This window comes from Cetorhinus maximus, chromosome 1 (assembly GCF_964194155.1).
Source record: "Cetorhinus maximus chromosome 1, sCetMax3.hap1.1, whole genome shotgun sequence".
Classification (NCBI taxonomy): Eukaryota; Metazoa; Chordata; class Chondrichthyes; order Lamniformes; family Cetorhinidae; genus Cetorhinus; species Cetorhinus maximus.
Window position 1 is genome coordinate 180,775,718 of NC_135879.1, and position 576,716 is coordinate 181,352,433.

Genomic DNA, 576,716 nt, shown 5'->3' on the forward strand with positions numbered 1-576,716 from the left:
TCTATTTGACAATTGCAAGGCCTGAGGCTCCTCCACTTCTACCCTCTGGATCCCCATACAGGCCTCACTCACAGTCACACCCTCTTGTCCCTGACCACTGATCAAATCAGGAGACCCTAACGTAAAGGATGTGACTGCCTCCTGGAATAAAATGTCCAAATAATTTTCCTCCTCCTTGATGCATTCCAGTGTCTGCAGCTCTGCCTCCAGCTTGATGAATCTGAGCTGAAGCTCCTCAAGCCACAGACACTTACTGTAGATGGTTTTGCCCTGGTCATACTGGAGTCCAGGAATCCCCATATTTTGCAGTTATAACACATCACCTACCCTGCCTTGTTCATGTCTGTTTTTAAAGTCACAGCACTCAAAAAGGGATAAAAAAAATCTCTCTCAAAAATACATCCTTAGAGGTGAGAAAAGGGGCAAATTATCCTACACCCTGTCCATAACAATATATTCAACAATGGAGCACCCACAACCTTCTGGTGTAGAGAATTCCAATAAATCAGGTTCCTCTATTTTATTATATTAAAGGCACTATATAATTTAAAGTTGTGTTGTTGATCAATTTAATAAAATCACACTTTATTCTTTGAGATGTTGGTGTTCCAATTATGGCTAAGTATAATGCCCTGACTGTCCATGTGATGACAATTCTCATTTATTTATTTTAAATCTTGCTTTAACTGCTTGAAAGGCAAATTGCAAAGCTATTTGTGAGACATTTTTTTGAAAGGGTTATTGCCTCAGGCTTACCCCAATTGATCTCCAGAACAATTAGATAATATGTCTACAAGATGAGCAACAATCAATAGAGAAGTACAGACTTTATTGAGACAGAATTAGTTCTAGCCAGCTGACATCGATCAAATGTGATAATTAAATATGATCTCCAGTTTCATCTGAGCTTGACCTCAGAAGAATCCCAATCAATCTCACAGGTAGTATCATTCACATTCCAAGTATATATTAACTGCACTGCTCACAGGTGACAGGTAACTTAACCTCATGAATTCTAATTGCTGCTTTTATAGATTTAATTTGAATCTCTTATGGGTGAATTACAGAAATACCCAGGATAAGGTTTTATAACAGGCTTCTGCTGGAGTTACTTTAATGTTAATACTCTTCTAATTTAAATTTGATTCTAAAATAAATATTTTAAACTTTCCATATCTTTTTAATGAGAGTGTGGTGCTGATCCTCTATTCCAGGTAAGTTGCAATGCATTACTTGAATATTTCTATACCCAAATTAACGTTCACTGTACACTGCAGATCTTTGCCAATCATATTTATATTGCACCCGGTTTAAAACCCAAGAGGTGAGAGATGACCAAGTGGTCTCATCCTCTTGTCTTCAGTGCAGTCAGCAGCTAAATACCGGTTGGATTCCCAAGTTATTGTGTCGCTTTTCATTGATGTGCAACCAAAACCACTTACATTGACACAAATGGTAGGAAAACAAATGATGGGCCTATTGGAATCGTTCCCTTGTATCATTCTCTTCACCATTTTCTGAAGCCTATCCATTTTATAGGATATGTAAAAGTGTACAGAATATTCTCAATAATACAAATTACAAATCATCTGTCTAGGGTAAGAATTGTTCATTTTGACATATGAGGATAAATTAAGCAATCTTGCAATTCTAATGGGAAGTTGTGTTAAAAGAGTATATAATCTAAAAGTTAGCATTGGAGTAATCCTCGTTATTGTTGCTTACAACTCCCTCCTGTGAGTACAAGATCATTGAATTTATCATAAAATTAAATAAGAGATGCATCCATTTTGATAAGTGCACAATGGCTGAATAATTTCAGTGAAGAATCAATAATCATACTAAATCTTTATCCTTTTTTATTGGCATTAATAGACATTACTTCAATATAAACCCTTTTCATGCTATCCCTTCCATTTTGCATTAACTTACATCTGTGCACTTTAAAATCCACCTATTATTCCTTTGCCCACCTACATGATTGATTTAAAACCTTTAAATGCTACCATGCAGCCACTATAGTGTAGCTCAATGTCATCAGGAAATGTTCAAGAAATACCCACCTGGATAGCATTTATGAATAGCACCAAGCACAGGAACTAGAGCAGATCCTGACAGATCTCCATTACTATTGCCCTACAGCCAAGGGTTTTCTCCATTTATCATTACCTTCTGCATTCTTTTCTAAACTGGCTTTCTACCTAGTTAGCTAATTTACCATTAAATACAAATGAGCCTTAATTTTATAAGCCTTAAACATGAAACTTCATCACATTTTTTCTTTAAATTATATTTATTGGATTTCCCTTGTTTGCCCATTTAGTTAATTTTTCAAAGAACTCCAGCAGATTTGTGAAGCACAACTAATTCCTTTTCAATTGATGTCCAAAATTCATTAAGGCCACTGCATTATTTAGAAGGGAATTGATCATCTCTGATAAAAATGTCTACAGCATTTACCTTACAACAAATGCTGGATTAACTTGCATAGGATTATAGAATGGTTGCAGCACAGAAGGACACCATTTGACCCATAGTGCCCATATTGGCTCTCCGCAAGAGCCAATCAGCTAGTCACATCCCTTTCAAATAGTGGATGTTGCCCTACATTTATTTTCTCTTCAGGTGCTCATCCAATTCTCTTTTTAAAGCCATGATTGAATCTGCCTCCACCACACTCTGAAGGAATGGATCCTTCTGCTCGCTCTGTAAAATTGTTTCTCCTCTTGTTGACTTTGTTCTTTTGTCAATCACTTCAAATCACTGTCCTTCCTTGCTTTGTACTCTTATGGCCAGAATTTTTAGGATGACGGGCAATACATCCCCGCTAACTCAAAGAGCCCTGCTGCCATTTTACTCTCTATCGAGTGTTGATTGGCAGTAGGCTGGACTTCCACCCATCACTCAGGAGGATATCCCACCTTGGTGAGCTGCCAGTCCCTCCAGGAACAGTGCTGCAGTGGCCAGAAGAGGCACTGCAAGAAACTTCCTAAGCCTAAGTCCAGGGAACTGGAGAGAATGGTGTCAGGGAAGGGTGAGGAGGGTAGGGAAGGTCTGGGGGATTGTGAGGGGGGAGATCGAGGTCTCAGGGGATAGGCCGGGGAGAGAGGGTGGTCCGCAGGTCACCAGGACTTAAGGGGAGGACGCCGCACAGTCAGAAGTGGGCTTCAGGTGGAGGCACCCCTCCCTTCCTGCCTGAAATCTCCAGCCTTCCCCTCAGCTGTCATCTGCCTGCCAGCCTAAAAATTGAGGCTAGGTGGGAAATGGCCCTTAAGTGGCCATTAAGTGACCATTTAAGGGTCTTAACAAGGGCAGGCTTCCTGTCCTGGATTATCATTTCTAAAAACTTTCCCACCACTGAGGTTGAACTGACTGGTGTGCAGTTGCTGGGCTTTTCCTTACATCTTTTATTGAACAAGAATGCAACATTTGCAATTGTCCAGATCTCTGGCACCACCCCAACTCTAAGGAACATTGGAAGATTATGGCATTTGCTTCTGCAATTTCCACTTTTACTTCCATCAGTATCCTCTGATGCATCCAATCCAGTCAAACGAACATATGAAATAGGAGCAGAAATAGGCCCTAGAGCCTGCTTCACCATTCAATAAGATCATGGCTGATCTGTTTTTGTTTCAAATTCAACATTCCCATCTTCCCCCGATACCTTTGATACCCTTGCCTAACAAGAATCTGTCTACCTCCGCCTTAAAAATATTCAATAACCCCACCTCCACCCCCTTCTGAAGCAGAGAGTTCCAAAATCGCACAACACTCTGAGAGAAAAAAAATTCTCCTCATCGCTGTCCTATAAGGGCAACCCCTAGTTTTAATACATTTCCCCCTAGTTCTGGACTCACCCACAAGAGGAAACATCCTTCCACATCCACCTTGTCAAGACCATTCAGGATCTTATATACTTCAGTCAAATCACCTCTCACTCTTCTAATCTCTAGTGGAAATAAGCCCAGTCTGTCCAGCCTTTCCACATAAGACAACCTGGTCGTTTTAAGTATCGATCTAGTAAACCTCCTCTGAATCACCTCCAACGCATTTACATCCTTCCTTAAATAAGGAGACCAAAACTACACACGGTATTCGAGATGTGGTCTCACCAATGCCCTGTATAACTGAAGCATATTGAACCTTATTTTTATGACGGATTTTTAATCAGTGAGGAAATCAAGGATTATGGGGGAAAAGGAAGGAAAGTGGAGTTGAGGATTATCAGATCAGCCATGATCTCATTGAATGGTGGAGCAGACTCAATGGACCAAATGGCCTACTTCCGCTCCTATGTCTTATGTTCTTATGGTCTTATGGGTAGCATTCCATTCTTAATTACTTGCTGTACCTGCATACTAACTTTTTGTGACTCTTGCACTAGAACACCTAGATCCCTCTGCATCTCAGAATTCTGCAGTAGTTATTGGTTTAAGTTATACCCTACATTTTTATTCTTCCCGAACAATTTCACATTTCCCCAAATGGTATTCCATCTACTAGATTTTTGCCCAATCACTCAACCCATCTATATCTGTCTGAAACCTCCATATGTCCTCTTCACAACATATTTTCCTACCTATCTTTGTGCCATCTGCAAATTTAGCACAATGCTTTCACTCCCCTCATCTAAGTCATTGATTTAAATTGCAAAAAGTTGAGGCCCCAGCACAGACCCCTGCAGGACTCCACTTGTCACATCCTGCCATTTATGCATTTAAAAAAAAATTCATTCATGGAATGTAGGCTTTGCTGGATGGCCCAGCATTTATTGCCCATCCCTAATTGCCCTTGAGAAGGTGGTAGTGAGCTGCCTTCTTGAACCGCTGCAGGCCGTGTGGTGTAGGTACACCCACAGTGCTGTTAGGAAGGGAGTTCCAGGATTTTGACCTCGCGACAGGGAAGGAATGGTGATATATTTCCAAGTCAAGATGGGGAGTGACTTGTAGGGGAACTTCCAAGTGGTGGTATTCCCATCTATCTGCTGCCCTTGTCCTTCTAGGTGGTAGTGGTCGTGGGTTTGGAAGGTGCTGTCTAAGGAGTCTTGGTGAATTTCTCTATTTTCTGTCAGCCAGCCAATCATCTATCCGTGCTAATGTGTTAGCCCCTGCACCATGAGCTTTTATTTTCTACAATACCTTTGATGTGGTACCTTAACAAATCCCTTCTGGAAATCCAAATATAGCATGTCTACAGGCTCCCTTTTATCCACAGTGCATGTTACTTCTTCAAAGAACACCAATAAATTGGTTAAACATGATTTCCCTTTCACAAAACCATGTTGACTCTTCCGAATCACCTTGAGTTTTCTAAGTGCCCAGCTATAACATCTTTAATGATTGATTCTAACACCTTCCCCATGACAGACTTCAAGCTAACTGGCCTATAGTTTCCTGTTTTCTGTCTCCCTCCCTTGTTGAATAGAGGGGTTATATTTGCTACTGTCTAATCTGATATAACCTTTCCAGAACCTAGCGAATTTTGGAAAATTAACACCAACGCATCTACTACCTCATTAGCCACCTCTTCTAGGATGAAGTCCATCGGGACCCAAAGACTTGTCAGCCCACAGCTCTATCAGTTTGTTCAGTACCCTTACCCTAATGATTGTAATTTCACCACGTTCCCCTCTCCCTTCCACCTCCTGATTTACAGCTATTACTGGGATGTTTTTTGTATCCTCTATAGTGAAGACAGATGTAAAATATTTGTTCATTTCATTCGCCATTTCCATATTATCTTCTATTAACTCCCCATTCTCATTCTCTAGAGGACCAACACTTTACTTACTCTTTTCCCTTTTAAATTCCTGTAGAAACTCTTGCTATCCATTTTACATTTCTAGCTAGCTTCCCCTCATACTCTAATTTCTTTCTCCTGATTAACCTTTTAGTCATTCTCTGCCATTTTTTATATTCTGACCAATCATCTGACCTGCCATGTATCTTTGTGCAGTTATATGCTTTTTCCTTAAGTTTGATGCTTTCCTTAACTTCTTCAGTTAACCACGGATGTTGGATCCTCCCCTTGGAACTTTTCTTTACAGCAGGCATATACTTCTGTGTATTCTGAAATATCCCCCTTAAGTATCTGCCACTGCTTCTCTATTGATCTATCCTCTAGCCTAGTAATCCAGTTCACTTTAGCTAGCTCAGCATTCATGCCCACATAGTTGCCTTTATTTAAGTTTTAAACACCAGTCTTAGACCCGCTCTTCTCCCTTTCAAACTGGATGTAAAATTCATTCATATCGTGGTCATTGCTACCTAGGGGTGCCTTTACTCTGAGGTCATTAATTAATCCTGTCACATTACACAATACCAAGTCTAATATAACCTACTCTCTGGTTGGTCACAGAACGGCCCTAAGAAACTAAGTAGAAAACATTCTATGAACTCTTCATCCAGCCTACTATTGCCAATCTGATTTTTCTAGTTTATATGTAGATTAAAATCACCTATGATTATCCGTGATTATTGCCGTTCCTTTATAACAAGCACCCAATCTTTCTTCTTGTATGCTTAGTCCTACATTGTCGTTATTGTTAGGGGGCTTGTAGACCACTCCCACTATTGACTTCTTTCCTCTACTACACCTCATCTCCATCCAAACCGATTCCACATCCTGATCTACTGAACCAAGGTCATCTCTAACTATTGCACCGATGCCTGGTGATTTATCAGCTTTAAGTATGCCCAGCTTTTCTAATACCTTTTCTTTATTCATTTTTAATCCACCCAGTGTCTCAACTATCTCCTCTTTCATTATGACTTCAGCAGCATCTTCTTCCTTGGTAAAAACAGATACTGAGTGCTGATTTAGTATGTCAGCCATGCCCTCTGCCTCTATGAGTAAATCTCCTTTTTGGTCCGAAATCAACCCTGCTCACCCCCCTCTTACTGCCTTTTTAATTTCTATATGCCTAAAGAACACTTCTGGATTGTAGAAGGCCAAATTACTTCCTGTTTGCCTAGGGCCCCAGCCTCACCAATGGCAAGTCTGCCCGCCCTTCCCCATGCCCTCTGTATCACCCCTCCCCAAACACAGTCACATGTTAGATCTTAGTTTGCACAATTCTCAAAGGCATATTTAATGGACGCAACTTCTAACTAGTAACTTCAGAACTCCTAATCTGGGACACCTTAACACGTATGGGATAAGGGAATGGTAACATAGTTATTATATTGCTGGAGGCCTGGGTTAATACCCCAGAGCCATGAGTTCAAATCCTAGTGGAGCATTTAGGGGATTTTAAATTCAATTAATTAAATAAATCCTGAATTACAAAGCTGGCCTCAGTAATGGGGCCCGATAATTACCAGCTTTTCATAAAAATACCCATCTGGTTCACTAATGTCCTTTAAGGAAGGAATTCTGCTGCCTTAACTTGGCCTGGCCTCTATGTGGCTCACAGCAATGTGGTTGACTCTCAACTGCCCTCTGAAGTGACTGAGCAAGCCACTCAGCTAATCAAACCATTACGGAAAAGTCAATTAAGAATAAAACAGGATAGATCACTCGGCATAGATCTAGGCATCAGACACAATAAAGAACCAACTCAGTCCACCTTGCAAAATGTCCTCTTTTCTAACATTTGGGAACTAGTGCCAAATTTGGGACAGCAGTTTCACAGACTAGTCAAGCAACAGCCTGACATAGTCATACTTACAGCATCATGTCTTACAGTCAATGTCCCAGGCACCACCATCACCATCTCTGGGTATGTTCTGTCCCACCACAGGTGGCAGCACAGTGGTCAGGAGGGAGTTGCCCTGGGAGTCCTAAACATTGCCCGGCCCAGTTGGCGACGGGCGTCATGGTGGCCGGAGGGGAGGTGATGCGGGTGAGAGGCTGAATATCGGTTTGTGATCGTCCACACCACATTACCTGCCGCCCCACATTGGGAACCTAATTTCAATCCTTTAGCACCTCATCATAATCCGTGCTCGCCAGAGTCATCCCCGACACTGGATCATCCGGGCATATCGGCATGGTTGCATGCCGATGTGTTTCACAACTACATAAACGACGCGCAGCTGGCAAATTGCACTTCACTCGGGACTTTGAGGCTTGTTTGCCTACATCGCTTCGGGCAGCACTTCCACTCATCAGCACCAGGCTTCACAGGCAGCACCACATCACTTTTTGGGAGGCTCACAGGAAGATGTCTACCTGCCAGACCAACTGTAAGGCAAGGGGTGTGGCTTTTCAATGGCTGTAGGGCTAGGGAAGGGGAAGGGGGTGAAGTAGCCTCAGGCAAGGGAAGGGGCTGCAGGGCGAGGGCTGTATTGGGGAAAGGAAGTATCCCAGGGTGTGTGCGGTGGCACAAGTTGATCACTTCATTAGGTAAAGTGAATAAATGCCATTAATATTGCCACAGGAAGTCCAATTACCATTCAGAAAGCTTCCTGCACCCCAGTGGCTTCTGTTAACTGTTGTTCTTTCTCTTGTACTGCTACCAAGTTATTTCCGTTATGCAATAAAAGCAGTGAAAAGAGATACTAACCATTTAACTTCTCAGTCTCGATGCTGAATGAAAGATCCAAGTTAGAACCAGTTATTGAGATCCCAAAGGGCTACAACTTCAATAACTCAGTTGAACAACAGCAGGACCTCTTTTCCTATGTGTCTATGGGTCATTTCCTGCGATTTGTAAAAAGATTATGAATTTCTCTTTTAGAACAGCTGGTCTCTTTCTCACTTATCATTGCATCACATAACTTTAAGTGACTTTTCATAAAGTTTGCACCGCTCTGTACCCTGTCGCTACTCTTTAAACCTTTGCACTGTATGTTGTACATCTTCTCCACACATTTATATACTGATTTTCATGTCAATTTAGTAGATTAATAAAGAGAATAATTCAATTACGTTATTGATAGTGTATTGTCATTGTATTACAATCTGGGGAAGAGGGGTGGGCGGTGCAATGGCATAGTGGTATTGTTGCTAGATTAATAATCCAGAGACCCAGGGTAATGCTATGGGGACCCAGGTTCAAATCCCACCTCAGCAGATGGTGGAATTTGAATTCAATAAAAATCTGGAAATAAAAAGTCTAATGATAACCATGAAACAATTGTTTTAAAAATCCATCTAGTTCACTAATGTCCTTTAAAGAGGGAAATCTGCCATCCTTACCTGGTCTGGCCTACATGTGACTGCAGGCCCACAGCAATGTGGTTGACTCTTAACTGCCCTCTGAACAAGGGGAATTAGGGATGGGTAATAAATGCCTAGCCAGCGGTGCCCACATCCCATGAATTAATTTTTAAGAAGCTTACGTGTGGAAATTTTGAATTTTCTAAACTTAAGCTTAAAAAAAGTTACAGTGTGGAAATCAGGAATTTGGTCTGAGTTGCCTGCTTCCCCAGAAGCTGCGATCTCCCAGTATTTCACCAAGAGACTCATAATGAAACACAACAACAACAAAGTGCATGTAAAGCATCCACAGGCACTTTACAGGAGAATTTTTTAAAAACAAAATTTAACACTGTGCCTCGTAAGGAGATAGTACTATCTCTTTGCCAAAGAGGTAAGATTTATGGAGAATCTTAAAGGAGAAAAGAAGAAAAGTGGAGAGATAAAGGGACGGAATTCCAGAGCATCGTGCCTCCAATGGTGGAGCAATTAAAATTGGGATGTTCAAAAGTCCAGAATTGGTGGAACACCAAGGTCTAGGAAGATTGTAGAGCTGAAAACAATTAGAGATAGCTACGGGCAAGGCCATGGAATGATTTAGGAGCAAGGGCTGGGATTTGACCCATCACGGGCGGGAAGGAAAATTTGGCGACCCAGAAAAATGCCCATTGACTTTCAGCAGCCAAGGATGAGAATTTTAAAATCTTGATAAATGTTGCATGGTCAGGAGCCAATGTAAATTAGTGAGTATAGGGAGATGAGTGAGAAGGTCTTGGTTCGAGTCAGGACATTGGCAGCAGAATTTTAAATAACCTTAAGTTTGTGGAAGATAGAATGTGGGAGAACAGCTATTAGTGCATTGGAATAATCAAGCCTAAAGGTAACAAAGGCACGGATGAAGTTTCAGCAGAGGATATGATGAGGCAAGGGTGAAGTTGGGCAGAGTTCTGGATGTGGAAATAGGCTGTCTTAATGATGGTGTGGATGTGTAATAGAAACCTCATGTAGGGATCAAATGTGACACCAAGATTCCAAACAACATGTCTAGTTCAACCTCAGACAGTTACCAGGGAGACAGATAGAGTCAGCGGAAGGGTTGTGCAGTTGTGGTAATTAGGTGATAGATACTCAATAAACATGCTAAAAGAAAAATAGGAATCGATTGTTCTAATGTATGCAACTTATAACAGTGTATTAAGTCTTAATTAGTTCCAAACAACACTTTTGGCGCTGCAAATCAACTTTTACAAGTTCAGAATCTCATTCCTTTAGATTTTAATTGTTGCTGAGTTTTGAAAAAATAAAAATATTTAAATATTTTTGTTTCTTTTCTTTCTGTCCCTTTTGTCTCTCTCTTAATCTAAATCCCAAGTTTCTTTCCTTCTCTTTACTTTGCATTCTCTAATTGATTTGACATTGAATTAACTATTCTAACACTTACTGTTTCAAATGCTGGGACCTAGAAGTTTGATAGCTCCAACTTTTGGTTGCAGGGACCATGATTTGTGACCTGTCCGCACTGTTTCTGAACAAGTTCAGCAAAATGAAAAATTGGTACATCCACAGCATTTCCATGATTGTGGTGTGACCGTGACTGGATCCATTGTTGTTCCGCTCTCTGTAATGTTGCCAGCAGCCTCTGTGCATTGTAGATGGCTGTCTATCATTGTGAGGAAACCACGTGCTCCAGGTAGCCTACTTTTTTTAAAGGTGTAGTCCATATAAAATGGAAGCTGCACTGATGGAGTGAAGGCTGCTGGATAATCACTTTGGAAGACTCAGTCAAGGGAGATGTTACAAAACGCCAGGGAATGGGCTCCCTATTATCCATCAACTGGCTCCACTACAACAGGTTAACTGGTCAATCTTCTTAGGGTTGTCTGTAAGACTCTGTTGTCTGCTAACTGACTACTACTCTTGCCAACAAACAACAGGAACTATGATGAAGAATGCTCTTGTTGCATAGCACGTTGTATTGTACTGAGGATATACAAATTCTTTGTTTCAGAAACATGTATAGTTGCCTCTTGAACTCATTTCAGTTGGACGTTGCTAAAACCTTACTTCCCTCCTTATTACAGATTTCTGAATTTTTATCTTGTAATCTGCTAATTTTGATGAACACTTTTTAATGTGTTGTGGTGATATTGGATTTGACTACTGATTATAGGGGGAGCAGTTGGCTTCGAAGGCTTGTGCGTGATTCAGATTAACACCAACTGCGCAGGTTTAATAGCACTCTCTTGTGGCCATTTGTGTATTTATGTATATAAACTAAACCGGATTAAAATATCACAATCACAGAACTGTTACAGCACAGAAGGAGGCCATTCAGCCCATTGTGTCTGAAATGGCTCTCCAACTGATCATTATGACTTTGTGCCATTCTCCTGCCTTTTCCTCGTACCATTGCATGTTGTTTCTTATCAAATAATCATCCAATGCCCTCTTGAATGCCTCAATTGAACCTGCCTCCACCACACTTCCAGATAGTGTATCCAGACTCGAACCACTCGCTCTGTGAAAAAGTTTTCTCTCACATCACATTTGTTTCTTTTGCAATCACTTTCAATCTGTGCCCTCTCGTTCTCAATTCTTTTTTGAGTGGGAACAGTTTCTCCCTGTCTACTCTATCCAACCCCCTCAGCATTTTTGACACCTCTATCAAATCTACTCTTAGCCTTCTCCTCTCCAAGGAGAACCATCTCATCTTCTCCAATCAATCTTCATAACTCAAGTTTCTCATCTATGGAACCATTCTTGTAAACCTCTTCTGTGCTCTCCCCAATGCGTTCACATCCATCCTATAGTATGGCACCCAGAACTGTACACTATGCTCTAGCTGAGGTCTAATTAGTGTCTTATATAAGCTCAGCATAACCTCCTTGCTCTTGTGCTCCATGCCCCTATTAATAAAGCCCAGGGTACTGTATGCTTTATTAACTGCTCTCTCCATCTGTCCTGCCACTTTCAATGATCCATGCACATATACATCCAGGTCCCTCGGTTCCTGCACCCCCTTAAGAATTATACTCCTTATTTTATATTGTCTCTCCATGTTCTTCCTACCAAAATGAATCACCTAACACCTCTCCATATTGAACTTCATCTCCCACATATCTGTCCACTTCACCAACTTGTCTAGGTGTCCTTTTGGAGGTCTATTCTGTCCTCCTCACGGTGTATAATGCTTCCAGGTTTTGTATCATCCGCAAACTTTGAAATTGTCCCCTGCACACCAAAATCTAGATCATTAACATTCATCAGGAAAAGCAAGGGTCCCAATACTGACCACTGGGGAATTCCACTACAAACCTTCCTCCAGCCTGACCATTACCCTCTGTTTCCTATTACTCAGCCAATTTTGTATCCACGTTGCTACTGACCCTTTTATTCCATGAGCTATAACTTTTCTCAAGTCTGTCGTGTGACACTGCATCAAATGCCTTTTGAAAGTCCGTGTACACCACATCAATGGCATTACCCTCATCAACCCTCTCAGTTACCTCTTCAAAAAACTCCAGTAAGTCAGTTAAACATGATTTTCCCTTTAGAAATCCATGCTGGCTCTTCCTAATCAACCCACATGTTTTCCATGTGACTACTAGTTCAATCTCAAATAATTGTTTTGAATAATAGTTCACTTTCCTATCAGTCCTCCATGCTGTACACATTAATGATTTTGTCTACAAAGACATTACAGTGCGGTGATGAGGGTGGGAATGTGGATCCCCTAGATGAGAAAAATTTGGGTTGGAGAAACTGCCAGCTAACCAACTGAGGAACAGTGAGTGCTCTTTGTGTAAAATAAAAGGCTCAAAAATCCAACCTAAAGAAGTGTGTTGCACACATGGTGGGCTGACCTTCAAGCTGGCTGCGTCAATGGGGACTTTCTGGTGACTGTGGGGGAGTGCAGGGTACTGCTATTATCATAAGTCTTTTAGTGCATATGTCAAGAGTATAGAGATGGGGCGGAATCATTCCAGATTTGCACCAAGTGTAGTAGCCGGTAGGTAAAATGGCATTTTACCTATTGGCTGCGATGATGTGTTTTCACGCCATATAATGATCAGATCATTTTGCGTTGTATGTCACACAAACTCGAGTGCGCCTAAGGCCATAACTTTCAGCCCTGAAAGTGCCCATTCTACCTCAGATTACCCTGGTAAGTCAAGGGATCTCCAAAATTTGAGCAACAGGTGAAATTAGCTGTTTCACACTGCTACTATGCAGCAGCAACATGAGTGGTATTCAGCACTAACAGGATGCTGCTGTCAAACCAAAAAGATGTTCTACCTATCACCCAATGAGTAATATGGTATATGAATTGCAATGCCAGTGTGATGCTAGGTATGTAGGCTGTAGGTCCCAAAGACTGGCGGATCATATCAGACAGTGTCGCAGCCGCTGTTCATAATGGGCAAGGTGCAGACCATACCCAACCAGCCCGTGCTTGCAAAACTCAAAATACAGTGCCAACATTAGATGTAATTCTGCAATTGGACAATATTTGCTAAATGTCCTTTAGGGAAAGAAATCTGTCGTCCTTACCTGATCTGGCCTACATGTGACTCCAAGCCCACAGCAATGTAGTTGACTCTTGAATGCCCTCTGAAATGGCCTAGCAAGCCACTCAGTCATATCAAATCACTACAAAGTCTCAAAAAAGGAGCTACACCAGAGGGACTGCAGCAGTTCAAGAAGGCAGCTCACCACCACCTTTTCAAGGGCAACTAGGGATGGGCAATAAATGCTGACCCAGCCAGCGAAGCCCACATCCTGGAAATGAATGAATTAAAAAAGAAAAAAAACCCTCAATGTGCTAAGAATTGCGCTGACAACCAATTTAAAATTGTCAGTGGCACCTGCAATGTGGTGTGTTTGCATGTTCTGGAAGCTATATATATTAATACACAGGGCCCTGTTCTTTGCAGACAGAAAGAACCTGTGCACACATTGTGCCTGTTTCAGCTAAACAAAATAAGTGACAGCCATTTGCTGACTCATTCTTCAGGGCAAGGCGTTGACCAATCAGGGTCAAGCTGCCTGGTTTAAATTTCAAACAATGCTTGGCAGTTAACTGTCAGTCACCTTCAGTGGTGCATTCTCCATGGCAATGCCACTTGCTAACCAATCAGCACTCTCTTCACATACAATATAAATTGTTGTTTACCCCCTTATATTGATATTCTTGCTAGTGTCCTGATGAGTGCAAGAAGAAAAGGTTAGACATGTCTCTTTTTTTCAGCAATACTCAAGTTCTGTACTACCAAACAACTAAGAGAAAATGCTGGCAGGTAGAATTATCAGTTGCTGCATACAGTTGTCAAACAGCAACAGGTTGTTGAGGGATTGGTTGGGATCCATTTGTTCAGAAGCTCAAGAATGTCCAGTGGAAATTTGCATACATTGTAGTCCAATTACCGTTGGATGGAGCTCCGTAGACATGGAAGTGAACATGGGTGCATCATTTTGCATGATTTCTGAGTTGCTGTATCATGAAAAGTTGAGTCAACATCAGCTGGAAAAATCAAAAATAGACTTACATAGCTATGGAGGAGAGAAAATTCCCAAAATTGGAGTGTGTCAGTTCCAGTCACATACAATGATCAAAGTGCACAATTGCCCATCATTGTAGGGAAGGGTGGGAAAGCAGCCTTGTTAGGAAGGTTAACAGCCCTTAAGTTAAATTGGAATAAGCTTTCTCATCACAAAGTGAAATTAACATTGCAAGATGACGTAGTCGACAAGTACCCTTAGGTGTTCAGTGAAACCGACAAACTGAATCAAGCATGCGAGGCTAACATATATGCTCAGAGGAATGCAAGGTCCATTGCAGGCTACATCCAATTCCCTACATTCTAAGAGAGAAGATAGAGCAAGAACTGAAAAGACTAAAGTCTGAGAACATTCTCTGAGGTGGTGCAAAGTAACTGGGCTACTCCCGTAGTGGTATTGCCAAAATCAGATGGTAGAGTAGGAATATGTGGTGATTATAAAGTAACTGTCATGATCAGGTGAAAAGTGATAGAATGGTTCCCCTCTTTTTCCACTCCTGGGTTGACCACACCAAGTGTTTTATAATGAATTTGCTAACCAATATAATTTCAGTGCTATGACTGTAAAAGGCACACGCAGACAGGTTTCCTTTTGGAAAAGTAAAGGAAGTAGGATTTATTGTGCTCAATACTTGATGTAAATAAAAATAATAAAAGCACTCTGACTCTCATTCACACAAGTTCAAGAGTTCACACACACACAAATGAGTTAAAACATGGGGATAGGCTGAATTGTTTAAGAGTCCAAAAAAGTCAATTGTACATGGATCTCATAGATTGATGACTTAGATGGTTTCAGACAGGGCTCGATAATCTTTCTGAATTCTGTGCTGAGATGATTTAAAGATGTTGACAGATGACTCCTGCCTTTTCTTCTGGAGTCAGCAGCTGCTGGGTTGATTTTTAAGAAGCTGCCTGCAGCTGTCAAATAACAGGCAGGGCAGAAGCTTACTGGGCGTCATGAGAGAGCAAGAGTGTCCACTCAGTGCTCCCTGGTCTCACATCGGCCTGGAGAAAAGCAATCACCTAAAATATGAAGAGTGTCTGAAATAAAAACAGGAAATGCTGGAAAAACTCAGCAGGCCTGACAGCATCTGTGGAGAGAAAGACAGAGTTAACATTTTGAATCTGTATGGCTCTTCTTCAGAGCTAAAGAGAAGTAGAAATGTGATGAAATTTATACTGTTTAAGAGGGGGTGGGGCAGGTGAAGCTGGGTAGAAGGTCAGTGATAGATGGAGGCTAAGGAGAGATTGACAAAGATGTCATGGACACAATACAAAGGGCGTGTTAATGGTAGTGGTAAGGGCTAAAGAAGGTGCTGATAGTGGCATAAAGATAAGAAAGTAGAATGTGTGAACAGCAGAACAAGGGTCAGCACTTTGTGAAAGAACAACATGGAACAAGTAACAGATGACCCTTTTAGGAGTGGGGTGGGGAGAGGGGGCAGTGGTTTGGGGAAAAGAATAGAAAAGGGGGGGGCAAAAAAGGGATAAAACAATGAATAAAAAATAAAAATAGATTTTAAAAAAGGGGTAAGGATGGAGGAGGGAGTTCATGGTCTGAAGTTGTTGAACTCAATGTTAAGTCCGGAAAGTTGTAAAGTGCCTAGTTGGAAGATGAGGTGCTGTTCCTCCAGTTTGCGTTGAGCTTCACGGGAACATTGCAGCAGGTCAAGGACGGACATGTGGGCATGAGAGCATGATGGTGTATTGAAATGGCAAGCGACAGGAAGGTCTGGGTCATGCAAAGCGGTCACCCAGTGTGCGTTTGGTCTCCTCAATGTAGAGGAGACCACATTGGGAAGCAGAAAATGCTGGAAAAACTCAGCAGGTCTGGCAGCACCTGTGGAGTGAGAAATAGAGTTAATGTTTCAAGTCTGCATGACTTCTTCAGAAGAGTTTTTCCAGCATGTTCTGCTTTTATATTGAAGGAACCCAAGTCAAAGGCTATAGAACATTATCGCAAATGGGTGGCCAACACAGATACTGGATTTAGAAATTAAACCATTTTTTATGTGTACGAATGAGTTGTCAGTTGACAAGGGTTGTGTCATGTGGGGAGCCAGAGTTGTAATTCCTGAAAATTACAGATCACAGTTGCTATATTTAATCTTCATGACCAGCACTTAGGGATGGGTTGACAAAGAGTCTAGTGAGAAGCCATCTTTGGTGGCCAGGGTTAGATAAGGACATACAAAACACAGTGAAACAGTGTAGAGTTTGTAAAGCTGTAGAAAATAAGCCACCATCAGTACCTTTGCAACCATGGAGATGACCAGCTAGAGTGTGACAGAGGGTGCAGTTAGATTTAACTGAATTTCAAGGGCAACAGTTATTCATTGTGACAGATAGTCATTTGAGGTGGGTTGAGAGGTTTCTGATAAATTGAACAGCATCTAGCAAAATTTGAGATATTTTGCATAATTTTTTTGCTGCTTGTGGGTTCCCAGAGGAAATTGTGTCCAGTAACAGACATCCGTTTTGTTTAGAAGAATTTGCACAATTCATGAGAATGAATAAGATAAAGCACACTAGAGTTCCACTGTAACATCCTGCTTCCAACAGAGCAGCAGAGCATGCTGTAGAAATTGGCAAGCATGCTCCTGTTAAGAAAATGCTAGATACAAATCCAAAGAAACAGCAGTTATTATTGGATGACAGGCTTCTGAACTTTCTATTTACCTATTGTAACACACCTCATACCACTTCCAGCAGAAAACCAGCTGAATTATTTATTAGAAGACAGTCCAGAATGAGGTCTTCATTACTGAAGCCACATTTAACAGTCAGTTGAAGAAAAACAATCAAGGCAGAAAGAGGAACATGATAGGTGTAGATTAAGGGAAAGAAATCTGAAGTTGTACCAAAATGTTGGAGTGAAGAATCATGATCACAAGTGGCTGAGGGATCTATCAGGAAGATATGTGGTCCTCACATATATTTGATCATGACGTTTGATAGCGGAAAGGTTAAGTTTGTACATATAGATCATGTTTTACCTTCAGAGCTTCATGATAAAGAAGGAAATTGGGCTGAATCAAATGAGTGATGAACCAGATAATTGGGATTTAAGTAGAGTACTCCAGCACAAGTCATGAACCAGTTCAGATCCAAGTCAGAGTTAGACAGGCATGTCTGATGAAATGGAAAATTCAAGTATAGGTCAAGGTCAAAATTAGTCTTTGTTGGAGAAAACTTCTGCTCAGGCTTGGTCCAAGATGGGTTAATGTCCTTCCACAAGTTCTGAAAGTTTTGGTCAGGAAAGGAGATATTTTCTTAGGAATAGGAAACCAGTGGTTATGTTTGATTTGTGAATAAAGGAAAACAAAGAACTGCATGAAGATTGTGTGGAACTTGAACATATTGTAACATTATCATTATTGACAGAGGAAATGTGATAGTACTTTCTTGTGGCTGTTTGTGTCTTTATGTATATAGGCTAAACCAGATTAAACTAGATCAGTTTTCTACCAGACCTATGTGCTATAGACACAACTGATTTTGCCTGAGAAGATATTACAGTGGGTTGGATTCCCATTCTGGCTGAGGTAGATTTGGAACATGCCTCCTTGCCTGCCCTAAGAGTGAATGGCAATGGTAAACCACCACTGATAAATAAAAAGCCAAGAAAATGGCTCAGGATGTTGCATCAACCGACAATGAGCGGAGGACCTGCCTCAAGGCAGAGGACACATGAATGAATGAACTGATGATAGACTACATTCATTTAATGTATTGTATTGAAATTAAACATTTCAGTTTTCAGTGCACTGTTGTTTTAGAGCAATCATTGGCACATAAAATTCTCACCAGAGAATAATTCTTCACAGAGTACCCTGGCGGCAACTTTCTCTTTGGGAAATCATACGTGTTCTGTAAAAGGGAATTAATGTCTATAAAATAATTTAGAAATGTAATTGCAAGTAATGAATTCATGCTGGAATGTTCATTCTTTTTGGAAAGATGACAGATAAAGACGCAGAAGAACCATTGTTCAACACCAAGTATCAGCATATTACTTATTGTTTTTTTGAGAAATCAGCTTGACAGCAAAGAAATGGGGTGGGTAAAAGCAGCAATGTCTACAGGGACTTATTGTAATACACTCAAAATGGCTGCAAATTGTGTTAATAAAAAAAAGTCCAGAAGGTAATTTAGAAAATGCTTATTTCATTTCAAAAAATAGAGCTTAATTACTCAATACTGTGTGGCTAGCACAGAAAATATAATTACCTTGGGGGTTTCAGGAATGAAATTTTTATGATATGTATTAAGTTACAATTTGGACATTGTATATAGCTTTCACTTGATGTGCATTCAATAGTTGTGGGTAATTTGCATTTCATTTGCTGATTTTCAGTAGGCACAATACAATCCGCCTTTTAGTGTAAATCAGGGAAGCTATCAAAAAATGTAATGGCACTGTTAATGGTATTTTCTCTTTAGCTCGATTTAAGGTCTTACTCCTATGTCATTGAATTGAAATCTGAATTGTGCAGAGACTATTACAACAATTAGGGATTAATATGCTTTATGGGACTGTGTAGTATAGATTTGAAATTTAAAAATTTTGGAACCCAGTTTTTAAACCCTCAGCCTGATGAAAAGGATGTCAGTACATGCAGTTAGATTTATTGTTTATAAAATAGTCTCCTTATTGTGAGAATATTAGATTTTTTATGTTCTCATTTCCAAAATGTGACTGTGAATGTAGGAATGTTTAAATCTCACATGTGATCCATCTACCAAGATGATTGCCTTTTATCTCTAAAATATTGTCCATTGATGTCCCAACTTCACCCTTATTTCTATACAATGCTCATCTGCTCACCCTCACTCTCAATCTCCGGACTCAACCTTTACAATGCTCTCATTGTTGACTGTCTGAACTACATCCATCACAACTCTTTCAGAAGTCAAGTGTCTACATTATATCCACTCTCAATACACAATTAACTTAATAAACATGTTAAAGTATTACTGAAAAAAAGAGACATGTCTAAGCTTTTCGTCTTGCACTCACCAGCACAACTTGCAAGAATACCTATATAAGGACAAAACAACAATTTATACTGTATGTGAAGAGAGTGCTGGATGGTTGACAGGTGGCATTGCCATGGAGAATGCACCACTGATGGTGAGTGACAGTTAACTGCCAAGCATTGTTTGAAATTTAAACCAGGCCGCTTGCCCCTGATTGGTCAAGGCATTGCTCTAAAGAATGAGTCAGCAAATGGCTGTCACTTATTCTGTTTAGCTGAAACAGGTGCAATGTATGTACATGTTCTTTTGTCTGCAAAGAACAGGGCCCTGTGTATTAATATATGTAACTACCAGTACATGCATATGTGCCACATTGCAAGCCTGACTGACAATCTTGAATTGGTGGTCAGAGTAATTCCTAGCACACTGAGGATTATTTAGCAAATGTTGTCAAATCACAGATTCACATCTATTTTTTTCAGCAATACTCAGAGAACATTGTTGATCTTGTCGAAAATGACTTTATGATCGCTGGTTAAGTTTTAAAATAACAGCTTCAAAGAGGGTTGAACATTTGTGTAACTGTACAAATTCCAAACACATTAAAATGGAGTTAGGCTATCTAGAAGTACCCTTAAAAGACAATCACCTTAGAGGAACGTGAATGACCCCATCTCCTGACCCATGCACAAAACATCTAGAACCATAGAACCATAGAAAAGGTACAGCACAGAAGGAGGCCATTTGACCCATCTTTCCATGCCAGCCCGAGGACACCCAGGTGCTCTTTCTAATCCCACCTTCCTGCACCCGGCCCATAACCCTGCAGTTTACAGCACTTAAGGTGCAGATCCAGGTACTTTTAAAAAGAGTTTAGAGTTCCTGCCTCTACCACCAACTTGGGCAGCGAATTCTAGATACCCATTACCCTCTGAGTAAAAAAGTTCTTCCTCATATCCCCCCTACACCTTCTGCCACTTATCTTGAATCTATGTCCCCTGGTTCTAGAATTCTCCACCAAGGGAAACAATTTTATCCTGTCCACTCTATCTATTCCCCTCATAATTTTGTACACCTAAATCAAGTCACCTCTCTGCCTTCTTTGTTCTAAGGAAAATAACCCCAACCTATCCAATCTCTTCTTGTAGCTACAGTTTTCTAACCCTGGCAATATTCTTGTAAACCTCCTCTGCACTCTCTCCAGAGCTATTACATCCTTCCTGTAATGTGGTGACGAGAATTGCACACAATACTCAAGTTGTGGCCTCACCAGTGTTTTATACAATTCCAACATTATATCCTTACTTTTATAATCTATACCTCTGCCAATGAAGGAGAGCATTCCATATGCCTTCTTTAAAACCTTGTCTACTTGAACTGCTGCCTTCATGGACCTGTGTACTTGTACGCCAAGATCTCTCACTTCATCTACCCCTCTAGTCAGAACCTATGTATTCAATGGGGTGGAAACAAGCCAGTAGATGTAATCAGCAGGTCTGGCAGCATCTGCGGAGAAGAACACAGTTAATGTTTCGAGTCCGTATGACTCTTCAACAGGACTAAGTAAACTTAGTTCTGTTGAAGAGTCATACGGACTCAAAACGTTAACTGTGTTCCTCTCTGCAGATGCTGCCAGACCTGCTGAGTTTTTCCAGGTATGTTTATTTTTATTCTTGTTTTTGGATTTCCAGCATCTGCAGTTTTTTGCTTTTATCTAAGTAGATGTAATAATTTTGGACAATGGACACTAGCTGAGAAAGGAACTTGTCCAGCCATAATCTAATCATGTCTCAACTGTGGACCTGGAATCAACTTGCGATTACCATGCTTGGGTAACTGGTCTGTTGACCTGAAGGGATCATGTGATGAGCCACCTCACCCTCTTTGTTGTCTAAGAAACTATTTTTCTCAAGGCCAAAGAACAGAAGAAGAAGAGTAGCTGAAGAAGAAGATCCACGAGTGGATACTCACGCTCCCTTCATCCATCCTGCAAGCACAAGCCCTGTCTGTTGTCTGACCAGCTATATGCCCTGGACAACATCTAAAAATGAGCCCAGCAGCTGCTGACTCCAGGGGATGAATTAGAAAGTGTCCATCAACACCTTTAAATCATCCCCTCACAGAATTTGGAAAGGCCACTGGGTCCAGTCTAAAACCATTCAAGACATCAATCTACTAAATCCGTAGAGAACTGACTTTTTTTGAATTTCTTAAAACTGCCCAATCTCTCCTCCTCCTATTTTGTAACTGTGCGTGTGAACTTTTGAATCCATATTTGTGTAAGAGTTGGAGCTTTCTTTAATCATTTTTATTTGGATTGGGTGCTAAGCTCAAAAACTTGTATTTTGTATTCTATTTTCTATTAAAAAAACTTGCAAGGAAACCTGCCTGTGTGTGTATTTTACAGCCACAGTACTGAAACAGTTAAACATTAACTGAATTGGCAAGTATACACATTAATGAATGAAACTTGTTGTCAAACGAAGAATGGGAAAGAAAGGAGCTATTCTACCCCTTCTCACCTGATCATAACAATCTCTTCACCATGCTAGTTGTTGATGCTACCAGAAGGGCTCTGCCCTGATTTTATCCCATGGATTATTTTACTTCCAAGACTCTGCTTTGCTATTGGGTTACCTGTAGTTCCTTGCCTGCCACTGAAAGTTAATGCTTGTTTATCTGAAATAATTTCCTGTGTAGAAGTCACTGCTTCACCAGGTTACTGGGATGAGCTTCACTGCCCTGATGTTCTCTTGGATTGAGCTTCACCCGTTTGCTAGCACCTGGACTGGACCTTCATCTTGATTTCCAGGAACTCACTCTGTTCCTGCCCTGATTTTCTGGACTATGATCCTCGCTTTCTGAAGGTAGTCCATGTATTTAATGGCCTTCCTCGCTATCCAATCATACTTTCTCCTCCTCTTTGTACTCTTTTTCACCTCCCCATTCTGCAGCACCGTTTCTCCCTTATCCTTCCCCTTGTTTTACTTTTGCTCCTTCAACTATTTTAGTTTTGAGTCCTTCCTTGAATGATCCCGCAGCCTCCCTCTGCAGCTCCTTCAATGTTTCCTTACATGTCCATTGTGGAATCCTCACTCACTGTTCTATAGCAGCAATGCTAACCTTCTCATCCTGAATTCCCTGTCTAATTCTTGGGAACTAACTTCTCTAACAACCTCCCTGTCTGTCTTCCTTAGTTCTACTTTCACTGTCCCTGCTGGAATATCAGCAGTCATCTTGTTTTGTCATTCAGAATATTTGACTTGTTGTTAATAAGGCCTAGTGAATGCAGGTTCCAGCTGAAATAGCAACCACAGCAAAATTATTGCACAATAGTATGATTTTGCAACTTCTGCCCTCAGGAATTAGAACCATGAAAGATCTGTTTTCCTCTCTATAACTCAGAGGTGCCACGGTCAATTGTAGTGCTTTATACTTTTAGGCATTCAGTAAGATGCCATATAAAAGGTTGATATGCAAGATAAGGACTTATGGAGTTGGGGGTAATATATTAGCATGGATGGGGTTTGGTTAATACAGATGAAACAGAGAGTAGGTATAAACAGGGCATTTCCAAGTTGGCAGACTGCAAGTAGTGGAGTGTTGAAGAGAGTAATGTATCTAAGTTTGCTGATGATACAAAGCTAAGTGGGAATGTAAGCTGTGAGGAGGTCTCAAAGAGGCTGCAAAAAGATATAGACAGGTTAGGCGAGCAGGCAATAAGGTGGCAGATGTGGGGAAGTGTGAGGTTATTCACTTTGGTAGTAAAGATAAAAAAGCAGAATATGTTTTAAAAATTGTGAAATTCTAAATGTTGCTGTTCAGAGGGACTTGGGTGTACTCATACAAGGAACATAGCAAGTTAGCATGCAGGTACAGCAAGTAATTAGGAAGGTAAATGGAATGTTTGCCTTTAGTGCAAAGAGATTGGAGTTTAAGAACAAGGAAGTCTGTTATGATCCCAGCTGAAGTTACCCCTGGACAAGCCTGATCCCAGATTGGAACCCAGCTTGATAGATCCTAACTTTGATTTGTTTGTTTAGATATGTGGAGAGAGCCGGCTGAACAGAGTCACTGGAGTCAGCTAATGAACTTTTTTTAAAAAAGCATAAACCATTTACTAAACAAGAAATGATGAACTATATTACTATAGTTCTTCACCCACAACTATACCTTTACAGATATACAGATTTGTAAGGATAACACAAGTTACAAAAGCTACCTTATACTTTACTATTCAGTAAATACACAGTCCATTGTAAACCTATAGCACCCTTCCTCAGACACACCACACTCTGAAACCAAATGGCAGACGCCACCTCAACTAGTTGCTATGGATCTCTCCTCAACTCCCCCCATACGCTTGTCACACCGTGAGCCAACCAGTCTCGCTCAACTCCGTCTTTCACACGATGGTTTCCAATCTCCACTCTCCAAGAAATCACTTTGGGAACTTCTCCCAAACTAATACTTTCTCTCAGATGCCTTTCACAAGGGTTCACCTCCAGAGTCCAACTCTCCTTCAGATGTTCCTCTTCCCTGGGTCACCACATGTATTCTAGCTGACTTCCATGCACTCCCTCTCTCTCACCAACTAAGCCATCAGCAGTACCACTGTTTTATATGTCCATGGCAAAGAGTTAGAGACCTTCAGTTGTATATTTGGACCTTCTTGCTTCTTGCAAGCTGTTCTCTTTATATCTGTTTTCTGCAGCTTTTGACCATTTCTCTCTGCCCCTCACTCTTAACTTCACTTAACAGGACTTTTTTCCAGGTTCCTGTCCTTCCTTTGACTAGAAGGTCTTCTTTGGGCTTTCCCCTCTTCCACTCAGTTGGATTTTGAGATTTTTCTTTAGCTTGGGACTGGCTATCGGTCCCCTTTGCTCCAGTCTCTCCTGGCAGCAACTTCAAAACCAGCTGAACTCCAACAGCTTCCAAAACAAACTGCTGTTTTTCTTCTGTGTTTGTCTGTGGTGGGGGGACCCTCTGGCCCCCTGTTGCAATGCAACAGTCCAATTCTTCTACCCTTGTTTTTTAACCTTTTCTTTAGGAGTCGTAAAACTCATTAGAAATGTAGGCATCTTTTTAAAGTGAATCTAAAATTCCATTTGACTTTTCTTAACACAATTCAAATCAAACTTAAACTTTAAGCTAAAACTCATTCCTAACACCTACAAAAAATACAAATATAACTTTTTTTTAATTAATTCATGGGATGTGGACATCACTGGTTGGGCCAGTATTTATTGCCCATCCCTCGTTGTCCTTGAGAAGGTGCTGGTGAGCTGCCTTCTTGAACCATTGCAGGCCATGTGGTGTAGCTACACCCACAGTGCTGTTAGGAGGGGAGTTGATTTTGACCCAGTGACAGTGAAGGGATGGCGATATATTTCCAAGTCAGGATGGTGAGTGCCTTGGAACGGAACTTGTAATGGTGTTCCCATGTGTCTGCTGCTCTTGTCCTTCTAGATGGTAGTGGTCATGGAAGGTGCTGTTTAAGGAGCCTTGGTGAATTCCTGCACTGCATCTTGTAGATGGTACATACTGCTACTGCGTGTCAGTGGTGGAGGGATTGAATGTTTGTGGATGTGGTGCCAATCAAGCGGGCTGCTTTGTCCTGGAAGGTGTCAAGCTTCTTGAGTGTTGTGGGAGCTGCACTCATCCAGGCAAGTGGGGAGTATTCCATCACACTCCTGACTTGTGCTTTGTAGATGGTGGACAGGCTTTGGGACATCAGGAGGCAAGTTACCCATCTCACAATTCCTAGCCTTGGACCTGCTCTTCTAACCATAGTATTTATATGGCTAGTCCAGTTCAGTTTTTGGTCAAGGGTAACTCCCAGGATGTTGATAGTGGGGGATTCAGTGATGGTAATGCCATTGAACGTCAAGGGGTGATAGTGAGATTCCCTCTTGTTGGAGATGGTCATTGCCTGGCACTTGTGTGGTGTGAATGTTACTTGCCACTTGTCAGCCCAAGCCTGGATATTGTCCAGGTCTTGCTGCATTGGGACATGGACTGCTTCAGTATCTGAGAAGTCACGAATTGTGCTGAACACTGTGCAATCATCACTTCTGACCTTATGATGGAAGGAAGGTCATTGATGAAGCAGGTGAAGATGATTGACCGAGGACACTACCCTGAGGAACTCCTGCAGTGATGTCCTGGAGCTGAGATGATTGACCTCCAACAACGACCACCACCTTTCTTTGTGCTAGGTATGACTCCAACCAGTGACGCCAACTTATTTAAACTATCTCTATTTCCTAACAAATTATTACAATTGTATAGGGCTGTAGATCTGGAGTACTCTGTGCCGTTTTGGTCTCCATATCTAAGAAAGGATATACTTGCCTTGGAGGTGGTATAGTCAAGGTTCACTAGATTGGTCCCCGGAATCAGAGGGTTGCCCTGTGATGAGAGGCTGAGTAAACTGGACCTATACTCACTGAAGTTCAGAAGAGTGAGACATCATTGAAACATGTAGGATTGAGGGGATGCACGCAGTAAACACTGAGAGGCAGGCGGGTATCTTGTGGATAAAATTTAATGCAGAGATAAGTTAAGTGATTCCTTTTGGTAGGAAGAATGAGGGGAGGCAATATAAAATAAAAGTGAATGGTGAGCAGGAGCATGAGGAGCTGTGGGTTTTTGTTCACAAATTGCTGAAGGTGACAGGGAAAGTTGAGAAAGCAGTAGATAAAGCATTCTGGATCCTGGGCTTTATAAATAGAGACATAGTGTACAAAAACGCAGAGGTTCTGGTAAACATTTATAAAACACTGGTTTGATCTCAACTGAAGTATTGTGTCCAATTCTGGGCATCACATTTAGGATACATTAGAGAGGGTACAGAAAAGATTTACAAATATGGTTCCAGAGATGAGGGTATGTGGCTGGAGTTCTTCTCCTTAGAGAAGAGAAGACTAAGAGGAGATTTAATAGCAGTATTCAAAATCACAAGGTTAGATAGGGGAGAAACTGCTCCTGTGGTGGAAAGATCAAGAACCAGACGGCAGATCTAAGGTGTTGACAAAAGAAACAACACCGACATGAGGAAAAATCTTTTTACTCAGTGAATGGTTAGGATCTGGGATGCACTGCCTGAATGTTTGGTGGAGGCACATTCTATTGAGGTTTTCAAAAGGAATTGGACAAATGTCTGATAGTAAAAGATTTGCAGGAAAAAGGCAGGGGAGTGGGACTAATTGACTTACTCTAATAAAGAGTCAGTACAGACATGATGGGCTGAATGGCCACCTTCTGTGATGTCACTATTCTACGATTCTATGAGAGGTTGTTTCCCCTGCCTGGGAACCTAGAACAAGGGGGAAAAGGATGAAAAACCTCAGGGCAAGGGGTTAATCATTTAGGACTGAGATGAGGAGAAATTGCTTCACTCAGAGGGTTGTGAATCGTTGGAATTGTCTACCCCAGAGGGCTGTGGATGTTCCATTGTTGAGTATAATCAAGGCTGCGATGGATAGATTTTTTTTATCACTCAGGAATCAAGGGGTACGGAGAGAGGGCAGGAAAGTGGACTTGAGGCAGAAGATCAGCCATGATTGTATCAAGGGCCAAATGATCTACTCCTGCTCCTATTTCTTATGTTCTCATATTATGTTCTTGTGTTCACCTCTGCACCAGCTCAGATCAACTAACTGCCTTCATCAATTTGTAGATGGTATATGATCACCAAATTAGAATTATGCATATTAATACTTGCTTCTTCAGGAGTATCCATGATTTACATTATCTGTGGCAACCAACATTACTGAAACTATCCAAGATGAGAAGGAAGGTTATGGTTAGTTCTTTGGAGAAATCAGTTATATTTTGCAACCTTATCATATGATATGCTGTATAATCTACACATCAGAGCCCACGCCCAAGCTAGGATGCTGATCAAACAGGATTTTGACACACCGTGCTTCAGGTTACTGAACTGTTCAATTGACTAAACCTTGAAAGAAATGTGATGTTGCATGCAGTGCACCAATGATTAGCAGCTACTCATGCTAGATGAGGAAAAGGAGGAGCAACACTGAAAAAATGAGCATTTCAGGTACCATGAGAAGAAAGAAGTTGGCTTTCTTTCCTATTTGTGGACACAAGCTCCAGCCGAGAGGCGCTTTTGTATATGGGGTGCCTCAGACTCATTTCAGGTCAGGTGGTATATGTTCAATGAACTCAGCCTGACCTGTACCCAAAAGAGAGGGAAAGAAAAAATAACCCCATATCAGCAGACCGGAATTTTGTTAAAATGTCTGCAATGATGCATTTACAGTGGGATTGATTTATGGAAATGAATTGAAGGGGTGTGCACATTACACTCTTGTGGTACCTGTGCTTCTTCTCATATCTGTGTATCTTACTCTAAGGTCAGGATTTTACTTCTGGCAGGCAGGCAGGCTGAGTGGGAGCAGGCGAGGGCGGGCACAGAGCCAATCGCCGCCTGCGATTGGCTGCGTGCCGCCATTTTACGTGGGATGGCCAATTAAGGCCCGCCCAGCATAATACGCAGCCAGGAGCGCTCAGCACTACCTGTGTGGGCAGGGGGAGGAGGGAGAGTCGGGGCCAGCGCTCTTTTGCGCATGTGTATGAAAAAGTGCAGCAATCTCCCTGAGGCACGGAGCTGCCTCAGGGAGATTGAATGGGATATTAAAAGGATTGAATAAATGATTTAAAAATTTATTTCAACATGTCCCCTCATGTCACTGTGTCACATGAGTTGGGACATGTGTTTAAATTTATGAAAATGTATTTATTTAATAAAAACGTTCAGGAAATCTCATCCCGCCAATTGATGAGGTTTCCTGAAAAACACGAAGGCCACTTGGGCTTTTCGCCTGCCCACTAACCTTAAGTTTGGACAAGCAGTGTTTCTTAATGGTCTTAATAGGCCACTGATGTTTCAGCAGGCGCACAGCTGACTAAGCCGTGCGCCCGCCGAATGAAATATCACGATGGCGTGCAATGATGTCAGGGCGCATACCTGACATTATCACGCATCATTTTACACATCAGCATGTCGGGCCCACCTCCGCACGCCGACCGGAAAATTCTACCCTAAGTGTTGTGGACCCTGGGCATTTTGCAGATGGTTAATGGCTGTGAAATGCTTCACTCTACACCTGGGAAAGAAGCTACCTCTGACCAGGAGCACCAACATCAGCCTCAGAAGCTATCTGAAATATTGTTAATCGATCATTTGTCGAAAGGGTCAGAAGTGCATTCCACTAGGCTGGGCTGGGTGTTTCCACATGCTGGCAACATAGCATCTTATGCATCCTGTCTTGTCTTACACCTGCCTTGAGCTGCTGCAGTCTCATTCCTAATGAATTGTTACCCAAGGTTCCCATATTGTGTGGGAGACGCACACTGGGGGAAACTTTGGCCCAGGGCAAGCATGTAAAATGGATGATATTGATTCAGCCACCTGACTTCAATGGAATTGACTCGTAGGAGGGACTGACACAATTGAAAGGGTATCTATAGGAGCCTCAAATGGTAACCGGTAGTGAAAACCTTTCACCTGTTTCATAGACAGCAATGCTTTCAGTGGAGTAGAGCTTGAATTTGAAAGAACCCGAGATTAAGTTTAAAAAAAGATCTATTTTATTGATGTGATCTGTGACTTTTCTTGTACAATAAATTGTTTTTCTTTGTTAGCCCTAATTGTACATCTGGTTCCTTTTGCATATTCAAAGGGAGTTTCAGTATTTTAATTGGCTCATAGTCTGACAATCAGGCACAGTCTAATTGCATTTTCAACATTTATTACTGAGAACGAGGGGTTTGCCAATAGTGAAAAGTCGGAAAATCTTGAGTGTCAAAAACAGTGAGCAGGGTCATAGAAAAATATACAAATTGTAATCTCCTGTCTGATATTACATAAATCAGATTACAACTTCCTGTTAATTTCAAGAAATGGCAAGAAAGACTTACATTGATATAATCATCATTCATGCACACATGACGCCTGAAGCACTTTTCAGCCAATGAAGTACTTTTGAAGTGTACTCACTGTCATAATGTAGAGAACATGGCAGTCAATGCGCGCACAGCAAGGTCACACAAACAGCAGTGTGATAATGACCAGATAAAATGTTGTGATGTGGATAGAGGGATAAATATTGACCAGGACACTGGGGTTAATTTCCCTGTTATTTTACAAAATAGGGATCATTTACATCCACCTGAGAGGGCAGGCAGGGCCTCAATTTAACATCTCATCTGAAAGGCAGCACCTCCAAATATGCAGTACTCCCTCAGCACTGCACTGGAGTGGCAGTCTAGATTTCTGTCCTCAAATCCTGGAGTGGGACTTGAACCCTCAACCTTCTGATAAGAGAGCTACCCAACTGAGCTAACACTTGATTTAGGCAAAATTTTCAAACATCCTTAAAGAGTATTTATAATAGGTTTGAATAGTCAGTATTACATTCAATACAGTTTAATTGTTACCACCAAGTTCATTTGTGCTTTCCACTGATTCATCACTTAACAATCTCAATGTCAATGTCATTTTGCTTTCAGAAACACAATAAAAACTGGATCTTTGCCAGTTTATATTAAGGCCTAATGGTTTAGCTGCTAAGTCAAAGGCAGTAAGAGCTGCGGCAAGAAAATCAATTTTCTCTGTGTAGCCCATTTCTGTAAATCTATAAATGTCTGGTCCAAAGTCAGTGAAGATGGGTAAACAAACTAAAGTTGGGTGGCTTGGTTCAATCTGAAATAATTCAACCTAGACTCAGTGTACCTTTTATAAGAATCACTCATAAAGAGAGCCACTCTGCAGCCCTTTTTTACAGCAGCAAATATGAAAATCCTCGTGATAGCCTAAAAGGAATATATTCCATTTGCATTGTAGGGCATCTTACTAACTATACCTTCCTAAATTTAAACAGGGATGGGAGCAATATAGAAACCAAGGGGCAATTTTAACCTGACTTACCCAGCAGATCAAATCATCGCCCAATCTGCATCCTTCCCAATTCGGCATTCCACTGAGATGAATGCTAAGTAAAATTAGGCAGGGTTTCTAACTGGCCAGTTTAGATCAACTCCGAGATTTCCTTATTAACAATGCTACTCCTGATCTTCAACCCTGATCAATTTTCTCACACTAAGTTCCTCTAAAATACACTGCTTGTTTCAGCTAAACAAAATGAGTGACAGCCATTCTCTGACTCATTCCTCAGGGCAATGCCTTGACCAATCAGGGTCTAGCTGCCTGGTTTAAATTTTAAACAATGCTTGGCAGTTAACTTTCAGTCACCGTCAGTGGTGCATTCTCCATGGCAACTCCACTTGCCAACCAATTTTCACTCTCATCACATACAGTATAAATAAGTGCACATTTCCTATCTAAACAAAAGCTTAGGGAAGAATCATTTCCTGGTGCATTCCCCAGGGAAATGCCTTGACCAATCAGAGTCAATATACCCAATTTGAATTTGAACAAAGCTGGGCAGCCAACTGCTCCATGCTGCATTCTCCATGGCAATGCCTGCATCAATCAGCATCCATTTGCCAACCAAACAGCACTCTCTTCTCATGCAATATAAATTGTTGTTGACCCGTTACAGTTTGGTAATTTCTTGCAAGCTATCCTGATGAGTGTAAGATGAAAAGCTTTGATAGCATGCCTCTTTACTCAGCAATAAAATAAACAGTTTTCAAGTGGGTATAGCAGCAGAGGAACCCAAAGATATACGTGCACAAATCATTGATGGTGGCCGTGCTAGTTGAGAAAGCAGTAATAATGCATACCGGATCCTGGGCTTTATATATAGGGGTGTAGAGCCTGAAAGCAAGGAGTTTATGGTAAACTTTTACAAAAGACAGGTTCAGCCTCAGTTGGAGTACTGTGTACAATTCTAGTATAACACGTTAGAAAGGATATCAAGGAAGATGCAAGAAAGATTTACGAGAATAGTTCCAGGGATTAGGGGCTTCAGTTACATGGATAGATTGGAAAAGCTGAGGCTGTTCTCCATGGAGAAGAAGAGGCTAAGAGAAGATTGATAGAGTCGTTTGAAATCTTGAGGGACCAGGACAGAGTAAATAGAGAAACTGTTCCCATTGGCAGAAAAATTGAGAACCAGAGGAAACTGATTTAAAGTGTTTGATAAAAGAAGCAATGGTAAAAATAGAGCAAGCTTTTACACAGGAAGTGGTTAGGATCTGGAATGTACAGCCTGGGAGTTTGGTGGAGGCAAGGGGGGTGGTAGCATAGTGGTATTGTCACTGGACACTGCGATCCAGAGACCCAGGGTAATGCTCTGGGGACCCAGCAGATGGTGGAATTTGAATCCAATAAAATTCTGGAATTAAAAGTCTAAAGGTGACCATTAAGACCATAAGACGAAGGAGCAGAAGTAGGCAATTCGGCCCATCGAATCTGCTCCGCCAGTCAGTGAGATCATGGCTGATCTGATAATCCTCAACTCTACTTTCCTACCTTGTCCCCATAACCCTTGATTCTCTTACTGATTAAAAATCTGTCTTTCTCAGCCTTGAATATATTTAACAACCCAGCCTCTACAGCCCTCTACGGTAAAGAATTCCAAGGGATTCAATTCCTCCTAATCTCTGTTTTAAATGGGTGCCCCCTTACTCTGAGATTATGCCCTCTGGTCCTAGACGCTCTCACTATGGAAAATAACCTCTCAGCATCTACCCTGTCAAGCCCCCTAAGAATCTTATATGTTTCAATAAGGTCACCTCTCATTCTTCTAAACTCCAATGAATACAGGCTCAACCTACTCAACCTCTCCTCATAAGGAAATCCCTCCATTCCCGGGATCAACATAGCGAACCTTCTCTGGACTGCCTCCAATGTCAGTATATCTAAACCATTGTGGATTGTCGTAAAAACCCATCTGGTTCACTAGTGTGCCTTAAGGGAGGGAATCTGCTGTCCTTACCTGGCCTAGCCTACATGTGACTCCAGACCCACAGCAATGTGACTGACCCTTAAAAATGCCCCCTGAAATTACCTTTTCAAGGGCAATTAGGGATAGGCAATAAATGCCTACATCCCATGAATGAACAAAAAAATAAATTCAATCATGGCTTTTAAAAGGCAATTGGATAATATCTGAAGACAGAAAACATTCAGGGCTATGGGATAAAGGTAGGGGAGTGGGAATGGATGAGTTGGTCTTGCTGAGAGCTGGAGGAACATCTATCGCATGCTGGATAGATTCCGATGAACACGGCTTCACCACGAAGCAGCTCATGGAAGGTTGAAAGTCACCGTTGAGGATCTGCTCAGTGTCTTGGCCATGGTCTGCAATGGATGCTCATCGAGGGGGTGGAGAGGAAGGTCCAGCTGTTTGTGGAGGTCAAAGATGTACCAAGAGGTGGGAGAGGAAGATCTAGGTTTGAGTGGGGGAAGAAGGCGTGTCGGTGGGGAGGTGTGAGATTGGGAGGGGGGAAATGAAGATGGTAGGGGGGTTGAGGTTGGAGAGGGAATGAAGGTGTCGGGGGGGTGAGGTCAGGAGGGGGGGAACAAAAGTGTCGGAGGGTGAATTTGTGGGAGGGAGTATGGGGAGGAGGGGGTAACGAGGAGAATACGGCAACAGGGGAGGTAGGTGTAAGGGGGAGGAATGTGTAAGGGAAGGGGTTTGGAGGGGGGAAGGAGTAAGGCTGGAGGAAGAAGTAAGGCTAGAGGAAGAAATAAGGGTGGAGGAAGGAGCCAGGAAGAGGGAATGACTAAGGGGGGAAGGAGTCCAGAGTGGAAGAAGTCCGGGCGTGGGAGGAGCCTGGGGGGAAGGAGTCCAGAGGGCAAGATATCCAGGTGAATATTCAAGAGAGGGCTCTGTTGAGTCAATGACTGCCTCCTGGGGCGGGGGTGGGGTGGGGGGGGCCACTGAGGGTGGATGTGATAGGAGGGAATGGTTAGAATGACCGAGGCCAGAGTGAGGAGGTAGGGTGGGAGGATGAGGGAGCTGCAGGGTGGGAAGGAGGAGGCCGGGGAGGTTAATGTAGATGGGAGTGGGATTTTTGGGAAGGAAGAGAACGTGCATGTTCACCTGGACATTCGTGAAAGAAAAGGGTTGTGGCTGGTAGGTCACAAAGGGGAGGTGGAAGGTGATGACAGTGATGGGGTAAAGGAAATGGTTGACTAGTGGAAGGGAAAGGATGGGGGACTTCAAGATAAACTGTATCACTACCATGCTTGTTAAATTGAAAGTGAAACAAGAATTGTTATGGGTGAGATCAGGTGCTGCATGGGAGTGTGATCAATGGGTGGGCGGAGATCCAGGTCAGCTCAGATGGACAACTGAAAGCGAACCCCAGCAGGCAGCATTGAAAATGCTCAGGATAGTGAGATAAGTTTGATGGGGGAAGGATGTTTGTGCATGGCTTGCACGAGGCTCCAAAAGGCCTTATCACACACAACTTCCCCCTTCAGAATCGCGCATGGACTGCTCTGTGCAGCTGAACTGCTAGTCGTGGGGGCAGCGTGGGAGGTATGCAGACAGCTGACTCGCAAAGCCTGTAAATGAAGCTGAAACATACCATTACACATTATTCAGTGAGTGTGAATGCATTTTCAGATTGTAAAATGACAAAATATGTTCACCCGTGCAACCAACTGTGATCAGAATTTCTTAACTTTTCTATGCCTTAGACTTCTCGGTGCTGCCCTGACATCCGCAGAAGGGGTGGAGACAGCCTATGCAATGGTTGGCCCTGTTGCCTCTGATGGCTTCGGCGTGAGTCCTCTGGAGAGCCAAGGCCTTGGGGACCATGGCTTGCTTTGGCTGTCCTCTTGCGGGCCAGCTGTTCCCTCTGCAGTGACAAAGGATGCAGTCAAGGGGGTCACAGGCAAAGGCAACTCAGATGGAGAGGACAGCCTCTAGGATTCCTGAGCGAATGACCCAAGGGGTTCCAGCTGTCACTCCTCCTCCCTTCGGATGCCAAAAGGGCCTGACTCTTTGAGAGCAAGGAGCACCTGTAGGGGTGCCCCATTTCCTTCACGTGTTGCTGCGACAGGAACTCAACAATGGCTACCATGATGGAGTGCAGGTCTGCATGCATTCTGCATTCTGCTGGACCTGGGCGCATCTTGTTCTGCTTGACCAGGGTCTCCACGGTGCCTGCCAACCTTCCAATGGAAACCTCCATAACCGCATATGTGGGTACTACTTCACCAGAGAGCAGGCGGACGCACTCCTCCGACTCACATGCCGCACTATTGAAGGCTTCCAACAGCTCTGCATGGTGTTTCCCTGCCTTCTGCTGACTCTCCACAATGAGTTGGAAGGCCAAATCCAGAGGCTTGTCATATGACTCGGACCTCACAGGTACCTCTTCCCCAGTAGTGGCAGAGTGGTTTTGTCACTGACTAGTATGCCAGAGACCCAGGGTAATGCCCTGGGGACCTGGGTTCAAATCCCATCAAAGCAGGTGGTGAAATTTGAATTAGAAAAGAATCTGGAATTAAAAAGTCTAATGATAACCACGAAAGCTATAAAAACCCATCTGGTCCACTAATGTCCTTTAGGGAAGGAAATCTGACATCCTTACCTGGTCTGGCCTACATGTGACTCCAGACCCACAGCAATGTGGTTGACTCTTAAATGCCCTCTGAACAAGGGCAATTAGGGATGGATGGGCAATAAATGCTGGCCTAGTCAGCGACCCCCACATCCCAGGAACAAATATTTTTAAAAAAACAGTCTTCCGAGTTCTGGGGGGGCTGAACCTGCACCCTCGTACTGCAGACATGTATCCATGCGATGACCACTAGATTGTGAACCGAGCCTGTTCTGGATCCCACCAAGGTGTGTGTCTCTGCGCTGGTGGTGGGGGGTGATGGGTAAGCCTGTGACGGGTCTTCCAGACTGCTTATTTCCAGCTCTTCAATGGAAGAGGAGTCCACTTGGCTGGAGGACCTGGATGGGAATGAGGGACTGGCTAGCTGAAGGCGTGAGTTGCTTGGTTGAGTTCCCTGTCATGAATATTAATGTCTATAATGTTATTGGAAATTATTGTTAAATTGAAATTGTAGCCAGGTGTGTGTTTGTTTGAGGTTTAATTGGATTAAAGACAGTTAATCTGGTTGCTTTGATGTATTGTAGTTTGAGATGTTAATTGGGTAAAAAGTAAGTAAGGAAAGAAGGTAAAGAGTACATTTTCATTTGTTGAATAAACCATTCAAAAGAACCGATAAAATCTTTCACCTAGCTGGGAGGCACCAAGCAATGTATTTATATTACTAATAAAATTGGTGGAATGAAAGGATTATTGTTCGGAGTGGTAAAATTAAAAAACCTAGTAATACAATGGAAAATTTACATTCAAAGGGGAAGCTAGGTATAAACTGAAAGGAGTTTGCATGTGTGAGTCAGAGGCATTTAAGATCCAACTAGCCTGTAAGCCTACAACTGTGTCTGCAAAGGAACCAACTTGCACGGGACCTCATTTTGAATTTGTAAGGTCAAATGTGCTTTGTCAGGTGTCTGTTTAAAATCTATGGGTTATTGTTGCCTTGGTGAAGATTTACCTGGGGGTGATTAATTTGGGGATTTATTTAAAAGTTATTATGGTAGTAAATTGTAGACATGTGTATGTGTTTAATTTGTTGTTAAATTAATAAATGTTTAATTTAGTTTTATATAAAAACCTCTTGAGGCTTTGTGGTTTTATTCCTGAATTCAGAGTTGCATCCCAAACATACCAATTGAAAATATAGGTTATGACAGTTGTTCAAGTTTCCCTCTGGGATTTAAACAACACAGCCTTTACCAACTGTATATCGTAACAGTCCCTGTGAACCAAAGTAGCGATACATACAAACATACGAATTAGGAGCAGGAATAGGCCATTTGGCCTCTCGAGCCTGCTCCGCCATTTAATAAGATCATGGCTGATCTGATTGTAACCTCAACCCCACATTCCAGCCTATCCCTGATGACCTTTCACCCCCTTGTTAATGAAGAATATAACTAGCAGTGCCGTAAAAATATTTAGGCACTGCTCCCACTGCCTTTTGAGGAAGAGAGTCCCAAAGACTCACTACCCTCTGAGAGAAAAAAAAATTCTCCTCATCTCTGTCTTATATGAGTGACTCCTTATTTTTAAACAGTGGCAGCTAGTTCTAGATTAGCCCTCAAGAGGAAACATCCTCCCCAAATCCACCCTATCAAGACCCCTCAGGATTATAAAGGTTTCAATCAAGTCACCTCTTACTCCTCTAAATTCCAGTGGATACAAACCTGACCTGTCCAAACATTCCTCATAAGACAATCTGCCCATTCCTGGTATTAGTCTAGTAAATCTTCTCAGAACTGCTTCTAATGCAATTACATCTTCCTTAAATGAGGAGGCCAATACTGTACCCAACACTCTAGATTTAGTCTCACCAGGACCCTGCACAACTGAAGCATAACCTCCCCACTTTTGTAATCAATTCCCCTCACAATAAATGATAACATTCTATTAGCATTCCTAATTACTTGCTTTACCTGCATACTAGCCTTTTGTGATTCATGCACTAGGACACCCAGATCCCTCTGAATCTCAGAGCTCTGCAATCACTCGCCATTTAGATAATGAGCTTCTGTTTTATTCCTCCTGCCAAAATGAATAATTTCACATTTGCTCACATTATATTCAATTTTCCAGATCTTTGCCCACTCACTTAACCTATCTATGTCACTTTGTAGCCTCCTTATATCTTCTTCACAATTTACTTTCTGACCTATTTTTGTGTCATCACCAAACTTGGCAACCATTCCTGTGGTTCCTTCATCCAAGTCACTTGGAAAATTAAAACCAGTGCATCAACTATCTCACTAGCCACTTCTTTCAAGACCTTGGGGTGAAGTTCACCTGGACCTGGGGAGTTGTCAGCCCTGCAGCCTCAACAATTTGCTCAATGCCACTTCCCTGATAATTATAATTTTCCCGAGTTCTTTCGTCCCGTCCATTTCATGATTTAGAGCTATTTCCGGATGTTACTTGTGTCTTCTATGGTGAAGACCGAAGCAAAATACCTGTTTAATTCATCCACCATCAACCTACTTTCCATTATCAATTCCCCAGACATACTTTCTATAGGACCAACGCTCACTTTGTTAAAAGCAAAATACTGCGGATTCTGGAAATCTGAAATAAAAAACAAAGAATGCTGGAAAAACTCAACAGGTCTGACAGCATCTGTGGAGAGAGAAACAGAGTTAATGTTTTGAGTCCATATGACTATTCTTCAGGCGTAAAGAGAAGTAGAAATGTGATGAAATTTATACTGTCTAAGGGGGTGGAGCAGGTGAAGCAGGAAGATGGTCAGCAATAGGTGGGGGCTAAGGAGAGGTTGACAAAGATGTCATGGACAAAAAGACAAAAGGAGTTTTAATGGTAGTGGTAAGGGCTAAAGATGGTGCCGATAGCAGCATAAAGGTAAGAAAGCAGAATGTGATAATAGCAGAACAAGGGACAGCACTCAGTGAAAGAACAACATGGAACAAGTAACAGATGGCCCTTTTTGGAGGTGGGGTGGGGGAAGGGGGTGGTGGTTGGGGAAAAAGTATAGAAAAAGGGATGAAAAAAGGGGATAAAAAGGGGATAAAACAATGAATAATGAATAAAAATGAAAATAAGTGGATAAGCAATAAAAAAAATAAAAATGAATTTTTAAAAAGGGATTAAAAAAGGGGCGGAGATAGAGGGGAGAGTTCATGGTCTGAAGTTGTTGAACTCACTGTTAAGTCCGGAAAGCTGTAAATTGTCTAATTGGAAGATGAGGTGCTGTTCCTCCAATTTGTGTTGAGCTTCACTGGAACATTGCAGCAGGCCAAGAATGGACATGTGGACATGAGAGCAGGATGGGGTGTTGAAATGGCAAGCGACAGGAAGATCTGGGTCATGCTTGCGGACAGACTGAAGGTGTTTCGCAAAGTGGTCACCCAGTATGCGTTTGGTCTCCCCAATGTAGAGGAGACTGCATTGGGAGAGGAGAATGCAGTAAACCAAATTGAAGGAGGTGGAAGTGAAGCGCTGCTTCACCTGAAAGGAATGTTTGGGACCTAGGACGGTGAGGAGGTAGGAGGTAAAGGAGCAGGTGTTGCATCTTCTACGGTCGCATGGGAAGGTGCTGTTGGAAGGGGATGAGGTATTGGGGGTGATGGAGGAGTAGGCCAGGGTGTCCCGGAGGGAACGTTCCCTATGGAATGTTGACACTTTGTTACCTCTTTTCTTATTTAAATATCTATAGGAACTCTTACTATCCATATTTATATTACTGGCTAGCTTTTTCTCGTACTCTAATCTTTCCCTCCTTATTAATCTTTTTGTCATTCTTTGCTGTTCTTTATATTATTTCCAATCTTCTAACTTGCCATCCGTCTGTGCATAGTTATATGCTTTTTCTTAAAGTTTGATACTGTCTTTAGCTTTTTTAGTTAACCACGGATGGTGGGCCCTCTCCTTGGAATTTTTCTTTCTCATTGGAATGTATCTATTCTGTGTATTCTGAATGATCCCTTTAAATGTCTGCCACTGAACTTCTATTGACCTATCCCATAACCTCATTTGCCAGTTCACTTTAGCTACCTCTGCTTTCATGCCCTCATAATTACCCTTATTTAAGTTTAAAATACTAGCCTTGGGTGCACTCATTTCTCCCTCAAAATGAATGGAAAATTCAATCATATTATGATCGCTGCTACCTAGGAGTGACTTCTCTCGGAGGTTATGAATGAATACTATTTTGTTGCTCAGTACCAGGTCTAGTATAGCCAGCTCTCATGTTGGTTCCAGAATGTGCTGTTCTAAGGAACTATCTTGAAAACATTCTATGAACTCTTCATCTACGCTACCTTTGCCCATTGATTTTTCCAGTCCATATGTAGATTAAAATGCTCCATGATTATTGCTGTACCTTTCTAACAAACTTCCATTGTGTCTTCCTTTATACTCTGTCCTGCCATGCAGTTACAATTAGGGGGCCTGTACACCACTCCCACAAGTGACTTCTTGCCTTAATCATTTCTCATCTCAACTCAAACTGCTTCTACATCCTGGTTTCCTGAACTTAGGTCACCCTCTCTAATGTGCTAATACCATCATTAATTAACAGAGCCACCCCTCCACCATTTCCTAACATCCTGTCCTTCCTAAATGTCACATATCCTTCAATATTCAGGTCCCAATCTATATCATCCTGTGGCCATGTCTCTGTAATGGCTATCAGGCTGTACTTATTTATTTCTACTTACACTATCAGTTCATCTGTTTTGTTTTGAGTCAAAAGCAGGCCAGAGAGCACTCACATTGGTGTTGAGAGAGGGATGAAGTGGCACAGGATGCTCAGGTGGGTGTTCGCCGCTGACCTCACTGTCACCGTAGGCATGGTCTACATCCTCACTAGTCAATGTGATGGCACGCTCCTCAACTTGAGTGAGGGGCCTAATGTGGGCCACTCCACCCCTGGTCTGGGATCTCTCCTTGCTGCTCTGAGCCAGCTTTTCCTGCATGAAAACCGATTGCGAGAGTATGAGCAGGACAGATGGCACTGTGTGGAATGTTTGTGAGTTGAGCAGAGGCATGGGCAGGATGAGGATGTGAGCTCCAGAGGATATGAGCCTGATGGAGATGTGAGGGTGTGTGTGAGAGTTAGTGATGTTGTCCCTTGAGGTGTGACATCCCCGTGGATGTGTGATGGGTTTGTGAGTGAGTGAGTTGAGAGTGATGGAAAGAGTGGCTTACCCTGGTGGAACAGATGAGACCATTCATCCCCTTTCGGCACTGGGTGGCTGTTCTCTTTTACAGGGCATTGGCACTGACCACCACTGCGCCGCCTCCCATGCTGGATTGGTGACCATGCTTGCTGGTTTTCGCTCAGAGTGGGGGTAGAGGACATCATGGCGGGCCTCCACTACATTCAAAAGGTGCTTAAGGGATGCGCCATTAAACATAAGGACTGGAGTCTTCTTGCCTTTCAGGGCCATGTCTTCTTTGCAGCAGTCATGGGCTGGAAGCACTGAGAGGTGTGCGTGTGGCTGGACTTTAAATATGGCGCCAGTTGTGAGGTAGCAGCGATGTGACGGCATTGAAAAGGTGTGTTTTCCTGGAATGCATGATTAATGAGGCAGAATTGCGATGAAACAGCGTGAAAAGCCACCATTGAGGCCAGCGGGAAAAACGTTCATTTTCCCGCCTGCTACTGCACTTAGTGCAAATTAGTGGGACGATTCCGCCCTATGCTTTCCTTTGTAACACCAAGGGCAGGATTTTCGGGTCATTGGGTGGGTGCAACGGGCGGGCCCGGGGGTGGCTGGGAAACAGTCCACTGCCCACAATCAGCTCCCGTCTGCGATTTCACGGGACATCCATGGGAAGACGCCGGGACGCCCGTCCGACGTCAGCGTGTGCTATTTTATGCCTGATCTGGTCGGGCACACGCTCGCCCACGGAACATAAAATCCTGCCCTAAAGCTTACAGCTTGCTTTCTTGCTCTCTGTCTTATGCTCTTCACTCAACTCACGCACTTCTCCCTGCCTCTTTCAGTGGTGCAATCATCAGAAAATGATGATTTAGTAATTCAGCCACTTCCCTGTGCGAGGCACCACCTCACTACTGCCATTGGGAAACAGGCCAATGTTTCTTTGTCCCTTTTTTCTTGCTCTCATATACTTAAGACCTTTTTAATATTGCCCTTTACATTTTTCAATACATTACACGTGTTCCTTTTTGCATCTTTTACCAGTTACTTGGCATTGTTATGTTTGAATTTGTAGTTGTACTTATTGGCCTGTCTCTGCACATTTCAGAACATTTTTTCCCTCATGTATTCAAAAGCCAGTTTTCATCCACATGGATTTTATGCTTCTGCATTCCCCATTCTCTTAAATATCCTGCTGTTTAAATGAAAAAAGAAAGGGCTGGCAATACTCAGCTGGTCTGGCAGCATCTGTGCAGAGAGAAACAGTCAGCCTTTTGAGTTGAATATGGTTTCTCTTCAGAAGAATTCTGAAGGATTCTGAAGAAAAATCATATTCGACTCTAAACATTAACTCCATTTCTCACTCCACAGATGCTGCCCGACTTGCTAAGCATTGCCAGCCTTTTTCTGTTTTTATTTCAGATTTCCAGCATCTGCAGCATTTTGCTTTTATTTTATTACTTTTTTAAATAGTTATTTTCATTTTATCATTTTGTGCAGTATTTCACCCTCTCAAGGTCTGATCTGAAATCTAGTTGCTTAACAGTTTTTACTATCTGTTCTTCCCCATTCCCACTTTAAATTTTAATAACTTTATGATCAGTAGACAAAAAATGTTCTCTCCTCAGAAGTTAGAAGCAAATCTGCTTGGCGCTTGTGGCTTTCCTAGCCAACTATTTCTTGAACTACTTCAATAAAACAGGCAAATATTGAATAGCCCAAGTCTATATCAGGAAGATTAAAATTCACCTCTATTTTATTCTGTGGTGGAATATAACATATCCCTGCCAGCAACTATTTTTCCTTGCCACTCTCCTTCCCAGATTAAGCCAAAAAGATCTCAGGTATAATTTTTCATCTTTACTGTTTGGCTATGAAGAGCAGGGCAGAGTAACATCAAAGAGGTAGCACCACACATCTGCAGCCCAGCCAATTCTCTTTCTATGGGCAGAATTTTTAGCTCGTTGGGCGGGTGCACGCCTGTCCTGAATGAACATAAAGTAAAACACACGATGATGCTGGGCGAGCGTCCCGAAGTCATGGTGCACTCACGTGATATTTTGCCGTCGACGGGTGCATGCAGGAATCATCAGCATGCCTGCCGACAATTAAAAGGCCTATTAAGGCCCTTAACAACCTAATTAATTAAAATTTTTTGCTGCCCGTTCAACCTTACGGTTGGCGGGCAGGCGAAAAGGCCAAGTGGCCTTTGAATTTTTTGTGAAACCTCATCCATGGGCAGGATGAGGTTTCAATTGTCATTAATGAAAAAATAAAAAATTTTCATACTAATTTCTAACATGTCTCTGCTAATGTGATAGTCACATGAGGGGACAGGTTTTGTGACATCTTAAAAGTGCTTTATTTTTAAATTTTCAAAATCTTCATCACCCTAAGGGAGCTTTTCCTGAGCACACTTGTGCACTCGGCCTCTTCCAATCCCCAAACCCACCCCCCAACATAGGCGGCACTGAGCACTACAGCACGTGTTTCACGCTGGGCGGGTCTTAATTGGCCCACCAGCGTGAAATCGCGGTCTGGCCCTTACCACGGGTGGCAGTCAACTTCCCGATTGCTCCTGCCCACCCCCACCGAGGGCAAAATTCTGCCTTCTGAGCTTGAATTGAAGTAAGATCAGCAAGATTTTAATACATACGTGTGATTCTCTCTGCCCAATTCTTTTCCCTGAGCTCTCCCTAAGGAATGCTTTATGCTCAGAAAGTAAAGATGCTAATTGACCCCTCTCCGCCAGTTGCTATTTCCTTCCTTTCAGCAGCACTGAAACTTTTCACCATAAACAGTGCACTCTGTTTCTTTTCTGAAGAACACATGGAGCAGAATTTTATGACCTCATCGCAGTGGGGGTGGGACCGTAAAATGCGGCGAGCCATTCAAAAGTCCATTGACTTCGGCGGGACCATAAAATCCCGCCGGCATAAAATTACGCCCAGTATGTGCACAGCCGCCATTTTACAATTGTTTCAGACCACAAACCATTGCTAGGATTGTTTAGTGAGGACAAGGCTCTACCACTCATAGCCTCACGAGCGGGATGAAGTTTCCTAAAGCTTCTATGGATTAAATAAAAAGTTTTTCTGAAAAATAAAAACATGTCCCATCTCATGAGACACAGTCACATGAGGGGAAATGTTTCATTAAATTTTTATTGGTTTTATTTATTGTTTTCAAAAGCGCTTCAATCTCCCTGAGGCAGCTCCGTGCCTCAGGGAGATTGAAGCGCTCTTTCGCGCGCATGCGCGGAAGAGCACTGGCCCCGACTCTCCCTCCTCCCCCTGCCCGCACAGGTAGTGCTGAGCGCTACCGCTTGTGTATTACACTGGGTGGGCCTCAATTAGCCCACCTGCGTAAAATGGCGGTGCGGAGCCGATCGCAGGTGACGGTCGGCTCCAAGACCATCGCAGCTTCACAACTTCAGATTCTTTGTCAGGAGCCTCCTTTTTCAGAGTTGCCTGAAGATCAGGTGCTTCGGTGGGCATTTGTAGTTCTGTATCCTCAACTCTTACAGGAACATCAGACATGTCAGTCCTGGGTTGGGTATCCTCAACAGGAAACACATGGTCATAATCACTGGTGGAAGTAAATCTTGGTGATTTGTCTCTCTCTTGATTAAATGGTCCGCATGTTTTCAGATGATCCGGCCTTCCACCTCCATGTGGTAAGATAGAGGCCCAGTCACTGCACTTATTTCACCCGGTAACCACTTTCTTCTCCGAAGTTCTTCACGTATACCGGCTTTCCCACAGTAAATTTCCTCTCGCAACTATGACAGTCATGTCTAGTTTTCTGGCTTCCTTGACTCCTTTCCACCTTCCCCTTTAAATTCAGCATTATTAAGCTCTGTCTTGTCCTGAGACAGCATTTTGACAATAACTCCGCAGATATGAAACCTGTTGTTGTATGAGGGGTAGTCTTGTAATGAAAAAGGAAGCATACTAGCTTGGCTGCCAGTTAGCCAGTTAGCTTTTTCATGCCTGCCTTGAACATTTGAACCGCTTTTCAGCCAGTCCATTTGAGGAAGGGTGGTACGGTGCAGTTTCCACATGAGTGATACTGTCGAGGCTCATAAACCATTGAAACTCAGCACCTGTAAATGCCGTGCCGTTATTGGAAATGACTACTTTTGGTGGTCCGTGAATGGCAAAACTCTGACGTAGTTTCTCAATTGTAGCGGCCGACATTGGCTAATTCACATCATATACATCCAACCATTTTGAACGGGCATCAAAAATAAGCAGGAACATTGTTCCCAGGAAAGGTCTAATGTAGTCAATGTGTAACTGCGTCCAGGGTCTACCCAGCTACTCCCATGGGTGTAACGGAGTTGTCACTGGCAACGATTGCAGTTGCCGACATTGTACACAGTGCTTTACTAAACTCTCTATTTCACCATCTATCCCAGGCCACCATAGAAAGCTGTGTGCTATGGTTTTCATTCAGGGAATTCTGGGATGGGCACTGTGTAGTTCAATTAAAAGTGGCTCCCTTCCCTTTGGAGGAACTATCACCATGGAAGTGGACACAGGAGTTTCCACTACAGTAATTAGGGAAAATCCAGGGCCTGCAGGCCCAGATTCACGTGGATCCAGAAGCAACCCCTTGCTTCATGAAGGCGATGACCATCCTGGCTGGTTATTTAATGTCTTCTGCTGAAGTACGGTTTTATTTCATCAGATACAGGCTCCTGTGACCAACCATGTAGCCCTATTCTCGTACTTGGGATAGGACTGGGTCCTGATTTGTCCAGTTTCTGATCTGTCAAGCACATACGGTGAGGAATCTAAGAAACTTAACAGTAAAACAAGTTCCTGTGGAACTGGGACGTGCTCATCATTTTCTTGTAAAGGCAAATGACTATGAGGCATCAACATTTGTGATTTGATTGCCAGGCCTATGTACGAAAGTGTATTAGTATGCAGCCAGAATTAAAGCCCATCATGTATTCTTGCTGAGGCTATGGGTGGTAGAGCCTTTCCTCACTAAACAATCCTAGCAATGGTTTGTGGTCTGAAATGATTGTAAAATGGCGGCTGTGTAGGTACTGGTGAAATTTCTTGACACCAGAGATGATGGACAGGCCTTCTTTTTCTATCTGCGAGTATCCCTTTTCCACTGTATGCAACCTATTGGCTGTTCCATGCCGTTGCCTATCCAATGAGAGAGCACTGTTCCCACTCCCTGGGGAGCTGCATCACAAGTCAGCACCAATTCTTTCATCTGGTCATAATGCACTAATAGATTTGACGAGTGCAGCCTTGTTTCAACTTTATAAAAGCTTCTTTCTGGGGCGCCTCCCAAGACCAATGTTGGTTCTTTTTGAGTAGAGAATGCAGGGAGTCCAGCACTGTAGATAAATTGGGTTAGAACAGTCCATAATAAATGTTCATTCCTAGGAATGATTTGAACTCTGAGGCGTTCTTTGGCGCAGGTGCCTCTCTTATGGCTCTCACTTTCTCCTCAACCGGGTGGAGGCCCTGTGAATCTACCCAGTGACCCAAATAGATTACCTCCCTCACTTGTAATGTGCACTTTTCTTTTTTTGAACGCATTGCAGCTTGCAAGAAACATTTTAAGACTTCTTCTAAGTTTTCCAAATGCTCTTTTTCAGTGATTCCTGTCACCTTAAATAGACTACAACCTGGGGCAGTCCCTGCAGTAAGTTTTCCATTGTTCTCTGAAAGATGGCGCAAACTGAGGAGGCACACAATTGTGTATATTGGTACAACCCTTTGTGGATATTAAATGTGACAAATTCCCGGGAGGCATTATCCAATTCTACTTGTTGGTAAGCATGACTCATGTCAAGCTTTGTGTACATTGTCCCTCCTGCCAACCTGGCATAGAAATCTTTGATTTTTGGAATGGGGTGCTTGTCTCGCTTAGCCACTCCAGTTTGCAGTGTCCACAAATTCAGACGCTTTGGTTGGGTTTAAGGATGGTTTATGGGTGCTGCCCATTCTGAGATCTGAACAGGCTGAATAACGTTCAGTTTCCCTAGTCTGTTCAGTTCAGTGTCGAGTTTTTCTTGCAGTTCATATGGCACCAGTCTCAATTTCATGAAGCAAGGGATTGTTTCTGGATCCACATGAATCTGGGCCTGCGGGCCCTGGATTTTCCCCAATTACTGTAGTGGAAGCTCCCGTGTCCACTTCCATTCCAACAGGTTTGCCAGTTAGGAATACAACTATTGTTTGTAAGTTAAGTTTAGGGTAAAAACTCCAGTGCCTCAACTGGTTTTGGAAGAATTTGCTGTATTCCTTGATTATAAGTTTAGGAAGAATAGAATTTAAAGAGTTTTATGATTTTGTTCTACTGCCTAAGATGAATAGGCTCTTTTAAGAAATTCAATAGAGGTAGGTATTGTAGGTGCTATATATTTGATTTGTTTTGTACTGTTTTCATTTTTAATCAATTGGAAAATGATGGGATGGAAATTAATTTTGGCCATTTTTGGGAGGGCACGCCAAAAGCTGAAGACCTGAGGCTGACCCTAAATTGGTCATGGGGCTGCATCAACATTTGCATGAGTTGGTCCAGTTCCTTCACCAGCAACAACCCTCAGGTAGATCCTGGAGATGATGACATGGGGGTTGGAGGAAGCAAGCAGGAAAGGTTGAGTGAGGGACGGGGCCAGGTCTGCTAAGAAGCCAGGATCAGCACTTCACTTTCAAGTAGGCATTTATTAAAAATGCACCTTTTGGGGGTAGTTTGCATTGGCTCTGTTCAGGGCAGCCCAATTTTGGAAAGATGTGACATGCACTTATTGTATATGTCAATTGCTCACTAATAAGCTGCTTCAGGTGCAGGCCCATGTCTAACTCAGAATCTGTGCGCACATATCGCTCGCCATTTCATAGCTGTAAAATAAGGATAGTGGACTGAATTTTCTTTGCTGAGGTGGATAGCTCGAGTCGGGAAATCCCTGACTCAGCAGATCCACCTCAATTTAAAGGGCCCTGAATCATGTAAATTTCACTCCAGGGAGGTGGATGCAGGTTGGAGTCAGGCCCACTAACCCTGGAAGCAGTTCCTAGGCAGCTATGGGGTGGGTGAGTGCCAGGGTGGACTGATTGGAAGGCCCAAATCGGTTCTCTGGAACTTTATCCCAGTTGTAATAAAAGCAGTTAGGCCCTTCTAGCCCTCACCCCTCACACCCTCCTCCCCTCAATGCCTTATCCCCATTACCCCCCCACCTATGGCCCTACATACCCTCTATGCTGACTCAATGCCAACACATACCCCCCAATACTCTCAATGACCCCTCCAATTCTCCATGCCAACTCAATGCCAGCTCATTCCTCCTCCATGCCCATTAATATGCACTATGTACACAACCAATGGGCCATGGGGACTAGCTGGGAAACCTGGATGGCCCTGTCCTCATTATGTATGCTTGGCTGAGAGCTCAGACCAATAAAAGCATGAGCTCAGCAGGGATTCTGTTTTGACAGTGAAGTGAATTGTTGATTTTTCTTGATTGACATCTTTAAGTGGTTTTAATAAATTGTTATTTTTGTGATCTAATTTGTCAAAGTCTCAATGTTTATTAGGACAAGAATAAGAAATGTGAAATGTTTTAAGCCTCTGTTATTGATACTTTAACGGTCTGACTGATTGACACTTTTAGGGGATTGTAGGAACAGGAGTTTTTCTTTCAAGAAAATTTCTGAACGGGTGTTTTTTTCTCAGCAGTTCCGCACTTGCCATTGTTATATGGCTCATTGCTTATGTACATAGTGCATGCTGGGTGAATGGGCATGGAAGGGGTATGAGTTGGCATTGAGCTGGCATGGAGAATATGAGGAGCCATGGGGAGTGGCTGGGGGGCAGGGGTAAAACCTTTTGAACTTACCTTTTACAACATTCTCAAATTCAGACTAAGGCCTGGATTTTTTGGATGGCAGGGTCTCACTTCCCACCATCCGAAGAGTCTGAGCGCCTTGCGTGCTCAAATGAGCATTAAGTGTCTGCTGGTGGGACTTCCGCCCCCTCACGCGGGAGGAAGCCCCGCTTTAAAGAGTTGCCAGCCAATCTGACTGGCGGGCAGCTCTATAGTCTCTGCGTCAACAGCGCTGCAGTGGACCAAAGGAGAGTTGCATGAAGACGCCTGAGACTAAGCCCGGTCACTGGAGGCCCAGGTAAGTTCAAGGGGTCCCAGAACAGAGAGGATAGGGAAGGCCTGGGGGACGTGAAGAAGGGCAATTGGGGTCTCGGGGGAGAGGCCGCAGGGGGGGATAGGGAGGTCTGAAGACCACCAGACCTTAAGGGTGGGTGGACACATCCAGTCAGAAGGAGGTTTCTGATGAAGGCACCCTCCCACCCCTTCCTGCCTGGCATCTAACTCTGTTCTATTTTGTGCTTCACCCATAGAAGTTCAATCCTCCCACCAGCCTAAAAATTGAGGCTGGGCAGGGAATAATTGGGCACTTAAAGGCCTCAATTCGGTGAAGGGTGGGCTTCTCGTCCAAGGCCTTGCCCGCCCCAGCATAAAATCGCTGTTTGGTTGGGGTGGGCAGAAACCCTGAGGGAATCCCATCCCTTCAATTTCACCTGCTGACAAAGGAACGTAAAATTCTGGCCTATGGTTCACAACTCCCCTGAGGGGTCGGGAACCATGAGCCACAGAGAAGCTGGCCCGACTGCATGAAAATTGCAGGATGCTCGGGCATGACTACCCCTACCATGGAGGTGGCCAGGTCGGGGGCACTGGGTGCAGGCTCGTTGCCCCAGCCTTATCTCCCATTAGTGAAAATTGCCTACAGCAGGAATGGGGCAGAATTCCCCAAATCAGGTCCTGTCTGTCATTTTTAAATGGTTCTGGAGTTATCTCAACTTTCAAACATCCAACCCAGTGTCAACAAGCTGCTTGGCTGATGTTTGTTTTGAGCCTCATAGCATTTTGAGTTTGTGTTTTTCAGTTATACAATAGCATTGGGTTTTGAGATTTGCTGCATTCTGCATTACTCCATTCTACAATTAAGTACTATTGATGCAGTAAAAAGATATTTATACAAAGTGAAATGTACACTGCTTTCTATTTTAGAGAAAAATGTTCCATCTCAGCAGAGCAGAAAAATACATGAGGTGAGCTGATAACATCTCAACCCAATTGTTGGAAGCAAGTTAAAAGAATATATCCTGGGGCTCGTAACCCATAACACTGATTGGAATCTACCACTCTCACGAGGAGCTTGCTGCTTTCAAAGCCATGTCAGCATATTTTGACTTAGACAGCGTAGAATCCTATCAACTCGAGAGCACATTAAATTAAGAGGATGGTGCAGTGGGTCAAATCCAGCCAGGCTGATGAAATATAAATATTTTCCACCTGATGATTACATCAGTACTATGTAAAATAAGGTTGGGCGATTGCAAACCAGTTCCCGGTGGGCATAGGCCTACATGTGAAACCAGCATCAATTGTCAAAGTAGTGCAATGATCTCTTTTTGGGCTTCTTCTTCCTCTTAGGCAGTCCATTGGGACCGAGGGTGACTTTCTTCCACTATGGGGTTGTGGATCCTGAGATGACTAAAAAGTGCAACGCTGGATCGCACACTCTGTCACAAGTGGGGCAGATAGTGTTCGATGAGGCAGTCTAAGCATCTTTTTGGACACTATACTGATAGAACGAATAGAATTATAGAATGATGTTGTTGGTGCAACACAGAAAGAGACCATTTGGTCCATTGGGCTAGTATGAGTTCTTCGAAAGAGCCATCCAATTCACTCCCACAGCCCTGCGCCTTCGCAGCCAATCTGCAAATATTTCCTTTTCAACTATTTATCCAAAATCCTTTTGAAAATTATTATTGAATGTGCTTCTATCACCCTTTCAAGCATAACATTTGAGATCATGACAACTCACTGGGCTGGATTTTTGTGGAGTTGGAAAGCCTCTGTGGATCATTAAAAATGACAGCTGGGACCCAGAGATGCGCAAATTTCAAGCATTTAATGCCTATTCCTAAAATGAAATGATCTGAAGTTTTTAAAATTGCCTGACCTTTAGAAATGAAAATATAGGCTGAAGTTGTCAGTGAGAGTTAAAATAAACCTGTGCCAGGCTACATGACAGGTCATCTATCTGGTGTAGGTTATAATAAAAAGTTACCATCTGGTCATGCCTTTTCAAAAGAGGTCTTTGCTGACATTTCCGAGGTGCTATTATTATGCCCTTTTGAATGCTTGTCTGAGTTTCAAAAGCTACATTTATTTCAGGAGAAGGTTCTGAGTCCTGAGTTTGATTGACAGCTTAGAGAGGCTATTAACAGATTAGCTGTGTTATAGACCCAGAGTCCTCAAACATTCCTCATATGTTAAGCCTTTTATTCCTGGGATTGTCCTCGTGAACCTCCTCTGGACCCTCTCCAGGGCCAGGACATCCTCCCTGAGATATGGGGCCCAAAATTGCTCACAATATTCTAAATGTGGTCTGACCAGAGCCTTATAAAGCCTCAGCAGCACATCTCTGCTTTTATATACTAGTCCTCTCGAAATAAATGCCAACATTGCATTTGCCTTCCTAACTACTGACTCAACCTGCAAGTTAACCTCAAGAGAACCCTGGACTAGGACTCCCAAATCCCTTTGCACTCCAGATTTCTGAATTCTCTCCCCATTTAGAAAATAGTCTATACCTTTATTCTTCCTACGAAAGTACATGACCTCACACTTCCCCACGTTGTATTCCATCTGCCACTTCTTTGCCCATTCTCCTAACCAGTCCAAATCCTTCTGCAGCCTCCCCGCCTCCTCAATACTACCTGTCTCTCCACCTATCTTTGTATCATCTGCAAACTTAGCCAGGATGCCCTCAGTTTCTTCATCTAGATCATTAATGTATAAAGTGAAAAGTTGTGGTCCCAACACTGACCCCTGCAGAACTCCACTAGTCACCGGCTGCCACCCTGAGAAGGACCCCCTTATCCCCACTCTCTGCCTCCTGCCAGACAGCCAATCTTCTATCCATGCTAGTACCTTGTCTCTAGCACAATGGGCTCTTATCTTACTGAGCAGCCTCCTGTGCAGCACCTTGTCAAAGGCCTTCTGGAAGTCCAAGTGGATAACACCCATTGGCTCTCCTTTGTCTAACATACTCGTTACCTCCTCAAAGAATTCTAACAGATTTGTCAGGCATGACCTCCCCTTGATGAAACCATGCTGACTTTGCCCTATTTTACCATGCACTTCCACGTATTCTGAAACCTCATCCTTAATAATGGACTCTAAAATCTTACCAACGACCCAGGTCAGGCTAATCGGCCTGTAATTTCCCGTCTTTTGCCTCATTCCCTTCTTAAACAGGGGGTTACATTAGTGATTTTCCAGTCCTCTGGGCCCCTCCCTGACTCAAGTGATTCTTGAAAGATCACCACTAACGCCTCCGCTATCTCTTCAGCTATCTCCTTCAGAACTCTGGGATGTAATCCATCTGGTCCAGGTGATTTATCCACCTTCAGACCTTTCAGTTTTCCTAGCACCTTCTCCTTGGTAGTGGCCACCATACTCACCTCTGCCCCCCGACTCTCTTGAACTTTGGGGATGTTACTCGTGTCTTCCACCGTGAAGACTGACACAAAGTACCTATTCAGTTCATCCGCCATTTCTTTGTTCCCCACTACTACTTCTCCAGCGTCATTTTCCAGCCGCCCAATGTCCACTTTTGTCTCTCTCTTACCCTTTATATATCTAAAAAAACTCTTGAAATCTTCTTTTATATTACTGGCTAGTTTACCCTCATATTTAATCTTCTCCCTCCTTATTTCTTTTTTAGTTGTCCTCTGTTGGTCTTTGTAGGCTTCTCAATCCATTGGTTTCCCACTGCCCTTCACCACATTGTATGCTTTCTCTTTAGCTTTTATGCTGTCCCTGACTTCCCTTGTCAGCCATGGTTGCCTCGTCCTCCCTTTAGTATGCTTCTTCTTCCTAGAGATTAATTTTTGCTGTGTCTCCCAGAAACTCCTGCCATTGCTGTTCCACTGTCTTTCCTGCTAGGCTCACCTCCCAGTCAATTCTGGCCAGCTCCTCCCACATGCCTCTGTAGTTGCCTTTATTCAACTGTAATACCATTACATCTGATTCCAGCTTTTTCCTCTCAAATTGCAGTGTAAATTCTATCATATTATGGTGACTTCCTCCTAAGGGTTCCTTCACCTTAAGCTTCCTTATCAAACCGGCCTCATTACACATCACTAAATCCAGAATTGCCTGTTCCCTAGTGGGCTCCACCACAAGCTGCTGCAAAAAGCCATCTCGTAGACATTCCACAAATTCCTTTTCTTGGGATCCACTACCAACCTGATTTTCCCAGTCTACCTGAATATTGAAATCCCCCATGATCACTGTAAACTTGCCTTTCTTACACGCCTTTTCTATCTCCTGGTGTATCTTGTGCCCCACATCCTGACTACCGTTCGGAGGCCTGTACATAACTCCCATTATGGTTGTTTTACCTTTGCGGTTCCTCAACTCTACCCACACAGATTCTACATCATCTGACCCTACGTCATTTCTTGCTATCGATTTAATTTAATTTCTTACTAACAAAGAAACACCACCCCCTCTGCCAACCTGCCTATCTTTTCGATAGGATGTATATCCTTAGATATTTAGCTCCCAGTCCTGATCCCCTTGCAGCCATGTCTCTGTGATGCCCACCATATTACACCTGCCAATTTCAATCTGCGCCACAAGCTCATTTACCTTATTTCGTATACTGCGTGCATTCAGATACAACACCTTCAGTCCTGTATTTCCCGTCCCCTTTCTCATTGTCGTCCCTTTATCTGATGAGCTTGAAGTTAGATTCCTAGACCTTTCCAAACACTCTGTCCTATTTTGTGTTCTGGAGACTTTAGTCGCTTCTCCTGGGCTTTCCTTTCTTTTCAGTTTTTTCATAATTTTCCATGAAGTTGAATCCACCCCCCCGACACGCTAACCTGCTGCTTTGTTTCCCATTAGTCATAATTTCTTTCAACAAATCCATGTTGGCTCTCATTTATTAATTCAGATTTTTCCAACTGCCAACTAATTTTGTCCCAGATTAATATCTCTAAAAGATTCGCCACCACCTTTTCAGCTGACTGGCCTTTAGCTATTGGGTTTATCCCTCTCCCCATTTTGAGTAGGGACGTAACATTTGCAAGCCTCCAGTGTCTGGTGCCACTCTGACAGCACTCCCATATCAAAGAGGATTGAAAGATTATGGCCAGCCAGGGCCTCTGGAGTTTCCACTTTTCTTCCCTCAGCAATATAGGGCGGATTGCATTTGGACCAGGTGACTTTTTTATGTGGAATACTTTTCATTAGTGAAGAAATATACAAAGTACTCATTTAGTAATGAAGCCATGTCCTTTGATTGCACAAGAACATCTCATTTTATGGTCCCTTGTCAGCCTTTGACTCTTCCTTCGACTGCCCTTTTAGGGTCCATGTAGTGCCATGCAGTATCGGAGCTAGTGGCAGCAAGTGTCAGGTCAAGTGAAGTGGCCTCATCATCAGTACTCTGCTGTTGGTCTCTCTATTCCTCCTTGGACTACTTCGACTGGGCAGGTGACAATTTTTGGGGCGCTGAAAGCAGGAAATCAGAAAGGAGAAAACTGGGATGAGGGAGTGGGAGCGGGTGTGGTGTGGTGAGTAAAGAAGGAAATCAGAAAGGGGTAGGCTGGGATGAGGGAGTGGGGGCGGGTGTGGTGTGGTGAGTAAAGCAGGAAATTAGAAAGGGGTAGGCTGGGATGAGGGAGTGGGGAGGAGAGTGATGAGTAAAGCAAAAGGTCCATGGTCTCACCGACAGCAGCTTGCTCCTCATGGCAGAAAGCAGAATGAGGGTGAGTTGAGAACGGGCATAAGGGAGTAACACATCATTGGATTCAATGTTCTTGGTGATGCTGGATGTCAGGGGCCCCGCCCTCCTCCTGCCCACCTCCACCACTATGTCTCAAGTGCTGCATCTATCACTCTGGAACCTTCTCTCTTCCCTGATGTTCAATTTTCTGATCTTTAAAATCAATTTTCTTCAGTGCAGCTTCCCCTTAAGGGGTACAGCCTGCCTTTAAGAAGGAAAGACTGGCTGCACCACATGGATTCCAAGCAATGCTGCCTGGTCCCTCTGCTGGGAGCAGAGGCTGCAGGCCATGTTCAGGAGAGATGAACAGCTTGTGAACTATTCAGGATAGCAGCTCCCATCATTCAGTTGAGGTGGGTACACCAAATTCACATGCTGCCTACCTCAATCTGAATGGGCATGGATAGGCCATGGATCACATCCCCTGTGCCCAAGAAACAGGGCTATCCAATTCATAGCCAGGAATCTTTAGTCACCCCAGGAGTGATAGCTTTGCATGCCCATCCTTCCCAACTCATGACAATGGGTTTAGTCTGACCAAAAATCTCCTCTTTGAATACTTTCCATTCTTCATTTATTATTTTCCCTGCCAAATTTTGATTCTAACGAAACTCACTGAAGCCCTCCTTCAGTTGAATATTTTCACATATAATATTTCCTTGTCTTTTCCCATAACTACCACAAAGGTTATGAAATTAGCTATTAAACTAGGTGTGTATTGTGGCACACATTCCTAATGTTATAACCTAACAGCTACCCGAGGGGGCAGATGGGAATGTGCAGTTGAGGTTACAATTAGGTCAGCCATGATCTTATTGAATAGCCGAGCAGGCTTGAGGGGCTGAGTGGCCTACTCCTGCTCAGAGTTTGTTTGTTTGCATGTTAAGGAAACCTGGGAAGTGCTTAGATCTCACCATTCCCAATAACAATACGGGGGCAAAATAGTCATTCCAGTTCCAAGCATTGCTTGTAGGAAGGACGAGAAGGATGAAAAAAGCCACATTTTGATGACATGGGAGTCAAACATCATCAGAGGAAACTCCTAGCCTCAACAACATTAAATACATTGGTGCAACAGGCCTTCATACAGTAACAACATGCAATACAGCCTACCAAAAAACTGAGCAAGTGCTGTATTTCCTGCACTAAAATAATGTATTCAACAAAAAATAAAAGTGCCCTAAGGCAAATATCACGGTGCCTCCCTTTCTTATTAGTGGCTGTATGTTTTGCACCATTATCTAACTTGATGCTTCTTCTAAATTCACTTTCCTTTATGGGAGCCGAAAGCTGGTTGGCTGAACGGTTCCAGGGACTAAGGTAGCTCTGGAACTGGTGATGAGTTTGTACAAAGCCATTGATTTTCTACTGCAGTGACTTATGGAATTTGGTGGTTTGTCTGCTATGGATGGATGCGCCTCATCCTCCGGTCAAGAGCTTCTTGTTCTTCCTCAGCCATCTCCACCTGCTCTGCTCACTTATGCTTGGTTAATCGCTTGGTACAATGCCTTCAAACTGATTATCTAAATGCCCTGAGATGGGTACTTCAGTGGTGGGGCTTACTGAAGTGAAGCGACTTCGTATCTGGTGAGGTGTTAGGTGAGTTTTGTTGAGAGGCCCCTTCTGACCTCTTCTGCCATGCCTACAAACATATTAGGAGAAATATTAGAACATCTTCAGAACAGGAATGGGACAGTGGTCATTACCACACATCTGAGTCAGGACTTTAAAGAATGTGGACTGTGAAGGAAGAATCATTGTACAGAGCCGTCAATTTTCTGCTTCCTCCTCCTTCACTATAGAGTCATAGATGTCTACAGCACAGAAAAAGGCCCTTCGGCCCATCGAGTCTGCGCCGGTCAAACAAGTACCGAACTATTCTAATCCCATTTTCCAGCACAAGCCCATAGCCTAGTATGCCATGGCATCGCAAGTGCACATTCAAATACTTCTTAAATGTTATGAGGGTTTCTGCCTCTACCAGTCTTTCAGGCAGTGAGGTCCAGATTCCCACCACCCTCTGGGTGAAAAAATTCTTCCTCACATCCCCACTAAACATCCTTCCCCTTACCTTAAATCTATGTCCCCTGGTTATTGATCCCTCCACCAAAGGGAAAAGTCCCTTCCTGTCTACCCTATCTATGCCCCTCATAATTTTATACACCTCAATCATGCCCCCCCTCAATCTCCTCTGCTTCAAGGAAAATAACCCCAGTCTATCCAATCTCTCCTCATAACTAAAACTCTCCAGCCCAGGCAACATCCTGGTAAATCTCCTCTGCACTCTCTCTAGTGCAATCACATCCTTCCTATAATGCCAATTCCAGAACTGCACACAATACTCTAGTTGTGGCCTAACCAGTGTTTTATACAGTTCCAGCATAACCTCCCTGCTCTTATATTCTATGCCTCGGCTAATAAAGGCAAGTGTCCCATATGCCTTCTTAATCACCATATCTACCTGTCCCGCTACCTTAAGGGACCGGTGGACATGCACACCAAGGTCCCTTTGATCCTCGGTACTTCCCAGGGTCCTACCTTTCATTGTGTATTCCCATGCCTTGTTTGTCCTGCTCCAGTGCCTCACGCTTATCGGGATTAAATTCCATTTGCCACTGGTCAGCCCAACCGACCAGCCCATCTATATCCTCCTGTAGTCTAAGGCTATCCTCAATATTTACCACACCACCAATTTTCATGTCATCCATGAACTTACTGATCAGCCATCCTACATTCAAGTCTAAATCATTTATGTATACCACAAAAAGCAAGGGACCCAACACCGAGCCCTGTGGAACCCCACTGGACACAGGCATCCAGTCACAAAAACACCCCTTGACCATCACCCTTTGCTTCCTGCCACTCAGCCAATTCTGGATCCAATTTTCCAAATTACCTTGGATCCCATGGGCTCTTACTTTTGTTATCAGTCTCCCATGCGGGAGCTCATCAAAAGCCTTGCTGAAGTCCAAGTAGACGACATCAAATGCATTGCCCTCATCTACACACCTGGTCACCTTTCAAAAAATTCAATCAAATTGGTCAGACATGACCCTTAACAAAACCATGCTGACTGTCCTTGATTAATCCCTGCCTCTCCAAGTGTTGATTAATTCTGTCCCTCAGAATTGCTTCCAATAGTTTCCCCACCACTGAGGTTAGACTGACTGGCCTGTAGTTCCCTGGTTTATCCCTTCCTCCATTCTTGAATAACGGTACCACATTGGCTGTCCTCCAGTCCTCTGGCACCTCCCCTGTAGCCAGAGGGGTATTGAAAATTATTGCCAGCACCCCTGCTATCTCCTCCCTTGCCTCAATCAACAGCCTGGGATATATTTCATCTGGGCCTGGAGATTTATCTACTTTTAAGCCTGCCAGACCACTAAGAACCTCTTCCATTTCTATGCTAATTTCTTTAATTATATCACAGTCCTTCTGCCTGATTTCCACACCCACATTGTCCTTCTCACTTGTGAACACCAACACAAAATATTTATTTAGAACCCTACTTACGTCTTCCGGCTCCACACACAAATTACCACTATGGTCCTTAATGGGCCCTACTCTTTCCCTAGTTATCCTCTTACTCTTAATGTACTTGTGAAATAACTTAGGATTTTCCTTTATTTTACCTACCAATGTTTTTTCATGCCCCCTTTTTGCTCTCCTAATTTCCTTTTTAAGTTCCCCACTACACATTCTATACTCCTCTGGGGCTTCTGCTGTTTTGAGCACTTGGTATCTGCCATAAGCCTCCCTTTTTCTCTTTATCCTGGCCCTGAATTTGCTGAGCCAAATCTTCAGGTGGAGTCACATTGAGCATTATAGCCAATTCCCATCAGCTGTGGACCAATTTCTTCCATTGCATGCTACTTTCTCATTCAAAAGGAATGGCATATATAAAATTAAGATGACAATATGTGTTACGTAATCTGCTTACCCCATGCATGATGATGCATTCTGTAAGGATTGTGAAGATAGACATATGCAGCCCTCAGGGTTTGGTGATGAAACGGTTGGCAGAGGATAATCTTGGGCACTCCTATGTTAGACATAATGGTCCCATGGCACTATTTTGAACAAAAACAGGGAAGTTAATCACCAGTGTGCTGGACAATATTTACATTTCAACCACCATCACTGAAACAGGTTATCTGACCATTATCACATAGTTGCTTTTGGGACTTGTGTGTAGTTTAGCTGCCATGCATCCTACAACAGTAAATACACTTCAGAAATCATCCCAGATTTGTACAAGGTGCGGTAGCGGGTGCGAAAAATGTTGTTTTACCTGCCGGCCACAATGACGGATTTTCGCGGCATATCGTCACATTCCCGGTGCATCCTGCCTCGTTAATAATGCAGTCACCGGAAACACTCCGGATCGCTGGTGGGCAGGCTCGGATTTGCTTGCCATTCATCTTAGCGCCATATTTAAAGTGCACCAGAGTGCAACCTGTTTCATGTCTTCAGACCAGGGCTGCTCCAGACTGCAGATGGCCCTGAAAACAAAGAAGATGGCAGCCCTCAAATTTAGCGGCACCTGTCTGGGGCACCTGATGGGCGCAGTGGAAGGCCACCGCATTGTCCTCTATCCCTGCTCTGGCTGCAGGAGGTCCACCAGAGTCACCAATCTGGCCTGGGAGGTGGTGGGAGCAGCGGTCAGCGCCACCAGAGCACAGAGGAGGTCAGCCATCCAGTGCAGGAAGGGGATGAATGCTCTATCCGTTCTGCTAGCTAAGTCAACCACCTCATCTCAACTCACATAAACACAAACCCATTACACATCCACAGGGATCTCACACCTCAAGAGACAACACCACTAACTCTCACACACACCCTCACATCTCCATCAGGCTCATATCCTCTCAAGCTCGCGACCTCATCCTGTCCATGTCTCCACTCACCACACAAACATTCCACGCAGTGCCATGTGTCCTGCTCACACTCTCCCCATCTGTTTTCATGCAGGAGAAGCCTGCTCACATCAACAGGGAGAGGTCCCAGACTCGTGTGGTTGTGGTGTGGCCCACATTAAGCCCCTCACTTACTTTAAGGACCGTGCAATTGCGCTGACTGATGAGGACATGGACCGTGCCTGTAGCGACGGTGAGGTCATTGGTGAACACCCTCGTGAAGATCCTGCACCACAAAATCCCTCCCCCAGCACAACTGTGAGTGCTCCCTCTCCTAATTTTGACTCTACTTCCATGCACTAATTATTTCTACTTTAGTTCACAGGGAGCTCTGCCAAGTGACCGACACCCTCAGCCAGCCAATCCCTCAGCTCCATGCACGTCCTCACCTCCAACCAAGAGCACACCTCCTCCATTGAAAAGCTGGAAATAAGCAGCCTGGAAGACCTATCACAGAGCTTACCCACACCCTGCACCAGCACAAAGACACACACCTCAATGGGACCTAGATCTAGAGCAGGCTCGGGTTCACAATCTGGTGGTAACCGCACAGACACGTGTCTGCAGCAGGAAGAGATAGGTTCATATGAGCTTCCCAGCACTTGGAGGACTGTTGGGGAAGAGGCATCTGTGAAGACCAAGTCAGATGATGAGCCTCTGGATTCAGCCTTCCAACTTATCGTGAAGAGTCAGCAGAGGGTGTGGGAACATCACGCAGAGCTGTTGCAAGCCCTCAACCTCTGATGAAGTGGCGCCCATATGTGCATGTATGGAGGTCTCCATGGGGAGGATGGTAGACACCATGGAGACCCTGGTCAAGCAGAATGCAGAGATGTACACAGACCTGCACTCCATCGCGATAGCCATGGGTGATTTCCTGTAGTGGGAATGCAAGAGGGAAACGATGCACCTTGACATCCCCCCAGATGCTCCTTCCCTTCAAGGAGTCAGGTTGGGGCACCTGCAGGAAGGAGAAGTGGCAGCTGAACGTCCCTGAGGCACCCAATCAGGAATCTCAGTGGCTGTCCTCTCCCTCCAAGTCTTCTTTACCTGTGACCACTTCAACCTCATCCTCTGTCACTGCAGAGGGAGCAGCTGGCTCACAGGAGGACAACCAAAGCAAGCTGGGGCCCCCCCAAGGCCTTGGCCCTCCAGAGGACGCGCGCCAAAGTCATCAGGGGCAGCAGAGGCAACCATTGCAAAGGCTGTCTCCACCCCTGCTGCAGATGTCAGGGCAGCACCTAGAAGAAGTGGTAGGCCTAGAAAAGTTAAGAAATTCTGATCACAAGTGGTTGCACAGGTGAACACATTTTGTCACTTTATAATCTGAAAATATATTCACTTTCACTGAATATTGTGTAATGTTGTCTTTCAGCTATGTTGACAGGTTTGCGAGTCCTCTCTGCACTAACAGTTCAGCTGCATGCAGCTGTACCACGAGTGATTCTGGAGAGAGAAGTGTGTGTGGCAGGGCCTTTTGGAGACTTGTGCAAGCACTCTCCCACGCACATTGAGCCTTCATACATCACACTCATCTCGCTGTCCTGAGCATTTTCAATGCTGCCTGCTGGGGCTCTCTTTCAGTTGTCCATCTGAGCTGACCTGAATCTCCGCCCATACACTGATCACATTCCCATGCAGCACCTGTGCCCATCCAACACGAGGCTCCGCTCACTTTTGATTTCTGCGGAATGTAGTTGTCAAGTTTATTGTTAGCCCTCCCGTCTTTTCCACTCCCCAGTCACCCATGTCATTTTCTCTATCACCGTTGACCCCCTGACATCTTCCACCTTCCCCGTCATCTACCAACCAGAACTCTTGTCTTTCCAGGATGAGGTGAATGTGCATGTTTCCTACCTTCCTGAGAATCCCACCCTTATCCACATTGACCTACTCGACCTCCTCATTCCCATCCGCAGGGTCCATGTCTGTCTCCAAGCCCCCACCAACCACTCTCGCTGTCCCTGCTACCACTACTGATGCACCCTCACCCTCCCACCCTTCTGGCTCTCTCTGCCCCCTTTCATGCTCACCATTTCCTGCTACCGCACCCACCCTCGGTTTGCTCCCCAGAAGGCAGTCATTGACTCCACAGACCCCTCCCTTGCACGTTCACCTGGACATCCACCCCCAACTTACTCCTTCCTCCACCCTTACTCCCTCCTCCACCCGGACACCATCCCCCCTCCAAACTCCCTCCTCCCCCCGGACACCTTCCTTCCCCCGCGGTCATCTTCCCATCTCCGATCTTCCTCCTCCCCTGGACACCTTCCTCCTCCCGGACACCTTCCCCCCTCCGAACTACTTCCTCACTCTGAACTCCCTCCCTTACACCTTTCACCCCCCTCACACCTGCCTCCCTAATTGCTGAATTCTCCCCTATTGTCCCATCCTCCCATACTCTGTTCCCCCCCCAACCTCTCCCCCCCGACACCTTCATACCCCCTCTCAACTTCACCACCGCCCGCGCCCTTCAGTACACCTTGCTCTCCCAGTCACACCTAGACCATCATCTCCCACCACCCCTCCTTCCCCCATCCCACAACCTGGTATACCTTCCTTTTTCCTCACTCACCGATCATCCGTAACAGCCCAGGGCCAAGACAGTGATGTTCTGAAGCAGACCCGAGACATCAACGGGCACCTCCCACCTTCTGTGAGCTGCTTTGAGGCAGAGCCATATCTATGAGAATCTACCCAGCATGCAATGCACGTGTTCCTCCAGGGTCCAGTACCTGTCAAGGTCCAGCATCTTCTGCTCTTCGGATGCCCGGGATGTGACCAAGGCCCTTTCGGTAAGTCTTGACTTCTGCACGTCACATTTGCCCGTGTGTGTTCTTGGTTGGCATGTCTTCCCATTAGCGTACCAGTAAATCTGGCGTGGGGGCGGGGACGATTCTGGGCGGGCTTTACTTTGCATCACATTAGCAGATGCAAAGTGGGTTCAAGCCAGCTTCTAGCATAATTTGCATTCTGCCATGGCCAACACCATCAGATGATCCCGCTGTGCTTTCACGCTGGTGTGAAACCAATTTCTCCCCCCATGCCAAATTGTCCCCTCCCCTGCCCACCATGATGCCCGACACCAGCGGGACCGGACGATTCTGCCCATTGTATGTGGACGCAAGTTTTTGTTTTTTCTTTTTATTTCTACATCATTGCAGCATGTGGGTTTTGTTCCTGGCCTCAGTTCTTCTAAACATAATAGGTTTCTTCCATGTGGAATCAATATGTAGCAAATACAGGCAGCCACAAAATATTTTCAAAATTTGCTGTGATGCTCATAGAGCCACTGTGCCTTTAAAATGATGCCAACCTTCAGCACAACACCTTCTTATCAAATAATGGGAGTGTTTCACAATCACAGGGCACTATATTCAACTAGTGCATGCCCACATTAGGCAGAAGACAATAACATGGGGGTGCCCATGCCTGTTCCAGTCGAATGTACTCCCTGTGCTTTCCACATCAACTGCTCTTGGAGCACAGACCTGGAGGACAATCGGCCGACTGTATCGCTCATTGCTGGCCTACTATCAGGATAACTTAAGGATTACTCCAGAAAAGGAAATCTATAATTGAAATCCAAATGTTTCATAAATGGACAGATAGCACACAAATTTCTCTGCATGAATCATACAGTAAAATGAGAAACAGGTTTTACTTAAAAAAGAAAATCATGTTTCAACAAGATAGCCCATCATGAAAAACTATTATATGTGGGGGTTCCCTTTGTCTGTGTTACTCATGTTTTCATTTTTGACTTCCTTATTCTTTTATCTGACAGATTTTCTGTTCGTTTGAGTAATATCATGCTATATATGTAATATAGCCAGTTCAACAAAGTAAAAGGTCTCTGTTTTCCATTAAACATTTTCATGCCTCAAAGAATGACAGAGTAAATGTCAGAAATGCCCCAAAATAACAAGCACCCCAGGGTAAAGATAATGGGTGGTAATTAATGGACGGGATGGGCGCTTTGGAGAGCTAGAAAAAGCCCCACATCACCTCTATTAGGGAAGGCCCCATGCCTCAAGTGCAACTCAACCCCAGGGTTGGAAGGAAAGTCCAAGAGAGGGGGCACACAAGGTACAAAACACCAGGGCCCGTGCCCTCAGGGGGTTTCTGCTGGGTTTCTTGCTGAAGGGGAATGAAAGGCTCACATGAAGTCTGATTTTGGAGGGCTGGCATAAGGGATTATTTTTGCTACAACAGGAAGTGTTGGATTCGTCTGGCGGCATCTGTACAGTGAGAAACAGGGGTCAGTAACCTTTGTATGAACTAGTGAAAATCATGGGCTGGAATTTTACAGCCCCATTGTGGTGGGAACAGGGCCGGAAAATGCCTTTCTAAACTCCATTGACTTTGGTGGGAATGTAGAATCCCACTGCCGTAAAATTCCACCCCATGGAACTGAAGCATCTCTCTTCACAGTTACTGCCTGGCCTGCTGAGTGTTTCCAGCATTTTCTGCTCATATTTCAGGTTTCCAGCATCTGCAATGCTTTGCTCTCCTATTATATTTTCCACACTGGGCTTTGGTAAGTGTGGTTATTTTCAATTTAAAACGAGAAAATATTTATCACTCAACACAAAGTCTATTTTTTCCTCTAAAAAAGCCCACTTGTGTAGGTAGAAATAGTACATTATTGCAGGTGAATTTGTTCGTGCTAATTAATTGGTAGTTTTTACCATTTTTAAACTTGCAAGTGAAACCAGGGCAGGATTTTAGCCCTGCCCACCGCCGGGATCGTCTGGTCCCGCCAAAATTCAATGGACTTTTGGCTGGGCCGCCAAATCTCTTGCGGTGGGTCCCACCATGATGGGGCTGGAAAATAGTGGCCCAGGAGTCTTGCGCGAATAGAATATGTCACTGTTAGTTCAAGATATTCTCAATTGTACATGGAATTGTTGTTTGCGGTGCTTGTGAGGTTTAAGGTTTTTTGGATGTTACTGTCCAGATATTGCATTGGGTCAGGTTGAAAGGAATGGAGTTGGTTGCATAATATGAATGATCAAGTTGTGTGTAATTGACAAAGCCATGGTTGTAAAGTACATCATACTGAAACCTGATCTTCCAATGGGCTTTATAAATAGAGGCATAGAGTGCAGAAGCTAAAAAAGGTTTTGCTAAGTCTATATGAAACAGCTCTACCCCACTGTGACTATAGTTCCCCATTCTGGGTGCCTAAAGGATGTGGAGACATTTTAGAGGGTTCAGAAGGGATATACTAGGATGGCTCCAGGGATGAGGGTTTACAGAGAAGCTGGGGTTGTTCTCCTTAGAGCCAAGAAGCCTGAGGGGATTTGATGGAGGTGTTTTAAATTATGAAGGGTTAGACAGATTAATTAGAAACAGTTTCTAACGGCTGAAGGATCGATAATCAGATGACCCAGGTTTAAGTTGATTCGCAAAAGGACCAGAGACACACAGGGAAAAGCTTTTACACGAAGAGTGGTCAGGATTTGGAAAGCACACCCTGATATTATGATGGATATTGATTCAAGTTCAAAAGGAAATTGGATAAATACTTGGAGAAAAAATTAGGGAAAGAGCAGGTGGGGTGCGGGATATAGTGGGAGTGACTGGGTTGCTTTTTGAAAGAACTGGTGCAGACTTGATGGGCTGAAAGGCCTCCTTCTGTGCTGTACCATTCTAATCTATAGGACCCTAAGCGCATTGCGAAGGTGCTCAACAAATGCTGCAAAAAGGAAACTTGGAAGTTATTCACTTTAGCAGCACCACTCTATAAACAGAAAGATGGAGCATTGAAAATTAGCCTACTGTATGCAGTACTTATTCTGGGAGAATTCATTCTAAACAAGGACAAATGTGTTCATGGGAAAAGGAATAGAAATTAAACACTAGAATGAAGTGAGGATAAGATGTGAATGGTGTAAGAAACTATGGGTGAAATTTTCTGTGCCCGCCAGCGTCCGACATGTTCAGTGGCGTGAGCGGACAATATGGCGCGATTGGTTCCACGCCGATGTGAAACCAGTTTACGATCATCCGCTCTCCCCGCCCACGGCGGGCCACGTCTCCCGCCATCAGATGATGGGAACCTGATTGTAATACATGAGCATATCATTATTAGGCCTGGCTGCTGGATCATCTGACCACATCGGCAGGAAACGGCATGCACTTGGCAGCCTGCGCTTTGAGGGGAACCCATATGTGAGTACACAGTAACATTGTGCAGCGCTCGCCAGGGTTGCTTGTTGGACTTCAGCTTGAGGGATGCTGGGGGGTTGTGGTTAAGGGAAGCCCTGCCGTTGAGGCGACTTGTGGGGGGGAGGGCAAATGGAAGCCCAGCCGTTGAATACATCGCACAAGCAAGTCTGCTGCCCTTGTCCTTCTAGGTGTTAGAGGTCACCAGTTTGGAAGGTGCTGCTGAGGAGCCTTGGTGAGTTACTAGCTTTCTTATTTCATTGTACATTTATAAATTTAATTCCACTGCACTTTATTTCTTAACGGTGCCACTTTCACTTTGTTACTTACATTATTGACTATTTCTTTACCCACACCCACCTCCCCACCACACTGGGAAAACGTCCCTTGACTCCCCAAAGCCTGTCCACCATCTACAAGGCACTTGCTTGGATGAGTGCAGCTCCAACAACACTCAAGAAGCTCAACACCATCCAGGACAAAGTAGCCGCTAGATTGACATCCCGTCCACCACCTTAAACATTCATACTCTCCACCATTGATACACGGTGGCAGAAGTGTGTACCATTTACAAGTTGCACTGGAGTAACTCACTAAGTCTCTCCAGTACGGCACCTTCCAAATTCACGACCTCTGCCACCTCAAAGGACAAGGGCAGCAGTCACATGGGACCACCACCACCTGGAAGTTCCCCTCCAAGTCACTCACTATCCTGACTTGGAAATTTATCGCCGTTCCTTCACTGTCACTGGGTCAAAATCCTGGAACTCCCTTCCTAACAGCACTGTGGGTGTACCTACACCACATGGACTGAGGCGGTTCAAGAAGGCAGCTCACCACCAGCTTCGCAAGGGCAATTAGGAATGGGCAACAAATGCTAGCCCAGCCAGCGATGTCCACACCCCATGAAAGAATTTTTTTTTAATTGGCAGCTGTGCATACAGCTGCCTTGGCTTCAAGCTCTGGAATTCATTTATTATACCTGTCTGTCCTTCCACCTCTCTCGCTCTCCTCCTTTAAGATTCTTCTTGAAAACTAACTCATAGAACCATAGGATCATGGAATAGTACAGTGCAGGAAGAGTTCATTTGACCTGTCAATCTGTACTAGTTCTTATGAAGAGCATCCAGTTAATCTCACTCCCCACTCTTTCTCCATATCCTTGGATTTTTTTTCTCATTCCCTTTTGAAGGCTACTATTTAATCTGTATGCACCAACCTATCAGGCAGTGCATTCTAGATCTTAACCACTCATTGAGTAAAAAAATATTTATTCGTGTCGTCTCAGGTTCTTTTGCCAATCACCTTAAACCTGTGCCCTCTGGTTAACAATCCTTCAACAATTGAAAACAGTTTCTGTTTATCTACACTATCTAAACCCTTCATGTTTTAAAAAACTCTATCAAATCTCCTCTTAGCCTTTCCCTGCTTTAAGGAGAATGACCTCAGCTTCTCCAGTTTATTCACATCATTGTAATCCCTCATTAATGATACCATTCTAGAAAATTTCTTCCGTACACCCTCCAAAGCCTTCACATCTTAGTAAAAAGGGTTGCAGAAATGGACACAGTACTGCAGCTGGGTCCAGACTAGAGGTTTATATATGTTTCGCATTGGCCTATGTACTCTTTGGGTTGGATTAAATCACCGGACCCTTCAGGAGTAGGGGTAGGTGGAGCAGCACAGGGAACCTGGAATTCAGAATTCACCCACACGCTCTGGAGTTTTAACTTCACAGCATACACAATTTGAAAGTGTTTTGCAAAAGAAGCAAATGTGAGGTGAGAAAAAACTTTTTCACACAGCGAGTAGTTAGGGTTTGGAATGCACTGCCTGGAAGTGTGGTGGAAGCAGGCTCAGTTGAGGCATTCAAGAGGGCATTGGATGATTATTTAAATAGAAGCAACGTGCAGGGTTACGGGGAAAAGGCAGGAGATTGGCACTAAGTTAAAATGCTCAGAGAGCCGGTGCAGACATGATGGGCCGAAAGGCCTCCTTCAACACCGTACCAATTCTGTGATTCTGATACGCATAACATCACTGACAGGTTCCCCACCTGGAAGCAAGTAAGAGTGACAGGGTTGACTTTCAGTCAACTGGGAAACAGTCCAAAGGAAGCTACAGGACAAGGTAGGTTCATATCCTGGGCTGTGGGGGACTGCAGTTGTGGGTCAATCCCAGGGGACCAGTCTGAGGAGATTGGGTCTGTCTGGGGTGGGGAGGTAGGACTGTCAATCCAGGGGAGGGACTTGATCACAGCGGATATGGGGGTTTCAATCTTGGAGACAGGTTTTAGGTCTTGTAGAGGAGGCTGGAGGCCTGTGTGAGGAGTGTGGAATCATGACCATGGTCAGGGATCGATCAACTGGCAGCACAGATTGGAGGCATTTTGGAGAGGTTGGAGTTCTTGCAGGGAAGTTAGGGGGGAAATGGGAACATTGGAGGTCTGATTGAAGGGGGTCACCTATGAAGCTACATTGGGCGATAATTAATGCAGGCAACAGGAGTCTCAACTGGAGAGCTGACAAGAGCCTTGCATCACTTCATCTGGGGAAGGCCCACTGGTATTAAGTACCTCTCAAGCATTTGATTGGCCAGTGTCAGGTCTTCCCCGGGATCAAGGATCCTGGTGGTGGAAATCCTGCACTTGGAGAGCTGCAGGCCAACCAGAGATTGGTAGCCATCCATTGCAGGCAACGCCAGTGGGAGTGATGGCTTGCATCCAGCAAGAGGCCCAGTATCACCAAGGGACTTAGGCCACAGTTGAGCGAGGGCAGGTTGGATGTCACGAGGTGGGGGTCATGGGAAAGGGTGGAGGGAGGGGGTTGTCAGCAAGGATAGGAGTGTGGCTCTCAGTGATGCCCCCTTCCCATTGTCGGGTCCCTTGATCAGGCATTAAGTGCCTTTGAACGAGGGATCCCCTCCATCCTCAGGGAGCCCACAGGAATTCCAGTGTCAGTGGGATGAGGCTCTTAAGTGAGTATTAATTGTAAAGGGTCCGCAACTCATAAGGGGCTCAATTGGCAGTGGGGCAGCATAGCCGTCCGCAAGCCTTTCCACCACAGACTCAGTCAGGACAGAGGCGGGAAGAAGGTGGGGTCACCTGCCAAACTCCCATCTGATTAAGTACCTCTGTCTCCAAACTTTTCTTGGGTGAGGCATTAAATTCCACCTAATGGACCCAGTAGGTAGGCGGAAAGGTATTTCCACCTTAGATCCAACAATCTTTGCTTGAATGTGACTTTGGGGGTTCCCAGATAAAGCTCAACTCCTGATTTAAAACTGCTTCTAGGGGGAATTTTACATACTATATGACATACTGCCAGATGCATTGCAGCAACTCACCAAGGCACCAAAGGGAGGTGGTGACAAAGTGGCATTGTCACTGGGCTGGGAATCCAGAGCCCCTGGGGACCTGGATTCGAAACCCACCATGACAGATCTGGAATTAAAAGTTTATTGATGATACCATTGCCAGAAAAACCCACTTGCCTGCCGCAAATGCATCTGTCCATGACAGGATTGATAGGATTGAGAACCCCACAGTCCAGACAAAGTCCATCGTGTTGTGTGACACCACTACCATGCTAATTGGGATAGATTTTGAACAGATCTAGCAACTCAAGACTGGGCATCCTTGAGGCACCCTGGGCCATCAGCAGCAGCAGAATTGTATTCAACCACAATCTGTAACCTCATGGCCCAGCATATTTCCAACTCTACCATTACCACCAAGCCAGGGGGTCAACCCTGCTTCAATGAAGGTTGCAGGAGGGCATGCCAGGAGAAGCACCAGGCATACCTAAAAATGAGCTGTTTACCTGGTGAAGCTATAACACAGGGCTACTTGTGTGCCAAGCATCATAAGCAACAAACGATAGACAGAGCTATCAATCCAATGGATCAGATCTAAGCTCTGAAGTCCTGCCACATCCAGTCGTAAATGGTGGTGGACAATTAAACAGCACACTGGAGGAGGGGGCTCCACAAATACCCCCATCCTCAATGATGGGGGAGTCAGTGCAAAAGATAAGGCTGAAGCAGTTGCTACAATCTTCAGCCAGATGTGCCATGTGGATGATCCACCTCGGCTTCCTCCGGAGATTCCCAGCATCACAGATGCCAGTCTTCAACAAATTCAATTCACTCCACGTGATATCACGAAATGGCTGAAAGCATTGGATACTGCAAAGGCGATGGGTCCTGACAATATTCTGGTAATAGGACTGAAGACGTGTGCTCCAGAACATGTCGCGCCCCTAGCCAAGCTATTCCAGTACAGCTACAACACTGGCATCTACCTAGCTATGTGGAAAAGTGCCCAGGTATGTCCTGTACACAAAAATCAGGACAAATTTAATCTGGCCATTAGTCACCCCATCAGTCTATTCTCGAACATCAGTAAAGTAATGGAAGGGGCATCAACAGTGCTATGAAGTGGCACTTGCTTAGCAATAATCTGCTCACTGATGCTCAGTTTGGGTTCTGCCAAGGCCACTCAGCTCCTGGCCTCATCACAGCCTTGGTTCAAACATGGACAAAAGAGCCGAACTCCCGAGTTGAGTTCAGAGTTACTGCCTTTGACATCAAGAAAGTATTTGACGAGTGTGGCATCAAGGAGCCCTAGCAAAACTGGGGTCAATGGGAATCGGGGGGAAAACTCTCCGCTGGTTGGAGTCACACCTAGCACAAAGGAAGATGGTTCTGGTTGTTGGAGGTCAATCATCTCAGCTCCAGGACATCACTGCAGGAGTTCCTCAGGGTAGTGTCCTCAGCCAAACCATCTTCAGCTGCTTCATCAATGACCTTCCTTCCATCATAAGGTCAGAAGTGGGGATGTTCACTGATGATTGCACAATGTTCAGCACCATTCGCGACTCCTCAGATACTGAAGCAGTCCATGTCCAAATGCAGCAAGACCTGGACATCCAGGCTTGGGTTCACAAGTGGCAAGTAAGATTCGCACCACACAAGTCCCTGCAGTTATACAATGCAAGAACTCACCAAGCCTCCTTGGACAGCACCTTCCAAACCCACGCCCACTACCATCTGGAAGGAAAGGGCAGCAGATGGATAGGAACGCCACCATCTGGAAGTTCCCCTCCAAGTCACTCACCATCCTGACTTGGAAATATATCGCCGTTCCTTCATTGTCGCTGGGTTAAAACTCTGGAACTCCCGAACAGTATTGTGGGTGTACCTACACCACATGGACTGCAGCGGTTCAAGAAGGCAGCTCACCACCACCTTCTCAAGGGCAATAAAAATGCTGGTCTAGCCAGCAATGCCCACATCCCGTGAAAGAATAAAAACAATCATTACAAACATGGTTGTCCCACAGGGTTCCCAGCACACTGCAAACCACGTACAAGTTAAAGGCAAAAGTTGTCCAGTTGTTGCTGACTTCCCGATGCCATGGCACTGAACACTTTGAGACTCTCGCCCACTGGCAAACCTGTTCATTTTTTTGCAGTTAATATTCCATCCCATCAACCCCCCTCCCCACTCCCCATGCCTCTGTTTGTAAAGATCCCATATACTTTATTAACTGCTTTGTTAATCTGACCTTCCACCTTCAAATTTTGTGCATAAACAGCCCCAAGGTTCTTTTAATAATTTTTTAACAAAATGTATCACTTCCCAGTTCTCTGCATCTAATAAAATCACAGAACCACGGAATTGTTATGGCGCAGAAGGAGGCTATTTGGCCCATCGTGTCTGCATCAGCTCTCCGAATGAGCAACTCGCCTAGTTCCATTCCCCCGCATTCTCCCCTTTGCAGCTAACAGTCTAACTCCCTTTTGAAAAGGTGCCACCTAAAATGTTACTACACAAGACAAGAGCATATGGTGTTGGGTGTAATATATTAGCATGGATAGAAGATTGGCTAATGAACAGGAAACAGAAAGTTGGGATAAATGGGCCATTTTCAGCTTGGCAAATTGTAACTCGAGGGATGCCACAGGAATGAATGCAGGGTCCTCAACTATTTACAATCTATATTAATGACTCGAATGAGGGAGGCTTGACATGGTAGATGCTGAGATGTGGGGAGACTAGAACAAGAGGGGACAATTTCAGAATCATTTAAGATGGAGTTGAGAGGGAATTTCTTCTCTCAGAGGGTCCTGAGTCTTTGGCATTCTCTACCCCAGAAAGCAGTGGAGGCTGGGTCATTGAACTTATTCAAGTCTGAGTTAAACACATTTTTGATCTACAAAGGAGTCAAAGGTTATGTGGGGCAGGCAGGAAAGTAGAGTTGAAGCCCTGATCAGATCAGCCAATCCCTTATTGAATGGCACTGCAGGCACGAAGGAGTGGATGGCCTACTCCTGCTCTGATTTCTAGGCCAGAATTTTGACGTCGGCGTGTGGGGGTGGGCCCCACACGCCGACGAGTAAAATGATGCGTGGTGACGTTGGGCATGCGTCCCGATGCCACTGCGTGCCATCGCGATATTTTGTTGGGCGGGTGCGCTATGAGCTCCGATGCGCGCCTGCCATTAATTAACGGGCCACTTAAGGCCTTTGAGGCATGAACAGACTGAGATTGTTCAGAGCCCGAGCGAGCTTCAGAGCGTCACAAGGGCACAACGGGCAGGCGGGTAGGCCACATTTTTAATAACCTCATCCACAGGTGGGATAAGAAGGATGAGTGGGCTCACGAGTGCTATTTGTTAGTCAATTACTTTTTAAACTTACTGCTACTTACTTGTGTGAACAGCAGAACTTCAAATCTTTTCAGAGCTGCTTGTACAGGAATAACAGACGTCTGGTAAGGATTCTGAAGTAAGCATCATTCTTGGGGCCTTGCTGGTTTCAGGCAGCCTTCCCTTACCCTGGGAATGGGGGTTGTGCTCTCCACCGGAGGCACCTCATCTGAGGAGGAAGAGAGGGCCAGAAGGGGGAGGAGGCCAGGAGTCCATATTCAGCCTCCAGGTGAGCCACCTTTCGGAGGACAGGCGCAGGGACAAGGGGCGCAGGGCCAACAGGAAGTCCAAGGCAGAAGGGGCCACAGAAGACACCTCTATCCTGCTTCCAGGGTTTACAGGCGGCGAAGCAGCTACCTCAGTATGCCTGAGGTGCAATGCCGAAGGAGGCTCTGTCTCTCAAGGGAGACGGTGACCTCCATTTGTCAGATGATAGGTCCTGAGATCAGCTCTGACTATGTGGGTGGGCACTCTATGCCAGTGGCGTTGAACATCACGGCTGCCCTCAACTTCTATGCCTCTGGCTTTTTCCAAGGGTCGGTGGGTGATCTTTGCGGAGTTTCCCAGTCAGCTGTCCACAGTCATGTCAAGCTGGTGACAGACGTCCTGTTCAGGTGTGCATTGACTTTCATTCACTACCGCTGGGACAAGGCCAGCCAGGCACAGTGAGCCAGAGGCTTTGCAGCAATTGCTGGGTTTCCCTGCATCCAGGGTGTAATCGACTGCACACATGTGGTCATCAAGGCGCCAGTGGGTGAGCCCGGTGCCTTCGTCAACAGGAAGGGCTTCCACTCCATGAACGTGCAGATAGTGTGTGGCCACAGGATGCAGATTTTACAAGTCTGTGCAAGCTACACAGCAGTTCCCAAGAAGCCTACATACTCAGACACTCCCAGGTGCTGAGGCTCTTCAGTGCTCTAGCCCGGCTGGATGGATGGCTGCTGGGTGACAAGGGCTATCCCCTCAGAAGGTAGCTCAAGACGCCTCTCTGCCATCCCAGAACAGAGGTTGAGCAGCGGTATAATAGGAGCCACGCCTCCACAAGGGCTGTGGTGGAGAGAACCATCGGTCTTTTCAAGATGCGCTTCCGATGCCTGGACCATTCAGGGGGTGCACTACAGTACCTCCCAGATCATGTGTTGCTGATAGCGGTTGCATGCTGTGCTCTCCACAATCTGGTGCTGGAAAGGGGCGACGCAGTGGAGGAAGAAGATGTAGACACAGACGTTCTGGCTGCAGACGATGAGTCCAGCAGTGAGTCCGAGGATGACCATGCACAGGAGAACGCTGAGGGGGTAGACGCTGACCCAGGCAACCTCCAGGGAGGCAGGGACACCCGGGAGGCTTTGGTCCAACGCTCCTTCAGCTCGCGCACCACAAATGGATCTCCAACACATGCCAGGGCTGCAGGGTCCACACTCAATACCTGAGAGTAACATCTGCCTGGTTAGGAACAGTAACTATGTCCCTTGTCAATACAGCTTAATGACAAACAAGCCATTTATAACATCATGGGTTCCCGTACATGACGTGCCCTGAGCCTTGTTCAGAACTAAAGCACTTAATGTTTTCCTAAAACAAAACAGAAATTCAAAGGTGTTGAGCTGCACGCCGACTAATAATCAACTAATACCGGGGCAACAGAAAACCACCAATGAGAAGCCCATGGTGTGCCGAAGGTGCCTTATGCTTACGTTTTCAGGTACTACGTCTGGATGCTGACCCCTCACTGGCACCGGCATTGGAGACAGTCTGCTCACGCTGCTGTCCTGTTGACCTTGATGACCTTGGCAGGCACCCTCTGGCCCGTGGAGCCTGTAATAGCCCTGCCTGGGAGAGAGCAGCCAGTGGCACGGCTGGCATCTCCCAGTCGCTGCAGCCTCATCGGATCCCATGGTCACTGGCAGAGGAGCGGAGGAGCTGCTTCCCTCATCCAAAGCCCACTGAGAGGAGCCCGCAGAGACAACAGGCAGTGCGCGCGCCAAGTGACGTCACTTTGGACCTCCCTGCTCACTGTGGATGGATGGGCACCGAACTGGGATACTGGGTGCCCAATCCATCTCCCACACTGACACTGAGGTCAATGCCGTTGTGAGGGCTTGCAGGTCCGAGCGCATCCCCAGGAAGCCCTGATTGTTCTCCTGGAGGAGCCTCTCCCCGGAGGGATGCATTGCGCTCGGCCATGAGGGTCAATGCATTGCTGATGCTCCGCATGGACTCCTCCATCACGGAGACCATGGCACGCTTTCCCTCATGCATCTCCGCCAGATCCTCCCGCAGACCTTGCTGGACTTCCAGCATCTGCTGCCTCAGGGACGACTCCAGAGGCTGATCATCAGCCACCGACTGAGCATGTTGCTGGTCCCCAGCAGTCCTCCGACTGCCGGCACCATGGGCGCTCTCTGCCTCCGCCTGCACCTCAAGCGAGTGTGAAGTGCCCTCACCACTAGCCGACGATCTTATCCCCACCGAGGTGCTGGTATCTGTGCTGGTGCCTGCCCGGCTGAGATGGTGTGACGCTGGTGCGTGTATCTCTTCAGGGCTGTCAAGTGTCAGTGGCTGGCCCTCTGCCTCCTGAGTCCGGGCGTGCTCCAGTGAGGTTGAAAGGAAAGATAAGGACATTTGATTAGTTGAAGTTGTGATGCTGTTAATGTGCATGCCTGGCTCCTGGATCAGGATGCGCTCCTCCTTCCATAATCAATGGGAAACCCATGTTGGAGGCTGAATTCAATAAACAGTCAACAGTGGAATGGTTGCAATGACAGACATTGTGACCTCAGTGCACGGCTCTCTTACCTCCCACTGGCACCCCAACCTCACCGCTGCCAGTAGACTTGGTTGCATGGCGCCTCTCCAGCTCGAGAGCCTCCTGCTCGTATCTGGTGAGAATCAGCAACTGTGCCTGCCCTCTGCCAGTCCGCAGCCTCTTTGAGTTATTGTGTGCGAGGAGAGAGGAGCATTGATTAGTCCACCTTTCCCTGCATTGCCATTGCAGCCCTGCCACCCCCACCTGAGTGAAACATTGCAGGGCCCATGTGACCCTAGAGCCACCATACATTCACGCCAAGCAACCAGGGCTGACCCCCCCTTGCCCAGATGCTGCCACCATCACATTTGCCAGCCACACTGTATCACCTTCCAAACCAAGGCGCACTACCACCTAGAAGGCCAAGGACAGCAGATGGATGGCTGCCCCGCCACCTGGAAATTCCCTTCCCAGTCAGTCAGCTTCCTGACTTTGAAATGTTTCAGCTTTCCAGCACTGGGCCTAGGTACAGATCCTTGAGGTCGCCCCCAAAACACTGTGGATGTAAGTGCACCACATGCAGCGGATACAGAAGCCAGCTCAGTACCACCCTCTCAGGGTCAACTAGGCATGGGCAATAAATGCTGGCCCACCCAGCGAAGGCCACATGCTGTGAATGATTCAATGCAGTAACTACATTCAGATTTGGGGGGAGTGCCAGGGGAGCCAACCTAACTGCTGTGCTAAGTGACCCATGCCTACGCGGTACTCACCCTTCCCGATCGCAAGAGGCTGTTGAACCACTTGTGGCACTGAACCCAGGTGCATCGCACCATATCATGTGCTCTGACCCTTTCTGCCACTTCCTCCCAGGCACGTTTCGTCATGTGGGTGGGCCTCCTCCTCCCGTCTCTTGGCACGATGATCCGGCGCCATGCTGCCACCTCCTTGAGGAGGGCAGCGAGGCACTCATCTGAGAATCGAGGGGCACAGTGCCCCGCCAACCTGCCCTCCTGCCTGGCCTGCCCTCTGAGAGCGCTCTCGGGAACCCTTCTGTGCGCCACCGTTGCCAGCCTTTGGAAAGCTGCCTGCGCCGTTTTTAAACAGGCGCTGGGTCGCCATTGGACCCGGTGCTCATTGGAGTCCCGCTGCTGCTCGCCCCTTCTCACTGTTCTTGGGAACCGCGATTCACGGTGAGCTGCAATTGGCTGCGCACCCGCCCGTGCCCTCTCCTACACAGCACGCCCAACATGCTGAAAATTCTCTCCCTAATGTTCTTATTGAATGTCATTTACCATATGTTCTCCCATTCCACTAGACAGTCCACCTTGTCCATGCCCCCTCTAAGTTCATTGCTATCTTCAATAATTGCAAATTTTGTATCATTTGCAAAATTCAAAATTGTGCTTGTATCCCCAAGTCTGAACCTTAGGGATAAAAGCAAAATACTGCAGATGTTGGAAATCTGAAATAAGAAACTCAGCAGGTCTGGCAGCATCTGTGGAGAGAGAGACAGAGTTCATGTTTCGAGTCCATGTGACTCTCCTTCAGACCTAAACCTTGGGGAATTCTATTGTGTACCTCCCTCTAGTCAACCATTCATCACAACTCTCTGTTTTCTATCTTTTAGCCAATTTTCTCTCAATGCTGTTACTGCCCCTTCAATTACTGCCTCAGTTTTGTTAACAAGCCCAACATGTGGTACTTTTGTAATCACCTTTTGAAAGTCCATATACACAACATCAACTGTACTGCCCTTATCCACTCTTTCTGTTATCTTATCAAAAACCTATTTGACTCAGCTTTTAGTCACCTCTCTGAACGTCTCCTTTGGTTTAGTTTCAATTTTTGTCTGATTACACTCTTTTGAAGAGCTTTGAGACATTTCCCTATGTTAAAGTGTTATATAAATGCAAATTGTTGTTATTGACTGGAACACTTTAATGGAAAACAAGACACACTCCGGCAAGGTTGTGGCTGCAAGGATTCAACTTATAGACAACAACAATTCATGCAATATAAAAATGTTGGTATAAATAGAGCAATAAGTAACTGGAAAATATAAGAACCTAAAGGTTTCCTGAAATACAGCAACAGAGAAACTGCCGCTAACAATGAAAGAAAAAGAGATGGCTGATTCGGGGTGACTTAACATGAGCAAAGCTAAATCATTTTTGGGGGAACTGCCACAATAAAGCCTTTAAATTGACAATGATCCAATGGCTTGCCTCCAACTGCCTCCCAAAACTTGAAGATTTCATTAGTGTGACTCCTGCCTCTTTTCTGTTTTTAGTCATGATATCTTAACCTCTGCTAATGTGACTTTTTACATAGCTACATTCATTGGGTACCACGTATCTGCATAAATTCTCTATCTACCCTGAAACTTTACAAACTGTGCATTACTTCTAGTACAGTATCACATTACATTCCTGTGCAGGCTACCCATATCTCTAGCAGAACTAAAGAGCTATTCTCAAGAGCAGTAAGATCAAGTGCTATCTTCTACTTCACTGCATTGAGCTGGAGCTGTCATGTTAAAATTCCATAGAGTATTTAATAGTCAATTGGGTCTGATTTCATATCAATCATTTTATGAATGTTCTCTTATGTAGATCTCAATGGAATGAGCACTCACACAGCACATGAATAGTTGCTGTTCTGTCATCCTTACATTGCCAATAACATGCCTTTGATATAATTCCTGCCACTCATAACCTTTTATCTGTCATCTTTATCATTTGCTATCACTGTCAACTAGGTAACCTGTAGCTTTGAACTCATACCTGCTTCCTCATACCCCTTTCACTAAGTCCACACCAATCTATACTTTTTACAGTTATCTCCCCAGAATCATTGTAATTCAAACATGAAATAATCCAGATGTTAACGGTGAAATTAACAAGAAAAACATTCCATATTTCATCACAAATATAGAATTCATATCTGCATTTAATAAGCTTCCTAATATGCTTTCAAACTCCTTTTGGTCTCACAAAAATCATTAAAAAATGTTTATCTCTTTGGCGCTGCCTTCAGTGGCCCCTTTAATGACTGCTAGTTGGGCTGCTCTATGCACAGTTCCACTGAGTAGGGGTGGTGCCATGTTATGATGGTTCAATGGAAGACCAAAATTGCAATAGGGTGCTGTGTATGTAGGGCCCCACGTTGCATGACATCATGAGGTGCCCATGTATTATCAGTGGATGCCTAGGCCACCCACATGAATGACCCCACAAAAACAACTATGACCTGGACATTGGTGGAAATGGGACAGTTGGTGCTTGACTGCAATTTTAAGTACATTATCACCCTGCCCCCACCCAAAAAGAGGGACATAAATTCTGGGGCCCCCATTATTTCTTTGCTTAATTCCCTCAGGATGTATCCTATCAGGTCTCAAGACTTTGCTGTCCTTTAAATTAATGAACACTGCCAAATCTTTCCTTATATTTATTATAACATTTCCCATTTTGATTTGAACCAATTGAGGATTTACGTCCTTCCTAATATTCTTCCCCTTTGTGACATTAAGAACAGGAATTTCAGCCTCCGAATGGCAACCTTCAAATGTATTTAACAGAATGCTTCAGGATAAATGTCTGTTATAGTGTTATATTGCTGTGGATCTCTGGAAGAGGCCGAGATGGATCAGCCACTTAGCACTTCTGGCTGAAGATTGTAGCAAATGCTTCAGCTTTATATTTTGCACTGATGTGCTGGGCACCTCCAGCATTGAGGATGGGGATATTTGTGGAACCTCCTCCTCCAGTGAGTTGTTAAATTGTCCACCACAATTCACATCTGGATGTGGCAGGACTGCAGAGTTTAGATCTGATCCATTGGTTGTGGGATCGCTTAGCTCTGTCTATCACTTGCTGCTCATGCTGTTTGGCACGCAAGTAGTCTTGTGTTATAGCTTCACCAGTTTGACACCTCATTTTTAGATATGCCTGGTGCTGCTCCTGGCATGCCCTCCTGCACTCTTCATTGAACCAGGGTTGATCCCCTGGCTTGATGGTAATGGTAGAGTGGGAGATATGCTGGGCCATGAGGTTACAGATTGTGTTCAAGTACAACTCTGCTGCTGCTGATTGACCAGGGTGCCTCATGGATGCCCAGTCTCAAGTTGCTAGATCTGTTTAAAATATATCCCATTTAGCATGGTGGTAGTGCTACACAACATGATGGAGGGTACCTTCAATGTGAAGCTGGGACTTCATCTCCACAATGACTGTGCGATGGTCACTCCTACTGATGCTGTCATAGACAGATGCATCTGCAGCAGGCCGGTTGGTGAGGATGAGGTCAAGTGTGTTTTTAAAAGCAAAATACTGCGGATGCTGGAAATCTGAAACAAAAGTAAAAATAGCTGGAAAAACTCAGCAGGTCTGACAGCATCTGCGGAGAGGAATACAGTTAACGTTTCAAGTCCTGGCTCGTCAAAAGGAGGAGCACCTCCCTCAAGATGAAGGGGCGGCAGGGCCTGCTGCGTACGCAGCTGAAAGACCACAGACAGCCGTTGCTCATAGACACCTCGTGAGACTCAGGGTCTATAGGCAGAACCTGTCATTCCTACAGGCGACCGAGAACCAGTGTCACTGAAGACTGCGCATGCCTAGGGAACTGGTCAATCACATATGCCACCTGCTGCAGGATTTGGTGCCAAGGGTACATGGAGGGCATCCACTGCCAGTGGCTATGAAAGTGACCGTGGCACTCAATGTTTATGCCAGTGGCTCCTTCCAGGGCTCCACAGGTGACCTGTGAGGATCTTGCAAGCCTCCACACACAAGTGTACCCAGGAGGTCACAGACGCCATCTTCACGAAGGCACAGAACTTTGCAAATTTCATCTGGGATCAGGAAAGCCAGGAAGCAAGAGCGCTGGGATTTGTGCAGATCTCTGGTTTTCCAAAGGCATAGGGTACCATCGACTCATGTGGTGCTTAGGTCTCCATAGCAACAAGCAGCCAACTATGTCAACTGCAAGTGCTTCCACTTGCTGAATGTTCAGCTGGTGTGCAACCACTACAAACACATCCTACAGGTCTGTGTATGATTCCCAGGGAGCTCCACGACTACTACATCTTTAGCTGGTGTCAGGTTCCTGACATCTTCCAGGGTCCACAGAAGCTGCAGGGATGTCTCCTCGGGGACAAGGGCAATCCACAAAGGACGTGGCTGATGGTGTCTGTGCGGCGGCCTCAGGCTGCAGCAGAGTGACGGTATAACGTTACTCATGCCACAATCAGGCCTTTGGAAGAGCAAACGATAGGCATTTTGAAAATGAGGTTCCGGTGCCTCAAGAGCAATGCAATACAGCCCACCGAGGGTGTTGTGGATCACCATCGCTTTCTGTGCGCTCCACAACCTGATGCTGCAAAGCGGGGAGGACCTGGTGAGGAGGAAACTGAGGAGCTGCATGTATCCTTCGATGAGGAGGAAGTTGAAGGTGATGATGATGAGGCCCTCGAGGGCAAGATTGATGGAGACAAGGCCATTACACTGGCCAGATGAGGCAGGTGCGCTTGGGAGGCCTTCATAGCCGCAAGATTCATGGAGGAAGATGATGAGACGCAGTGAGGACAGTCCTGACATTTGGCTCCTGTGTGGCTTATGAGCAGCTCTCATGTGCTCTGTGATCAGGGTCATATCATGGAATCGCAGCCGTGAAATTTTAAATGCACCTGGTCCTTTGTCAGCCTTCAGCACCTGAGCCCTTCAGGAGCACAGCATCACCGGATACAGATGCTGATGAGATGGGGGCCAGCCTCACCTCAAAGGTGCTGAGAGCTCACAGAGAGAATGATGGAACTCTGTGATGCCTGCCCATGACATTCTGGCAGCAATAACAAGCACCATCGAGGTGCAGGCATCAGTAATGTGTACATTGAGCGTGAAGCCGGACCATCACTTTGCTCTGAAGGTTGCACACCGAACAGGGAAGAGGCCCTGGACTGAGACACCTGCCTTTATCTTGTGCAGAAACCAAAGTTTCACATTTGAGTGACATGAGCACTGCTCATCATAACAAGGAGCCATAGGCAGGGAGACTTTCTTGTGAGTTTATTTACAATAGTGAACATGATGTACAACTACACCTTCTTAACCTTCCTAACATTGTGGCTACATCTTGGTGCTCTCCCGACACCACAGCGGTTGTGGAGGCAGCTTTCTGAATGCTCTGCCCTGTCTATGAGGTCGTGACGGGTGTCCTCTGGAAGCTTCCAGTGTCCTGATGTGTGGCAGTCGCACCCTTCTCAGCCTGTAAAAGTGGAGCTATTGGGCTCACAGGAAGAGGGGATTCGGATGGGCTGGCACTCCCAAGTCACCTGGGTTGATGGCCCCGGCGTGTGCACCTGGTCGCCTTCTGAGTGACTGAGGGCCCACCGGCTGACTCCTTGAGGAGAAGGGGAAGCTGGGGTGAGATCGAGTGTTGACACTGTTCAAGGCCAACTATGGCATCAGTGATGGAGTTCAGCCCGCACAGCAGTGTAGGACTGATGTCCTAGATCAAGGTCTCCATGGTGGCCACCATCCTATCAGTGTTGCCCTCGGTGTGTTGGCATGCCTGCATGATCACCTCAGACTGAAGGTGGACAGACTCCTCCATTGTGCCTTGCAATCTGAGGAGTGCAGCGGACATCCCCTCCGGATGCCCCTGCAGCTCCAGCAACTGTGACATGACTGAGTCCAGAGGCTCATCATCTGACTAGGACTCATTCTGGTCTCCAGCAATCCGCAGAGTGCCAGAAACCTGGGAAGCCCCTGCTGCCACCTGCTATTGATCAGACAGTGTGATGTGCTCATCAGATTGTGGCCCTGAGGCTGCTCTAGAACTAGGTCCCACTGAGGTGTATGTCACTGCGGGCATGGGTGAGCACTGTGGCAGGTCTTCAATTAGGGTGTCATTAGATTTTTCTTTTGAGGTATCTTCGGGGCTTAAGTCAAGGCCCTAGCTCATGGACCCACTTGGCTGCTCTCAGATGTGCCTGCAAAAACAAGGAGAGATAGTTAGTGCATGGCAGGGGACTGTGGAATAGGGGAACTGACTCACAGCATGGTTGTCTGATGGATCCTCACTTGGTAGAGCACCGCCGACCTCACCACCAGCACAGAAATGGTCTAGATCCTCACTGGCCAGCTGGATGACTCTATTTTCAAAGTCTGTGAGGATCTTGATTTCAGGCATTCCTCCACCGGTCTGCACCCTCTCCCTCTTGTTGTGTGCCAGCTTGCCCTGCATGAATAGAGATGGAGAGAGTGTAAGCAGGATGCCTGCCAGGCCAGATGAGAAGGATGCCTGGCATGTGTGGGTGGTGAGTGGACGGGGTGAGGACACGATCTGCAGAGCAGATGAAGGTGTGTGTGAGAGAGTGAATGGTGATGTCGCTTGAACTGGCAGTGAGTGAGGTCCTTGTGAATGTGTGATGGGTTTGTGAGTGTGTGAGTTGAGGGTGATGAGAAGAGTGACTTACCCTGGCGGAACGGAAGAGATTATTCATCCTCTTTCAGCACTGGGTGGCTGTCCTCTTTTGCAGGGCATTGGCGCTGACCACCACTGCCACCACCTCCCATGCTGGATTGGTGACCTTGCTCACTGGTCTTCTCCCAGAGCAAGGGTAGAGGACTTCACAGCGGGCCTCCACAGTGTCCAGTAGGCACCCAAGGGAGGTGTCACTATTTTTGGGGCAGCATATTTCCTTCCTTCGGCAGCCATGACTTTGCAGCAGCTTCCGATTCCTTAGAGAGTGCCTTCTCTGTGCAGGGGCGACCTTTAAATATGGCGCCTGGATTACTGAAGGCCTGATGTGATGGCGGGGTCTGGCGATTCAAAGGCTGCCTTACCAGCAATCTGCAGGGTGTTCCAGGAATGCATTATTAATGAGGTGGGGCATGCCGGGTATGTGCTGATGCGGTGCCAAAACCCAGCATTGTGGCCAACGGGTAAAACGTCCTTTTTCCTGTCTGCTACTGCACTTTGTGCAAATCTAGGATGATTTCACCCTAAGATTGGATCGCATGACTTCCCTTCCCTTCTAATGATGTCATGCTGCTACCCCTTAAAAGCATATTACAACAACTAGAACATTCAATAAAAAATGAACAAAAAAAATCACAACATTGTTTCTTCCACAATATAGGAAATGTCACCAATTCTTCCGCAACCATGAAGCATGCAGTACATTTAGCTCTGACTAAGCTAGTATCAACAAATCATGATGATGCACAGATGAATAAGGTAAAACCAATTTAATATAAAATATTATCTATTGAAATTTCATTTTGAGAAACACCTGTGCCACCTCTGTGCAATCTTATGTCAATGTCAATGGAGTTGGGCAGGAAGATTTTAGCCTCACTGTTTGACCAGAAAGCTCTTTTATTGCCTATCCATGCCTGTTGCATTGTCATCTGATGTCAGGTTTCACCAACAAAAAGCATCCCCCGCCGCTGTATCGCACATGTTTTCCATTCATGCACCGGAACTTAGAATGTTAATTGTAATTGTGTGGGAAATGGGGAAAAAGAGAGATGACGTACAGTTCCGGTTGCGACTTCAGGAATGACATGCAGTTGACAAAGTCCTGGCCCAAAATTGTGATTATTTCGAACTTCTGGGATCAAGAAAACATAAGTGTCTTAGTAATCCTTATAAATATGATTAAAAATAATAATGATTCCCTTAAATGCCCTTTGCAATGCCTGGCTACCTCTATGTCAATTAAATTGCATCTTTCAGAAGAAGAGAATCTTTTGAGGTCTATTTTCAAAGTTTTGCATTCTCTCTGTATGAAGAGCTTGAGTTTTGTAGATACTCATGCAAAACACAGACACCCATTTTCAGCAATTTTGCCCACACTTTGGAATCACAATTTTTTGCCTGCCCAGTCAAGGACAGCACATAATTGACATTATACTGACACATTTTAATGCAAGCAAAGCCAAATGCACAATTTATACTCCAGAATCATTTGTCAAAGGGAAAATGGAACAACTTAATCCTTGTGGACCTAGATATATTGTGGAAAAAGTAATCGAATAAAACTGTCAGTCTGGTACAGGAGGTCTTAAAACATTTCCTAATGCAATGCAAGCTTAAAATGTTGAAATCTTAATAACATACAGAACGTATATATCACATGAGTCACCATACATGTACCCTAAACTGAAACCCACTGTATTATATAAACTGACATTTGTCATCTTTGCATCACAATATCAGAAGTGAGGAAACTTAAAATAATAGTGAAGAATGATCTGAGAAGGCTATTCCATTTTATTATAGGTGCTTAATCCAAAAAATCTGTGCAATTTATGAGGGTAGATACCCTTATCACAGCCAATAAACCACCTAATTTTGTGCAGTACAGTGGAGGAAAATCCAGCCCCAACTATAGATGTGCAAAGCACAGCATTTTGCACCAACAGCAATTTACATAAATTTATATTCAAATCAGGCTTTAATGAGGCTCTTGTGCACCTTGTGCAAGAGCACCTATTTATTTCTGCCACTTGAAAATTGTACACCATATAAATCGGGTTGAAAGCCGGCCTGTGGGCCCCACCTCATTTGTGAATTGGTTGCAAGTAGTTCAGGGAAGGTTTACTAAACTAATACCTGGAATGGGCAGGTTGTCTTATGAGGAAAGGTTGGACAGGCTGGGCTTGTATCCGCTGGAGTTGAGAAGAAAAATTAAGAAATAATTGTAGGGGACACATTTTATCAACATCTACTAACAGATATATTAAAAGCCTAAAAGTACCACCGCACCTGTCTAAGAACAGTAAAAGGGACTGCTTAGAGGCAACTAGATTGAAACAAATAAGATCCTGAGGGGTAAAAACAAAAAGCTAAAAGCTACTGCGGATGCTGGAAATCCAAAACAAAATAAAAACAGAATTACCTGGAAAAACTCAGCAAGTCTGGCAGCATCGGCGGAGAAGAAATCAGTCAACGTTTCGAGCCCTCATGGCCCTTCAGCAGAAGGGCCATGAGGGCTCGAAACGTTGACTGATTTCTTCTCCGCCGATGCTGCCAGACTTGCTGAGTTTTTCCAGGTAATTCTGTTTTTATTAAGATCCTGAGGGGTCTTGACAAGGTGGATGTGGAGAGAATGGTTCCTCTTGTGGGAGAATCTAGCATTAGGGCTCACTCTTAAAAAATAAGGTGCCATCCATTTAAGACAGAGATGAGGAGAATTTTTTTCTCTCAGAGGGTTTGAGTCTTTAGAACTCTCTTCCTCAAAAGGCGGTGGAAGCAGAGTCTTTGAATATTTTTAAGGCAGAAGTAGATAAATTCTTGTTAAGCAAGGGGTGGGGTGGGGGTGGGGGGGGGGGGGGAGGCGAAAGGTTATTGGGGATAGGTGAGATTAACTTCAGATCAGCCGTGATCTTATTGAATGGTGGGGCAGGTACAAAGGGCCAAGTGGCCTACACCTGTTCCTAATTCGAATGTTTGTATTTGATCGACTTTTATTTTATGAGCACACCCAATTAGAATATGACCTAAACCTAAAACATTGGCACTAGGCTTGGGAAGGATGAACATCAATGGGATGAATAATCTTTTCTCACCCTTGAACATGCTTTATCTTTATTGCCCAGCCTGGTATCTAGACAGAAAGGCCACAGGTGTTCCAGGCTCCAATTCAGTAGTCAGCTACTTTGTATCAGATAGTACAGTACATGATCTGAGAAGGGTATGGGTACAAACTTTAGGGACCAGCCAACCAAAAGGTAGGTTTCTCTTTTTCAAAAGGCCAGTGGGACACACATAGGAGGTGGAGGCCATGAGTTTGCGGCCTCCTGACACCAGCTAGAAGGCCATGAAGCCTGCGTCTATTCCCACTGCAGCAGGTCTCTCAGGAATGTAGCAGCAGTGTGCTTCCCTCCTCACATTTCTAGACATGAGTCCCAGCCAGAGAACAGCCCTCTCTGTGGAGTATGATGAGCCTGTGCTAAAGACCTGAACCCAAAAATACAGGGGGCCTCAGATCAAGCCAGGCAAATGTACTTCATCCTACTTGTGCCCAGGCAAATAAGGAGGAGGGAGGGCGGGGAAGGAGGAATTACTGAACAGCTGCTGTTACCTATGGTGTCACATTCCAACATAAGGCACCATATTGAAAAAGGAGGGATAAGTTGGGGGAAAAAAGAAAAAGAAATCTCTATTCTTCAAAATGGTGGGGATAGCACTGAGTTAAATAAATATTAATTTTCACGTCTTTGGAGTTCCATGATGCTTTGTGGGCACAGAAAAAAAACATAGACATTACCTTATAATATGAACCTTTAGCGGAATCATGAAAAGATGTGAAAACCTGCACTTCTCACTGTACAACCTTCAACAACAAAGTATATACACTTGACCTCTGAGCTTCAATGATTGTGGACATTGATAGTCCTGATGCATACACAGACCTTGGCACAAAGCAGTGCACACCATTTGACTGTTTATTATGTCCTTCCTAGTGTGCCGGGGGCAGAGAGAACTGCACAGATAAGGTGAACTTATTTACCAGTTGTCTAGCTGAAGCAGCAATGCAGTTTGTCAAAACAAAAGTCACCCATTTAAGATCATATCTGCTCATAAACAGCATTGTATTTTTCACCCTGTGATTGTGACAACCCTGGTATAAAGTCCGCTATATGAGTTTGCTGTCAAATTTGACCAAGAATAATTATTCTGATTTTTTTCAAAAATGTTTTTGTTATTTGTGCAGTTGAAATAAATTTGAAAAAAAATAACACAGTGATGTTTTTAATATGTAATATGTATGTAATATAATATGTTTTAATGTATAATTATTGATTAAAATAATAAAATTAGCCAACAAAAATAATTTATTGTTGTGCCTAATGATCCAGGCAAAGCCTATTTTCTGCATGGAGTATTAATGCAGATATTTACTTATGGAGCTTACTTGTGTGTAAAAATGATGGCAATTATTGGTTTTTGAACAGTGTTTTGTGGAGGATTTCACTCTGATTCCTGGCAAACATTCCCCCCGCCCCCCCACCACCTCTTAATGTCCCTGTGAAGGAGTTTTAATAGCCAGGGTCAACTTATTTAAGAAAAATTGAGTTTCAGAGTTCTTGCCCATCATTCCTGTTGCTAATAATTATGTTGAGGCTGGCAGTATGCCCAGAATCCTACATTTACTCTAACCTGCTGATCAGTACCCACACTGCAAAGTCAGAGGCCTGAGAATATCTGTTGGTACCATGCCCGGTAAATGACACACAGAAAGGTCAAAACATTACAGAAAAATTGATTTACTTTGCAACTTTAACTGACAATGTGCAAGCTCTAAAATGTACTATGGAGCTCAGTGCAAGTCGTATTTCATTTAGCTTGTTGCTTGATTGGCATTCAGCAAGGAAGCTGAAAGCAGCCCATTCACTCAACAAAGGAAACTTCAAGTCAAGACGTCCCCTCAGGGACATGTTAAATTTATAGATAAATAAAAAAGCAGGGATCAAATGAGGCAACATCAGCAGTTCTGCCACTCTAGTATGGACAGAGACCATCCTGTCTGCACGAACTTGGCGAGCGTTCCAGCAGAACGGTTCACAGCTGTGGTGCAGGGCTCCAATAACACCATTTGTTTTCCACAGAAAAATAAATGGATTATAGAAGAAGGGGCCATTAGCAGACATTTAGTCTGGGCTTGAAGCACAGATGGTTTGGAAAAACGAGCCAACTTCATCTCAAGCCTATCTATATCAACTCTTTGTTCTGGCAAAAACTTGATTAAGAGGTCAAGTAAAGGCTGTTGTAACATTGCACATGAATTATGGCAAATCTACTCTGTATAAAGTAAGTCTGTCCACACAGTGTAAATAAAAAACAAGTTATAAACAGTCTTTTTGGAATGTCCACAATCTAGCCTAAAAGCTTTACTATCTGTTTCAGTACCACATTTGTGACAGATATTTATACAGAAAACTGAGTGAAGGAAAACAGACCCTTACTAGTACAAAGGATAAGCAGGTGAAAATTTAAGTTTGAAAAATAAAGGATAACAATCAGTTCAGCACTGACACTGTTATCCAGCATCCCCCTGGACAGTCTGACGGATGTGTGTGGCCAGCGAGAGGCAGTGTGGAAGTGAAAAGCAAAGGAGAACAAGCGAAAGCATAATCTCTGAACTCCAATTTCCTGTGGAATAGATCATGGAAACTAATTAATTTTAAGCTTTGCTATATATAATTCTTTTAACATTTCTGAAATAGCAGTAACATCATAGTACGTTTGTAGGAGACTATACAAAAACATTCTTTGTCTAACTGACATGATACTAATACAATTGCTGTTAAATTCATTAGTAATCCTATGCTTAATAAGATAAATAAATCACTGTAAAAATACTTCGTTGTGTAGGCTTAATTTTATAGCATTCGCTTTTCTGTCTTTGCATCACCATCATTAAATACACAGCCATTGTCTATTATCATCATTTCCTAAGTGTGCCTTTGCTAACAGGGCTGTGTCAAGTGCAATCCATTCATTTTGGCCTATTGCCAACACTCTTAGCCTGTAACTCCTCTAGTGTCATGTTGAAGCTCTTAGGTTGCTATTTCATATCATTTTTCTCTAACCAATCAGTTTCTCCCACATCACACAGCAGAGGTAAAAAAACGAGAATTGAAGAGAGTAATTTTTCAAATATGCATCAAAAATGGGGAAACCATACACTGCTAGTGCATTAGGACTGAGTTGCATAGAAATTTCTTCACCGAAATGATGGTGAATTTTGCAATTCTCTACACCAGAGGGCTGTGGATGCTCCATCATTGAATGCACTTAAGACTGAGATAGACAGATTTTTGGTCTGTCAGGAAACAAGAAAGACGGGGAGCAGGTGGTAAAGTGGAGTTGAAGCCATGGGATTGTATTGAATGGTGGAGCAGGTTCAATGGGCTATATGGTTTACTTTTGCTTCACCTTCTTATGACTGCACAAGAGGCTAGAAATTGAGTGCCTATATCTCAGAAGATTGTGGGACTGGAGGAGATTACAGAGATAGGGAGGGGCAAGAATATGGAGGACTTTGAAAACAAGGATGAGGATTTTAAAATCAGGACGTTGCTTGACCAAGAGCCTATGTAATTCAGCAAACACAAGGGTGATAGAGGAATGGGACTTGGCGATAGTTAAGATACGGGCAGCAGTATTTTGGATAACCTCAAGTTTACGGAAGGCAGAATGTGGGAGACCAGCCAGATGTTTATTAGAATAGTTGAGTCTTGAGGCAACAAATGGATGAGGGCTTCAGCAGCAGATAAGCTGAGAGAGGGGCAAAGTCGAGTGATGTTACAGAAGTAGAAATAGGAGGTCTTAGAGATGGTACTAAAGGTGATTATCTCCTGAAGAAGCAGTATATCTCAAGTCCAAAAAGCAACAAATTTCTTGAGTGTATTCAGGGCAGATTTTTTTAGAACAATATGGTCTTGAAGCAAAAAGAGAACAGGACATCTTAGGTTTAGTAATGACTAATAAACCTGAATTAGTAAATAATCTAATGGTAAGCGAACACTTACCTAACAGTGACCATAATATGATGTAATTCAATACTAGGTTTTAGAAGGAGAAGGATGAGTCCTGAACCATGGTTATAAATTAAGGTCAGTCTGGCTTTGCAAGTATAAGGCAGGAATTGACTATAATAGGTTGGGCAGTCAATGGACAAAACAATGAACGAACAGTGGGAGATGTTCAAAAAAGTATTTGGCAGAATACAAGACCTGTACATACCACTAAATAATAAGACCTCCTCTTGTATAATTATACAAGCTTAATCAGCAAAGAAAGTGGGAGATAATTTATAACTATTGAAAGGGTTTCTACAAAGGCAAAAGACATGGGTGAGAATTTTACGGGCGGTGGGGGGTGTGTATTGTTCACTGCCCTTTAAAAAAGTCGTTTGTGAACCGTCGGACTTTAAGATAGGCTGCCCCGCAACAATGGTATGGTGTAGGCACCCTTAACAAGCTCAGCGTGGGATTTAGTTTCGTTATAACTGTCTCTATTTTGAGCCTATTTTAGGGTTAAATTGTAGAGTTTTGGTTAAGGTGAATTGGGGGCTGTTTATGTTTGCTTTGGTTTTGTACGCCCGTGTGTGTTTAAAAACCAAGTTTGAATTTTTGACCTAGCCCAGAGGCTTTTAGAGGCATGAAAGCCCTAAGTTTAAAACAAAATACTGCGGATGCTAGAAATCTGAAACAAAAACAGAAAACATGGATAAACTCAGCAGGTCTAAAAGCATTTATGGAGAAAAAAAACAAAGTTAACGTTTCAAGTCTCTGAAGGAGAGTCAAACGGACTCGAAACGTTAACTCTTTTTTTTCTACACAGATGCTGTTAGACCTGCTGAGTTTTTCCAGCAGTTTCTGTTTTTGTTTTAAAGCCCTAAGGTTGCTATAGAGAAAATTGCTGAGGTTGGAGCTAGGCTCTAAAAGAAAAACTGGTGGGTTTTGGTTTATTTAGGAAAAAGTAAGCGTAACAGAAGGTGACCATGCAGTCTGTTATGTTTAACCAGAGAACTCAGTTCTGTATGTTCAGAGAGGAACAGAGAGGGGAGAATTTTCTCCCCATCGGGGGACTGAGTGGGAGCGGGCACTGGCAGGCGCGCAGTCCATCGCCGCCCACGATCAGCTGCACGCCGCCATTTTACGTGGGCGGGCCAATTAAGGCCCGCCCAGCATGACACGCACCCGGAAGCGCTGAGTGCTCCCCTTGCGGGCGGGGGCAGGAGGGAGAGTCAGGACCTGCGCTGTTCCGCGCATGCGTGCAAAATTGTGCAGAAATCTCCCTGAGGCATGGAGCTGCCTCAGGGAGATTATTTTCTTTATCAAAACTTCAGAAAAAAAATAGATAAAACTATTCAGACATGTCCCCTCATGAGCTGGGACATGTCAAAGAATTTTAATTAAAAAATTTATTTGATTTATAAAGCTGTCATGAAACCTTATCCCACCTGTGGATGAGGTTCCATGAAAAATGCAAAGGCCGCCTGGGCTCTTTGCCTGCCCACCAACCTTAAGGTTGGACGGGCAGCCCTGTTAATTGTTTCAATTACTTTTTAAATGGCCTTAATAGGCCTTTGACAGTTTGGCGGGCTTGCAGCCGACTCCGGTGCGCACTTGCCTAACTGAAGATCGGAATGACACACAGTGAGGTCAGGACGCATGCCTGATGTCACCACGCGTCATTTTGCACACTGGCGAGCAGGGCCTGCCCCGCACGCCGACCAGAAGATTCAGGCCAGGGAGCTCTAGGCAATTGGGTAGGACAAAGTAGCCCTGAATAGAGAGAAGTCCAGCTATGGAGTAGATGTCAAGGGAGTGCCTACTGTTTGTCTGATGGTTTGTGGCATGTGACGCCCATAATTGGACCAGGAGGTCCTATTGGTAGGAATATACCATAGATCTGAGCTGCAACCTGCATAGCCAGACCCAGAGAAAAAGGAACTGCCTCTCAAATTATGAGCATGTTTAGAAGCCTATCAAAGCGAAAGCCACTGTACAAAGATTAAGCTGGGCTAAGCTTGTTGAATAGAGTTTAAGGTGGAAACTTAGAATCATTATCTAATTTGCTCAGTGTATCTATTTAGTCATTACTTCTTGTGTTTGTTTTGTTCAAGCTTGTATAGTAAAGATTCTTTTGGTGTTTCAATTTAATCTTGGAGCCCTGCCACTTATTTCCTTCCCCTTGGTTCTTCCACGCATTATATTCTTTAAATGATTATGTTCTATCAAGCCAGACCCTAACAAATATCAGGCTGGTCCAGTAATCTCATAACTGGGATCATAACAATCTTTACTTATTCTTTCATGGGTTGTGGGCATCGCTGGCTAGGCCAGCAGTTATTGCCCATTGCTAATTTTACCCTTGAGAAGGTGGTGGTGAGGCGCCACCTTGAACCACTGCAGTCCATGTGGTATAAGTATACCCAAAATGCTGTTAGGAAGAGAATTCCAGGATTTTGACCCAGTAACAGTGAAGGAACAGTGATATCGTTCCAAGTCAGGATGACATATGGCTTGGAGGGAAACTTGCAGGTGTTGGTGTTCCCATACGTCTGCTGCCCTTGATGTTACAGATGGTAGATGTCATGGGTTTTGAAGATACTATCAAAAAGTCTTGGTGAGTGCCTTATGGATGGTACTGTGCATTGGTAGTGCAGGGAGTGAATGAGGTGCCAAACAAGCAGGTCGCTTTGTCCCAAATGGTGTCCAGCTTCTTGAGCATTCTTAGAGTTGTATTCATCCAGGCAAGTGGAGGTTATTCCATCACACTCCTTACCTGTTGTCATGCCTCACTGGGGATAGTGTGTCATAATATCAAGCCCCAATGTTCCCCGAGCAGTGACAAACGTGAAAAGTTTGACCAAACCACCAGATTGCCCCAACTCTACCTAACAGTTTAATTTAGGTTAACGAAATACAAGCACCAGGCTTGTAAACTTAATGGGCTGAATTTTTCCATTGGCGAGAAGGGGAGAACACCCGACGTCATCCCGCTCCATTTAAATCTTCAGGAAGACGGGGGCACAGCGTAATCAGCTGTCTGCCCACCAACCTGTCAATGGCCAGTTGAGGCCATTGACAGGATAATTAAAACAATTAAAGGACCTGCCCATCCAACCTTAAGGCTGGTGGGCAGGCCAGGACCCCCGGCGGGAAGTAGAAAAAACACGAAATCTCATCCAGCAGTGGGATGAGGTTTCATGTCAGTTTTTAAAAAGGTTAATAAAGTTTTTGCGCACTTTATTAACATGTCCCATCTCATATGACATTGTCACATGAGGGGGGCATGTCAATGATATTTTTATTTTTCTATTTTTAAACTTTGAAAACCTTTCAGCGATCTCTTTGAGGCACCATTTAGCCTCAGGGAGATGTATGCTCTTTCATGTGCATGTGCAAAAGAGCACACTCTCGCATTTGGGGAATCCCCCCCCAACCCACACAGGAAGCACATAGCGCTTCCCATCGGGCGTCACGCTGGGCGGGCCTTAATTGGCCCGCCCACTTAAAATGGCGGCAGGTCCCGTTTTGGCGGCGGCGATTGGCTGCCCGCCTGCCAATGAGTCGGTCGGGCCTACCCACCTGTCAAGGGCAAAATTCAGCCCAATAAGTAAATAAATGTTTATTGAACAAACTGTTGTTAACCAGTGGCAAAAGAAATAAATATGAACTGCTAGTTTCTAACTCTATAACCTAAACTTTACCCCTTCTTAAATCCCTATACACACGCATACAAGGCACATAAGGCACACAAACGTGGATTTTAAGGGTGGGATGAAACTTTTCAATAGCACTAATTCCAGAGTATAGAATTCGATGGGTTTATTTTGATCGATGTTTTCTAAATTCCTTTCAGTTCTTGTTGATGACACGTAGTGGTCTTCCAGCACTTTCAGTGTTTAGTTCACTGGTTGAGCACTTGCCTTTCAATGTCTCTAACAGTGATTTTCCCTTTTGCCTCTTGACCAGGGTTTTTAGAAAAAGCAGGTTATAGGAATATGAGAAGAAAAAGCCAGTTAGCATATTGTGGAAGTACTGGAATCTTCCACACATAGGAGAAAGAGATTTTAGGCCTTGTTCCTTTCAAGCAGGATCTATTCAGCTGCACTGATTTTCACACAAAACCTGGTCACCTGGTCAGGAGCCAATTAAATCATTGCTGCCAGGCAGCTCCCTTGGTCCAGGACTCCATTCTGGCACCATGCTGTTTTTCATGGCACACTCTGTTCCAAGACTGCAACATTGTATATATCTCTCATCCTCTTCCAGTGGACATATCTTTCAAACTGCAGCCATTGTAATTTTAACCCACAATCCAACAGAAAATAAAAAGATATGTTCTTTACGCTGTGCCTTGTGGATGGTGGACAGGTTCTGGGGTTTAAGAAGGTGAGTTACTTGCCACAGAATTTCTAGCCTCTGACCTGCTCTTGTACTCACAGTGTTTATATAGCTGGCCCAGTTCAGTTTCTGATCAATGGTAACCCCCAGGATGTTGATGGTGGAGGATTCAGTGATTGTTATGCCATTGAATACCAAAGGGAGATGTTTAGGTTGGAGATGGCCATTGCCTGGCACTTGCATAGTGTGAAGGTTACTTGCCAGTTATCAGCCTAAACATGAATGTTATCCGGGTCTTGCTGCATATGGACATGGACTGCTTCAGGATCTGAGGAGTCACGAATGGTGCTGAACATTGTGCAATTATCAGCAAACATCCCTACTTCGGACCTTATGATGGAGGGGAGGTCATTGATGAAGCAGCTGAAGATGGTTGGGCCTAAGACACAACCTTGAGGAACTCCTGCAGCGATATCCTAGGACTGAGATAACTGGCCTCCAGCAACCACAACCATCTTCCTTTGTGCTAGGTATGACTCCAACCAGTGGAGAGTTTTCCCCCTGATTCCCATTGACTCCAGTTTTGCTAGGGCTCCTTGCTGCCACATCGGTCAAATGCTGCCTCGATGTCAAGGGCAGTCACCCTCACCTCACCTCTTGCATTCAATTCTTTTGTCCATGTTTGGAGCAAGGCTGCAATGAAGTCAGGGGCTGAGTGGCTCTGATGGAACCCAAACTGATGTCAGTGAGCAAGTTATTGCTGGGTAAGTGCTGCTTAATGTAGAGGATGGGGATATTTGTGGAGCCTCTTCTTCCATTTAATTGATTAATTGTCCACCACCATTCAGGACTGGCTGTGGCAGGACTGCAGAGCTTAGATCTGATCCTTTGGTTGTGGGATTGTTTAGCTCTGTCTGTCGTATGCTGCCTACGCTGTTTCACATGCAAGTAGTCTTGTGTTGTAGCTTCACCAGGTTGACAGTTCATTATTAGGTATGCCTGATGCTGCTTCTGACATGCCTTCCTGCACTCTTCACCCTTTATTCCTCCCCTCAGTGGAAGGAAGTTCCACTTTTGCAAGCAGTCCCACATCGAAGAGGACATGGATTTGGGGCTCAGGTAAGTCTGGGATTTTCGGGCGGGGAGGGGTCAGGCGGCCCAGGGAGGGATGGGAGGGGTATGCAGTGTTGGATTTTGGAGGCCGGGGGAAAGCACAATGGGGGAGCACCGTCTTGTGGAGGGTGCCCCCGATGCTCACACAGCACTCCCCAAAGGAGGTACCCCTCTTACTTCCCGCTTTTTCACCAGATTTGCTGGAAAAGCAGCCTGTCCCCTCTCATCCGCCTTATGCCACCAACCGAATGATAGTTTTGGAGGTGGAAAAAGGCCTTTACTTGCTTCTTAGTCGTGCAGTTATGGACCTCAAACCACGTAAGGGTGGATGGACTAGCGGGCACTCACCCACTCACCTTATTATGGGGAACACGTTGGGGATGGGCGGGAAGGCGATGGGCTAGCCCATTGTCATATTTTACAGGCCCCCACAAGCCCCTTCAAAAACATGCCTGATAGAGGGGCTGTAAGATTCACCCCACGGAACCATACATTAACAGAATGCTATGGCAGAGGAGACCATTTGACTCATAGGGCCCATCAGCTCTTTGATAGAGCCATCCACTTAGTCCCACTGCCCTGCTCTTTCCCCTGAGCTCTGCATATTATTCCACTTCAAATATCTACCCAATTCATTTTTGAATGTTATTATTGAATCTGCTTGTACCATTCCTTCAGGCAGTTCATTCCAGATCGTAATAACTCACTGTGTGAATTTATTTTCCCTCATGTCACCTCTAGCTATTTTGTCAGTTACCTTAATCTGTGTGCTCGGGTTACTAATCTTTTTGCCACTGGAAATAATTTCTCCTTAGGTACTCTATGAAAAACCATCATGAATGTGGACATCTCTATCAAATTTCTCATTAACCTTCAGTGTTCTAAGGAGAACAAGCTCAGTTTCTCTCATCTCTCCATGTAATTGAAGCCTTTCATTACTGGTACTTTTCTAACAAATCTTTTCTGCATCATCTCTAAAGCCTTGACAACCTTCCTAAAATAAGGGCTCAAGAATTGGACACAATGGGCTGGATGTTGTGCAGGTGGTAGAAGTCCCACCATCAGAGCTGAAAGTGGGAGGTGACTATGCTTCAGCTGGCATTGGGACCCAAGAAGGCATATTCTTGACGGTGGCCAATTAAGTGGGCGCTGCTGGGGCCACTGTCCCAATTAAGTACCTCAGCCCATTCCCAAAAGCTGCTAACCCAATCAGAGAGCTGGAAACTCAGGGCCCTTAGCACTGTCACCACCAGTGGCAGTCATTGCTGAGGTTACTGTAGCATGGAGAAGTCGCCACAATGCCTGCGCCGCTTGAAGAGGAGTAGGTGGGATTGGGGAACATCAGGGCGAGACGCGCAGGCCTCGGCAACCAGGGGCAGGGATCATTAATTTCCAGCAGCAGCGTTGCTACGGGAGTGCCCGAAAAGGAGTCCGCTGGAAGGCTGCTAGATTTCATCCAATTATCTCCCCAAGCGGCTGTGTGTACCACCACTACTGGAAAAATGCCTATGGAGGCAGGAAATGGCCCTTAATTGACCGCTTCAGTGGCCCAAGTGGACTCTCAGTGGGTGACCAATCTGCCACCTTTTCCGCTGCTGGCAAAGTGGCATGGTGATGGGACAACATCAGGCATCTCCCCCGATACTGTCCCACAGCCTTTTGCAAGCCTTAACGCCTTCCCAGCCCATACTCAAAGGGCTGGCAAAATTCCAGCTGGTGTTCCAGCAGTATTTTATGAAGGCTTAGCATAACTTCCTTGTTTTTGTACTTTATGCCTCTATTTATAAAGCCAAGGATCAAATAATCCTTTTCACAGTTTTCACAACCTGTCCAGCCACCTTCATAGACACACACCCCCACTATAAGTGTACCATCTAGTTTATATGGCTTTTCTTCATTCTTCCTACAAAAATGAATCATTTCACACTTCCGTGTGTTAAATTTGATCTGCCATGAGTTCACCTACTTTAGAAGTCTGTCAATGTCTTCCTGAATTCTGTTATTATTCTCTTCACTAGTTACTACATTTCAGAGTTTCGTATGATTTGCAAATCATTAAATGATGGCCTTCTCATCCAATTCCAGGTCATTAATATACATCAAACAGAGATGTGGTACCAAAACGTTTGACGGACACCACTGCACACTTCCTTCCACACTAAAAAACTTTCATTCACCACTAATCTCTGCTTTTAGTCCCTCAGCTAATTTTGTATACATGCAGCCTCTACCATTTTGGTGCCATGGGCCTGAATTTTCAGGTCGGCGGGTGGGCGTGATCAGCGGGCCCAGGATCGGCCTGGAAACGGGCTGCCTCCCGCAATCGGCCCACAACCTCAATTTCACACTGACTGGCCAATTAAGGCCCGCCCAGCATGAAACGCAGCTTCCCAATGGTCAGGAAGGGCCGGACGCGGGCAAGGGACCTGTCGTGTGCCAGGTCTAATGGCGACCTGGCAGGCAGTTTAAAAACGGCGCTGGCAGTCTCTTGAAGGCTGCCGGTGAAGCTCAGGTGGTCTGTGCCAGTGTGGGATATGGATGTGGCACCCAGTATCTCAGCTAGGTGCCCATTCATCAACGGCGAGCGGAGAGGTCCAGAACTACCTCATGTTGGCACACGACCTGCTTGTCGTTGCTGCGGGTTCCTCTCACGGTGCTCCAGATGATGGCAGCAGCTCCTCCACCCGCCCGCCAGTGACCGTGGCGTCTGCTGATGACTGGTAAGATGCCAGCCGTAGCACTGGCCACTCCCTCCCCGGCGGGGCCAGCACAGGCTCCACTGGTCAGAGGACCGCCAAGTTCATCAAGGTCAACAAGGCAGCAGAGTCAGCAAGCTGTCTCCAATGCTGCTGCCAGAGGGTGGGGGGGTACCACGACACAGCACTTGCCAATGTCAGTTTAAGGCACAAGTTATGTTTGGTTTATACGTCCACTGGTGTGGATATCAATACTAGTAATGGCCAGACAATATGATTTCAATGTGACAATAACATTAAATTTGCTTTTGTTGTGATGGCCTGAGTATGCTTCACCTTTTATTTTTGGTGCAGGGTGTGCCAGTATGTATTACTGGACGTCAGTGGCTCTAAACCTTATTGCACAGGCACAGAGTGGACTTTGGGCTCCCAAGACAGGGGCTTTTTGGACATCCTGGATGGAGGCAGCAGAGGTTCTTTGGCAGCCTAATTGAAGGAACAATGGATCAAGGTGTCCCTGGCTTCCTTGCATCCCCGGAGGTCACCGAGGTCTGCCTCCACGCCCTCAGCATTCTCCTCAGTGTGCTCCTCTTCTGAATCATCATCTGTAGCCTGTGGAACTGCATCAAGACCCTCTTCCTCCAGTGGGTCCCCCCTTGCCAGTGCCAGATTGTGGAGAGCGCAGCATGCAACCACAATCAGTGACACCCACTCTGGGGATTGTAGTGCACCGCCTGAATGGTCCAGGCATCGGAAGCACATCTTCAGAAGACCTATGGTCCTCTCTATCACCACCCTTGTGGAGGTATGACTCCTATTATAACATTGCACTGCCTCTTTGGTGGCAGAGAGGTGTCATAAGCCGCCTTTCAACAGATAGCCCTTGTCACCCAGCAGCCATCCATCCAGTCGAGCTGGAGCACTGAATAGCCTTGGCACCTGGGAGTGTCTCAAGATATAAGTGTCATGGGAGCTGCCTGGGTACCTTGCACACACTTGCAGAATCTGCATCCTGTGGTCACACACTATCTGCACGTTCATGGAGTGGAAGCCCTTCCTGTTGACGAAGGCACCGGGCTCACCTGCTGGCGCCTTGATGGCCACATGTGTGCAGTCTATAGCACCCTGGACACGGGGGAAGCCAGCAATCGCTGGAAAGCCTCTGGCTCGCTCAGCCTGGCTGGTCTCATCCATACGGAAATTAATAAATGTCAGTACCTGCCTGAACAGAGCTTCTGTCAACAGCTTGATGCAACTGTGGACAGCTGTTTGGGACACTCCACACAGATCCCCCATTGCCCATTGACCCCTGGATATAGCCAGATGCATAGAAGTTGAGGGCCACCTTCAGAGCCACTGGCATGGGGTGTCCGCCCACACAGTCGGAGCTGATCTCAGGCCCGATCATCTGGAAAATGGAGGTCACTGTCTCTCTGGAGAGGTGGAGCCTCCTTCGGCATTGCACCTCAGACATATTGAGATAGTTGCATCGCTGCCTGTAAACCTTGGCAGCAGGATAGTGGCATCTTCTGTGGCCCCTTCAGCCTTGGACTGCCTGGCCCAGCGCCCCTTGTGCCTGCGCCTCTCCTCCCACAGGTCCCTCCCTTGGAAACTGCACATGGACACCTGGTCTCCCTTTTGCCCCTCCCGTCCTCCTCAGAGGATGTGCCTCCAGCGGAGACCACAATCCCCATTACCAGGATAACAGAAGACTAACAATGATGCTCTGAACAGAGATGAAGCTGCAAACTATCTCCAAAACTCCTCGCTACTCACATTGGCAATGCTACTGACCTTTTTTATCCCACCCATGAATGAGGATTTGTCAAATGTCGGCTGCCCATCTGCCCGTATTGTCCATGCGGTGAGCTGGAAATCACACAGGCAAGGTGAAATCTTGGTCAATTGCCTTTTTAATTGCCTTAACTGGCCTCTTAATTGATGGTGGGCACGGCTCCAACACCCATGCACGCCCGCCGACTGAAATATCGCGCGAGTGTGAGGTGACATTGGGGCCCTCATCCAACGTCATCTTGCGTGATTTCGCGTCCAATTGGGTTGGGCACACGCCCGCCTGATCAGTGTAAAATTCTGCCCATGGACTGCAATTTTGCTAATGAGTCCATTATGTGTACTTTGTCAAATCCTTTGGAATTTTTATACACGCAGCATCAAGTGTATTATGCTCATCAATCTCCTCCATTTCTTCATCAAAGAACAATCAAGTTAGTGAAAGTTAGTGAAGCATGATTTACCTTTAAAACCCTAATAATTTTCCAGGTTGATCCCTCCTTCCTTTTTTGAACAGGGTGCAACATTTACAATTCTCCAACCCTCTGGCACCATCCTATATCTAAGGAAGATTGGAAGATTATGGCCATATCTTCTGCAATTTCCACCTTTACTCCCTTAGCAGCCTCAGATACATCCCATATGGATTTTTCTATTTTGAGTGCTGTCAAGCTTCGTTGTATTGCCTCTTTCCAATTTCTCCACTATCACCTTTTCTACTCTGACATTGGCAGAATATAATCCTTTTTGGATGCCCTATTGGCTACAGAGGTCATTTTTATTTGGTGTAAGTAAGACTTAATACATTACAATACTTTAGCAGCAGTTTACAAGGTAGAGTTGAGAATTATATTACCCTGATGTCCCTTGGGTAGAAGCTGTGATGTCTGTTCCACATTTCTTTTATGCTTTGTGTTTGTTTACCCTTCAGGTGCTTGCTGTTGAATCTTCTACACTGAGAGTGGTTTCAGGCTCCCAGTTATACCCTAAATCAGGAACTTGCAGCAGAATTTGTCCAGTCATGTTTTCTCCCATGTGCCTCCCCCAGCCTACCCAATCATATTGGTACTATTTACAAGTACACTTAGTACTCAGGCTCCCTTATTTCTTTCTCAATTCTCATCCCAAGCTTTTGTTGTCTTTGGGTTATTGGCCCATCCTGCAGACCTTGACACTAATGGCCTTATTGACTGCAATCAAGTCTCAAAACGTTTTACTCTCTTAAAATCAGAGGATTCCATGTAACTGTGGCCTTTGAAAGCTAAGAAATAAATTGTAGTCTACTGAGGCCCAAACTAATCAAACTGGTTGTAGATTCATCAGGGAAATAAACTGCATACTTGTTAAGACTGCAAAGCCTAATATCTGCTATAGCCGGTTAAGGTATCCACTATCTCAAGCAAGGCTGGAATTTTTAATTCGTCTGGTCTGGGGTTCCCCCAAATGCCTTCTAAACCCATATTTCCTCTTCTTTAGTGAAGACAGATGCATGTAGTACTTCAGCCATGCTCTCTGCCTCCAGGAGAAGGTCCCTTTTGGTCCCTAATTAGTTTTAACCTTCCTTTGATAACCTTTTTATTGTTTATGTTTATATAATAATTCCCTTTTATGTTCTAACAATGTTCTCATACACTCACTTTGCCACTCGTATTTCCTTTGTCTGTTCTCCCCAGCACTTTTTGTATTAGTGTGACTCTCTTCTGAATTATGAATCTAACACTTATCACAAATTTCCTTTTTCTGTTCAATTTTTATCTCTCTTTCTTTAGTCAGGGAACTTTAGCTTTGAGTAAAGGTTTGGAGCAAAAAAGTCCTATGATGCACATTTCAGGAAGTCCTCTCCTCTGCTTTTATGCTTTATTAGAATAATAAATCTCCCATTATCACTACTCTAAAGTTCAAGCGTCTTTCTGAAATTTGCCTGCAAATTTGCTCCTCTACCTTCTTCCCACTATTTGGTGGCCGATAACATAGACCCAGAATTGTCAAAGCTCCTCTATTGTTCTTTAATTCTAACCAAATAGATTTTGTATTTGAAACCGCAAGCATTTAGCAACCCTTCAGTCCTGCAACAGTGTCTTTGATCAATACTGCCACTCCCCCTATTTTTTGCTTCTCTATCTTTCCTAAATACATTGTATCCAGGAGTTTCAAGTGCTCATTTCTCCCCTTATTGGAGACACATCTCCATTATTGCCACTATATCATAATTCCAAGAGGCTACTTGTGCCTGAAGTTCACCAACATTATCAGTCTGCATCACATTTCTCCATCTTCTCCTATTTCTGAGACATGGGCTGTATTCTAATGCTGTCTGTCTCTCATAGTCCTCTGTGCAGCTGGTTTCCTCTATGCTTCATCCTGGGGTTTTCCTCTTACCGAATTTGTTTAAACCCTTCCTCACAGCACTAGTTAACCTTTCCATCAGGACATTGGTCCTGGCCCTGTTGGGGTGCAACCTCCATCTTGTACAGGTCCTGCATGCCCAGAGCTGGTCCCAATGCCCCAGGAATCTGAAGCCCTCCCTCATATGCCATTTCTCCAGCCAGGAGCTAACTTGCCTTATCTTACTGCTTCTGTCTTCATTATCGTGTGGCACTGGAAGGATTACTACCTTTTGATGTCCTGTTCTTTAACCTCCTCACTCCTGAAACTGTCAGTAGGACTTCAAATATTTTCCTACCTATGTCATTGGTTACAGTATGGGCCACAATCTGTAGCTGTTTCCGTTTCCCCTGTAAAATATTCTGCACCCTTTCAGTGGGATCAAGGAATCAGCACATCATGTGAGTCTCATTTAGTGGTTTCAGAAATGCCTGCCTAACCTCATGACAATTGAACTTCCTAAGGCCACTGCATTTCTACACTAACTGTGCAGCCCTGTGCTCATTTGTCCCAGGGGGCTGCGGATGTGCTCTGGACTTTATTCCCTCATGGTGGGCTGAGTAATACGCTCCCAAAACTGGAGCAAGTTTCGCATTGGTAGATATATTATCTGGCATTTCTGACATCATCATGCCGGTTTTGAATAATACAGGCGGGCTTAAAAGTCGGATCCCCGCTCGCACTATGGTAATCTCAATTAAAGATGTAATTAAGGTTGCTAATAACCCAACTGATGGCCAATAGTATGCTCTGATGGCAATAATACACCGTCAGAGTCAGAATCATGCCGTATGGGGAATCCACTGTTTCATGAGTAAGCTTGTTAGGGTGGGTTTAAAAGCTGCAGCTGAGCATAGAGTCTTAGCTTCGCAGTTAGTACTTCAGTGATTGCAGGGAATGTTCATTTGAATGAGCAGACTAAGCATTCTGAATTCGTTTGAATTAGAGGCCTTTTCTTGATGGCAGAGTGCCCTGCTGAGTGCTAGGTTTTGTTCCTGCCCATCTGCCAGGGCTATAAAGTATCTGTGACAGATGGGCATTGTGTTCTTGGTGGGAGACACAACCTCTAATGAGGAGGAAGGGAGGATGAGGAGGAGTAGGAGGAGGAGGAGAGTGAGTGGAAGAAGGACAGAGCGGAGATCCAGGAGGCACTGGAAATGCATGAAGTGGACATAGCAGCACCAGAGCCTGAGGGCCAGGAGCCACTCAGGGACCCTCAGCAGAGGCACAGAAGGTCTTATCCAGCCTCTAGAGTCTACAAGCAGAGATGAAGCTATCTGCAATTGTCAGAGGCTCAATGCAGTTGAAAACTCAGGCTATCAAGAGCCACGGTCACGTTACTCTGTGACATACTGTCAGGGGAGATCTCCTCCAACTGTGTAGGGGGGTACCCAATGCCTGTGAATTTGAAGGTTACGGTCACACTCAACATCTTCACAATAGGCTCCTTTCAGGCAGCCTGTGGAGACCTGAGTGGCATCACACAACCTCCTGCACACCACTGCATCAAGGTCTTCACTGATACAATGTTCTGAAAGGCAGGGAATTACATTTCCTTCACACAGGATATCCAGAGTCAACTAGATTGAGCACATGGATTTGTGGCAATTACAGAGCTCCCCAGGGTGCAGGGAGCCATAAAATGTACACATGTTGCCATAAAGGCCCCTGCTGGACAGCCCTGCACCTTTATCAACAGGGAGGGCTTCCACTCGCTAAATGTCCAGCTGGTCTGTGCTCATCATTAGCAGATCATGCAGTTATGAGCCAGGTATCCGGGCAGCAGCTACAACTTCCTCATCTTTCACAACTCACAGGTGCCAGGTGTGTTCAGCGGCCCTGATTTCCTGGATGAATGGCTCATAGGTGAAAAGGGGTATCCACTGAAGAGGTGGCTAAAGACGTCTGTGCAGGTGCCCAGAGCTGAGGTTGGAAGGAGGTACAATGAGAGTCATGGAAGCACCAGGGTCATAGTGAAGCAGACCATCAGTCTCCTAAGGATGAGATTCAGATCAATGCACAAATCCGAAGGGTTAATGCAGTACTCCCCTTCGCATATGTCCCTGATGGTCGTGGTGTGCTGCGCCCTCCATAACCTCGTTATCCAAAGAGGGGATGCTCTGGAGGGTGAAGGCACAGCAGATGGAGGCCAATCCTCAGAGGATGAGGGCAAGGATGAGGTGAGGGTACATGGCAGTGTTCAGGTTGAAGGCCCTGGCTGAGATCGCATGGATGGCCATGACACCAGGGTTCAGCTCAAAAACAGTGAGAGAGGTCTGAGAGTTCAAAAACAGCACAAGGAGAGAGGTCTGAGAGAGCTTCAAAACAGCACGAGGCGGGATAGGTCCCAGAGTTCAAAAGCAGTGACATCACAGGAGTCCTGTAAGCTGATTTGCTGGTAAGTATAAGCCTTTCCGGACTGGGCATAGGGGAGACTATTGGAGAGTGACGGGTGAGTTATTATAATATACCATACTGTAGTAAACACTTTATATAAAGTTTAAGGAATGTCAGTGCAGCTCGGCCACGTGGCATGTGCACCCTGTGGAATGTGGGAAGTTATGCAGGCACAAAGGGCCCTTGATGACTACATCTGCAGGAATTGTCACCAGCTGCAGAAACTTGACTTCCAGGTCGTGGAACTCAAGTGGTGCCTGGAATCACTGTGGTGCATCTGCAAGGGGTGTGGGACTAGGTAGAATGCTCTTTCAGAGAACCAGTGCAAATTCAATGGGCCAAATGGCCTCCTTCTGCATTGTAAAGATTCTGTGACTCTGTGATGCTGTGGATGCCTTAATACACCAGAGGTTTCAATAGTCTGTAATGCCGCTGCATCAGACATGCTTGGGGGCCATCTGGACGATCCTTTGCCCACGTGTCACCAGCGAGTCCTATTACCAACATATCCACACATTATCCATTTCCCTGCAGGAACGCATGATTCCTCCTGTCCTGCATCAAAATTATCAAGTCTCCTCAACCTCTAGATCCAAGTGCCATAGCCACAGCACATAATTAGAACATCAGTGTGAAGGATATAAGATGAATGTTTATTTGCAAACGTGAAAGGATTATTAACAGCAAACAATAAGCAAGTCACCCATGAGTCCCTCTTTGTGGCTAATGTGGATCTATTCTAAAGCATTAACAGTTGCTGTGGCGCAGTGCTCCCCCCTCACTTGCAACTGGAGTGGAGAGAGGTGGTTGATCTGCCACCTCTCATGCCCTGGGCATCCTTTGTGTGGCTACAGCTTTGAACCACTTTATAAGACTCATGCTGAGAGGCAGGAGGATCTTCAGTTGCTGCTGCACATCACGAGGGCTGTGTCAATGGCGAGTGGACAGAGAAGATGCAGCCCCCATCAGAAGAGCTGTGAGAGGTGCTTCCAGGTGGCAGCAGCTGCTCTCTCATCCTCCACCATTAGAACCATTTGGTCCTCCGTGCCAACCAGTGAGGTCCCAGGAGTTGGGTCTGTGCCCATGCTTCCAGTCCCCCTGTCACCCTGGCTCTGGGCCCCTGAGTCAGGGCCAGGGCAATGGTATGCAAGCAGGAGCGCATACCAAAAATAGCACCTGCAATGCGCTCAGTTTGCCCATCCAGGACAGTCGCCAGTCTGACCATGGAGAAGTTTGGTGCTTCAAAGTGTGGGTTATCGCAGTGCACATGGCCTGGATTGACATCTCCACACTTTGGGCATTGCATGCAATCCCTCTGGTGTACCCGTCAAATTTTTATGAACCTCGCGCTGGATATCCAGCATCTGCCACTTACGGGCAACTCCAGAGGATCATCATCCGACTGGGAATCAGTCCCTGGATCACCCTGGCACTCCTCTGACTGCCTAAGGCCTGGTCCGCCACACTCTCCAGCAGCTGCATGTGTGAATATGAAGTGCCCTCAACAGGCTGTACATGACCCCTGTCCGGGTCCCTGATGAGGTACCAGTATCTGTGATGTTGCTTGGTGCAGTGACAGGATGTAACGTGATATCTCCCAAGGGTTCTTCCTCCTCTTCATGGAGAATGGTGGCACACTTTCTGGCAGAGTCTGAGAGGAAAAGGCTTCTCCTGTGACAAACAGACATAAGTAAGGGGGTAAATAGGCATCAAATCAGCGCTATTACAAGATGCTCATCAAACGTTCTATTGTCCAACATGAGTGATGAGACTCTGCGGACACTATGTTCTCTTGAACCATTAACCATTGAACAATGCCTACCTTCCATTAATTTTCCACCAGCCCTCTCCGCTTCTCTAGCTGATTGAGCCTTTTGCCATCTCACCAGACCCTGGCCTCCCTTTAGCCTTGCCTCTGCCTGTACTCCTGGAGGACTCTGTGTCTGTGAGCGTCAGCACTTCCTCTAAAGTACTGGATGTGACCTTGTTCGGGGTCATGGCCTATGACCTCAGAGCCCAGGCATCCCGCCCTACAGCACTCATTGGATGAGATGAAGGCCTCAAACCTGCCATTCAGTCTAATTAGACCTAATCAATGGATTGTTGGGCGCACTCCGAAGGCGGGCCTGGGATTCCAAAGTCTGCCAACTTCCAGATGTGAAACCCATCCTTGGCGCCGCAGTATATTATTCAGCCTGGTGTTGTTACATATTTGAGAGTGCCACATTTTCAGTGGATTCCTGCCTTGCCTGCCTCTGTTCACCTGCCAGATGGTCACCCTGTTATTATGCTCTTAAACGTTCTATAGCTGTGCAGTGTCTTCCTGGAACGTGTGCTCAAGGGAATTCTCAGCCTCCCATATGCTCTGCAGTGACTCCAATGACTCTCAAGCTCAAAAACCCTAAGCTTGAGTTCAAGCAACTGGAGGCACTTCCTCCATATATGGGCTTGGTTTTAATATGGGTGATGGGTGTCTCGTCCACCAATTGGAGAACTGGTGGAAACCCCGTGTCGCTTCTGTGGGGGTGACCCAACCAAATTAAGTGCCTATCAGGCACCTAACTGTCAAGTGTTGGGCCTTCCCCAGGATTTAGAATCTGTGCGAGGGTAGGGGGGATATTACACCCTTGAGAGGTGCTGGTCAGTCAGAGGCTGCCAGTTCTACATTGCCAGGGGTACCATGGGGGCAGGAGGGGGCAGGGTGGTGGGGGGGCATTGGGGGGGTGGGTGGCTGCTGCTGGTAATACCCCTAACACTTCACCAGGGATCATTGCTGGATCCCTAGACACAGGTGAATGGGGCAGGATGGGGGCTGTGGGAATGGTGGTGGAGGGGGCGGCACTTGAGGCCAGGGCAGGGGATTGGTTTTCACTGCCCACCCCTTCCTGATGCTGGGTCTGTCGATCGGGCACTGAGTGCCTGACAAAGAGGGACCCTCCACTGAGGCAGCCGGCAGGAGCCACAAGAGAGCCGCGCATCTCCCATTAAATCCCTGATCCACCACTAATTTCCAATGGGCTCAGGGATAATTGATGTCAATTGGATCATTGATGAGTCAAATTGACATCCCGCTGTCAGTGGGCAAGTTGCTTGCATCGGCTGCTTCCCCCTTCAACTTAATCATGGCAGATTTTCCTGCCACTGGCAGACTCACACATGCCCTCTTGCATCAGTTAGTGAGCCTGGCTGCCATGTTTTCCACCACGACGGGCGGGGTTAAATTCAGTCCACGGTTATCCAGGGCAGATGACACGTCTTGGAGTTCTCACAGGAAACAGGATTTGCAAGCAGCAGGTCTCAGCCGTCCCATCATTTTGTTTAAAAGTGTTTCTACTTAAAGTTTATCTATACATGTCTGTTTTTACCTTCGGATCTCACCCGCCTATTTATTAATGTATACCAGCTTATTATTATTTCATGCAATTTGGTTCCTTTTAAAGTTGGTATCTTTTACAAAGTTCATTTTAATTTTTTCTCCTTCGATCTAATTAATTATGCAAAATAATCATTTATTTGCTTGTTTACTATTACCCCCTAATCTAAATTACTTCACATCTCCTTCTCCCTCTGCACCAAATTTCCACTCACCAAATTTCCATGGTCACGCTGTTTAGCAAGCTTCCTCCTTTCCAGTGCTTTCCATTATTTGGCCTCCCTTTCTCTTGCAATCCATTCCTCCTCTCCCATCCCACTGCCAGCCATTTCCCCTGGCCACTGACTTAGGACAATGCTGACAGATAAGTTTTTTGAATCTGCATCTGAAGTGCTGTAACCTGCAAGGCTATGGACCAGGTTCTGGAAGGTGGGATTGAAATGAGTGGCTAGTTTATTTTTTCTCTTTTTCGCTGGTGCAGACACGATGGGCTGAATGGTCTCTTTCTGCACCGTAACTTTTCTATGGTTCTATATTCATTCAGGTTATATCTGTGTCGCTGGCTAGGTCAGCATTTGTTGCCCATCCCGAATTGCCCATGTGAAGGTGTTGTTGAGCCACCTTCTTGAACTGCTGGTGTAGGTACACCCACAGTGCTGTTGAGACGGGAGTTCCAGATTTTTGACCCAACACCAGTTGAAGGAGCAGCGATATAGTTCTGTTGTGGGGAATTTTCAGTCAGGGAACATGGTTCCTTGGCTGTGCGGTGGTTCCCCCCGACATTAGCTAGACAAAAAGGTATGTAGGGACAACTTCTTGGTGCTGGTGCTCGGACCCCTGCTGCTTGTAAGCCAACCTGGGTCAGTTGAGAACAAAGGTAATAGGTTGAGCTAGTTAACAATATAAATCTGTGTAAGATAGGGACAGGCGTTGACGTGGGTTGTATGTATATTTTGTGTGTTTAAAATAATTGGAATTGTCTGGGCATTGTGAACACCCATAACCTTGTTACGGGAGGGCAGTTAATGAGAGATGGATTTCTGTAAGTAGACAATAGTAGACTATCAATATTCATCGGAGTTCACCTCCGATCATTAACAAGCTATCAATACTTATCAGAGTTTACCTCTGGCTGCATTGTAACATGTACTTGACTGTGTACAATCGTTAACATGAAATGGGAAGCAATCTCTGCGCATTGTTTACTATCTCTGCTGTATTGTTAGCCATAGCAATGAATGAAACTGTCTTACTATAAAAACTGGATACATGCTTGCATTTGTTAGACGTGACTCTGGTGTAGTCCGCATCTCTCGTTGCAATGATAATAAAATCAACTGTGTCTCCACCTCCAGCTGGGGTCTCATGGCTTTCTCTTGTTTTCTCTAGGCCACACTTATTCGTCAGGAAGCCCTCAGAAATTAATAGACCCCAAGAAGTGTCATTGAGAAATCCCCCAACAGTTCTATTTCAGGATGGTGTGTGGTTCAGAGAAAAATTTGCAGGTGGTGGTGTTCTCATGTATCTGTCCTTATAGGTGGTAGAAGTCATGTCTTTGGAAGATGCTGTCGGAGGATCCTTGGTGAGTTGCTGCAGTGTATCTTGTACATGGTTCACACTGCTGTTACTGTGTGCCAGTGATAGGGGGAGTGAATGTTTAAGGTGGTGAAAATTGGATAATGGTTGAGTGGGCTGTTTTGCTCTGGATGGTGTTGAGTTTCTTGAGTGTTGGATTCACAGTCATCCAGACAAATCAACAGTATTCCATATCATCCTCTGACTTGTGCCTTGTAGCTGGTGAACAGGCTTTGGGGAGTCAGGAGGCAAGTTCTTCTCTGTTGAATTCCCAGCATCTGACCAGCTCTTGTAGCCACAGTATTTATATGACTGATCCATTAGCTTTCTGATCAATCATAATCCCAGGATGGTGAGGGATTTAGTAATGGTAATGCCACTGAATGTCAAGAGCAGATAGTTAAATTCTCTCTTGTTGGAGATGGTCATAACCTAGCACTAGTGTGACGCAAATGTTACTTGCCACCTAACAGCTCATCAGGTCTTGTTGATGGCTTCAATATCTGAGGAGTCGCAAGTGGTATTAACACTGTGCAATCATCGGCAAGCATCCCCAGCTATGATAACCTTATGAATCAGGGAAGGTCATTGATGAAGCAGCTGAAGATACATTTCAATCAACGGACAAGCAAAGAACGGCTTCTGATGAAGAGTCATACGAACTCAAAACGTTAACTGTCTTCCTCTCCGCAGATGCTGTCAGACCTGCTGAGTTTTTCCAGCTACTTTTGCTTTTGTTTCAATTATACCAATATGCATGAGATTCATGATATACAGTAAAGGCATTCATTTCAATACAAATGCCTAGAATCCAACACGGGATTCCTTCATTCAGCTGTCTTTGTCTACAGTATTTAAATGTAATGGCAGTCTAGCTGTTAGGGGATTTCAACCAAGGCTGTAAACTGTGGCTTACGACCTCCTCACTGGCGAGAGGCACAGCCAGGTGGTTCATCAAGCAAATAATTGGGCAGTTGAAGCTGAGGTTTCCATTATCTTGTTGGCTTATATGGTGGCTCTACAATATGAGCTAAGTAAATGAGCAAAATGATTCTAGTCTGCTACATATTATATCTCTGATCCAATAACACATACTTTCTGTGTGCTTTTCATTTTTATTTTGCAGTTTTACCATTGGCAAATCGGGAGTATTGGGGTGTCTTAAAGAGTTCAGGGGACTTGATTCTTGCTCATTAATGTGCTAAACTGTAATTCTCACGGTTCAACTGATGGTGTGGCTTAATGTCCCACTATCTGGAATTCACTCCACTGCTTATGGAAAGGTGGCTAATTCCTTTATGTGTGGTTGTTGATTGGACTGTATGAAAAATTATTGTGCAGACGGTCTGAGTGCTTGACATCAGGGTGCCAGGCTCTAAGTCACTTGTGTAGAGTAGATTTGCAACATTAAAAGATGTTGTGAGAAATTGAAATGGTATTAAAGATAAAATGTAATATTGGAAAATGTTATGTAGAACATTGATTTTTTTTTTTGTAAAAATATACTTTATTCATAAAATATCTTCAATCACATTCCAAACCATTTCAAACACAACATTACAAGGGTATAATCCAGGTTAAACTTTTACAAAATATATCACCAGGTGCATCAGTACAAACAGTATTACAATCATTTACAGCCTTTCATTTTGATGCAGGAGCTATCAGTCTATATACAGTAGATAGATGGTGGCGGAGTGTTACAGTTCGCAGAAAGTTGTGTGGCAACATACACTTTTACATATATGTTGTGGTCTGGAGCTATGGATAGGGATGGTAGGGGCTCCAACTTTCTTTCCATCACATGGCTGACCATGCAGGAATCTTGCCATCTGCTGGAAGGATTTCCAGGTTGATACTCAACTTATTTGGCTGCATTATGAATGCACCTTCCTTGGTGATCAAGTCATGGACTGGGACTCAAACTCAAAGCTTCTAGTTCAGAGACAGGAGCAGTACCTGCTGCACCACAAGACTTCAGTAGATAAGTACCTGCTGACAAAGGTTGAGGCTGAAAAAGAAGTGGATATAACTGACAATTCCTTACAAATATTTAAACAGTGAAATTGTGTATTCAAACAGAAAAGTCAGGTCTGGGTGCAGTTCAAGGGCATGTGAAGGCAAAGCGTGATAGTTTATTGCTTTACAAGGTTGATTCTTTGGGCAGAGAAGCTAGTTATTACTGACACAGATCAATTGAGCAGAGATTGGATAACCCAGCCTTGATTCTCATCCGAAGTATGGGGATCAGCAGGGATGATTGATCAAGGGCTCTCAATGAAATATAGAGGTCACAGGGTGATTGTGAGAAAAATTTGAACATGCAATATATTACCTGGTTTTTATTCCATTTATTTAAATGCTAAGAAAATTGAATGCCTGACCAGTGTTGTTATGGGAATTATTATACATTTATATATAGCCTCATGAAACCATCAACATTTTTGCAAATACATACCTGCTGCTATTATTTCCCTGACCATCCCGAGGAATGAAATGAAATCATTTCTTGCCATTTAAAACAGGCATTGTACTGAAGACTTTTTAAACTATTTTTGGAAATGGTATTCTTAAAGTTAATAGCTACACAAGTTTATTTTGCTGCAGGGCTGATTTTTTAATCAGTTATTTTTTAAATAACTGCTGTTGCATTTGGTGCTGGTTTTATTTTTGGCCTCATTTTTTGAAAAAACTATTTGTAGCTCAATATATTACATCTCTGACTTGCAAGTCATTGCAATTTGGGTTGTTGCAGTCACAATTCGAACAATTGGCATTCCACCCATTAGAACTTCTTTTCTCTTTGTTCTAGAGGAAGATGTGGAGTATCTGAGGAAAGAGGTTTAATTACACCAGTGACTGTTCTGACCAGTTCTGATGAAGGAACATTGACCTGAAATTTTAATCTTGTTTCTCCCTCCACAGATGTTGCCAGACCTGCTGAGTATTCCCAGCATTTTCTGTTTTTATTGCAGTTGTACCTGAAGTAAGCTCCCTCAATTATACGTGCAAACCAAGGGACAGCATGTCTGACAACATTTTCCTTCACCACATAAATTTCACTAGGGAAATTGTCAATGAATTGAGCTATCTCCTTGAGCCAGATTCCATGGCAGGGTAATTCCTCTATCAAAGTCTAGTATTCATGCTACTAGGTCCTTTCAAGCAACATTCACGGATTTTTGTCAAATTTCATAATCAGCAGCTTATCAATATACAATGCAGATGTCAGATGGCTTGTTGGGCATGGAAAATTCCTTCTTCATTTTTCTTATGGAAAGAAATCTATAGCACAAGAGAGTGCTGAACTTTTTTTTTGTGCAGCACGTTTCCCTTGAAGGTACATATGGCAGCCTAACAAAATCCCATAACCTTCCTGTCCAGAAAAGGGTTTAATTTCATCAGTGCACAGTTGGTCTGTGACCATATACACAACATTTTTCATTTAATTTTTAATTTATTCTTTCATGGGATGTGGGCTGCTGGCAAGGTAGTCCTTGAACTGAATGGCTTGCTAGGACATTTCAGAGGGCATTTAGGAGTCAACCACATTTCTGTGGGTCTGGAATCACAAGTAGGCCACACCAGGTAAGAATGGCAGATTTCCTTCTTTAATAGGCATTGGTGAACCAGGTGGGTTTTAAGAGTCCATTACCATGGTTTTCATTTTACACCTACTTCGTATGTCATTGTTATTTGAAGGGGCTGGAAATTTATAAAGATTGCTGCTGGATGACTACAAATACCTTCAGCTCCACCTGTTGACCCCTTGAGATAGCCATGAACAACAGTATGTTTAGGCTACCAAAATCCTGATGGAACATCCCATTGTCATATTGAAACAAAGGTTGAGGTGCTTGGACAAATTAGGGGAGAAAATGTTGCTTCTACCCCAGCATGTGGAGGTGGTGGCATAGTGAACCCATGCCCCCAGGCTAATGCTCTGGAGACATAGGTTCAAATCCCACCTTAGCAGGTGGTGAAATTTAAATTTAGGTAATAAACACTGGAATAATAAGCCAGTCTCAGTAATAGTGACCATAAAACTATCACTGGCTGCTGTAAAAACACATCTGGTCTCTTCAGGGAAGGAAATCTGCTATCCTTACCTGGTCTGGCTAACATGTGACTTTCCAGATCCACAGCAATGCGGTTGACTCTGAAATGGCTGCGTAAGCCACTCAGTTCATGGGCAATTAGGGATGGGCAACAAATGCTGGCTTTGACAGCAATGCCCACATCCCATGAAAATAATGAATAAAAAAAATGGCCTAAGTGACGTGACCAGGAGTTATACTTCTCTCAGTACAGCTCTCTTGGGTGATTGGAGGATGTCTGTCTTCCCACCAAGAAAAGGTGCAAATCCCTAAGAAAGTTTCAGTAAGGATGGATGCAGACCTCCTCTGGAGGTCCCCAGCACCACAGATGCCAGTATTCAACCAATTCGATTCACTCATATGTTTATCAAGAATCAGCTGAAGCCAGTGGATACTGCAAAGACTATGGGCCCTGACAACATCTCGGCAGTAGCACCTAAGACCTGTGCTTCAGAAATAGCCATGGCCCGACTCAAGCTGTTCCAGTACAGCTACAACTCTGACATCTAATCTGCATTGTGGCAAATTGCCCAGCTATGTCCTGTCTAGAAAAAGCAGGACAAATCTAATCTGGCCAATTATCTTCCCAACAGTCTACTCTCGATTATCAGCAAAGTAATGGAAGGTGTCATTGACAGTACCATCAAGTGGCACTTGTACAACAACGTCCTTATGAACAGTTTGAGTTCCACCAGGGCCACTCAGCTTCTGACCTCATTACAGCCTCGGTCCAAACATGGACGAGGGCTGTGCTCAAGAGATGAGGTGAGAGTGAAACCTTTGACATCAAGGCAGCGTTTGACTGAATGTGGTACAAGGAACCTTAGCAAAATTAAAGTCAGTATGCATCAGGGGGAATATTCTCCACTGGTTTGAGTCCTACCTAGCACAAAGGAAGATGGTTGTGTTGTTGGAGGCCAATTATCTTAGTCCCAGGACATCGCTGCAGGAGTTCCTCAGAGCAGTGTCCTAGGTCCAACCATCTTCAGCTGCTTCATCAGTTACCTTCCCACCATCATAAGATTAGAAATGAGATGTTAACTGATGATTGCACAATGTTCATTACCATTCACAACTCCTCAGATACTGAAGCAATCTGTGTACATATACAGCAAGACCAGGCCAACATTCAGGTTTGGGCTGAGAAGCAGTAAGTAACATTCGCGCCATACAGGTATCAGGCAATGACCATTTCCAACAAGAAAGAATCTAACCATTTCCCCTTGACATTCAATTGCATTACCATCGCTGAATCCTCCACGATCAACATCCGGGGGGTTACCGTTGACCAGAAATTGAACTGGACCAGCCAAATAAATATTGCAGCTGCAAGAGCAGATCAGAAGCTGGGAATTATGTAATGAGTAACTCACTTCCTGTCTCGTCAAAGTCTGTCCACGATCTAAATAGCACAAGTCAGGAGTGTGATCGAATACACTCTAAATGTCTGGATGAGTGCAGCTCCAACAACACACAAGAAGTATTGATTGGCATCCCATCCACTGCCTTAAGCATTCAATCCCTCCACCACCAATGCACAGTGACAGCAGCATGCACCATATACATGATGCACTGCAGCAGCTCCTTTGCCAGCACCTTCCAAACCTCTAGGTTATGACCTCTACCAACTAGACAGGCAAGGACAGCAGATAGATGGGAATACCACCATCTGCAAGTTCCTCTCCAAGTCACACACCATCCTGATTTGGAACTATATCACTGTTCCTTTACTGTTGCTGGGTCAAAATCATGGAATTCACTCCCTAACAGCACTGTGGGTGTACCTACACCACATGGACTGCAGCGGTTCAACGAAAGCAATTGACCACCGCCTTGTCAAGGGCAATTAGGGATGGACATTAATTGCTGGCCCAGCCAGCACAAGCACATACCACGAAAGAATAAATAAAATGTCTGCCTCTGGACTGAAAGGTCACAGTTCCTATCCCTTCTCAGATCTTCATGTTCCTGCTCCAAAACAATTCAAAATAACAAATTTATGAATTTAGTAACAGCAATTCATATGACAGCTTTTGGCAATCCCAAAAAAAAGTCAGGTTTTTTTTTATCTTGGGTTGTGAGCATTTCAGGCAATTTATTCATCATCCCTAAATGTTCCTGGGAAGGTGGTGTAGAGCTGGCTCCTTGAACCACTGGAGTGCATCTGGTGTTGGTACACCCTCAGCCTTTTACTGTGGTAATTTAATACAACTGAGGACCTACTATGTCATTTCAGAGTGTATTTAATATTCAACCATATTGCTGTGGACCTGGAATCCCAGATCGGCTATTCTGCCCTTAAAGAACATTAGTGAACCAAATGGATTTTTAGGACAATTTGTAATTTCATGATCACTATTAATGACTCTAGCTTTTTATTCTTGAATTATTAATTCATTGAATTTAAATTCCCCCTATGGTTGGATTGGAATGCATGTCACTGGAGCATTAAACCTGGGCCCCTGGATTACTAGTCCAGTAACATTACCACGATATTACAATCCCCACAGATGCACCAAAAAGATGGAGCAAGCACAAATCCAAGAAGTAATTACTTCAAGCAAGAAAAACTTCAAAAACCTTTAACATGTCAACTATTCAAGGACCTCTCAGTATCTTCCATCTGGTACCTGCTGGCGCGGCACTTAGAAAATTCCCAGCGAGAAACTTGAGATTCTCTCCTTCAGATAATTTGAATACATTTCAATAAATTTCAACCCTTAAGTCATTAACTGCTAAGAAATTTCTATGCGGCAGCAGATATGTGGAACAAACTCCCACTAAAAATAATGTGTCAATTAACTTTGAAAAGAGGATGGATAACTGCTCATTAAAGTAATTTAAAGCTACAGAATTAAGAATAAGAAAGAATAATAATATTTCACAGGCCACTGCTTTTCGAATCCTAACCGTTTCCAGGAATGTCATATACAAGGAATGTCACTGGCCCAGCTTCAACAATGTATTTTGAAGTGTTAGATTCATATCACATATTGGCCCATGGGTGCCAGAGTGGTGCTTCAGTGATTTCACTTTGAGGTTAACCTGTAAAAGGTCATTTGCCTCCGTCGAGTGCACCTCAAGGATTCCTTGCAGAAAAGCTCATTTCTGTATGCTCTGTCAGAGGGAGTATTTGATTGGCTCAATGGCCTTCAGTTATGGGATCAGATTTTTCCTATTGGTAGACATCGGGAGCGGAGTCGCCAGGCCTGCTGGCGTCGGGTATGTTTGGCGGCGTGAGCGGACAGTACGGCAAGAAGGCCAAAAATCAGTTTCACGATGTCATGAAACCAGTTTGTGATCATCCGCTTAATGGCGAGCCATGTTTCCTGCCATTAGACGTCGAGAATCTCATTGTAATACATCTGCACATCATCATTATAAGGCCAGCCCACTGGACTCACCTCCCCACTGGATCATCCACCCACGTTGTTGTGATTGCACACCGGTGCAGAACACATCATGACAAGTGTGATGTGAAAAAGTCAGGAATTACTGCCGGGTCTTTGCTCACATCGTGGACCTCCAAGGAGCAGAAGATGCTGGAACCCGATAGCAATGGCACACTGGACATCCATAGCAAGCTGGGCGGATTCTCCTGGACATGGATCTGCTGTGAAACAGCTCATGGAAGTTGGAAAGTCACCATTGAGGGTCTGCTCACAACGGAAGATGTATCGAGGGTGTGGGGTGGTGGGGGGACAGGTGGAGAGGGAGGTCTAGGATTGAAAGGGAGAGGAAGAGGTGTCAGGATGGGATGAGGTTGGGAGGGGGAAATGAAGGTGTCCGGGAGGGGGAGGTTGGAAGGGGGGAGGGAGAACGGATTGAGGAGGGGGTAACAGGAGAAGATGGCAGGTGTAAGGTGTAAGGGAAGGAATTTAGAGGGGGGAGTGGAGTGCAGAGAGGATAGGGAGTCCAGGGGGAGCAAGGAGTACGGAGATGGGTGGGGGTAAGGCTGGAGGAAGAAGTAAGGCTGGAGGAAAGAGTCGGGAGGAGGGAAGGACTAAGGGTGACAGAAGAAGTAAGGATGTTGGAAGGAGTCAAGAAGGGGGAAAGACTAAATGGGCGTGGAGTCGATGGGGAGGGAGGATAAAGTTGAGGGGGGCCGAGTCCGAGAGGGGTGTGGTGTGGGAAGTGTTTGTAAGGGGTTCCAAGGGGATGGGAGGGGGTGATGTCCAAGTGAGCCTGCAAGGGAGGGCTCTGATGAGTCCATAACTGCCTCCTGGGAGCAAACTGAGGGTGGGTGTGGTATGAGGGAATGGTGAGAATGACCGAGGGCAGAGTGAGGTGGTAGGGTGGGAGGGTGAGGGTTCGATTATAGTTGTGGAAGGGACAGTGACAGGGCTGGTTGGGATTCGTAGGCAGACACAGACCCTGGGGGTGGGAAGGAGGAGGTCGGGGAGGTGATTGAAGATGGGGTGGGATTTTCGGGAGGAAGGGAACGTGCACATTCATCTGGACATCCCTGAAGGAAAAGGGTTGTGGCTGGTAGGTCACAGAGAGGAAGTGGAAGGTGACGTCAGTGGGGTCAACTGCAATGAGTGAAAAGGTATGGGTGACTGGGGGAGGGAAAAGGTAGGGGAGCGCACAAAAAAACCAAACCTAGGCTATGCTGTCCAAACGGAAAGTGAAATGACAGTCCTGGTGGGTTATATCAGGTGCTGCATGGGAGTTTGATCATTGGGTGGTCAGAGATGCTCAGATGGACAACTGAAAGCGAACCCCAGCAGGCAGCATTCAAAATGCTCAGAACATTGAGGTGAGTGTGATACATGAACAATCAGTGTGCGTGGGAGAGTGCTTGCACTAGGCTTCGAAGGCCCAGCCACACGCACACTTCTCCCTCCAGATTCACTCATTGGCCAGCTGCTCCCTCTGTAGTGACAGAGGATGAGGTTGAGGGGGTCACAGGCAAAGGGGACTCAGAGGGAAAGGACAGCCTCTGGACCCAGGGGTGTCCAGCTGCCGCTCCTCTTCCCTTCAGCTGCCCAGGGGCCACAGCCTGACTCCTTGAGGGGAAAGAGCACCTGGAGGGACAATGAGGTGCCCTGTTTCCCTCTCACATTGCCACTGGAGAAACTCACCCATGGCTCCCATGATGGAGTGCAGGTCTACAGACATCTCTGTGTTATGCTGGACCAGGATCTCCATGGCGTCCACCATCCTCCCCATGGAGACCTCCATATGAGCGCATCACTTCATCAAAGAGCAGGCAGACGCACGCCTCTGACTCGCATGCCACTCTGTTGAGGGCTTCCAGCAGCCCTGTGTGATATTTCCATGCCTTCTGCTAGTCTCCAGGATGAGTTGGAAGGCCAAATCCAGAGGCTCGTCATCTGACTCGGACCTCACAAATGCCTCTTCCCCAGCAGTCCCCCGAGTGTTGAGGAGCTTGGCCGAACTTGCCTCCTCCTTCTGTGAACGTGTGCCCATGCGGTGACCACCAGATTGTGAACCCGAGCCTGTTCTAGATCTAGGTCCCACCGAGGTGTGTGTCTCTGCGCTGGTGCAGGGTGTGGGTAAGCACTTGTGATAGGTCTTCCAGACTGCTTATTTCCAGCATTTCAATGGAGGAGGGGTCCTCTTGGCTGGAGGTGAGGACCTGGATGGAGCTGAGGGAATGGAGGGCGTCAGTTGCTTGGCAGAGCTCCCTGTGAACCAAAGTAGAGATAACTAGTGCATGGCAGCACGGTCAAAAAGCAGGAGAGAGAGAGCATTCACAGTTACGTTGAGAGAGGGATGATGTGGTGCAGGATCCTCACGAGGGTGTTCACCGCCGACCTCACCATCACTGCAGGCACCATCCATATCCTCACCAGTCAGCATGATGGCACACTCCTCAAAGTGAGTGAGGGGCCTAATGTGGGCCACTCCACCGCCGGTCTTGGATCTCTCCCTGCTGATATGAGCCAGCTTCTCATGTATGAAAACAGAGGGACTGTGAGCAGGACACATGACACTGCATGGAATGTTTGTGTGGGGAGTGGAGCCATGGACAGGAAGACGTGAGCTCCAGAGGATATGAGCCTGATAGAAATGTGAGGGTGTGTGTGAGAGTTAGTGGTGTTATCCCTTGAGGTGTGAAATCCCTGTGGATGTGTGATGGGTTTGTGGTTGTGTGAGTTGAGAGTGATGAGAAGAGTGGCAGAACGGAAGAGCCAATTCATCCTGTGATGGCACTGGGTAGCTGTCCTCTTTTGCAGTGCATTGGCACTAACTACGCCTGCCACTGCCTCCCATGCTGGATTGGGGATACATCTTCCCATCCTATGGCCAGAGTGGGTGTAGAAGATATCACGGCAGGGCCTCCATGGTGTTGAAAAGGTGCTCAAGGGATGCTTCACTGAAGAGGGGAGCTGCAGCCTTTTTGCCTTTCAGGGCCATCCTGTCTTCCATGTAGCAGCCCTGGGATAGAAGCACAGAGATGTGCACACAGGACTGCACTTTAAATGTGACGCCCAGCGTGATGAAGCAGTGAAGCGATGGTGGGAGGGTGAATGAGAGCCCGCCCGCCATGGAAATGGTGTGTTTCCCGGGAATGTATAATTCATGTGGCGGGTTGGGACGCTACGGCGTGAGAACTATTGCACAATGTCGTTTTACCCGCCCACTACCGCACAGTGCAAGTCTGGGACGATTGTGCCCCAAATGGGCATTGGGTCAAGTGATCTGGTTCCCCACCTGGTGAGGAGCCTCATTAGGACTCACTTACATTCTATCATCGCACTGCTTGTGATGTCCTACACTAATGGGTAGCTCGCCATTTGGGAGGGTCGGGTATCCGGGAGGCCAGACATACATTTAGGGTGGAAACTTCCTGTTCCCACAGGGGTGAGATTGATGTTGGGATGGGGAGGAAACTTGTCATGGGTCTGCAGTCCAAATTGTTCCTCCAGGAGATTTTCTCAAAGGGAGGTCAGCACTGGCAGAGGCTAACACCCCAGGCAGTCGTGGGTAGACCATTTGAATAATTAATGCTTTGTGGGTTTACTGGGGATGCCACAAGGATCTTCCTAGTAGTGGATGGGTCCCCACTGAGGGCCAAACTCAGCAAGTGCCTGGAGGCACCCACTCCATTCACCCCTCACCCAACTCCCCTGATACCCTATCAGCTATCGGTGGGCTACAGCTACGGGTGCAGGCCATTCTGTGGAGTGGCCTGACAGTTGTGGGATCCATTTATCTTATTGAAGTGAAAAGCTCTTCAGAGAGGGCCTGAAGACGGAGGTGACATCGAGGTCCTCATCCTACAGCGGCAGTGCCTACCTCGGCTAGTGCAGCTGGCATCCTTCCAAGGCTGCGGGCCTCCTGATTGGGCCTGCTGCCTCAGGAACCCACCCACATCCTTAATTGCATACTGGACTCAGAGTGGGCCTTTTAATTGGCTGCCTCCAGGAAGATTTCCCCGGTGGGTGCTCTGGTAGCCAATCCGGGGTCATGAGCATGAAATGATCCCAACTCATGCTCATATTCTAAGACCATAAGTTTCAACCCTTAAAGCAGGTTTGTCTTTCTAAAGGGGAGGTGCTTTCCAGTGGTGGTTTGCATGAGGTGTGATTTATACACACTTGCTGTTTTTCTGATGATGTAAGTGCTACTGGAGCAATTGAAGGCCAGTAAGATGGTTCTCCTTCCATCTGATGCCAGACAGGTGCACAGTCAATGGCATAGAGAGAGGGTGGAGAGCCTGCCAATGCCTATAACATTATACTAATGGCCTCTCTGTTTCTCTGCATTATGCCTTGCATCACTGTACTTTCCTCCTAATCCTCCCCCTTTGTACATGCTTCCGTAATTCCTGAAAGGCTCCTTAGACTTACAATCACATGCTTAGCAACGCCACTTCTCCCAGAATTGGTGCAATAGTTAGCTCTCATGATGCTGTGCGGTGCACCGGAACGCAGTGCCACAAGCGCTTCAATGATTTGTTGCGCTCTGGAAGGGTGAGTACCATGTCAACCTTGGCCATTTTACCCAGCAGGTAGCCTTAGCCTTTGTGCCCCCGTCCCCCACCCCCTCACATCTTACTGTTGTTACTTCATTGGGCATTTGGCGCTCGCTGGGTGGGCAAACAGATAGTGACCATGCTTACATCAGCCTTAGTGGTTGAGGAGAAGATGGGTTCTCCCTGCAACATATGTTGGTGTTTGTCACATTTGAGTAGTCTGGGGGAAACCTGCAGGGGAGGCAGCTAGACACATACTCAGAACTCCAACACATGTCTTATTGACGGTGATAAGATGGTGAAGGGGAGCCTCAAGGTGTGTTGGCCAAGAGGCTTCTGCTGGCCTTGGCGCCGCACCTAGTTGTACCTCCTTGCCATGGGCGCTAAGACCCGTGAGTTATTCAAAGTGATGAACGCCGAATGTGTCCAAGGTGTCCGTTGGGGGAGGGGGTTGGAAGCAGCCGTACTATTTTCCGGGGGCTGATCACCAGTAGTGTGGACAGGAGCTGCTGGAGGCCTCAGGTGGGCCACTGTGGTTGGGGTGCAGTGTGGCATTGCACAGTTCATGAGCGATCAGCCCCAATAAATGCTCTTCTCTATTCTGCAGGCAAAAACTGAGAGCAATATGCGGGAGCACCAGCGGACTGGTGGTGGGCACGCCATGCTACAGCACCACATCACCTATCAGGAGCAGGCCATGGAGCTGGGGAGAAGTCAGGCGGCCAGGTCGGCAGGTGTCGGCGAGGCTGGGGTGCAGCGGCCAGGTATTTGAGGGCCACAGTCCCATCCAATCTGTCTCCCCACCATCCAAAGCACTGATGGTTGCTGCAATCGTTAATGCTGCAACACTGCTCATTCACAGACCGATACAGTCAGGCGTGTGGGCCATACACAAAGGTCCTTCGGCCCCTTGTTGATGCGCGTCTCTAGCACCTTCCAAAGTCGCCTTATCCCATTTGTGACCACTATCCCCATGGCCTAACATGCCATGGCATCACTGCTGCACAGCTAAAGACTTCTTGCATCTTAGGGTTTGTACCTCCACCACTCTTTCAGCCAATGCGTCCCACATTACTCTGTCCAAAAGGTCCTCAGCACCTCACCTGTCAACCTCATGGCACTCAAGTTAAATAAATGCCATGACCGTGCCAAGGTGAAATGTTGCCTTCTGTCCACCCGTTCTATGCCCCTCATAACGTATGAAGGTCAATAATATGACCTGTCAATCTCCTGTGCCCCATGGCAAATGTCGCAAGTATTTGCAATGTTTCTTCATCACTCCAACTCTCCAGGCCAGCATGCAGCCAGTTCAGGTACCTCTGCACACTCCCCACTCCAATGCCATCCTTCCCATGAAGCACAGGTCACAACTGAACGCAGAAGTGTAGATGTGGCCTCGACAGCGTTTTCTGCACTTGCAACATGACCTCCCTTTTCCTACATTCTGTTCCTCAGCTAATAAAGGGAAGTCTGGCTTTGACCTTGTTAAACGCCTTATGTTCCTGTTCTGCTACCTTAACTGGTCTGCCCAGCAAGGTCCCTGTAATCGTCGTGACTTCCCACGGTCCTACCATTACTCATGTATTCCCGTACCTTGCTTGTCTTGCCCAAGTGCTTAACCGAACGCTTATCCACATAACACTCCATGTGGCATTCCTTAGGCCATCTGACCAGCCTGTCTGTATGCGCGTGTAAGTTTGGGCCTCCTCTTGACTATTTACCACTCCACCAATGTTCATCTCCTTAGGTTCTTGAAGGGTGAGCGACTTATGAGGCTGGGGGGGAAAGGGATGAAAGGTGTTACTGACTGAACGCCAACTGATGCACTGTCCTTGTTGTTAATTTCAGCATCACCACCACATGGCCACCACCAACACGTCCAGAGCCCCCCCTCCACACCTGAGGGCCAACACTTGCAACTTGCGTCACATCCTTTCAGCGGGCCAGGCACCAGCACAGCGACAAACACTTCGGTGGGGATTATGACATCAGCTAGTGTCATGGGGCACAGTGGAGAGGGCACTTCACAATCGCTGGAGGAGATGGCATGGACAGAGAGTGCCGATGGCGCCAGCAGCCGGAGGACTGCAGGAGACCAGGCACATGCTGAGTCCGACAGTGATGATGTGCCTCTGGAGATGTCAGCCATGCAGCAGCTGCAGGACAAGCGGCAGGATGCACGGGAGCATCTGGCAGGGCTGCATGAGGGTGTGCTTCACTTGGTCTCTGTGGTGGAGGAGTCCACGCAGAGTGTCAGTGATGGCATGAACCTCAGGACAGAGCTTCAGGCTTCCTCCATTGAGAGATTGGCAACTCTCATGGAGAGGGGCTTCGATTTGATTGAGAATCTTCTGATTGGGTTACACTCTGACCTGCAAGCCCTCACCGCGGTAATGACCACAGGTGATCATTCGCAATGTGGGAGATGTTCTGGGCACTAAGTGTCGCCGCTTGGTGCCCATCCATCTGCGGTGAGCAGGGAATTCCAATGTGACCTCACGTCGTGCAGCAGCTGCCTGTCGTCGCTGCGAGCTCCTCTTAGGGCGCTCTGGATGAGGGCAGCAGCTCCTCCGCCCCTCTGCCAGTAACCGTTGCATCCATTGAGCTGCGACAACTGGGAGGTACCAGTTCTGGAACTGGCCACTCCCTCCCAGGCGGGGCCATCACAGGCTCCACGGGCCAGAGGACGCCCGCCAAGGTCATCGAGGCCAACAGGACAGCAGAGTCAGCAGGCTGTCTCACAAGCCACTCTGAGCGATGGGGCGGTACCTAGACGTAGCACCCTCAAACGTAAGCATAAGGCAGGTTAGGCACTCCGCGGGTTTGTCACTGGTGATTTTGTGTTGGCCCTAGATTAGGGAATATATCATTATGTACGTCTGAGTGACGTTTGGGGTTTATTTTGGTGGGAATTAAGTCCACTTTTCTGACCATGGCTGAGGGTGTTTCCTTTGTGCTACATTTGTATGTTTCACAGACATCTCATGAATGTTTGAGTGAACATTGATGTTTCTGTACTAAGCCCTTAGTTGCAGTTGATGAGGTGGAAGATGTAGCACCTAAGTGCCACGTGTAGAAGCGCCAGGCATTGCTGGTCCTGCTGATCCATGTTTGTGGAGCTCACTGAAGGTTCATTGGATTAAAGTGTCCCGGTTGTCCCTGCCTCCTTGGTGTAGTAGTGGGTCGGCGTGCTGCCTCTCATCATTGTCCTGTGCTTCCTCATCCTCTGAGCCACTGCTGGATTCATCATGTGCAGCCTCATCCACTGCATCAAGGTCTTTATCGTCAACTGTATCCCCCCTTTCCAGCGCAAGATTGTGCAGAGCGCAGCATGCTACCACTATCACAGAGATGTGATCTGGGGGTACTGGAGTGTGCCCTCTGAGCGGTCCAGGCAACGGAAGCACAACTTGAGAAGACCGATGGCTCTCTCCACCACAGCCTTTGTGGAGGAATTATACCGCTGCTCAGCTTCTGTTCTTGGATGGTGGAGAGGCGTCATGAGCCATCTTCGCAGGGGTTAGCCCTCATCACCCACCAGCCATCCATCCAGCTGGGCTGGAGCACTGAAGGGCGCTGGCACCTGCAAGTGTCTCAGGATGTAGGAGGCGTGGGAGCTGCCTGGGTACCTTGCACAGACTCGCAGAATCAGCATCCTGTGATCACACACTATCTGCATGTTCATGGAGTGGAAGCCCTTCCTGTTGACAAAGGCACCAGGCTCACCTGGCGCCTTGATAGCCACATGTGTGCAGTCGATTGCACCCTGGATGCGGGGGAAGCCAGCAATGGCCGCGAAGCCTCTGGCTTGCTGTGTCTGGCTTGCCTGGTTGCAGCGGAAGTGGATGAAGGTTAATACCCATCTGAACAGAGCGTCTGTAACCTGCTTGACACAAGTGTGGACAGCTGATTGGGAGACACCGCAAAGATCACCCACCGAGCTCTGGAAGGAGCCAGATGCATAGAAGTGGAGCGCAACTGTGAGCTTTAGAACTATTGGCATGGGGTGTCCACCCACACAGTTAGGAGAGATCTCAGGGCCAATCATCTGACAGATATAGCTGACTGTCTCCCTTGAGAGATGGAGCCTCCTTCGGCACTGCACCTCAGTCATATTGAGGTAGCTGCTTTGCCGCCTTTATACCCTGACAGCAGGATAGTGGTATCTTCTGCGGCCCCTTCCGCTTTGGACAACCTCTTGGCCCAGCGCCCCTTGTGCCTGTGCCTGGCCTCCCAAAGGTGGCTCCCCTGGATGCTGATTGTCCAGTCCTGGCCTCCTCCTTATTCTATCCCTCCCTTCCTCCTCAGAGGAGTTGCCTCCAGTGGAGATGTCAGAACCCATACACAGGCTAAATGGAGGCCTCCGGAAAGCTGCAGGCCCGATAAAGATTACGGTCTGCAGACTGGTGAGCTGAAGCTTCAAAGTACAGAGAAAGCTGTTGGAAATCGACCTGAACTGCTGACAATCACACAGGCAAGTTTAAAACACTTTCTGCATTAAATACTATATGAAAAACATGAACAACCCCTCTGAGCCCACATATCCCACCCGTGGATGAGGTTTGTTAAAAAATCAGTTACCCGCCTGCCCGTTGGGCCCATGCGCCGAGGCGAAAATCACACGGGCTCCTCAAAATCGGCATCAATTGCCGAGTTAAAGGCCTAAACAAGGCCTTTACTTAATGGCGTCGTGCTTCATAACGCACCCGCCCACCTAAATATCGTGATGTTGCGCGATGTCAGCGCGCAACATTTTAAGCGCTGACGTGTGGGCTCCGCCACCCGCATGTCAGCCATAAAATTCTGCCCTTTAAGTTTGATACTAACTTTAACCTTTCTAGTTATCCACAGATGGTATATCCCTCCCTTGGACTTTTTATTACTCATTGGAATGTATCTATTCTGTGTATTCTGAAATAGCCCCTTAAATGTTTGCCACGACATCTCAATTGATTGATCCCTTAACCTAATTTTCCAATTCACTTTAGCCAGCTCTGCTTTCATGTCTTCATAACTTCCCTTATTTAAGTTAAAAAAACATGGTCTCAGACCCACTCTTTTCTCCCTCAAACTGAATGCAAAATTCAATCATATTATGGTCTCTGCTACCTAGGGGCACTTCACTATGAGATCATTGATTTATTCCATCGCATTGCACAATAACAGGCCTAGTATAGCCTGCCCTTTGGTGTGGCTCCAGAACATGCCGCTCTAAGAAGCTATCCTGGAAACATTCTATGAACTCTTCATCTAGGCTACCTTTGCCAATCTGACTTTTCCAGTCTATATGTAGATTAAAGTCTCCCATGATTATCACCGTCCCTTTCTGACAAGGTCCTATTATCTCTTCCTTTATGCTGCACCCCACCATGTGGTTACTATTAGGGGGTCTGTAAATGACTTCCACAAGTGACTTCTTGGCTTTACCATTTCTCATCTCTGCCCAAACCGTTTCTACATCCTGGTTTCCTGCACTTAGGTCATCCATTTCTATTGTGCTAACACCATCATTAATTAACAGAGCCACCCCTCCACCTTTTCCTAGCTTCCTGTCCTTCCTAAATGTCCTGTACCCTTCAATATTCAGGTCCCAGTCCATGTCCTTCTGCAGCCATGTCTCTGTAATGGCTGTCAAATTAAACTTATTTATTTCAAGTGCACTCTCAGTTTGTACATTCAGATACAGAGCCTTTAGTTTTATCCTTTTATTCTTTTTATAACCTCTAGTCTCATCTGTTGATTTACTGTTAGATTTGTACTCTTTGTCCCTTCCTGTTATAGTCTGTTTTTCATTTCCCATATTAATACCTTTCTCTTTTGCCTTGTCTCTATTCTTTGATTTGCCACATTTTCCCAAATTTGATCCCTTGCTCCCACTTCTTAGTTTAAAACTGTCTCTACTTCCCAAGCTATGCAGCTCATAAGAACACCCGTCCCAACATGGTTCAGGTATAGACCATCCCAACTGTACAGTACTGGTCCAGTGCCCCACAAAGCAGAATCCACTTCTCCCACATCAGTCCTTGAACCATGCACTTATCTCCACAATCTTATTTTCCCTATGCTAATTTGCATGTGGCTCAGGTAATAATCCAGAGATTATTACCTTTGCGGTTCTGCTTCTTAATTTGGTGCCAAGCTCCTCATATTGATGATACAGAAACTCCTTCTTTTACCTGCCTATGTCGTTGGTACCTACATGGGCCACGACATCTTGGTTCTCCCCCTCCCACTACAAGTTCCTCTCTAGCCCCGAGCAGGTGTCCCGAACCCAGGCACTGGGCAGTCAGCATGGCCTTCTGGACTCATGCTCTTTGCTGCAGAGAACAGTGTCAATCCCCTTGACTATACTGTCCCCTACTAACCCTACATTCCTTGTTATTTCCCTTGCTTGAATGGCTTCCTGCATCAAGGTGCCGTTGCCAGTTAGCTCATCGACCCTGCAGTCCCCACTCTCATCCAAACAAGCTGAAGAAACCTCAAACCTGCTGGACAATTGCAAATGCTGAGGGTCCTGCACTCCTGCCCTCTGGATCCCCTTACTTGCCTCATTTGCAGTCACACCCTCCTATTCCTGACCACTGACCAAATCAGAAGAACCTATCCTAAGGATAGATATCCTAAAGAAACCTAACCTTCCTCTTGGAATAAAGTGACCATGTAACTTTCTACGCCCTGATATGCTGCTGTGCCTGCAGTTTGGCCTCCAGCTCAATAACTCAGAGCCGAAGTTCCTACAGCCACAAACACTTACTGCATATGTGTTTGCCCTGGATCACACCAGTATCCAGAAGCTCCCACATCCTGCAATTGCAGCACATCACCTGTGCTGCCATATCCAATAAGTATTCATTAATTAATAATTGCTAATTAACTTATAATTAATAAGCCTACACCTCCCAATAGATTTTGGCACTGCCAGTAAATTTAACAATACAGATAAAACAATACCGTACTTAGAATAAGGATAAAACTTACAGTTTCTAATAATACCAGTTACTGGTTTACCTGCTCCTTCTGCTGCACCAAAGTGGAAATCAAATACTGGAGGCTGAAAAAGAGTAGAAGAAAAAAGCAACCCCTCTCCATCCTTCATCGGACTCTCCACTCAACACACTTTACTTCTTCAGTAAACCTTACCTAAAGAACCTCTTTCCCTTCTATGTACCAAATTCCCACTTTGAACTAAATTCCCAATTGTACTCACTCGGTCTCTGCTCTCTCAGGGGAAACCTCCCTCACTGACCCACCCAAGCCCTCACTCCATTGGGGAGCACTGCCTTGGACGTTTCTGACTTCAGAATTCAGAGTCACGTGCAGCAATGCGTTGGTCTATTTTCATTACTTTTTTCTTTCCTCAATCACACATAGAGACAATGTGGCAACCTGTTGCTGCATTAACCTCACCTGCTACTGTTGACCCATGTCCCTCTCCCCTTTTTCTAGGTCTACCTGAAGACTTGGACCCTGCAGCCACACACATGGAGGCAGCCAACCCCAATGAAAATCTGCTGGTACTCAATCTTATCTAACCATGCACCACCTCAGGTGAGATGGATAGTGAGTGAAAGCGATCTGCAAAGGGTGATTTAAAGCACAAGTGAGCAAGTGGGAAAACCCCAGAAGATGGCTCACCAGTTGACAAATTCAGGTCCTACTGCTGCTGAAGAGGAGAGAAATGCAGCTTTCAAATGTGCAGCCTTAAAAGATACTTTCATGGTCTTCAGCAATTATTTGAGGCATTGCACTTTCTGCCTAAGAGTTGTCGCTCAATGCTTATGATGAAGGAGGGCTCTGCTTCCAGCTCATGTGGTATTCTAACATAAGGTATTAACATGCTACAGTCTACCATGGGTCATAAGGTCATCACTACGCTGCAGCTGGGCCCTCTTTCCAGGAGTCCCTGGTATTGGGAGGAGCATCTTTCAGGGACCCTCATATTGAGCACCATGTGGACCATCTTTGGACAGGCTAGGAGATTCCACAGATAGAAATTTCACCCACATCAAAAATCTCCTGCAGACTGTTCTCCTGCAGATCAGTCAGGTTGATAAAGCACAGCTCCAAACCAGAGGCAGTGTGCAATGGGCGAGCACAGGATCCCCACTCTCAGGTTGACAGCATGTGCACTCCCTCACCAATCTCCTAATCAATGTTCATGCTGATGCCAGAAAGCCAGCCGGGCTGCCCCCGTATCAGCTGAGGTGCTACAGTCTATGGCCATGCCCTCACAGGTTCGAATATTCAAAGGTCACTGGCTACAAATGTCTAAAAGGTTCTGGCAGCAATGAGGGCAATTTTCCATCAGCTTTGCTGAAACCACTGGGGACGTGTTCCATTGAAATAAGAAAGGTACTGTGGGTTGACACTTGAGTGAGAAATTATTCAATGCAATTATTGTGCTTGGCATTAAATCAATCACCTTTATTACATTTAACACTTTGGTCTGCAGTTTCTTTTCATAGCAGCCTACATTGTCAGTATGCCATAGATGTGGATGTTTGTCTAAATAGTTTGTGTTTTTTAATGGAGGATTAAGTAGGTACTAAAGAAGATAACAAGGACTGTTAATGCAGAGGGACTTGGTGTAATTTTCCACGGGAGGGAAATGAATAGGCCTCGCAAAGTAATCCCTGATATTTCTGGTGACAAAGTGTTCTGTTGTCTTTCCTTTGTCTGCTTCTTCTTCACCTTCAGGCAAGTCTTCCTCGTCAGATGTATGCTGCTGCTGCTCTGTCTCCTCCAAATGCAATAATCTGGATTGCCATGTTACCCAACATGCAGTACTCCTCAATGATGCAAGAGATTTTCACTAGGTGTACCATAGGGAGCCACAGACCCACCCAGACACTTGAACATTACACTATCACAGAATCACAGAATCACACAGTGCAGAAGAGGCCCTTTGGCTCATCGAGTCTGCACTGACACATGAGAAACACCTGACCTACCTACCTAATCCCATTTACCAGCACTTGGCCCATAGCCTTGAATGTTATGACGTGCCAAGTGCTCATCCAGGTACTTTTTAAAGGATGTGAGGCAACCTGCCTCCACCACCCTCCCAGACTATCACCACCCTCTGGGTAAAAAAGTTTTTCCTCACATCCCCCCTAAACCTCCTGCCCCTCACCTTGAATTTATGTCACTTCGTGACTGACCCTTCAATTAAGGGGAACAGCTGCTCCCGTTCCAGTCTGTCCATTCCCCTCATAATCTTGTACACCTCAATCAGGTCACCCCTCAGCCTTCTCTGCTCCAACGAAAACAACCCAAGTCTATCCAACCTCTCTTCATAACTTAAATGTTTCATCCCAGGTAACATCCTGGTGAATCTTCTCTGCACACCCTCCAGTGCAATCACATCCTTCCTATAATGTAGCGACCAGAACTACACACTGTACTCCAGTTGTGGCCTCACCAAGGTTTTATACAACTCCAACATGATCTCCCTTTTGTAATCTATGCCTTGATTGATAAAGGCAAGTGTCCCATGTGCCTTTTTCACCACTGCAATAACATGCCCCTCCACTTTCAGAAATCTATGGACACACACGCCAAGGTCCCTTTGTTCCTCAGAACTTCCTAGTGTCATGCCGTTCACTGAATACTTCCTTGTCAAATTACTCCTTCCAAAGTGTATCACCTCACACTTTTCAGGATTAAATTCTATCTGCCACTTATCTGCCCATTTAACCATCCCGTCTATATCTTCCTGTAGCCCAAGACACTCAACCTCACTGTTAACCATCCGGCCAATCTTTGGGTCATCTGCAAACTCACTAATCCTACGCCCCACATAGTCATCTATGTCGCTTATATAAATGCCAAATAACAGGGGACGCAGCACAGATCCCTGTGGTACGCCACTGGACACTGGCTTCCAGTCACTAAAGCATCCTTCTGTCATCACCCTCTGTCTCCTGCAACTAAGCCAATTTTGAATCCACCTGATCAAATTACCCTGTATCCCATGTGCATTTTCCTTCTTTGTAAGTCTCCCATGTGGGACCTTGTCAAAAGCTTTGCTGAAACCCATATAAACTACATCAACTGCCCTACCCTCATCTACACACCTGGTCACCTCCTCAAAATATTCAATCAAATTTGTTAGGCATGACCTCCCTCTGACAAAGCCACGCTGACTATCCCTGATCAAACTTTGCCTCTCCAAGTGGAGATAGATTTTCTCCTTCAGAATTTTCTCTACTGATGTCCTCTGGCTCCACCCATAGCTTGCCCCCTTGGTCCCTAATGGGCCCTACTCTTTCCCTGGTTATCCTCTTCCCATTGATATACTTATAGAATATCTTGGGATTTTTCCTACTTTTACCAGCCAGAGCTTTCTCATTTCCCCTCTTTGCTCTCCTAATTGCTTTCTTAAGCTCCACCCTGCACTTTCTGTACTCCACTAACGCCTCCGCTGATTTGCTTCTCTTGTACCTGCTAAAAGCCTTTCTTTTCTTTCTCATCATATCCTGAACATCTCTGGTCATCCATGGTTCTCTGGGCTTGTTACTTTTTCCTATCACCCTAGAGGGAACATGTTGAGCCTGTACCCTCCCCATTTCCTTTTTGAATGCTCCCCACTGCTCCTTTGTAGATTTCCCCACAAGTAGCTGTTCCCTGTCTATCTTGGCCAGATCCTGCCTTATTTTACTAAAATCCGCTCTCCTCCAATCCAAAACATTTTTTTGCAACTTATCTATTTCTTTGTCCTAGAGGCCTATATTCTGTGCAATGTTGTTTCTGGTCATCCGTGAGAGCTGTTGTCAGCCATATGTGGGCGATGTTGGGGTATGGTAGCTCTTATCCTCAAGCAGTCATCCTCTGAAGTTCCTGGAAGGGTGTAATAAGGATTGATTGGCGCAGGATAAAGCCTCATGGCAGCTGCCAGCAAGACTGGCACAAACTTGCATTCTTTTTGTCATAATCACAGACCAGTTGCATGGGCATTTGGAGACAACAGCACTGGACCTGGTTGTGATGCTCTTCCACCCTCCACCTTTAATAGATTGTTCAAGCATGAAGAATGGGCACTTGGGTAATGTGCCAACAGGACTCACTGCTCTTAGGAGTAAGTAGCTTATAAAAACTTAAAACAATTGGTCATATTAGGTATGAAAATAGAAATATACCTCGTAAACCTGTAGCATGTTTCAAAGCAATTCATTGACTGTCGACATTGTCTAACATCCTGGAATATTTCAATTTAATTTTTCATGCAATTTTACTTTCAAATTTATTTAGTAATAAAAAACATGGCTTTCTTTAAAGTTCAATTCTGCTTATAGTCCTGTAAGCTCTCATAATAATGATTCTTTTGTAAAAATATCAGATATCTGCAGCATAGTTAGTTACTACAGATTACTCATGGGAAAGGACACACGATTTTGACAGTGAAAGAAACCAGCTGTTGGAAAAACCTTGGTTTCATACCACAGATAAAAGGACCAACTCAAGGTTCAATTTGTATTAAACGTCCTGTTTTGTCGCAAACTGGGGGAGGGGTTTTGTGAATAGCCAAGTGACATGGCACTAAGTGAATGTATTTATTTATACAGCTTCCATGATATTATGTGACTTATGTTAAAAACTTTGTAAAGGCTAAATGCTCCCACATGTTGCAACAAATCCTGAACACGTATAACTTTACACACTCAATGTCCTACATGAAGTGAAGCAGGGGCGAGTGGGGCATTGCAAAGGGAGGCCATAAGAGAAAAAAATCCCTTCTTGAAGTTCATTCCCTGGATTTGTTTGTTCAATTCATATTAAGTAACATTAATGCAAATGATTAACCTATCTTTTCCTTTCAGTTGCTTACTGATCAACCCTGCATTTCCAGCTTCTTCTGCGCTCCATTTCAAACTTCTCAAATCCTTCTTCTTTTTCATGCTGTAACCTTTTGATAAAGCGACAAATCCTTCAGGATTGAATCAGTATTAAAAAAACTGACAGCATCTGCAGGGTTCTTTTGTATGACTCCCAGATACAGTTTAGTAATGAAAGATTAATATTAACATTCTGTTGGATAATCAGCTGTTGTATTGGCTATTTCTGTGGGAAAATACAGAAAAGTGGGCAATAATAATCAAGAAAGTAAACCTTCTTAGCAACTGTTTTATTCATAAATTGAGAAGATTTAACTTGATCAATAATAAGGCCTGACAAGACTCAGTATTGCCGAAACATTGAATCTCAGTATCTCAATAAGTTTGTATTGAGGAACAAACAAATCCTTTAACAATCTTGTTTTATTCTTTATGAAGAAATTGGCTGGGGTTTTACCACCCACTTTAGGTCCAAGATTAAAAGACGCCTGAGTCAGTTTGCTGAACTGCCTTATATTAACCAGTTCAAATCAAACTTAAGGTTTCTTCCCAACCCTTGATTAGGTTACCCGCAACTACTCTGAATTAAATTGGTGCTTCTTGCCAAACCACTAAAGAAGCTAGAAAATGACTCATTAAACTGAGAACTTTTCATTTCCAAAATCACAACCTAATGCAAACATCGAGGGTACAAGCAATTAACAGACATGAGGTATTCAGGTTCTTCTATTAGTTTGAATAATAATAATCCATATAGAGTAAGAGTTACTTAACAAAATAAGTAGAAGTTACACTGGCACTTTAGTATGTCACTTTAAAACAACATTAATGGAAAATGAAGGTCAATTATAGCATTAATCAGAGCCTGAGTTTATTACAATTAGTGTGGTCATCTTAGATTTATATCTTTGATAAATTAAAACCATTAGATTAGACAGTTTATTTCTCAAAGTATATGTGTATGATTAGTAAAGTTCCAGAGCTTCTTTAAACTTATCCTTATGAATGGTGCACCTAAGTCAATTGCCTTCCTTTCTTGAAACACAGCTTCTGTTGAATGTGTTGAGTCAATGAGTTTCACCCCAGTGACACCTTCCCATGCAACTGCAGAGGGTGCAACACCTGCCCTTTTACTTTCCCCCTCCTCACCGTCCAAGGGCCCAAACACTCCTTTCAAGTGAAGCAGCATTTCACTTGCACTTCCCTCAATCTGCTGCATTCACTGCTCCCAATGCGGTCTCCTCTACATTGGAGAGATCAAATGCAGATTGGGTGACCGCTTTGCGGAACACCTTCGATCTGTCCGCAAGCATGACCCAGACCTCCCTGTCGCTTGCTATTTCAACATACCACCCTGCTCTCATGCCCACATGTCCATCCTTGGCCTGCTGCAATGTTCCAGCGAAGCTCAATGCAAACTGGAGGAACAGCACCTCATCTTCCGATTAGGCACTTTACAGCCTTCCAGACTTAACACTGAGTTCAACAACTTCAGATCATGAACTCTCTCCTCCACCTTACCCCCTTTTTTCTAATAATTATTATCTATATTTGTTTATTTTTGTATATATACTTATCTTATCCCACCTATTTCTATTATTATTTTTACAATTTATTTCCATATTGTTTTATCTCCACCTTTTAGCCTATTTCGATCCCTTCCCCCCACCCCCACCCCACCCCACCCCACCCCACCCCACCCCCACCCCCACCCCCACCCCACCCCCACCCCCACCCCACCCCCACCCCACCCCCACCCCCACCCCACCCCCACCCCACCCCACCCCCACCCCACCCCCACCCCACCCCCACCCCACCCCCACCCCACCCCACCCCCACCCCACCCCCACCCCACCCCACCCCCACCCCACCCCCACCCCACCCCCACCCCCACCCCACCCCCACCCCCACCCCACCCCCACCCCCACCCCACCCCCACCCCCACCCCACCCCACCCCCACCCCACCCCACCCCCACCCCACCCCACCAGGGCCATCTGTCACTTGCTCACCCTGCTTTCTACCCTTAATGTCAGTGTTAGCACATCCTTTAGCTAATATCACTACCGTCAACACCCCTTTGACCCTTTGTGTATGACATCTTTGGCAATTTCTCCTTTGTCTCCTCCTATCATTGGCCTTCTATCCAGCTTCACCTGTCCAAGCCCCCTTAAACAGCTTATATTTCACCACATTTCTATTTCTCTTTAGCTCTGAAGAAGAGTCATGCGGACTCAAAATGTTTACTCGTCTTCCTCACCACAGATGCTGTCAGAACTGCTGAGTTTTTCCAGCTTTTTTTGTTTTTGTTTCAGATTTCCAGCATCCGCAGTACTTTGCTTTTATTTCACCCCAGTGAGGTTGCCTACTCCATCTTGGACCTTTGGTTTCCAAGTGTGATCATTTTATGCATGAGCAACCCATAACTTGGCTTTTCTCTCATTCTTTTCAATCTCAGATTACATACAATTCAACTTCACGCTGTTTGTAACTGGCTAGGAAGTGGTGTCCATTCTTGAACTTATCTCTGTCCTTAACACATTGTAACTAAAACGATGCAATGGTACTGGTTTTTTCCATCTCCCAGGTAAAAGTGCTTACAGAAGAAGAAATAACCAATAAGTGTTTTTCTGATTAACAAAGAGTAACTAGAAAATCTAACAAAGAAAAAGTGAGACTCTGATTCTGTTACTACTAATTTTAACTACCTCAATAGACTGCTATCACTAACAGAGACAAAGAAAGATTAACTAATCTGAATGATGACATTTGTATGGGAAATACTGATCCCTTTTCAAACATCTCCAACAGTCAGTAAGTGTCTTCAAGAGCTCTGAAGCATGGATTTCTAAAAAAAAACAGCTGCACCTCACAACCCCACCCCCAACCTTTACCTCCTGGTCTCATCTTTAACAAAGAGTCCCAATTAAGCATGAGAGGACGTGACATGTTTATGATTCACTAAGTGTTTCTTCATTAAACCTGAACCATTCTTAACAGCTTTATGACTCAAACAAGCTATGCATTATGTTTACATGCACCTTCATGGTGCAATTAACTAAGAAACTTTACAGCTTAATTGCTTAAGAGCCTCTGTTTCAATGAAGCCTATGTTGACTAGCCACCTCCTAGCTTATCATTTCGACAGCTGAACTCTATATTGAGTGGGCAGCTTTCGAGTTAACAGCTCCATTATAAGCACATGTCAGGCAGTTTACTGGTAATTACCCCAAAGAATCTTGAAGACACCCTTCATTCAGACAATTTACAGGACACTGTTCCTGCAATTGAAAAGTATCACTAGCAATCTCCTTACTATTTCACATATCTTTCATTTTAAGCAAGCAAGCTTACCTCATGTACTGAATGTAAAATAAAATATAATGCTATTAATTTTAGCCATTGAAAGTAATATCTATCATGTTAAAATTTTATTGTGGTGAACTGCACTGTAATATTGGTTAATATACAACCACATTAAAGTCATTGTGTTAACACCTTTTTAGAAGCACCATTAGTGAAACTTAATTGTGAAATGACAGCTTAGAGCTTGAAATGACACAAGATAGTCAGTTGGAACAAATTGAGACAGAGGGATCAATCTGAAATTAAGCCCCAGAGTTCCGAAAATGGGGCAAACCTAGAAAAGGAAATGTTGATGGAGGGGTCACAAACATATATGTCAGAGTAAATTTAATGATTTAGTCGCAAGTTGAATAATTTTTGCACATTTGCTATGTCATAAATCGAAGATTAATGACATGTTTTCCTTTCTTGTAGTTTGTCTTCATGGGCTATCTGTTCCATTTCAGCTGTAAACTGCCATTTTATGATATACCATGTAGAGTAATAGCTTAATGGTTATGTTAATATAGGAGGATGTGTATATAATAATAATGGAGATAAAGACTTAGGGGGAAATGTAGAGCAAAGGATTAAAACCCAACAATAACAGATGGGGGCAGCAGAGTGGAAATTGCAAGAATTTCTAGGGCAGAATTTTTCACTCGTCAGGCAGGTGTGTGCCCAACCTGAACGAGCTTAAAATGGCGTGCGATGACGTTGGGCGAGCGTCCCGACATCATCGCGCAGTCATGCAATATTTCAGTCGGCGGGCGCGAGCGGGACTCAGAGCCACGCCCGCCATTAATTAAGAGGCCAGTTAGGGCCCTTGACAAACCAATTGATGGCAATTTAACATTGCCTGGGTGATTTTTCGCTCGTCGCATGGGCAAAGTGGGCCAGCAGACAACCCACAATTTGCAAAACCTCAACCACGGGTGGGATAAAAAGTGAGGAGCTTTGGAAATAGCCTGCTGCTGGTTGCTTATTGGTACTTGTCAGCTTAATCTCTGATCGGGTCTTCATTCTTAGCATTTCCGCACATCATTTCAGGGTTTATTGGTGTCTTCAGGGCCCCTTGAGGATTCGGACTGTGTGGACCCTTCCAGATATCAGACAGCATTCCTTTACCCTGGTAATGGGGATTATTGTCTCTTCTGGAGGCATCTCCTTTGAGGAGGAAGAGAGGGGCAGAAGGGAGAGGAGGCCAGGTGTCCCAATGCAGCTTCTAGGGGAAGGGCCTGTGGGAGGAGAGGCACAGGCACAAGGGGCGCAGGGCCAGCAGGTAGTCAAGGCGGAAGGGACCGCAGAAGATGCCACTATCCTGCTGCCAGGATTTACAGGCAGCGATGCAGCTACCTCAATATGTCTGAGGTGCAGTGCCGAAGGAGGCTCCACCTCTCAAGGGAGACCGTCGCCTCCATTTGCCAGATGATTGGCCCTGAGATCAGCTCTGACTGTGTGGGTGGGCACCGCATGCCAGTGGCTCTGAAGGTAACAGTGGCCCTCAACTTCTATGCCTCTGGCTCTTTCCAGGGGTCAGTGGGGGATCTGTGTGGAGTGTCCCAAACAGCTGTCCACAGCTGTGTCAAGCTGGTGACAGAAGCTCTGTTCAGGTGGTACTGACTTTCTTTCATTTCCATATGGACAAGGCCAGCCAGGCTGAGTGAACCAGACTTTGCAGCGATTGCTGGGATCCCCCGCGTCCAGAGTGCAATCGACTACACACATGTGGCCATCAAGGTGCCAGGGGGTCAGCCGGGTGCCTTCGTCAACAAGAAGGGATTCTTCTCCATGAATGTGCAGATAACGTGTGACCACAGGATGCAAATTCTGCAAGTATGTGCAAGGTACCCAGGCAGCTCCCATGATACATTCATCTTGAGACACTCCCAGCTGCCAAGGCTCTTCAGTGCTCCAGCCTGAATGGATGGATGGCTGCTGGGTGACAAGGGCTACCCCTTGAAAAGATAGCTCATGATGACTCGCCGCCTCCTAAGAACAGAGGAGGAGCAGCAGTACAATAGGAGTCATGCCTCCACAGGGCGGTGGTAGGGAGAACCATAGGTCTTCTCAAAATGTGCTTCCGATGCCTGGACTTTTCAGAAGGCGGACTGCAATACCCCACAGAGCGAGTGTCATTGATCATGGTTGCATGCTGCGCTGTCCACAATCTGGCACTGGCAAGGGGGTCCCATTGGAGGAAGAGGATGTTGACGCAGCTCCACAGGCCACAGAGGATGAATCCAGTAGTGAGTCAGAAGGGAAGCATGGTGAGGGGAATCCTGAGGGTGTGGAGCCAGACCTCAGTAACCTCCAGGGAGGCAGGGACACCAGGGATGCCTGGATCCAATGCTCCTTCAGCTTGGCTGCCAAATAAGAGCTACCACCTCACGCCAGAGCTGCCACCTCCATCCTGGATCACAGAAATGATCCTTTCTTTTGCCTCCAAGATACACTCAGTGCCTGTGCAATAAAGGTTCAAGCCACCCACGTCCAGCATTACATACTGGCCTACCCTGCACCTACAAAATAAATGAGGCATACTCAGGCCAATAACACAAAAGCAAATGTAATGTAATATTTGAACTCACATATTATTGAACAGAGCAATATCTGATATTGTTGGTCACACCATTAAAAAAAGTAGAACAAAATGGGGGAACAAAAGATCACACGTGACCAGTCCCTCTTGTGCTTAAGGTGATTTAAGATTACGTTTACGGGTGCCACGTCTAGGTGCTCCCCACTTGCTGGCACGAGCATTGGAGGCAGCCTGATGACTCTGCTGTCTTGTTGGCCTTGATGACCTTGGTGGTCGGCCTTTGACCAGTGGAGCCTGTGCTGGCCCTGCCTGGGAGGGAGCAGCCAGTGCCATGGCTGGCATCTCCCTAGTTGCCGCAGCCTCATCAGATGCCATGGTCACTGGCAGAGGGGCGGAGGAGCTGCTTCCATCACCCAGAGCACCCTGAGAGGAGCCCACAGAGACAACAAGCAACCCATGTGCCAACATGGGCTGTGGACCTCCCCTGCCCGCCATTGATGGATGTGCACCTAGTTGGGATACTGGGTGCTCCATCCATCTCACACACTGGCACTGACCAGCTGAGGTCAGTGCCTGTGTGAGAGTTTGCAGGTCCGAGTGCAACGCCAGGAAGCCCTGATTGATCTCCTGGAGGAGCCTCTCCATAAGAGTCACCACTCTCTCCACAGAGGAGGCAGTGCGCTCGACCATGAGGGTCATTGCATTTCTCATGCTCTGCATGGACTCCCCCATCACAGAGACCATGGCACGCAGACCCTCATGTATCTCCGCCAGATCCTCCCGCACACCCTGCTGAACCTCCAGCATCTGCTGCCTCATTGACTCCAGAGGCCCATTATCAGCCTTGGACTGAATGCCGCCCTGGTCTCCAGCAGTCCTCCGACTGCCAGTGCCCTGGGCACTCTCTGCCTCTGCCCGCACATCAAGGGAGTGTGAAGTCCCCTCACCAATGTGCTCCAAGATACTAGCTGCCAAACTAATGCCCACCGAGGTGCTGGCATCTGCGCTGGCGCCTGGTTCAGAGAGTGGGTGTGCTGCAGGTGCTTCTGGAGCATGGTGGTCCTCCAGGGTCAGGGGTAGCTCCTGGAGGTCCTGTAGTTGGCTGCTTGGTGGCAGATCTAAGGGAGAAGAAGGACATGTCACTATTTTAAGTCATGGCACTGTCACTGTGCATGCCAGGCACCCTGGTGAGACAATGGAGATCTGCATCATGGTGCCATCGACTTTCAATAATCAACGAGGGACCCAGTCTGGAAGCTCCCATCAATGATGAAACTGTACAAGGTTGTTTGCAGCATCCGAAATTTTCACCTCAGTGCACTGCACTCTTATCTTCGCCTGACACCCCAGCCTCTCTGCGGCTGGTTGACCGAGGTGCATGGTGCCTCTCGAGCTCCAAGGCCTCCTGCTCGTACCGGGAGAGGATGAGGAGATGTGGGTGTCCTCCACCAGTCCGCAACCTCTCAATGTTGTTATGGGATGTCTTCTCCTGAAAGGACAGAGGAGCATCGATTAGACCACACTCTACCTGCAGCACCATTGCAACCTGGCCAACCCCAGCTGAGGAGCACCTGGCAGGGCAGTCCCAAGTCATGGCCCTCGAGGTGCAAGGCACTCAGTTCAAGCAGCCAGGGCTCAGCCCGTTGGCCAGCCCCGGCGTGATTGACAGTTGGCACTTAGACTCTAACCCTGATCCCCACGGGGGGATGGCCAGCCCAAAACAATTCGACATACTTACCCATGCCAACATGGTAGTCACCCTTCCTGAGCGCAGCAGGTCATTGAAGAACTTCCGGCACTGTGCCCAGGTGCACCGCAGCACGTCGTGGCTGCTCACTTGGGCTGCCACCTCATCCCATGCCCTCTTTGTGAGGTGCAGTGGCCTCCTCCCATCTCTGGGGACAAGGGTGTCCTTTCTGGCAGCCACTGCTTCAGAAGGGCGGCGAGGCTTTCATTGGAAAAATGGGGGGGGCGGTGCCGAGCATCACCTCCCTCCTGATCTCTCTATCTTCATTAGCAGCCATGTTGCTGATGCAACTCCAATGCGGACAGCCTCCCTGGGGCTGCCTGCACCGTTTTGGAACCGGCCGCTTTTGATCCGGGGGCCAGCAGGTCCCCTCCCCCGCCCACCCCGTCTCGGATGTTCGGCAGTCGGCGTTCACGTTGGGTGGGCCTTAATTGGCCCGCCAGCGTGAAGTCGCGGTTGGGCCCCGATCACGAGCGGCGCTCAGCTTCCCAACCGCCCCTGCTTGCCCCCGCCGAGCCCGCCCAACGAAGGCAAAATTCTGCTCCAAGAGGGTCAAAGGCGACATGAAGATGCACGCAGATTCGCACATGCTGCCTTAATGGATGGCAACAGTACATTCCTAGTAACCCTGCCCTGCAGCAGTGCTTTGAACAACGTCACCACATTAGCACCATAGACTTCTTGGCCTACGATGAGTGATTGGTCATACCATGAGCTCTCTGCCTGGAAGTCCTCCAGGAGATTCACCAAGGACATCTTGGCATTACCAAGTGTCGGGCCAGGGGACAACAGTCCGTATGGTGGCCAGGTATCTCACGCTCTATCAAAGACATGGTCTCCAACTGCGTCACCTGCACCATTCACAGACAGAAGCAGAGAGAGCCACTCCTGCCATCCTCTTTCCCATCCAGGCCTTGGTAAGGATCTATCTGAATTTAAATGGAATGTATTTCTCACGGTAGGAGACTATTAATCCCACTGGATAAAGGTACAAAAGCTACATGGCCTCACCTCTGAAGCCACCATAACCTCTCTGAAGAGGATGTTTTCCTCACACGGCATTCCGGACATTGTCCTCTCTGACAATGAGCCACAATTCGCCGAATGTTCCTGATCCTTTGCAGCAGCACGCGGATTTGTCCACATCACAAATTTGCCAAAATTCTCTCAGTTCAGTGGAAAGGCTGAGAGAGGAGTGTGTACTATGAAAGATTAGCTATGAAAAAAAAAATGAAGATTTTAAGTTAGCCCTGCTCAATTATCACTCTGCGCTGTTGCAAAACAGTTTCGCCCAATGCAAGCTTTTGATGGGCAGCAGGCTAAGAACCCAACTTATTTTGTTCCTCACATGTTGATACCAAAATTCATGGTACAAGACCATGGTCGTTCCTGACAAAGGGAAGAAAGTACAGAGCAAGCCAGGTCCGTACTTTCAACCAACGACCTAGGGCTCATGACCTACGCACTCTCGAAAGGGGAGAGACAGTGTGGATCAGAGACCAGCAGCAAGGAGGTATGGTAATTAAGGAGTTACAACAACCAAGGTCATATCTGGTCCAGATACAAACAGGCATCATCTGAAGGAACAGAAATGACTTGGTTTCAATGGACGGGAAACCATTAGCAGGATGGGCTGCATACCCTGATCCTTGGGAGAACATCACATCTACAGAACCACAAATGGGAGAAACAAGGAGTCACAGCTCTCAGGGAATGAGTTTGGAGTGAACAGATCCTCAACAACCTCAAAATGAACTCTACACATGTTCAGGGAGATTGGTGAAACCACCAAGGAGACTATCCCTTCAAAAGCAGAGACTTTAGAGGGAGGTGTAGGAGGAGGATATGTGTATAATAATAATGGGGATAAAGACTTGGGGGGATGTAGAGTAAAGGGATAACTCTAATAATAGCTATTGAGCATGTGCTCAAGGAGCTACGTCATAGTGATGTCACTGTCAGAAAGAGATGAGTGAGAAGCACCTAAGAGAGGAGTTGTGACCATGTCCTGATGCTCTGTAACCTTCTATATGCTTAGTTATATAAATAAAAGAGTTTTGAAAGTAAGACCATTGCCTCCAGCAAGATCTCTTCTAGAATAAGGAAATCAATATCTCCCGAGATAGCCTAACAATAACAGATTATATTAATTACCATTTACCTGCAGCAGTAAACATTCCCATCTACCAGGGTCACCAACAAAACTTCTGACCAATAGTTCAACAGCGTTGTCCATGAAACATATGTTTTCTGCCAAATGCAAATGCACTTTTTGTTAAATTTTATGAGCTAATATTGTGCCAGTGGCTTGCACGATACATTCACTCCTTGTGAAATACAGGATCTTCCTCTACATTATTTCATTCAGTCTCTCAGTTTTTATACAGGTTGGCTGAATCTCAAAAAAAAGTTACCAGACCAAATTTTCTGAATTGCCATATTTCAAATATTTCCTACAGTTTTAAACTGTCAAGGTAGAAATAGATTTGATGATATTATGCTTAAATCTATCTAATTGAAAACCTTGTATTTACATATTCATTGTGGAAGATATAGCAAAGAAATTGCATAGATGTAGAAAAAGAAGATTTGGAGAGATCGAGCAAAGTACTTCTGTCTAAGTTTTGTAATATATCTGTGGTATTATAAATAAGTGTGACATTAAAAAGTTGTGTGACATGTATACTTCATGTCAACACATTGCTTCACTAAACTCACTACAATATAATGACAAAGTTGTTGGCCGTGAAATTGTCCTTTGTAGTTTTGGCACTATGGGTGCAATTTTGGCACCAAAATGATTTCCACATTGTACACGTATTCTGCCGTTGTGGCCCTTGCTGAACACATCTTGGAGAGGGTGTTAGTGCGGGTGTTAGTAGTGTGTGCAAGAAATATGTTGAATAGGTATATTGTGGTGTCAATCAGTATGAATCACTCAGGGCTGCCATTTTCAACTTTGCCATTCCAGCTAATGCCCTTTCTTAAACATGCATGCTGGGGAAGAGGCATCCGTGAAGTCCGAGTCAGATGACGAGCCTCTGGATTCAGCCTTCCAACTCATCGTGGAGAGCCAGCAGAAGGCGGGGAAACATCACGCAGAGCCGTTGGAAGCCCTCAACAGAGTGGCACACGAGTCGGAGGAATGACTCGCCTGCTCTCTGATAAAGTGGTGCCCACATGTGTGCATATGGAGGTATCCATGGGAAAGATGGCGGATGCCATGGGGACCCTGGTCCAGCAGAATTCGAAGATACGCGCAGACGTGCACTCCATCACGGTAGCCATGGGTGAGTTTCTGCAATGGCAACGCAAGAGGGAAACGGCGTAATGGTGTCTTTCAGCTTCATTTACAGGCTTCGTGAGTGTTCTCCCTGCATCCCCGCTCACTAGCAGTTCAGCTGATTCTGGAGGGAAAAGTGTGAGTGTGGCAGGGCCTTTCAGGGCCTCGTGCATGCATTCTCCCACACACATAGAGCCTTCCCTCATCACACTCATCTCATGCTGCCTGCTCTCTTTCAGTTGACCATCTGAGCTGACCTGCATCTCCACCCACCCACTGGTCACACTCCCATGCAGAACCTGTGCCACCCAACACGAGGCTCCGCTCACTTTTAGTTTCATAAGCACGGTGGTTGTAAAGTATGTTGTCAGCTCTCTCGTCGCTTCCCCTCCCCCAATCACCCATGTCCTTTCCCCCATCACTGTTGACCTCCCAGCATCACCTTCCACCTCCCCACCATCACCTATCAACCAGAACTTTTTTCTTTCCAGGATGTCCAGGTGAATGTCCACATTCCCTACCTTCCTGGGAACCCCACAACATTGACCTCCCCGACCTCCTCCTTCCCACCCCCAAGGGTCCATGTTTGCCTGCGATCCCCCACCAACCACCCTTGCTGTCCCTTCTACCGCTACCAACACACCCTCACCCTCCCACCCTTCTGGCTCCCACTGTCCTCTCTCACACTCACCATTCCCTCCTACCACACCCACCCTCAACCCATTCTCCAGGAGACAGTCATTGACTGCACAGATCCCTCCTTTGCACGTTCGCCTGGCCATCACCCCTCCTTACTCCCTTCTACACCCTTACACCCTCCTCCCCTGGACTCCTTCCTCCCCTGGTCTCCTCCCCCACTTCCTGACACTTTCCTCCCCTTGAAGTCCTGCCCCTATCTGGACATTTTTCCCCTTTGAACTCCTTCCCTCCTCCGAACTCCTGCCCTTACACCGTCCTCCACTGTTGCCGCATTCTCCCCATTACAGCCGCCTCCCCCCATACTCCCTCCCCCAGCAACTTCACCTCCCCGATACCTTCATTCCCTATCCAAACCTCACCCCACCCGACACCTTTGTTCACCCCTCCCAACCTCACCACCCCCCAGTACACATTCCTCTCCCACTCACAGCTGGATCTTCCTCCCTCCCGCCTCAGCGATCATCCATAGAACACATGGCCAGGACCCTGACATCCCAAAGCAGACCCCAGACATCAATGGAGGCCTGCCACCTTCTGTGAGCTGCTTCATGGAGGAGCCATGCCCATGAGAATCCACCCAGCATGTGATGAATGTGTTTCTCCAGGGTTCAGTAGCTGTCGGGCTCCAGCATCTTCTACTCCTTGGATGCCCGCTATGTGAGCAAGGCCCTGGTGGTAAATCCCAACTTCATCACACTTGTCAAGATGTGTTCTGCACCGACGTGCTTTCCCACTGATGTGAGTGGTAAATTTGACTTGGGGGAAATGATTCCAACAGGCAGGACTTATAATTATATGCAGATGTATTAAAATGACGTTCCCAATATGTGGTGGCGGGAAATGCAACCCGCCATTGACAGGTGGAGTAGACGATTGCAAACTGGTGTCGCGATGGTGTGAAACCGATTTTTGGCCTTCTCGCCATATTGTCTGTTGAAGCCTGCCATGAAGCCCAACACCAACAGGGATGGAAAATTCCAACCATAGTTTCATGTTGTTGTTGAAAGTAGGATAGTATACTTGGGGGGTGGTGTAGCATGAAGGGATAATGGATGGGATATTCTAATGTATGATGTCGATGATGAAGGACCATTGATATCAATCAGTCATGTGTTAGAAACAAAAACAGAAAATGCTGGGAAAACTCAGCAGGTCTGACAGCATCTGTGGAGAGAGAAACAGAGTTAATATTTTGAGTCCGTATGACTCTTCTTCAGAGCTAAAGGGAAGTAAAAATGTGATGAAATTTATACTGTTTAAGCAGGATGGAGCAGGTGAAGATGGATAGAAGGCCAGCGATAGATGGGGGCAAAGGAGAGATTGACAAAGATGCCACGAACAAAAGGACAAAGGGGTTGTTAATGGTAGTGGTAAGGGCTAAAGGAGGTGCTGATAGTGGCATTAAGGTAGGAAGGAAATAATGTTATGTGTCATGTGTTAGACTTGAAAGAGAGAGAGATTGGAATCATGTTTAGGAGCAAGGTGTCTACTCTGTAACCTATTTAGATGTAGTACTGATAAACAAATGTTAAGCAGAAACCAGAGCATACCTGCAGTCTGTCTGCTAACCAAATCTCATGCCTAGAGTGCAAGTTGGAAGGACCCATCTCCGAACAGCCTTATCCACCTTTTCCCCATTGAGTTTAAGCTGCAACATGAGTGCAGTAAACAACAGAAACGGCACTCAAGATGTCAGGGTACAACATTTGAGATCGACGAGAATGTATTAAAGTAGAATAATAAATGTGGAAGCAGTGATTATTTAAAGTGCCAGCAAGGCCTGAAGAATATGAAGGTGGTGTCAACAGTTTAACAGAGCCACGAGGCTGTAGAGATGAAACTGAACACAGTTTGGAGATGCTCAGGGCAGAATATCACAAGGGTCAGAGACAAATGGGAAAAAGATCAAGATAGTAGAAGGAGGAAAACACACCAGGCAGTGAAAACATAGATTTAAAAATAGAATGAATAGTTATGAACAAAGTGGAAAAGTGAAGCACAATTAGTAAAGAATCAAATAAAGAATGGGACAAAACGTGATGAAAAGAATTAAAGCAGAAACAAAAGGCGGAATTTTATGCCGGTGGGATTTTATGGTCCCGCCAAAGTCAATGAGCTTTTGAATGGCTCTCCACAATTTACAGCCCCGCCCCCACCACAACGGGGCCGTAAAATTCCACCCAGAGAACGGAGGGCCATTTGTCTGCAGGGAAAATCAAAAGCAGAGGGAGTAAAAGAGAAAGCCAAAGAAGCAAAGCCAGGCGGAAGTAGGATTAAAGGCCTTGCTACATAAAAGAAGGTAGAATTTGCCTGGAGGTGTTCCTAATGATGCAGTGTGACTTCAGCAGAGACCCTGTTTTTGCTTTTACTTGGGAGATCCCTCAGATTTTCTGCCAAAGCTAAAAGCAGGCGGCAGGCAATCATGAGAAACCTTTTTTCATCGTAGGGAGCAAGAGACCTGCAGACACATACCTCCAAATGGAAATATTTATAACTTCAAATTAAAATTGAAGTTCTGTACAAACTGAACTGTTGGTATGATTTTTTTTGAGTAATAAGTGGTCGGTGAAAACATGTATGGGTAAAACTAGCTGTTTGCACCTTCTTTATCTTTGGAGGAAAATCTGAGGACAGTCCTGCAGTCATAAGACGATTACATTTTCACTTTCAGATGGCAGTGTTATTTTGCACCACAAGACTGTAACAGTTGTCATGGCAACCAGATCATAAACTTCATAAGCCTTATGTCTAGTCAGACTTTCTGTAAATGCAAAAGGCAGCAGAATACTGGAGAGGACAATCACAAACTGGTTTCACGACAGCGTGAAACCGATTTTTGTCCTTCTTGCTGTATTGTCCGCTCACGCCCGCCATGATGCCAATGGGAGTGGAAAGTTCTGGCCATAGTTTCATGTTGTCGTTGAAAGTAGGATAGTATCCTTGCAGGGGGCGGGGTGGGGGGGGGATGGTAGTACAAAGGGATAACAGATGGGAAATGCTAATGTATGACACAGATGATGATGTACCATTGATATCAGCCAGTCATGTGTTGGACTCGAGAAAGTGAGGTTGGGATCATGCTTCAGAACAACGTGAATACCCTGTAACCCATTTGGATGTAGTCCTAATAAACAAGTGTTGAGCAGCAGAATGCGGCCCTGGATTTAGAGTAGTTGAAATATATTTGTTTATCTGTGTATTTGAACTGCTGACTAAAATAACAAACTCAGTCAGGAAATAAATCAGTGTGTTCTTGTATTGTGAAATGTGAACCTGTAAACTTATGCATGCAATGATTAAATTTGAAAATCGTGAGCAAAAAAAGATAAGTGCATATAATTCTATCACACAATTACATTTTCAAATCATCTGTACTCAAATGAATCAAAGTTTACTTCATGGTCAAAAATTACAGCTTTGGAATGAATTATTATTTTAACTTGTATATATATTTACTGCCATGATTGTATTTATTGCTGTCATTAAAATGAATAATGGAATTGCAGTGGATCATTTTCTCACAACAGGGCCAGAACTTTTTATGGAGGTGGCGGCCCCTCCAATTGGCTTAAAAGTTGGGGGTCTAGCCCGTCTCCTCCAGCCCAGGCATGACCGGATTTTACAGCCATCAGGATTATAATTGCCTGAGGCCATGGCTTCCACCCTCCTCAATCAGAGGCCAGCACTCTCCATTCCCAGGAAGGGTGGCCACTGCATTCAGTCCCCGACGAGGAACTGCAATAGAGGCCGGATAGCCAAGTAAGTGGGGTAGGCTCACTGGGACAGTCAGGCAGCTCCCAGTGAGGGTGGGGGGCAGGACGGGATGGCGGCAATGATCAGGAGGCCTGGGCAGGGACAAGCCCCCTCTTGGGGGGCTTCTGTTGGGCACAGGGTGCCTGAACAGGAGGGCCCCATCAAGCCTGCAGTCAGGCCGCCAGGGCTTAACTCACAGCTTCACCAAATGGCGTGCTCACCTCTGCCACTATTAAAATGCCAGTCACCATGGGAAGGGGCCTTTAAGGACCTCAGTTAGCCCAAGTGTAGGCTGGCAGCCCAACACCTATCCAGCCACTGGTAAAATCCCAGCGGAGGTGGGTAGACGATGGGTTCTACCAACCATTCCTCTGATTTTAAGCCCCTCCCCACAAGCCTACCAGCCCGCCCCCAGTGGGGGTATAATTTCAGTTTAGTCTTCCAATAATAGGGTTCCAAATTGCACCCCCGCATCCTCACCATAGAACCTAGGCAATGAGTAAGAAAGGGTCGATCGAAGCAGGGTGAAGTACAGTGGGACAACTTATGTCCCGGGCCACTTCAGTTACTGTGAAGGCCTGCTTAGGAACCCTAGAAATACTCACGGGGCTCTGGCAAACAAGTCCTCAACAGCAGAACAGGCTGAGGAAGTTCCGCCATCTGGAATATCTCAACGGCTGTTCTGGTGGACAAAGGCGATAGCAGAATGAAACCTTCAATCACCTTGATTCCCTTACCATTGGTTCAAGGTTTCATTCTGTCAACACATGTGTGGAAGATGCTGTGTAACAGTTTCTCCATGCTAAAAGATGTTACACACAGGCACCTTTCTTTCCAGGCACATCTCCCAAGCCATTTTCCGGCTAGCAAATGGTGACAGGAGAAGGATTGTGTTGTCTGGAAGTTTCTAGCCTCGATCTGGCATGGAGGCAGCAGGTGCAAGATGGTCATCAGGTACTCAGAGTAGGCAGGGGTGTCTTTCAGCAGCTGTAACTCCGACTGAGCAGCCCACTTTAGGATCCACTCTGCTCATCCCTTATTGCAGAGAGGGCTAGAAATAATGCCTTAAACATAGTCTGCCTTACCTCTACCGACTGGATAGCCATGTCCAGAGGGGTCACCTTCTGCAGTAGAAACACATAAACGACACAAGTAGTAAAGTTCGGGACCTGGAACATCAGGACGTTCGCGGACACACCGCGAGTGAATACCCAGAGCATCGCACTGCGTTTGTCACCCGAGAACTTCGGCAATATGACATCGACATTGCCGCTCTGAGTGAGACCCGACCAACTGAAAAGGAGCATCTCAAGGAACTTTGAGGTGGCTGTACTTTCTACTGGAAAGGGAAATCAGAAGAAGAACGCAAAGTTCGCGGAGTTGATTTTGCCATCAAGAATGAACTTGTGAACCAGCTTCATGAGTTCCCCCTTGGAAGAAATGGCCACCTCATTGCTCTTCCCTATATACTTTGCATTGTGTTTGCATCTTAGATTCAGGGGGGAAAATCCATCCATGTGGCGCCCCTTTAATTCTCTGCAGGCTTACTTTGATTCCCCAGGTTCAGACAACACTGTGGGTCACTATTACATGACCTACTGTTCCTTAATACAATCATTGAAGAAAGCCACCTGGGCTGTGCATGTAGCAGTCCATGCTGCAGTTGGCGCCCAGGGAATTAACATCGTCCGTATGGGATCATTTGAAGTGGAACCACACTACACAAACTAATTTTTCCCCCCTCAGTGTTTTATTAATGTGTTAGAAAGCCTTGCCATGACCTCTATACATTTGTAGACTCCAGAAGTGTGACAGAGTCGCAGCTGATGCACTCTGTGCCTGAGCCTGCCGAAGAAACTGGCGTCAAGAAGATGATTCTTAAGCCATGATGGGCACCGATGCTGCTGTGGACTTGGCGATGTTATATGGGAAAAGAAATATTGGCCAACCACTCTTTTGGCTGTCAACATGATCAGTCATTTGACTGCTTCAATGAGCTCTCTTTAAAACAGAGCTTAATAGCATAACATAGCCAGAATTTCTAGAGGGGAGCCCAGGCTTAAACCCCGAGTAAGGGTGGGTCCCACTTCAGCCAATGAAACAACCTGATCACCTCTTTGATCATTGGCTTTTGTTTAAAAGCAATGGGTCGATTTTAAAATTCTATCTTTGCTTTCAAAAATCCCTCAATGGCTTCACCCCTCCTATCTCTGTAACGTCCTCTAGCCCCTTAACCCTCCAAGATACCTGTGCTTCTCTAATTCTGGCATCTTGAGAATTCTCAATCTTAATCGCTCCACCATTTGTGGCCGTGCCTTCAGCTGCCAAGACTGTAAACTTTGGAATTCCCTCCCTAAAACACTCAGCCTCTCTACCTCTCTTAAGATGTTCCGGAAAACCCAACTCTTTGACTAAACCTTTGAACATCTGTCCTAATATCATCTTATATGGCTGGGTATCAAATGTTGCTAATTACATTCCTATGGAGCACCTTGAGATGTTTCACCATGTTAAAAGTGCTATATAAATGCAGTTTGTGTTATTGATTTCCTGATTGATCCTATTGATTTATCCCAAGTTGCTCAGCATTTGAAGAGCAGGGACAAAGAAAATTCATGAGAATTTCCTCATTTCAACATAGGACCATGGAAAATAGGGACAGAAGCTGGCCTTCCAGCCCCTTCCAGCATCATTCAGGTATTCCGTAGCTGATCAATATCAATTACCTTATTGAAGATAGACAGCCAATAAACCTGGAGCGGACAACCACTAAATTCAAGACATACTCTGGAGAATCTGTTCAGGTAAAGGGCATCGCCACAGTAGCAGTGTCTTACAGGCAACAGACAGCCCAGCCGCCAGTGATAATAGTGAAAGGAGAAGGACGCAGTATTTTAGGCTGAAGATCAAGCTTGTCTGGTCTGAGATATTTCACCTGAAAACAGGAGTTCCTGAACTGCTAAGGAAATGTGACAGGGTATTTCAGGATGAATTTAGGAAGTTAAAAGGCGTGCAGGCCAAGGTATATGTGGATTCTCAGGTGACAACGCATTTCTTTAAGGCCAGACCTGTGCCTTATGCGTTGAAGGAGAACGTGGATGCAGAACTGTGCAGGTTAGAAAAGCTGGGCATCATCCAACCTGCCCAATTCTCGGAATGGGCAGTACTCATAGTTCCAGTGGTTAAGCCTGAACAAACCATGCGCATTTGTGGGAACTATAAATTGACCGTAAACAAGGCAGCAAAACTAGACAAGTGCCCTATTCCAAGGATAGACAACTTATATGCAAAGCCTATTGGATGCAAGTCCTATGCAAAATTGGATATGAGCCATGCCTACCAACAATTAGAACTGGATAGCACGTCGAGAGAATACGTGACTATTAACACACACAAGGGTCTTTATCAGTATACTCGCCTACCATTTGGACTATCATCTGCATGCACTATCTTCCAGAGAACAATGAAGAGTCTTTTGCAAGGATTTCCCCGAGTGGTTGTATATCCAGATGCTGTTCTGATCACAGGGACAACTGAGACCGAACACTTGGCCAACCTGGAGGAGGTGCCAAGAGGTTCATGGAAGCTGGCGTACGGTTAAAGAGGGAAAAATGCACGTTTCAAACACCAGAAGTTACTTACCTGGGTCACAGGGTGGATGCCATGAGTTTGCATCCGGTAGCAGAAAAAGCTCAGGCAATAAAAATGCAGAGAGAAACTAAAACTCTGCAAGACTAAGGAAAAATTCGAAGAAGCATTCTGACCTGAAGAAAAGCTCGAGAAGCAGCAGTGCAGAGGAAAATTGCCAGGGAAAAGCTCCAAAGAGAGGCCTGGAAGCTGAAGGCTGAAATTTAAAATTCCTCACTTCAGCAGAAGACTCCATAAGATCTCTTGGAAGTCCAGCTTCAATTCCCAGAGTGCAGAGTCAGCTAACCTAGCAGGAGTGAGTTAAAACTTTTAAATTCCAGGATAAACCACTCCCTGAGAAACTCTTAAATAGTTCAGTAGTCAGAAATTGCCATTTAGAACTCAGTCGTAAAACCATGTTCCCGAGTTGATGCCTGAACACGTGGCTCAGGGCTCGCTCTGAGAAGAAAAGTGAATTAATTTGGAAGAATCTTGACTAAAGAATCAGCTTTAAAGACCAGCAAAGGCCAGGATTCGACACGTTCGCGACCCTAAAGCATAGCACTGAAACAGAGAAGTCTGCAGCTAGTCGATCCGAGCAGCCATTGTTTAAATTTTTTTCCAGGCTAAGTGCAAACACCATTGCAGAAGGAGCCTGCCAAAACCAGCAAGCATGGGAAAACCTCTGTCTTCAAATGAACAGCAGAACCATTTTGAACTTCAGCAAGTTCTTAAAGCTGAACATATGCTTTAAAAATTTTTAACCATGGATCAGAAATCCACTCTTCCAGATCAATTTGGACTTATCCAAGGCCCAGATCAATCACATAATTGGGGACTTTGGAGAAAAAGATTCCTTAGATACATGATTGCTTCAGGCCTGGGTAAAATGACAGAAGCTAAACAAATTAACACATTGCTTTATTCAGTATCCCCGCTAGCCAATGACATTATTGCTAGGCATGGAATCAACAAATCATCTGCTAAACTTGAAGAAGTACTAAATCGTTTCATGTTTATTTTAACTTAAGAAGAAACAAAATCTTCAAAAGGGCTAAATTTAATAAGGGTGTCCAGCAGCCAGGAGCACGTGTCAACTCATTCGTCAATGATCTGTGCAGGATGGCTGAAGGCCGGGAATATGGAGACCTAAAATCTGAATTCATCAGGGATAGAATAGCTGTAGGAGTAGCGGATGGTGCACTCTCAGACATGCTGCAAGTGAAAGGAAGATCTAACCTTTGAGAAAGCTATCCAGATTGTTTGGCAGTCTGAACCCCGTGTGCAGGTCCATTTTAAGAGGAGAAAGTAAATCACGGTACAAAGGAAACACCACAAACCAGTTAGCTAAACAGCACAGAAACAGGGACACTCCAGGCCGAGGGAAGCAATACCCTAACTGACCAGTAGAGTGACCATGCCAGCACTGTGGAGCAAAGTGCCCTCACAGGCAAGATCAATGACCTGCAATTTCAGCCCAATGCTTCCAATGCAACAGAATTGGACACTTCGGCAAACCATGCGAGGCCAAAACATTTAAATGCACTGAAGACCCAAAGATGATTCATGAGGTTGAGACTGCACACCAAGACGGCACACAGCCATGCTTCTTGGCTGAAGCCAAAGATCCAGGATTTTCATATTGGAAGTGGACATTTCTGTTAATGTCTACCTCACAAACTTTGCATTGGACATGGGAGCCAGTGTTACAGTTCTATAGGACAAAGAATCATGGTAGATGAACCTCTGGCTTAGAACAGCAGACACACAACACTATGGGCCTGGAAGAATCTGACTTCCGGTCATAGGCATGATTCTGCAACCACTAAGGTATCGCAGTAAAGTAATATTCGAGCTGATATATGTCATCCATAACCAGTCTTCTTCTCTCTTGCCTGTGTAGCCCTGAATTTCCTCAAAACAGCAGAAGATGTCAAGACAACCGCTGTCATAACATTATGGAAGTTCCTGAGAGCTCAAAAAAGAAAGAGTATCCTGACTGGGACTTCAGCTCTGACCTGTCTTCTCACTTTGCAGAACAGGTTTGTCCATTTTTGTTACAGGTGCCAGAAAGCCCTCACTGGCCAAACCAGCCAACCACTCAGATGGTTACTATGTTGCCTCCAGTGGAGGACAGACAAGAGAGCAGCCAGCAATCAAAAGAGCCTCAACCTTCGGCTCCAACAGCTTTTGATGAGGTCAACACTGTGACCACAGAGCAAACGTGCAACTTCCAGCCAGCATGAGAGTGCCACAGGCGGTGCTGGAAGCAAGTAGCAGCTGTCCATTGAAGACAGCACACCACACAGCCAAGCGCAAAGGTGAGCTTACCAAAAGAACTGCATCCTCATATCAGGAATGGCCATTTCCATCACAGAGGACGTCATGATGACCCACACGATAAAGGAAGTAGTGGAAAAAACAACATGGAGATGAGCACAACATTTGTCCATCTGGCAAGAAACGAGATGGAATAACAATCATCTATCACCACAACTGCTGAGTTGACAAAGAGCGGTTCAATACCAAGGGATGGAACAAAGAGGATAAAAAGATACCCAGATGCCAGAACAACCTCAAAAATAACAGATTTTCCTGCAATGTGAAAGCCTGCCACTCCTCTAATAGTGGAATGAACAAGATATGGAAGGACTATAAATTCTCCAGACTATCTGAACCTGTGACCTCAGATACTTGAAGTGAGGAGATGGGGTAGTAATAACGATGTAAATATATGGGATAAACTAGAATAACTTGAAATATATTGTATAAAAAACTTGGGGGGAGATGTAGTATAAGGGTCTGACACATATAGGGTTAACGTGGGACTAAGTACAGTACCGTCCATACAATGATATAAGAGAACACATGACCTGCCCCTAGGGGTCAGCCTAGTGTTGGACAGAGCTGTGTGCACAAGGAAGCATGGAGACAGCTCCTATCTTGAACCTTTACTGTATGTATGTACATAGCTTTTATAGTCCATAAAAACATACAGTTAGTCTACTTAAGACTGTGAAGACTTCATTAAGACCTGCTGAATGGTTTCCAGCACCCTACAACAGTAATTTTTGATGTGGCACCTTGTCAAATTCCTTCTTGAAATCTAAGTACAACACATCCATAGGTTCCCCATTATCCATGTTGCTTGATACTTCCTCAAAAAACTCCACTAAATTAGTCAAACATGATTCCCCTTTCACAAATCCATGTTGACTCTGCCTGATTGCATTGAGGTTACCTAAGTGCCTTGCTATAACCTCCTTAACAATGGATCCCAGCATTTTTCCCTATGACAGATGTTAAGCTAACTGGCCTGTAGTTTCTTGCCCTCCTTTCTTGAATAGAGGAGTTGCATTTGCTATTTTCCAATCTGATGGAACCTTTCCAGAATCTAGGGAATTTTGAAAAATTAAAACTAATGCATCTACTATCCCAGCAGCCATTCCTTTAAAATCCTAGGATGAAGTCCATACGGACCTGGGGACGTGTCAGCCTTTAGTTCCAATATTTTTTCAGCACCCTTTCCCTGGTGATTATAATTGTTTTTAGTTCCTCTCTCCCTTTCACCTCCTGATTCGCAATTATTTCTGGGATGTTACTTCCATTCTCTACGGTGAAGACAGGTACAAAATATCTGTTCAATTCATCTTCCATTTCCTTATTTCCCATTATTAATGCCCCAGATTCACTCTCTAGGGGTCCAACGTTCAGTTTGCTTACTGTTCCTTTTCAAATACCTGGAGAAACTCTTAGGCTGGGATTTTCTGGATTCCTCCTGAAAATCAATGGATTTTTGGCTGCATCTCCAAATTTCCCATTCTGCCCGTGACATTTCCCACCACTGGCAGAAACGGAAAACCCGGCCTTAGTATCTGTTTTTATATTTCTAGCTAGCTTTCTCTCATAATCTAATTTCTCCCTCCTTATTAACCTTTTAGTCATTCCTTGCTGTTCTTTATATCCTGTGCAATGTTCGGACCTGCCACTCATCTTTGTGGAATTATACACTTTTTTTTTTCAACTTGATACTATCTTTAACTTCCTTACTTAGCCATGGATGATGCATCCTTCCTTTAGAGTCTTTCTTTCTCACTGGAATGTATCTATTCTGAATATTCTGAAATATCTCCTTAAATGTCTGCCACTGCATGTCTACTGACTTATTCCTTCACCGAATTTCCCAGTTCACTTTAGCCAGCTCTGCCTTCATGCCCTCTTAATTGCCCTTCTTTAAATTTAAAACACTACTCTTAGATCCACTCTCCTGTCCCTCAAACTGATTATGAAATTCAAATATATTATGATCAATGCTACCTAGGGGTGCCTTCACTATGAGATCATTAATTTAAGTGTCTCATTGCACATTATACATTGCACATTTTGAAATCATTGATCATGAAACATTTAAGATTCTTAGGGAGCTTGACAGGGTAGATGATGAGAGGTTGTTTCCCTGTGTGGGAGAGTCTAGGACCAGAGGGCATAATCTCAGAGTAAGGGGGCACCCATTTAAAACAGAGATGAGGAGGAATTTCTTCTCTCAGAGAGTAGTCAATCTGTGGAATTCTTTACCACAGAGGGCTGTAGAGGCTGGTTAAGTATATTTGAGGCTGAAATAGACAGATTTTTAATCAGTAAGGGTCTCAAGGGTTATGGGGAAAAGGCAGGAATATGGAACTGAGGATTATCAGATCAACCATGATCTCTTTGAATGGCGGAGCAGAATCAATGGGCCGAATGGCCTACTTCTGCTCCTACATTTCATGGTCTTATGGTCTATCATCTCTGCTTTCACCACTCTTGCAAGCAGCAAATTCCAGGTCATTACCACTCACTGCGTAAAAAGTTCTTCCTCACGTTCCCTTTGCATCTCTTGCCAAAAACCTTAAATCTGTGTCTCCCATTCCTTGTGCCATCAACTAATGGGAACAGCTTTTCTTTCTCTACCTTATCGAAATCTGTCTTAATATTATACACCTCTATCAAATCTACCTTCAATCTCCTTTGCTATAGGAAAACAACTCTGGCTTCTCCAAACTAACCTTGTACTTAAATTCTTTCATCCCTGAAACCAGGTAAATTTCCCCTGCACCTTCTCAAGGACCCTCACATTATTCCTAAAGTGTGGTGACCAGAACTGGACTCAATGCTTTAGTTGTGGCCTAACCAGAGCTTTATACAGGTTCAGCATAACTTCCCTTCTTTTGTACTCAATGCTTCTACTTTTGAAGCCCAAGATTCCATATGCTTTGCTTATACCTGTCTCAAAATACCACAGGGAGCATTGTAACATTGCTCCCCTTCGAAGTTAAATCAGTATCATATTCATAAATATTGTTCCCATAAGTTCTGAGTTGCACTCACACTGTTAACCCTTGAATTGCTGCTTCTGAAATATTGCTTCTTCTGTTGTAGCTGTTCCCTTAGCTCAGTGTCCTGTTATAGTTCATTCAATTCACTTAAAAAACTTATTTTCTGGGAGCTCTATACTGTGCCGTGCTGTCATTGCTGTCTGCTGCTGCTTTTACTGTTATCTGCTACCTGCTGCTACCACTCTCCTTATTGCTAAACACATGTTTCTTAAAACTACCAAAAAAATCACACCCATGACAAAGATCGTCACGACCCCTCCCCAAAACTGTGTCTTCTTAAATATCGTAACAATCTCATATCCTGGTTCATGAATAATCCATTAACATATAACAGAGGTTTCAATGGGGAAGATCCTGGTTATCATATCAGATGGGTTTAGCTCTAATCAAAAATTTCTCTGGGATTAACATTTCCAAGGAACATGAGGGCACATTGACTCTGAATCTGTAGGTATTATTTATAGTTCCACAATTTGTAGACATATACCCATTGTGTGGTCTAATGGCTTCGTTAGCTGCCTCTTGACTAATATAATGCAATAGGTCACCCATTGTGTCTGTGTAAGGTTTTTAAGGTCTGGTGGAATGCTGGGGACAGAGTTTGGCCAATTTCTTTAAATTCTCCATTACAAATGGCATTGTTTTGCAGTATCTTCTTTTGGGATTTTAAATATCATATTTTTTTTAAGCTGAATGCGTTCTTGCTGAAGGACTGGCTACAGGGACCCAACCCGTAATTGACTGATGCCTGACTCCTCAGATGATCTGTCACTTTTAAACCACTTCTCCTTTTTCTTGCTGAGCCAAGGGCCTGATCTATTAACTTTCATGTCACCTTTTAAAGTTGAAATATTTCTTACTAAAGGACCAGCTACAGGGTCACCACTGCCCCCCACCTCCCCCCGCCACCCCCCCCCCCCGCCACTGGCGACCATTGGCAGGGCCGCCATGGCATACATACCCACTGTAAGGCCCCACAGTGATGGGCTGTTCTCTTAAGTGACCCTTCATTTTGCTTTTGTTTTGATTATTTTCTGTACCTTTCCATGATATTTTAATGACCCTTGATAATGATATTTGGGACACTAAGACACTTGGACCTCCATTGCTTTTAAAGTCTCACCATTTATAAAGTGCTCTGTTCTATCTTTTTAAACTCCAAAGTGGATGACCTGACATTTGCCTACATCAAAATCGACTTGTCACAGTTTTGCCCTATGCACTTAAAATGTCAATATCTTTTTATAATTTTATTCTTCCATCTACACTGCTTACAATGCCACCAATCTTTATGTTATTGACAAGTTTAGATATGAGGATTTCTATCCTATCATCTAAGTTGTTAATAAATACTGTAAATAATTGAAGTCTCAATGCAAATTCTTGCCCTACATCACTGGTCACATTCCTCCAATTAGAGTACCTGCTTATTATCCCTACTCTTTGCCTCTTGTCACTCAGCCAATTTTCGAACCAGGTCAATGATTTGCTCTTAATTTCATGAGCTCCAGCATGAGCTGACCGTCTCTTTTGAAGGACTTTATCAAGTGTCTTCTGGAAGTCCATATAAATAAGATCCACAGACATTCCCCTGTCTGCTACATAAGTCAACTCTTCAAAAAATTCAATCAGGTTTGTCATACATGACCTATCCTTTCCTAGCTCTCTCTAATCAGCCAAAAATGTTCAAGGTGTTCAGTTACCCTTTATTTAATTGTTGACTCCAGTCATTTCTCCGTTCCAGATGGAAGGCTAACTGGCCTATAATTCCATGATTTCCTCTGTTGCCCTTTTTAAGTAACAGAGTGATATGTGCAATGTTCCGATCTAAAGGAACTGTTCCTGAATTGAGAGAATTTTAGAAAATTATAATTAGGGCATCGACAGCGTTCTCACCTACTTCCTTTAAAATCCTGAGCTGAAAACCATCTGATCCTGCAGATTTGTCACTTTTTAGTACCATTATGTTTTCTCCTTACTGTTATTTTTCTTGCTTTAATTTTGGTAAGTCCCTGTCGTTGATCCAATATCTGATTCCCTGGAATGTTCGACTGTTGTAGGGTTTATCTTCAGGCAACTTTTCTTAGTGGAAGCATTTAACTTTATTTACAAGATAGCAGCAGCAACTACATGTGTGCATCTAACTCCATAACTTAAAAAAAGAGCTCTCTTGTAGAGGTTCCCCATGCTGTTAACACATTGTTTACACAGGTCATGTGATCTTACAGCACAGGATTATTCTTAAAGCTACAGTCCTACATTTCTCAGAACTATAATTACTACACTGACATTCTTACATCTTCTTCAACTGTGAATACTGTTGCAAGGTATTTTTTTTAACATGTCTGTGATGTTCTTATTCTCAATGATATTATCACCATTATCACAAGGGGCCCACATGGCTCCTGGTCACCCTTGTTTTCCTAATGTCATTGTAAAAATTTCTGTGTTGAGTTTGATCTTCCTTGCAAGTTTCTTTTCATACTTCCTTTTATTTTAGCTCTTACTATCCGTTCCATAATCCCTTGCTCTTCATTGTATCTTTCCCATTTGACAGGGTCTGTGCTTTTTTTTTGTATTTTTCTTTTAGTCATATGTTGTCTCTCACCTTTCTAGTCATCCATGACTGCCTTTTATAGCAATTAGAGCTCTTGCTTCTTAAGGGTATAAACTGGTTCTGTATAGCATTAAGTTATTTCTGGAACACCTGATATTGATCTTCTGTCCTTTTATCCATTAACAGATTTACCCAGTTTGCTGCGGCAGCTTCTCTCTTTTCCCATCGAAGTCGACCTTCCTTATGTTTGTCTAATCTCAGCATTGATAAAATCTACCACTTCACAGCAGCCACCAGGTAACCTATACATAACTCCCACCACAGCCTTAAATCCTTTCTTTTTGTTAATTCTACCCATAAAACCTTCACTGCCTTCTTACCTCCCATCACATTCTTCCTTATCATTGAAGTGATTTCATATTTAATCGTTAAGGTTACTTCTCATGCCTACCACTTTACCTAGCGTTCCTGTGAACCTTATAACCTGGGCCTGAATTTTGCCCTCGTCAGGGGCGCACACACGATCAGTGGGCCCAGAAGCAGATGGGGAATGGTACCCTGACTGCGATCGGCCCCCGACCACCATTTCACACTGACTGGCCAATTAACGGCCAGCTAGCATGAAATGCGCCCTGAGAGAGGCTCAGCACTGCCAGTGGGGGCGGGAAGAGGGCAGGCACCAACATCACCGCGGGTGTGGGTGGGCGCTTCCACTGAGCCCCCTGACGGCAGACAGCTGCCTCAGGGGGCTGCAGTCCTCCAAATAATAAAGGAAAGCCCAACAATACTGCATGAAATGCCCATGCAGCACAATCAGGCACCTGAAAACATACCTCTTAAAAATGCTGCCCCCAGAGATTTATTTTTATCTTATATCCTAACAGAGATTTCATCCTGCCTTGGGTGGGGTTTCATCAAAAATGCAAAGGTCGCCTGACCGATTGGCCTGTCCACCAAAAGTAAGATTGGGTGGGCCATGAAAAAATCACTTACAATTGCGCCATTAATGAGCTTAATTGCCTGTTTAATTTTCACCAGGTGCTCTTCTGACTGCCGCACATGCCCGCTAAGCGAACAATCGCGCAATGATGTTGGGACGCTCACCCAACGTCATTGCGCATGATTTTACACCTGTTCGGTTCAGGCATACGCCCACCTGCGAAATGTAAAATTCTGCCCCTGGTATATTAGGCTTCTCCATCAGAGTGAGGGCTTGCTTGGAAGCTGGCCCTCACCCCATTCTGATCCTCTCACATATGTTGGAAGCCACCTTCTACAGGAAAAAGACTTGGAGTGAGTTATTGTGCCTGTGTGTGTTTTTTTAAATGGTTGTGCAGATGTTTGCTGCACACAGAGGGAAAAGCAGCAAGTTGTGAGTAGGATGGAGAAGTGATTGTGCGCAATAAGTTGGCTGATGGCAAAATGTGAAAGCAGTTAGCAGAGGGGCAAAGGTTGCAGCAGCAGATGAGTGTGTGATTAGAATGTGCAGTGCCTTGTGATCTGAGGACAAGTATGCAGAGCAGTGCTTGGTCCTTTGTGAGAGAGGAAGTGTTGTGACATGGTCTAATGCAGGGATCCAGCAGTCTGCGTCAGTTTGTTTAAGAGCCTATGGCACTGAACTCATGTCCTAATGGTGATGATCCAGGTGTCATTTTCAGCCACCTTCCCCCAGATTTGCTGCAGAATCTGTGTCGCCGCCTTCCTGCCATTTGGGTTACTGAGGACCTACCTGTATTCCGCACCTGCTCAACAAGGATCTCCACCATGGAGTCATGGAGCCCAGGTTCTCTTGTCTGAGGTACATTGCAGCCAAAGATTCCCAAAAGAAGCATACATTTCCAGAGAGTAAAGGGTCACCTCTTTTTAAAAGGTGTATTCACTCTTTCAATTGATGCTGGACCCACTGGAAATCCTGTTCTTTAATTAGGCAGGCTGTCTGTCACACTGGAAACACATGAGCAGTCCATCCAGGAAATTTAAATGAGACGTGACCACCAAAATAGTTTGGGCCTCTCCGTGAGGATTGGGTGCCCAGATCTGCCTACCTGAAAACCAACCAAAGTGAATGCCTACTCAGCCAATCTCTAGAATTCTAATGACGTTGGGAGAGTGGTCACAAAATATTTTGTCTTCTGACAGTCTGACTTTCAATACACTGTTTAGAATAACTCTTTAATGGATTGTGCCAAAAGCTTCAAATAATTTTGCCACTGTAGTTTGTTTCCAAATAGTTCCCTTTAAAGTTGAATAGGATGTAGAATTCATGTGAAACACCAGATTGTTAATGATAGGAATGCACATTATTGGGTTGGAATCTTGGCTTCACAAATGCTCACACTCTCGCAGGTCTGAAGTCAAATCCAAAGCCAAAACCTGAAAATCAAATAAATGTTCATCCCGAGTTTCTCATTATAACAGCAGTAATGAAAATGGTGATTTGTTACTATCTCTAATTATAGTTTTTTTTAATGAATTTCCAAAAATTCTGTGTCAGATCCCGTAGGCTAACCAAAGTTGACAGAATGCCAATCTATTCATCCTCTTATAAGGGAATATGCAGTCAACCAACACCTCAGAGAGGATGCAAGCTGGTTTGTGTTTAGATGCTGAAAGTGACCTTGTCCTCAACACATTTTCACTATTGTGTTCCACATATAAATAGGTGGAGTGATGCATCCCGAGAATTAATAAAACCACACTAAAATACTACTGGTTCTCATGTCTATTTAGGAAACACTACCAGTAACACTGCAAATAATACCAGATTTGTGGCTTTGGAGTGGGTTGAGCACTGTAATGCGTGTGTGCATGAAAGCAATTCTGTGCATTTTTGTTATTAGCTGAGAATAAAGGCAGCTTTCATTTCAAGGAAACCTGAGAACTCCAGTGGGAGTCCTTTCCAGTACAAAACCCTGGGGCCTACCATTAACGTAAACCATCAATTATCAACAGGTCTCTATAGGCATGGAATGATAAAAAAAACAGATGTTTTTTGAGACAGGAACATCACATGATGTTCACACCTAACTTGTGTTTTTGAGCGACAATTTTACCTGTCAAATACTTAGCTTACCTTAGCTTAACCTTTTATCTCACAAGCTGTCCTGTATGCCAGCTGAAAGAAGTAATATGATGCAAAAGTATTTTACTCCTCTCATGGTTCCAGCTTTTTCTTTTATTAATAAGTTTGGTAGATATCCTTGTTTATAGGGCTGATGTAAGGAGTCCTCTAAGCATTTGCTTTGGGAGAGCAAAGAAACTGTGGTGATGTGAGATAAGAGAATCTCTTTACACCATGCCCGCTCCACAGAATGGGAGTTAGTGGTAGTGCTGTGTTCCAGCCCCTTCTCAGACTGACATAGCCTTCTGTTCTAATTTTTGTTAATCTCGGTGAGTATTTGTTAAATTAATGAATACTAGGCAGAGATTTCAACAAAATAGGCACTCCTGCCACTTACTAATGTTGCAAAGCAGATGAAATTTAAAGAGATTGCTTTACTTTATTACATAGCACGCTCTTAAAGTGAATCACAAGACCACTGGTGAAGAGGGTCAGTTGGCCTATCTTAGTTTAGCCACCGAGAAAGATCCTCCGATTTCAGCACTTCACCACCACTTCTCTTCATGGAAGCCTGTTTCAGAAGTTGATCACTCTCTGTAAAAGATTAAAGGATCCATGGAATTCCCTTGAAAATGGGGACATCTAGCAAAGTAATCAATTATTAGAGAGAATAACTAGGGCCACTTCTCAGGACAAATATATATATGTTACCTTCAGATATCCTTATTCTTTCTCACTCGTTAGGAATGTCATGAGAATGCAGTAGTAATGATCCAAGACCAATTCATAGGGCAGAATTTTCCCCTTGTCAAGGGGGACGTTCAGGAGCGGGCGCATGCAGGCGCACCTCTGATCGGCGCACCCGATTGGGGGCGTGCCGCCATTTTACGTGGGCAGGCCAATTAAGGCCCGCCCAGCGTGACATCCGCCAGGAAGCGCTATGCGCTCCCTTTGCGGGGAGGGGGAATCCCTAAGCCGAGAGTGTGCTCTTTCGCACATGGGCGTGAAAGAGCGCGCTCATCTCCCTGAGGCTAAGTGCTGCCTCAGGGAGATCGGCGCCAAATTCAAAAATGTTAAAAATAGAAAAATAAATTTCCCCTGACATGTCCCCTCATGTGACACTGTCACATGAATTGGGACATGTCCATCACTTTTAATTTAACTTTTATTAAATTTTTAAAAATCTACATGAAACCTCATCCTACCCATGGCGGGATTTCCTTATAATGATATGCAGATTTATTACAATGAGATTCCTGATGTCTGATGGTGGGAAACTCAGCCCACCATTGATGGGCTGAGCGGACGATCACAAACTGGTTTCACGATGTTGTTAACCAATTTTTGGCCTTCTTGTCATATTGTCCATTCACGCCGGCAAGCACGCCTGACGCCAGTGGTCATGGACGATTCCGCCCACTGCATGGCATCCATTTATTTTTAGAGGAGAATGACATTATGCAAAGGAACTAACTAAACCTTATTTAATGTATTGAAACAATGTAATGGCATATATTGTGTCAAAATAGATCTTTGAAGCACTGGGAGTAACATCATTAGTGTTGCATGACACTCTGGCAATTCTTTCCTCCTGAGCAAGAAAAGCGTTCATAGAGGAAATTTTGGACAGCACTGGGCTGCCAACAACAACTGACCACATGGAACAGTCCCTGTGCTGGAAAAGGTGTGCCCAAGGCACACTCAATATTCGGCTTCGGGCCTCATTTAATTTAAACCAGTGAACTGTGGAGGCCTGCTGTCATTCCTAAGCAACTTGCTGGTGAAATGGATATCAATTTTGGGCTGTTGCATTGCTGGCAATAGCTCTCAGATAGATCAGGGACAGAGACGCCATGGGGGAGCCTGGAGGGATCAGTAGAGATGGGGATGTAATCAGGAGTGGAGGAAGTAAATAGTTCACATCAAGGTACATAGTCTATTTAATAACTTACTTTTTTGGTGGCTGTCTCCAGTGGGGTACCTTTAGTAGCCAATGCTAAGGCCACATGTAGACTTGGATATCTTAAGTACAGTTGGCCCTGCAGCAGGTCAATTCAGAATAGCATAGTTTCAGGAAAAAGTTCCTAATGTAAGTTTTAGACATGTGCCCTGGACACCTATACTTCATTTTTAGCATAAGGTGATGGTGCACTTTTGATACCCACATTGGATGATTAGGTACCCAACTCACATTAGTGTAAAGGCTGCAGTGTCAACAAATTTCTTAGCCACAGTTTCACATGCACATTCATGTGTGCATGCAAATTCAATTGCATTTCTTGATAACTCTAGTATCGGCACAACAAGATCAGCAATAAGATGAATGCTCAATAATTCTCTCACTGTCACTAATGAACCATCACACCAATAGCTGCTGTTACTCTTGCAACAATTTGCTCTTATACAGAGTTAAAGCTCTGATGTTTATTGTAAAAAAAAAGTTAGGAATTTTATTTGCTAGAGTACGGGGTTCACCAGTCCTGATGAAGACTGTAACCTCTAATACGTGAACATCTCTTTTATCTTCACACTTGCTGATGGACCAAATATATGGGGACAATTTCCCTTCTCAACCGAGTTACTGCAAGAGTACAACAGAACAGCTTGGAAAAAGGCCATTTGCATAAGAGGGAGCAAGGGACATCCTACGCTGGGAATTCCTGCATCCGTGGTCTAGTAATGGAGACTGGCATACTGAGAGAGGTTAGGTCAATTGGCATCGAGACAGATGTAAATAGACCCACAGCTGCTGTTTTTTTTAATACTGATTCTCTTGCACATGGAGATAAGACAGGGGGGATTGCATGGACCCCAATGGTGGCCAAGCATTGTAGTCTGGGGACATGGCACACTGCAGAGAGGAGGTGGTGGCATAGTGGTATTGCCACTGGACTGGTAATTCAGTAACCCAGGGTAATGCTCTGGGGGCCTGAGTTCAAATTCCACCATGGTAGCTGGTAGAATTTGAAGTCAATAAATATCCAGAATTAGAAGTCTTTTGATGACCATTGTCATAAAAACCCATCTGATTCACTGATGTCCTCTAGGGAAGGAAATCTGTTGTCCTTACTTGGTCTAGCCTACATATGACTCCAGATCCACAGCAATGTGGTTGACTCTTATGAAAATGCCCTCTGAATGAGCAATGGTGGGCAATAAATCCTGGGGAACCGCATCCCACAAATGAATTAAGAAACGATACTCCAATTGCGGAATTTTTTGATGCATCTTCCAATATTTTGACATATACTGCAATTCTTTTCCTGGCATGATTCCCTGTTAGTTTGCTGTGTTTTTTCCTCAGTGTTTTTGTTCTGCAATTGAAATTCAACTTAATCCTGCATCTTTAATTTTTCCACACGTGCACTTGCAGGGTCCCATTCGCTCAACCTATGAGTGGTTTGATTTGGAATCAAATAATTCGGGAATGTTTATATGCAGTGTTATCATCATTTTATGGTGGCCATGGGTGACTGACACTAAGCTTTCATCTTTGAAATAAAATTTGTCATTTTTTGTTTCAGGACTGCATTTTTCCAATTTCGATTCTTCTCTTTCCTTTTACTTGTTGCGCAGCCGAGATATTTTCCATCAAATAAGTTTGCTTTCTGCCACTGTTCCTTTGCTTTGTTAGGAACGAGAGATAGTTTTAAGTAATGTATATTTGTATTTGTGGGTGTTAGGTACAGCTTTAAGTTAATCTTTTTTTTAAATTTTTGTGTGTTAAAAAGGTGAATCCTGGGGTTGGTTTCATTTTAGAGGTTCTGTGAAATGGAGCTGAGAAGTCTCTGAGCTCTGTTTGTATACCTGCATTCTCAATGAGGTTTTACAACTCTTGAAGTGAAGAACGGTGTTACCAAGGGGGGTAGTAGTTTAGGGAAGTTAAAACAAATTAGAAAAAACTGTGCTGCTGCCTAGCAACTGGAGACCCACAGAGAAACAGGGAGAAACACAAAGCAGTTTTAGTTCAGTTGGAAGCCGGTGCCAGGAGAAGCTGGACATAGGAAGCAGCTTCCAAACAATAAAGAAGAAAGTCCCAAAACCAGGGAGTGGGACAGAAAGGGGTCCCAGCAAGACCTTCTAGTCAAAGGAAAAGAATAGGAATCTGAAAAATGTCTGGGTTAAATGAAGTTAAGAGTGAGGAGCAGAGGAAAAGGCTCCAAGTTAAAAGACAGCGCCGCAGGGAGCAGACTTGGAACAAAGTGGGCTTGTGAGAAGCCAGAAGATCCATGGAGACAGCCAAAGGTTGGTGACTCCTTATTATGGGCCTGTGAAGCAATCATATTCTATTGGCACAGCTGAGTATCTGAGAGAACGCATGGAAGGCAAAGCCTGAATGCACGTGGCAATCCAGGAGAGATGAACATCAGGAGGAGAGATTGAAACCCTGGAGGTGGATCCATGTCGAAGGTGCCCAAGAGTAAGTGTCATTTGAGAGAAGATTCCAAGGCAAGTTCTTCACGAGTGGAGATTAGAAACTCTCATATGAAACATAGAGTTTCCATGAGACCATTTGGTTCACAATGTAATGAGCACCTGGGGGAGTTGATGAGAAATCCAGAGCATCTGCTTTGGGTGGCATCTGTCACTTGATCTTGGAGTGTGGTGTGCCCGACCACAGGTCACCTATTGGTTTACATGGACTGTATACTTACTATGAATATTAGCACATAAGATAGATTTTGTAACTTGTGTTATCCTTACAAAGCGATATATATTTTTAAAGGTATAATTGTGGGTGAAGGAGTAGTGTAATATAGTTTTTTTCTCTTGTTTAATAAATGTTTAATTCTTTTGTTAAAAGTTCATCAGCAGAGTCCTGTGACTCTGTTCAGTAGCCATCCTCCACATTTCTAAACAAAAACTAAAAGTTAGTGTTACGACTGGGATGGTAGGAATATGTGAATTATCAAGCCCCACTACTCCGCAGGCCATACCATTAATTTAAATGTCTAATTTTCTCACCAAAATGGCCAATTATGTACCTATACCTCTGGCACCCAGAAGAAAAGAGGCTCTGGCCAGGTGTCTTTAAAAAACTCAGAATGATTAATTTATTTTTAAAACAAAACTTCTTTTAACAAGTTGCAAGTACCGGTTAACACACAATTGTAATTGGGGAGTATACCTTATATATCTCTTCCTAAAGAATTCGCCCCAGCACACATACAGACATACACACAGACAAACAAAAGACAATCAGATAGAGTCCCTCTGCAGAGATGGGCTTTGGAGGATGGGCATTATGAAATAAAAGATAAAGTCCGCAGGGTCTCGATGCTGTCGACCTGGAGTTATCTCGTGTGCAGACAGGCCACTGGTCCCGATAGATGCGTGGAAATTCCCACCAACTGTCCAGCTTTGCAGGCCCAAATACAAACTAGTTGCACTCAGATGAGGGCTCTCTGGCTACAGGTTGCTAGCCGCACACAATTTCAGGCAAGGTAGACAGAGGGAGTCTTCCTTTCTCAGCTTTCTGTCAAACAAGACTGCCTTCACAAAGGCAGGTTCACTGTCCCATGTGATTGCCCTTTTGTCTCCCAGCTTCATTAATTAAAGTTCTTTCCAGCTCAACACAAGAAATTCCTTCTCAAGTACCATACAGGTCAAGTGATTTCTTGGAAGAGGCCTGCTTATTTACAGTTCCAAAGTGAATGACCTTCTAAAATAAATTCTAGGTTAGCATCCACATGTCCAGATCATGCCAAATCCTTCCATTTGTAAAAGAAAACTTCAGTCTTGAGAGATATGATTCTAACATTAGGATCTATCAAGCCGGTTTCCACCCTTGGGATCTGACTTGTCCAGTGGTAACATCAGCTGGGATCATCTTCTGTTATGTCAACCAAACATTAAATAAAACCTTCTCCAACAAGTATTCATGAAGGACGTTGATCAGCAGAGGGAATTACAACTGACCCTGCTCATGTATAGGGTGTCAAGTACCCCTCCCAAAAATAAGTTATGGATACCATGACTGCCTCTGCTTGAAGGAAGTGTGAAAAAAACTTACACCTTTTTGCAAGTTAACCTATATAAATTAGGAGCCTATGATTTATATAGGGTGTAATTTCTACTACAACTGCTCAGCAAAAGTCAACAGAGCAGCAGAAGAGGGCTGACAAGGCAGTCAGGAGAACCAGCGAAATAATGCAGGCTGTACCAGGTTCCCCATCTCTCTCACCCCACCACACCACACCTTTCTAGAATCACGTTATTCCACAGTCTTTTGAGATGGGAATGATAGTTTTAACCTGATGCACTAAATGAGGATTCAATACATTTATCCCTTTGGCACAATGACTGAAATACCCAGAAGGGTACACTTTCCCTCCATGTAGTGTTCAGGTAGCTGTTGATGTGTGCCAGCCAGCAGCCTGATAGTGCCACTGGGAGTATGATACGTTTTGAACTCTCATTAAATTAGGGCCATCTGGTTCCAAGTGGAAGATGAGATTCCTGGGGGAGCCCGCTGGGTTTGGGTTGCCACAATACCACCTGGTCTCCAGGCCTGAAAAGGGGTAGGTTGTGGGATTTGGAGGGGGCGGGGGCAGGGGGAATATGACTCTGTACTTGTCCAGTGAGTGGAACATGGTGGGTGGAGAGTGGTAATGGTGTGGGGGCAGAGAATCTTGTGTGAGAATGGCTCAGAATATTATTTGGCTCCCTCTGGTCCCATAAATTGGTGTCTACTTTAGGCCTCCCTTTCTCCTGCGTTGCCAGTATGCCCACAGTTTACCTAAATAGCACCAACTTCCATTGTTGGACCCTGATTAGCTGTGCATTTGTTTCAAGTGCCTACTTATGGGACACCCATCCCAAGGACACCGGTAGAATGATGATTGCCACAGCAATTTGCTAAAGGGAGGTTGTTGAGTTCTCCTCCCGCCTCCTCCCATTGATTTCTGGAAAATTACCACCTCGTTTCCATGGGGGAGGGGGAAAATTCTAATCTTCCCCCATAATAGCCAATGGTAGCTGTGTACACTACCGAAAGAAAAATAATTTTAGTTTGCCAGCTTAACGAAGAAATATTTAAAAAAAACATAGTTAAAAATAATGCAGCTCTAATGAAAATTCAGTTGGTTTAAAAGATTCGCTGTTTGTCCATTTATTGATGAGAGGTTCACAACTGCTGAACAGCAGATTCCTTGTTCCTGCAATTGAAGACATACAGTTACAGTGATTTAAATCTGTTCTGTAACATGACCCTTAACAAGTTTTTCCACTAAAGAGTACATGGGCCAATGTCTGTCTTTACCCACATAGCATTAAAAGTGTGTGTACTGTTGCCAGCTGTGCCTATGCCTGAATTAAACTGGCAGCTCTGGCCGTAACATCTAATAAAGTTAAACCATATTCCCAAAAACTGCATTTTTGGTATGAAATATTACCTTTTCAACACATATAGAAACAATTAATTCTTGTAAGCAGTGATTAAAACAAGTTGTTTAAGTTTTAAAGTGTCTGAAATGTTTCAAAGATGTGTAGTTTCATTTTGTGGTATTTTATATGTTAGTTCAACAGGCTGTCAGTGTATTTTAAAAAGTGGTAACACATAATGAGAGATGTGTTGCTCTTCTTATTTGAGAGGATTAATGTAATCACAGAGAGGACCGATGGAAGAAAATTATATGTTGAGACTATGGATTAAGATCTCATCTAAAGCCCAACTCTCCAGCAGTTCAAAAGCAGGCCTGACATCATTTTGTTTAATCCACTATCATGGCGGGCGTAGTGGTTGGCAATGATAGTTAGGTTCATTGCCATCAAAGTAAGTCTGGTTATTTTTACTTCTAAATATTTGTCATAGTGGTTAAGTGGAATGCATCTGACCATCTGCTTTTTATAACTTTTTTTTGTAGATTTCCATCCAATTTCCCTAGTAAAGAATAATCTAATCTTTGGCAGCAAAGCGATGGGCCCATATCCAATTCTTAGTTGCCTGGTTGTGCCTGACGTTCCAATAGCAACAGTCGGTTCAGTTGTTGGTAGTTTACTGAAGACTATTTTCTCCAACCATACATTAGGCTCATTGTTCTAATGTACAATTATCTAATGATGAATATGAACAGGCATTCCTGGCTGAGAAGTGACTTAGCTGTCATTTGCAAGAACGGTCGATTTACAATTGTAACATAAAACTTACATTCATTTTTCTTATTCACTTGTTTCCTCCCACCATATCCTAGTTATTTTCTCCCTATTTGTTATATTTTTCCCACATCACAGGCAATTTCCTGTCCAGGTGGTGAACAGGAGACCAGATCCCAGCCCTCTTAGATATCAATCAGCTGGGCAGAAAAGTGGCAAATGGAATTCAACCCTGAGAAGTGGAAGGTGATGCATTTGGGAAGGTCAAACAAAATAAAGGATTAGACAATAAATGGGAGGATAATGAATGGTATAGAGGAAGTGAGGGACCTTGGCGTGAATCTCCACAGATCCCTGAAGGTAGCAGGACAGGTGGTTAAGAAGGCAGAGGGAATCCTTTTATTTATTAACCGAGGCATAGAATATAAGAGCAGGGAGGTTATGCTGGAACTGCATAAAACATTAGTTAGGCCACAACTTGAGCACTGTGTGCAGTTCTGGTCAACTCATTAGAGAAAGGATGTAATTACATTAGAGAGGGTACAGATGAGATTTACGGGGATGTTGCCAGGACTGGAAAATTGCAGCTATGAGGAAAGATTGAATAGGCAGGGGTTGTTCTCCTTGGAACAGAGGAGGCTAAGGAGAGATTTGAGGTGTACAAAATTGTGAGAGGCCTGGATAGAGTGGATGGGAAGGGCCTATTTACTTTAGCAGAGAGGTCAGTGACTAGGGGGCATAGATTTAAAGGGAAAAACTTTCCCCCCCGTTGGGGGAGAAGTGCAGGAGCAGGTGCAGGCAGGCACGCCTCCAATCAGTGCCCCAATTGGGGGCGTACTGCCATTTTATGTGAGTGGGCCAATTAAGGCCCGCCCAGCGTGACATCCACCAGGACGCGCTATGCACTCCCTGTGCGGGCCGGGGGGGAGTTCCCTCAGCAAGGAATGCGCTCTTTCACGCATGCCCACAAAAGAGCACACTGATCTCCCTGAGGCTGAGTGCTGCCTCAGGGAGATCAGCTCCGAATTAAAATTTGCAATAAAAATGATAGAAACATTTCCCTGACATGTCCCCTCATGTGACACTGTCACATGAGTTGGGGCATGTCCATAACTTTAACTGAAATCTTTATTAAAAATTTAAATACCCTTATGAAACCTCATCCTGCCCTGAAGTCGGCCGGGGCACCCGCCGGAACCGTTCCCCACCCACTACTACCCACCCCTGCTAGATCATCTGCCCATGTCGGCAGGAAAGCATGCTGTGCATGCCATTTATATGCTGCTTTACAACAGCGTATAAATGCCGTGCACTTGGTGGGCTGTACCTTGAAGGGAACTCGGAGGTGAGTACACAGTAACGTTGTGGAGCGCTCACCAAGGGGTCGCCTCATGGAATTCAAGGTTGAGGCGCGTTGCAGGGACAGTGAGAAGGGCAGCTCTGAGGTCAAGGTGACTTGCGGGGGAGTCCAAGGGCAGCCCTGTGGTTGAGATGACGAGGGAGGTGGGGCTAGGGCCTCCCAGCGGTTAAATGTAGCGCACAAGCATTTGGGGTGGGAGGTACGGTGGGGGAGGGAAGCGGCCACGTATTAGGGAAACCTTGTATAAAGTGACTATTCCTCTGCAGCTGAGACAATTCAGACGCAGCCACATTGATATGATTGGAGTCCAGCCTCTAGCTTATCTGCCCACTCAAGCAACGCAAGGGCATCAAAGTACCACCAAGTGCTCCAGGGCTTTTCACCCCTCAGGCACAGACTGCAAACTAATGAGCATTTTAGTGGACTGCAGACAGGTGGATGACTGAGCACGTTGTACAATCTTCCTGCTAAAGCTGGCCATGGAGCAGTCACTGGTGGAGGCGCTCACAGCCCCTTGCAATGTCAACATCCTGGTTTGGACTAGTTTCCCTCATGGTTCAAGCTAATGGCACAGTCTTGAAGTGCGAGTTGGGAGAATGTCTGCGCCTGAGCTGAGAGCACAGCATGCAGTCCAATGGACAAAGCTGCAGCCAATTGGCCGGGTGGAGTGAGGCAGAGGTGGGTGGGGTTTCACGTGGCCATGCAGCGCACTAAACTCTGCCCGTCCAAGTGGTGGCCAGCACTCTCCAGGATGCATTAAGGAGCCTTCACACTTAACCAGGGCAGGTTCTTAGTACACCCATGCTAACCCATGCGTTTCTCTCTTTCATCCTGCAGGAGGAGTACATCAGGATCACAGAGCATGGTGAATTATCTGTATGTCTGATGGCCTACAGAGAGCGAAGACAATGGAGGAGAGAGCGACTGAGGCACGTGGCTGCACAGAGGCAGGAGCAGCAACCTCAGGAAGAAAGGGCGACTGGGCTTCCTGCACACGCTGCTGAAGAGCCACAGTGAGCCATCGCTGGTCGGCATTTAGCAACACCCAGGGTCTATAGCTGCTGCCTTTCATTCCTGAAGATGACTGAGAACCAGTGTCGCCGGAGACTGCGCATGTCTAGGGAACTGGTCGGTCACATCTGCCACCTGCTGCAGGATTTGGCACCACTGGGACATGGAGGGCATCCACTGCCAGTGGCCGTGAAAGTGACAGTGGTGCTCAATTTCAGTGGCTCCTTTCAGGGTTCCACAGGTGACCTCAGTGGGATATCACAATCCTCCACCCACAAATGCACCCATGATGTCACGAATGCCATCTTCGCGAGGGCACATAACTTTGTGCATTTCACCTGGGAACAGGACAGCCAGGATGCAAGGGCGCTGGGATTTGCCCAGATCTCGCGTTTCCCACAGGTGCAGGGTGCCATCGACTGCACTCACATGTCACTCAGGTCTCCATCACAACACACGGTCAACTATGTCAACTGCAAGGGCTTCCATTCGCTGAATGTGCAGCTGGTGTGTGACCACCAGAAACACATCCTGCAGGTCTGCACTCGGTTTCCAGGGAGTTTCCACGACGCCTACATTCTCAGTCGGTAACAGATCACTGACATCTTCCAGGGTCCACAGAAGCTGCAGGGATGGCTCCTCGGGGACAAGGGCTACCCGCAGAGGCCGTGGCTGGTGATGCCTCAGACTGCAGCAGAGCGAAGGTGTAACGAGGCTCATGCTGCAACTCGCACCTTGGTGGAGCAGACCACAGAGGGTGTCACACATCGTCCTTGCCTGCTGCACCCTTTACAACCTGGCACTGCAACAGGGAGAAGAGCTATCTGAGGAGGATGTGGAGGAGCTGGAGGTATCCTATGATGAGGAGGACGCCGACGGGGATGAGAGTGAGGAGGTCCTCGAAGTTGGCGACGACAACGATGAGGCCCTCGCACTGGCCAGATGAGGCAGGCGCGCTGGGGAGGCCCTAATAGCTGTTAGATTTGTGGAGGATGGTGACAGCATGCAGTGAGGAGACCCCATAGACCCTCATATTGCATCTGTGAACATTGACTCCAGTTTGGCTGATGGCAGCGCACATGCCCTCTGTGCTCAGTCTCATGTCATGAAGATTCAGTGGAAGCGCTAATAGTCGCTCAATTGCAGGAGGGTGATGACGACATGCAGTGAGGACACTCCATAGATCTTCACATAGCCTCTGAGAATGTCTGACTCCTGTCTGGCTGAGGGCAGCTCACTTGTGCTCTGTGATCAGGGTCATTATCATAGAGAAGCAGCCGTGAAACTTTAGAAGCACCCGAAGCTTTGTTGACCTTCAGCACCTGAGCCCTTCAGGAGCCTAGCATCACTGGTCACAAATGCTGAAGAGATGGGGGCCAGCCCCACCTTAAACATGCTGAGAGCACACAGAGAGAATGATGGAACTCTGTGGCGCCTGCCCACGACATTCTGGCAGCAATGACCAGCACTGTCATGGCGCAGGCATCAGTAATGTGTCCAGAGAGCGTCAGACCATCACTTTGGTCTGAAGGCTGCACAAAGCACAGGGAAGAGACCCTGGACTGAGGCACCTGGCTTTATCTTGTACAGAAAGGTTTCACATCTGAGTGACATGAACACTGCTCATCAGAACAAGGAGCCTTAGGCAGGGAGAAACTGTTTCCTCAGGCAAATAGGTTTAAGCTAATTAGCAAAGGAGCAAAAGGGGAAGCAAGGTGACATTATTACAGAGTTAAAATTTGGAATGCATTTCCTGAAAGGGTGATTCTATTTGGGCTTTCCAAAGTAATTTGGATATATACTCAAAGAAGATTAATTTGTAGGACTATGGGATAAAGCTGGGTGTGGGAATAAACTGGGCAGCTCTGTCAAAGAGCTGATACAGGCACATTGGGCTGAATGGCCTCCATCTGTGTTGTATGATTTTATGATTCTATAACTCACCTTACACAACCAGTGGACGTTGTAGAATGTGAAATGTTTTCCAGATATCACTTGCCAAGTTGTTTTGCTGGCCCACCATTTAATGACATGTACAGAATAAACCACTAGTAGTATATTGCTTCATTCATGCTTTTGTTACCTCCAGAATTGATTATTCCAATTAACTCCCGGTTAGATTCCTATTTTCCACCCTCTGTAAGCTTCAACCCATTTGAAATTCTCCTCCCCATATTCTAACCCACACTAGGGGCTGGATTTTCACAGAGCCAGGCTGACTCCAGAGACCTTTAAAAATGGTGGGCAGGACCTGGATGCAGAAGTCCAACCACCACAAGACCATAAAACATAGGAGCAAAGTAGGCCATTTGGCCCATTGAGTCTGCTCCGCAATTCAATGAGATCATGGCTAATCTGATAATCCTCAACTTCACCTTCCTGCCTTTTCCCCATGACCCTTGATTCCCTTATTGATTAAAAATCTGTCGATCTCCATCTTGAATATACTTAACAATCCAGCTTCTATAGTCCTCTGTGGTAAAGAATTCCACAGTTTCACTACCCTCTGAGAAAAGAAGTTCCTCCTCGTCTCTGTTTTAAATGGACGACCATTTACTCTGAGATTATGCCCTCTGGTCATAGACTCTCCCATAAGGGGAAACAACCTCTCAGCATCTACCCTGTCAAGCCCCCTAAGAATCTTATATGTTTCAATAAGGTCGCCTCCCATTCTTCTAAACTCCAATGAGTACAGGCCCAACCTACTCAACTTCTCCTGATAAGAAAATCCCTCCATACCCGGAATCAACCTAGTGAACCTTCTTTGGACTGCCTCCAATGCCAATATATCTTCCCTTAGATAAATTGTTCACAGTATTCTAGGTGTGGTCAACATTCCATTTGCCTTCCCTATTACCTGTTGAACTTACGTGTTAGCTTTTTGGGATTCATGAACAAGGACTCTCAAATCCCTCTGTGCTGCAGCTTTCTGCAGTCTTTCTCCAGTTAAATATTATTCAGGTCCACTATTCTTCCTGCCAAAGTGCATAACTTCACATTTTCCCACATTATATTCCATCTGCCATTTTTTTCCCACTCATTTAACCTGTCTATATCCCTCTGTAGACTCCTTGTGTCATCCTCACCAATTGCCTTCCTACCTATTTTTGTATCATCCGCAAATTTGGCAATTGTACATTCGCTTCCCTCATCTACATTATTAATATATATTGTAAATAATTGAAGCCCCAGCACTGATCCCTGTGGCACTCCATTAGTTACAGGTTGCCATCCTGAAAACACCCCCCCTATCCCAACTCTCTGTCTTCTAAAAGTTAGCCAATGCTCTATCCATGCTAATGTACTACCCCCAACACCAAAGGCTCTTGTTAAGTAGCCTTACATTTCGTACCTTATCGAATGCCTTTTGGAAATCCAAATATATTATATCCACTGGTTCCCCTTTATCTATCCTGCTAGTTACCTCCTCAAAGAATTCTAATAAATTTGTCAGGCATGGTTTCCCCTTCATGAAGCCATGCTGACTCTGCTTGATTAGATGATGTAACTCTAAATGCTCTGCTATTACATTCTTTATAATACACTCTAACATTTTCCCAGATGTTAGGCTAACTGGCCTATAGTTACCTGTTTTTTGTCTCCCTCCCTTTTTGAATAAAGGTGTTGGCAATTGGCAGTTTTCCAATCCTCTGGGACTTTTCCAGAATCTAAGGATTCTTGGAAGATTACTACCAGTCCATCCATTATCTCTGCAGCTACTTCCTTTAATATCCTAAGATGCAACCCATCAGGTCCAGGGAACTTATTGGCTTTTAGCCCCATTAGTTTCCCTAGTACTTTTTCTCGACTGATAGATTTGTATTTATTTCTCCCCCCTCTTTCTCCCCTTGATTATTTAGTACTGGAATGCCATTTCTGACAGATCCATTTTTTGCCAGTGAGGAAAGTGGGTGGAGCGTGAATCACACAGGTAGGGAACCCAAACTCAGCAGGACCATTTGAAATTAGTGTTGAGTTCAAACGGACCCCATTTTGACTGGTCCAAGGACCTTAACCCACAATGTGGAGGTCATGAATTTATGGAGTAGAAGTAAATGCTCTTGAAGAGAAGAGAATGCCTGTTTAAGTATCATGATCTGAAATAAAACTTGTGGGGATTTAAAATCTTTGAGGGGATTTCGTGAATTGGAATGATTATTTTCAATATCATGAGTGAGAGCTCTATTAGGTTGTTACAATTTTTCATCTCCACATGGCTCCTGACATCTGCCCATAGTGCCTAATGGGTGAGTGGCTATGGAGGTGGCATGGGGGTAATGCAATGGCATGGAGTTGGCATGGATGGGGCATGGGAAGTGGGTGGGGGTGATGGGTGTGAAGGGTGAGGGCTAGATGACCTAACAACTTCTATTTCAACTAGGATGATATTCCAGAGAACTGAGGTGGGCCTTCTAATCAGCCCACCTTGGCACTCGCTGGCCCCCATGGCCCCCAAAAACCTGCTTCTGGTTGGGCGAGCCTGACCCTATCCTGTATTCCTAGAGCAAAAATGGGTGTAATGGGGCTCTTTAACCCAAGGCGAGCCTGCTGAATAGGGAAATTTGCTAATTTGAGCTACCCACCTCAGTACTGAAAATCCATCCCTAAGCCTAAGCCCATCATTGCTATGCTCACAAAACTACACTGGCTCAGCCTAGCCCAGCAACGCCTTGACATTATTAGCCTCATTCTTATGTTCAAATCCATCCATATCCTCACCCCTCCCTACCTCTGAACATAGGAACACAGCAAACTCTGTAAGCTCCACATATGACCATAAGAGACCTCTATGTTCCTCCAATTCTGGTCTCTCATGCACTCCTGCTGTCCATTGTTCATTTATTGATAGACATAGCTTCAGTTGCTAAGTTTACCTAAATCTGCAATTCCCTTCCTAAACATCTCTACTTCTCTCCTCTCCTTTAAGTCACGCCTTAAAATGTATCTCTTAGATCAAACGTTTGGCCACCTGCCCTAATATCTCTGTTGGAATGTGCAGCATGTTGGCCTTTATTGAAAGTGATTGGAGTATAGAAATAAAGATGTATTGCTACAATTGTATAGGGTTTTGGTGAGACTACATCTGGAATATGGTGTGCAATTTTGGTCTCCATATTTAAGAAAGGACATACTTGCATTGGAGGTGGTGCAGTGAAAGTTCACTAAATAGGTATCTGGGCTAAGGAGGTTGTCCTATAATGAGAGGCTGAGTAAATTGGGTTTATATTCTCTGGAGTTTAGAAGAATGAAAAGCAATCTCATTGAAGCGTATAAGATTGTGAAGGGTCTTGATAGGGTAGATGCTGAGAGATTGCTTCTGGCTGGTTGGGGAATCTAAAATACAGAGACACAGTCTCAGGATAAGGGGCCAATCATTTAGGGCTGAGATGAGGAAAAATTACTTCATTAAAAGGATTGTGAAACTTTGGAATTGTCTACCCCAGAAGGTTTGGATGTTCCATTGTTGAATACATTTATGGCTAGGATAGACAGATTTTTGGTTTCTCAGGTAATCAAGGGATATGGGAGTGGGTGGTAAAGTATAGTTGATCATATCGAGTGGCAGAGCAGGCTCGACAGGTCATATGGTTTACTCCTGCTCCTATTCCTTGTGTTCTTGTCTGCCAAGTTTTATCTGCTAATATACATGTGAAGTGTCTTGGAACTATTTACAATATTGTTATTGTTGGTGGATTTCAATTTCCATTGGGGCTAATTTTGACATTGGCCAATAGTGCAAAATGGATGACTGTTGTAAGGTTGTTTAGTGTCTCATTATGAGGTCTGAAGGCTTGTGTGGCTGAACATAAACTGTTTATTGTTAACACATAACTATATACATATTTCTAAGGTATAGCCCCAACAAGATGCTGTCTTCATGCCTGCTTCTTTCACACTCTCTCTACACACAGTCTACTATCATGTCAATCTCTACATCACAATGTGGGGGGTGCTGTTCTCCAGTCCTACATTAACCCTTGCCATATTGAACACCCTTCTACAACAACATCAGATCAGCTCACACACAAAGGGTGGTAGAAGTCTGGAACTCTCATCTGCAAACGTCAATTGATGTCAGATCTAGTGTTAATTTTAAGGCTAAGATTGATAGATTTTTGTTAACCAAAGGTATTAAGGGTGGATATATGGAGGCAGATCAGCCATGATCTCATTGAAAGGTGGAACAGGTTTAAGGGGTAAATGGCATTTTCCTGTTCCTATGTTCAGTTTGTCCACACATCTTTAGAGTACCAATTAGTGCATTGGTTTTCAAGTTTGTGAGTCCTGCCACAGAAAGGGTTGCAAATTGATTATGGCTTTTCCAACACATTGGAATCATTACCGTCACACAATAGTCATATGTTGTACAATTTTATGAATCACTCTTCACTTCATATATCAATAACCACAAGATGAATTTTGCTATATTTTTATTCACATCCAAATTTTCCTGTAATGAATGAAAAAGGCCTGACAAATATTTGGTCAGGAGTCACCACAATGTCAGACTGCATCTAAACTTCCCAAGGTGATTGACAGGGGTGTCTGAAAAACTCTAGAATGGTTTTCCAAACAACGATCATGAGCACAGATTCCAGGTGCTCCATCTTAGCTGTAAGTTTGTCAGTTTTCAACTTAATGGCTAATTGAGTGTTATTTTTGGCCAAAGTTTTTAGTGTATCCTGGACAAGCATGCAATTCAAGTACAAGGCAATGGAAGCTCCTGCTTGAGTAAATCATCCTATTGCAAAGAAGATTCCTCCACATTAACTTGATTCGGGAGGTGTTTCAACAGTTCATCCAATTAATGGGTTGAACCAGAGATGAAATGTATACAACCTTCAAAGGAATCCAAAGAACAAAACTCAAATGCAACAATGTGGAGAACATTACTAGTCTGAACTCAGCAAATGTGCAGAGTCTGGAGCATAGCCTGCAAACAGATTGAACTTTTACATTTTCCAGCATATTTTACAGCCATGTTGTGTGAATTATCATAGTTCTAGCCATGGCAATCATTTGCATCTGTGCCACCCTCTCACTGAAAGAGGTTCACCGGGAATCATAAGCTTGTAACTGAATAAACTTCTGAAAGCATTCAACTGGATACTCTTTGATGCTCGTTTATATGACAATGAAAGTCAACTGGTCCACATGAGATGAATTCATGGGAATTGAACAGTGCTCAGCTTCTTTTAGTTCCTCACTGACAATGAATATGACTGTTTAACATATTAATACAATGAAATTGCAGCAGATTGTACAAGAAAAATAAGATGCGATGACAGTAATTTTCAATGTGACTGTCAGAGGAGTAATGTGGTGGAGCAGATCACCCAGCTATCACTTAACTTGTCCAACTTTCACCTCGTTAAAGTGGACGGGGGCAATTTTCATCTCCATCATCGAGGCAGTAACTAACGATGTTATGGAACGTGACAAATTTTGATCAATTGTTTTCAATGGAACAAAAAATAGGGCAGAGTCTACAATGGGTGAGTTATCTGCTTTGGCCAGGTTTTTATTATTTTTTTAATTCATTCATAAGATGTGGGCTTCGCTAGCTGGGTCAGCATTTTTTGTCCATCCTTGGTTGGCCTTGAAAAGGTGGGGGTAAGCTGCCTTCTTGAATCGCTGCAGTCCATGTGGTGTAGGTGCACCCACAGTGCTGTTAGAAAGGGAGTTCCAGGATTTTGACCCAGCGACAGTGAAGGAATGATGATATATTTCCAAGTCAGGATGGTGAGTGGCTTGTAGGGGCACTTCCAGGTGGTGGTGCTCCCATCTATCTGCTGCCCTTGTCCTTCTAGGTGGTAGCAGTCGTGGGTTTAGAAGGTGCTGTCTAAGGAGCCTTGGTGAATTCCTGCAGTGCATCTTGTAGGCACTGCTGCCACTGTGCGAAGGTAATGAGGGTAAATTATACCTGACACCTTTCCAAATGTTGTTAACTTTCTTAATATATTTAGTTAAGGGAATTCATAAAAACTGAGTATTTTTAGCAAAATAAATGCTTTTACTTCTTACTTGAAAATATAGGCCCGGGTCTTTCATGAAGCATCAGTCGCCGTCAGTTGACACTCCACTCCTAGTTATCTCTGCACTGCATTTCCGGCCAGGTCCTCCAAACCCAGTTTCTTGAGAAATGTGGAATGAACATGCCCTAAAAGAGCTTCATCTCAGCAGTGGAGTATTGGGGGAAGACAAGCCACACCTTTTTACAGCATTAGCTGCTGCAAGGGAAGTTTACATGTCCAGTGTGAATGTCAGTGAATGGGTGAATATTAGTGAATGGGTGAGTGGATGAATGAATGAATGGCAGCATGGTAAGATGGGTAGGTGGGTGAGGTGAAGCATATAATTGCACAAAGGTGGGTGGCAGGTCAGAAGATTAGAAAGAATATAAAGAACATCAAAGTCTGACAAAAAGATTAATAAGAAGGGGAAAACTAGAGTATAAGAGGAAGCTAGCTAGTAACATAAAGATGGATAGTAAGAGTTTCGAAAGATATTTAAATAAGAAGAGTTAACGAAGTGAGTGTTGGTCCTATAGAAAGTGCGTCTGGGGAATTGATAATGAAAAGTAGGGAGATGGCAGATGAATTAAATCGGTATTTTGCTTCGGTCTTCACTGTAGAGGACACAAGTAACATCCCAGCAGTAACTGTAAATCAGGAAATGGAAGGGAGGGAGGAACTCGAGACAGTTACAATCACCAGGGAAGTGGAAAATTGTTGGGGCTGCGGGCTGACAAATCCCTGGGTCCGGATGGACTTCACTTCTTGAAAGAAGTGGCTAGGGAAATAGTTGATACATTGGTTTTAATTTTCCAAAATTCCCTAGATTGAGGGAAGGTTCCATTAGATTGGAAAATAGCAAATGTAACTCCTTTAAAAATAGGGGTCGCTCATTTAAGACAGAGACGAGGAGAATATTTTTCTCTCAGAGGGTTGTGAGTCTTTGGAACTCTCTTCCTCAAAAGGTGGTGGAAGCAGAGTCTTTGAATATTTTTAAGGCAGAGCTAGATAAATTCTTGAATAACTAGGGGGTGAAAGGTTATCCGGGGTAGGCAGGAATGTGGGGTTGAGGTTACAGTCAGATCAGCCATGATCTTATTGAATGGCAGAGCAGGCTCGAGGGACTGAGTGGCCTACTCCTGCTCCTAATTTATATGTCCATATGTGAATGCATAAGGGGGTAGGGCTGGTGAGGTAAGTAGGTCGGTTGGATGTCAAGTGGGTGAGATAGTGGGTGGGTAGAGCGGCAGGTGGGTAGGCTGGTAGGGTGGCAGGTGGGTAAAGCGGGTGAGGTAGGTAGATGAGTAAATGTGGTCGAATTACATGGACAAATTTTAATTCCCAAAAAAAGTTGGTTTGGGTCAGGTGGAATGTTAAAACATTAAAAATCTGAATCCTGACACCAACTCGCCTCCAATCCCTGATCGCTCACTGCACCTTCCAATTAACCCCATGAGGCTCCTGATAACCACAAGACTTCCCATCTCCCAGCCTCCAAGATGCCTCTGACCTCCTATCTCCCAATGCTGACCACCAATTCCCCCTTGACCCTAACCTCTGGCCTCCAATTTTACCCAGCTCAGGCCCTCTCGTTCCTGACGTCAGACACCAATTTTCTTCCCACGAATCCAGGGCCTCTCTATCCATTTTATAATATTAAGATCAGAAGCGTGCACAGTAATCTATGTGGCTGAACCTTAATGTGCATGAGTTGGTGCTGAAGGAGAGGTGGATTATTTCAAGAAACAGAATCCTACCCAACACTGTCAGGTGTACCCAGCAGCAACCCCCTTTATCCTTGCCTATCCACTTAATGTCTGATATACCTTCCCCATGCAAGAAAAGGAATTGATGTATAATGAATGACCTTTCATTGGTTGCCTCTGGCTAATAATCCAAACTTGGCACACCTTGTCCATTATGACAGATGCTTGTGTCGACTGCACTTTAAGGGCCAAAGTCAACTAATTAATTCTCTGATAAATATAGTGGCAGCACTAATGGCCAGAATCTCAGTTATGTACAACACAGAGGAAATAATTCACGGGATTTGGGTTCCACTGGCTGGGCCAGCATTTATTGCCCATCCCAAGTTGCCCTTGAGAAGGTGGTGGTGAGCTGCCTGCTTGAACCGCTGCAGTCCATATGGTGTAGGTACACCCATAGTGCTGTTAGGAAGGGAATTCCAGGATTTTGACCCAGCGACACTGAAGCAACGGCAATATATTTCCAAGTCAGGATGGTGAGTGGCTTGGAGGGGAACTTCCAGGTGGTGGTGTTCCCATCTATTTGCTGCCCTTGTCTTTCTAGATGGTAGTGGTCGTGAGTTTGGAAGGTGCTGTCTAAGGAGCCTTGGTGAATTCCTGCAGTGCATCTTGTAGATGGTACACACTGCTGCTGCTGTTTGTTGGTGGTGGAGGGAGTCAGGTTTTGTGGATGTGGAGCCAATGAAGCGGGCTGCTTTGTTCTGGACGGTGTCAAGCTCCTTGAGTATTGTGGGAGCTGCACTCATCCAGGCAAGTGGAGAGTGTTCCATCACATTCCTGACTTGTGCCTTGTAGATGGCGGACAGGCTTTGGGGAGTCAGGAGGTGAGTTAGTAGTCGCACGATTCCTAGCTTCTGACCTGCTCTTGTAGCCACAGTATTTATATGGCTAATCCAGTTCAGTTTCTGGTCAATGGTAACCCCCAGGATGTTGATAATAGGGGATTCAGTGATTGTAATGCCATTGAGCGTCAAGGGAAAATGGTTATATTCACTCTTGTTGGGGATGGTCATTGCCTGGCACTTGTGTGGCATGAATGTTATTTGCTACTTGTCAGCCCAAGCCTGGATATTGTCCAGGTCTTGCTGCATTTGAACATAGACAGCTTCGGTATCCGAGGAGTTGCGAATGCTACTGAACATTGTGCAATGATCAGCGAACATCCCTGCTTCTGACTTTTTGATGGAAGGAAGGTCATTGATGAAGCAGCTGAAGATGGTTGGGCCGAGGACATTACCCTGAGGAACTCCTGCAGTTATGTCCTGGAGCTGAGACGACTGACCTCCAACAACCACAACCATCTTCCTTTGTGCTAGGTATGACTCCAATCAGTGGAGCATTGTCCCCCTGATTCCCATTGACTCCAATTTTGCTAGGGCTCCTTGATGGCACATTTGGTCAACTGGGGCCTTGGTGTCAAGGGCAGTCACTCTCACCTCACTCTTGGAGCTCAGCTCTTTTGTTCATGTTTGAACCAAGGCTGTAATGAGGTCATGGGGTGGGTGTCAGTGAGCAGGTTATTGCTAAGCAAGTGCCGCTTGATGGCACTGTTGATGGCCCCTTCCATTACTTTACTAATGATTGAGAGTAGACTGATAGGGCGGTAATTGTCCCAGTTGGATTTGTCCTGCTTTTTGTGTGCAGGACATACCTGGACAATTTTCCACATAACTGGGTAGATGCCAGTGTTGTATCTGTACTGGAACAGCTTGGCTAGGGGCGCGGCAAGTTCTGGAGCACAAGTCTTCAGTATTATTGCCGAAATATTGTCAGGGCCCATAGCATTTGCACTATCCAGTGCCTTCAGCCATTTCTTCATATCATGTGGAGTGAATTGAATTGGCTGAAGACTGGCATCTGTGATGTTGGGGACTTCCGGAGGAGGCCAAGATGTATCATCCACTCAGCACTTCTGGCTGAAGATTGTAGCTAATGCTTCAGCCTTGTCTTTTGCACTAATGTGCTGGGCTCCTCCATCATTGAGGATGGGGATATTTGTGGAGCCTCCTCCTCCAGTGAGTGGTTTAATTGTCCACCACATTTCACAACTGGATATGGCAGGACTGCAGAGCTTAGATCTGATCCGTTGGTTGTGGGATCGCTTAGCTCTGTCTATCACTTGCTGCTTATACTGTTTGGAATGCAAGTAGTCATATGTTATAGCTTCACCAGGTTTACACCTCACTTTTAGATATGACTGGTGCTGCTCCTGGCATGCCCTCCTGCAATCTTCATTGGACCAGGGTTGATCCCCTGGCTGGATGATAATGGTAGAGTGGGGGAAATGCCGGGCCATGACATTACAGACTGTGTTCGAGTGCAATTCTGCAGCTGCTAATGGCCCACAGCGCCTCATGGATGCCCAGTCTTGAGTTGCTAGATCTGTTTGAAATCTATCCCATTTAGCACGGTGGTAGTGCCACACAACACGATGAAGGGTATCCTCAATGTGAAGGTGGGACTTCATCTCCACAATGACTGTGCAGTGGTCATTCCTACCGGTACTGTCAGGGACAGATGCATCTGCAGCAGGCAGGTTGTTGAGGATGAGGTCAAGTATGTTTGTCCCTCTTGTTGTTTCCCTCACCACCTGCCGCAGACACAGTCTAGCAGCTATGTCCATTAGGACTCTGCCAATTTGGTCAGTAGTGGTGCAACCGAGCCACTCTCGATCATGGACATTGAAGTCCCCGACCCAGAGCACATTCTGTGCCCTTGCCACCCTCAGTGCATCCTCCAATTGGTGTTCAACATGGAGGAGCTCTGATTCATCAGCTGAGGGAGGGCGGTATGTGGTAATCAGCAGGAGGTTTCCTTGCATATGTTTGAACTTATGCCATGAGACGTCATGGGGTCCGGAGTCAATATTGAGGACTCCCAGGGCAACTCCCTCCCAACTGTATACCACTGTGCTGTTGGGACAGAACATACCCAGGGATGGTAATGATGGTGCCCTCGGTATATTCCTATACCCTAGTTAGTTTATTCCTTCAACACGGTTTCAACTAGATTGGATCTCTAGAAACCCCATCACCCTACCACCACTCATAAGATAGAGGATAGGAATTTGATCCAGCAATTAAGTTTTGCTTGTTTTTTTTTTGTTTTGCAACTAGATTCTTTTAAAAGCCTTTATTTGCACCAGTCATGCTGATGAAATAGTTTCAAGTCAGACAATTATGTTAATATTAAACAAATTGAGATTTAAGAAACAGTCCATCAATAAATCAGATACTAAGTTAAAAATAAACTAGATAAATACCTGCAGGAGAAAGGAATAGGATATATTGATTGGGTGAGATGAAGTAAGGTGTGAGAAGGCCTGTTTGGAGCATACGCACTGGTAGCTCGAGACTGCTCCACCATTTAATAAGATCATGGCTGATCTGAGAGTAACTTCAAATCTGCATTCCACCTACGACCGATAACCTATCACCCCCTTGCTTACCAAGAATCTATCCGCCTCTGCCTTAAAAATATTCAAGGACTCTGCTTCCACCACCTTTTCAGGAAGAGGGTTCCAAAGACTCACAACACTCTAACAGAAAAAAAAATTCACCTCATCTCCGTTTTAAATAGGCAGGCGCTTATTTTTAAACATAGACCCCCTAGTTCTAGATTCTCTCACAAGAGGAAACATCCTCTCCACATCCACCCTGTCAAACCCCCTCAGGATCTTATATGTTTCAATCAAGTCACCTCTTAATCTTCTAAACTCCAGTGAATACAAGCCTACCTAGCCTGTCCAACCTTTCCTCATAAGACAGCCCGCCTATTCCAGGTATTAGCCTGGTAAACCTTCTCTGAACTGCTTGCAATGCATCACATTCTTACTTAAATACCGGTGACCAATACTGTACACAATACTCCAGATGTGGGTCTCACATGACCCATACCTTCCTGTCGCTTGCCATTTCAACACACCATCCTGATCTGATGCCCACATGTCCGTCCTTGGCTTGCTGCAATGTTCCAGTGAAGCCCAACGCAAACAGGAGGAACAGCAGCTCATCTTCCGATTAGGCACTTTACAGCCTTCTGGACTTAACATTGAGTTCAACATCTTCAGACCATGAACTCTCTCCTCTACTTTCACTGCCTTTTTTATCCCTTTTTAAAAAATAATTTTTATTTTTTATTTACTTGTTTTTATTTTTTTCAGTTATTCATTTTTCATCCCTTTTTTCAATCCTTTTTCCCCAACCACCACCCCCTCCCATGCAGCCTCCAGCACCAACAGGGCCACCTATCACTTGTTTCTATGTTGTGCTTTCACAGAGTGCCCACCCTTGTTCTGCTATTAACACATTCTGCTTTCTTATTTTTATGCCACTATCAGCAGCTTCTTTATTCTTCACCACTACCATTAACACTCACTTTGTCTTGTGTAAATGACATCTATGTCAATCTCTGTTTAGCCCCCATCTATTGCTGACCTTCTGTCCTGCTTTAGCTGCTCCACTCTGCCCCCTCCTCCCCCCTTAAACAGTATAAATTCCATCACATTTCTACTTCTCTTTAGCTCTGAAGAGGAGTCATACAGGCTCAAAACATTAACCTTGTTTCTCTCTCTATGGATGCTGTCAGGCCTGCTGAGTTTTTCCAGCATTTTCTGTTTTTATATTATATATGTGGCCTCACACATGCTCTGTATAACCTCCTATTTTTGTATTCAATTCCCCTTGCAATAAATGTTAACATTATGTTAGCTTTCCTAAAATAGCCTGTTCCTGTATTGTATCATAGAATCACAGAATGTGTTACAACGCAGAAGGAGGCTATTCGGCCCATTATGTCTGTGCTGTCTCTCTGTCAGAGCAATTTACCTAGTGTCACACCCCCTCCTTCTCCCTGTAGTGCTGTACGTTCTTCCTTTTCAGATAAAAATCCAATTCCCTCTTCAATGCCTTGATCAAACCTGCCTCCACCAGATTCAGTGGCAGTGCATCCCATATCTTAACCACTCAATGCGTGGAAGTTTTTCTTTATGTCACCATTGCTTCTTTTGCCAACTACTTTAAACCTGTGTCCTCTTGTTCTCGAGCCTTCCATTAATGGGAACAGTTTCTCCCTATCCACTTGTCTAGATCCCTCATAATTTTGAAAACCTTTATCAAATCTCCTCTCAACCTTCTCTTCTCCAAGGAAAACAGTCCCAACTTCTCCAATCTATCTAAGTAACTGAAGATCCTTGTTCCTGGGACCATTCTCATGAATCTTTCCTGCATTCTCTCTAATGACTTCAGATCTTTCCTAAAGTGTGGCCCCCAGAACTGGACGCAATACTCCATTTGAGGCTGATCTAGTGTTCTATACATTTTTAATATAATTTTCTTGCTTTCATACTCTATGCCCCCATTATTAAAGTCTAAGAGGCTGTTTGCTTTATTAACTGCACTCTCAACCTGCCTTGCTACCTTCAATGATTTATGCGCATGTGTACCCAGTCCCTCTGCTCCTGCACCCCCTTTAGAATTGGACACTTTATTTTCCATTGTCTCCTCACGTTCTTCCTATCAAAATGAATCATTTCACACTTCTCAGCATTAAATTTCATCTGCCACTTGTCCGCCCATATCACCAACCTGCCTATGTACTTTTGAAGCATGTCCTCCTCACAGCAATACTTCCAAGTTTTGTATCATCCACAAATTTTGTAATTGTACCCTGTATACACCAAGATCATGTAAATTCTATGTAAACTTAAGTACAACATAGGAATAGTATTAAGCTATGGACCTGCTCAAGCCATACAATTAGATTATAGCTGATCTGTATGATAACTCCATATAACCACCTTTGTTCCATTAGATTGTAGAGTGGAGAGGCTGATTTATTATAAAAGCGCAGTCATTCCTTTAAAATCACTTTGGATGTGGATTGATTCAGAAGAGTCATGAAGAGTCAGCATGGATTTATTAAAGTATAATCATGTCTAACTAACTTTCTGGAGTTTTTTGAAGAGGTAACAGAGATGGTTGATGAGGGAAAGGCTGTTGATGTGGTGTATATGGACTTCCAAAAGGGAGTCGATACAGTGCCACGCAACAGATTTGTGAGGAAAATCATAGGTCATGGAATAAAAGGGACAGTAGCAACATGGATACAAAATTAGCTGAGGGATAGGAAATAGAGAGTAATGGTCAATCGATATTTTTCGGGCTGGAGGAAGGTTTGTAGTTGAGTTCCCCAGGGATCGGTATTGGGACACTTGCTTTTCCTGATATATATAAATAATCTAGATCTTGGTATGCAAGGGACAATTTCAAAGTTTGCGGATGACACAAAACTTGGGAGAATCATAAACTGAGAGGAGGACAGCGTAGAACTTGAAAATCACATTGACACATTGGTGGAGTGGGCAGATAGGTGGTGGATGAAGTTCAATGCGGAGAAGTGTGAGGTGATGCACTTTGGTACACAGAACATGGAGAGACAGTATAAAATAAAGGATACTATTCTAAAGGGTGCGCAGGAGCAGAAACCTGGGTGTATATGTACATAAGTCATTAAAGGTAGCAGGACAGGTAGAAAGAGCTGTTTCTAAAGCATACAGTATTCTAGGCTTTATTAATAGTGACATCGACTATAAGAGCAGAGAGGTTTCGATGAACTTATAAAAGACACTGGTTAGGCCTCACTGGAGTATTGTGTACAGTTCTGGGCACCACGCTCTAGGGAAGATAAGAACATAAGAAATAGGGTCAGGAGTAGACCATTCTGCCCCTTGAGCCTGCTCCTCCATTCAATAAGATCATGGCTAATCTTCTTGTGTTTCGATTTCCATATTCCCATCTAACCCTGATAATCTTTGATTCCCTTACCTAAAAAGAATCTATCTACCTCTGCCTTAAAAATATTCAATGACCCCGGCTCCACCATCTTCTGACGCAGAGAGTTCCAAAGTTGTACAAACCTTTGAGAGAAAAAATTTCTCCTCATCTCCGTCCTAAAAGGGCAACCCCTCATTTTAAAACAGAGCCCCCTAGTTCTGGACTCACCCACAAGGGGAAACATCCTTTCGACGTTTAGCTTGTCAAGGCCTTTCAAGATCTTGTATACTTCATTCAAATCACCCCTCACTCTTCTAAATTCCAGTCTGTCCAGCCTTTCCTCATAAGACAACTTGTTCCAGGTATCAATCTAGTAAATTTCCTTTGAACCGTCTCCAATTCATTTACATCCTTCCTTAAATAAGGAGACCAAAACTGCACATAGTATTTGAGGTGCGGTCTCACCAATGCCCTGTATAACTGAAGCATAACATCCTTATTTTTATGTCCAACCCCTCTCGTAATAAAAGATAGCATTCCATTAACCTTCTTAATTACTTGCTATACTTGCATACTAACTTTTTCTGACTCATGTACAAGAATACCTAGGCCCCTCTACACCTCAGAATTATGCAGCCGATCTCTATTTAAATAATACTCTGCTTTTTGTTCTTCCTGCCAAAGTGAACAACTTTACATTTTCCCACATTAAACTCCATTTGCCAGATCTTTGCTCGCTCACTCAACCTATCTATATCCATCTGCAACCTCCTCGTATCCTCTTCATGACACACTTTCCCACCTATCTTTGTGTCATCTGCAAATTTAGCTACCATGTCTTCACTCCCCTCATCTAAGTCATTGATGTAAATTGTAAAAAGTTGAAGCCCCAGTACAGAAGCCTGAGGGACTCCACTCGTCACATCTTGCCAGTTGGAAAAAGACCCATTTATGCATAATCTCTGCTTTCTGCCAGCCAACCAATCTTCTATCCATTCTAATATGTTACCGACTACATCACACTCTTTTATTTTCCATAATAATCTTTGATGTGGTACCTTATCAAGTGCCTTCTGGAAACCCAAATACAGTACGTCTACAGGTTTCCCTTTATCCACTGTGCATGTTACTGCTTCAAAAAACTCAAATAAATTGGTTAAACATGAATTTCCTTTCACAAAACCATGCTGATTCTTCCTGATTACCTTGAGCTCTTCTAAGTGCCCAGCTATAACCACCTTAATGATTGAGTCTAATAACTTCCCCATGACAGATGTCAAGCTAACTGGCCTATAGTTTCCTGTTTTCTGCCTTCCTCCCTTCTTGAATAGAGGGGTTTTATTTTGGATGCGAACGCATTGGAGAGAGTGCAAGAATGGTTCCAGGGATGAGGCGCTTCAGTTATGAGGGAATATTGGAGCAGTTTTGGCTGTTTTGCTTGGAGAGGAGAAGGCTAAGAGGAGACTTGAAAGAAATTTTCAAAATCATGAGGGGTCTGGACAGAGTAGATATGAAGAAACTGTTCCAACTTGTAAACAGATCGAGAACCAGAGGGCACAGTTTTGAAGTGTTTTGCAAAAGAAGCAAATGCAAAGTGGGAAAAAACTTTTTCACATCGTGAGTAGTTAGGGTCTGGAATGCACTGCCTGCAAGTGTGGTGGAGGCAGGTTCAAATGAGGCATTCAAGAGGGCATTGGATGCTCATTTAAATAGAAACAACGTGCAGGGTTACGGGGAAAAGGCAGGAGGTTGGCACTAAGTTAAAATGCTCAGGGAGGTGGTGCAGACACAATGGGCCAAAGGGCCTCCTTCTCCACCATAACAGTTCTGTGATTCAGTGTGACCAGCTGATTAGAGGAAACAACAGCAAAGACATCCCTAAAGCAAATCCTTAAACTCCTATATTGGGTCTTCAAATTGAAAAGACATATTTTTGGTTGGGCTTCCACTCAGTCATCCAGCTGGATGGGACCGCAGTCACCTGGTTTCATTCTTCATTCTATTATAGCCAGAGAATCACCTGCAATTGCTTCTTTTCCTGCTCCTGTTTCCCTCTTATCGTAACCTCTGATGACCCCAAGGACCTCTCCTTGGTTTCTTCCATTTCTCATCTTTTTGCTGCTCCACAAAGACATCACCAAAAACACAGCGTTAGTTTCCACATGTACCCTGATGCTATCCCGCTCTATGTCACCACACCTCTCTTGAACCCTCCACCCTCACTAAATTATCAGACTGCTCGGCTGACATCTAATACTGGATGAGCAGAAACTTACTCCAATTAAATATTGAAAAGACCAAAGCCATTGTCTTCAGTCCCCACCACAAATCTTGTTTGCCAGCCATTGATTCTACCCCTTCCTTGGGTAACTGTCTGAGGCTGAATCAGGCTGCTCTCAATGTTGGTGTCATTTTTGTCCCCAAGCTGAGCTTCTGACCATGTTCCTGGCCCATTAAGACCACCTATTTTCTCCAGCGTTATACTGCCCAACTCCATCTTTATCTCAGTTCACCTGCTGCTGAAACCCTCATCCATGCCTTTGTTACTTCTGAATTTGACTATTCCAATGTAGATATGATCAGCCTCCAACAAGCTAACCTCCATAAACTCAGGGTCATCAGATACACGGCTGCCTCTGCCCTAACTCGCATCAAGTTCCAGTCATGCATCACCCATGCGCTTGGTGACCGATGTCCTTAAACAATGGTTCAATTTTAAAATTCTCATTCTTGCTTTCAAATCCTTCCACGACTTCACCCCACTTTATCTCTGTGATTTCCTCCTGCCCTACAACCATGCAAGATACTTGCCGTCATCTAATTCTGACCTCCTGACTATCCCTGATTTTAAATTCATTCAGCCGCCAAGGTCCTTAGCTGTGGAATTCCCTCTCTACACCTCTCCGCCTCTCCATCTCACATTCCTCCTTTGAGACTCTCCTTTAAACCTACCTGTTTGAGTAAGCTTTTGCTAGTAGACCTAATACCTCCTTACATGGCTTGATGCCAAGTTTTGTTTGATAATGTTCCTTGCCTTGGGACATTTTACTACATTAAAGGTGCTATATAAATGCAAGTCATTGTTATAGCTTGATTCCTTCATATTGGAATTATGGGTTTGTGCTTTTCCTTTTGGGTTAGTTTATGTGAGATCTTGGGGAGTTTATTAACATTGTGGTTGAATTGGGCTCAGTTGAGGCAAAACATATTTTTCTAAAATATATTAAGTTTAATGGGGTGATTTTGAGGCCTCCCACCCAGTGGTGACAGGTCAATGATACCCTAAAAATGCTGGGCTATGATTTACAACCTAATGTACTCCAATGATGCAGCTAAATCTATGTTCCACAGGGCTTACCACAAAGTGGGCCCACTTGACTCATGTGGTCAACTCTTTTAATGTGTAGGCTGTATTCCTGTGACATACGTGCCACCCTGATTTCTTGACTGCCTGACAATATGGCAGCCTGGAGCTGGCAGGCTGCCCATGGCATATGTTTTCTTCCGGCAGTTAATGATATCTGTACCTCAAAATGGATCAGTCCTCTTAGCAGCACTATTGGGTGGCTAGCTGACATGATTCAACATCTGCCCAGAAACTGCACTGAGGAAAAATTTACTCCTAGTTACTTCTCACTGAAAACTTATTTTAAGTGCCAGCAGTACCAATTATTCCTGTAGGTGGCACTGTATTAGGTATTGTCAATGCCAATTGGGTGTCATGCTTCCCCATTACAGATTGAATCATACTGTAGCTCCTATGTTATATTGAAACTAACCTGATCACTGGGTGCCCACAAATCACTTAGATTTCTTTCTGAAAAAAATTGTTGTATAAGTGTCTGGTATATACAGGGTTAATGTGGGACTGAGTACAGTACCGTCCACACAGTAATGTAAGAAGGCACATGACCCGGACCTAGAGTCAGTGTGGTGTTGACCAGAGATGTGTTAAGATCTAGAGATGGAGATAGCTCTATGCCGGTACCCTTTACCGGTACCTGTACATAGTTACCGGTAGTTAATAAAGACTTGCTGTTAACATACTGAAGACTACGAAGACTCCTCTAACAGACACGTTCTATAGCCAATCCTATCCAAACTTGGTGGCAGCTGGGGATCAAAAAACCCTCAGCCTCACAAGAATGCTGAAAAACTAAGAAAAAGAAAATCTTCATGGTACTCGGAACTGAAAAAAGCTCCCAACTGAAGCCACAGACACTGAGAAAATTTGCCAGAAAAAGCTCCAGGCAGAAGAGCCTGGAAGCTAAAGGCAGAAATTTTTACAGCATCAGCAGTAATCTCCCTTGGAAGTCCAGCTTCAACACTTAGAGTTCGTAGCCTACAAGGGTGAGCTAAACCTTTTTAACTTCCAGACTCCAGCCCTTTTACTAATTCAGTCAGAAGTGCCATTTGACTGAAACCCGTTGCTAATCCCAAATCCAACTCCAAGCCTCCAACATGGCCTCCAAGTTGAACAGAAAAAAAAATGAATAAATACTTACTCAACTCTCTGGATCCTTGCAACCGTCTAAATCCTTAAACAGTAAACCTGCAATTTACTTAAATTCCTCGGTACTCGCAAGGCTACATCACTGATTAAATCAAGTCGACAGGCAGCTGATCCATGCAGCGATTGTTAAGCATTATTTTTCCGGAAGTGTGCTGTTACCATTTTGTGAAGCCATCCAAATCTAGCGAGCGCAGGAAATCCATTGTTCTGCATTGTTCCCACACTTTTAACATGGATCTCAATTCCACACTTCCAAATCCACTGGGACTCAACCAAGGCCCAGACCAGTCACAGAATTGGAGTCTTTGGTGGAAAAGATTTTTTAAGATACAGCATTTCTTCAGGTTTAAATAAAAAAATCAGAAGAGGAACAAGTAAGCACACTTGTTTACTCAGTAGGGCCAATCGTAGATGGTGTCATTGCATGATAGGATATAAATGAGTCATCTGTCAAATTTGAGGAAGTTTTAAAATCCTTTAACGCTTATTTCAACTTGAGAGCCAACAAAATATTGGAAAGAGCTAAATTCAATAAGAGAGTCCAATTGCCTGGGGAACCTGTCAGTTCCTTCGTAAATGATCTCTACAGGATGGCTGAAGGGTATGAATATGGAGATTTAAAGTCTGGGCTCATCCAAGACAGAATCATGATGGGTGTTACAAACAATTCACTCTCTGACCTCCTACAAGCTAAAGATGATCTTACCCAAGACAAGGCAATCCAGCTAATTAGACTGTCTGAGCTACATGAGCAACACAGGGTAATCCTAAGGGGAGAGAATACAACATGGAGCAGAAGCCAACCCTCAGCCCAGCTTATCAGGTCACAAAGATGCAGGGACAACCCAAGTCAGGGAAAGCAATTCCTGAACTACCCAGCAGAGCGACCTTGCCATTGCAACAGTGCAAAGTGCCCTCACAGGAGAGATCAGTGCCCTGTGAATACAGCCCAATGCTTCCACTGCAACAGACAGGGACACTTTGACAAAACTGTTCATGCCAAAACCTCAGCATGGCACAGATAACTCAAAGGTAATTCACAAAGCTGAGACCAAATACCAGAAGATGCACAGCCATGCTTCTTAGGTGAGGTCAAATATAATGGTTTTTCATTTTAGAATGCTTACATCCTGGTAAATGGTCATCCAACAAATATTAAATTAGATTCAGGTGACAGTCGTGTCAGATGAGGAACCATGGCTCAAAGGCCTCTGGCTTTGAACAACAAACGCTCCACTTTACAGTGCAGGTGGAGCCTGACTTCTGGTCATTGACATGATCCTAGAACCACTGAAGTATGGCAGCAAACAGATGTTTGAGCTGATGTATGATATCTGTAACTGGCCTTTCTTTCCCCTTAGCAGGGATGCTTGCATCGCCCTGGATCTCCCCCAGACGATGGAGGATGTCAAGACTACCACTGTCGTTAGCCAGAACAGCATGGTCCTGCGTACTCAAACACTAAAGAGTATTCAGACTTGGATTTCACCTTCGATTTCTCTTCTGTCTTTGTGGAGCACATTTGTCGATTATCATTTTTTAAAAAATCATCCTTTCACAGGATGTGGGCATCGCTGGCAAGGCCAGCATTTGTTGCCCATCCCTAATTGCCCTTGGACTGACCTTGCTTGGTGATTTTAGAGGGCAGTTAAGAGTCAGCCACATTGTGGTGGGTCAGGAGTCACATGTAGGCCAGACCAGGTATGGATAGTAGATTTCCTTCCCTAAAGGGCATTAGTGCACCAGATGGGCTTTTACAACGATCGATGATTGTTTCATGGTCCCCATCACTGAGACTAGCTTTATATTCTAGATTATTTAACAGAATTCAAATTCCACCAGCTGCCATGGTGGGATTTGAACCCATGTCCCCAGAGCATTACCCTGGGTCTGTGGATTACTTGCCCAGTGACATTACCGCTATACCACTGTGTCCCCACAAGGCCCCAGAAAATCCACAATGGTCAGACCAACCTATCACCAATGAGATTACCATGGCACCACTGGTGAAAGTGGTACCACAGAACGATTGGCAGTCTGAGATGTCTCTACCTCCAGCTATGATGATGGTACAGCTGGATGACACACTCACCACTGTGCACACACTGCTACTCCAGCCAGCATGCCACAACCATAAGGGATGCTGTAACCTGGTAGCAGTCTTTCACCATCAACAACAAAAAGGTGAGTATTCCACTCAACCTTCTTGTCACAGGAACGCTCTTCCTCAGCCAACCTCAGAGGACTTTGAGATTGCCCACTCAGGGAAAGAAGGAGAAAACATAGCGTCAAGGAGACAAACACCATCTTCATCCACCCCTCAAGAAATGATCGAGAGTAACAGCAACCATGGATCAACACAGCATCCGAACCAACCAGGCATGGGTCAACATAAAACAATGGAAGAAAAGAATGAAAGCATACCCAAATGCCAGTCCAAACCCCAAGCCAACAACAAGGACCAGAGCCAACAGAACCTACCACTCTCCTGGCAAATGAGATGTGGAAGGATTACAAGGCTTCCAGACTGCCTGAACCTCTAACTTCAAGGACTTGAAGGGAGCAAATGGGGTTAGGAGAACGTTGTTAATGCTAATACTGTAATAGCAATTACAATTATTGGAATAATATTAAGGTTGTAACAACAAGGTAAATGCATAAGACTTATAACAATGTAAGACTTGAAGTAAACTACTGAACTCTATAATCCATAGGATAAATACTTGGGGGAGGTGTAGAATAAGTGTCTGGTATATATGGGGTTAATGTGGGATTGAGTTCAGTACTGTACACACAGTGATGTAAGAAAGCAAATGACACAGACATAGGGTCAGTGTGGTGTTGACTAGGGATGTGTTAAGACCTAGAGATGGAGATAGCTCCATACCTGTACTCGTTACTGTATATCTGTTTAGAATTACAAGTAGTAAATAAAGAATTGCTGTTAACATACTGAAGACTATGAAGATTTCCTTAACAGTTAGGAGAATGTTGTTAATGCTAATACTGTAATAGCAATAATATTGGAATAGCATTAAGGCTGTAACAATAAGGTAAATGCATTCTGTTAAAAACACCATCACAACAAAAAACTGCCTTTTTTCCAGCAACTAAAATTTCTATTGTTCTGTTACAATATCCACAAGGACTTTTAAAAAAAGAGATTTGAATTCCCAGTGACCAGCTTAAAGGAGCTGCATGACAAGATTTCAGCCTTTAAGACTTTTACTGTAACAAACATGCTAAAAATCAACTTTGACTAAATATTACTTTGTTGGCAACTAAAAATGTAAACTACAGAAAATATAACCTTTATTCATTTCTTAATATGACTGATAACCCCACGCTGCAGTAATACATTACCTGCACTCTCCATGAATTATAGGCTTTGCCGGAACCAGTCCAAAGTTACTCTCTGCATCCAACAGGCTCACTTCTCCCCATCTCCTAAGTCAAAAGTTGCATTCCTCAGTCTTCTGAGAATCCCAAACTGACTTCCTGCAGCAAGGCCCGCTTTGGTGATTCCTTCTCCCAGCCTTGTCTGGGTAAATCTTCCAGTGTCTTTAAATTTTCATGGGTTCCATCTCTTCAACCAGAGAACATACTCCCACCTGCATGCTGCTTGGTTGCCAACAGAGAACAGCCTGTTCCCCTGCTGTCCCAATAGCATCTCTCTCCACCTCTCTTTGTGTACAGGGTTTTTTAATCAGACTTCCTGAGAGTTTCTCAGTCTACCCATGGCAAAGCCAACTGTTCTGACCTTTGTTTTCAGGTGCTAAGCCTGGCAAGTGGATTTCAAGAGCATTTGGCCTGGTCCCAATTTCCCCATGGTAACCAGGTCACACAGGCTTATCATCAGGCAGAACTAGCAGCAGGTCACATGTCCCTTTCACTACATCATTTTACCTTGAATTAAAGAGTTTTAAACATAACCATCTTATAATGTCAAGTAGCCATAACAGCTTGCACTAAGAAGATAAAAATTAAGGGACACAGATTAAAATATTTAATACATAGGACGGAGAGGAGGAGAAATGTTGGCTGGAATTTTACGCATCCCTCCAAGGGGCCGGTTGGCAGGGAGGTTGATAAAAGTGGGTGCCATGATGGTATTGTACCTATTACTATCCACATCTACTGGGAGATGTTGGGCAGTCTGCTCACTCCTGGACCAATTGAGATCCTGAAGGGGCCAATTAATGGCCACTTAATGACCTCTTCCCATCGCCACTGTTATTTTAACCGCAATGGCAGGTGGCAGAGTCAAGTCTCCAAAACCTGGGGACTTTGTGCTGGGGTGGGTGGAAAGTGCTCTCTGCACCCATTGGAGGCCATTGGTGGTCTCCCTCAAGGTAGTCCCTACTCCTTATTTCCCTCTCTGTTTCCTGATAAACCAGGCTCCCAACCTATCGCTGGGGTCTGCCAGCCTGACCCTGGTGGAAACCTGAACATATCTTTAAGCCCAGGTCCATGGCGCCTCTTCTTCAAGGACTACATGTGGTTCCAGCTGTGACCACCATTTCCAGTGGCTCTGCTAGGTCTAGAGAGCTGCTAGAGACATCTCCCGAAGGCAGGTCTTTCTCCCCAATCAGGGCAGAACCCCCGCCTTGCAATCCCAACTGATGGTAAGTCGGCCGTTAATTTGCTGTGGGGTGACACGGCCGAGCGAAGATGGGCTCACTCCGCCTTTTCATTTGAGGGTGGGTAGGGCCATATCCGCGTAAAATTCTGGCCTCTGTTGTACACAGAGTTCTTTATTAGCGGCTGTAGCAGAGGCCATGGCTGGGAATTTACTTGGAGCTGATCTTTTTCACCACTATAATGTCACTGGAAGTGTGGTGAAAACCTCTCTTACTTGTGTAAACAGGGTTGTCACTACAGCAAACTTACAGTGACAAAAGAGGACCAGTTCCAATAAACCTCTGGGTGCGCATTAACATTTACGAATAGTTTAGATAGTTAATATAAGAAACATTAGATAAAGGCTTATGAGAATCACGCATACACGTGGTAATAAGGCTACTACTCGTGTGGAGAATAAACACCAAGGCGCAGTGGTCAGGCTGAGTGATCTGTATCGGTGTTGCACTTTCTTTGTGATTAAATGTAATGAACTGAGTTGTGAAATTCAATCCTGTAAGCACCAGTAAAATTCCCAGAACACTTTTTCTTTAAAAATAGTATTTGATGTATTTAGCCACTGTAAACCTGTGATCCTGATTTTATCTATATTGTATAAACATCCCTATTGTTATTCTCCAGCTGACTAAAAGCAATGCTACTGGAGATCTATATCAGTGTTCTTTTTAAAATGTATTCTTTTCAATTGAATAAGACAGAAGGCGGAATTTTCTGTGCCCACTGGTGTCGGGCGTCATGGCAGGTGTGAGCGGACAATATGGCTGGAAGGCCAAAGAGCGGTTTCACAACGTTGTGAAACACGTTTGCAATCGTCCGCTTCACCCGTCAACAGCGGGCCACACTTCCCACCGCCACACATCGAGAACTTCATTGTAATACATCTGCATTTCATTATAATCCCAGCTCACCGGAATCATCCCCCCACACTGAATCATCCAAGCACGTCAGCGTGCGATCACACCGACGTTTTCACAACTGTACATAAGCGACATGCGCCTGGTGAGCTGCACCTGGCTCGAAACTTCGAGGTTTGTTTACCTACCTTGCTTTGGGCAGCACTCGCGGTCATCAGTGCCAGGCTTCGCAGGCAGTGCAGCATCACTTTTAGGGGGGCTCACAGGCAGGTCTCTACCTACAGGACCTGCCGTAAGGCGGGGGATGGCTTTTCAAAGGCTGCAGGGCTAGGGCTTGCTTGGGGAAGGGGGAGATGTAGCCTCAGGCAAGGGAAGAGGCTGCAGGGCAATGGCTGTACTGGGGAGGGGAGCATCTCAGGGTGTGTGTGGGGGCACATATTGATCTGTGGAAATGGCCTCAAGATTGTGAGGGCTAAGGAGGCAGTTTCCAGAAGAAATGAAGCCAGATGGAGATGTGATGGTGTGTGTGAGAGAGTGAGTGGTGATGTCCTTTGAGCTGGCAGTGAGTGCAATGCCAATATTTATGTGTGATGGTCTTGTGAGTGTGTGAGTTTAGAGTGATGAGATGGTTGCCTTACCCTGGCAGCATGGATGAGATCACTCATCCTCTTTCTGCACTTGGCCAACCTCTTCCGTGCAGTGTTGGCACTGACCACCACTGTCGCCACCTCCCAAGCCAGAGCTGGACTTCCTGTGACCAGACTGGGAGTAGAGGGCATCACGGCATGCCTCCAAAAGGCATTCAAAAGAACTCTTCTTGGCTTTCAGGGCCATGTCTTCACTGGAGCAGTCCTGGGCTGCAAGCATTGAGAACTGTGTGGGCAGCTGCAGTTTACGTATGGCACCCAGAGTGAGGAAACAATGAGGTAACAGCGTGGCGGGAAATTCAGAGGCCGCCTGCCAGCAAGATGGCGTGTTTCCTGTGGCTGCATAATTAATGAGGCGGGATGGGACGATACAGTGTAAAACATACTTTCTCCCGCCCGCTACCACACTTAGTGCAAATCTGGGACAGTTCCATCCAGATAATAAGTTTGAAGTTATGAGTAGTATTCTTAACAAAGTCACATCTGCTGAGTTTTTGTCATGTCAAACCACTTGTGACAAATGAATTAAGGTCACCAATTATGCTTTTAAAATTTACAGTTTAGAGGTTAAACATAATTGCCTGACCGTAAAATTCATTAGGAAACAGAAATTAAAATATCCCAGGAAGAGCTCCATCAAATCCACATTTTACTTCTAAATTATTCAATGCATTCAAATTCATTAAAATGGTTTTCTTTCACAAAACTTTAGATCTTAAAGGGAAAAGAGCCGATATAGTTTAACATTGATGAAGGACCAAAGAACTGCTAGTCTCTGCTAACACTAAAAATAAAAAAAATAAATCTTTAAAATGTTGCTTGGGAGCTTTTTAAAATATATTTTACATCAGGTGCAGTTATACACATTGGTTGGAAGTTTTTGTGTGTTGCTTATATTGATCCTGAATGAGAGCTTAAAAAATTCACATGGATTCCCTCCATTTGAAGGCTGTTCTGCACTTCTCTAATTGGTTGTGAACATAAAGTAGTGGGCAGCTTTTAAAGATCAGCAGGGTTTCACAACTTGACAATGACAGCAAAGAAACACATTTTATCAATAATGTGGTGAAAAAGCTTCAAACTGTCATTCATACTCAACTAATCCTTCTCATTCAGAAAATAAATCGCAAGTGATTCTATATCTGAAGAAAAAACTCCTTTGTGAACTAAGGAAATGTCTTGGGAAAAGTGTTTGGGAACACTGGATTCTAAAATGGACATGTCTAATTGCAAACCGACAGAATCAATCTGATCACATTTCTCAGGAAAAATCTTTGCCTCCATTTAGAAGGATGGTTAACATTATTGTTTGAACTTTCCCAATATAAAAAATGACATCAGCTGTTATTCATCAACAGCCAACTGTCGCTTCCAGCCAAAGTTTTTACTGATGATGAGGTCTGTCAAAATAGTTAAGCTGGTTTCAATTAGCAAAGTCTACATAGTTTTAAAATACAGTCTGTATTCTGTTTTGAATGAAGATCACTGTGAAGATTAAATATGAGTACTATACTACTCAAACAGATACAGAGCAGATTTCTTTTTGCCAAAATATCAGAAGACAATTACAATCTTCCAAGATGCAGAGTTCATATCTGGATTCAGAAAAAAACAAATGAGTTTCAAGCGTATTACTCAAAGGCTTAGATTTTCGCCACAATGGCCAAAATGGCTGAAAATTCTAAGTCCCGCCCCCAAACCCAGCGTTCCCCATCTTCGTGGTGGCGAGACTGGAGTCGGGCTGGAGTTTGCACATGTGCAGTTCACAGGGACAGCTGGCCATTTAAGTCACCACCTGTCTCCACTGAAGCAGGATTTTGGAAGAATGGGAGTGTGGAATCTGGAGTGTGGAGATTAGAACAGGTAAGAGGAAATCTGAACTTGGTGGATTCTTATGGATAGCCAGAATACCACTTTGGTAAGGGTCTTGGGAAATCTTTGGGAGAGGTAAGGCACCCTTTGGGATTGTTAAAGGTGAACATGGCCATGCACGTTTACGCACAAAGTCATTGGAAGTGTCAAGTTGTAAAAGAGCTGTCCAGCTGTCAAGGAAATATTGAGGAGTTGTCCAGCTGTCAAATCTGTAAAAGATCTTCAGGAAGTGTCAAACCTGTCAAAGCTACCCAGGACATGTCAAAGCTGTCAAGGAACTGCCCAAGGATACTAGGTGAGTTGACATAGAGGGAATGAGGGCAACGGGTGGAGGGTGGGGGCATGTGTTGGCATGAGTTGGCACTAAGTTGGCATAGTGGATATGGGAGAAATGGGGTGGATAGAGGGTCGCTAATTTAGCATTGGGGCATGGGGGCCATGGGGATGGGTGGAGGGGCACTAAGTAGCCATAGGGGTAGGGTGGCTATGGGGCAGTGGGTGGGGTCATGGGTTGGCATAGCTTGGCATAGGTGGGTCATAGGGAGTGTGTGGGGAGTGAGGGGGTTAAGGGCTGGGGGAATTTTATTGCTTTTTAAATTTATTTAAACACCGTGCCAGAGCACGGAGTCAGGCTTTCTGCCCAGCCGCCTCCATACACAGCAGCCTCATTCTAGGGTTGCACGGCCTGACTCCTGTTTCAGCCCACCCGCCCAACTGAAAATCCAACCTGCGCATGGACATTTTTGATGGTCAGGTTAATCGAGCTGGGAAATCTCCTGACTCTGCAAACCTGACCCAGGGACAAAAATCTGGGCCAAAGCCATTGTTTATGTCTTTTGTTCATCATGTTTGACATTGTAACTTGATCTCCCAGACAGCACTGAATATTTACAGGTCATTGGAAAGTGACAGAGAAAATGTAGAATTATATGATTACTGAAAAAATAGACATTCTGTCAAAGCTTTTTATCTTGCAGTCATCTGGACAGATTCGTAAAAATCCCAAATCTCAAAGGAACAACAATTTATACTGCATGAAAAGAAGGTGCTGATTGGTTGGCAAGTGAACTCTGATTGGTAGAGGCATTGCCATGCAGCATGCACCAGGGAACAAGTAACTGCCAAACTTTTGTTTAAATTCAAAACAGGGAAGTCGACTCTGATAGTCAAGGCATTGCTATTGGGAATTAGCTCAAGCTATTGTTTAGTTGGTAAAAGTGCAATGCATGGACATGTTCTTTCTGTTTGCAAAGGACAGGCCTCTGTGTGTGAATATATGTAGCTTCTAGCACAAATAAGTGAGACATGCTGTGAGCCTGACTGATAATCATAAATTGGTATTCAGTGTAATTTGTAGCACAATCAGGATTGTTTATTAAGTGTTGTCTAATCACAGAATCACATTTAATGTTGGGCACTATGCTCTGAGCTTTGCAAGCACAGGCTGGTTCAGTGTGGTCAGTGCTTTGCTTGTTGCAAATGGCCAAAGGGATGTGCTTATTGATACAATCCACTAGTCATTGGAACATACGGCCTACATACCTGGCATCACATAGCTCTGAAATTCATATACCACATAATCATTTGTGTGACAGGCAGGATGTCTTTTCTCCCGATTGCAGTGTCCTGTTAGTGGAGAATACCACTTGTATTGCTACTGGATGGTAGCAGCATAAATTGGCTAGCTTCACCTGTTGCTCAAATTTTTGAGGCGCCTTACCCTTCCAGGGTAGTCTGAGGCAGACTGGACACTTTGCAAGGACAAATGGGCCTTAGGCCCATTCATGTGTTTGTGTGATATACAGTGAGAAATGATCTGATCAGGGTAGCCATTATCCCACAGGATAGCTTTGATGCACCCTATTACATCATCTAGCTTGCACAGTAAGCAAATGGCTTAGGCCCTATTTATGAGGTTTCTGATAAGGCCAATCTTATAGCGTGTGGAACTGTAGGAATTTCAATGTGTATGTTGACCAGTGAAGGTGGGCTTGCGGTAGACAGTAGTCGAGAACCCATTGGCAGATTTCTCAACTAGCATGTTGAGGAAATGGAGCTCATTTGACTGCTCCATTTCAAAGATGAATTTGAGCACAGGATGGACACAGGATGTGTAAGGAAATTCTTACATGCAGCTGCAGATTCAAATATAGCAAACGTATCATGCACGTATTGGAAATATGTAAGAGGTGGGAGGTTTAAGAGTTTAATGGAATTACTCATAGAGCATAAATGCAAGAGAGTGGCTTTTTGAGACTTCTGTCCAAATTCCCCAACTAATTTGCATGGGAGGGGGAGGACCCAGTCGTCGTGGTGCATGTTGGTACCAACGACATAGGTAGGACAAAAAAGGAGGTTCACCATAGTCAGTATGAGAAGCTTGGCACCAAGTTAAAAAGCAGGACCTCAAAGGCCATAATCTCTGGATTATTACCTGAGTCACTTGCAAATTGGCATAGGACAAGTCAGATTAGGAAGATGAATGCGTGGCTCAAAGCCTGGTGTTGGAGAAGTGGGTTCCAGTTCGTGGGTCACTGTGTACCATTGGGACAATCTACAGCTGAACTGTGCTGGGACCAGTGTGCTTGCGAGCTGCATAACTACGGAAGTAGAGAGGGTTTAAAACTAAGTAGTGGGGGCAAGGGTGCAAATTTGGGAAGATGTGTTAAATCAAAGAGTAGAGACAAGGCAAAAGAGAAAGCGATTATTGCAGGAAATGATAAACAGACCGTGACAGGAAGGGATACAGAGTACAAATCTAACAGTAAATGAACAGATGAGGCTAGAGGTTATAAAAAGAATGAAAGGATAAAACTAGAAGCTCTGTATCTGAATGCATGAAGCATTCAAAACAAAACAAAATGAACTGAAAATGCACATTGAAATAAAGTATGATCTGATAGCCATTACAGAGGCATGGCTGCAGGAGGACATGGATTGGGGCCTGAATATTAAAAGGCATTTAGGGAGGACAAGGAGTGAGGAAAAGGTGGAGGGTGGCCCTACTAGTTTATGATGGTACTAGCACCATAGAGAGGGAAGTCCTAAGTTCAGGAAACCAGGATATGGAAATGGTTTGGGTAGAGATCGGAAATGGTAAAGGCAAGATGTCACTTGTGGGAGTTGTGTATAGGCCCTCTAATAGTAACCACATGGTAGGGTGCAGCATAAAGGAAGAAATAATGGGAGCTTGTCAGAAAGGCATGGCAATAATCATGGGAGATTTTAATCTACATATGGACTGGAAAAGTCAGATGGGCAAGGGCAGCCTAGATGAGGAGTTCATAGAATGTTTCCGGTGTAGTTTCTTAGAACAGCATGACTGGAGCCAAACAGAGAGCAGCCTATACTAGGCCTGGTATTGTGCAACAAGATGGGATTAAGTAATGATCTCATAGTGAAAGTGCCCCTAGGTAGCAGTGATCATAATATGCTTGAATTTTATATCCAATTTCAGGGAGAGATGAACGGGTTCGAGACCATATTCTTACACTTAAATGAGGGCAATTGTGAGGGCATGAAAGCAGAGTTGGCTAAAGTAAATTGGCAAATTAGGTTAAGGGATAGGTCAATAGAGATGTATTGGCAAACATTTATGGGGATATTTCTGATTACACAGAATAGATGCATTCCAATGAGTAAGAAAAAGTCCAAGGGATGGACATACCACCCATGGTTAACTAGAAAGGTTAAAGATAGTATCAAACTTAAAGAAAAAGTATATAATTGTGCAAAGGTAGGTGGAAGACCAGAAAATTAGACAGAACATAAGGATGACTAAAAGGTTAATAAGGAGGGAATAATTAGAGAGAAAGCTAGCTAGAAATATAAAAATGGATAGCAAGAGTTTCTATCATTTAAAAAAGAAAAGAGTCAACAAAGTGAGCCTTAGTCCTATAGAAAGTGAGCCTGAGGAATTGATAATGGAAAACAGGGAAATGGCAGATGAATTGAACAAGTATTTTGCATCAGTCTTCACAATAAAGGATTCAAGTAATATCCCAGAAGCAGCTATAAATTAGGAAATGGAAGGGATGGAGGAGCTCAGGAAAATTACAACACCAGAGAATTGGTACTGAGTAAATTGCTGGAGCAGCGGGGTGACAAGCGCTCGAGTACTGATAGACTTCATCCTGGACTCTTAAAAGAAGTGGCTAGTAAGATAGTTGATGCATTGGTTTTAATTTTCTGAAACTCCCTACATTCAGGAAAGGTGCCATTAGATTGGAAGATAGACCATTATTCAAAAAGGGAGGGAGACAGAAAGCAGGAAACCACAGGCCAGTTAGCTTAACACCTATCATAGGGAAAATGTTAGAAGCTATTATTAAAGAAGCTATAGCAGGGCACTTGGATAAGTTCAAGGTAATCAGGCAGAGTCAACATGGTTTTGTTAAAGGGAAATCATGTTTAACCAACTTGTTGGAGTTCTTTGAGGAATTAGCATGTGCTGTGGATAAAGGGAAACTGGTGGATGTGCTGTATTTAGATTTCCAGAAGGCATTTGATAAAGTGCCACATCAAAGGTTATTGCGGAAAATAAAAGCTCATGGTATAATGGGTAACATATTGGCATGGTAGAAGATTGGCTGGCTAACAGGAAGCAGAGAGTAAGCATAAATGGGTCTTTTTCAGGTTGGCAAGAAGTAACGAGTAGTGTGGCACAGGGATCAATGCTGGGACCTCAACTTTTCACAATTTATATAAATAAGTTGGATGAAGGAATGGATGGGACGGTTGCCAAATTTGCTGGTGGCATAAAGATAGATCAGAAAGTAATTTGTGAAGAGGACATAAGGACGCTACAAATAGACGTGGATAGGTTAAGCGAGTGGGCAAAGATCTGGCAAACGGAGTATAATGTGGGCAAATGTGAAATTGTCCACTTTGGCAGGAAGAATAAAAGAGTGGCATATTAACCAAATGGTGAGAGATTGTAGAGCTCTGAGATGCAGAGGGATCTGGGTTGTCTTAGTGCATGAATTGCAAAAGACTAGTATACCCTGAGGGGACTTGTCAGGGTGGATGTGGAGAGGATGTTTCCTCTTGTGGGAGAATCTAGAACTAGGGGGTCACTGTTTAAAAATAAGGTGTCACCCATTCAAAATGGAGATGAGGCAAATTTTTTTCTCTCAGGGGGTCGTGAGCCTTTGGAACTCTCTTCCTGAAAAGGTGGTGGAAGCAGAGTCTGAGTATTTTTAAGGCAGAGGTGGGCAGATTCTTGGTAAGCAAGGGGGTGATTGGTTATCAGAGGTAGGCGGGATGCAGGTTTGAGGTTACTATCAAATCAGCCATGATCTTATTAAATGGTAGAGCAGGCGCAAGGGTCCGAATGGCCTACCCCTGCTCCTTGTTCATATGTTTGTATGTAAAAAAATTGAATCAAGGGAAGGCACCTGTTATACAGAGGTACATCAGTTTATAGCATTTTTTTTATTACGTTTGTACCAACTATTTGCTGGAGTAATCCTAAACTAATGCCTCTGCTCCAGTTTCTCCCCATTGGCCTGTATCTTCTTCAGTTTCAAGCATTGATCCACTTTTTTCTTGAAAGATACAATGGTTGAAAATATCCCTGTGCCTGATCAGGTGCAATGCCATAAAATTTCCAGACCAATGTTTCCAAGTCTCATGTGGTGAATCATTCCATGCTCCAGGAACGCTCTGTGTAAATGAGATTCTCCTAACTTCTTTTAGGGACAATTTTAAGTGATAACCTCTTGCCACAGATACCCTAGCCAGAGGAATAGTCTTTCCCCGCTCATATTACCATAATCCTTCACATTGTTACGATCTCGGGAGCAATCAGTAACTTTTAAAACGAAATTTAAACTCCCAGCTTTTAAGTGAAAGAATTATGCCACAAGATTTCACATTTTAAACAAAAAACCTTTACTGTTAGCATTCCACACCAACATACAAATTTGGAGCAGGAGTCGGCCGCTCGGCCCCTCCAGCCTGCTCCGCCATTCAATAAGATCGTGGTTGATCTGATTGTAACCTCAACTCCACATTCCCACAGCACATGTTATTTATTCAAAGAACTCCAATAAATTGGTTAAACATGATTTCCCTTGCTTATCAAGAATCTATCTAGCTCCACCCTAAAAATACTCTGCTTCCAAAGCCTTTTGAGGAAGGGAGTTCCAAAACTCATGACCCTCTGAGAGAAAAAAATTCTTCTCATCTCTGTCTTAAATGGGTGACCCCTTATTTTTAAACAGTGACCTCTAGTTCTAGGTTCTTTCACAAGAGGAAACATTCTGTCCACATCCACCCTTTCAAGACCCCTGAGGATCTTATATGTTTCAATCAAGTCATCTCTTACTCTTCTAAACTCCAACAAATACAAGCCTAGTCTGTCTAATCTTTCCTCATAAGGCAACCCACCCATTCCAGGTTTTAGCCTAGTAAACCTTCTCTGAACTGTTTCCAATGCATTTATATCCTTCCTTAAATAAGGAGACCAGGACTATACACAGTGCTCCAGATGTGGTCTCACCCATGTCCTGTCTAACTGAAGCATGACCTCTCTATTTTGTATTCAATTCCCCTCGCAACAAACAATAACATTATATTTGCTATCCTAATTACTTGCTGTACCTGCATATGAACCATTTATGATTCAGACATGAGCACACACAAATTCCTCTGAATCTCAGAGTTCTGAAATCTCTCCCTATTTATATCATAAGCTTCTTTTTCTTTCTTCCTGCCAAAATGGACAATTTCACATTTGCCCACATTATATTCCATTTGCCAGATCTTTGCCCGCTCACTTAACCCATCTACACCCCTTTGTAGCCTCAATATGTCCTCTTCATAGCTTACTTTCCTACCTACCTTTGTTTCATCAGCAAATTTAACAACCATCCCTTCAGCCTCTTCATTCAAGTCATTTATATAAATTGTAAAAGACTGAGGCACCAGAACTGATCCCTGTGGCACACCACTCATTCATCTTGCTAACACAAAAATTACCCATTTATGCCCACTCTCTGTTTCCTGTTAGTTAGCTAAGCTTCTATCCATGCCAATATGTTACCTCCTGCACAATGAGCTTTTATTTTCTGTAATAACCTTTGATGTGGCACCTCATCAAACTGCCTTCTGGAAATCTAAGTGCAGTACATCCACCAGTTCTCCTTTATTCACAGCACATGTTACTTCTTCAAAGAACTCCAATAAATTGGTTAAATATGGTTTCCCCTTCACAAAACCATGTTGACTCTGCCAGATTACCAATTTATCTAAGTGCCCTGCTATAACGTCTTTAATAATAGTTGCTAATATTTTCCTGATGACAGATGTTAAGCTAAATGACCTTTAGTTTCCTGCTTTCTGTTCCCTTCCCTTTCTGAATAAAGGAGTTACATTTGCTTTCCCCGAATCTAGCGAATTTTGGAAAATTAAAACCAATGCAATGATTATCTCACTAGTCACTTCTTTTAAGGCCCTAGGGTGAAGTTGAGCAGGACCTGGAGACTTGTCAGCCCGCAGCTCCAACAATTTTCTCAATGCCACTTCCCTGGTGATTATAATTTTCTTGGGATCCTCCCTCACTTCCATTTCCTGATTTACAACAATTTCTGGGATGTTACTTGTACCCTCTATAGTGAAGACTGATGCAAAATACCTGTTCAATTCTTCTGCGATATCCTTACTTTCCATTATTAATTCCCCAGTCTCACTTTCTATAGGACCAACGCTCATTTTGTTAACTCTTTTCCTTTTTAAATATTTATAGAAACCCCTACTATCAGTCCTTATATTTCTAGCTAGCTTTCTCTCATGCTCTAATTTTTCCCTCGCAAGAGGATTTGAGTATAGGCATGGTGAAGCCTTGCTTCAATTGTATAGAAGCTTGGTTAGACTACACCTGGAGTAGTGGTTGCAGATTCCGTCCCCTTACCTCAGGAAGGATATTACTGCCATAGAGGGAGTGCAACGAAGGCTCACCAGGCTTGTTCCAGGGACGGGGGGACTATCTTATGAAGAGAGATTGGGGAAATTGGGCTTGTATTTTCTAGAGTTTCGAAGAATGAGAGGTGATCTCATCATTGAAACCTACAAAGTGCTTATAGGAATGGACAGATAAGATGTTTCCCCTGGTTGGGGAGTCTAGAACCAGGGGACACAATTTCAAAATAAGGGGGAAGCCACTTAGGACTGAGATGAGGAGAAATTTCTTCACTCAGAGGGTTGTGAATCTTTGGAATTCTCTACCCCAGAGGGCCATGGAAGCTCAGTCATTGAGTATGTTTAAGGCAGAGATTGATAGATTTCTGATTAACAATAACATAAAGGGTTACGGAGACAGTGTGGATAAAAGGCACCGAAGTGTTTGATCAGCCATGATCATATTGATTGGCAGAGCAGGCTCGATGGGCTGAATAGCCTTTTCCTGTCCCTATGTTCCGTATTAATCTTTTAGTCATTCCTTAATATTTTTTATATTCTGTCCAACCCTCTGACCTGCCACCCATCCTTGCACAATTATATGCTTTTTCTTTAAGCTTGATACTATCTTTAACTTTTTTTAGCTAACCACGGATGGTGGGTCCTCCCTTTGGAATTTTTCTCCCTTGTTTGAAGGTATCTATTCTGTGTATTCTGAAATATCCCCTTAACTGTCTAACACTGCATCTGTTTCGACCTATCCCTTAACCTAATTTGCCAGCGCTGCTTTCATGCCCTCATAATTGCCCTTATTTAAGTTTAAAATGGTTGCCTTGGACCTATTATTTTCTCCCTCAAACTGAATGTAAAATTCAATCATAGTATGATTGCCGCTACCTAGGGGCATCTTCATTATGAGGTCATTAATTAATCCTATCTTGTTGCACAATACCAGGTCTAGCACAGCCTGCTCTCTGGTTGGCTACAGAACGTGCTGTTCTAAGAAACTATCCTGAAACCATCTATGAGTTCCTTATCTAGGCTACCTTTGCCCATCTGATTTTTCCAGTCTATATGTAGATTAAAATCCCCCATAGTTATTGCTGTACCTTTCTGACAAGCTCCCATTATCTCTTTCTTTATATCCCATCCTTACATGTGGGTGCTATTAGGGGGCCTGTACACCACTCCCACTACTGACTTCTTGACTTTATAATTTATCATCTCTACCCAATCTACTTTTATGTCATGGTTTCCTGAAATTAGGTCACCTGTCTCTATTGTGCCAATCCTAACATTAATTAACAGATCTACCCCTCCATCTTTTCCTCGCTTCTTGTCCTTCCTAAATGTCATGTAAACTTCAATATTCAGGTCCCAATCTATTCCATCCTGCTGCCATGTCTCTGTGGTGGATATCAGATCATACTTATTTATTTCTATTTGTGCTATCAGTTCACCTGTTTTGTTCTGAATGTTACATGCATTCAGATACAGAGCCATTTATTTTGTCCTTTTTACTTATTTTTGTAATCTCTTGCCTCATCTGCTGACTCACTCTTAGATCAGTACTCTCTATCCCTTTCTGTCACGGTCTGTTTATCATTTCCCATGTTAGTGCCTTTTTCTCTTGCCTTATCTCTACTCTTTGATTCACCACATGTTCCAAAATTTGATCCCTTGGCCTCACTATTTACTTTAAAAGTCTCTCTACTTCCATAGTTGTGTGGCTCACTAGAATGCTGGTCCCAGCATGGTTCAGTTGTAAACTGTCTCAACGGTACAGCCCTCACTTTCCCCAGTACTGGTGCCAGTCCCCCACAAACCAGAACCTTTTTCTACCCTCCCAATCTTTGAGCCACGCATTCATCTCTCTGATCTCATTTGCCCTATGCCAATTTCCATGTGGCTCAGGTAAAAATCCAAGATTATTACCTTTGAGGCTCTGCTTCTTAATTTGGTGCCTAGCTCATCAGAACCGCTTTCCTTGTTCTGCCTATGTCGTTGGTACCTACATGCACCATGACAACTGGATGTTCCCCTTGTCGCTCCAAGTTGCTTTCCAGCGCTGAGCAGATGTCCCGAGCCCTGACACTGGGCAGGCAACACATCCTTTTGAGCTCACGGTCTTTGCTGTAGAGAACAATGTCAAACCTCCTCACTATACTGTCCCATGCTACTACTACATTCCTTTCTGCTCCCTCTACTTGAATGGTCTCCTGTACCACAGTACCATGGCCAGTCAGCTCATCCACCCCGCAGCCCCTAGTCTCATCCAAACAAACTGAAAGAACTTTGAACCTGTCAGACAATTACAAAGGCTGAGGGCTCCTGCAATCCTGCCCTATGGGTCCCCTTACCTGTCTCACTCACAGTCACACCCTTCTGTCCCTGGCCACTGACCAAATCAGAAGACCTTATCCTTAAGGATGGGACAGCTTCCTGGTACAAAGTGTCTACGTAATTTGCCACTTCCCAGATGCATTGCAGAGTCTGCAGCTTGGTTTCCACTAAATGACTCTGAGCCAAAGCTCCTCGAGCCACAAACACTTACAGCACCCATGTCTATCCTGGATCACAATGGTGTCAACATATTTCAGCCTTGACACCTGTCCTGCCATCCTTAATGTGCTTTAATTAACTACTTATTTATTTTATTCAATAAATTATTTTCCTTTTTTATATATCTTATTAACATTACCACTGATTTGCATACTATTTTAAACCTTAGGAATAGAATAGACCTTAACCACTTACCAGATACTCACCAAACAGCTAGATTCTTCCCCTTTAGTAGAGTAAGAACCAATTCCTACATGGTGACACAGTTAGAAAAATCAAAGGAGCACTACATCCTCTTCACCTAATTCCCCCACTCAACCAACTCTCAGCACTCTTGTTCAAAGTTGCGCTCCTGTGCTAAGTGGCACTGAAAGGCCTGCATTTATATGCTCTGAAACTAGTTCAGCCTCAGGTACAGAAAAAACAGTTTAAGCTAGTTTCCTTAATTAACTAACTTCAACTGCTCTCCAGTGGCAAGCTTGTATATCCCTGCCTAAGCCTGGGTGACATTTAGAATTTAAATAACAAACTTCAGTTAGATATTAAATGCTAAATATGAACAAAATTAGATTTTTACGAAAAGATTAAGATTCCCTCACTCGCCCAACTCTCAGCACTTTTGTTCGAAGTCGTACTCCCCTAAACAAAACAGGTACACTAACTTAACACCATATTTCGCCAACACTTAGGCCCAAATTTTTGCAAAGTGCTGAGAGGTCACTGAACCTAAGGTAAAATGACTGCAGAGCCTGCAGCCCAAGAATCCCGCCCTGGAGCCTGGCACCCATTATTTTCTCTGAGAGCAAACGGGTGCCGTTCACAGAAGCAACAGAAATAATTGTGGTCAACAAGGTTTCTTAGCTTTAGACATTTGTGGAAAAGGCCTAAACCTGCTGGAATTATCTGGAGAAGTATTGTACCTTTTTGGAGAGGTAAAGTACCCCTTTTGGGGGAAGTAAGATACCCTTCGGAGAGGTCATGTACTTCTTTGGGATTGTAAGGAGCAGGCATGAACATGCATAAAAAGTAGGTTAAAAAAAAGGATTTTGCCCTCATTGGGTGGGCCTGGATGACAGCGGTCAGGAAGCTGACTGCCACCCGCAACCAGGGCCGTGCCACGATTTCACACTGGTGGGCCAATTAAGGCCTGTCCAGCGTGAAATCCATGCTGCAGTGCTCAGCGCTGCCTGTGTGGGGTTGGGTGAGGGGAGGAGGGCGAGCAAGGTACTTCACATATGCACGCAGGAAAAGCTCCCTGAGGCAGCTTGGGTGATGAAGGTATAAAAAATTTAAAATAAAGCATTTTAAGATGTTAAAAAACATGTGACGTAGGCCTTGTCGTGCATAGGAGTTGGCAGTGCGCCCATCGACCAAATATCATGCAAGCGCGTGATGATGTCAGCATGCTTGCCCGGCGTCATTGTACATCATTTTATACACATTTGGGTCAGGCGCACGCCCACCTGACGAGCAGAAAATTCTGCCCTATGTGTCTCACTGTTGCCTTAATGGAGGTGTAACTGGGGCTTAGATTAATTAGGGGATTTAGAAGTTATCATAGTAGTTATTTGTAGATCTATGTATGTGCTCAAAATCATTTCTTCTATTAATGAACGTTTAATTTAGCTTTGTAAGACTTGGTGGCCTTCTTTTACTGAATTCAAAGCCCGCATCTTGAAATAAATACAAATTGCAAATAGTTGTGGCAACTGCTTCAAGTTTCTCTCTGGGATTTGGGCAGCTTGGCATTTACCATTTACCTGCCATAACAAAAGTTGGGGGCTCTTTGCGGATCTATTTGAAATTCCTTGATTGGCTTGGAGTTGGTGAATCTTAAGGTTACGAGTATGAGAAGCACTTTGCATTCAGGAGATGGTGTGAGGCTGTTTTTAGTGGTGAGACTGCAATATGGCTTTGGCAGTTGCTAAGACTTATCTAGGAGTTGAAGTTATAACTTTGGTTGGTTTACAAAAGGTAAATAAAGTTTGGTTAATGGCATTGGCGGATAAGTTACAATTGGGATTACCTGCAAGGGCAAGGAAATCAGATATAATAGAAGGTATAGCACAGCATTTAAAGTTGAAAGTGATACCTGACACTAGTGAGTCACAGCTGGAGGTAGTGAGGCTTCAGTTAGAAATGAAAAAGCTTGAACTTGAACAAGCAAAGGAAATGAAAAAATTGGAACCAGAGGCAGCAGAAAAGGAAAGGGCAGAAAAAGAAAAAGAAAGAGCATTTGAAAGGGAGCAAGTGGAAAGGCATGAGAAAGAAAGGAAGCTGGAACTGGAATCCAGGCAAGACAGAAGGATAAAGAAGGAGAGCCAAGGGAAAGAGAGAAGAATCAAGAAAGGGAATACCAGCTTAAAAGGCTGGAAATTAAAAAAAGGATCTCAGATTCTGGGGAAAATTCTGATGATGAAAAAACCTTTAACCTGAAACCCAGTGGGGAGATGTTTAAATTTGTACGGCTCTTCCAAAGTTTGAGGAAAAAGATGTTGAAGCATTCTTTATTTCATTTGAGAAGATAGTTAAACAGATGAAACGGCCACAGGAAAACTAGACCTTGTTGTTACAATCCAGGTTGGTGGGTAGGGCACATGAGGTTTATGCTTCACTGTCAGAAGAAATGTCGGTGAACTATGATGTGGTAATAAAGGCAATTTTGAGTGCATATGAGTTGGTTCCTAAGGCATACAGGCAGAAATTTAGGAATAATGGAAAACCTATACAACATGGTGGCCTTCCTTTTGAGCACATACATAGATCTACAAATTACTAATGTGATAACTTCTAAATCTCCTAATTAATCTAAACTCTAGTTACTCCGTTAAGGAAACAGAAAGACACATAGGTGTTAAAAGACCCAGGCAAAGTAACACCCTCAGCACCTTCCTTTTTATTCTGAGAAAAACTTCCTGTGAATTTCCATCTACTCCTTTTCTTCCCTGACTACCCACCTTCCTTTCACTTTCCCACTTTCTATCCTTCTCCGATTTAAAGGGGTGATGAGAAAAAGTTTAACTCTATGAACCAACTCATAATCATCAGCTATCTCTTCTGCTTGTCTTACCATTTCAACCCTCTGTTCCTCCACGAGTTCTCACTATCAAAGGAATTGAATCTTTAAATTCCTCCAAAAGAATTACCTCTCTAAGAGCTGCACATGTCATCTTTATCTTTAATGCCCATATCCACCGGTCAAAATTACTTTGTTTTAGACTTTCAAACTCAATATAAATTTGCCCAGGCTCCCAGCTGCTTCAAGTTTCCCTCTGGGATTTGGGCAGCTTGGCATTTACCATCTGCTGCCATGACAACTGTCAAGCTGTCAAGTCATTTAAATCCCTTGCCCTTTAAATATTGAAAAAAACACAGCCAGACTGTAGTTGAAAAAGAATGATGCTTGCAATTTCTATATGCTGTTTGTTGTCTTAACCTGAATGCTACCATTATGATATTGCTTCTGTTTGACTGCTTCCACAACCTATTATCATCACAGTGGGGAGCTTGTAATTTCACAATTGCAATGATACCTCCAAGTGGTCATACAGGGATTAGCTGACCTTGTTGTGGGGCTATGATTATAAAGTTTTGTTCTTAAAAGGGATTAAGTATTTGAATGAAATGGTTGTTTTTATAAACGGTTAAGCACTTGAAGGGATTTAAATGCATTGAATGAGCTTTTATCAATGAGGGTATCTTTTTAAAATATAATGAAGTCTAATGGATACTTGGAACTTTATTTTATTTCATCTCAGCATGGCTCCTGAGGAATGCCTATAGTGGATATGTTGGCATACAGTCAATAAAGGGGTATAGGGATAAGTGTGAGCTATGGGTTGGCTTGAATTGATACTAAGATACTAAGTAATTGATAATATAGGGGCTATAAAGAGCCATGGGCAGTGGGTAGAGGGGCATATGTGTGAAGGGCTATGAGGGGTGAGTGGGGGGCAGTGGCATAGTGATAATGTCACTGGACTATCAATCCTGAGGCCCAGGCTAATGGTCTGGGGTCAGAGGTTCAAATTTCACCATGACAGCTGGTAGATTTAAATACAATTAATAGATCTAGAATTTTTTTAAAAGACAGTCTCAGTGATAGTGACGATGAAACCATTGTTGGTTATTGTGAAAACCCAGCTGCTTCACTAATGTCCTTTAAGAAAGGAAATGTGCCATTCTTACCTGGTCTGGTTCACATGCGATTCCATCCCTGGGTATATCCAATCTCAGTGAAAAGACAGACGCAATAGAGGTGGCGGTAGAGTGGTATACAGATGGGAGGGCGTTGCCCTGGGAGTCCTCATCATTCACTCTGGATACCATGAAGTCTCAAGGCATCAGGTCAAGCATGGGCGAGGAAATCTCCTATTGGTTATCACCTACAGTACCCCCTCCCCCTCACCTGATTAATCAGTCCTCCTCCATGTTGGACACCACTTGGAAGAAGCGCTGACGGTGACCAGGAGACAGAATGTTCTCTGGGTGGGGGACTTCAATGCCCATCACCAAGTGTGGCTCAGTACCATCACTACAGACCATGAGTCATAAAGGACACAGTTGCTGGACTGGGTCTGCAGCAGGTGGTGAGGGAACCAACAAGAAGGAAAAACATACTTGACCTCATCCTCATCAGTCTACCTGTCTAAGATGAATCTGTCCATGACAATATCAGTAGGAGCGACCACCACATAGTTCTTGTGGAGACGAAGATCCATCTTCTCATTCTCATTCTCCATCATGTTGTGTGGCATTACCACCATGCTAAATGGCAAATCAAGGCTGGGAATAGTGGGCTGAGTTGCTGTAGGCCATCAGGAGCAGCACAATTGTACTCAACCACAATCTGTAACCTCATCACCTGGCATATCTCAAACTCTATGGGCAGAATTTTACGGTCCCATTTCGGCGGGGACGGGGCCATAAAATGTGGCGAAACATTCTAAACCCCACTGACTTCAGCAGGAATGTAAAATCCCGCTGCCATAAAATTCTGCCCTATCAGTATCATCAAGCTGGGAGATCAACCCTGGTTCAATAAATAATGCAGGAGGGCATGCCAGGTACAGCACCAGACACTCCTAAAAATCTGGTGTCAGCCTGGTGAAGCTACAACACAAGACCACTACCAAACAGCATAAGCAGCAAGCAATAGCTAGAGCTAAGTGATCCCATAAACACCGGATCAGATCCAAGGTCTGCAGTCCTGCCACATCTAGGCATGAATGATGGTGGACAATTAAACAACTCACTGGAGGTGTCATCCTCAATGATGGGGCAGCTCAGCACATCAGTGCAAAAGAAAAGGCTGAAGCATTTGCAACCACCTGCAGCCAGAAGTGCCGAGTGGATGATCCACCTCGACCTCCTCCTGAGGCCCCCGGTATGACAGGTGTCAGTCTTCAGCCAATTCGATTCACTCCATGTGATATCAAAGGATGGCTGAAGGCACTGCACACTGCAAAGGCTATGGGCCCTGACAACAATCTGGCTATAGTACTGAAGAATTGAGCCCCAGAACTAGCCACACCCCTAATCAAGATATTCCTGTACAACTACAACACTGGCATCTACCTGGCAATGTGGAATATTGCCCAGGTATGCCCTGTACACAAAAAGCAGGTCAACCCAACCCACCCTTTTGGCCAGTCCATTTGAGGAAGGGTGGTACACTGCAGTTTTTACATGAGTGATACCGTTAAGGCTGATAAACCGTTGGAGCTCAGCACTCATAAATGCCATGCCGTTATCGGAAATGACTACTTCTGTAGTCTGTGAATGGTAAAACTTTGACACAGATTCTCAATTATAGTGGCCGACGTCGGTGACTTCACTCATACCCAACCGTTTTGAATAGGTACCAACAATGAGCAGAAACATTGTTCCCAGGTAAGGTCCAATGTAGTCAATGTGTAACTGCACCCAGGGTCTATCTGGCCACTCCCATGGGTGTATTAGAGCTGTCACTGGTAACTTTTGCAGTTGCTGACATTGCACACAGTGCTTGGTGAAACTCTCTATTTCACCATCTATCCCAGGCCACCATAGAAAGCTGTGTGCTATGGTCTTCATTCGGGAAATTCCCGGATGGGCACTGTGTAGTTCAATTAAAAGTGGCTCCCTTCCCTTTGGAGGAGCTATCACTCATGCACCCCACAATAAGATGCCATCCTGGCTGGTTATTTCATGTCTTCTGTTGAAGTACAGTTTCATTTAATCAGATACAGTCTCCTGTGACCAACTATGTAGCACTTGTTCTTGTACCTGAGATAGGACTGGATCCCGACTTGTCCAGTCTCTGATCTGTTCAGCACGTACTGACGAGTGTTTGCGATTTGACTGCCAGGCCTATGTAGGAGAGTATACTCGTAAACTGCCAGGATTAATGCCCATCATTGTATTCTTGCTGAGGCTATGGGTGGTATAGCCTTGTCCTCACTAAACAACCCTAGCAATGGTTTGTGGTCTGAAACAATCGTAAAATGTGGCTGTTTACGTACTGGTGAAATTTCTTGACACCAAAGATGATGGACAGGCCTTCTTTTTCTATCTGTGAGTATCCCTTTTCTGCTGTGGTGAGCGTTATTGATATGTAACCTATTGGCCATTCCGTGCCATCATCCATCCAATAAGAGAGCACTGCTCCCACTCTGTAGGGAGTTGGACCACGTGTCAGCACCAATTCTTTCGTCTGGTCATAATGCACTAATAAATTGGACGAGTGCAACAATTGTTTTACTTTTTTGAAAGCTTCCCAAGACCAATGTTGCTTCTTTTTGAGTAGAGAATGCAGAGGGGCCAGCACTGTAGGCAAATTGGGTAAGAACTATCCATAATCATGAACATTCGTAGGAATATTTTGAGTTCTGAGGCGTTCTTTGGCGCAGGTGCCTCTCTTATAGTTCTCACTTTTTCCTCAACTGGGTGGAGGCCCTGTGAATCTACCCGGTGACCTAAGTAGATTACCTCCCTCACTTGGAATGGGCACTTTTCCTTTTTTAATGCACTCCAGCTTGCAAGAAACATTTTCAGAATTCTTCTAAGTTTTCCAAATGCTCTTTTTCAGTGAATCATGTCACAAATATATTGTCTAAATAGACTACAACCTGGGGCAGCCCCTGCAATAAGTTTTCCATTGTTCTCTGAAAGATGGCACAAGCAGAGGAGACACCAAAAGATAATCATGTATGTTGATACAACCCTTTGTGGGCATTAATTATGACAAATTCCCACAAGGCATTATCTAACTCTGGTTGTTGATAAGCATGACTCATGTCAAGCTTTGTGTATGTTATCCCCCTGCCAGCTTGGCATACAGGTCTTCAGTTTTTGGAATGGAATGCCTGTCTTGCTTAGTTACTTTATTAACTGTCAGTTTTTAGTCTCCACAAATTCGAATGCTTTGGTCGGGTTTAAATTGTGCCTAAATAACTTGCTGAAGTTTTTTGAAGAGGCAACAGAGATGGTTGATGAATGCAAGGCCATTGATATGGTGTATATGGTCTTCCAAAAGGCATTCGATACAATGTCACACAACAGGCTTCTGAGGAAAGTTAAAGGTCATGGAAAAAGAGGGACATTAGCAATGCGGACACAAAATTGGCTGAGGAATAGGAAACAGAGAGTAATGGTTAAATGGATATTTTTCGGGCTGGAAGAAGGTTTGTAGTGGAGTTCCCCAGAGGTTGGTATTGGGGCTCTTGCTTTTCCTGATATATATAAATGATCTAGATCTTGGTATGTAGGGGACAATTTCAAAGTTTACAGATGACACAAAACTTGGGAAAATTGTAAACTCTGAGGAGGATAGTGTAGAACTTCAAAAGGACATTGACACATTGGTGGAGTGGGCAGACCAGGTGGCAGATGAAGTTCAATGCAGAGAAGTGTGAGGTGATACACTTTGGTACAAAGAACATGGGTAGCCAGTACAAAATAAAGGGTACTATTCTAGGAGCAGAGAGAACTGGGTGTATATGTACATAAGTCATTAAAGGTGGCAGGACAGGTAGAGAGAGCTGATTCTAAAGCATGCAATATTCTAGGCTTCATTAAAAGGGGCATAGAGTACAAGAGCAGGGAAGTTATGATGAGTTTATATAAGACACTCGTTAGACCTCAGCTGGAGTATTGTGTACAGTTCTAGATGCCACATTATAGGAAGGATGTGAACGCATTGGAGAGAGTGCAGAAGAGGTTTACAAAAATGGTTCCGGGATGAGACACTTGAGTTATGAGGAAAGATTGGAGAAGTTGGGACTGTTTTCCTTGGAGAGGAGAAGGCTAAGAGGAGACTTGATAGAAGTTTTCAAAATCATGAGGGGTCTGGACAGAGTAGATAGGGAGTAACTGTTCCCACTCGTAAACGGAACGAGAATCATAGGGCACAGTTTTAAAATGTTTTGCTAAAGAAGCAAATGGGAGGTGAGAAAAAACTTTTTCACACAGTGAGTAGTTAGGTTTGGAATGCACTGCCTGGAAATGTGGTGGAGGGAGGTTCAATTGAGGCACTCAAGAGGGCATTGGATGCTTATTTAAATAGAAACAATATGCAGGGTTACGGGGAAAAGGCAGGAGGTTGGCATTAAGTTAAAAAGCTCAGAGAGCCGGTGCAGGCTGAATGGCCTCCTTCCAAACCGTAACAATTCTGTGACTCTATGATCCTGTGACAGGGTTTATGGGTGCTACCCATTCTGAGAACTGAACGGGTTATATAACGCCCAGTTTCTCTTGTCTGTTCAGTTCAATGTCGACCTTTTCTTGCAGGGCATATGGTACCAGTCTCAACCTCATGAAGTGAGGGGCTGCTTCTGGATCCACATGAATCTGAGCCTGCGGGCCCTGAATTTTCAACAGTTCATCATGAAGGACAGTGGTGTACTTTCTAAGTAGCTCTGCTAGCTCACTTGCTCTCGACTGGAAAATTTCAGACCATTCTAACTTAATCTCCTTTATCCAATTTCACCCCAGGAGGTTTGGCCCTTTACCTGCAACCACCATCAAGGGTAATTTTGCCGATTGGCTGACATAACGGACAGTTACTCTGCTCATGCCTTTTATTTGAATGTCCTCATGCATATATGTTTTTAGCTTGATGGCTGTTTCTTTTAAACTTCATTGATGGTCACCATTATTCAAATATCTGAAGGTATTTTGCCCAATTACTGTAGTGGAAGCCCCTGTGTCCATTTCCATTCTAACAGGTTTGCCATTTGCTTTCACTGTGACAAATATTGGTTCTGTCTTTCTAACTTTCAGCTTAAACAATGAGTAAATGTCTGAATTTGCTGTTTCAGGCTCTTCTACATTGTAGGTTTCATTGGGCTTCTTCCTTTTTTTACAAGCCTGCTTGAATCTTTCCTTGCACTGCCTCATCATATGTATCCATTATATCCATATATTCAATTTTATGACAATAGTAGCTTTCGATTTTTTTAAACTGCCAATCACTAAAAGACTGATTGTTTCCACCTCTATTCAAATTATTCTTTGATTTCGCTGTTAAGTTATTTTTCTTTATTCTTCAGCTAGCGAGGGCTATATCCTGCTTTTCGGCGGAGTCTTGCTTTCTCGCGCCTCTTTCAGCTGAGGTTTCCCAGCCGATCTGGAGGAAGGCACTATTTTGCGCACCCTGTCTTGCTTTTGAATCTATTACTGTGCTTTCCATGGCCAGATCTATCTCCAGTGCCTTCTTGAAATCCAGATTCACTTCGGACGATAATCTTTTCTGAATAATGTCCTTTTTAACACCACACAATAAACGATCACTGAGCATGTCATTCAGAGCCGTACCAAACTCACAATGTTTTGTTAACTGCTTCGAGTTTTTCACATAGCATGTAATTGTCTCACCCAAGGTTCTATTTTGTGAATTAAACCTAAACCTCTGCATTGTGACTGAGGGCTTTGGTTGAAAGTGACCTTTCATCAGGTCCACCAATTCATCAAAATTCTTTGAATCTGGGACTCTGGGTGCCATCAAACCAGACTGTTGGTTTTGCTCCCACAATTACCCAAGAGGATCACTCGCCTCTTCTCCTCCCCCATAATCTCGTTCACTTGAAATAAGAATGTGAGGTGTTCTATGTATTGAGACCAATTGTCTGTGGCAGGTTCAAAAGGATCAATTCTCCCAAATTGTGGCATTTTGGGAGGGGATAACTTCTTCAATTCGAATAGAGCTTGTTACTTACAATCACTGGGTGAGTTACAGTGCTGATTTCTTTTTAACTTGATTTCTTCTGTTCAATCCTGTTTTATCCTCATGCCAATTTGTTGTAGGGTGACTGAGTTGTGCCATTAATGATAAAGTTGATATGCAGACACTTCTTGGGTGGAAACATTTTTATTTATTTACAATATACTCAGCAGCAACTACACGTTTGCTTTCAACTGCAACTTTATCTTTGCACTGACTGCTGAGGTAGCCCCTGCTACTCTCTATTGGTTACTACAGATCATGTAATCTTGCCTACCAAATAAAGGTACATTACACACTAAATAAAACCATAATTACTACATTGCCTCACAACCACATTCTCAAGGGCAATTAGGGATGGGCAATAAATGATCACCTAACCAGCAACACTGGCATCCTATGAAAGATTAAGAAAAAATAGACACTTTTAAAAAGCTATGTTGAACACCCTATGTACATCTGCTGCATACTTTTATTTGTACAAAAAATTATTCATTGGAAAATCTCTATTAAATTAATTAAATGTGACTGAAGAAATGTTCATTTTGTCACTTGGACCCATTACTTTACAAATCATGTACAATCCACTTTGAAATCTTCTACAATCCAACTAATAATTATTAACCTTAACTTTTTGTTTCTTGTCTATCAACCAACATTGTTGCCTTGTTACATTTTCTCATACACCTGAGTTGTTATAACAAGCCTCCCATTTCTGAGTCCTCAGATATTGAAGCCGTCCATGTCCATATGCAGCAAGACTTGAACAACATTCAAGCTTAGGCTGAGAAGTGGCAAGTTACAATCAAGCCACACAAATGCCAGGCAGTGACCATCTCCAACAAGACAGAATCCAACCATCTGGCTAGCCCATTTCATCCTGATAACAGATAATTTCCATGTGTGCCAGAGCAATTGCCTCTGCCGATATGGCAATGCATGTACCCCTCTGTTAATCAGATGCAGAACCTTGCTCTCGCCCAGAAAGCAATGTCCAACTGGCACCCACAATTTTTTTTCCGTTCTGAGAAAACCATAAAAACATGAAACTAATTCATTTGTTTAAAAATTTAAACACCACATTAATAATGCATTATTGAGCAGTGATGTAATGTTTTTGGTAAATTTGGGTTTATTATAAATGCTTAAGATGACAAACTTACTGATACTGCACTTAACAGCTGGAGAAAGGGCAAGTGGTGGGAGAAGAAGGTACCTAGCATCCCAAAGAGCACTTGACTAGTTTAGAGAAGCGCAACACTTTGTTTAATTATATCCTACCTTCAAGATAAAGCCAGCAGCACACGGGAATCTCATGGCACCTGCATCATGATTGTTTAAAGGTGGTGCGCAACAGTTGGTTTTGTGCATTTGTAACTAAGGTCTCCCTCCTGTAACTCGACAAGGGAGGGGAGCAGGAGAATGTCAGCTTACAAGGAATCTCGGGACTGGCAGCATGAATCAGTAATGAGAGGGGTTTTGATGTGGGGTCTGAGGCATGGTGGAGTTGAAGCGAGATCCAGGTGAGGACAAAGGATGGGGTCAGAGCTGTGGCAGGGCAAAGCCTGGTGTCCTGGGTGTGACTGAGAGGATGGTGGTGGAGTCAGTCAGTCAAGATAAGAAAATGAGGGTCCAAAAGGGCAGTGTCAGTACTGTCCACATATGGCTGGCAGGGTCCTTACAGGGCTTTGAGTTCACCTGCAACATTTGCATTAGCCCCACTGAGATTGCTCTCAGATAATGTCCTTTACAATGCATAGCCTGCAAGCTGAGCCATGTCCCACACAGTGGCGAGTACAATGCTGGACACTAACATGAACATTCAGTAAAGAGTGGACAAAAAAAACACTGTTTCTCCAGCAGTAAAGGAAATGCCCCTAATCCCCCTGTAACCATGAGGCATGCCAGCACATTTAGCCCTCTGGCTAAGCTAGTCTCAACAAATAATGATGATGGACACATGAATAAAGAGAAGCCAATGTAATGTGAAATGTTTACAAGTGAAAATTTATTTTCAAAAACACCCTTGCCACCCTTGTGGCCTCAACTCTTATGTTAATGACAATGGAGTTGGGCAGGAAAGTTGAGACCGTGATGCAGAGCCACCCTGTTTGACCAGGAGGCGCTTTAGTAGGCCACCTGTAGATGCAGCATTGTCAGCTGACAGTGGTTTTCACTAATGAAAAGCTTCCCCTGCTGCTAAATTGAATGCATTTGGCATGTGCGCCACCGGCACTTAGAATTGTAATTGTAATCACGTGGGAAATGGCAAAAAGAGAGAAAGCGGAATTGGCGTACAGTTCCGGTTATGGTGTCAGGAATGACATGCTGTTGACAAAATCCCAGCCATTAAATTGGAACTTATTAAGTCCGACCTTTAAGATTAAGTCAGCAGCACATGGGAAGCTCATGCTTCCTATTTCCCGACAGCTTAAAGATAACATACACAAGATGAGGTTGTTCGATCTTTGGATCTGAGGTGGGATTTTGACTTTGTCTAACTCAGAGGCATGGGCTTAGGTGGGGGGGGGGGGGGGGGGGGGGGGGAGGGTTGGGGGGCTGGAGAACAGGGGGTGGGAAAGGGTGGCAGGAGAAGCTAGATGGTATGGTAGTAGCAAGGATGGTGGGGGAGAGGGGTTGGAGCAGTGGTGGGCAGTGCAACAATCGGGCTAGAAAAGGTCCTCAAACAGCAGCAAGGCACTGGCATGCAGGAGGAGGAGGTGTGTCCGAAGGGAGCCAGACCCTGGTCCATAGGCCTGGGTTTGTCAGGGCAGCGATCTGGTCCTTTATGTCCAAAGGAACCAGCTGTACCACACAAGACGGGTCAAAATTCAGGCAAGAGATATCAAGATTAAAGTAGGCCAAGTCCAGCTGGAGGGATGGCAGGTCAATGGTCTCCGAGGGAGGGTTGAGGGATACAGAGAGTAAGCCAAGGAAGATGGAGGAAGGCTCCAGGTATTGGCAGGAAAGTCAAGAGTTGGTGGGGGGGCGAGGCGGGGGGGCGGTTGTTGGTGGTGGGGTCCAGGGTGAAAGATGGAAGCTTGTGGGTCACTGGCTCTAGGTCAAAGATGGTGATTGGAGAATCCAGGAAGATTGGGGAAGGACCAAGGGAGACGGTAAAGGAAGATGGAAGGAAACTTGAGGGCAACTAATGGGGGGTGGAGGTGGATGGGCTGCAGGGTCACAGTATTAGTATCCATCAACATGGCTGCTAAGAAAGTTTGAGCTCACAGGAGATCAGATTGTTGTGGGAGGAGGCCATTATGGGTGGGAGGAGTTCTGGGTATGGCCCATTGGTGGGTGATGCATTACCATTGGTCAACTGCAGCTATTCCAGGAATACAGGCCATGCTTGTGGAGGTACTCATATCATCGCCTACCTTCTTCATATAGTTCACTTTGTGGATTCGCAATGGGCCTCATACACTCAATGGTAAAGGAGAGGGTTTACTATAAGAGGGACTTTGTCATGCAGCAACAAAGACCACAAAGCCATCTGCCAGCACCAGGTGATGGGGAGGAAGACAACCCAGGCTGCCATCATCTCCGAAGAGCTTCGGCGCATCAACACGTGTTCAGAATGCGCATCAACTATTATTAGAAGGTAACACCAGACATGACTAAGGCTTTCCTTGCAAGTGGCAAGGCCTGGGAGAGAGGCATGCAGATGGTGACAAGCACCGGGTCCTGGGAGCTTGGGTGGGGCCCGAGATCGGTGTTGTAACAGCTTCCAGAATGAGGAGCCAAGCCTGAAAGACTGTTTTAAAAACATCGGAGCTGTCAGCCTGAGAGTTCCGATTTAAAAAAAAAGGCAGTTTTGCAGCTGAGTTTCAGTGAAATGCTGTGCTGCTGCTCCTGGCCTTTGGGCAGCTTCGTGGTTCCGATTTTGAAAAGCCTAAAAAAACCATGAAGTGCCTGAAGGTTAGAAGCAGTAACTGAAAGTGTTTTTGATTGAAGATCTGTTCAAAGCTGGTAAATACGTGAATCATTTCAGAGATAACTGGATACTGGGAACATGGGGATTTGTTGGGAGGGTGGGGGGGGAGGGGGGGGGGGTTGGTGTTGAGGTGAGGGGGTGGGGGTGTGTGAGGGGGGGGTGAGGTGAGGAGGTGGAGGTGTGTGGGGATGAGTTAAGCAGGTGGGGGTGTGTGGGGGATGATGTGAGGGGCTGGGAGGGTGCAGTGAGGTAGTGGGCGTGTGGGGGGTGGGTATGTGTGGGGGTGAGGTGAGCATGTTGGTGTGGTGAGGCAAGAGGGTGGGAATGAGGTGATGAGGTGAGATGTTGGGGGTGTGTGGGGAGGTGAAGTGAGAAGGCGTGGATGGGGGTTGAGATGAAGTGAGGTGGTGGGGTACTTGGTGTGGGGGTGGGGGTTTTGGTGGGGTTTGGAGGGGTCACTTTTAAGGTTGAGTACCACAAAGTTAAATACTGTACATGTCTCAGAATTCACTTTTGAATTTAAACCAGCATATAAATAGCAGTCTAAATTTTCATTCTGCCCTAAAGTTGGCACATTTCTGATGACATGCTGTGTTGATATAACCAAGGCTTGAGAATCTTGTGCCTCATCAAAATAAATGTAAGCAACTAAAAACCAGGTTTGATGCAATGTAGGGTGTTGACCCCATCCTAGGTTCACCTCAGATAGGCTGTAAATTCACAGTTTGCAACTCAATTTAAATGATACCTTCTGGGGGAAGGGGAAACAATCAAGTTCTTGAGCTAAGGCCTTACTGAGTTTCCGTGCTTTGTATCATTCTTCTCTGTAAAGTTCAGAACAACAATTCAATGTACAGTCAAGAGGGAGTTGCCCTGGGAGTCCTCAACATCAACTCCGGACCCCATGAAATCTCATGGCATCAGATCAAACATGGGCAAGGAAACCGCCTGCTGATTACCACCTACCGCAGCCCCCTCAGCTGATGAATCAGTGCTCCTCCATGTTGAACATCACTTGGAGGAAGCACTGAGGGTGGCAAGGGCGCAGAATGTACTCTGGGTGGGGGACTTCAATGTCCATCACCAAGAGTGTCTCAGTAGCACCACTACTGACTGAGCTGGCCGAGTCCTAAATGACATAGCTGCTAGACTGGGTCTGCGGCAGGTGATGAGGGAACCAACAAGAGGGAAAGACATACTTTACTTCACTCTCACCAACCTGCCTGCTGCAGATGCATCTGTCCATGACAGTATCAGTAGGAGTGACCACCACACAGTCATTGTGGAGATGAAGTCCCACCTTCACATTGAGGATACCCTTCATCGTGTTATGTGGCACTACCACCATGCTAAATGGGATAGATTTTGAACTGATCTAGCAACTCAAGACTGGGCATCCATGAAGCACTGTGGGCTATCAGCAGCAGCAGCATTGTACTTGAACACAATCTGTAACCTCATGGCCCGGCATAGTCTTCCTCTACCATTACCATCAAGCCAGGGGATAAACCCTGGTTCATGAAGAGTACATGAGGGCATGCCAGGAGCAACACCAGGCATACCCAAAAGATCGGATTTAAACACTGCAGTCCTGCCACATCTAGTCGTGAATGGTGGTGGACTTCAGGAGGTCCCCAGTTTCACAGATGCCATTCTTCAGCCAATTTGATTCACTCCACGTGATATCAAGAAACAGCTGAAGGCACTGGATACTGAAAAGGCTATGGGCCCTGACAATATTCTGGAAATAGTATTGAAGGCTTGTGCTCCAGAACTTGCCATGCCCCTAGCCAAAGCTGTTCCAGTACAGCTATAACACTGGCATCTACCTGGCTATGTGGAAAATTGCCCAGGTATGCCCTGTACAGAAAAAGCAGGGCAAATGCAACATGGCCATTTACCATCCCATCATTCTACTCTCCATCATCAATAAAGTAACAGAAGGGGCCATCAAATGTGCTATCAAGCAGCATTTGCTTAGCAATAACCTGCTCACTGATGCCCAGTTTGGTTTCCACCAGTGCCACTTAGCTCCTGACCTCATTACAGCCTTGGTTCAAACATGGACAAAAGAGCTGAACTCCTGAGGTGAGGTGAGAGTTAGTGCCCTTGACATCAAGGCAGCATTTGGCCAAGTGTGGCATCAAGGAGCCCTAGCAAAACCCTAGTCAATGGGAATCAGGGGAAAATTCTCCACTGGTTGGAGTCATACCTAGCACAAAGGAAGATGGTTGTGGTTGTTGGAGGTCAGTCATCTCAGCTCCAAGACACCATTGCAGGAGTTCCTCAGGGTAGTGTCCTCAGACCAAACATCTTCAGCTGCTTCATCAATGACCTTCCTTCCATCATAAGGTCAGTAGTGGGGATGTTCGCTGATGACTGCACAATATTCAGCACCATTCATGACTCCTCAGATACTGAAGCAGTCCAAATTCAAATGCAACAAGTCTTGGACAATATCCAGGCTTGGACTGACAAGAGGCAAGTAACATTCATGCCACACAAGTGTCAGGCAATGACCATCTTCAACAGGAGAAAATCCAACCATCATCCCTTGATGTTCAATGGCATTACTATCACTGAATCCCCCACTATCAGCATCCTGGGGGTTACCAATTGACCAGAAACTGAACTGGACTAGCCATATAAATGCTGTGGCTACAAGAGCAGGTCAGAGGCTAGGAATAGTGTGACGAGTAACTCACCTCCTGACTCCCCAAAGCCTGTCCACCATCTACAAGGCACAAGTCAGAAGTGTGATGGAATGCTCTCCACTTGCCTGCATGAGTGCAGCTCCAACAACACTCAAGAAGCTTGACATCATCCAGGACAAAAAAGCCCACTTGATTGTCACAGCCTCCATAAACATTCACTCCCTCCACTGCCGACAGACAGTAACAGCAGAGTGTACGATCTACAATATGCACTGCAGAAACTCACCAAGGCTCCTTAGGCAGCACCTTCCAAACCCATGACACTGCCATCTGCAAGGACAAGGGTGGCAGATACATCGAAACACCACCACCTGGAAGTTCTTCTCCAAGCTACTTAAAGAATCACAAAGTGTAGAAGAGGCCCTTCGGCCCATCGAGTCTGCACCGACACGTGAAAAACACCTGACCTACCTACCTAATCCCATTTACCAGCACTTGGCCCATAGCCTTGAATGTTATGACATGCCAAGTGCTCATCCAGGTACTTTTTAAAGGATGTGAGGCAACCCGCCTCCACCACCCTCCCAGGCAGTGCATTCCAGACTGTCACCACCCTCTGGGTAAAAATGTTTTTCCTCACATCCCCCCTAAACCTCCTGCCCCTCACCTTGAATTTATGTCCCCTCGTGACTGACCCTTCAACTAAGGGGCGCAGCTGCTCCCTATCCACCCTGTCCATGCCCCTCATAATCTTGTACACCTTAATCAGGTCGTCCCTCAGTCTTCTCTGCTCCAACGAAAACAACACAAGTCTATCCAACCTCTCTTCATAACTTAAATGTTTCATCCCAGGCAACATCCTGGTGAATCTCCTCTGCACCCCCTCCAGTGCAATCACATCCTTCCTATAATGTGGCGAACAGAATTGCACACAGTACTCCAGCTGTGGCCTCACCAAGGTTCTATACAACTCCAACATGACCTCCCTACTTTTGTAATCTATGCCTTGATTGATAAAGGCAAGTGTCCCATATGCCTTTTTCACCACCCCACTAACATGCCCCTCCACCTTCAGAGATCTATGGACACACACGCCAAGGCTCCTTTGTTCCTCAGAACTTCCTAGTGTCAAGACGTTCACTGAATACTTCCTTGTCAAATTACTTCCAAAGTGTATCACCTCACACTTTTCAGGGTTAAATTCCATCTGCCACTTATCTGCCCATTTGACCATCCCGTCTATATCTTCCTGTAGCCCAAGACACTCAACCTCACTGTTAGCCACCCGGCCAATCTTTGTGTCATCCGCAAACTTACCAATCCTACCTAGTCATCTATGTCGTTTATATAAATGACATAATAGGGGACCCAGCACAGCTCCCTGTGGTATGCCACTGGACACTGGCTTCCAATCACTAAAACATCCTTCTGTCATCACCCTCTGTCTCCTAGAACTAAGCTAATTTTGAAGCCATCTTATCAAATTACCCTGTATCCCATGTGCATTACCATCATGGCTTGGAAATATATTTCCATTCCTTCACTGTCGCTGGGTCAAAATCCTAGAACTCCCTCCCTAATAACACTGTGGGTGTATCTACACCAGACAGGCATCCGCAGTTCAAGAAGGCAGCTCATCAACACCTTCTGGAGGGCCATTAGGGAAGGGCAATAAATGCTGGCCTAGCCATCGACACCCACATCCTGTAAATTAATTTTAAAAATTATCTTGTAAACCGAGGATAGAATCATGGCTGAAGTTCTGTTTATTTTGTTGCTAATGGAGGTTTACTGAACAGACTTTGTGAGGTGAAATTCCCAGGACAGGAGTGCATAATGAGCTCATAGTGAATCAGTAGCCTGTTTTACACTGCACATGATTCTCAATTCTTTTATCCACTTACCTATTATCCGACTCTATCTTTGCGCTTTTATGAGATTTTTTTAGGTATTGAAATATTGTGATAAAGTTGTGTTGCATAATAGATATTGAAAATATATTGCAGTGAGAAGCAGAAATCAGCAGTCTTCAGACATGCTCATTAAGAATACACAGATATAACTATGAACCATTCAGTCTTTGTGCTCTGGGCTGTTATAAGTTGTGTCATACAGAGACACCCGAGGGCTCCAACTCTTCTCACTGACAGTGCAGACCTGTTGTTCAATCATTCCACTTTGTTGTTCAGGAGTCATTTGATTTTTCTACCCTGTAAGATCCAATTGCTCCCATTGTATGAAATAATTATATTGAATAATGTCATGTACCTAGGCAGAAAAAAATTCTTCTACTTCTTCTCCAGAATGGAAAAGATCTTCTGCAGTTTATCTGGTTTGCAAGTATTGGCCTTTCCTCCAAATATGAATTTACTGTCACCGTGTCCACGTGTCCATATGGTGCAATGTGCAGAACATGTTAATGAGGGTTGAGGCGTTCATCAAAATCAGTGTTGTCTTCTGCACAGTGCTATCAACTAATGGGATATTTTCCTGCCAAATTAATAATACCACACGATGCTGTTAAAGTAAAATTTGTATACTCTGGTTTGTTAAATAGTTGTGGTGGGATCACCCATAGGGTACACACAAACAGACATTCCATTATTTTGTTTCTGCTCTTAATCTAATAATCCATGTTGCTTATATATATCAGAAAATATTTGTAACCAGATGTAAACAGTGGGCGCTATCATTTTACTTGGCCCATCTTGTGATTATGTGGCAAATTGATTGGTGAATCCTGAAAGGGAAAAAAATATCATGTATGATTGAGGAGGAGTCTTAAAGTGGAGAGTAGGTTGGGAATGAGGGTCCTGGAAACATGAGAAGGACCAGGGCAATCATAAAGCAGGCCATAGGACTGCTGAAAGTGCAATTCTGATGTCTTGACCAATCCAGTTGAATATTGCAGTACAAGCCACAGAGGGTGTCAAAGGATACAACGAGATATAGAACGGTTGGAGACTTGGGCGGAGAAACGACAGATGGAGTTTAATCCGGAAAAATGCGAGGTAATGCACTTTGGAAGGTCTAATACAGGGAGGAATTATACAGTAAATGGCAGAACCCTTAAGTGCATCGACGGGCAGAGGGATCTGGGTGTACAGGTCCACAGGTCACTGAAAGTTACAACGCAGGAGGATAAGGTAGTCAGGAAGGCATATGGCATGCTTGCCTTCATCAGCAGGGGTATTGAGTATAAAAGCTGGGAAGTCATGCTGCGGCTGTATAGAACCTTGGTTAGGCCACACTTGGAATATTGCGTGCAATTCTGGTCAGCACATTACCAGAAGGATATGGAGGTGTTGGAGAGGGTGCAGAGGAGGTTTACCAGGATGCTGCCTGGTCTGGAGGTTATTAACTATGAGGAGAGGTTGGAGAAACTTGGATTGTTCTCACTAGAGCGAAGGAGATTAAGGGGCGACTTGATAGAAGTTCACAAAATTATGAGTGGCATGGACAGAGTAGATAGTCAGAAGCTTTTTCCCAGGGTGGAAGAGTCAGTTACTAGGGTACATAGATTTAAGGTGAGAGGAGAAAACTTTAGAGGAGATGTGCGGGGCAAGTTTTTTACGCAGAGGGTAGTGAGTGTCTGGAATTCGCTGCTAGAGGAGGTGGTGGAAGCAGGTACGATAGTGGTGTTTAAGAGGCAACTTGACAAATACATGAATAGGATGGGAATAGAGGGATACGGACCACGGAAGTGCAAAATGTTTTAGTTTGACAGGCAATATGATCACCGCAGGCTTGGAGGGCTGAAGGGCCTGTTCCTGTGCTGTACTTTTCTTTGTTCTTCTTTGTTCTTTGATTGTCAGGGGAATTGCCATGCGAGGACATAGGGGTGCTGCTAACCTCCTCAAATGACAATGACAGAGATGAATATGTGGAAGAGGACAGAGATATCGTGGCACCTCTCTACGATGCCAGGCCAATGGAGAGATGTGTCTGGGCAGTCAGAGACAACCTCATCTTCAATTGTTTTGCCTAGGAATGAGGCACCCACATGACCATCAGTACATGACCTGCAAACCTTTGCCTACCCTGGAATATGCACCTGCTTCTGCCAGCCTCCATCTGGAGCCACCTCAATACCTACACCCTCTACCCCCAGAAGGCCAATGGACTAGGCCTTTATCACACAGGATGAAAAGAGCTGACTACCTCCAAGGATACAGGCTTCTCGCTGGCATAAAAGTCACTGAAGCTATGAACCATCTTTCTGCTCCTTTCCCACATGGGAAGGCCAACAGATGCTACATGTTCAGCCATGTCACATTGTCTTGAGAATACAAAGCATCTAATAAATACTGACCTCTACCACACTGCCACATTGTTGCCTATTCAGGTGAAATGTCCCTCAGTCCTCTTCATTCGGTAGAGATTGACAATCATGAAGCATGACAGTACAATATGCCTCTGAATGAGGATGTCCCAAAAAATGCAAATGATGAACACTATTGTTGAATCCTGGTCACCAGTTTAGTTGGACTAATGGATCCATGTTGCAGGCTTGTTTCAGGATGACTGAGTTGGTGCCATAGACAGAGTGCATCGGCAGGCAGTTCCTATGTGGAACACATTCTATTTATTTACAAAGGAACTCAGCAGCTGCACTTGTGTGCTTACAACTCAAACCCTGACTCTACATTACAGACTCTAACTTTAAACTATCCTACTGGCTACTGACCACTAAGGTAGCCCGCGCTACTCTGTTATTGGATACTGAGATCATGTGATCTTCCATTATAACATTCCTCTTAAAGGTATAATACACATCAGATTACCACAGCTATAATAAGTGGGCAAACTATAATGTGAAATGCATAAACATAAGTTCACAGTGTCTCAACAGCCGTACCAGCATTGTGCCCCCAGAATGTCTTAATTTTTCGTTTACGCCTATTATGACTTGGTACGACCCTGACATCAGTAGCTGATGAGGAGGCAGGCTACTGAGAGCAGTGCTCTGTTGCATGTGATAACTTTGGCAGGCGTCCTCTGGTGGTCCAAGGCCTTAAGGAGCCTGGCTTACTAGGGATCTCCTGCACGAGTTCTGGGGTACCCCCCTCAGCCTCGTCTACTGAAGGCTTTGGGATTACCTGTAGAGAAGATGAGGAGTCCCTGATCACCCTGAAAATGTCCTGAGAGGAAGCTGGCTGGCATTTCTCCTCCCTCCCGGTAAGCAATGGCACCTCCCTGTCTCCCTGAGGAGGAGGGGCACCTGGAGGGAGGTCTAGGTGCCTTGTTCCCCTCTCACATAGTCACTGCTGTATGGAGCCCATGTCCAGAGTGATGGAATGCAGGTCCTCAAGTAGGTCAGTATAAAATCTCTCTCTGTTTCTCTCTCTACAGATGCTGCCTGACCTACTGAGTATTTCAAGCATTTTCTGTTTTCTTCCTGTTGCCCATCTGTGTAAGATGATGAACATGTAGCTAATCAAACCTGTTGAGGATGGGGTAGCTTTATATGATGCCCTTGTAGGGCGCACACGGTCAGCAGGCCAGGCAGCAGTCGGGAAACGGGCCCCCAACCACGACCATCCCCCCCGACCGCGATTTCATGCTGGCCTGCCAATTAACAGCCGGCCAGTGTGAAAAGCATGCTGTAAAGCTCAGCGCTGCCAGGGTGGAGACGGTAAGAGGGCGGGCGACAACGTTACAGTGGGCGCGGGTGAGCACTTCCACTGAGCTCCCTGAAGGTGGACAGCTGCCTCATGGAGCTGCAGACCTGCAAATAATAAAAGAAAGCACAAAGAAGCTGTAAAAAATGTCCATGCAGCACCTGAAAGCATACCTCACAAAAATGTAATCCGCAGATATTTATTTTTATTTTCTTTCCTAACAGGGATTTCATCCCATCCTTGGAAGAGGTTTCATCAAAAATGTAAAGACCGCCTGGCCGATTGGCCCATCCGCCAACCGTAAGGGTGGATGGGCCACGAAAAGTCACTGACAATTGCGCCGTTAATGGTTAGGGTTTTCAGTTCATGCTTACAAGCATCCTTGAAATGGAGTTTTGGGCATCCTTATGGTCATCTGGCTCCAGCTATCTCGCCATACAGAAAATCATTGGGAATGTGGCCATCTACCACCCTGCTAAGGTGCCCAAGTAGCAAGTTGCCTCTGCTTGATGAGTGCCAACCGACTTAGGGGTTCAGCTTTGCCAATTCAGAGGACTGCCACATTCTTGATTTTGTCCTTCCATGATATGCCCAGAATGTGCCACAAACAGAGAAGATGCAAGTTGTTGAGCTTCCTTTCTTGATAGCTGTAGGTCATTCACGTTTCACAGCATACAAGGTGCTAAGAACACAGGTCTCATAAACCCGCATCTCGCCCTTAGAGTTAGCCAGGTGTCGTTCCAAGCACATTTTGTGAGTTGGCCCAAGGTGGGAGTTGCTTTCCCTATGTACGTATCGAGCTCAGCATCAAGAGACAGAATGTCTGTTACCATGGACCCAAGGTAGTAGAATTCATTAACCATTTCCAGTGGGGTTTTATTTAGTGTAATCAGGGACGGAGATGTGACACACTGTCCCATGACCACAGTTTTCTTGACATACAAACATACATATGAACATACAAATTAGGAGCAGGAGTAGTCCACTCGACCCTTCGATCTGCTCCATCATTCAATAAATTCGTGGCTGATCTGATTGTAACCTCCCACCCACACCCAGTAACCCTTCACTCCCTTGTTTATCAAGAGTCTAGCTACCTCTGCCTTAAAAACATTCAAAGACTCTGCTTCCACTGCCTTTTGAAGAAAGAAGTTCTAAAGACTCATTACCCTCTGAGGGAAAAACTTTCTTCTCATCTCTGTCTTAAATGAGTGACACTTCATTTGTGAGTACTGACCCCTAGTTCTAGGTTCTCCCATAAGAGGAAACATCCTCTCCACATCGACCCTATCAAGACCCCTCAGAATCTTATATGTTTCTATCAAGTCGCCTCTTACTCTTCTAAACTCCAGCGGATACAAGCCTAGCCTGTCCAATCTTTGGACCTTCTCTGAAACCTTCTCTGAACTGCTTCTAATGTATTTACATTCTTCCTTAAATAAGGAGACCAATACCGCATACAATATTCCAGATGTGGCCTAACTAGTGTCCTGTACAACTTTTAAAAAATTAATTTACAGTATGTGGGCGCCACTGGCTAGGCCAGTATTTATTGCCCATACCTAATTGCCCTTGAGAAGGTGGTGGTGAGCTGCCTTCTTGAACTGCTACAGTCCATGTGATGTAGGTACACCCACAGTGCTGTTAGGGAGGAAGTTGCAGGATTTTGACCCAGCGACAGTGAAGGAATAGCAATGTATTTCCAAGTCAGGATGAAGACTGGCTTGGAGGAGAACTTCAAGGTGGTGGCGTTCCCATTCTATCTGCTGCCCTTATCCTTCCAGATGGTAGCTGTCGTGGGCTTGGAAGGTGCTGCCTAAGGAGGCGTGTTGAGTTCTTGCAGTGCATCTTGTAGATGTTACATACTGCTGCCACTGTTCGTTGGTGGTGGAGGGAGTAAATGTTTGTAGATGGGGTGCCACTCAAGTGGGCTGCTTTGTCCTGGATGGTGTCAAGCTTCTTGAGTGTTGTTGGAGCTGCACTCATCCAAGCAAGTGGAGAGTATTCCATCACACTCCTGACTTCTGCCTTGTAGATGGAGAACAGGTTTTGGGGAGTCAGGAGGTGAGTTACTCGCCACAGGATTCTTAGCCTTTGACCTGCTCTTGTAGCCACAACTGGCACATAACCTCCCTACTTTTGTAATCAATTCCCCTCACAATAAACAATAACATTCTATTAGCTTTCTCACTTACTTGCTGTACCTGCAGACGAGCCTTTTGTGGTTCATGCACGAGGATACCCTGATCCCTCTGAACCTTAGAGCTCTGCAATTTCTCACAATTTAAATAATGAGCTTCTTTTTTATTTTTCCTGCCAAAATGGACAAGTTGTCCACATTATAGTCCATTTGCCAAAACCTTTGCCCTCTTACTTAACCTATCTATGTCCCTTTGTAGCTTCCTTAAATGTTCTCTTCACAACTTACTTTCCTACCTATCTCTGTATCATCACCATATTTAACAACCATACTTTCGGTCCCTTCACCCAAGTCATTCATATAAATAGCAAAAAGTTGAGGCCTCAGCACTGATCCCTGTGGCACACCACTCGTTACATCCCACCAACCAGAAAAACACCTATTTATGCTTACCCTCTATTTCCTGTTCATTAGGTAATCTTCAATCTATGCCAATATGTCATCCCTGACACCATGAACTTTTATTTTCTGCAGTAACCTTTGACATGGCACCATATCAAACACCTTCTGGAAATCTAAGTACAGTACATCTACCAGTTCCCCTTTATCCACAGCACGTGTGACTCCTTCAAAGAACTCCAATAAATTGAGTAAACATGATTCCCCTTTCACAAAACCATGTTGATGCTGCCTGATTGCCTTGCATTTTTCTATGTGCCTTGCCATAACATCTTTAATGATAGCTTCCAACATTTTCCCTATGACAAATGTTAAACTGGCCTGTAGTTTTCTGCTTTCTGTCTCCATCCCTTTTTGAATAAGAGTTACATTTGCTATTTTCCAATCTAGTGGCACCTTCTCCGAATCCAAGGAATTTTGGAAAACTGAAACCAACGCATCAACTATCTCACCAGCCGCTTCTGTTAAGACCTTAAGGTGAAGTTCATCAGGACCAGGAGATTTGTCAGCCTGCAGCCCCAACAGTTTGTTAAGTACCACTTCACTGATTGTAATTTTCCTGAGTTCCTCCCTCCTTTCAATTTCCTGATTTACAGTTATTTCTGGAGTGTTACTTGTATCTCCTGTAGTGAAGGCTGTGGCAAAACATCTGTTCAATTGATTTGCCATCTCTTTATTTTCCATAATTAATTCCCCAGATTCACTTTCTACAGGACCAGCACTCACTTTGTTCACTTTTCTTATTTAAGTATCTATAGAAACTCTTATTATTCATCTTTATATTTCTAGCTAGCTTTCTCTCATACTCTAATTTTTCCCTCCTTCTGTTTATAGTTGAGGAGATCAAATTACAGGCAAATTACAGGAAGAGACAATCCATGAGTTCTTTGTATCTGAGTTTCCGTGTGAGCAACTAACATGGCATCATCAGCTTAGAAGAGTTCCCTGATCAAGATGTGCTGTAGTTTTGTCTTTGCTTTCAGTCTGGACACATTGTGGAGCTTACTGTCTGACCTAGTTGCAGGTAAACTCCTTTCTTATCTGCAGGGAAAGCCAAGGTCAGGAGCATGCAGAAAAAAATACCAAACAAAGTAGGGGCTAGGACAAAGCCCTGTTTCACTCCATTCCTCACCCTGAAACTATCAGAAGTGGGGGCATCAACCTGTACAGTGCAGCGCATGTTATCATGGAGGGAGCGAATGAGACTGGGAGCTTTGGCGAACAGTCAATTCTCCCCAAAATCCTGTAGAGTCCTGCTCTGCTGATAGTGAATGCTATAGTGAGATCTATGAAAGCAAGGTAAGGTGCTTTATATATCCTATTCCTTATGCTTCTCTTGTAGCTGGCATATGGAGAAGATTATGTGTACTGTAGATCTTGCATCATGGAAACATGCTTCAAGATATATTCGGTCTGTATGTAGATGGATTCTTTTAAGCATGACCCTGTAGTACAAGGGTATCTGGTATAGCAAGGGTTACTGTGGGACTGGGAAACAGTACCATCCACAGTGTTATGTAAAGAGACACATGACTTGAGACTAGGGTCAGTTATTTCTTAGACAGAGGCCTGTGTAGGAGCAAGCAAGGCTATACCCTGTATATATGTATATATGCATATAGTTATGAGTTATCAAAAAACACATAATGTTCAATCATACAAAACTCAGAGCCTCATCACATGACCTACTGAACATACAACATACAACATGGTGGCAACAATGAAAAAGCTCAGAGAAGCTGGAGCAGAAATTCAAAGGCTGGAAAATGAAAGGAGCAGCATTCTGACCTGACTGAAAGCACATGATGTGAAGACACACAGGGAAACCGCCTGAAAGAAACTCCATTTCAGAGTTGGAAGCAGAAAAGCAGAAAAAATACAGGACTGACGGTGTTGTATCTAAATGCACGCAGTATACGAAATAAGGTAAATGAGCTTGTGGCGCAGATTGAAATTGGCAGGTATGATGTGGTGGGCATCACGGAGACATGGCTGCAAGGGGATCAGGACTGGGAGCTAAATATCCAAGGATATACATCCTATCGAAAAGATAGGCAGGTTGGCAGAGGGGTTGGGGTTGCCTTGTTAGTAAGAAATGAAATTAAATCGATAGCAAGAAATGATGTAGGGTCAGATGATGTAGAATCTGTGTGGGTAGAGTTGAGGAACCGCAAAGGTAAAAAAACCATAATGGGAGTCATGTACAGGCCTCCGAACAGTAGGGGCACAAGATACACCAGGAGATAGAAAAGGTGTGTAAGAAAGGCAAGGTTACAGTGATCATGGGGGATTTCAATATGCAGCTAGACTGGGAAAATCAGGTTGGTAGTGGATCTCAAGAAAAGGAATTTGTGGAATGTCTACGAGACGGCTTTTTGGAGCAGCTTGTGGTTATTAAAGGTTATGGGGAGAAGGCGGGAGAATGGGTTTGAGTAACTTATCAGCCATGATTGAATGGCAGAGCAGACTCGATGGGCCGAATGGCCTAATTTCTGCTCCTATGTCTTATGGTCTTATGGTCTAAAAAACATCCACTGTGCAGCAGAGGACTCCACAAGATTTTATAGAGGTCCATTGTGAATACCCCCAGTGTGCATGGTCAAAACACCTCGCAGGGGTGAGCAAAGAATTCAGTTCTAGGCCAGGACCAGTTTAAAAAGCTTCTGTGCTGCAAAAAAGTCAAAACAGTCCATTTCTTAAAGCACAATGTCCAGCCCAGATTCAGCATTGGAATAATACCACATGGTGGCCAAGCTCGTTGTAAGAAAAAAAAGAGCAGATGGTTTAAAAACCTCTGGCAAAGCTGGGAATCCACTCTAAAAGACCTGACAATCCTCCAGTATTGTAGAGAAGGCCCAGAGTAGTTGAGTAAGTTGTTGCACAAAAGTAAAGTCAAAGAGTTCGGGATAGCCATCGCTGCAGGAGCCCGCTAAAATGTGTCAAGCAAGGGAAGACTCTTTGAAAGACTATTACTGCGGTGCCATCTTTAAAACCTGCACAGCATATAAAGCTGTACTCATCTGAACTTTAAAGCAACCATGGACAACAAATTAACATTACCAGATGAATTTGGACTGATCCAAGGGCCAGGCCAAACACAAAATTGAAGACTTTGGTAGAAAAGATTCTTAAGATACATGATAGCTTCAGGATTAGATAAAAATACAGAAGCTGAACAAGTGAATACACTACTTTATTCAGAATGTCCGATAGCCAATGATATTATTGTGAGGCAAGGAATAAACAAATACTCAGGTAAATTTGATGAAGTTACAAAGTCATTCAATACATATTTTAATCTAAGAAGCAACAAAATTTTAGAGGGAGTGAAATTCAATAAATGTATCCAACAACCTGGAGAAGTAGTTGACTCTTTCATAAATGAATTATGCAGATCGGCTGAAGGCTGTGACTATGGTGACCTTAAGTCAGAACTCATAAGGGACAGAATTGTTGTTGGAGTGGCTGATGATGCCCTTTCAGACATATTGCCAAGGGAGAACTGACTCTAGAAAACACCATTAAATAGTCAAACAGTCTGAAATCCTCCAACAGCATCAATCCATTTTACATGGCGAAAACAAGCCATGGTACGGAGCAACCCCAACAGCCTAGCTAGTGAAACAACAGATAGGCAGAGAGACTCCAGGCCAAGGAAGGCAATACATAAACTGATCACATGAGGGTGGAAAACCATGTCAGCACTGTGGGGCCACAGGCAAGGGCAATTACCAGTGTCTCAGTGCAGCGTTCCAACTGCAACTGGCTGGGACACTTCGGAAAGCTATGCAAAGCTAAGACACCCAGATGGGTGGAGGATCCCAAGACAATCCATGCGATTGAGTGATCACACCAGGATGAGACCCAATCATGCTTCTTGTGTGAGGTCAAGGGTCCTGGATTCTGTTTTTGGAATGTGGATACCTTAGTAAACGGTCACCTCACCACCTTCAAATTGGACACAGGAGCCAGTGTTATAGTCTTCTTGGACAAGGAATCATGGCTGGTGACACAATGCCCCATGCCACCCATAACACAGCTGTACAGAGCAGGTGGCATCAAGCTCCCAGTTAGATGTACATTGCAGATGTCACTCCAATCCAAAAAAAAATAAATACAAGAGACATTATTTGTAGTCCACGATCAAGAATTTCCCTTTTAAGCAGAAAGGCCTGTATCAACCTCAACCTTCTTCAGAAAACTGATGAGGTCAACCAGCAATGATCTGGTTCCAAATTTAAGAATGGGCTTCCCAAATTTTTCACTGGATTGGGGCGAATGAGGACAACGTGCACGTTAAGGGAGGATGCCAAGCCCCTGTGCCTGTTCATGCCATGGAAAATAGCATACCTGCTCAGGAGGCAAGTGCAGCAACAACTAGGCTACATGACCAAAATGGGGGTCATCTTCCCCATCACTCAGTCGAAGGAATGGTGTTTCAGGATAGTCTGAGTTCTGAAGCCAAGTGGGTCCTTCTATATCTGTGTCAATCTGACACAACTCAACAAGGCAGTGGCGGGAGATGTCCTCGGTGGATGACAGCCTGACCAAGCTCTCTAGAAGCATGGTGTTTTCAAAACTCAATGCTAACAGAGGCTTCTGGAAACTTCCACTAGACAATAAATCCAGATTGCTGGCTACATTTATCACCCCTTTTGGCAAATTCTGTCTCAACTGCTTGCCATTCAGCATTACCTCGGCACCCGAGATTTTTCAATGCACGATGTCAGCCATTTTGTAAGGCTTGGAGAGTGTCACCTGCCATATGGGTGATTTTGGTCCATTGCACAATTGTGGAGAAACAAGACAGGAGGCTCACGGCAAAGGAGTTGAATAAAAACTTTGCATCAGCCTTCGCGGTAGAAGGTACTAATGGCATTACAAAATTACTAAATAATCAAGGGGCAAAACGGAGGGGGGGAAATAAATATAATAACTATCTCTAGAGAAAATTACTAGGGAAACTAATGGGGCTAAAGGCCGATAAGTCACCTGGACCTGATGGGCCGCATCCTAGGATATTAAAGCAAATAGCTGCAGAGATAGTGGACGCACTGATAGTAATCTTCCAATAATCCTTATATTCTGGAAAAGTCCCAGAGGATTGGAAAACTGCCAATATAATACCCTTATTCAAAAAGGGAGGGAGACAAAAAACAGGTAACTATTGGCCAGTTAGCTTAACATCTGTCATTGGGAAAATATTGGAGTCTATTATAAAGGATGTAATAGCAGAGCACTTAGAAATGCATAATTTAATCAAGCAGAGTCAGCATGGCTTCATGAAGGAGAAATCATGCCTGACAAATTTATTAGAATTCTTTGACGACGTAACAAGCAGGATAGATAAAGAGAACCAGTAGATGTAATATATTTGGATTTCCAAAAGGCATTCGATAAGGTACCACACATAAGGCTACCTTAAGATAAGAGCCCATGGTGTTGGAGGTAGTATTTTAGCATGGATAGAGAACTGGCTAACTAATAGATGACAGATTTGGGCATTTTCAGGATGGCAACCTGTAACTAGTGGAGTGCCACAGGGATCAGTGCTGGGGCCACAATTATTTACAACATATATTAATGACTTAGATGAGGGAAGTAAATGTAGTATTGCCAAGTTTGCAGACGACACAGAAATAGGTGGGAAGGCAAGTGGTGAGGGTGACACAAGGAGTCTATCGAGGGATATAGACAGGTTAAGTGAGTGGGCAAAAATGTGGCAGATGGAATATAATGTGGGAAAATGTGAGGTTATGCACTTTGGCAGGAAGAATAGAGGAGCTGAATATTATTTAAGCGATAAAAGACTGCAGAAAGCTGCAGCACAGAGGGATTTGGGAGTCCTTGTGCATGAATCCCAAAAAGCTAACATATAAGTTCAGCAGGTAATAGGTAAGGCAAATGGAATGTTGGCCTTTATTTCAAAGGGAATGGAGTATAAAAATAGGGAAGTCTTGCTAAAACTATACAAGGCTAGTTAGACCACACCTAGACTACTGTGAACAATGTTGGTCCCCTTATCTAAGGAAAGATATACTGACATTGGAGGCAGTCCAGGGAAAGTTCATCAGGTTGATCCTGGAGATGGAGGGATTTTCTTAGGAGGAGTTATTGAGTAGGCTAGGCCTGTATTCATTGGAGTTTAGCAGGTGAACTTATTGAGACATATAAGATTCTTAGGGGACTTGACAGGGTAGATGCTGAGAGGTTGTTTCCCCTTGTGGGAGAGTCTAGGACCAGAGGGCATAATCTCAGAGTAAGGGGGCAACCATTTAAAACAGAGATGAGGAGGAATTTCTTCTCTCAGAGGGTAATCAATCTGTGGAATTCTTTACCGCAGAGGGCTGTAGAGGCTGCATTGTTAAGTTTATTCAAGGGTGAGATAGGCAGATTTTTAATCATTAAAGGAATCAAGGGTTATGGGGAAAAGGAAGGAAAGTGGAGTTGAGGATTATCAGATTAGCCATGACCCCATTGAATGGCAGAGCAGACACGATGGGCCGAATGGCCTACTTCTGTTCCATGTCTTATGGTCTTATGGTCTGTGCTAGGATACTTGCAGGAAGCAGGGCTATCACTGAATAAGAAATGTGAGTTCACCAAGATCTCTATTCAGTTCTTAGTTCTTTGCCAGTAGCAAAGGCATCACAGCGGACTCGCAAAAAAACGAAAGCTATCAGCGAGTTCCCAACACCCTCATCTATTCCAGACCACTAGAGATTCCTGGGCATGGTGAACCAGTTGGTGAAATTTCTACCTTACCTGTTGCAGGTCCCCTGCGACATCTCATTAAATGCCAGGCACGGTGCTGGGATGCACACCGGGAGCAAGCGTTTGGGCATATCAAAAGACATATGCTGCTCTCACCCAATGTTTTGGCTCATTATGACCCATCCCTGACCATTATGACCCATCCCTGACCACTACTATAGCAGCGGATACCTCGTCCATGGTCCTGGGGCAGTTTTATTTCAATGACAACTAGATGGATGTCACTGACCAGTATATTATGCATCGAGAGGGCTGTTAGACATGAGGTACGCTTTGCTGTTATCGAAAAAGAAGCACTCGCAGGCATATGGGATTGTAAGAAGCTCTCTGACTACCGTATTGACCTGAAAGTCACCATTGAAATGGATCATAAACCACTAGGCTCACTGTTAGACGAGAAGGAACTTGTAAAGACGCCCCCCAGAATTGAGAGATTCCATTTGCATCTCATAAGGTTTGCATATGAGACAGTGTATGTCCAAGGGAAACATCAGACGAGATATACTATCCAAGGCCACAGTCAACCTTCCTGTGGCACATGATGTCAACCTGGTTGAGAAGCTTGTGTCGTACTCTCAATTGGTAAGAAGCCAACTGTCGGTTACCTCAGGGAAACTTCAGCATATCTGCGAGGAGCAGATACAAGATGAGGGGTGTGTCCACATCTGCTTTGTGAATAAGGGTTGCCACAGAGAGGCCAGGTGGAAGCATCATGAAAATTTGGTTTGAACAGCAGAAACACTTTACCCTGATAGGTAACCTGCCAGTGTACAACGAGCAGTTGGTCATTCCAGTCTCCCTTCAGATGGAGATTCTCTAAAAAATTCACCAAGGCCACCTGGGCACTACAAAGTGCAGAGCACGTGCCCAATCTGCAGTAAGGTGGCCGGGCTTATCAATTGGGCATATTGAAGAAATGGTCGTAAACTGCCAGGTGTGTGAGCTGCACAGGCTGGACCAGAGAGAAAGAGCCCCTCATCCCTACATAGTTTCCTACTAGGCCTTGGGAACAGTTGGGAATCAATTTATTTATCTTTAATGGAAAGTCCTTCCTCACTGTGGTTGACTACTTCTCCCAATGGATCGAGGTGAAACAATTAGACACGGCAGCCACTGAGGCAGTTGTGAGATCCTTGAAGAGCCATGGCATCCCAGAGCAGGTGGTGCCTGATAATGGCCCACAATTTGCAAATGAATGCTTCATCCCATTTTCCATCTGTTATGGTTTTCAATACTGTACCAGCTCCCCAATGTATCCACAATCGAACAGTGAGGTGGAAAGGGGCATCCACACCATTCTGAGAAAGAACAACTTCCCTATGGCATTTTTAACTTATAGATACACCTTGCTGCACTAGCCCCATGGATTAGCCCCATCAGGGCTCCTGATGGGCAGAAAGCTCCACACCCAACTCCCAATACTGCCAAAGAAACTAATCCACAGGTTGGAAGTCAAGAGCAACCGAAACATTTAGGACCAAGTACAGTCCTACAGGCAGTGGCAGACTTCTGCATACAATAGAAGGTACTGCACTAGAAAGCTGCCACAGCTACTCAAAGGGGACAGGTGTGGATCAGCGACCTTAAAAGAGAGGGTGCCATTGTTTGTAAAGATGATGACCAGCCAAGGTCATACCTCATCCATACACCAGAAGGTATGATCAGGAAGAACGCGAGGAGCCTCCTCCTCATCCCTCGAAGGGGGACGTTCTACCATACGCTTGAGCGAATTAGAAGAAGAGAACCAAGTGCCAGAAACATACGGACATATGAAAATACGATCAAGGAGCAGGAGTAGGCCATTCAGCCCCTCAAGTCTGTTCTGCCATTTAATAAGATCATGGCTGATCTGATAGTAACCTCAAATCTGCATCCCACCTACCCCCGATAACCAGTCACCCTTTGCACACCGAGAATCTATCCACCTCTGCCTTAAAAATACTCAAAGACTCTGCTTCCTCCACCTTTTCAGGAAGAGAATTCCAAAGACTCACAGCCCTCTGAGTGAAATTTTTTTGCCTCATATCTGTTTTAAATGGGCAACCCCTTATTTTTAAACACAGACTACAACTCAAACTTCAAATTAAAAAAGGCTGCCCAAATCAACAGAGCCTCCCATTCCTCTGAATGTGACCAGAATAAGATATGGAAGATTGTCAAGCCTCCAGACCTTCTGAATTTATAAATCAGAGGCTTGAAGGGTGGAGGAGGGGTAGCACGATTGTAATGGGTAAAGACTTGGGGAGAGGTGCAGGATAAGGGTATCTGGCATAGCAAGGATTAATGTGGGATAGGAAACATAACTGTCCACAGTGTGATGTAAAGAGACACATGACCTGAGACTAGAGTCAGTTGTGGACTGGACAAAGACCTGGATAGAAGCAAGCATGAAGCTAGCTCATAGCTTGGGCTACACCCTGTATATATGTAGATAGTTATGCGTTATCAATAAACACTTAATACTAAACCATAGAAGACTCAGAACCTCTTTGCGATACCTAGTGAACATACAACATTACAACATACAACAGACTCCATCCAGCAAAGGCATTCCCGGTGACGCAAAAGCATACGATGCTGCTGTAGTTGTTGCAATCTCCTCTGTAGCCTTTGGTTTTGTATAATATGATGATTTTTGTATCTCACATGCCCTGTAGGATGGATCCTAACTTCCAACAGAGAAGAAGAAGGTCATAAAGGTGTACAGTCGATGGGACTTTCCATGCTTTTGCAGCTCAGCTGAAATTCCATCCTTGCCCAGTGCCTTTTTGCTTATTGAGCACTCAATGGCTTTTTCGAGCTCAAATTATGAGCGCTCTTCATCTAACACAGCTATGACAGGAAGCTGTGGGATAGCATCAAACACAGACTGGGAGATTTCCATCTTACGGGAGTACAGCTCACAGTAGTGTTCAACCCAGCAGGACATCTATTTGCTTCTGTTGGTGATTACTTCACCATTTGCCAATTTCAGGGAAGCAGCTTTGGTGATGGTAGGACCAAGTGCCACCTCGATCCCATCATACATAGCATGCTGATATCCACTGGCACAGTCAATTTGGATTTCTTGACATAGATTGATCAAGTGCTTATTTACACTGTATCTCTTTTCCCTTTACACGACTGTCTTGGCTACTTTTAAGTCATGCAGTGTTCTGGCTGTTGGGTTTATGGTGTGCATCAGGCAGGTTTTCCTTTTTGGCTTCAATGACAGATGCCATCACAGCTGAGCAGGTGTCAAACCAATCTTTGTTGTGGGTTCTGCCTTTACCAAACACTGCTGCCGTTGTTTCATAAATGGTTAAGCCTATCAAATTCCAAGCTTCATCAACATCAACGTCAGCATTTGGTAGGTAACAATTGCTTGAGAGCCAATGCAAAATGTTGGTATTTGGCATCATTCCGTGTACTAGGGATGGCGCAAAGTTATTCACTCTAGGTGATTTCATGTATTGGGTTGGACAGAGAACCATGGTCAACGTGGTTTAGTCATCATTGGGTGGGCAAAATCAATGACAATGGACAGCAGCTTCTTGAGCTTTGTGTCCTGAATGAACTCTGCATCACAAACACTCTATTCAGGGCATTCATTGCCACAAGGTATCATAGTATCATCCAAGATCCAACCATTGGCACCAACTTGACCTGATTATCATGAGAGGATGTGATTCGTCAAGTGTTCTTCGTATCCACAGCTACCACAGTAGATTGCAACCCTGACCATTCTTTGCTGTCAGCAGAGTGAAGCTGCAACTCCAAAAGTTTCACAACTCCAAACACAACGGTACAAGTACAAGAAATGATGCCAAATACCAGCACTTAATATATTTTCACCCACTCACATAATAAAAAGGTTTATGATATTGTGGAAAGTACCTACTGATATCCTCTACAAAGTCATTCTCTTCTTGCTTTCATCTACATAACTCTAGCTTGGACTTTCTCAATACCTGTGGCTTCCAGTTCCAAAATGCCTCCACTCTACCAGCATCAAGCTTTGTCTGTGCCAAATGCTTTATATAGTCAAGCCAGATCAGCATAGGCAACCAGTGCAACAGATTCACCTCAGGTTGGCAGCCTTCAACATTGAGGGCGTGGAGCTTAGAACTTCAATTGGGAAATGGTAGTGATGAAAGTCCATGAGTGACTTGAAGGGAACATGGGCGTCAGATTAAGACAGTTGTTCAATTGGTCAACAGTGACAGTAGTATTGAGCTATTTGCAGGGCCAGAACAGAAAGAGTTAGGACTTTGACATTATACTGCTGAGGAAGCTAGTCAGAGAATTTCCATAGGAGGGTAAGTAAAATGGAGAAGAGGAAGGGATATAGTGTGGTCGGTGAGGATAAGCGTATGACGATCTGAAATTATTGAAATCCCAAAAGTAGTGAAGTCACATATTCAAGGATGAGTGCTGGGCTCTCTACTATTTCTATTTAATATTAATGACTTAGATTCAGAAGTTAAATACAAACTGGGGTCAAACTCCCTTATGATATTAAATTAGGAGGGGAAATTGAATCTTAGGAAGCAGATTGAGAGCTGCAACATAAATTAAATAATATATGTAATTGAGTAGATCAATAGTATATATGCACTGCAACTAGAAAGATAACCTCGAATGGTAGGCTGAGCTAAAGTTGAAAGAGATTTTATAGACTTCTTGTTTAACATGTCTGATCATTGTGGAACAGTAATCAACAAGACAAATAGAATATTTAGCACAATACAATTGAGCACCCGATGAACCAAGTTATGACCAAACTGCCCAGGCTCTGACCAGACAATACCTTGAGTACTGTGAACAGATCTGGTCACGGAGATAGTAAAGTAACTTAGATGGAAGTGATTCAGAGAAAAACCAGGGAACGTTTCCCTTGTGTTTTAAGTTATGAGGAAAGATTGGATAAATTTGGGATTTTGGACATCAAAAAAGGCAACCAAGAGGTGATCCTGGAGGGGAATACAGGATAGAAAATCCAACACTGCTTAACATTAAAATATTACAATAGGACAAAGAAAGACAGGTTCCAATTAATGAAAGGAAAATTAGGGCTGGTATCAGGAAGTTCTTCACACAAAGGGGTCACTTTGATTTGCGCAATAACATGAAACAGATGATGACAAATCAGCTGCAAGTTCTATGTCTCACCCTATTTTCATTTCTATTGACACATTTTTCCACATGCTGCAATGTATTCCTGGCTTTCCTCTGCTATTGTTTAAAATTAAATCTTTTTTTTTAAACTTAGAAGTGTTACCGTGTTACCATGTTAAATCGTTCTCCTTTCGGGACCAATATCCTTGTAGGGGTATTCACTAGTACTTTGGGGGAGGGTTTAAACTAGAGTGGCAGTGGGATGGGAACCTGAGTAGGGAAACACAAAGATAGGAATGAAAGACAGAAAAGTAGAAGTACATTGGAGGGGTGCAGGGGAGGTGGCAGTTAGCTCAGTTGGCTAGATGGCTAGAGTGTGATACAAAATGATGACAATAATATTGGTTCAATCGCTATACTGGCTATGGTAATTCATGGAGGCCTGCCTCTTCACCTTGCCCCACATTTGCAGAGTAGTGCCCCTAAAGCCAAAATGTCTCTTCCTAATAGACAGAGATGCTTATGGTCCTTTGGGACAATGGCTAGAAGCAGCTACTACTGCATGAGTAAGGCTGTATGTGAGAAGCTTATCTGTTGGTGTTCTGAAACATGCCCCACAATGTGGATGAGGTGCATTCCACAGCACAAACAGCCAAGACAAACAGAGTCACTTGCATTGGACCTAGATTAGGTTGATCTGAGATACAAAGGATCAACAATTAATATTTGAAATCTGAGCAAAAAACAGAAAATGCTGGGAATACTCAGCAAATCTTTTTAAATGAATAATGAGCCTAGTTCTTCTCTGTTCACATTCTGCTTACTGACTGTGAATTCCATCCCTTCAGTTATTGAAGATTCATTGCTACTCCCAACTGTGGTGTGATAATTCCCATATGTAAATAATTGCTTTTGATTTTCACACATCTGAATTAAACACCTACAGCAATTGCATCCACAAAATAAAATACACTGCATTGTGCAAAACAAACTCAGTGTGCAGTTAGGTTTCATCTTAAACCTCCCATAATCATTTTTTTCCAGAAAATCATTAACATCTAATTTTGAGAATCATGCAACCAGGGAATTGCCTGATTATACATCACCACCTGCACGCCTAAAGATATGTTTCAGTTACCAACCCCTTAGAAATCATCTTGCACTCTTCCAAAAACTGAAAGCCACAACACGGATGACCAGAAGAACCTGTTCCTGAAGCCAGTCAGCACCCTATGCACATTAATTGAATTCGCATTTGTTTCAATGATGAATGGTTTCATTTTCCGTTCTAATCTTTTTAATGAGCTTCTTAATAGTGAGATTTGAGACTTGTACTTTCCTATACATTCTGTTAGCAATTGTGAAATTAACATCTTCATTCAATGAGCAGGAAAATTCTCACAAGCTCACTGTGCCCCATCCTAGGCCTTTTCACACTCGCTCCCAGTCTCTTTGTCTGTTTTATAGATCAGACTGCCAAGTTCAAGCACTTTCCTGTCTAGTAGCATTGACAGCCTGTTTATTAGCCTCTTTCTGCTCTGAGGATTATGAACTGAATTGCAAGGAATTCCTTTTCAGTGAGAACATTCGATGCTGGGTATTAAGAGATGTGTTAAGAACTTGAAAGTGAAATTTTAATGTCTGATGTAGTAGCACATTCCATGGCTAATTAGAATTGGTTTTACTTTGGATCAAGGCAGTTTAATACTAAAAACAATACCTTACCTAAAATAGAAATATTGAGAGATTTTTCCAGTCATCCTTTGTTGCAACTTTATAAAAATACTTTTAAAATTTAGTGAGCAATAGTGCCAAGTATAAACAAGTTAAAGAATTGGGTACAGTCACTGTGCCAGAGGGATAAAACTTAAAACTAGGGACAACAGGGGGTATCCCGCAGTTTCTTTGCTTTCTTTTATTTAGAACAAATCCCTTCTTCCTTTACAGGTCATATTTTTCCTTTAGCTCCATGACCAGTAGGTGAACAGAAGTTGTAATGGTTTCAAATTCACATACTTTCATTGTCACATCGACCTGAAGTTTGAGAAGCTAGCATATTCACACGACTTGAGATAAATTGCTATGAGTTGAGAGAGTTCTTGCACCATAAAATTTAACAAATTTCCTTCTTTTCAATGCTTCTGGCTGGCTTGGCTTGTATTGTTTCCTATCTTGCAGCTTTGAGTAACCGTACATTATAAGAACAGCATGAGTGTCTTTGTGCTGCCATGGCAATCAAGTTTAGGTCGGCTACAGTTTGTCACTTAGCATTAGACACAATTGGGGTTTTTTGCCCATTGATTTTGAATGGAGGGAAATCTTACTCAAAGTTTCTGTTCAGTCGGACTGAAAGCATTTAGCACAAATGAAAAAAGTGAAAGGTCTGCCAAATGCCTTTACTTTGCTAAGGGTGCTGGAGTATCTGATGTGAAAACATAAGTAGGCACTTGTAAATAAATCAGTCATATACATTTTGTAACTTTCAAAAAAAGTAAGGTTACTGTGCATATTCAGCAGTCCTTTGTTGCAAAATTTGATTTTGTAGCATCACTGGTGTAGGTTCTATTGGAGCCTAGAGAACAGAAAATGGTCACTGGTCTGCTTCTGACCACTTACCTTATGGCCCACATGGTGCGCTATACTGGGTAGGGTGCTAGCATGGGTGCGCCGCATATGTAGAGCATGTAGAAGTGGGAAGATCATAATGTCATTTAGCATTTCGGCACCTATCCTGTCATTTTGGAACTTGCTGCTACTGCCCTCTCTTAAACACTCTCAGTTTAATATGTTCTCAGTTGCATGAGGGACCCCCATTTAGCCCTATATAAAGGCATCAGCATGGGATTTTCAGATAAAATGTTTTGGACTTTCTTTTGCCACTGTGAAGTTAGTGTAAGTACTCTGTACTGTGAAATCACAGAAGCACAGAATTGTTACAGCACAGAACAAAGCCATTCAGCCTGCCAGGTCTATGCTGGCTCTCTGAAAGAGAACCATGTACCTAGTGCCATATCCCCGCCTTCTCCCCTAGCCCTCACCTTCTCCCCTAGCCCAGCACATTTCTCATTCTCAAATAATGCTATTCCCTCAAGTTCGATGGAAACTGCTTCCACCACATTCTCAGTCAGTGCATTCGACATTCCACATCCCAACCAGACGCTGCGCAAATGTTTCACCTCATGTCTCCATTGCTTCCTTGGTCAATTCCCTTAAAGCTGTGCTCTCTTGTTCTCAACCCTTCAACCAATTGGAACAGTTTCTCCCTATCTACTCTGTCCAGACCCTTCAAGATTTTGAATACTTCTATCAAATCTCCTCTTAGCTTTCTGTTTGCCAAGGAAAACAGTCCCAACTTCTCCAATCTATCTACTTAACCAAAATTCCTCATGCCTGGAACCATTCTCATGAATATTTTCTGCACTTTTTCTAATGTCTTCACATCCTTTTTAAACTGCAGTGTCCAGAACTGGATGCAATACTCCAGTTGAGATTGAACCAGTGTTTAACATAACTTTCTTGCTTTTGTGCTCTATGCCCCTATTACTAAAGCCTAGTATACTTTATGCTTTATTAACTACTCTCTCAGCCTGTCCTGCCACCTTCAATGATCTATGCACATATACACCCAGGTCCCTCTGCTCCTGCACCCACTTTAGAATTGTATCCTTTATTCTATATTGTCTCTCCATGTTCTACCTACCAAAATGAATCACTTCAGACTTTTCTGCATTGAATTTTATCTGTCACTTGTCCACCCATTCCACCTACTGTCTATATCCTTCTGAAGTTCTACATTATCCTCCTCACAGTTTACAATGCTTCCAAGTTTTGTATGATCACACCACTTAGGATAGGGTCTTCTGATTTGGTGAGTGGCCAGTGACAGGAGGATGTGACTGCGAGCAAGGCAGGTAAGGGGACCCAGAGGGCAGGAATGGAGGAGCCCAATAGGCTTGAGGTTCTCTCAACTTGTTTGGATGAGAGCAGGAGCTGCAGGATGGATGAGCAAACTGACCATGGCACCATGGTACAGGAAGCTATTCAAGTGGGGGAGCAAAAAGGAACATAATGGTAGTAGAGGAGAGTATAGTGAGTGGGATTGACACTATTCTCTGTAGCAAAGAACGAGGGTCCAGTCAACTGTGTTGCCTGCCTAGTGTCAGGGTTTGGGATATCTGCTCAGGGCTGGAGAGGAACTTGCAGTGGGAGGGGCAGGATCCTGTGGTTGTAGTCCATATAAGTACCTACAACATAGCCAAGATGAGGAAGGAGGCTCTGCATAGTCAGTATGAGGAGCTAGGCACCAAGTTAAGAAGCAGCACCTCAAAAGTAATAATCTCTGAATTATTAACTGACCCACGTGCAAATTGGCATAGGACAAATAAGATTAGAGAAATGAATGTGTGGCTCAAAGACTGGTGTGGGAGAAGTGGGTTCCGGCTTGTGGGGCACTCAAACCAGCATTGGGGAAAATGGGATCTCTACTGTTGGGACGGTCTACACCTTAACCGTGCTGGAGCTGGTGTCCTTGTGAACTGCATAATTAGGAAAGTAGAGAGGGTTTTAAACTGAATAGTGGGGGCAAGGGATCAAATTTGGGAAGATGTGGTAAACTAAAGACAAGGCAAGAGAGAAAGGTATCAATGTGGGAAATGATAAACAGGAAGGGACAGAGAGTACAAATCTAAGAGTAAATCAGCAGATAAGGCTAGGTGCTACAAAAATAATATAAGGACAAAAAATAAAGGCTCTGTATCTAAATGCACGTGGCATCTGAAACAAAACAGATGACCTGATAGTGCCAGCAGAAATAAATAAGTATGATCTGATAACCAGTACAGAGACATGGCTACAGGATTACATAGATTGGAACCTGAATATTGAAGAGTACGTGACATTTAGGAAGGACAGGGAGTCAGGAAAAAGTGGAGGGGCGCCCCTCTAAATAATGATGGTATTAGCACATTAGAGGGAGATGGCCTAAGTTTAGGAAACCAGGATGTACAAGCGGTTTCGTTTGAGATGAAAAATGATAAAGGCAACAAGTCACTTGTGGAATTGGTGTACAGGCCACCTAATTGTAACTACACTGTAGGCCAGAGTATAAAAGAAGAGATAATGGGAGCTTGTCAAAAAGGTACAGCGATAGTCATGGGGGGTGTTAATCTACATATAGACTGGAAAAATCAGATGGGCAAAGGTAATGTGGATGAAAAGTTCATAGAATGTTTTTTGGCACATTCTGGAGCCAACCAGGGAGCTGGCTATAGTAGATCTGGTATTGAGCAACAAGATAGGATTGATTGATAACATCCTAGTGAAGGCACCCCTATGTGGCATCAATCATAATATAATTGAATGTTACATCCATTTTGAGGGAGAAACTAATGTGTCCAAGACCAGTATTTTAAACTTAAATAAGGGCAATTATGAGGGCATGAAAGCAGAACTAGCTAAAGTGAACTGGTGAATGAGGTTGAAGGATAGGTCAATAGAGGTTCAGTGGCAGATATTTAAAGGAATATTTCAGAATACACATTCCAATGAGAAAGAAAAATTCCAAGGGGAGGGCCCATGATCCGTGGTTAAATAAAAAAGTTAAAGATAGTATCAAACTTAAAGAAAAAACATACAACTATGCAAAGATGGATGGCAGGTCAGAAGATTGGAAAGAATATAAAGAACAGCAAAGAATGACAAAAAGATTAATAAGGAGGGGAAAACTAGAGTATAAGAGGAAGCTAGATAGTAATATAAAGATGGATAGAAAGAGTTTCTATAAATATTTAAATAAGGAAAGAGTTAACAAAGTGAGTGTTGGTCCTGTAGAGAGTGCGTCTGGGGAATTGTTAATGGAAAGTAGGCAGATGAATTAAAAAGGTATTTTGCATTAATCTTCACTATAAAGGTCATAAGTAATATCCTGGAAATAGCTGTAAGTCAGGAAATGGAAGGGAGGGAGGAAATCGGGACAATTACAATCACCAGGGGAGTGTTATTGAGCAAATTGTTGGGAGTAGGGGCTGACAAATCCCCAGATCCACATGGACTTCACTGTAAGGTCTTGAAAGAAGTGGCTGGTGAGATAGTTGATGCATTGGCTTTAATTTTCCAAAATTCCCAAGATTCGGGGAAGGTTCCATTAGATTGGAAAATAGCAAATGTAACTCCTTTATTCAAAAAGGGAGACTGAAAGCAGGAAACTACAGGCCAGTTAGCCTAACATCTGTCATAGGGAATATGTTAGAAGCTATTATTAAAGATGTTACAGCAGAGCACTTAGAAAAATTCAAGGCAATCAGGCAGAGTCAACATGGTTTTGTGAAAGGAAATCATTTTTAACCAATTTATTGGAGTTCTTTGAATGAGTCACATGTGCTGTGGATAAAGGCTGATGTACTGTACTTAGATTTCCAGAAAGCATTTGATAAAGTGCCGCATCAAAGGTTATTGCGGAAAATAAAAGTTCATGGTGTAGGAGGTAACATATGGGCATGGATAGGAGATTGGCTGGCTAACAGGCAGCAGAGAGTTGCCATAAATGGGTGTTTTTCTGGTTAGCAGGATGTGACGAGTGGTGTGCCACAGGGATCAGTGCTGGGGCCTCAACTTTTTACAATTTATATAAATGACTTGGATGAACAGACCAAAGGAATGGTTGCTAAATTTGCTGATGACACAAAGCTAGGTAGGAAAGCAAATTGTGAAGAGGCCATAAGGAGGCAACAAGGCGGTGGAAGCAAAATCTTTGAATATTTTTAAGGCAGAGCTAGATAAATTCTTGATTAACAAGGGGGTGAAAGGTTGTCGGGGGTAGGTGGGAATGTGGGATTGCAGTTACAATCAGATAAACCATGACCTTATTGAATGGCAGAGCAGGCTTGAGGGGCCGAGTGGCCTACTCCTCCTCCTAATTCATCTGTTCATATGTTTGTATGAATGCACCAGCAGAAAAGGCTAGAGGTTATAAAAATAGTGAAAAGACAGAACTAAAGCTTCTGTATCTGGGATAGGTACCTATCATAAGTAGCAGTGATCATAGTATGATTGAATTACGCATTCAATTTGAGGGAAAGGGGAGTGGATCTAAGACTAGTGTTTTAAACTTAAAGGCAATTATGAGGGCATGAAGACAGAGCTTGCGGAAGTAATTAGTTTAAGGGTTTATTCAGTACAGATGCAATGGCAGACATTTAAGAATGCTCAAAAAAGATATATTCGAGTGAGAAAGAAAAACTCTAAGGTAAGGACACACCGTCCGTGGCTAACTAAAGAAGTTAAAGATAGTATCAAATTGAAAGAAATGGTGTATAATTCCACAAAGGTGAGTGGCAGGTCAGAAGATTGGACAGCATGTAAAGAATAGCAAAAAATAACTAAAAGATTAAGAAGGAGGGGGAAATTAGAACATGAATGAAAGCTAGCTAGAAATACAAAACCAGTAAAACTTTCTACAATTATTTAAAAAGGGAAGGGCTAAGTAAGGTGAGCATTGGTCCTCTAGAGCATGAGTCTGGGGAGTTACGAATGGAAAAAAAGGAAATGGCAGATGAATTGAACAGGTATTTTGCATCTGTCTTCATTGTAGAGGATACAAATTACATCCCAAAAATAATTTTGAAAAAGGAGGTGAAAGGGAGGGACGAACTTAAAACAATTGCAACCACCAGGGAAAAGGTACTGAAAAAATTATTGGAACTAAAAGCTTACAATCCCCAGGTCCTGATGGATTTCATCCTAGAGTCTTAAAAGAAGTGGCTGCCGAGATGGTGGATGCATTGGCTTTAATTTTCCAAAATTCCCAAGATTCTTGAAAGGTCCCAACAGATTGGAAAATAGTGAATGTGACTCCTCTGGTCAAGAAAGCAGAAAATTACAGGCCAGTTAGCTTAACATCTGTCATAGGTTAATTGCTGAAATCTATTATTAAGGAGGTTACAATGGGGACTTAGAAAATCTCAATGCAATCAAACAAAGTCAATAAGGTGTTGTGAAAGGGGAATCATGTTTGACTAATTTATTGGAGTTCTTTGGGGGAGTAACAAGCAATGTTGATAAAGGGGAACCTGTGGATGCCGTACTTAGATTTCCAGAAAGCATTTCACAAGGCGTCACATTAAAGGTTATTACACAAAATAAGAGCTCATGGTGTAGGGAGTAACATATTAATGTGGATGGGGGATTGATTAGCTAATAGGAAACAGGGAGTAGGCATAAATGGGTCATTTTTGGGTTGGCTAGATGTGGTGAGTGAAGTGCCACAAGGATCTTGGGGCCTCAACTATTTACAATTTATATCAATGTTTTAGTTGTTAAATTTGCTGATGGCACAAAGATAGGTAGGAACATCAATTGTGAAGAGGACATAAGGAGTCTGCAAAGGGACATATATAGGTTAAGTGAGTGGGCAAAGCTTGGCAGATGAAGTATAATGTGGGAAAATGTGAATGTGTTCACTTTGGCAGGAAGAACAGAAAAGCAGCATATTATTTAAATTGAAAGAGATTGCAGAACTCTGAGGTACATAGGGATCTGGGTGTCCTGGTCCATGAATCACAAAATGTTAGTGTGCAGGTACAACAAGTGATTAGGGAGGCAAAGGGAATATTGTTGTTCATTGGCAAGGGAAATGGAATATAAAAGTAGGAGTGTTTTGATGCAGTTGTACAGGGCATAGGTGACACCAGGCTGGAGCACTGTGTACAGTTCTGGTCCCCTTATTTAAGAAAGGATATAAATGTGTTAGAAGCAGTTAAGAGAAGGTTCACTTGACTGATACCTGGGATGGGGGTTGTGGGGTGGGGGGGCGGCGGGGGGTGGTGTTATCTTATGAGAAAAGGTTGGATAGGCTGGGTTTCTATTCATTGGAGTTCAGAAGAATGAGAGGTGACATTATTGAAACATACAAGACCCTGAGGGGACTTGGCAGCGTGGATGCTGAAAGGATGTTTCCCCTTGTGGAAGTGATTAGAACTAGGGGACACTATTTAAAAATAACGGGTTTCCCATTTAAGACAGAGATGAAAATAATTTTTTTTCTCTCTCAGGGGGTCGTGAGCCTTTGGAACTCTCTTCCAAGAGACCGGTAGAGACAGGGCCATTGAATAATTTTAAGGAAGAGGTAGATTGACTCCCTTGTTAGTCAAGAATCTAAGGGTTTTTGGGTTAGACAGGTGTGCACGTTCCCCACTGCTTCTCTGCTACTGCCTCATGTTATTTGAGACCTCGTCCTACCAGAGAGACTGAAGAGTACCAGTCTGTGTGTTGAAATGCGTTGGATAATGTGCCTGTCATAACTGAATCGCTGGAAGTATATGGAAGCTGTGAGATAATCACCTGGCTTGATGGGAAGTTGGAGAATCTGACATTAGGCATGAGTCCTGAGTGATGATTCATGGAGGTGTGGTGCGTTGAGCAATCTGAGTTTGGCCATGCGGAGGGTACGAGATGGCATTCAAAAATGCATTCGCTCACCGTGACCCTCCTGCTGTACTGAAGCCAGGTCTTCGGGGCCAGACTCCTTAAATTGAATCTGTGGCTACTTGCTCTCATTCCCTTTGCAGCACATGCCTGGAGGACCTCCTGGCCCTCTGCCGTAATTTGAACTTTCTCCTTCTTATCACCTCCTGGATTAAGGGTTCCAGTGTCCTATCAGAGAATCTGGGAGTCCTCTTTCTGGCCTGCTGGTATTCCTATTCCTTCTGTGGAATACTTTTGAAAACACTTCCTGCACTTGCTGCAGCCTGAACGTATTTCCCCTTTGGAATATGCAGACTGCCTTTAAGAAGTACAGGCTAGCTGTAGCTTCTGCTAGCCATGCAGGCACCTGGGCCCCCTGCTGAGTGCACAGTCAGTCAGCAGCGCACGTAGAGCTGGGCTGCACACCACAATCATTAGCGGCACGACCGGGGGCTGCAAGAAAATTGTGCATCGCGATCTCAGCACCTGCTTACGGGAGCCTACTCGAATTTTTAGCCATTTGTATTCTCTGAATATCTGTGGTTCCAGAAGTTTTATTATATGTTATATCTCTCAAACTTGACCAGTTTCAGATTTATCACTATCTTAGATGCTTGAATCTACTGTTTAGATTCTGGTGTTGCATTGCCATAATCTGTTTTAAAAACATCTTCAATAATTTTTACAGCAATGGGGATTGATTGAAGTAGGATCCAAGGATCCAAGTAGGATCCATACAAACATATGAAAATGACAAGTAAGAAAAGAGGCACAGGCCCATCTAGCCTGTTCCATATGTTGAGGTGTCCTATGCATTATGATGCAAATGGGCCATACTGTGCAATCTACTGGAAGATATGAAAAAAACAGATAAACACCCAGCCATTTAGGGAAAATAATCTGGAAAATTCCTATCACACTCCTTTCTCAGGCAGGCTAAATTTTAAGAAAAAGCTCTGATTCAGATGATTTCAGATTCAGAAACAATATCATGATTTTACTCAATTCTGTATATATGAGCTGTGGGGAGCTGCCAAGAACGTACCTCTGCCTCGCCATGGGGCTGCTCCAGGGCCAGTATACATAGATTGGCTGCAATTCTATACCAGAATTCTTCAATTATTCATAATATATTTAGCTTAATATGCAATACATTACGATTTTTGTTACACATTGAATAATTTTGATTTAGTTACACATTTTGTGCCTGTAAATGAGGTTTTTATTCTATTACAAAACTGCTTTCCATACCAGCAGAAAAGGCAACAATAGTTTATTTTTCATTTTCTAATATTACACGTTAAACAAAACACAAACAACTTACCATACGCTCTATGTTAAGTTTTTGGCAATGGGATGTCATTGAAACAATCAATAGCAACAAGTCTTATTGCATCTGGTTTCACTTCTTAATAGAGTTACTGAAATAAATTCAGTAGCTCCTTCACCAATAAGAAGTCAATCAGTCCCACACTGGAGATGTAAGGCATTTTAAATCTATTAGGGCACTCATGTGTTTCATGACCAAAACTGTGTACTACCTCGGGACATACTTTTTACAAGAGGATGAAATTAAGCATTGCTTACTGTAGAGATATTTCTGATGCTTTCTGTTGGCCTAGGCTAATATAAACTGAAACAGAGGTCTCAGTAGAAGATGTTAAGATGTTGAAGTTTTACACTGCACAAATGACTACTTGTAAGGTAATTTTCATACCCAATTTTTGTGTGTGGCTTTTAATACACCACTCTTATAAATTACACAAATACCTGCTGAATAAATTGTCACTGAATTGACTTTAACTCTTCAATAATTCTTCAAGCATCAATGCACCACACCTCCATGAGTCATCACTCAGGAATCATGCCTAATGTCAGATGCTCCACCTTACCACAAGGATTTACCAATGCTGCAAGCCTCACACCCAAATCTCACAGCTTCCATATACTTCCAGTTATTCAGTTATGACAGGCACATCACCCAACGCATTCAACATTTGAAAATCCCCTCAACAAGGATTAGGCTAAACCCCTTTTGCCTAGTGGCTCCCCTGGTAGCTATGGTGCTTTTATGTTTTGTAGCTCACCGCTGAGTTGGGGAAAGCAATTGTTAAAGTTTGGATTCAAAATTAGTTCCACATTGTGCTATGAAATGTGGATAATGTCAATACTCTGCAATCTTGACATTTTCATGAAATGCAGGCCCAATTTTAAATCAAAAGTTGCACCAGCTGGACTAGGATATAAACCCAATTTTTCACTTGCACATACATTGCACATTCAGTCTCTACACAATGACATAGATTATGACTTTATATGATAATGTAAAACATGATAACGAATTGGCATTTAAGGAGACATTTAACAACTCTAAGCAAAGATTTATCCCAGTGAGAAAGAAACACTCTTTGAGAAGGGTGCACAATCCATGGCTAAATAAGGAAGTTAAGGATAGTATCAAATTGAAAGAAACACTGTATAATTCTGTGAAGATTAGTAGCAGGCCAGAAGATTGGACTTATTTTAAGAACCAGAAAAGGCTGACTAAAATTTTAATAAAGAGGGAGAAATTAGAGTATGAGCAAAAGCTGGTTAGAAATCTAAAAACATATAGTAAGAGTTTCTACAGGTATTTAAAAAGGAAAAGAGTTACTAGAGCGAGTGTTGGTCCCCTAGAGAATGAGTCAGGGGAATTAATAATGGAAAACAACAAAATGGCTGAAGCATTGAACAGATATTTTGTGTCTGGCTTCACTGGAGAAGTCTTGGGCCAGAATTTTGATGTTGACATGCGGGGGGCGGGCCCAGCACGCCAATGCACAAAATGTCGCACGATGACGTTGGGCGTGCGCCCTGACGTCTTCACGCATCATTTAGATCTTTCGTTCAGCCCCCGTGAACTGTCAAAGGCCTATTAAGTCCATTAGGAAACTAACTTAGATAATTAACAGGGCCGTCTGCCCAACCTTAAGGTTGGCGGGTTGGCGAAGAGCCCAAACGGTCTTCGCATTTTTCAGAAAACCTCATCCACGGGCGGGTGAGGGTCCCTGAATGTTTAATTAAATCAATAAATAAATATTGCTAAATTGACAAACATGTTCCAGCTCATGTGACACTGTAACATGAGGGGACATGTGTAAATTATTTTTATCTTTCTTCACTAAAAAATCTCAACATGTATTTAATGTCCCTGAGGCAACTCTGTGCCTCAGCGAGATTTCTCTGCTCTTTCGCACACACATGTGAAAGAGCACAGGCTCCAACTCTCCTTCCTCCCCACCGCCCGCACAGGTAGCGAGTGAGCGCTGTCAGCCATGTGTCACGCTGGGCGGGCCTTAATTGGCCCGCCCACGTTAAATGGTGGCACGGAGCCGATCGCAGGCATCGATTGGCTCTGCACTCGCCTGCCCTTGCCCACTCCCAACCAGCCTGCTTGGTATGCTGAAAATTCTCCCCATGGAAACTTCCTAAATATGCTTGAAAATCAAGAGGCAAAAGTGAAGGATGAAATTAAAACAATCACTATTACCAGGAAAAAGGTACTGGGAGACTATTAGACCTAAAGGTTTACAAGTCCTCAGGGCTTGATGGTCTGCACCCTAGGGTCTTAAAAAAATGGTTGCAGAGATGGTAGAGGCATTGGCCATAATCTTCCAAAATTCATTAAATCCTGGGAGGGTCACAGCAGATTGGAAAATAGCAAATGTAACATTCTTATTCAAGAAAGGAGGGAGGCAGAAAGCAGGAAACTATACATACACGAACATGCAAATTAGGAGCAGGAGTAGGCCACTCAGCTTCTCGAGCATGCTCCGCCATTCAATAACATCATGGCTTATCTGAATGTCACCTCCTGGATACCTTCAATACCCTTTCACTCCCTTGTTTATCAAGAATATATCTACATCTGCCTTAAAAATAGACTCATAGACTCTGCTTCCACTGATTTTTGAGGCAGAGAGTTCCAAAGACTCACTAGCCTCTGAGAGAAAAAATGTCTCCTCATCTCTGTCTTAAATGGGCGACCCCATAATATTAAACAGTGACCCCCTACTTCTAGATTCTCTAACAAGAGGAAACATCCTCCCACATGCACCCTGTCGAGACCCCTCAGGATCTTATAGGCCAGTTAATCTAATTTCTGTCATGGGGAAATTGCTACAATCCATTACTCAAGGTGCTTATAGCAGGATAGTTAGAAAACTATAATGGGATCAGGCAGAGTCAACATGATTTCGTGAAAAGGAAATCATGTTTAACTAATTTATTAGAGTTCTTTGAGTAGGTAATGACCATAGCAAATAAAGGGGAACCTGTAGATGTGGTGTACTTGGCTTTCCAAAAGGCTTTGATGAGGTGATTCATCAAATGCTGCTACCTAAATAAGAGCTCACAGTTAGGGGGTGACAAATTAGCATGGATAAAGGACTGGATAGCTAACAGGAAGCAGAGAGCAGGGATAAATCAGGATAAATGGATAAATGAATAATGGAGAAAGATCGCAGAAACTCAGTGTTACAGAGGGATCTCGGTGAACTGGTACATGAATCACAAAAGGTTTGTATGTAGGTACAGTAAGTGATTAGGAAGGCAAATGGAATGTTGGGCGAGTGTCCCGACGTCATTGCACGCTCACGCGATATTTCAGTCGCTGGGTGCACGTGGGAGTCGGCAATGCTACTGACAATTAAACGGCATATTAAGGCCCTTAATGATCTAATTAAAAGAAATTTTTCACTGCCCGGCCAACCTTACGGTCGGCCGAGCCCACCCGATGACTGGAAAATCCTGTCCCATGTGTGCGAATGCACAGAGTATAGTAAATAAGATTGGTGAATTACAGGCATGGATTGCCATGTGGAATTATGATGTTGTGGCGATAACAGAGATCTGACTCAAGGAAGGGCAGGACTGGGAGTTAAATATTCCTGGGTATAAGGTGTTCAAGAAAGAAAGTGCAGAAAGAAAAGGAGAAGGGGTGCCTGTATTGGTTAAGGGGAACATTGGAGTGCTGCAGAAAGAGGATGACCCAGAGGGTTCAAGGACAGAGTCAATTTGGCCAGAGCTAAGGAACAAACAGGGCTGGCTCCATTCTCTTCTCCATCTGTGGAGGGACAAGGGAGTTAAAGGCTTGAATTTGAGTCTTTTCATAGGTACTTCCTATTCATAAGGGGAATGGGTCAGATGCATTCAAATGTTCTTTCCTGCCTGGCAAGTGTCCTGAATGATTCACTATTTGCAAAATCACATTTAAAACTAAGCTCTTACCTGCTGCAATAATTCAATCACAGAGTCACAGAGTTGTTATGGTGCAGAAGGAGGCCATTCGGCCCATCATGTCTCACACCAGCTCTCCGAATAAGCCTTATGACTCAATGTCATTCTCCTGCCTTTTCCCCGTAACCCTGCACATTGCTCCTATAGATAATCATCCAATGTCCTCATGAATGCCTCAATTCAACCTGCCTTCATCACACTCTCAGGCAGTGCATTCCAGACCCTGGCCGCTTGCTGCGTGAAAGTGTTTTTTCTCACATCATTTTTGTTTCTTTTACTAATTACCACGTTCCACGGGTGGGCGCGCACCCGACCCGATTGGGCATAAAATCGCATGAGATAGTGTTGGGCGAGCGTCCTGACGTCATCGCACACTCGCGCTTTATTTCACTCTGCAGGCATGTGCGGCAGTTGGAAGCATGCCCACTGGCAATTAAGTCCATTAACGGCGCAATTGTACATGGTTTTTCGTGGCCTGTCCAGCCTCACTGCCGCGGTCCGGGTTCGTTGCCCAGTTGGGGAATGAAGGCTTATAATTGACCTGTGGCTGAGTGGTTAATGCAATGGGTTTGAGATCCATTGGGGTCTCTTTGTGCAAGTTCAAATCCTGCTGGCTGCACTGTTCTCTGCTCCTTGTGGATGGGCCTGTTGGCCTTTAAATTTTTGATGAAACCTCATCCAAGGACAGGATGAAATCTCCGTTAGAAAATAAAATAAAAAGAAATATCTGGAGACAGCATTTTTATGAGACATGCTTTCAGGTGCTGGATTGTGCCGCATGGACATTTTTTGCAGCTTTTTTGTGCATTATTTTATTATTTGCAGGTCTGCAGCTCCATGAGGCAGCTGTCTACCTTCAAGGGGCTCAGTGGAAGTGCTCACCTGCGCCTGTTGATTGGCCAGCCAGCATTAAATCGTGGTCAGGGGCCAATCGCGGTGGGGGCCCATTTCCAGACCACTCACTGGCCCATCGATCACACGCATCCAATGAGGGAAAAATTCAGGCCTTTGTTTCTATGGATGTGCCAATGCTTGATACCGGGGGTATAAGGTGTTGGTGGATGGGGGGGGCATGAGGTGTCAATGATGGCTCATGGAGAGTGTGTGAGGTTATGAGGGGGTGTGAGGGGTGAAAGCTTAAGGGTCTTTGTGTTTTTATTCTAACGGGGCAAAGTCCCACAGCCCTTTTAAACAGCCCCCGTGGCTGCTTTGTTAGTAAGAAATGAAATTAAATTGATATGCTTTGTTAGTAAGAAATGAAATTAAATCGATAGCAAGAAATGATGTAGGGTCAGATGACGTAGAATCTATGTGGGTAGAGTTGAGGAACTGCAGAAAAAAAACCATAATGGGAGTTATTTACAGGCCTCCGAACAGTAGTCAGGATGTGGGGCACAAGGTACACCAGGAGATAGAAAAGGTGTGTAAGAAAGGCAAGGTTACAGTGATCATGGGGGATTTCAATATGCAGGTAGACTGGGAAAATCAGGTTGGTAGTGGATCCCAAGAAAAGGAATTTGTGGAATGTCTACGAGATGGCTTTTTGGAGCAGCTTGTGGTGGAGCCCACTATGGAACAGGCAATTCTAGATTTAGTGATGTGTAATGAGGCAGATTTGATAAGGGAGCTTAGGAGGAAGTGACCATAATATGATAGAATTTACCCTGCAATTTGAGAGGAAAAAGCTGGAATCAGATGTATCGGTATTACAGTTGAATAAAGGCAACTACAGAGGCATGAGGGAGGTGTTGGCCAGAATTGACTGGGAGATGAGCCTAGCAGGAGAGCCAGTGGAACAGCAATGGCAGGAGTTTCTGGGAGTAATTTGGGAGACACAGCAAAAATTCATCCCTAGGAAGAAGAAGCATACTAAAGGGAGGATGAGGCAACTATGGCAGACAAGGGAAGTCAGGGACAGCATAAAAGCTAAAGAGAAAGCATATAATGCGGCAAAGAGCATTGGGAAACCAGGGGATTGGGAAGCCTACAAAGACCAACAGAGGACAACTAAAAAAGAAATAAGGAGGGAGAAGATTAAATATGAGGGTAAACTAGCCAGTAATATAAAAGAAGATTGCAAGAGTTTTTTTAGATATATAAAGGGTAAAAGAGAGGCAACAGTGGACATTTGGCCGCTGGAAAATGATGCTGGAGAAGTAGTAGTGGGGAACAAAGAAATGGCGGAGGAACTGAATAGGTACTTTGCATGAGTCTTCACAGTGGAAGACACGAGTGACATCCCCAAAGTTCAAGAGAGTCGGGGGGCAGAGGTGAGTATGGTGGCCATTACCAAGGAGAAGGTGTTAGGAAAACTGAAAGGTCTGAAGGTGGATAAATCACCTGGACCAGATGGATTACACCCCAGAGTTCTGAAGGAGATGGCTGAAGTGGAGGCGTTAGTGGCGATCTTTCAGGAATCACTGGAGTCAGGGAGTTTCCCAGAGGACTGGAAAATCGCTAATGTAACCCCACTGTTTAAGGAAGGAGTGAGGCAAAAGACGGGAAATTACAGGCCGATTAGCCTGACCTCGGTCGTTGGTAAGATTTTAGAGTCCGTTATTAAGGATGAGATTTCAGAATACTTTGAAGTGCATGGGAAAATCGGGCAAAGTCAGCATGGTTTCATCAAGGGGAGGTCATGCCTGTTAGAATTCTTTGAGGAGGTAATGAGTAGGTTAGACAAAGGAGAGCCAATGGATGTTATCTACTTGGACTTCCAGAAGGCCTTTGACAAGGTGCCGCACAGGATGCTGCTCAGTAAGATAAGAGCCCATGATGTTAGAGGCAAGGTACTAGCATGGATAGAAGATTGGCTGACTGGCAGGAGGCAGAGAGTGGGGATAAGGGAGTCCTTCTCAGGATGGCGGCCAGTGACTAGTGGAGTTCCGCAGGGGTCAGTGTTGGGACCACAACTTTTCACTTTATACATTAATGATCTAGATGAAGGAACTGAGGGCATCCTGGCTAAGTTTGCAGGTGATACAAAGATAGGTGGAGGGACAGGTAGTATTGAGGAGGCGGGGAGGCTGCAGAAGGATTTGGACAGGTTAGAAGAATGGGCAAAGAAGTGGCAGATGGAATACAACATGGGGAAGTGTGAGGTCATGAATAGAGGCATAGACTATTTTCTAAATGGGGAGAGAATTCAGAAGTCTGGAGTGCAAAGGGACTTGGGAGTCCTAGTCCAGGATTCTCTTAAGGTTAACTTGCAGGTTGAGTTGGTAGTTAGGAAGGCAAATGCAATGTTGGCATTTATTTCAAGAGGACTAGAATATAAAAGCAGGGATGTGCTGCTGAGGATTTATAAGGCTCTGGTCAGACCACATTTAGAATATTGTGAGCAATTTTGGGCCCCGTACCTCAGGAAGGATGTGCTGGCCCTGGAGAGGGTCCAGAGGAGGTTCACGAGAATGATCCCAGGAATGAAAGGCTTAATATATGAGGAACGTTTGAGGACTCTGGGTCTATACTCGATGGAGTTTAGAAGGATGAGGGGGGATCTGATTGAAACTTACAGAATACTGAAAGGCCTGGATAGAGTGGACGTGGGGAAGCTGTTTCCATTAGTAGGAGAGACTAGGACCCGAGGGCACAGCCTGAGAGTAAAGGGAAGTCCTTTTAGAACAGAGATGAGGAGAAACTTCTTTAGCCAGAGAGTGGTGAATCTATGGAATTCATTGCCATAGAAGGCTGTGGAGGCCAGGTCATTGAGTGTATTTAAGACCGAGATAGATAGGTTCTTGACTGGTGAGGGGATCAAAGGTTACGGGGAGAAGGCGGGAGAATGGGGTTGAGAAACTTATCAGCCATGATTGAATGGCAGAGCAGACTCGATGGGCCGAATGGCCTAATTTCTGCTCCTATGTCTTATGGTCTTATGGTCTTATGGCTGCCTCCAAACTTTTTCCCGGGTCGGCTAGTCCGACTCCAGTCCGAACGCAACACCCGGCAATGAAGATCCCACCTTTGCAGGCACTTTCTCACAATGCAGGCAGGCTGAGCTGGGAATTTTCCCGACTCCAACTGGCCACCTCAAGGATGAAAATTCAGGCCGAAATGTTCATGACAATTTAATGCACCATCTGAGCAAAAATCTTAGCAAAGTTACATCTTACCAGACACTCGGAAGTTTTGGCAAGGAGGTGGCATTATGAAAATCAACAGCTACAAGCCTGACACCACTGGCTTAATTTCTTGGTGGAGTCACTCAAATAAATTTAACAGTTCCTCCTCCAAACATAAGTCAGTCAGTCCCTTATTGGAGATATAAGACATCTTTAACTCACCAGGATACTGTGGATTTATGTGGATGTTGAAAATCTGAAATACTAACAGAAAATGCTGGCAATGCTCAGTAGGCCAGGCAATCATCTGTAAAGAGAGAAACAAGGTTTCTGGTCAATGATCGTTCTCCAGAACTGGAAAAGTAACAGGATTTAAGCAGGTACAAAGGCAGAGAAAGAGGGGGAGAGGAAGAAAGAACAAAAGGTCAGGCCGGTGATCGATGAAAGGTCACAGACCTGAAATGCTGTGCTGAATTTTCCCAGTCTATGGTGGCGGGCTGGGAGACGGGTGGGCTGACAATATGGCAGGGGAAGACATCAGAGGGGAGCACGATGTCTTCCCACCACCTTGGCATGTGACCAACAGTGGCAACATCAGCGGCTCAGCTACCCACTGGACAGCCAATTGAGGGCACAGTTGAGGGCCACTTCCCACCTCAGCCAGCGTTTTCCCGCATCAGGATTGTCCACCACCGCTTGGAGCGATTGTCAGAAAAACCCAGCTGGTCTTCCAGTGGGTTCCAGGAGCCTATGGCCCATGGAGTTGCCCCACCCCGTGCAACAATAGCCATCCTCACAGCTCATGTGCCACCGCTATAAAATGAGTTCCAGGACTTTGACAAAACAGTGACAAGGGAGGGACAATATATTTCCATGCCAGCATAGCGTATGATGTGTAGGTAATTTGCAGGTGATGATGTTCCAATGTGCCTGCTGCCTTTGTCTATAATGCTATTACTGCTTGGTACAAAGTTGATATTTTTAAATTAAATGCGGAACTAATTTTAAATCAAAAGTTGTACCAATTGGATTAGAATCTATACCAAGAAAGACAATTTTTAACTTGTTTGTATTTTTTTTAGCTTTATGCAGAGTGCAATCCCAATGTGGGCCTTGGTAAATAATTATTTCAGAACAACATTTTACTTGAAGATAAATGTGTTTAAATGGCTGATGTTTGCTCATTTCTGCTGGTTTGATGGATGCTGTGGAGGTCAGGCAAGGGAAAGAGTGGTGTGATCAGTAATAAGAGGGGAAGCATTACTATTACAAATATTTACAACACAAACAGGCATTCAGCCCAAATGGTCCATGCTCCACAAGAGCCTCCTCCCACATCTCTTTATTTAACTCCATCAATGTTCCATCTTTTCCTTTCTCCCTCATGGTCTTATCTAGCTTCTACTTAAATATATCTCTACAATTTACCTCAACTACTTATTATGATAGCAGGCTCCACATTCTAACCTCACTCTGAATTCCCTTTTGAATTTGAATCTGAATTCTCTGGGTGGAATTGTCCCAGATTTGCACTAAGTGATGTAGCGGGTGAGTAAAATGATGCCATATCATCCCAAACCTGCCGCAATAATTATACATTCCCGGGAAACATGCCGTTTCCATGGCAGGCGGGCTCTCATTCGCCTGCCATACCATCACGTCTCTGCTTCAGCACACCAGGCGCCATGCTTAAAGTGTAGCTGCACGTACACCTCTCAGTACTTCCATCCCATGACTGCTGCACAGAAGACATGGTCCCGAAAGGCAACAAGATTGCAGCCCCCAGATTTAATGATGCGTCCTTTGATCGCCTTTTAGACAAGTGGAGGTTTGCTGTGATGTCCTCTACCCCCCGCCCCACCCCCCGCTCCCCCCCACTCTCCCCCCCCCTCCACCCCCCCCACTCTGGCTGCAGGATGGACAACAACTAATCACTAATCCGGCTTGGGAGGTGGGTGCAATGCCTGTAAAAGGATGAATAGTCTCATCCATTCTGCCAGGGGAACTAACTCTTCTCATCACTCTCAACTCGCACACTCACAAATTCATCGCACATCCACCAAGATCTCACACGTCAAGGGATAACACTACTAACTACACACACCCTCACATCTCCATCAGTTTCAAGCCCTCTGGAGCTCGCGTCCTCATCCTGTCTATGGTTCCGCTCACCACACAAACATTCCATGCAGTGCCATGTGTCCTGCTCACATGCTCCCCATCTGTTTTCTTGCAGGAGAAGCTGGCTCACATCAGCAGGAAGGGGTCACTGATGGGGGGTGGAATGACACACATTAGTCCCCTCACTCACTTTGAGGAGCATGTCATCGCGCTGACTGGTAAGGGCATGAACCGTGCCTGTGGTGACAGTGAAGTCAGCGGTGAACACTCTCATGAGGATCCTGCACCACATCATCCCTCTCTCAACGCAAATGAGAGTGCTCTCTCTTCTCCTTTTGACTCTGCTGCCATGCACTAATTATCTCTACTTTGGTTCACAGGGAGCTCTGCCAAGCCACTGACACCCTCAGCCAACCAGTCCCTCAGCTCCATCCAGGCCCTCACCTCCAGCCAAGAGGGGACCTTATCCATTGAACAGCTGGAAATAAGCAGCCTGGAGGACCTGTCACAGCGCATACCCACACCCTGCACCAGTGCAGAGTCACACACCTCGATGGAACCTTGATCTAGAGCAGGCTCAGGTTCACAATCTGGTGGTCACCGCATGAACACATGTCCACAGCAGCAGGAGGCAGGTTCGTATGAGCTCCCCAGCACTGAGGACCGCTGGGGATCAGGCATCTGTGAAGTCTGAGTCAGATAATGAGCCTGTAGCTTTGGTCTTCCAACTCATCCTGGAGAGTCAGCAGAAGGCGGGGGAAATCACACAGAGCAGCCGGAAGCCCTCAACAGAATGGCAGGCAAGTTGGAGGAATGTGTCCATTTGCTCTCTGATGAAGTGGTGCCCACATGTGCATGTATGGAGGTCTCCATGAGAAAGATGGCAGATGCCTTGGAGATCATGGTCCAGTGGAATGCAGAGAAGTGTGCAGACCTGCACTCAATCGCGGGAGCCATGGGTGAGTTCCTGTAGCGGCAATGTGAGAGGGACATCCCTCCAAGTGCTCCTTCCCCTCAAGGAGTCAGGTAAGGGCCTCTGGGCACCTGAAGGAAGGAGGACTGGCAGCTGGACACCTCTGGGTCATCTACTCAGGAATCTCAGTGGCTGTCCTCTCCCTCCGAGTCCCCTTTGCTGTGAGATGCAGGGAGAAGTATTTGTATGTCTGTGGGGCAGGGCCTTTCGGAGCCTTGTGCAAGCACTGTCCCATGCACATGGATCCTTCACATATCACACTCACCTCAAGGTCCAGAGCATTTTGAACGCTACCTGCTGGGTTTCGCTTTCAGTTGCCCATCCGTGCTGACCTGCATCTTCACCCACCCAATGATCACACTCCCATGCAGCACCTGATCTTGTCCAACATGACTGTCATTTCACTTTCAATTTGGACGTCATGGTCTGGATTCCGGCTCCTCATGCCCTGCTTCCTGTAAAGACTCCACCCTATTCTCTCAGTTCCTTTGCCTCCGTCATATCTGTTCCAATGATGCCACTTTCCAAAACAGTGCTCCTGGCATGTCTTCCTTCTTCCTTAACCAAGGTTTCCCTCGCACTGTTGTTGACAGGGCCCCCAACCATGTCCGACCCATCTTCTGCGGGTCTGCTCTCACACCTTCCTCTCCCTCCCAGAACCATGATAGGGTCACCCTTGTCCCCACTTTGCACCGCACCAGCCTCTGCATTCAAAGGATCATCCTCCGTCATTTCCAACAACTCCAGCATGATGCCAGCAGCAAATGCATCTTCCCCTCACCCACCCTATCAGCATTCTGTAGGGGCCGCTCCCTCCGGGACACCCTGGTCCACTCCTCCATCACCCCAACACCTCAACCCCCTCCCATGGCACCTTCCCATGCAAACGCAGAAGGTGCAACACCTGCCCCTTTACCTCCTCCCTCCTCACTGTACAGGGGCCCAAACACTCCTTTCAGCTGAAGCAACGCTTCACTTGCACCTCCTTCAATTTGGTCTACTGCATTCACTGCTCCCAATGCGGTCTCCTCAACATTGGAGAGACCAAACGCAGACTGGGTGACCGCTTTGCTGAACACCTTCGGTCTGTCCGCAAGCATGACCCAGACCTTCCTGTCGCTTGCCATTTCACCAACCTGCTCTCATGCCCACATGTCCGTCCTTGGCCTGCTGCAATGTTCCAGTGAAGCTCAACGCAAACTGGAGGAACAGCACCTCATCTTCTGACTAGGCACTTTACAGCCTTCCGGACTGAATATTGAGTTCAACAACTTCAGACCATGAGCTCTGTCCTGTATCCTCATCCCCTTTTTTAATCCCTTTTTTTACTTTCATTTTTATTTTTTATCCACTTATTTTTATTTTTATTTATTTATCTGTGGTTTTATCCCCTTTTTTATCCCCCCTTCTATCCCATTTTCTATCCTTTTTTCCCCACTACTGCCCCCTCCCCCCACCCCATCCCCTACAGGGCCATCTGTTACTTGTTCCATGTTGTTCTTTCACACAATGCGACCCTTGTTCTGCTATTATCACATTCTGCTTTCTTACCTTTACGCCACTATCAGCACCTTCTTTAGCCCTTACCATTATCATTAACACTCCATTTGGCCTTTAGTTCATGACAACTTTGTCAGTTTCTCCTTTGACCCCACCTATCACTGGCCTTCAGTCCAGCTTCACCTGCTCCACCCCTCCTTAAACAATATAAATTTAATTACATTTCCACTTCTCTTCAGCTCTGAAGAAGCGTCATGTGGACTTGAAGCATTAACTCTGTTTCTGTCTCCACAGATGCTGCTGGACCTGCTGAGTTTTTCCAGCATTTTCTGTTTTTTTGGTCTGGATTTGGTTTTTTGTGCATCCTCCCCACCCCCCCACCCCACCCCCCGTGCCTTTGCCTTTTCCCCTCCCCCAGTCACCCATTTCCTTTCCCACATCACTGTTGCCCCCTCTGGCATCACCTTCCACCTCCCCTCTGTGATCTACCAGCCACAACCCTTTTCCTTCAGGGATGTCTAGGTGAACGTGCATGTCCCCTTCCTTCCTGAAAATCCTACCCCCATCCAGGTTCACCTCCCTGACCTCCTCCTTCCCACCCCCAGGTCCGTGTCTGCCTCCAAGTCCCCACCAACCATCCTCGCCGTCCCTTCTACTGATAACATTGAACCCTCACCCTCCCACCCTACCGCCTCACTCTGCCACTCGGTTATTCTCACCATTCCCTCATAGCACACCCACCCTCAATTCAGCCCCCAGGAGGCAGTCATGGAACCACCAGACACCTAATTTACACATTCACCTGGACATCCCCTCTTCCGGAACCCTTCCTCCCTCGGAACCCCTTCCCCCCTCTGGACCCCGTCCCCCCATCGGAATCCCTTCCCCTCTCTGGACCTCTTCCCCACCCCGGGAACCCCTTCCCCCACCAGAACCCCTTCCCTCCCACCTCCACCATCCCCCCCCAGTCCCTCCCCCGGACCCCTCCCCCAGGCTTAGTGTCTCCCCCTTCCTGACTCCCTCAGACACCCTTACTTCTTCCGCCATCCTTAGTCCTTTCCCCAACCCGACTCCTTCCCCAAGCCTTAACTCTTCCTCCAGTCTCACTTCATCCTCCAGCCTTACTCCTTCCCCCTTCCTGACTCTCTCAGACACACTCATTTCTTCCTCCAGCTTTACTCCCTCCTTCTTCCACCCCCTGGACTCCCTCCCCTCTCCACAATCCTTCCTTCCCCTACACTTCCTCCCCTCTCCACACTCCTTCCCCACTCCAAACTCCTTCCCTTAATCTTCCACCCCTCCTTGTACTTACCTCCCCCATTGCCATCTTCTTCCCCATTACCCCCTCCTCCCCTGTGCTCCTTATCCCAACCTCACACCCTGACACCTTCAATCCCCCCTCCCAACCTCACCCCCCCAAACACCTTCATTCTCCCCCTCCCAACATCACCCCCCGCCACTTTCATTTACCCCCTCCCAACCTCACCCCCCCCCACCCCCAAACACCTTCATTCTCCGCCTCCCAACCTCACCCCCGACACCACTTCCTCTCCCAGTCAATCCTAGACCTTCCTCTCCCACCCCCTCGACCATCGTCCATTGTGAACATTAACGGTGACTTTCCAACTGCAGTGAGCTACTTCACAGCAGAGACATGTCCATGAGAATCCACCCAGCAGGCCATGGAAGTTCCTCCAGGACCCTGTTGCTGCCGCGCTCCAGCATCTTCTGCTCCTTGGATGCCCACGATGTGAGCAAGGCCCTGGCGGTTAGTCCTGACTTTTGCACGTCACAGTTAACAAGACGTGTTCTGCACCGGCATGTTTTCCTGCTGACGTGGGTGGACAATCCAGCAAGGGGGGTGGGGGGGTAAAAGTTCGGGGGGTGGGGGCATAGGGCATGGAGTACCCATCACCTTCCCACTGCAATGGCATGATCCTCCTGCCCAGAGGCCAATTGTGCCACTTAAGTGGCCGATTAAGAGCTTTTTCCCACCACTGCTAGCATTTTACCAATGGCAGATGTTTTGTATACAGGTTACCTGGCCTATCTTATCTTGGATAACTGTGGTCTTACTCAGGCAGTTAATTCAAACTGGTTTATTCACACTATATACAATACATACATGAAGAGCTACTAGGTAGGCACATCTCCCTTGAGTGCAGACTATTTCATCCGCTGTACAGAGTCTCTAGGATATTATTGCTGATGTCACTTTTACATCATGGTGTAGAATTTTGCCCTTGGCGTGCAGGATCGGCGGGGGTGGGCGGGGGCGATCAGGAAGCTAACCGCCGCCCTTGATCAGCAGCGCTATGTGATTTTACGCAGGCGGGCCAATTAAGGCCCGCCCAGCGTGAAATGCGAGTGGCAGCACTGAGAGCTGCCTGTGTTGGCGGGGGGAGGAGGGCAAGCAGGCTGAGCGCAAACTTCTCACATGCGCATGAAAGAGCGCTGAAGCCACGGAGCTGCCTCGGGGGGTGAAGAAAATATTGAAAAAATTATTAAACAGCACAAAAAAAATCAATAAAACATGAAGCAGAGACATGTTTTTAATTAAAAATTATAGTTTTTATTTCCTTTGAATTTGATTTTGGAAACTGAGGTTTCCAAAAAAATGCAAAGGCCGCTTGGCCTTTTTGCCTGCCCGCCAACCATTAGATTGAATGGGCAATAAAAAATTAAGCAGAATTGATAACTTAATGGCTTTAACAGGCCTTTTAATTGTCGGCACGCTTTCGGATCCAGTGTGCACCCGCTGACCGAACCATAACACGACTGCGCGTTGATGTCGGCACACTTAGCCAACGTCACCACGCGCCCACCCGCTGAGCTAAAAATCCTGCCCAAGATCTACCTCACTAAGTCATCACCATAACTATTAACCCCTTATTCTACAGTGAATGGGCCCTCCACCATATGTGGATACCACCTGGTAAACCATAATGGCCTCTCTTTGGGCCCAGGATATAGGGTCTTCCTAACTGGGCACTCTGTAGTCCGCATTTTCAATGGCCAACCCACAGCAACAACCCTCCCCACTCTCACCAACCACACACCCACCATCCGTTGCCCAGACCTACCTGACTGGCCCTGACATTCCTGATTCCACTTATCTTGCTGCAAGGCTGGCATCCAGCATTGAGTTTCTCAGCTAGGTGCAGCCACAACAGTGGCCTCCACTCCAGGTGGTGCTGCTTGGACTGAAGAGCTGTCATCTCTCCAGTTGGCTATTAATTCTTGGAAGTGGGCTCTCTTGTCTTAATGGGACACGAGCCCCTATGGTAGCTCAGGAGCTGCATGATGGGCGTCAAATCCAGCCGGTGCTCCCCCAAATGGCTGAGGTGATTTTGGCCCCAGCTTTGTGACCCATCATCGGGGCCACTGCCAAGGGCAGCGATGGACACTGCTGTGACTGTACCCTGCTGAGGGATTCATTGATGGATTCTGACTTTGCAACAACATAAGAGGAATTGTGGGTCACTGGGGCCAGTGAGGCAGGCCCTGTCAAGGTGGAGGACTTGTGATAGGTGAGGGCACAGTTGCCACAGGGTTGACCATTGCTACTAGATGCTGTGGGCCTGATCAGGAGTGCCCCATCCCCGAGCCTTCAGGGAAGTTGCCAGGGTTCACCAGGCAGCCTCCCTACACAGTGCAAGGCCCACCCGTCTTTGCTAAAATGCCAGTGGGAATGGGAAAGACACGATAAGCTTCTGAAGGCAAGCGCCATTCTCCACCATCCCTGCGCTGGCACATGGCAAGATGACATGGAGGTTTTGGGCACTCCATCACCAGCCCCTCCCCCAACCCACCATGTTCTACCCCACGCCTGCAGGCTCCATAAAACTTGGCATTTAGTATGCAGACCCTTCCTAATTTTGCAGGGTACATTTCATTTACATAAGGCAGGTGAATTCCCAGTTCTTACTGGACCTGGCTTGGTTCCCACCGGGGCAAGGAAAGGGAGGAGTGGCAACAAACTACACAATCTGAGGACAAATATGTTACCATCTTTTACAAAGGCTGCTAATGAAATCTTTTAGAACAATAGCTGTTTTATAAACAAAGTGAGTTGAATTTAACGTCGGGGTTATGACACCTACAGCTGCTGGAAAGCCAGTCACAATCCCACCTCAACTGTTTCCAGGACAGTATTCTTTACCTATTAGGCAATTAACAGCCCAGCATTGGGGCTCCTGTCTCCAAGAGCTGCCAGCCAATTAGAGGTTGTTGGTGAATGTGGTGGTGGTGGTGGTGGTGGTGGTGGTGGTGGTTGGGGGGGGGGGGGTGGGGTGAGGGGAGGGGCCGGTGGGGGGGGGAGAGAGGAGTGGTGTTTCAATGGAAGGGGGCCTTGCTGCCCAGGGTGGGGCCCTCCATGGGTCACAGAGTGCCAGATCAGGAGGGCCCCAACCATCCAGCCTGAATTGGATGGAGTCGGGAAGGCAACGGGAATTCCACCCTCCAACTTCCCTCCCAATTCAACGGTTCCCCCTGCCTCCCATCCTGCCTCTGTGGGGCTGGTCAAATTCTGCCCAGTAAGTGTAACATTTACTGGAATCTGAGGACACTGCGGATGGGTTTGTGATTGGGAGAGTTTATCAACACTGTGAGGATTCCCAGCACTTAGAGAACCTGCTAAGGGGGTCCTGAGTTGGGGAATGGTGGGAGGAGCATCTGACAGAATTGTGGATTGCTGGGAACTGATAGCATTAGAGGGAACAGAGCTTAACAGCCTATGGAACAACAGTCCTAGGAAAATGGGGGCAAAATTGCCATTGACTCTTTCCAATCTATCCCCAAAACCCAAAGCCCACATGTTTCCATCCTTGGATAACCTCCTCTGATCTGTCTGTAGTCTTGTTTGCACATATGGGGCTTCCCCTATACTTATCCCATACTGGTTGAGGTCTTAATGTCTTAAAGGATTTCTGTTTCTCACAATTGATGGACGGAATATTAAAGGCTGGAGCTGCTCAGTTTCCTGCTGATAGGTATGCAGAAAAGTTAGTGTGTATGCTAAATTATACAATCTTTAATAAACATAAATTTCAGGAATAAAGCACAACCTTTCTCAATGAAGGCTCTGGGAGAAAGAATCTTGTGTAAAATATTGTAAACCAGGTGATCTGAATCAGCAGTCCAGTTTATAACTCCTCTGAATTTCATTTCCCTTGACTTCGGTAAAAATTGGGACAAATGTATCACAGGCACCAACTGACTATCGGACATTTTACACTATTACACAAAGTCAAAGCTCCCCCTCTTTGTCACATTTCTAATCATCAGTCAAGAAACCAAGATCACATGTACTGTTGTTCACAGACACTGTCTGAGCTGTTTCTAACAGGCCACAACATTTTTAAATAAATGTCAGACTCACCGAACATTTAATCAGTTTTCAGTGTCTTACAAAGTCTTTTGAAAGAAGTAGACTCTCAGATCCTTTCAAACATTTCTATCCTTCAATTCCTCTTAATGCAAATTGCACACTATGCAATGCAACACACTGCACATCGACAATGCCAGCACTCCCTCTGTTGTATACGGGTGTTCTGGTAGAGAGAGGTATTGCTCTCCATCAGTGCTTCCACCGATCTGCAGTACGGTCGTCCAATTCAGCAAGCTCATTGCCAAGAAGGTGCCCCTCTGCCTGTCAAAAGAGCGTCGGGGGCTACTGGCAAGTGCACACAGTATCTTTGCCCTGTTTTGCATCTCTCTTTTGCTCCTCCTTTTCTTCTGCCAAAGACATAAATACATTTGGATTCTTATTAGGAAATGTACTGTCTTAATAACATGCCAGAACATTTGGCACAAAGTCTTTTGGCTAAATGGAGCAGGAACTAAACACAAAATGGGCAAGAAAATAGGTTCAGAAATAGCCCCCAAATCCGCACCCACCGACCTGTCAATGGCCAATCGAGGCCATTGACAAAGTAATTAACATGGTTAGTGGACCTGCCCGTCCAACCTTAAGGTTGGCGGGCAGGCCGGGAGACCTGGCGGGCATTGGAAAAAGCATGAAACCTCATCCATGGGCGGGATGAGGTTTCATGTAGGTTTTTAAAAATTTAATAGAAGTGTATTTAAAAGTGATGGAGGGGACATGTCAGGGGAATTTTTTTTCTCTGTTTTTAAATTTTTTTATTGTGGAGCCGATCTCCTTGAGGTAGCACTTAGCCTCAGGGAGATGAATGCACTGTTTTGCGCACATGCATGAAAGAGCGCACTCTCAGCTCAGGGAATCGTCGTCGTCCCCCCCGCCCACACAGGGAGCACATAGCGCTTCCTTGCGGATGTCATGCTGGGCGGGCCTTAATTGGTCTGCCCACGTAAAATGGCGGCATGCCCCCGATTGAGGGCGCTGATCGGAGGTGTGCCTCCACACGCCCACTCCTGAACATCCCCCCTAACGGGGGGAAGATTCTGCCCTATATAAACTATTGTCAAAATAGGGCTCATTGGTTCTATACAGTGTATAGTAGGTGAATGGGCATGGACATGCCATAGCTTGGCATGGGGAACATGAGGGGCTATGTAGTGGGGGTGGGGGGGCATGAGGTTGCATGGTTGGGGTATGGGGAGCGTGAGGGGCTGTGAGGCATGAGGGCTAAAAGGCTTTACATTTTCCACCATTGCTGGGACAAAGGCCAGGATTTTCCCTCGCCTGGTGGGCTTGGTGGGCGGGAGCGGTCGGGGAGCCAACTGCTGCCCACAATCGGAGCTGGACTGTGGCTTCACGCTGGCGGGCCAAATAAGGCCCACCCAATGTGCAACGCTTATGGCAACACTCAGCGTTGCCTGTGTGGGGGAAGGAGGGCAAGCGCACAACTCCGTGCATGTGTGCGGGTGATCGCTGGAAAAGCTCCCTGATGCACAGAGCTGCCTCAGGGAGATGAAGATTTTAAGAAATAACAATAAATGATTTTATATTGTTAAAAAACATGTCCCCTCATGTGACTCTGTCACATGAGCAGGGACATGTTCTTAATGAAATGTTTACATTCTTACTTTACATTTTTTAGGAAACCTCATCCACGGGCAGCAAATAAAAATTAAAAGGTCGCTTGACCTTTATGCCTGCCCACCAACCGTAAGATTGGATGGGCAGCGAAAAAATTTAATTCCTGGTCTTAATAGTCCTTAATAGGCCTTTTGATTGTCAGCAAGCGTGCTGCCAACTCCCACACATGCCCGCCGACTGAAATATCGCGCGTCATTTCACGCTCGGTCGAGTTGGGCGTGCGCCCGTCTGATGAGCATTACATTCTGGTCAAAGTCTCACAGCATTGAGGTTGGCCTTTAAAACAGCTCACTGCGGCACCCGGAAACCACTGTTGCTGCCTCCCTCTTTCGTAGCTCAGCTGGCCTTGCTTCTGCCTGCCCACTCTCCCCCATGAAAATTCTGTCTTTCCTGGCGCTTTCTCCCGAGTCAGACCGGCTGGACCTGGCATTTTCCCAACTCCTGCTACTCACCTCGAGGATGAAAATCCAGGCCCATGGCTTTCACCTGTGTTATGCCTCAGGTTGTTTTGCTGCTACGACCAGAACTACTACCAATACACAAAAAAAAAACCCTATTTATAACGTAGACAAATCTTGGGACATTTGAAAAAGAGGAAAAGGTGCCTTGGCAGAAGCTGCGGGGCTACGAGTACACTCTTACCCCCCTGATGTATTTAAAATTAGGGATCCTAATGAGGGTGAACATTGGATTTCTTCTAATGCAGGCATAATAGAAAGCCCAGATTAAGCATAAATCTGTCACATGGCATCTAAATCCAGTTTTCAACTCATTCTGTACCCACACCACTCAAATATGGACGCAGAATTTCAGCCCTGGGAGTGCAAAGGCCATCTTCCCCTCGAACCTAGGACAACTTGAGTCATTGCAGTACCGTTTCTGCCACTTCAACAATGATCAGATTATTCAGCAAAGTGTAGGAGCTGAAATTGGGAGCTTCCTGCTCTGTATAGCTCAGTTCCATGCTGGGAATTGCTTTTACAAACTAAACCACTGGGAAGCCCTCAAAAAGAATTATTTCAATATGTAGCATTCAGAAATGAAACAAATTTATAATAATGATGGACACACACTGAAGTATAGGAATGTACCATTGAAAGGTCTATTCATTTCTATTCCTTTAATAGTGCATGTTCCCTCATCATCCATTTGGAAGACATTTCACTTTCTTGAATGGAGATCAATTTCAATAATGAACAATTTTTTTTTCAGTGCAACTGACCCGTACTAATCGCCCCAGGTTCCTGCCAATCACAGAGTCAGAACCCAAGGGTGCAGAGCAGAGGTCAGCAGCATGAGGTCACAAACAGTGTTTTACTGAAATTGATCTGTGCTGCAAAAAGTTAAAGATTTCCAAACAGATGGCAGGGGGAGCAATGTTTTTACAAAGGCAAGCTTCCTTACCTCTTACCTACACACAAGAGGGAATGTAATTATAGATCAACTGTGAGCCATTGCAATTAAAAGACCCATTCAGAATCCTATGACTTGAGCTTGGATTAATTATTATCTTTAGATACATAGTACAGTGCTCCCTGTACATTTGTAAGGGAAAAGGATTCAGTGTCTACAAAGGAGACTATATTTTCTGTAACCTTAAAGGAAACTTATTACAAACAGATCAGAGACAGAAATATCATTCCATAAAGTTTTTGTGGCTAAGTAAATTCTGTTAACGAACGTTTATTATCCCATATTCAGGTTTGTCAGAATACTTCATTACATCTTCATGCTCTCTACTGATCAGATTTGACTGCATCCTATGTATTACAAAATACAGCTGGATTGGCTGTTCTACAATTCACTGATAAACAATGAACACAGTATTTATAAATTATTGTTAAATTAACCCACGAAACAGCCAATTTAACGGTCTGTGAACATGGCTGAGAATATTTAAATAGGGCACTTCAGTATAGTAAACTTCCTTAAAAGAAAGATGTGAGACCGTGGCCTTGACTATTACCCTGTGGTCATCAAAGTTAGTGTCCAGTCAGAAATCCCTCTCTTCTCAGACATGTTTTAGATCTGGACACACTTCATGAATCATTGTACCTACTATCTTTCCAGAATCTAAACCAGATGCCATGAAATTGTACTTTGATCCTGGTCTTCCTAATTTTACCCATCTTAAGCCATAGCTAGATCCTATAATCCCAGATAGATAAATTCCACGGGTCGATGTGTGACCCCTCCCTTCCCCCGCCCCTGCCAACTTGACAAGAATGTTATCTGTAGCAATAACCTTTGCCGTATGACCCTACAGTATCAATTTAACATATAAGACTGCATATACCAATTCATTTGCATGGTATAATTCTTGTTTGTACAACATAAACTATATATAAATAACACAGCTCTAACTGTGTTGTCACTGAAATTAAATCTCTCGCTATTGTGGAATCAGTCTATCAGGTTTCACAGTTTGGCATAATGATAAGTACCGTAATACTTATTAGAAATGTTTCTGCACTTCTCATTTGTAAAATATTTACATTACAAGTACAAACTGGTATTGCACTAATACTGCAGTAATCGTGTGAATAAAACCTGAACGTAGTGTCGAGTATGAAACCAAAGCCACTTTACACCAATACTTTTATATAAATGCACCCTTGAAATTAAGAAGCTGTGGGCCTGAAAATCTGCAGCCCTCCTGGTGGATTCCTGTCATAACCCTGATAGGACTGTGGCCAATGTCCGTGAGTGAAGCTATAACCAGACCCCAGCCTTTTAGTGTTGTAAGAGGCCGAGCCTCTACTTGCCCATACAAAGCCCTGAATGTGGGCATGAGTGGGGCAAGTGACTCCTGATATGTGCCCCCAACATTTGCTCGGCTTCATGGTGAGGTGAGGGGGGGTGGGGCTGCAGTTAAGTGCTTGGAGGTGGTCTGATGAGGGTTTCCAGACAGGAAACCTGGACTGAAATTAAGGATAAAACAAGAGGTTGTCTTTTACGTTTCTTCAGCAAGTTTCCTGCCTGACCGCCAGTCTGGTTGACAGGCTGTCTGCCTGTTGGGTAGGAAAGCAGCTGGGGAGCAGGTGTATGAGATCGGGAGTGGGGAAATAGGGGGTGTTGCAGCAATTAGAGATCCATGGGAGTGGTTGGAGATGGCAATGGGAACGATTGGGTGCAGGGTGTCAGAACTTGGAGGGGTCAGAAATCTGATGGGGGTGTCAGGGATCAGGGGCAGGATTTTTCAGATGGTTGGGTTTCCTGCCTTACTACCCGAAGAGTCGGCGGGGAACGCACTCCACCAATCACAGCAGCCCCGCAGCTTCAAGAGGCGTTAGTTGTCTGGAGACGGGGCTACCCTCAATCAGGCAGAAACCCCGTCAACCTGATTGGCCAGCAGCTATGTAGTCCCAGCTGCACCAGCGGCACTAGTGGCCAGGGTTGGAACTACAAATAGCCTCCAGATTCTAAGTCCCAGAATCCAGGACCAGGTAAGTGCAGGGGCTTTCACAGTGAGGAAGAGAGGTGAGGCCTAAGAGGGATGGGGGGATGCGGGTGAGGGCATTGATGGAGAGGCCAGAGTGGGGGAGGGGGCACCTTCGAGGGGCAGACTTTGTGGCGGAGCGCCCGGTGGAAATGGGGTCCTTGAAAGAGGTGCCCCCCGCAGTTTCACGCCGGATGCCAAAGCTGGGTGACCAGCCGGGGCTCACCCCTGCCTCCAAACTCCTCCCACCAGCCTCAAAATAGGGGCTGGGACAGGAAACAGCCCTTATGTGGCCTCAATTGGGGCGAGGGTGGATGGGTTGCCTTAGGTCTCACCCACCCCATCTAAAATTAAGGACAGGTTGGGGGCAGGCAGGAGGTCAGGGGGAAGGCCACCTGGGGAATTTGGCGCTTGTGCGGCTATGGGCGGGGATGAGGCCATGGGCCTCTCAGATGATCAACAGCTGGGATGCTATGTTAGACCAGATTTAGATGTCAACTGAATGGAATAAGTAGGGATACATGGGGCTCCAGGCTGGGAAAATAGCATGAACTGGATTCTTGAAGGGAAAACAACATTTTTTGGAGGGGTTCCCTGTGGCTAAATGGACTGAGGGGTTACTGGCCACTCTTGCCTGGAGCTGTGCCCCAACACCACCCCTTGACCTGGCACACTCCCATTTCAGTGTGCTGCCCCCTTCAGTGGGCAGGCAACCCAGATCTGTGCCAGTGACAGGATAAAAATTCCATGATATTTAAATGAAGTGACCTCCTCCTAACTCCACAAACTATGATGGTGTCAGTACTAGAAATCCAGCACTTATGCCAGGATACATCTGGCATGGAGTTTTTTAGCCCTGCCACTTTATGTGGATTTTGAGTGCTGGTAATATATGATTGTAAAGCTACATGTCCCCTGAAGCTTACACCGAGGGATAACTTTTACCAACATACACTTCTGGATGAAAGACTCAGCTACTATTTCCTAATGTGCACTCCCAGCTGCTGAGATGAAATCGTACAATTTTTTTGTTAAATCCGCATTTATAACTTCATAAGTAATGCCATTTGCTTGTGGATTTTGTAAATGAGTCAAATAATAAAATAAAAGTATTATCCGAATTTACAATCCATTGGGTAATTCTAAAAGTTCACTGAGAATATTACCTAAGTATGCTGCATTTCATCAGCCTGTAAAATTTAAATGTAACATTTTTTTATTTATTGCAATGACCTATACAAAGCACATTGCAGCAGTCTCCACTTCAATGTATAGTGTTTAATTGCATTACCTGTGGAATTACTTAATATCCTAAAGTCCCAATATGCCTCATATTCATTTCTACTTTAAAAATTAACATTTATATGTGCAACAGATAAATTTTTTGTTATTTGAATTAAAATTATGTAAGGCCTTTCTTTTCTACATTGTCCAAATAAATCTTCCCAAGACACACAATTAATGTTCTGAATTATTAGAAAAAGCTAACCATTTTAAACTTACGGGTAAGTTGAAAATAATCATTATGCAGCAAGCAGAATGAACCATGAAAATACTAAGAGATATTTTGCTCACAAGTTTTACAGTGCAATGTAATCAGTGATGTAAAGCTGACTACACTTAGAAAAAAGAGCAAAACTGCACATCATGATATGTATTTCTGAAGAAATATTAAGATTCTTAGATTAGGCGCAGATATGGAAACTTATTGCAATGATTTGTAATGAAGTGGAAAATTACTATTCTGGGTTAAAAGAGTTCAATTTATGAACTGCCATTATATAATTCAGGAAGACTGTGGTAATTACCCAGTGCATGGAGCTGAAGCCATAGAATTAAAGTGCACACAGATGCAAGATACTTGAAATGTGGAAAAGCAAGAGGAAGCAAAGTAATGGTTTTTCCTATTATTAAAACTCAATCTTTGTGTCATGCCAATGATTATCCAGTTACCAAAAGTAAAATTGTTGTGCCCATGGGTTAAAGTATATAAAAGGAAGACCGAGTTTCAAAAATCTGTTTTTTATTTTCTCTTTCGTGTTACAGCTATAATGTCATTAAAATTCCGTTTACTCCAACTTGGAGAGAGCGAGGATCAGTGCTTGCTGTTTTTGACACATTTGGAACATATTATCATCACTTCTAGCATTTGAATAGTGGAATGCAAGGCACTCAGCGAAGTTGAAATATAAAGTGAGAGGTTACATGGGCTGCCAAAAATCATAACTATAGAAGTTTTTTCCATTCAACTTAATTAACTTTGTGAAACATCTGAATCACAGTGAGCCATTTATTTAAAATTGTTATTTAAAAGCTGCACACTTGTGAAATAGAAGACAAATGTTATAATTAATATACAGTTTAAAAGTCTTTCTTTTCCAAGAATTTCTGCTTTTCATCCCTCATGATGCCTTCATGATTATCAATAAATTGCTGCTACCTTACCTAAGAATAATTTATGGGGTAGTAATTTGTCATCGTTGCATTTGGATGAAAAGCAGAAGAAAAAATTACCTATTTTGTAGGGCTTTATGCTGTGCCCCAAAGATACCTTTAAATTGTTTGCCATTTTGGCCATCTCAAACAGGTATCAGACCCTTGCATATGATAATTAAGCATCTGAGGTCTGTTTTGGGTAGGAGATTTGAGCTGCTATGAGTAGGCAATGGGGCCTAGTGCTCTGCTGTTGTTTTCCAGGCATTCTTGCTGCTTAGCAAGTAGCTGTCAAAAAGGTAATTTTATGTTTTTTAGTCCTGTGGAGTGATGTGCAGTTTCACAGATCCCAACAGCTGCTGCTGACCTGTAATCAGCTCCTCCCTCCCGATGCTGCTCCCTTCACAAGGTTTATCTGAGGGCCTAGAATAGGGCAGACCGAAGCCTCAGATGGTGGTGTAGTGGCAATGTCGCTGGACTAGTAATCCAGAGGCCCAGATTAATGCCCTGAGGAAATTCAATTAATAAATTTGAAATTGAAACCTAGTCTCAGTGATGGTGAACATGAAACTATTGTCAATTTTAGTAAATACCCATCGGGTTCAATTATGTCATTTAGGGAAGGAAATCTGCTGTCCTTAACTGGCCTGGCCTACATGTGACTCCAGACCCACAGCAATGTTGTTGATCCTCAGCTGCTTTCTCAAATGGCCTAGCAAGCTACTCAGTTCAAGGGCAGTTAGGGGATGGGTAACAAATGCTCATCTTGCCTGCGATGCCCAACTCCCATAACTCCCATGAAAGAATAAATAAAAGAGAACTGGCAAATGGCAGTGGAGCAGGCAGGCAAACAGTTGCGGAAGACCTGGGTGGAAAGCCTGGACAGCACTCCTGAGTTCGAGAGGCCAGGAGGAGAGGAAGATCCCCAATGTATCTGAGAGACAAGATAATCTAGGTCTCATGGTCATGGAAAGTTAGCAGTACGAGCTCCACCAACTGAACTCTGCTACCCAGCTGGTTAGAGATCAGGATCTCAATGGTATCCTAGATAAAAACAAAAAGCTAAAAGCTACTGCGGATGCTGGAAATCCAAAACAAAAACAGAATTACCTGGAAAAACTCAGCAGGTCTGGCAGCATCGGTGGAGAAGAAATCAGTTAACGTTTCGAGTCCTCATGACCCTTCGGCAGAACTGAGTATAGTTAGGAGAGAGGTGAAATATAAGCTGGTCTAAGGTGGGGGGGCGGGGGGAGAGAGAAGTTGAGGGTGGGGTCGTTGTAGGGATAAGGAAGCAGTGATAGGAGCAGATAATCAAAAGATGTCACAGACAAAAGGATTTTTAGATAATATCACCACCTTCAACACCTCTTTGATTCTTTTGTCTGTGACATCTTTTGATTATCTGCTCCTATCACTGCTTGCTTATCCCTACAACGACTCCACCCTCAACTTCTCTCTCCCCCCGCCCCCCCACCTTAGACCAGCTTATATTTCACCTCTCTCCTAACTATACTCAGTTCTGCCGAAGGGACATGAGGACTCGAAACGTTAACTGATTTCTTCTCCACCGATGCTGCCAGCCCTGCTGAGTTTTTCCAGGTAATTCTGTTTTTGTTCTCAATGGTATCCTGGTGGATCTGAAGCGTTGGACGTGAATATCCATTATAAACAATTTGTTTCTCTGAGTTAGGTGTTTCTACTAATGTTTATAAAGATGTTATACCAGTAGAATTAAAGATCGCTGTTTTATAACATTCGTGCAGTCCATGTGCTGGAAGCTTACAGAACACATGTTGTTTAGCTGATGGACTACTGGCCTCCCAGGTCGGACACATACTACCTGCACATCATCAATCAATGACCTGAAAACAAGCCTCAGGCAGATCTGCTCAAACACAGGAATTGTTTTCTGCACCTTTTTTTATGCCTTTCACCCAGCAAGCCTGTACAATTTTCCTCTTGTTAACTTGACAAGACTAATGTTGATATTGTGCCAGCCATGTCTTCCATTGACTGGAAGTGCCAAGTAAATGTGACTATTGAATGTGGCTTTAGAAACCTTGGCAAGCCCTACCTTTACTGAGGCAGCCAAAGCATAGCAAGTAATTATCTATTCATAAGATTAGTAATATCAAAAACAAAAGGAGATGAAAAATTGCGGCAATATTTTTGTTTGCAACTATTTTGTTTGGAGGTGATGTTAATCTTTGGCATTGGTGTAAAATGAATAATATCAGATTCACCTCTTTCATCTCTTCTCATTCTTGTTTCCATTGACTTCAGCAGAAAGGAAAATCAGGAAGTTGACAAACAGATGGCATGCATCTTATGCTACAACTAAAATGGAAATAAATTACTTCCTTTGTCTGTATAGGAGGAAGCAAAACCATTCAGAGACATTGGGCGGAATTTTCCCATATATGAGACTAAGTGCAGTGGCGGGTGGTTTTGGCAGTGCCCACGTCCGGAATGGTGGGAACTCGCGCCTGACTCTGCACTTGGAGCCTCATTAATTATGCAAAGGCGCGTATCAGTCCGAATCACTTGGCGGATCGACAGTTGATTCATGCGGCCACCTTCAGCTGGCGGGTTTGAAGGTCAGGGCGCCATATTTAAACACCAGTCCAACACACAATCTCACTCTCTCCAGCCCACCAGTGATGTCTGGCAGCCAGAAAAGGAAGGTTGAGAGCCTGAAGAAGAAGGCAGCGCCCCGCTTCACCCATCAGGCCCTCCAGGCCTTAGAGGGGTGCAGGCGTAAAGGCAAGTGCCCTATCCCAGAGATGGCTGCAGGAAGCTCAGCAGACTCACCTCTCCCGCCTGGGAGGCCATCACGGAGCAGATCAGCAAGGCTGGCAATTGCATCTGAAATGCCACCCAGTGCAGGAAGGGGATGAATGATCGTATCTGCTCTGCCAGGGTAAGTCATCCTTCAACACCCTCCAATATCAAACTCTCATCATGGCATCATGTACTCAAACAGCCTCTCTCTTCAGGGAACTCACACAACCATTAGCGGGGGACACATATCAACATGCATCTCTCACCGAGGCTTTCAATCACCACCATCCCATCTGTCATAATATAAAAGCAAAAGTCAGCAGATGCTGGAAATCTGAAATAAAAAGAGAAAATGCTGGAAAAACTCAGTAGATCTGGCAGCATCTGTGGAGAGAGAAACAGAATTAACGTTTCTTCTTCAGAGCCATCTATAATGTTGATTCCATCTATCATGCCACCCACACTCCATCCTCTGGCCCTTCTGGGGAGGGCTCACCACACACAGGAACATGCATTTCACCTAATCGCTGCTCCCTCTCTTCTCATCACATGCCCTTCTTTCTTCTTCTTATGAGCCAAGCTGGTACACAACAGGCGTGAGAGAGGCGCAGACCAGGGGAGGGATGGCCAACATACTGCCCTCACTGAGTTTGAGGAGATTGCAGCCAAGCTAGCTGGTGAGGACAGGGATCACTCCTGTGGGGAAAGGGAAGTCAGCCTCTCCCAAAAACCTACTACAGATCACAGCTCCACCACTTCATCAAATTTTGACATTCACAGTGAGTTATATGCAGTCTTATCTAGCTCATGTTCATTAACTGAAACTCTATTTTCTCCTGAGTAAATTGTTGGAGCTGCGGGCTGACGAGAGCCCGGGTCCTGATGGACTTCATCCTAGGGTCTTAAAAGAAGTGTCCAGTGAGAAAGTTGAAGCATTGGTCTTAATTTTCCAAAACTCCCTAGATTCGGGGAAGGTCCCATTAGATTGGAAGACAGCAAATGTAACTCCATTATTCAAAAAGGGAGGGAGACAGAAAGCGGGAACGGAGGAACATAGGAACATAGGAAGAGGAGAAGGCCATCCAGCCTGTCGAGCCTGCTCCACTATTCAATACAATCTTGGCTGATCAAACACTTCAAAGCCTTTTACCCACATTATTCCCATAACCCTTTACATTATTGTTAATCAGAAATCTATCAATCTCTACCTTAAACATACTCAATGAATGAGCTTCCATAGCCCTCTGGGGTAGAGAATTCCAAAGATGCACAACCCTCTGAGTAAATAAATTTCTCCTCATCTCAGTCCTAAGTGGCTTCCCTCTTATTTTGAAGTTGTGTCCCCTGGTTCTAGACTCCCCAACCAGGGGAAACATCTTATCTGCATCTACCCAGTCTATTCCTTGAAGTATTTTGTAGGTTTTAATGAGACCACCTCTTCAAAACTCCAGAGAATACAAGCCCAGTTTCCCCAATCTCTCTTCATAAGACAGTCCCACCATCCCCAGAACAAGTCTCACGAACTCTTGTTCCACTCCCTCTATGGCAATAATATCCTTTTTGAGGTAAGGGGACCAAAACTGCACACAGTACTCGAGGTGCGGTCTAACCAAGCTTCTATACAATTGAAGCAAGGCTTCACTACTCCTGTACTCAAACCCTCTTGCGATAAAGGCTAACATTCCATTAACCTTCCTAATTGCCTGCTGCACCTGCATGTTAGCAATGACTTATGGACAAGGACATCCAGGTCCCTTTGTACATCTTTCTAATCTCTTACCATTTAGGAAATACTCTGCACATCTGTTCCTTCTACCAAAGTGGATAACCTCACATTTTTCCACATTATATTCCATCTGCTATGTTCTTGCCCACTCACTAAGTCTGTCCAAATCCGCCTGTAGCTGCCTCTTCCTCACAACACACATTCTCAACTATCTTTGTATCATCCGTGAACTTGGAAATATTACATTTTGTCCCCACATCCAAATCATTGATATATATTGTGAACAGCTGGGGCCCAAGCACTGATCCTTGTGGTACCACACTAGTCACAGCCTACCAACTCGAGAATGACCCTTTTGTTCCTATTCTCTGTTTTCTGCCTGTTAGGCAATCCTTAATCCATGCCAGTATATTGCCTCTTATCACATGTGCTTTTATTTTGCTAATGAACCTCCTGTGGGGGACTTTATCAAAAGCTTTCTGAAAATCCAAGTATACATGTCCATCAACTCTCCTTTATCAATTTTGTTAGTAACATCCTCAAAAAACTCCAAGTTTGTCAAACATGATTTCCCATTTGCAAATCCATTCTGACTATGTCCAATCAGACTATGGTTACCCAAGTATCCATTTATCACATTCTTTATAATAGATTCTAGCATTTTCCCGACTACTGATGTAAGGCTAACAGGTCTGTGGCTCCTTGTTTTCTCTCTCCCTCTCTTCTTAAATAGTGGGGTGGCATTTGCTACCTTCCAATCTTCAGGAACTATTGCAGAATCTATAGAATTTTGGAAAATAACCACCAATGCATCCACTATCTCTATAGTAACCTCTTTCAACACTCTGTGATGCAGAATAGCAGATTCCGGGGACTTAACAACTTTCAGTCCCAATCATTTCTCCAATATAACCTTCTTACTTATACTAATTTCCTTCAACCCCGCACTCTCCCTAACCCTTGGATCTCTCAATCTGGGAGATTTCCTGTATCTTCAGTGAAAACAGACACAAAGGGGAACTACAGGCCAGTTAGCTTAACATCTGTCTTAGGGAAAATGCTATAAGCTATTATTAAAGAAGTTCATCTTTAGTCTACCATAAGTCTACTCTCCATCATCAGTAAAGTAATGGAAGGGGTCATCAACAGTGCTATCAAGCGGCACTTGCTTCGCAATAACCTGCTCACCTACGACCAATTTGGGTTCTGCCAGGACCACTCAGCTCCTGATCTCATTACAGCCTTGGTTCAAACATGGACAAAAGAGCAGAGATCCAGAGGTGAGGTGAGAGTGACTGCCCTAGACATTAAGGCCGCACTTGACAGAGAGTGGCATCAAGGAGCCCTAGTAAAACTGGGGTCAATGGGAATCAGGGGGAAAACTCTCCGTTGGGTGGATTCATACCTAGCACAAAGGAAGATGGTTGTGGTTGTTGGAGGTCAGTCAACTCAGCTTCAGGGCATTACTGCAGGAGTTCCTCAGAGTAGTGTCCTCGGCCCAACCATCTTCAGCTGCTTCATCAATGATCTTCCTTCCATCATAAGGTCAGAAGTGGGTATGTTCGCTGATGATTGCACAATGCGCAGCACCATTCACAACTCCTCAGATACTGAAGCAGTCCATGTCCAAATGCAGCAAGACCTGGACAATATCCAGGCTTGGGCTGACAAGTGGCAAGTAACATTCGCGCCACACTAGTGTCAGGCAATGACCATCTTCAACAAGAGAGAATCCAACCATCATCCCTTGATATTCAATGGCATTTCCATCACTGAATCCCCCACTATCAACATCCTGGGGGTTAGCATTTACCAGAAACTGAACTGGATTAGCCATATAAATACTGTGGCTACAATAGCAGGCTGGAGGCTAGGAACCCTGCGATGAGTGACTCTCCTCCTGACTCCCCAAAGCCTGTCAGGTGTGTGATGGAATATTTCCCACTTGCCTGGATGAGTGCAGCTCCCACAACACTCAAGAAGCTTGACACCATCCAGAACAAAACGCACTGCAGGAACTCACCAAGGCTCCTTAGACAGCACTTTCTAAACCCACAACCGCTACCATCTTGAAGCCAAGGGCAGCAAATAGATGGGAACACCACCACCTGGAAGTGCTCCTCCAAGGCACTCACCATCCTGACTTGGAAATATATCACTGTTCCCTCGCTGTCACTGTGTCAAAATCCTGGAACTTCCTTCCTAACAGCACTGTGGGTGTACCTACACCACATGGACTGCAGCGATTCAAGAAGGCAGCTTGCCACCACCTTCTCAAGGGCAACTAGGGATGGGCAATAAATGCTGGCCTTGCCAGTGACACCCACATCCTAGGAAAGAATAAAAAAAAATCTGACACTGTTGGGTTTGTAAGAATGTCTCAGGAATGTGATGGGAGAAGGAAGTGAGCACAGAATTTTTCAAACGCTATCTGTGGATCCACCTTAATGAGATCTGACAGAGAAGAGACTGCCTGCTAGGTTTGCAGGGAGGAATGCCACCCAGAACAGCCTCTAGATGCATGTGGAAGAAGATGGCAGTGACACTGATTACCACTTTACCCCCTCTCCTTGCTCTCCACCTCCCCACAGCCCCATTCCCAGGACAGCGGAGCTATGCCGCAAGAAGTTTAATGACATGAGCATGGCAGCCAATCGAAGAAAACTGCCAACTTCCCATTTTCACTTTGCTACCATGGGATCCCCTTCACTGATCACACTCACCTCTGAAATAGATGACAATTTTTCATTTACATTGCATAGTGGCACAATGAGCATAAGAACATAACAAATGGGAGCTAGAGTAGGCCGTTCAGCCCATCCAGCCTGCTCTGCCATTCAATAACATCATTGCTGATCTGATCGTAGCTTCAACTATTCTTTCCTGCCTACCCTACATAACCCTTGACTCCCTTACCTATCAAAAATCTGCCTCACTCAGCCTTGAACATATTTGATGACCCAGCCTCCAGGGGTAGAGAATTCCAATGATTGACAACCCACTGAGAGGAGAAACTCTTCCTCACCTCCATCTGAAATAAGACACTCCTTATTCAGGAATGGTGTCCCCTAGTTCTTACTTACCTCCCTCGCTGCTAAGGTTTCCTGCATTCCTCAGCAGCGACCATCTCTCCTGGCAGTGTTGCTGAGGCTTCAGAACTGCCATCCTGTGATTGGACCAGCAGGATGGAGAGCCCACCAACTGTTTATTAATTGGAGGTGGGCCCAGAGGTGGCCAATTGGAAGGCCGCCTGTGTTAAATTGTTAAGTGGGCCTTGCTGCCAGAAAGTATGGCCTTGGTATCCGTATTTCACCCCATTCATCTGGTAAAATTCAGCTGTATATGTTTCAGTAAGATAACCTCTCTTTCTTTTAAACTCAATGATTATGGACCCAACCTGCTCAACATTTCCTCATTAGACAACATCTCAGGAATCAGTCCAGTGAACCTCTCTGAACTGCATCCAATGCAAGTATATCCCTCGTGAAATTAAGGGACTTAAACTACAATGTCCTCCTTACTAACTTCTGGCGACCAGTGCCAAAATTGGGAGAGCTGTCTCACATGCTAGTCAAGAAATAGCCATTCTCAAGGAATCGTACTTTACAGACAATGCCCCAGATACCACCATTATCATTCTTGGGTATGTCCTGTTCCACCAGAGGTGGCAGCATAGTGGTGTACAGTCAGGAGGGAGTTGCCCTGGGAGACTTCAATATCGACTCCCGACCCCATGGAGTCTCATGGCATCAGGTCAAACATAGGCAAGGAAATTCCCTGTTCGTTACCACCTACTGGCACCCTCAGCTGATGGATCAGTGGTCCTCAATATTGAACACCACTTGGAGGAAGCACTGAGGGTGGCAAGGATGCAGAATGTGTTCTAGGTGGGGGACTTCAATGTCCATCAGCAAGAGTGGCTTGATAGCTCCACCACAAACTGAACTGGCTGAGTCATAAATGACATAGCTGCTAGACTGGGTCTGCAGCAGTTGGTAAGGGAACCATAAAGAGGGAAAAACCTACTTGACCTCATCCTCACCAATCTACCTGTTGCAGATGCATCTGTCCATGACAGAATTGGTAGAAGTGAGCACACACAGTCCTTGTGGAGGTGAAGTCTATTTTTCACATTGAGGATACCCTTCATCATGTTTTGTGGCACTAACACCATGCTAAATGGGATAGATTGCAAACAGACCTAACGGCCCAAAACTGGGCATCCATGAGAAACAAAAACAGAAACAGAAATACCTGGAAAAACTCAGCAGGTCTGGCAGCATCGGCAGAGAAGAGCACAGTTGACGTTTCGAGTCCTCATGACCCTTCAACAGAACTGAAGTTCTGAAGCATCCATGAGGTTCTGTGGGCCATCAGCAGCAGAATTGTACTCAACCACAATTTGTAACCTCTTGGCCCAGCATATCCCCCACTCTACCATTACCATCAAGTCAGGGGATCAACCCTGGTTCAATGAAGAGTGCAGGAGGGCATGCCAGGAACAGCACCAGGCACACCTAAAAATGAGTTGTCAACCTGGTGAAGCCAAACCACAGAACTACTTGCATGCCAGACAGCGTAAGCAGCAAGCAATAGACAGAACTAAGCGATCCCACAACCAATGGATCAGATCTAAGCTCTGCAATCCTGCCATATTCAGTCATAAATGTTGGTAGACAATTATCCACCCCAATCTCCCCATCCTCAATGATGAAGGAGCCCAGAACATCACTGAAAAAGACAAGGCTGAAGCATTTGCAACTATCTTCAGCCAGGAGAGCCAACTGGGAGATCCATCTCGGCCTCCTCCTTCGGTCCACAGCATCACAGGTGCCAGTCTTCAGCCAATTCGATTCAATCCATGTGATATCACTAGCAACATCCTAGGGGTTAGCATTGACCAGAAACTGAACTGGACTAGCCATATCAATAATGTGGCTACAAGAGCAGGTCAGAGGCTACGACTCCAGCAGCGAGTGACTCACCTCCTGCCTCCCCAAAGCCTGTCCACCATCTACAAGGCACAAGTCAGGACTGTGATGGAATTCTCCCCACTTGCCTGGATGAGCGCAGCTCCCACAACACTCAAGAAGTTTAACACAATCCAGGAAAAAGCAGCCCTTGATTGGCACCACATCCACAAACATTCACTCCCTCCACCACCGACGCATAGTGCAGCAGTGTGTACCATCTACAAGATGCACAGCAAGAACTCATCAAGGTTCCTTAGGCAGCACCTTCCAAACTCACGGCCACTACCATCTAGAAGTACAAGGGCAGCAGACACATGGGAACACCACCAACTGTAAGTTCCCCTCCAAGCCACTCACCACCCTGACCTGGAAATATATCGTCGTTCCTTCACTGTCGCTGGGTCAAAATCCTGGAACTCCGTCCCTAACAGCACTGTGGGTGTACCTACACCACATGGACTGCAGCGGTTCAAGAAGGCAGCACATCAAAGGCAATTAGGGATGGGCAATACACCCACATCCCATGAATGAATAAAAAAAATCAAGAAATGGCTGAAGACACTGGATACTACAAAGGCTATTGGCCCTGACAACATTCCAGCAATGGTACGCCAGAAATAGTTGGGCCACTAATCAAGCTGTTTCAGTACAGTGAAAACACTGGCATCTAGCCTGTAATGTGGAAAATTGCCCAGGTATGTTCGATCTACTAAAAACAGGTCAAAACCAACTGTCAGTGTAGCTATAACACATGGAATGCAGTGGTTCAAGAAGGCAGCTCGCCATCTTCTTAAGGGCAATTAAGGATGCACAATAAACACAGGCCTCACCAGCGATGCCCACACCCCTGTGAAACAATGAATAAAAATAACGTGCTGTGCTCCACCATCATTGAGGATTGGGATTTTCATGGAGATTCCACCTCTAGTTAGTTGTTTAATTGTGCACCACCATTCATGACTGGATGTGGCAGGGGTACAGAGCTTTGATCTGATCCATTAGTTGGGCTTAGCTCTGTTTATAGCTACTGTTTCTACTGTTCAGTAAGCATGTAGTCCTGTGTTGTAGAATCACCAACTTGGCACCTCATTTTTACATATGCTTGTGTGCTGAGGTATGCTTAGGTACTACTTCTGTCATGCACTTCTACAGTCTTTATTGAGCCAGAGTTGATCCTCTGGCTTGATGGTGATGGTAGTGTGAGGGATATGCCAAGCCTGGATGTTATACATAGTGGCTGAATATAATTTTTGCTGTGGATGATGACTCACAGCACCTTATGGATGCCCAGTTTAAATCTGCTAGATCTTTTCTGAATCTATCCCATTTAGCACGGCAGTGGTGCCACACAACATGGTGAAGGGTGTTCTCAGAATGAAAAAAGAAGTTTATCTCCACAAGAACTGTGCAGTGCTCATTTCTTCCGATACTGTCATGGCAGATGCATCTAGCACAGGTAGATTGGTAAGGATGAGATCAAGTAACGTTTTTCCTCCTGTTGCAGAAGTATAATAATTTTCATAATATTATTCTGATTCACTTGCAAGTAGGTTTATGGGTCTGAGCATAGATGGTTCTGTCCGTGTGATTTAATTATATTTGGAGTCAGGCAGACTGCAAGCTTGAAATTATCAAAAGAAGTTAGGTATAGAAATGTACTTGAAATGCTAATAAATAAACATGGATGAGGTCTTAGCATATAAGGTGTGAAGGAAATTTGTATTTTTAGATAAGTGAAGGAGTTGTTTGGATTTCAAAGGGATGTTAGAATGTTTACAACTAGCCAGATAAGCAAGGCCAAGCAATGTGTTTATTTTTTCCAAAGGTTGCTTTCAATATTGACAACATGAACGTTTTTATATTAAGGGGAAAGTGCATTTCCAAAGACATGTGGGACAATGGAATTTACAGATTAAAAAGAGACAAAAATATATAAAGGGGAATGAAAGGCTATGTTGGGGGCCATGTAAGATCTAACAGGAGTGTTTGAAACAGCCTTTGGGAAGCCTCCAGCCATTTGTGCATAGGTCTGCTATGCCCAGTAACTAAAGTTAGAGACAAGCTTTTGGAATTACACTGCCAAGTGAGTACTGTGATAATTTGCTAGCTTGCTTTTTAAATTTAAAATCTATTTTGGACTGTTACCTTAAAGGGGGTGTGTAATTTAGAATCAGGTTAATTAGGAATTTTTGTGATTTGTTATAGTATAAAGTAATTGTAGTCTTATGTATGTGCTTGAATTTTTTTATTTTGTTAATAAATAACTTAATTTAAATTTTTTAAATCTCTAAAGGTCTTAGTGGACTTATTACTTCTGAATTCAGTGCACACATCTTCTTGTAATAAATACAAATTGAAAAACTATTGTGATTGTGTGGCCAAGTTTCCCTTGTGGATTTGGTCTGCCTGACACATATCATCTGCCATGTCATAACACTCCTTTAGGTTCTCTCAGCAGCTGCCACAGGCCCAGCCTGGCAGGTATGTCCTTCAGGAAACTTAACTGGCTCAATTAACACTGGTGCTGCTGAGGCAAACTTAGTAACATTTAAGTTCCCCAGAGTACATTTTGTGCCTTGCTATCCTCAGTGCTTCTTTCAAGTGATGTTCAATGGAGGAGTGCTGATTCATCAGCTGATGGAGGGTGGCAATCAGCAGGTTTCCTTGTCCATTTTGAACCAGATGTCATGAGACTTCATGGGACCCAGAGTCAATGTTGAGGACTGCAAGGGTCAATTCTTCCTCACTGTATACCACGGCCCCACTGATGGTTCTACTCTGCCAGTGGGACAGGACATACCCAGGCATGGTGATGGGGAAGTCTGGGACATTGGCTGGAAGGTATTATTCAATGAATGTGACTGTGTCAGGCTGTTTGTGACTAATCTGTGGGACAGCTCTCCGAATTTTGTCACAAGCCCCTAGATGTTAGTGAGGAGGACTTTATAGGTCAACTGGGCTGGATGTGCCTCTGTCATGTCCTGTGCCTAAATAGATGCTGGGTAGTCCATTCAGTTTAACTCTGGGCCGCTTGTGAGAGCATTTACGAGTCAACAATGCTGTGTGCCTGGAATAACAAATAGGCCAGGCAAGGTAAAGATGCCACATTTCCTTCCCTAAAGGATATTAATGAACTTGATGGATTTTTATGGCAACCCGGTAGTTTCATGGTTACCATGATACTAGCTAATTCTAATTCCAGGGCCTGAGTTTTTAGGTCGGCGGATGGGCACGATTGGCAATCCTGGGAGCGGCCGGGAATCGGACTGCTGAGCATGATCAGCCCCCGTCCACGATTTCACGCTGGCTGGCCAATCAACGGCCAGCCAGCGTGAAACGCTTGCTGAGAAGCTCAGCACTGCCGGAGTAGAGGTGGGAAGAAGGTGGGCTCTGATGTCAGCGCGGGCGTGGGTGAGCGCTGACAGAAAGCTCCCTGAAGGCAAAGAGCTGCCTTAGGGAGCTGAAGACCTGAAAAACATGAAATAAAGCTTTTAAAATAAGGGAAAAATGTGCAAGCATCACAATCAGTCACCTGAACATACACATTATAAAATTGCTGTTCCTGGATTTTTCTTTTTCTTTCATTTAATAATGGAAACCTCATCCCACCTGTGGATGAGGTTTGAAGAAAACTGCAAAGGCCGCCTGGCTGATTCGCCCATCTGCCAACCATGAGGTTGGACAGGCAATGTAAAATTAAAGACAATTGCAACTTTAATTACCTTAATTGGCCTCTTAATTGTTGGCAGACGCACTTCTGACTTTTGCACTTGCCCGCTGTCCAAAATATCGCGCAAGTGCAGGATGGCGTCAGGACGCTCGCCTGATCATCTTGCTTCTGCAGGCACATCTGGGAAACAGCTGACGGAATCCAGGACCCAGGGCCTCCAATCAAGCTCAGGAGAAACCTCTGAGGAGGAATCTGAAGACATCCTCATTGAAGACCCGTCACTGTGCTCACCCGCACCCTCCACCAACGCGAAGACACACACCTCGGTGGGATCTAGCTTTAGAGCACCCTTAGGATCACAATCTGGTGAGTACATCATGATCCATGGCAGGTGGCACAAGGACTTCCCAGGTCTCCAGTACTCAGAGAACTGCTGGATGCCTATGGACTCAGTCATGCCTCAGTTGCTGGAGATGCAAAGGCATGCTCAGGAATATCAGAAAGGGCACTTCTCAGATCGCAAGGCACGATGCAGGAGTCCATCCACCTTCAGGCTGAGGTGATGGTACTGGCATTGCAATGCACCGAGGTCAACACTGGCAGGATAGTGGCCTCATGGAGGCCTTGGCCCAGGACGCCACTCCTGCACTGCTGCACGGGCTGAACTCCATCACTGATGCCATAGTTGGCCTCCAACAGTGTGTACGTGAGAGGGGTGTGGGCAGCTCGATCTCACTCCAGCTATTCCTTCTCCTCAAGAGACCTCCAGCTCCTCCATCTCCTCCTCAGCCAGCTTCTCTCCCCGTTGCAGCAGCAGATTGTAAAGGGCGCAGCAGGCGACAATGATGTGTGACACCCTCTGTGGACTGTATTGCAGGGCTCCACCAGACCAGTCCAGGCACTGGAACCTCATTTTCAGCATCCCGATGGTTTGCTCAACCAAGTTGCGAGTTCTGCATGAGCCTCGATATACCTTCACTCTGCTGCAGTCTGAGAACGCCGCATGGGTGTCATCAGCCACATCCTCTGTGGGTAGCCGTTCTCCCCAAGAAGCCAACCCTGCAGCCTCCATGGACCCTGGAAGACGTCAGGGATCTGTGACTAACTGAGAATATAGGAGTCATGGACACTCTCTGGAAACCATGCGCAGACCTGCAGGATGCGTTTGTTGTGGACGCACACCAGCTGCACATTCAGCGAATGGAAGCCCTTGCAGTTGACATAGTTGACCACATGTTGCGACAGAGACCTGAGTGACACGTGAGTGCAGTCAATGGCACCCTGCACCTGTGGCAAACCTGAGATATGGGCAAATCCAGTCACTCTTGCATCCATCCTGACTGTCCTGGTCCCACACGAAATGCACAAAGTTGTGTGCCCTGGTGAAGATGGCATCCGTGACCTCATGGATACATTTGTGGGTGGAGGCTTGTGAGATCTCACAGAGGTCACCTGTGGAGACCTGAAAGGAGCCACTGGCATAGAAATTGAGCACTTCTATCACTTTCATGGCCACGGGCTCCATGTCCCTATGGCGCCAAATCCTGCAACAGCTGGCAGATGTGACCGACCAGTTCCCTAGACATACGCAGTCTTCAGTGACACTGGTTCTTGGTCATCTGCAGGAATGAGAGGCGGAATCTATAGACCTGAGCTGTAAGTTTCTATGATTCTATGAATGTTATTCATTTCAATTTTTCAAATTGCCTACTAAAATGGTGCAACCAGTTTATCTATTTCAAACTTACCCCAACAGAAACAATGGGTGGAATTTTAAGGTCCAGTCATGGTGAGGTCAGGTAACATGTGGCAAGGCATTCAAAACTCCATTGACTTCAGCAAGACCGTAAAATCCTGCCAGCATAAAACCCCACCCATCATCTATTGAAAGCTTTCACTGCTGCTAAGGAGGATTTGGGATTCACACTGCAAGGTGATTACGTCTTGCTTTAAAAATAGTTAGAGGCAACCTTGGACGGAAGGCTTCTGAAATCTCACAGATGCATACTGGACAGTGGAATTTATAATGAGATGTCCTACACTAGTGTCATGTGTGGAGTAGAACAGGAATAAGTGGCTGTGCTTACTTAGTCACAAATTTGCATTAGAGCATAGCCCTATAACAGTGACAGCAGGAAGCGCTACGTTCACAACAGCTACAGTTACAGGGACCTCTAGCACTGCTGTAGATGCATCAGATGCAGAATGCTATGGGTGTTCTTTAGTTCCCTCAGTTTACAGTTGTATATGGAGTCATTCACCATGCTGCTCCCTCAGCTAAGAAAGTTCCTGACTCCATAGTCATTCCCGAGGCAGGACATTGATGTGAAGTGGATGAACGGGGACAATAGTATTTGACAGAGTTGTGTGCTCTTTCGGACAGGAAATTACAGTGTACAGCAGCCTGTCCCCACAAACTCTGGTGGGATTAGTATTGAAGGACGTTAGACGTAATTACAACCTAGAAATTTTGTGCCCACTAACCTGCTATTCATGACATGTACTGAATGAACCAGCTGGCAGGAACATGGTCTCTTTAGAATAGTGATGCCAGTCACAACCCCAGTTTACCAGTTGTGAGGGGGTGGGAAGCATCACTCCTGTTCCAATTGGCTTCACAGTAAAGTGTGCCTGAAAAAGCTGAGCACATAATGCATGACACATACTGAGAGATCTTTCAGAAACCAATTTCACAAAGGACCCTGTTCACAAAGTTCAGAATGGCCCTTTGTTTCATATGGGATTTATGATAGCTGGTAGGAGTACATTGCTTCATTAAAACTCAATGTAACATGGCAACCCCCAGCCAGTGCCTCATGGCAGAGGTCACATGAGTACAGCAAACCAGGTAGGACCTTTCGTACATGATTGCATTACAATCCCAAACAATATCCCTGCTTGCACTTGAGAGTACAGTGAGAGTCATGGGACTCCCTATATCAATGCTCATTCCTTTTCTGTACTTACTTTTAATGAACGACAATTTCTGGTTCCACAGTAAGTATGTCAGAGCAACTGAGCTCAGGTAGCCTTACTAAACAAATTGTCAGCTTATAGAACAGATCTGCTTCCAATTACTTTATTATTGTAATGAACATTATTCTCCAGTTAAAGATGTGACAGATTAGAGGACAAACAATTCTTCTCTCTGATAGGAGATCCTTGAACAGGGGTTCATTTTAACATCTGAATTAAGCCAGTTAAAAGCAGGAAATCTTACTTCAGTCAGGGTTTGTGAGGCTGTGAAGTGTGCTGCCCCAGAAGATCAAAGATGCAAAATCAGCTGAAGTTTTAAAAAGGAAGATAGATATTTAGCGGAAGTAAGGGTATTAAATAATATGTAGAAAGGATGGGGAATTGGGATTAATAAGATCAAACAATAACATGGTTAGCAAAAAAAAAAGCACCTTCAATGGGTCAAATGATCGACAGACTAATTCCTATATTCATAAACGTAAATTTGGTCTGTTTAGAACAAGGGTCGCCAACCTTTTCTTTAATGAGAGCTACTTCGGATTAATGAAAAATATCTGAGCTACTAAAACATATATTGAAAATATGTGGATTCATACGGTACATAAATTAAGTTATTACAGTTGAAATACAAAAATATACATTTAAAATGAAGAAAATTGATTCTTAATCTTATATAAAAGCAAAAAACTGCGGATGCTGGAAATCCAAAACAAAAACAAAAATACCTGGAAAAGCTCAGCAGGTCTGGCAGCATCTGTGGAGAGGAGCACAGTTAACATTTCGAGTCCGCATGACTCTTCAACAGAACAGATCTGTTCTGTTGAAGAGTCATGCGGATTCTTAATCTTTATTTCAATGTGAAATTTGACGCTGCATGGTGTCCATCAGTGCTGTGTAATCTGGTGTGTATCCTGAGGGGGCAACTCTGATGGAGTCATTCAGATGCTGGAAAAATTTATCAATTTTTCTTCCAATTTCCACCCCTCCATCGCTTTACAATGGTCCATCTCTGACAATTCCCTTCCCTTCCTTGACCTCTCTGTCTCAATTTCTGGTGATAGACTGTTCACCAATATTCATTACAAGCCCACTGACTCCCACAGCTACCTCGACTACAACTCCTCACACCCTGCTTCCTGTAAGGACTCCATCCCATTCTCTCAGTTCCTTCACCTCCATTGCATTTGTTCCGATGATGCCACTTTCCAAAACGACGCTTCTGACATGTCTTCCTTCTTCTTTAACCGAGGTTTCCCACCCACAGTGCTTGACAGGGCCCTCAATCGTGTCCGACCCATCCCTCATGCCTCTGCCCTCACACTTTCCTCCCTCTCCCAGAGCCATGATAGGGTCCCCCTTCTCCTCACTTATCACCCCACCAGCCTCTGCATTCAAAGGATCATTCTCCGCCATTTCTGCCAACTCCAGCATGATGTCACCACCAAACACATCTTCTCTTCACCCCTCCTGTTGGCATTCCACAGGGACCATTCCTGTCGGGACACCCTGGTCCACTCCTCCATCAGCCCCCATCACCTCAACCCCTCCCACGGTACCTTCCCATGCAATCGCAGAAGATGCAACACCTGCCCTTTTACTTCCCCCCTCCTCACCACCCAAGGGCCCAAACACTCCTTTCAAGTAAAGGAATACTTCACTTGCACTTCCCTCAATTTGGTCTACTGCATTCGCTGCTCCCATTCGCTTGCCATTTCAACACTCCACCCTGCTCTCATACCCACATGTTCGTCCTTGGCCTGCTGCAATGTTCCAGTAAAGCTCAACGCAAACTGGAGGAACAGCACCTCGTCTTCTGACTAGGCACTTTACAGCCTTCCGGACTTAACACTGAGTTCAACAACTTCAGACCATGAACTCTCTCCTCCATCTTCACCCCTTTTTGATCCCTTTTTTCATCATTTATTTTTATTTTTAAATTTTTATTTATTTTTTTCCACTTATTTTTATTATTATTTTAAAAATTTATTTCCATTTTTATTCATTGTTTTATCCCTACCTTTAAGCCTGTTTTCGATCTTTTTTCCACCACCGTCCCCTCCCCCCGCCCCACCCCCACCAGAACCATCTGTCACTTGTTCATGTTGTTCTTTCCAGAGTGCTTACCCTGGTCCGGCTATTATTGCATTCTGTTTTCTGCTCTTAATATCACCATTAGCACCTCCTTTAGCCAGTACCACCACCATCAACACCCCTTCGACCTTTTGTTTATGACATCTTTTGCAATCTCTCCTTTGCCTCCACCTATCACTGATCTTCTATCCAGCTTCACCTGTTCCACCCTCCTTAAACAGCTTATATTTCACCACAATTTTACTTCTCTTTAGCTCTGAAGAAGAGTCACGCGGACTCGAAACCTTAACTCTGTCTTTCTCTCCACAGATGCTGTCAGACCTGTTGAGTTTTTCCAGCAATTTTTTGTTTTCATTCAGATGCTCATCGTCAGTCAGACGCATTTGAAATTTGGATTTGATGATGTTCATGTCGGAAAATGTGGATTTGCAAAGATAGGTGGATCCAAACAGGGAAGCCACTTCCATTGCTGCTGTGCGGATGTTACTGTACTCCTCGGCATCCACGAGACTCCAGAAATTAGTGGCAGATTGCCTTGATTTCAACTGAATGTCATTTTGAAGGCTGACAATCTCCACTTCCATAGTGACACAATCAAGGTTAAACAGCACACTAATTTGTTCAGGAATTAATGGAAGTAGTATGTCTTTTGCCTTTTTTTGGATAGGCCTGCCTCTGCATCCAAGATGTCAACAAGGGTGGATTATTTTTCCTGCCGCACAGTACCAACAGAGTTGTGCTAGTACAGATGGTCCTCGACTTGTGTTGATCCTCACTTACGGCAGGTCTCAATTGCCACCCATATTACTTACAGCAGTCGGGCCCACACTTACGACATGACGCTGACTCAGGCGCCAGTGTCGTTTACAACAGTTGGCAAACTTGTTAGCTTGTGGTGGAAAAATAATTCTATGACTTGAACCCTGTAATACTATTGGATATTTTTCCAAATCTTAATGCGAGCTACTCATTGGCACCAGTCGCTTGTGATCAATGCATTGATGACCCCTGTTCTAGAGTATTGAAAATAACTGCACCGCATACGACATCAGAAAGAGCATGTGCAAATTATGATCTTTTAAGACCTTAAGCAAAATACGGAGTGAAGGTATGTACAAGAATTTGCGCATCTGTCTTTAATGCAAGATAGTTGGAGCGTCCAACTCAAATTACAAGGTTCTCGAATCAATACTAAGGGCGGAATCTTCCAGTCCCGCCCGCAGCGGGAAGTTTGGAAGGCAGGGGGGCTTAATTTGGCAGGAAGCCAAAAATCAGCTCCCCAACAGCAGGATGAACTTGAGCAATTTAAGTTCTTGGGATTTTAAAAGTCGGTTAAAGGAAGGTCGAGCTTGCCGACAAACAATGTTGGGAAGCCCTTCCACATGCATTAACATGTCATGCATACTACTTAAAAGGCCACATTGCTGGAATTAGGTTCCCCCTCCAAATTAAGTTCCCCACCAGCGAGAAATTAGACATTTATGACTATATAAGTGCCGTGCACCTGGCGAGCTTGACTTTTTCCACGACTTGAAGGTGACTGGATGCTGCTTTGGCTTCCTTGGGCACCGCTCATAAATCTCAGCCTCTCAACTCAGATCAGGTGCCGGTAGCCCAAACTGCATGAAGGCTAGACACAGGAGGCAGGCTAAAGGTAGAGTGGAGGATGGGCACAGGGGGCAGGCGAAGGGTAGAGTGGAGGATGGACACAGGGGGCAGGCGAAGGGTAGAGCGGAGGATGGGCACAGGGGGCAGGCTAAAGGTAGAGTGGAGGATGGGCACAGGGGGCAGGTGAAGGGTAGAGTGGAGGTTGGACACAAGAGGCAGGTGAAGGGTAGAGCGGAGGCTGGACACGGGAGGCAGGTTAAGGGTAGAGTGGAGGATGGGCACAGGGGGCAGGTGAAGGGTAGAGCGGAGGCTGGACACGGGAGGCAGGTTAAGGGTAGAGTGGAGGATGGGCACGGGGGGCAGGCGAAGGGTAGAGTGGAGGTTGGACACAGGGGGCAGGTGAAGGGTAGAGTGGAGGATGGGCACAGGGGGCCGGTGAAGGGTAGAGTGGAGGTTGGACACAGGGGGCAGGTGAAGGGTAGAGTGGAGGTTGGACACAGGGGGCAGGTTAAGGGTAGAGTGGAGGATGGGCACAGGGGGCAGGTGAAGGGTAGAGTGGAGGTTGGACACAGGGGGCAGGTGAAGGGTAGAGTGGAGGTTGGACACAGGGGGCAGGTGAATGGTAGAGCGGAGGCTGGACACGGGAGGCAGGCAAAGCGTGGAAAGGAGGGAGGCTGCCCAGGGAAGCAAGACAGGCTGTCCGGGAAAGTGGGTGGCAGCGAGAGAATGCGAGGGTATAGGGACATGGGTTGGAGGGAAGGTTATTTCTTGGTAGGTCTGGGGGTCCTATGGCTGGGTGGGGAAGTGGGGTTTCCAGGCAGAGATGGTGAGAGAGAGAGATGGTCCTAGAGGGTGGGGTCAGTGTTGTCTATGATGGGATCCTGGGGGTTGAACTGAGGGTCCTGGGCAGCAGAGGGAACAGTCACAGTGAGAGGGATAAGTGGGATGTGGTAGGGTTCCTGGTCCAGGGTGATAGCCAGGGAGCAGAAGGTTTCATGGGTGGGGGTTCATGGAAATGGATGAAACCCGAGGGCTCAGGTCAGGGTGGGCATGGGGATAGCAACGGGTGTAGGCAGGGTGATGACTCTCGGTGCAGGGATAATGGGGGAGATTCAAGGGTGACAGGGGAGAGTGTGAGAGGAGGACCCTAGGACAGGCAGTCAGCAGCACCTAGAGGACCTGGTCTATCTAGAGGATCTAGTATCTAGTCTATACTCAAGTAGGAGTGAGGGTAAAATAAAAGCAAGGGTCCATGTTCCATTTAGTTAAGATATGTCTGGGGAGCTCAGTCTCATGATTTGCACATCCTGCACTATGTGGGAAATCCTAGACGGTCCTGGCGGTCTGGATGACCATGTGTGCAGGAAGTGGCTCTGACTGGAGTAACTCAAGCTCCAGGTTTTGGAGCTTGAGCGGCAGATGGGGGCACTATGGTGCATTCACGAGGCTGAGAGTTTTGTGGATAGCATGTTATAGGACATGGTCACTCCGCAGCTTAAGGAAGTGCAAGCAGAGAGGGAATGGGTGACCACCAGACAGAAAAAGGGGACCAGGCAGGTAGTGAGGGAATTCCCCGAGTGCAACTCACTTGCAAACCGTTTTTCAGCCTTGGAAAACAGTGAAAGTAATAGTTCCTCTGTGGAGGCCAACCAGTGCCAAGGCCATGGCATTGTGGGTGGTCCAGCTGCTCAGGATGGGAGGAAGAAGTGTAGAAGGGCAATAGTGGTAGGGGATTCGTTAGTGAAGGGAGTAGACAGGAGCTTCTGCGGCCGTAGACGTGACTCCAGGATGGTGCGTTGCCTCCCAGGTGCCAGGGTCAAGGATGTTATGGAATGGCTACAGGGCATTCTGAAGGAGGAGGGTGAACAGCCAGAGGTCGCGGTCCATGTTGGGACCAATGACATAGGAAGAAAGAGAAATGAGGTCCTGCAAGCAGACTTCAGGGAGTTAGGTAGGAAATTGAAAAGCAGGACTTCAAAGGTAGTAATCTCCGGATTACTCCTGCTGCCACACAGCAGTGAGTATAGGAACAGAAGGATAGAGCAGATTAACACATAGCTGGAGAGATGGTGTGGGAGGGAGGCTGTAGATTCCTGGGGCATTGGGATGGTTGCTTGGGGAGATGGGACCTATACAAGTTGGATGGGTTACATCTGGACAGGAATGGGACCAACATCCTCGCAGGGAGGTTTGCTAATGCTGTTGGGGTGAATTTAAACTAAATTGGCAGGGGGGTGGGATCCAGAAAAGTAGTTCAGAGGGGAGAGAAATTGAAGTGGAATTAGAAGTTAAAACACTAGTAAGTAAGTCTGGAAGGCAGACGAAACATAGGCTAGATAAGAAAGAAGTGAGTTTAGCAGGACTAAATGGAATATATTTTAATGCAAGGAGCCTGAGGAATAAGACAGATGAGCTGAGGGCACATATAGGCACTTGGGAGTATGGTATCATAGCTATGACTGAGGCTTGGCTAAAAGAAGGGCAGGATTGGCAGCTCAACATTCCTGGTTATAAGGTATTCAGATGAGATAGAGAGAGGGATAGAAGAGGTGGGGGTGTCGCAATATTGATCAAGGAATCAATTATAGCAGTGAGGAGGGATGATATTTTGGAAGGATTATCAAATGAAGCCATATGGGTAGAAGTAAAAAACACAAAAGGGGCAAACACACTGTTAGGTGTGTACTATAGACCCCCAAACAGTCAGGGAGACATAGAAGATCAAATATATAATCAAATTTCAGAGAAGTGTAAGAATAATAGGGCAGTAATAATAGGGGATTTTAACTATCGAAATAGTAACTGGAGTAGTTTTAGTGTACAAGGTAGGGAGGGAGTAAAATTCCTAAGTTGCATCCAGGAGAACTTTTTTTGCCAGAAAGACCAACAAAGGAGGGGGCAGCTCTGGACCTAATTTTTGGAAGTCAGCCTGGGCATGGATTTGTTAAGAACATAAGAAGTAGAAACAGGAGTTGACCATTCGGCCCCTCGAGCCTGCTCCGCCATTCAATAAGATCATGGCTGATCTTTTGTTTCGATTTCCACGTTTCCATCTAACCCCAATAACCTTTGATTCCCTTGCCTAACAAGAATCTATCTACCTCTGCCTTAAAAATATTCAATGACCCCACCTTCATCTTCTGAGGAAATGAATTCCAAAGTCGCACAACCCTCTGAGAGAAAAAATTTCTCCTCAGCCCTGCCCTAAAAGGCCAGCCCCTAATTTTAAAAATGATCCCGAGTTCTGGACTCACCCACTAGAGGAAACTACCACCTTGTCAAGGCCGTTCAGGATCTTCTATATTTCAATATTCCAGGCATCAATCTAGTAAACCTTCTTTGAACCGTCTCCAATGCATTTTTACATCCTTCCTTAAATAAGGAGACCAAAACTGCACACAGTATCTGAAGTGGCGATCTCACCAATGCCCTGTATAACTGAAACATAACATCCTTACTTCTATAGAAACAGAAATACCTGGAAAAACTCAGCAGGTCTGGCAGCATCGGCGGAGAAGAGCACAGTTGATGTTTCGAGTCCTCATGACCCTTCCACAGAACTAAGTAAAACTAGGAAAGGGGTGAAATATAAGCTGGTTTAAGTGGGGGGCTTAAACCAGCTTATATTTCACCCCTTTCCTAATTTTACTTAGTTCTGTTGAAGGGTCATGAGGACTCGAAACGTCAACTGTGCTCTTCTCTGCCGATGCTGCCAGACCTGCTGAGTTTTTCCAGGTATTTCTGTTTCTGTTTTTGTTTTGGATTTCCAGCATCCGCAGTTTTTTGCTTTTATCCTTACTTCTACGTTTAATCCCTCTCGTAATAAAGGATACCATTCCTTTAATCTTCTTAATTACTTGCTGTACCTGCATACTAACTTTTTGTGACTCAATACTAGAACACCTAGGTCCCTCTGTACCTCAGAATTATGCAGCCATTCTCCATTTAAGTAGTGGTCTGCTTTTTTGTTCTTCCTGCCAAAGTGAACAACTTCACATTTTCCCACATTAAACTCCACTTGCCAGATCTTTGCCCACTCATTCAGCCTATCTATATCTACCTGCAGCCTCCTCATGTCCTCTTCACAACATACTTTCCTAACTACCTTTGTGCATTTTTATAAATTTAGCTACCATGCCTTCACTCCCCTCATCTAAGTCAATGAAGTAAACTGTGAAAAGTTGAGGCCCCAGTACAGACCCCTGAGGGACGCCACTCATCACATACTGCCATTCAGAAAAGACCCATTTATGCACACTCTCTGCTTTCTGCCAGCCAGCCAATCTTCAATCCATGCTCATATGTTACCCACTGCACCATGTGCTTCAATTTTCCATAATAATCTTTGATGTGGCACCTTATCAAATGCCTTCTGGAAATCCAAGTACAGGCGCCTACAGGCTCCCCTTTATCCACTGCACATGTTACTCCTTCAATAAACTCCAATTAATTGGTTAAACATGATTTTCCTTTCACAAAACTGTGCTACAAAACCATGCTGACTCTTCCCAATTGCCCTGAGCTCTTCTCAGTGCTCAGCTATAACCTCCTTAATGATCGATTCTAATAACTTCCCCATGACAGACGTGAAGCTAACTGGCCTATAATTTCCTGTTTTATGCTTCCCTCCCTTCTTGAATAGAGGGGATATATTTGCTACTTTCCAGAATCTAGCGAATTTTGGAAAATTAACACCAGCTCATCGACTACCTCATTTGCCACCTCTTTTAAGACCCTAAGATGTAGTCCATCGGGACTCGGAGACATGCCAGCCTGCAGCTCCATCAACTTGCTCAGTACTGTTTCCCTAGTGATTTCAATTCCACCAAGTTCCTTTCTCCTGTTCACCTCCTGATTTACAGCTATTAGTGGAATGTTTTTGTATCCGCTATAGTGAACACAGAAGCAAAATATTTGTTCATTTCTTCTGCATTTCCTCATTACCTACTATTAACTCCCCATTGTCACTCTCTACAGGACCAACACTCACTTTACTTACTTTTTTCCTTTTTATGTACCTGTAGAAACTCTTGCTATCCATTTTTGCATTTCTGGCTAGCTTTCTCTCACACTCTAATTTCTTTCTCCTGATTAACCTTTTAGTGATTTTCTGCCATTCTTTATATTCTGTCCAATCATCTGTCCTGCCACTCATCTTTGCAAAGTTGTATGCTTTTACCTTAAATTTGATGCTTTCCTTAACATCTCTAGGTAACCACGGATGGTGGGTCCTGTGCTCAGAATTTTGCTTTATATTTATAGTAGGAATGTACTTATTCTGAATACTTTGAAATATCCTCTTAAATGTCTGCCACTGCTTCTTTATTGATCTATCCTCTAGCCTACTTTCCCCCCAGTTCACTTCAGCTAGCTCAGCTTTCATCCCTACATAGTTGCCTTTATTGAAGTTAAAGATACTAGTCTTAGACCCACTCTTCTCCCTTTCAAACTGAAAGTAAAATTCAATCATATTGTGGCCGCTGCTACCTCAGGGTGCCTTTACTCTGAGGTCATTAATTAATCCTGTCACTTTACACAATACCAAACCTAATATAACCTGCTCTCTGATTGGTTCCAGGACATGCTGCTCAAAGAAACTATCTCAAAAGCATTCTAAGAGCTCCTCATCCAGGCTACTACTGCCAATCTGATTTTTTCAGTTCATGTGTAGATTAAAATCACCCATGGTTGTTGCTGTCCCTTTATCACAAGCACACAATATTTTCTCTTGAATACTTTGTCCTACACCGTGGCTACTGTTAGGGGGCCTGTAGTCCACTCCCACTGATGACTTTTTTCCCCTACTACTCCTCATCTCCACCCAAACTGATTCTACATCCTGATCTCCTGAACCAAGGTCATCTCTAACTATTGCACCAATGCCCTCTTTGATTAACAGTGCTACCACTCCACCTTTACCCAGCTTCCTATTCTTCTTGAATGTCATATGCTCTTCAATATTTGTCATCCTGCAGCCACATCTCCATAATTGCTATCAGATAATATTTGTTTACTTCAATGTGGGCCATCAATTCATTTACTTTGTTATGAATGCTACGTGTATTCAGAGAGAGACCCTTCAGTTTTCTCTTTTAGTTACATTTGCAACATTTAACCTTGACTGTTGATGTATTCTTAGGTTTTATTCTCTCTGTCGCTCCTTACCATTCTCTGACTCTCATTTCTCATATTACTATTTTGCTCTCCTGTCTTGACTCTACGCCTTGAATTGCTACCTCTACCCAAGGCTGATCCCTCACCCCTCTTGTTTAGTTTAAAGTCCTCTCTACTTCCCTAGTTATCCGAGGACACTCATCCCAGCATGGTTCAGGTGTAAACCATCCCAACAGTACAGCCCCCACTTTCCCCAGTGCTGATGCCAGTGCCCCACAAACCAGAACCTGCTTCTCCCACACCAGTCTTTGAGCTACGCATTCGTCTCTCTAATCTTATTTGCCCCATGCCCAAATTGCATGTGGCTCAGGTAATAATCCAGAGATTATTACCTTTGAAGTTCTGCTTCCTAATTTGGTTCCTAGCTCCTCATACTGACTTTGCAGAACCTCTTTCCTAGTTCTACCTATGTCATTGGTATGGACCATGACAACTGGATCCTCCCCCTCCCACTTCATGTTCCTCTCCAGACCTGAGCAGATGTCCCAAACCCTGGCACTGGGCAGGCAACATAGCCACATGGATTCTTGCTCTTTGCTGCAGAGAGTGTCAATCCCCCTCACTATACTATCTCCTACTACCACTACATTCCTTTTTGCTCCCGCCACTTGAACGGCTTCCTGTACCACAGTCCCATGGCCAGCCAGCTCATCCACCTTGCAGACTTCGCTTTCATCCACACAGGTTGTGAGCTCCTCAGCCATTTTTGACAATTGCAAAGCCTGAGGCTCCTCCCCTACTGTCTGCTCGGTCCCATTACCTGCCTCACTGACAGTCACATCTTCCTGTCCTTCACTGCTGACCAAAACAGATGACCTTCTTCTAAGAGGTGTGACTGTCTCCTAGATCAAAATATCCAGGTATTTCTCCCCCTCCCTTATGTTGCGCATTGTCTGCATTTTGGCTTCCCGATTAATAATCCTGATCCGGAATTCCTCAAGCTGCTTACACTTCCTGCAGACGTGTTTGTCCTGGATCGCCTTGGCGTCCAAAAGCCCCCACATCTCATAGCTGCAACATGGCACCTGTCCCGCCATTCTAACTTATGTTATTTAGTTAATTTACTTTAATTACTTTCTTCCTATGTATGCTACAATTTACTGTGTTTATTGAATGCTAGTGCCACTGACAACTAAAGTTATACACTTCTTAACTACAAGGTATGTGATTTGGATGTTTGTTTAAATTACTTCATTTTTATTGCTTTTTTATCTTAATTGTTTGGTTTTAAGTTTGAAGTTTTCAAATTTTGGTTTATTATTTTAAAGTTTTAGTTCTTTTTATTTATAGATCTACCTGAACATTCTGTCCTAAGCTGGTTTTTCACACACAGTCCTTTAGACTGAGCACTTACCGGCCAATCAACTTACTAGCTTCCTGTGACGTCACAGTTGCTTCTTTTCCTTTCCCCGGACTGCACCCTCACAGTGAAACAGCATGCTGCTCAGCTCCCGACTGTCTCCCACAGGTCTGCTCTGCTCTGACTCCCAGCAAGGCACCCAACCTGAAGTCCCCGCCGCTCTCCGCGCCCTTTTCAAACTGAAGTCCCCACCGCTCTCCGCAACCTTTTCAAACTGAACTCTCTCCGGCTCTCCGCGCCCTTTTCAAACTGAAGTCCCTGCCACTCAGCGCCCTTTTCAAACTGAAGTCCCCGCCACTCTCTGCGCCCTTTTCAAACTGCAGGGAAGGGAAGGTCGTGTTTGACAAAATTGATCAAATATTTTGAGGCGGTACCAGGAATGTTGATGAGGGTAATGCATTTGATGTGATCTACATGAACTTTAGCAAGGCTTTTGATAAGGTCCCTCATGGCAGACTGGTCAAGAAAGTAAGAGCCCATGGGATCCAAGGCAAAGTGGCCCATTGAATCCAAAATTGGCTGAGAGACAGGAAGCAGAGGGTGATGGTCGAGGGATATTTCTGTGACTGGAAGTCTTGTTTCAGTGGGGTTCCACAGGGCTCAGGGCTGGGACCCTTGCTGTTTGTGGTGTACATAAATGATTTGGACTTAATGTAGGGGGTAAAATCAAGAAGTTCGTGGATGGCATGAAAATTGGTAGGATGGCAAATAGCGAGGAGGATGGCCATAAACTGCAGGAGGATATCAATGGACTGGTCAGGTGGGCAGAGCAGTGGCAAATGGAATTCAACCGGAAAAATGTGAAGTAATGCACTTGAGGAGGGCTAACAAGGCAAGGGATCACACTATGAAGGGTAGGTCCCTGGAAAGTACTGAAGATCAGAGGGACCTTGGTGTGCATATCCACAAATCCCTGAAGGTAACAAAGCAGGTAGATAAGGCGGTTAAGAAGGCATATGGGATACTTGCCTTTATTAGCCTAGGCATAGAATACAAGAGCAGGGAGGTTATGCTGGATCTGTATAAAACGCTGGCTAGGCCACAACTGGAGTACTGCGTGCAGTTCTGGTCACCACATGATAGGAAGAATATGATTGCACTGGAAAGGGTGCAGAGGAGATTTATCAGGATGCTGCCTGGGCTGGAGGGTCTGAGCTATGAGGAAAGATTGGATAGGCTGGGGTTGTTTTCCTTGGAGCAGCGAAGCGGAGAGGGGACCTAATGGAGGTGTATAAAATTATGAGGGGCATATGTAGGGTTGGATTGGAAGGCACTTTTTCCATTAGTAGAGAGGTCAACAACCAGGGGGGCATAGATTGAACGTAAGAGGTAGAAGACTAAGATGGGAGTTAAGAAGAAATATTTTCACCCAGAGGGTGGTGGGTGTCTGGAAATCATTACCTGGAAGAGTGGTTGAGTCAGAAACTCTTGGGTTGTATTTAGATATTCACTTGCATTGCCATAGCCTCCAGGGCTATGCACCAAGCATGAGAAAATGGCATTAGAGTAGTCAGATCATAGTTGACTGGCATGGACACAATGGCCAAATGGCCTCCTTCAGTGCTGTAAATATCTATGAGTCTACAAAGGGAAGAGGAATGGTTATATTAGGTGGGTCAAGTGTGTTGGGGGTTGGTGGGTGACAGGTGGAGGGTAGAAGGTGGTGGAGCTACTCTCAAATGCCACACACACCATTTTGGGATTCTCAGCTACGCAACACTGTTGCTCTGAAACTGCAATCCCTCGAAGTGGGAGGAGGATGTTTTTAGGTGGGTGGAATTAAAGATCAGTGCAATGGCTGACTAAAGGAACACCCTGATAAGCGTGAGACAACTGGATGACAACCATGTTCAGTTGTGCTCTCCTCTCTATGGTGAAGCATGCATTGCAGCAGGTTTGTTCCCGACTCTTGGGCCTCTTAACATCGAGATCCCAGTAAGGTGCGGAGCTGCTGTTCATTCTGCACAATTTGCCATCTGCTGCAGTCAGAGGCAGGGATGAAGGGAGGGAGGGAACAGGATGCCTCCAAGGGCCATATCAGGCAGATGGCAGCAAACTCCAGACTCCAAACCTTCATCCTCCCAGGTGAATGGTCATGGCTGACAAGGGCTCATGTGGTAAGCCTTCCTATGCTGCCAAGGCAATGGTCTCTCTATAGAGTCTGGAGGGTAATGGAGGCAAGGGGGTTGTTGCACATGGCTCAAAGAGCATTGTCTCCATGCACATTCATCTTTTTGTTCCTCCAGGAACTTTGAAGGGGTGGGGTGGGGAAGCCACGCCTAGATGGAAACCAGACACAGGGTTTAGCACCGGCTCAGTGACTCTGAGATGGAGGCAAACCTGAATGGAATGTGCTCAGTAGATTGATTACTGCAATTTTATTTGCAGATCCACTGAAGCCTAGACGATACTGGTTCCAGGCAACCCTGCCTTTCTACTGACTCTCATTGAGATGAGGAGGAGAAAGGACATGAGCCGGTTAGCACAGGAACAGGAGGAGGTACGGCCTGAACAGCAAGAGGCAGTGGGCTCTCAAGAGTGTCAGGATGCTGAAGACCAGGGGCCCAGTGTGATGGCAAGCATTAGCCCGATCATGAGCATATTACAAGTGGTGCACCTATCTACAGGTAAGAGAAAGACAATGCCTGAGGCACCTTAGAATGCCCCGGAATGTGGTTGCACATATCTGATAGCTTCTATATGACAACCTGTGGCCGCAAGGATTTGAAGGCAATCCCATGCTGGTGGTGTTATAGGGCACCACCGCCTTAAGCATTCTTTGCCAGTGGCTCCGTCTAGGGCTCTACTGAGGACCTGTGCAGCATTTCTCAGTCAGCGATACACAAGTGCCTCTGGGAGGTGGCAGATGCCCTGTTCAGAAATGCACACCAATTTGTCCAATTCTGCCTGAATCCCGAAAGCCAGGCTGCAAGAGGTTTCCCGCAAGTGTAAGGGGCTATTGACTGCACACATATGGACTTGAGAGCTCCCTGGCAACAGGGCCAGGGAGAGATTTCATGGGCCCTGGTGTGTCTCCTGTTTCTAGGCCCCTTTTTCCCCATCCCCCCTTGGTCAATCATGCAAGATATTTTTGCCCCTTTCAAGATTCACCATTCAATTCACCTAACAATCACAGAAAGGATAACACCCATTGATGACATCTTATATTTATTCATTCATGGGATGTGGGCTTCGCTGGTTGGGTCAGCATTTATTTCCCATCCCTTACTGCCCTTGAGAAGGTGGTGGTGAACTGCCTTCTTCAACTGCTGCAGTCCATGTGGTGTAGGTACACCCACAGTGTTGTTAGGAAGGGACTTCCAGGATTTTGACCCAGCAACAGTGGAGGAACAGTGATATGCTTCCAAGTCAGGATGGTGAGTGACTTGGGGGGGAACTTCCAGGTGGTGAAGTTCCCATGTGTCTGCTGCCCTTGTACTTCTCGATGGTAGTGATCATGTGTTTGAAAGGTGTTGTCTAAGGATCCTTGGTGAATTCCTGCAGTGCATCTTGTAGCTGGTACACACTGCTGCTACTGTGCTTCAGCGATGGAGGGAGTGAATGTTTGTGGATGTGGTGCCAATCAAGCGGGCTACTTTGCCCTGGACAGTGACAAGGTTCCTGAGTGTTGTGGGAGCTGCACTTATCCAGGCAAGTGGGGAATATTCCATCACACTCCTGACTTGTGCCTTGTAGGTGGTGGACAGTCTTTGGGGATTCAGGAGGTGAGTTACTCGCTGCAGGATTCCTAGCCTCTGACCTGCTCTTGTAGCCATCGTATTTATGTGGCTAGTCCAGTTCAGTTCCTGGTCAATGGTAACCCCCAGGATGTTGATAGTGGGAGATTCAGTGATGGTAATACCATCGAACATCAAGGGTCAATGGTTAGATTCTCTCTTGTTAGTGATAGTCATTGCCTGGCACTTGTGTGGTGCGAATGTTACTTGCCAGTTGGCAACCCAAGCCTGGATGTTGTTTAGGTCTTGTCGCATTTGAACATGGATGGCTTCTGTATCTGAGGAGTTGCAAAAGTGCTGAACATTGTGCAATCATCAGCAAACATCCCCACTGCTCACTTTATGATGGAAGGAAGGTAATTGATGAAGCAGCTGAAGATGGTTGGGCTGAGGACACTACCCTGAGGAACTCCTGCAATGATGTCCTGGAGCTGAGATGACTGACCTCCAACAAACACAACCAACTTCCTTTGTGCTAGTTATGACTCCAACCAGTGGAGAGTTTTCCCACCAATTCCCATTGACTCCAGCTTTGCTAGGTCTCCTTTATTCCATACTCAGTCAAATGCGGCCTTCATGTCAAGGGCAGTCACTCTCACGTCACCTCTAGAGTTCAGCTTTTTTGTCCATGTTTGAACTAAGGCTGTAATGAGGTTAGGATCTGAGTGGCCCAGGCAGAACCCAAACTGGGTGTCAGTGAGCAGGTTATTGCTAAGCAAGTGCCACTTGATAGCACTGTTGATGACCCCTTCCATCACGTTACTGATGATCAAGAATACACTGATGGAGGGGGGGAGTTAATTGACCAGGTTGGGTTGGTCATTCTTTTTGTGTACAGGAGATACCTGGGCAATTTTCCACATAGCTGAGTAGATGCCAGTGTTGTAGTTGTACTCTGACAGTTTGGCTAGGGGCACGGCAAGTTCTGGAGCACATGTCTTCAGCACTAATGCCAGAATATTGTCAGGACCCATAGCATTTGCAGTATCCAGTGCCTTCAGCCGTTTCTTGATATCACATGGAGTGAATCGAATTGGCTGGAGACTAGCATCTGTGATACTGGGGACCTCTGGAGGAGGTTACAAATAGCAAACAAACTAGAAAATACAAATTTACTTCAACAGCTTCGTCCAATATTGTTAATTTGATAGGAAAATATCTCATTAGTTGATCGCACTATGTAGACGATAACACTGATTTTGGTGACTGCCTCAGCCCTCATTAACATGTTCTGCACATTGCACCATATGAACACAGTATCAGCAAATTCATATTTGGGGGAATGATTCAATATTTGTAACCCAAATAAACTGCATAAGATCTTTTCTATTCTGTAGAAGTAGAAGACTTTCTTCTGCGTGGCTGCATGATATTATTCAATATAGTTATTTCATACAAGGATTGTAATTGGATTCTACTTTATCAGTAATCTCACAGGGTAGAAAGATCAAATGGCTCCTGAGCAACAAAGTGGAATGATTGAACAACATGGGCTGCACTGACAGTGAGAAGCATTGGGACCCTCAGGTGTCTCTGCATGGCACAACTTTTAAGAGGCCAGAGGAGAATGACTGAATGGTTCACAATTGCGTCTGTCTTTTCTTGATCAGTAAGTCTGAAGACTGCTTATTTCTGCTTCTCACTACGATATATTTTCAATATATATTATGCAACACAACTTTATCACAATATTTCAATACATGAAAGAACTCATAAAAGCACCAAGATAGTGTGGGATAGTAGGTAAGTGGGCAAAAGGACAAGATTGAAGTCAATGGAAAGGATTCTTGTGAATCATGTGCAGTGTAAAACAGGCCATTTATTCCCTATGAGCCCATTATGTACTCCTGTTCAGACAATCTCACTCCACAAATCCCATTCACAGTTAACCTTCATTAGCAAAAAACAAACAGACCACCAGCCATGATTCCATACTCTATTAGCAAGATAACTATGGATGACAAAGGCTATCGAGTCCAGTTCATCTTTATCCATCCAAATGACATATGAACATATGTATTAGGAGTAGGAGGAGGCAAATTGGCCCCTCGAGCCTGCTCCGCAATTTGATAACACTGCCTAGATTATACCAGTGACTACAACTCAAAAGTACTTAATTAGCTGTAAAGCAATTTGGGACATTGTGAAATCTGTTGTATAAATGTCGGTTTTGTGTTTCTTTCATTACACCTGCATGCAGTTGGCAGAGTGACTGTAACAGTAGTGAAATTGGAGACCCTATGCTGATTCCCTAAGGATAATTAATCACAGAGCAATCAAATGATCAAATGAAAGTGGCTACAAAGAAATCATTTACAAACAACTCAACACTGTAGCTAATCTCCCACCCCCCACCCACCAACCTCCTCTCCAACCCCCTTCTAACCTCCCCCCAACCTGCACTCAAACCTCCTCCCAAACACCCCTCCAACCTCCCCTTAACCTCCCCCCATCCTCACATCCCACAATGCCCCCTAATCCCCACTTCAACCTCTCCCCCAACACCCCCTCCAACCTTCCCCCTAAACCCCACCTCACATACACACACACACGCAGACATACACATGCACAGAGCATCCAATTCATTCTAAAATTACAGGGATTTCACTTACCATCTTTCAAGCAGGAACACTGTCCTCACAGCGGTCAGCGGTGCTTTGACCTTTGGGCAGCTTCGGTTTTCTGGAAGGCTTTTCAAAAAAGATTGGACCCACGAAGCTGCCCAAGGGTCGGAAGCAGCAGCACAGCTACTCAGTGAAATTAACACTCACACTGACATGGATTTAAGAAGACCGGAACTCTCCAGTTCTGATTTTTTTAAAGCCAGTCTGCGGCTTTGGCTGCTCAGATGGGCAGGACGATGAGAATCTCCATTTATAGCATTGGGCCCAGGACATCCCTAGCCCCAGGCCCCAGTGATTGACGCGATCTGCACCCCCCTTTCCCGGGCCCTGTCTGGCAACAGCCAGTCACGTTCACCAAGAAGAAATGTTTCTACTCTTTGAAAGTGCAGCTGATAGGTGATCACAAAATACAAATCCTGCATGTTTGTGCCCAGCTCCCAGGGACCTCTCACACCTACATTCTGACCCACTTCCAGGTGCCATAGGTTATTGAAGGACCTCAGCAATTGCAGGGCTGGCTTCTTGGGGACAAGGCATACCCTCAGAAGGTGTGGCTGATGACGCCAGTTCGCCACCCCCAGAGTGCTGCTGAGGAGAGGTACAAGGCAGCATGTACCTCCACAAGGTCCACGATTAAGCAAACAATAGGCCTCCGAAAGATGAGGTTCAGATGTTTGGACAGTTCAGTTGGGCTCTTCAATACTCACCACAGAGAGTATCCTGGATCATCGTTGTCTGCTGCACTCTGCACAACTGTGTGCTACTAAGGGGCAATGTCTTGGCTGAGTGAGATATAGAGGACCAAGATGTCTCCTTCGATGATGAGGACGGTGAAGGGGATGGTGCTGACATGGACTAGGATGTTGCAGAGCCACATGCAGAGGACATTTCAAGGGTATGACACGGCATGCAGGCCCATGACAATCTGATTACAAACAGATTCCAGGCAGAATAAGCTGCCGAAACATTCCCTTTACTATGTGATTTTCTATCATCTGATGGCTGGAAGATCCCAGCTCCTTATTAGTTTCAGATATTATAGTTTGCCCTAATGTACCTTGATTTATGATAGCTGAATTAAATTGCACTACTCAACATCCACCTTGCTGATGGTTTGATCCTTTGCATGAGCCAAACTGTGTTAATATACAGAGCCCCGGTGCTAAATGCATGCATTAGATCCTGCTAGCCCAGTTAATTTTCTGGGCAATGGTAACCCCGAGGATGTTGATAGTAGGGGATTCAGCAATGGTATTGCCCTTGAATGTCAAGGGAAGATAGTTGGATTCTCTCTTGTTGGAGATGGTCATTGTCTGACGCTTGTGTGGTGTGAAAGTTACGCAACTTGTCAGCCCAAGCCTGGATGTTGTCCAGATCTTGTTGCATTTGGACATGGACTGCTTCAGTATCTGATGAATCACAAAAGGTGCTAAACATTGTGCAATCATCAACGGACATCCTCAATTCTGACCTTATGATGGAAGGAAGATCATTGATGAAGCAGCTGAAGATGGTTGGGCCTAGGATACTACCCTGAGGAACTCCTGCAGTGATGTTCTGGAGCTGAGATGATTGGCCTCTTTATGTGTACAGGACATACCTGGGTAATTTTCCACTTTGCCAGGCAGATGCCAGTGTTATAGCTGGCTGAAGATTGTTGTGAATGCTTCAGCCTTATCTTTTGCACTGCTTTGCTGGGCTCCTCCATCATTGAGAATGGGGATATTTGTGGAGCTTCCTCCTCCAGTGATTTGTTTAATTGTCCACCACCATTCATGCCTTGATGTGGCAAAACAGCAGAGCTTAATTCTGATCCATTGGTTGTGGGAATGCTCAGCTCTATCATGTGTTGCTTATGTTGTTTGCCATGCAAGTAGTCCTGTGTTATAGTTTCACCAGGTTGACACCTCATTTTTAGGTATGCCTGGTGCTACCCCTGGCATGCCCTCCTGCACTCTTCATTGAACCAGGGTTGATCCCCTGGCTTGATGGTAATGAATGGGGGATATGCTGGGCTGTGAGGTTACAGATTGTGGCTGAGTACAATTCTGCTGCTGCTGGTGGCCCACAGCACTCAAGGATGCCCAGGTCTGTTTGAAATCCATCCCATTTAGCATGGTGGTTGTGCCGCATAACATAATGAAGGGTATCCTCAATGTGAAGATGTGACTTTATCTCCACAAGGACTGTGCTTTGCTCACTCTTTCTGATACTGTCATGGACAGATCCAACTGCGGCAGGCAGGTTGGTGAGGATGAACTCAAGTATGTTTTTCCCTTTTGTTGGTTCCCTCACCACCTGACCCGGTCTAGCAACTATGTCATTTAGGGCTTGGCCAGTTCAGTCAGTAGTGGTACTACTGAGCCACTCTTGGTGATGGACAATGAAGTCCCCCAGAGTACATTCTGTGCCCTTTCCAACCTCAGTGCTTCCTCCAAGTGATGTTAAACATGGAGGAGTACTGATTCATCAACTGAGGGGGGAACGGTACGTGGTAATCAGCAGGAGGCTTCCTTGCTCATGTTTGACCTGATGCCATGAGACTTCATGGGGTCCGGGGTCAATGTTGAGGACTCCAGGGCAACTCCGTCCTGGCTGTATACCACTGTGCCACCACCTCTGCTGGACCTGACCTGCTGGTGGGACAGGACATACTCAGGGTTAGTGGTGGTGGTGTCTGGGACATTATCTGTGAGGTATGATTCTGCGAGAATGACTGTGTCAGGCTGTTGCTTGACTAGTCTGTGAGACAGCTCTCCCAATTTTGGAACAAGCCCCCAGATGTCATTAAGAAGGATTTTGCAGGGTTGACAATGCTGTGTTTGCCATTGCCGTTTCCAGTGCCTAGGTCAATTTCGGATAATCGATCGGTTTCATTCCTTTTTATCAACTTTTTAGCAGCTTGATACAACTGAGTGGCTTGCTAGGCCATTTCAGAGGGCATTTAAAAGTCAACCATATTATTGCGGATCTGGATTCACATGGAGGCCATATCAGGTGAGAATGGCAGATTTCCTTTCCTGAAGGACATTAGAGAACCAGATGTTTTCTTTATAACAATCGCCAACGGTTTCATAGTCATCATTGGACTTTAAATTTCAGATTTTTATTGAATTCATTTTCCACCATCTGCTATTGTGGGATTCAAACCCTGGACCCCAAAGCATTCCCCTAGGTCTCTGGATGATGTGTCCAGTGACAATGCATTATGCCACTACCATGGAAATGGCCTGTGTATGGCTCTCTTTGAAGTTGGGCTATGCAGTCCCCAGATGATCATTATTGGCTCATGAGAGATAACAAGGTGTGAGTTTTCCTGAAACTGCGACATGGCTACTTTTGTTCTGGGGTCACAGACTTACATAGATTCAGCCATTTTAAGGATCACATTCAGCCAAGGCCGAAGTCCATTTTTAAAATTTAGAAACAGCAATGATATATATGTATATATATCACTTTTTATATATATAAAAATGTACAGTGTGAGGTCGTAGTCCATCACAGTCCTCCCAGCCTCGGGGGGAAAAAAATAATTCTATCTCATTTTTTTTCTTATGTGGTCTGATGCAAGAAAAACAGGAAGTCAAAAAGTATGCATTCATTCTCTCATTCACACTGGAAAGTCAGGGGCAATGGCAGTTCTACATATTTTTTTGAGGTTTAAACCTGACTTAGCGCATCAGCAAGAACAATGTCCTTGGCTGAGTTGTGGAACGTTTAGATATCCTGGGTAGGTTCAAAATCTGTTTTTAGGGAGAAGTCTATTCAGTGTCAGAGTTCTGACTGTTCCTCTGTCAGGGATCAGGCATAAGCAAAGCCATGGTTTGCAGAACTCTGTGCCTGCCCAAATCCTGATTATGTATCTTCTAAAGGGTCAGAGGGTTTTACATGGTAGTTGGCATTCAGTGGGTGAGTAATAGTCAAGCCGCTTGGGGCTATCTGCAGGGGAATGCTTGGCATCTCACTCTGTGAGTGTTAGGTCTTTTGATCATAGGGCCGAGCGGCCCTTATCTAGCTTAGCGCTTCCCTGTCCACCTTAGTAACCTATGGGTTCAATTGTCCCAACCCGGGCCCCGTGGTCGGGCTGATTGTCAGTAGATTAGGGTTCCTTAATGGTACTTTGGCCTCTTTCAGGGAGTCCAGTTCAGTGTCTGGCTTGGGCGCGAGCACGACTGTGGGGGGTTCCAGTTTCTGTTGCTCAGCACTATTGGTTGACTCTGCAATAGAGGGGTAATCTTCTCTTGAACCTGGGTAAGCCTTTCGGGGCCTGGGTGATTGGAGGGCTGCCTACTGGAAGGGGTCTCTCTTACATCCATACCGGGTAGGGCTACCGTGCTGCAGCCTGGTGAGTTGGTATGGGTCATTTTAAATGCAGTGGGCAGCTCTGTCAGGTTGCCTTGTGATTCTGCATCAAGGCAGGTGAGTATGGGGTCCAATCTGGTTGGAATCTCTCTGCTGGTTAGTTGGGTAGTAAGGCTCCATGTCTTTTGTAATACTATTACTCTCTGGTGGACAGTTAGCTCTCGCTGTGCCTCCCTATGGCTTTTAAGCTAAGTGAGGCATCAGCCTCATTCTTTCAGGGTCCATTTGGAAACTTTCCTGTCCCTATTTAAATTTACCATTAAACTGCCGGCTAGACCAATCAATGGCTTCTTAGCTAGCGCCTTTGAATTGGGAGTGGGCACTAGACCCGTGGACTCATAGACGTTTACAGCACAGAAGGAGGCCATTTGGCCCAGCACGTCCACGCTGGTCAACAAAGTTCTGACTACACTAATCCCATTTTCCAGCGCTTGGCCCATAGCCCTGGAAGCTATGGAAACACAAGTGAGTATCTAAATACTTCTTAAATATTACAAGAGTCTCTGACTCAACCACCCTTTCAGACAGTGAGTTCCAGACTTCCACCACACTCTCGGTGAAAACATTTCTCCTCAACTTCCCTTTTAGCCTTCTACCTCTTACCTTAAATCTATGCCCCCTGGTTATTGGGCCCTCTACTAATGGAAAAAGTGTCTTCTTTTCCACATCCACCCTATCTATGCCCCTCATAGTCTTATACACCTCTATCAGGTCCCCTCTCAACATTCGCTGCTCCAGGGAAAACAACCCCAGCCTATCCAATCTCTCCTCATAGCTCAGATCCCCCAGCCCAGTATCCTCCTCCCACTCCACGGGTCAGGGCTTTGGCCTTCAGGGACAACTCGGTGGGAGTGGAGGTGAGGGTGGTGAGTAGGTTCAGGTCTCCCTCCAACGTTAAGGACAGAGTGGCCCCTATATCCCAGAGCAGAACAATGGACTTGCTCACATTTTGGGACAGGTACGGGGGTCACTGTTACTTACATGGAAAACCTCTGGAATCTTTCTGGGAATTTGTCCGGCTCAGACACACATGGTGCTAAATGTTCCAAGGAGTACTTTTCTGTATTGAGAGTCTCTGCCTGCTCTGCTGCACTACCCATTGGGGCGTCCTTCGAGAGAATTCTCCTATGGAGCTCTATTAGACCTATAGGCTTTCCTTGCAATTTACAGCACTCAAGTTTGGAATGGCCCATTTTATTGCAATGGGAACACACCGGTTTCTTTTCAGGCTGCAAAAGGACTTATCGCAACCTCCTTTGCGTTTACTTTTCTGGTTGGGTGTCCTCTCCTATCTAGGTTAGTCACCCTACTTATCATTCCATTGTTCATGGAAATGGTTTGGAAAGGGTCTGCCTGAATTACCAGGTCTGTGGGTGAGATCGTAGCTGTCTGCAGCAAGGGCTGCATCCTGAGCTGTTAGAATTTGCTGTGGTAAGTTAATGTTCTTTCAAATTCATTCCAGCACTGAGTTTTTCCTTTTTGCTTCCAATTAGCTCTTTTACCTCAAATTTGACTCATGTCTTAACTTGTACTGTGGTCAAATTCGCTTCCGGATTTGAGGTCCCAATTTCTGTTATGGACAGCAGGAGGGTTAATTTAAACAGCGCTAACTTCTCCCTTCACCAGAAAGATGTTTTGATTCGCTTCCCTTTCTAAGCGGTAGTGTATTTCCACAACCCCTCTGTTTTTGTGCAATCCAGGTTTCTATTAATCACCCCACAGAAAACTCGAGGTAGGATGCGCTCCACAGGTTAGTTTATTTGCATACACGCAAAAGGCGGGAAGGAGGGTTCGCAACATCACCTCCACATTCAGACAGTACAGAGAGGGATAGAGAAAAGAAGGTTTGACAGTACAGGGACCACAGAGAAAAGAAATATTATTTCACGTGAATTACAGAGTTCAGAATCAAAGTCTAATGAGGTATTCCTTCATGGAGGTCGAGGAGCCCAGTCCCTCTCTCGCCTAGTCACAGCTGCAGGTCCGAGCACATTTCCAGCAGTCACTGTGTGCTCTGCTGGACCTGGGACTCCAAGATGGCTACCACCCTTTCCAGGGAGACAGCCAAGTGCTCAGATGCCGGAGCCACGACTGCAGTTAGAACATGGACAGACTCCTCCAGACTTCATTGATGTCTGTGCAAGGCCTCTGGCATATCTGCCTGATGTTCCCTCACCCCACCTATGCATCTCCGTCAGGTCTCTTATGGCCAAGTCCAGAGGATCATCATCTGCATGGGGCTGAGCAGGGCCTGGTCTCCAGCAGTCCTCCAAGTGTCACTGTCACTTCCTCCGCCAGCTGTAGACCTATGTCAGTGATGTGCTCACCAGATTATGACCCCGAGCCTACCCTGGAACGTGCATCCAACGAGGTGACTGCATCTGTGCCAGTGGAGGATTCAAATGAATACAAGTGAATGATAGTAAATCCTCTGAGGCTTCTGAGGCATCCTGCTCTGAAGTGAGTTTGGAGATGTAGATGTGGCTGGTCTCCATTATGGGTCTTTGTAGTAATTATGGTTTCATTTAGTGTATAATGTACCTTTAAGAGTAATACTTGTTAGGCAAGATCTGTGGTAACCAATAGGAGAGGAGCATGGGCTACCTCAGCAGTCAGCGTAGAGATAGAGTTGAAGTTGAAAGCACACATGTAGTTGCCGCTGAGTATATTGTAATAAAACTTAATGTTTCCACCCAAGAAGTGCCTGCAGATCAACTCTATTAGTAATAGCACAACTTGGCCACCCTACAACAGTCTTCCATTTGTCTTACTGGTTCCTGGATTGGAGAAAATAAAGGTGTAGTGGATGTCTAAGCAGGCTCCTTAATTAAAGCAATGTCTCACTCTGCGGGCGCATTTAACAACTGCAGACTGGAGACATCCTCATTGGCTTCCTGGGGAAGTCCTATTTCTCCATCAGCACAGGCACGGTCCTGCTCCTCTCCAGTTAGTTCGGCAGCCTGCTCCTCAAAAGGGGTGAGGATGTCCAGAGTGCCGCCTCTGGTCATGGCCCGCTTGCTGTGCGCATTTTGACCCTGCAGACAGCCAGAAGGATTTAGTGTCACCCCAATGGGTGTATGAGCAGTTTAGGTACATGCATGCCTATGCAGCTCCTGAGCTCTCCTGAGTAAGTGATTGACAAACACAATGTCTTGCAACTGATCAAAGATTTAGAGCATCAAGTGGCTGCCACACATTCAGTGCACATGTCCCCTCTGGTGCTGAGTCCTGCAGCCCAAATTCCTGTCTGACATCCCTCTGCACTCACACCCTTACACTGCTTGATACCCTTATGAGTGTCACTTTGCAGTCAGAGAGCAGCAGATCATTCATTCCCTTCCTGCACTGTTGGGCAGTTCTCCTGTGGGCCCCACAGATGCTAACCTCCACTGTGACCTCTGTCCAGGCCTGCGTAATCAAACAGGAGGGCCTCCTGCTGCCACTCCTGGGAAATAGCACCCCCCGCTTTTCCTGGACAGCCTGGAGGAGAGACTGTAGCGAGGCTTCATTGAACCGTGGGGCCACACATTGTCTTGTCTGCAACATCCTGGTCTCATCAGAATCTGGAGTTCCTGGCCTGCAGCAAGTGACTGGCTGTCCGGGTGTCCTTTAAATATGGCATCTTCCTGCCCATCCCCTCCATGAGATTCGGCGAGCTCCTCACGGATGGTTATGTAATGAGCTAAGCAGTGTAAAATTGCGTATGGTCAGTCAGCATGCCCAGCAGGAACCACTCTCACTCCTGTGCCCGCCACCGAACTTAGACTCCAGAATAGAAGATTCCAGCCTAAGATACGCAAATCAGTAGAAATTTGGAAAGATCAATGTCTGAGGTACATAATAAAATAATCAATGATATATTCACTCTACCCCAAAGAGAATATCATCAACATAGCTGCTCTAAGGGTTGGTTCAGTTGGCTAGGGTGTGGTTCCAGAATAACTCCAACTGCACAGCGTTCATTCCCCATTCTGGCTGGGGCAGACTTGGAACATGCCTCCGCCCCCTGCTCTGAAGTAAAATCATGGCATAAGCTGTGGATTAATTGAGGATGCTACCTGGAGAAAAATAAGTTGTCACAATTGTATTTTTATTGGCTGGGAACACAAGAAAAGCCTTAAATTACATTTATGAATAATATACTTGCCAAGTAACTTCATGATGAAAGCCTTGTGAATATTAGTGTAAGTAATACTACGATAAATATAATGTACATTCTATGATGTAAAAATACCATACAAGGGTAAAGAATCTAAATCAAAGATTAGAAAAAGCAAATTAATTGACACTGTATGTAGAAGTTCTCAATCTCAGCTGTAGTTAAAATTGACTAAATTATGCTCTCATTGAGTAATTACTATATTTCTCATAAGAAGAATAGAATACAAATCAGAATAGAATTTGATGGATTTGATTTATACATCTTAAAATATCAACTTTGAAATGGAGCCTCTGGTTCATTGATATTAAACACTTAGGGCCAAGTAAGCAATATCTATTGTGATAATATAATTGCAAAATCAGCCCTTAGTGAATCAAGCTCCATTTTGGAAACCAGATTCTGCAGATAAAAGAGCAAGAAGGTTTAAATTTCAATCCATGCTACAATCTGCCCTAAGCTATCTTTGTTATCTAGATGTTGTAATGAGTCCCTCTCGATCCTAAGAACAGAAGATTCCAACATAATGACAAAGGTAGCCTGAGTGTAAGCCTAGGGGGATGAATTCGATAGTACCCGAGACCAGGCACAGGGATCGTGATGCACGATTAACCCCTAGCCATTGATTGTGATGCAGGCTACAGACCAACTTCATGCTGACAGTCCATTTCAATGATTTCAGCATCCATCCAGCACTAACTATACTGTTGATTGGCTGGACACGTCAGCAGGGGGGAAGAATTATGAGTGGCTAGCGCCACTTAGAACCAGGCTACACTGCTTAATGTTAGCCTACACCTTCTATAGGGGACCTGCATTGTGGTTGGAGCAGCTTTTGGCAGTCATGCAAGAAGTGACTCTGACCTGAGAAATAGTGAAGAATTAGACAACATGGAGCGTGCAAGCTGCAACATTTTCAGATGCTGCACTGGAGGTCTGAGTGGTAATGGGGAGAGATGTCCTGTAGCTGCACCGAGGCAGGAGACCCTCCAAATCTGTTCAGAAGTATGTGGGTGCAGATAGCCATGGAAGTCAATGCCAAGGGTATTGCCCCAAGGACCTGGATGCAGTGCCACAAGGTGTTCAATGACCTCACATGAGTGGTCAATGTGAATGCAACTTCGAATGCCATATCCCACCAACTGCACTGCTAGTCTCAGCCATTGCTCAATTCATCACACTCCCATCGCACACATAACAATCTCGAACAATCAGGATTTATGCCTTTCATTCATGTGTTTCACCTCACCCTCATGCAGTGCTCAGCACCGCTGCAAGCCTCAAACTCACACCTCACAGGTAGCACACACTACCAGCTTTTCAACCATGACAACAGCATCACCCAAACAAATTACATGGCACTCACTGCCACACTTCCCTCTCACTGCTGCACAACCAGTGGCAGCAGAATCTAACTGGAGGGGTCAGGTGCATTTGCACATCCTAACCTCCAAGGCGGAGATGGTGCTGGTCAATATTGGAACAGCCATTGCCGATGCTGTGGTCCAGCAGCAGGACAGAAATAATCAATAATGGTGTTATTTTCAAACCTAGTGCTCCTTCTCACATCCCACCTCACCTTCAGCCAAAATTCCCTTCTGATTTACATGCTGCTGATAATGTTATGCACCCTCTACTTTCCCCTTCCCACACCACATCCTCCTGACTTTTTCCTTTGAGATACCCACAAAGTGCAACCTGGCCATGCAGTGGAGGAACAGCAAGAGGCAGTGTCAATGAAGATGTAGCATCAATTGCTTTCACCAGCTCAGATGCTGGCACTGCTTGTAATTGAGAGGTAGCATTGAGGTGGGATATGCACATGGTGAGACACTGGGCACAAGTGACCTGCAGCCAGGGGAGGAGCCCATGACAGAACATATACCAGCTCGCCATGGGGGAGGGATAAGGGTGAGGGTGAGGTAACAAATGAGTTCTGCTGCAGAGGACTTGGATGAGCACTTTGCTAGGGCAGCCAATAGGAGAGTGCTGATCGGTATGTGTGACAAAATGTGTGGTGCAATGAGAAGCCTGTTAGTAGATTTACAGTCAATGTCAAGAAGCATGGAGTAGTCCAGCACCAACTTGGAACAGAGTCTGACCACTCTGGGAGTGGTGGCCAATTCCATTACCACACTTGTGGACCTAACCATGATGCAACATCTGATAGTCGATATCTCAGCTTCCATTGCAGCACAAGCAACTGCCACCCAAAGTCCGAGTGCTGTCGTGCAAGCTCAGGCTGCTGCAATCTGACTGTGAATTATAGTGTCAAAAAGGGCTTGCAAGGTATCATAGCAGTCTAGCAATCTGCCCTCCAATACCTAACTACTATTGCCACCTGGAGGAGCAGCCGTTCCATGGAGTAGGAACCTGCTGCCCTCTCTCAGGATGATAGAATTTGTCCTTCCATCACACCTGGCCAGTGCTGCTGCTCGTTCTGAGACAGTGCAACCAACAAAGAGGTTTTCTAGGTCATCCTCTAAGACGATATGCAGTCTCCTCCACTAAAAGTCAGCAGCCTTCTACCAGCCATGTTGCAGCCAGTGGTGTAGCACTGCATAGGAGCACTAGGATAGGCAAAGGCACATGGAAGGGAGGTAATAAGGGAATGCACAAGGCTGGTGAATTGAATTTTGTATTCAACATGGCGTGATTTCATATATAAATTTGTTTTGCAATGTTTGTTTTGTTGTAGCTTTTACTTTTGCATTGTTGCCAGACAGACATTGTGATGGCCAGTGACAGAGGGAAGGTCTGGGACTGTTCCTGAATGGGAAACTGGTATCACACTTGGACAAGTTCTTCATGGGCAGCGGGGCTTTCACTGCATACATGGCGCACTTGTGTGCGTGGTTTAATCAGTGGAGTAATCAGCCATGTGGCCAATGGATGATCCCTGGTTTGCTGTGATAGCTGAAGTGTGGCTGACACAGCAGACCTCTGCAGAATGAAGGGATGCTTCCAGGATACCAGACTTTGACCCGCATAATTCACTACCTTTGATCACACACCAGCTGGAGGTTGAGGGAGTGGAATCCCTTTAGGTTTCAGTATCAGACAGAGTTGAGATACAGCATCCACAAAGCAACGCATTCATAGTCAATAGCACCCTACACCATGGGGAAGCCTGCAACCCTAGCAAAGCTATGGGCTCACTCCATCTTCTTCTCTTTGGCAAAAGAGGATGGAATGTAATTATCTCTAAATCAGCAGAGAGCGTCAGTAATCTCCCTACACAGCAGTGGATGGAAAACTACAAGAGGCTGCAAGTAGCTCCAACTCCAGACTAGATGAAGCCAGGTGTGTAGAAGTTCATCACCATGGTCACCTTGTCCTTGCCCTACCGTGAAATTCCAGTTGTGGCAGCAGCAGGTGGTAGTTTTCAGTGAGGACCTCCTTACTGAAGTACAGATGTTACACATACTGTTCCCCACTGAAATTCAGGTAACAGAATTGTTTCCTGAACACCCTGAGTAGATACGTCCTGCTGAGACTTTCAGCCCTCCTCCTCCTCCCTCTTCCTGCAGGTTGTCCTCTGCATGTCCTCTGTTAATTCTCCAAGGGGAATGCCTACAAACACACCCATGTCTGGGTGCAACAGGCTTGCAGAAGCCTTGATGTCAGCAAACCTCTAGGTTAGAGGAAGTATACCACCACTGGAGAGGCCCAAGTCATATCAACTGTGAATCTAGCCTAGGGATGTGGGCCAGAGCACAGGAGAAAGGCATTGGTGGAATAATTTTTGTGAGTGCAATTATATCAACATCTTGCCCTCACCACCACCTACCCCTGCCAACTGCCTCACCCACCCTGAGATAGCAGCATTTATTGCCCTTTGGTATCTCTGTGCATTGCTGTGTGCTCAAGTTTCAGCTGCAAAGCTGTGAACACTGTCAGCCATTTTAAAACAGCAATAATTTGCCTGATCCTGATTAACATTGGCAGAACAACAGACGTTCCCGGTAGGCTGATCCTGGGACCTTGCGCAGATGAACAATCTTAAATTTTCAGCCCCTAAATTTTTAGCTGCCAATATCAGAAACAATTATTTCTTGGGTGTAGTTTCAACAGGAGATAGGAGATTTTGTTTTGTTCATACAATAGAAATGCTTTGCAAGATTTTTCAGAGTTCTGGGCATGATTTATTGGAATGTGAGTAGGGCTGATCAATTCAGCAAGTAACATCAACCTTAAGAGTTCAACATGAAGGTGATGTTCTGACATGCTTTTCTGTAGGTACCTTGGGAACTAACTCATTAGTGCCTGAAAACAGCTACAGTTGCCAGAATGGAGAGGCCCATGGGCCATCCTAAAGTTATCCTTAGTGCTCATCATCAAAATTGTGGTGGGTTGCAGGCGCCGGGGGAAGGGAAGGCAATGGGGAGGTTGGTAAGTCAGTGTTAATGGGGATGCTGACAGTGAACTCTTGGATTTCGTAGCTTCTCATGATGTTAACTTAAATTAACTCACTTGCAGGCTTCTTCCATGGCTTCCAGTGGTCTCTTTAAGGACCATTGCTATGTTGCTGTAGAACTTGAAAATGTATGAGCGATTGGTGTCTCTATATCACCATAACAACACGACAAGTCTCAAATTGAAGCAGGAGAATCTGACAAAGCAGGGTTTAGTCTCATCACCCAAAGAGAAGAAAAACAGACTAACAATAAATACCCAACTGGAAAAGAGCCAATTTCAGTGATTTGAGAAGGGATCTAGTACAAGCGAAATGGAAACAAAGATTGGCCAGGAAAATAATAAATGGGCAATGGCAGGCCTTCAAGGCACAGGTAGTTTGGGTACAAATCAAGCAAATTCCCATAAGGAGGGATGATAGGGCATCCAATGCTAGAGCTCCCTGGGTGGCAGTGGTCATAGAGATAAAAATACCAAGGACAGAATACAGTAGAAAAATAGACAGGGTAACAAGAATGCATGAGGAGATTGTAAAAGTGAAAAATGGCAAAGAGAGCATCTGAGAAAATATCAGCGGGTAATACAAAAAGGAAACTAAAATCTTTTATAAACGCATAAACATTCATAGGATAGTTAGAGGAATGGCGGAGCTGCTTCAGGCCAGAAAGGAAATCTCCTTTGTAGGCAGAGTGAATTACTGAGGTAATGATCAAATACATTGAATCTGTCTTCTTAAAGGTGGAGGGTGAAGTTGATGCCGTAGTAGGGGAGGGGGTAGTAGAGATATTGGATAGGATAAAACAGATAGAAAGGAGGCGCTAAATAGGGTGCCGCCAGCCAAGGTGAAAAGGCACTGGGTCCAGGGGGATGTATTCTTGCTTGAGGATCCCCAGGGGCCACTGTTGGGGCCCTTGCTCCTCCTGATATAAATGAATGACCTAGACCTTGTTGTACAAGATACAATCACAAAATTTGCTGATGATGTGAAACTTGGAAGCATTGTGAACTGTGAGGAGGGTGTGGGGTTGAGGTTATATTTAGATCAGCCATGATCTTATTGAATGGCAGAGCAGGCTTGAGGGGTCGAGTGGCCTACTCCTGCTCCTAATTCATGTGTTCATGTTTGTGTAATCTAGAACTTCAAAAGGACATAGACAAGTAAGTGGAATGGGAGGACAAGTGGCAGATGAAATTCCATGCAGAGAAATATGAAGTGATTCAAAACAAAATAAAAACAGAATTACCTGGAAAAACTCAGCAAGTCTGGCAGCATCGGCGGAGAAGAAATCAGTCAACGTTTCGAGCCCTCATGGCCCTTCAGCAGAACTGAAGCATAGTTTCAACAAGGGAGAAATATAAATTGGTTTAAGGTGGGTGGGGGGGAAGAGACACATTGAGGGTGTGGTGTGAGCAGATAATCAAAAGATGTCAGAGACAAAAGGGTCAAAGAGGTGTTGAAGGTGGTGGTCTTTGTCTGAGAAAAGTGCTAATTAAGAATGCAAGACAGGATATTCAAAGTACAGCTCTAGTGGGGGTGGGGTGGAAAGACTAAAGGTTTTAGTTTTAGATTTAAAAATAATGGAAATAGGTGGGGAAAGAAGAATCTATATAAATTATTGAAAAAAAAGGCGGGTGGGGGGGGGAAAAGAAACGGGGTGGGGATGGGGGGAGGGGAGTTTAAGATCTAAAGTTGTTGAATTCAATATTCAGCCCAGAAGGCTGTAAAGTGCCTAGTCGGAAGATGAGGTGCTGTTCCTCCAGTTTGCGTTGGGCTTCACTGGAACAATGCAGCAAGCCAAGGACAGACATGTGGGCAAGAGAACAGGGTGGAGTGTTAAAATGGCAAGCGACAGGGAGGTTTGGGTCTTTCTTGCGGACAGACCGCAGGTGTTCCGCAAAACGGTCGCCCAGTTTGCGTTTGGTCTCTCCAATGTAGAGGAGACGGCATTGGGAGCAACGAATGCAGTAGACTAAGTTAGGGGAAATGCAAGTGAAATGCTGCTTCACTTGAAAGGGCTCGGCATGATGCTGAACTCTTCTTCCGCCGTCTTCGTCTCCGTGCTCACTTCTTTGGGCAGGAGTCCTCTCCCCGTTCAATGGATCCTTTTACCCACCTCCAATATTCTCCCTCCACTTGGACCCCTCCCTCTGGATTCTTACCTTCTCTTGATCTTTTCATTGAGAACTGTCGGCGTGACATTAGCCGTCTCAATTTCTCTGCTCCTCTCACCCATTCTAATCTGTCTCTCTCTGAACTCACTGCACTCCGTTCTCTCAGGTCCAACCCCAACATTGTCATCAAACCCGCTGACAAGGGTGGTACTGTTGTTGTCTGGCGCATTGACCTCTACCTCGCGGAGGCTGAGCGTCAACTCGCAGACGTTTCCTCCTACCTCTCCCTGGACCATGACCCCACCACAGAACATCAAGCCATTGTTTCCAGGACTGTCACTGACCTCATCTCCTCTGGAGATCTTCCTCCCACAGCTTCCAACTTGATAGTCGCCCAACCTCGGATGGCCCGCTTCTACCTCCTACCCAAAATCCACAAACAGAACTGTCCTGGCAGACCGATCGTGTCAGCCTGTTCCTGCCCCACGGAACTCATTTCTCGTTATCTTGACTCCCTTCTCTCTCCCCTTGTCCAGTCCCTTCCCACCTACATCCGTGATTCCTCTGACACTTTACGTCACATCAACAATTTCCAGTTCCCTGGCCCCAACCGCTTCCTCTTCACCATGGATGTCCAATCCCTCTACACCTCCATCCCCCACCAGGATGGTCTGAGGGCCCTTAGCTTCTTCCTTGAACAGAGGCCCCAACAATCCCCATCCACCACTACTCTCCTCCGTCTGGCTGAACTTGTTCTCACACTGAACAATTTCTCCTTTAACTCCTCTCACTTCCTCCAAATAAAAGGTGTGGCTATGGGTACCCGCATGGGCCCCAGCTATGCCTGTCTCTTTATGGGGTATGTGGAACATTCCTTGTTCCAGTCCTACTCCGGCCCCCTCCCACAACTCTTTCTCCGGTACATCGATGATTACTTCGGTGCTGCTTCATGCTCTCGTCGGGACCTGGAAAAATTTATTAATTTTGCTTCCAATCTCCACCCCTCCATCACCTTCACATGGTCCATCTCTGACACTTCTCTTCCCTTCCTTGACCTCTCTGTCTCAATTTCTGATGATAGACTGTCCACCAATATCCATTACAAGCCTACCGACTCCCACAGCTACCTCGACTACAGCTCCTCACACCCCGCTTCCTGTAAAGACTCCATCCCATTCTCTCAGTTCCTTCGCCTCCGTCGCATCTGTTCTGATGACGCTACCTTCAAAAACAGCTCCTCTGACATGTCCTCCTTCTTCCTTAACCGAGGTTTTCCATCCACGGTCGTTGACAGGGCCCTCAACCGTGTCCGGCCCATATCCCGCGCATCCTCCCTCACGCCTTCTCCTCCTTCCCAGAAACATGATAGGGTCCCCCTTGTCCTCACTTATCACCCCACCAGCCTCCGCATTCAAAGGATCATCCTCCGCCATTTCCGCCAACTCCAGCATGATGCCACCACCAAACACATCTTCCCTTCACCCCCCTTGACGGCATTCCGTAGGGATCGTTCCCTCCGGGACACCCTGGTCCACTCCTCCATCACCCCCTACTCCTCAACCCCCACTTATGGCACCTCCGCATGCCCACGCAGAAGATGCAACACCTGCCCCTTCACTTCCTCTCTCCTCACCGTCCAAGGGCCCAAACACTCCTTTCAAGTGAAGCAGCATTTCACTTGCATTTCCCCTAACTTAGTCTACTGCATTCGTTGCTCCCAATGCCGTCTCCTCTACATTGGAGAGACCAAACGCAAACTGGGCGACCGTTTTGCGGAACACCTGCGGTCTGTCCGCAAGAAAGACCCAAACCTCCCTGTCGCTTGCCATTTTAACACTCCACCCTGTTCTCTTGCCCACATGTCTGTCCTTGGCTTGCTGCATTGTTCCAGTGAAGCCCAACACAAACTGGAGGAACAGCACCTCATCTTCCGACTAGGCACTTTACAGCCTTCTGGGCTGAATATTGAATTCAACAACTTTAGATCTTAAACTCCCCTCCCCCCATCCCCACCCCGTTTCTTTTCCCCCCCCCACCCGCCTTTTTTTTCAATAATTTATATAGATTCTTCTTTCCCCACCTATTTCCATTATTTTTAAATCTAAAACTAAAACCTTTAGTCTTTCCACCCCACCCCCACTAGAGCTGTACTTTGAATATCCTGTCTTGCATTCTTAATTAGCACTTTTCTCAGACAAAGACCACCACCTTCAACACCTCTTTGACCCTTTTGTCTCTGACATCTTTTGATTATCTGCTCACACCACACCCTCAATGTGTCTCTTCCCCCCCACCCACCTTAAACCAATTTATATTTCTCCCTTGTTGAAACTATGCTTCAGTTCTGCTGAAGGGCCATGAGGGCTCGAAACGTTGACTGATTTCTTCTCCGCCGATGCTGCCAGACTTGCTGAGTTTTTCCAGGTAATTCTGTTTTTATTTTGTTTTGGATTTCCAGCATCCGCAGTAGCTTTTAGCTTTTTGTTTTTATATTTATATATATGAAGTGATTCATGTTGGTAGGAAGAACATGGACAGTCCTAAAATAAAGGGTACAACTCTAAAGGGGTTGCAGGAGCAGACAGACTTGGGTGGAAATGTGCTTGAAGGTGGCAAGACAGATTGAGAAAGCAGTAAAAAAACACACAGTATTCTCAGCTTTTTTAATAGGGGAATGCAGAACAAGAGCAAGGAGGTTATGTTGAATTTATGTAAGACACTTGTTTGACCTCAGCTGGAGTACTGCATCCAGTTCTTGGTTCCACACTTTAGGAAGGATGTGAAGACATTGAGGACAGTGCAGAAAAGATTCATGAAAATGGTTCCAGGGATGAAGAATGTCAGTTATGAAGCTAGATTGGAGAAGCTGGGACTGTTTTCCTCGGACACGAGAAGGCTGAGAGGAGATTTAATACAGGTATTCAAAGTTATGAAAGGTCTGAACAGAGTTGAAAGGGAAAAATTCATGAAAGAATCAAGAACAAAGGGCACAGATTTAAGGTAATTGGCAAAAAAAGCAAAAGTGACATGAGGAAAAACTTTTTCACACAGCAAGTGGTTAAGGTGCGATCTCAATGGAGTGCTGGAAGTTTGGGGCCCAAGCAAGGAGATAGGAGCAATCCACAGGAGGCCAGCTGTAGCTAGTTAATTAAGAAAACTAGCTTTAACTGTTTTTTCTGTACCTGGGTTCAGCTAGTGTCTTTAATTTCAGAACATATACATTCAGACATTTAAGCGCGACTTAGTTCTGGTGTGCTGGCAGTTTGGTGAGTTGAGGGAATCTTAAATCTCTTTCTAAATATCTAATATTGTTTGTATTTAACATTTAACTGCAAGTACTGTTTGAATTCTGAATCTCATCCAGGGGCCCAAGCAGAAGGATAGAAGCTATCCACTGGGGAGCAGCTGTAGATAGTTAATTAAGGAAACTAGCTTGCACTGTTTTTTTCTGTACCTGGGCTCAGCTAGTTAATTTATTTTCAGAGCATATAAATATAAGCCTCTCAATGTGATTTAGCACTGGAGTGCAACCTCAATGGAGTGTTGGGAGTTTGGTGAATTGAAGGAGTTAGAAGAGGGAGATGTTCCTTTGCTTTTTCTAACCTTTTCATCCTGTAGGAATTAGTTCTTGCTCTACTACAGGGGAAGCTTGCTGTTTGGTGAGTATCTAGTAAGTATCTGGTAAATGGTTAGGGTTTATTCTATTCCTAAGGTTTAAAATAGTAAAGGAATTTGTGGTAATATTAATAACATTTTAAAAAATAAACAATTACATTAAATAATTTATTCATTAATTAAACCACATAAAATGCAGAACAGGTGACATGCCATGGCTGTAACATATGGGAGCTCTTGGATACCAATGTGATTCAGGGCAAACACCTCTGCAGTAAGTAGTTTGAGGAGCTTTGACTCAAGTCATCAAGCTAGAGGCCGAGCTGCAGACACTGTGACACATCAGAGAGGGGGAAAGTTACTTGGACGCTTTGTACCAGGAGGTGGTCACACGACATAGGATATGGACTTCCAATTTGGAAGGAGATCAGAGACAGGAGGATGTGACTGCAGTTGAGGCAAGTAAGGAGACACAGAAGGCAGGAGTGTCAGTCTCTGCAATTGTCCAGCAGGACTGAGGCTCTTTCAGCTTGTTTGAATGAAAGTGGGGGTGCAGCGTGGATGAGCTGACTGACCATGGCACTATGGTACAGGAAGCCATTCAAGTGAGGGAGCAAAAGGGAATGTCGTGGTGGTAGGGTACAGTATAGTGAGGGGGATTGACACTGTTCTCTGCAAGAAAGAGCAAAAGTCCAGTCATCTGTATTGCCTTCCCAGTGCCAGGATTCAGAACATTTGCTCAGAGCTGGAGAGGAACTTACAGTAGGAGTGGGAGGATCCAGCTGCCATGGACCATGTAGGTAGGAACGGCATAGGCAAGATGAAGAAGGAGGTTCTGCATACTCAGTATGAGGAGCTAGGCACCAAATTAAGAAGCAGAACCTCAAAGGTAATCTCTGGATTATTACCTGAGTCATGTGCAAATTGGCAAAGGGCAAATAAGATTAGAGAACTGAATGCATGTCTCAAAGACTGTTGTGGGAGAAGTGGGTTCCAGGTTGTAGGGCACTGATACCAGTATTGGGGAAAGTGGGGGCTGTACCATTGGGACAAACTACACCTGAACCATACTGGGCCTGATGCTCTAGTGAACTGCATAACTAGGGAAGTAGAGAGGGTTTTAAACTAAATAGTAGGGGCAAGGGATCAAATTTGGGAAGATATGGTAAACCAAAGAGTAGAGACAAGACAAGACAGAAAGGTACTAATATGGGAAAAGATAAACAGGCTGTGACAGGAAGGGACAGAGAATACAAATCTAATAGTAAATCGCCAGTTAAGGATAGACATTACAAAAATAATTTTAAAAAGGACAAAACTAAAGACTCTGTATCTGAATGTATGTAGCATTCAAAACAAAGCAGATGAACTGATAGCACAAATAGAAATAATAGTATGATCTGATAGCCATTACGGAGACATGGCTACAGAATGATATCGATTGGGACCTGAATATTGAAGGTTATGTGACTTTTAGGAAAGACAGGAAACTAGGAAAAGGTGGAGGGGTGGCTCTGTTAATTAATGATGGTATTAGCACATTAGAGAGGGATGAGTAAGTTCAGGAAACCTGGATGTAGAAGCGGTTGGGGTTGAGATGAGAAATGATAAAAGCAAGAAGTCACTTGTGAGAGTGGTATACAGGCCCCTTAATTGTAATTACACGGTAGGACAGAGTATAAAGGGGGAGATAATGGGAGCTTGTCAGAAAGATATAGCAACTATCATGGGGATTTTAATCTGCATATAGACTGGAAAAATCAGATTGGAAAAGGTAGAGTAGATGAGGAGTTCATAGAATGTTTTTGAGATAGTTTCTTAGAACAGCACATTCGGGAGCCAACCAGACAGCAGGCTATACTAGACCTGGTATTGAGTAACAAGATTGGATTAATTGATAATCTCATAATGAAGGCATTCCAAGGTAGCAGCGACCATAATATGATTGAATTTTATATTCAATTCGAGGGACAGAAGAGTGGGTCCAAGACTAGACTTTTAAACTTAAACAAGGGCAATTATGAGGGCATGAAGGTTAAACTAGCTAAAGTGGACTGGAAAATGAAGTTAAGGGATAGTTCAAAAGAGATGCAGTGGAAGACATTTAAAGGGATATTTCAGAGTACACAGAATAGATACATGTCAATGAGAAAGAAAAATTCCAAGAGGAGAACCCACATGCCTTGGTTAAGTAAAAAAAGTTAGACAGTATCGATTTTAAAGAAAAAGCATATAATTGCACAAAGGCGAAAGGCATGTACAGAATATAATGAACAGCAAAGAATGACAAAAAGGTTAATACGGAAAGAACAATTAGAGTACAAGAGAAAGCTAGCTAGAAATATAAAGACAGATAGTAAGAGTTTCTATAGGTATTTAAATAAGAAAATAATTAAAAGAATGAACATTGGTCCTATAGAAAGTGAGTCTGAGGAAGTAATAATGGAAAATAAATAGATGGCAGATGAATTGAACAGATATTTTGCATCAGTCTTCACTATGGAGGATACAAGTAACATTCCAGAAATAGCTGTAAATCAGGAAATGGGAGGGATGGAGGAACTCAAGAAAATTATAATCACTAGGGAAGTGGTACTTAGCAAATTGTTGGAACTGCAAGCTGACACATCGCCGGGTCCTGATGAACTTCATCCTAGGGTCTTGAAAGAAATGGCTAGTGAGATAGTTGGTGCTTTGTTTTTAATTTTCCAAAGTTCCCTAGATTTGGGGAAGGTTCCATTAGATTGGAAAATAGCAAATGCAACTCCTTTATTCAAAAAGCTGGGGAGACAGAAAGCAGGAAACTACAAGCCAGTTAGCTTAACATCTGTTGTCATGAAAATATAATAATTTTCATAATATTATTGTGATTTATCGTAAAGGTAGGTTAATAGTGGTGTTCAGATTAGTTTCGTTGTGTGTAAGCGTGTGTGTGTGGGTTTTAATTGAACTGCAGACAGCTAGTCTGGAGCTTTTAAGTTATCAAAAGAGAAACTAGGTTTGAAATGCTAAATAGGTAAACATGGCTGAAGTTTTAGAATGTGGGGTGTGCAGAACATTTGCATTTTTAGATAAACCAGAGTCGTGAATTTCAAAGAGATGGCTAGGTTGGCTAGGTATTACACCTAGCCAACAGAGGCTAAGCAAAACTGTATTTATTTTTCCCAAAGATTCCTGATAATATGAATACTATGGAAATTTATATTATGAGAAGAGTAAAGTTGCAAAGACATATTGAAACAATGGAATTTACATTATAAAGGGAGAAACATATATAAAAGAGATGAGGTTATGTTTAAGGGAGAAGGCATTCTAAGATCTAACAAGTGTGAAAAGCCTTCGGCTTCTATGTATCAAGCTGCTGTCTACAGGAACCAAAGCTAAGAAAACACACTGTGAATATTACTGCCCAGGGTATTGTGCCCTTTGCCTGGGTCTGTTGAAATCTATTTTGTTTTACTGTTGCCTTAACAGAAGTGTAACTGGGAGTCAGAATAATTGGGGGATTTAAGAGTTATTATAGTAGTAATTTGTAGACCTATGTATGTGCTTGAAATCTTTTCTTCTAATTTTCTTCAATGAAGCAGAAAGCGATAGACAGGGCTAAGCGATCCCACAACCAACGGATCAGATTTAAGCTCTGCAGTCCTGCCACATCCAGTTGTGAATGGTGGTGGACAATTAAACAACTCACTGAAAGAGGAGGCTCCACAGATATGATGGAGGAGCCCAGCACATCAGTGCAAAAGATAAGGCTGAAGCACATGCTACAATCTTCAGTCAGAAGTGCCGAATGGGTGATCCATCTCGCCCTCCTCCGAAGGCCCCCAGCATAATGGATGCCAGTCATCAGCCAATTTGATTCACTCCACATGATATCAAGAAATGGCTGAAGGCACTGGATAGTGCAAAGACTAGGCCCTGACAATATTCCGGCAATAATACTGAAGACTTGTGCTCCAGAACTTGCCGTGCCCCTAGCCAAGCTGTTCCAGTACAACTATAACAATGGCATCTACCCGGCTATGTAGAAAATTGCCCAGGTATGTCCTGTATACAAAAAGCAGGACAAATCCAACCTGGCCAATTACCGCCCCATCAGTCTACTCTCCATCATCAGTAAAGTAATGGAAAGGGTCATCAACAGTGCTATCAAGCAGCACTTGCTTAGCAATAACCTGTTCACTGACGCCCAGTTTGAGCTCCGCCAGGGCCACTCAGCTCCTGACCTCATTACAACCTTGGTTCAAACATGGACAAAACAGCTGAACTCCCGAGGTGAGATGAGAGTGACTGCCCTTGACATCAAGGCGGATTTGACAGAGTGTGGCATCAAGGAGCCATAGCAAAACTGGAGTCAATGGGAATCAGGGGGAAAACTCTCTACTAGTTGGAGACATACCAGCACAAAGGAAGATGGTTGTGGTTGTTGGAGGTCAGTCATCTCAGCTCCGGGACATCACTGCAGGAGTTCCTCAGGGTAGTGTCCTGGTCCCAACCATCTTCAGCTGCTTCATCAATGATCTTCCTTCCATAATAAAGTCAGAAGTGGGAATGTTTGCTGATGATTGCACGATGTTCAGCACCATTCACGACTCCTCAGATACTGAAGCAGTCCATGTCCAAATGCAGCAAGACCTGGACAATATCCAGGCTTGGGCTGACAAGTGGCAAGTAACATTCACGCCACACAAATGTCAGGCAATGTCTATCTCCAAAAAGAGAGAATCCAACCATCGCCCCTTGAAGTTTAAAGGCATTACCATCACTGAATGCCCCACTATCAACATCCAGTGGGGGTTACCATCAACCAGGAGCTGAACTGGAATAGCCATACAAATACTGTGGCTCCAAGAACAGGTCAGGGGCTAGGAATCTGCGATGAGTAACCCACCTCCTGACTCTCTAAAGCCTGTCCACCATCTACAAGGCATAAGTCAGAAGTGTGTTGGAATACTCCCCACTTGCCTGGATGGGTGCAGATCCCACAACACTCAAGAAGCTTGACAACACCCAGGACAAAGCAGCCTGCTTGATTGGCACCACATCCACAAACATACACTCCCTCTACCACCGAAGCACAGTAGTATGTACCATGTACAAGATGCACTGCAGGAGTTCACCAAGACTCCTTAGACAGCACCTTCCAAACCCGTGACCACTACCATCTAAAAGGACAAGGGCAGCAGATAGATGGGAACACCACCTGGAGTTCCCGTCCAAGTCACTCACCATCCTGGAAATATATCGCCGTTCCTTCACTGTCGCTGAGTCAAAATCCTGGAACTCCCTTCCTAAGAGCAGTGTGGGTGTACCTACACCACATGGACTGCAGTGGTTCAAGAAGGCAGCTCACCACCACCTTCTCAAGTGCAACTAGGGATGGGCAATAAATACTGGCCCAGCCAGCGCAGCCCACATCCCATAAATGAATTTTTTTAAAAAAATAATAATAATAATAAACATTTAATTTTGTTTTGTAAAAAACCTCTAAGAGTCGGTGTCTTATTGCTACTGAATTCAAGGCACGCATCTCGAAATAAAAATACAAATTGCAAACGGTTGTAGCAGCTGTTTTAAATTTCCCTCTGGGATTTAAGCAGCTCAGCATTTACCATCTGCTGTGCCATAACACTGTCATAGGGAAAATGCTAGATGCAATTATTAAAGATGTCACGGCAGGGGACTTAGAAAAATCCAAGGCAATCAGACAGAGTCAACATGGTTTTATGAAAGAGAAATCATGTTTAACTAGCTTATTGGAGTTTGTTGAAGGAGCCACATGTATTGTGAATAAAGGGGAATCAATGGATGTACTGTATTTAGATTTCTAGAAGGCATTTGATAACGTGCTATATCAAAGATAATTGTGGAAAATATAAGCTCATTGTGTAAGTGGTAACATATTGGCATGGATAGAAGATTGACTAGCTGATAGGAAACAAAGAGGAGACATAAATGGGTATTTTTCTGGTAGCGAGATGTAACAAGTGGTGTGCCACAGGGATCAGTGCTGGGGCCTCGACTTTTCACAATTTATATACGTGACTTGGATCAAGGGATCGAAGGTATGGCTGCTAAATTTGCTGACGACACAAAGATAGGTAGGAAAGTAAGTTGTACAAGGGACATAAGGAGGTTACAAAGGAACATAGGTTAAATGAGTGGGCAAAAACCTAGCAAATGTGGGCAAATGTGAAATTATCCATTTTAGCAGGAAAAGTAAAAAAGCATCTTCTCTAAATGATGAGAAGTTGCAGACTCTGAGATTCAGAGGGATCTGGGTGTCCTAGTGCATGAATCGCAAAAGGCTAGTATGCAGATACAGCAGATAATTAGGAAATCTAATAGAATGTTATCATTTATTGCGAGGGGAATTGAATACAAAAGTAGGGAGGTTATGCTTCAGTTGTGCAGGACACTGGTGAGCCCACAACTAGAGTACTGTGTACAGTATTGGTCTCCATTTTTAAGGAAGGATGTAAATGCTTGGAAATAGTTCAGAGACCATTTGCGAAACTAATAGCAGGAATGGGTGGGTTGTCTTATGAGGAAAGGTTGGACAGGCTAGACTAGGAGTTTAGAAGAGTAACAGGCAGCTTAATTGAAACCCTTAAGATCTGAGGGGCCTTGACAGGGTGGATGTGGAGATGATGTTTCTTCTTGTGGGAGAATCTAGAACTTGGGGTCACTGTTTAAAATTAAGGGGTCACTCATTTAAGGCAGAGATGAGGAGAAATTTTTTTTCTCTCAGAGGGTTGTGAGTCTTTGGAACTCTTCCTCAAAAGGCGGTGGAAGCAGAGTCGTTGAATATTTTAAGGTAGAGCTAGATAGATTCTTGGTAAACAAGGAGGTGAAAGGTTATTGGGAGTAGATAGGAATGAGGAATTGAGGCTATAATCCGATCAGCCATGTTCCTGTTGAATAGCGGAGCAGACTTGAGGGGATGAGTGGCCTATTCCTGCTCATAATTCCTATGTTCATATGTACATATGTTCGTATGTAAGGCCTAGAATGCATTACCTGAGAATGTGGTGGAGACAGGCTCAGTCAAAGCATTCAAAGGGGAATTGGACTGTTATCTGAAAAGGAAGAAATTGGGGACGGAAGGGGGGTGGGGTGAGGAATTGCACTAGATTAATTTCTCATTCGGGGAGCCGGTGCAGACTTAATGAGCCGAATGGCCTTTTTCTGCACTGTAGCATTTCTGTGATTCTGTGATACAGGCCAATCGGTCCAATGTCCGAGAAAGTTGATGAATGTAGTGCAATAGATGTTGTCTGTGGACTATCAATAGACATTTGATAAATAAGCAGAACTTTATGATCATCCTGCCAATAGGGTGACTTGTAAAATTCTGCCAGTGACCTTGCTGCCACTTAACCACCCATCCCCAACCTGGCAGCGATTTTACAATGGGCAGGTGAGGCCCCGGGCACCCTTACAGAATTTGAGACCCTTAAGTGCCAATTAATGGCAAATTTGTAAGCCGGCAGGAGCAGGTCAGGGATTGAGGTGCAGGGGGAGTGCCCTGCCATCTGCAAAGTCCACTCCTTTAATATTAAAATATTAAAGGGATGGTGGTAATTTGGGTACGTAATTGCCAGGGAATAGTAGTGAACAAATATGTTTCTGACTGGAGAATAGCATGTAGTGCAGTCCCCAGGGGTGACTTTGACAGCACCTTCCAAACCTGTGGCCTCTACCACCTCAAAGGGCAAGGGCACAACTGTATTGAAACACCACCACCCCTAAGTCACACATCACCCTGACTTGGAAATATATTACTATCCCTTCACTGTCACTGGTTCAAAATCCTGGAACTCCCTTCTTAACAGCGCTGTGGGTGTACCTACTCCACAGGAACCATAGTGCTCCAAGAAGGCAGCTTATCTCTACCTTCGCAAGGACAATAATGGATAGGCAATAAATATTGGCCTTGGCAACAATGCCCACATCCCTTGAAAATGTATTGCAAAAATGAGGATTATTGGTTTTCTTGTTTTATATATGTTATGATGTGGCAGATGATGTGTGCCAAGGGGACCAAATCCACAAGGGAAACTTGGCCATGCTATTACAACGGTTTTGCAATTTGTATTTATTACAAGAAGATGTGTGCACTGAATTGAGAAGTAATGAGTCCATTAAGTTCTTTAGAGATACTTAAAAATTAAACTAAAGTGTTTATTAACAAAAGATTTCAAACACGTACATAAGACTACAGTTACTTAATGCTATAACAAATCCTAAAATTCCTAATTAACCTGATTCTAAATTACACACTCCACACCCACTTTAAGGCAAAAGTCGAAAATAAATTTTAAATTTAAAAAGCAAGCCAACAAGTTACCACAGTACCCACTTGACAGTGGAATTCCAAAAGCGTGTCTTCAAATTTAGCTACTGGACACAACAGACATATGCACAAATGGCTGGAGGCTTCCCAAAAGCTGTCTCACAGAATTAGATCTTACATGGTCCCCCACCCCCAACATAGCCTTTCATTCCCCTTTATATATGCTTCTCTCTCTTTAACCTGTAAACTCCATTATTCCCTATGTCTTTGGAAATGCACATTTCCCATGATATAAAAACTTTCATGTTGCCAATGTTGTCAGTAACCTTTGGAAAAAATAAACATACTGCTTGGCCTTGCTTATCTGGCTAGTCATAAACATCCTAACATCCCTTCAAAATCCAAACAACTCCCTCAGTTATCTAAAAATGTAAATTTCCTTCACACCTTATATGTTTAGGCAGCATCCATGTTTACTCTTTAGCATTTCAAGTACATTTCTGCACCTAACTTCTTTTGATAATTTCAAGCTTGCAGTCTCCCTAACTCCAAGGGCAGAATTTTTAGATTGGCCTGCGGGTGTGATCGGCAGGCCCAGGAGCCAATTAACGGCCAGCCAGCATGAAACATGCGCTGAAATGCTCAGTACCACCTGGGTGGGGGTGGGAAGAGAGTGGGAGCTGATGTAAGCTTGGGCATGGGGGAGCACGGAATGAAAGCTCCCTGAAGGCAGAGAGCTGCCTCAGGGGGCTGAAGAGTTTAAAATCAAGAAATAAAGATTTTATACCCAGAAAAAAATGTCCACATGTCACAATCAATCACCTGAACTTATACAAAATGAAAATTCTATCCATACATTTTTTAAAAATTTAATAACGGAAACCTCATCAAGCCCTTGGATGAGGTTCCATCAAAAATGCAAAGTCCACCTGGCAGATTCGCCAGTCCGCCAACTATAAGGTTGGATGGACCATGAAAAATCAGAGACAATTGGAACTTTAATGGGCTTAATTGCCCTCTTAATTGTCAGCGTGCCTTCTGACTTTTGTGCGCACCTGCCGATCGAAATATCGCGCGAGTGCGGGATGACGTAGGGACGATCGTCCAATGTCATCAGGCATTATTTTATGCTCGAGCAGGTCGGGTGCGTGCCCGCATGCTGACCTAAAAATTCTGCTCCAAATGTAATTATATCACACAGACAGAACCATTTACACTCATAACCATAAACTTGCTTGACAATAAACCAGAGTTTAATTTTATGAAAATTATTTTATTTTCGTACCATATAAATTTTCGTACCATATAAATGACCTCAACTGGGTACAGGGACTACAATATTGAATTTTGTGAACGATACAATACTTGGCAACATATTAAATAGTGAGCAAGATAGTAACAGGCTTCAGGAGGACAAAGACATACTGGTAAAATAGCCATGCATATGGCATTTAATGAATAAGTCATACATTGTGGGATAAACAATATGGAGAAGCAGTATATTCTAGAGGGAGTGCATATTCACAAATCCTTGAAGGATGTAACTCAAGTTGATTAGGCGTTTAGGAAAACATAAAGGCTCCTTGGCTTGTAAATAGTGACTTTAAATACAAAACAAGGAAGTCATGATAAACCTTTACAAATCACCGGAGTATTGTATGTAATTCTCGGCACCACACTTTAGGAAGGATGGCAATGCCTTGCAGATGGTACAGGTGAAGTTTACCAGCATGATACCAAGGATAAAGAACTTAAATTATTTTGAGAGGCTGGAAAAGCTGGAGATTGTTCTCGTTAGAGGAGAGAAGATTAAGGTGAGATCTATTAGATGTATTCAGAATTATAAGGGATTTTGATACTGCTGAATTTTAGGACCGAGCGTATGGCATGTCCTCCTGGTAGAAAAGTGGGTTGCGAGTTGATCAACTTTGGAAAAGGCTGCCCTACCCCAATAATACACTGGGGGTTGCCTTGATGAGGAGATTATGAGAATTCCACCCCTCGGGTACAGGAAGCCTTAGGAGTTGAGTAGTCCCAGCAGTGCCAGAACTGTACGTTCCCATGAACACCAAGAGGAGAGGCTCCTCCTGCAACAGCTGTTCCCATAGAGAGCTTCGGCCAAGAGCCAATCCACCTCCACTCCCCCCAACATATTCAAAGCCTTTTGGAAAAATCAAGGAAGTGCTCAAACCTTCCCTCTTGTTGAAATTCTGCAAACATTTCAATATACAATAGAATGTGATGAGCTACATCCTAGGGTCTTAAAAGAGGTGGCTAATGAGGTAGTAGACACGCTGGTGTTAATTTTCCAAAATTTGCTAGATTCTGGAAAAGTTCCATCAGATTGGAAAGTAGCAAATACAACCCTTCTATTCAAAAAGGGGAGGAAACAGAAAACAGGAAACTATAGGCCAGTTAGCTTGGTGTCTGTCATGGGGAAGTTGTTAGAATCAAACATTAAGGAGGTTATAGCTCGGCACTTAGAAAAGCTCAAGGTAATCATGAAGAGTCATCATGGTTTTGTGAAAGGAAATCATGTTTAACCAGTTTATTGGAGTTTTTTGAAGGAGTAACATGCACTGTGGATAAAGGGGAGCCTGTAGATGTACTGTACTTGGATTTCCAGAAGGCATTTGATAAGGTGCCACATCAAATATTATTATGGAACATAAAAGCTTATGGTTAGTGGGCAACATATTAGCATGGACAAAAGATTGGCTGGCTGGCAGAAAACGAAGAGTATGCATAAATGGATCTTCTGATTGGCAGGATGTGGCGAGTAGAGACCCACAGGGGTCTGTGCTGGGGCCTCAACATTTTACAATTTACATCAATGACTTAGATGAAGGGGATAATGGCATGGTAGTTAAATTTGCAGATGACACAAAGATAGGTAGGAAAGTATATTGTGAAGAGGACATGAGGAGGTTGCAAATGGTTATAGATAGGTTGAGTAAATGGGCAAAGATCTGGCAAATGGAGTTTAATGTGGGAAAATGTGAAGTTGTTCACTTTGGCAGGAAGAATAAAAAAGTAGAGTATTACTTAAATGGAGAATGGCTGCATAATTCTGAGGTGCAGAGGGATCTAGGTACTCTATCTAGTACGAGTCACAAAAAGTTAGCATGCAGGTACAGCAAGCAATTAAGAAGGCTAATGGAATGCTATCCTTTAATATGAGAGGAATTGAACATGAAAGTAAGGATGTTTTACTTCAGTTATACACGGCATTGGTGAGACTGCATCTTGAATACTGTGTGCAGTTTTGATCACATTTGGATGTAAATGTGTTGGAGGTGGTTCAAAGGAGGTTTACTCGATTGATATCTGGGATGAGCAGGTTGTCTTATAAGGAAAGGTTGGACAGACTGGGCTTATATCCACTGGATATCCTGATGAAGAGTCATACGGACTCGAAACGTTAACTGTCTTCCTCTCTGCAGATGCTGTCAGACCTGCTGAATTTTTCCAACTGTTTTTGTTTTTGTATCCACTGGAGTTTAGAAGAGTGAGGGGTGACTTGATTGAAGTATACAAGATCCTGAATGGCCTTGACAAGGTGGATGTGGAAAGAATGTTTCCTCTTCTGGATGAATCCAGAACTAGGGGGCACTGTCTTAAAATTTGGGCTCACCCTTTTAGGACAGAGATGAGGAGAAATTTTCTCTCAGAGGGTTGTGCGATTATGGAACTCTCTGCCTCAGAAGGCGGTGGAGGCAGGATCATTGACTATTTATAAAGCAGAGGCAGATAGATTCTTGCTAGGCAAGGGAATCAAAGGGTATTGGGGGTAGATGGGAATCTGGAACTTGAAATACAAGCGGCAGAATTTTATGGATGTCCGGGGCGGCGTGGAGTGGGAGCGGACGCAGGCGGGCATGGACCTGATCGCCGCACGCGATCGGGTCCGCGCCGCCATTTTACATGGGCGGGCCAGTTAAGGCCTAGCGTGCTTCACGGCTCCCATGCATAGAGGGAGTGGGCGGGCGATGGCGGACGATGGTGGGCGATGGCGGGCGATGGCGGGCGTGCTCAGCCCAACAATGGCGAGCTGGCGGGCTGTATAAAGGAAGGCCTGGCAGCCTACGAAAGGCTACTTGCAATGGCTTGGTGAAGGGATCTGCAGAGGGGCAATGGAGGTTATTCAAGTCCAGAGGCTAGGCCATCGGGGCAGGCCAGGCTGGAGGGTAGGGCAGGGGGGCCAGTGTGCCCCTCGTTTTTCCGATGACTGCCTTGCTGCCCTCCTTGAGGAGGTGGCAGCCTGGCGGAAGGTGCTGGTTCCCCAGGACGGGAGGAGGAGGCCCCCCCACATGACAAAACGTGCCTGGGAGGAGGTGGCGGAGGTGGTGAGCTCCCGCGACGTGGTGCAACACACCTGGATCCAGTGTCACAAGCGCTTCAACAACTTGCTGCACTCTGGAAGGTTGAGGACAACCTTGGCATTGGTCACTTAACCCAGCAGGTCGGCTTTCCCCCTTCTGCCTTCCCCCACCCCCCTCCAACCAAGCCTGAGTGTAGTGATTACAATGAATCATTGATGGCATGTGTCCTTTGCTGGATGGGCCAGCAGATATTGCCCATGCTGAGGTCAGTCTGAAGGGGTTGTGAAGAGATGGGTCCTGTGCCCACAGCATGTGGTACACTGAGACCCACATTACCGCTTTGGGGGCAACCTGGAGGAGCTGCACCTAGGCGCAGTGCTGGAACTCCAGGACATGTCCAAGTCAGGGTGATGAGATGCTGGGAGGGGAGCTTCAAGCTGACGTGGCAATGAACCATCTGCTGCCCTCTGTGCTCCACGTGCTTGCACCTCCTTGCTATGGAAGGATATACCGTGTGGTGCCTGATGTGATGTAGGCAGCATGTGGCCAATGGGGGTGGGGGGGGCCGTGGGGAACAGGCCTAGCATCTTTGTGTGAGTGTTTGGCAGCAGCAGGGTGAGGAGTCACTGGAGCCCTGATATGTCCCACTCTGGTGCGTGAAGCGAATCCATGTACAATGTGCACAAATCAATGCTCTTCTCTCATTTTCAGGAGAAGAATGTTCATAACGTGGCAGAGCATGTGAGGGCTGGCGGCCAGGCACAGTTAGCCATTCTCAGCCGGTTTGAGCAGGAGGCCCTGGATTTGGAGAGGTGGCATGCACCCAGGTCCACTGGTATCGGTGAGGCTGGGGTGCCACGGCCAGGTATGTTTGCCCAGCAGTGAGGTCAGCATTGTTCTTCCAACAGCCATGGCAGCGCTGAATATTAAGTGATTTAATTTTGCAACATGACTTGACCATTGCTTATGGAAGGATGAGCGCATAATGGTCCGGGGGACAGGGATGCATTTTGTCATTGTCTCCATGTTAACTGATCCACTGTCCTTGTTCTTCCTTTCAGCATCATCAGAGCAGGGCCAGGAGGAGGAGGCACAGGGGCCCCCTCTCACACCTGAGGGCCCTGAAGTCTCACCAGCATCACACCATTTCTGCCAGGCAAGCACCAGCGCAGATACTAGCACCTTGGTGGGAGATGGAACATTGACTAGTGTCCTGGGGCACAGCGGTGAGGACACTTCACAGTTGCTGGAGGAGCTGGCAGAGACAGAGAGTACCGATGGCGCCAACAGTCGGAGGACTGCAGGGGACCAGGCACAGCCTCAGTCAGTGCTTGATGATGGGCCTCTGGAGTCATCTGTGACGCAGCAGGTGCAGGAAATGCAGCCGGGTGTGTGGGAGCATCTGGGGGAGATACATGAGGCTATGCTTGGCTTGGTCTCCGTGGTGGAGGAGTCCATGCAGACGATCGCTGAAGCAATGAACCACATGTCCGAGCGCCATGCATCTTCCATGGAGAGAGTGGCAACTCTCATAGAGAGGCTCCTCCAGGAGACCCATCAGGGCTTCCTGGGGATGCGCTCTGACCAGCAAGCCCTCACATCGGCATTGATCTGGAGAGATGGTGTGGGCATCAAGATTCCCAGCTTGGTGCCCTTCCATCCATGGAGGGCAGGGAGGTACTTAGCGACCTCATGTGGATGCAGCAGCTGCCTGTCGTCTCTGGGGCACCTCTCAGGGCTCTCCGGATGAGGGCGGAAGCCCCTCCACCCCTCTCCCAGTGACCCTAACATCCGGTGAGGCTGCGATGACTGGGGAGATGCCAGCTGTGGACCCAGCACAGGCTCCACAGGCCAGAGGACAACCGCTAAGGTCATCGAGGCCAACAGGACAGACAGGCTGTCTCAGATACCACTCCGAGCAATGGGGTAGCACCAAGACATAACACCTGTAATCGTAAACATAAGGCATCTTAGGCACACCATGGGTTTATCACTGGTGCTTTTGTGTTGGCCCGAGATGAGATCTTTATGATTTGCTTTGAATTGAAACCTTTGTCATTTTATTTCATTAAGTTTCTTCGCTTGTGATATTAAATTCAGACATGTGACCATGGCTGAGGGTGCCTCTTTTCTTCTGCATGTGTATGGTTTCCAAAAATGTTAGGAGTGTTTTTTGGGACATTCAGCTTCATTAACAATGCCCTTAGTTACTGTTCCTAACCTCAAAGATTTGGCATTAGGTATCGAGTATGGAGCCTGCAGCCCAGGCTTGTCCTGGAGGTCCACCTGTGGTGTGCTAGCTGAAGGTTTGTTGGATTAAAGCCTCCCGGGTGTCCCTGCCTCCCTGCAGTATGCCCGGGTCAGCGTCTACCCCCTCACCATTTCGCTGTGCGTGCTCATCCTCGGACTCACTGCTGGACTCATCGTGTGCAGCCACAGCCACTGCGTCAAGGTCTTCACCGTCCACCGCGTCCCCCCTTTCCAGCGCAAGATTATGCGGAGCGCAGCATGCAACCACTATCACTGACACACAATCTGGGGGGGGTACTGGGGTGTGCCCCATGAGCGGTCCAGGCATCGGAAGTACATCTTGAGAAGACCGACGGTTCCCTCCACCACAGCCCTTGTGGAGGCGTGGCTCCTATTGTACCACAGCTCAGCTTCTGTTCTTGGATGGCAGAGAGGCGTCATGAGCCACCTTCTAAAGGGATAGCTCTTGTCACCCACCAGCCATCCATCCAGCCGGGCTGGAGCACTGAAGAGCCCCAGCACCTGCGAGTGTCTGAGGATGTAGGCGTCGTGGGAGCTGCCTGGGTACCTTGCACAGACTTGTAGAATCAGCATCCTGTGATCACACACTATCTGCACGTTCATGGAGTGGAAGCCCTTCCTGTTGACAAAGGCACCGGGCTCACCTGCTGGCATCTTGATGGCCACGTATGCAGTCTATTGCACCCTGGACAGGGGGAAGCCAGCAATGGCCGGGAAGCCTCTGGCTCACTGTGCCTGACTTGCCTGGTCCCAACGGAAGTGGATGAAGGTCAATGCCCGTCTGAACAGAGCATCTGTAACCTGCTTGACACAGGAGTGGGCAGCTGATTGGGAGACACCACAAAGATCACCCACCGAGCCCTGGAAGGAACCAGAGACAGAGAAGTTGAGGGCAACTGTGATCTTCAGAGCCACTGGCATGGGGTGTCCACCCACACAGTTAGGGGAGATCTCAGGCCCAATCATCTGACAGATATAGTTGACTGTCTCCCTTGAGAGACGGAGCCTCCTTTGGCACTACACCTCAGTCATATTGAGGTAGCTGCTTCGCCACCTGTATACCCTGGCAGCAGGATAGTGGCATCTTTTGCTGCCCCTTCCACCTTGGTCTACCTCTTGGCACTGCACTCCTTGCACCTGCGCCTGTCTTCCCAAAGGTGGCTCCCCTGGAGGTTGAATGCGCACTCCTGGCCTCCTCCCCCTTCTAGCCCTCCCTTCCTCCTCAGTGGAGGTGCCTCCAGTGGAGAGTTCAGCTCCTGGTCCCAGGCTATGGGAAGGCTCCCTGAAACCTGTAGGCCCAGAAAAGATTCCTCACTGCAGAGTGCTGACCTGAGGGTTAAGAGTCCAGACAAAACAGCTGGGATGCGTTTTGAAGTATTGCAGATCACAAGGGCAAGTTTCAAAAACTTTGAAAAATATATATTTGACAGAGCACACTCGCAGCCCCAGTGAGCCCTCTTATCCCACCCATGGATGAGGTTGATACAAATGTCTCCTATCCGCCTGCTCGTTGAGCCCGTGCGCCAACCTGAAGATTGCACGGGCGCCGAAAAATCGGTGTCGATTGGTGAGTCAAGGGCCTTAAGTGGCCCGTTAATTAATGGCGGGCGCGCATCAGATATCATCGCATGCCCGCCCAACAATATATCATGTTGGTGCGCAGTGACATTGGGACGCTTGCCCGACGTCACCGTGCGTCATTTTACTCACAGACATGCGGGGCCCGGCCCTGCACGCCAATGAGAAAATTCTGCCCAAGAAGATCAGCCATGATCTTATTGAATGGCAGGCAGGCAGGCTCGAGGGACCAAATGGTCTACTCCTGTTCCTATTTCTTATGTTTCTTATGTAAAATGTTCTAAACCATTTTTTGCTTATTTTAATTATTCACTGACATCTGCCTAATCCTCTGATGCAGCAAATATGACTTGGCTTTTAGACTTGGTTCTGTGCTGGAATGAGCAATATCCACAAACAGACAACCTATAATTTATGGATGAACAAATGTTTTTCATCTTATGCTTGTGTGTCACATTTTGAGCTCAGTTGCTGCTTACAGGTGACCTGCTACTTCACTGTTCGAGAAGGCAGTTTCGATGCAAAGCAATTAGAACAGTTTACAAAAACAACAACAAAAATCCAATCACCTCTTGAATGTAAAGGGTTCCTTTATAAATTAGCAGATGCAATAGTCTGGAATCTCAGTAGCCATGTTTCCTATGACAAAAGAAAATCTGTGTAATCAGTGTCATCAATTTAGCATTTTCTTTTTTTTTACCAGAGTGAAAAAGGTAAATTGGTTGCTGACAGCTTGCTTTCAAGCCTGAATGATAAAAGAAAAACAGCACCGTACCACATCTGGACAGCTTGCTGTGAGCTAATGAGCCTGAAGCAATTCAAATCCTGGCTACAGTAGTGTGACCACATTTTGTGCTAATTTGAAAGAAAAAGAAAAAAGGGGTTTATGACTATACACTTTATACCTAATCTGACAGCTATCCCAAGTGATGTCAATACAATACAAAGATTTTGAAGAATGTGCAAGTAAAAATCATGTATGTAATATATGTATAACTACATATATATATATATATATCATTTAGCGTTCAGATGAGATTCAACAAAATGGTTCAATTAAGCTGTCAAGATGGTGCAGCTGATGCAGGATTGCAACAGAGCTCACTGCTAACCACTTGCCAAAAGGATTAATGACAGGGCTTGAAACGGCAGGCTGTGGCACTGCAGAGGCTGACAGACTGGCAGCTGAAATTAGCAGTGACTACAGGTACTCGTAAAATGCTAAGAATTAAATTATGGAGAAAGAATGTGTGACTGGAAACTGTAAGTGAATATTATTAAGTCTGTTGGTAAAAAAAAGTGATGCAAATGTTTCAAGGCAAATGCGCTGTCACATTCAAGTGTTCCTAGTCACTCATCTTAACATATGGGATGAATTACAGCTGTTTACTCACTATTTATGCATTTTCATGCCTATTTCATTAAATATTAAAGCAAAAAAGCCAAGAGATATATTTAGTGCCAAAGCCAGATTTGTTATCCATTTATATATTGTGAAGTTCAAGCCATACAAAATGTTTCATAGCAGCCAAACTCAAACCCTCAGCTGAACCACCAATATTATTATATATTAAATATATAAAAAAGACTTTCTCCTGAAAAAATGCAGGCCTCACTTTTTCTCTTGCTGGTTGCATAAGAACATATAAAATTGACGGGCAGGTAAAGGTCAGCTAGTCCATCAAGCCTGGCTAGATTTAAAAGTGATCATCAGATTTCATTTATGGACAAATTTTGTTTTTGTACTTTGTCTTGTTTAATTGATCTCTAGCAGAAGCCAGCTGATTCCTGCTGCTTGATATGAAGCATTGGGAACAAGGGCTGAGAGGTTGAGCAGACCCAATCTGTGGAACGTGTTCAACAATTCCATCTCAGGGGCACTGGAGAATACCTTAGCATTTCTCAGACCATCTCACACCTCATGACAATCCGAGTGCAAACTTCCCTGAGGTACTTGGTGAAATTGCCTAAAAAGAGGCAAAATCAGTCAGCAAACTGATAAGTGATCCAACCTGCTTGCTCTTTTGCATCCAGCCAGCTTACACAGCAGAATGCATGGGTTGTTATCTATCTGTCTGGAACCAGACAGGAGAACACCGCCTACCTCTTCCAGAACTATATTCAGCCAAGAGTTTCCCTACCTCCCACATCCTCATGTCCAGCTTCAGGTAATCCTGTTCAGCCCTTCACCATTGTTGATGAAATGCCCTTTATTTTTCATGCGGATCCCAGTAAATGACTTACATTTGCTTCATGATATTCTGTCACATTTGCACAGGGTCATTCTTTTTTCCACTGATGTTTGACCATTCATGTCTTATTTTGAGAGATATCACTACTGCTTAGTTAATTAATAACGTATCATAAGCAAATAGACCACTTTCAAAGAATACACTGTGAGACAATCCCCTGTACATCTCTAACTCCATATCAATTATTTAAAAGTTACAAGTTCAGCGGAGAGTGATATGCAGCAGCCCGAAGCTCATCTGCAGGCCTGAAGGTTTAAAACAGCGTGGGAGGGGGCGAGACGGGGAGATGACTTGGAGGTTTCAAAGAGAACGAGGGAGGATGAGACAGAAAGAGGACACAGAGGCTTCGAAGAGCGCTAGAGGGAGCAAGACTTCCAGCAAACCTGGTACTGGCTGCTGGTGGTAGTGGGTCTCAGTTTGTTAACTGGCCAAATTCAGAGGAAATGAAGTGTGGCATCACAAGGAACTAGGTAAGTGATTGGTTAGTGAGCATTTTGCTAATTTTGTTCATTTATCTTTCAAGGGCTGGTACAATTTATTGATAACTGTAAGGTTTCATTAGTAGTAAGGTTTTTGAAGTAGCTGTAGTAAACCTTATTGGGAGTAATAGGGTTAATTAATTAAAATTAATTAATTGAAAAAGGTAATTAATGTATAATTGTGTAAAAAGATGGATTATAGAAAAATGTAAAAGCTTTGCATAACTCTTAAGTAACTAACTTACAGGCACAGGAGAAAGAGCTGATTGGTGAGTAAGTTTACTTTACTTGCTAGTCTCCAGCGTAGAGTAAATAGTTCAAAAGTAAGCTTAAGTCTGGCAGGCAAGCTCGACTGAGTGGAATGCCCATTCTGTGGCATGCGGGGAATCGGGGATATTTCACATGGCCTAGGTGAACACATGTGCAGGAAGTGTCACCATCTGCAGAAACTTCAGCTCCAGGTTTCAGAACTTGAGCGGTGGCTGGAGTCACTGTGGTGCATCCGCGATGTGGAGTGCACCCCAGAGTACAACCTTAATGATGTGCTGGGCATTTGGTAAATTAATGGAATCTTAAATCTCTTTCTAAATATCTAATATTATCCATGTTTAACATTTGACTGCAAGTACTGCTTAAATTTTAAATCTCATCCAGGGGTCCAAGCAGGGAGATAGAAGCTATCCACTGGGGAGCAGCTGTAGGTGGTTAATTAAGGAAACTAGCTTGAACTGATTTTTATGTACCTGGGCTCAGATATTGACTTTTTTTTCAGAGATTATAAATATAAGCCTCTCAATGTAAATTAGTACTGGAGTGTGATCTCAATGGAGTGCTGGGAGTTTGGTGAGTTGAGGGATTTAGGGGAAGGAGATGTTCCTTTGCTTTTTCTTGCTCTATTACAGGAGAAGAAGTTAGCTGTTTGGTGAGTATCTGGTAAGTATATGCTAAATGGTTAGGGTCTATTCTATTTCTAAGGTATAAAATAGAACAGGAATTTGTGGTAAGATGAACAGAATACATAAAAGCAAATTTAAAAATTGAATAAAATAATCAAGTAGTTAATTAAAACATAACAATAGCAGATGACGTGTCATGGCTGCTGCATGTAGGACTCTTGGATTCCAGTGTTATCCAGGGCAATCACATCTATAGTAAGCATCTGCAACTTGCGGAGGTTCAGCTCAGATCATTGAGCTGGAGCTGCAGACACTGAGACACATCAGGGAGGAGCACAATTTTTTATTTTTCATTCATTCACAGGATGTGGGCATCGCTGGCTGGGCCAGCATTTATTGTCCATCCCTAGTTGTACTTGAGAAGGTGGTGGTGAGCTGCCTTCTTGAGCTGCTGCAGTCCATGTGGATGAACTGATGACTCAAATAGATATAAAAAGTGTGATCTGATAGCCATTAGAGTGGGACGGGTATGAAGGGAGAAATAATGGGAGCTTGACAGAAAGGTACAGCAATTATCATGGGGGATTTTAATCTACATATTGACTGGAAAAATTAGCTGGGCAAATGTAACATAGATGAGGGGTTCATAGAATGTTTTTGGGATAGTTTCTTAGAACAGTACGTCTGGAGCCAACCAGACAGCAGGCTATACTAGACCTGGTATTGAGTAACGAGATTGGATTAATTGATAACCTCATAGTGAAGGCACCCCTAGGTAGCAGCGATCATAATGTGATTGATTATTAGATTCAGTGTGAGGGAGAGAAGAGTGGGTCCCAAATCAAGTCTTTGAAATTTAAATAAGGGCAATTATGAGGGCATGAAAGGAGAACTAGCTAAAGTGAACTGGCAAATGAGGCTAAAGAATTGGTCAATAGAGATGCAGTGGCAGACATTTCAAGGTATATTTCTGAATACACAGAATAGATACATGCCAATGAGAAAGAAATATTTTATGGGGAGGACCCACCACTCGTGGTTAACTAAAAAAGTTAAAGACAGTATCAAACTTAAAGAAAAAGCATATAATTGTTCAAAGATGGGTGGCAGCTCAGAAGATTGGACATAATATAAAGAACAGAAAAAAATGACAAAAGGTTGAAGGGGGAAAAATTAGAGTATGTGAGAAAGCTATTTAGGAATATAAATGAGAGTTTCTATAGATATTTAAATAAGAAAATAGTTAAAGTGAGCATTGGTTCTACAAAAAGTGAGACTGGGAAATTAACAATGGAAATTAAGGAGATGACAGATGAATTGAACAGATATTTTGCATTGGTCTTCACTTTAGAGGATATAAGTAACATTGCTGAAATAGCTGTAAATCAGGAAAAAGGAGGGAGGAACTCAGGAAAATTCCAATCACCAGGCAAGTGATATTGAGCAAATTGTTGGGACTGTGGGCTAACAAATCCCCAGGTCCTGAAAAACATCATTCTAGGGTCTTAAAAGAAGTGGCTAGTGAGATAGTTGATGCGTTGGTTTTAATTTTCCAAAATTCCCTAGATTCAGGCTAATTGCCATTGGATTGGAAAGTAGCAAATGTAACTCAGTTTTTCAAAAACGAGGGAGATAGAAAGCAGAAAATGCAGGCCAGTTAGCTTAACACCTGACATTGGGAAAATGTTAGAAGCTATTATTAACGATGTTATGGGAGGGCACTTACAAAAATTCAAGGCAATCAGGCAGATTCAACATGGCTTTTTGAAAGGGAAATCATGTTTAACCAATTTATGGAGTCACATGTGCTGTAGATAAAGGGGAACTGATGGATGTACTGTACTTAGATTTCCAGAAAGCATTTGATGAGATGCCATGTCAAAGGTTATTGCGGAAAATAAAAGCTCATGGTGCAGGTAACATAATACTATGGATTGAAGATTGGCTAGCTAAAAGGAAGCAGAGAATAGGCATAAATGAGACCTCAATGTTTGCAATTCATATAAATGACTTGGACGAAGGGACCGAAGATATGGTTGCTAGATTTGCAGATGACACAAAGGTAAGTAGGAAAATAAGTCGTGAAGAGGACATAAGGAGGCTACAAATGGATATAGATATGTTAAGTGAGCAGGCAAATGTCTGGCAATTGGAGCATAATGTGGACAAATGTGAAATTGTCCATTTTGGCAGGAAGAATAAATAAGAGAAATATTATTCACATGGTGAGAGATTGCAAAGTTCTGAGATTCAGAGGGACCTGGGTGTCCTAGTGCATGAATCACAAAAGACTAGAATGCAAGTACAGCAAGTAATTAGGAAAGCTAATAGAAAAGAAAGTAAAATCTAAATCTGAGTTACTATGCATTTATGTGTATGCACAAAGTATAGTAAATAAGATTGGGGAGTTACAGGCACAGATTGCCATGTGGAAATATGATGTTGTGGTGATAACTGAGGCCTGGCTTAAGGAAGGGCAGAACTGGGTGTTAAATATTCCTGGGTACAAGGTGTTCAGAAGAGATAGGAAAGGAAGAAAAGGAGGAGGGGTTAATGAGAGCATTGCTGTGCTCAGAGCATTCAAGGACAGAATCAATTTGGCCAGAGCTAAGGAACAAAAAGGGTGCAATTACATTGCTCGGTGTAGTCTATAGACCACCAAATAGTGAGAAGGATGTAGAAGAACAAATCTGCAGCAAAATTACAGAGAGATGCAGGCATTATAGAGTACTTATAATGGGGGACTTTAATTACCTGAATGTAGACTGGGACAGTGGTAGTGTAGAGACCGGAGAGGGGCAGAAGTTCCCAGATTGTGTTCATGAGAATTTTCTACAGCAGTATGTGTCCAATCCAACAAAAAAAGACACAGTTTTGGACCTGGCTCTTGGAAATGAGGCAGACCAAGTAGATCAAGTGTCAGTGGGGGAACATTTATGACACAGTGATCATTGTGTTATACATTTTAGGATGATGATATAAAAGGATAATTAACTGGACAAGAGCCAACTTCGATGGGGCAAGAATGGAGCTGGGCCAGATAGACTGGAACGAAAGATTGGCAGGAAAAACTGTAGCTGAACAAAAAAAAAATTGGTTCAGGCACAGAAAAGGTATATTCCATCGAAAGGGAAAGGTAGGGCAAACAAGTCCAGAGCTCCCTGGGATGAAAAGGAGGTTGAAATTAAGATGAAAAAGAAAAAGATTGCTTATGGCAGGTGTCAGGTGGAAAATGCAATTGAGAACCAAGAGGAATACGGAAGGTTCAGAGGGGAGGTGAGAAAGCATATTAGAGAAGCAAAGAGGGGTTATGAGAAAAGACTGGCAGCCAACATAAAGGAGAATCCCAAAGTCTTCTATAGGCATATAAATAGTAAAGGGTGGTAAAAGGAGGAGTAGAGCCGTTTAGGGACCTTAAAGGGAATTTACACATGGATGAAGGGGCCATGGCTGAGGTAATAAATGAATACTTTGCAGCCATCTTTACCAAGGCGGTCGATGCTACCCAGGCCATGGTGACAGACGAGGAAACTCTGTCACTATAAGGGTTCAAAATTGATAAAGAGGAAATGTTGAATAGACTGTCGGTACTTAAAGTTGACAAGGCACCGGGACCAGATGGGATGCACCCAAGGATATTGAAGGAAGTGAGAGTAGAAATTACAGGGGCACTGGCCATAATCTTTCAGTCTTCCCTTGGCTCACAGGTGGTGCCAGGGGACTGGAGAATTGCAAACATTACAAAAGGTTGTAAGGATAAACCCAGCAATTGCAGACCAGTCAGTTTAACTTCAGTGGCGGGCAAGATTCTAGAAACAATTATTCGGGATAGAATTAGTAGTCACATGGAAAAATATATGTCGATAAGAGCCAGCATGGATTTCTAAAGGGGAAATCATATTTAACTAACTTGCTGGAATTTGTTGAAGAAAGGGACGATGAGGGTAATGCTGTTGATGTGGTGTACATGGACTTTGAAAAGGCATTTGACACAATGCCACACAACAGACTTGTGAGAAAAGTTATTACTCATGGAATAAAAGGAACTATAGCAACGTGGATACAAAATTGGCTGAAAAATAGGAAGCAGAGAGTAATGATCAATGGATGTTTTTCGGGCTGGAGGAAGGTTTGTATGGAGTTCCCCAGGGGTCGGTATTGGGGCCCTTGCTTTTCCTGATATGTATTAATGATCTAGATCTTAGTGTGCAGGAGACAATTTCAAAATTTGCGGATGATACAAAGCTTGGGAGTGTGTGAATTGTGAGGAGGACGGTGTGGAACTTCAAGAGGACATAGACAAGTTGGAGGAGTGGGCAGATGGGTGGAAGATGAAGTTCAATGCGGAGAAGTGTGAGGTGATGCATTTTGGTAGGAAGAGCATGGACAGACAATATAAAATAAGGGGTGAAATTTTGAAGGGGGTACAGGAGCAGAAAGACCTGGATGTATATGTGCATAGATCATTGAAGGTGGCAGGACAGGTGGAGAGAGCAGTTAATAAAGCATATTGAATCCTGGGCTTTATTAATAGGGACATAGAGTACAAGAGCAAGGAGGTTATATTAGACCCTCGTTAGACCTCAACTGGAATATTGTGTACCGTAATATGGGCACCATATTATAGGAAGGGTGTGTACACGTTGGAGAGAGTGCAGAAGAGGTTTACAAGAATGGTTCCAGGGATGAGAAACTTCAGCTATGAGGATAGATTGGAGAAGCTGGGACTGTTCTCCTTCGAGAGGAGGAGGCTGAGAGGAGATTTGAAAGAAGTTTTCAAAATCATGAGGGGGCTGGACAAAGTAGATAGGGAGAAGCTGTTCCCGCTCGTAAAATGATCAAGAACGAGAGGGCACAGATCTAAAGTGATTTGCAAAAGAAACAAATGTGACGCGAGAAAAAGCTTTTCACGCAACGAGTGGTTCGGGTCTGGAATGTTCAGCTTGGAAGTGTGGTGGTGGCAAGTTCAATCGAGCCATTCAAGAGAGCATTAGGTGATTTTTTGAATAGAAACAATGTGCAAGAGTACGGGGAAACGGCAGGGCAATGGCACTAGGTCATAATGCTCATTTGGAGAGCCGGTGCAGACACAATGGGCCAACTGGCCTCCTTCTGTGCCATTAAGATTCTGTGATTCTGAGAATTTTATTGTTTATTGTGAGGGGAATTGAACACAAAAGTGGGGAGGTTATGTTTCAGTTGTACAGGGCATTAGTGGGACTATATCTGGAGTACTGTTTACAGTATTGATCTCCTAATTTAAGGAAGGATGTAAATGCATTAGAAGCAGTTCTGAGAAGGTTCACTTAGCTAATATCAGGAATGAGCAAGTTGTCTTATGAGGAAAGGTTGGACAGGCTAGGCTGAACTCGACTGAAGCTTAGAAGAGTAAGAGGTGACTTGACTGAAGCCTTTAAGATCCTGAGTGGTCTTGACAGAGTGGATGTGGAGAGGATATTTCCTCTTGTGGGAGAATCTAAAACTGTAGGTCACTGTTTAAAAATAAGGGCTCACTCATTTAAGACAGGGACAGGGCGAAATTTTTTCTCTTAGAGGTTTGAGAGTCTTTGAAACTCTCTTCCTCAAAAGGTGGTGGAAGCAGAGTCTTTGAATATTTTTAAAACCCATGTAGACAGACTCTTGATAAGTAAAGGCTCAAGAGGCCAAGTGGCCTATTCCTGCTCCTAATTCGTAAGTTTATATGTTTGTATAGCACTACGTGGAGAGCACATTTAGGGAGGTGGTCACACCACAGGCTAGGAGCAGGCAGAGAGGAAATGGGTGACCACCAAGTTTAGGCAGGTAGTGCAGGAGTCCTCTGAGTCTATCTCACTCAGGAATTAGTTTTCCATTTTTGACAGCAGCGAGGGTGATAGTTCCTTCAGGGCATTCACAAGAGCCAAGTTCAGGGCACCATAGGTGGCTCAGCTACACAGGTGGGAAGGAAGAAATGCGGAAGAGGAATAGCGGTAGGGGATTCAATAATTCGGGGAAGAGACAGACATTTCTGCGGCCATAGACGTGACTCCAGGTTGTTATGTTGCCTCCCTGATGCCAGGGTGAAGGATATCACAAAGCAGCTGTAGGACATTCTTAAGTGGGGTGGAAAACAGTCAATGGCCATGGCACATATTGGTGCCAATGACATAGGTAGAATGAGGGTTGGGGTCCTGAAAGCAGATTTTACGGAGCTAGGTAAGGTATTAAATAGCAGAACCTCAGAGGTAGTAATCTCCAATGTCACACATTAGTGAGCATAGAGATGGCAGGTTAGGGCTGATGAATGCGTGGCTGGAGAGATGATGTAGGAGGGAGAGATTCAGATTCCTGGGGCTATTGGGACCAGTCTGGGGTGGTGGGACTTGTACAAGCCGGAATGTTTGCATATCAATGGGGCCGAGATTAATATCCTTGCTGGGAGGTTTGCTAGTGCTGTTGGGGAGGATTTAAATTAGTTTGGCAGGGAGATGGGAAAAGAGGGTAGGCTCAGAGGGGGAGGTCAAACAAGGCAAGGGAATACACATAAATGGGAGGATACTGAGAGATGTGGAGACCTTGGATTGAAAGCCCACAGATCCCTGAAAGTAGAAGGACAGGTCAACTAGGTGGTTAAGATGGTATATAGAATCCTTTCATTTACCAATTGAGGCACAGAATATTAGAGCAGGGAGGTTATGCTGGAACTATTTAAACACTAGTTAGGCCACAACTTGAGTACTGTGTGCGCTCTGGTCACCTCATTACAGAAAGCTTGCAATTGCATTAGAGAGGGTGCAGAGCAGATTACGAAGATGTTGCCAGGACTGGAAAATTGCAGCTATGAGGAAAGATTGGATAGGCTCCGGTTGTTCTCTTTGGAACAGAGGAAGCTGAGGAGAGATTTGATTGAGGCATACAAAATTGTGAGGGGACTGGATAGGGTGGAATAGAAGGGCCTATTTACTTTTCCAAACCCACGACCAGTACCACCTAGAAGGACAAGGGCAGCAGATAGATGGGAACACTACCACCTGGAAGTTCTCCTCCAAGTCAGTCACCATCCTGACTTGGAAATATATCGCCGTTCCTTCATTGTCGCTGGGTCAAAATCCTGGAACTCCTTCCCTAACAGCACTGTGGGTGTACCTGCACCACATGGACTGCAGAGAATCAAGAAGGCAACTCACCACCAACTTCTCAAGGGCGACTAGGGATGGGCAATAAATGCTGGCCCAGCCAGCGAAGCCCACACCCCGTGAATGAATAAAAATAAAGAGAGGTCAGTGACTAGGGGGCACAGAGTGAAAATGATTGATAGAAAGATGAGGGGAGATGAAGAAATTTTTTTTCGTCCCAGAGGGTTGTACATACGAACATATGAAGAAGGAGCAAGAGTAGGCCATTCAGCCCCTCGAGCCTGCTCCACAATTTAATAAGATCATGGCTGAAATTTGCATCCCACCTGCTGCCGATAACCGATCATCCACTAGGTTACCAAGAATCTATCCACCTCTGCCTTAAAAATATTCAAAAACTCTGTTTCTACCACCTTTTCAGAAAGAGAGTTCCAAAGATTCACAACCCTCTTGAGTGAAAAAATGTTGCCTCATCTCTGTTTTAAATGGGCGACCTCTTATTTTTAAACAGTGACCCCCAGTTCTAGATTCTTACACAAGAGGGAACATCCTCTCCACATCCACCCTGTCAAGGCCCCTCGGGATCTTATATGTTTCAATTAAGTCGCTTCTTACTCTTCTAAACTCCAGGGGCTGAATTTTTGGCTCAGCAAGCGGGGGCGGGGCCCGCTTGCCGAGGCATAATATGGCACGTGGTGACATCGGGCATGCATCCCGACGTCACTGCACGTCATTTAGATTTTCAGTTCGGCTGCCGCACAGCTGAGTAGGCTGCGTGCCCGCCGAACTGTCAAAGGCCTGTTAAGGCCATTAATTAACTAATTAAGCCTATTGAGAAAGCTGCCCGTCCAACCTTAAGATTGGCGGGCAGGCAAAGAGCCCAGGCGGCCTTCGCATTTTTCATGGAACCTCATCCACGGGCGGGATGAGGTTTCATGAATGATTTTAAATTTTCAGAAAATGTTTTATTAAAATTAATGTACATGTCGCAGCTCATGTGACAGTTTTACATGAGGGGAAATATCATAAAAATTTTTACAACAATTTATTACACTGTTTAAACTTAAAACTAATCTCCCTGAGGCACCTCTGTGCCTCAGGGTGATTTCTGCGCTCTTTCACACACCCCGTGAAAGAGCGCACTCCCGACTCACGGAACCCCCCCACCCCGCCCGCACAAGGAGCACACAGCACTTCCGGGCGTGCGTCACGCTGGGTGGGTCTTATTTGGTCCGCCCACGTAAAATGGCAGCGCGGACCCGATCGGGGGTGCCAGTCGGGTCCGCGCCTGCCCCTGCACAACCCCCCCGATGGGGTAAAACTCTGCCCCAGCAGAAACAAGCCTAGTCTGTCCAACCTTTCCTCATAAGACAACCCACCCATTCCAGGTATCAACCTGGTAAACCTTTCCTGGACTGCTTCCAACTCATATACATCCGTCCTTAAATAAGGTGACCTATACTGTACATAGTACTCCAAATGCGGTCTCACTGGTGCCCTGTACAGCTAAAGCATAACATCCCTAATTTCGTATTCAATTCCCCTCACAATAAATGATAAAATCCTATTAGCTTTCCTAATTACTTGCTGCACATGCATACTAGCTTTTTGTGATCCATGCAATAGGACACCCAGATCTCTCTGTACTTCAGAGCTCTGCAATTTCTCACCACTGAGACAATATGCTTCTCTTTTATTCTCCCGGCCAAAATGAACAATTTCACATTTTCCCACATTATACTCCATTTGCCATATCTTTGCACGCTCACTAAACCTGTCTCTATTTTTTTGTAGCCTCTTTATGTCCTCTTCACTTACTTTCCCACCTATCTTTGTGTCATCAGCAAATTTGGCAAACATCCCTTCAATCCCTTTATCCAAGTCATTTATATAAATTGTAAAAAGTTGAGGCCCCAGCACTGATCCCTGTGGCACACCACTCATTACATCTTGCCAACCTGAAAAGGCCCCATTTATGCTTACTCTCTGCTTCCTGTTAGCTAGCCAATCTTCTATCTATGCCAATATGTTATCCCCTTTACCCTGAGCTTTTATTTTCCATAATAACCTTTGATGTGGCACTTTTATCAAATGCCTTCTGGAAATCTAAGTACAGTATATCCACAGCACATGTTCCTTCCTCAATGAATTCCAATAAGTTGGTTAAACATGATTTCCCTTTCACAAAAACATGTTGACTCTGCCTGATGACCTTGAGCTTATCCAAGTGCCCTGCTATAGCTTCATTAATAATAGCTTCTGACATTTTCTCTACGACAGATGTTAAGCTAACTGGCCTGTAGTTCCCCGCTTTCTGTCTCCCTACCTTTTTGAATAATGGAGTTACATTTGCTATCTTCCAATCTAATGGAAATCTAGGGAGTTTTGGAAAATTAAAGCCAATGCATCAACTATCTCACCAGACACTTCTTTTAAGACCCTAGGATAAAGTCCATCAGGACCCATTCTCTTGTCAGCCCGCAGCTCCAACAATTTACTCAGCACCACTTCTCTGGTGGCTGCAATTTTCCTGACTTCCTCTCCCACTTCCATTTCCCGGTTTATAGCTACTTCTGGGATGTTACTTGTATCCTCTGTAGTGAAAACTGATGCAAAATACTTGTTCAATGCATCTTCCATCTCTTTGTTTTCCATTATCAATTCTCCAGACTCATTTTCTATAGGACCAATGCTCACTTTGTTAACTCTTTTCTTTTTAAAATATTTATAAAAACTCTTACTATCCATCTTTATATTTCTAGATAGGAGAGGTTGTAGAGGTCTGGAACTCATTACCTGAAAGGGTAATAGAGGCAGAAACCCTCAACTCATTCAAAGGGTGTCTGGATATGTACCTCAAGTGCCGTAACCTGCAGGGCTATGGATCAAATGCTGGAAAGTGGGATTAGACTGGGTGTCTCATTTTTTGGCCGGCGCAGACAAGATAGGCCAAGTGATCTCCTTTTGTGCCGTGAGCTTTTTATGATCCTGTGGTTCTATGATCTGTAGGGGGTAACAAAGGGTAGGCAAGATCACAAGAATTAGGAGCAGCATCAGGCCATTTGACCCCTCGAGCCTGCTCTGCCATTCAATAAGAACTTGGCTGATCTGATTGTGGCCTCAATGCCACTTTCCTCCCTGCCCCCCATAACCATTGATTCCTTTGCCGACCAAAAATCTGTCTAACTAACCCTTAAATATATCCAATGACCCAGCCTCCACTGCTCTGGGGAAGAGAATTCCACAGTCTAACGGCCCTCTGACAGAAAAAATATTCTCCTTATCTCAGTCTGAAATAGGAGACCCCTGATTTTTAAACTAGTTCTAGTCTCCCCTACAACAGGAATAGTGGAAAATATCTTTTCAGCATCCATCCCTTCAGGATCTTAAATGTTTTAATAAGATCACTTCTCATTCTTCTAAACTCCATTGGGCACAGGGCGAACCTGGTCAATCTTTCATCATAAGATAACCACTTCATCCCAAGAATCAATCGAGTGAACCTTCCCTGAATTGCTTCTGAAGCAATTATATCCCTTCTTAAATAAGGAGACCAAAACTGCACACAGTATTCCAGATGCAAGTCCCTGTATACTGTAGTAACACTTGCCCACTTTTATACTCAATTCCTCTTGCAACAAACACCAACATTCCATTTGCCTTCCTAATCAGTTGCTGTATCTGCTTACTAGCCTGTTGTGATTCATGTACTAGGACACCCAAATGTCTCTGTACTGTAGGCCAGGATTTTGCCGTCAGTGTGCGGGGGCGGGCCTAACACGCCAACACACAAAATGATGCGTGTTGACGTCGGGCGTGCGTCCCAACGTCATCGTGCATCATTTAGATATTTCATTCGGCGGGCACGCGCCAGAGGCAGCTGCACCCGCCAAACTGTCAACAGCCTATTAAGGCCATTAAAAAACCAATTAAACTTGTTAGCAACGCTGCCCGTCCAACTAAGGTTAGCGGGCAGGCGAAGAGCCCAAGTGGCCTTCGCGTTTTCAGGGAACCTCATCCACGGGCGAGATGAGTTTCCTGAAGGTTTTATAAAATAATTAATTAAATTTTGCACAATTCACAAACATGTCCCAACTCATGTGACACATGATGGGACATGTTTAAATAACTTCTTTCCTCCTTTATTAAAAAAAATTACAATCAACTTAATCTCCCTGAAGTAACTTCATGCCTCCAGGAAATTCACAGAATCAGAATCACAGAATCACACAGTGCAGAAGAGGCCCTTCAGCCCATCGAGTCTGCACCAACACATGAGAAACACCTGACCTACCTACCTAATCCCCATTTACCAGCACTTGGCCCATAGCCTTGAATGTTATGACGTGCCAAGTACTCATCCAGGTACTTTTTAAAGGATGTGAGGCAACCCGCCTCCACCACCCTCACAGGCAGTGCATTCCAGACCGTCACCACCCTCTGCATAAAAAAGTTTTCCTCACATCCCCCCTAACCCTGCCCCTCACCTTGAACTTATGTCCCCTCGTGACTGCCCCTGCAACTAAGGGAAACAGCTGCTCCCTATGCACCCTGTCCATGCCCCTCATAATCTTGTACACTTCGATCAGGTCGCCCCTCAGTCTTAACTTAAATGTTTCATCCCAGGCAACATCCTGGTGAATCTCCTCTGCTCCACCTCCAGTGCAATCACATCCTTCCTATAATGTGCGACCAGAACTGCACACAGTACTCCAGCTGTGGCCTCACCAAGGTTCTATACAACTTCAACATGACCTCCCTACTTTTGTAATCTATGCCCCGATTGATAAAGGCAAGTGTCCCATATGCCTTTTTCACCACCCCACTAATATGCCCCTCCACCTTCAGAGATCTATGGACACACACGCCAAGGTCCCTTTGTTCCTCAGAGCTTCCTAGCATCATGCCGTTTATTGCTGCGCTCTTTCATGCTGAGGCAGCTCCGTGCCTCAGGGAGATTGCTGCGCTCTTGCGCAGGCCCCAACTCTCTCTCCTCCCCCTGCCCACACTGGCCTTGCTTCACGCTGGGCGGACTTTAATTGGCCCGCCCATGTAAAATGGCGGCATATAGCCAACCGCAGGCGGCAATCAGCTCTACGCCTGCCCCCACCCGCTCCCGCCCAGCCCACCCGACAGAGGTAAGATGTAGCCCATAGAGTTCTGCAATCGCTCTTCATTTGAATAATATGCTGCTTTTCTGTTCTTCCTGCCAAAGTGGACAAGTTCATATTTTCCCACATTATATTTGTCAAGAAAATATAATAATGTCTGTAATGTTATTGGAAATTATTTTAAAATAGAGTTCTAGTGGTGTCTGTGTCTATGTGTGTGTGTCTTAATTGGATTAAAGCCAGCTGGCCCAAAAGGCTTTGATGTATAGAAGAGAAGTAGGTTTGAAAAGTTAATTAGGTAAACATTGGGAAGTTAGAAGGTGATGTGTAAAGGGGGCAATTTGCATTTTTAAGTAAATCACTCAAGAGAATGGGTAAAATATTACATCTAGCCAGAAGAAGCCAAACAATGTGTTTATTTTTTTCCCCAACGATTACTAAGAAAATTGGTACTATGAAATTGTTAGAAGAGGGAAAGTTCAAAAAACCTAGTGATACAATGAGAATTTGCATTCAAAAAGGAAAATATGTATAAAGGAAGAGAAGGCTGCTGGTAAAGGAAGAAGGATTCTAAGGTCTAAAGCCTCCAGTCTGTAAGCCTCAAGCCGCTGTCTGCAAGGACCCAGGACTGAAAGAAATTCATTTGAATGCGACTGTCCAGAGTGCGCTTTGCTGTGTGGCTATTAGTAGGAATTGGATCACATAAAAACCAAAGGGTTGAAAAATACATCACAGCCTATTCTAAAAAAAAAAATTCAAAACACCTTCTGTTTAAGGACAGGTGGTAAGGGAAAAAATTCAGTGCTGTTTGAACTGACACCCTCCTGTCTGTTACAACAGCCAATGAAGTACTTTTGGGGCGGAATTTTACAGCCCCGTCATGGTGGGGACAGGGCTGTAAAACGTGGCGAACCATTCAATATCCATTGACTTCGGGGGACTGTAAAATCCCGTTGGCATTAAATTCTGCCCTTGGAGTGTAGTCAGTGTTATAATGCAGGGCACATGGCAACCAATATGTGCACAGCAAGCACCCTGTGAAGATGGATTTTTAAAAATATGTTTTTGGGGACATAGTGGCATTCTGTAAAGAAGGCTGTGTGTGTGTGTCCATGATAAATTAAACTGGGGGAAGGAACACAGAGACAGCTTGTCTATGAGAACTGAGGGATGAAAGGTAAAGGTGCTAGATGCATGCATTTATAATGAGAAGCTACGGTGAAGTTTGAATTACAAGTAAATAGGTTGAGTTTTAAAATATGCATTATGTAATAGGTAAAGACTTGACTTTTCAGCTGCTAAATTTCAAAGGGAGTTTAAGGGGCTTTTACAACTTACAAAGGTTTCGTCAGTAAACAAGGGAAGGCTATTAAATTTTATTTGACCCAAAAATGGAAGCAATAGGAAGACATGAAGGATTTTTATATTTTGGAAAAGTGGAGTTCAAAGAGGTGCTTAGGACAATGGAGTCTTGGATGAAAGGGAAAAAAGATTTTTAAGGAAAGATGTGTAGTTGAGTTGCGGTAGCTATGTAGGGGAGATGTCCTGAGATGAGCTCTCTGCTGAAAAAGGTTGTGAATTTGAAGCAGCCATCCAGTTTCAAGCCAGAAAATTCTTTATTTTCAGAAATCAGTCCGTGTCTGAACTTTCTTGGATTTCCACAGCAGAGTGGAAGAGAGTGAGAAGTCGTGTGATACATCTTTAATAAAGTAACAACAGTTTTTGCCTTGGGTAATATGATTGGATTTCTATGCTTAAAAATCTGTAAGGAAGCTGTTGCCAAGTAGTTTACTTGTGTTCTGACCAAGTGGATTTTTTTTGGGCGGGGGGCGTGTGGGAAATGTTTTGTAAGACTGTTTGAACTGTGTGTTTTTAATCTTGTATGCTTAAGTCTTTTTTCTTGTTGTTAATAAATCTTTGAATGTTTTAAGATCCTAAAAGTGTTACTGGGATTCTATGCTTTTGGGATCACTAGTTTTCCCCTCATTTTCAAACTACAAAAAAAGGATTTTGATCAGTAAGACAAGTTTCTCTCTGGGATTTGGCTTGCTCAGCGAATAACATCAGTTGCAGTTGTAACACTCACACAAACAGCAATATGATTGTGACCAGGTAATCTGTCATTGTGGTATTGATTGAGAGATAAACATTAGACCGAACACCAGGGGCAGGATTTTTCCGTTGTCATGCGGGAGCGGACACCGCATGTCCACGTGTAAAATGATGCTCGGTGACGTTGGGCAAGCATCCTGACGTCACCGCGTGCCATCGCAATATTTGGCTGGCGGGTGCGTGATGAAGTCCGACACGTGCCCGCCATTAATTAACGGGCCACTTAAGTCCCTTAAGTGTTCAATCAATGCCAATTTTTCTGCGCCCGTGCAATCTTCGGGTCAGCGCATGGGCACAACACATTTGTATTTACCTCATCCGCGGGCAGGATAAGAGGGCTCACTGAGTCGTGAATGTACACAGTCAAGTATTTATTTTTGAAAGTTTTACAAACTTGCCTGTGTGATCTGCAGTACATCAAAATGCATCCCAGCTGCTTTGTCTGGACACTTAACCTTCAGGTCAGCACTCTGCAGGTTTCAGGGAACCTTCCCTTACCCTGGGAATGGGAGCTGAACTGTCCACTGGAATCAGCTCCTCTGAGGAGGAAGGGAGGGCTAGAAGGGGGAGGAGGCCAGGAGTGGACATTCAGTCTCCAGGGGAGCCACCTTTGGGTGGACAGGCACAGGCACAAGGGGCACAGGACCAAGAGGTAGTCCGAGGCGGAAGGGGCTGCAGAAGACGCCAATATCCTGCTGCCAGGATATACAGGCGGCAAAGCAGCTACCTCAATATGTCTGAGGTGCAGTGCTGAAGGAGGCTCCGTGTCCCAAGGAAGACAGTCAACTATATCTGTCAGATGATTGACCCTGAGATCTCCGCTAACTGTGTGGGTGGACACCCCATGCCAATGGCTCTAAACGTCACAGCTGCCCTCAACTTCTATGCCTCTGGCTCCTTCCATGTCTTGCTGGGTAATCTTTGCGGTGTCTCCCAATCAGCCGTCCACACTTGCGTCAAACAGGTTACAGAAGCTTTGTTCAGGCAGGCATTGACCTTCATCCACGACCGTTGAGACCAGGCAAGTCAGGCACAGTGAGCCAGAGGCTTTGTGGCCATTGCTGGCTTCCACCGCGTCCAGGGCGCAATAGACTGTGGCCATCAAGATGCCAGCAGGTGAGCCCCGGTGCCTTTGTCAACAGGAAGGGCTTTCACTCCATGAACAGATAGTGTGTGACCACAGGATGCAGATTCTACAAATCTGTGCAAGGTACACAGGCAGCTCCCACGATGCCTACATCCTCAGACACTCCCAGGTGACGGGCTCTTCAGTGCTCCGGCCCGGCTTGATGGATGGCTGCTGGGTGACAAGGGCTATCACCTCAGAAGGTGGCTCATGATGCCTCTCCGCCAGAACAGAGGCTGAGCAGCGGTACAATAGGAGCCACGCCTCCACAAGGGCTGTGGTGGAGAGAACCATCGGTCTTCTCAAGATGCACTTCCGATGCCTGGGCCGCTCAGGGGGCACACTCCAGTACCCCCCAGATCGTGTGTTGCTGATAGTGATTGCATGCTGCGCTCTCCATAATCTTGCGCTGGAAAGGGGGGACGCAGTGGATGAGGACGACGTAGACGTAGTTGCTCCGGATGCACACGACGAGTCCAGCAATGAGTCTGAAGATGAGCAGCACAAGAGAACACTGAGGGGGTAGACATTGACCCAGGCAACCTCCAGGGAGTCAGGGAAACCCGGGAGGCTTTAATCTAATGGACCTTCAGCTAGCTCACCACATATGGTCCACCAGGACAAGCCTGGGCTGTTGGCTCGACACTCGACACCTAAGTGCAAAATCTGCCAGGTTAGGGACAGTAACTAAGGGCCTTGTTAATAGAGCTGAATGTCCAAAAAAGCACTCATTACAGTTTTGGAAACCATGCACATGCAGAAGAAGAGGCACCCTCAGCCATAGTGACATATCTGAATTTAATGTGTCAAACAAAGCAGCTTATTACAAAAAAAAGACGAGAGTATTACAAATCAAATAAAATCAAAAGGGCCTCATCTCAGGCCAACACCAGATGATATGGTCACTAGGAGAGGGGCAGAGGAGTTGCTGCCCTCATCCAGAGCGCTGTGAGAGGAGCCTGTAGAGACGACAGGCAGCTGCTGCATCAACGTGAGGTCGATTCGGACCTCCCTGCTCACCATGGATGGATGGGCACCGAGCTGGGAAGCTTGATGCCCAGACCAACTCCCACACTCAGCTGAGGTCAATGTTGATGTGAGGGCTTGCTGGTCTGAGCGCATCCCCAGGAAGCCCTCTCCTCAAGAGTCGTCACTCTCTCCATGGAGGACCCATGGCGCTTGGACATGTGGCTCATTACTTCAGCGAGCATCCGCGTAGACTCCTCCACCACGGAGACCAAGCCAAGCATAGCCTCATGTATCACACCCAGATGCTCCCGCACACCCGGCCGCATTTCCTGCCCCTGCTGCCTCGTGGACGACTTCAGAGTCACATCATCTGGCACCAACTGAGCATGTGCCTGCGCCCCTGCGGCCCTCTAACTGCTGGCCCCATGGGCACTCTCTGTCTCTGCCAGCTTTTCCAGTGACTGTGAAGTGCCCTCACTGCTGTGCCCCGGGAAACTAGCTGATGTTCGAGGTCCCATGGAGGTGCTAGTATCTGCGCTGGTGCCTGCCTTGCAGAAATGGTGTGACGCTGGTGAGACTTCAGGCCCCTCAGGTGCGAGAGGGGGCCTCTGCTGCTCCTCCCAGTCCTGCTCCGATGATGCTGAAAGGAAGAACATGGACAGTGGATCACTTAGTGTGGAAACAATGACAAAGTGTATCCCTGTCACGCAGACCATTATGTGCTCATCCTTCCATAACCAATGGTCAAGACATGTTGCAAAATTAAATAATTTAACATTCAGCACTACTATGGCTGTTGGGAGAACAATGCTGACCTCACTGTTGGGCATAAATACCTGGCTATGGCACCCCAGCCTCACAGACACCAGTGGACCTGGGTGCATGGCACCTCTCCAGATCCAGGGCCTCCTGCTCAAACTGGCTGAGAATGGCGATCTGCGCCTGGCCGCCACCAGTCCTCACACGCTCTGCCGCGTTCTGAGCATTCTTCTCCTGAAAATGAGACGAGCTTTGATTAGTGAAAATAGCACATGGACTCTCTTCGCACACGGCCCACCCCAACCAGAGTGGGACATATCAGGGGTCCTCACCCCGCTGCTGCCAAACACTCACACAAAGATGTTAGGCCTGCTCCACACACCCCACCCCTTGGACACATGCTGCCTACATCACATTAGGCACCACACAGTATATCCTTCCATAGCAAGGAGGCGCAAGCACGTGGAGTGCAGAGGGCAGCAGACGGTTCGTTGCCACGCCACCTTGAATCTCCCCTCCCAGCATCTCATCACCCTGACTTGGACATGTCCTGGAGTTCCAGCACTGCGCCTAGATGCAGCTCCTCCAGGTTGCCCCCAAAACAGGCATGTGGGACTCAATGTAACACATGCTGTGGGGGCAAAACACATCTCCTCATCACCCTCTCAGGCTGACCTCAGCATGGGTAGTATCTGCTTGCCCACCCAGCAAAGGGGGAGGTAAGCCACCCTGCTGTGTTAAATTCCCAATGCCAACATGGTACTCATCCTGCCAGAGCGCAACAAGTTGTTGAAGCGCGTGCGACACTGGATACAGGTGCGCTGCAACACATCGCGGGAGCTCACCACCTCTGCCACCTCCTTCCACGCACGTTTCGTCATGTGGGGGGGCCTCCTCCTCCCATCTTGGGGAATCAGCACCTTCCACCGTGCTGCCACTTCCTCAAGGAGGGCAGTAAGGCAATCATCCGAAAAATGAGGGGCACACTAGCCCCCCACCCTACCCTCTGGCCTGGCCTGTCCTGCTGGCCTACCCTCCGGACTGGCCTGCTCACCAGAAGCCCTCTGCTGTGGCCTTTTATTTGCCATTGTGAGCAGCCTATAAAAAGGCTGCCAGGCCTTGTTTTAAACAGGTTGCCGTGTCACCATTGGGCCTGGTGGTCTGTCCACGCCTGCCGCCGCCCGCCCACTCCCACTATCCTCGGGAGTCTAGAAATATGCTGGGCAGGCCTCAATTGGCCAACCCACATAAAATGGCGGCACAGACCCGATTGCAGGTGGCGATCGGGTCCATGCCGGCTCCCACTTCGCCCCCTCGCCAACTGGAAAATTCAGGCCCGGGGAAGAATTTTCCCATTGATGCATAAAATGATGCACTGTGACATCGGGTGGGCGTCCCAACGTCACCACGCGTCATTTAGATTGTCAGTTTGGCGGGCGCGCAGCCAATGCGGCTGGGTGCCCGCCAAACTATAAAAGGCCTATTAAGGCCAGTAACAAAGTAATTAAAGTTGTTAAGAATGCTGCCCTTCCAACCTTAAGGTTGGCGGGCAGGCGAAAAGCCCAGGCAGCCTTCACATTATTCATGAAACCTCATCCATGGGCGGGATGAGCTTCCATGAAGGACTTATTAATTAAATTTAAAAATTTGATAAAATTAATGGACATGTCCCGGCTCATGTGACAGTTTCACATGAGGGGACATGTCCTTAAAACTTTTTTTTAACCTTTATTAAATTTTCCAGAACTTAAACTAATCTCCCTGAGGCACCTCCGTACCTCAGGGAGATTTCTGCGCACTTTTGCGCGCACGCACGAAAGAGCACAGGCCCCAACTCAGGGAATCCCCCCGCCCGCACAGGATGCGCGCTGCGCTTCCGGGTGTGCGTTAATTGGCCCACCCATGTAAAATGGCAGCGTGGACCCAATCGGGTTTGCGCTTGCTCCTGCCTGCCCCCACACAACTCCCCCTGACAGGGGGAAAACTCAGCCCCAGAAATAACTCACCTGCTCTTCTTTGTAATGATGCTGTGGGATTTTTTAAGTGCACAAGAGGGCAGACAGGGTTTCAATTTAATACTTCATCTGAATGACAACACTTTCAACAGTGGAGTACTGCCTGATACAGGAGTGTCAGCTTAGATTATTGTGTACAATTCCCAGACTGGGTCTTGAACCCAAACCTTCTGCCTCAGAGGCAAGAGTGCTGCCAACTGAGCCACACCTGGTACAGCTAACAATTGTTAATATCCTGTTCACACACTACTGAACAGGAAAACAGAAGACAGAAGAAAACAGAAGAGCACAGAAAAAACTCAAAGAGCCAGAGAAAATTACAACACAATGGTATTAATTAAGAGGTAAGGAAAACATCAATCTGGCATCGCAATCTGCTACTGCATCTGCTAAATTGGCTGGGATTTTGTTGGGCCGATGGGGATCTCACTCACCGGTCGGAGAACCTGCAGGGATACCCTGTCATCACGGGAGCCCTTTGGAATCATGTACCCTTCAGGCACTTAAATAGTCAGTCAGGCCTTCCCAATAATTGAGGTCCCCAGCGGTGTAAGTCCATCCCGCCAACAACTGCCAGCTAATTAGAGGCTGGAAGCTCCTCATGCTGCCAGCACCAGAGGGAAAGGTGCATTACACTCACCAAGGCCCAGGATCGCCGAGGGACCCCAGGCCGCAGATAAGTGAAGGTAAGATGGGGGGGTTGGTGGTGGGGGGGGGGGGGGGGGGGGGGGGGGTGGGGGGTGGAGAGGTGCGGTGGAGGGGGGTTGATCGGAGGCAAGTGCATGGGAGTGGCTTTGAGCAGCCGCCACCCGCCCCCTCACCCTGCCCATTACCGGCCCCTCAATTGGGCACTTAATACATGAGAGTGAAGGACCCCCGTCCCCGGGCCTAACTTACATCCCATCGCTGGCAGCCGGGATAATTGGGAGTGGGGTTTGGGGGGCGTTGGGAGACTGACATGGTGCTTCTCCCACATTAATGGGCCTGGCCACCATGGTTCCCAACATGGCAGGCTGTTAAAATCCAGCCCAATATTTTTTTTTTTTCTTCACAAACAAAACAGTGCTCAGTGGCAGCACTCTCACCTTTGGATCAGAAGGTTGTGGGTTTACTTTCCAATCTAAAGCCAGACTGACACTCCATTGCAGTATGGAGGGAGTGCTGCATTGTTGGAGGTGTATTTTTTTGTTCTTGAATGGTTAAACTGAGGTCCTGTCTGTCGTCTCAGTTGGACAAGGGAAATCCTGTACTATTTGAAAAAGAGCAGGGTTGTTCTCTTTGGTATCCTGGCCAATATATATACCCCCTCACCCAACTTTACTGAAACAGATGATTTGGTCACTTATATAATTACTATTTGTGGGAATTTGCTGGGCATAAATTGTTTGCCATGTTTCCTCCATTACAACAGTGACTACACTTCAAAAGTACTTTACTGGCTGTGAAGTGCTTTGGGATATCTGGAGGTCATGAAATGCTCTATATAAATGCAAGCATTTCCTTTTTTATTGCTGAAAAGAGACATGTCTAACCTTTTCGTCTTGCACTCATCAGGACATTCACAAGAATACCAATATAAGGGGGAAAACAACAATTGATACTGTATGTGAAGGGAGTGCTGATTGGTTGGAAAGTGACGTTGCCATCAAGATTACATCGCTGATGTGACTGACAGTTTACTGCCAAGCATTGTTTGAATTAAACCAGGCAGCTTGGCCCTGATTGGTCAAGGTTTTGCCCTGAGGAATGGGTCAGCGAATGGCTGTCACTTATTTTGTTTAGCTGAAATAGGCTCAATCAATGTATGATATACACACACACACACACACACACACATTAAGAAGCAGCTGGATAACATCACACTTTAACTATTGGGCCTTGTTTAAAAGCTGCCAATCAACTCCGCTCAGAAGGGGTGCCTGTCATCATCCAGGTAAATTGTATGGAGGGGCTTTTGGGGCTATTAATACATCATTACTTATTATGGTTATTTAAGCACATTTCCACAGAAGTAAATAAATAATATTGACTCATTATGAGTTTTCTCTACTCCAACAGCAGCAACGTGTATTTATAAAATGCCTTTAACGGAGAAAGTACATTCAAACATGTTTTACAGAGGTATAATTCGGAAAAAAATGCTGAGTCGAAGAAGGAGGTTTTAGCAGAGGTAATCAAAATCTCTCTGCTTCTCTACAGTTCTTGGCTTCTCACCATTTAGAAAGTACTCTGATCTATCTTTCTTAGGACCAATGGAGATGAATTCACACTGAAATCCATCTGCCAGAGTTTTGTCCACTCATTTAATCTATCCGTGTCACTTTGTAAATTTCTGCTCCCATCTTCACTATTTATTATGCCACCTAACTTGGTATCATTAGCAAACTTAGAACTGGACTTTACTCCTTCATCTAAATCATTTATAAGTATAATGAAAATCCCTGAGGTCCCAGTAGAGATCTCTGGAAGACATAACCAATCCCATCTAACCAATATGAATGCATACCTCTTGGGCTGGATTTGAAGTTCCCAATGCACTCGGAGTGGGGAAGTGACACAGGAATCCAAGAGGGAAGTGCAACACATCCGTCAGTGATATTTTAAGCCAGCCACTGCATTAACATAGCATTTCCAGTTTTCCCAACCAATTAGGTTGAGAAGGCATGATAGAGACATCCATGAGTCGATTTGAACTCCAGTATTTAAAGAGACATTACAAACGTGACATTTGATGGATTCGAGAATTGTGAACAGAACACAAGGGAATGATAGAATGGAGTCCACACATTTTAGTGACACCTCCATGAATGTGATGCTAGAGGATATAAGGGTCCCCAGGGAGATTCTGTTCCCTATTGATGGGAGGAAGAAGCCTGCCGGTGAAACCAAGAAGGGGTAACTGGAGGTGGTGCAATGCTCCATTATTGACTGCCAAAAGCAGTTAATTACCTACTCAGCAGTACAGTGAATGCGTGTATTATGCCAACCCCCTCATTTTGCCTTCACAAGCCAACTCCAGCACATCACTCCTGGTACCAACTTACCTTACAGATGCACCCATCCTTCTTTGTCTATGCAGTTCCTCACACTCCCATCTGCTCATCCCTGACTGACACTCACTTTCAACTTTATCCAATGTCATGCATCTCCCACCGAGTCACTCTCAACAAATGCATTCCACCCATCCATTCAACTCATACCATTACTCTCACTTCTTCCCTTAGGTCTCTTCTTTCCCTCCTTATGGAATATGTGAGCACAGAGTACCAGAGGTCTCCCTGCAGCCAGCTCACAACTGACAGCTGCAGAGGGGGAGGAACTGGACATCAGTGGAGTCTCAGTATGACTGGTCATCAAAGATGGGGGATGGGTGGTGGAAGGAGTCCTAGCCTTTTGGTAACAAAATTAAATATCAGGCAGCCACGTGGTTTACAATACTCACTCATGTTCACTTGAAGTCAGCAGCAAATGAAATTTGACCATGTGCAAAATGATCACTTAAAACATTCTTACCTTGACAGTTCTAATTCATGTCTTTAACCTCAATTAAGACCTTCATGCATCCTGCAGGTGGTGGTCCAGGATGACTACTCCTCAGAGAAGGTCACACATTCTGAGGGTGCACCATCACAGGACTCATGCACCAGCTCAGGTACCCACACTTTGGTGGGACTGGTAAGGAAGTTAGCTAGGCTTTTACCTAGTGACTCACATATCACAAGTGAGCAAAAGCAGATGGTGCAGAAGGGGACAGCAGAGAGTCATAGGATAGATAGAGGCCATAGGATGCTCCAAACTCTGCACTGGATGCAGATGCAGCATGTTGGGGCTGTCAATGAAGAGGAGACTACTGGAACAACAGCAAAGAACGAGTATCTCTTCCCCAGCCACTTCCTGCATCTCTTACCTCCCTGTAAGTGATTTTATTCCTTTCTTAAGTTCGGAGACTAAGAATTACAACTGATACAGGCAAGAAATTTTCCCTTGTCGGGCGAGCTCGGCTGGAGCAGGCTAGCGCCCGCGATCTGCTCCGCTCCACGATTTCACACTGGCAGGTCAATTAAGGCCTACCTTGCGTGGATCGTGAGCAGCAGTGCTCAGCGCAACTGTGCGGGCAGGGGGAGGAGGGAGAGCGGGCCTGGCACGCAGTTCACGCATGCACGGAGCTGCCTCAGTGAGATTGAAGTGCTTTTTCAAAAAAGTAATAATGACAATAAAAATTTAATAAAACATGTCCCCTCATGTGACTGTCTCACATGAGATGGGACATGTTCTTAATTTCAAAATAAAGTTTTTATTTAATGTGGATGAGGTTCCCAACAAAATGTAAAGGTCGCTTGGCCTTTTCACCTGCCCGCCACCCGTTAGGTTGGATGGCTAGTGTTAATTTCAAGTTAATTACCTGGTTAAGGGCCTTAATAGGCCTTTCAATTATCGGCGGGCGCACAGCCGACTCCAGCGCGTGCCCGCCGAATGAAATATTGCGCGAATGCGCAATGAAGTTGGGACATACACCCGACATCAGCGCGCATCATATTACGTTCGGGCGTGTCGGGCGCGCACCCACACGCTGAATGTAAAATTCTGGCCATAATCTCATACTAAATCCAACAACATTACTGTGAATTTTTAAACAAAACAGTTTGAATTAAATCATACAGTTACCCCTCAAGTGATCAATTGGAGATGACTGTTGGAGTGATCTTTGACCAAGATCTTCCCGTTTGGTTTGCTGGGACCCTTCCTGTAGCTAGGTATCCTCTGTCTCCTCCCCGCTCTCCTCTTTGATACATATCTTCTGTCTTCTTTCTTGAGCCTGCCCGTGTGGGACTTTTCAGCAGATTATGTACAGAGCACAGTTTGTGAAAGAATCATTGTTATAATGTGGCGGATGAAGTGTGCCAGCCAGACCAAATCCACAAGGGAAACTTGGGCCATGCAATCACAATGGTTTTGCAATTTGTATTTATTATGAGAAGGTGTGTGCACTGAATTCAGAGGTAATGAGTCCGCCAAGACCTTTAAAAGATTTTAAAAATTAAATTAAAATATTTATTAACAAAAGAAAAGATTTTAAGCATATACATAAGATTACAATTACTTAACACCAAAACAAATCCTAAAATTCCTAATTTCCACCTCCTTTTTAAATACTTTCAGTGATCTAGCCTCTACACTCTCTGGGGTAGAAGAATTCCAGACATTCACAACCCTCAGAGAAGAAATTCCTTTGCATCTCAGTCTTAAATGAGTGTCCCCTTATTCTGAAACTATGTCCTCTATTTCGAGATTCCACCACTGGTGGAAACATCTTCTCAACATCTACCTTGTCAAGCCCCCTCAGAATTTTGTATGTTTCAATATGACCAGCCCTCATTCTTCTTAACTCTAATCAATAAAGGCCTAACCTGTTTAGCCGTTCTTGATAAGTCAACACCTTCATCCCAGGAATCAGCCTAGTGAATCCCTTTTGAACCGCCTCCAATGTCAGTATTTCCTTTCTTAAATACAGGAACCAAAACTGTACACAGTATTCCAGGTGCAGCCTCACCAACACCCTGTACAATTGTAACAAGACTTCCCTATTTTTAAACTCTAGCCCCCTAGCAATACAGGCCAAAATTACATTTGCCTTCTTAATTACTTGCTGCACCTGCATGCTAATGTTGTGTGTCTCATGCACAAGAACACTCAGGTCCCTCTGTGCTGAACTTTTTTGGAGTCTCTCCCTATTTAAATAATAGTCTACCTTTTGATCTTTCCTACCAAAGTGCATGACCTTACACTTTCCTACATTAAGCTCCATCTGCCAAGTTTTTGCCCACTCACTCAATCTATCTATATCCCCTTACATGTTCCCAAACTCGTCATCACAATATGCCTTCCCATCTATTTTTGTATCATCAGAAAATTTGGATACATGATACTCTGCCCCCTCCTCCAAGTCATTAATGTAGATAGCAAATCATTGAGGCCCTAGGACTGATCCTTGTGGCACTCCACCAATTACGTCTTTCCAACCTGAAAAAGACCCATTAATCCCGACTTTCAGTCTTCTGTGTGTTAACCAATCTTCAACCCATGCTAATACATTACCCCAATACCATAAGCTCTTATCTTGTGCAATAACCTTTTGTGTGGCACCTTATCGAATGCCTTCTAGAAATCTAAATACACTACATCTACCGGTTCCCCTTTACCAACTCTGCTTGTTACATCCTCAAAGAACTCTAACAAATTTGTCAAACATGATTTCCCTTTCACAAAACCATGTTGACTCTGTTTGATTACTTAGAGCTTTTCTAAATGTCCTGCTATTTCTTCCTTAATAATGGACTCTAGTATTTTCCCAATGACAGATGCTAGGCTGGCTGGCCTATAGTTTCCTGCTTTTTGTCTCCCTCCCTTCTTGAACAGGGACGTCACATTAGTGGTTTTCCAATCCACTGGGACCCTCCTAGAATCCAGTGAGTTCTGGAATATTTTGACCAATGCCTCTACTATCTCTGCAGCCACTTCCTTTAAAACCCTTGGGTGCAGGCCATCAGGTCCTGGCAACTTGTCTGCCTTTAGTCCCATTAGTTTGTCAAATATTTTGTCCCTTGTGATAGAGACTGTTACAAGATCTTTCCTCCCATTAGCTCCTTGCTTATCTGATATCTTTGGAATGTTTATAGTGCCCTCCACCATGAGGACTGATGCAAAATATTGTTTTAATTATCTGCCATTTCTCTGTTTTCAACTCTCCAGTCACATCCTTCAAGTGTCCCACGCTCACTTTAGCCACTTTTTTTTTAATATACCTGTAGAAGCTCTTGCTGTTTGTTTTTATATTTCTTGCCGATTTACTTTCATAATCATTTTTCTCCCTCTTTATTAGCTTTTTAGCCATCCGCTGCTGGTTCCTAAAAAATTCCCAATCCTCTGGCCTACCACTAGTTTTCGCCACTTTGTATGCCTTCGTTTTTGATTGGATACTTTCCTTGAATGTCTGTGTTAACCACAGGTGGTTCATCGTTCTTATCGAGTCCTTCTTTTTGACCAGGATAAATTTTTGCTGAGCGTTATGAAATATCTGCTCATCCACTTCCCCTTAGTCTATTTTCCCAGCATGCTTTAAAGAACGCTTTCTTCATACCTTTGTAATTGCCTTTATTTAAGTTGAGGACACCAGTTTGAGAACTGAATTGTGTGCCCTCAAACTGAATTTGAAATTCTAACATGTTGTTATCATTACCCCAAAGAGGATCCTTAATGACGAGATCTCTTATTAATCCTACCTCATTACACATTACTAGATCTAAAATAGCCTGTTCCCGGGTAGGTTCTGCAGCGTATTGTTCTAAGAAACAATCCCGGATGAACTCTACAAATTGGTCTTCCATGTTACCCCTACCAATCTGATTTGTCCAGTCAATATGCAGATTAAAATCACCCATGACAATTGTAGCGCCCTTCTTACATGCCTCCATTATTTCCTGATTTACACTTTGTCCTACAGTGAGGCAACTCTTTGGGAGCCTATAGATGACTCCCACCCGTGACTTCTTCCTCTTGCTATTCCTTATTTCTACCTAAACTGATTCCACATCACGATATATTGCACCTCTTTCACTACTCACCACCACACTGATACTTTCCTTTATTAACAAAGCTACCCCACCTCCTTTTTCTTTTTGCCTATTTTTCTGGAACGTCGAATACCCTTGAATATTGAGTTCCCAGCCTTGGTCACCCTGCAACCACATCTCTGTAATAGCTTTCAAGCCATATTCATTTATTTCTATTTGTGCTGTCAACTCATCTATCTTGTTACAAGTGCTGCATGCATTCAGATAAAGAGCCTTAAGCTTTGACTTTTTACCATTATTATTCATTCTGGTTCTAATTTCTGCTGCACTCTTCTGCTTATATTTTCTGCCCCTTCCTATCACACTTTGATTATCATTTACCTCTTCACTACCCTGCACCTCTGCTTTCTCGTTTCTTTTTCCATTTAAAAAAATTCCCTTCAATTGACCTTCCCCCCCACCCCCCAATAATTAGTTTAAAGTCCTATCTACAACCCTAGTTATACAATTTGCCAGGACACTGGTCCCAGCATGATTCAAATGAAGCCTGTCCCAATGAAACAGCTCTCTCCTTCCCCAGTACTGGTGCTAGTGCCCCATGAATCGGAACCCATTTCTCACACACCAATCTTTTGGCCACGCGTTTACCTCTCTAATCTTATTTACCCTACACCAACCTGCACTTGGCTCAGGTAGTAATCCAGAGATTATTATCTTTGTGGTTCTGCTTTTTAATTTAGCCCCAAGCTTCTCATGGTCCTTCAGCGGAACCTCTTTCCTAGTGCTACCTATGTCGTTGGTACCAATGTGGACCACAAAAACTGGATCCTTCCCCTCCCACTCCAAGTTCCTCTCCAGCCCAGAAGAGATGTCCTTAGCCTTGGCACCAGGTAGGCAACACAGCCTTTGGAACTCTATTTTTGCTGCAGAGAACAATATTTTTCCCTAACTATGTTACTCCCTATTGCTACTACGTTTCTCTTTTCTCCCCCAACTTGAATGGCGCTGTGTACCATAGTGCTGTGGTCAGTTTGCTCTCCTCCCTGCAGTCAGTGCCCTCATCCACACCAGGATCAAGAACCTCGAATCTATTGGACAAGGGCACCGGCTGAGGCTCCTCCAAAGCTAAATTCTGAAACCCCATACCTGTCTCACTCACAGTCACACCCTCCTGTCCCTGGTCATGGATCAAATTTGATGTAATTAATCTAAGGGTGTTTACTGCCTCCTGAAGCATAGTGTCCAGGTAACTGTCCCCCTCCCTGATGTGTCGCAGTGTCCGCAGCTCGGATTCCAGCTCATCAACTCTGAGCCAAAGTTCTTTGAGCAGCCAACACTTGCTGTAGATGTGGTCACCATAGATCACACCGGCATCCACCAGCACCCACGTACTGCAATACATCGCCTGCCCAGCCATCTCCATTTTATTTAAGCAATTAATTTGGATATTAAATATTTTAAAAGTGAATTTCTTAACTGTACTCTTCAGCTATAAATCACATCCCCTGATTTAAACCACTTGGCCAATCAAAAGAGGCACGGAAGAGATACCCACCAATCACCTACCTGTTTTCCTGTGATGTCACACTTCAGCTCTAACAGGTAGAAACAGATTGAAGGGTTTCTCTGCCACCAGTTTTTTATCTCCCGCTGCCACTGCCATTCTCACGCAGGTCCGCTCTCTGTGTCCAAACTTCCAGCTCTCCTCTCACTGTTTTCAGCTGTGAAAGTTTAAATATTGTTAGTAACCTTTGGGAACAATAAACGCACTGCTTAGTCTTGCTTATCTGGCTCTCCTCTTGCTGTTTTAAACTGTGAAAATCTCAGTTCTTCTCTCACTGTTTTAAACTGTGAAAGTGTAAATATTGTCAGTAACCTTTGGGAACAATAGTCTTAGTCTTGCTTATCTGGTTAGTTGTAAACATACTAACATCCCTTTGAAATCCAAACAACCCCTTCACTTATCTAAAAATGCAAATTCACTTCTCACTTTATATGCTAAGCCAGCATCCATGTTTACTCATTAGCATTTCAAGTGCATTTCTACACCCAGCCTCTCTTGATAATTTCAAGCTTGCAGTCTACCTGACTCCAAATGTAATTAAATCACACAGACAGAACCATCTACACTCACACCCATAAACCTACTTTACAACAAACCAGAAAAATATTATGAAAATTATTATACTTTCATAACAGTCAGGCACAACCCTCTTCTGGATGCAGATTGGTTAGTAAGTGTATTCACAAGTTTTCTTCCATTGGTTTAGCTATATAAGGACTTTTTCCTGGCCTGTTGTGATTACCTGTCTGATTTTGATCAGCCTCCACTGATTTCAACCAGATTGCTATGATTAACAGTTCTATCTAATTCAATTTGTTCTATTCAATTCAGCAGCATCACTGCAATTAACAAGTATCGACCAAATTAGCAAGTATTGCACCCATCTGGTTTCCACATAACAAATGCTGCTCTGAATTTGTAGCCAGTCCCTTAATCCTTTCCTTACATCCCTTTAAGAAGGGTGCCTTTAAGTAATGTTAGTTAACTTTAAGTAGTACTAGCCTCGCAGAACTCCCTCTGAGGAAAGCAGCAGTTATCATGGTAATGAACTGGCAACAGAAATCATGCATGTTGCCTCCATTGAAAGCAATCAGTATGGGTTAAAGGTACCTATTCCAATAAAATGTGTTTCCGAGTCCTGCAAATGGCCAAATCAGGGTCAAATCCATCCCCCCCACCCACCCCCACCGACCTCCCCCCCCCATCGTTTTTATGATAGGACATTGCTTCTCAAGCTGGGGTACGCAGAACACTGGGTGCCCAAAACATCTTTCCAGGGGTCTGAGAAATAGCTGAGCAATACAGAAAAGAGGAGACTGGCTTGCTGTAAACTGGGAGGTGGGAGCCACCCCACGACCAGCATGGAGCAGACACTGAACTATCTGTAATAAAAGCAAAATACTGCAGATGCTGGAAATCTGAAATTAAAATCAGGTCAGACAGCATCTGTAGAGAGAGAAACAGGGAAATTAACGTTGTTTCTCTCTCTCCACAGATGCTGCCAGGCCTGCTGAGCTTGTCCAGCATTCTCTGTTTTTAACTGAGCTGTCTGTCTCAGCTCAGAGAGGAGCATGCATGGCGGGGAGTGCTAGGAGTGGCAGGAAGATCACCAGGTAAGTTCAGGCTTGTTCAAAGAAAGGGTGCCAAAATACAAGTTTGTCCAGGTACTACAAGTATTAAATAGTATTATAATTTAGATGGAGGATCAGTGATTACTAATCCATTTGAAGAGGACTCCTTGAACTAAACAAGTTTGTGAACCACTGCAACAGAGCACTTTAAACGTATCAGCAAATCTCCTGTGGTGTTGCTCAGGGTGAATTGGAAGATATGCCACTTTGTAACTACAGGAATGTTAGATGATGAAATGCAATTGATCAGCAAAGAGCCTTGATTTACAGTAACTGAGTAAGTCAAATTCTAACTATTGTTGCATGATGTTCAGGGATTTCCGTGTTTTGTGGTTTGAAGTCAGTTTGATTGAAATTGGTCTTGCATGTCGACAGATTTTATTTTTTATTCCCAATGATTGTCAGTTTTTCTGTGAAAACTGTAAATCAATGGCTTTAATTTACATGCAATCCAGTGGATTTCCTGATTTTGTTCTCGTTGGACGGAGTCTTTCTCTGTCCTTTTTAAATGCAGCCCTTTGGTTCGAGCCAACACATTTTATTTTCTGGAAAAAATTCAAAACCTGCCAGTAATGCAGTCAAACTAGCACATCCTGTATATTTTCCTGGAATTTGTTCAAATCCTGTGGTATCAATAAATGTTTAAGGAAAAAAAATCCCAAGTCTGTACTTTACAGACTCTCTGGCTGGGATTTTCCACTCCCGTCCACGGCAAGCATCATGGTGGGTGAGAGCAGAAAATATCACGAGTAAAAAATTCCCTTTCACATGGGTGGGAAAACAGGTCTTCACTCTGGACCTCAATGGCAGCGCGCATTTCCGACCACGCCATGCTGGGAATGTCATTTTAATACATTTGAAAACGAGTATTGCTGAAAAAAAGAGACACTTTCGTCGAAGCTTTACATCTTACACTCATCAGGACAATTTGCAAGAATACCAAATGTAAAGGGAACAATTTCTACCTTTTTTTATTCATTCACTGGATCTGGACTTAGATGGCTGGGCCAGCATTTATTGCCCATTCCTAGTTGCCCTTGAGGCAGAAGGTGAGTTGCCTTCTTGAACCGCTGCAGATCATATGTATGAGAAGAGAGTGCTGATTGGTTGGCAAGTGGACTCTGATTTGTAGAGGCATTGCCATTTGCCATGGAGAATGCATGAGTTGATGGTGACTGTCAGTTAATTGCCAATCACTGTTTGAAATTTAAACCGGGCGGCTTGACTCTGATTAAACAAGGCATTGCCCTGAGAAATGAACTAGTGAATGGCTGTTACTTATTTTGTTTAGCTGAAACAGGCAAAATGTGTGAACATGTTCTTTCGGTTGGCAAAGAACAGGGGCCTGTGTATTAATATATGTAGCTTCTAGTACAAGCAAATGGGCCACACTTTGGGCCCGACTGACCATCTTAAATTGGTTGTCAGCATAATGCTTAGAACACTGAGGATTATTTAGCGAATGTTGCCCAATCGCAAAGTCACATCTGGGCACTGAGCTTTGAGTTTTGCAAGCACAGGCTGGTTGGGTACGCTCCTCTACTCCCAACTATCCCAACACAAACCAGAGTCCACTAAGGGTGTGGAATCCTTGAAAGCATGCCTAGCTGATCTAGCACACACATATTGCAGGATTCCAAACAACCTGTCTGATTATCATATGCAACGTGAATGCCATGTAGCGTTGCGAGGCCTTAAGAACTACTCAGGCATATACATAAGTAAACCTGACAAAGGGACGGGAATGTCATCCTTAACAAGCCACAATAGTGATAATAATTAAATGCATGCCATTCTTAATGATGGGTCCAAATTTGTATCCATTCAGCCTGCTGTTCAACATGAACAACATGTTTCACTATTGTTTATAATTATATATAAGTGGTGACCTGCACTTCACTCATGACTTCAAGGTTTGTTCAGCTACCTTGCATTGCACAGTGTTCATGGCATCTCAGACTCAACACCAGGCTTCACAGGCAGCTGGGCATCATTTTCAGGGAGGTTTCACAGGCAAGGCATTACCTACCAGAGCAGTGGTGAGGCAGGCATGGCTTGTAATGTGCTGTAGGTCAAGGGATCGCCTGGGAGACCCTGGGTTGGAACTGCACAGAGGTAATGGAAGGGGCTGCAGGGCATCGGCTCAGGCAAATGACTAGGGAGTTTGGGGTGGAAGCATCCTCTGAGCCAGAATGCAGGAGAGTATCTTACAAAGGGTCATAAACAAGTTGGGGGCAGAATGGGAGCAATGCGGACTGAAGAAGTGCTTCAGTTTACAAAGCTGACTGTCAGGAAGATATAATAATGTTATTGTAATTTATTGTAAAATAATGGTGTGTGTGTGTGTGACTTAGTTGGATTAAAGGCAGCTGGTTTGAAGGCTTTTATGTATTAGGAGAAGCTAAGTCTGAAAGGTTAAGTGGGTAGACATAGGTGTCAAGGGAACATTTGCATTTTTAAATAAACCGGACTAGATTGTTTCCATGGGAAGGAGTGAAATATTACACCTAGCCAGGTGGAGTTCAGAAGCAGTGTGTTTATTTTTCCAAAAGATTACTGGTAAAATGGGTATTATGCTATTTTTTTATGATCAGAAAGGTAAAGTCCAAAGACATAGTGAAACAATGGGAATTTGTATTCAAAAGGGAAAATTTGTATAAAGGAGTGAAGGCTGTGTGTAAGGTAAAGCATTTTAAAGATCTAACAAGTGTGAAAGGCCTTCAGTATCTCTGCCTCCAGCTGCTGTTTTCAAAGAATGGGAGTTAAGAAAATCAACTTTGAATTCGGCTGTTTCAGGGTATTGTGTGTCACCTTGCCTGGGTCTTTTAAAATCTATGTGCCTTACTGTTGCCTTAACAAAAGTGCAACTGGGAGTTAGATTGATTAGGAGATTTAGAAGTTATTATAGTAGTAATTTGTAGACATATATCTGTGCTTAAAAATCATTTTCCTTGTTAATAAATGTTTAATCAAGTTTTGTAGAAACCTATAAGGCTTGATGGTCTTAATACTACTGAATTCAAGGCACGTATCTCAAAATTTATACAAATTGAAAAACAAGTTGTGGCAGTTGTTTCAAGTTTCCCTTTGGGATTTGAACAACTCAGCATTTACCATCGGCTGTGCCATAACACTGACCTTGCAAAGACTGTCCTTGTCCCAGTCCAGGTATGGGGAGGCCATGTCATTCCAGTGTCAATCGTGCCCAGCATGTTTTGTGCAGGGTATGGTTGTAACGTCAGGCACATCTGTCTGGGAGTTTCTGACATAATACTGGGCTGCTGATGGCACACCACAATCAGGGGAGATCTCTGCAGCCTAAAGATGGGGAAAAGGTAGTGTAGGGGCATTTGTAGGTCTCATGGGGTGGGGGGGACCCAAATTTCACTGTGCATTAGGCCTCAGGATGGTGAGGGGTAAGGTCCACATGGGGCACAGACACATCCACCACAAACAATTCAATGAAGGATTGGAGTGGGAGGCTTGAGAGTTGTTGGAGGGAGGGAACTTTATGCTCCTGCTAGATGATGGGAGGAATTTCCAGTCACACAGGAAGGGTCCAAGCTGGTCTGGCAGTAAGACCTCAGCAGCATCACCTTGCAACCTGAAGCGATGGCACAGTATAAAATTAAACAGAGGAAAAAATCTGCTGGTGAGAACCCTGAGGGTGGTTTGGGAAGTTGTGCACTGCACGGGGAGGGGGTGGTGATTAAAGTGGCGTCCAATTGAACTGTGTATTCCCAAATGAGGAGAGATGCACAGCTGAGACATATTAGGAGCCTTTCAATGACAATGCAGGGAATCAGGAGACTGAACTAGTAAAGTTCATTCATGCGAGGCTAATCTCGAATCATGGCTTTAATCCATCTCCTTGTATTAACCGTTTGTTCCCAAGTGTGGAAATTCCCCAGAGCGATGATGAGGTAAAGAGCAATTAGGTGACTGGAAAGCTGCAGTTGTGGGTTAAAAGCAGGAGCTCAGAATCGCGGTGCTGGTAGGTTCACAGCTGAGAAGCCTTAGTTCCTATCCCCTTTCAAATAATCTCAATTCTTCACTAAACATTAGCCCTCTTGTGTGTTCCAAAGAGTGTTAGTCTTAGAGTCAAGTGACTGAGGATCCCAGCACCTGGCCTGAAAGCAGCACATCCAAGTACCAAAGCAATCTCACAGCAGTCGGTCACACAAAGGGGAGGAGCACCTTGAAATGTACCTTCCGCTGACCAGGATTTCAGTCACAAATGGATGCAGACATTGGAACCAAGCCTTTGAACCCACAGTCATTCCCTGATCATCAACAGGATTAGACCTTTGAAGGCTCAGGCTGACTCATGTCATTTTCTCATTGATGCTGCAAAGAGGAGACTTTCAGGAAGATGGAAGCTAGGTTTATTGCTGCATGATCACATAACAGGCAGGAGCGAAGGTGGAGAAGATTGCGACTGTGGCGCCAGACTCACCAAAGGGAGGAGCTTCATCCTCATGAGCAAGGGCCAGCAGGGCCCCCTCCAGACGGAGAGGATGAAGCTCTCAAAGATGTTGTGCAAGACCGAGGATGTTCAGAATTGCTATGTCTTTTCTGCAGATGAGCGACAGTACACCGACGCCTCCACATGTCCAGGGATCTGGTGACTCATATCTGCCACATTCTGCAGGAGTTGGTGTCACGTGGACTAGGGCGACATCCATTGTCAGTGGCTCTGAAAGTCATCACCATTCTTAACTTCTGTGAAAGTAGCTCTTTTCAGGGTTCCATTGGGGACCACTGTGGGATTTCCCAAGCTTCCACCCACAAATGCATACGGGAAGCCACAGATTCCCTTTTTGCCAAGGTCCACAATTATGTGCACTTTGCTAGAGATCAAGCAAGCAAGGATGCCAGAGCATTGGGCTTTGTGGCTATTTCCAGATTCTCACAGGTGCAAGGTGCCATCGACTGCACTCATGTGGCCATAAAAGCATCCTGGCAACAGGCAGTCCAATATATCAACAGGAAAGGGTTCTGCTCACTCAATGTGCAGCTGGTCTGCGACCACAAGAAACAAATATGCAGGTTTGTGCAAGATCCCTGGGAAGCTGCCATGAGTCATACATCTTGCGTAGATTGTAGATCCCAGACATCTTCGAGGGACCACACAGGATCCAGGGTTAGTTTCTTGGTGACAACCATTAAAATGCCTCGTCTTTAAGACCAACAGTCTGCTCACATGGCCAGCCCTGGTCCTTGCGAACTCTAAGAGGCAAAGACACCATGAAGCCCTCAAGGTCACACTTCAGCTTCACTACATCTTCGCTCCTATCCTATTGTTGCCCTCAACATTGACTACCATATGTGCTTCAAGAGCATGCTCAAAGGGTCCACTGACCACAACACATCACCATTTCAATTTTTCACCACTGACATCGGTGAGTGTTTAGGTGATGGGACACCAAGCAGAATGTATGGCACAGCGCTGCATCCCTACATTGTGACAAGAAGCTTGTGGCCGCAATACAGACAACTCAAGGTGAGAAACGCTCAATGTTGTAGGTTTGTGCGCCAGGACAATAATGTGGCTGTGAGGGCAGATCTCCAGCACATTGAGGTGGGAAGGAGCTCACGCTTATTGGTGACCTTAGCAGATGTGTGCTTGAAGAGTCAGCAATGCACAAGCCAGAAAGGAATGCGCACAAACTCTGAGTATGGGTTCATAGAAAACCCTGCCGGAATACAGAGAGCACATAGAGTTCCAGGATATATGACCCTTCTCCGTGCATTAAAACATCTCTCCTTGTACATCTTCACCTTTTAAGAATGCAGACGAGTCGGGTGAACACCTCCTCAATCTTACACGGCCGAGAATGAAGATGACCTGACCCAGCAAAGCACATGAACGAGGTTCCTTCCACAAGCACGCTTTACAATAAGGACAAGACATCATTGTTGTCGGAAATGATCTGAGAACAGGCACACACTGTGGTTTTATGGAAGCAGGCAACATCAACCAGAGGCATATGATAGTGACGTCTGCGATAAGCGGGGGAAGAGACCATGGTGCCACACCTGATTGACAGCAACACAACTCATCATACACAAAAGGAGATGTGAAATGGGTGCAATTCTATTTACATTGGTGATAAGTATATACATGCAGTTGACACCCATGCCACCATTGTGATCCTAATATTCTTTGTCTTTCTAACCCTGCCCCTATGCCTTGGTGCATCCCCAACATCCACAGCTGCAGTGGAGGCTGCTGCTGACTGCTACATCCATTTGTCTGTGAAGACTTTGGTGGGCGTCCTCTGGAGGGCCGAGACTTAGAGGGCCCCAGCCTGCTTTGGGTCTCCTGCTGTGGGGCTTGTGCACCCTCCTCGGCCTGTGAAACACTAGCTGATGGGGTCGGAGGGAGACAGGACTGTGATCAGCTGGGCACTCCCAGAGTCACCTAGGTAGATGGCCCTGGGGTGTCCAACTGCTGGTCCTCATCCCTATGGGTGCCTGATGGCCCCTGGCTGAGTCCTTGAGGAAAAGGTGCAGCTGGAGTGAAATCCTGCACCCTCCTCTCACGTTGCCACTGATGGGGGCTACCATGCCTACACTGATGCACAGCAGGACCTATGTCCTGGACCAAGTTGGCTGCCATCCTACCAGTGTTGACCTCGGTGTGTTGGCATGCCAGGATCATTACCTCAGACTGAACGCGGATGGACTCCTCCATCATACGTTGATGTCTGAGAGCTGACAAGCCTTCCTGTTGTTCCCGTGATTGTCACTGCAGCTCCACCAATTGAGTTAGGACCAAGTCCAGAGGCTCATCATCCGACTGGGACTCAGCAGAACACAGGCCTCCAGCAGTCCTCCAAGTACTGTCGACCTTGGATGCTCAGGCCTTCGCCTGCTATGGGCCAGATTCTGTGCTGTGCCCACCAGATTGTAACCCCGAGGTTGTTCTAGAACTAGTCCCACCAAAGTGTGTGTCTCTGCACTGATGGGGGGGTGTGGGTGAGCATAGTGACAGTTCTATGATGCTATCCTCTGGTTCCTCATCAGGGGTGTCCTTGAGTCTGCATATGAGGGCCTGGCTTGTTGATGTCCTTGGACGCTTTCCAGAGGTGCCTATGATAGAAAGGAGAGATAATTAGTGCATGGCAGGTGACTCAAAAACATAACAGTGCACTCACAGTTTGGTTGTCTGAGGGCTGAGCTGGTGCAGGGTTCTCACTTGGGTATGCGCCACTGACCTCACCGTTGCCACAGGCATGATCCAGGTCCTCTCCAGCCAGTGTGGTGGCACACTCTTCATAGGGAGTGAGGGCCTTAATTTCAGCCATTCTACTCCTGGTCTGGAACCTCTCCTTCTTATTGCATGTGAGCTTGTCCTGCATAAAGACACATGAAGATTGTGAGCAGGACGCATGCCAAGGCAGGTGATAAGGATGTCTGCCTGATGTGGGTGGAGAGTGGAGCCGTCCATGGAATGAGGATGTGGGCCACACAGGATATAAGCCCAGATGGATGTATGAAGGTGTGTGTGAGAGACTGAGTGGTGATGTCCTTCGAGCTGGCAGTGTGTGAAATCACAGTGAATGTGTGATGGGCTGGCTGGCGAGTGTGTGTGAGTGTGAGTGTGAGTGTGAGTGTGAGTGTGAGTGATGAGATGGTTGAGTTACCTTGGCGGGACGGATAAGATCATTCATCCTCTTTCTACACAGGGTGGCTGACCTCTTCTGTGTGGAATTAGCGCTGACTGCCATTGCCACCGCCTCCCGAGCCAGAGTGGTGAGATTGGTGGACCTCGTCCAGCCATGACAGGCTTAGAGGACATCCCGGTGGGCTTTGATGGTGTCCAGCAGGTGGCCCAGCAAGGTGTGACTAAATTTTGGCACAGCATGTTTCTTCCTTTTGGGGGCCTTGTCTTCTGTGTAGCAGCCCTGGGCTGCTGACATTGAGAAAGCTGTGGTCCGGTGCAGTTTAAATATGGCACCTAGAACACTGATCCACTGAAGTCACGGGGGAGTGGGTGAATCGGAGGCCACCCACCACGAAGCGATGTGGTTCCTGCTGATGCATAATTAACGAGGCGGGAAGCGGACAATACACACGAAAACCTGCCATTGTGCCTGGCGGGAAAAACGTCGCTTTTCACAACCGCCACTGTACTTTGTACACAGAGGGGAAAATCCCACCCTCTTCTTTTGACCTGAAACTCTAATGCTTGGACATCCCACAGTCAACCTTACTGAGCAGACACAACAAAACCAGTCTTTCATTCATGAAGATGATCAATCACCCTTGGTATATTTATGCAAAAAGAAGTACAAAAGGTTGTGAGGCTGCAAGTTATGTGAATGCTCAGAATATATTTTAAAAGAAAACAAATCGAAACGCTACTAAGATCACATGCCATATTTGGAAATTAATTATCAAATACTACTTTTTATAAAGTATTCCAACATACTGATTTTTACAGGACTAAACTTCAAACTTTGTAATCCAGATTTAGAATTAACACATATATGAATGAGAATGCCAATGATCATTATGTGTAATGAGAACATAATTAAAGATTTCATTAAAAGTACCATAGATTCAAAGAATCTTACAGCACAGGAGGCCATTCTAGCCAGAGTGCCTGCGCTGGTTCTTACAAAGGGCCATATCATTAGTCCCACTTTCCTGTTCTTTCCCAGTACCCAGTAAATTATTCCTATTCAATCATTTATCCAGTTCCCTTTTGGAAGTTAATACTGAATCCACTTGGACCACCCTTTCAGGCAGTGTATTCCTGCTAATAAAGAAAGGAAATCTTCACAAATATACTTACCACGTGGTGGCACATAACTATTGGAGGAATTCTTACCTCAAAATGATTTAGTAAACTATTTAAAATTTTTGAATTTAATAATTAAAAATTAAAATTATGCCATATTTAAAAAGTGAATAATTCTGAGATTTTCTAAATCTCAACTGAGAAAAATCTAGGGCAGAATTTTATCCTTGGTGTGCGGGCAAGCGCCCAACATGCCCATGCGTGAAATAAAGCGTGTTGATGTCGGACGAGCATCCCGACATCAACGCACACTCTCACGATATTTCGCTAGGTGGGCGCGCGATGAAGATGGACGTGTGCCCGCCATTAATTAAGTGGCCAGTTAAAGCCCTTGAGACACCAATTGACTGAGTTTGTGAAGCCCATGCAATTTTCAGGCTGTCGCACGGGCAAAATGGGCAGGTGGGCAGGCCAGAATTTGCAGAACCTCATCCACCGGCGGGATGAGAGGGGTCAGCGGGCTTCACAAAGCGATTAGTGAGGAGTTTTGGATATCACTTGCTGCTGCTTGCTTCTGTGAGCAGGACAGCTTCATTTCGCTTCAGCGCTGCATTCAGAGCATTTAGAAGCTTCAGTTCAGGGCTCAGTGTTGTTTTCCAGGCCCCCGGAGGGTTTACACCACATGGGGCCTTCCAGGCATCAGACAGCCTTCCCTTACCCTGGTAATGGGGATTGTGGTCTCCGCTGGAGGCACCTCCTCTGAGGAGGAAGAGAGGGGCAGAAGGGGGAGGAGGCCAGGTGTCCCTATTCAGTCTCCAGGGGAGTGACCTGTGGGAGGAGAGGTGCAGGCACAAGGACGCAGGGCCAACAGGGAGGCCAAGGCAGAAGGGGCCGCAGAAGACGTCACTATCCTGCTGCCAGGGTTTACAGGCAGCGATGCAGCTACCTCAATATGTCTGAGGTGCAATGCCGAAGAAGGCTTTGCCTCTCAAGGAAGACAGTGACCTCCATCTGTCAGAGGATCGACCCTGAGATCAGCCACGACTGTGTGGGTGGACACCCCATGCCAGTGACTCTGAAGGTCACGGTGGCCCTAAACTTCTCTGTCTCCGGCGCTTTTCATGGATCAGTGGGGGATCTGTGTGGAATCTCCCAATCAGCTGTCCACAGTTGCATCAAACTGGTGCCAGATGCTCTGTTCAGGCTGCAATGACTTTCATTCAGTACCGTACAGACGAGGCCAGCCAGATTGAGCAAGCCAGAGGTTTTGCAGCGATTGCTGGGTTCCCAAGTGTCCAGGGTGCAATCGACTGCACAAATGTGGCCATCAAGGCACCAGCGGGTGATCTGTCAACAGGAAGGGCTTCCACTCCATGAACGTGCAGATAGTGTGAGACCACAGGATGCAGATTCTGCAAGTCTGTGCAAGGTACCCAGGCAGCTCCCATGACGCTTACACCCTGAGGCACTCCCATGTGCCGGGGTTCATCTGAGGAGGAGCATGGTGAGGAGAACGCTGAGAGCATAGATGCGGACCTGGGTAACCTCCAGGGAGGCAGGGACATCTGGGACGCTTTAATCCAATGTTCCTTCAGCTAGACTACCAAATAAGAACCACCACCACATGCCAGGGCTGTAGGCTCCTCATTTGATCCTTGACTAGTTCCTTGGTCAACAACATAGGAGTCACACATCCATCATAACATCATGACTTACCCCGCAGAACAAATGAATCATCCAGAGGCCAGTTGCAAAAAAAAAAATCTCATTTACTTCTGAGTGACAAACAGCAGAAAATAACATTGACTGGTGTTTTACATCACACCATTAAAAAAACTCCAGAAAAATGAGGGAAATAAATATCACCTGCGATCAGGCTGTGTTGTGCTTAAGGTGCTTTAAGTTTATGTTTGCGAGTGCTCTGTCTAGGTGCTGCCCCCTCGCTGGCATTGGAGACAGCCTGCTCACTCTACTGTCTTGTTGGCCTTGATGAGCTTGGCGGGCATCCTCTGGCCCGTGGAGCCTGTACTGGCCCCGCCTGGGAGGGAGCAGCCAGTGCCACGGCTGGCATCTCCCCGGTCGCCACAGCCTCATCAGATGCCACGGTCACTGGCAGAGGGGCGGTGAATCTGCCGCCATCATCCAGAGCGCCCTGAGAGGAGCCCACAGAGACAACAAGCAGCTCGTGCACCAACATCAGGTTGCTTTGGACCTCCCTGCTCACCATTGCTGGACGGGCAACTAGCTGGGTTACTGGGTGCCCAATCCATCTCCCACACTGACAGTGACCAGCTGAGGTCATTGCCAGTGTGAGGGCTTGCAGGTCCAAGCGGATCCCCAGGAACCCCTGACTGAGTCCCTGGAGGAGGATCTCCATGAGAGTTGCCACTCTCACCATGGAGGGGGCATTGCGCTCGGCCATGAGGGTCAATGCAGTGCTTATGCTCCACATGGACTCCTCCACAACAGACACCATGGCATGCCTACTCTCATGTATCTCCGCCATATCCTCCCGCACACCCTGTTGCACTTCCAGCATCTGCTGCCTCATGGACGAATCCAGATGCCCATCAACAGCCATCAACAGAGCATTGTCCTGGTCTGCAACAGAGGTCCAACTGCCGGCGCCCTGGGCACTCTCTGCCTCCGCCTGCACCTCAAGCAAGTGTGAAGTGCCCCCACCAATGTGCACTGAGATACTTGATGCTGCTCTTATGCCCACTGAGGTGCTGGTATCTGCACTGGTGCCTGCTTGACAGAGAGGGTGTGATGCTGGTGCATCCTCAGGGGTCAGGGGTCGGCCTGCAAGCTCCTCACAATAAGGGGCTGCTGGTGAGCCTAAAACGGAGAAGAAAGACATGTCATTAGTTCAAGTCATCAAACTATCAGTATGCATGCTGGCACCCTGATGAGACAGAGATCTGCATCATAGTGCCCTCATCTTTCCATTATCAATGGGGATTCCAGGTTTGAGGTTTACATCAATGTACAGACTACACAGGAATGGTAGCAAAAAGCTATGTTCTCGCCTCAGTGCACGGCACTCTTACCTCCCTCTGGCACCCCAATCTCAGTTACTTGACCAAGGTACATGGCACCTCTCAAGTTCCAGGGTCTCCTGCTCGTATCACGAGAGGATGAGGAGGTGTGGGGGTCCCCCGCCAGTCCGCGGCCTCTCAGCATTGTTATGGGATGTTTCCTCCTGAAAGGACAGAGGAGCATTGATTAGTCCACCCTGTACCTGCATTGCCATTGCAGCCTGGCCAACCCCACCTGAGGAACACCTTGCTGAGCTCAGCCAATTCATGACCCTGGAGCCGCAAGGCACTCAGTGCAAGCAGCCAGGGCTCACCCCCTTGGCCAGATCCTGCCTCAAAGACCCATGCCAACACGGTACTCACCCTTCCTGATCGCAGGAGCTCATTGAAGTGCCACTGGCACTGGACCCATGTGCACCTCACCACATCGTGGCTGTTGACCCAGGATTCCACCTCCTCTCAGGCCTTTTTGGTGAGGTGGAGGGGCCTCCGCCTCCCATCACTGGGGACAAATGTTTCTCTCCTGGCTGCCACCTCCTCCAGGATGGCACCAAGGCACTCGACCAAAAAAGGCGGGGCTGACTGCCCTGCTGTCCTGCCCTCCCACCTGCCATGTCCACCCACTGTGGCATCCACGCCGTTGATTCCACGTCCTTCAGTGGCAGCCTTCCAGGGGCTACCGAGGCTGCATTTTGAATCGGTTGCTGGGTCACCATTGGACCCGGTGAACATTAAGTCCCCACCCATTTGCGCTCATTGAAAGGCAGTGTTTCATGCTGGGTGGGCCTTAATTGGCCCGCCTGCTTAAAATCGCGGTGCACTGCCGATCGCGGGTAGCAGAGCACCGCAATTTTACGCAGGTAGGCTAATTAAGGCCCACCCAGCGTGAAATGGTCAGCTTCCCGACTGCCCCCACCAAGCCCGCACACCAAAGGTAAAATTCCTCCCCTAATCCCGTCTCGCTTCAGTAAAATTGACCAAATTCAGAGTTTCAGAATTTTACCCACTGATCTATTTCATTTTGCACGCAACTTGAAGGTATGGCACTCAACATCTGTCTATTCTCCATTTCCCAGTCACAAATGCACAAACAGATATAAATTTGAAATTCATCTGTGCTGTGCCAAGTTTTCAGGCACAAATTTGATGTTCCACTTATCAATTTCACAGTGGGACACCCAACAACAGAAATGTGCATGAAATGCAGCTGTCGCTATGTTGATTAACATGCTCCTTCAGCATCCCTGGCTGTCACCTGAAATGAACACTAACTTCATTAAAATATTTAAATAGAGGGCCTATGCTTACTTTATGACCTTTTCGGGAAAGTGGTGCCTGAGAGCGATTGATTTCACCATTCTTAAGTCTGCCCATATTAAAATGGCATAGACACTTGGGAACCAGGCTGGCACAGCTATAGTTTAAAGGATCCTCACCTTCAGGAAGGTAAGCCAATGACAGGAATCAGAGGGTGATGATGAATGTTGGGAGGGTGTTGGATACAAAATAGTGTCCCTTAAAGAAGTCTTCATAGTCTTCAGTAGGTTAACTGTAAGGCTTTATTAACAAGTAGAACTATTTACACACGTAGAGTAAAGGGTATAAGCTAGGAGCTATCTCCATGCTTAGGTCCACAATGTCTCTGCTCAACACCACACTGATTCCTGGGTCTGGGCCATGTGCCTTCTTACATCGCTGTGTGGGCAGTACTCAGTCCCACATTAACCCTGTATGTGCCAGACCCTTATACTACACCACCACTCCAAAGTCTATCCAATGTATATAGAGTTACATGAGTTTACTTCATGTCTTACATTGTTATCAGTCTCATGCATTTACATTGTTGTTACCAAATTGTTCCAATACTACATTATTGCTATTATTGTATTAGCATTACTACAATATTCTCACAACCCTATCTTCCCCCCCTTTAAATTCTTGAATTTAAAGTTTCAGGCAGTCTGAAGGCCTTATAACCCTTCCATATCTCGTTTGCCGTTCTGTTGGAAGAGTGTTAGGGTCTGTTGTTTTTGGTTCTTCTTCTTGGCTTGGAGGTTGGACTGGCATTTGAGTAAGCTTTCATTCTTTTCTTCCAATCCTTTGTGTTGAACCGCACTTGGTTGGCTCTGCTGTTGTGTTGATCAGTGATTGCTGCTATTTATTTCTTTTGGGGTGGACAAACATTGTAGTTATCTCCGTGGTGCTTTTTTCCCTTCTTCTCTATGGACTGTCTCAATGCATATGGACATTCACATTTCAACAATGGAACATTCATTCATGCCTGTTTCACAATTTTAGGTACGTTTTTGATTACTTTCTTCTTTTCCAATTGTTTTTCAAGCTTACAAGTCTTTTCATTCGGCTCAGCAACTACTCTGGTAAGTTGAGTTGCCTTTATACCCGTGATATCTGTGGAACTCTTATATATGTTTGACAGCTTCACTTGGGCATTCAGTTCTGTTTGGAATGTTTCTTGCCTGGTCACTGACTGCTGTTTAGACTCTTTCAGTTCATTCGTTAGATCCTCAATCTGTTTCTTAGAATTCTCCTTTTCTGTTTTTGAAGTCTGGGTTTTTCCTTCCATACGACGCATCTCGTCCATCACATTGTTCAGGTTGGATTGGAGTTCAACAATTTTATCAGTTTTGGTCATTAATTCTGCATTCAAGCAACTGTTCTGATTCTTCAGCAATTCCTTCTCCTGTACCATGCATTTCTCACAATGTTTACTAGAGACAACTGATGCTTGAAGTTCATCAAGTTTTAATTGAAGGTCAATCTTTGTTGAATTTGTTTGGATAAGTTCATCATTGAAGCACTTCAAGCCCTCTTTCAAGTGTTCTACTTCCTATGAGCGACACTCCAATGTTCTCATCAGTTCACATTTTTCCTTAGTTCCTTAGCAAACTCATCATTCATTCATGAAAGTTGATTCTCTGCAATGATCAATTTTTCCTTGGCAGAGTATAATTCCTCACTGCTATCCTTCAAGCTCATATTCTGTAATTGCGCTTCTGCCAATTGTTTTTGAAACAACTCACACCGTTTAGTGAGAACTTCTACCTTCACTTGCCATCCTATATTCTTGATTTTCGTCTCCTAGTATATCTCTTTGGAAATGTCATGTTTTCCCAAGGTTTCTTCCAAATGTACAACTATTTCCTTCAGCACTGCAGTCTCTTTCATGGACCTATTGGCTTCCTCCTGGAATGTTAAACATTCCTGATCCTTCTCTGAAAATGGTTCATCAGTTCTTTCAGAGTGACATTAAATTCATTTTGTTCCACTTCATAATGCTGCAGAGGAACAAACTCTGACCTGAGGGATCCCTGTAGCTTGTGAAGATCCTTCAACAGGTTTTCCTTTCTTTGTGATGTTCAATAACTTCATCTTGAGTTTTCTTGTAATTTACCAGAGTCTCGTTGAGTTTGTTCTGCTGTTCTGCCATTCTCATGCACAAAGGTGTCTATATTCTGTCATGTTGCTGAAGGATTATGTTTTGTTTTTGAATCTGATCTTGAAGGACAATTAGCTGTTCTTTCAACTGTTTATTTCCTTGTTCAGCTCTTGTCTTCTCACTCTGCATTTCAGTGTATTGCTTTGTCACTACTTATAGCTCCAACACAGCTTTCTCTGAAGTAGCATTCAACCTCTTTTTTGCTCGGTATGTTTTTCCAGGGGCACATATTGAGAGTGATTAATTTTATCATTCTTAAGCTCGCCCAAAATAAAATGTCATAAACACTCAGGAACGAGGCTGAAGAAGCTATACTTTAAAGGACCCTCACCTCCACTAAGGTAAACCAGTGACAGAAAGGAGAGGGTCATGAGGAAGACCACGGCAAAGTGGTTCTGCCAGCTGCCAGAGATGTCCCTTTAATGCAGCAATTGTTTTTTAAATGAGTCCCAGAACTTGGCTCCCATTACTCCATTAAAGATTCAAACGCGTGCGTTGAGGATTTTTTGTGTGAAGGTATATTTCCAGATATCAATCCTGATTTCATACTTTACCAGTTTAAACCTTCAATCCCTTGTTCATTTCTCATTGTTCAATAGGACTCAGCACAGTACTTGAATGTTGGATCGTCACTTTGTCTGATTTGAATTCTATTGTTTTGGCTCTATAGCTCAACACTCTGCTGGTTTGTTGATTGCTGCTGTACATCGATTGAACATTATGGTTCATAATATCCAGAAATCCTCCTAGGAAGATTGGTTTCCAACATCCCAGCTGTGTCTGAATACACAGTGCAATCTGCTCACAGACAGTGATAGTTATTTTCCCTAATTTTTTAACTCCCACCAGAAATGGTTATTGTTACTAAGTTATTAACTGACAGCTTATTCCCAGAATATGTGACTATAAGATTAAAATCAATACCTTGGGCAGGATTTTCCCGTCAGCGAGTGGGGGGCGGGACCCGCTCACCGACACATAAAATGATGCGCGGTGACGTCGGGCGGAATTCCCGATGTCACCGCGCCCCATTTAAATTTTCAGATAGGTGGGGGCGCAGCAAACTCAGCTGTCAATTGAGGCCATTGACAGAGTCATTGAAGCAAATAATGGGCCTGCCCGTCCAACCTTTAGGTTGATGGGCAGGCAGGGAGCCCAGGTGGGAATTTGAAAAAGCATGAAACCTCATCCACGGGCAGAATGAGGTTTCATGTAGGTTTTAAAAAATTTAATTAAAGTTTTTTTAAAAGTTATGGACATGTCCCAACTCATGTGACAGTGTCACCTGAGGGGACATGTCAGGGAATTTTTTTTTCTATTTTTAATATTTTTTACTGTAGAGACGATCTCCCTGAGACAGCACTTACCTCAGGGAGATGAATGTGTTCTTTCGTGCGCATACGTGAAAGAGCGCACTCTCGAGTTTAGGGATTCCCCCCACCCCCGGCCTGCACAGGGAGCGCATAGCGCTTCCATGCGGACGTCATGCTGGGCGGGCCTTAATTGGCATGCCCACGTAAAATGGCGGCACGCCCCCAATTGGGAGCGCCGATCGGAAATGCACCTGTGCGCGCCCGCACTTCAACTTCGCCCCCGACGGGGGGGGGGGGCGGGGGAAATCCTGCCCCTTCTCTTCATATTTTGAAGATGCAAAACCACTTGTTCTGACTGTGGCACATGTAGATTTTGCTTAAATTATATCTGGTTTGCTAAAGGTACAAACAGCATGTAAAAAATCTCATTGGTTTAGTTCCCCCTTTTCAGCTGAACACCCAAGTCTCTTTTGAATACATTCTAATGACTTGTATGCTTTTGTGCCAAATGTCAGTAAAAGGTGCATCCTTTCATCAACATTGTTTTTCTGTCTCCCCTCCACTTTCACAGGCTACTGTATGGTTCCATTGGTGTCCATATCACTCCAGTACCTCACCAACGAGACAATTCTTTAGGATGGAGCCAGGATATTGGGTGTTAATAGTCTACTCAACCATTGGGGGACTATGAGCTGAATCCAATCCTACTAGGGATCCAGAACAGGCAGATTAGTGGATTTTTGTCCTCCCTGCCTCAGGGATGCTGAGGTAACTCGTAGCAACCAGTTGCTGCCTCAACTAAGAACCCACTATCCAGTGACATCCAGTAGTCAGTATGACTTTTTACGACCAAGGCAGTACTTTTTCCCAGTAGACTGTCAGCAGAACCATTCATGACTGATTTATCAGCCTCTCAACAAAGGTTTTCTTGCAAGCAACAGATGTTGATTTCTCCTGAGATGCAAAAAAAAGTCTAATTTGTAGGTGTTTCCTTTTTTAAAAAGCTGAATCTGGCAATTAAAGTTATAACTTAGAACTATCATGGGGTCAGAACAAGTTTAATCACACCTGTGAGTCTACTCCTTCAGCCAAGCAATACATAAACGCCTTATTTTGCTGAGAACATAGATTTGGCCAGTAAAAAGAAAACTAGCACCATATACTTCACATCGAGCTGTCACTTCATGCAGCTACTCTGATTTGAGTGCAGAGGTCAAGACTGTTTATGGGGGTCACATGTGACTATGGAAAGTAGGTGGAAAATGACAGTGGATGAGGCACAAGAATTGAGCTACAGACATCTTGCTTCAGAAAATGTGTTCCACTGAGATTTGCGGTACATATTTCTTTGTGCAGTTAAAGAAAAATAGTTTTTATAATGACGGATCAGTTAAAGAATTTTTCTTTGACATTGCACACATAAGAAAATGCTTCCTTATTTGAGATTTAAACCACACCTGGCTAGGCAATTGGATCACCCTCTTCTAATTATCTTTAAGCTGAGGAAGGTACCAATTATTTTTAATCAATGAGCATATTCCTGAAACTTAATAAACTATGAATAAGCCATTAATGAGTTTTTTTTTTTGTTATTTACTGCTGATTTAATGGACAGGAAAATATTGCAGTTTTAGAAGAAGCTACAAAATTAGATTTCTTTGCCACTTTAAACACTAGACCCTGTATTATAAAATTAACAGAACAGATATGCTAATCTATGATGTCGATGATCATGTAGCACTGACATCAGTCAGTCAGGTGCTAGGCTATCTGTACAACACATGGAGCTCCTGGAGATGTCTCTTCTCGGTAACCCACCTTGTATTTATTGTAAATAGTGTAAATAAACTACTTTTAAATAAACACCCTGGTCTGCCTATAGTTCCTCTTCACAGGAACTCAGACCTAGTACATTCCACAAGCAGACCCATTTCATAATAAGGTAAATAAAGGTTGTAAACTTACAGTTCAAAGAGATTGATTATCTTAAGAGGCAGCACTTTGAAGGAATTAATATCCTCACCTCAGAATATTGGAGTGGTCGGCCCACATCAGTGGTTGATTGCTTAAATAAATTACATTGTTTATAATTACTACCACATACATTGAAAATATGGTAGTCAGTATTTTAAGTGTTGACACTTACTTGTATGATAAATTTGTTCCTAAAACAGAAACTTCTTAATGCAAATGAAATCATCCAGAGATATCTGGCAGCATTCTTGGCCAATACTTTAGTTCTGTGGGTTCTAACTATCAGTTATTGTACAAGACACATGCAAGCCAACCTGAACACATTACTAGACTTGCATGTTTGTTATGTTTCTCACGTTTTTTATGCATATATTACAGTTCCCATGATAATCACATGGTAAATTGATTAACTTAAATAAAATGATTCAGAAAGGCTATTGTCATGATAATTGTGGTTTATATGGTCAGCAGCTTACAAGTAGAGCAGCTGATATGTAATTGTCAACGTGTTTTGCAAAATGGAATACGGCTCATTTTCTGGACGACCATCTTTACCAGTAATATTGTTCAGTCTGTATCTAAGTTTGGAATTGATTATCAAGCCAGTTGACAATATTGTGCATGCCTGCTTTGTGCTTTCATAAAAATGCTGGCCTATCTGAAAATACAACTAGAAAATTTTGTGTAGTTAAGCTATTATACATGCCTATCTCAAATTGCATCAGCAAAATATATCTACAAGTAAAGCATTAGCAACTGTTGTTAGTTATAAAAAGATGGCGGAAAATCACTAATAATTTTTTGATTAAAATGACATTGGTAGACAAAACACAAAGTCATACCCTTCTAGTTGAATCGTTTTACTTACAGCATCCACTACTTGGGCCCCTTACATTAAAGAGAGATGGTTTTCCACCTCACAAAATACTGAAATGCCCCAATACCAAGTTTACAGTTGAACATGATTAAGACAGCTTCTCAACACAACTTGCAACATGATTATTTGTATTTCTCTTTCACCCTTCGATTTTGGCCTCAATAACAACTTATTCTAGGTTACTTTGCTTCACATATCTAAAAGTCTTTAATTTAATTATCCAGTCACTAACTGCTCCACTTCAAGCTGTGCTTTTCTCAGAATTATCCTTTCTTTGCTAAATTCACAGAATCACAGAATTGTTACGGTGCAGGAGGCCATTCGGCCCATCTTGTCTACACTGGCTATCCAAACAAGCATTATGACTTAGTGCCATTCTGCTGCTTTCCCCCCTCGTATGCTTGCACATTGTTTCCACTCAAGTAATCATCTTTTGCCCATTTGAATGCCTCGATTGAACCTGCCTCCACCACACTTCCACGCAGTGTATTCCAGACTCGAGTCACTCGCTGTGTGAAAAAGCTTTTTATCAAATCACATTTGCTTCTTTTGCAAAACGCTTTAAATCTGTGCCCTCTCGTACTGGAGCCCTCGATGAGCAGGAACAGTTTGTCCCTGTCTACTCTGTCCAGCCCTGTTATGATTTTGAACATCTCTATCAAATCTCCTCTTAGCCTTCTCCTCTCCAAGGAGAACAGTCCCGACCTCTCCAATCTATTTTCATAACTCAAGTTTCTCATCCCTGGACTCATTCTTCTGCATTCTCTCTAATGAGATCACATCCTTCCTATAATGTGGCACCCAGAGCTAGTGTTTTATACAAGGTCAGCATAACCTCCCTGCTCTTGTATTCTACACCCCTTTTAATAAAGCTCAGGACACTTTATGCTTTATTAACTGCTCTTTTCACCTGTCCTGCCACCATCAATGATCTATGCACATATACACCCAGGTCCATCTGCTCCTGCACCCCCTTCAAAATTTCACTGTTTATTTTATATTCTTTCTCCATGTTCTTCCTACCAAAATGATCACCTCACACTTCTCTGCATTGAACTTCATCTGCCACCTATGTGCCCACTCCACCAACTTGTCTATGTCGTTTTGAAGTTCTACACTACCCTCCTCACAGTTTACAATGCTTCCAAGTTTTGTACCATGCACAAACTTAGAAATTGTCCCCTGCACACCAAGATCTAGATCGTTAATATATTTCAGGAAAAGCAAAGATCCCAATACTGTCCCTTGGGAAACTCCACTACAAACCTTCCTCCAGCCCAAAAAATATCCATTGACCATTACCCTCTGTTTCCTATTACTCAACCAATTTTGTATCCACGTTGCAACTGTCCCTTTTATTCCATGAGCTATAACATTTCTCACAAGTCTGTTGTGTGGCACTGTATCGAATGCCTTTTAAAAGTCCATGTACATCATATAAACAGCATTACCCTCATCAAACCTCTTTGTTACCTCTTCAAAAAACTCCAGCAAGTTTGTTAAACACAATTTCCCCATTAGAAATCCATACTTGCTCTTCCTAATTAACCCATATTTTTCCATGTGACCACAAATCCCATCCCAAATAATTTTCTCTAGAAGCTTACCCACCACTGAAGTTAAACTGACTGTAATTACTGGGCTTATCCTTACCATCTTTTTTGAACAGGGGCATAATGTTTGCAATTCTTTCTTGTTTGCAATTGTTCTTTACCTCGACGTTTTCAAATCGCTTCTATTTATTTCAGTCTTTGATCCATTCTTATTTTACCAGTTCCACCTAAATTCTTTCTCTTTCTGTCTGTTCCAAATCTGCCCCATTCTAGCCCTTGGTTTCTAGAAGCATGAAATATAATATATTATAGTTATTAATGTATTAATAAAGTTAAATATTAACTTTATTAATATGGTGAAAACAGAAATCCAATCTAAATATATTAACCAAGCTGATAAAGATGACGCAAAGTCATTTCTAGATTCTAGAAGTATAGAGGTTCAATCACTCCATTTAAGGGGCATTGAAACAATTCTTTGCCAGTTATAATTTGATGCCAATCTACTGCTATGAATGATCAATAATACCAGGTCTAAAGTCTCAGCTGGTTCCCATTTGTAGACAGGGGTTTAAAGTAGCAGTAATAATTTATTTATTTTTAAAAAATCTACATAAACTAAATGAAACACCAAGGCATACTGAATGGCAGTAGATTTGGGTTGAATGTCCAATTTAAGTTCCATCGATATGGATTTCACCTAACCTCTTCATGTCCATCCTATCTAACCCCTTTATAATTTTAAAGGATTTTGCCAGGTCTTCAAGAGAAAATATCTGCAGCCTACTCATTTTTTTTCCTGGTGGTTGTGTTCCCTCAATTTTGGAAACATGTTTGTAATTTGTTTCTGCACTTCTTCCAGGTGTAGATAAGCAAAAGCTTCTGAAATTTAACACTGGCACAACCAAAACTATCCATTGCACTCTATATGCATATTCAGCTATTGACATTTTGCATGGCCTTCAGGTTCCACTGTACATACTGTTTTAGCATAAATCTTTCTACAGGATGAAGTGGCACACAGTAAAACGCAATAGACCTAAAATGGCAGTGTCCAGATATTTCAACTCTTTGGCTCCTTTTTTGGCTACCTTGAACATCTTGCACAGAAGTGTATCAAGTGAGCACAATGATATGAAGTTGTAGGCCTCTCGCAAGCTCAGAATTGGTGCTAGTGCCGTCCTGCTCTTCTTATGTCTTGTTCTCCTTCTGACTCACTGGTATACATCTACAAAGCATTACACATAGAATGTTGGAAGCTGTGTTTGAAAGTGTTTTTGGAGGCACCACCGTGATATACTGTAATATATTATATATTGTAATATATTGTAGAACTGGACGAGCAGCCTGTCATTGCTGCCAATGGACTGGAATATGACACCACCTTGAACAATATTCAGCAACGTTTCTAAGCACCAGCAGAGTTGTGTATGACTTGAGCAATGCAGTTCATGAATTGAAGAGTAAGTACTTAGTGAGACACCATATGCAGATTGGGAAATTCAACTGGTTATGACAGTGGAGCAGAAACTGCTTAAAATGTCTGCATATATGCCATCAATGACCACCTGTGCTTTTGGGAATCTGGCAGTGCAATGAATTTGAGAATCTATGTGTTGCATTGGTTGATACAGCAGATGATGACTCTGCAAGCCTGAATTAATAAAAAAGGCAGAAAAACTGAGGGAGGATGTTGAATTTGACTACCATTGAACATAAGAACATAATAAATAGCAGCAGGAGTAGGTGATTCGGCCCATTAAGCCTGCTCTGCCATTCAATAAGATCATGGCTGATCTGATTGTGACCTTAACTCCACTTTCCTGCTTACCCAACCTGTGCCTCCCCCCACCCCCACACATATCCCTTGATTCCCTTGTCAGTCAAAAATCTGTCTAACTCAGACTTGGATATATTCAATGACCCAACCTCCACTGCGCTCTGCGGAAGAGAATTCCAAACTAATGGCCCTCTGAGAGAGGAAATTCTTCCTCATGTCATCTTCAGTGGGAGACCCCTTATTTACAAATGGTGTCCCCAAGTTGTAGGTTCCTCCATGAGGGGAAACCTCCCAGGATTTACTCTATCAAGCCCCCTCAGAATCTTATGTTTCAATAAGATCACCTCTCACTCTGTTAGACTCCAATGAGCTTGGGCCCAACATGCTTCACCTTTCCTCATAAGACAAACACCTCATCCCATGAATCAGCCTAGTGAACCTTCTCTTAACTGCTTCTAGTGTAAGTATATCCCTTCTTAAGTAAGGTGACCAAAACAGTACACAATATTCTAGGCGATGTCTCACTAGTGTCCTATATAGTTGTAGCAAGACTTTCTTACTTCTATACTCCATCCCTCTTGCACTCCTTTTTTTAAAATTAATTCATTCATGGGATGTGGGCATCACTGGCCAGACCAGCATTTATCACCCAACCCTAATTGCCCTTGAGATAGTGGCGGTGAGCTGCCTTCTTGAACCACTGCAGTCCATGTGTTGTAGGAACACTCACAGTGCTGTTACAAAGGTAATCCTAGGATTTTGACACAATGACAGTGAAGGAACGGCGATATAGTTCCAATTCAGGATACTGTGCAACTTGGATGGGAACTTGCAGGTGGTAGCATTCCCGTGCACCTGCTCCCCTCATCCTTCTAGGTGGTGGAGGTCACGGGTTTGGAAGGTGTGGCCAAAGTGAGTTGTTAATCAAGCGGGCTGCTTTTTCCTAGATGGTGTCAACTCTCTTGAGTGTTGTGGGAGCTGCACTCATCCAGGTAAGTAGAGAGTATTCCACCATACACCTGGCTTGTGCCTTGTAGATGGTGGACAGGATTTGGGGAGTCAGGAGGTGGGTTACTCATTGCTGAGTTCCCAGCCTCTGAACTGCTCTTGCAGTCACAGTATTTATATGGCTAGTCCAGTTCTGGTCAATGGTAACCTCCCCAGGATATTGAGAGTGGGGGATTCTGCGATGGTAATATGCCATTGTACATCAAGGTGAGCTGGATAGAATCTTGTTGGAGATAGTCATTGTCTGGCACTTGTGTTGCGCAAATGTTACTTGCCACATGTCAGCCCAAGCCTGGAAATTGTCCAGGTCTTGCTGCATTTGGACACAGATTGCTTCATTGTCTGAGAAGTCACGAATGGTGCTGAACATTGTGCAATCATCCACAAACATCCCCACTTCTAACCTTATGATGGAGGGAAGGTCATTGATGAAGCAGCTGAAGATGGCTGGGCCTAGGACTCTACGCTGAGGAACTCCTGCGGCGATGTCCTGGGACTGAGAGGATTAACCTCCAGCAACCACAACCATCTTCTTTTGTGCTAGGTATGACTCCAACCAGTGGAGAGCTTTCCCCCTGATTCCCAGTTTTGACTTCAGTTTTGCCAGGGCTCCTTGATGCCACACTCGGACAAATGTGGCCTTGATGTCAAGGGCAGTCACTCTCACCTCACCTCGGGAGTTCAGCTCTTTTGTCCATGTTTGGGCCAAGGGTCTAATGATGTCAGGAGCTGAGTGGCCCTGGCAGAACCCAAACTGAGCACCAGACCCCTTTGATTACTTTGCTGATGATCCAGAGTAGAATGATGACATGGTAATTGGTCAGCTTGGATTTGTCCTGCTTTTTGTGGACATGACTTAGCTGGGCAATTTTCCACGTGCCTAGTAGATGCCAGTGTTGCAGCTGTACTGGAACAGCTTGGCTAGCGGTGAAGCTAGTTCCAGAGCGCAAGTCTTCAGTACTATTGCCTGAATATTGTCAGGGCCCATAGTCTTTGCAGTATCCTTCAGCATTTTCTTGATGTCATGTGGAGTGAATCAAATTAACTGAAGAAAGATGGCTGAGATGGATCATTATTCTCAGCACTTCTGGCTGAAGATTGTTGCAAATGCTTCAGCCTCGTCTTTTGCTCTGCTGTGCTGGGCTGCCCCATCATTGAGGATGGGGATATTTGTGGAGCCTCCTCCTCCTGTTAGTTGTTTAATTGTCCACCACCATTCACGACTGGCTGTAGCAGGTCTGATTAAAGGTGCTAAACACTATAATAATGGCAGGCTCCTTTGGAGCAGATGGTTCAGCTCTATTACTGACTGCCTACTGAGCTATAGCCTGTGGATGTACTTTATCTGCCATAGCTAGATATCTATGCCTAGGCCTAGACATGTGTCATAGAGTCATAGGGTTGTACAGCACAGAAGTAAGCCCTTTGGTCCATTGTGCCCGTGCCAGCCATCAAGCACATATCTATTCTAATCCTATTTTCCAGCACTTGGCCCATAGCCCTGTAAGCTATGGCATTTCAAGTGCTCATCTAAATACTTCTTAAACGTTGTGAGGATTCCTGCCTCTACCGCCCCCTCAGGCAGTGTGTTCCAAATTCCAACTACCCTCTCGGTGAAAAAGCTCTTCCTCTAAACCTCCTGCCCCTTACCTTAAATCTATGCCCTCTGGTAATTGACACCTCTGCTAAGGGGAAAGATTTTTTCCTATATACCCTATCTATGCCCCTCATAATTTTGTACACCTCTGTCAGGTCCCCCCTCAGCCTTCTCTGCCCTAGTCTATCCAGTCTCTCTTCATAGCTGAAATGCTCCAGCCCAGGCAACATCATGGTGAATCTCCTCTGCACCCTCTCCAGTGCAATCACGTCCTTCCTATAGCGTCGTGGCCAGTGTGGTTGGTTTCTGCTGTTGGTACCATCAGATTTACTTGGCATTCTTTCTTTATCTTCTTCCATGAATTCCGTGTAACTTGTTGGAGAAAAAATTGACAATTTACCTTTCTAAGATCCTTTCCTGGCAGAAACTATTTTAATTGAGTGTTCTTAGTACTGGAAAAGAGATGTGGTGGAAAAGAAGGAAAACTGAGCGCACAATATTTTAATTTGCATTTATAACCTAGTGAACCTTTAATGCCTTATGAACAAGTACAAACACCACCAATGGGAAATCAGGTAAGGAAGTTACATAAATGTGAACTGGGACAGTGAGTTCACTAATTTACTATTTCAGGCTTGGCTCATCTACTTCCTGTCCAGGACTAACTTTCATAGCTTGTATTTTTCCCATCACATTATTCAATCTTAAGGTGACCAAGAAGAAAGAACACAGTTTTCCGGAGCGATGTAACTGATGTCAATCGCTTAAGAGTCGAAAATGGGAAGGCAAGCTTGCCCCCTCTGCAGATGTTTTTAATACAACTTTCAATCTGTCGCTAGCATTTGTTACCATATACCAGCCTGACATCAAGAGGCTAAACATTTGATAAGGCCTGTTCATAGACATGCAGATCATGATGCAGAATTACCCCATACCCAAGGAAATGATAGCTGCAGCATGCAAACTTTGTGCTGCCTGCTCATCTACATGATTGTGGTTTGCAGCCCAGCTCTAGGTGCATCACTGAGTGGCTGCACACTCAACAGGGGACCCAGATTTGTGCGAGACTGGCACCAATTAAAACTGCAATTCTTATGCTAGTCAATACTTCTTAAAGGGGTTGGGGGTGCATTCTGGCTTAAGGAGCTGCTGGAAGCAGATCAGAGAGAGTGAGAGATCCCAAGTTCTTGGCTGTAGCACTGGATGCCATAGTGCAGGAGCTAAAAAGAAGAAGGGAGACACCATCTTTCTAGAGGGGGCAGGGGGCCCTCTTAACTAGCACTTCAGGGATCCAAGGAGATTATTACCATGACTCTGCCTCCCAGGGCCTGGATACAGTGCCAGAAAAGGACAATGATCTCACATGAATAATCAGGATCAATGAATGCATCTTAAATGCCATCTCCTGCCAACTGTACCACTGACCTCACAGAATTCTCAGTGCTACACACCTCCGCCATTTGCCTATCAAAAGCATAAGGGTGACAAGAGACACATTTTGGCAATTACTATTGGGGTCTCCCTGAGTGATCCAGTCAGTGGCACATTATGTGATGGCTCATGTGCTTTGGGGCAAAAATCTATATTTTATGATGGGGTTATGGCACCTTGAAGAACAAAGTTACCCTGGAAGATCATTTCTTGTAAAAAAAACAACTTGCTTCCATTGACTGATCAAGTGCCCAAGGTGCCTGGGAGATAAACAAAAAAGAGTAAACAAGAAGTTAACAGGGGAAGCAGGTGCCTGTGTGTGTGGTTCTGTGTTCAAGTAATTTAGGTTAGAACAAGCTGGGTGCAGAGAACATTTCTTTTAAGCCGAAGTCAGTTGAAATTCTGTGTGCCAGTTAAAAGGGTTTAAAACCTTTGATAACTTAAGGAATCTACTAACAATGAGTTTGACTTCTGGATTAGCCAAACTGAGAAGAGAGAAAGGAAGTTGCTAAATGCAAAACTCCAGAGTTAAAACATATTGGAACCAGGAGAGGTATGACCTGAGGTGGCTACGCTTAAGACACTAGTAACGTCTGTGTTGAACTGGGAGTCTACAACTGTAGGGCTATTAGTGGAGATTTGAAGTGACAACCCTTCCAGAAGTAAGTAGAAGGCCCAATAAACCTCAACTCTTAAATAAATCTTTGAAACAGTATATAGACCAAATGGCTAATCTTCCAATTTCTGATAAATATCTGACTTGAACTTTTGGGGGGGGCAAGTCAAATTGGTGAAGAAGGAATTTTGAGTTTGGTTTAGCGTATAAGTAACTGTGTGCATTGTAATTTTAATGGGCAAAATTTTACGGCAGCGGGATTTTACATTCCTGCCGAAGCCAATGAAGTTTAGAATGTCTCACTGCATTTTACAGCCCCGTCTCCACCGAAAAGGGGCCGTAAAATTCTGTCCAATATCTTTAACATAACTGACTGTTTAAGATAGAGTGTAGCTGGTAGTATTCATGTACTTGGTTTTGGTGCAATAAAATTCTTTTGTTTTAAACAGTGAACCTTGTGGCTTCATTCTTAGCTATGTTTTTGGATTTCCAAAATAAAAGTTACTGGACTCTACTGAGATAACAAGAGTCATTTCAGGATACCAATGATCTGCTCCATGACATTCCTAGTATAGACTGACTGTCATTGTAAGAGCACTGTCCATGTGTGGTTACATGTAGAAGGGGAGTCATCAGCCATGCGTAGAGCATGTAGCACTTGTCATCAAGCAGCCACCTTCTGGTTTGGTGTGGTGGTCTTTCATATGGTGGAAATGGCAGAATCCAAACAATATGACTTCCCAAGGATAGTAGGACTTCACAGCATTATTGTCTGGGCATGGTTGCACTCCAGCTGCATGTTCAGGGAGTAGAATCCTTTGCAATATCTCTCCCTATTTAGATTTGGTGCCCACAGAGCCACAAGTGTGTAGTCGACTGCTTCATGAACTATTAAGAAGTCCACTTCACCAGTCACTGGCAGTGCCATTCTTGTCCTAATCTGCTGAGCTGCAGGACTAGTTCACGGAGGTGGCACGGTTCTATGGCCACTTCCTTGGTGAGGCATAACCTTTGCAGACACTGCACCTAGTTAAGGTGGAGGTAGGTAATCTGCTCTCTGAAGACCCAAGTTTTGTAAGGCCTCTTGCTAAGAGCCCTCTTCCTCTCTCTGCAAACAGCTCATTGCATTTCCTTGTCATGTCGTAGCCCAAGAGGAACTGCAACTATAGCCCCCATGACTGGGAGCATGTGTTGCGCTCAGAAGCCTTTCAAATCCATGCCAATTCTTCCAAAAGGTCCAGCACCCCTGTTTCTAATTGGAAGAGCTTCTGTCAACTCCAATAACACCCTATTTCCATTAACTCTGCAATAGCAAAGGAAAGGCAAAAGCACCTCGTCTGAAACTTGATGGTAATTCATTTAAATAGCACTAATGATGGGGTCCTGCTTAAGTATTTAAGAAAGGGTGTTAATGTGACTTACAAAGTTCAAAATGGCAGGCTGGGTGCCAAATCTGCATTAGCACTGAATGACATCATGATCTACCCACTCTGCATACTTCCAGAGCATGCATGGGCCGCTCACACTATCACACTTCCAAACATGACTATTTCCATGGGCCACATCCTAAGTTGTCAGGAGCAGAACCCCACCTTTTCTCTCTCTGCTGATTCCCGTAGCAATAACAAAAGGTGCTACAGAGTCAAATTTTACAGCCGAGGAATTGTAGGATAGTTCCTTGGTGACTTCACTTCCAGAGTGATCTATCGTTCAATGGAACAGTACTTCTGATCATTGAGAGCAACATCAGTTTACAAAGCTTCAAATGGCAAGAATATTGCAAATCAGATGGGAATCTGTCCTCTGATTAAGTGAAATGCCAGACTGGCTTTTCCAAAAATATTCACTGTAATCTCACCATCAGAAAGTCCTTTTAAAAATCACACTATTATAAGTTTTATTTACTTCAGCATTTGTTGCATGTATTTCCTTTATGATTTTAGCACTGTGAGTGTACCCACACCACATGGACTGCAGTAGTTCCAAAAGGCAGCTCACCACCACCTTCTCAAGGGCAACTAGGGATGGACATTAAAGCTAGCCCAGCCAGCCAAGCCCACATCCCATGAATGAATAAAAAAAGAAAAAATGTGACCATTACATGAAACAGCAAGCTTTCATGAGGTGACTGAAATGTGGGCTTCAATAAATGGCTGGTTCCAACAGTACAGAAGAGCTGAATTAATATTAACTGATACCATCAATAACCCAGGAGATTCACTTTTAGCTATGCATATGTTAATTCTTCTGCTTTATAATGTTAGAGTCAGTTAATATTAATTGATATCATAATTAGCTCAGGCTGCACGTCTGCCAATTTAGCTCCCTTAATAATATCTCTAAGCCATTCCCTCAGCACTCCACACTCAATTTTTAAGCAGAAGTTTAGCAAGGGTGAAATTGGTCTATGCTAGCAGTGTAAAACAGGCTCAGGGCAAATTGGCAGCTGATTTTGCACTATGCCTGATCTTCTTGCCACTGGATCATATTTCAAACACTTTTTGGAGACTCGCTTCTTTGTCTTACTGCCAGCATTCCTTGATTTGAAATTAAAATCTTGGCAATATATTTTCTAAGTCAATGGTAAATAAAAACTGGAGGCATGAAAAATCAGCTGTCAATTCACTACGAACCCATTCCACACTGCTGGCGTAAATCAATTTCACCACCAAGAAGTTAACAAAGAAAACTACTCAAAAAATAATGTCAACGTCCCAGACTCTTCCATCATCATCTCTGGGTATGTCCTGCTCCAATGGCAGGAAAGACCCACCAGAGCTGGTAGTACAGTTGTATACAGTCATGAGGCAATGGCACTGGACATTGACTCCCAATCCCTTTTGGCATCTTATGGCATCAGGTCAAATATGGGCAAAGAAACCTCCTGCCAATTGCCACCTACTACCCTCCTTCAACTGATGAATCAGTCTCCTCCATGTTGAACACAACTTGGAAGAAGCAGTGAGGAGGGCAATGGCACAGAGTGTACTCTGGGTAGGGATACTAAATGTCCATCACCAAGTGTAGCTAGGCACCACCACTACTGACTAAGCTGGCTGAGTCCTGAAGGACAGATCTGCCAGACTAGGTTTGCGTAGATGGTGAGAGAACCAACAAGAAGAAAAAACCTACTTAACCTCATCCTCACCAATCTATCGGTTGTAGATGAATCTGTCCATAAGAGTACTGATAAGAGTGACCACTGCACAGTCCACGTGGAGACAAGTATTCATCTTCACAGTGAGGACCTCTCCAGAAAGTTGTATGGCACAAACATCGTACTACATGGGATAGATTCAGATCAAATCTAGCAGCTCAAAACTGGGCATCATGAGAACCAGGCAAGTAGTGCAGGAGTCCCCTGAGTCAGGAACAACAGAATTGTATTCAACCACAAACTGTAATATTATGGCCTGGCATATCCCAGAGGCAGCACCAGATGTACCTTAAAATGAAGTGCCAACCTGCCTTAGCTACAATACAACACTACATGCAGGCTAGGTAATGGAAGCAGCTACAGACAGAGCTAAGCAATCTTATAACCAATGGATCAGATCAAAGCTCTGATCCTGCCACATCCAGTCATTAAATAAACGCTGGCCTAGACCCACATCCTATTAATGAACAAATAAAAAAAGGAGTGGTGGAAATGAAACAATTAACAGACGTAGGAGACCCCAAGAACATCCCTATCTTCAATGCTGAGGAAGCCCAGCAGGCGAATGCAAAAGGCAAGGCTGGAGCATTCACAACTTTCTTCAGCTAGAAATGCCAAGTGGATGATCAATCTTGGCCTCTTTTTGAGGCCCCCATCATTAGTTTCCAGCCAATTCGATTCACTCCATGTGTTCTCATAGTAAAACATTCCAGGTGCTTCACAGGAGCGATTATCTGAAGTACTAAACCTAGTTAGTGAATGTTATTGATAGTTGCACAAACATAGATGTTGTTTACAGCATTTGTCATAGGAACATTGGAACATAGGAACAAGATAAGGCCATTCAGCACATCGAGCCTGCTCTGCCATTCAAAATGATCAAACACTTCAATGCCTTTTACCCACACTATCCCCATAACCCTTTACATTATTATTAATCAGAAATCTATCAATCCCTACCTTAAACATACTCAGTGACTGAGCTTCCACTGCCCTTCAGGGTAGAGAATTCCAAAGATTCACAACCCTCTGAGTAAAGAAATTTCTCCTCAGCTCGGCCCTAAGCAGCTTCCCCCTTATTTTGAAATTGTGTCCCCTGGTTCTAGTCTCTCCAACCAGGGGAAACATCTTACCTGCATTGACCCTGTTTATTCCTTTAAGTATTTTGTGCATTTCAATGAGATCACCTCTCATTCTTTGAAACTCTAGAGAATACAGGCCCAGTTTCCCCAGTCTGTGTTGATGTGTTGATGATAGTAATGCATTTGTTGTGATCCACATGGGCTTCAGCAAGGCTGTTGATAAGGTCCCTCATTGCAGGCTGGTCAAGAAAGTAAGACCCCATGGGATCCAAGGCAAAGTGGCCCATTGGATCCAAAATTGGCTGAGAGACAGGAAGCAGAGAGTAATGGTCGAGGAACATTTCTGTGACTGGAAGTCTGTTTCCAGTGGGGTTCCACAGGGCTCAGAGCTGGGACCCTTGCTGTTTGTGGTGTACATAAATGATTTGGACTTAATGTAGGAGGTAAGATCAAGAAGTTTGTGGATGGCATGAAAATTGGTAGGATGGTAAATAGTGAGTAGGCTGGCTGTAAACTGCAGGAGGATATCAATGGACTGGTCAGGTGGGCAGAGCAGTGGCAAATGGAATTCAACCGGAAAACTGTAAGGTAATGCACTTGGGGAGGGCTAACAAGGCAAGGGATCACACTATGAATGGTAGGACCCTGGGAAGTACTGAAGATCAGAGGGACCTTGGTGTGCATATCCACAGATCCTCGAAGGTAACAGGGCAAGTAGATAAGGTGGTTAAGAAGGCATATGGGATACTTGCCTTTATTAGCTGAGACATAGAATACAAGAGCAGGGAGATTATGCTGGAACTGTATAAAGTGCTGGTTAGGCCACAACTGGAGTACTGTGTGCAGTTCTGGTCACCACATTATAGGAAGAATATGATTGCACTGGAGAGGGTGTAGAGGAGATTTACCAGGATGCTGCCTGGGCTGGAGGTCTGAGCTACGAAGTAAGATTGGATAGGCTGGGGTTGTTATCCTTGGAGCACATGTCAACCTTCGCTGCTCCAGCCCAGGCAGCATCCTGGTAAATCTCCTTTGCAACCTCTCCAGTGCAATCACATCCTTCCTATAATGTGATAACCAGAACTGCACACAGTACTCCAGTTGTGGTGTATAAGATTATGAGGGGCGTATGTAGGATGGATAGGAAGGCACTTTTTCCATTAGTAGAAGGGTCAATAAAGAGGGGGCATAGATTTAAGTTAAGAGGTAGAAGCCTAAGAGAGGTGTTGAGGAGAAATTTTTCCACCTAGAGGGTTGTGGGATTCTTGAACTCATTGCCTAAAAGGGTGGTTGAGTCAGAAATTCTCATAACATTTAGCGCTGAATTTTCCCAGAATTGCACTAAGTGCGGTAGCGGGCGGGTAAAGTGGAATCATACCTGCCAATGAAAATGGCGGGTTTTCACGCCGTATTTTCCTGAGCCCGCCTTATTATATATTCACTCCCATGAAACAGGCCGTTTCCATGGTGGGCAGGCTCGCATTCACCCGCTCGCCATCACCCCGCTGTTGCATCATGCCGGCCACCATCTTTAAAAGCCAATGTCCAGCAAAGCGCTCATCGCCACCAGCTCACCACCGATGCCTGGGAGACACGGCTTGCAAAGGCAAAAACGCTGAAGCCCTCCGCTTCAACGACGGGTCCCTTGAGCAACTACTCAATGCCATGGATGCCCAACAGGATGTGCTGTACCCCAGCTCTGGCTACAGGATGTGTAGCAATGTCACTAACCCGCTTGGGAGGTGGTGGCAGCGGTGGTCAATGCCAATGCCCTTCAGAAGGGGACAACCACCCAGTGCAAAAAAGATGAATGATCTCCTCCATTCCGCCAGGGTAACTCACTCTTTTCATCACTCCCAACTCACACACTCACAAACCCATCACACATCCACAGGGCCCTCACTCACTGCCAGTGCAAGGGACATCACCATTCGCTCTTTTCACACACACCATCATTGTCCTCATCCCATCCTTGGGACCACTCACCATCCACACAGGCCAGGCAAACGTATCATCTGGCCCGGCAGGAGTCCTGATACACTCTCCCCATCTCTATCCATGCAGGACAAACTGGCTCACAACAGGAAGGAAAGGTCGCAGACAGGTGGAGGGATGCCGGAGATCAAAGTTCTGACAAAATTCGAAAACAGAGCCATCCAGCTGGCTGACGATGACCGGGACCGGTCCTGTGCTGATGGTGAGGTCGGCGCTTCTCTACCAAGTGAGGATCCAGCAGTGCAACATCCATCAGACAACCATGCTGTGAGTGATGTGTCCTCTTTCACAGGCCACTGACATGCACTAATTATCTCCCCTTGCTTTCACAGGCACATCTGCCAAACAGCCGACAGAGTCCATGACCCAGGGCCTCCAATCAAACTCCAAAGAAACCTCTGAAGATGAATCTGAAGGCACCCTCCTTGAACTCGCATCACAGCGCTCACCCACACCCTCCACCAGTACATAGACACACGCCTTAGAGGGACCTAGCTTTAGAGGAGCCTCGGGATCACAATCTGGTGAGCACATCGCACTATCTGATCCACAGCAGGCGGAGGCAGGGACTCCCCAGGTCCCTGGCACTTGGAGGACTGCTGGAGGCCAGAATGTTGCTAAGTCCGAGTCAGATGATGAGCTTCTGGACTCGGTCATGTCACAGAGCTGCAAAGACAAGCTCGGGCACATCAGGAAGGGATGTCTGCTGCTCAGATTGCAAAGCACAATGGAGGACTCCATCTGCCTTCAGACAAAGGTGGTAGCACTGGAATTGCAGTGCACCAAGGTGTCAACACTGGCAGGATGGCGGCCGCCATGGAAACCTTGGTCCAGGATGCCACTCCTGCACTGCTGCGCGAGCTCAACTCCATCGCTGATGCCATAGTTGGCCTCCAATAGTGTGCACGCAAGAGGCGTGCTGGGCAGTTCGATCTCACTCCAGCTACCCCTTCCCCTCACGGTGACAGCCAGGGGCCCTCGGGCACCCACAGGGAGGAGGATCAGCAGGTACACGCTCCGGGGCCATCCACCCAGGTGACTTTGGGAGTGACCAGTCCATCTGACTCCACTCTTCCTGTGGCCTTCGCAGCTCCAGCTTCACAGGCCGAGGAAGGTGCCACTGCCACACAGCAGGACCCCGAAAGCAAGCCGGGGCCCTCCAAGTCTCAGCCCTCCAGAGGACACCTGCCAAAGTCATCACAGATTGGGCGTCACAGTCAGCAGGCTGCCTCCACCTCTGCTATGGATGTCCGGGGAGCACCAAGGTGTAACGGCAGGGTTAGAAAAGTTAAGGAGAATTAGTTGCCCAGTCTGGGCACAAGTGTTAAACACTTGTACATACTGTTCACTATTGTCAATAAACTCCCAAGAATGTCACCCTGCCTATGGCTCCTTGTTCTGATGAGCAGTGTTCATGTCACTCAGATGTGAAACTTTTCTGCACAAGGTAAAAAGCAGGTGTCTCAGTCCAGGGCCTCTTCCCTGTGCTCTGTGCGGCCTTCAGACCACAGTGATGGTCCAGCCTCACACTCCCTAGAAACATTACTGATGCCAGCACCTCAGCGGTGCTGGTCATTACTGCCAGAATGTAGTGGGCAGGCGCCACAGAGTTCTCTCATTCTCTCTGTCTGCTCTCAGCACCTTTAAGGTGAAGCTGACCCCATCACACCAGCACCTGAGACCTGTGATGCTGTGCACTAGCTCCTGAAGAGCTGAGGTGCTGAAGGCAGACACAGCATCAGATGCGTCAAAAGTTGATGGCTGCATCTCTGAGATGGCCCTGATCATGAAGGTCAAGCGAGCTACCCTCGGCCAGACAGAGTCAGACATTCTCAGAGGCTATGCGAAGATCTTTCGAGTGTCCTCACTGCATGTTGTCATCATCCTCCTGCGATTGAGTGACTATTAGGGCCTCCACTGCATCTCCATGACAGGAACATTCTCACAGAGGGTATTGGCGCTGCCATTAGCCAGACTGGAGTCAAACATTCACAACTGCGATGTGAGGATCTATGGGGTCACCTCACTGCATGTCGTCATCATCCTCCACAAATCTGACAACTATGAGGGCCTCCCGAATGCGCCTGTCTCGTTTAGCCAGTGAGAGCCTCATCCCTGTCGTCGTCACAACTGAGGATCCCCTCACCCTCATCCCTATCGGCGTCCTCCTCATCGGAGAGGACCGCCAGCTCCTCCATCTCCTCCTCAGCCAGCTCCTCTCCCCATTGGAATGCCAGGTTGTAAAGGGTGCAGCAGGTGACGATGATGCATGACACACTCTGCGGACTGTATTTCAGGGCTCCACCAGACCAGCCCAGGCACCGGAACTGCATATTCAGCATCCCGATGATCTGCTCCACCAAGTTGCAGCTGCTGCATGAGCCTCATTATAGCGTCGCTCTGCTGCAGTCTGAGGCCACCGCACGGGTGTCATCAGCCACGGCCTCTGCGGGTAGCCCTTGTCCTAAGGAGCTGACCCTGCAGTCTCTGTGGACCCTGGAAGACTGCAGGGATCTGCAAGCATCATGGACACTCCCTGGAAACCATGTGCATACCTGCAGGATGCGTTTCTGGTGGTCGCACACCAACTGCACACTCAGTGAGTGGAATCCCTTTGGTTGATGAAGTCCACTGAGTGTAGCGATGGAGACCTGAGCGCCATATGTGTGCAATCAATCACAGCCTGTATCTGTGGGAATCCTGAGATCAGGGTGAATCCAATGACCCTTGCATCCTGGCTATCCCGGTCCCGGGCAAAATGCACAAAGTTGTGTGCCATCGAGAAGGTGGCATCCATGACCTTATGGATGCATTTGTGGGTGGTGGCTTATGAAATGCCACAGATGTCACCTATGGAGCCCTGAAAGGAGCCACTGGCATAGAAATTGAGTGCCAAGGTCACTTTCACAACCACTGGCAGTAGATACCCTCCATGTGCCCTTGGTGCCAAGTCCTGTAGTAAGTGGCAGATGTGAGCCACCAGGTCCCTAGGCATGCACAGTCATTGGCAACATTGGTTCTCAGTCATCTACAGGAATGGCAGGTGGCATCTATAGGCCCTGGGTGTCGCTAGGCGCCAACCAGCAACATGTGCAGGAGCCCCTGCTGCCCCTTCTTCACGAGTTTTCTGCTCCTGCCTTTGTGTAGCCAGATGCCTCAGTCACTCTCTCCTCTGTCTTCTTCACTCTCTCTAGGCCATCAGGCACACAGCTAGGTCACCAGGATCCATGATCCTGACGTGGTTCTCCTGCAGCACGAAAGAAAGAGAGATGTGGTTATCATGGCTGAACTTAGCACCTTTCCTGGCCCAGTGTGACCGCCCCTTAATGTTTCCTGGATAGTGCTGGTCACCCCTTGGGTGGCCAGAGATGAGTGCGCTGCATGGCTGCCCCGTCAACCTGCAACATGGGGAACACTGGTCCAAACCAGGATGCTGAGATTGCAAGGGTCTGTCAGCGTCTCCAGCAGTGACTGCTACATAGACAGCATTGGTGAGGAGATTGAACAACGTGTGCAGTCCAACTGCTCCGCGGTCCAATAAAGTGGTGGCGGACTCAAAGTCTGTGCTCTGTGCCAGGGTGGGGGGGTGGTGGGGGGGGCGGTGGTGGGGGGGTGGGGGGGTGGGGGGGGGGGGCGGGGGTGTTAAGATATGGAGCGCTTGGTGGCCCTTTGGTGCCTCTGCATTGCTTGCGTGGGCGGGCAGGCTAGGAACCTGACCTCATTCATATCACTGTGGCTGTGCCTGATCTGTCTTAGTTGCAGAGGCATGGTCAGTTTATACAGGCGTCCCTAATGCGTGGCCTTTTCCCTTGCTTATCCTGCCCCCAACCTGTGTGTGGGATGCAGCGCCAGGGGCAGCACTTGACCTCGTCCCCATCAGGAGTTGCCTCCGCGCCTGGCCAGCACTTTCCCCCAAACAACCCCAACCCCTCATCAGTCGCCTCCGAGGAGGGCCAGCACTTGCCCCCGGACACCTCCACCCTTCAGCAGTCACTTGCAGATCCAGGCATCAATTTCCCCCGCACCCCCCAGTGCCCCTGAGGCCTGTAAACAACGGACGAGCTCCCCCAAAGTGAAGGCTGCAAGTGCGTGTTGCCTGCGTGCTGTTGTGAAACACGTCGGCAGGAAAGCACGCCGACGTTGACGGACAGTACGGCCGGGTTCCAAGAGCCGGGCGGGATGGCCTTTCAATTGATTGCAAATGTATTACAATTCGCTTCCCGCTGACCAATGGTTGGAAACACGGCCCGCCGTTGGTGGGCTGAGCAGAAGATCATGACCTGCCTTCACGCCGTGAAGTGGGTCCCACCATACTTTCCACGCATGCCACCTATCACGCCCGCCACCACCAGGCTCGGAAAATTCTGCCCTTAAGAAGTATTTAGATAATTATTTGCCTGGCCAAAGCCTCCAGGGCTATGGGCCAAGTGCTGGGAAATGGGATTAGCATAGTCAGATCTTTGTCGACTGGTGCGGACACGATGGGCTGAATGGCCCCCTTCTGTGTTGTAAACATCTATGAGTTTATGATTCTGTCTTCATAAGACAGTCTTGCCATCCCCAGAACAAGTCTGGGGAACCTTCATTGCACTCCCTCTATGATAATAATATCCTTTCTGAGGTAAGGGGTCCAAAACTGCACACAGATGTGGCCTAACCAAGCTTCTATACAATTGAAGCAAGACTTCCCTACTCCTGTACTCAAATCCTCCTGCGATAAAGGCTAACATTCCATTAGCCTTCCTAATTGCCTGCTGCACCTGCATGTTAGCTTTCAGTGATTTATGGACAAGGACACCCAGGTCCCTTTGTACATCTACACTTTCTAATCTCTTACCATTTAGGAAATACTCTGCACATCTGTTCCTTCTACCAAAGTGGATAACCTCACATTTTTCCACATTATATTCCATCTGCCACACTCTTGCCCACTCACTAAGTCTGTCCAAATCCACCTGTAGCCGCTTTACATCTTCCTCACAACACACATTCCCACCTAGCTGTGTATCACCCGAGAACTTGGAAATATTACATTTGGTCCCCATATCCAAATCATTGATATATATTGTGAACAGCTGGGGCCCAAATACTGATCCTTGTGGTATCCCACTAATCACAGCCTGACAACGTGAGAATGACCCGTTGAGACCTACTCTCTGTTTTCGCTTGTTAGCCAATCCTTAATCCATGCCAGTATCTTGCCTCCTATCCCAACCTCCTGTGTGGGACTTTATCAAAAGCCTTCTGAAAATCCAAGAAAATTATATCCATCGACTCTCCTTTATCAATTTAGTTAGAAACATACTCAAAAAAACTCCAACAAGTTCATCAAACATGATTTCCCAGTCGCAAATCCATGCTGACTATGCCCAATCAGATTATGATTATTCAAGTACCCATTTATCACATCCTTTATAATAGATTCTAACATTTGCTCTACTACTGATGTAAGGCTAACAGGTCTGTAGTTTCCTGTTTCTCTCTCCCTCCCTTCTTAAATAGTGGGGTGACATTTGCTACCTTCCAATCTTCAGAAATCATTCCAGAATCTATTGAATTCTGGAAAATGACCACCAATGCATCCACTATCTCTATAGCAACCTCTTTCAACACTCTGGGATGCAGAATATCAGGTCCCAGGGACTTAACAACTTTCAGTCCCAATCATTTCTCCAATACAACTTTCTTACTTATACTAACTTCCTTCAACTCCTCATTCTCCCTCGTCCCTTGCATCTCTAAATCTGGGAGATTTCAAAGAACAAAGAAAAGTACAGCACAGGAACAGGCCCTTCGGCCCTCCAAGCCTGCATCGATCATATTGCCTGTCAAACTAAAACATTTTGCACTTCTGGGGTCTGTATCCCTCTATTCCCATCCTATTCATGTATTTGTCAAGCTGCCTCTTAAACAGCACTATCTTACCTGCTTCCACCACCTCCTCTGGCAGCGAATTCCAGACACTCACTTCCCTTTGCGTAAAAAACTTGCCCCGCACATCACCTCTAAAGTTTTCTCCTCTCACCTTAAATCTATGTACCCTAGTAACTGACTCTTCCACCCTGGGAAAAAGCTTCTGACTATATACTCTGTCCATGCCACTCATAACTTTGTCAACTTCTATCAAGTCGCCCCTCTATCTCCGTCGCTCTAGTGAGAACAATCCGAGTTTCTCCAACCTCTCCTCATAGCTAATAACCTCCAGACCAGCCAGCATCCTGGTAAACCTCCTCTGCACCCTCTCCATGCCTCCATATCCTTCTGGTAACGTAGTGACCAGAATTGCACACAATATTCCAAGTTCTATACAACTGCAGCATGACTTCCCAGCTTTTATACTCAATACCCCTGCCGATGAAGGCAAGCATGCCATATGCCTTCCTGACTACCTTATCCACCTGCATTGCCACTTTCAGTGGCCTGTGGACCTGTACACCCAGATCCCTCTGCCCATCGATGCACTTAAGGGTTCTGCCATTTACTGTAAAATTCCCACCTGTATTAGACCTTCCAGAATGCATTACCTCGCATTTGTCTGGATTAAACTCCATCTGCCATTTGTCCGCCCAAGTCTCCAACTGATCTATATCTCGTTGTATCCTTTGACAATCCTCTTCACTATCTGCAACTCCTCCAACCTTAGTGTCGTCTGCAAACTTACTAATTAGCCCAGTTACATTTTCCTCCAAATCATTTACGTATACTACAAACAGCAAAGGTCCCAGCACTGATCCCTGCGGAACACCATTAGTCACAGCTCTCCATTCAGAAAAGCCTGTACCTTCCTCAGTGAAAACAGACACAAAGTAATCTGATGCCCTCCATCCTACACCAGTTCTCCAGCCACATATTTAATCGATCAGTCCTCCTATTGCTATACTCACTAGCATGTGGCACTGGGAGTAATTCTGACATTACTGCTCTTGAGGTCCTGCTTTTTAATTTCCTTCCTAACTCCCTGAAATCTACTTTCTGGACCTCATCCCTCTTCCTACTTATGTCGTTGGTACCAATGCGAACCTCAACATCTGGCTGATCCCCCTCCCCCTGAAGAATGTCCTACAGCCGCCCCGTGACATCCTTGACCCTGGCACCAGGGATGCAACACACCATCCTGGAGTCACGTTTACTGCCGCAGAAATGCCTGTCTGATCCCCCGATTATGGAATCCCCTATCACTCTTACCCTTCCATTCTTCTTCTTCCTCCCCCCCGCCCACCACCTGTACAGCTGAGCTGCCCGTGGTGCCACAGGCTTGGCTCTGGCTGCACTCCCCTGAGGAACCATCACCCTCATCAGTATCCAAAATGATTAGCAAGCAGGATAGACTCAGGGGACTCCTGCACTACCTGTCTGGTTCTCTTAGACTGCCTGGTGGTCACCCATTCCCTCTCTGGCTGTACGCTTCTGACCCATGGTGTGACCACCTCCCTAAACGTGCTATCAATATAGTCCTCTGCCTCGTGAATGCACAACAGTGACTCCAGCCACCACTCAAGTTCTGAAACCCAGAGCTCAAGCTTGTGCAGCTGGTGACACTTCCTACAGATGTGTTTGTCAAGGACACATGGTGCGTCCATGACTTCACACATGCCGCAGCATGTACACTTCACTTGACTGAGCTGACTTGCCATCCAGTAACTCTAAAAACTATTTATTCCACTTAGAGTAAGAAGAATGAGTAGAGTAAATTATTAGTAACTTAACTTTACTACACTTACGCTAATTTTACCTTACTTTGAAACAAAAGCAGAAAATGCTGGGAAAACCCAGCTGGTCTGGTAGCATCTGTGGAGAGAGAAACAGCTAATGTTTCGAGTCCGTAGGACCCTTCTTCAGAGCGGAGGGTCATACGGACCCAAAACATTAACTCTGTTTCTCTCTCCACAGATGCTGCTAGACCTGCTGGGTTTTTCCAGCATTTTCTGTTTTTGTTTTAGATTTCCAGCATCTGCAGTATTTTGCTTTTACCTTACGTTGGTATACTTTATCATTTAATTTTACTTTGACTTGATTTAACTTTACTTCCCTATTGCTAGTGTTTCTTACTGAAATCCAAGTAGCAACTTCTTTCTAAATGATGCCTTTTTCTAGTTTTAAGCTACTTGAGCACACTCAACCTAATCATCTTCAGCTACTTCATCAATGCCCTTCCTTCCATCATAAGGTCAGTAGTGGGGATGTTCGCTGATGATTGCACAATGTTGAGCACCATTCACAACTCCTCAGATACTGAAGCAGTCCATGTCCAAATGCAGCAAGACCTGGACAAGACCCAGGCTTGGGCTGACAAGTGGCAAGTAACATTCGAGCCACACAAGTGCCAGGTAATGACCATCTCCAACAAGCGGGAATCTAACGATTGCCCCTCGACGTTCAATGGCATTACCATCACTGAATCCTCCGCTATCAGCATCCTGGGGGTTACCATTGACCAGAAACTGAGCTGGACTAGCCATATAAATACTGTGGCTACAAGAGCAGGTCAGAGGCTAGGAATCCTGCAATGAGTAACTCACCTCCTGACTCCCCAAAGCCTGTACACCATCAACAAGGCACAAGTCAGGAGTGTGATGGAATACTCTCCACTTGCCTGGATGAGTGCAGCTCCCACAACACTCAAGAAGTTTGACACCGTCCAGGACAAAGCTGCCCCACTTGATTGGCACCACATCCACAAATATTCACTCCCTCCACCACCGATGCACAGTAACAGCAGTGTGTACCATCTACAAGGTGTGCTGCAGGAATTCACCGAGGCTCCTTTGACAGCACCTTCCAAACACACAACCACTACCATCTAGAAGGACAAGTGCAGCAGGTAGATGGGAACACCACCACCTGGAAGTTCCCCTCCAAGTCACTCACCACCCTGACTTGGAAATATATCGCCATTCCTTCACTGTCGCTGGGTCAAAATCCTGGAACTCCCTTCCTAAGAGCACTGTGGGTGTACCTACACCACTTGGACTGCAGCAGTTCAAGAAGGCAGCTCACCACCACCTTCTCAAGGGCAACTAGGGATGGGCAATAAATGCTGGCCCAGCCAGCGAAGCCCACATCCCGTGAATGAATTTTTAAAAAACTCTAACCGCAGCTTCTCACCAACCAATGAGCTTACAGTTTTCCTGAGATGTCACTCCTGGATGTTTCTTTTTCAAACTCAGCCCGCTGCCTGAGTAGAGGTGTCACTCGCAGGTCTGGCTATCCCCACTCCTGGAGCTGGGTGTCGGAGCAGAGCGGATCTGCGGGTGACGGTCAGGAGCTGAGGAGCACCTATAAATACAGACCGGGGATTGCAGAGCAGCCTACCTTGCTGGGAGTCAGAGTGGAGCACACCTGCGGGAGACAGTCGGGAGCTGAGCAGCATGCTGTTTCACTGTTTCAGCTGCTGTGAGGATGCAGTCTGGGGGAAAAAAGCAACTGTGATGTCACAGGAAATTAGTAAGCTGATTGGCAGGCAAGTGCTCAGTCTAAGGGACAGTGTGTGAGAAACCAGCTTAGGACAGGCGAGTTAAGTTAAATCTATAAATAAAAAGAACTAAAACTTTAAAATAATAAATCAAAATTTGAAAACTTTAAAATTAAAATCAAACAGTAAAGATTAAAAAAAGCAATAAAAATAATTTACACAAATATCTAAAAGACATACCTTGTAGTTAAGAAGCATAAAACCTTTAGTTGTCAGTGGTACTAGCATTCAATAAACACAGTAAATTGAAGCATACATAGAAAGAAAGTAATTAAAGTAAATTAACTAAATAACATAAGTTAGAATGGAGGGACAGGTGCTATGTTGCAGCTGTGAGATGTGGGAGCTTTTGGATGCCAAGGTGACCCCTGTCAAACACATCTGCAGGAAGAGTAAGCAGCTTGAGGAATTTGGATCAGGATTATTGATCTGGAAGCCAAAATTTAGACACTGTGCAATATAAGGGAGGGGGAGAAATACCTGGATATTTTGATCCACAAGACAGTCACACTTCTTAGAAGAAGGTCATCTGTTTTGGTCAGCAGTGAGGGACAGGAGGATGTGACTGTCAGTGAGGCAGGCAATGGGACCAAGCAGACAGTAGGGGAGGAGCCTCAGGCTTTGCAATTGTCAAACAGGTTTGAGGTGCTCACAACCTGTGTGGATGAAAGTGAAGTCTGCAAGGTGGATGAGCTGGCTGGCCATGGCAGTGTGGTACAGGAAGTTATTTAAGTGGAGGGAGCAAAAAGGAATGTAGTGGTAGTAGGAGATAGTATAGTGAGGGGGATTGACACTTCTCTGCATCAAAGAGCGAGAGTTCAGACAGCTAGGTTGCCTGCCCAGTACCAGGGTTCAGGACGTCTGCTCAGGGCTGGAGAGGAACTTGCAGTGGGAGGGGGAGGGTCCAATTGTCATGGTCCATGTGGGTACCAATGACATAGGTAGAACTAGGAAAGAGGTTCTGCAAAATCAGTATGAGGAGCTAGGGACCAAATTAAAAAACAGAACCTCAAAAGTAATAATCTCTGGATTATTACCTGAGCCATGTGCAAATTGGCACAGGGCAAATAAGATTAGAGAGACGAATGCGTGGCTCAAAGATTGGTGTGGGAGAAGTGGGTTCCAGTTTGTGGGTGCTGTACTGTTAGGACGGTTTACACCTGAACTGTGCTGAGACGAGCGTCCTCGCAAATCGCATCACGAGGGATGTAGAGAGGGCTTTAAACTAAATAAGAGGGGTGAGGGATCAAGCTTGGGTAGAGGTAGCAATTCAAGGTATAGAGTCAAGACAGGAGAGCAAAATAGTAATGTGAGAAATGAGGGTCAGAGAATGGCAAGAAGGGACAGAGAGAAAAAAACCTAAGAATACATCAACAGTCAAGACTAGAAATTACAAAGGTAACAAAAAGAAAAACAAAAAACTGAAGGCTCTCTCTCTGAATGCACGTAGCATTCATAACACAGTAAGTGAATTGATGGTCCACATTGAAGTAAATAAATGTTATCTGACAGCAATTACGGAGACGTGGCTGCAGGACGACAAAGATTGGGTCCTTGATATTGAAGAGTACATGACATTCAAGAAGAATAGGAAGCTAGATAAAGGTGGAGGGGTAGCACTGTTAATCAAAGAGGGCATTGGTGCAATAGTTAAAGATGACTTTGGTTCAGGAGATCAGGATGTAGAATCGGTTTGGATGATGAGGAATAGTAGGGAAATAAGTCATTAGTGGGAGTGGTCAACAGACCCCCTAACAGTAGCCACAGTGTAGGACAAAGTATTCAAGAGAAAATATTGTGTGCTTGTGAGAAAGGGACGGCAATAATCTTGGGTGATTTTAATCCATACATAAACTGGAAATATCAGATTGGCTGTAGTAGCCTGGATGAGGAGTTCTTAGAATGCTTGAGATAGTTTCTTAGAGCAGCATGTTCTAGAACCAACCAGAGAGCAGGTATATTAGACTTGGTATTGTGTAACATGACAGGGTTAATTAATGACCTCAGAGTAAAGGCACCCCGACGTAGCAGTGACCACAATATGATTGAATTTTACATCCAGTTTTAAAGGGAGGAGAGTGGGTCTAAGACTATTATCTTAAACTTAAATAAGGAAAACTAAGTGCGGATGAAAGCTGAGCTAGCTGAAGTGAATTGGTAAACTAGGCTAGAGGAGAGATCAACAGAGAAGCAATGGCAGACATTTAAGGGGATATTTCAGAGTATTCAGAAAAGTACTTTCCTACTATAAAGAAAAATGCTAAGGGGAGGACCCACCATCCATGGTTAGCTAAATATGTTAAGGGAAGCATCAAACTTAAGGAAAAAGCACACAACTCCGCTAAGATGAATGGCAGAACAGATGATTGCACAGAATATATAGAACGGCAGAGAATGACTAAAAGGTAAAAAACGAGAAAGAAATTAGAGTATGAGAGGAAGCTAGCTAGAAATGTAAAAATGGATAGCAAGAGTTTTTACAAGTATTTAAAAAAGGAAAGGAGTGAGTAAAGTGAGGGTTGGTCCTCTAGGGGGTGATAGTGGGGAGCTAACAGTAGATAATAAGGAAATGGTGGAAGAAATGAACAAATATTTTGCTTCTGTGTTCACTATAGAGGATACAAAAAACATTCCAGTAATAGCTGCAAATCAGGGGGTGAACGGGAGAAAGGAACTTGGTGAAATTGCAATCACTGGGGAAATAGTACTGAGCAAATTGATGGAGCTGCAGGCTGGCAAGTGTCCGGATCCCGAAGGACTACATCCTAGAAAGAGGTGGCAAATGAGGTGGCCGATACGCTGGGGTTAATTTCCCAAAATTCACTAAATTCTGGAAAAGTTCCATCAGATTGGAAAGCAGCAAATATAAGCCCTCTATTCAAGAAGGGAGGGAGGCAGAGGACAGGAAACTATAGACCAGTTAGCTTGATGTCTGTCGTGGGGAAGGTGTTACAATCTATCATTAAGGAGGTTATAGCAAGGCATTTAGAAGAGCTCAAGGCAATTGGGAAGAGTCAGCATGGTTTTGGGAAAGGAAAATCATGTTTAATCAATTTATTGGAGTTTTTTGAAGGAGTAACATGTGCAGTGGATAAAGGGGAGCCTGTAGATGTACTGTACTTGGATTTCCAGAAGGCATTTGATAAGGTGCCACATCAAAGATTATTACAGAAAATTGAAGTACATGGAGTAGTGGGTAACATATTAGCACGGATAGAAGATTGGCTGGCTGGCAGCAAGCAGAGACTATGCATAAATGGGCCTTTTTCGGATTGGCAAGTGTGACGAATGGAATCCCCCGGGGTCTGTACTGGGGCCTCAACTTTTTACGATTTACATCAATGACTTAGATGAAGAGTGAAGACATGGTAGCTAAATTTGCAGATGACACAAAGATAGGTAGGAAAGTGTGTTGTGAAGAGGACATGAGGAGGTTGCAAATGGATATAGATAGGCTGAGTGAGTGGGCAAAGATCTGGCAAATGGAGTTTAATGTGGGAAAATGTGAAGTTGTTCACTTTGGCAGGAAGAACAAAAAAGTAGAATATTACTTAAATGGAGAATGGCTGCATAATTCTCAGGTGCAAAGGGATCTAGGTGTTATAGTACATGAGTCACAAATAGTATGCAGGTACAGCAAGTAATTAAGATGGCTAATGGAATGCTATCCTTTATTACAAGAGGGATTGGACCTATAAGTAAGGATGTTATGCTTCAGTTATGCAGGGCATTGGTGAGACCACACCTCAAGCAGTGTGTGCAGTTTTGGTCTCCTTATTTAAGTAAGGATGTAAATGCATTGGAGGTGGTTTAAAGCAGGTTTACTAGATTGATACCTGGAATGAGTGGGTTGTCTTATGAGGAAAGGTTGGACATACTGGGCTTGTTTCCACTGGAGTTTAGAAGATGGAGGGGTGATCCTGAACGGCCTTTACAAGGTGGAAGTCGAAAGGATGTTTCCTCTTGTGGGCGAGTCCAGAACCAGGAGGCACTGTTTTAAAATTAAGGGTCACCCTTTTAGGACAGAGATGAGGAGAACTTTTTCTCTCAGGGGGTTGTGCAACTTTGGATTTCTCTGCCTTAGAAGGTGGTGGAGGCGGGGTCATTGAATATTTTTAAGGCGGAGGTAGATAGATTCTTGTTAGGCAAGGGAATCAAAGGTTATCGGGGTTTGATGGGAACGTGGAAATTGAGGCACAAGAACATCAGCCATGATCTTATTGATCGGCAGAAGATGCTCAAGGGGCCGAATGGTCTACTCCTGTTCCTATTTCTTATTTCTTATTCACTTTTAAGTATTAGAATCAGTTAATTTTCAAGCTGCTTTTTAAAAAAATTGCATTTATTTTGGCCTCATGAGCAATTATTGGTAGTTTGATACAGTGTTCTGATGAAAACCAGAATTATTTTAGACTCAGTTTGTGTTTCCTCTGGTCACATTGGAAAATGCCAAATAAAGCTGAAAGCAGCGGGAATTTTAGGTAAAACCTCGTGCGCAGTTAAGAAATTAGCTGTGGGAAAGTAAGCAGCAGATAGTTGTTTGAAAGAATGGTGTCAGGTGGATTAAGTATCTTTACTGACTCCCCTACTGTCCTAAACAACATTAACAACTAGGGTTCAGAAGTGTTATGGGACTCCCCATTATCACTAACTCACAGAAGATTAAAGCATCTTTGGAAGCTGGTGTGCCAAGTGAGAAGTGATGCACCCACCTCTTTTCTGGCTGAGTTGGGATATACTTAAACATGGGCCTGGTTCCAAACCATGGTTTGAACATTCAGCAAGGAAAGCAATTTGTGATTAATTCTTCAGTCTCCTTATAAATGGGACCCTGGGGCAAATCCAGGTCTCTTTCAGGGAACCACTCCCACTGGCTCTGCATTCTCCAGGAGGGTCAGTGACAGAGGTCACTGGAGGGCACAGTCCGGCGAAATTGCTAAAATCCCATGATCCTGAACGGCTTTGACAAGGTGGAAGTCGAAAGGATGTTTCCTCTTGTGGGTGAGTCCAGAACTAGGGGGCACTGTTTTAAAATTAAGGGTCACCCCTTTAGGACAGAGATGAGGAGAAAATTATTTCTCTCAGAGGGTTGTGCAACTTTGGAATTCTCTGCCTCAGAAGGTGGTGGAGGCGGGGTCATTGAATATTTTTAAGGCAGAGTTAGATAGAGTTTTTCCAGGTAATTCTGTTTTTGTTTTAGATAGATTCTTGTTAGGCAAGGGGATCAAAGGTTATCGGGGTTAGATGGGAACGTGGAAATCTTATTTAAATACAAGTCAAGTTAGCGGGACAAGGTGGCATAGACCAAAAACAGTGAAAGGACTAGTTAGGACAAATGTCAGGAATAAATTCTGCAATCAAAGTGTGACACATTTTGACAGTTTTTTTCCAGGTCGGGTGCAAACATTTGATGCATCAAGAAACAGTTAGGTGAATTGATGGGAAGATTTAAAAACATTTTTTTTGGATGATTGAATAAATATGAACCTAAATGGCCCCTCATTTCTATTGATTTTGTGAATTTATGAGAACAAAGCAGTGAGAAGGAAGGGAAGCCAGTTAAAACAACAGTCTGGGATAAATAAGAGACAAGGGGGTCTGAAGAAAGATAGAGGGGCAGCAATAAAGAAAGTCACAAGAGAGGGAAAAAAAACAAGGAAGAAAGAGGGAACAGCTCAGGATAAGTGAGTGCCAATGGACAGGTGTGTGATAACTGGAGCAGGAACAGTCACATTGAAAATTATCTCTAACAAGACCCATCAACCACCAATCACAATTTAAATCAATGCTGGAAAATGAATACATGTGGTATAATCAGAGGCAACTGAAGGTAATGACCATAATTTTAGTATAAATCCAGTAAGTCTGGTGGTTTAATCAGCTCTTTGATTGAGCAATCTAAAGATTCAGCAAAAGCTTCTATAATTAGACAATAATGAACAAGACGACCGCATTCATCTTGGGTTTTAGCACACCAGGGATTGTTTTAACACGATGCAAATCTGAAAACTAAAATGGGCCCTTGTGTGTTAAAACCTAGATTAACAGATGGCTTTGTGCTCATTATGGCTATTATGGATATGTGTACATTTTAATACAATTTTTGAATTTATTATAGATTGCATGATTTTCTTGACTTCGGAACAGTGACTCTGGTTCAAACCAGTGAAATAGTTAGTAAAATATAAGTGTTTATATCCAGTCATCCATTCTTTGTCAATGTACATGATTCGCAGATAATTGTACTGATACATTCATCGGATGGGAAGTCCTATTTTAAATTGTCAGATATAAAGATAGGATTGTGACGGCAACTGGAGATAGTCACCTACTGCCATTGGTAAAGTAAACCATCCAGTTAATCATTAGTTGAAATGGTTCAAAAGTACCGTCTTTGCAAAAAGGTACAACTTGGCCTCCTCAAACAACAACAACTTGCATTTAAATGATGTCTTGAATATAGTCAAACACCCCCAGAAGTTTCACAGGTGCTCTATCAGAGCAAAACTAGAACTGGGCCAAAATAAGAGACATTTGGGTCTGTGCCCAAAATGTTGATTAAAGCATTTCAAGGATCGTCTTAAAAGGAGGAAAGAAAGACAGCAGTTTAGGGAGGAAATTCCAGAGGTCAGAGACAGTTGAATGCATAGCCCCCAAAGGTGGGGCAAAGGAAATTGGTTTTACACAAGAAATCTAAGGAATGTTGAGTTCTTGGAAGGTTTTGGGGCTGGAGAACATTACATAGATAGGGAGTGGTGAGGCCATGGTGTCAAATGAATACAAGATGAGAATTTTAAAATAGAGGTTTAGGTGAAGCCAATGTGGATTAGCACACCCTCAGCAGAGTTTTTGATAAGCTTAACTTTTTAAGGATGGAAAATGGGTGGCCGGCCAAAACAGCATTAGCATAGTCATGTTTGGAGGTAAAAAAAAAATGCATGGTGTGGTATTTATGGTTTTATTTAGTGCATAATATACCTTTAAGAATAATACTTCTTAGGCAAGATAACATGATCTGTAGTAACCAAAAGGAGAGTAGTGCAGGCTACTTCAACAGTCAGTGTAGAGTTAGAGTTGCAGTTGAAAGCACACGTGTCGTTGCTGCTGAGTATATTAGTTTCCACCCACGAAGTTTCTTCAGATAAACTCTATCATTAATAGTACAACTCGGCCACCCTACAACAAACTGGCGAGGAGGATAAAACAGGATTGAACAGAAGAAATTAAGTTAAAAAGAAATTGGCACTGTACCTCACCCAGTGATTGTAAGTAGCAAGTTCTGTTAGAATTGAAGTTATCTCCTCTCAAAATACCACAATTTTGGAGAATTGATCCTTCTGGACCAGCCATAGATGATTGGTTTTGATACATAGAACGCCTCATGTACTTTTATCAAGTGCATGAGATTATGGGGAAACGAAGAAGCAAGTGATCCTCTTGGGTACTTGTGGAAGCAAAACCTACAGTCTGACGCGGAGTCTGATGGCACCCAGAGCCCCAGATTTGAAGAATTTCGATGAATTGGTGGACCTTGTAAAGGCTCACTTTCAAACCAAGCCCTCAGTCACGATGCAGAAGTTCAAGTTTAATTCACAAAATAAAGCCCCAGGTGAGACAATTTCATGCTACGTGGCAAATTTGAAGCAGCTAATGGAACATTGTGAATTCGGCACAACTCTGAACAATGTGCTCAGAGATCATTTAGTGTGTGGTGTGAAAGAGGACATTATTCAGAAAATATTAACCTGGATTTCAAGAAAGCGATAGAGATGGTGCTGGCCATGAAAAGCTCAGTAAGAGATTCAAAAGCAATACAGGTTGCACAAAATGGCGCTGTCCTCTACATCAGGCGGGAAGCCTCAGCTGAAAGAGACGCAAAAATGCGACACTCTGCCGAGAAGCTGGAAACAGCCCCCGCTAGCCGAAGAATAAAGAAAAATTACTTGGCAGCAGGGGTGGTTGACAGGGCTGTCAACCGTGTCCGGCCCATCTCCCGTGCATCCGCCCTCACACCTTCCTCTCCCTCCCAGAACCATGATAGGGTCCCCCTTGTCCTCATTTATCACCCCACCAGCCTCCGCATTCAAAGGATCATCCTCCGCCATTTCCGCCAACTCCAGCAAAAGGATGCCACCAGCAAACACATCTTCCCTTCACACCCCCCAGCGGCATTCCACAGGGATCATTCCCTCCGGGGCACCCTGGTCCACTCCTCCATCACCCCCTACACCTCAACCCCCTCCCACGGCACCTTCCCATGCAACCTCAGAAGGTGCAATACCTGCCCCTTTACTTCCCCTCTCCTCACCGTCCAAGGGCCCAAACACTCTTTTCAAGTGAAGCAGCATTTCACTTGCACTTCCCTCAATTTAGTCTACTCCATTCGTTGCTCCCAATACGGTTTCCTCTACAGTGGAGTGACCAAATGCAGACTGGGTGACCGCTTTGCAGAACACCTTTGGTCTGTCTGCAAGCATGACCCAGACCTCCCTGTCGCTTGCCATTTCAACACTCCACCCTGCTCTTATGCCCACATGTCTGTCCTTGGCCTGCTGCAATGTTCTAGTGAAGCTCAACGCAAACTGGAGGAACAGCACCTCATCTTCTGACTATGCACTTTACAGCCTTCCGGACTGAATATTGAGTTCAACAATTTTAGATCATGAACTCTCTCCTCCATCCCCACCCCCTTTCCGATCCCCCTTTTTTTCCCAATAATTTATATAGATTTTTCTTTTCCCACCTATTTCCATTATTTTTAAATGTATTTCCATCCATTGTTTTAACTCTACCTTTTAGCCTATTTCGATCCCTTCTCCCCACCCCACCCCCACTAGGGATATTTCTACCTTGCTCGTCCTGCTTTCTACCCTTAATGTCACATTCCGTAGATAATATCACCACCTTCAACACCTTTTTGTCCTTTTGTCTATGACATCTTTTGGCTATCTCCACCTATCACTGGTCCTCTATCCAGCTCTACCTGTCCCACCCCCCCTTAAACCAGCTTATATTTCACCTCTTTTCTATTTTTCCTTAGTTCTGTTGAAGAGTCATACGGACTCGAAACGTTAACTGTATTCCTCTCCGCAGATGCTGCCAGACCTGCTGAGTTTTTCCAGGTATTTTTATTTTTGTTTTGGGTTTCCAGCATCCGCAGTTTTTTGCTTTTATCTTAGAGGAGAGTCCAACACAGACCCTGGAATCAGGACCCCAGGCCGGAGGTCCTTCATATCAAGAACTGCCAGCCAATCAGAGGCTAACAGTTCTTTTGCTCAGCAACACCACAGGGAAGGTGGTGGCTTCTGCAGGAAAGACACCCACCAGAGACCCAGGTTTGCAGACTGACCCACAGGTAAGTCATGGCAGAAGGGGTTTTGCAGGGAGTGCATCAAGTTGCTGTCTACAATTGAGAACCAAGAAGGTCCAGAGGGGAAGTGAAAAAGCATATTAGAGAAGTGAAGAGGGATTATAAGAAAAGACTGGCAACCAACACAAATGGGAATCTCAAAGTCTTCGATAGGCATACAAATAGTAAAAGTATGGTAAAAGGAGGATTAGGGCCAATAAGGGACCTAAAAGGGAACTTACACATAGACGATGGGGCCATGGCTAAGGTATTAAATGAATACTTTGCATCCATCTTTACCAAGGAGGTAGATACTACCCAGGTATGGTGACAGACGAGGAAACTCTGTCACTAGAAGTGTTCAAAATTGATAAGGAAGAAGTATTGAATAAACTGTCGGTACTTAAAGTTTGACAAGGGACCGGGGCCAGATGAGATGCATCTAAGGATATTGAAAGAAGTGAGAGTAGAAATTGCAGGGGTACTGGCCATAATCCTTCAATCATCCCTAGAATCAGGGGTGGTGCCAGAGGACGTGAGTATTGTAAACATTACGCCCTTGTTCAAGAAAGAGTGTAAGGATAAGTCCAACAATTACAGACCAGTCAGTTTAACTTCAGTGGAGGGCAAGATTCTAGAAACAATTATTCAGGATAGAGTTAGTAGTCACATGGGAAAATATGGGCTGATCGGGAAGAGCCAGCATGGATTTCTAAAGGGGAAATCGTGTTTAACTAACTTGCTGGAGTTTTTTGATTGGGCAACAGAGAAGGTCGATGAGGGTAATGTTGTTGATGTGGCGTACATGGACTTTCAAAAGGCATTTGGTACAATGCCACAAAACAGACTTGTGAGAAAAGTTATTGCTCATGAAATAAAAGGGACAGTAGCAACTTGGATACAAAATTGGCTAAAAAATAGGAATCAGAGTGTAATGGTCAATGGATATTTTTCGGGCTTCAGGAAGATTTTTAGTGGAGTTCCCCAGGGGCCGGTATTGGGACCTTTGCTTTTCCTGATATATATTAATGATCTAGATCTTCACATGCAGAGGACAATTTCAAAGTTTGCGGACGACACTAAGTTGGGAGTCTTGTGAACAGCGAAGAGGAACGTGTGGAACTTCAAGAGAACATAGGCAAGTTGGTAGAGTGGGCAGATAGGTAGCAGATGAAGTATGATGTGGAGAAGTGTGAGGTGAAGCATTTTGGTAGGAAGAACATGGACAGACAATATAAAATAAGGGGTGAAATTTTGAAGGAGGTGCAGGAGCAGAAAGACCTGGGTGTATATGTGCATAGATCATTGAAGGTGGCAGAACAGGTGGAGAGAGCAGTTAATAAAGCATATAGTATCCTGGGCTTTATTAACAGAGGCATAGAGAACAAGACCAGGGTGGTTATGTTGAATTTATTATAAGACACTCATTAGACCTCAGTTGGAATATTGTGCACGGCTCTGGGCACCACATTATAGGAAGGATATGAACACATTGGAGAGGGCACAAAAGAGGTTTAGAAGAATGGTTCCAGGGATGAGAAACTTTAGCTATGAAGATAGATTGGAGAGGTTGGGACTGTTCTCCTTGGAGAGAAGAAAGCTACGAGGAGATTTGATAGAGATGTTCAAAATTATGAGGGGGCTGGACAGAGTAGATAGGGAGAAGCTGTTCCCACTTGTAAAAGAATCAAGAACGAGAGGGCACAGATTTAAAATGATTTTCAAAAGAAACAAATGTGATGTGAGAAAAAACTTTTTCACGCGAGTGGTTTGGGTCTGGGATGCACTGCCTGGAAGTGTGGTGGAGGGAGGTTCAATCGAGGCATTCAAGAGGGCATTTGTTATGTTCTACTATGGGGTTGCTTTGCTCACAAACCAGTTGCACACTTATCTGTCGGCAGGCGGGCTGATTACAATATGCCGCAGACGCAGAGACTAATACAAAATGAAGCACATGCCATTTATGTACACCATCAACCAAGCACTAACATGATGAGTGCTTCTCCAATACTGGTGGTCGTATATGGCGTAGTCCTGTAGCTGAGCAGGAAACCTGAAAACTTTGTTGCTCTAGAGACCCCATCTAGTTTTTTCATTCCAGACTTGAAGGTCTGCACTGCCCTCTTGGCCAACCCATTGGATGCAGGGTGGTATGGCAAGGTCCTGACATGTGTCAAGAGTCACATGTGAGACTTGTAAATCTTTAGAATTCCCCGCTAGTGAATGTCATTCCATTATCAGACACCATTATCTCTGGTAAACCGTGTAACGCAAAGCTCTGGCTCAATCTGTCTATCTGGTGGTGGCAGATGTGGGTGATCTCACTTCGTATACATCCATCCATTTGGAATGAGCATCAATAAGTAAGAGGAACATTGTGCCCGAAAAAAGGCCCCAACATGGAGGCGGACCCATGGCCTTCCTGACCATTCCCAAGGATGCAGTGGAGCAGAAGGAAGCAATTTCTGCACCTGTTGGCACCACATAAAACTCTTGACCATGTTTTCAATTTCAGTGTCCATCCCTGGCTACCATAAGTATCTGCACGCCAACATTTTCATTCTGAAAATGCCGGGGTGATTGCTATGCAATTCCATCAATAATGGTTGTCTTCCTCTGGGAGACACAATGACTCTCGCTCCCCACAGTAAGATGCCATCCTGGCAGGTGAGCTCGTATCTCCTGTTAAAATAGGGCTTCATTTCATCCAACTTTGGCTCGTTAGACCATCCCTGCAAGACTTGGTCCCTGACATGAGACAAAACTGGGTCGCGGTTGGTCCATTCTCTGATCTGTTTGGCATTCACTGTTGACGAATCCAGAAAATTTAATAACAAGACAAGTTCTTGAGGGATGGGACATTCACATTGCTGTGCTTCAGGGATAATCGGCTCAGCATGTCGGCACTGGCAATCTGGCTCCCCAGCCGGTGGATAAAAGTATATTTGTAAGCAGCTAGAATCAGCGCTCAGCTTTGGATGCATGCCAAGGCGTCTGGGGGTGTTGCCTTTCCTTCCCAAAACAAGCCTAGTGGTCAGTGGCTTGTGGTCAGATACGATGATGAAGTGACGACCATGGATGTATTGGTGGAATTTCTTAACGGCAAATACAATGGATAAGCCTTCTTCCTCTATTTGTGAGTATCTTTGTTCTGCCACACTGAGTGTTCTTGAGGAGTAGCCAATGGGCCATTCGGAGCCATCCGCCATCCGATGGGACAGTAAGGGGATGTATCACAGATTAAAATTAATTCTTTCTGTGAGCCGAAATGTACCAACAAGGCCAATGAATGTAGTAACTGCTTTACTGCCATAAATCCTGTTGTTGTGGGGCTTGCCAAGTCCACCTGTGGCTTTTCTTGAGTAACCCATATAATGGAGCCAGTGCTGTTGACAAATTTCAGAGAAAATGACCATAGTAGTTAACCATTCCCAAGAACGACTTGGGTTCTGTGGCGTGAATAGCTCTCACCTTGTTTTCTACTGAGTGAAAGCCCTGCAAGTCAACCCCACGACCCAGGTAAGTCACTTGTTTTGCTTGGAAGATACATTTTTCCCTTTCCAAGCGTACTCCGGCTTGTGAGAAATGCTTCAACACCTCTTCCAAGTTAGCCAGGTGTTCTTCATCATTTAGTCCTGTTATGAGGGCATCATCAAGATAAACCACCACATGGGGGCAAACCTTGAAGTAAATTTTCCATAGTCTGTTGGAAAATGTCACAAGCCGATGTGACTCCGAAGTGTACCTGGGCATATTGGTATAACCCCCTATGTGTGGTGATAGTCATAAAGCCCCAAGGGGCCTTTTCTACTTGCTGGTAAGAGTGGCTCATGCCGAGTTTTGTATATGCAGTTCACCCTGCCAGCTTGGAGTACAATTCATCAATTCTTGGTATAGGGTGCTTATCAAGTCTGACCACTTTGTTAACGGTCAACTTGTAGTCACCGCGTATTCCCACACTCTGGTCAGGCTTTAGTACTGGGACTATGGGCGCTGCCCTTTCGGAAAATTGTACAGGTTGTAAGACTCCCAACCTTTCCAGCCTGTCCAATTCAATATCCACTTTTCCTCGTAATGCATAGGGCACTGGCCTCGCCTTCAAATATTTGGGGGTTGCTCCAGGATCCACGTGGTTTTAGCTTGCAGTGCCTGGATCTTCCCAAGCTCTTCCCTGAACACAGAGGCATATTTCTGTAATAATCCTTGCAGATATTTCATTCTGAGTTGAATAACCTCAGTCCACTCCAACTTTATTTCCTTAAGCCAGTTCCGACCAAGTAGAGTTGGACCTTCCCCTACTACCACTATCGGGGGTAGGTTAGCAGACTGGCTTCTATATTGTACTGGAACCTTGCATATACCTCTTACTCGTATATCTTCACCAGTATGTGTCTTTAGTCTAGCATCTGAGTTTTCCAGCATTAGTGAGTGGGCTCCTCCATTCAACGTGTGTTCCCCTATGACTGTCGTGGATGCATCTGTATCCACCTCCATTCGAATGGGTTTTCTGTTGACTTCTACTGTTACATAGATTGGCTCTGTGTTACCCATTTTTAATTGTGTAGCGAGTAAATACCTGACACTGTTTCTTCTGGTTCCTCTGCTATAGAAATGTCACAACTTCTGTCTTTTTGTTTGAAATGTTGCCTAAATCTCTCTTTACGATATCGCATAATGTACCCATAATGTAATGGCAGTAGAAACACTCGGCTCTTTTAAATTGTTGTTCATTTGCAGACTGCCTGGTTCTAATTCTGCTATTATTAATGTGGTTTTTATTCGTTAAACCATTGCTTTTTGCTGGTCTGTTAATGGCGACTGTTTGCTGCCTTTTTATAGAGCTCTGCACTTCCACGCCATTTGGACATGAAGGATGGCACCATTTTGTGCTGCCTTGATTTCTTCTGAATCCCTGACTGCGCTCCCCATTGCATGTGTCAACTCCAGCGCCTTGCTGAAGTCTAAATCCATTTCTGACAACAACCTTTTTTGAATGGCGTCTTCATTAATCCCACAAACTAATCGGTGCCTTAACATGTCATTAAGCGATGTCCCGAACTCACAGTGCTCTGTCAGTTGTTTTAAGGTGCTACATAGCAAGCAACTTCCTCTACAAGGATGGGACACCTCAAATTTAATTTAAAAGGCTGCATTGTTACCGAGGATTTCAGCTGAAAGTGGCTTTTCACAAGATTCACCAACCCATCAAAGCTCTTGGAATCTGGGGTGTTGGGTGCCATAAGGCCACGAATTAGGCCGCATGTTTTACTGCCAGATGTCGATAAGAGGATTGCTCGCCTCCTCTCCTCCCCTGATATGTCATTGACCAAAAAGAAAAACGCAAGGCATTCAATATAACATGACCAGCCATCGGTGGTCTGCTCAAACATTTCGATGCAGCCAAATTGTCGCATACTGGAGGAAGATAACTTTGACGACTATGGTGGGAGCTTGCAATTGTAATGTACATACAATTGACCTGCAAGGCACGGCTGATTCACTTCAGCTGAGTTTTTGTGGTGTCATCGACTGGTTGTGTTTTACCTCATCACCAGTTGTTATGTTCTACTATGGGGTTGCTTTGCTCGCGAGCTGATTGCACATTCATCTGTCGGCAGGTGAATCGATTAAAATATACTGCAGATGCAGAGACCAATACAAAATGAAGCACATGCTATTTATTTACACAGACAACAAAGTACTAACATGATGTGTGCTTCTCCAACCAGACCCAACTCTAGACTAACATTAACATAGTAGCCCGCGCTACACAGCTATTGGGTCTTACAGACACGTGGTCAATCTGCCCACATTCTCTTAAAGGTGTATTGCACGTCAGGTTACCACAGCATTAGATGATTATTTGAATAGAAGCAATGTGCAGGGGTACGGGGAAAAGGCAGGGCAATGGCACTAAGTCATAATGCTCATTTAGAGAGCAGGTGCAGACATGATGGGCTGAATGGCCTCCTTCTGTGTCGTTAAAATTCTGTGAATAAATACCAATCCTGCCTCCAAACATGCCACTAGAGAGAGCAGAAGATCCCATCCTCTATATCAGTTAAAGATAATGTTCGATCGGGTTTGGCTGTGCTATCCTCCATGTAACTTGCCAACAATCTCTATCTATAATTAGGCTGAGATGCCAAGGTTCATTCTGTATTTGTGAACAAGAGGCCTATGGGGATCTGTGTTGATAAAATCAAAATCAATTCATTTATCGCTGAATCGCTCAGGGTCTCAAACGACTGCATGGGTTGAATGTCCTCACTCTGCTCCTGCCTGATAAGGAGGAGAGGGGAGAAGGGAGACAAATGAATAGAAAGCACAAACAATCCATAGAACACCAACGGCAAAAGTGTCCCCCTGTCAGGAGGGAAGTGTGGGAGTGGGCATGGGCGGGTGGTCTTCCGATTGACGCCCCAGATTGGGGGCGCGCCGCCATTTTTGTGAGTGGGCCAATTAAGGCCCGCTCAGTGTGACGTCCGCACGGAAGCGCAGTGCACTCCCTGTGCAGGCAGGGTGGGGGGTAATGGCAAATGTGGGAGTGCGCTCCTTCGCACATGCATGTGAAGGAGTGCTCCGATCTCACTGAGACTAAGTGTTGCCTCAGGGAAATCAGTTCCCAAAGGGAAAAAGATTTTGTTTTGAAAATTTCATTTGCTATCCATGTCCCCTCATGGCAATGTCACATGAGTTGGGACATGGACATAACTTTAAGTATAAGTGAATATTAATTTTTTATTTCAGTCATGCAACCTCATCCTGCCTGAGGTTTCATGCTTTTTCAGGGGGCTTCCAGCGCTCCCAACCTGCCCACCAACATTAAAGTTGGACGGGCAAGCCCACTAATTGCTTTAATTGATTTTTGAAAGGCCTCAATAGGCCGCTGACAGGTCGGCGGGCGCACAGCTGACGCGGCTGCGCGCCCCGCCGACCTGAAAATGCAAATGACATGATGACGTTGGAAGTGCCGCCCGATGTCATTCCGCATCATTTTACACGTTGGCGAGCGAGCCCCAGCCTCACTCGCTGACAGGAAAATTCTTGCCCGAGGATTTTTTATCTTTTATTCAATCACGGGGTGTGGGCTTATCTGGCTGGGCCAGCATTTATTGCCCATCCCTAGGTGCCCTTGAGAAGGCGGTGGTGAGCTGCCTTCTTGAACACGGCAGTCAATAGACTATGCAGATGATAGCCTATTTGATCAGAATGCAAGGTGAGATGCTCCATCACCTCAACAGTCTCGTGCTGAGCCTAATCAACAACATTCGATGTCTGTATTAATTAAAAATGAACAGCAATAGTAGCAATGCCCATAAATTCTTCTCTAGTGCGTATGCCAGTGCCACTTACTAAAATTTTGTGAATTTTAAGATATAATGTGCCATGTCCACAATCATTTTCTGCACCTAAAAAAAGTAAATGAATTCACATCTTTGCAAATTGGTGCTGCAAAACTGACATATCGTAACATATATGGTGCTTTGGATAAACCATTCACTGTGTAATGGAGTCAGTAAATGGAATCAGTACTGTATGTGATTTATTTCATCATTACAAATAAACATACCAGACACTCCATCAATAATCAAATAATACTTACTGACACCAATTCCTTGGTGAATCTTAATAACTATTGATTTCTGATAAATATAAGCATTTGAATAGCAAGTATATTTCTTATGTAGTAAGACTCGAGTGGATTTTAACATTATTGATTGGAAACACAAGGATAATCTCTTCTCAAGAATTGGCATATATTTAACAAATGAATTTTGTTACAACTAAGTATTATGTTTTAGTAAGAAAAATAAAAAGATTACATATTATTTGAAAATATGAGGGAGAAGATCAAAAAGATCCTGGGTCTACAGATACAATAATCACTCAAACTAGTGGCACAGGTTAATAAGGCCATAAAAAATACCAAACCAAGCACAAGAGTTTATTTCTAGAGGAATAGAGTTGAGAAGTAGAGAAGTTGCGTTAAAATTGCATTGAACTTTGGAGTACTGTGTAGAGTTCTAGTTGCTATATTATAAATCAGAGAGGATAGAAAGGTGCTGGAGAGGGTGCAATAAAAGATTCACAAGGATGATACCAGAAATGTGAGTTTATAAATATCAGGAAAGGATGAACAGGCTGTCTCTCGTTTCTCTTGAAAAAAGAAGGCTGAGGCGAGAGCTAATAGACATTTTCAAAATTATGTGAAAGGTTTTGATAGAGTAGACACAGAGAACTGGATTTTACACTCTGCTGCCAGTGGGTATGAAGGTGAGAGGGCACCTAAAATCCAGTGGGTGGCCTTCTCAACCATCTAATTGCCCACACCCAAACTGGCAAGGGAGGTGTTGGAGGCATCAGGCCTACCCTTCAGCTTACTGAGGCTCTTAAGTGGCTAATTAAAGGCCACTTGCAGGTCTCACTTGCCCCTGCCAGTATTTTACCCTCAGCAGTGGGGAGGCCCAGACCATGCAGGAAGCCCAGTAGCTTTAGCTGCACAGGCTAGTGTCTGGCAAGGCGGGGGACCTCCTTGACAATCCCTTGGGTCCATCAAAGGCATTCCCTTAAGGTCATCCCCCACATTAACTGTCCTCCCAGCCTCTTGAATCCGGCCCTTCACCCTATCGCCCTTTTGCTGAGAACCCTGACCCCAGGCTTACCTGGGCTCTTCGGTGTTGTAGGACTGCTTGTACTCCCAGCAGTGCTCACCACTTCCAGATGGTGCTGCAGGGACTACAGAGTTGCCAGCTATCCGATTGGCCAGCAGCTCTCTAAGGCAAGACTTCCTCCCCAGAAAGGGGCATAAATTTCACCTTAAAGCAATTAATGCTGCTCCCAGCGGTAAATTACTGCGGGGAAACCATCGGGATTGTGTTTGGGCTGCTGGGACCACAATGCCCTATAAAACCCAGTTCAGTGAGAGTGTTTCCCCTTGTGAGGAAGTGAAAAACTAGAGGCCATCAATATAAGATAGTCACCAAGAAATCTCATAGGGAATTCAAAAGAAACTTCTTTACCAAAAGAGTGGTGAGATTATGGAACTCACTAAGACAGGAAATAATACGGATGCATTTAAGGGGAGGCTAGATAAATACATGAGGGAAATTGAGGGTTATGCTGACAGAGTTAGATGACGAAGGATGAGGGGAGGCTCCAGAGAAGAATACCAACATGGACTGGTTGGTTGAATGGCCTGTTTCTGTGTTCTATATTCTAATTTCTATTGATGAATCATGTTTGTAGCTGAGGGCCCTGTGGATGCGAATTTTAGCCTGGACATTGTCCTCTAGAGGCTGCACTGAGAAATGGTTATGTGTACTTTATCCATTGCCATATTTCTTCCATGATAGCAATGTGTCAACACAGTCTATGCTTGTGGCATAGAAGACATATGGTCAAATAATTTTCTTTCATTAACTCACAGGCATGCAATGGAAAGACTTCTTTTGGCCAAGTTACAAAATCCAGCACAAAGCTATAAAGTGTTTTTTTGGCAGAAAGAACAGTTTCAGGGAGGGTGAGCTCTGGCCTAAACTGACCAATCACTGAATATACAGTTTATTTATCAAAGCCTGTCGCCTCAGGAAATGGATTAGGAACAGAGAAAACAGGAACAGGACGAGGCCATTCAGCCCCTTGAGCCTGTCCCACTGTTGAATTAGGTAATGGCTGATCTGTTTCTGAACTCCATTTACTTGCCTTTCTTCCATAACTTTTGATTGCAAAAGTCTGTTGATCACCATCTTTTCAGAGCATTTCAATTCTAGGGAACAAGTTTAAAATTTCCACTACCCTTGTGAAAAATTGCTTCCTGATTTAATTTCTAAATGGCCTACATCAAGCTTCAAGATTATGCCCATTTGTACTGGGCTCCCTCACCAAAGGAAACAGCTTCTTGGTATCTGCCCTCTTGAATTCCTTTATCACTCCTTATCCTTCTAATTCAAGGGAATATAAGTCAAGTTCATTCACCCGGTCCTCATAATTTAATTCTGGGGAAAAAATGTTTGCTTGGCAGTGATACATAGACTTATGTTCATTCACTGGAGGCTGTCAGAACTGTGGGTCGCTACCTGCATGGCCCCCACAGTGTTCTTCATTGATATCAATGAGGAACAATGCACATGTTGTGCAGGTAGTGGCCCATGGTACTGTGGGACCCAATGAATCAAGGTATGTCTGTGTAGGACTGCTAGAAGTGGCACTATGCCAATGAGTTTCTCCTCCTGTAAGTCCTTGTATCACTCTGGTGAATCTGTGCTGTTCTCCTTCCAAGGTCAATATAACCTTTCCAAGGTTCTATGTCCAAAAGTAAACACAGCACTCGAGACAGAGTCTGATTAAGGCTCTATGTGACTAAAGCATAACTTTTTCCCCATTGTATTCCAATTCCCCTTGAGATAAATGCAAACATTTGTATAGCTTTTTGATTACTTTATGTGCCTGTCTGCTAGCTTTTAATAAGTTGTGTACATGGATAAATGGTTTTAGCCATTGCTCCTTCACAGCTCCTAGTCTAAGAAAAGCCTATTTAAGAAAATATTTCAACTTGTCTTTCTCAGATTCACATTTCCTCAAGTTGAACACCAGCTGCCATAGCTTTTCCCACTCAATTAATCTGTCTACATTCAATACCAGAAGCAATGTTGTGTAAAAAAATTCTTCCTCTATATATACAACACATCTATAGACATTCCCCTATCCACTATGCTAATAACTCTCCCAAAGAAATCAATTTGATTGGTCAGGCATGACCTACGCTTCACAAATCCATGCTGACTCTTCAGAGGCAAACGGTGTACAGCTGAGCTAAATGAGTGAAGATTTGGAGTTTGGTGAGAAGGGGAGTTTAAGTGTTAATTTTGTTTTTAAATTTTGCTCTTAAAATCTAATCTAGTCTGTAATTATTAGTAACTGGAAAGCACTGTGTAAGCAGGCTAATTTCTTTCTTACAGTTTAGACAGGGCAAACTCACTCTCAGCTGTAGGAGCTGAGTAGTTAATTAGCTAACTGGTTAAATCTGGTTACTATAGCCTGAGTCCAGGTTACAATAAATTCAGGGTTCTTTAGTGCAGCCTTGGCAAACAGAGTGTAGCTGATAACCTGAGTGGAGACTTGAATTTTGGTGAGGGGGAGTTCAGTGAAGGTGGTGATTGTTTCCTATTTCTATCTTCCTCACCCCATAGGAATTGCTTCTTGCTCTACTACAGGGAAAGGAGCTAGCTGTTTTGATGAATATCTGGTTGGTTGGTAAGTTCTATTTATCCACAAGGTTTAAAATAGTACATATATTAGTGGTAAAGTTAATAAGATATATAAGAAAACAACATCAAGCGATTAGTATAATTATTTTTTTAAAACAAATTAAGGATGTCAGGACAGGTGATGTGTCAAGGTTGCAGCATCTGGGGACTCCTGGATAACATTGTGATCCAGGGCAAACACGTCTGCAGTGAGTGTTTACAGCTTGAGGAACTTTGGCTCAGCGTCATTGAGCTGGAGGCTGAGCTGCAGACTCTGCGACACATCACGGAAGGGAAAAGTTACCTGGGTGCCTTATACCAGGAGACAGTCACATCTCTTAAGATAAGGTCTTCTGCTTTAGTCAATGGTCAGAGGCAGGAGGGTATGACTGAGCGTGAGGCAGGCAAGAGGGCCCAGAGGGCAGGAGTGGAGGAGTGTCAGCCTCTGCAACTGTCCAATATGTTTAAGGTTCTCTCATAGTGTTTGGATGAGAGTGGGGGTTGTACAGTGGATGAGCAAACTGATCATGGCATCATGATACAGGAAGCCAATCAAGTTGGGGGAGCAAATAGGAACGTTGTGGAAGCAGGGGACAGCATAGTGAGGGGAGTGAAACTGTTCTCTGTAGCAAAGAATGAGAGTCCAGACAACTGTGTTGCCTTCCAGGTGCCAGGGTGCGGGACATCTGCTCAGGGCTGGAGAGAAACTTGCAGTGGGAGGGGGAGGATCCACTTGTCATGGTCCGTGTAGATGCCAATGACATAGGATGAGGAAGGAGATCCTGCATAGTCAGTATGAGGAGCTGGGCACCAATTTAAGAAGCAGAAACTCAAAGCTACGTGGAAGTTGTCATAGGACAAATAAGATTTAAGAAATGAATGCGTGACTCAAAGACTGGTGTGGGAGAAGTAGGTTCCAGTTTGTGGGGCATTGGCGCCAGTATTGGGGAAAATGGGATCTGTACCTTTGGGATGGTCTACACCTGAACCGTTCCAGGACAAGTGTCCTCACGAGCCACATCACTAGGGAAGGAGAGAGGGTTTTAAACTGAATAGAGGGGGCAAGGGATCAAATTTGGGAAGATGTGGCAAACCAAAGAGTAGAGACAAGGCAAGAGAGAAAGGTATTAATATGGGAAATGATAAACAGACCATGACAGGAAGGGACAAAGATTACAAAGCTAAGAGTAAATCAGCAGATAAGGCTAGCCACTACAAAGATAATAAAAGGACAAAACTTAAGGCTCTGGATCTAAATGCACGTATCATTCAAAACTGATAGCGCTAGTAGAAATAAATATGATCTGATAGCCAGTACAGAGATATGGCTACAGGATGACAGAGATTGGGACCTGAATATTGAAGGGTATGTGACATAAAGGAAGGACAGGAAGTGAGGAAAAGGTGCAGGGGGACTCTGTTAATTAATGATGGTATTAGGTTGACCTAAGTTCAGGAAACTAGGATGTAGAAGCGGTTTGGGTTGAAATGACAAAGGCAAGAAATCGTTTGTGGGAGTGGTGTTCAGACTCCCTAATTGTAACTACATGGTGGGACAAGTATAAAAGAAGAGATAATGGAAGCTTTTCAGGAAGGTACAGCAATAACCATGGAGATTCTTAATCTACATATAGACTGGAAAAATCAGATGGGCAAAGGTAGCATTGATGAGGAGTTCATAGAATGTTTTCGGGATAGTTTCTTAGAACAGCATGTTCTGGCGCCAACCAAGTGTAGGTTAAACTAGACCTGGTATTGATCAATGAGGTAGGATTAATTAAGAACCTCATAGTGAAGGCACCCCCTAGCTAGCAGCGATCATAATATGATTGAATTTTGCATTCATTTTGAGGGAGAAATGAATGTGTCCAAGACTAGTATTTTAATCAAAAACAGAATTACCTGGAAAAACTCAGCAGGTCTGGCAGCATCGGCGGAGAAGAATAAAGTTGACATTTCGAGTCCTCATGACCCTTCAACAGAACTGAGTAAAATTAGGAGAGGGGTGAAATATAAGCTGGTTTAAGGTGGGGGGTGGATGTAGGGACAAGCAAGCAGTGATAGGAGCAGATAATCAAAAGATGTCACAGACAAAAGAACAAAGAGGTGTTGAAGGTGGTGATATTATCTAAGAGAATATGCTAATTAAGAATGGATGGCAGGACACACAAGGTACAGTTCTAGTGGGGATGGGGTATTCAAGTATTTTAAACATAAATAAGGGCAATTATGAGAGTATGAAAGCAGAGCTAGCTAAAGTGAACTGGCAAATGAGATTAAAGGATAGGTCAATAGAGGTTCAGTGGCAGACATTTAAAGGGATCATTCAGAATACACAGAATAGAATATTCCAATGAGAAAGAAAAATTCCAAGGGGAAGGCCCACCCTCCGTGGTTAATTGAAAAAGTTCAAGACAATATCAAACTTAAAGAAAAAGCATATAACTACGCAAAGACGAGTGGCAGGTCAGGAGATTGGAAAGAATATAAAGAACAGCAAAAAATGACAAAAAGATTAATAAGAAGGGGAAAATTAGAGAATGAGAGAAGGCCAGCTAGTAATATAAAGATGGATAATAAGAGTTTCCATCGATAATTAAATAAGAAAAGATAACAAAGTGAGCATTGGTCCTATAGAAAGTGGATCTGGGGAATTGATAATGGAAAGAAAGAGCATAAGACATAGGAGCAGAAATTAGGCCATTCGGCCCATCGAGTCTGCTCCGCCATTCAATCATGGCTGATAAGTTTCTCAACTCCATTCTCCCGCCTTCTCCCCGTAACCTTTGATACACTTACCAATCAAGAACCTATCTATTTCGGTCTTAAATACACTCAATGACCTGGCCTCCACAGCCTTCTGTGGCAATGAATTCCATAGATTCACCACTCTCTGGCTAAAGAAGTTGCTCCTCATCTCTGTTCTAAAAGGTCTTCCCTTTACTCTGAGGCTGTGCCCTCGGGTCCTAGTCTCTCCTACTAATGGAAACATCTTCCCCACATCCACTCTATCCAGGCCTTTCAGTATTCTGTAAGTTTCAATCATATCCCACCCCCCATCCTTCTAAACTCCATCGAGTATAGACCCAGAGTCCTCAAACATTCCTCATATGTTAAGCCTTCCATTCCTGGGATCGTTCTCGTGAACCTCCTCTGAACCCTCTCCAGGGCCAGAACATCCTTCCTGAGATACAGGGCCCAAAATTGCTCACAATATTAAAAATGTGGTCTGACCAGAGCCTTATAAAGCCTCAGCAGCACATCCCTGCTTTTATATTCTAGTCCACTCGAAATAAATGCCAACATTGCATTTGCCTTCCTATCTACCGACTCAACCTGTAAGTTAACCTTAAGAGAATCCTGGACTAAGACTCCCAAGTCCCTTTGCACTCCAGATTTCTGAATTCTCTCCCCATTTAGAAAATAGTCTATGCCTCTATTCTTCCTACCAAAGTGCATGACCTAACACTTCCCCCACGTTGTATTCCATCTGCCACTTCTTTGCCCATTCTTCTAACCTGTCCAAATCCTTCTGCAGCCTCCCCGCCTCCTCAATACGACCTGTCTCTCCACCTATCTTTGTATCATCTGCAAATTTAGCCAGGATGCCCTCAGTTCCTTCATCTAGATCATTAATGTATAAAGTGAAAAGTTGTGGTCCCAACAATGACCCCTGCGGAACTCCACTAGTCACTGGCCGCCATCCTGAGAAGGACCCCCTTATCCCCACTCTCTGCCTCCTGCCAGACAGCCAATCTTCTATCCATGCTAGTACCTTGCCTCTAACACCATGGGCTATTATCTTACTGAGCAGCCTCCTGTGCTGCAACTTGTCAAAGGCCTTCTGGAAGTCCAAGTAGATAACATCCATCGGCTCTCCTTTGTCTAAACTACTCGTTACCTCCTCAAAGAATTCTAACAGATTTGTCAGGCATGACCTCCCTTTGATGAAACCTTGCTGACTTTGCCCTATTTTACCATGCACTACCAAGTATTCTGAAATCTCATCCTTAATAATGGACTCTAAAATCTTACCAACGACCGAGGTCAGGCTAATCAGCCTGTAATTTCCCATCTTTTGCCTCACTCCCTTCTTAAACAGAGGGGTTACATTAGCGGTTTTCCAGTCCTCTGGGACCTTCCCTGACTCCAGTGATTCCTGAAAGATCACCACTAATGCCTCCACTATCTCTTCAGCTATCTCCTTCAGAACTCTGGGGTGTAATCCATCTGGTCCAGGTGATTTATCCACCTTCAGACCTTTCAGTTTTCCTAGCACCTTCTCCTTGGTAATGGCCACCATACTCACCTCTGCCCCCTGACTCTCTTGAACTTTGGGGATGTTACTCATGTCTTCCACCGTGAAGACTGACGCAAAGTACCTGTTCAGTTCTTCTGCCATTTCTTTGTTCCCCACTACTACTCCTCCAGCGTCATTTTCCAGCAGCCCAATGTTCACTTTTGCCTCTCTCTTACCCTTTATATATCTAAAAAAAACTCTTGCAATCTTCTTTTATATCACTGGCTAGTTTACCCTCATATTTAATCTTCTCCTTCCTTATTTCTTTTTTAGTTGTCCTCTGTTGGTCTTTGTAGGCTTCCCAATCCACTGGTTTCCCACTGCTCTTCGCCGCATTGTATGCTTTCTCTTTAGCTTTTATGCTGTCCCTGACTTCCCTTGTCAGCCATGGTTGCCTCGTCCTCCCTTTAGTATGCTTCTTCTTCCTAGGGATGAATTTTTGCTGTGTCTCCCTAATTACTCCCAGAAACTCTTGCTATTGCTGTTCCACTGTCTTTCCTGCTAGGCTCATCTCCCAGTCAATTCTGGCCAGCTCCTCCCTCATGCCTCTGTAGTTGCCTTTATTTAACTGTAATACTGTTACATCTGATTCCAGCTTTTTCCTCTCAAATTGCAGGGTAAGTTCTGTCATATTATGGTCATTTCCTCCTAAGGGTTCCTTCACATTAAGCTCCCTTATCAAATCTGCCTCATTACACATCACTAAATCTAGAATTGCCTGTTCCCTAGTGGGCTCCACCACAAGCTGCTCCAAAAAGCCATCTCGTAGACATTCCACAAATTCCTTTTCTTGGGATCCACTACCAACCTGATTTTTCCAGTCTACCTACATATTGAAATCCCCCATGATCACTGTAACCTTGCCTTTCTTACATGCCTTTTCTATCTCCTGGTGTATCTTGTGCCGAGAAGGTGGGTGAATATTACGGGTACTTTGCTTCACTCTTCACTATAGATGATGCATGCAACATTCCGGAAATGGCTGTAAATCAGGAAATGGAAGAGATGGAGGAACTCAAGAAAATTACGATCACCGGGGAAGTGGTATTGAGCAAATTGTTGGGGCTGCGGGCTGACAAATCCCCAGGTCCAGATGGACTTCATTGTTAGGTCTTGAAAGAAGTGGCTGGTGAGATAGTTGATGCATTTGTTTTAATTTTCCAACTTTTCTTAGATTTGGGGAAAGTTCCATTGGATTGTAAAATTGCAAATATAACTCCTTTTATTCAAAAACGAGGGAGACAGAAAGCAGGAAACTACAGCCATTTAGCCTGACAACTGTCATAGGGAAAATGTTAAATGCTATTGTTAATGGTTTATAGCCGGGCACTTAGAAAAATTCAAGGCAATCAGGCAGATTCAACATGGTTTTGTGAAAGGGAAATCATGTTTAATCAAAAAGAGTTCTTTGAAGGAGTCACACGTGCTGTGGACAAAGGGGAATCAGTGGGTGTACCGTACTTAGATTTCCAGAAGTCATTTGATACATTGCCACATCAAAGGTTATTACAGAAAATAAAAGTTCATGTTGTAGGGGGGTAACATATTGGCATGGATAGAAAATTGGCTAGCTGGAAGCAGAGAGTAGACACAAATGGGTCTTTTTCTGGTTCGCAGGGTGTGATGTGTGGTGTGCCTCATGGATCAGTGCTGGGGCCTCTACTTTTTACAATTTACATAGATGACTTGGATGAAGGGATCAAAGGAATGTTTGCTAAATTTGCTGGTGACACGAAGCCAGGTTGGAAAGCAAATTGTGAAAAGGACATAAGGAAGCTACAAAGTGACATAGCTAGGTTAAGTGAGTGGGCAAAGTTCTGGCAAATGGAGTATAATGTGGGAAAATATGAAATTGTCCATTTTGGAAGGATGAATAAAAAATAAGCTTATTATCTAAATGGTGAGAGATTGCAGAGCTCTGAGATTCAGATGGATCTGGGTGTCCTAGTGCATGAATTACAAAAGACAAGTATGCAGGTACAGCAAGTAATTAGGAAAGCTAATAGAATGTTATCATTTATTGTGAGGGGAATTGATTACAAAAGTAGGGAGGTTATGCTTCAGTTGTACAGAGCACTGGTGAGACCACATCAGGATTATTGTGTACACTACTGGTCTCCTTATTTATTGAAAGATGTAAATGTATTAGAAGCAGTTCAGAGAAGGTTTAGTAGACTAATACCAGAAATAGGTGGGTTGTCTTATGAGGAAATGTTGGGCAGGTTAGGCTTGTATTCACTGGAATTTGGAAGAGTAAGAGGCGAATTGATAGAAATCTTTAAGATCCTGAGGGGTCTTGACAGGGTGGATATGGAGAGGATGCTTCCTCTTGTGGGAGTTTCTAGAACTAGGAGTCACTGTTTAAAAATAAGGGATCGCTCACTTAAGACAAAGATGAGAATTTTTTCCTCTCATCAGAGGGTTGTGAGTCTTTGGAACTCTCTTTCTCAAAAGGAAGCAGAGTCTTTGAATATTTTTAAGGCAGAGCTTGATAGATTCTTGATTAACAAGGGGGTGAAAGGTTATGAGGAGTATGTGCATATGTGGGGTTAGGTTACATTCAGATCAGCCATGATCTTATTGAATGGTGGAGCAGGCTCGAGGGCCTACTCCTGCTCCTAATTCATACACTTTTATGTTCATCATCTGATACTTGTCCAAATGCTCAGTCATCCTGTCTTGATGATAGATTCCAGTTACCTTTCTTTAATTGATGTTAAGCAACCAATTCTATAGTTACCTAGTTTCTCCCTCCATTCTAAAATAATAGAGTAACATTGGAATTTTCTAATCCAAAGGGATAATTCTTGAATCTAAGGATTAAGCAACTGGTGATGACTGATCCTGATTTAAGTGTCTAGAACATTAAGAAACCTTCACTTCACAACTCACTTTGTGTAAGCCTTTGACTCACATTGTACTGGCAACCTGCGAGGCTTGAAAAACCTCACTAATTTCTTCAAATTGCAAGAAAGCTGACAACTCAAAAGTAACTGGCAAACAGTCCTGGACACAGAATTATGTCTGACACCCGGTTCTGACAAACTTGGTCTTTCAGCAACTGTCAGACGCATCATTGAATGTTGGGGTACAGAGTCATAGAGTCATAGAGTTATTTAGCATGAAACAGGCCATTTGTCCCATCGTGTCCGTGCCGGCCATCATTCTAATCCCATTTTTCAGCACTTGGCCCGTAGCCCTGTATGCTATAGCGTTTCAATGTTCATCTAAATACTTCTTAAATGTTATGAGGGTTCCTGCCTCTACCACCCCCTCAGGCAGTGTGTTCCAGATTCCGCCCACCTTCTGGGTGAAAAAAAAATTCCTCAAATCCCCTCTAAACCTCCTGCCCCTTACCTTAAATCTATGCCTCCTGGTTATTGACACCTCTGCTAAGGGGAAAGGTTTCTTCCTATCTACCCTATCTATGCTCCTCAATTTTGTATACCTCTATCAAGTTCTCCCTCAGCCTTCTCTGTTCTAAGGAAAACAACCCTAGCCTATCCAGTCTCCCTTCATAGCTGAAATGCTCCAGCCCAGGCAACATCCTGGTGAATCTCCTCCACACCTTCTCCAATGCAATCACATCCTTCCTGTAATGAGGCAACCAGAACCACACACAGTACTCCAGCTGTGGCCTAACTAGCATTTTATATAGCTCTAAAATAACCTTCCTGCTCTTATATTCTATGCCTCGGCTAATAAAGGCAAGTATCCGATATGCCTTCCTAACGACCTCATCTACCTGTGCTGCTGCCTTCAGGGATCTATGGACATGTACACTAAGGTCCTTCTGACCCTCTGTACTTCCTAGGGTCCTACCATTCATTGTGTATTCTCTTGCTGTGTTAGTCCTCCCAAAATGCATCACCTCACACTTCTCAGGGCTAAATTCCATTTGACACTGCTCTGCCCATTTTACCAGCCCATCTATATCATCCTATAATCTAAGGCATTCCTCCTCACTGTTTATGACACCACTAATTTTCGTGTCACCTGCGAACTTACAGATCGTCCCTCCTACATTCACATCTAAATCATTAATGTACGCTACAAACAGTAAGGGTCCCAGCACCGATCCCTGTGTTACACCACTCGTCACAGGCTTCAAATTGCAAAAACAACCTTCAACCATCACCCTCTGCCTCCTGCCACTAAACCAATTTTGGATCCAATTTGCCAAATTACCCTGGATCCCATGGGCTCTTACCTTCTTGACCATTCTCCCACGCGAGACCTTTTCAAAAGCCTTATTGAAGTCTATGTAGACTACATCAACTACACTACCCTCATCTACACAACTAGTCACCTCCTCGAAAAATTCAATCAAATTTATTAGACATGATCTCCCCCTGTCAGAGCCATTCTGACTATCCCTGATTAATCCCTGCCTCTCCAAGTGTAGATTAACCCTGTCCCTCAGAATTTTTTTCTAATAGTTTCCCTGCCACTGATGTTAGACTCACTGGCCTGTAATTACCTGGTTTATTCCTCCTACCTTTCTTGAATAATGGTACCACATTTGCTGCCCTCCAGTCCTTGGGCACCTCTCCTGTGGCCAGAGAGGATTTACCAGTGAGTGCTGCGGCATTTCTTTGTTTTGCAATGAATGTTTTTATTTCATTTCTACTGTATTTCGCACCGACATTTGCTTGCCACTCTCATTTCCTGGAGCTGTTAAGTGAAGCTATTGTTGTTAAACTCTCTGCTTTTGGCATGGACAACCAATGTTTCCAGTTCGCAGTCACAGGCTGGCAGGAAGGCAAACCGTTGTTTTGCACTTAATTTAGTTGGCAAAAGATGCCTCCTTTAAAACCTGCAGCAGCAGGCTATATCTTCAAGGCAATTGAATAGATTAAATTCCTTTCTATTACATCCTTTTTGGGATTTTCTTTTTAGTTTTTAGAATCATACACTGCAATTCATTTTGTTTTCTGTGAAAACTGAAACCCAACTTCAGGAGACCCGGTGCACAACAAGCAAAAATAAGTTGTTCCAGTGATTGAAGTGGGACATCACCTTTCCATTACTCAGCTGTAGTTATACAAAACATCAACATGAGTTGTATTACTGGTTTTACTGGCGGATTTAGAGGTTAAGTGCAAAATATATTTCTTAGGAAGGGACTGGGAGTCTACAACTTCCCTCCCCACCCTCCTCAAGTAAATTCTTATCAATTGACTTTGAGCCACGTTGAATTTATTGCATTCAGATGCTTGCCCACCTCTTTCCAAGTCCTCTGACCTGCTTGTCTATGTGGCCCTGAAATGCAATGACACCTGATTCTTATGAACTTGGTCCAGCAGCAACTGTCAATCACATCACTGAACGTTGGGGTGCAGAATGCTGCGGCATTTCTGCCCATCACCGTTTTGCATTTTATTTAGTTGGCCAAAAGGTGCCTCCCCTTTAGGCTACTGTCGCAGACCTTTAAATCCAGCAACAGTTGAGTTCCCACCATCAAACCAGAAAACAGATGATTGGTGGTACTTTGTTTGGCAAGTTCAATGACCTTAAAAATGTTGGACTTTCCTGCCACCCTGCGACTGCGAACTGGAAACATTGGTTGTCCATGCCAAAAGCAGAGAGTTTAACAACAATAGCTTCACTTAACAGCTCCAGGAAAGGATAGTGGCAAGCAAATGTCGGTGCGAAATACAGTAGAAATGAAATAAAAAAATTCATTGCCTTTAATTAACTTAACAGACTTAAAGAATTTTTAAAAAATTCCTTTCAATTACTGACAAAGTTTTATATTCATTTTCCAGGCGCTCTCTCAACAATAATTTCCCGTAATCCCTAAGATAAAAGCAAAAAACTGCGGATGCTGGAAATCCAAAACAAAAACAAAAATAAAAATACCTAGAAAAACTCAGCAGGTCTGACACCATCTGCGGAGAGGAACACAGTTAACGTTTCGAGTCCATGTGACTCTGCAACAGAACTAAGGAAAAATAAAAGAGAGGTGAAATATAAGCTGGTTTAAGGGGGGGTGGGGGACAAGTAGAGCTGGATAGAGGGCCAGTGATAGGTGGAGATTGCCAAAAGATGTCATAGACAAAAGGACGTCATAGACAAAAGGACAAAGAGGTGTTGATGGTGGTGATATTAGCTAAGAAATGTGCTAATAGGTGACATTAAGGGTAGAAAGCAGGACGAGCAAGATACAGATAGCCCTAGTGGGGGTGGGGTGGGGGTAAGGGATCGAAATAGGCTAAAAAGTAGAGATAAAACAATGGATGGAAATACATTTAAAAATAATGGAAATAGGTGGGAAAAGAAAAATCTGTATAAATTATTGGAAAAAAGGGGGATAGGAAAAGGGGTGGGGATGAAGGAGAGAGTTCATGATCTAAAGTTGTTGAACTCAATATTCAGTCCAGAAGGCTGTAAAGTGCCTGGTCGGAAGATGAGGTGCTGTTCCTCCAGTTTGCGTTGGCCCAAACACTCTTTTCAAGTGAAGCAGCATTTCACTTGCACTTCCCTCAATTTAGTTTGCTTCATTTACTGCTCCCAATGCGGTTTCCTCTACATTGGAGAGACTAAACGCAGACTGGGTGACCGCTTTGCGGAACACCTTCGGTCTGTCCGCAAGCATGACCCAGACCTCCCTGTCGCTTGCCATTTCAACACCCCACCCTGCTTTCATGCCCACATGTCCATCCTTGGCCTGCTGCAATGTTCCAGTGAAGCTCAACGCAAACTGGAGGAACAGCACCTCATCTTCCAACTAGGCACTTTACAGCCTTCCGGACTGAATATTGAGTTCAACAACTTTAGATCATGAACTCTCTCCTCCATCCCCACCCCCTTTCCGATCCCCCCTTTTTCCTAATAATTTATATAGATTTTTCTTTTCCTACCTATTTCCATTATTTTTAAATGTATTTCCATCCATTGTTTTATCTCTACCTTTTAGCCTATTTTGACCCCTTCCCCCCACCTCACCCCCACTAGGGCTATCTGTACCTTGCTCGTCCTGCTTTCAACCCTTAATGTCACCTATTAGCACATTTCTTAGCTAATATCACCACCATCAACACCTCTTTGTCCTTTTGTCTATGACATCTTTTGGCAATCTCCGCCTATCACTGGCCCTCTATCCAGCTCTACCTGTCCCACCCCCCTTAAACCAGTTTATATTTCACCTCTTTTCTATTTTTCCTTAGTTCTGTTGCAGAGTCATATGGACTCGAAACGTTAACTGTATTCCTCTCAGCAGATGCTGTCAGACCTGCTGAGTTTTTCCAGGTATTTTTATTTTTGTTTTTGTTCCTGTAATCCCTGACAAGTTTTGATTATTTTAGTTATTTCCATGTTATCTAAATTAACAAATGTAAAATGCATTTGCAAAGTTTCCCACATTTACTGACAATATATTATTCAGTGTCTGTCTGCCTATCAATATAAATAATGAATTGATAAACCATTTGCTGAAATTCCTGACATGATTTTAATCCCTTCTGCCTTTACCAGGCTGTTCCTTCTGCTTTTATCCAATGACTACTGTATTCTGTTTTCAGCACAGGAATAGTCAATCTGTCCCAACAAATGTACTGAATACTGTTATTATTGAAAAGGCTAACTAAAAATGCAGCCTGTCAAAGCATCTATTTGCATGCAAAGATAACCCCGGTTGCTTTCCTGTACTTCAAATTGTCTCCTTAAACCTCCCCCACTGTCCCCTCCACCCTCCAACAATAAATGTAAGGAGCTCGTGGACTTCTTCGTCACTAAGGTCGAGACCATCCGATCAGCTGCCTCTGCTCCATCTCTCCTTTCCACAAACCCCAAACTTACAATAATGCTCCCCTCTGCCCTAGCCCTGAACTCACATCTTTCTCTTCTTTCTTTTCTATCTCCGCACATGCCCTTGCTGAGCTCATTTTGTTCATGAGAACTACTGCCTGTTCCATCTATCCTATTTCCACTAAACTGCAGATCCCCCAACCTCCCCCACTTGTCCCCATGCTAGCCAAAAAAGCAAATGGTTCTTTCTCTTCAGGTGTTGTCCCACTCTCCTTTAAATCTGTCATCATCACTCTTCTCCTCAAAAACCCACCTCCTTACAAACCACACTCCCATCTCCAACTTCCCTTTCCTCTTCAAAGTCCTTGAAAGTGTTGCTACCTCCCAAATCCATTCCCATATATGCCATAACTCCATGTTTGAACCCCTCCAATTAGATTTCCACCCTGCCACAGTACCAAAACAACTTTTATCAAATCACAAATAACACCCTTTGTGACTGTGATTATATTAAAATTCCCCTCCTAGTCCATCTCGACCTGACTGCAGCCTTTGACATGATTGACCACACCATCCTCTTCCAACTCCTCTCCATGTCATCCATACAGGTGAGACTGTTCTCACTTGGTCCCATTCTTACCTATCTAATCATAACTAGAAAATCACTGACGATGGCTTCTCTTCCTGCTCCCACACCATTACCTCTGATGTCCTCCAAGGATCTCTCCTCGGCCCCCTCCTATTTCTCATCTACACACTGCCCCTTGGCAACATCTTTGAAAGCACAGCTTTAGTTTTCACATGCATACTGATCAGACCCAGCTCTGCCTCATCACCAGCTCTCTGAACTCCTCCACTGTTGCTAAATTATCAGAATGCTTATCCGACACCCAGTAGTGGCTGAGGAGAAATTTTATCCAATTAAATATTGGAATGATGGAAACCATTGTTTTCAGTCCCTGGCCAAATTCCATTCCCCAAAGGCTGACTAAATATTGGAATGAGGGATCATGTGAATGAAGATGTGGTAAACTAAAGGGAAAGGACAAGGCAAGAGACCGAGGTAGCAATAAGGGTAATGACAATCAGAGCATGGCAGGAAAGGACAGAGCATACAAACCTAAGAATGCACCAGCAGATAAGATTAGAGTTCAACAAAATACAAGTACAAAGATAGAACTAAAGATACATGGCATTCATGAATTATGTGGCATTCATAACAAATACAGAATGCACATGGCATTTGTAACAAAATGGATAGATTATCAGCTTGAATAGAAATAAGTATGTATGATCACATAGCCATTACAGAGACATGTCTGCAAGGTCACCAAGGCAGAGACCTGGACACTCAAGAGTACTTTATACTTCAGAAGGACAAGGTTCTAGGAAAAAGTGGTGGGGTAGCTCTGTTAATTAGGATAACATTAGTACAATAGTGAGAGATGACCCTAAGGTATATAAATAAAAAATAGCAAAGGTGAGAATTCACTTGTAGGAGTTGTTTTTAGGCCTCCCAAAAATAACTACACTGTAAGAAGGGGTATACATGAAGAAATAATGGGGGCTTATAAGGCGGGTGCAGCAATAATCATGGGTGACTGTAATCTATGTATAGACTGGATGAATCAGATTGGAAAAGGTAGCCTGGAAGATGAGATCATAGAGTGTTTTGGGAACATTTCTTAGAGCAGCATGTTATGGGACCAACCAGGCTGTTCTAGACTTGGTAATGTGCAATGAGACAGTATTAATTAATGACATGATAGTAAAGGAGCCTCTAGGCAGCAGTGATCATAACATGGTTGAATTTCACATTCAGCTTGAGGGAGAGAAGATTTGGTCTAAGACTAATGATTTAAGCTTAAATAAAGGCAATTACAAGGATATGAAGGCAGAGCTAAGTGGGAAATTAGGGTAAGGGGTTGGTCAATAGAGATGCATTTGTAGATATTTAAGGAATTTTTCATAACACTCAGCAAAGATACATTTCAGTGAGAAAGAAAGACTCTAGGAGAAGGATACACCATCCATGGCTAAGGAAATTAAAGATAGTTTCAAATTGAAAGAAAAAGTGTACCATTCTATGAAGATTAGCGGTTGGTTATAAAATTGGACCGAATTTTAAAAACAGCAAAGAATAATTTTTTAAAATGAAGGAGGAATTAGAGTATAAGAGAAAGCTAGCTAGAAAAATAATAAATAGTAAGAGTTTCTAAAAGTATTTAAAAAGGATAAAAGTGAGCATTAGCCACTTAGAGTGAGTCTGGGGAATTAATAATAGGAAATAAAGAAATGGTGGAAGCATTGAACAGATTTTTTTTCTCTGTCTTCAATGTAGAAGACACAAATTACTTTCCAGAAATAGTTGTAAATTAAGAGGTGTAAGGAAGGGAAGAACTTAAAACAATTACACTCACCAAGGAAATTACTAGAACTAAAGGCTGACAAGTCCCCAGGACCTAAAGGACTCATCGCTGAAACAAGCCTGTGAGTTCATCCTAGAGTTTTAAAAGAACTGGCTGCAGAGATAATAGATGCATTGGTTGTAATTTTCCAAAGTTTCCTAGATTCTGGAAAAGTCCCATCAGATTAGAAAATAGTGAATGTAACTCCTCTATTCAAGACAAGAAGGAAAGAAAAGCAGGAAACTACAGGCCAGTTAGCCTAACATCTGCCATTGGGAAAATGTTAGATATTAAAGAAGTTATAGCAGGGCACTTAGAAAATATTAATGCAATCAGGCAGAGTCAACATGGTTTTGTGAAAGGGAAATCATGTTTGATGAATTTATTAGTTTTTTGAGGAAGTGACAAGCAACGTAGATAAAGGACAACCTGTAAATATGGTGTACTTGGATTCCCAAAAAGCATTTGATAACCTGCCACAACAAAGGTTGCTACACAAGATAAGAGCTCAAGGTGTCAGGGGTACCACATTAGCATGGATAGAGGATTGGTTAGCTAACAGGAAACAGAGATTAGGATAAGTGGGTCATTTTCAAGTTGCCAGGCATAACTAGTGGAGTGCCACCAGGATCAGTGCTGGGACCATAACTTTTTACAATCTATATCAATCACTTGGATGAAGGCCCCAAATGTATAGTTGCTAAAATTGCTGATGACAAAAAGTAGGAGAGTAAATTGTGAAGAGGACATAAGGAGTCTGCAAAGGGACATAACTAGGTTAAGTGAGCATACAAAAAATTGGCAGATGGAGTATAATGTGGGAAAATGTGAACTTTCGGGAAGAATATGAAAACAGTATATTATTTAAATGGAGAAAGATTGCAGAACTCTGCAGTACAGGTGGATCTGGATGTCTCAGTGTATGAATCACAAAGAGCTAGTATGCAGGTACAGCAAGTGATTAGGAAGGCAAATGGAATGTTGTTGTTTATTGCAAGGGGAATGGGACATAAAGTAGGGAAGTTTTGCTACATTGATAAGACCACATCTAGAGTACTGTGTACAGTTTTGGTTTCCTTACTTAAGAAAGGGTATAATTGCAGTAGAAGCTGCTTATAGAAAGTTCACTTCAATGATTCCTGGGATGAATGGGTTATCTTATGAGGAAAGGTTGTACAGGTTGGGCCTGTATCCATTGGAATCCCAAAGAATGAGAGGTGATTTTATTGAAACATATAAGATCCTGAGGGGTCTTGGCTGGGTAGATGCTGAGGGGCTGTCTCCCCTTATGGGAGAGACTAAAACTAGGGGCACGGTTTAGAAATAAAGGGTCTTCTATTTAAGCAAACCTCATTTCCCTGTGCTCACTGACTTACATTGGCTCCCAGTAAAATTCTCATTCTTATTTTCAAATTCCTCTATTGTGTCACCCCTCCCTATCTCAGTAATCTCCTCCAGCCCCACAACCCTCGAAGATACCTGTGCTCCTCTAATTCCAACCTCTTGTGCATCCCTGATTGTAATCACTCCATTATTGGTGGCCTTGCCTTCAGCTGGCTAGGCCTAAGCTCTGAAATACCCTCACTACATCGCTCTGCCTCTCTACCTCACTTTGCTCCTTTTAGACACTCTTAAAACCTATCCCTTTGACCAAGCTTTTTGTCATCTGACCTAATATCTCCTTATATGGCTCAGTGTCATACTTAATTTTATAATGCTCCTGTGAAGCACCTTGGGATGTTTCATTATATGATAGGTGCGATATAATTATAAGTTGTTGTGGGAAGGTCAGCTGTTAGAGTACTTGCGAGCCACACAGGACACCACAATTCCTCTTTTCTGCATGTGTACTGAAACATAGGAGACGTTTTGAAGAGATGAATCCTGGTACCCACCACCATCCAAACTGTGTGAATTGGAGCAGATGTACTTTGCGTTAATACAAAACGCAGATGGCTAACGGCTGTATTTCTGGCATTCTGGAATTTGATGTCCATCGTATTGTCAATGAGGAAATTTTGAGACTTTGAATGATGGGTACTGAAAAGCATTACCTGCAGATTGAATATGATGTTACTTGTAAGTAATTCACCTCCTAATTCCCCAAAGCTTGTTGACCATCTACAAGTCTGGAGTGTGATGGAATACTCTCCACTTCCCTGGATGAGGGCAGCTCCAACAACATTCAAGAATCTCAATGCCATACAGGATAAAGCAGCCCAATTGATTGGCACCCCATCCACAAACATTCACTCCCTCCACCACCGACGCACAGCAGCAGCAGTGTGTATCATTTACAAGCTGGATCAAAATCTTGGAACTGCCTTCCTAAAAGCACTGTGGGTGCATCTATACCACATGGACTGCAGCAGTTAAAGAAAGAGGCTCACCATTACCTTCTCAAGGGCAATTAGGGATGGGCAATAAATGCTGGCCCAGCCAGTGACTCCTACATCCCATGAACGAGTTTTTTAAAAAAAAAGTCATGCACTTGTCTATCAAGGATTCAATGCCTTCAGTGATTAGGGTATAGAGAGTTAAATAAATGTTGTTGAGGCTGCTTAACTCTAACAACAACATTGGTCAATGGGAAATGCTGTGTGTTCTTGGTGTGGTCAAGATGATGGTGGCAATGTACTCACGCATCTTATGCTGCTCATCAGACTGCTCATGAGGAGCCCTAGGTACCTGCTGAGTGCTTTGCAAAAGCTCAAACCCACGCTTGTCAGTTGACAGCAATCTCAAACTGGTGACTATTCTCCTTGGGGTCAAAGTAACTCTGAGATGATACATCCAGTAATGCGAGGTCTGACCAAGTTAATCCTCTTTGGCAGACTCAGTCGTTCGATGTCTAACCCAGCCAGGACAATGGGGTCCTGTTGACTTTTCATCAGGTAGTTTGCTACTGAGTCTGGAATTCTTCCTGCTCCGCTTCAGGTTACCCTCCATTGCAATGACTAATCGGTATGCTGAGCTTGACTGAACAAGCAGCAGGAAGCTTACCAGACTGGTAGGCTGTCTTTTTCTTTAGCTTGTTAAACTCCAACAATACCCCATAGGCCCCCAGCCATGGCTTTGCACTTATATAAGTGAGCTGTGCCACTACTGGGGGAAGAATATGAACTCCATATTGGATAAACAACAACTCTTCGTGTACATTTCTCAGTAGTATGGAGCATGGTTTAAAACACAAACAATGTCTTTAATTTGTTCATGGGATGCAAGCATTGGTGGCTAGGGCTCCATGAAACTATCATTGGTTGTCATTAAAACCTGTCTGCTCCACTAATGTCCTTTAGGGAAGGAAATCTGCCACCCTTACCCAGTCTGACATACATGTGACTTCAGACCCACAGCAATGCGGTTGACCCAGCTCTTAACTGCCCTCTGCAATGACTGAGAAAGCCACGCAGTTCAAGGGCAATCAGGGATAGGCAACAAAACTGGCGTTGCCAGCACCACCTACATCCCATGAAATAATTCAGAGAAAAAAAAGTGCTCTTCAGATACTTAATTGGCCACTTTCAGACCTTCCCAGAGATTGGGGCCCCAGGCAGCGGAAGTCCAACCTGCCCAGAGCTGCAGGCAATCAAAGGCTGGCAACTCATCATTGCTGCCAGCACCAGCTGGAGTGGTGGCTGCTGGCAGTACTGCATCCACCCAAGACCCAGGATCACGGAGGGAGCCCAAGCCACTAGTGAGATAAGGCGGGATGGAGGTCACAGGGCGGGGGTTCACAGGAGCAGGGAGGGGGACGGAGGCAAGGGCAGGGGCAGGGGCCTTGCTTTCAATGGTCACCTTCGTGTCTGATGCTGGGTCCCTTGATCGGGTAGGGTGCCTGATAGCGAGGGACTCTCCTCCAGTAGGCCGCTGGAAAACCCTGGAGGATTTGTTGTGCCACCTTCCAAGGGCTTGGGAAAGCTCTCCGGACTCCATCTCATCCCTGAACCACCAGTAAATTGCAGTTGGCTCAGGGCTAATGGGTGTCAGTTGCCTCATTAATGAGCCTAACAGGCATCGCAGTGCCGGCGGCTGGGAATCCCAGGTCAGTATTGTCTGCCCTCGACTTAATCTGGGGAGTTTTGCCCATCACCAGGAGGCTGACGTGGAGTCTCTCCCATGATTAAGTGCTCCTGGCTGACATGGTTTCTGCTATGGACGGGCTACATAAAATCCATCCAAGTGTTCAAAGTTACAATTTCTTGCTAAATGCATTTTCTGAGAATCTGGTATTTAAAATGAATAGAAGTCTTACTGCTGCAATCTTTGACTGCTGTGAGGAAACCTGACAGAGATGGTTATAATCTCTGCTGGCTGCAATTCAAGCTGGCAGCAATAGAGAAAGAAAACACCAATGAGGAGGTACGCAGCTGTCCACCACAGAACTTTTGTAAACATTAGTGGAGAAGAACACTTCTAAAGGTTCTGGGTTAACAGAGAAGTGGTAACTATTGGGAAATATATTAGAACCATGATCTCATTTTAACACCATGCTGTCTGTGAAAATAATCATGGCATTAAATTTCTATGCCTATGGAAATGTTTCACAGAATCACAGAATCTTAACAGCACAGAAGGAGACCATTCAGCCCATCATATCTGCACCGGATTTCCAAATGAGCATTATGAACTTTTGCCATTGCCCTGCCTTTTCCCCATACCCCTGCACATTGCTTCTATTCAAATAATTATCTAATGCCCTCTTGAATGCCTCGATTGAACCTGCCTCCACCACACTTCCAGGCAGTGCATTCCAGACCCAAACCACTCGTTGTGTAAGTTTTTTCTCACATCACACTTGCTTCTTTTGCAAATCACTTTAAATCTGTGCCCTCTCATTCTTGATCCTTTTACGAGTGGGAACAGCTTCTACCTATCTACTCTGTCCAGCCCCCTCATGATTTCAAACATCTCTATCAATTCTCCTCTCAGCCTTCTTCTCTCCAAGGAGAACAGTCCCAACCTCTCCAATCTATCCTCATAGCTGAAGTTTCTCATTCCTGGAACCATTCTTATAAACCTCTTCTGTACTCTCTAATGTGTTCGCATCCTTCGGGTGCCCAAAACTGTACACAATATTCTGGCTGAGGTTTAACAAGTGTCTTATATAAACTCAGCATAGCCTACTTGCTCTTATACTCTATGCCCCTATTAATAAAGCCCAGAATATTATATGTTTTATTAACTGCTCTCTCCAGCTGTCCTGTCACCTTCAATGATCTATGCACATACACACCCAAGTCTTTCTGTTCCTGCACCCCCTTCAAAATTTCACCCCTTATTTTATATTGTCTGTCCATGCTCTTCTTACCAAAATTCATCCCCTCATTGAACTTCATCTGACACCTATCTGCCCATTCCATCAACTTGTCTGTGTCTTCTTGAAGTTCCACACCGTCCTCTTCGCAGTTCACAACACTCCCAAGCTTCGTATCATCCGCAAAGTTTGAAATTGTCCCCTGCACACCAAGATCTAGATCTTTAATATATATCAGAAAAAAACAAGGATCCCAATACGGAATCCTGAGGAACTCCACTACAAACCTTCCTCCAGCCTGAAAAATGTCCATCGATCATTACACCCTGCTTCCTATTTTTCAGCCAATTTTGTATCTACGTTGCTATTATCCCTTTTATTCCATGAGCAACACTTTTCTCTCAAGTCAACTATGTGGCACTGTGTCAACTACCTTTTGGAAGTCCATGTATACCACATCAACAGCATCACCCTCATTGAGCTTTTCTGTTATCTCCAAAAAACTCCAGCAAGTTAGTTAAACACGATTTCCCCTTTAGAAATCCATGCTGGCTCTTCCTTATCAATCCATATTTTTCCATGCTAATTCTATCCCGAATAAATGTTTCTAGAATCTTGCCCACTACTGAAGTTAAACTGACTGGTCTGTAATTGCTGGGCTTATCCTCACAATCTTTCTTGAACAAGGGTGTAATGTTCGCAATTCTCCAATCCTCTGGCACCACCCCTGATTCGAGGGAAGACTGAAGGATTATGGAAAGTGCCCCTGCAATTTCTACTCTCACTTCCTTTAATATCCTTGAATGCATCTCTTCCGGTCCCGGTGCCTTGTCAACTTTAAGTACCAACAGTCTATTCAACACTTCCTCTTTATCAATTTTGAATGCTTCTAGTGACAGAGTTTCCTCATCTGTCACCATGGCCTGGGTAGCATTTACTTCCTTGGTAAAGACGGATGCAAAGTATTCATTTAATACCTCAGCCATGGCCCCTTCATCCAAGTGTAAGTTCCCTTTTAGGTCCATAATTGGCCCTAAACCTCCTTTTACCACTCTTTTACTACTTGTATGCCAAAAGAAGACTTTGGGGTTCCCATTTATGTTGGCTGCCAGTCTTTTCTCATAATCCCTCTTCACTTCACTTCTCTAATATGCTTTGTCACCTCCCCTCTGGACCTTCTGTATTCCTCTTGGTTCTCAATTGTATTTTCTACTTGACACCTGTCATTAGCACACTTTTTCTTCTTTATCTTAATTTTGATCTCTTTTTTTCATCCGAGGAGCTCCGTATTTGCTTGGCTTACCTTTCCCTTTCGATGGAATATACCTTGACTGTGCCCGAACCAATTATTTTTTGAAGGTAGCCCATTGTTCAGCTATAGTTTTTCCTGCCAATCTTTCTTTCCAGTGTATCTGGCCCAGCTCTGTTCTTGCCCCATTTAAGTCAGCTCTTGTCCAGTTAATTATTTTTATTCTGGATTGCCTATCATCCTTTTCAATCATCATCCTAAAACATACAATACAACGATCACTGTCTCCTAAATGCTCCCCTACTGTCACTTGATCTATTTGGCCCACCTCATTTCCAAGGACCAGGTCCAACAGTGTGTCTTTTCTTGTTGGATTGGACACATACTGCTGTTGAAAATTCTCCTGAGCACAATCTAGGAACTTTTGCCCCTCTCCGCCCTTTGCACTACCACTGTCCCAGTCTACATTCGGGTAATTAAAGTCGCCCATTATAACTACCCTATAATGCCTGCATCTATCTGTAATTTCCCTCCAGATTTGTTCTCCTATGTCCTTCTCACTTTTTGGGGGTCTATAGACTACACCGAGCAATGTAATTGCACCCTTTCAGGGCACACAAATTTAATTGATGCATTAGCCAGACTGCTGTGTTCTTCAGATCATGGATGTATAGGTTATTCACCATGAATCAGAAAGTAGAGGGATTGAATGACTGGATGCTGAGTGCCCTTGCCTACCCATTATTACAGGACTGGATGATAGGAATATGGGATCACGAGTAGGCCATTCTGCCATTCAATAAGATGATGGCTGATCTGATTATGGTATCAACTCCACTTTCCTGTGTCCCTCCCATATACTTGAATAAATTCAATGACCCCCACCTCCACTGCATTTTGTGGAATAGTGTGACTGAAATTGTGGAGGAATTCCAGTTAAATATTTCTGAGTTTCTGAGAAATATTTCAAGTTTTATGTTATAAGAATACGATTTATAGGGTTTCTCCTTACAGATGAAGCCTTGGGAGAGGTAGAGCAAACAGGTCTCTGGATGGCAGAAGAGTTAGAGAGTAAGATAAAGCAGAAAAGGGTGTTTATGACAGATGTCAGGTAGACAATACAATTGAGAACCAGCTGAATATAGAAAGTTCAGAAGAGAAAAAAGAAATGAGAAGCAAAGAGGGAGTATGAGAAGAGACTGGCAGCTCACATAAATCCAAAAATCTTCTATAGGCCAATAAATATTAAAAGGATGGTAAAAGGAGGAGTTGGGATGATTGAGACCAAAAAGGGGATTTACAAATGGAAACAGAGGGCATGATTGATATACTGAATGTTTTGCCTCTGTCCAAGGGAGAAGACCAAGGAAGAAGATTCTGCCCAGATAATAGAGAAAAAGAGGCGAATGATAGTTAGGATGGGCAAAAAAATGATAAAAATGAAGTATTAGATAGGTTGGCTCTGCTTAAATTGATAAAATATAAATAAATAAAATAATTAAAATCTAAAGTGGGTGCAGGAGCAAAGGGACCTATGGTAAATGTGTACAAATCACTGAAGGTGGTAGGGCAGGTTGAGCAAGCAGTTGATAAAGAATATTGGAGCCAGGGTTTTTTTATTTTTATTCATTCACGCGATGTGGGTGTCGCTGGCTAGACCAGAATTTATTGCCAATTCCTAATTTCCCCTGAGAAGGTGGTGGTGAGTCACCTTCTTGAACCACTGCAGTCCATGTGGTGTAGGTACGCCCACAGTGCTGTTAGAAAGGGAATTCCATGGTTTTGACACAGTGACAGTGATGGCGTGTGACTTAGCGGGGAACTTGCAGGTGGTGGTGTTCCTATGCACCTGTTGCCATTGTCCTTCGAGATTGTTGAGGTTGCATGTCTGACTTTACAAATAGGGGCATGATAGTACAAAAGCAAGGAAGTTATGATGAACCTGTACAATATACAGGCTCAGCCTCAACTGGAATGATGCAATTCTCAGCATCACACTCCAGGAAGGACATGAAGGTATTGGAGAGGGTGCAGAAAAGATTCACAAGAATGGTTTGATGAGGGACTTCAGTTACGTAGATAGATTGGAGAAGCTGGAGTTGTTCTCCTTGGATAAGAGAAGATAAAGAGGAGATTTTGTAGAGGTTTTCCAGACCATGAGAGGTCTGAGCAGAATTAGATGGGGAAAAATCGTTCCTACTGGTGGAAGGGTCGAGAACCAGAGAACACAGATTTAAGATTATTGGTAAAAGAAACAACAATGACATAGGAGTGAATGTTTTGGATCTGGAATGCACTGCCTGAGTGTTTGATAGAGGCAGTTTCAATCGATGCCTTCAAAAGAGAATTGGACAATAATCTGAGGAGAAAAAAGCTGCAGCGTGACAGGGAAAAGTTAGGGGAGTGGGACTAGCTGAGTTACCTTTACAGAAAGCCAGCAAGGACATGACAGGCTGAATGGCCTCTATCAAAAGCCATACAGGGCGCATAAAATGGTTCCATCCTCCACATCGGGTGGGAAGCCTCAGCCAAAAAGGTCACGAGAATGCAAAACTCTACTGAGAGGCAGGAAACAGGAAAATGAGAAAAACCGACTTAGAAGTGAAAACAAGGAGTAGTATTAATTGAGGTGGAAATAAACAATCTTTTAATGATTGGCATATGTCATAAAAATGGTCACATAATGAAACAGTGTAAGGAAGGAGTGAAGCAGACTTTTAAACAAAAGAAAAAAATAAGAGAGATCCATAATGTAGAAGAGCCTGAAGCAACAGATTCAGATATTTATTCATTATATAACTTGAAGGTTGGAAGAACAGAACCAATCTACCTAACAGTGAAAGTGAATGGTAGCCTGATCGAATGGAAGTGGACTCAGGAGCTTCCACTACAGTAATTGGGGAACATAACTACAAATAGCTGAGTGATGTGGAACATCAATTAAATTTGGAAGAAACAACTGCCCAATTAAAAACGTACACAGGTGAAAACATCCAAGTCAAAAGCATAAATAGAGTAACTGTTCATTATGGGAGCCAATCGGTAAAGCTACCCGTATTGGTATTGAAAGGCAGAGGACCAAGCCTCCTATGGTAAAATTAGCTAAGGGAAATCAACCTTGAGGGACCATTGAGTTTCCAAAAGGAAACAGGAAGCATTTCTGTTTTGGAAAAGGAATGTGTAAAAACTCAACAACCTGAAGAAATGCAGGCTGTCTTGAGCCAAAACATGGAAGAACAGCAGAAGGAACTCAAAGTGACCGTGCTTAAGGACAAAGTTTGAGATGAGGTGAGCAACCTCCGAAAGGAGAAAGAAAACCTGCTGAAAGCCCTTCACACACTGCAAGATTCCCTTAGGTCAAAGTTTGTACCATTGGAAAAGTACAAAGAGAAACAGAAAGAATTCACCTCCCTGACCAAAATGAAGGATGAGTTGGCAGAGAAGACACAACAATGCTTAATTTTCCAGGAGGCAGCAAACAAATAAAAAAAAGAGATGGAAGAGCTGAAGAGTCAGCTACATGAAGCCAAAGAGGCTTTGGAGGCAAAAGTCACAGAATTTTCTAAGAAGTAGGCAAATGATGAAATTCTGGGAGACTCAACCGCTGAGTTCACTCGAATTGAGCTTGCATCTGAGATTAGTCAGGTCAATATAGAAACCTAAAAGAAGGGCGAGAGTAAAGTCAGTGCGAGAAAGAAGAAGGCATGTAGAAAGTAGACACAGAAACACAAATAAGGCTTTAATCCTGGCAGCATATGAGTACACTTTTGTACATAGGCCTGTTGGTCAAATTGCAAATGCCAATGCACTTAGTTGTTTGCCTTTACAAGAAAAGCATGTAGAAGTCCTAGTTCTACAAGGACTTGTTTTGTTGTCCAATTTCTTAGATTCATCACCAGTATGTGCTTGACAGATCAGAGACTGGACAAGTAGGGAGCCAGTCCTATCACAAGTACGACAACCAGTGCTACGTGGTTGGTTACAGGAGCCCGTATCTGATTAAATGAAACTGTACTTCAACAGAAGACATGAAATAACCAGCCAGGATGGTATCTTATTGTGGGGAGCACAAGTGATAGTTCCAAAGGATAAAGAGCCATTGCTAATTGAACTACACAGCGCACATCCAGGAATATCCCGAATGAAGACCATAGCACAGCTACCTATGGTGGCCTGGGATGGATGGTGAAATAGTGTTTAGTGAAGAATTGTATGCAATGTCAGCAACTGCAAAAGTTACTTCCACAGCTCCATTTCACCCTTGAAAATGGCCAGCAAGACCATGGGTGTTGTTACACATTGGCTATGTTGGACCTTTTCATGGAAACAATGTTTCTGTTCATTGTTGATGCCCACTCAAAGAGGATGGACATATATGATGTGAAGTCACCAACGTCTTCCGCTACAATTGAGAAGTTACGTCAAAGTTTTGCCATTAATGGACTACCAGAAGTGGTCATTCCTGATAATGGCACAGCATTTATGAATGCTGAGTTTCAGCGGTTTATCAGCCTCAACAGTATCACTCATGTAAAAACTTCACTGTACCACCTTTCCTCAAATGGACTGGCTGAAAGGGCGGTTCAAACATTCAAGGCTGGCTTCAAGAAATTAACTGGAGATTCCTTAACAACCAAGCTAGCACACTTTCTTTTTCATTATAGGACCACCCGTCACACAACAACGGGTGCCACACCTGCGGAGTTATTGATAAATGATGTCTCGGGATGATATTGAGCTTAATAATGCCAAATTTAGGGGGAAAGGTGGAAAGGAGTCAGGGAAGTCAGAAATCTAGACACAACTGGCATAGTCGCAAGAGCAAAGTTACCATGGGAGAGCGGGTATACGTGAAGAACTTTGGGGAAGGACCAAAGTGGTTACTTGGTGAAATAAGTGCAGTGCCTGGACCTCTATCTTACTGCACGGAGGTGGAAGACCAAGTCATACGGAGACATGTGGATCATTTAAGGAAGAGAAACTATGCACCAAGAAATGATTCCACCAGTGTTCACAACCAGGTCAACGTTTCTTGTTGAGAGAACTCAACCCAGTACAGATGTGTCTGAAGTATCTGTTGTTCGTTCAAGGGTGGAGGATACAGATCTGCAGGTGCCCACCGAGAAACCTGATGTTCAGGAAAAGGAGGTTCCTGACAAGGCATCTGAAGTTCCAGCACTGAGACACTCTACACCTAATTTGTAAATTACTTATCATTGTAAATATTTTTGCTATTTTGAGAAGGTTGTGTATATAAATATAAAATGTATTTCTGTGTAAAGGGGAAGGGATGTGGTAATCTGATGTGTTATATACCTTTAAGAAGTTTATAATGGAAGATCACATGATCCTAGTATCCAATAGCAGAGCAGCCCAGGTTACCTCTAAGTTAGTCTGTAATAGTAGTTAGCCGCAGTAGTATAGAGATAGAGTTTGAAGTGTTAGCACATGTTTAGTTGCTGCTGAACACCTTTGTAAATAAACAGAGTTTCTACCTATGGAGTGTCTGCTACTCAACTCGATCATTTGTACAAAATTAGCCACCCCTTACAAAAAGTGTGCAAACAGGATCCAACAAACTGGTAACTGGAACCCAACAGGTAGAATACTTAAGGATATGCAGGAGCAGAGAGACCTGGGTGTATGAGTGTGAGGTGATGCATTTTGGTAGGGAGAACATGGACAGACAATATAAAATAAGGGATGAAATTTTGAAGGGGGTGCAGGAGGAGAAAGAATTGGATGTATATGTGCATAGATCATTTAAGGTGGCAGGACAGGTGGAAGGCACAGTTAATAAAGCATACAGTATCCTGGGCTTTATTAATGGGGATATGGAGTACAAGAGCAGGGAAGTTATGCTAAGACACCAGTTAGACCTCAGCTGGAGTATTGTGTATAGTTCTGGGCGCCACACCACAGGAAGGATATGATTGCATTGGAGAGAGCGCAAAAGAGGTTTACAAGAATGGTTCCAGGGGTGAGAAACTTGAGTTTTGAAGATAGATTGGAGAGGTTGGGACTGTTCTTGGAGAGGAGAAGGCTAAGAGGAGATTTGATAGATGTGTTCAAAATCATGAGGGGTCTGGATAGAGTAGATAGGGAAAGACTGTTCCCACTCGTCAAGGGATTGAGAACGAGAGGGCACAGGTTTAAAGTAATTTGCAAAAGAAGCAAATGTGATGTGAGAAAAAATTTTTTCACACAGCAAGCAGTTTGAGTCTGGAATGCACTGCCTGGAAGTGTGGTGGAGGCAGGTTCGATTGAGGCATTCAAGAGCGCAATTGATTGTTTTTATTCAAATAATGTACAGGGGTTACAGGGATAAAGCAGGAGAATGGCACTAAGTCATGATGCTCATTTGGAGAGCCGGTGCAGACACGATGGGCTGAATGGCCTCCTTCTGCACCGTAACAATTCTGTGGTTCTATGATGTACACACATTGTGCCTGTTTCAGCTAAACAAAATAAGTGACAGCCATTTGCTGACTCATTCCTCAGGGCAATGCCTTGACCAATCATGGTCAAGATGCCTGGTTTAAATTGCAAACAATGCTTGAGGGTTAACTGTTGGTCACCATCAATTGATGCATTCTCCTTGGCCATACCTCTACCAATCAGAGTCCACTTGCCAAACATTCAGCACTCTCTTCCCATAAAGTATAAATTGTTGTTTTCCCCTAATATTTGTATTCTTGTGAAGTGTCCTGATGAGTGCAAGATGAAAAACTTCAGCATGTCTCTTTTTTCAGTAATACTCAAGTTCTGTACTACCAAATGAGTATAATCAAACATCTGCATTGCTGTAGTCTGAGTATTCATGACAAAACCTCAGACTGCCACCTAGGCTTCTGCCGATAGGGACTGCACAGCAGTTAACCCAGCTGCCAGTTGCTCCAAAGATGTCTGTGTGCTTTTAATTCCATGCACCAGAACCTTACAACTGTGGGACACGGACTCCTCCACATTCACCGCTATGTTGCAGAAGCTGCTAGACATATCACCCAATGACTGCAAGTAGCTCATCAGGTTCTAAAGGTCTTCTGCTTTTGAGGCCAGGATCAAGGTGATCTAAGTTAGCTGCCTGTCTAACTGCCAGAGGAGATGCTCTGGCCCCCTCACGCTACCTTCTTCCACTCCCTAGTCACCTTCCCTGCCACCGCCGCCCCCCTGCCACCGCCAAGCAAGAGGCTTCCTCCTCTTGCTCTTTTGTGCTATGTGACTGGTCTTTCTGTCATGCACCCATCCCTCTATTGGGTGTTACTGAGATTTGCATGCCACGTCAGTTGCTTCTGCTTACCATGTCATACCTGTGAAGTCAGAATGACAACAATTAAAAACAAAATGACCTAAATTTTGCACATATGCGATTGGCGGGCCTGAAAGAGGGTGAGTTATCCATTCCTGCCCGCGATCACAACCTGGACGTGATTTCACACTGTCTGACCAGCATGAAACGCGCCCGATTGGCTCAGTGCTGCCGGCGGGGATGGGAGCTCCCTGAAGGCTGCCAGGAGTTAGGGAGGAGCCTCAGGGAGCTGTCAATGAAAGAGTGCAAGATTGGATGCTTGGCAGAAGTTATGGTCTCAGCATCTGCTGGGCACGCCAAGCGGGAGGGTGATGCCAGTGGGTACTCTGCCCCCCTGACTCTGACGAGTGCCTGCGCACTCTCGTGGAGGCAGTGAGTGTCTGGCGTTACATCCTTAAGCTGTGGGATGGCAAGAGGAGGCCACCCCACCAGACAAAGAAGGCATGGATGGAGGTGACTGCCCAGGTGAGCGGGCATGATGTTGTGCACCGTACATGGATCCAGTGCCTGAAAATGCTCAATGATCTTTTGCACTGCGCAAGGCTGAGTACCAAATGGCATGGAACTGTGCACAGATGTCTTGGAGGGAGGCCGTTCTTCATGTCACTCAGGGCTGTGAGATGCAGAGCGCCAAATGGCACATATCACTGTGCCAGCCAAAGTGGGGTATGTGCCCACTTGTCTTGAATGTATAGAAGGGTGAGGTGTGCTAATCTGACGGGCATCTCAACCTGGGTCTCCTTGGGCTGGGGACAAGACTGGTCTGGTGTGGCAGGTAGAGGGTGAACTAATGAATGCACTTCTGTCTGTACAGGAGAAGAGAAGACAAAATGCACTGGAGCGCACACAAATGGGTGGTGGGTGCCCAACCTGCTGATACTTTCCAAGTTTGAGATGGATGCCCTGGACTTGGAATGTGAGCGTGGTCCACAGGTCGGGAGAGGCAGGGGTTTTGGAGGAAGGGAAGAGTCCATTGGACAGGTGAGAGACTGGGGGAGTGTGCAAGGAATGTAGGATCATGGCATTTCCAATGTGAAGTTCAAATCAAGAGTCCCCATTGCTTGTCCAATCATAGTGCCTTAGTGAGGCAGCTGTCCATTGTGATAAGCAGCCATTGTGCATGCATGGTCACTTTACTACAATGCAATCAACTGACACATTGTCTTCCTCCCTCAGATGTGCCATCCTCACGTTGCCTGAGAGACACTGAGGGTTCTCCCTTGACAGCTGAGGAGGAGCCATGGACAGCTGCACCTGCGCCACATCGTCTCTCTGTTCCAGGCACCAGCTCAGGCACAGGCACATTGGTGGGCAGTAGCATGTCGGATCAGATGGTAGTGCACATTGGCGAGGGCACATCACACTCGCATGAGGTGCTGGCAGAGGCAGAGAGTGACTAGGCTGCTGGCAGTTGGAGGACTGCTGGAAACCAGGACCATGCTGAGTCCAAGGCAGATAATGAGCCTCTGGAGTTGTCTATCAGGCGGCAGATGCCGGGTGTCCAGCAGGGTGTGTGGGAAGATCTGGCGGAGATCACTGGGGCCTGTGTGCCATAGTCTCTGTCTTGGATGAGTCCACATGAAACATGAGCACTGCGTTGACCAGAAGGTCCGAGTGCATTGCCTCCTCCATTGAGAGGGTGGCAACTCTCATGGAGAGGCAGCTCCAGGAACAGAATTGGGGGTTTCTGAGCCTGTGCTTGGACTTGCAAGTCCACACACTGGCATGTCACTGCCAGTGTGAGAGATGGATGAGGCACCTAGTCACCCTGCTAGGTGACCTTCCATCAATGGTGAGCAGGGAGGTCCAGATGTATCTCAAACTGGCGGACGAGCTACATGTCACATCTGCAGCTCCAGACCAAGGCAGCAGCTCCTTTGCCCCTCTGCAAAGACCGTGGCATCTAATGAGGCAGTAACCACTGAGGAATGGTCAGCCATGGTGCTGAATGTTCCCTCCCAGGCAGGGCCTGCACAGAGTCCGCTGGCCAGAAGTTATCCGCCAAGGTCTTCAGGGCCAACAGGACATCACAGGCAGCAGGCTACCTCCAATGCCACTGCCAGCGAGGGGTGGGGTGGCGAGGGGTGGGGGACACCAAGACGCAGTGCTCACAAATGGAAGTTTAAGGCACTACAAACACAAGAGGGGTTGTCACAGGTGATAGAACACATATCAACTGAAGTTATAAGTTCAAATTGTGTAAACATGACCACCATTTGAAGATGTCATTATGTGTCATGGCCTGAATGTGCTTCATGTTTTTCATCAGTGTTGGGCATGGGAGTGGCTTGTGAGAGATGGGAAAGACTGCAAACTTTATTTCAGAGGCCTTTTACTTGACATAAGGTTCACAGGATGGCCTCATCAGGAATGTTCAGTAAGGAGGTGTCACCTTTGCCCTCACGTTCATGCCAAGCCTTGGATGCCAAGCTGAATGAACTGAGAATCAAGGTCTCCCTGCCACCCACAAGGTGCATCACTTCTGCAGCCATGTCCTCACCCTGCGCCTCCCCCACCTCTCCAATCAGACCCAGCAGTTGAGTCATCCTCTGCAGCCTAGGGAGCTGTTTCACTGCCTTCACCCTTCAATAGGTCCCCCTTGACAGAGCCAAATTGTGCAGAGTGCAGCGCACAACTACAATAAGTGAGATGTGCTCGGGAGGTTATTGCAGCACTCCCTCTGATCGGTCCAGATAGCAGAACCTCACCTTGAGCAGGCCAATGGTCCTCTCAATTACTGCCCTTGTAGAGGCATGACTTCTATTGAACCTCTCCTCCGCCCCTCTCCTTGGGTGTCAGAGTGACATCATGAGCTACCTTTTCAGGGGATAGCCTTTGTCACCCAGGAGCCAACCATCCAACCGAGCTGGAGTGATGAATAGCCTTGGCGCCTGGGACTGTCGCAGGATGTGTGCACCATGGGAGCTGCCTGGGTTACCTGGCGCAGTCCTGCAAAATCTGTGACTCTTGGTTGTAAATAATCTGGACATTCAAGGAATGGAAGCCCTTTCTGTTGATGAAGGCACCCGGCTCACCCGCTAGTGCTTCTATGGCCACATGCATGCAATCCATGACAACCTGGATGTGGGGAACCCAGTAGTTGCCGCGAAGCCTGTGGCTTGCTCAGCCTGGGTGGCCTCGTCGGTCTGGAAGTGAATGAAGTTACTGACCCATCTGAACAGAGCGTCAGTGACCAGCTTGACACAGCTCTGAGCAGCAGATTGGGAAACAGCACATAGATCGCCCGCTGACCCTTGGAAAGAGCCGGAGGTGAAAAAATTCTGGGCCAATGTAAACTTAAGAGCCAATGGCATAGGCTGGCCACCTACACAGTTTGATGCAATCTCTGGGCCAATCACCTGACATATGGAGGTCCCAGTCTCCCTAGAAAGGCAAAACCTCCTTCAGCACTGGACCTCAGAGATATCCATGTAACTGGAGTACTGCCTGTAGACCCTGACTGCAGGATAATGGTGTCTTCTGCAGACCCTTCTACCCTGCACTTCCTGCTGGGACTGCAGCACTCTGGCTGCACCTCTCTTCCCACAAGTCACTCTCTGGGATGCTGCCTGTAAACACCAGCCCTCGTCTCCCTCCTGGCCCTTTCCTCTGAAGCGGATGCCCCTCAGCAGACTAGAAAATCCCCATTTGCTTGAAAGCAGATGGCACAGTATAGTGCCCTGAAGGATGTAGAAAGCCTCTAAAAATGCATATAAGCCAAAGGGTCTTCCAGAAAACGCAATCAGCTGTCAGGAAATCACGACAACCAACTCTCGCCTAAACTCCTACGTATTTATATTGCCACGGCTCTGGTTGACTTTTATCCCACTCTGGATTGAGTTGCAATGAAAGACGGGATGGGTGCCTGGCCATGTGGTCCATGCGCTGACTGCCAAATCGCATGGGCCAAGTAAAATTTCATAAGATTGCCTTTAATGTTCCTGAAAACAGTTTTTGCAAATGGCATTCTACAAGTTGAGTCTTTTATTCTTTCATGGAAACTGTTTGGAGATATTATTATGTTTGGGAGGGAAGGGCACTACAAGCTCTAGACTGGAACAAGCGCTTCTGCTTACCATATCTTGTCTCCTTGGTCATAGTCCTGTCCTGTGAGACTTTGGGTTGGATTTTTCGCTACCAAAGCCAATAGCTCAAGTTAGGAAATTTCTAGGCTCATCAGACCCGCCTCAGTAGAAAGTGCCTCATCAGACCTAATTTTCACTCGGGGAGATGGCAAAGAGTCTGACTGCTGCCCCTTGATGGAGATCAGAGGCAGTTACAGGGCCTGTCGAGTACCAAAGTGGGCTGTTTAAAAGGCCATTCTCAGTTCTCTGGAACTTCATCTCAGTTGTTTCATTAAACTTTAGGCCCTCTAGCCCTCATCCCTCACATCCCATCACCTCCCCACCCATGTCACCTCCATAACTCCATGCCACTTATGCCAACCCATCCATGACCCCTGACCCTTACACCCTCCATGCCAACTCACGCCATTATCCACCATGGGCAAACTTCAGGAGACATGATGAAAAAAAAAGGCTAAATAAAAAGGCTATAAAGCTTTCACTATATTTTAAAAAAAACTCCCACTCATGAAACCTTGTTAAAACCTTTTAAATCTCCTCAACTGTTTAAAACCTTAAAAAAACCAAATTTCTATTCATAACCTCATGTCAAATACAGTTGATCCTTTATTAACTTTTTGCTGTCAACCAAACTGTGAACTTAGGAACCCTGATGAGATAATTATAGTTTGCGAAAAACAGTCAAGTATTCATAATGGCATAACGATAGCCTTTGGGGAAATGTCAGAAAACAGCTATTGTAATTGCTAGAACAAAGTTTATTCAACTCTCACGGACACAGACAGCTGTTTTATTTTTTACCCTTAAAGGGCTAGGGATTTGAATAACTTCGCATCATGACAGTTCTACAGACATTATCACCTTCAAGAGCATTTACGTCCATTCTAAAAATTTGTGACTCTCACGCTACAGGTTAAGGCCCTCGCTACAGTGAAAATGGGGTCTGTTTCAACTAAACACTGAGTTCAAATGGCCCTGCTGAGTTTGGGTTTCCCTCGCATGAGTCATGTCCGCCCCCTTTCCTCTACCAGCAAAAATGGGTTCTGTCAAAAATGGGGGCAGGGCTTCAACATCCAAGCTGGCCCACCATTTTTAAAGGTCCACAAGTACAAAAAAGACAAAAGCAAAATAGTGTAGATGCTGGAAATCAGAAATTGTTTAAAAACTCAGCAAGTCCAGGCAGCATCTGTAGAGAGAGAAACATTGGGCTCCACCAGTGTATTTGAAGATGGAGGCACGTAAAATCCAGTGGGTGGCCTTTGTATCACCTACCCGCCCACCTGCAACCTGTTTCCCATTTTACAGGGTTGGGTGGGGTGGGAGGCATTGGGCCGCCCGCCCACCTTTGGGCCTATTAAGACCCTTAAGTGTCAATTAATGGCCACTTAAGGTTCTCATCCTGCCCTTGACCCCGAACTTACTTGTTAGTCTGGGCTCCTCAGCACTGGGGACTGCTTGTAATCCCAGCGTGGCTACCGGTGCAGATGCTAGTGCTACAGAACTGCCAGACATCTGATTGCCCGACGGCTCTCTAAGGCGAGACATCCTCCCGAGAAAGGGGTGGAAGTGTCACCTTAAAGCAATTAATGCTGTCCCCAGCGTTAAATTGCTGTGGGGCAGCTGTCAGGATTGTGGGTGGTCATTGACCTTTCATCAGAGCTGGAAAAGCTGTGACTTGGTGAAAGTAGTTGTTGTTTGTTCCCTGTTGTGCCCTATCTTCTCCTGCAAAGACATTACTTAGACCAAAGTATTGCCCGCAAGATCCATCTACATTAGCCAAGACCTCTCCCTATGGGGGAGAAAGCTACAATCTAGAGCTTTCAGGTGCTGTTACATAGTGTTGCTCTCTGCATTCCTTCCTTGCTATTACTTGTCTGGATCATTTGGGAAATCGACTAAGGTGCTCTAATGTTGTTCACAATTTAATGAGAATGAAGCCATAACAGTGTGGGAGGAGGCAGACTATTACCAGGAAACTTTTTAACATGATACATTTACTTTTCCACTCCTGCTGAGGTCAATGAGATTTTTTTCCTGAATTGGATCCACATCTTGTTGACAATACTGTTCATATTTATAGCTCAACACCTCTTGCCATGCTCTGCACCATGGCCTTCTATTCATAGCATGGAAAGAGGGCTTTCCTCTATTACTCCACTTCCTGTAACCATTACTCTATCACGCCTTCATCAAAGCAGACATTACAAAGCTAATATTGCACTAACCCTCCTGCCTGACATAATGATGGGCCTACAATCTGTTGAATGCAGAATTCTTTGTGCTTGGCATTTCATTAGAAAAAATAGGACTGTTATACAAACTAGGCAAAAGCTTGGCAGTAAGTTGCACGCTTCCAATAGATGAAATCTATTAGACCTAAAAGGCTGACACGTCCCCAGGCCCAGATGGACTGCATCCTGGGATCTTAAAAGAAGCACAGTTAATAGATGCATTGGTTATAATCTTCCAAAATTCCTTAAATTCTGGAAGGGTCCCAGTGGATTGGAAAAAGGCTAATGTAACACCTTTATTCAAGAAAAGAGGGAGACAGAAAGCAGGAAACTACGGGCAAGTTAGCCTAACAGCTGTCATAGAGAGATTGCTAGTATCCATTTTTAAGAAGGTTATAGCAGGATACGTGGAGAATCATAATGTGATCAGGCAGCGTCAACATGGCTTGTGAATGGGAAATCATGTTTAACTAGTGTATTCGAGGTTTTTAAGGAAGTAACAAGCAAGTTTACTGCAACTATACGGGGCCTTGGTGAGACCACACCTGGAATACTGTGTACAGTTTTGGACTCCTTATTTGAAAAAAGATATAGTTGCATTAGAAGCAGTGCAGAGAATGTTTATTCAACTCATTTCTAGAGTGAAGGACTTATCCTATGAAGAGAGTTTGAACAGGTTGGGCCTAAACCGATTGGAGTTTAGAAGAATGAGAGGAATGAGATCTTATTTAAACATATAAGATCCTGAGAGGACTTGACAGGGTAGATAGCAGATGGGAGGGACTAGAACATAGTTTAAGAATAAGATATCTCCCTTTTAAGACTAGAGTCTGACACTTTGAACAGTTCCAACTTACTTACCTGAATAGTTACTCAGGAAATGTTAGACAGGAAAATCCAAGTCTAACTCCCAGGTAATTATATAACTGACGCTCCAGCAACCCACATGGATCCTCCCCAACTCCCCACCTTGAACCCTTTGACTACACCCCCTGAACCCCTGACCTACCCTGACTCCCCAACTCCCCTGACCCAGTCTGACAAGTTAATCAAGATGCCAATCAACAAAGTCAGAAGTCCCCTCCAAATGTGTCAACATTGCCTCCAGGGCTGAGTACATTAGCCATTTTTGGAGTTCAGCAAAGCCTTCACAATGAGGTCATCTGGCAATTGTATCAACAAAAGCAGGCTGAACAGAAGCCTGGGTATCTCTGAAGAGTTTTTTTTAAATGCCTGTGTATTTGTTTACATAATGTTGAGAGGTGCAAAGTTGTCAAAAGTGTTTTTGTCAATGATACTATGCCTGGCTGTGACTAATTGACAGATTTATGAGAAGGTGAGAGGGGCAACGTATTTCAAAGGGAACGTTAATGCCTAATTTTTTTAAATTTGGTTCAGAACTAGGGACCCCCTGTGGTTCATGACTCCACTGCAGTGCCATGACCATGTCTACAACAGAATGTGCCCAGCTCCATCAAAATTGCTGGGGACTTTGAAATGCCCGCTCCTGTAGTGGAGCTGGCAAAGGTAGGATTGCTGCATTGTGGGATTGCTACCCACCCTTATCTCACCCTTATCCCACACTAGCAAAAATTGCCGGTAACAGGAATGGGGGCGGGAATCCTGAAATCGGATCCCAACTGCCATTTTTAAAGGCCTCCTAACTAGTCGGGCACCATGAAAATCCGGCCCTATGAGTCTATCACATCCCAATTATGAGGCTTTGGTCTTGGCCTTTTGTCCTTCACCTTGGTTTCTCAGTGATCTTTAAAAACTTATTCTAGTCTGAATCAAGGACAAAAGGTGGAATCATTCCAGAATTGCACTAATTGTGGTAGTGGGCATGAAAAGCGGTGTTTTACCCGCCGGCCGCAATGGTGGGTTTCCCCTTCCCACCTCATAAAGTATGCAGTCAAATCAAACACGCCATCTCGCTGGCAAGCAGCCTCCAATTTGCCCCCCACACCATTACCTCGCCGCTTCCTCAGTCCGGGTGTCATATTTCAATGCAGCCACATGCGCACTTCTCAATGCTTGCAGCCCAGGACTATCCCAGTGAAGACCTGAAATCCAAGAAGAGTGCAGCCCCACCGATTCAGTAACACATCCCTGGGTCACCTTTTGGATGCCCTGGAGGTCCGCCATGATGCCTTCTACCTCCACACTGGCCGCAGGAGGCCCACCAATCTCACCACTCCAGCTTGGGAGGCAGTGGCAACAGTGGTCAGTGTCAATGCTGTGCACAAGAGGTCGATCCTCCAGTGCAGAAAAAGGATGAATGATCTCATCCATGCCACCAGAGTAAGTCAACCATTTCATCGCTCTCAACTCACCCACTCATAGTTCCACCACACATTTACTGACATCTCGCTCTCTGCCAGCTCAAGGGCATTCACATCTCCATCTGCATCTGCCCTCACCTCCTCTGGAGATCACCTCCTCATTATGTCCATGGCTCCACTCAGCACACATGCATGCCTGGCATCCCTCTCATTTGGCTTGGCATGCGCCTTGCTCATATTCTCTCCATCTGTCTTTATGCAGGACAAGATCGCACACAAAAACAAGAGAGGTCCCTGACCAGGGATGGAGTGCCAGACAACAAGGTCCTCATTCCATTCGAGAATTGTGCATTGGAGCTGGCCAGAGAGGACATAGACCATTCCTGCAGTGATGGTGAGGTCAGCCGCAAGCTTCCAAGTAAGAATCCTTCACCACATCATCCCTCTGTCAACATTATTCTGGGTCCACTATTCTGTGTGTAACGTGGCTGCCAAGCACTAATAATCTCCACTTTCTCTCCTAGGCACATGTGCCATGTCACCCTTGGGCAACCTTGACCCTGACTCCAGCAGTGAGAGCACCTTGGATGAGGAGCTTGAGTGCAGCACCAGTGAAAAACCATCATGGCAGTCACTCACACCCAACACAGCGACATGCACCTCGGTGGGACCTAAATGTAGAGCAGCCTTGGTTTCACAAGCTGGTGAGCAGAGCACAATCTGGTCCATAGCAGGCCGAGGCAGGGACATCTGAGGGGCGATGGAGGAGTCCGTCCTCCATCACACCTTGCAATGTGAGGAGTGCACTAGACATCCCTTCCTGATGTTCCCGTGATTGTCTTTGCAGCTCCAACAACTGATTCAGGATTGAGTCCAGAGGCTCATCATCTGACTTGGACTCAGCAGATTCCTTGCCTTCAGCAGTCCTCTGAGTGCCAGCAGGTTAGAAAGGTTAAGAAGATGTAATTGCACAGCCTGGGCATGGGTGTTGATCACTTGTACGTAATGTTCACTTTTGTAAATAAACTCCAAAGAATGTCTCCCTGCCTATGGCTCCATGTTATGATGAGCAGTGTTCATGTCACTCAGATGTGAAACCTTGGGTCCTGCACAAGATAAAGGCAGGTTTCTCAATCCAGGGCCTCTTCCCTGTGCTTTGTGCAATCTTTTGACCAAAGTGATGTTCTGGCCTCACATTCCCTGGACACATCACTGATGCCTGCACCTCGATGGTGCTTGTCATCACCGCCAGAATGTCGTGGGCAGGCGTCACAGTGTTCTGTCTTTCTCTCTGTGTGTCCTCAGCACCTTTAAGGTGGGGCTAGCCCCCATCACACCAGCATCTATGACCAGTGATGCTGTGCTCCTGAGGGGCTCAGGTGCTGAAGGCTGGCAAAGGATCAGGTGCACTTAAAGTTTCAGGGCAGCATCTCCAGGATATGACCCTGATCACAGAACGCAAGCGAGCTGCTCTCAGCCAAACAGGAGTCAGACATTCACAGAAGCTATGTGAAGATCTATGGAGTGTCCTCACTGCATGTTGTCATCATCCTCCTGGAATCTAGCAACTATTAGGGCCTCCACTGCATCTCCGTGGCATGACCCTGAGCACTGAGTGTATGTGCGCTGCCAGGGGTCAAACGTTCACAGATGCAAGGTAGGATGTCAGCGTGTCCTCACTGCATCTCATCATCATCCTCCATGCATCTTGCGGCTATGAGGGCCTCCCGAGCACACCTGCCTTGTCTGGCCAGTGCAATGGCCTCATCACCTGTATCCTCATCTTTGAGGCCCTCATCCACTTTGAATTTCTCCTCATTGGAGGAAATGTGCAGCTCTTCCATCTCCTCCTCAATCAGGTCCTCCCCCTGTTGCAGCACCATGCATAGCGCACAGAAAGCTACGATGATGTGTGACACCCTCTGAGGACTATATTGCAGTGCTCCAATGGATCTGTTGAGGCACCGGAAACTCATTTTCAATATGCCATTCATTTGCTCCACCAAATTCCAGGTTGTGGCTTGAGCCTCATTATACCATCTCTCTGCTGCAGTCAGAGGCTGGCGCACAGGTGTCATCAGCCACATCCTCTGCGGGGTAGCCCTTGTCCCAAAGGAGCCAACCCTGCAGCCTCTGTGGATCCTGGAAGATGCCAGAGATCTGAGACCAGCTGAGAATGTAGGAGTCATGGATGCTCCCTGGAATCACACACAGACCTGTAGGATGCGTTTGTGGTGGTCACAGACCAGCTGAACATTCAACGAGTGGAAGTCCTTGCGGTTGATGTACCAGACTGCTTGTTGCCAAGGAGATCTAAGTGCCACATGAGTGCAGTCGATGGCACCTTGCACCTATGGAGAACCAGGGATCAAGGCAAGCCCTAGCGCTCTTGCTTCCTGGCTTGCCTGATCCCGGTTGAAATGTACAGAGTTCTGCGCCTTTACAAAGATAGCATCCATTACCTCCTGGATGCATTTGTGGGTGGAGACTATCGAGATCCCGCAGAGGTCACCTGTGGAGCCCTGGAAGGAGCCAGTGGCATAAAAATTTGAGTGCTGTGGTCACTTTCACGGCCACTGGCAGTGATGCCCTCCATGTCCCTGTGGCACCAAATCCTGCAGCAGATGACATATGTAACCAACCATTTCTCTAGACATGCGCAGTCTTTGGTGACACTGGTTCTCGGTCATCTGCAGAAACAACAAGATCCGTCTATAGACCCTGGGTCTAGCGAGGCACGTACGAGCAACATCTCGCTGTGGATCTTCAGCTGCGTGTGAGGCTCTTCTCCTTCTTCATTGCTCCCTGTAAGTCATGAGACATACCGCTAGACCACCGGACTCCATGATCCTGATGTTCTTATCCTGCAGGATCAAAGCGAGAGACGCGTGGGTTAGCATATGTGTCCTAAGAACCTCTCTTGGTTAAGTCTCTGGCTCTGGCTGCATCTCAAGGCCCCTTCATGCAAGCCGGAGAGTGCTGGCCACCACTTGTATGGCCAGTGTGTAGTGTCCTTCATGGGTGTCCGAAACCCCACCCACCTTGGCCCCCTTCCACTTGATCGATTGGCGGCAGCTTCGGCACTGGGCTGCATACTGTGCTCTCAGCTCAGGCACAGGCATTTGCCTAACCCACACTGCAAGGCTGCTCTGTTAGCTTGAACCATGAGGGATACTGGTCTAAACCTGAATAATGACATTGCAAGGGGTTCTGAAAGCCTCCACCAGTGACTGCGCCATGGCCAGCTTTCGCAAGGGGATTCTTCAGTTTGCCCAGTTGTCCAATTGTTCTGCAGCCCCTTAAAACACACATTCATTTGCAATCTGTGCCCGAGGGGTGAAAAGTCCTAGAGCATTTGGTGGCGCGTTTGTGCTTTTGCGTTGCTTCATTGGGCAGAAAAGCTTCAGAGGTCCGACTCCAAGCATGTCAATGGAGCTGCTGCTGAACAATCTCAGCTGTGGAAGAATGCTCACTTTTGACGAGCTTTTTCAAGTGCATGGCCGCTTCCCTCATCCTCCCATCCACCCTCCTCACCATCCACCTTTTAAAGGCAGTTGTAAATCACGCCAACGGTAAATTTGACTTGGGGGGGATGATTCTGGCATGTGGGCACAATTATGAGATGCAAATGCATTAAAAATAAGTTCCTGACATTGGATAGTGGGAAACGCAGTCCACCATTGATAGGCAGAGTGGATGATCGCAAACTGGTTTCATGACAGCATAAAACCGGTTTCTGGTCTTCTCGCTATATTGTCCACTCGCGTTGCCAAACATACCCACCACCAATGGGGGCAGAAAATTCCAGCCAGAGTCAAACTAAGAAGGCATTGGGTTGGAGAATGTGGACTAGTGGACATCACTATAGAAAGTTATTTAGTGGAACAGCTTACTCAGCAGACCAGGCAAGTCAAGTCTCCTCTCTTTGTAAAGATCATAAATGAAAAATGTAGGCAACCTCAAGACAATTTCTCCTGGGCGTAAATGCTGAGACCAATTGAATGAGAAGATCTCCAACCAGTTCAACCTCTCAAATCTCTACAGGGATGCACTGGAACAAGGTAATTCTGAAACTCTTATAAAGCCTTTTAGAAAAACTTATAGATGTGGCAAAATACGAGGGAAGTACATTGTTTGTAGAACACTTCTCCTGCACATTATTGTCCCCCAACCTCAGCAATAATACCCCTTGTGGGACTGGTGTAAAATTTCTATTTCCCACATCATTGCGGGCTTACTGCATGAGATTGCCAATTATTTCTGAATAATGGCAGATTTGTGTCATGGATACATATCCAGTAGAAACTAGACTCAGGTTCCTGACAGCAAGCAGAAATGGGAGGCTTTTTTATTCAATTAGTTTGAGGAGGGTTCAAACTCAGGTCCCAAAGATGAAAAGTAGCAACCTACTTGACACCCAATATATATATATATATATATATATATAGATAGATAGATAGATAGATATAAATCTCTTACTTCCTTAAATTCAGTAAACAATTTTTAAAAAAATGACATCCAGTTCTGAACTTCAATTCTATTCATAAAAAGCTTCAGGAACCCAGGACAAATGTTGCCTAATAATACACTTACAAACCATAATGTACAATTCACACTGCTACTCCCAGCATGTGCAAAAAACATTCGTCATGAGTCATGATGTTTCTATGACAACATGATGTACACTGCTATTTATATATTAGACCTACAGAGAAATGGCTTTAAGAATTGGAATTTCTGAATGTCCTATTATATGTAGCAGATTGAGGCAGGATAAAAATTGTATGGAATAAGTATTATTTATGATAGAAATTACTTCTCCGATAATGGATATGCAACTGCTCAAGTGTCAGTGTAAAGTAAGGTAGAATGATTGGCCAGGATATGAAGTTGGAGTTTTAAAGAACCCACTGTTCTTATCTCCTAAAGATGCTGACAAGGGCTGACGTATGAAAGACACCAACCTCCTGGTATATACCTCACGTAGTGGTTCGTTCTGTGTAAGCTGGACCAGGGGCAGAATCTTCCGGTAGCAGCGAGGTTGTCGGAGGCAGGTCTGGAAGTGAGCAACACTTCCACTCGGGTGGGACAGCTGGCCATGCGCGATCACACAGCGGCCAGCCAATTACCTACGCATGTTCGAGTAGCACGGCAAATCATGTGGTGGGGGGAGGGGCGGACAGGAAGTTGGCAGCCCCGCCATTATCTCAGGAGGTCAAAGATCCAGGTGGCATTCTTAAAGGGCACCCAGACAGGAATTTATTCCCTGTAAGCCAGGAGCATCATTCTCGCTGTCTGAGGAACTTTTGGGAGCTGCAGCTGCTGCCACCCCCTCTCCACCTGCTGATAATGAGTACCTGCCATGTCCAAGTGCAGACAACATGTGGTCCCATGATACAGTGATGCTTTGCTGCAGCTTCTTCTCCGGGCCATCCAGGAAAGGCGGAAGGTCCTGTTTCCAGGGATGGCAGCAGGAGGACCTCACATCAGACAGAGGCGACCTGTACAGAGGTAGCAGCACAAATCAATGTCAGTGTGGCCGATTGAAAAGTGTGGGTCCAGTGCCTTTAAAGGACAAAAGATCTGCTGCACTCTGCCAGGGTAAGTGGCACTGTGTAGTCACGGCAAAGTGACACTCATAAGAGCATCAAACAAGTGTAAGTGTGCAAGTGCGGAGGGATGTCAGATAGGAGTTTTGGTTGTAGGCCTCAGCATCAGATGGAACTTGTAGACTGAAGTGTGGAAATGTTGTACCAGTTGCAAGTCAGTGTGGGTGTTAAACATTTACTGGGGAGGGCACCGGAGTTGGCATGGGCATGCATGATTATAAAGTGATCATGCACCCATTGGGATGACACTCAATCCTTCTGCCTGCCTGCAGGAGAAGAAAGCTCATAATCAGAGGAAGAACAATATGACTGGAGGACAGCCACCTGGATATAAGAATTCTCACCCTCTTTGAGGAGTAGGCTGCCGAACTTGCTGGGGAGGACCGGAGCCATGTGTGTGGCATAGAGAGACTGGAGTCTCACAGCGATCCAGTGAAGATGCCTCCAGTCTGGTGTTGGGAAATGGACATACAGAAGTAATGCCCAAACCATTATTGAGAAAAGGGATTGTACATAATCAGCAGCTAATTCTTTTTGTTCTCCACTGCAGGTCCTCGCAACAAGCCCAAGAAGAGACAGCCTACCCCCAGCTCCACCTGCACCTCGAGAACCACCTCTGAAGATGATGACTGAGCATCCACAGAGGATGCACCACCATGTACCCTCCATCAGTGCCAGATATATTCACCTCGGTGGGTGCATGTTCTAGATTAGGCTCAGAGTCACAATCTGGTGAGCGCATGATAGACACATGCCTGCAGCTGACAGAAGATGTGAAAACCAAGGTCTTTAACACTGAGAGGACTGCTGGAGACTCATACAAATGATGAGTCTCTGGAATCCACCGTATGAGACCTGATGGAGATGCAGACAGGCAGGAGAACATCTGGCAGAGATATCCGAGGCCATGCACAGAGTAGAGCGAAAGATAGAAGTGTCCATCCAAGATTTGTCTGCTGTCATGGCTCTGGCATGTGAGCACTTAGCTACCTCCGTGGAAAGAGTGGTGACTGCCTTGGTGGCCAAGGTCCAGCAGAACACATAGTGGCTGCCAGATATGCGTTTGGACCTGCACTCCTTTGTGCTAGCCATGGGTGCAGTGCAGCTGTGGCAAGGCGAGGGGGGAATGAGGCATCTCAACCTCCCTCCAGATGCCCCTTTTCCTCAAGGAGTCAGAGAGGTGCTATCTTGAACTGACAGGCAGGAGGAGTTCCAGCTAGGTACCCCGGAGGCTTCATTCCAGGACATTCCAAGGGTGCCCTGCCAGTCCACTTACCCTCTTCCAGTGACCCCATTGCCTCCAGCAGCTCAGGCCAAGGAGGGTGCATTTGCACCTGTGCAGGAGACTCTTAGCAGGCCAGAGCCCTCTAGGCCTCCCACCAGCAGAGGACGCCCACGCAACTCATCACAGTCAACAGGGCATAACAGTCAGCAGGCTACCTGCACAGCAACTGTCTGCATCTGACATAGTGGTCGGAAAAGAAAGATAGAGAAGTTCTAAAGGCGCAAAGGTGGCACAGGTGTGTATTCACTGTATAGATGAAACACATTTGTAAATCTATGGTTAATATGTTTGTCGCATTTTCATTTTGTTGCTACTTGCTGCAATAGTTGCGTTCATTCAAGGGCATTGCACCTCGTTCCCAATCGGTTCTGGATGATGTGGACCAATGGATACATAGAGTAGTGGCATCTCTGGCTATCCTGACATCTGCAGGCTTAAACCTTGGAAGCATTTGCAAAATCGGGGGCTTGCAAAGTATCTGGCCACCCAGCAGGTAGTGTTCACCTGATTATCATGCCTCTGAGGCTGCGAGCAGTGCCTGCAGCTGAGTCATTGCACATCTTGCTGGTGTCCGCATGACAGAGTTCTTTGCAAGGCATTTCCCCCATTTGGAGAATGCGTCAGTGAGATATGTGTGACTCTCTGCCAAATTACAAGTGCATGTGACATCCAATGGACCATGCATAATGGTTTGCTTGTGCCAAGGGTCTGCAGCATTTTCCTTCTAGGTGCCAAGGGTCACAGGAACATGCAATGTTATGCAGGTAGTGCTGCACCCCTGCTGGCACTGATGTCGCAGTGTTGTCTGAGCAACACATTTAGTGTAAGTGGGATGTGCATTATTGAAGATTGGCCTGTACACAGGATCACAATACCGGTGGTGTTAAGGTGAAAGTGTAAAATTTAACGCAGCCATTGGAACAAAAGAACAATGCAATGAAACAAAAATGTGCTTGCCCACAAGGTAACCCCAGACTCCCAGCCAACAGTGGACGATAACCCAAAATGGTGTAGAGATGTTGCAGTGCCTCACTCAACCTGGAATCTGGTAGTGATGAGGTTGTCATGGGCCTGTCTGTCGCATCGCACCATAGCCCTGGCATCTGCCGCTGCATCTGCACCATCCACTCCCTGAACAGCAGCATTGTCTTCCCCTTCCTCCTTGTCAGAGGAGGCACCTGGCTCCTCCATCTTCCCCTCTGCAAATTCTTCCCTCTTTGCTGAGCAAGGTTGTGCAGGGTGCTACAGACCACAATAATCTGGGACACTTCTGATGAGTACTGAAGCACTCCACCTGAGTGGTCCAAGCTGCGGGACCTCATCTTTAGCAGTCCAATAGCCTGGTCTATTGTTCCCCTGTCGAGACATGGACAGAGCTGTGTGGGTTCTGCATTGGTATCTTTAGCCAGGTCTTCTCTGGTTAGCCCCTGTCTGCAAGGAGCCAAATATGCAGCTGATGAGGGGAAACAAATACTTATGGCCCTGTGATTGGTGAAGATGTACGAATCATGAGAGCTCCCTGGGTAGCTTGCACACAACCGAACAGTTTGTTTCCTGTGATCACAGACCAGCTGCACATTGAGGAAGTGAAACCCCTTTATGTCAATGAAAGCTGCTGGCTGATCCCAAGGAGCTTTCAGGACCACATATCTGCCCCTTGTACTTGTGAAAAACCTGCAATGGCAACAAATCCCACAGCTCTGGCTGCCTGGCTCTCAGGGTCAGTAGTGAATTTTACAAAATCATTTACTCTTCTGAATAGGGCAGTTGTGACTCCCCTGATGCATTTATGAGTGGCAGACTGGAATATTCCACACATATCCCCAGTGGAGCCCTGGAAAGAACCACCAGCATAGCAGTTCAATGCTGCGGTGACTTTCCACACTTTTGACATTGGATTACCTCACAATCGTTGTGGTCACAGGTCTTCCTGGAGCAGCTGGCATACTGTGAGTTACCACATCCCATGACATCCTCAGCTGCCTCCGGCATTGCCTCTCAGATATCTGCAGGTAGCTGCATCACCTGTGATATATTTGATTGCACACCATTGCTTGGTGTCGCACAGGCCCATGGTTGCCATCATCCTGTGCTCCTTGACCCTCTGCTGACTCTCCCTGTTGCTGTTCTGGATGCTGCTCTGACTGGCTCTGGGCCATCCCCTGGCGGTTTCTCTGTAGTTGCAACATTGCTATCAGAAGTACTGGGTTGACTTGTCCAATCATCATGTCTGCCTGAGGTTAGTGGTGAACAAATTCCAGGGAACTGGTCAGCAGGTTCTTTCAGGCCCTCCCTCCTGTCCTGAGCACTTTTGTCCAATGGGCAGCCCTATACTTAACAGCGAGCAAACTCTGGCCTCCTGCCACCCCACCGTGATCAATCTCATCCTGGAGGATCACTGCTTGGAGCACTTCTTGTTAGTGCAGCCATGTGCATGGACACTGAAGCAGCAACTCTGGAAATGGAAGCTATGACCACGCTGGTTCCCTCAATCACCAGTGAGCTTCCCTCCTTCACCCTCGATCCTCAGTCTATCACCCTTGCCTTTCCCTCAGCTAAGTTCCACCCATCCCCTTATGAGTCATGACCACCTATCAGGGAACATTGAGCTTCTCCCCAGTACAATGGTACATGCCACACCCCCAGTACAATGGTACATGCCACACCCCCAGCCCTGGAAACCTCAACTTGCCAAAAATCAACATCAGCACTACCTCTATTATCCTTGAGCTTCCCACAGTATTTTCGAGTCTCAGGACCTTGGCAATAACTTTTCTAGTATGACATCTGCTTGCCCTACAATCATTCTAGACCTACAGAACTTCAGCCATCGAGGTTCCCTGTATGGTGCAGTGTCCTCCCCCTGTCCCCCTTGAGAGATTGTTTGCTTGCCAACTCCCTCCCTTTCTCTTTCCTTCTGTCACCAGAAGATGTTCCTCAGTGTATCCTTTCCTTCTTCTCCTGACCTTGCTGAGATGTCAGTTGATTGAGACCCATGGGTCAGGCAGCAATACTGCTGTGTTCCCTGCCCGGAAAGCCCCTCCCCTATCCAACAACATGATCACCACACCCGTGACACTAGGCCCTTCCCTCCTCCGCATGCTCATGCACCATCGCCTTCCCCCAACAACCGCGCCCACCCCATGCACATAGCTGAATTTTCACTCCTGACTCTGCAAATCTGACTCAGGAGAATATCCCCTGGATCTTTGTTCTGGGATGGCATGGGTGTTAGTGGGTGTCAGTCCCGCTGCCCCAGAAACAGTGCAGACGCAGCCACAGGGGCTTCCACGTGCTGAGGTAGGTGGTTAAAGGCCCACCTCGGCACTCTGGGATTTCATGCAAATTACAATGAAAACAAGAAACAATAAACAGCTCTCTAACCCGCTATTTTTTTAAAAAATAAACAACGCTGTCATTCATAAAAATCCATTCAATACATTTCAATCCCTTTAAGTACTTAATCCTTTATGAAAACAAAAATTCATTTAGGTACTTAATCCCAAGTGAAGAGAAACATTTGTATTCATTGCCCCACATCAAAGACTTCATAACCACTTGGAGCTGTCAATCAAACTGTGAACTTGGAGATCCCCCAACCCCGTCCCACTGCAATAGTTTGTGGAATGTGTCATGCAGCATTAATCATATAATGATGACCCTCAGGCTTATGCCAATAGGCAACTAGTGAATTTTCAAGCAGCCACAGCAAAGAAAAATTAAAGAGCTTGGGGATTTAAATGACTTGACAGCTTGACTGTCCCACTGAGCTTATCTACTTTATACGAATTCATGTCTGCTGTTCCCAATCCAAAAGGGCAACTTACCGTTCCCTAAAGACACCTTATCTCTCTCAAAGGGACACCTGACCTCTCCCAAAGGGGTGCATGTGCCTATTCAAAAGGACATCCAACCTCTCCAAATAACTCCAGCAGCTTTAGCCCTTTTTCTCAAATATCTAAAGCCCATGAGCCATGTTTTGGACATCGCAGTTATGAAAATTGAATCCTTTTGAAGGCAGCTGCACTTTTACATGTGCAGCTGCCTCTGTGAACTATGAATGTGCAAACTACAACCCGCCCCTGTTTCCCCTCACCTTCTCCCACCCTCAGTGAAAATGGAGGGTGCTGTGTTTGGGGGGACTCCCGGAATGGAGCTCCAGCCATTTTGGCTAAAGCATGAATCTCTCCCGGGTTTGCAAAACTTTGAGCCAGTAGAAGCACTGGAAAGAGATCCAGGATCAAGACCTATGGCTAATTTTCCTTCTCCTTAAGCCAAGGAACACTGAGAACAATTGTTGTGCACTGCTATGCACTGGTAGCAACGCAGACCAGAAATCAAATCCAAAGGCTCTTTTTCAGTACCACACCACTCAGAGCATTTGTGCAATAAAAAGAGACTGTAATAAAAAAAACTATCTTCAAGAAATTATTGCTGCCATTTCAATTTATTTCATCACACCACATCATTCTCACAGCACAGTATTATATATACAAGCTAATGAATCCCCCAATAATCTACTGTGGACATAAAAACTAATACTGTAGACTCTGTCATAATAAACCTGCAGGTATTTTGTCATAAAGATCAAAATTCTATTTGTCCTGTGTCAAATGGCAGTTTTCTAATTTAAATGACAGCAAAACACTGGTATGCAAGAAATAGTGTGGTGTTATGGTAAAATAAGATAAGATAATTTAGGAGTTTGAAGTATGGAAATGGAAACTAAGCAGTGAATTAGCTCTGGTTGGAGCAATTGGAAGAAGCGCAGTGGAGTGTCATGTGAGAGAGAAATATCAGTGAAACTGAAAGGAAGAATCTACAAGACAGTTGTGAGACTGGCCTTGTTATATAATGCAGAAACATGGGCAACATCAGGAACAACAACTGGCTTCTAATAAGACGTGAATGCTGAGATGGATGTCTGGAGTAACAATAAAGGCAAGATCCAGAAGCAGCACAGCAGGGGGTCGGTGAAGACCATGGGAGCATCAAAGAAAGTAGCTGAGAAGAGATTGAAATGGTGTGGATGTGTGGTGTGGCAAGTAATGGAGATGGGATTATAGGAAGAAGGAGAAAAGGAAGGCCAAAGACCAGATGAAAGATGCGGTGGGGAGAGACTTAAACGAGGTAGGATTGGAAGAGGAATGGGTGGTTGACAGGAGGAGTTAGAAAAGGGTGATCAACCAGCATTGTGGTGACTCCAAGTAAAATGGAAGAAGTTGAAAAAAGAAAAGGAGAATTCAAGGGTTTGAGGAGCACAGCATCCTTTCAACTCTAAGATGTGAAACTTCTTCTTATCGTGTCCACGGACAGTCTATACATGGCCCAGACAGAACTGGACACATTTTTGCGCCTTGTTGTTGAATTCGGCAAGATCTGCAACAGTGCAGGGTTCCTCTAGCGATAGGCATTGCAGGAGATGTTGCATAGTCTGTGGCTCAGTTCCACATTCACAAGTTGTCGGGCTGGTTGTATATCCCCGTTTGCTTAGTGACACCTTTGAACGACCTACACCAGTTTGAAGTCTGTTAAGGCACTTCCAGGTTGCCCAGTTGCAATTAGCTCCAGGGGGAAGGCTTTCATCCGGTAGAATTTCCATCGCTGGGGGTTGTTCGAGACTGGTGAGCCAGTCTTTCCACAAGGCGATGCGGGCTTCAGATGGGGTTGATTGTAATGGAACAACACTGTTCATGAAGCTCTTCCTTGACTTTAGGCAGCTGGGTGTAGGTTCAGACTAGGCTATTGGAACAAAAGTCTTTTAGACACGTGTCAGGGTCCCAGGTGAAATGAGATTAAGAAGTCTCAACTTCGCTCCCAGAAGCATGGAAGTATAATGTCAAACTTCCAAAAAGTTTGCCAAGTGGGGATCTGCAAATCTTATTTAGAAACACTATAATTATAGTTGAATTGAAAAGAACAAATTAGTGTGGTAGGAAGTCCTCTTTTAACCTGTAGTTAAGATGTCTAAATCAAACATGAAATTACCCTGTTCAAGTTATATTAAAACGAACAATGAAGTATCTGAGATCCATGTGAGTGAGTAGTCAACCATGAGACAATTAGGTCCTTTTTAACAGAAATTTAAAAGTGATAAAATGGAGTTCCTGAGTTATTTTTATTTGTAAAGCTTCACATGGAATAGACAATATGGCCGGGAATTTCCATGCCCACTGGCATCAGGTGTGTTCAGTGGCGTGAGCAGACAATATGGCAAGAAGGCCAAACATCAGTTTCACGACGTTGTGAAACCAGTTTGCAATCGTCCACCCTGCCCATCGAGGGTGGGCAGCATTTCCTGCCATCGGACATCGAGAACGTCATCGTAATACGGCATACGGTCGGTCTGGTGGACTCATCCCCCCCCTCCCGCTGGATTGTCCGCCCACGTCAAAGGGAAAGCACACCAGTGCAGAACACATCTTGATAACTGTGACGTGAAAAAGTCGGGACTTACCGCCAGGGCCTTGCTCACATCGCGGACATCCGAGGAGCAGAAGATGCTGGAGCCCGACAACAACGGGATCCTGGAGGAACGCCATGGTATGCTGGGTGGATTCTCATGGACATGGGCCCATCATGAAGTAGCTCACAGGAGTTGGAAAGTCACCGTTGGTGCTCAAAGTGGATGATGGTCGAGGGGGTGGGAGAGGAAGATCTAGGATCGACTGGGAGAGGAAGAGGTGTCAGGGGGTGAGGTTGGGAGGGGGGAATGAAGGTGTCGGGGGTATGAGGTTGGGAGGGGAGTAGGGAGTACGGGGGGAGTAGGCGGGTAGGGGGTAACGGGGGAGAAGATGGCAACGAGGGAGGTAGGTGTACAGGAAGGGTGGAAGATGTAAGGGAAGGAGTTCGAAGGGGGAAGGGAGTGTGGAGAGGGAAGGAGTCCACAAGGAGGAAGGAGTGTGAAGAGGGGAAGGAAGGAGTGCAGGGGGAAGAACGAGTGCAGAGAGAGGAGGGAGTAAGGATGGAGGAAGAATTATAGGTGGAGGAAGGAGTCAGGAATGGGGAAGGAGTAAAGATGGAGGAAGAAATGAGGTTATCTGAGGGAGTCAGGAAGGGGGAAGGGATAAAGCTGGAGGAAGAAGTGAGGCTGGAGAAGAGGTAAGGCTGGAGGAAGGAGTCGGGGGACAGGACTAAATGTGGCAGAAGAAATAAGGGTGTCTGAGGGAGTCAGGAAGAGTGAGGGACTAAGCAGGAGGCAGTGTGGGGGGGTGGAGAGAGGGACGACTAAGTGTGGGGGAGGCGTTCCGGGGGAAAGGGGTTCGGGGGGGGAGGGGAGAAGGGGGTTCCAGTGGAAGAAGGGGTTCTGAGGGAAGAAGGGGTTCCGGGGGAGGAAGCATTTGGTGGGGGGGATGCCCAGGTGAAGGTGCAAGGGAGGGGTCTGATGGGTCCATGACTGCCTCCCGGGGAGCGAGCTGAGGGTGGGCGCGGTATGAAGGAATGGTGAGAATTACCGAGCGCAGAGCGAGGTGGTAGGGTGGGAGGGCAAGGGTTCAACAGTAGCGGTAGAAGGGACAGCAAGGGTGGTTGGTGGGAACTTGGAGGCAGACACAGAGCCTGGGAGTGGGAAGGAGGAGGTCGGGGAGGTAAATTTGTTTCGGGGTGGGATTTTCTGGAAGGAAAGGAACATGCACGTTCACCTGGACATCACCGAAGGAAAAGGGTTGTGGTTGGTAGGTCACAGATAGGAGGTGGAAGGTGATGCCAGAGGGGTCAACAGTGATGGGAGAAAGGAAATGGGTGGCAGGGGAGGGGAAAAGACAAGGAAGCACATGAAAATCCAAATTCAGACCATGCTGTCCAAATCGAAAGTGAAACGAGAGTCGTGGTGGGCGAGATCAGGTGCTGCATGGGAGTGTGATCATTCGGTGTGCGGAGATGCTCAGATGGACAACTGAAAGCAAACCCCAGCAGGCAGCATTCAAAATGCTCAGAACATTGAGGTGAATGTGATACATGAAGAATCCATGTGGGTGTGAGAGTACTTTCACGAGGCTCCAAAAGGCCCTGCCGCACACACACTTCTCCCTCCAGAATCACTCGTGGGCCGGCTGCTCCTTGTGTGGTAATGGAGCACAAGGTTGAAGGTCTCACAGACCAAGGAGACTTGGACGGAGAGGGAGAGCTAATCTGAGATTCCTGAGTGGACGGCCCAGGAGTGTCCAGCTGCCGCTCCTCCTCCTTTCGGGTGCCTGGGAGCCCCAGCCTGACTCCTTGAGGGGAAGGAGCACCTGGAGGGACGTGAAGGTGTCCTGTTTCCCTCTCACATTGCCAATGCAGGAACTCACCCATGGCTCCCGGGATGGCGTGCAGGTCTACACACATCTCCGCGTTCTGCTGGACCAGAGTCTCCATGGTGACCCCCATCCTCCCCTTGGAGACCTCCATACACACACATGTGGGCACCACTTCATCAGAGATCAGTGGATGCGCTCCACTGACTCGCGTGCCACTCTGTTGAGGGCTTCCAACAGCTCTGTGTGATGTTTCCACACCTTCTGCTAACTCTCCAGGATGAGTTGGAAGGCTGAACCCAGAGGCTCTTCATCTGACTCGGACCTTACGGATGCCCCTTCCCCAGCAGTCCTCCGAGTGCCGGGGAGCTCAGCTGAACCTGCCTCCTCCTGCAGCAGACACATGTCCGTGCGGTGACAACCAGATTGTGAACCCGAGCCTGCTCTAGATCTAGGTCCCACCAAGGCATGTGCATCTGCGCTGGTGGAGGGTGTGGGTAAGCGCTGTGACAAGTCTTCCATGCTGCTTATTTCCAGCTATTGAATGGAGGAGGAGTCCTCTTGGCTGGAAGTGAGGACGTGGATGGAGCTGAGGGACTGGCTGGCTGAGGGTATCAGTCACTTGGCAGAGCTCCCTGTGAATGAAAGTAGAGATAATTAGTGCAAAGTCAAAAGCAGGAGAGAGAGCACTCACATTTGCATTGAGAGAAAGATGATGTGGTACAGTGGTGCCCACCTTACGAGGGTGTTCGCTGCCGACCTCACCGTCACCGCAGGCATGGTCCATGTCCTCAGTGCGATGGCACACTCCTCAATGTGGGGCCTAATGTGAGCCACTCCACCCCAGATCTGGGATCTCTTTCTGCTGATGTGAACAGGCTACTCCTGCATGAAAACAGTTGGAGACAGTGTGAGCAGGATACATGGCACTGCATGGAATGTTTGTGTGGAGAGGGGAGCCATAGACAGAATTAGGACACAGGTTCCATAGGGTATAAGCTTGATGGAGATGTGAGGGTGTGTGTGAGAGTTAGTAATGTTATCCCTTGAGGTGTGAGATCCCTGTGGATGTGTGATGGGTTTGTGAGAGTGTGAGTTGAGAGTGATGAGAAGTGTGACTTACCTTGATGGAACACTTGAGACCATTTATCCTGTAGCAACACTGGGTGGCTGTCCTCTTTTGCAGGGCATTGGCACTGACCACCACTGCCACCAATCCCAAGCCAGATTAGTGAGTTTGCTGCCCATCCTGCGGCCAGAGCAGGGGTAGAGGGCATCACGGCGATCCTCCACTCGTCCAAAAGGTGCTCGAAGGATGCTTCATTGAACCTGGGAACTGCAGTCTTGTTGCCTTTCAGAGCTATGCCTTCTTTGCAGCAGTCATGGGCTGGAAGCACTGAGAGGCATTCGCACGGCTGGACTTTAAATATGGCGTCCAGCCTGCTAAAGCAGTAAGGTGATGGCGTGGCAAGCGAATGAGAGCCCACCCGCCATGGAAACGCTGTGTTTCCCGGGAATGTATAATTTATGCGGCAGGTTGGGACGATGCGGCGTGAAAAGCCGCCATTGCAGCCGGCGGGTAAAATGTCATTTTACCCGCCTGTTACCGCACTTAGTGTAAATCTGGGACGATTCCAGCTTGCAAGTGAATCAAGCCTCCTTTTCCACATGGCCTCATTACCATTGTCCAACTGTTAGTTTCTGTCAAATCAGCAGTATTAAATTACAGTCTTTGTAGCAATGTGAAGCAAACCTCTACACTACACTGACACAAAGCCTACAACATAACCAGGGTGCTGGACACAACCTGGGAGTATTTCATAGTGACACTGCACAAAAAAAGAACTGGAACAAATTCACACTGTGAACTTTGATGAGAATAAAATTTGCTCTGAAAATCCTGAAAAATAATTTGATGACATTTCGCCTACTGCCACCCTCATACATGCCTGCTACCTCCAAACTAGTCTTCCCACCCTCCATCCTTCCATAAGTTTCACCTCAATAAAAATCTTGGCTCGTTCATCACTCCTGTCCTCAATATATTATAATGGATCCCAAAACGTCAACTTCTCAAATTTAAAATTATTAGTAGGAAAACATGCCATTCATCCAACAGTTAAAACAGATAAAATGTTTATGATCCACATGAGGCTCCTTGCACCCCTTGTCATCTAATCCCATCAACATATCCTTCTATATCTCCCTTTTTGCTTTTATAATGGAGACCAGAACTACTTACAGTACTCCAAGTGTGGTCCAACTAAAGTTCTATACAAATTCAGCATAACTTGTCTGCTTTTCAATTTTATCCCTCGAGAAATGAACCACAGTATTTTGTTTGTTTTTCTTATGGCCTTATTAATCTTTGTCAATAGATTTAATGATCTGAGTATCTGTACCCTCAGATCACTCTGTTCCTCTTAGACATTATTCCATTTAGACATTATTGTCTCAGAAGTATGTGGTTTCCTTATTCTTCTGACCAATCTATATTACCTCACAGTTATCTATATTGATGTTCATTTGGGGTTTGCATACTCATTCTGCAAATGTATTAATAGCTTCCTGTATTTTGCTGCAGTCCATATTAACTATGTTCCCTAATTTTGTGTCATCCGCAAACTTGGCAATTGTATTTCTGATTCCGGAGTCCAAATCATTGATATAAATGATGAACAACAGTGACTCAGCACCAATCTTTGGGGAACACCACTTCTAGCCATTTGCCAGTCTGAGTAGCTACCTTTAACCCCTACTCTCTGTATTTTTGTTTTTTAGCCAGCTTATTATCCATTCAGCTATTGGTCCCCTGCCTCTACGTGTTCTGACCTCAGACATTAATTTACTCTGTGGTACCTTATGAAATATATTTTTAGCAACCCAAATATTAATATATTTGTCTGCTGCCTTACTCTTATCTATCCTTTCTGTTACTTCTTCAAAGAATTCAATAAAGTTGGTCAAGCAAGACCTTCCCTTTTGGAATCCATGCTGTTTATTGTGGCCCAGATCTTCAGAAATGGAGAGAGGCCTCTGGCGCAACCTATGTCATCGATATAGATTGGGAACATGAGGAAGTCTTGAAATGCGCCTATCCACGGAACTTACATGGAACGTTTAAATTTCCAATTGCTGGTTTTATCCTGCCTGAATTCTTTTTTAAATTATTCATCCATGGGATGTGGGTGTCGCTGGCTGAGCCAGGATTTATTGCCCATCCCTAGTTGCCCTTGAGAAGGTGGTGGTGAGCTGCCTTCTTGAACCGCTGCAGTCCATGTGGTGTAGGTACACCCACAGTGCTGTTAGGGAGGGAGTTCCAGGATTTTGACCCAGTGACAGTGAAGGAACAGAGATATATTCCCAAATCAGGATGGTGAGTGACTTGGAAGGGAACTTACAGGAGGCAGTGTTCCCATGCATCTGCTGCCTTTGTCCTTCTGGATAGTAGTGGTCGTGAGTTTGGAAGGTGCTGTCAAAGGAGCCTTGGTGAATTCCTGCAGTGGATCTTGTAGATGGTACACACTGCTGCTACTGTGCATCGGTGGTGGAGGGAGCGAGTGTTTGTGAATGAGGTGCCAATCAAGCAGGCTGCTTAGTTCTGGATGGTGTCAAGCTGCGCTCATCCAGGCAAGTAGAGAATATTCCATCACACTCCTGACTTGTGCCTTGAAGATTGTGGACAGGTTTTGGGGAGTCAGGAGGTGAGTTACTCATCACAGGATTCCTAGCCTCTGGCCTGCTCTTGTAGCCACAGTATTTATATGGCTAGTCCAGTACAGTTTCTGGTCAATGGTAACCCCAAGGACGTTAATGGAGGGGGGGGATTCAAAGATGGTAATGCTGTTGAACGTCAGTGGGCAATGGTTAGATTCTCTCTTGTTGGGGCATGGAACATTGCTGAGAGTGCTGGAGAGCTTTGACACTCTAGCAGATTTACTTAGAGTGATGCTGGCTTTATACCTGCATTCAAAATCTCTAAGTAAATCTGTGTAAAAAGTGAGGGTAAGTATAGGGCAAAGAGCCCAAGCCTCCATGGTTATGAGCCATCTGATCCCACTGTGGATCATGGAACAATTGACACTTTGAAATCCTGACTTCTCAGCTTTTTCGATTCACTGTTCTACAAACTGTAGGACACAGAGGATTTGGGAATTTCTGATGATTGTCAGAAATTATTGTAATAATCATCTTATCCCAAGGCTAGACTAACTAATAGATTGCTACAGTGGCTTGTCATGATTACACAATGTTTAACACCATTCGCAACCCCACAGATACTGAAGCAGTCCATGTCTAAATGCAGCAAGACCTGGACAATAACCAGGCTTGGGCTGACAAGTGAGAAGTAACATTCACGCCAAACAAGTGCCAGGCATTGAGCAAAAGAATGAAAGATTAGGACACTTGACATAAAGCTTGGTCAAAAAGATAGGTTTTAAGGGTCCTCAGTGAGAAAATAGAGGTGCACAGGTGAGGGATTTGAGGTGGGAATTCCCCTCCCACCTCCCCGAAGATGCTCAGCCCCTCTCACCCCCAATAATGCTCAGCCCCTCACCCCCAGCAATTTTCAACTCCCCCCTCCCCGACAAGCTGAACTGTTTTGTTCTTCAGCAATGTTCCACGCACCACCAACCCGCCCCAGCCCCCCAACCCCCGACAATGTTCACCTCTCACCTCCACCCTCATCCCGGCACCCCATCAACCTGCCCCTTCACTTTCCCACCCCTGGACACTACTCCACCTCTCCCACAACCCCCTCCTCTAACTCACCTTCTGAAATCCCTGGTTCCTGTTCAGCCACTGTCGGAAGAGTCAGCATTGTCGGGGAGTTGGGGGTGGCAGTTGAGCATTGTTGGGGACGAGGGGGGAGTTGAAAATTGCTGGGGGTGAGGGGCTGGGCATTGTTGGGGGTGAGAGGGGCTGAGCATCTTCAGGGAGGTGGGAGGTGGGAGGGGAATTCCCTCCTCAAATCCCTCACCTGTGCACCTCTATTTCCTCACTGAGGACCCTTAAAATCTACCTTTTTGACCAAGCTTTATGTCAAGTGTCCTAATCTTTCATTCTTTTACTCAATGTCTACATTTTCTTATGACAAGCCTCTGTAACAATCACATTATCTATTAGTTAGTCTAGCCTAAAAGGGCAGATGATTACTATAACTTTTTCTGACAATCATCAGAAATCCCCAAATCCTCTGTGTCCCATATTTTACAGAACAGTGAAATAGAATAGCTGAGAAGTCAGGATTTCATAGTATCACTCGCTTTTTGAAAGAGCAAACTAACACAAAAGCAACAGAGATTCACACCGCTTGCCGAGATTATTCCAACACTAGAAACATCTCAGTGCAGGGCTACAACAAAGGCCAATGTTAGTACAAATTTTCTATTTACATGTAGATAGTAGACAGGATTAGCCATTTACTCTCAAACATCTTACGTTGATATGTACAGAACAGACATATATGGAACTGCATTTAAACAGAAATAAAAGAGCAAAACATCAGACTACGAGAATTCATCACTTTTGCTGTGAATGGATATTGTGCTTCATTATTAGAAATGATTATTCAATAGGAAGTTTGAATGTTGGTTTAGATTGTGTATGACATTTCCGAGTATAGATGCTACATACAGAATGACAATCACTGAAATATATAGGTGTTAGAAGCTGACACTGAAAGATGTTCTGCACTGCTAGGCATTGTATAATTACAAAAATGGCTGCACAAAAGGCTCACCACCACATGTCCCAACACCTGAATATATTAGCATTTACTAAAGGTTATCTGAATTTAAGGAGGTATTGCGCCTCTGTATCAGACACAGATGTTGCGCTTGTTTCCTAATGCAGATTTTTTTTTGCTGGATAGTTGAAGTTTAGTCTTAATTTCATCGAAAAATAATTTTCAGGGCACATGATTTTGGGCTCACTTTGGGGAGGAGCAGTGGGCAAACTACAAGGTTGGCAGTCTCTCTCTATTTGATTAAAATTAAGTGTGTCAGAAGAAAAGTTTATCATTGATTTGGAGAACTTGCATCTCTTCAGCAAATGGTGTCCTTCATTGTTTTCGAAAAACTGTCTTTTTGATTTTGTTAACATTTGCTCATTTTTAAAATAATATTGCACTTTGTATAGACACCTATGTAAAAGGTAAACCTGAATATGTGCTATGTTATAAATTGTCACTGTTCTCCTGGGCACTAAGAATCAGTACCAGATTCAGGTTTCAAATCATTGATGCATACTTCAATACAACACCCTCAGCAAAAGGAATCTGCTACCTTAACAACATTGGTTCTGTATTCTGTTGCTTAGCAACTCGCAGAAAATGTCTCAGTGGCTGTGAATTCAATGCTTTTCTTTATTTTCTTTGAATGCTTTTTTTTGTACTCATGAAACTGGCTAGGGGAGATATGATCCTTATTTTTTAAATTAACCAATTAGTAAGATGTTACAACATTTATTGAGCCAGTACTCTGCTGTTTGACTTTGTAATCTCTCTGTCTCCTCATATGTTTGAAGCATGGTTTGCTAACACCACACAGCTCTGAAGTGAGAGAGGGAATCTGGAAACAATGCTCTCAAAGAATAGAGAATACTCAGTGCAAGTACTAAAATAATATCACAATGAATGAGAGGCACTGAAGAAATCTCCAACCATCTTAACACATGTATTAATGGGAAGATGGCTTGGAAATTCGATCATGCCTGAAAGTGAACTAGCTGGCAAAGTGTGCTGAACACTGTCTGTTCACTTGAACCCAGAAACCCGGGAAATATGTGCTGGCAGCTCATTGGCATGACTCAGATTGGCACCCAGCCCTACCTGTGCTATACATTGGGCACATGTCAGTTTGGGTGAGGTGGGGGGAAATTTAGGAACAGAAGAGGTCAATGCCAGGAGGTTAGCTCCCAGAATAAATGGCCGCAAAGCAAAAAAAAAGTTCAATGATCTCAACAGAGTTGTCAATGTCAGAGTAGTTCTCAAAGTCTCTGTTCAAACATTCACCACCTTCACCTCACTACTCAAAATACTGTCCTCACTTCACTTCCCCGACAGTCACCGCACTATACTTTACTTGACCTCCTTCGCCTCACTCACTCCCTGGTTGTTCAACCCCCACTTTCCCAAATATCATGCTTTTACACACTACATACCAACTATTCTTCCATAATAGACAAAGCTCTGAACATCGCACAGACTGTTACTAACTCCTGCAGGAGAAGGTTGTGTGCAGCTTGTAGTAGGAGGCTGTGACCAGAAGAAAATGTGAATGAAAATGTGCTAGACAACAAGGCAGGTATAGAGTCTCTAGCTGCCCTGACCAGCTCTTCCCTCTCTATTCTCCTTTCAAACTAAAAGGTAACCATTGTTCCACTCTTTCCTTTCAGGTGTTGAAAATGCAGATGACCTGTATCACTTCAGGACTTGGAGACCAGCCTTCCTGCGATGCAATGTCACTGAATCTGACCTTAGGACCAGCTTAGAGGCTGGCACTGTAGAGGGTGGGTCAAATAAAGGATTTTCATGTGGTGACTCATTAGCCACAAAAGTTCAGGCGGCAGAGCAAGGGAATATGCCTGCAGAAGTGCGAGCTCATCAGAGGGTGAGGTCAAGCACTAACTTGGTTGGAAATAATTTAGATGTTGACTTTGCTAGCCCAGGCTACTAAAGAAGTGTGCTGGGGATACACCAGAAAATTTTGCGTGCACATGGCAGCCTGCCAGTGAGCTCATGTCAATGGCTCAGAGCATGGAGAAACTAAGATCCCTTTATTCTGAAATTTCACAAAAAGCCTGGTGATCATTCTGCCTAATGTGGGGTGAATGAACACGACAGTGGCACCCACAATGATGGAGTCTCTGCTGACAGCTCACACAGATGCCATGGAAGTTTAGACAGCTGCCATAAATGCTCTGGGTGCCAGTGTTGACAGGTGTATTCAAAATGTCACATCACTCTTGCACTCTGTTCTCAATCAACTCTATAGGAATACTGACACACAACCGCAAAAGAGTGGTATTGGCTCCATGACAGAGGCATCGTTGTTGTCTCACAGGATGGCCACATTCTTGTTCCCTTGTCAACCATTACATCAGCGTCCATGTTAATGCTGCACAGGCAGCTAGACCAGACTGCTCTGGCCCACACCAAGTTGCTGCAGTCTTCATTCAGGCCCTTAAGGCCCAGAGCTGATCAAGGTTGCCCACCATGGCCATCTGAAGCGTTTTTAATTGAAACTCAATAGCCTTCCAACTCCCAAGCTGTAACCACTGGGGAGACACTTCATAGGAACACCAAGATAGGTAAATGAGCACTCAAGACAGACATTATGGTGTTGCACAAGACATTATGGTGTTGCACAAGTGTGATTCTTAATTATTCCTATTAACAGTTGGAATTGAGTTGTTGGATAAAAATATTTTCCTGGATTTTGTGATAAAGTGAAGGCAGGCCCATTATGCAGGACTGAAGAAAGGAAATTGGATGATGGGAGTCAGGATGATGATAAAGATTTCAATTTTGTTCCTGTACTGGAGTTGGGGTGAGATGAATCAGGTGGAGCCCTCTTAGTTATAGAGCTTGGTGATAATTTCTTTTGGTAAAAAAAAACCTTTACTTGCATGGGAGTGAAAACTAAACAATTCTGTGTACCCTATGTGGTTCTTGCCTCCTGGGAAAACTGATACAAAAGGAATTACTGATTATAGTGTAAAATTGTTGAATTTAACTGTTGTTAATTATTCTTATTTTAAATGTTCATAACAGTGTTGCCATTTAGCAATTGTGCTAAGAAACTGTATTTACCATCTCAGGAGAACTTATCACAGGTTTCTGGAAAGGTTCCTCTTTAAGGCACTTCAAATCAATTAGCAAGCCCTAACTCAATTAAGAAATAACCACAGGCAGGTCAAACAATAGGGTAATTTAATTGGTGGCATTAAAGAAGAAACACTTCAGCAGTAATTTATTCTAATGTAGAGGTGAAAGTTAATTAAGTACATGTAATGCAAACATTTTATGTCTTTATCATTTCTGCAAGTACAGGGTATTGTCAAACACATTAGCTTTTTCAAATTAAGTAGTCTTTTCATTGCTGGATAGGGCTGATTACAACAGATAAATCAGAGCCATATTCATCTGCATTGTAAACCGAGTGCTCATATGGATGGCTGGAAGGAGACAGCTCATTGCAGGGGTACAACAACTGACCACAATAACCTCCAGGCCAGAGAGGGAAAATAACTGAGCAATCCTTACTGGAAAGCACTTGTGTGTGAACTTTGGGTGAGCTCAGGAACAAGTTCTTCTGTCATGGCTTCCACTATCAAATAGAGAGACACTCATTGACTGGTATCACATCAAAAGGATGAAACTCAACTGAGGAATCCAAAGGCTGCCAGAGGAACTATACCGCAAAAATACTGTTCACCTTCAGGATCAGGTTTGGAGGGGAAATTTATTCCATGGAAATTCCTGGCTCTGCTATCTATTTAGTACTCACAAATCTGTGGTGTATCTGAGTTGATGGACCAATTCAGTTTTATCAGCTCACCTGCTGAATAAAACGAGTGCCAAAATATGGATGCTTTATGCTTATAAAAGTCTTTGTTTGCTGTAAAGATAGAAAACAAATAATTCTGGAAACGCACAGGTCTATTTGGACCTAAAAAGAGAAAAACTAGGTTCATGTTCAAGAAAAAGAAGCATTTGCATTTATATAGCACCATTCATGGCCTTAGGACATACAAAAATACTTTGCAGCCAATACAGTACTTTTGAAACGTAGTCAGTGTTACAAGGTTGAAAATTAGTTCTAAATCTTTCTTCAGCCATGTTAATATTTAGGGTCTATGGCTGCACACTGGGGCACCTAAGCCACAGTGCTACAGAAGATGGAAACTCAAAAAATGGTCATTGCAACGCTTCCGGAAACTTCTGGCATGACCTGCCCTTGCTTCCAAACTGCCCTCCCCATGATCCCCATCCTGCTACATTTACCCGTCTCCAGGGATCCAGTGATGGTCCATGATGAAGGCCTCAGAGCATTAATGGCAGCAGCTACCACTCCGAGTGGCGCTGCTGGCAATGGAGAGCTGCCACATTTGATTAGCCCGCAGCTCACAAGGGTGGGTTTCCACCCTACTGGGCCTTGATCGCACAGGAGGCTATTGCTGGCCAATTAAGTGCCTGATTACATTTAAATTGTATTGGGCCTCCCAGACAGAAGCGACTTGGGCCTCATTGCACTTCTCCAACTGTTGGGGGGTCTTGTCGCATGAACTAAATTTTGCCCCATGGATAGTGGGAGAGGGGACTTCACCATCTTCTCACTGAACAGAGAGAGCATATGTATTTGCCAGGCTAACAGGGTTCTCAATGGTACATGATGTAATCGACTGCATGTACCTGGCTTTGCGGGTTCCACATGGTAACAAGATGTTCAATAATCGCAAGGGTTACCACTCTATTCACATGCAGTTGGTGTGTGACCATGCCCAGATGACCTCTTGCTGAACGCCCATTATCTTGGTTGCAGCCATGATGCATTCATGCCGCAGCATTCAGGCATACCTGCCAGCCTTGGCCCCACCACAAAGAACCTGGCTGCTGGGTGGTAAGTGATACCTGTTCTTCACATAGTTAATGACAGTGTGCCAGTAATGAGTACCATGCAGTTATCAGAATTGTCATTGAGCAGACAATCAATGTGTTGAATCAATGGTTCCATTGCCTTGATCATGCACATGAAATGCACATGGGATACAGGATAATTTGATAAGGTGGATTCAAAATTGGCTTAGTTGTAGGAGACAGAGGGTGATGACAGAAAGATGCTATAGTGACTGGAAGCCAGTGTCCAGTGGAGTACCACAGGGATCTGTGCTGGGTCGCCTATTATTCGTCATTTATATAAACGACATAGATGACTATGTGGGGGGTAGGATTTGTAAGTTTACGGATGACACAAAGATTGGCCGGGTGGTTAACAGTGAGGTTGAGTGTCTTGGGCTACAGGAAGATATAGACAGGATGGTCTAATGGGCAGATAAGTGGCAGATGGAATTTAACCCTGAAAAGTGTGAGGTGATACACTTTGGAAGGAGTAATTTGACAAGGAATGGCATAACATTACGAAGTTCTGAGGAACAAAGGGACCTTGGCGTGTGTGTCCATAGATCTCTGAAGGCGGAGGGGATGTTAGTGGGGTGGTGAAAAAGGCATATGGGATATTTGCCTTTATCAATCGAGGCATAGATTACAAAAGTAGGGAGGTCATGTTGCAGTTGTATAGAACCTTGGTGAGGCCACAGCTGAAGTACTGTGTGCAGTTCTGGTCACCACATTATAGGAAGGATGTGATTGCACTGGAGGGGGTGCAGAGGAGATTCACCAGGATGTTGCCTGGGATGAAACATTTAAGTTATGAAGAGAGGTTGGATAGACTTCGGTTGTTTTCGTTGGAGTAGAGAAGACCGAGGGACGACCTGATCAAGGTGTACAAGATTATGAGGGGCATAGACAGGGTGGATAGGGAACAGCTGTTCCCCTTAGTTGAAGGGTCAGTCACAAGGGGGCACAAGTTCAAGGTGAGGGGCAGGAGGTTTATGGGGGATGTGAGGAAAAACTTTTTTACCCAGAGGGCAGTGATGGTCTGGAATGTGCTGCCTGGGAGGGTGGGGGAGGCAGGTTGCCTCACATCCTTTAAAAAGTACCTGGATGAGCACTTGGCACGTCATAACATTCAAGGCTATGGGCCAAGTGCTGGTAAATGGGATTAGGTAGGTAGGTCAGGTGTTTCTCACGTGTCAGTGCAGCCTTGATGGGCCGAAGGGCCTCTTGTGCACTGTGTGATTCTGTGATCACTCTGGGGCAGCCCTCCAGTGCTTCAAATCCGCAGTGGTTTGCTATGGCCTTCATACCCTTGCTATCATGAGGGCCACAGCACATCACCAGGCAAATGGAGGTCACCTCAGGAGGAAGGGGAAGATGAGGTGAAGAAAGAGAAGGTAGAAAAGGAGGAGGAGGAGGAAAGTTCAGAGGCAGTTGGAACCCTTTTGCCTCCAGAAGACTCAGTCAATGCAGGCATGTCTTGATAAATGGATCCCAAACCTGATGGCGAAGTAAGAAATGGGACATAAATCCTTTTCTTGATAGTTGGTTTATTTACAGAATGCAGCATTACATATGTCTGCTTCCTACCTACTAACCCAGTGTCCCAGCAGTCTCCCTGCCTTACTGGTAAACGTTCAATGGTGGTCAAGGTCACCGAATGCACCTTCCAAGGATATTTCCTACCCACCACTCCACCAATTCCTCACACTGCTCAATGCACCATCCCCATCACTCACTCGTCAGCGATCAGGACTCGTAGCTAACATCCAGGTACTTCACCTCACCCTCACACTTACTTACCAATGCTACCAGCCTCACATCTGAGTACTTAATTAAACAATGCCCGTCAGCTGTGTATCTTAACAATATAGTTGACATGGTATAAACATGCCTGTCCCCCAATGGTTCTGCTCTGCTCCCTGCGGTTATGGGCCACCTTGAGGTGCAAGAGACAGAGAAGAATGTCAGTGAATGTGTTTGGGTGATGTGCCTGCCATAGCTGAATAGCTGGAAGTATGTGCAAGCTGCTAGACTTGGACGTGAGGCTGGTAGCATTGGTAGGACGTGGGAATTGACTCCCTAGCTACCTGCTCCCATTCCCTTCTCATTGTATGCTTTGAGGTTCTCCTGCCCCTGCCCCCTCCACTAATGTCTCCAGTGCTGCATCAGAAAATCTGGGAGCCCTCTTCCTTGTTGATTTCTCCATTTGCTGTCATTTTCCTTTCAGCCATCACACGATTGCAGCTCCCCTTTAAGAGGGGCGCTGCCTTTAAGAGGCCAGGCAAGCTGTACATCGTGCTATAGCTATGCACGCTGCCGGACCCCCTGTTGAGCAGTGCATTCTGTGCTGGCCTGGCACCATGATTATTTAGATGAGCAGGCAGCATGAAGTTTGTGTGTTGCCTGCTTCAATGATTCCTGCAGGCCTTATCCATTTTTTCTCCCTATAGTTGATATTTTGCTGTCTAAATTTAACATTGTGTACCCTTTCTAAGAGCCTACAGCGGGTGCAGCAATAATTCAGCATAAGCAGGGCAGAGGCCCACAACCAGAGCTTCACAGTGGTTAAGTATGAGGTTGGAGTCTTTCCTTTGTTTCCATTGGCGGCCAGATTAAGTGAATGCAGGCCTCATTTTATTTCAGCTCGTGATGTTACAGCGTTGCCAGATGTCACAAAGGCTTGAACTAGAAGTCCTATAGATTTGAAATTGTTTTCCCTGCAGAGCTCAGTTTAACTATAAACACAAAAAGAGCCAGTGGGGCAAGCCTCTTTTATCAACATTTCCAAAAAGAAAAAGCTCCTTCCCATGTTGTCATTTAACATTTCCTCATTTATTTGAGTCAACAGTGAAAGGGATGCAACACTATCCTTAGCAGCTTGCCCAAAGGGGTAGTTATTTGGCTTAAACTTTTAAAAATGTTCTTTTTTACACGCTACCGATGAGATTATGTGCTGCACCAGCAACAGAAATTGGATATTTGAATGGTGTTCTGAAGTGTTAGTTACATTCACGCAAAAGATTATAATATATACTGATAAAGAAGGCCATTTGACCCTCCAGTTCGCCCTTTGCAGTATTTAATTATTTCCCAAATAATTGCGATGTTCACCTTCCAGAAGTCTATTCCACGTGTTGTTCACTCATGTATGAAGAACCTCCTGACGTAATTCCTAATCTTACATAAGAATATAAGAAATTTGTTCAGCTCTTCGAGCCCGCTCGGCCATTCAATGAGACCATGAATGACCTTCTACTTTAACGTCATTTTCCTGCACTATCCTCATATCCCTTGATGTGTTTAATATGTAGAAATCTATTAGAACCATGGAACCATAGAACCATAGAAAAGGAACAGCACAGAAGGAGGCCATTTGGCCCATCTTTTCCATGCCAGCCCGAGGACACCCAGGTGCCCTTTCTAATCCCACCTCCCTGCACCCGTCCCATAGCACTGCATCTTACAACACTTTAAGTGCATAGATCTCAGATATTGATCTCAGTCTTGAACATACTCAATGGCTGAGCCTCCACAGCCCTCTGAGGTAGAGAATTGCAAAGATTCGCCACCTTCTGAGATTTTAAAAATTCATTCATGGGATGTGGGCTTCGCTGGCTAGGAAAGCATTTATTTCTCATCTCTAGTTTCCCTTGAGAAGCTGGTGGTGAGCCGTCTTCTTGAACCGCTGCAGTCCATGTGGTGTTAGGAAGGGAGTTCCAGGATTTTGACCCAATGACAGTGAAGGAACAGTGATATATTTCCAATTCAGGATGGTGAGTGACTTTGAGGGGAACTTCCAGATGATGGGGTTCCCCATCTACCTGCTGCCCTGTCCTTCCAGGTGGTAGAGGTTGTGGGTTTGGAAGGTGCTGTCTAAGGAGCCTTGGTGAATTCCTGCAGTGCATCTTGTAGATGGTACACACAGCTGCTACTGTGCATCATTGGTGAAGGGAATGAAGGAATTCCTCATCATCTCAATCCTAAATAGCTTGCCCCTTATTCTGAGACTGTGTCCCCTGGTTCTAGATCCCCCAGCCAGGGAAAACATCCTTCCTGCATCTACCCTGTCGATCCCTGTAAGAATTTAATATGTTTGAATGAATCACCTCTCATCCTTCTAAACACCAGAGAATAAAGGCCCAGTCTATTTAATTGTTCCTCAATCCTTCCATCCAATGAATTCATGTAGGGAACCTGCCTTTAATTACTTTGAACCTATCTCATCTCACTCTATCTCACATCACAGGTGCTCCTCTTCAAGAAATAAAAGTCTGTTTCTCCAGCTTTTCCTGTTACTTGGGCCCCTGAGTTTATGAAGTGGCAATGAAGGGGATGGGGTGGAAGAGTGAAAATGGCCAGGGAACATATGAAGGACAGGGACCCGTAACTCCTGCCAGGTTTCACAGCCGGACCTCATTTTCCTTCTTCCATTCCCCACCTGGCAGCTGGCCAAATAGCCAGCTAAAACCCTTGGGGATGGTCCCCAGCAATCCAGAGGAGAGAAGACCAGAGATCAGAGCTTGGGGCAGGAAGAGAGAGGTAATCAGGGAGGGCGGGGGAGGTAGGGGGAGCGGGGAAGCAAAACGCAATTATGAGGGGCTAGGCCAGAGCACTTTAAGGAGAGAAAAGTTATCCATGATTGTGGCATTGAATGGATATCAGTTCTTGGAGCTCCCAGTTGCACTCTGGGAACCTTTTAATTTAATTGAGTTAATTATGTTAATACTGTGTCCTGCCTCTCCACAGTGGAACACTCACATGGCATGAATTTCGTATGAACACGGCGTATGCAGCTCATTGGGAGCCCATTTTCCTACATTTCCTTTTCCTACATTTTACATAATGAGGCTTGGCTGAGAACCCAGACAGGTATTACAATACGAGAACACCTGCTCCCCAGAGGAAACATTGTTTGATTGACAGATCAGCTGCTTTGATCTCTGCAGTCAATTTCACTTTTTGTTTACACAACTCAAGTGGTTTCAAGGGTTTGTGGTTTTTGAAACTTCAAAGGGTCTGGACGATTGATACTTTTATTAGCTTGGTCCAGACATTTATCAAAAATAGGAAAAAGTTATCAAAGGATCACATTTTTTCATAGCTTTTCTTTTACAAATCCCACTATACACTGTGGGGTTCATTGGTTCTAGAAAGTGTACAGTGGGTCAATGGACTTGGAAGTTCAAGAGCTTGGCACAGGGGGCATGAGGGGATAAAGGGAGTGGGTGATGGTGCATGAGGTGGCATGGATGGAGCATTGGCAACGTTTGGAGGATGAAGGGGGTGTGAGAGGTGAGGGATAGAGGGTGTTTTTGTTTTTTTTTTCACTGGGAGACAGCCCCACAGCACTGAGGTGGGCCTTTGTAAAAGCCCGCCTCTGCACCCCTGTGACTACCTCAGCGTTTCTTCCCCAGTCGGCTGGCCCAGCTCCAGCTCACATCCAGCCCCCAGCAATCAAGATCACACATTTTTGGGAACTTTCTCCCAAGGTGAGCAGGCTGAGCCAGGAATTTTCTCGACTCCCTGTACCCGTCTCGAGGTTGAAAATCCAGGCTGTGGTCTGCTACTTTTGGTTGCATCATTCAGCATTCGTATTTGTTATTTTGATTGTACACACTGAGAGGTAAGTCGATCAGAACCCTTAGCTTAGTTGGCCATTTCATCCTTAGCTATTTCAGCACCATTCATGGAATCCTTGTGTAGCACATTTATTTTCTTTCTGTGTGTGCAGCAGTTTAAAGTTGTTTGCATTAAATGTTCACTGCCTTTCTATTTACTTAAATATCCTGTCCAACACACTTTACAATTGTAAGGCTGCCTCCTCACAATCAGTTGCTGTGCCAAATTTGTAATCGCCTGAAAATTTAAATATTTCTTTCCTTACCTGATCCCCAGGTAAGCATGCTAATTCTATCACTATACACTCATTGCTAAGTCATCGATGCCTGCGCTGGTTTGGCCACATTCATCAAATGGATGATGCCGTATATTCAAAGACCTTCTGTACGGTGAATTGGCTACTAGGTTACAACCTGCTGGGCGTCCATATGTTCACTATGAGGACACATGTAAGCGAGATATGAACATAGCAGGAGACAGTCGTTGACAGCTATGACTTCTGGAGGCTGACTGTTTGGACGGGCACTGGAAGAGGTGAGCAGGAGTGAAAAGCTCAGCTGGCCGAGAAGAGGGTTCAGAGAAAACAGAGACCAGTGAATTGTGCACCTTCTCAGCCTCCTGTCTTCCTCTGCAGCAAAGGGGCAGAGACTCAGAGGCAATGCTTAACACAGTTTGTGCCAGGGTGGTCAACTCTATCATCTTACAAACGTTGCCAGCACCTCCAAGTAGACAACTTACCAATTTATTTGTTTGTAACACACATCGTTATCCACCTTACTAAGCAAAGAGTTCCTTATAACAATGATCACTCTGTCATTTCCAATCGGCATCTTGGTCCTAGATATCTTCTGTGGCTTTACAGCTGACTGATGTTCAATGATTTGGTATCTTTGTGCCTATATAAATGCACATTATTGTTGTTGGATCACTTGTTGGCTCTACTTTTTTTTCTGCCTGTGTTCATAGGTTCCTGACCCTTTCTCTCTAAGACCCAAACCTTTCCCCTAATCTTTTTGATCAACCGCCAATATTTGTAACTTTCTCCCATCTATTACACCAAACCCTTTTGTACATAAATATCAACAACAAAGACACCTCATAGTCTTCATCCTAGTTATATATTTTTTAGTGATCTTCTTTTAATTTCAACTTGATTGTGAATGATTCCATGTTAATTCTCTTTCTCACCGTGCTCCCTTTTTGTTTTACTTATTCAGGTGGGTTTTAAATGAGTTTTTTTCCATTGTGCCTCTTTCAATTTAATTTAGCTTGAATGCTCATATTTAACTTCTACCTCCCTTTGTTGCTTCCTTTTTAATTTTATTCTGTGATGCACCTCTTTCAATTTTTTCACTTCCCTGCTTTATACTGATACTTGATACTGTTTGGAGGGTTCAGGGAAATGAAGCTCCCTCATACTAAAGTGCATTATTGTTTATTTTATGATTTCTGTGTCACCATTTCCTCCAAATATTGGCAAATCTCAAAGGAGCCAGTGTCCCTCCTTAACTTTCTTATTTGTTTTGTTCTTTGGTGTCTGTGTCTGTACGCAAATGTCTATGAAAGATCTTGGGATCCTTCCCAGAGAGCACCTTGTTGCATCTGTAAGGTTGACCCTCAGTAGCTTGCGGTCACTCACAGACCAATGGTGGCATTGTGAGTCATGAAACCATGCATGAAGGGTCGGCCGATAGTAAGATTTTACAGGAAACATTAGCCTCTTAGAACCTACAATCCCTACTTTACTTTCATGGTTTTATTTTTCAAGGGTAGGCTGCAATAAACTATCTCTAAATTTCCATTGTTTGGTGAAATCACCCATGTATAAAAACCCCACTATTACAATTTACCATTTATCTTTTTATAAAGATTATATGGTGCATTGTTAACTGTCACTATTCACAGCACCAACTTTAAGATTTTTACTAGTTCTGTTTCTAACATATAGTTAAAAAGAAAAATACCAGTTCCACTGTGCACTCTAACTACAATCAGATACAGCAGTGGCAGTACTTTATTACTTCCATGATATCAGGGCCTCAGTACATTCATTAAATTCATACCATATGTTGCCAACACATATTTAGTAATTGACTTTCTGCATTAAATTTTCTTCATGAAGATATATTGCACTCTTGATTAATACTATATGTTACTCTATTGAATTTGCCCAGATTTCTTTTTTCATCTTGTTAATTTGCCTCGAAGCACAATGTCCAAATAGAGAATTAACTTGTTTTTATTTAATGTAAATCAATAGTTTTCACTTCCCAGGCCAAAGAGGAAGAGGTACATATTGGCTAACTGTGATGTCCTTGGATAGCATTACTAATACATTAAGGTGCTACCAGCATGGTACAGCACTGCTGGAATTAAGCTGGGGAAACTTGTTATTGCATGACAACCCAGAAAATATTCCTTCTGATAAACCAGCATGGTGTCTTGCCCTGGGTTTGCAAAACAGCCCACCAGGCACTGACATCATGCATGTCTTCTTTAATCTGTTATGGTGTAAGCTTCTCTTATTAAGCCACAGCATTCAAATTGAAGTGATATACCATCAACAGTTAATAAGCAGCTATTTTTTCACAAAGTATCTTATTTATGGAGCACGTCTTGAAAAAAATCTCATGTCTTTTTCCATTCTTCTTGGAAGGGTTGTATTAGTTTAATGCCTGTATCTTAAATTACTGCTTCGTGTTACTGTGCAGTACCTGCAGGATGGAAATGTTCCATGAATACCTGCCAAGTCTTTTTTTTTTCTGAGTTATTTGATATCCTATGTTGTACTAAGGAAAGAATGGCTTCAGGGATTAACCGAATAGCAAAGGAGTAGCTGCATGATGTTTATGCCCTTATTTTCGTTTAATTAATTCTTTTTAGTATCATTTTGTTCATAACTGTAAAATGTTTTTCATTTACGTCAACAGGTACCAGATAAAACCAGTAAAATGTGACAGTACATAAAAGAAGAAAGCAATCATGATTTAATTACAATCTGAATGCATGATCAGCTATATTGCTGTTAATATGAATATAGCATATCTAACGTTGAATGGGAGCAATTGACAGTTAATTAAGAATTTAATGCATAATCAATTGAACCCCGGTTAATAAGAATACTATTTCACATTTACTCTGGATTTTACAAAGTTACAGCAGCAGTACTTGGAAGTTGATTTAAAACGAAGATAAAAAATGAAAATTTAATTTACAGACAAAATGGAAAGCCTTTGCCTCACTATAACTAGCTCTTCAGTTTTAAATTGTGTTATAGCAAATAGCATTCATACTCTTGCAAATATCTTCAGCCAAAAATGTTGTTTGAATGTCCCAACTCAGCCTTCTCCATCTATACGCTACTGTCCAGCCAAATTGGTTCACTCCGCCTGACATTAAGAAGTAGCTGAGTGCTTAGTACACAGAAAAGGTCATAGACCCTGATAGCAGTGAAGAAATGTGCTACAAAGCTAGCCACTCCACTTGCTAAGCTATTCCAGTGCATCTAAGATGTTGATCTCTAACCAACAATGTAGAAGATTGGCCATGTTTGTCCAGTCACAAAAAACAGAGGAGGCCTAATCTGGCTAAATACTGCAACCTTTTTGCCAGTCGCCTGTAAAGTGATAATAGGAGTCATCAACAGTGTCATCAAATGACAGTTACTCACCAATGACCTCAGTATTGCTCAATTCAGGATCTGACAGAACCATTTGGCTACAGACCTCGTAACAGTTTTGAAACAGACTTTAATCCAAAAGAAGAGGTGAGAGTAACTGTCAATGACATCAAGGCAATGTTTGACTGAGTATGGCACCAAGTTTCCAGAGCAATACTGAAGACAATGGGGGTCAAAGGGAAACCCCTCCAGCAGCTGGCGTCACACCTGACACAGAGTGATAGGGTTACGCTTTTTGGAGGTCAGTCATCAAAATCCCAGGACATCGCGGCAGGAGTTTAGGTAAGTGTAATTGGTCCAACCATCTTCAGTTGCTTCTTTAACAGATTTTTCATAAGGTTAGGAGTGCAGCTCAAACTGATAAGTCCACAGTGTTCAGCTCCATTCACAGTTCCTCAGGTAAATAAGTCTATGTTACCCTACAACAGGATCTAAATCATATCCAGATATGTGAAAACATGTAGCAGATAACATTTGTGCCAGGTAATGATCATCGTAAACCATCACCTGAGTCCCCAAAATCAACATCCTAGGTTACCATTGATCAGGAGCTGAACTGGACCAATGTGTTCAACATGGATCATGCTAATATTTTGGTAGAATGTTTTAGTTCTGAGAAGATTAAAGTTTAACTGTAGAAAATGGAATAAATGCAACTAAAGCAGCTTGGAGTCTATTTCAAATAAAAGGCTGGGCCATATTGACTTAAAGGGTTAACAGCTTGAAAGGTAAAATCATAAAAAGCAGGTGGGCTTACTTAGCTGGAGAACTGGAACAAACAGAATCTTCCAGAAAAGACCTGAGCTCTGAACATGTGTAGAGATATCTTGGAATTGAAGAGATATTTTAAAGCACTGTAAATAAACCTGTTCTAGACTTAGAACTAGTGCCTGTCTGCATTACTCTGAGATAAATCGTATGTATAGAATATACAACACACCAGCATATACACACTTGTCCTACACTGAGGCTGCAGTTGTGGCTGCAGAAGGTGGAAGTTTTCACTGAGCACCTTCTCAATGAAGTGGAAGCATCTCTCATGCTGTTCCTTTTGAAGGTTGAGATAGCAGAATTGCTTCTTGAAATCTCAGGTGAACATGACCTCCTGCTGAGGGCCCTCCGCCTCCTCTTTTGAGCCACTGTCCTCCTCTCTGTCATGCTCCAAGTCAAGGGGGATAGAAATGGTAGCACCCATGACAAGTAGCAAGTGGTCTTTGAAGTCTGAACTGAGGCCTTCACCACATGCCACATCAAACCCTGTACATTTTGACTAGGGGTAAGATGGTGGCATAATGGTAATGTTACTGGACCAGTAATCCAGAAACACAGACTAATGCTCTGGGCATATAGGTTCAAATCCTACCTTGGCAGCTGGTGGAATTTAAATTAAATTAATAAATCTGGAATTGTGAAATTATCATTAATTGTCTAATAATAACTATAATAATAATAACTATCATTAAAACCAACCTGCTTACCTAATGTTCTTTAGGGGACAAAATCTGCCATCCTTACATTGTGACTCCTTACCTACATGTGACTCCAGATCCACAGCAATGCGGTTGACTCTTACCTTCCTTCTGAAATGGCTGAGCAAGCCATTCAGTTCAAGGGCAATTGGAACATGACAGAGTGGAGGGCAGTGGCTCAAACGCTGGCCATGCCAGCGATGTCCACATCCCCCAAAAATTTTTTAAAAAAACTTTAAATCACATTACAAATCACTAAATACTAATAACTAACTCAGCAGCAGTCAGTAGATGTCAATCAGCAATTAACCTGAAACTAGTTAACAGCACTGGCGCAGGGTCCTTTCTGCTGCTGAATTCATGTTCAGCTGTATGATGTTAAGATAAGGCATTAGTTGGAATATTCAGGCTAAAATTGGCACCAATAGTGTCAAACCAGCGTAATATGCTAGCTGACATCACAACCCGCCTGCTTTGTGCCCTTCAAGTGTATACTCCCAGCACCAATGCTAGAACCTTGACAAAAATGGCTTCCAGTGTCGCTAGCACTAGAAGTGGCAAATGTCATTTTTGACCAGAAATGGCACCCATAGTGACAAAAGTATAAGTGCTAAGCAGCTTTATTTTGTAGCTAAGCTGTTTACATTTGACCGGAAACAAATACAGTGCATGGTCTACAATGATAAGCATATCTTGCATGTAAAAATTCAAATGATCATTGTTAAGCAAAGTTGATCAGTGCTAGACTTACTAAACAACAAGCTTGAGATTTGTTGCTTTCTCAACTCCCAGAATGCTAATTATTATTTCTCTTGCAGGAGAAACAAGCCTGGCATCTTTTCTCAAGATGCCATAATTTATGGTCAGCGAACACTTTTTGTCTTCAAGACCTTTAGACCTTTCCATGGGTTTCCCTGTTCAGGTTGGAGCAACTCCGTGGGTGACAAATTTTGGATTAAAGTCATTTTGTGTTTTTCTGAATCACCAGCCCAGCTTTCCCCTTTGCATTTTCTGTGCTGCTGACACTTCTCAATTTGCTTCAAAAACAATTACTTATTGTTCCACACTGAAATGTTCCACCCTGTGTTTGGCAGGCACAGTTTGAAGCCAATCGCTATATTTTGATCATGTCACATGAACACAGCAATTTGCATGAATAAATGGTAAATGATCACTATGCCTCAAACATATTAACTGATAATGGAATCGACAAACAGGTATATTCCAAGTTGAAGCTGGGACTGAGAGTTCAAACGAGGCAGACGGCTGTGCATCATTCACATGCTTTATTCTCAAATGATTATTTCAGTGTTTCAAAGGGTTAAATACTTTTAACCAACTGGATGGCTGAGCTTTGATAATATTCTTCAGCAAAATTCGTCACTAACAATTAAAAGAAAAACACCGGCAGATCTTTCATGATATTGAACACTGGACCACACAGTATTATATAAGATGGGAATATTATACCACGTAATGTATAATGTACTGTTCTGTTGTTGACATGTGGCAGTGTCACTTTAAACCAAAATGTTACTTTGCCTGATTACTGCTGGAAATCAGGGAACTTTTGCACCAGGGTTTTCCATCTTAAAAGGCCCTCTGAAATGGCCAAGCAAGCCACTCAGTTGTAACAAACCGCTACAAAGTCACAAAAAAGGAATGAAACTGGACGGACCACCTGGCATCGAACTAGGCAGTGCAAACGGCAATCTCAGCCCTGTCAATCCTGCAAAGTCCTCCTGTCTAACATTTGGGGGCTAGTGCCAAAATTGGGAGAGCTGTCTCACAGACTAGTCAAGCATCCTCACAGAATCTAACCTTACAGATAATGTCCCAGACACCACCACCACCATCCCTGGGTATGTCCTGTCCCACCAGCAGGACAGGCCCAGCAGGGGTGGTGGCACAGTGGTATACAGTCGGGAAGGAGTTGCTCTGGGAGTCCTCAACATCGACTCTGGACCCCATGAAGTTTCATGGCGTCAGGTCAAACATAGGGAAGGAAACCTCCTGCTGATTACCACGTACTGCTCTCCCTCAGCTGATGAATCAGTGCTCCTCCATGTTGAACATCACTTGGAGGAAGCACTGAGGGTGGCAAGGGTGCAGAATGTACTCTGGGTAAACGACTTCAATGTCCATCACCAAGAGTGGCTCGGTAGCACCACTACTGACCGAGCTGGCCAAATCATAAATGACATAGCTGCTAGACTGGGTCTGTGGCAGGTGGTGAGGGAACCAACAAGGGGGAAAAGCATACTTGACCTCATTCCCATCAGCCTGCCTGCAGCAGATGCATCTGTCCATGATAGTATCAGCAGGAGTGACCATCACACAGTCATTGTGGAGACAAAGTCCCGCCTTCACATTGAGGATACCCTCCATCGTGTGGTGTGGCACTACCACTGTGCTAAATGGGATAGATTTCGAACAGATCTAACAACTCAAGACTGGGCATCCATGAAGCGCTGTGGGCCATCAGCAACAGCAGAATTGTAATCGAACACAACCTGCAACCTCATGGCCCAGCATATCCTCCACTCTACCATTACCATCAAACCAGTGGTTCAAGCCTGGTTCAATGAAGAGTGCAGGAGGGCATGCCAGGAGCAGCACCAGGAATACCTAAAAATGAGGTGTCAACCTGGTGAAGCTAAAACACAGGACTACTTGCAAGCCAAACACCATAAGCAGCAAGTGATGGATCGCTTAGCGCTGTCTCACAACCAACGGATCAGATCTAAGCACTGCAGTCCTGCCACATCCAGTCATGAATGGTGGTGGACACGTAGACGACTCACTGAAGGAGGAGGCTCCACAAACATCCCCATCCTCAATGATGGAGGAGCCCAGAACATCAGTGCAAAAGATAAGGCTGAAGCATTTGCTACAACCTTCAACCAAAAGTGCCACGGGGATAATCCATCTTGGCTTCCTCCAGAGGTCCCCAGCATCACAGATGCCAATCTTCAGCCAATTCAATTCACTCCACATGATATCAAGAAATTGCTGAAGGCACTGGATACTGCAAAGGCTATGGGCCCTGACAATATCCCGGCAATAGTGCTGAGGACTTGTTCTCCAGAACTTGCTGCACCCCTAGCCAAGATGCTCCGGTACAGCTACAACGCTGGCATCTACACGGCTATGTGGAAAATTGCCCAGGTATGTCCTGTACACAAAAAGCAGGACAAATCCAAGCCGGCCAATTAATGCTCCATTAGGCAATGACTATCTCCAACAAGAGAGAATCTAACAATCGCCCCCTTGGTTTTCAAAGGCATTACCATCACTGAATCCCCCACTATCAACATCCTGGGGGTTACCATTGACCAGAAATTGAACTGGACTAGCCATATAAATACTGTGGCTACAAGAGCAGGTTAGAGGCTAGGAATTGTGCGATGAGTATCTCACCTCCTGACTCCCCAAAGCCTGTCCACCATCTACAAGGCACAAGTCAGGAGTGTGATGGAATACTCCCCACTTGCCTGGTGAGTGTAGCTCCCACAACACTCAAGAAGCTTGACACCATCCAGGACAAAGCAGCCACAAACATTCACTCCCTCCACCACTGACACACTGTAGCAGCAGTGTGTACCACCTACAAGATGCACTGCAGGAATTCAAAAGCACCTTCCAAACCCACGACCGCTACCATCTAGAAGGACAAGGGCAGCAGATAGATGGGAATACCACCACCTGAAAGTTTGCTTCCAAGTCACCCACCATCCTGACTTGGAAATATATCACTGTTCCTTCACAGTCGCTGGGTCAAAATCCTGGAACTCCCTCCCTAACAGCACTGTGGGTGTACCTACACCACATGGACTGCAGCAGTTCAAGAAGGAAGCTCACCACCACCTGCTCAAGGGCAACTAGGGATGGGCAATAAATGTTGGCCAAGCCAACGAAGCCCACATCCCGTGAATGAGTTAAAAAAATATTAACTGGGTGAGCTGGAGTCCATGACAGGGCATATGGTTTGTAGCAAGAATGGGTGCAATGAGTTAAATGCACATTCCTAACATTCTTTGTACTCCACTTATTGTCTCATCCTGTGTGAATAGAAGTTAAATAATAAAATATAAACATATTTACTGGTGACAGTGAACATTAAGGATATCTGTTGAAGCTTGGACAGGGTTCTATTGATAATTCTTTGTCACTGATCAGAACTTTAGAATGCTTGGTATAATTCCTTTTATTCCTTTTGTGTTCTTAAATTTTTAATTTTATTTTCACTTTTGCTTTGGGATTTTTTTATTTACCTAATTTCTCCCTTTCTCTTCTTATCTAAGAATGTCTGGAGGCTGTTTAAAAAGATCAAATGAATAGATTTAAAAGAGAATATTATGGTGCTCTTTGTATTAAAAATTTTGTTTTCTCTTGAATGAGATTATATAACGAGTCTTGGACCTCAAGTTTCTGCACTGTTGATACATTCATCTTATAGCATATGTATTTGTCACCAGTAATTCTTCATTTACTGCATTCTGTAAGCTTGACATCATTGTGGCCAGCTTGTGCTCAGTAGTCGTGCTATTAAATTTTCCAAAAGAATTTTGGCTCACATACATGAAGAGAAAGGCTCAGGCCAAATTTCTGTGGAAAATTTGCTTAATTTTTATAAGTACAACTATAGAGCACAGTCTGGACCATATTGCTAGAACGCTACCCATAATGCAATCATGAATGGGCTTCATTGGAAGCATCTGATGATGAAACACTGCAATTGTTCAAGCTGGATCCTTCCATTACTCAGCACTAGATGCTTTATAACACTTCAAACGGGACACCTATCGTAAAGAAAAATGTTGCATTTTTTAAGATGTAAGTTTGAATAGCATGTGCTGGGTCATATAGGGCAGGATTTTCCCTTCAACGGACACGGAAGGCAGGCCCGGGAGCAGCTGGGAAAAGGCAATTGGCCCCCGACCGTGAATGCACGCTGGCTGGCTGGCCAATTAACGGCCAGCCAGCGTGAATGGCGCGCTGAAACGCTCAGCGCTGCCAGAGTGGTAGCGGGAGGCGGGCCAGCATGGAAGGTTGCACATGCGCAGGGGAGCGTGCGCTAAAAGCTCCCTGACTGCACAGAACTGCCTCAGGGAGCTGAAGATTTGGACAAAGGGAAATAAAGATTTAATAAATGATATAAACATGTCTCCACATGTGACTCAGTCACATGAAGAGGGACATATTTAAAATGAAATGGAAACATTTTTTGTGTTTTTTACTCACTGTTAGAAACCTTATCCCACCCGTGGATGAGGTTTCGTAAAAAATGCAAGGGCCACCTGGCCTATTCACCTACCCGCCAGCTGAATGGTTGAGCGGGCAGCAAAAAATGCAACTTAATTAATCACTTAAAGGCTTTAATAGACCTCTTAATTGTCGATGGGCGTGCTGCCGGCTCTCACACACGCCCGCTGACTGGCAGATCGCGAGAGTACACGTGACATTGAGACGTGTGATTTTAAGCCCAATCGGTTGGGCACATGCCCACCCGATGAAAGTAAAATCCTGCCCATAATATCATTTGATGGTATAAATCTTTCATGGTATTGATAACACTAAAACATAGATGATACACTGTTTTATTAGGACTGGAATGTTATACCATGTAAGGCGCTATACATTGTTCTACAGCTCAGGTGTGGCAGGGTCACTGTTAAAATCAATCCCTCAATACCAGGACCACCGTGAAAGAACAATGTCTATGAATGATCAGAATTGAGGTTCAAGGTCTCTTTATTTTGATGTTTTTAATATATAGCGAAATAATTTTGCTGCATAATTAGGTTGCATAGCATCCGGATTTTCAGTGCTACAGGTGCTTTTGAGGTAGAAAAATGTCATCTGCACCTTCTGGTGTTGGTCCCGTTGTTCATGATTTTGGGTAGATTGTTAGCATGGGTGTTCAAGGTATAGGCCAGAAGTATGCAGAGCAGGCAGATCATGACATTAATCATTGTATAACACTAATTTGATGACAACGCTGCCATTTTCAACATGAATGCTCCAACTAACATCCTCTCATAACCTCGTAAAGCTGAACACATGCTCAGTAGCAGGAAGGACCTCCCACCCCAATTACCAGTGCTGTTTAAAGGGACTATCAGCTACTATCTGGTTAGTTGCTGATTGATTCTACTGGCTGCTGTTGAGTTAGTAGAAGTGTTTGAGGTTTGTACACTAATTAATGTCGCTGAAATCTACAGGGAGTGGTGTAGCACATAGTGAAGTCTTTGGTTCTGACATCAGGATTCTGCTCAGACAACTTGCTCCCAGTTAGGGGTGCAGTAGCTCTTATTTCCCTTGGCCTGCAGCAATGACAGGGAGAATGAGCATAAGTGACACAGAGGGGGACAAGCCACAGGAAGAAGGAGGAGGGGGAGAAGTGCTCTCAGCAGGGGGGCTTATCCATCCAATGTCTTCAGGGAGCAATTCTCCTACCTTAACCTCAAGGAGGGTTGCATTGAAATCTGCTACCTGTTGCAGCAGAGCTGCCACCTCAGAGCAGGGTGAGGATGGCATTGTCAATGCTGTGACAATGACCATAGCTATCAATTTTTTTACCTTCCAAGGTGCAGCAGGCAATATTTGCAACATCTCCCAGTTCACCATCCATTGTTGCATAAAGGAATTCACTGAGGCTCTGTAAGCGTAGAAAGCTGAATACATTTCATTCCTCTTGCCAGTGCGAAGCAGGCAAACCAAGCATGACATTATGTCTGGATAGCAGGCTTTCCCATAATACTGGGTTCCATTGACAGCACACACTTTGCTCTGTGGGCACCACCTATAAATTCTGGGATGTACTACAACTGACAGGTTTCCACTCCCACAGTGTCCAACTGGTGTGTGATTATACACTGCACATCTGACAGATGTGCTCTTTTCCTGGCAATGGTCACACTGCCTTCTTTCTGTGCCAGTTGATTGTACCAACAGCATTTGGGCCACAACGTCAAACCCAAGGGAGACTGCTGGGGAACAAAGATTCTCCCTTGACCACCCAGCTCATGACTCCAGTTTGCAACCCAAACATAAGTTTGGGCCATATGTATTTAACCAGAGCCATGCTGCCACTCAAGATGTCTTTTAGCAGACTATTGGGGTGCTTAAGCAATGCTTCCTCTGCCTAGACTATTTGGGAGGAACTCTGCGGTACTCATCAGCATGTATGGCATGATTTGTGGTGGCCTGCACAAGCTCACTGTCATGAGGCCACAGCCATTGCCACCAGATATAAGATGAGGTGTTGAGGATCAGACAAGGAAAAGGAGCAAGAGGAGGAAGGGAGGAGCAGCACCTTCAGGAAGAAGGGGTGTCTGGGGCTCCCGCATGTGCCACTGAAGATCTGCAGCAAGCTTGTTGCTGGTCAGTGCCGAGCTAGACCCAGGGCCTATAGACGCCGCCTTTCATTCCTGCAGATGACCAAGAATCAGTGTTGCAGAAAACTGCACATGACGAGGGAATTGGTTGGTCATATCTGCCACCTGCTGCAGGAATTGGTGCCACGGGAACAGGGAGGGCATCTACTGCCAGTGGCCGTAAAAGTGACCAGGGCACTCAATTTTTACGCCAAAGGCTTCTTTCAGGGCTCCACGGATGACCTCTGTGGGATGGCGAAAGCCTCCAACCACAAATGTATCCGTGAGGTCACGGACGCCACTTTCACAAAGACACACGACCTTTCACATTTCGCCCAGGGCCAGGAAAGCCAGGATGCAAGACCAATGGGATTTGCCCAGATCTCAGGTTTCCCATAGGTGTAGGGTGCCATCAGCTGCACTCATGTAGTGCTCAGATCTCTGTGGCAACAAGCGGCCAACTATGTCAGCCGCAAGGGAATCCATTCTCTGAATGTGCAGCTGGTGTGTGACCACCAGAAACACATCCTGCAGGTCTGTGCACAGTTCCCAGAGGGTGTCCATGACTCCTACATTCTCAGTCAGCCTCAGACCCCTGATGTCTTCCAGGGTCCACAGAGGCTGCAGGGGGATGGGTCCTCGGGGACAAGGGCTACCCGCAGAGGACGTGGCTGATGATACCCGTGTGGCAGCCTCAGACTGCAGCCGAGCAAAGGTATAACAAGGCTCATGCTGCAACCCGCACCTTGGTGGAGCAAACTATCGGGATGCTGAAAATAAGGCTGCAGTGCCTGGACCGGTCTGATGCAGCCCTGCAATATAGTCCACAGATGGTGTTATGCATCATCGTTGCCTGCTGCGCCCTTTACAGCCTGATATTGCAACAAGGTGAAGAGCTGGCTGAGGAGCAGTTGGATGAGCTGAACATCTCCTTCGATGAAAAGGACATCGATTGGGGTGATGGTGAGTAGATGTTCGAAGGCGAGGATGATGGCGATGAGGCCATCGCATTGGCCAGATGAGCCAGGCATGCTCAGGAGGCCCTCATAGCTGCTAGGTTTGAGGAGGCTGTTATGATGTGGCAGACAATGTGTGCCAGGTGGACCAAATCCACAAGGGAAACTTGATCACAACGGTTTTGCAATTTGTATTTATTTCGAGATACGGGCACTGAACTCAGAAGTAATAAGTTCACTAAGACTTTTAGAGATTTTTAAAAAAATACTAAATTAAAATATTTATTAACAAAAGAAAAGGTTTCAAGCGCATACATAAGACTACAAATTACTACTATAATAACTCCTAAAATTCCTAATTAACTTGACTCCCAGTTACACCCCCTTTAAGGCAACAGTCCAAAAATAGATTTTAGATTTTAAACAGATCCAGCAAATTAACACAATACCCTAGACAATGGAATTCAAAATGGCTTTCTCCATCTTCAGTGTGGGGAGACAGCAGACTTATGCACAAATACTGGAGGCTTCATTAAGACTACTTCAGACACTTCTGTTTGATCTCACAATGCCTTCTCCTGACACATAGCCTCCTTCTCCTTTATAAATGTTTCTGTCTTCTTAATATGTAAATTTGATTGTTTCATGTGTCTTTGAATCTGTATCTCCGTCATAACATAAAAACTTTCATGTTGTCATTAGATATTGTCAATAACCTTTGGGAAAAATAAACACGTTCCTTAGCCTTGCTTATCTGGCTATTTTTAAACAGACTGAGATCCCTTTGAAATCCAAATCCCCCTTAATTTATCTAAAAATGCAAATCCCCTTCACATCTTACATGCTAAGCCAGCATCCATGTTTACTCATTAGCATGTCAAGTACATAGCTTCTTTTCAAAACATAAACAGAATTACCTGGAAAAACTCAGCAGGTCTGGCAGCATCGGCGGAGAAGAAAAGAGTTGACGTTTTGAGTCCTCATGACCCTTCAGCAGAACTGAGTAATGTTAGGAGAGGGGTGAAATATAAGCTGTTTTAAGGTGGGGGGTGGGGGGTGGTGGGTGGTGGGGGGAGAGAAGTTGGGGTGGGTGGTGGTTGTAGGGACAAGCAAGCAGTGATAGGAGCAGATAATCAAAAGATGTCACAGACAAAGGAACAAAGACGTGTAAAAGGTGGTGATATTATCTAAGAAAATGTGCTAATTAAGAATGGATGGCAGGACACTCAAGGTACAGCTCTAGTGTGGGTGGGGTGGATAGACTGACAGGGCATTACAGTTATAGATTTGAAAATAATGGAAATAGGTGGGAAAAGAAAAATCTATATAAATTATTGGAAAAAACAAAAGGGAGGGGGAAGAAACGGAAAGGGGGTGGGGATGGGGGAGGGAGTTCAAGATCTAAAGTTGTTGAACTCAATATTCAGTCCGGAAGGCTGTAAAGTGCCTAGTCGGAAGATGAGGTTCTGTTCCTCCAGTTTGCATTGGGCTTCACTGGAACAATGCAGCAAGCCAAGGACAGACATGTGGGCAAGAGAGCAGGGTGGAGTGTTAAAATGGCAAGCGACAGGGAGGGTTGGGTCTTTCTTGCGGACAGACCGCAGGAGTTCTGCAAAGCGGTCGCCCAGTTTGCGTTTGGTCTCTCCAATGTAGAGGAGACCGCATTGGGAGCAACGAATGCAGTAGATTAAATTAAAAGTTAAATAGCTTCTTTTGATGAGTCAAGGCTTGCAGTCTATTTGACTCCAAATGTAATTAAATCACACACAGACAGACCTAACTATACTTACCCCCTTAAACCCACTTTACAATAAATCAGAAAAATATTATGAAAATTATCATACCTTCATGACAAGGCTAATGACAACATGCAGTGAGACGACCCCATAGATCCTCACATCGCACCTGTGAACATTTTACTCTAGCCTGGCTGAGGGTAGCGCACATACCCTCTGTGATAAGGCTCCTGTCAAGAGGCCCAAATAGATGCTTGATTCCAGGAGGATGATAATGACATGCAGTGAGGACACTCCATAGAACTTCACATAGCCTCTGTGAATATCTGGCTCCTGTCTGGCCGAGGGCAGCTCACTTGTGCTCTGTGATCAGGGTCATATCATGGAGGTGCAGCCATGAAATTTTAAATGCATCTGATCTTTTGTCAGCCTTCAGTTTCTGACCCCTTTTAGGAGCACAGCGTTACTGGCCACTGATGCTGACGAGATGGGGGACAACCCCGCCTCAATGCTGCTGAGAGCACCCAGAGAGAATGGCAAACTCTCTGATGGCTGCCCATGACAATCTGGCAGCATTGGCAAGCACCATCAAGGTGCAGGCATCAGTAATGTGTCCAGTGAATGTGAAGGCTGCACAGAGCAGAAGGGAAAATAGGCCCTGGACTGAGACACCTGCCCTTAACTTGTACAGGAATCAAGGCTCCACATCTGAGTGACATGAACACTGCTCAGCAGAACAAGGAGCCATAAGCAGGAGACATTCTTGGGAGTTTACTTACAATAGTGAACATTATGTACAAGTGATTAACACCCGTGCCCAGGCTGTGCAATTACATCTTCTTAACTTTCCTAATCCTGCTGCTATGTCTTGCTGCTCCCCGATATCCACAGTAGAGCTGGAGGCAGCCTGTTGAATGATACGCCCTGTGTGTGATGGTCTTGATGGGTGTCCTCTGCAGGGCCAAGACCTGGAAGGTGTTGGACTGCTTTCGGAATCCTGCTGTGTGTCAGTGGCTTCCCCCTTGGTCTGTGGAGCTGGAGCTCCTGGTGTCACAGGAAGAGGGGATTCATATGGGCCAGACACTCCCGGAGTCACCTAGGTGAATGGCCCCGGAGTGTGCATCTGCTGATCCTCCTCCCTATGGGTGCCCGAGGGCCCCTTGAGGAGACGGGGTAGCTGGAGTGAGATCAAGCTTCCTTGCACTCTCTTGCATACACACTGTTGGAGGTCTACTATGGCATTAGCGATGGAATTCAGCCCACACAGCAGTGCAGGAGCAATGTTTTGGACCAAGGTCTCCATGGTTGCTGCCATCCTACCAATGTTGAACTTGATGCATTGGCATGCTGGCGCTATCACCTCAGTCTGAAGATGGACGGAATCCTCCATCTTGCAATTTGAGGAGTGTAGTGGACATCCCTTCCTGATGTTCCCGAGCTTGCCTTTGCAGCTTCAGCAACTGAGACATGACCGAGTCCAGAGGCTCGTCATCTGACTCGGACTCAGCAATGTTCTGGCCTCCAGCAGTTCCCTGAGCGCCAAGGACCTGGAAGGTCCCTACTGCTGCCTGCTATGGATCAGATGGTGCGAAGTTCTCACCAGATTGTGATCCCAAGGCTACTGTATAGCTAGGCCCCACCTAGATGTGTGTCTCTGCGCTGGTGGAGGGTGTGGGCGAGCGCTGTGACGGGTCCAGTAAGGGTGCCTTCAGATTCCACTTCAGAGGTTTCTTTGGGGTTTGATTGGAAGCCCTGGTTCATGGATTCCATCGGCTGTTTCCCAGACATGCCTGCAAAAGCAAGGAGAGATAACTCGTGCATGGCAGTGGCCTGTGAAACAGGACGCATCACTCACGGCATGGTTGTCTGTTGGATGTTGCACTGCTGAATCCTCACTTGGTAAAGCAGCACCAACCTCACTGTCAGCACAGGAACGGTCCAGATCCTCGCCGGCCAGCTGGATGGCTGTTTTCATAACCCATGAGGACTTTGATTTCAGGCATTCCTCTACCAGCCTGTGACCTCTCCATCTTGTTGTGTGCCAGCTTGTCCTGCATAAATAGAGATGGAGAGAGTGTATCAGGACACCTGCCAGGCCAGATGATAAGTATGCCTGGCCTGTGTGGATGGTGAGTTGTCCCAAGGATGGAATGAGGACAATGAAGGTTTGTGTGTTAGAGTCAATGGTGATGCCCCTTGAACTGTTAGTGAATGTGGGCTTTGTGGATGTGTGATGGGTTTGTGAGTATGAGAGTTGAGAGTGATGAGAATTGTGACTTATTCTGGTGGAACAGAGGAGATCATTCATCCTTTTTTGCACTGGGTGGCTGTCCTCTTTTGTAGGGCATTGTCGCTGAACACCGCTGCCACCACCTCCCATGCTGAATCAATGATGTTGCTGCCCATCCTGCGGCCAGAGTGGGTAGAGGATATCACAGTGAGCCTCCACTGCGTCCAAAAGGCACTCGAGAGATGTGTCATTAAACCGGGGGCTGCAGTCTTCTTGCCTTTCAGGACCATGTCTTCTTTGCAACAGTCCTGGGCCGGAAGCACTGAGAGATGCCTGGCATGATGAAGTGGTGAGGGTGATGGCATGGCAGGCGAATGAGAGCCCGCCCACCATCGAAACGGCATGTTTCGTGGGAATGCAGGATTAATGAGGCAGGATTGGGACGATATGGCGTCAAAAGGCACCACTGTGGCCGACGGATATAACACCCTTTTTCCCGCCTGCTACCACACCTCGTGCAAACCTGGGGCAGATGGCAGATAAAGTTCAATGCAGAGAAATGTGAAGTGATTTATTTTGGTAGAAGGAAGATGGATAGACAATAAAAAAATAAAGGGCACAACTCTAAATGGGTGCAGGAGCAGAGAGACCTGGGCAGATATGTGCATTTGTCATTGAAGGTGGCAGGTCTGGCAGCATCTGTGGAGAAAGAAACAGAGTTAATGTTTCAAGTCCAATATAACTCTCCTTCAGAACTCTTCTTTGATTCCCGAAGAAGAGTCATATTGGAATTGAAATGTTAACTCTGTTTCTTTCTCCACAAGTGCTGCCAGACCTGTTGTTTCTCCAGCACTTTCTGTTTTTAGCTCAATCCTGAGCATCTTCATTATTTACATTTTATGGCAGGACAGGTTGAGAGATCTGTTAAAAAAGCAATCAGTATCCTAGAGTACAATAGCAAGGAGATGGTATTGTCATGGCCATGTCATAGAAACATAGAAAATAGGAGCAGGAGTAGGCCATTCAGCCCTTCGAGCCTGCTCCGCCATTCATTACGATCATGGCTGATCATCCAACTCAATAGCCTGCTCCCGCTTTCTCCCCATATCCTTTGATCCCTTTCTCCCCAAGAGCTATATCTAACTCCTTCTTGAAAACATACAATGTTCTGGCCTCAACTACTTTCTGTGGTAGCAAATTCCACAGGCTCACCACTCTCTGGGTGGAGAAATTTCTCCTCACCGCAGTCCTAAATAGTCTACCCCGTATCCTCAGGCTGTGACCCCTGGTTCTAGACTCACCTACCACTGGGAACATCCTTCCTGCATCTACCCTGTCTAGTCCTGTTAGAATTTTATCGGTTTCTATGAGATCCCCCCTCATTCTTCTGAACTCCAGTGAATATAATCCTAACTGACTCAATCTCTCCTCATATGTCAGTCCTGCCATCCCAGGAATCAGTCTGGTAAACCTTCGCTGCACTCCCTCCATAGCAAGAATATCCTTCCTCAGGTAAGGAGACCAAAACTGCACACAATATTCCAGGTGTGGTCTCACCAAGGCCCTGTATAATTGCAGCAAGACATCCCTGCTCCTGTACTCGAATCCTCTGGCTATGAAGGCCAACATACCATTTGCCTTCTTTACCACCTGCTGCACCTGCATGCTTACCTTCAGTGACTGGTGTACGAGGACACCCAGGTCTCGTTGCACATTCCCCTCTCTCAATTTATAGCCATTCAGATAATAATCTGCCTTCCTGTTTTTGCTAACTCACATTTATCCACATTATATTGCATCTGCCATGCATTTACCCACTCACTCAGCTTGTCAAAATCACACTGAAGCATCTCTGCATCCTCCTCAAAGCTCATCCTCCCACCCAGCTTTGTGTCATCTGCAAATTTGGAGGTATTACATTTAGTTCCCTCTTCTAAATCATTAATATATATTGTGAATAGCCGGGGTTCCAGCACCGATCCCTGCAGCACCCCACCAGTCACTGCCTGCCATTCGGAAAAAGACCCGTTTATTCCTACTCCTTGTTTCCTGTCTGCCAACCAGTTTTCTATCCATTTCAATACACTGCCCCCAATCCCATGCGCTTTAATTTTACACTCCAATCTCTTATGTGGGACTTTGTTGAAAGCCTTCTGAAAGTCCAAATAAACCACATCCACTGGCTCCCCCTCATCAACTCTACTAGTTACATCCTCAAAAAATTCCAGTAGATTTGTCAAGCGTGATTTCCCTTTCGTAAATCCATGCTGACTCTGTCCAATTCTGTCACTGTTTTCCAAGTGCTCAGCTATTAAATCTTTTATAATAGACTCTAGGATTTTCCCCACTACCGACGTCAGGCTGACTGGTCTATAATTCCCTGTTTTTTCTCTACCTCCCTTTTTAAATAGTGGGGTTACATTAGCTACCCTCCACTCTGTAGAAACTGTTCTAGAATCTATAGAATCTCGGAAGATGACCACCAATGCATCCATTATTTTTAGGGCCACTTCCTTAAGTACTCTGCGATGTAGATTATAGGACCCTGGGGATTTATCGGCCTTCAATTCCATCAATTTCCCAACACCATTTCCCTACTAATACTGATTTCTTTCAGTTCCTCCCTCTCACTAAACCCTGTGTTCCCCAACATTTCTGGTATGTTATTTGTGTCCTCCTTTGTGAAGACAGAACCAAAGTATGTATTTAGTTGGCCAACCATTTCTTTGTTCCCCATTATAAATTCCCCTGTTTCTGACTGTAAGGGTCCTATATTTGTCTTCACCAATCTTTTTCTCTTCATATACCTATAGAAACTTTTACAGTCAGTTTTTATGTTCCCTGCAAGCTTACTCTTGTACTCTATTTTCCCCTCCTTAATCAATCCTTTGGTTCTCCTTTGCTGAATTCTAAACTGCTCCCAATCCTCAAGTCTGTTGTATTTTCTGGCCAATTTGTGTGCCTCTCCCTTGGATCTAATACTATCTCTAATTTCCCTTGTAAGCCATGATTTGGCCACCTTTTCTGTTTTACTTTTGTGCCAGACAGGAATAAACAATTGTTGCAGTTCACCCATGTGCTCTTTGAACGTTTGCCATTGCCTATCCACCATCATCTCTTTAAGTAACATTTCCCAATCCATCATAGCCAACTCGCGCCTCATACCATCGTAGTTTCCTTTATTAAGATTCAGGGCCCTAGTCTCAGAATCAACTACGTCACTTTCCATCTTGATAAAGAATTCTATCATATTATGGTCGCTCATCCTCAAGGGGCTTCACACAATTAGATTGCCAATTATTCCTTTCTCATTACACAATACCCAGTCTAGGATGGCCTGTTCTCTAGTTGGCTCCTGAACGTATTGGTCCAGAAAACTATCCCATTTACACTCCAGGAATTTCTCCTCTACGGTATTGTTACTAATTTAATTTGCCCAATCTATATGCAGATTAAAGTCACCCATAATTACAGATGTTCCTTTATTGCATGCATCTCTAATTTACTGTTTAATGCCATTCCCAAAATCACCACTACAGTTTGGGGGTCTATATACAACCCCTACTAATGTTTTTTGCCCCTTAGTGTTTCTCAGCTCTACCCATACAGATTCCACATCGTTGGAACTAATATCTTTCCTCACTATTGCATTAATTTTCTCTTTAACCAGCAATGCAATTCCACCACCTTTTCCTTTTTGTCTGTCCTTCCTAAGTACTGAATACCCCTGGATGTTCAGTTCCCATCCCTGGTCACCCTGCAGCCATGTCTCCATAATCCCGACTATATCATACCTGTTTACATCTATTTGCGTGGTTAACTGATTCACGTTTTTGCGAATGCTCCTCGCGTTAAGGCACAAAGCCTTAAGGCTTGTCTTTTTAACATTACTTGTTCCATTCCCACCATTTTTCACTGAGGCCCTGTTTGATTCTTGCCCTTGATTTCCCTGCCTATCACTTTTCTTATTCCCCTTTCTGTCTTTTATTCTTATCCTTGATGCCCCCTCCTCTGACTCCTTTCACAGGTTCCCATCCCCATGCCATTTTAGTTTAATCCCTCCCCAACCACTCTGGCAAATATTCCCCCTAGGACATCAGTCCCGTTCTGCCCAGGTGTAACCCGTCCAGTTTGTACTGGTCCCGCCTCCCCCAGAACTGGTCCCAATGTCCCAGGAATCTGAAACCCTCCCCCTCACACCATCACTTCAGCCAAGTATTGATCCGATATATCCTGCTATTTCTACTCTGACGAGCATGTGGTATTGGTAGTAATCCTGAGATCACTACCTTTGAGGTCCTACTTTTTAATTTACTTCCTAACTCCCTATATTCTGCTTTTAGGACCTCATCCCTTTTTTTACCTATGTCATTTGTACCAATGTGTACCACTACCACAGTCTGTTCACCCTCCCCCTTCGGAATGTCCTGCAGCTGCTCTGAGATATCCTTGACCCTAGCGCCAGGGAGGCAACATACCATCCTGGAGTCTCGTTTGCAGCCACAGAAATGCCTATCTATTCCCCTTACAATTGCATCCCCTATAACTATTGCATTCCCACACTTTTTATCCCTCCCCTGTGTAGCAGAGCCAACCGTGGTGCAATGAATTTGGCTGTTGCTGCTTTCCCCTAAGAGGCCATTCCCCTCAACATTATCCAAAGCGGTATACCTGTTTTGCACAGGAATAGCCACAGGAGATTCCTGCACTGCCTGCCTAATCCTCTTGCTCTGCCTGGTGGTCACCCATTCTCTTCCTGCCTGTGGACTCATAGCCTGCGGTGTGACCACCTCTCTATACGTGCTATCTACGATGCTCTCCATCTTGCGGATACTCCACAGTGTCCCCAGCCGCTGCTCCAGCTCTGAAACCTGGGCTTCCAGGAGCTGCAGCTGGAGACACTTCCTGCACACATGCTGGCCCCGGGCGCTGGAAATGTTCCTGGCTTCCCACATAGAACAGGAGGAGCACACCACGGCTTTGAGCTCTCCTGCCATGATGTACCCCTTTAAATTAAATTAAACCTTTTGGAAGATACTTAATATCAAATAGTATCAATTCCTTTTGGGGAACTTACTAGGCCATATCAGAGGGCAGTTAAGAGTAAGCCAGTCAGTTCAAGGGCAATTAGTAATGGGCATCAAATGTTGGCCTTGCCATCGACACCCACATCCCATGAAAGAATAAAGAAAAAGAGGGCTATGTTGAACTTGTCTAATACATTAGTTCAGCCTCAGCTGGTGTATTGTGTCCAGTTCTGGGCTTCACACTTTAGAAAGGATGTGATGGCATTCGAAAGAGTGCAGAAAAGATTCACAAGAATGATTTCAGGGATGAGGAACTTCAGTTATGAAGATAGATTGGGGAAGTTGTGACTATTTTCCTCGGAGAAAAGAAGGCTGAGAAGAGATTTGATAGAGGTATTCAAAATCATGAGGGTTCTGGACAGAGTAGTTAGGGAGAAACTGTTCCTACTTGTGAAAGGATGAAGAGGGCACAGATCTAAGGTAACTTGTGAAAGGAGCAAAACCAATATGAGAAAAAAACATTTTCATGCAGCGAGTGGTTAGGATTTTGAATGCACTGCCTGAGAGTGTGGTGGTGGGAGGGTCAATTGAAGCATTCAAAAGGGAAATAGGCTGTTATCTGAAAAGGAAGAATGTGAAGGGTTATGTGGAAAAGGCAGAGAATTGCACTAAGTAAATTGCTCATTCAGAGAGCCAGTGCAGGCATGATGGGCTGAATTGTCTCCTGCACTGTAACAATTCTGTGATTCTTCATTCCGGGAAAGGGTAGGGTTGTGATGAGAGAAGGAGTGGAAAGCAAAAGGTGCATGCTTACACCATCTGCTGCTTATCAGTCGGAAGAGATTGTAGGATGAGGAGAAATTGGGGTGTGAGAAGAGAGGGTTAGGTGTGAGCGGACTGCCACCTTGAATGTTCTCAGCCTCAGAGCTGACTATGACCTCAGTTGTTGCTACTCCAATGGTGACATGCACTAACTCCTCTATTGAGTTAAGGACATGCACTGTGTTTGCTCTCGCTGATTAGATGCTTTTTGCCTGGGATTGTGTGCCACCTTGTCCTGCAAGAGTGAGGGAAGTGTGTCAGCAATGTGTTTGTGTGATGTGCCTGTCATAGTGGAATAGCTGATATATGTACAAGCTGTGAGATGTGGGTGTGAGTCTTGCTGCAATGCTGAAGGGGAGATGAAGCTATGAATGTGAAGTATGAGTGGTAGTTAATAGACGTTGTTTGTTAGTGAGTGAATGTGGGTGGTGGTGAAGTGAGCAGTATGTGAAGCTAATGGATCTTTTGTAAGGATTTAGTATTTGAAAATGCATTTAATGACCTTGACTATTCATACATAGTCATTGAACATCTTGACGTGACTATCTACTCCCACTGCCTTCATAGCATCAGTCTGGAGGGCCTCCTGGTCCCCAGTGGATAGAAGACCTCTCTTCCTGTTCATGTCCTGCACCAAGGTCCCCAGTGCTGTTTCACAGAACACTGTCGCATGCTGTCTGCCCTTTACAACATTATTCACTGTTCTTCCTGGCTGGGCTGGTTCTTCAGCCACTTCCAGCACCTGCTTCAGTCAGAATGAGTTCCCCCTTCCCCCCTTTGAGAGGTGCGAGCTGACATGGAGCAGTGCGGGCTAGCTTTAAGAGCTGCTGGACTTAGATGAACTTGGGTCCCCTGCTGAGATATGTGGCCATTCAACAGAGAGTTTAGCACTGGCTGTATGCTACAATCATGGTAATGAGTCGGCAGTATGAAGCTTGTGTGCTACATGCAACTGAAGGAATTGGCAGAGGTTAATTGCACATTGCAATCAATGTCCATTTTCAGGGACTATCCAATTTTGTTCCCACAGAGACTACAGAGCACCACATCAATTTCATCATGGTAAGAGCACATTTAGAAATGTAGTAGTTATATATTTTAGTTTATTTACATTATTGTATTAGAAGCAAAGTGAACTAAGTCTTTATCAAATTGCGCATTAACCTACAAATTAAATGAAGCATTGCCTATTTAAGATGTCCTTAATCTTAAACATTTGATTTAGCAAGTATCCGCTGTATCTATTTCAGTGTATCTGCTGATAACAGTGAGAATTCAACATCTGACATTGTGCAAAACAGCTTGTACTAGATTACAGTACATGGCCTGGCTGTTGCAAGTGGTCTAAAGGTACAGCCACAAATACAATTGTTATGTGAAAGACATCTCTCCTGGTTGCCATTATTACTACTTGTGGTTTGTGGCAAAGGCTATCTCCAAGCATTTCATAACCATAAATAAATGCTAATGTCACTCTGAGAAGTGAGTTGAAAAAGCTTATGAAATGGCAAATTCTATAAGACCATAGTAACCCACAAGCAATGCCTCTGGGAGCTATTCTTTCACACTGCTCCATTCCTTAGTGTGTCTTTTAGAAAGCAGTTGAGCAGTTGGATTCCAGAAGATTATAGTAGAAATTTCTGGGAATACTTGTCTGTAAGAATAAAAGTCCCCGTTAAGCCACCCCAGAGGAAGCAAAGAGCTGTGTTTTATAGTTACTGCTTGTAGACACTATTTTTCCTTGTCTTGTAATAAGTATTAAATAGTTGTCAGTTCAGCAATTCCAGATCAGTGAGCCAGCTTCACTTCAGACAATCAATTTGATCCAAACTGACACAAGCACATAGCACTCACAGCTAGAATTGATCTGCTAAAATCACTATAGAATTTCCTGATGGAAATCAATGGCAAGGTGAAAAATCCTCAGCTCTGGATTTCTTCCTCCCTGTGTCACCAATTCAATTTTGCCAAATTTAAAAGACATTTCTCATTTTCTCTCCCAGCCAAACCCTCTGCCCTTACATGAATGCCATGTCCTCCATCACAAGATTTGGACAGTCATCTCTGTCTCCATAGTGTTGTAGATGGTGTTCCCCAAGGATGTTTCTTCTGTGGTGCAGGTAACACCATTTTGGTACTCTGCTCACTCATGGCATAGGCTCATCCACATTCCCAGTGCCAAACTTCTCCTGTCAAGCTCCACCTCTTCATTTGAAAAGGCTCTGTGAGCATGGAAAACATTAGACAACCAACATTACTGGATGAGGATCATAAAATCTGGTCAGGCATCAGCTATTATAGGATTGTTGCTGGCCTTAAGGGTGAAGTTATTTTGGTGGTGGCAGGTAAAAAAAGATCCTGATGCAAACAGCTAAAAGAATAAATGTGTCCGAACAGATGATGGCTTGGCATTGCTGTTACAGGAGATTCAGCAAAGGAAGTGTCTCAGAAGATCATGCTGCTGTGCAGACGAAGGTGTAAGCTGTATGGAACCCAATGTTTATGATAATTAGAGTGCTTACACATGCCCATAATACCTGAAAACAATCAAGGAATATGTTTTCCAGCAGCATGAGAAGCACCTATTGTTACGGACAGGAGGGAGATTAATTTAAACAGCACTAATTTTTTCTCATACCACCCGTCCATAAACAGGAAGGTGTTTACGATTTGCTTCTCTCTTTGTAAGCAGTGACATATTTCTCAACCATTTGGTTTTGGTGTGATCCAATGTCTATTGATAACCCCACAGCAAATTCGAGATAGGATGAACTCAAAGGGTTAGTTTGTTTGCATGCACTTAAAGCACAGGAGGAGGATCACAATGTTTCTTCCTGTGCATTCATACAGTAAAAGAAGGGTGGAGAAAAGAAAGATTTTGCAGTGTGGAGACCACAGAGAAAATAAATATTGTTTCATGTGGGCTCCAGAGTCCAGAATCAAAGTCCAAAGAGGTATTCCTTCATGGAGGTCAGTGAGCAGAAAACTGATCCTGGATAATTTACTTTTCCGGTAGGGTTGACTTCACACAATGAGATAAGCATGCAGAGATGAATCAGTTTTGCAGGCGATGGGACAGAATTTCCACAGAAGCAGTACACATGGTGCCATGTGTCCAGCCTGGGCCAGAGTTCCTTGTCTGTGAGACTGCTAGTCAGATGGTAAAAAAAAACAGATTGAGATTTTGCAGTTTAGCAAGGCAATATTACTGGTTCCACAAGCCAGAGACCCATGTCACATGACTCCCACCTCTTCACACTATCTTTGAAAAAGGACATGTATGCATTATCTGGGTCCCCTAGATTGTTAAATGTCTCAACTATTAAGAATTGAAAGGAAGGTTGTGGGGCCCTTTGTCTTAGCAAATAAGCAGACTCCTGTTGACCTGCCTGGGTTATGACATGCATATGGCCTTTGTATAACTCTCTCTGAATTTGGTCTGTGCAGCCCACAGGGCATCATTAGTGGCTCTTCAGGGATAACAATGTGCAAGTTTCCACAATACTGCCAGGTAGCTTCTTTTATTCAGGGTCAAAGACAGACATAGGTTCAGCCATTTTAGGTTTTTGTCCAGTTTGAAATTTTTAGAACTAGCAATGAGCCTATCTCTGTATATTTTATGAAAAAAATATACATGGTGAGGTTTCAGTTCCTCATACTATGCACCACCATCCCTTTTGACCCCTCCACTTTCTTTAATTTGTCAGACTGTGGCCCAGATTTTTAGTCCCGGAAGAGAGAATTCCGAGCTCCGTAAACCTGACCTTTAAAAATGGCTGCCTGGAGGTCGGATTTTCAGTCTGGGTTGGTGGGCGAGAATAGGCATCAGGTTGAGGGAAAGAAAACCAGAAAGAAATGAGGAGGCTGTGGATTGCGGAGGTGGGCTGGGTGGAAGGCCTGCCTTGGGGTTCCAGCACCGTGTCCAAAACTTAAATTTAAATTTAAACATAAAACATCCCTCCAGCCCTCACTCCTCACCCCCAATACATTCCCCATGCCCCTTCCATGTCAAGCAACTTGTATGGCCCCTCATGCCCCAATGCCAATATATGCCCCCACCCCATGGACGTTTATAGCCCCTATTCCACCCTATGGTGCTTTACAGCCCCAATGCCAATATATGCCCCCACCCCATGGCCCTTTATAGCCCCTATTCCATCCTATGGTGCTTTACAGCCCCAATTCCAACCCTGTGCTCCTCCACCCACCCCCATAGCACTTTATAGCCCCTGACAAATAGGTGTCATCTCATGCCATTGCATGCACCACCCCCCCCCCACAACCCACCACCCTTTGCGCTTACAACTACCATGCCAAGTCACGTAGCATCCACCATGAACAGGCCTCAGAACTCATGCAGAGATACATAAAGTTCTATAAAATAAAGTTCTAGGTGTCTATTGCAGGCTTCCTCCTCCTCCTCCAGGAACCATGCCCTAAGAGGTCATTGACAATCATGGACTTCTTTGGATTGATCCTTGATTATGTTTGGCAAGGTATTGCAGTGTCTTCAACAATATGACTGACCAGGAAACTCTCCCGGTCTTACCACCTGCCATCAGGAATATTCGAAGGATTTATAGGCTTATAATAAACCTGTTTTGGCCACATTATGAATGCACTTTCTATGGCTATCAAGTCCTGAAGTGGGGCTTGAACCTTTAGCTTCTGGCCCAGAGGAAGAAATGCTACCACTGTGCCACGAGACTTCCATCATAGTAGACTTCTCTATATTGAAAATGAAACACTCTCATTCATAAAAATCCATTTACTACATCTATATGCCTTCAACTAAATAAAGCCTTATAACAAGCATTTTATTCAAGTGGATAATCCCTTATAACAGCAAGCAATGGAATTCATAGTCCCACATTGAAGAGTCTATAAACATTAGTAGCTGTCAATCAAACTGTGAAATATAAGGCACCCTACTGTGATAATGGATGGTTGTAAAATCAGTCATGCAATACTAATCCAGTAACCAAAACCCTCAGGATTATGCGAACAGGCAGAGTGAAATAGCAAGCAATCATTTTTTTTAACACTACAGAAATGTTTTAAAGATTTAAAGGCAGGACTTTTAAATGCTTTGATGCTTTTAACAGCTCCCATTAATAGCTTATTTTGGCAATTTTGACATGTCCCTTTGACAGGTGCTTCTGACAATTTTGGCAGTTGATTTTGACAGGTCTGTTCACAGTTTCAATAAGCTTGACAGTAATGAATTCATTTTTAATGCACATTTATGCCTAATTTTAACACTCCCAAAAGGCACCTGACCTTCCCCAGAGGTGTCCTGGGACCAGATCCAAAAGGTACCTTACCTCTCCAGAGGGTGACCTTGGCTATCCAAATGAATCCATTAAGTTCAGACCCACTCTTACCTGGTCTAACCTGCACACATCTTATTTCACATTCCTGACCTACCAAAATCCCACATCAGTGGAGGCTGCTGATGATTTAAATGGCCAGCTGCCTCCATAACTGTGCATGTGCAAAATACTCACACCCAATTTGCCCCCAAAAAAGTGGGAAGCACTGTGTTTGGGGGTGGGACTTCCAATTATCGGGAATTTCCACTATTCCACCTCTCCGTCATGGCAAATATCTAGTCCTGCTTGTCAAACACCAGTACGGAATGAACAGAGGGTTCCTTGAAATAAATATTGGGAAAACCAAAGCCATTGGGCATAATTTTCCATGCCCACAGCTGTGTTTGGCCCCGTGAGTGGACAATATGGCAAGAAAGCCAGAAATCAGTTTCACGGTGTCGTGAAACCAGTTTGCAATCACCTGCTCTGCCCTTCAATGGGGAGAAGGAGTTACTTCATTGTAATACATCTGTATAGCATTTTAATCCCAGCTCACTGGAATCAGCCCCGCACGCTGGATCGTCCAAGCACATCGACAGAAAAACACGCCGGTGGAGAACATGTCTTGACAAGTGTGACGTGCAGAGGCCAGGACATATCATCAGGGCCTTGCTCACATTGTGGATATCCGAGGAGCAGAAGATGCTGGAGCCTGACAGCAACAGGACACTGGAGGGAGGTCCACTGCATTCTGGGTGGATTCTGATGGACATGGTTCTGCCGTGAAGCAGCTCCCGGAAAGTGGAAAGCCACAGTTGAGCATCTGTTTAGTGTCTTGGACATGGTCTGCAACAGATGGTTGTCAAGGGGTGGAGAGGAAGGTCCAGCTGTGTTTGAGAGAGGAAGATGTACTGGGAGTGGGAGAGGAAGGTGTGTCATGGGGGGTTGAGGTTGGGAGCTGGGGGAGGAATTATGGGAGGAGGCGGGAGTAACGGAAAAGAGTATGGCAACAGGGGAGGTAGGTGTAAGGGGGAGGAAGGTGTAAGGGAAGGATTTTGGAGGAGGGGAAGGAGACTGGAGAAGGGAAGGAGTCCATGGGGAGGAAGGAATTGTGGGGAGGAAAGAATCGTGGTAAGGAAGGAGTCCGGAGAGGGAAAGATTTCCAGAGGGGGAAGGAGTCTGGGAAGAGGAAGGAGTTCGGGGGGGGGAAGGAAGGAATCTGGAGAGGGGAAGGAGTAAATGTGGAGGAAGAAGTAAGGCTGGAGGAAGAGAAGGAGTTGGGAAAGTGGAAGGAGTAAGGCTGGAGGATAAAGTAAGGCTGGAGGAAAAACTAAGAGTGGGGGAAGGAGGCCAAAGAGGATTAAGAGTAAGGGTGGAGGAAGGAATCAGGAAGGGTTAAGCTCTAAGGGGGGAAAGAAGCCGGAGGTGAGGAGTCCAGGGGGTAGAAGGAGTCCAGGAGGAGAAGAAGTTACAAAGGGGAGGGGTCTGGGGAGGAGGAGCCTGGCGAATGTGCAAGGGAGGGGTCTGTGGAGTTGATGACTGCCTCCTGGGGAGCAAACTGAGGATGGGTGTGGTTGGAGGGAATGGTGAGAATGACTGAGGGCAGAATGAGGTGGTAGGGTGAGTATGTGAGGGTGCGGCAGTATTGATAGAAGGGATGGCAAGGGTCGTTGGTGGGAACTCGGAGGCAGACATGGACCTTGGGGGCGGGAAGGCTAATATGGATGTGGGTGGGATTCTCAGGAAGGTAGGGGATGTGCACGTTCACTTGGACATCCCCAAAAGAAAAGGGTTGTGGCTGGTAGGTGATATTGGGGAGGTGGAAGGTGATGCCGGGAGGGGTCAACAGTGACGGGGAAAAATAATGGGTGACTGGGGGTGGGGGAGTTATGGAGGACCTCAAGAAAAACTGTCCCACAATCATGCTTGTTAAATCAAATATGAAACGAGGCTCGTGATGGGCGAGATCAGGTGCTGCATGGGAGTGTGATCAGTGGGTGGGCGGAGATGCAGGTCAGCTCAGATGGACAACTGAAAGAGAACCCCAGCAGGAGCAGGCAGCATTGAAAATGCTCAGGACATTGAGATGAGTGTGATGGGGGAAGGATCCATGTGCGTGGGAGAGTGCTTACATGAGGCTCTAAAAGGCCCTGCCACACACACTTCTCCCTCCAGAATAACTCATGGGCCAACTGCATGTAGCTGAAGTGCTAGTGGGTGGGGATGGGTGGGGGCGGGGTGGGGGGGGGGGGTGGTGGAATGCAGGGGGAGGACTCGCAAAGCGTATAAATGAAGCTTAAAGATATCATTACACATTAGTCAGTAAAAGTGATTATATTTTCTGATTGTAAAGTGACAAAATGTGTTCCCCCGTGCAACCACGTGATCAGAATTTCTTAACTTCTCTAGGGCTACCACTTCTAGGTGCTGCCTTGACACACACAGCAGGGGTGGAGGACAGACTGTGCAATGGGTGGCCTGTTGCTTCTGATGACTTTAGCACACGACCTATGGACAGCTGAGGCCTTGAGAGCCCTGGCTTGCTTTGGTTGTTCTCCTGTGGGCCAGCTGCTCCGCCTGTGGTGACAGAGGATGAAGTTGAGGGGGTCACAGGCAAAGGGGACTCAGAGGGAGCAGTTAGCCTCTGAGATCCCAGGATTGGTGACGCAGGGCTGTCTAGCTGCCGTTCCTCCTCCCTTCAGATGCCTAAGGCCCCCATCTGACTCCTTGAGGGGAAGGAGAACCTGGAGGGAGGTCGAGGCGCCCCGTTTCCCTTTCGCGTTGCCACTGCAGGTACTCACTTATGGCTACCACAATGGAGTGCACGTCTGCGTGCATTTCTACATCCTGCTAGACCAGGGCCTCCATGGTGTCCACAATCCTTCCCATGTAGCCCTCTAATGCGTACATGTGGGCACCATTTCATCAGAGAGCAGGCGGACGCACTCCTCCAACTCATGTGCCACTCTGCTGAGGGCTTCCAACAGCTCTGCGTGATGTTCCCATGCCTTCTGCTGACTCTCCACAATGAGGTGGAAGGACAAATCCAGAGGCTCGTCATCTGACTCGGACCTCACAGATGCCTCTTCCCCAGCAGTCCTCCGAGTGCCAGGGAGCTCGGCCAAACCTGCCTCCTCCTGCTGCAGATACATATCTGTGCCATGACCACCAGATTGTGAACCCGAGCCTGCTCTAGATCTAGGTCCCACCGAGGTGTGTGTCCCTGCGCTGGTGCAGGGTGTGGGTAAGCGCTGTGATGGGTCTTCCAGGCTGCTTAATTCCAGCTCTTCAATAGAGGAGGAGTCCTCTTGGCTGGAGGTGAGGACGGGGATGGAGCTGAGGGTGTCAGTCACTTGACAGAGCTCCCTGTGAATCAAAGTAGAATAATTAGTGCATGTGAGCAAAGTCAGAAGCAGGAGAGAGAGCACCCACATTTGCGTTGAGAGGGGGATGATGTGATGCAAGATTCTCAAGGGTGTTTGCCGCCATCCTCACCATCGCCGCAGGCACAATCCACATCCTCACCAGTCAACGTGATGGCACGCTCCTCAAAGTGAATGAGGGGCCTAATGTGGGCCACGCCACCCCGGGTCTGGGACCTCTCCCTGCTGCTTTGAACCAGCTTCTCTTGCTTGAAAACAGATGGAGAGAGTGTGAGCAGGACATATGGCACTGCATGGAATGTTTGTGTGGTGAGCAGAGCCATGGATGGGATGAGGATGTGAGCTCGAATGGATATGAGCCTGATGGAGATGTGAGGGTGTGTGTGAGAGTTAGTGGTGTTGTCCCTTGAGGTGTGAGATCCCTGTGGATGTGTGATGGGTTTGTGAGCGTGTGAGTTGAGAGTGATGAGAAAAGTGACTTACCCTGGTGAAACAGATGAGACCATTCATCCTCTTGTGGCACTGGGTGGCTGTCCTCGTTTGCAGGGCATTGGTGCTGATGCCCACTGCCTCTGCCTCCCATGCTGGATTGGGGATGTTGCTGCCCCTTCTGAGGCCAGAGCAGAGGTACAGGACATCACAGCGAGCCTCCACAGCGTCCAAAAGGTGCTTGATGGACGCATCACTCAACCAGGGGGCTGCAGTTTCCTTGTCTTCCGGGGCCAGGTCTTCTGTGCAGCAGTCCTGGGCTGGAAGCACTGAGAGGTGTGCGCATGGCTGCACTTTAAATACGGCGCCCGGAGTGAGGAAGCGGCGAGTTGATGGAATGGCAGGCGAATGAGAGCCCACTCGCCATGGCAATGGCATGTTTCCCGGGAATGTATGATTAATGAGGCAGGATTGGGACAATATAGCATGAAAAGTCGCCATTGCCGCTGATGGGTTAAGTGCTTTTTTTCCCCACCTGCTACCACACTTAGTGCAAACCTGGGACAATTCCGCCCATTGTCTTTGGTCCCCAACACAAACTCGGTTCCTGAGCCACTAACTCCTGCCCTCTCCTGGCAACTATCTGATGCTGACCAGACTGTCTGCAACCTTGGTGTCATATTTGACCCAAAGATGAGCTGCCAATGACATATCCATGCCCATCAGTACGACCACCTTTTTCCACCTCTGTAACATAGCCTAATCCTGCTCCTGTCTGAGGTTATCGACTGCTGAAACCCTCACGCATACCTTTATTCCCTCTAAACTTGACTATTCCAATATTCTCCAGGCTGGTCTCCCATCTTTCATCCTCCTTAAACTTGATCTGAAACTCTGCTGCCTACTCCCTAACTCACACCAAATTTCATTCACCTTTTATCCCTGCCTCATTTGATCTACACTGGCTCCATGTTCACCAACTCATTTTAAAATTCTTAACCTCGTTTTCAAACGTCCCAATGGTCTAACACCCCTCCCTATCTCTGTAATTCCCTTCAGCCCTACACCCCTGAGATTGCTGTGCTCTTTATTTTAACCAGTCATAGTTACAGCTGCTGAGGTTATATTCTCATCCTAAACCTCTCCCCCTCTTTAGCTTTCTCGCCTCTTTTAAGACACTCCTTAATATCCATCTCTTTGGCCAAGCTTTTGGTCATTTGTCCTAATATCTGATTATGTGCTTCGATGTCAAATTTTATTTGGTTACACCCTTGTATGTTTTACCGTGTTAAAATTACTGTATAAAAGCAAGCTTTTTTTCCTTTTATGGGAAGTGGGCATTACTGGCAGGGTCAGCATTTGTTGCCCATCTCTTCATGCGCTTGAACTGAGTGGCTTGATAGACCATTTCAGGTGGCAGTTAAGAGTCAACCAGAGTGCTGATGGGTTGGAGTCACATGTGCACCAGAGCAAGTAAGGGTGACAGATTTCATTCCTTAAAAGGTATTAGTGAACCAGATAGGCTTTTATAACAATCATTTCATGGTCATCATTACTGAGACTAGACCTCATTAGTTGAATTTAAATTCCACTAGCTGCCATGATGGGATTTGAACCACTGTTGCCAGAGTATTAGTCTGGTCCTCCAGAGTACTAGTTCAGCACTGCTCCCACTACACCACTATCTGCCTCCTTATTATTGGTTCCACACATGCTTGTATTTTAGGTGGGAAAGTGGAGTTGAAGCCCAAGATCAGCCATGATTGTATTGAATGGCGGAGCAGGCTCGATGGGCTGTATCGTTTACTCCTGTTCCTATTTCTTGTGTCTGTAAACCAATGGTATACCATCAGTGGAAACGATTTTACCCAGCACCTGATAAAGAGCACGTTAGAATAACATTTACCTCCTTATGATCATCTTTTGCATGTGACAGAGTTGGGGAGGACACAGCTACAGCAGTGCCCAATAACAGTTTGCATAAAGCTGCTGAAATTCCATTTGGATGAAGTACTGCTTACAGAAACACCATTCAGGCTCATTTGGAAAGACCTAGTCTGAAAGCAGGTTGGAACAAGGGGCAGGGGGTGTGGGAGGCAGTGGTGGGAGTTGGAGAATGTGTGTGTGTGTGTGAGAGAGAGAGAGAGAGAATTCCAAAGAAGACTCATACTGGATTTGAAATGTTAATTCTGTTTTTCTCTCCACAAATGCTGGCAGACCAGCTGAGTTTTTCCAACACAATGGGCCATAACATCCAACTAGCATTGGAAAGAGAAGACCCACAGGAATTAGAAGAAATAAGTACACGCTAACCTGTCCTTGAAAATGATGTTGACACATTTGCCGGAGCTGCTTCAAAAGACTCCTCGCAGGCCCCAGCGAAGTGTAGCTTCGGCAGATTCAAAAAGGCCCCCTTTTTATGGCACTAGCTGAGGGGCTGGGTGGGGGTGGTCAGAGGTTGGAGGGGTCGGGGGCCGGGGGTCAGGGGGATGGGGCGTGTTGGAGGGTGGGGTTTGTGGGTTGTGAGGGGAATCCTGTGGGGGTTGGTCTGGGTCTTTACAATAGCTACCTAGAAGTTAGAAGAGATTTTAAATCTTCTAACATTTTCTGAGTAACTATTGGTGTAGCCCTGTCGGAACCATCCAAAGTTTGCGATTTAAACCACATTTTCGGATGGTTCCCAGTGCAGGGCAATTGAGGAAGTTTGCATTTCTGGGCAATTTTCATGCAAACCCTTACCTGGGAACTTGCAAGATGGATTCCCCAGCGCATCTTTGGTGTTAACCCCAAACCCGACGCTGGGGAGCTTGGAGGTCACGGCACTTCCTGTTTTTATATGAGGGAGGGTTTGGTCAGAGCACAGGGCATCTGCAAGGTTAACTCTGGGAGTCTCTTACCTGTTTGCTATGTTCTGCTTGCCTAGGCTGCTCACAACCACATAAAGAGGATCAGGATAGGCAAGAGACCATCTATTCTGTTCCATCTATTCTGAAGCCAGATTAGGAGGTGCATTCCACCCTTCCATTTCTTTATCAGAAAAGCTGCAAAGGGCAATGCTTTTCTCAGTTCTAAATGAGAAGATCTGGATCTGAGCCACATTCCAGGACCTGAGCACATAATCTATACAGACACTTCAGTACAGCACTGAGAGAGTGTTGCAATGCCATAAGGATGTGATGTTAAACTAGATTGATTTTTACTCCCAAGAGTTCCTGTTGGGAAAGTGTAGACGTCAATTAATTTCCCATCCTCCTGCAGTAGAATGAGGGAACAGCAATTTTAACCACCAGACCTCATTAATATGCCAGCAGCTAGCTTCATGCCCAGAAAGGAAATCCATTGCTGGCCTGTAGAGGTTTTGGTAACTTTTGGCTGCCCACTGCCACTCTTGGTAAATGTGGAGACAAGAGTCCAAGGCCTCCTACTCCTTTTGGCCCCACAAAGGCAAGTGAAAATAGATTTACTCTGAATAGTCTCTTCTGTTTTCGAGCTACTTTTGTCAGGCCTACACGTGGAGGGAAAGGCACAGTAATTTCTCTGCTCAGGCTGGAGGTAGAGTTGCTATTGGAGCCCACTTACCTCATCAAACACATTGTAAATTTAAGGAGGAGTCGGCCGTCTTTTGGTGATTGACTTAGCTGCCTGCTCGAAAGTACAAGTGTACAAATATATGAATTTGGAGCAGGAGTATCGGCCATTCGGCCCCTCAAGCCTGCTCCACCATTTGATAAGATCATAGCTGATCTGATTGTGGCCTCAACTTTAGTGCCAGTTAAAAATCAGCAAAGGCAGGAGGGCAACATCAGCAGCTAAGTCACCCAACAGACTTTTAACTGTTTACTTGCCCAGTTTCTGCTGAGGGGTTAGGATTAAAATCCCCACCACTTCTTCGGCTAAATGTAAAAGATACAATGGGACTATTTGAAGGAGGGTAGAAGTTTTATCTGGCCAACATTTACCCCTCATTCAACAGCACCAAAACAGAGTTAGCTGGTCGTTTATCTTATTGCAGTTTGTGAGGTCTTGCTTTGCATAATTGGCTGACACTTGTTATATGTAACAATAGTAACTACACTTCAAAACTAATTCATTCAAATAAGGGAAGTACTTTGTGACAACCTGAGGATGTGAAAGGAGACCTATAAATACAAGTTCCTTTTATTGTTCTCTTTGTACTGAAATGCAAAATTTCCCAAACCCACACAGAGAAACATCATTATAGAATAAATGCTACAGTATAAAAAAAATTGTTTCTTCATGGCATTGGTGATGCTGACAATATGCATTTCCTTCTCTGTTCTGAAGTTTTTAAAATTTCCCTTTTGGAAAATGTTTGGGTTGTTTTACAGCGGTTATGTTCTTCCAATGATTATGGATGGAACTTTCTGAGCCCACTGGTGGTGGGTGTGATAGGTGGCGTGCGCAGAAAGCGTGCTGTGACCTGCTTCACGATGGCATGAAGGCAGGTCGCGATCGTCCGCTCAGCCTGCCAATGGCGGGCCGCGTTTCCTGCCATTGGTCGCCGGGGAGCTAATTGTAATACATCAGCATATCGTTAAAAGGCCATCCTGTCAGGCTCTTGGAACCCACACCGTATCATCCGTCCACGTTGGCGGGAAAGCATGCTGACGTGTTTCACAACAGCACACAGGCGACGTGCACTTGGCGGCCTTCACTTTGGGGGAACTGAGGTGAGTGAGCAGCAGCGTTCTCTACAGCAAGCCCATTGTTTATAGGCCTCAGGGGAACCAGGGGAGCTGGGGCAAGTGCTGACCAGCCTCGGAGGCGACTGCTGAGGGGGGTAAGGTGTGGGTGTCTGGAGGCAAGTGCTGGCCAGCCTCAGAGGTGACCGTTGTTTGAGGGGGGGATCAAGTGCTGCCCTGGCGTTGCACCCCACACACAGGCAATCGAGGTGGGGGCAGGGTGAGCGAGGGGAGTGGCCATGCATTATATAACGTACTGCGTAAACTGACCATGCCTCTGCAACTGAAACAGATTAGGTGCAGTCACAGTGATATGATTGGGGTTTGGCTCCTAGCCTGCCTGCCCATACAAGCAACATAGTGGCACAAAAGGGCCACCAAGAGCTCCATACTTAACTCCCCCCCATCCCCCCGGACACAGATTTTGAGTCCACCACCACTTTATTGGATCTCGGAGTAGTTGGAATGCACGCGTTATACGATCTCCTAACCAACGCTGGCCATGTAGCAGTCACTGCTGGAGGTGCTCACAGCCCCTTGCAATCTCAGCATCCTGGTTTGGATCAGTGTCCCCCATGTCGCAGGCTCACAGGACAGTCGTGCAGTGCACTCATCTCTGGCCATCCGAGGGGTGATCAGCACTATCCGGGGAGCATTAAGGGGCGGTCACACTGGGCCAGGAAAGGTGCTAAGTACACCCATGATAACTACGTCTCTCTCTCTTTTTCATGCTGCAGGAAGACCACATCAGGATCATGGATCCTGGTGACCTAGCTGTGTGCCTGATGGCCTATAGAGACCATAGAAGGCAGAGGAGAGAGCGACTGAGGCTCCTGGCTGCACAAAAGCAGGAGCAGCAACCTCATGAAGAAGGGGCAGCAGGGGCTCCCACACACGCTGCCCAGGAGCGACAGCGAGCCGTGGCTGGTCAATGCCTAGCGACACCCAGGGTCTATAGATGTCGCCTGCCATTCCTGTAGATGACTGAGAACCAGTGTCGCCGACGACTGCGCATGTCTAGGGACCTGGTGGCTCAAATCTGCCACTTACTGCAGAACTTGGTGCCAAGGTGACATGGAGGGCATCCACTGCCAGTGGCTGTGAAAGAGACAGCAGTGCTCAATTTCTATGCCAGTGGCTCCTTTCAGGGCTCCACAGGTGACCTCTGTGGAATTTCACAATCCGCCAATCACAAGTGCATCCATGAGGTCACGGATGCCACCTTCTCAAGGGCACACAACTTTGTGCATTTCGCCCAGGACCAGGACAGCCAGGATTAGCCCCAATCTCAGGATTCCAGCAGGTGTGATTGATGGCACTCATGTGGCACTCAGGTCTCCATCTCATATGTAAATGAACACTCAGATATATAATGTCTTCCTAAAAAATATGTGAATATACAATTGAATGTGCAACAATCTCATCAATATATATATGAATGCACTTCTTGAGATTCCAAAGAAAAACACAAAAAGACATACCTGTTGATAGAATATACCAGCTGAGACCAAATCACATCAATTTCTAAGCACCAGATTGACTTGTAATATACCTGGGCTCAAATCACCTTCATTTTATTGTTAAATATAATACCATACTGAAATCCAGGAAGAAATGCAAAGAAACCAATAACATTGGTAACAAAGGGAGTGATGTGACAACTTAAGGATATTAATGTACTTTGGGCAGTTAGGTGGTGGTGAATGTCTTTACTTACTGCCCAGTTAGCAATTTCAAATTTTAATACAAGCATCTTAACTTATTAATCCACTGCCAGTGGACAACAGAACCAGCCAATGCCATGCATTGTCACCCCAAATTATTTGTCAGGGCACAGAGATATGTGTTACTCCTCATGTCAATTAGTACTGCTGATCGTGCCTATTACTAAGTGAGCAGAACTTTATTTAATTGGTAGAATAAACCCATCCAAAGCACTGCTTGATATGGACATTTTGTTGATGACTTTTCACTTCATGAATACAGCACCACAGGCTCTTTCAGCCCTATGAGCCATTTGTTGGTCAGCTGATTGATTCTTGAAGACTACACTGTTACACTGGACTAACTAAACTGTTACACTGGACTTGTCCCAGTAAAATCATCTCTGTAATGTGTAAGCTTCACTTCTTAACTTGGCTTCTACCAACAAACATTCTTGTTACCCTATGGCTGCCTTCCGACCTTATTGCGGGACACAAAGATCTTTGAAGTCCACCTGTTGTAAGTTTGCAAACTAAGACTTTTCCTCACTTCCCATTCTCTTTCCAAACAAAGTCACAACTGACCTCAACCCTACCATCCCTTATCTGGTCTGTGATGTACATGTTGTCTTTTCGCATTTCCTTTTGCTTTGGTAATCATCCGTCATGCCTCTTGTAGGTCAGCAGAACTTATGATAACCTTGCCATGTGGCGCACAAGTTTAGCCTTGTTGAACACTATTCAGCGCTCCATAAAGCCCTCGCTGTCTCTGTTGCTACTGGCTTTGATATCCGATCCTCATTCTGTCAAAGAAGGGCAGACTGGAGTTTTCTTCTATTCCCATAGCTGGCAGGAGGCCTGGGACATGAACTTTTAGGAATGTTTGTTGGAGAGCTGCCCATTGAAGAACAGGTCTGTTAAGCTATTTGTTCAGTTTATCACAAAAGCTGATGTATCAAAAAAAAAGGTAACTCACCACAGATTTTACCAAAAGGTTTAATGTTAGTATTTCTAAGAAGTCTTATTGAAATTTACCATTGAAGTAACTAGGAGTATATTTATTTTTACTTGTTGTCACGTCCAGTGCATCATTTAATTTGATGCCTTTTTTTTTCTATTTTGGAACATGATCTCAAGATCTATATTTAGTTTCACAGGAGAAAACAATACTAAAGCAAACCAAGGACATTTTTTACAATGGCAAGTGAAATTGTCCATCAAATATAACATTCTTTTCCCTCCTGAATTCTCCTTGGACGACGTTTTTACTGGTACCCTTGTTTGTTTATTATTGTTGCCATGATGCCATTCGTTCTCCGGAGTACACGGAATATTACTCTTTATTTTTCACCACTTTGACAGTTGACCTTTGTGTCGATCCTTATCTTGCATCGTTAGTCAGGATGACAGGTGTGAGACAACTGTCGCTTTGGTTTAACTAGTGTTACAGGAGCATAGAGTTTACAGCAAAGGGTCTGTGCAGAAATTCTGGGGCCTGGTGAAAGCAACAGATGATTACACAAAAATTCAAAAATTCTGTGGAGAAGCCAATTCACAAAATAAAAATTCAGGATAAGCATTTCCTAAATTTATTGTGCTAATTATTTTAAGTATAATTTATTTAACTATACTTACTTAAAATTTGTAGGCCTTATTTGAAAATTAGTAGCTATTACACTAAAAATTAAACATGGTAAAATTAAAAAATGTCCCAAAGTATTAACAGTAGCATTAAAAACCTTTTGGCAAATGTACTGATGCTGTATGAGGCATTTGACAGCATGTAAATCAAAATCAATTGCATGCTTATACAAAATATCTGCCAAAGAGCCAAGTTTCAAACCTTTGAAAAATAAACATCTGTTATTACATGACTAAGAGAAACAATGGGGGGGATGTTCACAGTTTTGCTAAACAGAAAGGGCTGATAAGTGGTAAGGAACATTAGTGCCACACAATTGCCAGGCAATTACCATCTCCGAGAATAGAGAAGCTAATCATCTCCCCATGATATTCGTTGGCATTATACCATGACTGAATCCCCCACTATCAACATCCTGGGAGTTACCACTGACAAGAAATTGAACTGGACAAGCCATATAAATACTGTGCTGATAAGAGTAGGTCAGAGGGTGGGAATTCTTCATTGAGTAACTCATCTCCTGACTCCTCAAAGCCTGTCTACCATCTATAAGGCATAAGTCAGGAGTGTGATGGAAAACTCTCCACTTGCCTGGATTAATATGACTCCAACACCACTCAAGAAGCACAACACCATCCAGAACAAAGCAGCCCACTTGGCACCTCATATACCAGTTTAAACATTCATTCCTTCTACGACTGGTGCACAGTGTGTACAATGTGTACACAGCAGCGTGTACCATAAACAAGAGACATTGCAGCAACTTGCCAAGCCTTCTTTGAGAGCACCTTCCAAACCTGCAACCTCTACCTCTAGAAGGACAAGGGCAGCAGATGCACAGGAACAACACGACCTGCAAGTTCCCCTCCAAGCCACTCACCATCCTGACTTGGAACTATATTGCTGTTCATTCACTGTAGCTGGGACAAAATCCTGGAACTCCCTGCCCAACAGCACTGTGGGTGTACCTACACCGCATGGACTTAATCAGTTCAAGAAGGCAGCTTTTCACCACCTTCTCAAGGGCAGTTAGGGATAGGCAATAAATGCTGGCCTATCCAGCGAATCCCACACCCCCATTAATGAATTTTTAAAAAACCATTCTGGAGCACATGCCTTCAGTACTACTGCCGGAATGTTATCAGGGTACATAGCCTTTGCTGCATCCAGTGCCTTCAGCTGTTTCTTAATATCACATGGAGTGAATCAAATTGGCTGAAGACTGGCATCTGTGATGCTGGGGACCTCAGGCTGAGGCCAAAATGGGTCAAGCACTTATTTGAAGATGGTTGCAAATGTCTGGATAAAACTCCAACAGTGTATAAAGGTAGATCCTAGGTTTAATCCCCAGACTATGATGAGTTAGCTGATTTCAATTGAGCAAGTAATAGCAGTTCTAAACTTGACATCAGTGCCTGCGAGCTAGAGTAGGGAAAGGTCAAGCAGACTTCTTGTTTCTGTTTACTTAGTTACCCTGAAACAAAGTACATGTGGGGATGACAGGTGAAGAAGATTCATAGACTGTACTTCCGCAGATGAGATAAGAAATTGGAAAATGAACTTCATTAAATAAATGTGGTACACCCGATGATCTTAAGCTGCCCTTCATACTCTTCTCATTCCGATATTGAAACACCTGGAGTTGATGATGATTACTGCTGGTCTGCCACATTTTATGAATATAAAATGACCACAAGTAGAGTAAGGCACAGCACTCAGCACGGAATGGTGTGCTTAGAAGCAGATAATTATTGGAATGTAAAGAACAAGTGATGAGGATATTATCAACACTGAAAATATAGACTGTTGAATTTTATATATCTCAGCTCTGCTGCTAGATGATGCTTCCTACCACAGGAAAATATATTGACCTTCAGCATCACAGATGTGTAGTACTTAATGGTCAATTTATGGAGCAGCATTGCTACAGAAGAAATATGGCTTGTCTCTCTCTCCGCACAGAGCCAGTTCTGTATATATTGTGCACTGGGGATGGCTTAAATGGACAATGGGTAAGTAATATTTTTCAAAAAATCTTTTACAGGCTTGATTAGATTTTAATTTTAAGTAATACAAATATGACTAACACTGATCATAATAGTAAGTAATTCACTGCAATAATGTACCCAGGGGCTTGTTACAACTAGCTGCAAAGAACCATTGCCAACTCCACAGCCCATCTTCCACCATCACAATATTTCTCTTAATACAAATGATTAACGTCCCTTCTGCACTAGCTATGTAATGTTAAATATGTCTATAGTGTTCAATGATTTTTACCTTCATACTAAACAGGATGTGCCTTGGCAAGTTAGTTTTGAAATGAACCCTATAAATATCAAAGATGTCTTTAAAGACGTGTCTTTTCAATGCAAGTGAAAAATGATTCTTCACACTTGTCACATAGCAGAACTGGAGAAATGTTCGGAAAAGAATAACATCTTTAAAAACATTCACGGAATTCTCTAAAACTGTGAGTGTTACTAGCCCAATGCAGAAACATTACTGCAGTCCTGAATGAGTTAGTCTGACACGTGGCTGCATTGTAACCCTGTCAGAAATTTGTCACCCGTGACTTGTCAGGTTACAGCACTCATGGAATAAATATTGCAATTCTCTGTCACAGATGATGTATCTTTGTTTACATCAACAGTCTACTTAATGGAGATTTTCTCTGCTGTCTCAGCCACTTGTGTAAATTCTTTCATTTCGTGTCTCATATCCTTCAGATGTTAATATGAGGCCCAGCTTCCAAAAGGTGGAAACTTTATCAATCTTATTTTGAATTAAAAGCAAACTGTTCATAATTTCAAGCATTGGGTTACAAAGTTTATTCTTAGGTACTTTTCAAAGTTCCAATGTTACAAACATCTGGAAACAATTGAGTGCACTAGCAGAGGAAAGTGCAGTACATAGTGATGGATAAGTAAAAGGTGCAGTGCCATGAAATGAAGTGATTTCTGTTGAATTGTCCAAACCAAAAGGGAACTCACCTGATAAAAATTGTACTTTACCCACAGTTCATTCTGTTTTCTTTTTCCATTTGAGGTCACAAACCACACAATTTTTTATGTGTTTGGCATTAACTTTCACTTTTCATCCCCTGGTTTCTGTCAATCACACAGCCAGAAGAACAACAGATCTTGATAATGGATTTTGCAGCAGATTCCATTCATATGCCCCATTGATCCAGATGCTGGGCTTCTAAACTAACTAAGGAGCATCTCGGAGTTTTCAGTAAACCTGTGAGCAGCTGTTTCCTGCAGGAAGCGGTTTAAGTATGATCATCAAAGCCCAATACTGATTGTTGGGCAACATTTGCAATTTTTAACAAAACAAAAACAAAAATACCTGGAAAAACTCAGCAGGTCTGGCAGCATCTGCGGAGAGGAACACAATTAACGTTTCGAGTCCGTATGACTCTTCAACAGAACAGAAAAAAATTGTAATATTTAGATGTAAGTGGTTGGAGCACAAACCAGATATTCTCTGTTCAATTGTTCCAGGCATTGAGCAGCTAAAGCAACAATCTTCAAAGGATCGCTAGTAGCAGCTGCTCACAAATTAGCCCAAAAAGGTTTTGTGGAAACCTTTGTGGCTCCAGGAGGTGCAGTTATCCTCCCTCCCTCTCAACCTCACTTCCAGCCCAGGCCCAATCAGGCAGTTGACCATTAGGTCCAAACCCAAAAATGGTTAGCCCTCCTGTTAGGAAATAGAGATAATCCAATTAAGTTATATTTATATTTGTAGATGTTAGGAATGAGTTTCAGCTTTAAAGTTTAAGTTTGATTTGTATTTCTGTATCTGCATGTCAACAAAACATCAAATTGAGCGTTAGTTTCAATTTAAAAGGTGCATGCATTTCTAATGAGAGTTTTACAACTGTTGCAGCTAAGTTAAACAAGTCCAAGAATGGGAGAACTGGGCTGCCGCCTAGCAAGAGGTGTCCAGAGAGGTAGGTCCCTCCCACAGACACACACAGAAAAATTAAAGAAACAGCAGTTTTGAGTTCAGTTTGAAGCCAGGACTCCAGAGAGACTGGACACTGGGAGAGGGAACTGCAGAGTGAGGGCAGATTCCTAAAAGAACCAAAAGATCCCAAGGCCAAAGGAGTGAGACAGAAACAGGGAAAGTCCCAAGCAGACCTTCTCGTCAAAGGAAGGACAGGAACCTGGAAAAGGTTCTGTTAAGTGAAGTTAAGAGTGAGGGGCAGAGAGAAAGTCTCCAAGCTTCAGATTCAAAAGATGCAGATTTAAAATGAGAACAACTTGTAGGAGGCAAGAAGGTCCAAAGAGATGGCTGAAAGTCTTAACTCTTTGCTATGGGTATGTAAAGCAGTGGTGTACTGTTGATGGCTGAGTCAGTGAGAGATAGTACATGGAAGACAGCTTGAATGCATGTGGTGACCCAGAGGAGAGGAACATCAGAAGGAGAGTTTGAAACCATGGAAGTGGACCCTTGCGGAAGGTGTCTGAGAGAATGCATTGGTTTGGGGGAAGATTCCAAAGTGAGTTCTTGGAGAGTGGAGATTGGAAACCCTCATTTGAAAAACGGAATTCAATGAGACTGGTTGGCTCACGGTGACAAGAGTCTGAGAGATCCATAGCATCTGGTTGAAGTGGCATCTGTTGCTTAGTTTCAGAGAGTGGTGTGGCTGACCACAAGTTGCAATTGGTTTACATGGACTGTGTATTTATTGTGAACATTAGAGTATAAGATAGCTTTTGTAACTCGTGTTATCCTTACAAATCTGTATATATCTGTAAAGATATAGTTGTGGGTGAAGGAGTATTGTAATATAGTTCTTCTTTTATTGTTTAATAAATGTTTTATTCTTTTGTTAAAAGTATATTAGCTGACTCCGGTGATCCTGTTCAGAAGCCCCTCTCGATGCATCTAAACGAACAAATAAAAGTTAGGATCTATCAAGTTGGGTTCCAGCCTGGGATCAGGCTTGTCCAGTGGTAACCTCAGTTGGGGGTCATAACACTCCCATACGTGTATGTATAATTATAAAATAAATGCTAAAAATACAGATCAGTCACCATCTAAAAGGGAAAAATAGGTTAAAGTTGAGTGAAATCCTAGTTTCAGAATTGATAGAAAAGTGGTGAGATCAGTAGTAAATGGAATATGGAATATCATGGGATATCAGAAAGTGAATGGGTGAAATTTCAACTGAATTCCATACAGTGTAAGTGAGAATTGGAGCGGTTGCTGAAGAAAGAAAAGTGGCTATGAAAATGGGAAAATACGCAACTAAAGAAAGGTGCAACATAGCATTCCTGATATTGAAAAAAAGCCTTGAAACAGCCTTCATGTATAAACTGAAGAGTACAGGCTAGATCAAATCTCACTTCGGACCACATTCATATTTTTTACCACATAACAGAAAGATTTTCTCTGTTCAATACTTGCAACAAAATCATGCATGCAAGTATATGGGGGTGAGGTGGCGGCACAGTGGCACTGTCGCTGATTAGTATTCTAGAGACTCACCCGGGTTTGAATCCCACCATGGCAGATGATGAATTTTGAATTCACTAAAAATTTGGAATAAAAAGTCTGATGATGAAGTCCAATTGTAAAAACCCATCTGGTTCGCTAACACATGTCCTTACCTGAACTGGCCTACATGTGACTCCAGACCTACAGCAATGTGGCTGACTCTTAAATGCCCTCTGAACAAGGGTAGTTAGGGATGGGCCATGAATGCTGGCCTAGCCAGCAATGCCCACATCCCATGAACAAATAAAATAAATAGTGCAACTATGATTTAATTAAGAGGGTTTGCTGGAGTAGTTAGGGGTAAACTGTTTCCACTGACCTGTGACAGTAACTAGAGGATGCAAATTTAAAATAAGTAGCAGGGAATAATAATCATTAGGGAAGATGAGGAGATGTTTTTAACTCAGAAAATTGTTATGATCTGGAGTGCACTGCTTGAAAGGGTGATGGAATAAGATTCAAAAATAACTTTCAAATGGGGATTGGATCTCTACTTAAAAGGAAAAACTTGCAGCGCAATGGGGAAAGAACAATGGAGTGTGACTTATTGGTAGTCCTTTCAAACAGCGGACACAAACACAATGGGCCAAATGGTGTCCTTCTGTGAACTCAGGGTCACAAGAAATAGAGTAGGAGTAGAGCATATGGCCCATCAAGCCTGCTCCACCGTTCAATACGATCACAGCTGAACTTAGGCTTCAACTCCATGGGCAGAAGTTTGCCCTTGGATGGCGTGCGGGCCCCATCGGCTCAGCAGCGGGTGGACAGCCAACCCCCGCCACCGAAACGGGGCCCGCCACCGTTTTGAGTGGGCGGGCCAATTAAGGCCCTCCCAGCGGCCTGCCCAACAGGAAGCGCTATGCTTCTGTCAAAGTGCGCTACTGCTCCCTGAGGCAAAGTCCTGTCTCAGGGAGATCCGTGACAGGTAAGTTAAGTCTAAAAATAGATAAATATTGAAATTATTAACATGTGCCCCTCATGTGACAATGTCACACGAGATGGGACATGTTAATAATAAACATAAAATTTATTAAATGTTTAAAATCGGACATGAAACTTCATCCCACCAGTGGATGAAGTTTCATGAATAATCTGGAGCCCGCCAGCCTTAAGCTTGGATGTGCAGGTCTTTAATTATCTTAATGAGCCTGTCAATGGCCTCAATTGGCCATAGACAGGTCAGCGGGTGGACAGCTGATTTCGCTGTCTGCCCGCCTTCCTAAAAATTTAAAGGGACCGGGATGACGTCGGGGATTCCTCCCGATGTCATCTCGCGTCATTTTCCCCTCAGCGAGCGGGCCCCGCCCCCAAATCGCCGAGGGGAAAATCCTGCCCCATTTTTCCATCTCCCCAATCCCTTGATTCCCTGAGACACCAAAAGTCTGCCGATCCCAGCCTTAAATATATTCAACGATGGAACATCCATAAGCCCTGAGGCAGAGAATTCTGAAAACTCAAAACCCTTTGAATGAAGTAATTTCTCCTCAACTCAATCCTAAATGACCCTAGATTCCCAGGCTAGAGGAAACAATCTCAACATTTCAATACCTCTCAAAAAGTATTTTGCTTTTCTATTATTATGACTAAAGTGAATAACTTCACACTTACCCACATTATACTCCATGTGCCATCTTGTTGCCCACTCACTTAACCTGTCTATCTCTCTTTGCAGCCTCCTTGTGTCCTCTGCACAGCTTGCATTTCTAGCTAGCTTTGTATTGTCGGCAACATTCTGTAAACTTGGGTTTTGCAGTGTGACACATCATCCCTTCCAGGAATATTCAGACATGAAATTCTACAGAGAATATATCTATTATTACTTTGCAAACTCTGGATATGGCCATATGCCATAATATTAGACATTAATATAGAGCTGTGCTGCATGATTCTATAATTACAAGTAGATAAAAGGGGAACTTTTTCTCACGGTGGTGAAATATGTTTATATACATTTCTTTCCTGATAATATCAGAGATCTTGGAGGGTTGTAGGGCTCGAGGAGGTTATAGAGAGAGGGACGGGCAAAGTCATGGAGGTATTTGAAATAGTTAGCTAAGGCAGCGAGTAGCTGAGTCATAGATGTGAGGAAATTCTCATGCTCAATCCTCAACCTGTCATGAGTTATCTGGGGCGATGGTAATCAGCACACTGAGTTACCAAAGATTGGCCAGATTTCTGCTCCCAATCTCCACCCTGCAAATTTGGTTGGAAGTGCACATGTTGGAAGAAGAAGGAAAAGTGAAAAATTATCGGAAAAGGAGGAAGAAAAACATTCTGTAAGCATGGGTTTTGCCATGTGACACAGCACCCCTTCCAGGGGTATTCAGACATGAAATTCTACAGACAATGCATCTGTTATTACTTTGCAATCTCTGGAAATGGCCATATGCCAGAATATTAGACTGGATTGGAAATTAAATGATATCTTGGTCTAAAATGTTAGTTAAGTAAATACAATACACAGTGAATTACACCACCCTCACAAAGGCAGTTGCAAAGCTTTGTGTTTTGGAGAATCAATAGTTATCAAAATCATTAACGAGCATGGCAGGGTAATATTTTCTGTATGAGGAGAATAATAGGTTGACAAAACACATTAATCCATATTTAATTATATCTTCAAGCAGTATAAGAAGCGATAAACATAGTCTGTTGTGTGTTCCAATCATTTTCGTCACAAAGGTATGTGTAAGCATGGCAGATTTGATGTGAACAGTTAAGGTCATGTTCTGATTTGTAGCTCTCTCAGTAATTTTTCTGTGCCTACTCTTTCACAGGTGAAATGCAATCATTCTTTGTTGGAGAAAATGACTCTCATCTAAAGAAGCAAATGCATGTTTCTTGAGTGCTGACCTCGATTACACCTCAACCCACACCAAACTTTACTAATTAATAGGGATCTGAGCACTCCAAATCAAACATCATTAATCACCCATCAGACTTCTTGTGATATGTTCATCACCCACTAACCCACGCGCTGTAATGAGTCAATTAATTCACAATAGGCAATATTTTTCTAGGATCATGAGTGTAATTAATAAATTGCTGTCAGCAGCAAAGTGTCATGAAATCAATGTAAATGTTCAATATATATCATTAGGGATTTGTGCGCATGCAGCATTCAGCAAGACAAAAAAAGACACGTTCAAATGAACAGCCAAAAAAATTACCCATAAAACTGCAATGCAGCATTCAGCCAGTCATCTGGGAATCACATTTTATTTTTAGAACTGTGATAGGACACAGGCCAAAGATTTTCTTTTTAAAGGAATTTCTTCACTCACAACAACATAATATGGATTATCAGAAAGGCAAATGCAGGCACATGTGGAGGAATTTTGGATAGGTGGGTTGATTTCCAGCCCATCTCTTGATGATCACAACAGCTTTAAGCCTGGCACCCCAAAGTTCGATGCATTCCCACAACGTGATAGCTTACCAATTTTGTGCCTGTCTTAAGGAGGCATGTCATTGTGCATGGTTAGTAGGGGAATATGGTCTTTTGCCTGCCTCTGATATCTTTGTGCTGCTTTTCTGTTGTTCTCTCCTCTTTTGCTGCTCCCACAGGCCTTTTCTTCTCATTTGGGTGGGGCTCATAGCAGTTTGATGGGAAAAGGAGCAATTAATGGCTGCAGACTTCATCTAGGGTAGGGTTGCAGGGAAAATGTGGCCTTCAGCAGCTCCCTTGCCATTATCTTCCCAGTGACTTGTACGTTTTTTTATTCATTCATGGGATGTAAGTGTCGCTGGCTAGGCCAGCATTTATTGCCCATCCCTAGTTGCCCTTGAGAAGGTGGTGGTGAGCAGCCTCCTTGAACTGATGCAGACCATGTGGTGTAGGTACACCCACAGTGCTGTTAGAGAGGGAGTTCAGGATTTTGAACCAGCGACAGTAAAGGTACGGTATTCCAAGTCACGATGGCAGGTGCCTTGGAAGGGAACTTGCAACTTGATTATTCAATGTTCCTATCATGCCTCTTATATCTTCAACTTCCCATTGTATCCTACTCTTCCTATCATCCCCCTCACTACCCCATCCCTTCCATTTTGATTTACCCACTCCACCCTTTTATTCCCCCATTCACTTGCTCCTTTGTCATCCAGTTCACCCTAATCCCACCACCTACACTACCCTACACTAAGCACTCACTATCCCCAAGGGTAGGTGACAAGAAGCCACAGAACCCCTTACCCTCTGCCTGTTTCCTTATCCACTCCCTTCCTATCATTTTCCCTCAAAATGGTTCTGTTTGTTTTCACAATTTAATTTACTTTTTCATTCTAAAAAAGTCAAATTAGCATGAGAAAAGACATTTGGGGGAATTTTAACCTCAAAAAATGAAAGGGTTTGGATCAGGTAGGAGGTTAAATTTTTAAAAATTGGAATCCCGAACTAACCTTGCCTCCAACCCACCCATGTCCGGTTTTAACAGGGATGGGATGGTGGGTGGATAACCAGGAGACAGGGTTCGACATTTTGAATGTTATAATGAGGCTACCAGCCTCATTATTATTCCCTGCTTGAAATTTAGCTGTGGATGGCCTAGTTTCCCAGATCTTGGAAAACCCAGAAGCTAAACGCAGGTGAAGACTGCCAGTTCAATGAGGTGAAAGCCTTCTTATTTACCTGGTGGATTCAGCATACATGCCTGGCAACACCTCCATGACCAGGCACCCCCTGAGCTTCCCTCTGAGGCCTCTACCCAATTTCCAATGTACTCGTTATCTAATCACAGCCATGGACCCCCAATCTGTAACGGAAAGGGGAGAGAGGGAGGATGGTTCCTCCTTTTTAAACCTCTTGACTGACCACAGCAAGATGTGTTTTAGAGAAGTGTTTTAACCCGTTTGAGTGCTGCAACTTTCAAGAACAAACACAAGACAGGTTTTCTCCTAAGTTGTAAAAAAAATATATCAAATGTTTATTTCTCATTTCTTATTTCGGAATTACATTGCTCAGTATAGTCTATAGGTCACCAACCACTGGGAAGGCTGCAGAGAAACATTTTGCAAGGAACTTACAGAGAGGTGCAAAGATTATGCAGTTGTTTTAATGGGGGTCTTTAATTGTCTGAATATAGAATGGGATGGTAGTAGTGTAAAGGGCAGAGAGGGACAAGAGTGCCTATAGTGTGTTCAGGAACATTTTCTACCGCAGTATGTTTCCAGTCCACTGAGAAAGGAGGCACTGCTAGAGCTGGTTCTTAGGAATGAGGTGGGTCAAGTGAATCAAGTGTCAGTAGGAGAACATTTAGGGAACAGTGATCATTGTATCATAGGTTTAGGATGACTATGGAAAAGGACAAAGAGCAATCCAGAGTTAGAATAATTAACTGTGGGAAAACCACCTTCAATGGGGTAAGAATGAATCTGGACTGAATAAATTGGAGCCAAAACGGAAGCTGAACAAAGGGCTATAGTCAAAAAAAAGATGGTGCGGCAAGACTTGAGAAATAAGTTATAGCTTAAGGGATAAAAGGATACAAAATTGGTTGAGTAACATGAAACAGAAGAGATAGCTAATAGATGTTTTTTGGGCTGGAGGAAGGTTTGCAGTGGAGTTCCCCTTTTCTGAAATATATTAATAACCTAGACCTTTTTTTTAATTCATTCACGGGATGTGGGCTTCGCTGGCTGAGCCAGCATTTATTACCCATCCCTAATTGACCTTGAGAAGGTGGTGGTGAGCTGCCTTCTTGAACCGCTGCAGTCCCTGTGGTGGAGATACACCCACAGTGCTGTTAGGGAGGGGGTTCCAGGATTTTGATCCAATGACAGTGAAGGAACAGCGATATATTTCCAAGTCAGGATGGTGGGTGACTTTGAGGGGACTTTCCAGGTGCTGGTGTTCCCATCTTTCTGCTGCCCTTGTCCTTCTAGATGGTAATGTTTGTGGGTTTGGAAAGTGCAGTCGAAGGAGCCTTGGTGAATTCCTGCAGTGGATCTTGTAGATGGTACACACTGCTGCTACTGTGCGTCAGTGGTGGAAGGAGTTAATGTTTGTCGATGTGGTGCCAATCAAGCGGGCTGCTTTGTCCTGGGTGGTGTCAAGCTTCTTGAGTGTTGTGGGTGCTCAACTCATCCAAGCAAATGGGGAGTATTGGAATCATCAAAGTCCTGACGTACGCCTTGTACATGGTGAACAGCAGGTGGAGTCAGGAGGTGAGTTACTCGCCGCACGATTCCTAGCCTCTTACCTGCTCTTATAGCCAAAGTATTTATATGGCTAGTCCAGTTCAGTTTCTGGTCAATGGTAACCCCCAGGATGTTGATAGTGGGGGATTCAGTGATGGTAACACCACTGAACATCAAGGGGCAATGGTTGGATTCTCCCTTGTTGGAAATGGTCATTGTCTGACACTTGTGTGGCGCGAATGTTACTTGCCACTTGTCAGCCCAAGCCTGGATATTGTCCAGGTATTGCTGCATTTGGACATAGGCTGCTTCAGTGTCTGAGGAGTCGTGAATGGTGCTGAACATTGTGCAATCATCAAGCATCCCCACTTCTGACCTTATGATGGAAGGAAGGTCATTGAGGAAGCAGCTGAAGATAGTTGGGCCAAGGACACTACTCTGAGGAACTCTTGCAGTGATGTCCTGGTGCTTGGATGACTGACCTCCAACAACCACAACCATCTTCTTTTGTGCTAGGTTTGCTTCCAACCAGTAGAGAGTTTTCCCCTGATTCCCATTGATTCCAGTTTTGCTAGGACTCCTTGATGCCACACTTGATCAAATGGGGCCTTGATGTCAAGGGCAGTCACTCTCACCTCACCTCGAGAGTTCAGCTCTTTTGTCCATGTTCAAACCAAGGCTGTAACAAGGTCAGCAGAACCCAAACTGGACATCAGAGAGCAGGTTATTGCTAAGCAAGTGCCGTTTGATAGCACTCTTGATGACCTCTTCCATTACTTTACTGATGATGGAGAGTAGACTGATGGGGCGGTAATTGGCCGGGTTGGATTTGTCCTACTTTTTGTACACAGGACATACCTGCGCAATTTTCCACATAGCCAGGTAGATGCCAGTGTTGTAGCTGGATGCCGGTGGAACAGCTTGGCTAGGGGCATGGCAAGTTCTGGAGCACAAGTCTTCAGCACTATTGCCGGAGTGTTGTCAGGGCCCACAGCCTTTGCCGTATCCAGTGCCTTCAGCCCCTTCTTGATATCACATGGAGTGAATTGAATTGGCTGAAGACTGGCATCTGTGATTCTGGGAACCTCCGGAGGAGGCCATGATGGATCACCCACTTCCGGCTAAAGATTGTTGCGTATGCTTCATCCTTATCTTTTGCACTGCTGTGCTGGGCTCCTCCATCATTGAGGATGGGGATATTTGTGGAGCCATCTCTTCCAGTGAGTTGTTTAATTGTCCACCACCATTCATGACTGGACGTGGCAGGACTGCAGAGCTTAGATCTGATCCATTGGTTGTGGGATTGCTTAGCTCTGTCTATCACTTGCAGCTTATGCTGTTTCACACGTATGTAATCCTGTTTTATAGCTTCACCAGGTTGATAGCTCATTTTTAGGTATGCCTGGTGCTGCTCCTGGCATGCCCTCCTGCACTCTTCATTGAACCAGGGTTGATCCCCTGGCTTGATGGTAATGGTAGAGTGGGGCATATGCCAGGTTATGAGGTTACAGATTGTGTTCAAGTACAATTCTGTTGCTGCTGATGGCCCACAGCGCCTCATGGATGCCCAGTCTTGTTTGCTAGATCTGTTTGAAATCTATCCCATTTAGAATGGTGGTAGTGCCACACAACATGGTGGAGGGTATCCTCAATGTGAAGGGGGGACTTCGTCTCCACAATGACTGTGCGGTGGTCACTCCTACCGATACTGTCAGGGACAGATGCATCTGCGGCAGGCAGGTTGGTGAGGATGAGGTCATGTATGTTTTTCCCTCTTGTTGGTTCCCTCACCACCTGCCACAGACCCAGTCTAGCAGCTATGTCATTTAGGACTGGGCCAGCTCGGTCAGTAGCGGTGCTACCGAGCCACTCTTGGTGATGGACATTGAAGTCCCCCACCCAGACTACATTCTGCGTCCTTGCCAACCTCAGTGCTTCCTCCAAGTGATGTTCAACATGGATGAGCACTGATTCATCGGCTGAGGGAGGGCAGTATGTGGTAATCAGCAGGAGGTTTCCTTGCCCATGTTTGACCTGATGCCATGAGACTTCATGGGGTCTGGAGTCAATGTTGAGGACTCCCAGGGCAACCCCCTCCCAACTGTATACCACTGTGCCACCACAGTGCTGGACCAGGGTCTCCATGGCAATTGCCAGCCTTCGATTTAAGGTAAGAAAAAGCAGAAAAAGAAAGGATAGAATCGTCCCAGATTTGCACTAAGTGCGATAGCAGGCGTGAAAAAACTCATTTTACCTGCCAGCCGCAATGGCGGGTTTTTGCGCCGTGTCATCCCATTCGTGGCTCACCCTGCTTTATTAATAATGCATTCATGGGAAACACTCCGGATTGCTGACTGGCAGGCTTGGCTATGACTATGACTTCAGCGCGTCCTCACTCTGGGCATCATATTTAAAGCTCACCAGAGCACATGCTTATTTCATGTCTACAGACCAGGTCTGCTCCAAACCATGAATGACCATGGAAGCAAAGAAGACGCCAGCCCCCAAATTTAGTGACTCCTCTCTGGGGCACCTGCTGGACGCAGTGGAAGGCGTTGTGGTGTTTTTTATACCCCGCCATGGCTGCAGGAGGTCCACCAGAGTCACCAACCTAGCCTGGGAGGTGGTGGGAGCGGTGGTCAGTGCCACCAGAGCACAGAGAAGGTCAGCCATCCAGTGCAGGAAGAGGATGAATGCTCTCATCCATACCGCCAGGATAAGTCAACCACCTCATCTCAACTCACACACCACAAACCCATTACATATCTACAGGGGTCTCACACTTCAAGGGACAACACCACTAACTCTCACACACACACACACACACACACACACTCTCGCATCTCCAATAGGCTCATATCCTCTGGAACGACCTCATCCCATCCATGGCTCCGCTCACCACACAAACATCCCACACAGTGCCATGTGTCCCACTCACACTCTCTCCATCTGTTTTCACGCAGGAGGAGCTGGTTCACAACAGCAGGGAGAGGTCCCAGACCAGGGGTGGAGTGACCCATATTAGGCCTCCCACGCCCTCAGCGTTCTCTTCGCCGTGCTCCTCTTCGGACCCACTACTGGATTCATCATCTGTGGCCTGTGGAGCTGCCTCAAGATCCTCTTCCTCCAGTGGGTCCCCCCTTGCCAGTGCCAGATTGTCGAGATGCAACCACTATCAGTGACACCCGCTTTGGAGGGTATTGTAGTGGATCCCCTGGACGGTCGAGGCATCGGAAGTGCATCTTGAGAAGACCTATGGTCCTCTCGACCACCACCCTTGGGGAGGCATGACTCGTATTGTAACACTTCTCTGCCTCTGTTCTTGGGTGGCAGAGAGATGCCATGAGCCACCTCTTCAACGGAGAGCCCTTGTCACCGAGCAGCCATCCATCCAGTTGGGCTGGAGCACTGATGAGCCTCAGCACCTGGGAGTGTCTCAGGATGTAAGCGTCATGGGAGCTACCTGGGTACCTTGCACAGACTTGCAAAATCGGCATCCTGTGATCACACACTATCTGCAAGTTCATGGAGTGGAAGCCCTTCCTGTTGACGAAGGCATCCGGCTGACCCACTGGCACCTTGATGGCCACCTGTGTGCAGTCAATTGCACCCTGAATGTATGGGGACCCAGCAATCGGTGCAAAGTGACTCCAAAGAGTCTCTGGCTCGCTCAGCCTGGCTGGCCTCGTCTGTACGGTAAAGAATAAAGGTCAGTACCCGCCTGAACAGATCTGCTGACACCAGCTTGACGCAACTGTGGACAGCTGATTGGGAGACATCACAAAGATCCTGCACTGACCCCTGGAAAGTGCCAGAGGCATAGAAGTTGAGGGCCACTGTGACCTTCAGAGCCACTGGCCTGGGATGTCCACCCACACAGTCGGAGCTGATCTCAGGCCCAATCACCTGGCAAATGGAGGTCACTGTCTCCCTTGACAGGCAGGGCCACCTTCGGCATTGCACCTCGGACATATTAAAGTAGCTGCATCGCCGCCTGTAAACCTTGGCAGCAAGATAGTAGCTTTAAGGAACCAAGGGTCTAGAGAGAGGGAGGAATTGAAGAAAATCCGTCTTAGTAAAAAAAAATGGTGCTAGAGAAATTAATGGGATTCAAGGCTGAAAAATCCCCAGGGCCTGATAACCTACATCCCAGAGTACTAAAGGAAGTGGCACTGGAAATATTGGATGCATT